At 43.9% G+C, this 576,716-nt stretch overlaps 3 protein-coding genes and 2 long non-coding RNA genes across 8 annotated transcripts in view; 4 read left to right on the top strand and 1 right to left on the bottom strand.

The window, feature by feature from the left end:
• The first annotated feature begins 5,991 nt into the window (after window positions 1-5,991).
• On the top strand, window positions 5,992-106,742 carry CHST1 (carbohydrate sulfotransferase 1). 4 transcript variants are annotated; one of them, XM_030199483.1, is made up of 5 exons: window positions 5,992-6,296; window positions 8,547-8,665; window positions 36,348-36,473; window positions 45,171-45,248; window positions 105,368-106,742. In XM_030199483.1, the coding sequence occupies exon 5, from the start codon at window positions 105,411-105,413 to the stop codon at window positions 106,704-106,706; it is 1,296 nt and encodes a 431-aa protein (XP_030055343.1). In that variant the 5' UTR covers window positions 5,992-6,296; window positions 8,547-8,665; window positions 36,348-36,473; window positions 45,171-45,248; window positions 105,368-105,410; the 3' UTR covers window positions 106,707-106,742. The 4 variants fall into 4 exon arrangements, with proteins under 4 accessions (XP_030055343.1, XP_030055342.1, XP_030055344.1 ...); XM_030199482.1 differs by lacking the exon at window positions 36,348-36,473; XM_030199484.1 differs by lacking the exons at window positions 5,992-6,296; window positions 36,348-36,473 and adding an exon at window positions 8,195-8,266.
• Window positions 106,743-123,962: 17,220 nt separating this feature from the next.
• LOC115468813 (transmembrane protein 263-like) lies at window positions 123,963-476,475 on the bottom strand. Its single transcript, XM_030200828.1, has 3 exons — window positions 476,307-476,475; window positions 455,134-455,224; window positions 123,963-126,058 (listed from the first exon to the last, which is right to left on the bottom strand). The coding sequence occupies exons 1-3, from the start codon at window positions 476,310-476,312 to the stop codon at window positions 125,772-125,774; spliced, it is 384 nt and encodes a 127-aa protein (XP_030056688.1). The 5' UTR covers window positions 476,313-476,475; the 3' UTR covers window positions 123,963-125,771.
• Window positions 226,369-247,024, top strand: LOC115468815. The gene is made up of 3 exons (XR_003941922.1): window positions 226,369-226,527; window positions 226,799-226,892; window positions 246,758-247,024. It is a non-coding gene; the product is annotated as an uncharacterized LOC115468815 (long non-coding RNA).
• On the top strand, window positions 403,103-410,745 carry LOC115468814. The gene is made up of 3 exons (XR_003941921.1): window positions 403,103-403,113; window positions 404,790-404,795; window positions 410,644-410,745. It is a non-coding gene; the product is annotated as an uncharacterized LOC115468814 (long non-coding RNA).
• Window positions 476,476-554,655: 78,180 nt separating the features above from the next.
• LOC115469643 (embryonic protein UVS.2-like) overlaps window positions 554,656-576,716 on the top strand; it is a 22,387-nt gene continuing 326 nt past the window's right edge. Inside the window, exons 1-12 of the mRNA XM_030202437.1 lie at window positions 554,656-554,724; window positions 556,125-556,152; window positions 557,518-557,586; window positions 560,032-560,172; window positions 560,364-560,481; window positions 560,799-560,977; window positions 565,616-565,697; window positions 567,029-567,156; window positions 568,073-568,188; window positions 569,549-569,774; window positions 570,777-570,895; window positions 574,401-574,623. Of these exons, the coding sequence (XP_030058297.1) occupies window positions 554,656-554,724; window positions 556,125-556,152; window positions 557,518-557,586; window positions 560,032-560,172; window positions 560,364-560,481; window positions 560,799-560,977; window positions 565,616-565,697; window positions 567,029-567,156; window positions 568,073-568,188; window positions 569,549-569,774; window positions 570,777-570,895; window positions 574,401-574,623 (1,498 nt within the window). The remainder of the gene's footprint in view (window positions 554,725-556,124; window positions 556,153-557,517; window positions 557,587-560,031; window positions 560,173-560,363; window positions 560,482-560,798; window positions 560,978-565,615; window positions 565,698-567,028; window positions 567,157-568,072; window positions 568,189-569,548; window positions 569,775-570,776; window positions 570,896-574,400; window positions 574,624-576,716) is intronic.

Here is a 576,716-nt window from a genome sequence, read left to right as displayed (position 1 = left end):
TTAAATTTTGAAGAATTTTGGGAGCCGGTTGTTAAAGTAGGCCCTCCATGGCTACTTTAACCACTGGCTCTCAAAATGTGGGCTCGGGCCCCAACCTCAATTCTCTTTTACTTTGCTGGTGGGGATGCTGAGCTTCGCCAGCCAAGTGAATAGACTGCTGCTGCTCCCCGCTCTTGACTTCCAGCTCTGAGCAGCAGGCTGGGACTTCTCCTGCATGTGCAAGAAGTCCCAGCTTGCTGCTCAGAGCCAGAAACAAGCAGTGGGGTGTGGTGGCAGTCCATAGCATGCCTATATGAGGTGGAGAGAGAGGGGCATGCATTGTCCCCCCAGTCCACCCATGCCCTGCCCCCAAACTGCAGGGCTGGCTATGCCCAGAGAGAGAGAGAGAGAGAGAGAGAGAGAGAGAGAGAGAGAGAGAGAGAGAGAGAGAGAGACTGTTGTTAAAAATTTACCAGCACACCCCTGGTCATCCTCCTAGCTGTTCACCCAGATCTTCACTTGACTTACCTTCTAGCTTCCCCTTGTTTTTCTTCTTTTACTCCTACCAATCATCACTTCCATCCTCCTAACATGTATGGCAGATGAGCAACAGAGGGTCTGTGACTTGTGTATTCCTTATGCTAGATGCCTATAACTTTTCCTCCTATCCTCACAATACATGTTTCTGTTTTAAACAGGGCAGAGCCATACAGACAAAAGGAGGAGGAGGAGGAGGAGGAGGCGGCAGCTGTTTCATGGATGGTCTGAAGGAGTTCTCTGTGGTGCTATGCTCAATGTCCTCTGCTATAGGACACAGACATCCTTGAAGTCTTTCAGAAGATCAGAAAGATCAGTCTGTATTTATATGTCTAAGATGTGTACAGTATATGCTGTGTGTTGTATTTGCACATATACTCTGTGTTTGTGCAAGCTGTGTAGTATGAACTGTGTATATGTATGATATATGTATGTGTGTGCCTATATGGGTTCTCTATGTCTGTGTATGGATATGTATGTGGATGAGAGTTTCCAGCAGCGTGAACCTACCAAGCGTATATAGATAGTCTTGCTTTCATGGCTGGGGGCTGTAACCTGCCACAGAAGATAATTAATATCCATAAATTATCCAAAGTGAGAATTCTAATTGCAATAAATTGTTATGTTCTGACATCCCCCAGTCCCAGCTTACACTCTGCAATATTTATTTTAAAAATTCATGAGGCTGGATTTGTAGATGGAAGATGTGGAGTTAGAAGTGCTAATGTTCTTATGTACCTTTAACAGTATCAGAGGAGTTTCTAGTTCAATATTTCCTTTCAATTTCTGTTTCAAGTTTACAATTATTGATCACTTGTCAGCTGCTATCATTTTTATTTCTATTGCAGATTTAGTGTTACTTATTGAAAAGAATCACAAACAGATTAGTATTAAGTTTATTTCTGATTTCTTTATTTAGCTCATGCCTTTTCATTAGCAGCTCAAGGCAAGTCAAATAGCAGGCATTTCCATATCTCTAGAGGGTTAACAATATGATTTTGTACGTGAGACAATCAAAGGTTAAGTGACTTGCCCAAGAGCTACCAGAGGGAATCAAACCCAGTCTTCCCTGGTTTTTTAGACTGCTGCTCTAAATACTAGGCTAGACCTCTATCTTGCATGCTATGAAAGAATACATTCTGACTGAGGAGTGGTATTGTACCTGGGACTAAGATTGGGGGCCTAGACTGGTGACTGGAAGCAGGGCCTGGAAAAGTGAGTAGGGAATGGTGCTGTCCATTTGACTTAGGATGGCTAAAGAAGGGGGAGGGAATGAAGGGAGGAAATGGTGAAATTAAGTCATAACTGTTGATTTCCTTTCCTTTAGTCCTGCTGCATCATCCTATATGATTGGATTGTTTCTTTCTCCTACCAGCAGATGGATGTAGAGACACTGACATTTCCTAGTGTCATCACTGGTATAAGGGCTGGTGCTCTGTGGAAAACTCCAGTATGCCTCTGCCAAAGCAGTGGATGATCCCAGATAGCAAGCCCATGCCCATCAACCACTGCAGCCAGAAATAATTCCAATTAATTGCTGTGCTGATGAACCATAAATTGTATTTATTTTCTAAAGTCTTCCAGGGAGGGTCAGAGAATAATACAGCAGGACTAAAGGAAAGGAAAATAAAATAAAAGGCATGACTAAATTTCACCTTCCTTAGCGTCCAGTTGCACCATCCTGTACGAGTGGGATGTAACTAAGCAGAAACTCAAAGAGCAAGGAAAGAATGACAAGGCCCCCTGAATGATGGCTCTGTCAAAGTCCAACCAGGCACTGGCCAGCAAGTCCAGTTATAATGCTTCACAAAAGAATGGAACGATGATCAGATATCCTCAAGCAAAACTGCTCAAGCTCCACCCAAGATATTGCTAGAGCACGAGTTGAATGAACCCGCAAGCTGGTAGCAGTTGCCTGTTCCTGCAAATATAGGTGGCCTCAATGGCTGACTTCCATCAACGGGCTAAGAAAAACTCCACAGAAGAAGTGCCATTTTGTATCATAAAACGCTTTCTTTGCAAACCCTCAGCATTGTTAACAGCACTTGAACATTTAAAAGATAGTGCTGGAATCAGAAAATCAAGCTAAGTGCAGATTTTCTAATGATTATATACATTGTAGCTGAGAGGGTTATCTTTTTCACTAGAAGTAAATACTAAGACCTTAAAAGTAAAAAAAATAGATAAAAAATTCTTCTTGGGAGTTTTTCTTTGCCCAATGATAGAAACTGAACGCTTTATACGTTAACACATCACATAACAGCGTTTAAAACCTTCGACAATTTGTCGTCAGTTTCTGAGGGCTTTTCTCCAAAGTACGTTTTGAGCATTTTTTGTAAACGATCCGCTGGAGTTTGTGTCTTTTGTATTAGGTTACTTTACTTTAACTCTAGCATATACTACAGTTTATATATTTTGTCTTCTGAACTGAGTTCGATTCCCACTGCAGCTCCTTGTGACTCTGGGCAAGTCACTTAACCCTCCATTGCCCCGGTACAAAATAAGTACCTGAACATATGTAAACCGCTTTGAATGTAGTTGCAAAAAAAAAAAAAAACCCACAGAAAGGCGGTATATCAAGTCCCATTTCCCTTTCTTCTGACCGAAGCAATCGCCATAAAAATAAATAAATAAATACAATTTTTAAAAAAAGCAAACATCTTCAAGGTAAGATCCTTGAATAAGGAATCCTTCAGAGCTCAAAAGGGTGCTCCTGAAAACACAATAAATACCAGATTCAAATCCCAAGAAGGAAAAAAAGGACAAATGGCTGCAGATGAGTGACCCCCTTCATAAATTGTGCAATGTCCCCATGCACTGCCAGGGAGACCCTCAGCATCTCTTGCCATGATAACAGAAGAGAGTCACCAGCTAAACTTTCAAGGAGTTCAGCACCAAACTGTGATTTCAGCTTTCCATGGGGAGGGAGCGTTGTTTGCACCATACCTAAAACCCTTCCAGACTTGTATGTGAGCCAAAGAAGTGGATGACTTGTGGGCCTTGAGCAAGGTTGCAACGGCTGTGGGAGAAAAACCTCTTCTCACTAAGTGCCTCCTTTCAAGTGCTAGACCATAATCCTGAAGGGATCTGGATCTTCCATGTCCACTGAACCCTGTCTGAGCAGCCTGTGATCCCTGGGAAGGGGGCATGGGGGCTCCACCATGACCTAAATGAGATCTGTATATGATGGCAAGGGTCAATCTTGGGCACTCAGAAGAACTAGGAAAGGATGGCAACTATTCTCCAAAGGACCCAACCGATAAGGAACTATGGTGGAAAGATGTACAGAGGCTTCTCCCTGGGTAAATGCAGAACCAAGGTGTCTATTCCCATTAAGGCCACATCCTTCCTGTGTCTGAAGAAGCGTTCTGCCTTGGCATTATGCTTAAGGCCATGAGGTTGAAGACAAGCTGCTCCCACCAGTCCAGGATGAGCTGGAAGGCTGATTGCACCCCTCCCACTCCCCTAGATCCAGCAGGGAGCAGCAGCTGAGGAAGTCTACCTGAACATTGTCCTTGCCCATTATGTGAACCACTGACAGCACTAGGAGGTCAGACTCCGTCCATCGACAACGGGCTTCTGCTTCCAGAGCCACTGCTTGACTCTTTGTATCCCCCTGCTTGTTGATATAGGTCACCACTTTAGCTTTGCCCGCCACCACCCGGACTGCTCTTCCCCAGAGCAAGGGGAGAAACTTTCCAGAGCCTAGCTAACTACCTGTGTCTCTAGGCAGTTCTTCCTCACACAACTCTGTCCAAAAAGTGAGACCCCCAACAAGAAGGCTTGCATCAGTGGTCACCACCACTCAATCAAGCAGATCCAGCATATCTCTCCACAGGGGGTGACTGGGGCAATTCCATCTGTTGAGGCTGTACCGAGCCCTTAGTGAGAGAGGCAAATGATGGTCAAAATCCTGGGAGGATGGCACCCATCATGACAAAAGGGCTGTCTGGAGAGGACACATATGGCCTAAACCCAAGGGATGACTTTTAGAGTAGCCTCCATAAATGCTAGAAGCTGAAGATAGTCCCAGGCCTGTGTGACTTCCAAACTGCATTTCTGGGCTTGTAACTTGCCCATGCATGTGTAACTGTATAAAACCATTCTAATTTTTGTTATAAGGATGATACATACTTTTGTTTTCAAATGTATAAATTAATATGTATAAGGGTATCACATAACCAGACTGAGTGGCTTTTGATGAATCTCTCTTGCAAGAAGAGAGCTAGTCTTTAGTGCTGAAAATTAAACAAGATAATGTGAACACATTTGAGACCTAGAGGCATCTTGCCGCCTCACTGGCACACAGGAAGAAAGGTTTATAGTTAAGGTTTGTGGAATCTTATAGACTAACCAAAATATTGAGGCATGAGCTTTTAAAGATAACAATCCACTTTGTCAGATGCATGATGAATTGGGGGGGGGGGGGGGGGGGGCGGGGGCACATGAATTTAGAAAGAGCATGGAATATTGCAGACTTGGGTGTAGAAAGGAAGTCATAACAGCAGCATAATTCAGCTGACTGCTGACAACCACTGTAAGAGGAACCAAAGACAGGATTATCGGAGAACAATTAAGCCAGGTCACACCTTAGTGGGCCATGAAGCTATTCTCTCTATTGGGCCTAGGATGATGGAGATAAGTTTTTTTGATGAGTTCCAATCCATGCTGGTGCATCCCTTGGAAGTTCCTTTGTAGAAGTATGGCAATAGTAGTAGTAGTAGATAGAGGGTGACCTGAAAGGTTGAAATATTATCTTACTGGTTTCTGAATACTGTCATCTCTAATGTCAGACCCTCCTAGAAAGAGACTAGCCAGAGCTGTCTACATAATAACCACTGACCTGCCTAGCTCCGTCCTCAGAGACACCTTCTCTTAAGCATATATCAGTCCCCCTCACCTCTGAAGACAAACACTCTATCTTCCCCACGCTACAGCAGTGGTTCTCAACCAGAAAATATGCATGAGATAGATCTGCATACCAAGGAGGTAGTGCATGCAAATCTATCTAATGCATATTCACTGGCCAACCTGAAAAACGAACTGGCTGAGTGGACTCCAAGGACTGGGTTGAGAACCACTGCACTACATTACCAAAGTAACACCTTGGCAGAGTGGGGTGGGGTCCACAGCAAGGGGAGGTCCTAATTTTGAGAACAGCACTTCTTCCACCTTTTTCCAGTCGCTCTTCAGCTCCGTCTTCAAACGGCGAAACCCGACGAGCCGCTGCAAACCGGGACAGCACGAGGCGCGTGTCTTTTTCCAAGAAAGAAGGCGCTAGTCTAGCACGGAGCATGCGCAGTAGCAGTGAGCACCCGAGCAGAAGCAGCGCTTTCTCTCCTGGCCGTGACGTTCTTGTCTCCTCGCGCGTGCGCAGTGGAGGGTTGCGCTCGCTCCACATTCTCGTTTACCGCTTAGTAGCAGGAGCTGATGAATGCAGCAGAGGCGAGAAGGGAGCGAGGGGGTGGGAAGGGAACTGCGGCTTCAGTGCAAACGGCGGCGAGGTGGGAGTCAAAAATAACGGAAGAAAATAATTTGATGTGAAAACCGCTCACTGGGCAATGCTGCTGCATCCTTCTGCTGAACCGGCAGCCGCAGTCTCACAAGATGAGCGCTCGGGTGCAGGTGTCTGTGCCGTGTCACATCTGCTTATCTGCTTTTTGGGACAGCGCGGTGGAAGGAGGTAGAAAAGTTGGTCGGGCCGGGGTCCGCGTGGTTCGCCCCCCTCCGATGCCTATGGAATAGGAAGACTAATGACAAGTCATTACAGAACTCTCCTGGTAATTATGCTTCTTATAATGAACTCATTTTGGCTATTAGTATCTATTCAAGACGATGATGATAATAATAAGGGACTTGGGAGTCGTTGGTTGGGACCAGCTGAGTGCTGCCTTTTAGGCAGTGTCTTGGGGGAAGAAAAGGAGGTGGGGGTGATCTAGAGAAATCGGTAAAAGCCGGATCTGGCTTTTACCCACTGCCGAAATCTAGCCTTTCTTTGCCTCTCGCTTGGCATTTCCTCGCGCATTTCCCTTGCCCTCTCTACTCATACTAGGTATCTGCGCTTTGATCCCCCACTTTCTCTGTTCGCCTTGCCACCTGTCTCCGTATTTCAGCTTTTTGATCACCCGCTTTTTCGGAGTCTTTCCAACGTGTCTGCTTTGGGATTACTTTATTATTCAAATATGTATCTCTCTCGCCTAGCATAATGCTTCTAGGTGGATTACAATAAACTACGTATAAAATCATATAACGTGACATTACAATTCAGTAACAGAGTTTCCTTCCTGCAGTCATCATTGCTCCTCCATCCCCTGGATACTAAACGTTCAAGCTAATATGCCATTATCCTAGAGATAGTGCGGGGTATATTGCTGTCTTGGAGCCCTTTTACCCTTTCCCACCTCTATCACACTTTTTTGCCCCTTCGCCCACCGCTTCCAATACCACTAACTCTTGTTGCTCCAGCAATGCTAAATCCCACATCTAATATCATCCTTATACGGTCAGAACATCTCTTCCTCATTTCCTCTCCTACTCCGGGCTCACACAACCAATAGCTGATACTTGTGAACTCTTTCATGGGCATCATTTGGACTAATTTAGGATTTAAAATATTTCGTCATATTTATACATCATATTCCAATAGCATCCAAAGTAATTTACAATACTCCCTCCACCCTATCACCTCCCATCACATTCTTATTTTTTTTTGTTCACTTGTATTGAGAAGTCTCATTTGGGGGGGGGGGGGGGGGCAGGGATTTATCCTGTCTGAGATTATGAGTAAAACACATGTGATGTGGATACAGCCCAGCGCAATCCTGCCATGGTCTCTGACTATATCAGATTCCCATCTGCCTACCCTGAGCTGAAATCTTTCAGAACTTTACTCTGCTTCACGGGGGAGAGGAAAACAGGTTACTCTCTCTTTTTGCAGTTCTTGACCTTTGTCAGTTATTCTGGGTTCGCTATTGCTTTTGGACACCACTGGCCAGATTAAAACGAATTTCCAAGTGCATCTTAATGTACTGCCTGTGTATATTATACCTTAGAAGGCGGTGCTCTTTGCAACAATGCACATATTAAGGCCAGCAGTGTCAGCAAATTTGAAGCATTGAGATCATCTCCAGCATACCCTGGTTTAGGAATGAGGTCAAGTCCATTCATGGTGTGCAGAGCAATCTTTGGGCAGTAGCAGGAGCTGACAGTAGGAAGACTAATGACAAATAGAGAATAATCCGCCTGTTGGTAATTATAATGAACTCATTTTGCCTATTTGTATCAGTAGTAACAGGGTTGGGGTTAGCTTGGAGAGCCAGAGACCAGTTGCTTTTACATGACTTGGGTTGGTGGCATATCAAGGGGGGGGGGGGGGGGGGGGGGGGTCAGGACCAGGTCCAGACATTCCACCCTTCTGGCTATCTGCTCTTGGATTTGCGCCTACTTTCTTTCACTTCTCTCAGAATTTCAGCTCTGATTTTCCTTGCCCGATTTCCATTTGGAAACATTACCTTTGAGAAAAACCTGAAGTAAAGCCATTTAGAGAATCCCAGCATATAAGGGTAGAAGGGACCAGGGCCGCCGAGAGGGGGGGCAGGGGGGAGACAAAATTCCACGGGCTCGGGTCTCCAAGGGGGGCCTGGCACCGCAGTCCCCTCCACCCACCCCCCTCCGTTACCACCGGGCCCCTCTGAATTCAAATCATAGCGCCTGGAAGGGTCTGCTGAGGAGTGAGGGCTATAGAGGAAAAGTAAGTATAGCATTGTTGTAAAGACTCAGAAGGGCTTGAATTAGCCCAAGTTTGAACCTTGTGAGTAGGAACATTAATTATCAAGGTTTCAGCAGTGTAGAGTCCTAAACTTTCAGAACTCCTGTTGATGTCTGCTTAGGAGGAGGGGAGGAGGGGTATTACCATCTCAAGGAGTCAAGTGAGACCTCTTGGTCTGACCTCTCCCTTAAGGCTTAAGAGGCATATTGAAAGTTTTTCTTTTTAATATGGATTATTATATTACATGCTTTTTTTGTTGTAGAATTGTGGTTATTGCTGGGAGGAAGATGAACAATCCATTTAGGTTTAGTAAAGAAAAACTGCAGCCTGTTAGAAGCCTGGTGATTTACTGAACATTGCAAACCCTAGGATGCTGGACAGGTAAGAATTTCTAACCTCCCATGTTTTTTCTTTTGGTTCTGTTACATATTTCTGTTTATTGCCTCTGATTTTGCCCTGCCTCTCTGCTCTTTTCTGCACAGTTGATATGGTAAATAGAGATACAGTTGCTGAAGAAGGAAAGATATGGAAAGACTAGAGCAATAAACATATGTATTAACTGCCCAGGAGTATCAGGCAAAAGAGAGAGAGCAAAGGGGCATGGCTTATTTATCCACATTTGATTTCCCACATTTTTGCATTTCTTCATTGCCTGAAGTAAAAAGTAGATTAATTGCATTTTATTATTTTTATTGTTCTACTATCCGCCTTATTTTCGAAAGTGATGGGCGCCCAGATTTCGACCCAAAAGGCATATAGACGTCTCCATGAGCAAAGGGTGCCCAAACCTAATAATCGAAACAGGACTTTCAGTGCACTCTCAGCGCGCATACACCCAGCTATGGACGCCCTAACAAGGGACGTGTTAGGGGCGGTGTTACGAGATGGCCGCCTCCAACGTATAACGGATAGCGGAAGAGTTTTGCATGGGCGGGAACATGGGCGTCATTGGTTAGACCTGAAATAAAAGCGACCAGAGTAAGGGGAAAAGTGTCTTTAGACCCATTAGCGATTGTGTGGAGTTGGAGAGTGGCGAGTTCGTTGGTGGGAGAGCTGAATTGTTGGTTGCAGAGAAAGCTGAGTGTGTTGAGTACCTGTTACCTTTGTCTGTGTGCCCTAGTCGGAACGTTTTCACCCTCACCTGCCTCGTTTGTGTTTTACCTGTTCACCTTTCCCTACCCCTTCTAGCCCCCAAACCCAGATACCACTACTCCTTCCTTTATCAGCCCTTCCCCTCACCATTCACTGTTCCCACGTTTATATTGTATTCCCTTACCTCCGTTTGTCTCTTTCTTCCCTGTACTGCTGCAGCTGTGTGTGTGAGCACAGTCATTTCGTGTTTGGCGACTAAGTGGCCAGAGGGTGTGGTGGGAGTGAGCTTCTGTGTGGTGCTGTTGTTTGACTACTACTACTACTACTACTACTTGCACTGGTAGGGAAATGGAGGCACTAAATTCACTGGCGGCTTGCATGTTGGAGGAAGAGGCCACACTGCAGGAGGTACTCACGGCCCCAAGTATTCAGAGCCCGCACCACTTTTCTAGACCTCACTGACCAGCAGTGTCTGACAAGGTACCGTTTCAATAGGGCTACCGTTCAGCAGCTTTGTGAGCAGCTCCAAACCCCTCCTTAAGCCCAGGACCCGTAGGAATAACCCCATCCCTGTCCACCTCAAAATCACTGCATCTCTCTCTGTTCTGGCCACTGGGAGTTTCCAGTCTGTATTAGCTGTTAACACAGGTCTCACCCAGGCTTCTATTTCAAACTGTCTCACCCAGTTCCTGGATGCTTTCCTTACCCACAACTCTCACTACATCACTTTCCCCAGCACCCCCCAGGACCTTCACAACAACATGGCTGCCTTCTATGCTGTATCTCACTTCCCCTCAGTCATAGGTGTGATTGACTGCACACATGTTGCATTGAGACCCACCCCCCCGGGCACGAGAGGCCACGTACAGAAACCAAAAAGCATTTCACTCGATGAATATGCAAGTGGTGTGTGATGCCCAGGGGGAGATCATAGATGTGTGTGCCCGCTACCCAGGGTCCACCCATGATGCATATGTACTGCAGCACTTGGGCATCTTCCAGAGGTTTGAGCGAGGGGAGATCACTGGTGGATGGCTACTAGGTAAGTGCAGCATGGATCTGCCCAAACTATACCTCCTGCACAACCCACTATAACCCCCCCCCCCCACCACCACCACCACAAGGTACCCGCTCCAAACAATACACACTCATCTTTCTCATTCTGCTTCTCCCCAAAGGTGAACGAGGCTACCCACAGAGGACTTGGCTCATGACCCCCGTGGTGCACCCACAACCAGGGTCAGAAGAGACATACAACACCAGACGTCGGAGCACCCGTGGGATCATTGAGCGGACCTTTGGGCTACTGGAGAACCGTTTCCGCTGTCTGGACCGTTCTGGAGGGGAGCTCCTGTACAGCCCCGAAAAGTTGGCCAAGATCTTCGTGGCCTGCTGCATGTTACACAATTTGGCCCTGCGCAAAGGACAGGCCCTCCCAGAAGAGCCACAGCCACCAGAGGAGCAGGCCCCAGAGGAGCAGGATCAGGAGCCCCCTCCACCTCCCGCCCACAGAGCAGAGTTCACTGCTCACCAGCTGGGGGTCAGAGCCAGACAAAGACTCATCGAGACAAGTTTTCTGTGAGAGTAAGTTGACATTTATTTCTATCAATCAGGTAAGTATTTACATAACACCACCACGCCACCCCCCTCCCACCAACCCTCACCCTCTACATGTCCCATCACTTTCCCCATCCCCTCCCACCCCTCCCACTGTGTTCCTTTGCAGCTGGTGCTGCAGGGGAAGTCTGTTCAGACTCCTCTGATGGGCTGCTCCCACTGTCCTCATCTGTCTCCACACAGCAGCCTGCTGCTTCGGCTGCCCTGTGGAAGTCCAGCCACCTTGTGGGCTGTAACCTGGGCACAGGACCCAGAAGGGGAGCTGGTGTGGTGGGTGCTGCGCCAGTGGCTGGGGAGGCGGATGATCTCAAGGTCCTCCTCTTAGCCGGAGGTTGCTGGCCACTGGAGAAAGTGGACGCCAGTTCTTGGTGCTGCATCACGGCTGGAGTAGGTGCTGTGAGGTCAGGGCGCAGGCCCTCGATGCTATGCTCCAGCCTTTGGAGTTGCTGGAGCATAGCATGTTGGGCCTGGAGCACTTCCTGGAGGGTTTCCCGCTGCACCTGGAGCACATCCTGGTGGGCTTCCCACTGCAGCTGTAATTTCTGGCGCTGGTACTCCTCCATGTGCACATTGTGCCGCAGCAATTGAGTGGCCATGCGCAGTAGTTGCCTCCTCTGGCTGGATGGCCTCTGGCGAGGAGGTGCCCCCCTTTCTGCATCCTCTTCATCAGCAACGGCTTCAGGTGGTGGAGATACAGCCTCTACTGCTGCTGCTAGTGCAGATGGTGGAGGTTGAGCCTCAACTGCTGCTTCTGCTGCTGCAGGTGGTGGAGGTTGAGCCTCAACTGCTGCTTCTGCTGCTGCAGGTGGTGGAGGTTGAGCCTCAACTGCTGCTTCTGCTGCTGCAGGTGGTGGAGGTTGAGCCTCAACTGCTGCTTCTGCTGCTGCAGGTGGTGGAGGTTGAGCCTCAACTGCTGCTTCTGCTGCTGCAGGTGGTGGAGGTTGAGCCTCAACTGCTGCTTCTGCTGCTGCAGGTGGTGGAGGTAGAGCCTCTACTGCTGCTGCTGGTCACGATGGATGTAGAATCACTGTACAGCAACATTCCACATGCGGATGGCATAGCTGCATGTGGGAGACTCCTAAAATCATCCACACTGGACCATCAATACTCACCAGAAACTTATTACAAAATTAATCAAATTTATTTTAACTCACAACTACAGGAACGTAAGACCTTTGAAGTCAGAATGATTGAATATTTTGACACCCAACAGACAGGACTTAACAAGGATCTGGGTTTTCTAGCCCATTATAAACCATAAAGTTGTATTTCTCTGTTTATCACCCTCCTCTCACCTACCCACACCCATCCTGTTAGACTATCAATGAAATGCTTTGATGTCCCCATGCATACGTCCTACCCACCCCCACCCTGCTAGACTGTTATTGTAATGCTTGGATGTTTCACTTATATATACTATCAGCTACCACATTTGCTTATTTCCAATCTGACGAAGAAGGGCAACCTTCGAAAGCTAATCAAGAAATGTATTAAGTTATGTCCAATAAAAAAGGTATCATCTTATTTTCTTTTCCATGTTTTATTTTGTTTGATTTCTATTGATAACCTTTAAGAGTGGACTAACACAGCTACCACACCTCTCTAGCATTCATATACATTGCCCCACACTTGATGACCCAGCAAAGAGATGGTGAGGAGGAATGGGATTGGCACCGATGTGAAAGAGAGCCCCATAGGCAGCTGGGTAGAAGTGGTGGACGGAGAGCCAAGAGAAGGACACCGCTCACAAATTGTGGACAAGCTGTTTGTTGTATATTTGTTAAAGTGAAGGACATTTGAGCATGTCTTGTTTTACTACTGGCTTGCTAGACTGCCTAGAACTGCTTTATGAACCAGGTTACTGGCTCCTTAGGTTTCATGCATGTGGCCCACAGTGACTAGAGCACAAAGGTGTGGGAAGGAAATATGCAGAGTTTGGTGATGGGAAAAGAGGAGGGAGTGGGGAAGGGCCCCAAATGTGTGAACCAGTAGTAACCCACACACACTAATCACATAGAGCTTACAATCTAATTAAGAGAGACAGGACAAGTAAGAGGTAAGGAAATTACTAAGGTGGGGATAGTGAGTAAGGGTACTGAGCAAGTGAGTAGTGGTTAGGAGGTAAACACAGCATCATAAAGGTGGGCTTTTAGTCTAGATATGAAGACAGAGACACACATTTCAAGGTGGCCACGGATACTGCCTACTGAGCCCTTAAGTCATGGTGAGGGAGAGGGTTTGTGGATACAGTTCCTAACCCAAATTACCTGCAGGTGGCTACAACCTGGTGGCTGCAGTGGCCTAGTGGTTAGAGCACTGGCCTTTCAATCCAAAGGTTGCAGGTTCAAATCCCAGTGCTGCTCATTGGGATTTGGCCAAGTCACTTATCCTCAAAAGTCTCACAAGACCCAAAGTCATTCACAAGGGAAAAATATTCAACATAAAGGACTATTTTACATGCTCATCTTCCAATGTGGTATGTATCATTCAGTGTAAAAAATGTAACGAAGGATGCTATATTGGAGAAACAGGCCAGATGCTTAAGACAAGATTCAATCTGCACAGACATCACATGAAAATAGCTGGTGCCAGTCAAGCCCCCACCCCTGTGGGCCAACACTTTACAAGACCAGAACACTGCACCAGTGATTTCACAGTAAGAATACTGAAAGGTAATTTTAAAACAATACAGGAACTTAAGTCCTTTGAAATAAGAATGATTGAATATTTTGACACCCAACAAACAGGACTTAATAAGGATCTGGGTTTTCTAACCCACTATAAACCATAAAGTTGTATTTCTCTGCTTATGTCTCTGTTTATTACCCTCCTCTCACCTACCAACACCCATCCTGTTAGAATATCAATGAAATGCTTTGATGTCCCCATGCATACCCCCACCATCCCACTCTGTCAGACTGTCAAAGTAATGCTTTGATGTTTCTCTTATATATACTATCTGCTACCACATTTGCTTATTTCCAATCTGACGAAGAAGGGCAACCTTCGAAAGCTAATCAAGAAATGTATTAAGTTATGTCCAATAAAAAAGGTATCATCTTTTCTGTTTTATTTTGTTTGATTTCTATTGATAACAAATAAAATATAAAATTCACTATAAAAATTTTCACTTCATGCTTGCATACTTTTGTATGCCATTTTTTTGTGTATTAATTGAGACACATAGCATTCATATTTTTTGCTGCCAGGAATGTTTTGTGTATTTGTGTGAGAAGGGAGGCTCTGTGTGGTATATATATTTGAGAACTTGAATCTGTATGCATACTGGAGTGTATGTCAGAAAGGAAGTGTATTTATATATGTTTGAGAGAGGTGACAGTGTGTGTTTAAGGAATGGAATATTTATTCATCTATTTGTACAGTAGCATGTGTGCGTGCATCTTTGTCCTTTGCATTCATGGTCAATTTTATACACACAAGCATTATGGCACGGGAAAAGTACGTGCTTTTATGGACTCAGAAGAGAGAATTGACTCCATGTTGTTGCATTTGATGTAGTCAACATACCTGCCTGTTCATTCTGGTGTTGAAGAACTTGAACATAATTTTGGAGGTTACATTTGTAATTTTGAAAATTATGCTTATAGTTTAGAAAGTTGTATTTGTAAGCGGCAAAGAGGCATAAATGGAACTGGTGTCGATATTAGGTGTTGTCTAGCACTTCCTGTATAGGAGATGTAAAGAGTTTTCAATGAAACTTTGTGAAAACAAATGAAATAAAAAAAATCACAAAGTGACTTTTGTAACTGTAATATAAAAAGCATTATTTCTGGCACATGTTGCTCAGACGATCCTGTTGTCCATAACAGATAGAGCCATGATGGAAACCACTTTAGTTTTCAGTGTATGTCCTGATTTACAGAAAACCTATGTTTTCTGTAATACAGATGGAGTAGATTATTCAATGGGACCAGGTATCCTGTTCTTCCAGAGCTGCTTTAAGAGAGAGAAGTTTATAGTGGAGTGTATTTCAAAAATATGTATGTGCTTTGACAAAGTAGTCTCCTAGAATAATCCTCGGTAGCATGCAAATGCTCTTGCACTTGTTAAGTGGTTTGTTGTATGCATACATTCACTTGAGCAATTTCATAAGTACCTGTGCCAGCAAGAGCCCTTGTATTTTTCTGTGGTCTGCCAGGGGTATACCCAGGGTGGAGCAAGCACAGAGTTGCTAGGTGGCTGTGTGAAATATATGCATGCATAGAATGCACACACAGTTTTGCATCTACCTTATAGCAGATTTCATTTTGTACAGGAGCATTTATGCGATACTAGGAGATTATTTAAAAAGACACATACCTAGCTATGCTGCTTTATAAAATGGGTGGTCAAATAGACCGGCGGTTCCCAAACCTGGTCCTGGAGGCACCCCAGCCAGTCAGGTTTTCAGGATATCCACAACAGATATTCATGAGAGATTTGCATGTATTGTATCCTTGGTATGGAGATCACTATTGTGGATATTCTGAAACCCTGACTGGCTGGGGTGTCTCCACGACCAGGTTTGGGAACCACTGCTGTAGAGGGTAGTTTTCTAACAGGGTGCCTAGGCTATCAAGGCATAAGTTTGCATGTTGGATCTGTTCTATAAAGCAGTGTTTCCTAAGTACAGTCCTGGAATACCCCTTACCAGTCAGGTTTTCAGGATATCCACAATGAATATGCGTGAACTTGATTTGTGCACACTGCCTCAATTATATGCAAATCTCTTCATGCATATTCATTGTGGATATCCTGAAAACCTGACTACAAGGGGTACTCCAGGGTCGGACTTGGGAAACACTGTTAAAGGAACATCATTTATAAAATCCTTCACCCTCCCCCTCGCGTGTGGCTTTGTGGAAAGGGATATTAGGTGTTAAAAATAAAGAACATTACTAAGCACCCTAAATAGTTTGTGAACATCGGTCACTCTGTACGATGGGCAAGACGCAACATAGGGGCAGTGTGACTGAAAAGGTTGGGGTAGCAGGCTGTGTAGCGTGGAAACCTTGTGTGTCCAAGCATCAGCTTCTGTTTTTTAGGAGGCCCATTTTGGTTTTATGAAGTACTACTGATACTAAGGTCACAAATTTTGATTTTCAAAGGGGTTACCCTAAGCGCAAACTTTAAATCCACACTTCAACAGAGCTCAAGATATTCATAAAACTCTCATTCACTTGGCAGCAATGATCAGTGTGCTCTGCAGGACCTTTTGAATGACAGCACCTGCCTGATTTTGCTGACTGCCTGGCGAAGTTAACAGAAAATGTTGTAATTTTATAATACAGTAAGTCTTCCCCTCCCAGCTACTCCTCTATGCTACCCAGCCGGCAAAACTTTCTGGGAAGAATTCTGGTGTTTTCGGTTTCTACCCCTCTCCTGTAGATCAGGTCATGCCAGATGAACCTTGAACTTCTCTTTTTCTTCCTGGTGAAGTTGTCCACAATGAGCCTCTCATCTCCGTCTCCCACCTCAATGTCCTTAGCTAACCCCAGAGTAAGAAGGTGGTTCTTCAGTAAGGGGATGTGAGAAATATAAAAACAGCATTGGAAAATGACATTCCAAGTAAGAAACTTTTTTTTTTCAAACCATGAGTCTATTTAATGACATTTATAAATTTGGTGTTTCATCTTGAAATACTATATAAATGCTTCTGTGTTATGGTATAGCAGTTTAATGCTGTGCAATAGGTCCTATGACTCCAACTTTATTAGTAAACTGTTTTCACCTATATAAATTATTATACTGGCATGTTTGGCTGTGACCAACTTCTCCCTTGGGTGTCTGTTGCAGAGCCGTGGAAGGGAAGCTTGGAACTTCTGACGTATACAAACATCTGTTTATGTGTAATTTTATATAAATGCAGCTATAAAAATAAAACTATGCTTATATATAGGTTCAATAACTGCCACATTAAATCTATTATATGAAGAATCAGGAAGCATCAAATATGTTGTTTGATATGAAATTTTAAAGCGCTGCATTGATTTTATGCCCTGTCTCTGGCCAAACTGTTATAACCTGCTGTCACAGAGTTGTGAACTTTCATAGGGACTTTAATGATATGACAGACCCTGTGAATCATACTCAAACCAAAACAACCACTTAGGCTGTTTTCCAAGAGGTTTAGGGTCCTTAAGAAGTTAGTCTTAAATTGGCCCCTAGTCAGTTTTCAAAGGTGAAGTACCAAAACTTTGGATTCTAAAAGAAGGGGTGGGTGTAGGAGCAGAGTTTGGGTAGAGGTAAAATGTTAGGTGCCCCACTCTGGGATTCTAAAGGTTTCTATCTGGGCAAATGAGTTGCAGGTTGAAACGTAGGGATATTTTCAATAGAAATCACAAGTTCCTAATTTGGATGAAAATGTTTGCTCAATTTTAGGTTCCTGAATTTAGACTTCTTTGAAGTTAACCCCAGTGCCTGCAGTGACATCGCAGGATGTGCCATGCTGAAGGCTACCATGCTGCCACCTTTGGCAACCCATCACATAAGTTTCTTTATTCCGTACTTGATACGCCGCATTTCACAGATAAAATTTAAATGGTTTACATAATTTAGAATCAAGGGGTCTGATATTCAACCAGTGGCGATCTGTGTCTTGCTGCCGAAGCTGGTGTTTTTGGAAATTCAGTTCTGGGCCATGTCTGGGCACCAGCATTGAATTTCTGAGTTTGCGGAGCTTACTAATACATAGCCGGTTAAGTGTAATATTCAGCACTTAACTGGCTATGGGTTACCGCATATAGGGGCCGTTTTACAAAGGCGAGTAAGGGGCTACATGAATGCAGCGTGTGTCAAATTGGCAGTAATTCTGAGTTTGGCAAGTGGTAGAAAATTATTTTCTACCGCAGGGGTGTTCCCAGCGAAAATTAGCAGTTGGTGCTCACTGGATGGTTACCGCATGGGTAATGCGTGAGCCCTTACCGTTATTTCAGTGGGTGGTATTTAGGGCTCAGGCCGTAAATAGACGTGCACTGGTTTTAATTTTGCCGCACATCCATTTCCTGGCCCCAACCCCCCCTTTTTTCCAGACATGGTGGAGAAATGATCCAGTGTGTGTCCAATACATGTGCCCACACGACAGCAAGCCACTTTTTGACGCGCCATTGTAAAAGGGCTTCAAAGATAGGACTGAATTTTATGTAGTCTTATTTATGCAGTTAACCTGGTCGGTTAAGTTCTGAATTCCAGATGCCAACTCCGCCCCCTGGAACACCCCTAAAATGGCCTGTTTTGAGTTTGGGGCTAACTAGTTATTTTCAGGACTGCTAACTGGTTAAGTGCCACTGAAAATGACTGGTTAACCCCGAACAACTGATTTGAACCGGCAAGGAGCAGTTTCTGGCCAGTTTAATCACATTGAATATCGATCCCTAAAAATGGAACTACAATTTACAAATAGGAAAGAAAGGGAAATGAGGGGAGTGGAAAGATAGAGGCTAAACAATGCTGATGTTCATTGTGTCAGCCCCCACCAAAAGCCTCAGTAAAGAGAGGCGCCTTTAGCAAAGCTCTAAACCTAATGTAGGCTTGTTCAGCCTGAAGTGGGAGTGGAAGCGCGTTCCTCAAGGCAGGAGCAGCACAAGAAAAAACAGAATGTTGGGCTGATTTGAGATGGAAGCAAGAAACAGAAAGGATAACAAGGTGATGCTCTGTAGCAGAGCATAATGTCTGATCAAGAGCATATGGGTGGTCATAGATATCAGGGGTATCAATATTCCCTCTAAGATGAGAGGGAGTCCTCCAACAGCACTGCTGCCAGTGGGGGGGGGGGGGGGGGGGGCAGTGCTTCAATATTGTGTTTTCAATCACTAGAGACATAGTGAAACAGCACCACCCACTGGCAGGACTGTAGGCAGAGGACTCCTGCTTAGCTTAGAGGGAACAGTGGGGGAATACCTGTATAAAAAGCCCTGTGAGTAAGGATCTTATGCTTGATCTGGTACAATACTGGTAGCAAGTGACGTTAAGCTAAAAGTGGAGGTATGTAATTATAACGACGTGCATGGGGTCGAGAATCAAATGGAGGTATTGTGGATGGACTGGAACCCTTTGAGATGGTAGTTAGGAAGACCTAAGTAGATTACTTTAAGATAATATGAGTAGTTGCAAACGCTTACAGCAGGGTGACACAGGAAGACTCACTCAAATTATTCCTGATGGATCTGATCAGCAAAACAAGATTAAACAATAGAGGAAATCTGGGTGTGCGTCCGATAGTCAGCATCTTATGGCAGGAAGCAGAGTTCGCCTCAATAGAAGATGTCTTCTTAGAAATGTGCTGGTAGCAGGATGTACAGGATCCCCCATGCAAATTTTGCTAGCTGTGGCCAGCATGTTTGCTTGTTTTTTCCAAAAAAAATAAAAATATTGTCAGCTGCATCAAACATAAACAATAGAGGAAATCTGGGTGTGCTTCCGATAGTCAGCATCTTATGGCAGCAAGCAGAGTTCTCATTATGCACTATCGAGGAGAGAAATTTCCATAATTAAAAGATGTTTTGTGATGAGCTTGTGAATTAAGCGAGACCAAAGCCCACATCTAAAGGGTAGTCATTACATATTTGTCTTACAGCTAGTGGTTATAATGTTTGTATGTAGGAAAAACAGTACTGTGACTAAATATGCTTTATTTCAGAAGGTGTGAATGACTGTTGCTTCTGCCTTTCAGATCTTGAGTCAGTGCTTCAGTCATTCATAACGAGCAGAATGAAACATTTGCCGTTCGTACTTTGAAGTGATGCTTCCTACTCATTTTATATATGAAGTGTTGGGTAGATCGGTGGGCAGAGTCTACTAGAGGTACGCTAACCGTGTAGGCGCCCACAATATACCTATGGGCACCTAAACCGTGCGTGCTAATTTTGTGCACGAGCTAAAAGCACTAGTGCACCTTAGTAAACAGGGCCCTAAGGATGTTGGTGTTTTTGTAGCCTAGTGGTTAGTGCAGTGGACTTTGATCCTGGGGAACTGAGTTCACATTCCCACTGCAGCTCCTTGTGACTCTGTGCAAGTCACTTAACCCTCCATTGCCCCTGGTACAAAATAAGTACCTGAATATATGTAAACTGCTTTGAATGTAGTTGCAAAAATCTCAGAAAGGCGGTATATCAAGCAGATGAATCCATTACGAATGGGTTGTGTCCACCTACCAGCAGGGGGAGATATAGAGCACTGAAGAACCATAGTGCCTCTTGGCCAGCTAGCTCCATCTGCCTCTCAGTATTCTCTATCTCTCCAGCAGGGTTGGACGCAGCTTATTCAGCTCCTTCAAAAATCTGCCTGGGGTGGTTCCTGGGCTTTTGCCAGTTGTAGCAGGGGTGTTATGGCTATTGCAGCTTCACTTTAAAGGCACATAGGTTAGCCCTTTTCCTGCCTTACCCTTCCCCCTATGTGGATGCAGGCATATAGGTTTGCCCTGTCCCTGCCTTTCCCACACTCTTCTATGTGGATGCAGGCACATTGGTTTGTCCTTTCCCTGCCTTTCCCACTCTCCTGGACCTCCGGAGTGCCTCTGTAGCTGTTGCTACCTGGTTCCTCTCCAGTGGAGACCGGCCCGGGATTGTCGTCAGGGTTTTTTCCCCAGACAGTTGGCCGCAAGACAAGCGCAGAAGGGTAAATTCCCCTTCAGAGAGTGGCCATTCCCCCCCCCCCCCCATGGTCGAGCTGTGGGGATTCTGAGGGGTCTGGCAGGCCTTCGTGGTCCGAAGAGCCAGAGGAAGGTGTAGGATTGCCACTGGATCTGGATGATCCCACTGCGGTTAGGATTGTCCACCGCTAGGAGCTGCCAGCACTTATTTCTGATGCCTTACAGGCTCTCTCTATTGAAGATCCTGTGATGGGTGAAGCCTCCTCTGGTAATCCGAGGATGGCAAGTACTAAGAAGCCTGCTCGAGCCTTTCCTTTGCATGACTCCATCCAAGAGCTTATTTTGGCTCAATGGACTGACCCTGAGGGGCCTTTGAAAGTTGCCAGGCCAATGGGGCACTTATACCCTCTCAGTGAGGAGCACTTGGCACGCTTGGCCGTGCCTAAAGTGGATGCCCTAGTCACGGCTGTGACTAAAAAGACTATCCCTCCCAGTAGAGGGAGGGGTCGCCCTGAAGGACATGCAGGACCGACTGGAATCAGCAATCAAACGGTCCTTTGAGATTTCAGACCTAGCCTTACGGGCATCTGTGTGCAGTTGTTATGCTGCTCGAGCCTGCCTCGCTTGGTTGCAACAGGCAGTGGAAGAGCCCGGGGATGGAGCGAAGCCCCTTGCGGAGGTGGCACCGTGGATGGAGTCGGCCTTGTCATTTTTGTCTGACGCCCTCTATGATCTGGTCAGAGCTTCGGCTAAACAGGTGGTGGTGGCCGCTCGCCGCCTTCTATGGCTACGGCATTGGGCGGCTGACATGGCCCCTAAGCAAAGGTTGGTGGAGTTGCCCTTCCAGGGCTTTCTCCTATTTGGTGAGGAGTTTGAGAAAATTGTTAAAGGCCTGGGGGAAACTAAACCCCAGCGCTTACCCGAGGCTAGGCCGCGGCCTTCTTCCAAGGGTCAGGCGGTTCCCTCCTCTTCCAGACCTCGCTTCCGTGAAGCTAGAAGGTACCGTCCGGGGCGTTCTGCTGGGTTTACTTCACGTGCCCGCTTTCAGTAGAGGAACTCCTTTCGCTCGAACAAACGTTTCATCGGCCGGCTCAAGGCCTGGAGTTCATGGGCGACCCTCTCAATGATGGTGCGCTGGCCCACTCCTCAATTCCTGCAGTTGGAGGACGTCTTTCCCTCTTTCTCGAGGAATGGGTCAAGATTACCTCAGATCAGTGGGTTTTGAACCTGATCAGAGATGGCTACAGATTAGAATTCAGTGCCCCGGTGAGAGATGTGTTTGTGGAGTTCTGATGCAGCTCTGCCGTCTAACGGGCGGTGGTAGAGGAGACCTTGCAAGGCTTGTTGCACCTCGGGGCGGTGGTCCCTGTGCCTCCTGCCAAGATCGGCTACGGTCGCTACTCCATTTACTTTGTGGTGCCGGCAAAAGGAGGATCTTTTTGGCCCATACTCGACTTAAAGGAAGTCAACAAGTCACTAAGAGTGCGGCATTTTTGCATGGAAACCCTGTGCTCCGTCATGGCAGAGTTTCTCATGTCTCTGGACCTGAAAGAACCTTACTTGCACATTCCTATTTGGCCCCCGCACCACCGGTTTCTCCGGTTTGCGATGTTGGGAAAACATTTCCAGTTTCGTGCCTTGCCTTTTGGCCTTGCCACAGCTCCCCGAACCTTTTCCAAGGTAATGGTGGTAGTAGCTGCCTTTCTCAGGCGAGAGGGTATCCGGGTTCACCCATGCCTCGACGACTGGCTCATCAGAGTGGACTCTGCAGAAGAGAGTCATCATGTAACAGCCAGATTGAAGTAATCTCGGGGCTGGGTTGTCAATATACCCAAAAGTCACCTGACCCCCCCCCTCAATCTCTAGAATGTTTGGGGGTCCGTTTCGACAGCATGGGCGAGGAATGCCGTGTTATGATCTGGTAGAAGTGAGCCCCTGTGCCCTGACTGAGCACGGCAGAGATGGAGTGGCGCCGCACTCGGTCAGGCAGCCAGACAACCCCTAGCTTCACCTGGGAAGCGACCACTGTTCACCAAGAGTTGAGCTCCCAGCTGCAGGTGGCCACCAGGACTTTTGGAACTGGCGGGGTTGCACAGCCGCTGACCAGGCTGACGGGCAAGCAGACACAGTCCAATAGCCAAGTAATCCGTAGGGCAAAGAATAGTCAAACCAGTCCAAGGTCTAGGCAGGCAGCAAACAATCGTGGTCAGGAAAACAAGCCGAGGTCTGGTACACAGGAACTGAGGAAAGCTGGTGAACAGAACTCCGGCGTGGACCTCTGAGACAATTGAGGCCAAAGCAACGAAGGACTGAAGGCAGGGCCTTAAGTAGTGGAGGAATTAGGCTCAAGCATGTGCAGCTGATTCAAGATGGCTGCCCCCATCAGCAGAGGTGCCTACGTCCAAATATGGGCTTCCTTCCTGACCTTGTTACTCCAAGATGGCTTCCCAGGACCTGATCTATCCAAGATGGCTGCGGCCATTGATCCAACCCAGATGACGGTTGCCAGAAATAGGAAACAGAAACAGACCCTCCTTCCTCCCTGAAGCTAACCAACACCAAGATGGCCAGCTATCTTCGCTGGGCCGCGCAGGCCTGGCACCAGGTGAGGGACGTAACATGCCGCTAGCGCTTCCCGATTGGTGCCTGGTGGTAACAGATGCCAGCCTGCAGGGCTGGGGGCACATTGACAGGGAAGGCATGCCCAGGGTCTCTGGACACCCAAGGAGTCGGAGTGGTCCATCAATCGCTTGGAGTTGAAAGCGATATTCCAGGCGCTTCTGGCCTTTCACACAACCCTGGAGGGACTGGCTGTCAAAGTTCTGTCGGACAATACGACAGCAGTGGCCTACATAAATTGACAAGGCGGCACTCAGTGCAGGGCACTGGCCGTGCAGGCCGCGCAGATTTGCCACTGGGCCGAGCTACATCTGCAGTTTCTGTCAGCAGCTCACATTGCAGGTCAGAGCAACGTGCAAGCCGATTATCTAAGCAGGCATCAAATCGACCCAGTGGAGTGGGAACTGGCAGACGAAGTGTTCCTTCAGATCTGTGCCAAATGGGGGATGCCCGTAGCGGATCCTATGGCGTCAAGTGCAAATGCCAAAGTCCCGTGCTTTACAGCAGACGGAGAGATCCTCGCTCGGCGGGTTGGACGCCTTGGCTCAACCCTGGCCTCAGGGCCTCCTGTATGTGTTCCCTCCTGGGCCCTTGATAGGGCAAGTACTCCTGCGGATTCAGCTACATCAAGGAGAGGTGGTTCTCATTGCCCCGGATTGGACCAGGTGGCCATTGTATGCGGACCTCCGGCGGATGCTGGTGGAGGCTCCCCTTCCTTTGCCTCTGGTACCGAACCTGTTGTCACAGGGGCCGGTAACCATGGAGGACGCCTGCCGCTTTGGTCTTACGGCTTGGCTCTTGAGAGGGTGCAATTGAGAGACAAGGGCTATTCCAACAAGGTCATCTCCACTCTCCTTCAGGCCCGCAAGCGTTCCACTTCCGTTGCCTATGCTTGGATTTGTTGTCAGTTTGAGGCTTGGTGTGCTGCTAAAGCGATTACATCCATGCGGGCTTCTGTCTCGCCGATACTTGACTTTTTGCAGGCTGGTTTACAAAAAGGCTTGGCCTATAATTCCCTGCGTGTTCAAGTTGCAGCCTTAGCATGTTTCGGGGGAAGGTGGCTGGCCGCTCCCTGGCTGCTTATCCGGAGGTGGCACTGTTTCTTAGAGGGGTGCTTTGGCTCTGTCCTCCCATGCAGGCTCTGTGTCTGGCTTGGAACCTGGGGTTAGTTTTAAAGGCCCTTCAATGTTCGTCCTTCGAGCCGCTTAGGCGAGCTTCGGAGAAGGAGGTGACCCTAAAGACGGTCTTTTTGGTGGCCATTACTTCTGTGAGACGGGTGTCTGAGCTCCATGCGCTGTCCTGTCGAGACCCATTTCTGCATTTGCACCTTCTAGATGTGCGAAGGGCAGTATCTGCGCATGTCAAATGCTTTCAGGACCTCTGATCACCTTTTTGTTTTGTTGTCAGGTCCTCGCAGAGGGTCTCCAGCGTCTAAAGCTACTCTGGCTCATTGGCTCAAAGAAGCTATTTTTTTCAGCATATCTGCTGTATGGCCGGCCTCCGCCTGAAGCCTTTGAGGCACATTCCACAAGAGCGATTTCCTCTTCTTGGGCTGAAACTGGAGCACTCTCTCTTCAAGAGATATGCAGTGCAGCGACATGGGCTTCTAAGCTCTCATTTGCCCGACATTACAGGCTGGATGTGGCTGCCAGGAGGGATGCACATTTTGGAGCACAAGTGCTGGCGCGTGGTGTGGCCTGTTCCCACACTTTCTAGGGATTGCTTTGATACATCCCATTCGTAATGGATTCATCTGCTTGATGACAAAGAAGGGAAATACTGAGAGGCAGATGGAGCTAGCTGGCCAAGAGGCACTATGGTTTTTCAGTGCTCTCTATCTCCCCCTGCTGGTAGGTGGACACAACCCATTCGTAATGGATTCATCTGCTATGACTAAAGGAAAGAAAATTACCAAGGTAAGAATCTAATTTTCCCTTCCCTTTCCCTATTTGAGATTCTACATGGAATGTTGCTATTCCACTAGCAACATTCCATGTAGAAGCCTGCCCTTGCAGATCAGCAATGCAGCCGGTACGTGCAGGACGTCAGACTCGCAGAAACAGAAGCCTGCATGGCCGCATTGCTGATCTGCAAGGGCAGGCTTCTACATGAAATGTTGCTATTGGAGGAGTAGCCTAGTGGTTAGTGCAGTTGACTTTGATCCTGGAGAACTAAGTTTGATTCCCACCTCAGCTCCTTGCTATTGGAGGAGTAGCCTAGTGGTTAGTGCAGTTGACTTTGATCCTGGGGAACTAAGTTTGATTCCCACCTCAGCTCCTTGTGACTCTGGGCAAGTCACTTAACCCTCCATTGCCCCTGGTACAAAATAAGTACCTGAATATATGTAAACCGCTTTGAATGTAGTTGCAAAAACCTCAGAAAGGCGGTATGTCAAGTCCCATTTCCCTTTTTAGTAAAATGTGCAATCTTTCCTTTTGTTTGGAAGGCTGTGTATGCTGCTTTCTTATGCAATGGACCTATAACTTACACAGTTATAGGTCCATTGCATAATACCGGGGAAATAAGACTACATATAGTGATGCTTTCTGATGATCAGTCGCAGAAGTTTGCTGTTCTGCTGTCACTATGCATTCTGTTGCTGTTTTTATATCTTGTACCCAGAAACCCCATCCCCCACCCTTTTTAATGTTGAACTGATGAGTGATCTCTCCTTTGGACTTCTTGCACGGATAATTTCGAATGCAGTATACACACAGACTCCCACATTAATCTAATCTGGGATTTATATTCCACTTAAACCTATCTCTTCCCAAAGACTGCTTCATAACAATCCTTCTACCTCCAAGTATCATCCATTATTCTTTCCTTAAATGTTTTTAGTCTTATGCATTAATCCAGTGGTCTCTAATGTTTCTCAAACTTCACACTAACACTATTTACTTTTGTCTCACCTAGAATATAAACCGCACTAAACCCTGGAAAGGATATATTAGCGATATACAAGAATTAAATTGGATTGAATCCCATAGGGTACAAAACAGATTACAGACGTAGTAATACAGCTACAAGAGCCAGCAAATTAACTGGGAAATACAAATAAATTGATCAGTGTAAAATTAACAAATATTTTAAAAATAAAGAAGTTTTAAGAGTGCGTTGAAAAGAAAAGTAGGAATTTAAACATCTGGTAATACCTAGATAGGGAGTTTCAGCATTGAACAGCCTAAAATCTACAGCAACTCATAAAAATCCTAGAATAATGCAGACCTTTCATTGAAGGAAAATAAATAAGTGAAGTCTGAGATCTTAAGGTTCTAACATTCTTGAGGAAAAAAAAATAGATATTCCAGTCCAGCTCATTCGAGGATCTTAAAGATAATTTAAAATAGATATGAGCTTGTACTGGTAGCCAATGTAATTGGATTAGTAGAGGAGTGACTGTGTGCAGCAATATTTTGTAATGTTTGAAGCCTAGTAATCAGCATGGTTGAAATACTGGAATATATATATATATATATATATATATATATATATATATATATATATATCTAATATAATAAAACGCACCCTCAACGTTCTGAGGACAACGTTCTGTGAAGCCATGAAGCCATCTGACGTCACTCCCAGGCTGAAGGGTTCGTGGATTCGTGGTGTGAAGCCTTCAAGCCAGCCAGCCAGCCGTCTCTGCCCCGCCCTCGCGTCAAACGTCATGACGTCGAGGGCGGAAAAAAAAAAAAAAAACTAATCCGGCAGCGAAGCGTCAGGGAAGGAGGCGGCGCTCCCGACGTCTAGCCTTCCCTTCGCTGCGTTCCGCCTTCTTCTGACGTCAAGGATGACGTCAAAAGAAGGCGGAACACAGCGAAGGGAAAGCTAGACGTCGGGAGCGCCGCCTCCTTCCCTGACGCTTTGCTGCCGGAACCGCCACGGAGGTAAATTTAAAAAGAAGAAAAAAAACAAAAAGGGATGCATGGATGCGAAGGGGGGGGGGCATGGATGCGAAGGGGGGGGGGGAGAAGAGGGCGGGCCAGGCTGGGACATGGGAGAGAGAGGAGCATGGATGCGAGGGGGGGTCATGGAAGGGAGAGAGGGGACTTGCTGGAAAAGGATGAATGGAGGCGGCAGGGGACAGAGGAGCATGGATGGGCATGGATTGAAAGGGCAGGGCTCAGGGAGAGAGGGGAATTGCTGGAAAGGGATGAATGGAGGGGGCAGGGGACAGAGGAGCATGGATGGGCATGGATTGGGAGGGCAGGACTCAGGGAGAGAGGGAAATTGCTGGATAGGGATGAATAGAGGGGACAGATGGGCATGGATGGATATGGATTGCAGGACAGGCCTCAGGGAGAGAGGGGAATTGCTGGATAGGGATGAATGGAGGGGGCAGGTGACAGAGGAGCATGGATGGGCATGGATTGGAAGGGCAGGACTCAGGGAGAGGGGAATTGCTGGATAGGGATGAATGGAGGGGACAGATGGGCATGGATGGATATGGATTGCAGGGCAGGCCTCAGGGAGAGAGGGGAATTGCTGGATAGGGATGAATGGAGGGGCCAGGTGACAGAGGAGCATGGATTGGAAGGGCAGGACTCAGGGAGAGGGGAATTGCTGGATAGGGATGAATGGAGGGGACAGATGGGCATGGATGGATATGGATTGCAGGGCAAGCCACAGGGAGAGAGGGGAATTACTAGATAGGGATGAATGGAGGGGCCAGGTGACAGAGGAGCATGGATGGGCATGGATTGGAAGGGCAGGGCTCAGGGAGAGAGGGGAATTGCTGGATAGGGATGCATGGAGGGGACAGGTGACAGAGGAGCATGGATGGGCATTGATTGGGAGGGCAGGGCTCAGGGAGAGAGGGGAATTGCTGGAAAAGGATGAATGGAGGGGGCAGGGGACAGATGGCCATGGATTGGGAGGGCAGGGCGCACACTCTCTCATATACAATGTCTTTCTGACTCTCACTCTCACACACTCGCTTGGTCTCATAAACTCACTCTCACAGAGAATCTGTGTCTCACACACACTCTCTCTCTCGCCCACACACACACACTCTCTCTCACACTGTGTCTCACATACACACTTGCACACACTCTCATTCTCACACACACACTCTCTCACAAACACACTCACACCCAGACTCACTCTCTCTCTCACACACTCACACTTTCACTCTGACTCTCAAACAGTCACTCTCACATACACTCTCCCAAACATACACACTCCGAGGAAAACCTTGCTAGCGCCCGTTTCATTTGTGTCAGAAATGGGCCTTTTTTACTAGTATATTATATTATATATTTATATCATTGCAATAATCCAGATGTGAAAGCATTCAAGTTTGAATCAGTGGTGAAAAATGTTCTTCGAAAAATAGTGATCTAATAGTATGTCATTGACACAGGTAACACACGTACCTCAGAGTGACCACAGCCTGATTGCCATAGTAAAATCTCCTTTTTTTTTGACCATTAACAGTAATGTCTAATAATACAATCTTGTTTCTTCTTACGAACATGTGTGTATATATATATATATATGTATATTTCTTCAGTTAAGAGATTTTTTTAAACATATTTTTTCTTGTCTCTATTAAAGTCAATTCTCATTCAGTTTTTCCTTTTGAACTAAGGAAAAGTAATTGGATATATTTTTGCCACATTAGTACTACATTAAGGGGCATGTTTACTAAGGTGCGCTAAGGAATATAGTGCAAGTGGGAATAGCGCGCTTGTGTATTCGCGTTCATGCCACCATTAATGCGAGGTGCCAATAGCGCTTGCACGCACTACCATGATTGAAGCACGTTACACATGTGTTACTGACACTGGTGCGTTAACTAGTGCCTGTGTCTCAGTAACAAACATGAGTGGCCTCAATTAATGTGCATATATGTTACAATGCATGCATTAAGAATCCCTTTTACAGAGTGGCGTAAGCCCAACGTGAGCTTACTGCTCGCTGTTCCGGGACTACTGCCAGCTCAACGTGGCCGCCGGCTGTAGTCCTGCCCCGAGCACGCACCATTTCTGGGGGAAAAAGAAAACCCCCGGGTTAGCGCGGGAACCTTATTGCTACCTCAGTGGTGGTAAAGGCTCCCTGGGTGGCGGTAAGGACACACTGGCAGCAGAGGGAGCAGGCTGAGCTCCCACGATCCTGCATCTTCCTCCCTCTCTCAGCGGCAGTAATTTCCACGCACAGTGTCTACTGTGGCTAACCCGGAAGTGTTAGTCAAGCCATTTCTGGGGGTTTTCTTTTTCCCCCAGAAATGGTGCGCGCTCGGAACAGGGCTACTGCCGCAGCCATGTTGATCCAGCAGTAGTCCCGCGAGCGGTAAGCTCGCGTTGGGCTTACCTGTGCTCTGTAAAAGGTCTAGAGAAGACAGCAACTGTGTAAGTTGACAACTGCAGGTGGTATGACGCAACCTCACCTATGTCCACATTAATAGGATGCAATCTTGCCATTTACACAGCATGCATAGTCTCCCAACACATCCCTCCCCCCCATCTTTCTCTCTTGAAATGTGGCCCGTATGGTTCTCTCTTTATACATGATCATGATCGTGCTTTGTTTCAGCTCGTCAAACAGCTGTTTTTCACCATTATGGGAAGATATAGTGTCAATGCACATAGACATTATCCAAGTGTCTTTGTGAATGGCCAGAATCTACAATCATAGTACTGTCAATGCTCTACATATAACATGGCAAAGCAGTAGTGATATGTCACTTGTACCCTCACAATCTCCATGTGTTAATTAGATTGGAAAACTTGGGAGGAACAAGCATGGCACATCCACAGGGAGGTGAGAGTGGGAGGAAGCTGTTTGACCTGGGGAAGGCATTAAGAAAGAGTTTCTGCTTCTAGGAGGAAGGAAAGGGGAAGGTGAGAGGTTTGCCCCAGAGGACACCCAAATATGAGGAAGAGATGATGTGTGTGTGTGAGTAAGGGGCAGGAAGAGTTGAGGTTAGGAGGTAGAATAGGAAATTGGTAGGTTTGGAGGGGCTGGGAAATGGAGGGAGAGAACAGGGAGTGTGGAGGATGGCATGATACTCCTTGCGTGGGGGCTCAGGTCCATGCCACGCTATCAGTGATCACAGCAGACAGTGAGGATAACCATCCATATCTGACCTAGCTCAATAGTCACTGTAATGCTAGCTGGAGGGTTGATGTGGTCTCCACTGTGTAGAGGACACATCACCAGTGCTGATGCTGTGGTTCCACAATACAGGTGCTGCAGCTGCAGTCAGCTGCCAAGATTGTCTAGAGGCCTATTGGCATCTGTCTATTTACCCACCCCCCCCCACCCCATGGAGAGGGTGTAAGTGTATGGGAAGTTGTGCCTTTATTTTGTTTTGATGCCATAGCACTCAAGAAAAAGATCTGGATGTCATTGTAGATAAATCGCTTAAATCTTCTGCGCAGTGTGTGGCAGCTACCAAAAAAGCAAACAGGACGCTAGGAATTATTTTGAAAGGGATGGTGAATAAGACCGAAAACCACTATAATGCTTTGTATCACTCCATGGTGCATCCACACCTTAGATATAGCGGAATTAGAAAAGGTTCAAAGAAGAGTGACCAAAATGATAAAGGGGATGGAACTCCTCTCGTATGAGGAAAGGCTAAAGAGGTTAGGTTTCTTCAGCTTGGAAAAGAGATGGATGAGGGGAGATATGATTGAGATCTACAAAATCCTGAGTGGTGTAGAATGAGTTGAAGTAAATCAGTTTTTTACTCCTTCCTAAATTATAAAAACTAGGTTGACACTCGAGGAAGTTACATGGAAATACTTTTAAAACAAATAGGAGGAAATATTTTTTCACTCAACGTATAGTTAAGCTCTGGAACTCTTTGCCGGAGGATGTGGTAACAGTGGTTGGCATATCTGAGTTTTAAAAAGGTTCAATGGACAGATTCTTGGAGGAAAAGTCCATAGTCTGCTATTGACAGACATGGGAAGCCACTGCTTACTCTGGGATTTGTAGTATGGAGTGTTGCCACGATTTGGGTTTCTGACTAGTGCTTGTGACCTGGCTTGGCCACGGTTTGGAAAACAGGATAGTGGGCTTGATGGACCATTGATCTGGCCCAGTATGGCTACTCTTAAGATCTTATGTGACCACACAGGCCAAGTCTACAGTGTTTCTATTTTGTCATGGGTGACAGCCCAAAACATTTAATCAATGAGTTTATGGACACCTACAGTTGGAATAGCCATGCCCAACCTTTAAATAATGCAAATATGTATAATAGTATGTAGGTTCCTAGGGCGGATGCAGAAAATGTAACTGCCCAAGTAAGGCACTAAGACAGGCCTGAAGCATACTGGTGTCAGGATAATGTTGCTCTCTAGGCATTTCCTAACTGAATATGCTTCTTAGGAAGACAGAGGGCTTAGGCAGACACCCTTAAAGAACAAGGAGGTTTAGGTTAAAGGCTCCTAATTCTTAGCCACGCCTCTCTGGAAACTAGACTCACCCCAGTTGCAGTGGATGGACCGGGTAGTACTTACACCACACTAACACAAACTTTAACCGAAAAGTAAGTTCCTGAAAGATAATACACTAGTAGGCACCTTCTATAATCATTAACTTACCCCACAAGAGTAGACTTGTGTCACTGGTGTTCTCAGATAAATCACTCCATGGTGCTTTAAAGCACACAGTGAAGACTTCTCAGATGGGGTGAAAAAGAGCCTTGGACCAGGAAGCAACTCAAGCATATTACACATAGTTCAATATAACCTTTATTACACAACTCTGCTAGGAACCAAATTAAAGAGTGGAAGACATCATCAACACCTGACAACTCTTAACACAACTCACATGACCTATAAATGGATACAGGTGAGACATTTTGTTAAAACACACACCACTAAACCAATTTTCTACTAAATGGAAGTACCCCTACATTGGATCTATGCCTTAGCATTAAAGGTTTCTGCATCACCCTTATCAGTATGGTGCTAAAAGGTAACCACATAGCCTCAGACCATAATGGCATTATGTGAGCATTAAAATGTGTGCCACTCCTGAAACTGAGGTTTTGCCAGTGGGGGATGGTTTAAATGATTAAAATTGAGGAGGGAGAGTCTCACATCTAATATGGTAAGTGGTCATCATTCACTCACATTATGGCAAGTAGGGCGTTCTGGTCAACAGAAATACTGTTTAAAATCAGTAGTGACACAGGTTTCCCACAGTCCTGCTTTTGTAGCTCATGATAAGAAATAGGATAGCTTCATAGCACCCACCCCTTTCCCCACACAACTCTGTGGCACCATCTGTTGCTAATTAAAGCACACAAACTACATTGCTTAGTCTTTCTAATCCTCCTAGGTCAGAGAGTGGTTCACATTTGGGCCTCAAATGCTAGAATACCAGGACACCTCATACCAATGTTACATGGAGGCATATTTTCAAAGCACTTAGCCTTCCAAAGTTCCATAGGTTTCTATGGAACTTTGGAAGGCTAAGTGCTTTGAAAATATGCCTAAAGGACTTAAAGAGGAGTATTACCTCAGTACAGCAATCTGAAGGGGGGAAGACAACCAAATCTTCACATTCTACACTTTTTTGATCCTTAGTGAGAGCTACAGTACCTATCCCACATAACAAACAGCATTTCAACACTGAAGATCCATGCATTACTACCCTTTATGTTGGTCACATGGTTTAATGCTGCCAAAACAATAAAATGCACAGCAGTGTAGTGCACTTGGTTACTTTCATGAAGAGTACTGTTTAAGGGAAAAATCCATTAAGACTTGTGCCCAGCAAACAAAACCCTACAATTTACCACCTCCCTCTCCCATTACTTATTGTACCATGTACACGTCACCACAACGCCCAAACATACACATTACTCTGTACCACAAATCCTAGCAGATGGAAAGGTTAGTCACAGAGTATACTCACAAACACATTTATTTATTTATTTATTTATTTATTTATTTATTTATTTATTTATTTATTTATAGCATTTATATCCCACAATTTCCCACCCACGGGCAGGCTCAATGTGGCTTACAACAGTCTGTAAAAACATACATCAAATCAGCAAACAAACAATCAATTTCTTAAAAGTGTTAAGAGAGAAAGGGTAAAAGCAAAGAAGGGAAAAAGAGAAAGAGTAGTGGTGATCAATATGACGCCTTGACAGAGACATTTCAGAAGTAAGAGATGCTAGTCGGAATTTGAGCGTAAGCACTAACATTAACATTTCCATACCTGTTTCCTATCTTACTGTCAAGCCTCTTAAGTCTTGTTAATTGTAAAGCCTCAATATCTTGAAGTATAACCTTGGCACACCAGTACACACCTGAAGTCTCTATTTTCTGAAGTTTTTTTTATTGAATAAATCACAGATAATTTACTCACAGTCAGATGTTCAGAAGTGTTGGCCCAGGGCACAGAGACTGTAATTCTGAGAGTTGTATCAGTGGCAGCTTTATTGCAGAGGTGAGAGAATAGTTAAGTAGGCAGAAATAGCTCAGAGCTGGGTGACTGGAGAGTGCAATATCTCATCAGGAAGATATATTCAAGGTAAAAAAAACCAAGTTCGTTCCAGGGAGTTTTAGCAGGACTAGTGCTGTCTGAAGCAAGATGGAGAATGCCTCATGGCAAGGGGGAGGGAGAGGCTAAGAAGGGCTCACACAGGCCCAGGGAGGAGGGGGTAAATAGACCAATGGAGATAGAGCCTGCCATCGGGTAGCAAGGGGTGGTCCTAGAGGACAGCCTTCGATTGGAGAGAAAGGTCGTATCTGGCTGACCTCTCAGGACAGAGATAGTAAGAATGACCAGGAAATGATAGCAGGTAGACAAAGGAGCCGAGCTTGGCTGAGAAAGAGAGGAGGTCTGGGTGGCCGCACAACCAGTGGTAACAATTCTTATACAGACAGACAAGTGTGGCTGCATTGCCTGTGAACTACATTATACACAATGCATTGCTCACGTATCTTTGCAATGGGAACTGCAGCGATGAAGATCCTTAGAAGTGAGAATGACAGTAAAGGCATTAAACACATTTTAGGGTCACATAAACTAGTGCAAGGCTGTCAGAGGACAGAACACTTACTACCACACTCATTGCTACCTAGGTCACAGAAAAGACTTTCTTGGCACATTCTTTGGTCAGGGAAATGAATGAAGAGTATCTGAGGAGGTTTAGAAGCACCAAGGCACCTCTTACCAACATGCACAATCATTGTCCTAAACAGTAATTAAAACACTTTACCTCAAACATTCATCTCATCTCTCAAACACACACAAGTTCATCTGTGCAGAGAAGCCATAAGGTCACAGCTACCAGCACACCACCTAAGCTAAAAGTGAGATGAGGGAAGTGAAAAACACAAAACGTGGCTCCAACCTCAAGCATGAAAGGCCTATACCTCCCACATTACTCTACCCAACTTTCTACAAACATAGGACACAACCCTTGAGGCAAGCACTGATTCCAGTAACATAGCATCTAATATTGATAAAAAAAACCAAAACAAAAAACATCAAATCTGTGAGTTAAAATAAGGAAGCAAAGACAGGACGTGTTAACCAAAGGTTTCAGCAGAGAGAACTTACTTGGAGACAGACAGCTGCACACCACTGTGCTAAAAGGACATGGTTGTGCCATGTGACGCTTTATATAGATGGATGTACATGTGTAGAAAAGACCACACGTACACACACACATGCTGTTTGCTTGCAAAGCATCAAGGCAACAATATTCCCAAAACAAAGTCCCAAAGTTGACACAGACCTGAAGGAGGTGTCTTTCTGGACACTCTTCAGAATCCATAGAATATGTTGAATGCATTTTGGACCACACATTTCTTCAAATGCTGATTTAACAGGTAAGGTATGTTTGTACAATTTGGTTACCTTACAGAACATGGCAGGTGCAGAAATACTTGATCCATTCTCCTGTGTGGTGTGAACTGTAGCCTTCACATTGCATGCCACTATGTCAGGACCAGCAGACCATGGGAAGCAGCCATCGAAAGGAGCAGCACGCAGGCAGGAAGCATGAGGGAATAAGAGCGGAAAGCAACCTGATCCTGCGCAGGGTCCTTGCAAATTTTGAGGAATTATTCAGGGCCCTGAGTGTGCATATGTCCTCTGCATCGAAGGACTTAATTTGGGGCAGAATAACCAGGGCAGTGAATAACCTAGGGGGTGGCTTCCGAGGCGATCTGCCACTTTCACAGATGCGACGAGCTGCCGATTTAGAGATTTTTTTTTTTAATGCAGGGGGGCCCGGTGGTAGACAGAAGGGGGCTGTCGAGGGAGCTGAAGGTAGGCAGGTGGAGACTGGGAACTGCGGCGCCGGTGGCCTGGGAGCAGGAGAGGGAGAGAGACCCAGGCACCGGGCCCCCCATGGAGGCCTGGGGAATTTTGCCCCCCCCCCCCCCTTGGTGGTCCTGCCAAACCCATGTGTGCATTCATCCCCCAGTGTATCTTTGCAGACTGGAAATTCTGACAACCTTGCTGTGCAGCCATAAAGCTGTCTGTAGCTATATCTTAAGGGCATAATACATTTTATGGTCAAATATTGGCAGCAGATGCATATTCTGAAAGGCTGTGTGCATCACATACCCATCCACTTCACGTATATAGCAGAATGAGCTGAATATCTTGCCACCCCTACCTTGGAAACGGCCTTCCTGACTCCCACACCAGACCTAGAATATGAATAACCTGTGGCCACACCCTTCCCCCAAAGCCCTTCCAGGTGGTCAGATGTCAAGTATGAAATGGCACCTCACAAGGTAGATGGGGGATCTGTTAATGCTTGCCATTCTGATGAATGAACCCAGACTCCAGGGTCTTCCTTGCATGTAGCATATTGAATGTCTGTTCTAGGTAGTCACTTGGAGCATTGACACAAAGGGACTGTCACGACACCCTCAACCTGTGTTCAGTTCCCCCTGCTGCTCTTTTTGTGTAATGGCAACTCAGATAACTTTTGTCTTGCTCAGTTTCCAATCATCAGTGTTTTATTTTTGGAGATGTCAGTGACTCCCAAAAACAGTCAGTCCTTACCTACCTGCTAATCCAGTGAGGACAGACCATATCATGATACTTTAATTATATATGAGCAGTACCCAGAAATATATTATGCAAGTAATTTCCCAAAGCAGTTGATGTTTGAGGCTTGAAAGTTGAATTTTACATTCTCCTCTACAGGACCCAGTGGTGAAACATCTGGAGCAGTAAGGCCCAGCCTATCAGGCCCACCCACACTGGGCTTAGCACAGCCTGAACAGGCACATCAGCAGGAGAAAAAGGGAGGAGAAGAGGAGCAGGAGGAGGGTGAGTCTGTAATTCTCCACCTCTCTACACAGAGCAGCTCTGAGGTGGAGCATGTCTCTAGACTCCGTGTCCTTATGATCCCTGGAGACACAGGAGGAGGCCGAGGGGGGAGGAGTTGCAGGCACCGTTATCTGGGAGGCCAGAGGCTCCAGAGTCCCAGGTACCGACGGATGGGAGATAGGGACCCCAGCCACTTGTGTCAGCCCTAGCTGCATCTATGATAGAAATCCTGTAGGCTGTGCAGGCAAGGGAGGACATGCACCAGGAGGGCTTGGAGGGTCACTTTGTTGCCATCCAAAACCAGCTGCAGGGGATCTGTGAGGCCATTTTGTCTGGCTTGAGAGCTCTGAATGAGACATTGCAGCAAGGAATTGAGGCAGTGATGGCAAAGAGAGAGAGGCCTGCAGCAGCAGCAGCGGCACCACCCCTACCTCCAGCACCACCACAGCGCCGCCATTGACATTCCAGAAAGATCCCAAAATTGGATCCTTGAGGGGTCTGTAGGCATTATTCTAACTTATGCTTCTTTCTGTTGTGTTGAAGTTACTGTTTTTTTTTTGTTTTGATGGTGAAGTTAACCTATTTTTGTTACATTTATTTTTCATCACAATAAATATGTATATATGAGCACACTATCTACAGTGCAATGTGCCTTTCTTGTAGTGAAATAATTCGAGTACAATGCTGAGATGACATACCCTGGTGTGTTGCCACTTTAGCTGAGGTCCAGAGAAACCTGACCAACTATGCTGATGTTCAGTTTCATTAGTCAGATGTTTACTGTTGTATGCACACTGTCAGTGTTTCCCAGACTTGGTCCTAAAGGCACCCCCTAGCCTAACAGGTTTTTAGGATATCCATAGTGAATATTTATGAGAGAGATATGCGTGCAGTGGAGGCAGTGCATGCAAATCTTTTTCAGGAGTAATCATTTTGGATATCCTGAAAACTCGACTGGCTGGGGTGCCTTCAGGACCAGGTTTGGGAACCACTGCACTGTCATAAGAACATAAGTATTGCCATACTGGGAAAGACCAAAGGTCCATCAAGTCCAGCATCCTGTTTCCAATAGTGGCCAATCCAGGTCACAAATACCTGTCAATCTTCTGTGGCCCAAGGTGAACCTCATACAGGCCCAATCTATGCTGCAGGTTTCAAGGTGTAAATAGGTTTATAGATGAGATGTTGAGAGTGAGGGTCACATCTGCACAGAAGGTCCAGAGCCAGTAGATCTGACCCTTGGTGCTAATCACAAAGGTGCCTTTATATCACATCACACATTTCTGTATGTGTGCATCCAACTTACAATATAAGCATGTTGCAGCATAACAGAATGACTCCTTCCTCACAAAAAATGTGATGACAATCATACTACCTTGATGATTTTAGGTGTGAGACCATGACTCTGCAGGCTGTGTGTGGTGACATCTCTTTACATAAGACATAGAGAGGGTTCAAGGTACAGAACACAATGTAGAGCACAAAACAGCACCAGAGCCTTGAGGAATGGGACAGATGCTTTGATTCCACTATGTAGATATGCTAACCCTACACAGTGTATTAAAGCCTTTGTCCCATTTTTCAAGGCTCTTGGTGCTTTTGGGGCTCTAGACATCTCTTTGCAACTACAAGAAGGATATTCAACATTATTGGCAAACTGAAAGAGCCAAATCTCTTAATTAATCTTGGAGCCTTACCTCCAAATCTATCCTTAGACTACCCCCAAAACATGATCCATGATGTCTTAGCTTAACAGTGGGCCATCTTTGACATCTACATAGTAGTTTTTAGGGAGCCTATGGCAATGCTGACTGCAGGACATTTTTATATAGTACTGAACACAACAGACTATAGTCCTAGAGCCATTTAAGAGACGCTAACATAACTATATTACTGTCATACCTAGTTACAGCAGAGAACTCTTATGCCCAGCCCATGCACAGCATGGTCTGTAAACACCTACCTGTTGCTGGTGTAGCACTCCACATCAACTATCTGCAATGCAGAGGACATGCAGAAAGCTTGGACTCTAGTAAGATGTTCATATGGATGCAAAATTGGGTTACAGAGGCTACATTGAAGTCAGACAGGCAGCATGGGAGGGAGAGGTGAATTTGAACCCACCACCCCAGGATGGCATAACCATTAAAAGGGGCCTTTTAAATGTTTTCAGGTAGGTTGCCCTGATGCTAGTTGAATTGAAGACGTGGTGGGGTGTGAAAGTCTAGGAACATCACACCACAATGTGGGAATTGCACTGCACACTCAGAGCTGTTCTCAACATGTTACAGCAGCCTTTTTTTGTGTTGGCACCAACATTTCTATGGCTTGACAACATAGCGAGTGGTAAGGCTAGAGCCACCCTAACCAGTTACAAAGACGGTAAGGACCCTTTGTCCAATCCCTTCATCGAAATAAACGCCCAAATCTTGACATTTAGGTCGTCCCTAGAGATGGTCGTCCTTAGACTTGGTCGTTTCTGATTTTCGGCGATAATGGAAACTAAGGACGCCCATCTCAGAAACGACCAAATGCAAGCCATTTGGTCGTAGCCGAGGAGCCAGCATTCGTAGTGCACTGGTCCCCCTGACATGCCAGGACACCAACCGGGCACCCTAGGGGGCACTGCAGTGGACTTCAGAAAAAGCTCCCAGGTAACTCTCATGACTAAATTGAAACAAACGATTGCATCTGGTAAGAACATACTACTTCTACAATTTGATATGTCAAGCACTTTTGACATGGTTGACCATGGAATTTTATTGCACATCCTTGAATACTTTGGAATTGAAGGCAACGTCCTCAATTGGTTCAAGGGATTTTTAACCACAAGATCATACCAAGTAACATCTAATTCGACTATTTCAGCCGCACGGGTACCTGAATGCGGAGTACATAAGTACATAAGTAGTGCCATACTGGGAAAGACCAAAGGTCCATCTAGCCCAGCATCCTGTCACCGACAGTGGCCAATCCCCAAACGTAAAAACATTCCAGACAAGTTATACCTAGGATCCCCCCTCTCGCCGACTCTATTCAAATTAATGATGATACCATTGGCCAAATTACTATCAAATCAAAACCTTAATCCATACATTTACGCAGATGACGTAACGATCTACAACCCATTCAAACAAGACCTAAAAGAAATTTCCAATGACATCAACCAAAGTCTCAATATAATGCATTCTTGGGCGGACGCATTTCGGCTAAAACTCAATGCAGATAAAACCCAGTGCCTAATACTCACCTCACAATACAACAAGAAAGAATTCACCGCCATTAACACACCAACTCTAAACCTTCCTATCTCAGAAACCCTAAAAATTCTTGGAGTCACTATTGATCGACACCTAACACTAGAGAACCACGCGAAAAACATAACCAAGAAGATGTTCCACTCTATGTGGAAATTAAAAAGAATAAGACCTTTCTTCCCAAGGAGTGTTTCCGCAACCTGGTACAATCAATGGTGCTCAGTCATCTAGACTATTGCAACGCACTATATGCCGGCTGCAAGAACAAATAATCAAGACACTCCAGACAGCTCAGAACACTGCAGCTAGACTCATATTTGGCAAACCAAAATTTGAAAGTGCCAAGCCCCTATGAGAAAAACTACACTGGCTCCCACTCAAGGAACGCATCACGTTCAAAATATGCTCACTAGTCCATAAAATTATCCATGGAGATGCACCAGCTTACATGTCAGACCTGATAGACCTACCACCTAGGAATGCCAAAAGATCATCCCGCACATTCTTTGATCTGCACTACCCCAGCTGCAAAGGAATGAAATACAAAATAATGCATGCGTCAAACTTTACCTACCTGAGCACACAGTTATGGAACGCACTGCCACGCAGCTTGAAATCGATATTCGAAAGAACGAACTTCCGCATACTATTGAAGACACATCTCTTTAATAAAGCGTACCACAAAGATCAACAATTGTGAATATGCACAACTCGCACATCTACATTCAGAACTTGTTTCATAATATCTGCTTGTACACTATGATTTCGTTTATTATGTTTGTTTTACTATCATCATGCTGACCAAGATCCTGCAATACCAAATGTTTATCTATTAACATTCCTGCACTACTCATGATGTATTGTAAGCCACTTTGAGCCTGCAAAGAGGTGGGATAAGGTGGGATACAAATGCAACAAAATAAATAAATACATACATACATAGCTCCCTTACCTTGTGTGCTGAGCCCCCCCCCCCCCAAACCCACTACCCACAACTGTACACCACTACCATAGCCCTAAGGGGTGAAGGGGGGCACCTAGATGTGGATATAGTGGGTTTCTGGTGGGTTTTGGAGGGCTCACATATACCACCACAAGTGTAACAGGTAGAGGGGGATGGTCCTGGTTCCGCCTGCCTGAAGTGCAGTGCACCCACTAAAACTGCTCCAGGGACCTGCATACTGCTGCGATGGACCTGAGTATGACATTTGAGGCTGTCACAAAATATTTTTAAAGATGTTTTTTGAGGGTGGGGAGGGGGTTAGTGACCACTGGGGGAGTAAGGGGAGGTCATCCCCGATTCCCTCCGGTGGTCATCTGGTCAGTTTGGGCACCTTTTTGTGCCTTGGTTGTAAGAAAAACTGGAAGTCAGGGACGCCCTTTTTCCCATTATGGGTCAAGGACACCCATGTGTTAGGCACGTCCAAGTCCCGCCTTTGCTATGCCTCCGACACGCTCCCGGTAACTTTGGTCATCCCCGTGACGGAAAGCAGTTGGGGATGCCGAAAATCGGCTTTTGATTATGCCGATTTGGGCGACCCTGTGAGAAGGACACACATCTTCCGATTTGTGTCGAAAGATGGGCGTCCTTCTCTTTTGAAAATAAGCCTGAAAGGCACCCATTATTTTCCTATGGGCATCTTATCATTTAGTGAGCTAATCATTAATGCAGGCTAAATCTATTAGAACGCCTCAGTAAAAGTGTCACAACTGTGAGGAATGATCTGGAGTAGTGAGCTCTTGGGCCGTTACCGAGGACCGGCAGCAGCAGGTGAACCACCCAAACAAGAAGCGAGGCTAACCACCGACAGGCTGGTACAAGATTCAGGACTCTCAAACAGGCTTGGCTGGACAGAATTCTGGAATGGACTTGGCTTGGCTGGAGCTGGATACTAGAACGGACTTGGCGTGGCTTGGCTGGAACTGGATGCTGGAACGGGCTTGGCTGGAACCGGATGCTGGAAAGGACTTGGCTTGGCTGGAATCAGCTGCTGGAACCGGATTCAGGATACTGGAACAGGATTCAGGATACTGGAACAGGCTAGGTTGGAATGAAAGCTAAAAACAAACAGGGCAGACACAAGCAGGATGGAAACTGAAATTGAAGACAAACAGGGCAGGCACAAGTAGAAAGGGAACGGAAGCTGAAGACAAACAGGGCAAGAACTAGCAGGGCAGGAACTGCAACAAGCATACACAGACAAAAACTCATCTGAAGACCTCTGTTGCAAAGGCAAGCCTGAAAGTTCCCAGGTGCTTAATAAAGGCAATTACAGATGAGGTGACAGGTAAGAGTGAGGCTTGACAGCAGAAACACCTGAGCACAGCTTGATTGCAAGAGCACCAAAGTGAGGCTTGGCTGCAGGAACCCCAAAGCAAGTCTGGAATTCTGGAAGATCAGAATAGGACTGGAATGAACTCTGGAACATGCCTGGGAAACAGGAAGAAGACAGTCCACAGCAGCCACAGGGCCTGGTCACCTGGAGGCGAGGTGAGTGCAGGCATGGAATACAGTCACAATTGTGACAAAAAGGACCCCTAAATGATGATAAGTGTGTTTAATGGATCAAAGTTTTGGGTTTTGGGAATGTTTTTTTAAAAGAATATTGCAAAGTATAAAAAACTAGTGGAACCAAACCCGTTTCATCCAAAATGAAACGGGCGCTAGGAAGGCTCTCTTAAGTGATTTTTCCTCTCCCCTGCCCTCCCCTCCATGTCCAGCTATTCTTCCCTCCCCTCCCCTCCCATCCCCTCCGTGTCCCGCGATTCTGACCTCCCCTTGGCCTCCCCTCCATGTCCAGCGATTCTCCTCTGCCCTTCCCTTCGTGCCCCGCGATTCTGCCCTCCCCTCCATGTGCAGCGATTCTGCTCTTCCCTGCCCCCCCATCCGTGTCCCGCGATTCTCTCCTCTCCTCCCATCCCATCCATATCCATCGATTCTCATCTGCCCTGCCCTCCCATCCATGTCCCAAGATTCTGCCCTCCCCTCCATGTGCAGCGATTCTGCTCTTCCCTGCCCTCCCATCCATGTCCCACGATTCTCTCCTCTCCTCCCATCCATGTCCATCGATTCTCCTCTGCCCTGCCCTCTCCCTCCCCCTCGAAGTCCCGCGATTCTGTCCTTCCCTCCATTGCAGTGTTCCGTTGCCTACTTACCTTCAGTTGCTTTCGTCCAGAACATCCTGACGTCAGCTCGCCTCCAGCGTTCCCTTCCCTCTCACTGTTCCGCCCTCAGACATCATTACGTCTTTAAGCAAGGGCAGGACAGCGAGAGGGAAGATAACACTGGAGGCTTGCTGACGTCAGGATGTTACGAAGTCAGCCAGCCAGAGAACGTTGGAGGTACAAATTATATAGATAGATAGTTCCAACAAACCTGGTGTTTATTTTTATCCATGCTTTATTATGTATTTATCAAAACTTTTATGTACAGCTTTCCTGACCTCCCCCTTCCCCCCAAAAAAGAAGCAAAGTAAGAATACAGAAAAAACAATTATGCGCAATAAAAACTATAACTGAGCGTCCCATCACCAAACTCCAGTGTAGGTTGCTGTTTCCCTATGTAAAGAATTTCTTTTAGGAGAAAATCAGTAGGAGACTCTCAAGTCTAGTTATACCTACATTTGCTATCACTGAATTTTGGAGGGTTTTCATAGGCTTTCAGATTTATCTAGGAGGAGTAATTAGTTTTCCCTAGCTTAGAGAACCACAGGTGGTCCACAGAGGAATTGGAGCCATTTATCTTACATTTGAGTGATGGATTTTCAATATGTGATGTTTTGGAGTACTTCTGCAACAGACAGTTTGCTCAATGTGATGTGTTTAGTGTGTGGGTTCATGTGTGGACTCCCGATCTAGGATACTTTAGAGCTCGGCTCTCCTGCAGAGGTGCAGTTGATGGGATCAAACCTTTCTCTGTTTGCTGTGTACAGGAGAGCACTTGTAATGTGTTTGTTGAAAAAAAAAAGCCTTATACTCTGAGGGGCATTTTCGAACGGGGCCGGCCATCTCCTTGGGTGGCCATCTCCGGGGCCGGCTCCACAAATGGGCGGAGCCAACCGTATTTTCAAAAAAGATGGCCAGCCATCTTTTATTTCGATAATACGGTTGGGCCCGGCAAAATCTCGTCATAAATGTTGAGATTGCTGGGTTTGAGATGGGTGGCTTCGGTTTTCAGCGATAATGGAAACTGAAGCCGGCCATCTCAGACCCGGCCAAATCCAAGGTCGTGGGAGGGGCCAGCATTTGTAGTGCACTGGTCCCCCTGACATGCCAGGACACCAACCGGGCACTCTAGGGGGCACTGCAGTGGACTTCACAAATTGCTCCCAGGTGCATAGCTCCCTTACCTTCAGTGCTGAGTCCCCCAAAACCCACTGCCCCCAACTGTGCAACACTACCATAGTCCTTAAAGGGTAAAGGGGGGCACCTACATGTGGGTACAGTGGGTTTTGGGGGGGTTTGGAGAGCTCAACATTTACCACCACAAGTGTAACAGGTGGGGGGGGGGGGATGGGACTGGGTCCACCTGCCTGAGGTGCACTGCACCCACTAAAACTGCTCCATGGACCTGCATACTGCTGTCAGGGAGCTGGATATGACATTTGAGGCTGGCATACAGGCTGGCCAAAAAAGTTTTACTTTTTGTTTTTTTTTTAAGTGTGGGAGGGGGTTGGTGACCACTGGGGGAGTAAGGGGAGGTCATCCCTGATTCCCTCCGGTGGTCACCTGGTCAATTGGGGCACTTTTTTGAGGCTTGGTCGTGAATAAAAAGGGACCAAGTAAAGTCAGCCAAATGCTCATCAGGGCCGGCTTTCTTTTTTCCATTATTGGGTGAAGCCGGCCATCTGCTCACCACGCCCCTATCCCGCCTTCGCTACCCTACCGACACGCCCCCTTGAAGTTTCGCCGGCTCCGCAACGGAAAGCAGTTGGAGCCAGCCAAAATTGGTTTTCGATTATACCAATTTGGCTGGCTTCAGGAGATGGCTGGCCATCTCCCGATTTGTGTCGGAAGATGGCTGGCGATCTCGTTCGAAAATAAGCTGGTCTGTGTTCTTAATGGTTTTCCCTGCTAATGATCAGCAAAGAAGATCATGTATTTTTAAGAAATATGTTGAAGTAATTTGTCTATTTCCAATACAGATATGTGATTTGAAATGAGATTTTGTACGTTCAGTATGAAATATGACACAGAGAATTTTCTACCCATATGTAATTGTCTTAAGTTTTTCAAATCTTAGCAAGAGAAAAGAATTTCTTGTCTTATTGTCTAATATGTATTACTGCTTATTAAGTGGCATGAGATAGGAAGAGTACAGTCATTAGGGGTATACAGAGAAAACATTTTTGCTTCATTTTACATTTTTCATTTCATTTTGCATGGTTTTTGTCTAGTTTTCTCAACCTTTTTATTTTTTATCATTTTATTTCTTTTACAGGCAGTGAGCATTTGTTTGTCTCCTGTCCTCTGTTCCTCTGGGCCACTTTGAACCTAATTTTGGGAGATCAGCAGGCAGGTAGGTCTGAGCTGTGGGTTTAAAAATATATGTGCTGCTGCTGCTGCTCATTCAGTGACAACATGAAAAAAACGCTACAGATGATTTTTTTTTTACCATTTCAGTTGGGAAGCACAACAAAAGAAAAATATTGACATTTTTCTGTCATTCCAAATGCCTGCACTTCTCTTAACACTTACAAGTTGAAGTAAGTGTTTTGGCGTGAATAGAGGGAACTAGTTTTGTTTATGTAATACGTTTTCTATTTTTCTTATTGAAAAAAGAATAATCTACTCCTTGTATATATAAAATTTCCCGTTTTCCAGCCTGCAAGAGACACGTTTGTCCTTATTTTCATGTCCTTTTTGTGTTAGAATGTGAAGGAAGTGGTACAATGTGTCTAGTGGTAATACATGTTTCAGTGGCGTAGCCAGACCTGACTTTTTGGGTGGGCCCAGAGCTAATATGGGTGGGCCCTATGTATATAGGTGTGAGTAGTGTTTCTTGGGATACTACAAAATAATGCCTTAGAATGCTGCCCAACAGCTGCCCTGTATCAGTATAAACCACATACATACTTAATGGAAAAAACAATATTTGTAAATATAGTTACATTATGCCATATCAAACATGGCCAGACATTAGTCTACAATAATGGCAAACATCTCAATACACATGACGGGATCCTGCAATGATACATAACAATGTATTCAAATTCTGGTAGCATCTCAATAATGGCAACAAAATCCCGTCACTGCCAGTACTTTGTGAAGTAACACTAAATCCTGCAAGGAGGCTTCTTAGAGCCTATATTGCAAACTGTCAATAACAGTACCTTTAAAAAGGCAGCAGTGAATATACACAACAGCAATACGCATCCCATTGGAAAAGCCAGAAAAGTCAGACTCGTACATTCCCATACAAACTACATGCCAGCAGAAACTCTCACCTGCTCAGTCACATGCAGACCACAGAACAACCCTCATCAATTACAGAATAAAGGACCAAAAATTAGAAATGTATTGATTTATTTTCTAAATTTCTATGCCACACTATCTGCAATTCTAAGCAGATCACAATTCAACACACATAATTTTAAAACATATTACAAAAAATACAAAACATAAAGACCTTCCCTTCTCTACCACCCCCCCCCATCCATCCCTGTAGCCCAGTATCAATCCTTCCCTTCCCCACCATCCATCCCATAGCTAAGCATAAGCCCTATCCTACCACTCCACCCTCCCTGTTGCCTAGCATCAGCCCTGTCCTGCTCCCTACCCATCCCCATGGCATTAAATATAAGATTTTTTTTTAATGTTCTGGGCACTGCAGAGCCCACCTCCACCGCACCGGTCCACCCAGAGAAAACCGCCTACACTTTTTTTTTAAATTTTAACCTAGGCACTGCAGAGACCATCCCCACCCAAAAACCCACCAACATGAGAAATAGACAACTTTTTAAAAATTAACCTGGGCACTATTAACATTTATTGTTGGTGAATTTCTGGGTGGGGGTGGGCTCTTCATTGCCTAGGACAAGAGATATATTTAATGATTAAATATACTTTTTTTTTTTTTTGCTCTAGGCAGTGAAGAGTCCACCCCATCCAGAAGCCCACCACCAGAGCCATCATTTTGGTTACAAGAGTAATCAGAATGCTCGCTGGTGGTGGGCTTCTGGGTGGGAGTGGGCTCTTCAATACCTAGTGCAAAAAAAATATATTTTAATCATTAAATATACCTTTTTTGCCTTAGGCAGTGAAGTGCTTACCCCACCCAGAAGCCCACCACCACCAGCAAGTATTTTGAGTACAAACACTATCAATTACTACATGACACGGTAAAAAAATATATATGTATTTATTACCTGGCTCCTGTAGCTGTGTGGGGCCGCGGGGGAGTGCTGCTGCTGCGACTGTGATTGACTGACTCCCCAAGAGAACCGATTGAAAATCATAGACCCAGGTGGCAGGACAGGGCACAGGGTGGACTTGGAGCTGCGCCCGTGACCTTTCCCATGTGGCGCTGCATGCGGCATGGCGCCATCGTTCTGTGCGCAACTGCACACTGTGGGCCCCAGCCAGGCTGGGGGGGGGGAGACAGCAGTGCGGCGTGAGTGGCGCCAGCGCGTGCAGCTGAGATTGCTTACTATACATGAATGATAGCGGCTGCAACTCCGCAAGACTTTAATGCGAGATTACATGAGGCCCAGCATCTGGCCAAGGAGGAGCTGCCAGTGAGTGTGACTGCTGAGAAAAACAGGTGGGAGGTGGCTGAGTGGGGCCGCCACTGTGACAGCAGATTGGGCAGAAACTAAGGCTGTGGCAACACTGTGGCTGCTCAGCTGCTGTAAAACTGGGTGGGCCTAAGCCGAGATCAGGTGGGCCTGGACCCACCCAGCCCCACCCGCAGCTTCGCCCCTGACATGTTTTGTTCATGCTCTGTACTGGACATGGATCCAAAGAGGTTGCTGCAGGGTTGTTGAGAATGGGCCTAAAATAGTCCTTACTGAATATGGTTTATCCCACTTTTACTGTGTGCGCTTATGTTTGAAACATACTACCTGGTACATTAATAACGTGTGACTAGAAATTAGTGAAGGCAGTGTAACCCTGTCCCGGGGGTAGTGTGAGTCTGGGCCTTACCTAAGGTCCCTGTTGAGCATGAGAGGGGCCGAGTCCATAATTCTACTTGCCAGTTCAGGGTGCAGGCTGGGGTCGGAATGCTCTCTGGTAGGCCGGAGGGGTTCTCACCCGGTTTTATTCCCTCATGTTGAGAAAATTCACTCCACACCGGCTAGTTGAATGAACCAAAGAACTTTATTGAATAACTTTATGATAAATTTCCCATTCCAGGAATGCTTACAAAGGGTGACACTTATGTACAGTATTTAGAGTTCAAGTTGTAGATAAGATGGTTCAAAAGTTCTGAGTCATACTTGTCAACTTTAATGATCACATATGTTCTCCTAAACGAGGTTTAACAATTTATCCTGCTCTGGTTCTAGTTGTTAAAATATGTCCCATGCCAGACCTTGATTTGACCTCTGTGCTTCCAGTTCAGGACCTCCACTATTTCTATCCCTGACAAATCCTCTTAGTGGTGGATACTTCTGTCTTTTCCGAATTCACTGTTTCTCGGCTTAAGAGCAGGGTTTGTCTGTCACCTGGGTGTCTCTTTCACATCAACTTATCCTCTTCCCCTGGTTGAGGGAGCAGAATTCTCTTTAACAGCTCCTGCTGTGATGCAGGAGTTAGTTCCCACTATGTTAACTTGGTTAGTTTCTGAGGCCTGGGACCCTTCCTTAGGTCTTGGCAGGAGGCTGGGTAACCAAAGACCCTGTCAGTTTATCCCTTCACACTTTTATACCCGCTTATCCCGTCCCTCTTGGGTTGGGTAATTGATCAATCCCACCTTGATTCTTCCCATTTTTATCCCCCCCCCACCCCAGCAACAGGCTGATGTAGGGCCTTCCTTCCAGAAGGTTCATGAGCCCCAGGAGCTCCCAACCCTGAATCCAGCAGAAGGGGGTAGTTCTCCTGGGAGTTACAGCAGTAATTCTGATATTTATTAGGAAGATGATGGATGGACCTACTACTATTACTAGTACTATTTAACATTTCTAAAGCACTACCAGGGTTACGCAGCGCTGTACAATTTAACATAGAAGGACAGTCCCTGCTCAAAGAGCTTATAATCTAAAGGACAAATGTACAGTCAGTCAAGTGGGGGCAGTCTAGATTTCCTGAAAGGTATAAAGGTTAGGTGCCGAAAGCAACATTGAAGAGGTGGGCTTTCAGCAAGGATTTGAAGATGGATGGACCTATAGGATTCTTTAATCAGTTTTGTCCCCTTTTGACCAAAGATAGGTTTGGTGAGGATACTGAATGGTGCATCCTGATGGGAAGTATCAGAATGAACTATCCTGTGTGATATATATAACTTTTTTTTTTGATAACCTTAAGAGTCCCGAAGTTCACCCTCTACCTGTTTAGGAATGGACATGAGAATTGAAGTAACTGTGATTGAGCAGTCCCAACTATAACCCCCTTTGCAGTGAGGGCATAGCAGGAGGGCTGCACAAGAATCATAATGTGAGTGCCATTTTCAGAAATTAAGGTGATATGTAAGCATTTTCAGAAAGTCCTTACCAATTGTACCTATATATAATGTATTTATATTCTGCTATTACTGCACTCACACTGAATTACAAGAGAACACACAATAACATGAAATTTTAAATTACGAAATACATGTACCAATTTACAAAGGCCTAAAATTTAATTTCAAATTCAACTAATTGTACTTGTGGAATGCAAACTTCTAATTATTGCTTTTTTGAAACCACACCTGTTGAGTAATCTGTGACTTTGAAATCACGTAACTGGACTTGAAGCCATTATGACAAAGAGGAATGCTCTCTGTATTATGAGTTCCCACCCAAAGTCATTTACAACTGTCTGTTCTGAGGAAGTCAACATTACTGCCTTGTACGTATTTGCCCAAAAGTAATTGGCTATGCTTAGTTGTAATATAAACTCTTTCACATCCTTTCTTACCTTTTACAATTATAAAAGTAACAACTATAACGTATATATGTAAGAGGAAAAGCAAATAGATTGCAATTCCAGTTACACATACTCCTAAATCTATATATTGGACACACAATTTTGAGACTAGCATGCAATACAGACGTTTATAGAATGGTGGAGAACTTAATTATTTATTAGAATTAAGTGGTGTTAATTGGCTTTAACTGCCAGTAAGGACCCTTAAGTGACGTTAATTGGCACCAGTTTGCATTTATGGGCATAAGTGTGCTTAGGCGCGGTTCTGTAGAGTGGAACTGCAAAGGGGGCGTTAAGACGGGAGGGTATGGGTGGGTTAGGCTCTTATGCATTTAGTTTGTAGAATATTGTCAGCGGCGGGCCTTTGGCATGGTGTAAATGCTCGCACTCAAATACTGACGTACACTAATGTTTTATAATAGTTTCAGTGCCCAGTTTTGTCGTTTATAGAATACCTACTTAGTGCCTAAACTTTCGGCAACCTTTCAGGATTCAGGTGACCCACTGAAGGACTCCATAGAATGAATCAGCAAATGAATTAAAGCTCTGTAGCTTCCTCTTTGGGTGGGCTAATTTTCAATATATGCATAAGATATATTTGCATGTACTGCCTCTACCAAATGCACATTTATCTCATCCATATTTTCCTGTGGATACATGCCAAACTAGAGCTGTCAGGTGAGAGTCTAGGTCTCTGTTGAGAAACAGTGAGATAACGAGCAAGCCAAGATTTTGTGCTTGGCATAGACATAAGTACATAAGTGATGCCACACTGGGAAAAGACCAAGGGTCCATCGAGCCCAGTATCCTGTCCACGACAGCGGCCAATTCAGGCTAAGGGCACCTGGCAAGCTTCCCAAACGTACAAACATTCTATACATGTTATTCCTGGAATTGTGGATTTTTCCCAAGTCCATTTAGTGGTGGTTTATGGACTTGTCCTTTATGAAACCGTCTAACCCCTTTTTAAACTCTGCCAAGCTAACTACCTTCACCACGTTCTCCGGCAATGAATTCCACAGTTTAATTACGCATTGGGTGAAGAAAAGTTTTCTCCGATTTGTTTTACATTTACTACACTGTAGTTTCATCGTATGCCCCCTAGTCCTAGTATTTTTGGAAAGCGTGAACAGACGCTTCACATCCACCCGTTCCACTCCACTCATTATTTTATATACCTCTATCATGTCTCCCCTCAGCCGTCTCTTTGACGGAAGGGTAATGAGTAATGGATTCTGAAATACTGCCTTTCTGTGGTACAACCAAAGCAGTTTACATATTATGTTCATATACTTTCTTTGTCCCTAGTGGGCTCACAATCTACGTTTTTGTAACTGGAGCAATGGAGGGTTAGGTGACTTGCCCAGGGTCAAAAGCAGGGGCGTATCTGAACTGCGGCGGTAGGGGGGGGCCAGGGCCAGAGTGAGGGGGCACATTATAGCCCCCCCCCCGCCGCCATTGCCGATCCCCCTCCCCCCAGCCGCTGCCATTGCCAATCTCCCCCCCGCCGTTGCTGTCGCCTACCTTCGCTGGCGGGGGACCCCAACCCCCGCCAGCCGAGGTCCGCGTCCTCCTGCCGCTGCCGGCTGCCTGTAAAAGAATTCCATCAGCTGGCGGGGGACCCCCAACCCCCGCCAGCCAAGCCGAGGTCCTTTCATTTCTTCCACTAAAGCTGGCGCCGAAAGTTTCTTCTGACTGAGTCTGACGTCGCTGCACGTTGTACGTGCAGGACGTCAGACTCAGAAACAGAATGAAGCTCATTCTGTTTCTGAGTCTGACGTCCTGCACGTACAACGTGCAGCGACGTCAGACTCAGAAGAAACTTTCGGCGCCAGCTTTAGTGGAAGAAATGAAAGGACCTCGGCTTGGCTGGCGGGGGTTGGGGGTCCCCCGCCAGCTGACAGAATTCTTTTAAAGGCAGCCGGCAGCGGCAGGAGGATGCGGACCTAGGCTGGCGGGGGTTGGGGTCCCCCGCCAGCTGACGGAATTCTTTTAAAGGCAGCCGGCAGCGGCAGGAGGACGCGGACCTCGGCTGGCGGGGGTTGGGGTCCCCCGCCAGCGAAGGTAGGCGACAGCAACGGAGGGGGAGGGTTGGCAGCGGTAGGGGGGTCCAGGGCGAAATCTGCAGGGGCCCAGGCCCCTGAGGCCCCACGCAGATACGCCCCTGGTCAAAAGAAGCTGCAGTGGGAACTGAGCCCGGTTCCCCAGGTTCCTCAGCCCACTGCTCTAACCATTAGGCTACTCATTCACTCCTCCAGGTGCAAAAGTGAAAGATTGTGAGCCCATTAGGGACACAGAAAGGCTGAACGGATAAAGAAAAAGCTACAGTGCTGCTGAAGCCCACAAGAGGGAGATAACAATTATTTTGTGATTTTTTTTTTTTTAGATTTTAGGACCATTTGTAGTTGAAGCATTTATATTGACTTAATAATATATTTGTGACTAACTTTTGCGAACTGTGCCCCCACCATTAGGTCAATGATTTACTAGTTTTGCATCAGATTGCATGACTTCTGGAAAAGTTGAACTGGAGGAGCAAAAATTTTATTTTTTTTAGTGATTCACCCTCTAGCAGTATACACCAGATGAAGGGAATAGATTATCCAAAAGCTAGGTCAATAATAAACAAAAGAGTATTACCAACAGCTTGCATTGACCTTTATTTATACATATCCAAGGGGACTGACACACAAACCAACCTGCTTTATTCAAGATTTTTTTTTTTCACTGGAGGCCCAAACCAGATTGCTGGGAAACCACTGGACATGCTTTGGGATTGATGTAATTGTGGTGTGACAGCAGCCACTTCCCACTGCAGCATTACTGAAAGGAACAAGCAGTATGCTGTGATGGAACAGGGAGTGTGGGCCTGTTTTCTGCTCTGATGGCTAGTCTTTTTACAAGGTTCCTATTGTAAACACTTCCAGCAGTGGGAGTCAGTGGCTTGCCAGAACTGGAAGCCTACAGTGCTCCTGGAGCAAAATGATTTTTCTTGCTCTTAATTTACCTCACTGCAGAGGGGAGCTGGTTTCAGGGCTTCTTTTGTGGGGGTACTTGGGGGTACCGAGTACGAAAACGTTTTCCATTGTCTGCTAAAATTGACCCGTGGTCCCCAAGTTTTAATGAAAGAGCTCAGACTCTACACACCAATTGTGCTTTGTCATAGATTCTATGACTGGTTGCAGGGGGCCTTGCTATTGTAGGGTGGGTCCCTCAGTGATAACCCCACCCCGAAGGGTGGCCCTGACATTTGAGTACCGGCACCTTTTTTCACTAGAAAAAATGCACTGGCTGGTTTTATGTAAGTTATCTCTATTGCTGGCACAGGACTGCAGTGTCCACTAGTCTTAGTGGTAAAAGTCATGTCTTTTGCCAATATTTACAATGGTTTTCCAAACTTGGTCATCGCTGAGGTCTATGGGAGAACGTAGCTTAGTGTCTTGGGGACAAAAACCACAGATTAACAATGTGACCTCTGGGGCTGTTGGAGGCTGGATACTCTGTGAATTATGTATGGTTTACTGGATGAAATCTCTTTACTGCAGGCTCTGTTAATATATAGGCTAAATGTTATGCAAAGCTTGTCATTGAGTAACTTGTCTTATTGATAGAACAGTTATTGCCTGAGGGACTGCCAGGAGAGGGAGAGGGAGATGTGGAGATGAGTAGCTAGTATTGTTGGGGTGCAGAGAGAAAGATCCGTGTTTCTCTGTTTGCCCAGATCTGACCTCAGAGACTCATATTACCTCCGAACTCATCCAGAATAGTGCAGATCAGCACTGGAAAGATGGGTTTATTTTCATTGCTTGAATAATTTTGGTAGGTAAGAGGAAAGAGTAATATAAACTAGCATGACAGTAGCATCTTTGACAGCCTCCTTCATCAGGCTAAGCATGTTTCTAGGTGTAGCAGGAATCCTAATCTCTCTGCCATGCTAATGCAGGACTGCTACCACCTTCCAGTCCTCCATTCCTTCACCATGTCCCATCATTTGTTTATCACCTGTCACTTCCTTTCCACCACCAACTTGTCAACCTGTTGCCACCTCCTTGCAGCTCTCCACCCTTTCACCACCATTGTTACCTTGTTTTTACTGCTACAACCTTCCATCTCTTCACTACACTTTTTCACTTTTCTACCACTTATTTCAGCCCTCCATTTCCTCACTACCTTATTCTACCTTTGTTTCATCATGAAATGCTTTTACCAGTACAAACTTTCAACCTTGCTTCCTTTCACCCTTCCACACTCATACTGTGATTTCAACTACATTCAGTCCCTCCACCCCTCCTCCTTGTCCTTGAATAAAAACTTTAAAAGTAGCTGTGTTAGTCTGGTGCAACAAAATTGACAGAGGCAGGCGGCATTTTATGGATGAACCAGTTTATTGAGGCATGAGCTTTCAAGGACTAGAGGCCACTTTGTCTATAAGATGCTACCTGGCTCTGTCAGTTTTGCCTTTCATTGTTATCATTCTACTCTTCCCTTTCATGTGTCATTCTAACCCTTCCCTCCACCTACTGTCTTGCTATACAATCTCATCTAGCTCTCTACTTCCCAATCCTACACCTTTCTACTATATATGTTCACAATGATATTCTCATCCCCATCTTTCTTCTGGTGCTGACCACTCCATTCCTCTATCATTCCCTATTCATTCCCTTAGCTTTCAGTCTTCTGCAGGGTTTGTGACATATTTGTCTTGGGGAGGGGGCAAGAGATTATTTCCTGCTATCACAAATAATGAAACTTGCCTTGTCTCCTGAGCTCTGTCTGGAGTTGTCCTACAGCAAATTTAGATCGGCCCTAAAGACTCATCTATTTTGGAGAGCTTTTGGTGACAGACTTGGCTGTAGCACCTTGCTGTACCCTGGGGAGGATTAAGCTATCGAGACTGGCGGGTTGATTCTTGGGTGATTGCTTAACGCTTGGTTATATGATGTTTTTACCTACAGTGTTTGTGTATTTCTTTTATGATAAATGACGTTCTTTTCTAATTGTATTTTACTGTAAACTGCTTTGCTCTATCTGTGGAAAAGTGGTATATTAAACGCAATAAACCATAACCATAAAAGCTTTAAGTGTCTGCATTCAGGCCACGGTGAGTGTTATTGAATATGCTGCCAGAACCCTTATCCACACCCTTGTCGCCTCTCGCTTGGACTATTGCAATTTACTTCTCACTGGTCTTCCGATCAGCCATCTCTCTCCTCTCCAATCTGTCCAAAATTCTGCGGCACGACTTGTTTTCCGCCAGAATCGTTATACCCACACTAGCCGGCTCCTCAAGTCACTTCACTGGCTCCCTGTCTGCTTCGCATTCAGTTTAAACTTCTCGTACTGACCTTTAAATGCATTCACTCTGCAGCCCCACATTACCTCTCCACTCTCATCTCTCCCTACATTCCTCCCCGTGAACTCCGCTCACTGGACAAGTCTCGCTTGTCGGCCTCCTTCTCCTCCACTGCTAACTCTAGGCTTCGCTCCTTTTCTCTTGCGGCACCTTATGCCTGGAATAGACTTCCTGGACCTATACGTCTAGCTCCATCACTACCTGTTTTCAAATCTATGCTGAAAACCCACCTTTTCACTGCTGCTTTTAGCTCCTAGCCACAATTGCTCTCCCCTTGTCCCTTCCTCCCTTCTCACCCATTACTTCCCTCACCCTTAAGTGTCTTGTCTGTCTGTATTATTTAGATTGTAAGCTCTTTTGAGCAGGGACTGTCTCTTTGTATCAGGTGTTCAGCGCTGCGTGTGTCTGGTAGCACTATATAAATGCTAATAATAATAATAATAATTGTTAAAGATGTAGGGCGTGCACATGTATAACTAAGGGGCTAATTTTCAAAGCACTTAAGTGGTTTTAAAATACGCCTCTGTGTACCTAAATTTCTGGGGCAGGTTTTAACTGTTGCCAATGCTGTACCTGTTTTGTGGTGGGGGAAGAAGCTTATAGTTGCTCTCTGTATTATGTGGTCTGTGATTCCCATAGCAGCAAACAGAAGATAGGAATCAATGGGAGAGGAGGAAGTTGAGACTTTGAAAAAAGAATTTCGTGTCTCCTGCTCATTGGATTCAGTTTTTCTGACAATATATGGGAGGAGGCCCATGTTTTTTTTCTTCTCTAAGAACAAGGATATGGGTGAATGCTTGGAGGAATTCACACTGCACCTAAGGTGGGGCTTGTGTTTCAGCCTTGAGATCCAGGAGGGCTAGAAGGAATCTCATGGAAGCTCTGTGGCAGAGCAGAGATGGTGGAAACCTCTTGAGAGGCCAGGCAGAGCAGGGCTGTTAGTGTGCTGAGCCGCTGGAGCAGTGTGGAGCAAAGCGTCAGAGGTTAAGGACAGCCTAAGCTATTACTGGCTAGGAAGAATACCAGAGCAGTGGGACTAGATATAAATATTTAAATAATTCAACTGTGTCAGTTAATGAACCAATAATCCATTGCGATCATTCTTTGTTCATATTTCATTCTTGGGGAGATATATTTAACTACTCTACCAGTAGAAACTTTGGTAAATCTGTGCCAATCGGCTTCAAACTAGATGGACCATTGGTCTGACCCGATATGGCTATTATGGTCTACTGATGCCTGTCTGTTTGCTTCTGTGGAAATCACAGAGCAAGTACAGCAGAAGCAGCAGCAACACACTCCGCCCCCCCCCCCCCCCCCACCCCAGCAGCCACAGGAATATAGCATGAGCCAGTGGACACTGGAAGAAACTTTCTAAAAATGTCCAGTGATCACAATGAAAGCTACACATGTTCAATAAAAAGGAGTAACCATATAAGGTTAAATAAACACCTGTGCAGTTACAAACCCCATGGGTAGATTTTTCCCTGGAAAAATGGTCAGCAGAGAATTGTCTGATTTCTGCGCTTTGAGTGGAGGAGAAGCCTAGTAATTTCAGGAGCAGGCTGCTGCTTGTGACTTTGGGAGTCCACGCACTTACATGCTTTTTGGGGACTTTAACTTGCATTCTTGAATCCTGACTTATACAGTGATAGCTAACGTAGAGAACTGTTGATAATCGCAATAACTCAATATTACAGGTAGGAAGGAGGTATTGGTGCTATGATGTCAAGTTGGTATGAAACAATCAAGGACTACCAGTCATCCCAGTGAAAGCTACCCAGTCACTGAGCACTATCAGCATATTATAAAAAATAAAATAAAACTTTTTTTGCACATTGTATTATAGTTAATTTTTAGTTCTTGAGGTTTTTTGTTAGTAAGAGTATATTAAATTTTAACTGCCAGACCCTCAGCCATTCTTCTAACGTTTGGAGATCCCTTCTCATCGTTTCCACTCCCTCCAGGGTATCCACTCTATTGGCTATTTTCATGTCATCCGCAAAAAGGCACACCTTTCCTTCCAACCCTTCAGCAATATCTCCCACAAATATATTAAACAGAATAGGCCCCAGCACCGACCCCTGAGGAACTCAATTGCTCACCTTCCTTTCCTCCGAGCGGATTCCATTTACCGCCACCCTCTGCCACCTGTCGGTCAACCAGTTTCTTATCCAGTTCACCACTTTTATTCCTAAGTTCAACCCTTTCAGCTTATTTACGAGTCTTCTGTGGGGGACCATATCAAAGGCTTTGCTGAAGTCCAAGTAGATTACATCTAGCGCACGTCCCTCATCCAGATCTTTGGTCACCTAGTCAAAAAAGTCAATAAGATTCGTTTGACAGGATTTTCCTTTGGTAAAGCCATGTTGCCTCGGGTCCTGTAACCCGTAAGCTGCTAGAAAGTTAACTATCCTTTCTTTAAGCAGCAACTCCATTATTTTTCCTACCACCGATGTGTAGTTTCCCATTTCTTCCCTGTCTCCACTTTTGTGAAGAGGGACTACATCCACTCGTCTCCAGTCTCACGGAACCTCTCCCGTCTCTAAAGATCTATTAAATAAATCTTTAAGAGGTCCCGCCAGGACCTCTCTGAGCTCCTTCAGTATCCTGGGATGTATCCCATCGGCCCCATAGCTTTGTTCACCTTCAGATTCTCCAGCTGTTTATAAACTCTTTCTTCCGTAAACGGCGCAGTATCCGCTCCGTTCCCAGATGTTCCCTCAGCATCCAACCGCGGTCCTTCTCCAGGATTTTCCTCAGTGAACACCGAAGAGAAATAATTGTTTAGCATGTTCGCTTTATCTTCATCATTCTCCACATAGCCATTCTCATTATCGTTCAGTCTCGCTATTCCATTCCTATCTCTTCTCCTTTCTCCAATATATCTGAAAAAAGTCTTGTCATCTCTCTTTACATCTTTAGCCATTTTTTCTTCTGCTCACACTTTCGCTAGCCGTATTTCCCTCTTCGCTTCTTTCAGTTTAATGCGATAATCTTTTCTGTGATCCTCTCATTGCGTTCTTTTGTATTTCTTGAACAAAGCCTCTTTTGCTCTTATTTTTTCAGCTACTTGTTTGGAGAACCATATAGGCTTCCTACTACTCTTGTTTTTGTTTACTTTCCTCATAAAAAGATCAGTTGCCATATTTATAGCAGCCTTTAAGCTTGGACCACTGTTTTTCCACTTCTCCTACGCCTTCCCACGCCAACAGCTCCTTCTTCAGGTATTCCCCCATTTTATCAAAATCAGTACGTCTGCAATCCGCCTTTGCCCTTATATCAAACCATACGGTGTGATGATCACTATTACATAGATGGGCACCCACCCGGATATCGGAAACACTACCTCCATTAGTGAGCACTAGATCCAGCATCGACCCTTCCCTCGTGGGTTCCTTCACCATTTGTCTGAGCAAGGCACTTTGACAGGCATCCACAATCTCCCTACTTCTTTCCGATTCCGCAGACGGGATGTTCCAATCCACGTCAGACAAATTGAAATCTCCCAACAGTAGCTCCTCCCCTTTCAGCCCAATCTTTTGAATATCTTCTATCAGATCCTTATCTAACTTCTCCGTTTGCGCAGGAGGTCTGTAGATAACTCCCGTGTGGATACAGGTTCCGTCTTCTCTTTCCAGGACGATCCATAAAGCTTTTTATTTTCTCCAGGTTCCCCGCATTTCAGCCGCTCTGATATTCTCTCTCACATACTGTGAACAATCTATAGTGCTGGGACGAAGAAAGGGGAGTGACTGTTCCTTTAAAAGTCAGCGTCCTTCCTCATTCTGCCCTGCTAAGCGAGTAGTTCGCCCTCTGGTGGCCAAACCACCGGTGAAATCTCTAGCTCAGGGGAAAAACTACTCTCCCCAGAAGCCATTGCAGGGTCAGTTGGACTCCCAGGAGAGGGGGAGGGGGAGGGGGAAGTGAATGAATGGGAGATGAGTTCTGAGCCAGAGAATGAGATACAGCTGGGGGAAATGAGGGAGGAGAAAGAGATGGAATGTAATAAAGAGGAAGTGGGGGAAGAAGAGGAGGAGGAGTGTATGGAAGAGGCTGGTTTGGCTCAGACTCGGGGAGAAAAGGTAAAAGCTTTTGTGGCCTCTGTACTGCCAAGTCTGTGGATGTTGGGGGAGGCTAAAGTGAATCAGTGGAGAGGAGGCTGGTGGAAACAACTAACCCGGAAACAGTCTGCTTATAAAAGATAGTGCTGTGGGGTTAGCAGAATCAGCAACTGTCATGTGGAAAATAGGACTGAACTTTGTTGGAAATAATGACTGTTAATGATAAGCTGAACTATCTGTGCTGGAGGAGGGATTGAACTACCCTGTTTCCCTGAAAATAAGACAGTGTCTTATATTAATTTTTGCTCCCAAAGATGTGCTAGGTCATATTTTCAGGGGATGTCTTATTTTTCCATGAAGAATTCACATTTATTGTTGAACAAAAAAAAATGAACATTTATTACATACTGTACAGTAGTTGTCATCACAAACCAGCATAATCAGACAAACTGTGAATCCTATCAAGAATTTCTTGTTACTACCATTATTTCCATGTACAACAATCTATGGTACATTTACCGATCCTGATATTTATGAACACAAAGCAAGATTTATTCAATGACAGTCATGTCATCATCTTCTGGAACATCATCATAACAATCCAAACCCTGAATTTCCTGATGAATTTCTTGTGACTCCATTTCTTTCAGAATCATTGGCCCAAATCTCTCATGTCTAGCAATAGCACTGTCCTTAAATGAGTACTTCTTGTCAAGGTAGCCTGCCCGTAGTGCATTTGCAATGCAACTGTCAGTGATTTTCTCCCATGAATTCTTCACCCAAGTCACAACCTCTTGCAGTTTAGGCTTCACAAAGTTCCCACGCTGATTTCTCTCCATTCTATTTTCAATGTAGTCATTAATTTCCATGCGCAAATTGTTCTTGAATGGCTTGTTTATTGCAATATCAAGAGTCTGGAGATAGGCCGTCATTCCTGCGGGAATCATTATTTGATCTATTTTTCTTTCGTGAAGAAATTTCTTCATGTCTTTAGCGCGGTGTGTGCTGGCTGAATCCCAGACTAGCAGACCTCTTTGGCTCCCTCGCATAATAAGCGGCAGCATTAAATCGACCCACTTCCTTATAACTGCTTGTGTGGCCCAGGCTTTTTCAGTTTCAAGTATAAAAATGCCTGAAACACGTTCAATCTTATCCTTCTTGCCCTTAGAAATTATTAAAGGTGGGACTTTAGTGCCATCCAGAGGAATTGCCAAAATACAGGTAACACGTGCACTTTCGTAAGCAGTGGAGGGAATGTACACTGAGGAGGCACCCCGTTGTTCAATTGTTGTTTGAGATGCTTGGCCCATAAACACTGCAGTTTCATCCATAGCAATCATGTTGGAAAGATTGTATTTAATGAAGTCAGCGTCATCAATAAAGGACTTGAATGCAAATGCACGTTTAATAATTTCAGCATCTTCCAGCCTAAACAGTGTTGTGGATCTTCTTAAAGACAGTTCACTTCACTGAAGGAAACTATCCAGCCAGTGTTGTGATGCTTTGAATTCTTCGGGGGGCTATTTCAAACTGTGGTGCCATTGCAAGGGCAAATTCTTGAATCTGAGCCCTATTCACAACCAAAGCCTTTGCTCTCCTGTCAACAACCCATTCACAGATCAGGTCTTCCAGCTTGGAAAATAATGGTTGCCGACCTGATCCACACTTGCGCTTTTTAGCATTTCCGTTGTCCACTTGTTGACTGAGGTTACCGTAATCTGCTCGCCATTTTCGGACCAATCGGATACTCAACATCTTCTCTTTGCAGAAAGCAGTAAGAATTTTACCCCGAGAGTCTTCCACGATTCCTTTCTTGCACTCAACGGAATAGCTCTTTCTTTTTGCGCTCATGTCTAGGTAGGAGTAAAAATATACCAGCACTGTATATTTCTTGTGCTTTAGACCCTTCAGCAGAAAAGCAGACACCCCCTAAAGAATCAAAGTGACACACTGGTTGCCTGACTCACACACAGGGCCACAAAAAACAAGGGCTGTAAAGTACCTGGCTCTCACACACTGTCTGGAGACTGTAACGATCTCCCACAGCAGTTCCTGGACCACTTGTACAGCAGGGACAGTATTGCAGCTTCCGGCCACCAGGGGGAGCTCATCACAGCAGACTCGCACAGCAGGGACAGCATACGGTATGGCGGCAGGCGATGGAATAACGGCAGACTGTGTGCAGTTCTACATCTGGCAGTAGGGGACAATGGGGATGGCGGCAGGCGACGGGCCTCTTGATGCCTTGCCTGCACATTTACAAGTGACGGCCGCGAAAGGGAACATTGGGGTTGGCGGCAGGTGACGGTCTTCATGTCCTGCATGCAGCTGCTCTGCAATGGACGGTGATGGTAGGGGACAATGGCGGCGGGCTAAAAAGAATCACAGCTGCATGCTCTGGTGTTCTGTTCGGCGGGCATGCTTCCAAACAAAAACTTTGCTAGGTCTTACTTTCGGGGGAGGCCTTATATTTAGCAATTCAGCAAAACCTCTACTGGGTCTTATTTTCAGGGGAAGTCTTATTTTCGGGGAAACACGATATGTGACAATAGTGACTGTTAATAAGCTGAACTATTCATGCTGGAGGAACTGATGTAAGTCACAGCTAATACTGTGTTTAAATAGCTTGAACAATAAAGCCTTGGATTTTTCTAAGAACTTTGAGTGTGTTAAAGTCTCTGGAAGTGGGTGGAGAAAGAAACTAAGGGCTATACTGACCCTGACCAACAGAGGGAGAGACTGAGTGAGAGGAAGCCGGTCTGATCCAGGAGGTGTACAGGAGAGCTCAGCTCATGAGAATCAGCTGAAGCTAAGCAGGGACAGCCTTGGTCCCATCTGGAGGGTGACCCGGTTACAATACAGAGCCACTCCTCCATCTCTTCAGCCCTCTCTATCCTTCCTAAAAAGATTATAGCCCGGTATGGTCACATCCCGTTCATGAGAATCGTTGAACCACGTCTCCGTAACAGCAATGATATCCAAGTTTTCTTCAAATATCAGGGCTTGCAAGTCTTGAACCTTTTTACTTAGACTCGAGCATTTGTGCACATAGCTTGCCATGTGCTTAGTGAGTTTGGGTGTTTTTTTATATTTACATGACCTTTCCCTCTGCCATCATGTTTATTTTGGGGGTGACTTTCCGAAATCCCTTGTTTCCTTTTGTCACCCCCACCCTCTAGTTTAAGTGTCTAGAAACATACTGTCTGAATTTCTCCCCAAGGATCCTTTTTTCCCATCACAGAAAAGTGTAGCCCATCATTACAGTACAGCCTGTTATTTTTCCACGTATTACCCCATTCTCCTATTTATCTAAAGCCTTCTTCTTTACACCAAGACTCAAGCCACTTATTGAATTCCTCTGTTTTGTGTAGTCTTTCCTCTCCCCTCCCTAATGTAGGAATTCTGAAAAAGCCACAGTCCGAACCAAAGATTTCAGTCCCTCCCCAAACTTCTGGAACGCTCTCTGTGCTGTAAACTTGCTATTGTTGGCCAGGCCATTTGTCCCCAGGTGGATTACATCAGCATTAGAAGCCTCTCTCTCTTCTCGGATCACTTTCAGTATTTGGGCTGTACATCTTGTAGCTGAAGATCCTGGAAGACATTTCACTATGTTGGAACCCCTGAACTGTGCGCCTAAGTTAATGCTTCTGATAATGGAGTCTCCGAGCAGTAATAATTTTCTGCTTTTCACAATTCTTTCATTAGTTGATGGATGTTTCTGGGGTTGTGCTATTTTCATTGCCTCTGGTTCTACCACAATACTTCTTTTTTCACTATCATAATGATGCAACACTGCAAAAGAATTTGACAGGGGCAAAGCTTGGAAGGGCAAGTGTTTCTGTGTCACAGATCTTAGTCTACCAGAGCCTATTCCTCTGATGTTTCATCCTCTGAGGCAGTGGTGGTGGTGAATTAGCTGGGAAATGAGTAATCCTGGACGCTTCTTTAATTGTAGTTAATTCCTTCTTGAGTTTGTTGATCTCTTCTTTCAAGGCTGATATTTGGAGACAGATAGGACAAGCTCTAAGGTTTCAGATAGTTTGCCTTAGGATTAAAGCAGAACATATATTGCACTGAATGAAGGTCATAATGATGTGATTCACAAGTGTGAAAGGTGAACTATGAGAGGGAATAACAAGAATTAAGATTGACCAGTTAAGTGTAATGAAGATACTTGTCCCTTGATTGTCCTATATAAAGGGAGTTTACCTAGGGGTGGGTGGGACTAGGACACAGGTAACCTCAGTTACCAATCAAACCAAGTCTGAAAATGCCCAGCGCAACTCCCAGCTCAGAAGGTAAACTTAGGTTCTACTACCCAGCTCAAAACAAAATTGCCCCTCCTCTAGAGCTATGAGTTACCAGATGCTATGTAACCAAAATTGATTGAATTAAGTCTCTGGCAGTGTAGATTCAACACACAATTCTAATGAAAACAGCCACCAGCTTAAATGTCACAAGATTAAGGGCCAGATGCACTAAACAATCGTTAGAGCCCTTCCCTTACCGATTCCCTTAGCGAATCATTAAGGAAAGGGAATGCAAATGAGCAGCTCGTTGTAGCTCACTTGCATTCTCTATTCCATCGTTAAACGGTCAGCCAACCGGCCGGTCGAGTATGCGCAGAGCAGCCAAGCATTATGCTGTCTGCTCTGTGCATGCCAAATACGCCTCCCTGTGCCGCCTGAAGACACCGCGCTGCTCACCCCTTCCAATGCGGCTCGATCCAGAGGACAGTGCAGTTGAAGACGCCCATCAAAAAAAACGTTCATTTTGGCCGTCATTCCCCCCTTGCAATAATAAAAACGTATTTTTTGGCAGTGCTTCACTCAGCTGAAAGACAAGGAAGTCTCTGAGCCAATCACAGCGCGTTTAGCTCGGCTAAACGTGTTGTGATTGGCTCAGGGACTTCCAGGTCTCAGCTGGGTGAAGCACTGCAAAAAAGACATTTTTATTATTGCGGGGGGGGGGGGGGGGGGGGGGGGATGACGGCCAAAATGGACTTTTTTTTTTGGATGGGCGTCCATTTTTGCCGTCAATCCCCCCCTGCAATAATAAAAACGTCTTTTTTGGCAGTGCTTCACTCAGCTGAGACTTGGAAGTCCCTGAGCCAATCACAATGCATTTAGCCGAGCTAAACGCGCTGTGATTGGCTCAGGGACTTCCAGGTCTTTTTTTGAAGCAGAGCATCTTTTTGTTCCCTGATTTTTTTTTGTTACTTTGGCCCAAGTTTTATCCTGCGCAGCCCCAACGAGAGGTACAGACCTCTCGTTAGATTTTCCAGCGTTAATGCAATCAGAAAAGGTTAGTGCATCTCATTACAATAGGGTTTCTACACAATTTGCTCATCTGCATTCCGTTTTCGTTAGCTGCTACCGTCGTTGGAAAAGAGTCTTTAGTGCATGCCAGGGTTTACTACTTGCTCGTTAATGGCTCGTTAAGGGCTTGTTAAATTTAGTGCATCTGGCCCTAAGTCACAGGTTTAAAACACTTGGCACAGGTTAAAACACAGTTCCAATGAAAACACCTTTAAGACAATTCCAGCATAAAAAGATGAAATCACTAGCACAGATATTCAAAACACAATTCTCTAAAATCCCTTTAAGACAATACCAGCATAAAAATATAAAATCACAGTGCAATATAGGCAATAGAATAGAGAAGTTCCGAGAGAAGAGGACATTTCTCTGGTAAGTGAACGCTATTTTGCTTTGTGCTTTGGGAACTTAAAGATTGGGGTTTAAAGGAGGTATTGTAGGTTAGTGTTAGGCAAAATAAAAATATAAAAAGCAAATTTTATCAACTAATCTCCATAGTCTTTTCCACTTAGTTTTAAAAACTTTGTACCACAGCATTAACAGATAGAATCTAGCAGGCACTGCAGCATCCAGGCAGAGCTCCAGAGTCTCAATGCGTGGATGAGACGATGGTGCAGGGAGGACAGTCTTAGATTTGTTAGGAATTGGGCAACATTCTGGGGAAGGGGGAGCCTATTCCGAAAGGATGGGCTGCACCATAACCAGGGTGGGACCAGGCTGCTGGCATCGGCGTTTAAAAAGGAGAGCAGCTTTTAAATTAGAAATGGGGGGAAGGCCGACAGTCGCTCTAAAGCGCATGGTTCGGGATAAGGTATCTTTCAAAGATATCACCAAAACAGGGAAGATAGGGTATCCTGATAGTGAGGTTGCAAAAGAGACCGTAGAAGATCAGGTGTCCTTAAATAAAAATAAAAAATCAGACAAAAGATAGCAAATTAATACTGTCAAGTACTAAGCATCATGTAATTCCTTGTCATCAAGCAGATGAATCCATTACGAGTGGGTTGTGTCCATCAACCAGCAGGGGGAGATAGAGAGCACTGAAAAACCATAGTGCCTCATGGCCAGCTAGCTCCATCTGCTTCTTCAGTATTCTCTATCTCCCCAGCAGGGTGGTTGCAGCTTGTTCAAGCTCCTTCAGAAAATCTGCCTGGGGTGGCTCCTGTGCTTTTGCCAGTTGTAGCAGGGATGTTGTGGCTGATGGTGCCCACTTTAAAGGCAAATAGGTTAGCCCTTTCCCTGCCTTACCCGGCCCCGATGTGGAAGTACACAAATAGGCAAGCCCTGTCCCTGTCTTTTTCCCACGCTGTGGATGCAGGCACATAGGTTCGCCCTTTCCCTGCCTTTCCCACGCTACTGATCCTCCGGAGTTGGAAATTTGCCTCTTTCGCTGTTGCCTCAAACTTTCCTCACAGCGTTAAAAAAAAAAAAAGTCGCGTCGCACTTTGGCGCTGCGATCCCAGAAAAGAGGTTTTCTTCTGATTGTGCAGCGTGACCGGAGCTCGGAGACTCGGTCTAGTGAGGTAAGAGCATTTTGTAGCTTCTCCGGGGAGGGCCCACGTTTGGGACGATTTTGGCGCGAATCCACCATTTTGAATTTCCGCCTCTTTCGGCGATGGCTGCTGAGAAAGTTAAGCGCTGTTCCGTTTGTGGCAAGCGCAGATCTGCAGCGGGGCTCTGTAAGGTGTGCTTTTCAGACGGTAGAGCCGGCCCGAGCAGGCGAGCGATGTTCCTTCCCTCTCCGTGGAGCTGGCAGCGGGCGCCATTTTGGAACAGCATGGCGCGACCCCCGCTGAGGCGGAGGAGTTTGAGCCTGGCGGGGCGCTTGTGTGGAGGCTGATAAAAGAGCTGTTTCCCCCGGACTGGAACTGGGAGGCCAGGGTGAGCCATTTTCCCCTGAATTTGTTTTATTGCTGCATAATTCATACCTGTTAAAAAGAGCTCTTCCGCAGAGGTCCCCTGCGGCCCTGCTTTCTGTATCCCCTCCAGTGGAGTCTGGCCTTGGATTACCGTCAGGCGCGTTTTCCCCTGACAGATGGCCGCAAGACAAGCGCAGAAGGGTGGATTCCCCTTCAGAGAGTGGCGCACCCCCTTTTTTCCCCCCGTGGTCGGGATGTGAGGACTCTGAGGGATCTGGCAGGCCCTCGTGGTCTGGACAGCCAGAAGAAGGTGCAGGATTGCCACCGGATCCAGATGATCCTTCCGCGGTGAGGATTTTCCACTGCAATGAGCTGCCAGCGCTGATTACTGATGCCTTGCAGGTCCTCTCTATAGAAGACCCTGGGAGTACTGAGACCTCCTCCGGTAATCCGAGGATGGCAAGTACTAAGAAGCCTGCTCGAGCCTTTTCTTTGCATGACTCCATCCAAGAGCTTATCAAAGCTCAATGGGCTGACCCCGAGGGGCCTTTGAAAGTCGCCAGGGCTATGGGGCAATTATACCCTCTAAGTGAGGAGCATTTGGCGCACCTAGCAGTGCCTAAAGTGGATGCCCTGGTCACGGCTGTGACAAAGAAAACTACCCTCCCAGTGGAAGGAGGCGTTGCCCTGAAGGACATGCAGGACCGTCGCCTGGAGGCAGCTATGAAACGGTCCTTTGAAATTTCAAGCCTATCCTTACGGGCGTCTGCATGCAGCTGCTACGCTGCCCAAGCCTGCCTCGCTTGGTTACAACAGGCAGTGGAACAGCCCGGAGATGGAGCGGAGCCCCTTTCGGAGGTGGCACCGCAGATGGAGTCGGCCTTGTCATTTTTGGCTGACACCTTTTATGATCTGGTCAGAGCTTCGGCTAAACAGATGGCTGTAGCGGTGGCGGCTCGCCGTCTTCTGTGGCTACGGCATTGGGCAGCTGACATGGCCTCTAAGCAAAGGTAGGTGAAGTTGCCCTTTCAAGGCCTTCTCCTGTTTGGTGAGGAGTTGGAGAAAATTGTGAAAGGCCTGGGAGATGCCAAACCCCAGCGCTTACCGAAGGATAGGCCGCGGCCTTCTTCCAAGGGTCAGGCGGTTCCCTCCTCTTACAGACCTCGCTTCCGTGACGCTAGAAGATACCGCCCGGGGCGTTCTGCTGGGTTCACTTCGCGTGCCCGTTTTCAGCAGAGGAACTCCTTTCACTCGGACAAACGTTCCACAGCAGCAGGCTGTAGACCTGGAGTTCAAGGGCGACCCTCTCAATCATGGTGCGCTGGCCCCCTCCTCGATTCCTGTGATAGGAGGATGACTTTCCCTTTTTCTCGAGGAGTGGGCCAAGATTACCTCAGATCAATGGGTCTTGGACCTGATCAGAGAAGGCTACAGAATAGAATTCAATGCCCCGATAAGAGACGTGTTTGTGGAGTCCTGATGCGGTTCTGCCGCCAAACGGGCGGTGGTAGAGGAGACCTTGCAAGGTTTGATTTATATAGGGGCGGTTTCCCCCGTGCCTCCCGCCGAATGCGGCTGTGGTCGTTACTCCATTTACTTCGTGGTGCCGCGAAAAGGAGGGTCTTTTTGGCCTATCCTAGACTTAAAAGAAGTCAACAAGTCTCTGAACGTGTGGCATTTTCACATGGAAACCCTGCGCTCCATCATAGCGGCGGTACAGCCAGGAGAGTTTCTCACATCTCTGGACCTGAAAGAAGCTTACTTGCACATATCAATTTGGCCCCCCCACCAGAGGTTTCTGCGTTTTTGCGGTGATGGGAAAACATTTCCAGTTTCGGGCCTTGCCTTTTGGGCTCGTCACAGCTCCCCGAACCTTTTCCAAGGTAATGGTGGTAGTAGCTGCTTTTCTCAGGCGAGAGGGTATCCGGGTTCACCCGTACCTAGACGACTGGCTCATCAGAGCAGACTCTGTAGAAGAGTCATCAGGTTACAGCCAGAGTGGTCTCAGTACTGCAATCTCTGGGCTGGGTGGTCAATATAGCCAAAAGTCACCTGACCCCCTCTCAATCTCTAGAATATTTGGGGGTCAGGTTCGACACAGCCTCGGGGATGGTCTTCCTACCCGAGCAAAGGCGGTGCAAGCTTCAGAACTAGGTCCGTCTGCTCCTGAGGATGCCTCACCCGCGAGCTTGGGACATAGTCCAGCTGTTGGGGTCGATGACGGCCACTTTGGAAGTGGTGCCTTGGGCGAGAGCGCATCTGAGACCTCTGCAGTATTCCCTGCTTCAGCGGTGGTCTCCAATATCTCAGGATTATCAATGCAGACTCACATGGCTCCCTGCGGCCCGGCTCAGTATGGAGTGGTGGCTCTCAGACAGCATGCTGCGGCGAGGAATGCCGCTAGCGCTCCCCGATTGGTGCCTGGTGGTAACAGATGCCAGCCTGAAGGGCTGGGGTGTACATTGCCGGGGAAGGCATGCCCAGGGTCTTTGGACACCTGAGGAGTCGGAGTGGCCCATCAATCGCTTGGAGTTGAAAGCGATTTTCCAGGCGCTTCTGGCCTTTCAATTGACCCTGGAAGGATTGACTGTCAGAGTTCTGTCGGACAACATGACAGCAGTGGCCTACATAAATCACCAAGGAGGCACTCAGTGCGTAGCACTAGCAGCACAGGCCGTGCAGATTTGCCACTGGGGCCGAGTTTCATCTGCAGTTTCTGTCAGCAGATCATATTGCAGGTCAGAGCAACGTACAAGCCGATTATCTGAGCAGGAATCAGATCGACCCAGCGGAGTGGGAACTTGCAGACGAAGTATTCCTGCAGATATGTACCAAATGGGGAAAGCCCTTAATGGATCTTATGGCATCAAGCACAAATGCCAAAGTCCCGTGCTTCTACAGCAGACGGAGAGATCCTCGCTCGGCAGTGTTGGATGCCTTGGCTCAACCCTGGCCTCGGGGCCTCCTGTATGTGTTCCCTCTGTGGCCCTTGATAGGGCGAGCACTCCTGCGGATTCAGCTCCACCAAGGAGAGTTGGTTCTCATTGCCCCGGATTGGCCCAGGAGGCCGTGGTATGCGGACCTCCGGCGGATGCTGGTAGAGGATCCCCTGCCGTTACCTCTGTTACCGAACCTGTTGTCACAGGGCCCGGTGACCATGGAGGACGCCTGCCGCTTTGGTCTTACGGCATGGCTATTGAGAGGGCGCAATTGAGAGACAAGGGATATTCCAGTAAAGTCATTTCCACTCTCCTACAGGCCCGCAAGCGTTCCACTTCTGTGGCTTATGCCAAGATTTGGCGCCAATTTGAGGCTTGGTGCGCTTCTAAAGCGATTACACCCATGCGGGCTTCTGTCTTGCCGATACTTGACTTTTTGCAGGATGGCTTACAGAAAGGCTTAGCGTATAATTCCCTGTGTGTTGAAGTGGCAGCCTTAGCATGTTTTCGAGGGAAGGTCGCTGGCCTCTCTCTGGCTGCTTGCCCGGATGTGACACGGTTTCTTAGAGGGGTGCTTCGACTCCGTCCTCCCGTGCGGGCTCCGTGTCCGGCCTGGAACCTGGGGTTAGTTTTAAAGGCCCTTCAGTGTTCGCCCTTCGAGCCACTTAGGCGAGCTTCAGAGAAGGATGTGACCTTAAAGATGGTCTTTTTGGTGGCCGTGACATCGGCGAGATGGGTATCTGAGCTCCAGGTGCTGTCCTGTCGAGACCCATTTCTGCAGTTCTCGGAGTCCAGAGTAATGGTACGTACGGTGCCTTCCTTCATGCCTAAGGTGGTTTCAGCGTTTCACCTAAACCAGCCTATTTTCCTGCCCTCCTTTTCTTTTCTTTTTTTTTTTATTTGTATAAAGTCTTTATTGAACATTTTTGCATTACATTTTGTGCAAAACAAAATCCATCAGTGCAGTTGTACAAATATGTCCATGTGACAAACATTCCAACAAAATGCTTTCTGTATTATAACAACATTCAAAAAGAAAAAACCCTCTGTTGACTTTTTTATTTATTTTTTTATTTTTTATTTTTTTTCCCCCCCCCCCTCCCCTCCCCTCCCCGTCCCTTCCCCTCCCCCCCCCTCACCACCTTGTGGGGATTACATTAAACTTTTCCAACCTTACATTTGCACCAGCATAACTCTAGGTTGTGTTCGCATCATTGAGAAAGAATTTCCAGGTCAAATACCATTTGCTCTTTTGATGTTTCCGCTCTGCTACAAGTCTCTCCATTTCACACACATATCGCAATTTATTATACCACTTCGCAATTGGTGGGACCCCTACTTGTTTCCAGTGCGAAGCTATTACTACCCGGGCAGCCCCCACCGCCTGCCTCACCAAAGCTTGTTGATGTGTTGTAAGACCTGCTACCTTTATAGAGAAAAGAAAAACCTCTGGGGCTCAGGCAATTGAACAGCCCACCCAGTGCTGCAGCCTACTGTGAACAGCCTTCCAAAAGGCTTTCACTTTGATACAGCTCCACCACACATGTCCCATTGTGCCTTTTTGACCACACCTCCTCCAGCACAGCCCCGTCAAGTCCGGGTATATGCGCTGAAGGCGATCCGGAGTAAGGTACCATCGGTACAGCACCTTCACCGCATTTTCCTTAAGCGGTACATGGATTGACACTTTCGCCACTGCCCGTTCTATTCTCTCCCACCGGGCCTCCCCCAGGGCCACACCAAGCTCTCCTTCCCAGCTTTTCCTGTGTTTACTGTAACAGGGTGCCCGCCTACTTATACATCCATACAGGCTCCCAATCAATCCCCGTGACATATGGAATTTTTCACAAATTTCCTCTAGTGGTGTTTTTTCCCGCTTGATCACCCGTGCAATTGCCTCAGTTTGGAGGAAGTGCGCCAGCTGACGGTAAGCAAACTCATCCCTCTCCTCCATGGGGTACATACCCTGTAATGCTGAGAAAGAAATTAGGGATTCAGCTTCATACAGTTGCCCCCACATTTTCACCCCCAGCCCGTACCATCTAGTGAAGGTCCCTTTCTCATTGCCAGGCAGGAACAAAGGGTTATATGCTATTGGGGACAGACGTGACAAAACACACTTACTCTGTGGAAATATACTATCCCAATAATGAAGGGTTACACCAACTGCCGGGCATTCATGCCCTCCCAGCGATCTAAAGGGGCGTGGCAACCACATGAGTGCCTCCAATGGCTTGACACCGACTGAGTACTGCTCCAGCTGTACCCACTGTCTGTCTGGATATGCCTGATACCACTCGACTGCCACCTTGCCCTGTGCCGCCCGGTAATACCATGTGAGGTTTGGAACGCCCATCCCTCCCCTCTTCCTTTCTTGATAAAGGAGGGCGCGCGACAGCCTAGGTCGCTTTCCTGCCCAGACGAAGCGCACTATACGATCCTGCAACATCTTAAGGAATCGCCTGGGCATCAACACAGGCAGCACTTGGAACAGGTACAGGAGACGAGGGAGAACATTCATTTTTACAATGGCTATCCGCCCAAACCATGAAGCCTCCAAGTCCCCCCACCGCTCCATATCTGCCGCTATGTTCCTTACCAACCCTTTATAATTAGCCGAGAAAAGCTCCGAAAGGTCAGGGGTCAGATTGACCCCTAAATATCTGATTTGCTTTTTAGCCCATTTGAAGGGAAAAGTCGCCTTCAGGGACTCCACCTCCTCCCCACACAGCGTCACGTTCAATGCTTCTGACTTGGCCATGTTCACCCTGAACCCCGATACTGCCGAGTACTCTTCGATAAGCTGATTGAGTTTTGGAAACGGCCGAAACACGACGTGTCGAGTCTTCCAACCTTTAATAAAGTCTTTTTTAAGAACATCTTCCAGTTTTTGGTTTCCTTGGTCGTACTCCCACTTTTTTATACATTCGTGTTACATACAACAGGACATCATCCGCGAATAAAGCTAATTTATGTGTCCTTTCCACCACTCTAGCTCCCGAGATTTCCGGGTCGAGCCTCAGGCGTGAGGCAAATGGCTCCATGACCATGGCGAATAGGAGGGGGGACAGAGGACAGCCCTGCCGTGTGCCTCTAAAGAGCTGAAACAACTCCGAATTACCTCCGTTAACTCTCACGCATGCACTAGGGGACGTATAGAAAGCCTGTATCCAAGCTCTAAACTGCACCCCAAAACCCAGAGTCTCCAATACTTTGTACATGAAGGTCCAATGAACCCGATCGAAAGCTTTTTCGGCATCCAGGCTGAGAAGACACAGAGGCTTCTGATTTCTTTTAGCAAGGTACATAAGGTCCAACGTTCGCCTGATATTATCCATAGCCTTCCGATGGGATACAAAGCCCACCTGGTCTGGATGTATGAGAACCGGGAGCAGAGGTGCTAACCTATTCGCCAATACTTTTGCCAGAATTTTAACATCGGCATTTAAAACTGAGATGGGCCTATAGGAGCCACAATCCTCATGATCCTTGCCCGGTTTGGGTAATACTGCTATCCAGGCCTCCATCATGGTTAGGGGCAGGGTCTTCCCCATTCCTACCTGATTAAACATGTCTGCAAGAAGTGGCGCCAACTCAGCTGCAAACCTCTTGTAGAACTCGTTAGGGAACCCATCTAGCCCTGGGGATTTATATGAAGGCAGACTATGGATGGCCTCCTGGATTTCCAAGGGAGTAACTGGTTTGTCTAGCATTGCTTGTTGTTGATTAGTCAGTGTGGGAAGCTCACTCTCCCTCAAGTAGTTCTCTATAACCTCTACTGAAGGATTAATCTCCTGTGTATAGAGTGTTCTATAAAAGTCCCCGAATCGCTCATGCACCCGCGAAGAAGTTCGCAACATGTTGCCTCTAGCATCTCGCACCTGCCTAACCGTTCAGTCAACCCTTTGCCTACGCATCCGTATAGCCAGGAGACGGCCCGCTTTGTTTGCGAACTCATAAGACCCCGCCCTGTGCTTCGCCTGTAACATACTGAGATGTTCAGAATAAATAGAGTCCAACAACAGTCGTTCTCTACTCAACTCTTGCCAGACTTGGGAAGACCGATTTGCCTTATGCTGGGCTTCCAAACTATGTATCTTCTCTAAACAGGCCGCTATTTGAGCCTTCCGAGCCTTGGAGCGTCTACTGGCCAATTTCAGGAAGTAGCCTCTGGATACTGCCTTCATGGCATCCCACACTACCTGAAGTGAAGGCCCAGATTCTATGTTAAGATCCAGGTACTCTTTTAGCATGCTTCTATAGCCCTCCACCACCTCTTCCTCTTGCAGCAAACTAACGTTTAGTGTCCACCTCCTATTTTTAATTTCAGCCCTTATATTTGGCAGGGAGACCCAGACTGGAGCATGATCTGAGATTGTTATGTTGCCTATTCCTGCCTCTGGCCCCCTTTCCACTAAGTTGGTGTCTACGAAGATGTAATCTATGCGTGAGTATGAATTGTGCACCGGTGAATAGAAAGTATAGTCCCTCTCAGCCTTATGGGTCAGCCTCCAGAGATCCAGCACTCCTAAAGAAGAAGCCATGGACTCCAATGCCGCGGTCTCTCGTTTCCCCTCCATCTTAGCGACTCCCGTACGGTCCAGCCCGGGATTCATTACTGCGTTAAAATCACCACCCACTATTATTGAGCCTTTAGCAAATGTTACCAAAGAATTCCGTACCCTCTCAAAAAATTCCCTCTGACCACTATTTGGAGCATATATGGATGCAATCGTTAAGTCAGCCTGATCAATTTGTAAGTGAAGAAACAAAAAACGCCCTCCTGGGTCCCTCTTAATGTGTATTACCTGTGCTGCCATCGAGGCGTGCAGCAAGATCGCCACCCCCCTTTTTTTGGACGCTTCTGCGGACGCAAAGTATGCCTCTCATGCTGGCGGCGCAAGTGTGTCTCCTGCAGAAGGACTATGTGTGGCTTAAGCTGCTGCAGCTCCTTAAAAAACTTTTGTCTCTTTTGAGGCATATTCAATCCTTTTACATTATAAGACAATACTTTCAAATCAGCACTCATTTTTGAGGATAATTACAGCACATAATGATATTGAACATCATACATCTTTCTCTGCCCTCACGTACAACCCACCTCCCACCTGCCAGTATTACTTCCTTTAAATAACAAACTGCTGTCCCCCATGATGGTCGTAGTTCCCCCCCCCCTCCCACCTTTCCCTTCCTTCCTGACCTCTTCAGGATAACACCCCCACCAAACAGAGCTATAAGCCCTAGTTGGGAAAAAGGGCCTCCCAGTATACCCCACATGAACCAAACAGCTATACCTGTCCCACTTACCCCGAGTACTTCCCCCCTGTCCGCTTCTGTAATACAGAATCTGTAATCCCCCTAACTCTTTTGCGCTACCCACCCTCTAGAGCCCTTGCCACTTTCATAATAGCACAACATCAAGTAACTTTTTAAAACACTGTAGGCCCCTGAATCAGCACTAACGTCTCACCACTTTAACTGGCGTCTGCAGCCAAGATGAAGAAATAATATTAGAACAAATGAAAACCATAAAGTCATGTCTTGGCTCCCCGATTCTGGGACTTCTGAGGCACTCTATTCCACTTCTGCAATTTTGCTTTGGTTGAAGGAGCCAGGTCTCCCGGAGGCACCGATGCTTGAGTCAGTCCCACCTCATGCAGGAACTTCCACGCCTCCATGAGTTTTCGGAATCGACGCTGTTTTCCACTGAACATAAAACTCAAAGCAAAAGGAAATACCCATCTGTATGAAATCTTTTCTTTTTGCAGGATTGCCAACACTGGTCGCATATCTCGCCGCTGCGCCAGGGTGAACAGCGACAGATCTTGGTAAACAAACACCTTCGCCTCATTGTACTCCAATGGCGAATTTTGGCGCGCTTTTAACCATACTTTCTCTTTGAGCGCATATGATGTGAACTTCACGATTATATCTCTGGGTTTGTTATCTGCTGGCTTCCCAAGCGATCTGTGTGCACGCTCAAACAAAACCTCCTCAGGGTCAAGTTGTTCCCCCAAAATCTTCTCACACAGCAAGCGTGCTATCGTGGGTATGTCTTCCATATTGCCCGTTTCAGGAACTCCTCGGAACCGGAGGTTTTGTCTCCTACCTCGGTTCTCGAGATCGTCTATTTTGTATTGTAACTCCTCCGACTGCTCTGCCAGTTGTAGAAAGCGAGCGTCCATGGCCTCTGCTCTCTCGGCCTGCTCATCTGCACGCTCCTCCAAGGCCTCTACCCTGCCCCCCAGCTCGCGGAGATCAAGGCTAATGGCGTCAACATGTTCGAGAATTTCTACCTTAGATGCCTTGATCTCCGCTCGGATCTCCTCCAAGTATTTAGCCATCTCTTTAGTAAAGCCTGTTTTAGGGGCGGGTCTCCGCGGTTCGGCTTGCGAGGAAGCAGATTCTGATCCCGATGAAGGCCCCGGGGCTGAGGACACGTGGCGCACTCGACTCTTGGCCTGCTTTCGCGCCGAGCATCTCTCGCCGTCGCGCGACTGAGTTGCTGTAGCTTTGCTCATGATATGTCCGGAATCAGTACTTTTCTAAGTGGCTATTCTGATGTAAAGCCAGCTTCGGGTGTCCGCGCTAAGTGCAATTTTATCGCAGGGGAGTGCGGAGCTATGGGCTCAGGCGTCCATTCAGATCCGTGACGTCACCGGAAGCCCCCCCTGCCCTCCTTTTCTAACGAGGAGTTTCCAGAAGCCTATGGGCAGTTGCACCTTCTGGATGTGTGAAGGGCTCTGTTGCAATATCTGCGCATGTCAAATGCCTTCAGGACCTCTGACCATCTTTTTGTTCTTTTGTCAGGTCTGCACAGAGGGTCTCCTGCGTCTAAGGCCACTATAGCCTGTTGGCTCAAAGAAGCTATCTTTTCAGCATATCTGCTATCTGGCCGGCCTCCGCCTGAAGCCTTTAAGGCACATTCCACAAGAGCGATTTCCTCTTCCTGGGCTGAAACTGGAGCACTCTCTCTTCAAGAGATTTGTAGTGCAGCTTCTTGGGCTTCTAAGCTCTCGTTTGCCCAACATTACAGGCTGGATGTGGCTGCCAGGAGAGACGCGCTTTTTGGAGCACAAGTGCTAGCACGTGGTGTGGCTTGTTCCCACCCTATCTAGGGATTGCTTTGATATATCCCACTCGTAATGGATTCATCTGCTTGATGACAAGGAAGGGAAAATTAGGTTCTTACCTTGGTAATTTTCTTTCCTTTAGTCATAGCAGATGAATCCACGAGCCCTCACTCAGTGGTTCATTATGTGATTTATGTTCCTTTTATGTTCAGTTTTTCTTGTAGATATGTTCCCTCATTGGGAGAAGTTGGAAAACAGTCTTCAGGATTTCTGTTCAGTTACAGGAGGATGAGTTCATTCCCTCCAGGAGGATGAGTTCATTCCCTCCTTTGAATTATAGCTCCAGTTTTGGGGCGTTCATCCGCTGTGAGGAAAGTTCATGTTATTATGCTTTGCGGTGTAACACTGCTTTGGAAGCTTCAAATACTAAAGAGGCAGATGGAGCTAGGTGGGCATGAGGCACTATGGTTTTTCAGTGCTCTCTACCTCCCCCTGCTGGTTGATGGACAGAACCCACTCGTAATGGATTAATCTGCTATGACTAAAGGAAAGAAAATTACCAAGGTAAGAAATTAATTTTCCCATAGGAACAACAAACATAGTTTGAAATGTCTATATGTGGATGCCAGGAGCCTAAGAAATAAGATGGGAGAGTTAGAATATATTGCACTAAATGAAAAATTAGATATAATAGGCATCTCTGAGACCTGGTGGAAGGAGGATAACCAGTGGGACACTGTCATACCGGGGTACAAATTATATCATAGTGATAGGGTGGATCAAATTGGTGGAGGGGTAGCTTTGTCCAGCGCCTTCGACATGGTTGATCATGGAAAACTATTACATATCCCAGAGTACTTTGGAATTGGAGGTAACGTTCTCAATTGGTTCAAAGGGTTCCTAACCACACAATCATACCAAGTGACATCAAATTCGATTACATCAACCACATGGACACCTGAATGCGGAGTTCCACAGGGATCCCCCCCCTCTCACCGACCTTATTCAACTTAATGATGATACCCTTGGCCATACTACTATCAAACCAAAACCTCAACCCATACGTATACGCAGATGACATAACGATCTACATCCCATTTAAACAAGATTTAAAGGAAATTTCCAGTGATATCAACCAGAGCCTACATATCATGCATTCATGGGCGGATGCATTTCAGCTGAAACTCAATGCAGAAAAAACCCAATGCCTAATACTCACCTCTCAACATAACACGAACAAATTCACCACCATTAACACACCAAAACTGAATCTTCCAATTTCAGACACCCTAAAAATTCTTGGAGTTACCACTGATCGTCACCTAACACTTGAGAATCACGCGAAAAACACAACTAAGAAGATGTTCCACTCAATGTGGAAATTAAAAAGAGTAAGACCTTTCTTCCCAAGGACCGTCTTCCGTAACCAGGTACAATCAATGGTACTCAGCCATCTAGACTATTGCAATGCACTCTATGTTGGCTGCAAAGAGCAAATAATCAAGAGACTTCAGACAGCCCAGAACACTGCAGCTAGACACTGACAGTTTGAACTTCGTGGGTGTGGCTTGGATGATCTCTTTCAGGGAGAGAAAACTAACAACTTATAGCAGCAGCTTCAGAGAGCATTTTCCATCTCACAGATAGGCTGCAGAGAATACCTTCTCCTGCTTTAGACTTACCCCTCTACCCACCCACCCCTAGAGTGACATGTCTTATATAACCTCCCTATCAACCCACTCATTACTTTACCTCACCCATTTCTATTCTTCTATCACCTTCTCCCACTACTCCAACCAGAGTTACACCTAATCACACTGACCACCCTTCAACATCTTCAGTCCTTCTGTGACTGTTCTTTTGTGCTTGACTGCTTAAATATTTTAAATTTAAATGCTTTACTTTTTGTCTATTAGATTGTAAGCTCTTTGAGCAGGGACTGTCTTTCTTCTGTGTTTGTACAGCGCTGCGTACACTTTGTAGCGCTCTAGAAATGTTAAATAGTAGTGTTAAATAGTATATTCAGTAAAACAAAATATGAAATTACTAAACCCCTACGAGAAAAGCTACACTGGCTCCCACTCAAAGAACGCATCACGTTCAAAATATGTACCCTAGTTCACAAAATCATTCATGGAGATGCCCCAGCCTACATGTCAGACCTGATAGACTTACCACCCAGGAACGCAAAAAAAAAAAAACATCCCGCACATTCCTTAATCTTCACTTCCCTAACTGCAAAGGTCTAAAATACAAACTAACGCATGCATCAACCTTTTCCTACTTGAGCACACAATTCTGGAATGCGCTGCCGCGCAACTTAAAAATGATCTATGAACTAACTAACTTCCGCAAACTACTGAAGACCCATCTCGTTGACAAGGCATACCACAAAGATCAACAAATGTGAACTCCTACACATATATCCAGAACTGCCTTACGATATTTGCTTGTTATATTACTATCATGCTTTATCATTATCATGTCACCCAAGATCTTTTTGCAATACTAAATGTCTATTTTCTTATATATCTCCACTATTCATGATGTATTGTAAGCCACATTGAGCCTGCAAAGAGGTGGGAAAATGTGGGATACAAATGCAAGAAATAAATAAATATTAACAAGAGCTTTGAATCAAATAGATTGAAAATTCTGCAGGAAACAAAACACGTCTTGGAATCACTGTGGATTGAAATTCCATGTGGAAAGGGGAAAAGGATAGTGATAGGAGTGTACTACTGTCCGCCTGGCCAGGATGAACAGACGGATGCAGAAATGTTAAAGGAAATTAGGGACGCAAACATACTGGGCAACACAATAATAATGGGTGATTTCAATTACCCTGATATTGACTGGGTAAATGTAACATCGGGACACGCTAGGGAGGTAAAATTTCTTGATGAAATCAAGGACAGCTTTATGGAGCAGCTGGTACAGGAGCCAACGAGAGAAGGAAAATTCTAGACCTAGTCCTTAGTGGAGCACATGATCTGGTGTGGGAGGTAATGGTGCTGGGGCCGCTTGATAACAGTGATCATAATATGATCGGATTTGATATTAGCTTTGAAGAAAGTATACATAGGAAATCAAATACGTTAGCGTTTAACTTTAAAAAAGGAGACTATGATAAAATGAGAAGAACAGTGAAAAAAAATCTTAGAGGAGCGACTGCGAGGGTCAAAACTTTTCATCAGGCATGGATGCTGTTCAAAAACACCATCCTGGAAGCCCATGCCAAATATATTCCGTGTATTAAAAAAGGAGGACGGAAGACCAAACGACAGTTGGCGTGGTTAAAAAGTGAGGTGAAGGAAGCTATTAGAGCTAAAAGAAAGGAACCGACTGAAAATAATAAGAAATGACATAAAGAATGTCAAGTCAAATGCAAAGCGCTGATAAGGAAGGCTTAAGAGGGACTTCGAAAAAAAAGATTGTGTTGGAGGCAAAAACACATAGTAAAATTTTTTTTAGGTATATTAAAAGCAGGAAGCCGGCAAAAGAATCGGTTGGACCGCTAGATGACCGAGGAGTAAAAGGGGCAATCAGGGAAGACAAAGCCATAGCGGAGAGATTAAATGAATTCTTTGCTTCGGTCTTCACCAAGGAAGATTTGGGAGTGATACCGGTGCCGGAAATGGTATTTGAAGCTGGCGAGTCGGAGAAACTTAATGAATTCTCTGTAAACCTGGAGGATGTAATGGGGCAGTTCTACAAACTGAAGAGTAACAATCCTGGACCGGATGGTATTCATTCCAGAGTACTGATAGAACTGAAAATTGAGCTTGCAGAGCTATTGTTAGAAATATGTAATTTATCCTTAAAATCGAGTGTGGTACCGGAAGACTGGAGGGTGGCTAATGTAACGCCGATTTTTAACAAAGGTTCCAGAGCAGATCCGGGAAATTATAGATCGGTGAGTCTGACGTCGGTGCCGGGCAAAATGGTAGAGACTATTATTAAGAACAAAATTACAGAGCATATTCAAAAGCATGGATTAATGAGACAAAGTCAACATGGATTTAGTGAAGGGAAATCTTGCTTCACCAATCTACTACATTTCTTTGAAGGGGTGAACAAACATGTGGATAAAGGTGAGCCGGTTGATATTGTGTATCTGGATTTTCAGAAGATGTTTGACAAAGTACCTCATGAAAGACTCCAGAGGAAATTGGAGAGTCATGGGATTAGAAGATAGTGTTCTATTGTGGATTAAAAACTGGTTAAAAGATAGAAAACAGAGAGTAGGGTTAAATGGTTAGTATTCTCAATGGAGAAGGGTAGTTAGTGGGGTTCCCCAGGGGTCTGTGCTGGGACCGCTGCTTTTTAACATATTTATAAATGACCTAGAGATGGGAGTAACTAGTGAGGTAATTAAATTTGCTGGTGACACAAAGTTATTCAAAGCGTTAAATCGCTGGAGGATTGTGAAAAATTACAAGAGGACCTTACGAAACTGGGAGACTGGGCATCTAAGTGGCTGATGACGTTTAATGTGAGCAAGTGCAAAGTGATGCATGTGGGAAAGAGGAACCCGAATTATAGCTACGTCATGCAAGAATATTGTGTTCAATTCTGCTCGCCGTATCTCAAAAAAGATATAGTAAATTAGAAAATGTGCAGAGAAGGGCGACGAAAATGATAAAGGGGATGGGACGACTTCCGTATGAGGAAAGGCTAAAGTGGCTAGGGCTCTTCAGCTTGGAGAAAAGCCGGCTAAGGGGAGATATGATAGAGGTCTATAAAATAATGAGTGGAGTTGAACGGGTAGATGTGAAGCGTCTGTTCACGCTTTCCAAAAATACTAGGACTAGGGGGCATGCGATGAAGCTAAATTTAAAACGAATCGGAGAAAACTTTTCTTCACTCAACGTGTAATTAAACTCTGGAATTCGTTGCCAGAGAATGTGGTAAAGGTGGTTAGCTTAGTGGAGTTTAAAAAAGGTTTTGACGGCTTCGTAAAGAAAAAGTCCATAGACCGTTATTAAATGGATGTGGGGAAAATCCACTATTTCTGGGATAAGCAGTATAAAATGTTTTGGACTTTTTTTTGGATCTTGCCAGGTATTTGTGATCTGGATTGGCCACTGTTGTAAATAGGATGCTGGGCTTGATGGACCTTTGGTCTTTCCCAGTATGGCAATACTTATGTACTTATGACAGATAAGGAGCTTATAGAGGTCAGACCCTCTGCCTGTGAAAGGACAGGTTTTTTTTGTGTGTGTGTTAATAGGATAGAATAAAAAGGGGGTGAAATAGAATAAATGTGTCAATAGTTTATCAGGAGGTGGAAAATGTGGGGTACAAATGTAACAAATAAATAAATAAGATATTAAGAGATATTTTTCCACATCACTTGAGGTAATGGAGGACGTGGTGACCTGCCCAAAATCACAAGGAGCAGCAGTATATTTGAATCTTGGCTTCCTTGGTTCTGAGCCTGCGGCTCTAACCAGTAAACAAATCCTTCAGTCCATGTATATGTGCTTTGAATGCACATGTGCACTTTCGTGTATCGGTTGCTTTTTTTAAAAAACATTTATTTATTTTATGATAAGTGTAAAAACTTAAGACTCTGTTAACTTATTTTGTTTGTTCTTTATGTTAAAATGAGAAGCTTTGACAGAATTGGGAGTATTTAGTACAGGTGATGTGTGTGAGAGAGAGAGAAGTGTTGTCCTTTTTCCCCCCAAGTGTGGGGGCCAGAGGACTTCATATTTCAGAAGCTTCATCAACCCATGCAATTGGTAGGGGGCTGTGCTCCCTGGGGCTTCCCTAGGAAGGAAGGAGAGGTTGTTTTCCCTTCAGTATGGAGAGAAGGGAGGAGGTGTATAAAATAATGAGTGGAGTGGAACAGGTGGACGTGAAGCGTCTGTTCACGCTTTCCAAAAATACTAGGACTAGGGGGCATGCGATGAAACTACAGTGTAGTAAATTTAAAACAAATCGGAGAAAATTTTTCTTCACCCAACGCGTAATTAAACTCTGGAATTCGTTGCCGGAGAACGTGGTGAAGGCGGTTAGCTTAGCAGAGTTTAAAAAGGGGTTAGATGGTTTCCTAAAGAACAAGTCCATAAACCGCTACTAAATGGACTTGGGAAAAATCCACAATTCCAGGAATAACATGTATAGAATGTTTGTACGTTTGGGAAGCTCGCCAGGTGCCCTTGGCCTGGATTGGCCGCTGTCGTGGACAGGATGCTGGGCTCGATGGACCCTTGGTCTTTTCCCAGTGTGGCCTCCGCTCTAGGTGCCCAGCGCTCCCACCAGGTGCTGTGGAGGACTTGCAGCCCTTCTGCATTTCCTCACAGCTGTATCCGGGGTGACTCCAGTTCCACCCCGATCTTCCCAGGGCCTTCTCTCCAAGTGCACAGAGTTTCCAGGTGCTTTTTGGCTAGGATCAGGCGACCCTCAGGGGGAGGAATGCTGGCTTCGGCCTAACCCCTGGTAAGCCTTTCCTCAGCTGAGAGGTGCCCACCTCTACCACCGGCTGCCTTTCAGGTGCTGTGGAGGACTTGCAGCTCATCTGCATATCCTTACAGCCTTCTCCGGGGTGACACCCAGGTCCACCCCGATCCACTCAGGGCCTCCGCTCTAGGTGCCCAGTGCCTAACGGCGCGCGGGGCATTTTTCTCTTTGTATCTAATCTTTTTCCAGTTGCTAAAGTACCTTAATCGTTTATGGCCCCTATTCACATTCTCTTCCTAGCTCTGCCCCTTCCTAATCTTTTCCCTCACCCCCTACCTCTCTCCGCTACAGGAACTCACTTCCCATCCATTGACTTCATCACCTCACCTTCTCTCCTACCCTCTTCCTCCCTCTTGGCTTTTAATCTCCGTCTCTTTCTTCCCTCCATTTTGCCTTCCCCATTCCACCTAAATACCTCTCGCCTTCGACGCCTTCGTGGCCACACCTCTCCTACTCTCCTCCGCTCTCTTTTACTCCTTCTCTTACTCTCAGCTGGTGACATCAATCCCAATCCTGGCCCTCCTCACCAACTATTATCCAAACTCTACAGATCTCACCATGACCTCTCCAACCTCATCTCTATTCCTCTACTCCCCTCCTCTTCTCTGCCCTTCTCTTGCGCCCTATGGAATGCCCGCTCTATCTGTAACAAACTCCCCTATATCCAGGACCTCTTTATCTCGCGTCACCTCCATCTGCTCGCCATAACAGAAACCTGGCTCTGCCCTGATGACTCTGCTTCAGTCGCAGCCCTGTGCCATGGCGGTTATCTATTTTCACATACTCCTCGCCCTGCTGGCCGTGGGGGCGGTGTTGGACTACTTCTCTCTCCCTCCTCCAGATTTCAACCCCTTCTTCCACCTTAATCTCACTGTTTTTCCTCCTTTGAAGTCCACTCTATCCGCCTTTTCTCTCCTCTGCCTCTTCGAATAGCGGTCATTTATCGTCCCCCTGATAAGTCCCTTTCATCCTTTCTCAGTGACTTTGACTCCTGGCTTGCCTTCTTCCATGATCCTTCCTCCCCCTCTCTCATCCTTGGTGACTTTAATATTCCTGCTAATGATCCTTCCAACTCTTATATTTCCAAGTTACTCGCTTTAACGTCGTCCTTTAATCTCCAACTATGCTCCACCTCCCCCACTCATCAAAATGGTCACTGTCTTGATCTCATCTTCTCCTCCAACTGTTCACCTTCTAGTTTCCTTGCCTCTGATCATCCCTCCTCTGATCACCATCTTATAACTTTCACACCTAAATCTCCTCCCTCCCAGTCCCGTCCTATCCTATCTAATTTATCTAGGAATCTTCACGATATTGACCCTTCATCTCTATCCTCCCATGTTTCAAACCTCCTCTCTACTGTGGCACCATCCACGTCTGTCAACGAGGCTGTTTCTTCTTACAACAATACTCTATCCTCTGCCTTAGACACTCTTGCACCTTTGATGACCCGCCCTGTAAGGCGTACAAAACCCCAACCTTGGCTGACTTCTAATATCCGCTACCTACGTTCCTGTACCCGCTCCGCCGAAGGCCTCTGGCGGAAATCTCGGGCCCTTGCTGATTTCTTACACTTTAAGTTCATGCTGACCTCCTTCCAATCTGCTCTTTTACGTGCCAAACAGGATTATTATATCCAACTGACCAACTCTCTTGGCTCTAATCCTCGACTTCTCTTCACCACATTGAACTCTCTCCTCAAGGTGCCCCCTCCCCCAACTCCCCCTTCATTATCTCCTCAGACCCTTGCTGAATTCTTTCACAACAAGGTTCAAAAGATAAACCTTGCTTTCTCTACCTCACCAGCTCTCCCTCCACTAGTCCGTTCCCCTCTCTCTCCTTCCCCTCATTCCCTTTCCTCCTTTCCTGAAGTTACTATTGAGGAAACTACACTTCTCCTTTCTTCCTCAAAATGTACCACCTGTTCCTCTGATCCCATTCCCACCCACCTTCTTAATGCCATCTCTCCTACTCTTATTCCTTTTATCTGTCACATTCTCAACCTCTCACTTTCCACTGCGACTGTCCCTGCTGCCTTTAAACATGCTGTGGTCACACCTCTCCTTAAGAAGCCTTCACTTGACCCTACTTGTCCCTCTAATTACCGACCAATCTCCCTCCTTCCTTTTCTCTCCAAATTACTTGAGCGTGCTGTTCACCGCCGCTGCCTTGATTTTCTCTCCTCACATGCTATTCTTGACCCATTACAATCTGGTTTTCGCCCTCTCCACTCAACCGAAACTGCGCTTACTAAAGTCTCCAATGACCTATTACTGGCTAAATCCAGAGGTCAATATTCCATCCTCATTCTTCTTGATCTTTCCGCTGCTTTTGACACTGTTGATCACAGCATACTTCTCGATACCCTGTCCTCACTTGGATTCCAGGGCTCTGTCCTTTCCTGGTTCTCTTCCTACCTCTCCCTCCGCACCTTTAGTGTTCACTCTGGTGGATCCTCTTCTACTTCTATCCCTCTGCCTGTCGGCGTACCTCAGGGTTCTGTTCTTGGTCCCCTCCTCTTTTCTATCTACACTTCTTCCCTTGGTTCATTAATCTCATCCCATGGCTTTTCCTACCATCTCTATGCTGATGACTCCCAAATCTACCTTTCTACCCCTGATATCTCACCTTGCATCCAAACCAAAGTTTCAGCGTGCTTGTCTGACATTGCTGCCTGGATATCTCAACACCACCTGAAATTAAATATGACCAAAACCGAGCTTCTCATTTTCCCCCCCAAACCCACCTCCCCGCTCCCCCCGTTTTCTATTTCTGTTGATGGCTCTCTCATTCTCCCTGTCTCCTCAGCTCGAAACCTTGGGGTCATCTTTGACTCTTCTCTCTCCTTCTCTGCTCATATCCAGCAGACCGCCAAGACCTGTCGTTTCTTTCTTTACAACATCCGTAAAATCCGCCCCTTTCTTTCCGAGCACTCTACCAAAACTCTCGTCCACACCCTTGTCACCTCTCGTTTAGACTACTGCAATCTGCTTCTTGCTGGCCTCCCACTTAGTCACCTCTCCCCTCTCCAGTCGGTTCAAAACTCTGCTGCCCGTCTCATCTTCCGCCAGGGTCGCTTTACTCATACTACCCCTCTCCTCAAGACCCTTCACTGGCTCCCTATCCGTTTTCGCATCCTGTTCAAACTTCTTCTACTAACCTATAAATGTATTCACTCTGCTGCTCCCCAGTATCTCTCCACACTCGTCCTTCCCTACATCCCTTCCCGTGCACTCCGCTCCATGGATAAATCCTTCTTATCTGTTCCCTTCTCCACTACTGCCAACTCCAGACTTCGCGCCTTCTGTCTCGCTGCACCCTACGCCTGGAATAAACTTCCTGAGCCCCTTCGTCTTGCCCCATCCTTGGCCACCTTTAAATCTAGACTGAAATCCCACCTCTTTAACATTGCTTTTGACTCGTAACCACTTGTAACCACTCGCCTCCACCTACCCTCCTCTCTTCCTTCCCGTTCACATTAATTGATTTGATTTGCTTACTTTATTTATTTTTTGTCTATTAGATTGTAAGCTCTTTGAGCAGGGACTGTCTTTCTTCTATGTTTGTGCAGCGCTGCGTATGCCTTGTAGCGCTATAGAAATGCTAAATAGTAGTAAATAGTAGTAGTAGTACTTATGAGTGTTCAGGTGTACAGGAATCCTGTCCAGTCTGAAGGAGGAAATAGGCCTGCTGGTTTCTGATTCTGTTTATTGAATTGTATTGAATACTTTTTACTGAGGTTTGAAACAGGCCTCTTGTAAATTCTTTAGTGCTTTTCTTTACAATACCTTTTTAGCTAATGTAAAACTCTCAGATGTGCTTAGTCAGAGAGAGAGCATACCTTGATCTATCTCCTCCTGTCTGTGTGTCTCTGACATCATTGAAAGGAGGTACTATCCTGTTTCATAACTAACCATACCTTACTAATTTTGGAATTAACATAATAAATAGCACAGCAAACTGACTGGCCCATCCAGTTGCCCATTAATGTAAATGAAACTCGGTGATGATTAAATGATGATTTCAAGAGTGATAGTCTAGAAAAGATGATGTTGATCAGGCAGGGAAAGCTGATGTATAATAACTGAGTCAAACAGAATGTTAGGTGTGCCCTTTGGGGAGAGGGAATGTAGCAGAAATAAAGCAACCAGAAACTCTGTCTCAGAGATTGAGCTTCAGAGCCCAGATATCCACTTCAGGAGGTGACTGAGAGCTCCTGGCTGTTTACTTTGGGGGAACTGTAATGTGTACCCTGTGATGCTCGAGTGTACTGAATATTGTATGTATATATACATGTGTGTGTGTGTGTGTTGGGGGGGGGGAGAGGGACAGAAGTTGGATATCACTGATGGAAAGGTCATTTTGTACACAAAATGAAAGCCTATGCACTATATGGAGTCTGTACCTGTACATATCAATGTGTTGTGAAACACACTAATGCCAAAGCCCAAACTGCCTATAAGAGACCATCAGGAAGTTTGGAGGGGACAGAACATGACAGGCTTTGAGCTTGAATGGATGCTGAAGGCTCCACGCTGGACATGGGACTTTTAAGTGCTTCAGCCTGGACAGAGGAGACATAGCAGCAAATGGGAAGAGTGAAATAGGATCAGAAGGGGAAAAGAAAGTGGGGTAGATGTGAATTGCTTATTTACTTTTTCCAAAAATACTAGGACTAGGGGGCATGCAATGAAGCTACAAAGTAGTAAATTTAAAACAAATTGGAGAAAATATTTTTTCACTCAATGTGTAATTAAACTCTGGAATTCATTGCCAGAGAATGTAGTAAAAGCAGTTAGCTTAGGGGGGGGGGGGGGGGGGGGGGGGGGGGGTTAAAAAAAGGTTTGGATAGCTTCCTAAAAAAAAAACCCCAACTCCATAAGCCATTATTAAAATGGACTTGGGGAAATCCACTGTTTATTTCTAGGATAAGCAGCATAAAATGTATGTTTTGGGATCTTGCTAGGTACTTGTGACCTGGTTTGGCCACTGTTGGAAACAGGATGCTGGGCTTGATGGATCTTCAGTCTCTCCCAGTATGGCCATGCTTATGTTCGTATGCTAAATGGAAAGATGATCCTGGAAATGAGGGAGGGGTTTAGAGAAAGGAAAAGCAGATGCTGAACACCTAGGAGAGGGTAGGGAGGAGTGGCCTAGTGGTTAGGGTGGTGGACTTTGGTCCTGGGGAACTGAGGAACTGAGTTTAATTCCCACTTCAGGCACAGGCAGCTCCTTGTGATTCTGGGCAAGTCACTTAACCCTTTATTGCCCCATGTAAGCCGCATTGAGCCTGCTATGCTGCCATGAGTGGGAAAGCATGGGGTACAAATATAACAAAAAAAAAAAAGGAAGGGCACATGCTGGGCTGTTTGGGGCAGGGGAGGAGGGGCAGGTGTTGAGCTGCTCTGGGGGAGTGGGCATGGCTGAAAGTTGCCTAGGACATCAGATATGTTTGTGCCAGGCCTGGCCTGTCTTTAACAACAGCAGCAACAACAAAGCTTATTTAGATGTACTGAACTGCACTAATTACAGACCTTTTTCTAATTGCCTATTTTTGGCTAAATTGATTGAGTGGATGGTTGTGTGTTGGATTTCTTTTTATTAAGATTATAACAGGTTGACTCGGAGGCAATCTGGGTTTCATCCCAGTAAAAGGACTGAAATGGTGCTCCTGATGGCTCATGATGAGGTCTAATGCCATTTAGATGGTGGTAAAGAGGTTCTGCATAGTGTTGGATTTACCCTCCACATTCGATCTTGTTGATTATTCAGTTTTGTCTGAGCACTGTTAATTGGGGTTGAGGGGGATGGTGTTTCTCAGGTATCTCCTCTGTCACCTTGTTTAATATATTCTTGCAACAGATTTTTTTCCCCTTTAAGGTAAGATATTTATTTATTTTATTTATTAGGATTTATATACCGCCTTTTTAAAGGAATTCACTCAAGGCAGTGTACCGTAAGAATAGGTCAAACATGAGCAATAGGCAATTACAGCAGTAAAAATATTCAACTAACAATACAAAGTATGGCATGGTATACTACTTACAACATCAGCACGATACATAATGGAACATTATAATTGATAATGAAGGGTAAGGCACAGTTGTAACATAGATGGGTAAGAAAGTAGGAAGAGTTAGAAAGTAAGGTGATTGATTTGAAGAAGTTGCACATGAGGTCAGAGAGATGGTTAAATATTATCTCAGCTAGGGTAGGAGTGGATAAACATATCCTTCTGCAGTATGTGCAGCCTGAGTCACTCCTTATGTGTGTGTGAGACTAACAAGTTAGTTACTTCTTCCATTAAAGGCCTGGTTGAAGAGCAGTCTATTTCTGAACTGAATAGGGGCTGTGTAGGCTTGCAGAATAGTTGGTCAAAAATAAACTTGTTGAATACTCAAAAGACAGGCTCGGTAACCTCTTTTCCTACAGTAGATTTTGAGATAGAAAGGGTGGAGGTGTCTCTCTGTGTTAAAAATCTGGGAGTGGTTGTAAACTTAGATTGGCTCTTGGAAAAGCAGGTTTCTCGTATTGTTACTGCTGCATATTTTAAACTTCATTACGTGAGAAATTTGTAATCATGTTTGGATCCTGGTTCATTCCACTCTGTAGTTCAAGCGTTCATGTTGCTGTTTGTGGATTATTGTAGTGGTCTCTTAGTGGGCCTGCCAGGAAAACTAGCGCACAGGATGCAAGTTACGTAAATTGTGATGGCAAGGATGATTGCAGAGTAACCATGATGGGTACTTGTGCCCCCTTCCCTCCCCATGATGCCATTTGCATTGGCTTCCAGTTTGTGGCTAGGACAAAATTTAAGATTTTGATAGTTGTCTTTTGAGTAATGAGATGGGTCCACAGTGTTTGAGGGAAAGAAGGTTGTCTTGGTATGAACATGTTTGCCAACTATGGTCTTGTCAGGGGGCCTTTCCTATCTACTGTATACCTACTGTGGAATATATTGCTAAAAATGTATTTGTTAAGACAGAAGTACTATGGAATAAGTTGCTAGATGACATTATACAGAAGCCCTAATTATTTTGCAATTTTAAAAATTGCTTAAGCCATTTTTATTTTCTTTATTGCTGGTGGGTGGCCTTTTTGTTAGGGATTGTAGTCTATAAATGCATTTATTTATTTATTCATTCTTATGTCCCACAATTATCCCAAAACAGGTTTTGGTTCAATTTATAATTTTCAATTAGTATATGCTACATTTTTGTATTTACCATTACATTACAATCATTACATTGCCATCATTGTATAACATAGAAATGATAAATAGTAGTAGTAGTAGTAGTACATTGTGTCGGACATTTGTGTCATATGTGGTAACCACAGTGGTGTAGCAAGTGCGGGGCGGTGGGGGCGGTCCGCCCCGAGTGTCATCGGGTGGGGTGGTGCTCCGCTCCTGCTGCTCCGCCTTAAAAAATTTTTTTTCCGAAGTGCCGGAGAGTGGCAGGCAGCGCGCCTCGCGTCTGCCCTGCTAGTAAAGAAGATCTCGCTGACGTCATCGCCCTTCCCACATTGAGTCCCGCCCCCCTCTGAGGCAACTTCCTATTACCGCGAGGGCGGGCGGGACTCAGTGTGGGAAGGACGACGACGTCAACAAGATCTTCTTTACTAGCAGGGCAGACGCGAGGCGCGCTGCCTGCCACTCTCCGGCGATTTGAAAAATTTTTTTTAAAGGCAGGACAGGGTAGGATCTCAGCTGTCGGGGGAGGGGGGACCCAGAGGAGAGAAGGGGATTGGGGAGGGGTGGGGAGCTCAGAGGGGTGCTTGAAGGGGATTGGGGAGAGGTGGGGGAGCTCAGAGGGGTGCTTGAAGGGGATTCGGGAGGGGTGGGGGAGCTCAGAGGGGTGCTTGAAGGGGATTAGGGAGGGTGGGAGAGCATCAAGGAGGGGAGAAGGGGATTGGGGAGGGGTGGGGGAGCTCAGAGGGGTGCTTGAAGGGGATTGGGGAGGGGTGGGGGAGCTCAGAGGGGTGCTTGAAGGGGATTGGGGAGGGGTGGGGGAGCTCAGAGGGGTGCTTGAAGGGGATTAGGGAGGGTGGGAGAGCATCAAGGAGGGGAGAAGGGGATTAGGGAGGGTGGGGGAGCTCAGAGAGGGGAGAAGGGGATTAGGGAGGGTGGGGGAGCTCAGAGGGTTGCTTAAAGGGGATTAGGGAGGGTGGGGAGCTCAGAGAGGGGAGAAGGGGATTGGGGAGGGTGGGGGAGCTCAGAGGGGTGCTTAAAGGGGATTAGGGAGGGTGGGAGAGCATCATGGAGGGGAGAAGGGGATTGGGGAGGGGTGGGGGAGCTCAGAGGGGTGCTTAAAGGGGATTAGGGAGGGTGGGGGAGCTCAGATGGCTGCTCAGAGAGGGGAGGGGAGTGCTCAGATGGGCGAAGGGGTCTGAAGCTGGAACTGGGGTCTGACAAGGGGGCAGGAGGGAAAATGGGTCCATGCAGGAGGGAAAATGGGTCCATGCCTGGGGCAGGTGAGAGAATGGGTCTGGGGCTGAAAAGGGGGGATGCAAGGCATGTGGTGGATGAAGGGGGCTGAAACTGTGGGGACTAGGGGCTTTAAAGGGGACAGGGAGAACTGGCTGGGGCTGAAGCTCGGGACTGATGAGAGAAAAGGGCTGGGGTTGAAACTAGGGGCTGAAAAGAGGACAGGGAGAAGTGGCTGGGGGCTGAAGATCGGGACTGATGGGAGAAAAGGGCTGGGGACTGGTGGGATAGTGGGGCTGAAAAGGGGGGCATGTGGGAGATGTGGACTTGGGCTGGAACTAGGGGCAGGTGGAATAAGGGGGCTGGAACTGGGGGCTGAAAAGAGGGGGCAGAGAGAGAGGGGATAGAAGGGGGGAGCGTGAGGGAGGGCAGACCCTGGATGGATGGTAGAGGGAGGGCAGACGGATTGAAGGGGCAGAGAGAAAGGGCAGATGGTGGGTGGAAGGGGAGAGAGAAAGAGGGCAGACTGGGGCAAATGGTGGATGGAAGGGGCAGAGATAGAGGGCAGATGTTGATGGAAGGGGGAGAGAGAGATGGCAGACTGGGGCAGATGGTGCATGGAAGGGGCAGACGTGGCTGGAAGGGAGAGAGGGCAGACAGTGGATGGAAGGGGCAGAGAGAGAGGGCAGACACTGGATGGAAGGGGCAGAGAGAGAGGGCAGACACTGGATGGCAGAGAGAGAGCGAAGACGGATGCTGGTAGAAGGAAGACAGTGAAAAGATGAGGAAAGCAGAAACCAGAGACAACGAACTGTAAATATATATTTTTATTTTTTTGCTTTAGGATAAAGTAGTATTGTAGCTGTGTTAATAAATGTTTATAATAGAACATGTAAATAAGGTAATCTTTTTATTGGACTAATTTTAATACATTTTACTTTCGGAGAACAAAACCCCCTTCCTCAGGTCAGGATAGGACACTGTAACAGTACTATACTGAATTGACCTGAGGAAGGAGGTTTTGGCCTCTGAAAACTAAATGTATTAGTCCAATAAAATGATATTATTTGTTTTATTTCTATTTGTTAATTTGTAAAGTGGTGATTGGTATTTGTTAGTTTTTTTCAAATTTACATCTGCTGTCTTTATATTTTGCACAGTACTAGAGAACATTTTCTGTTTCTGTGGTGTTGCATTGTATGCAGAGTCTGGCATCGGGGGTTCAGTTTAATTTTTGTCTAAATAGAAAGTTTATGATTACTTATTCTATAGTGGATTAGGGTGTATCTGTATTTGTGAAAAAGACATGGCTTTCGGTTGGCATTGACTGTGCAAGATCGACGATCTGTACTAATCTATCTGTCTTCGTTTTACAATAGGTGAATTGATGTTCTAGTGCTCACTGTAGTGTTTAAGATGCTTTCCTTTTCCTTGTGTGACTCGTACAAATTACTGCTTATGGTATGGTAGAATTGCTCTATAGGTCCTGAGTGTTTTGTATTCTCGGTATGCCTAGTACTGGATTTCGGGGGGGGGGGGGGGGGGGGTTAAAAAATGACCGGCCCCGGGTGTCAACTACCCTAGCTACGCCACTGGGTAACCATAATATTTCTGGAAGAGGTAGGTTTTTAGGCCTTTCCTGAACTGATGGTACTTGGCGATGCATCTTATTTCCTTGGGAATCAAGTTCCACCATTTAGAACCCAGATAGCTGAATCCAGCCGTGTAGATGTTTTTGTATTTTATGTTTGTGCAGTTGGGCAGATAGAGTAATAAATATCCTCTGGTCTCTGGACTTGCATTTCTCGGCGCTAGTTTGATCAAGTCTAGCATGTAATCAGGAGACATGCGGAACAGTATCTTGGAAATGAGTGCTGGTTTTGAAAAACAGTCTGGCCTTGATTGGGAGCCAATGTAGCGTGGCAAGCATTGGAGTTGCTTTCATATTTTGATTTTTTGAATATCAGTCATGCTGCTGTATTTTGTATGGTTTGTAGCGATTTTAGTATGTTTTCTGTACATATTTTCCAATAAAATTCAGAATATAGAATGAGCAGATCAGAGCACAGGCATTTCATTTCTGTTTAATATAGTAAAGACAAAGGGAAGTTGCCTCACTTGTTCTAATTTTATCTTTTTTTCCTTCAGGAGATTTTGTTGTGGAAAACTTCTGAAAGCTCCTCCCACTCATTCACACCCACCAATAGGAGGCTTTGTAAACTGGAGGATGCTGCCATGCCGAGCATTATTAGAAATCACTTTCTCTCACCATATAGGCATTGCACAGATCCACACAAAACGTAAATTATAGCAAAAACAGCTGAGGAGTCAATTTATGGAAAGATAACTCTGAAAATAAGATTACCAAAATAAGGGTGATGTTTTCTGTTTGAAGGCAGTAGGCTGGATTTCACCCATATATATGGGAAAGACAATTTGGATTAAGTTTGCACCTTTTTGCAGTATTAGCTCAAGGTGAATTACATTAGGTACATTATGAGGCATATTTTCAAAGCACTTTGGGAGGCTAAGTTCCATAGGTTTCTATGGAACTTTGGGAGGCTAAGTGCTTTGAAAATATGCCTCTAAGTATTGTTGTGTACCCAGAAGGCTTACAATCTAAGGGACCCTTTTCACTAAGCTATGGTAAGCACTAGTACATGCTTACTAGTAAAAAGTCTTACCGTAGGATACACTCAGGCATCCTGCAGTAAAGGAGTCTTACTAAGGTACGCTAGTGTTTTTAGTGCGCGCTAAAGATTAGGACATGCTTAAATGCTAGAGGTGCCCATAGGAATATATGGGTGTCTCTAGTGTTTAGCACAACCTAATTATTAGCGCGCACTAAAAATGCTAGCACGCCTTAGAAAACGACCCCCTAAGTTCCTAACCTTTGTGTGCAAATCGGTGCATCTACATTACCACACGCTAACTAATTAGCACAGAATTAGCATGTGAACCCTTACTGCCTACAAAATAGGCATTGGTAAGTTCTCACTATTTTTTTTTTTAATGGCCGTGCGCTAAAGGCAACACTAGAGCATGGCCATTAATAGTGAAAATGGAAAATCGACCATTTTCCAGCTGTGATAAAAATGGCCTAACCCCCCCCCCCCCCCCCCCCCCCCCCGCGTAAGGGTGTGCTAAGGCCACTTTTCTACCGTAGGTTAGTAAAAAGAGCCCCTAGTTTATACTTGAGGCACTGAAACCTTAAGTGAATTGCCCAAAATCACAAGGAGGGACAGTAGGATTTGAACCTAGTTTCTGTGATTTTCCATCTGGGCTGTATCTATTAGGCAGTCACTCTGTTTGTGAAATGAGAGAAGATGTAAATCTGAAAGGCCCTGCATTAGCTGCTGGTTTCAGTCCACTGCCAGTTTAAGGCAATTATGCAGATTTTTGCTGAGAGAAAAGGCTTCAGTTTATCTGCAAAAACTGTGTTACAAGCTATGTGCCAGCATTGCCCTTTCCTCATTTCAAAAAAAACAGATTGATCATTCCTTCCAAGCTGGGCATCACTAGCCTAAGATCAGGCTCCAGAAATGATATAGAGAGAGACAAAGTGTTTTTTTGTAAACATATTTCATTAAATTGAGTGGACAAAAATAGCTGTATGAAACCTCTCTAGAAAAGGCCAATATGTCATCAGCTGTATGAATGAGTTCTCTGTTTAGATTCATGTGGGAAATGATGTCACTAGGTGAGTCTGGACCTGGCTTGGTTTTACTCTTATTGCACTCAGGGACCTGTAGTTCCAAGGTCTTATGAGACATAATCCTCCAGATCTGTACCTCTCGGACCAGAAGTTATGTAGTGATTTTGGCAGCAGGGTTGGGGAACTTTAGGGTTTATGTATATCCAGAGGCGTAGCCAGGTTTTGATCTCAGGGGGAGCAGACTTTTATAAAATAGGCGTTGTTTGGTGTCAGCTACACAGCAGTGTCTGTGTTGCTGCAGCTGGCACTGATTAATACAGGCTGTCTCTGTTGCATCCTGCCTACAAGGAAACAGTAAGTTACATCAAGAGGCAGGACGCAGAAGAGATCCCTGGACTGGCCAGAGCAGGCAACCTGTCTTCTTAACTACAAAGTAAAAATATTCAAATCGTGACCATCACCTCAGGAATAGCACACACATTCCTTCCACTGCTAGACACCGTGTTTAAATTAAATGGGCGTTTGTTTGTGTGGTGATCCTAAATCGACAAGGCGGCACTCAGTGTCAAGCACTGGCCGCAGAGGCCGCTCAGGTATGCCACTGGGTCGAGCTACATCTGCAGTTTCTGTCAGCAGCTCACATTGCAGGTTAAGGCAACGTGCAAGCCGATTAAGCAGGAATCAAATCGACCCAGTGGAGTTGGAACTTGCAGACGAAGTATTCCTGCAGATCTGTGCCAAATGGGGGATGCCCATAGCGGATCTTATGGCCTCAAGTGCAAATGCCAAAGCCCCGTGCTTTTACAGCAGACGGAGAGATCCTCGCTCGGCGGGGTGGGATGCCCTGGCTCAGCCCTGGCCTCAGGGCCTCCTGTATGTGTTCCCTCCGTGGCCCTTGATAGGGCGAGTTCTCCTGCAGATTCGGCTACATCAAGGAGAGGTGGCCCTCATTGCCCCGGATTGGCCCAGGAGGCCGTGGTATGCGGACCTCCAGCGGATGCTGGTGGAGGCTCCCTGGCCGTTACCTCTGGTACTGAATCTGTTGTCACAGGGACCGGTAACCATGGAGGACGCCTGCCGCTTTGGTCTTACGGCATGGCTATTGAGAGGGTGCAATTGAGAGACAAGGGCTATTCAAGTAAAGTCATTTCCACTCTCCTACAGGCCCGCAAGCGTTCCATTTCCGTGGCTTATGCCAGGATTTGGCGCCAATTTGAGGCTTGGTGTGCTTCTAAAGCGATCACACCCATGTGGGCTTCTGTCTCGCCGATACTTGACTTTTTGCAGGATGTTTTGCAAAAAGGCTTGGCTTATAATTCTCTGCGTGTTCAAGTGGCAGCCTTAGCTTTCGAGGGAAGGTCGCTGGCCTCTCTCTGGCTGCTTGCCCGGATGTGGTACAGTTTCTCAGAGGGGTGCTTCGGCGCCGTCCTCCTGTGCGGGCTCCCTGTCCGGCCTGGAACCTGGGGTTAGTTTTAAAGGCCCTTCAGTGTTCACCCTTCGAGCCACTTAGGTGAGCTTTGGAGAAGGATGTGACCTTAAAAACGGCCTTTTTTGTGGCTATTACATCGGCGAGACGGACATCTGAGCTCCAGGCGCAGTCCTGTTGAGACCCATTTCTGCAATTCTCAGAGTCCGGAGTTATGGTACGTACGATGCCTTCCTTCATGCCTAAGGTGGTTTCAGCATTTCACCTAAACCAGCCTATTTTCCTGCCTTCCTTTTCTAAAGAGGAATTTCCAGAATCATTTGGGCAGTTGCACCTTCTGGATGTGCGAAGGGCTCTGTTGCAATATCTGCGCATGTCAAATGCCTTCAGGACCTCTGACCATCTTTTTGTTCTATTGTCAGGTCCGCACAGGGGGTCTACAGCGTCTAAGGCCACTATAGCCCGTTGGCTCAAAGAAGCTATTTTTTCAGCATATTTGCTGTCTGACCGGCCTCCGCCTGAAGCCTTTAAGGCACATTCCACAAGAGTGATTTCCTCTTTCTGGGCTGAAACTGGAGCACTCTCTCTTCAAGAGATATGCAGTGCAGCGACATGGGCTTCTAAGCTCTCTTTTGCCCGACATTACAGGCTGGATGTGGCTGCCAGGAGAGACGCGCATTTTGGAGCACAAGTACTGGCGCGTGGTGTGGCTTGTTCCCACCCTATCTAGGGATTGCTTTGATACATCCCACTCGTAATGGATTCATCTGCTTGATGACAAGGGAAAATTAGGTTCTTTCCTTGGTAATTTTCTTTCCTTTAGTCATAGCAGATGAATCCATGAGCCCTCCCTTAGTGGTTCATTATGTGATTGATGTTAATTTTATGTTCAGTTTTTCCTGTAGATATGTTCCCTCATTGGGAGAAGTTGGAAAACAGTCTTCAGGATTTCTGTTCTGTTACAGGAGGTTGAGTTCATCCCTCCTTTGAATTACTGCTCCTGTTCTGGGGTGTTCATCCGCTGTGAGGAAAGTTCATGTTATTATGCTTTGCAGTGTAACACTGTTTTGGAAGCTTCAAATACTGAAGAGGCAGATGGAGCTAGCTGGCCATGAGGCACTATGGTTTTTCAGTGCTCTCTATTTCCCCCTGCTGGTTGATGGACAGAACCCACTCGTAATGGATTCATCTGCTATGACTAAAGGAAAGAAAATTACCAAGGTAAGAACCTAATTTTCCCATCCACCTACAAAAAGACAGTGCTATAAATATTACAGTGGTACCTAGAGAAGTGTTTCCCTAGGTGGTCCTGGAGTACCCCCTTGCCATTCAGGTTTTCAGGCTGTCCACAATGAATCTGCATGAAAAAGATTTGCATGTAATGGAGGCAGTATATACAATTCAATGTCATACATATTTATTGTGGATAGCCTGAAAACCTGACTGGCAAGGGGGTACTCCAGGACCAACTTAGGAAACACTGCCCTAGAACACAAAACTTACCACACTATAACAACCCTAACCCACCTGTGAACAGACAGTGCTATATATATTACACTGGACTCTACAGCACCAATTAACCTACTATTGGGAAACTGGAACAAGCTGTACTGTTACACATTCCTACACAGATGCTACGTGCTAGCAGAATCCTTCACCTAAGGCACACATGCAGAACATGGACAGACCCTTATCTATATAACATAAGAGTAGTCATACTGGGTCAGACCAATGGTCCATCTAGCCGAGTATCCTGTTTCCAACAGTGGCCAACCCAGGTCACAAGCACCTGGCAGAAACCCAAATTGTGACAATATTCCAATCTAATACAGAATAGGGAGCCATAAAAAAAACCCAAAACAAAAGAAACCAACAACAGCAAGAACAAAAATTGAAATAGAGAACCCCCTCCTCTTTGCCCAATGAAGCCAGACTCTATAAATAGTGCAATACTGGTTTAAAAAAAAAAAGAAACAGAAATGCATTTTCTCCTGTACTTTGCAAAATAAAAATACAAAAAAAATGTACATTTTACAAAGCAGGGTACATCTCAGTCCTTACAAAGTATTAAATAAAAATACTTTTTCTACCTTTGTTGTCTGAGAATTTGGCTGGTCCCAGTCTTTTTTTTCCATGTTCCATGAGTCAGCCTTACAAATTCTTTTCCAGGTTGGCCTTTCCATTTCTTCTCTCGCCTCTTGTCTTTTTCTTTTCCTTCTCTGCATCTGTTTGGCACTGATCTTTCATTTTATGTCCCCACTATCAAATAGCTGTGTATAGAGCTGCCAAGTGATCCAGTTACAGAAGGGAGATTATTCAACCAGTCCTAATGTGAACTTGCATCCCAAATTCATGTGGGATTTGCAGGCCTGATTCTACCCATCAAAATCTGTGCTGCAGTACATCCAAAATGACTTAAGAAAATGCACTCAGACCCCTGCAGGGCAGGGGCGTATCTGGAATCCGGCGGTAGGGGGGGCCAGAGCCAGAGAGGGGGGGCACATTTTTGCCTCCCTCCCCCCCCCCGCCGCCGCCTCTCTCCACTCCCTCCCCGCCGTCAACCCTCCCCCGTTGCTTACTTTTGCTGGCGGGGGGCCCCAACCCCCGCCAGCCGAGGTCTGACCCGCAATCTCCATATTTCGTCTTCCTCCGTGGCCATGTGCTTCAAGGAAGTAACGCTGCAGTGCTGATTGGTTGAATCCAGTTCGGCGTCTGACGTTTTTATGTACATGTTATTTTTTAATTATTAATTTTTAATTTTTTAGTAAATAAATATATAATTGTTGGTATCCTCATCCACTCTCCTCACTTTTTGTTTTCCATTTTTAAATACTGTCATATTCCTAATATCAAATTGAAAATAAAATACCTTTTTCTACTGTTTTCTACTCTGTGACCCTACCTCCTCTCCCTTTCCAGTAGTGCCTTCTCTGTGTCCCTATCTCCTTCCCCCCTTTCCAGTAGTGCCCTTGTGTCCCTATCCTCCTCCTTTTCAGTAGAGCACCTATCTCCCCCCCTTTTCAGTAGTGCCCCTGTGTCCCCATTTCTTCGTTCTCCAGCACTGTCTCTTTGTGTTTCAATGCCCCTACCCTCTCTCTGTCCAGTATTGACTCTGTGTCCTTCTCCATCCCTGTCCAGCATTTACTATATCCTTCTCTCTCCCCATGTTAACCTTTTTCCCTGTCTCTTTCAGCGTTCCCCAGTGTTTCATTTGGAGAGGCTGGTTATAGGGACACTCTAGCACGTGTTATATTTGTGCAGAAAATTTTTTTCTCCTGGTCAAGGCCACTAAAACAGACATCATGTTATGACAATCAGGTGCTCAACATTCAGAGTTTCTTTCTATTTATTTATTACATTTATACCTTGCATTAAACTTGAATTAGGTTGAAACAAAACAAAATAATCCATTTGTGTACCTCAAAGGTAAACTACAAAACAGATGAAAATGTGATTTCATGTGCCCCAATGAAAGGAGAGTTTAATTCTACTCTCATTTAATTTCAATATATTCTATTTTCCCATGGCAGATTACAACAACAAAAAAAATCCTTTATCCTCCACCTTTTAAGACACTGTCTTAATCGAAAGAGAAAAACACCTATATTGTGACCCAAATCGGGAGATGGGCGTCTTTCTCCCGTGGGCGCTCAAATCGGTATAATCGAAAGCCAATTTTGGGCGTTTCCAACTGCAATCCGTCGCGGAAATGGGTAAAGTTGATGGGGGCGTGTTGGAGGCGTGGTGAAGGCGGAACTGGGGCGTGGTTATTGGCCGAGGAGAGATGGGCGTCTTTAGCTGATAATCGGGGGAAAAAAGGCGTTTTTACCGCAATTTTGCGTCACTTTTTTTGGACCCTTTTTTTTCACGAACAGGTCCCAAAAAAGTGCCCCAACTGACCAGATGACCACTGGAGGAAATTGGGGATGACCTCCCCGGACACCCCCAGTGATCACTAACCCCCTCCCACCAAAAAAAAACCCACTTTGCAAACTTTTTTTCCAGCCTCTATGCCAGCCTCAAATGCCATACCCACCTCTATCATTCATACAATCGGCAAATCTTTTTTTCTATAGAGATCTTTTGAATACAAACTAATAGTCCAAAATACTTACATTATATCCCACTATATACCTTCATACACACCTCAATTCATACAACAAAAATTTTTTTTTGAATTTTTTAAATATTTAAATGGCCTCAGCGATGTCCATTGCCATCCAAAATTGTCATAATGGCAACATTACACGACATCCATCATCTTCATAAGCCCACTTAAGTTGCTCTTTATTATTTCAAAACCTATTATTAATATGACAGCAGAATGTGTTCTGTCCTGTGACAGCCTTTCCCTGGTTCTGATGTGGCTCTCGGGTGAGTGTGACACCTTTTCTGTTATGCGCACTGCAGAGTCACATCAGCAATGCATTGTGGTGGGTGTAGGGTATTGGGCTCCGTGATTCCACTAGCTTGTGGCAAATGCTCATGATGTTGGTAGTTGGTAGGCTCTACTCCCATGGTGCTTTTCCCCCTGCTTACTGGGTCAGAGTGTGCCCTGTTTTGTTTCCGGTAGTCCATGAGGTAGTGGCCATTTTTGTAAGCCAGTTTTAGATCCCTTTCACGTGTTAGCCACGTTACAGAACTTAGTTCTTACCTTGAATGTGGCTGAAAGAGGGCATCGTACACCATTCTGCCAGCTCTGACCTACTGCTCATCTCAGTACCAGGGAGACTCGTTGCTAGTGGGGCACAACCTCTGATCTGCAGTTAACTGTGAGTAAGCGTGCTTATTCCAATAAAGGACGTTTTTGGAGAGATTAGTCTTCAGGTGTCAATTGGTGTGCCAATGGTATATAGCAGCAACCAGTCCTAGAGGCCTGCGTGTATGCAGGTCCCTGGAGCACTTTTAGTGGGTACCGCAGTGCACTTCAGCCAGGCGGACCCAGGCCCATCCCCCCCTACCTGTAACACTTGTACTGGTAAATGGGAGGCCTGCAAAACCCACTGTACCCACATGTAGGTGCCCCCTTCACCACTAAGAGCTATGTTAATGTTGTACATTTGTGGATAGTGGGTTTTTGGGGGAGGGGGGTTGGGTGCTGAGCACCCGTGGTAAGGGAGCTATGCATGAAGTCCACCGCACTGACCTCTGGGGTGCCCAGTTGGTGTCCTGGCATGTCAGGGGGGCGAGTGTACTACAAATCGTGGCCCCTCCCACGACCAAATGGCTCGGATTAGGACGTTTTTGAGCTGGGCGTTTTTAGTTTCCATTATCGCTAAAAAAAAAAAAACGCCCAGCTCAAAAACGTCCATTTTTTCGAAAATACGGTCTGTCCTGCCTCTTCACGTACCCGTTTTCGGACATAGACGCCCATGGAGATAGGCGTTCGCGTTCGATTATGCCCCTCTGTGTATCCTGCTAGATAGTGATGGCACAAGGGAAGTAAGTTTGGTCCAGTGAAGACTAACTCAAAATAACCTGTTCCTTAGCTGGGCCCTCCTAGTATTACCATATTAAAAATGCAACCATACCATACCATGCCTCTGTGGCAATGTTTCACTAATGTTAAACGATTAACTGGATTTGTTGACTAGGGACACAAACATACACTTATTTATTCGATACCACAATTCCTCATGTACAGCCACAAAACAACTTTTTAGAGTGGATAGTATTCCTTTTATTATCGACCAAATAAAGAGTTTTTAGTTTTGACACAGTATAAGTCATCACAAGAACAAAATATAAGAAAACCGATGGACTGCATTAGGGATTTATAACCCATTTAAGTTTAAGCAAAAGAGATCTGTATGAAACAAAATATTTATTTTTATTTTGACTTATAAAACCACTTGCCCCTGAAACATGTTCAAAACAGAATAATCCATTTGTGTACCTAAAATGTAAACTACAAAACAGAAGAAAATGTGATTTCATGTGCCCCAATGAAAGGAGAGTTTAATTCTACTTCCATTTAATTTCAATTTATTCTATCTTCCCATGGCAGATTACAACAGTTAAGATGATGAACCCATTAGAAAACAGGATATCCTAACTGAAATCTGGATATCTGTATTGTTTAGAAGAGTTTATAATTGCAGTTTCTACCAGCTACAATAATTTTTGAAGCTGTTTTAGGGATATTCAATTGTTACTACATCTACATTTCTCATCCAACTTTTAAGGCACTGCCTATCCAACTGAAACAACTTTAGACTTGTTCCAGACATGGACCAACAATAAAGAATGACAACATGGATACACAGCTGCTGTACGTTTGGCTTGCTTTGTTTCACGTGAACGGCAATGACGGCTGTGCGGGGGAGTGGAAACAAATCAACCAAAGTGGCTTCCATGCTTACAGTGGACTAGATGGCTCACTTCCACTCCTGTCTATTAAGCTTTTTCTCCCTTCTCCACCCCCTACCTACCGACCGACAGACTTCCTTGGCCAGCTTTTTCTCCCTTCTCCACCCCCCACACCTCCCTTTCTTCAGTCCGCTCGTTCCCGTCTGCATGGTTATTTTTACTTCCCTGAAGGCTTTTTCCCTCCTGCTGCACCGGCGATTCACAGTCAGCTGTTTGCCAGCGTCGGGGCCTCTCCTCAGGCACGTCCTGTCCACTCTAAGCACATTCCTGTTTTCCGCAGAGGTGGGACGCACCTGAGGAGAGGCCCCGACGCTGGCAAACAGCCGACTGTGTCAATTGCCAGTGCCGGAGGGAGAAGACTTCAGGGCAGTAAGAATGACCATGCGCTGCGGACGGGAGAACAACAGATGCAAGACTCGCGCAGGAGGCGGGGGAGAGAGAGATTTTGCATGTGGCGCATAGGCGCCATTTTTTCAAAATATCTGTTTAGGGGAGCGACCGCTCCCCCTGCGCCCCACCTAGCTACGCCACTGTGTATATCTTCATTGGCTGCTGCCTGGCGCTGTCCCTGAATCCTGGTGTACAGAGGGCAGTGGCACAAGAGGAATAGCTGGTTGCAAGAATTTAGCACAGCTCATTAGCAAAAGGGTTATTCCATACCCCTTATTCTCAATGTTTGCCCATATTTCACTTCTGAAATTTTTAGGTATGGAGAGAGAAAATTTAAATTGAAAACACATCATTCCTAGAACGCTAAAGGACTCAGTACTGCACAGACACACGTGAGACACTTCCTGCTCGATGGAGCTTACAATCTAGTAAAGACAAAATGTGGAGAATGTGGAAAGTGGGGGCAGTGGATTTGGGTTTCTTTGTTCCCCAGCTGCCATCTGATTCCCACTGGATCTGATCACAGGAAAGATCCTGTTGAATGGTTTCTTCGACTAGGTCTAGACCAGGGTGTGACAGTCACTAAGGTGAGCAAGAGGAGGTTCTGAAATAGGCACCATTGAAAATTAGAGGAAAGATAATTTTTTGCAAACTTACAATTTTGTTAACAGCATAACAATAGTAAAACAACCAATTATACAATATATGAGGTATTTAAAAACAGTAAACTAATACTAGAACTACTGTGAAACAGTATCAATAATATACACATTTAACAGCAGTGGAATTCAAATACTAGAGATATAGTACAATGTTAGCACAATACTAATGCTGTTGACATTGTAAGTAGCATAGTGGAGGGGCATAATCGAACGAGGGCGGCCATCTCTAATGACGGCCCCGTAAAGGGGCGTATCCGACTGTATTATCGAAACAAGATGGCCGGCCATCTTTAGTTTCGATAATACGGTTGGCGCCGGCCAAATCTCAACATTTGGGCCGCCCTTAGAGATCGCAGGCGTTAGAGATGGCCGCCATTGGTTTTCGCCGATAATGGAAACTAATGGCGGCCATCTCAAAACCGGCCAAATCCAAGCCATTTGGTCATGGGAGGAGCCAGCATTTGTAGTGCACTGGTCCCCCTCACAAGCCAGGACACCAACCGGGCACCCTAGGGGGCACTGCAGTGGACTTCACAAATTGATCCCATGTGCATAGCTCCCTGACCTTATGTGCTGAGCCCCCCAAAACCCACTGCCCACAACTGTACACCACTACCATAGCCCTTAAAGGGTAACGGGGGGCACCTAGATGTGGGTACAGTGGGTTTCGGGTGGGTTTTGGAGGGCTTCCATTTACCACCACAAGTGTAACAGGTAGGGGGGGATGGGCCTGGGTCTGCTTGCCTGAAGTGCACTGCAGTACGCACTAAAAACTGCTCCAGGGACCTGCATACTGCTGTCATGGAGCTGAGTATGACATTTGAGGCTGGCATAGAGGCTGGCAAAAAAATGTTTTTAATTTTTTTTTTTTTGGGTGGGAGGGGGTTGGTGATCACTAGGGGAGTAAGGGGAGGTGATCCCCGATTCCCTCCGGTGGTCATCTGGTCAGTTCAGGCACCTTTTCAAGGCTTGGTCGTGAACAAAAAAGGACCAAGTAAAGTCGTCCAAATGCTCGTCAGAGCCGGCCTTCTTTTTTCCATTATTGGCTGAGGCCAGCCATCTCTTAACCACGCCCCCGTCCTGCCTTCGGTACATTGCCGACATGCCCCCTTGAACTTTGGCCGGCCCTGCGACAGAAAGCAGTTGAAGCCGGCCAAAATCAGCTTTCGATTATACCGATTTGGCCGGCCAAAATCGGCTTTCGATTATACCGATTTGGCCGGCCTTAGGAGAAAGCCAGCCATCTCCTGATTTGTGTCAGAAGATGGGCGCCCTTCTCCTTCGAAAATAAGCAGGATACTGTACTGTTTGATTTATTTTTACAGCTGTAATTGTTCATTGTCTATGTCTGGCTTATTCTTCCTGTACATTGCCTTGGGTGAATTTCTTCAAAAAGGCAGTAAATAAATCCTAATGAATAAATATGGATATGGTGGGCATGTCAGTAGATTGACCTTTGAGGAGGGAGGGGGAGGAGAAAGAATGACTGCAATTTAATATGGGTCATTCATTGTTCAGTTTTCCACAGTTTATGATAATGTGAAACTTTTTCTTTTTCTTCAAAACAGGTACTAAAAAGACAGCAGCACTACCCTATGAAGGTTTCCAGCCATGCAATGTTCCTGGAAGGCTGTTCTCTTACTAGCTTTGACGTCAATTGCTATCCAGTACACAGCAATTCGAACTTTTACAGCCAGATCCTTCCGGCTTTGCACTATTCCCAACCCGCTTAACTGCAGTGCAGTCTTAGATGTGGAACTTCCAGACAGAGTGTGTGATGAGATCCCGGTGGTTTCTAATGTCTCCAGAAGGACACACATTCTGATCCTTGCTACAACACGCAGTGGTTCCACCTTTGTAGGTCAGCTACTTAATCAACACTTTGACATCTTCTATTTATTTGAGCCTCTCTACCACGTTCAGTATGCCTTGCTTTCTAAGGAAACCCAAGGAAAGGGCAGCAGTGATAATATTCATAATAAGCGTATGGTTCTGAGCAACAGTGATAGGCGTATGATGCTGGGTGCAAGCCGGGACCTCCTTAGGAGCCTCTATGACTGTGATCTCTACTTTCTGGAGAACTACATCAAACCCCAGCCAGTGAACCACACTACAGACAGGCTGTTTCGGCGGGGGGCTAGTAAGGCACTTTGCTCTCTTCCTGTTTGTGAGGCTCTGGGGCCTGTTGATATTCATCCAGAAGAAGAAGACTGCATTAAAAAATGTGGCACCTTGAACCTAACTCTGGCCATGGAGTCATGCAAAGATCATGAGCATGTGGCCATCAAAACTGTACGGGTCCCTGAGGTCAGTGACCTCAGAGCTTTGGTGGAAGACCCTAGGTTGAATCTGAAGATCATTCAGTTGGTGCGTGACCCTCGTGGCATTTTGGCTTCTAGGAGTGATACATTTCAAGATACCTACAGGCTCTGGAGGATCTGGAGAGCCACTGGCAGGAAACCCTATAATTTGGACACCAGCCAGTTTCTTACCGTCTGTGAGGATTTCCTGAGTTCTGTTTCCACTGGTCTGAACCGACCATCCTGGCTCAAGGGCAAGTATATACTATTGAGATATGAAGATATGGCCAGGAACCCCATGAAAAAAGCTGAGGAAATTTACAATTTCCTGGGAATCCCTATGGATAGCAGCATAGAGCGCTGGATAGAGAACAATACCAGGGCAGACAACACCTCTGTCAAACATAAGTATGGGACCCTGCGGAACTCGGCAGCCACAGCTGAGAATTGGAGACTGACACTCTCCTATGACATTGTTGAGTTCATACAGAACACCTGCCAGGAAGTCTTGGCTCAGCTGGGTTACAAAACAGTGAATTCTGCCCAGGATTTGAAGAACCTGTCCTTCAGCTTGGTAGAGGAAAGAACCTTCTCACCATTTTTCTAATGCAGTTTATTTTGACAGGGGTGAAGAGGGGCGTGGACTCAATTTTTTTTATATATATTAAAACAAAAAAAAACAAAAAGCTGTTAACTGTTGCCTTATTTTTCTGTTTTCCCAAATATTGCACTATTTCATCAGGGAAGGAATCTCCTGTAGGCTGATGGAAAGGTAGGTGAAGTGCATGGCCATTGGTGGGCAGAAGAGCACAATTCCTTGGGGCATGGGATTCAGACCCCTCCCCCCAAGGCCCACATTTACAATCTTAAAAACAAAAAAACCAAGAACAAGTATGGAAAGAACATAGCGATTTATCTGTTTCACATGTGGTTGCCATCTTAGTCAATTCAGATACATAACAAATTGTAGGTAATACCTTTTATTGGATGGAATATATTTGTGAATCTGTGACTAGGTTTTGAGAGCTATGCTTCTTTCAGGTCCATATACAATTACATTTTAGATTTGATAATAAATATATCAGGTGTACAGTAAAAGGGTGACAGGAGGGGGTTGAGGGAAATTTGGAGGAAGTGGATTTGTGCAGGTATCTGCATAACTCTGTATCTAAGGCAACTTCACAAGCAGCAGTGCTAATTTAAATAATGTACCTGCTTAAGATCAGGACCACATATTATGCAGTCCTACCTAAACAAATTGCTGTACTGAATTTTTTTTTTGTTACATTTGTACCCCGCACTTTCCCACTCATGGTAGGCTCAATGCGGCTTACATGGGGCAATGGATCAGGCCTAAAGCACATAATTCATTTTATTTTATGCTATTTGTTTCAACCAGCTTACATAGTTACATGGTTGATAAGGACCTATTGGCCTATCCAGTCTGACTAGTTGTTGTTGTTGTTTTACATCCTTGGAAGAGAGATGAATGAGTTTATAAATTCCCCCACCTTATTCTTTTATATCCCTCAACGTGTATAGCCTAGTCTAGTCATTGCAGTGACAGTCCTTGCCCAGGGGCTATCTGACAAGGCCCTGACTGAAACTCTGAATTCATGGGTCTAATTCCGGCCAGCAGCTGCTGCCCTCCTTGAGCAATAACTATGTGACTTTCTCCTCCATCCATTGTCTTTTCACACTGCCTCCACTACATCTCCATCCCCAGGGGAGCAGAAGATCCATTCACATGGCACCAAATTTCTATACTTAAATTAAGAAAAGCTCTCAAATGCCATCATCCAGCCCTTCATTTCTATTCCTACCAATGCCTTCTATCTATCATTAATCATTTGAATAGTACATAATTCTATGTACAGAGACACTTAGCAAACAGCCTCTACTTCTTGGTGCTTTACAGTCTAGTTAAGACCGATAGACAAGACACACATGCACACAAAATAAATAGCATATGAGTTAGGGTAGCAAAGATGTGACTGAAGAATGAGTTAGGTGATTGATTATGGTATGGCTAAATATATTTAAAGGAGCACTTGGTATCTAGATGGTTACTGATTAGTCTTAACTATGTCCTAAATACTTCCATCATCTCTGCTGCTACTTTTTCCAGAGGTTTCTCTCTCTACTCTTATTACACATCCCTTACTTAATCCAACACTCAGGCCTCCTTCCCTACCACTAGTCACCTAAACTCAGTGAGACTGTTGTCTGAACTCTCTGGCCATATGATACTGTTAATATTATAAATTAAAATAATCAACTGTCTTACACTACTGGGTAGGTTTGTTCTCTTTTATTAACCTGATCATGAGGTCATTGAAGCAATGGTCTAGCCTGATACAGTGTTTCCCCACAGCAGTGCCACTCTTCTCTGTGAAGCATGATATAGTCTTCCTATAACTGTAAACTGCAGTTTCTTTACCCTCCCCCCAATCATATATAGCTAAATAAATTAATTGACGGAAAGTCTACCCGTACACACCTACTCCATGTCCTTCGTCACCTTTCCCCATCTCTCCAAGCCCCCTTACAGTAATCTAGTTTACAATTTACTTACACTTTCAGAGAAGGACTAACACCAGCTACACATACTGTAGCAGGATTTTATCTACTCTTACCCTAGCAGAGATCATCTTTATGTACCTTTCTGACTTCATGTGTAACTTTACTCCCCTTATTTCTAACTCGTATTACTCTGTCTATATGATCCACCTTCATTTATACCTATGCTCTCTATCAAGATGTTTTATTGCACATTGTGTTTAGTTATTTTATTTATTTATTGGGATTTATTAACCGCCTTTACGAAGAGATTCACCCAAGATGGTACACAGCAGGTTCAGTTTAACACAAAACTTAACAATTTTGTTAACAGCATAACAATAGTAAAACAACCAAGTATACAATAGATGAGGTATTTAAAAACAGTAAATTGAAAACTAATACTAGAGCTACTGTGAAATAGTATCAAAAATATACACATTTAACAGCAGTGGAATTCAAATACCAGAGATATAGTACAATGTTAGTGCAATACTAATGCTGTTGACGTTGTAAGTAGCATACTGTGCTATTTTGTGTACTGTTTGATTTATTTTTACAGCTGTAATTGTTCATTGTCTAGGTCTGGCTTATTCTTGCTGTATGTTGCCTTGGGCAAATTTCTTCAAAAAGGGAAATGGGACTTGATATACCGCCTTTCTGAGGTTTTTGCAACTATATTCAAAGCGGTTTACATATATTCAGGTACTTATTTTGTACCAGGGCAATGGAGGGGTAAGTGACTTGCCCAGAGTCACAAGGAGCTGCAGTGGGAATCGAACTCAGTTCCCCAGGATCAAAGTCCACTGCACTAACCACTAGGCTACTCCTTCCAATGAATAAATAAAAATATCCTTAGTACGCTGGCCTGAAGGGAGTTGAGTTCTTGAAAGCTAGTCACAAAATTAAGTTAGCCCCCAAAACATGTCACCTTCAATTTGCCTGTTGATCCTTATTTTTGGTTTGTAATATAGAGGGCACCTTTAGTGTAGACATGTGTGTGCTACTTTCGGGCATGTAAAGATCCATTCTGATGAAGGCAGCAGGCTATGGATTCTGCCTGCTATCTCCTTAGGATGTAAACACGTATCTCTTTCAAGTCATGTCTACCACCTGTACTCCATAGCTGCATCATGGAAGATGCTCTTGTACTTCCTTCAGTCTAGCTTGGCATTTTGCTTGGTATATATGAGGATATTTGGGACCTCTAAAGAAGTTTGTGGAATAGAGTAAAAAGTGGAAACTTTTTGTACTGAGGGGTGCACGTGTTTTGTCCTTAATAGAAAGATGCCCCCAGTTGTAACTTTACATTGATTGGAATGAGTCTCAGAGAACCAGGTCCTCGGCAAAAGAGGTATATTTCACACCTAGACCGACTAGTGGACATGCATAGATTTGGGGGCCTGTGGTTGCGAGTTGCAGTGTTCATTACGGTTTGCATCCCTTTGTTGTAAATTCTTGGGAGTAAGCTTTAAATAAGAAAACCTGCATGATTTGCCTGAAGTTGCAAAGAGGCTACTACTGTCTTTTCACTAACTATAAGGCCAGTTTGTGAAAGTCCCTTACAACATTTGCAAGACAGAGAAACACTTGGATAGTAAGCAGAAACTATTTTCTTTCATTTTTGTTCGTGGTTAGCAGTAAACAATCACTACCTCTCTTTAGCACACAAGTAAACAGGCAAAGCATATTTTATGCTGAGCTGAAAAAACTTGCTGCTGCTTGCATGCAGGAGTTCACAGTGGTGGTAGAGAAACTTCAAGTGACAAGAGCTGCAAACAGAGCAGGGATTTTCAGATTTGTGTTGAATAGTTATTTGCCCGTATTTGGGTTAAAAACCACACCGGTTAATGGCTGCTTGCAATTGGAGTGCCCCAGTCTCGATTCCAGACTTAAAAAGGAATTTTTTTTGGTTTATGTAAACAAGAACAATATGGGAAACCTTTTTAATAATTATATTTTTCACTTTATTTTTCTTTTAAAACAGAAATCACAATGACATTTCTATAAATTCTTTTCTTTTCTTTTCTTTTTTTTTAAGAAAGATGAAGGATTTTATTGATCAGGATCAATAATGAATGTGAGACCTCAAACATTTCTAAAGAATTTTGTTCTCTTTCTCCCTGAATCCTGTTGTAACTCAGTCTGAGCGCTGTAGTTGTGAAAAAGCTTGTCAGAATTTTGTCATCATGGTTCATTTTGATATCCTAAATAGCAAAAGAGGGAGATTTTAAAATCCTTAAGCTTCTATGTACTGAATCCAATGGACTGTAATGATTAGATGAGTAATTTTCAGCACATACAGGGAGTTAGCAGATGCACAGAGTACCTGCAGGCCTGCAAGATGATTTTTAAAGGGAAAACTCTTTCCAGCTAGTGCTGTGGGAATCTTACACAATGTTTTAAGAAGTGTAATTAGTAGAAACCTGCAAAATATAGATATAGCGATTTCAAATGAAGCAGTTATTTTTCCCATCTGCCCCTGCTGTAACCTCTCTTCTCCAAAGAGGAGCAAGGGGTATTCTCAAACAGCTTTTTGCTGTGGATAAAACCTGTTAACCCCCCCCCCCCCCCCCCCTCACTGTTAGTGGATTTTTTTCATGACATCAAAAGATCTTTCAGGTGCTCCTTTACCTTCCAACATTAACATTAAAATGATGCTAGGTTGCAATCAAACCAGATTTTACACGAAAAAGACTTCCATTATTACTTTGAAGTAGCCAGATCATAGTGAGAAATGCCAGCAGGACTGGCTTTATATCTTTCATGCTCCTCGACATCTGCCTCTTCCCTTCTTCCTTGGTGAGAGGAAGAGAACTTTATGCCAGATTATGGAGCTTTGCAAATGTGATTTAGATGTGCAGAGCCTCTTCAGCTAATCATAAATTCGTACTTAATGTTAGTAATTTGTTTTAGATGTGTGTTAAAACTTCTATCTAACCACTTAATCTGCAGCAAGTTTAGGGTGGTTCTTAACCCCTAGTCTTTGGGAGACATCCATCCATTCAGGTTTTCAAGATATCCACAATGAATATATATGAGATCTCTATGCATATTCATTGTGGTTGTCCTGAAAACCTACATGGCTGGGTGCATCGCAAACACCTGTTTGAGAAGTGGTGATTGGGCCGATTGAATAGACTGTATAGTCTTTAGCTAATGTTATTTTTCTCTGGCTGTAACTGCAGAGCAGCAGAAGTAAAGTTTCAGCTGGGTTCATGATTTGGTCAAGTAGCTAATCCGATCACAGCAGGCCGATCACAGCCGGTATCCTATGGCATTAGCAATTAACTGGCCAGGAGGGTGTTTGTTGGCAAAGCACATAGCATGGTGAAATTTGGGCTTACTCTTAATTTCCTTTCCTTACCCAACTAGTCTAGACAATCTGTCTCTACCAGCTGGTAGGCGGTCATAACCAAAAACTTCTAATCGAGTGGTCCAGCCAGATACCAACTGCCAAAGCTTTACACTACACTAAAAGCAGAATCTAAACCCTAACATGAAAATATTTTCCCTTTTTCTTTTTGTCAGAGATCACTTCGCGTTGGAGGATCAAATGTGCAGGGAGTTGTAGAGTTGAACAGTGTTCACATATCCTGAACCCATACATTGGCTTCCTCCTTCTGGAGGCACAGAGCACTCTGAGATGGACCGTTGTTGCTGCTTCAATATATGCAGTCCACTCTTATCCACCTCGGCCTTTTCTGATGCAGGATTCAAGCACACGCAATTAATAGCAAAGTCCAAATTTCACCTTCACATCCTGCTGACTACTCAAGACAATCAGAACTTAACTGAAGCTACCCAGAACACAATGCTCAAAAAGGCTGCACTGCTCCTAGAATTTCCAAACAGTATCTGCTGAATGGGCAAAGAATACAGGGAAGACTACACTCCCATCCTGCATCTAGACCCTGGTAGCACGACCGTGTGCTCTGGCCAGGAAGGTACCTATGCTCTGGTTGAGTCTGCCTGGATCCCTTCTAGAACTTGCTGACATTCCCATTGGCTGCTGCCTCAATGGCCTGCCTAATCTACCTGGACATAGTCAATTTGGAGTCTGTTTCCTATTGGGGCATTCTGACAAACCAAATGAACAATAAGACTTGCTGAATAAACTGGTCACTTTCAGATACCGCAATGCTGCTTTGTGGCTATCCAATCACTGGAGCCTAGACCCCTGCCTGCCCTTGGACGCTCTGTGAAACAGGGTTAGAACCACTTCTTAATTCTCCTTAGGCAAAAATGATGGGACTATCCCAATGGTCACCTCATCCATAAAGATCAAATAGGCATCCCTATCAGATAGGGTTTGCAGCTTGGTAATCTCCCAAGCTGAACAAATAGCTACAAACCCCACCATCTTTAATGTGAGGTCCTCAAATCAGAGCATGGTATAAAGGTTCAAATAGTGCAGCACTCAAGACCCACAACATCAGATTCAGATCGCATAGTGGTACCATTCTCAGTGGAGCCACAAACAATTCACCCTGTAAAACCTTACGATGTCTGGGTCAACCACCACAGACTCACCCTGCACCATCTCTCTGTAGCTGGCAATAACTACCAGCTGAACCTTCAAGGCCAAACTCTTCTGTAGCATCTAGTACCACCTGTAGGAAGGTTAGGATCTTGAGGACTGTGCACTTTGCAGGGTACACTGACTCTGCAAAACACCAGGTTTCAAAAAGCTGTAGACTTGCACGTGTCAGAGACATTGACTGCTTATGGGCCTTTAACATCACTGCTAATGAAAAAAGTTCCTGCTCAAGTGGCACTTCTCATGGGCTAAGGTATAAGTGAAAAATAGATTGTGGTCTTTGTGTAGAGGTAATTTCAACAGAGCCCCACACAGACGCCTCAAAAAAATCTGCATACAATGATGGCTGAGCTAGTCAAGCACCATGAGAATTACCAGTGCTGCCTTGCTTTCTACTCACTGTAATAGGTACCCAACGAGTGGTTACAGTGGGAACACAAAGAAACCTGTTTGGATGTTACAGCTGAACATGCATATCTGGCCTGCTGGAGCCTAGATCCTTTCTGCTGGAAAACCACCTTCCTGTTCCTGGCAGATGCCATCGGGATCATGATAGGTCCCCCCCCCCCCCCCCCCCCCCCCCCAGGTCTGTCGGTCAGTGATCAGCTGAAAAGCCTTTTTCTATTTATTTCCTAGTTCCTGGCTGAGGAAATAAGCCTGACAATTGTCTGCACCAGTTATGTGTGTTGTGGCTATGGGTCTGACGTTCTGCTTAGCCCAAACTAGTATCTGGTCCACTTTAGCACCTGGTGCTTTTCTACCTATTGACTTATGCTGGCACTGATTTTGCATTATTGAACATGAACCACCAAGCAACTAATTCTGGTTTGAAAGGCTACTAGGGTCATCAATAACAAAAAGCTAAAGAGAAGGGTGACAAAAATGATACAGAGAATGAAACAATTCCCCTACAAGGAAAGATGAAAAAGGTTAGGGCTCTTCAAGAGAAGAGACATAATAGCGATAACAGGTAAATGTACATGTTTACTTCTTCTTTACAAGTACAAGACTAAGAGGCATGCAATGATGTTATTACATAGTACATTGACAGGCCAAAGGGGAGAGCCTGGAAGTGGAGGAACCTCCCCAGCACTGCAAACAATTTGGGAATATGGAGATACACTTCAGATAGGTCCAGGGAGGACAGGAATTTTCCTTGTTGAATTGGACCACAGAGTTCAAGGTTTCCATGTAGAAGTGCAGGCCTTTTAGACCTGCATTGATAGTCTTCAAGTCCAGAATCAGTTAGAAGGTGCCTTCCCTTCTTCAGGACTACAAAATAGATGAAAATAACTGCCCTGGTGGAGCTCATCCTGTGGGACCGTGATGACAGCCTCAAGGGTCAAAGCCTTTCCAGGATAATCCATACTGCCTCCCTCTTAGCTTCTTACCTGCAGGGGGCATTCTGGAAGCTAGATCAAAGAAATGCCTCTGAGGTTATCTGGACTCAATCCTTGTAGAAACACTTGAGGTGACTGACCCTAGGTACCACCAGAGGGAGTCCGAGGATCCTCATTGGATTTTCCTGAATCCTCCAGAACTCAGTGCCAAGGACTCCCGGGGCTTTTTAAAGATCCAAAAGGCCTGAAACCTCAAAGGTGAGCTTGAGAGGAGCATCCCATAAGCCTTGAAGAAAAGCCTCCTCTGCTCTTTGAACTTTTAGGTATGATTAATCCAGGTAATCTTATTGCAATCCTCTGGGAGCCACTGGGGGTTTGGTCTCCCCCCCACCTTTTGCCCAGTTTTACCACCAGAGTGTCTCCTGAAATGGGAGTCTGCTCAGGCCTGCTTTGGAACAGTCTGTCACTTAATGATGCAACCAGAGCCACATGGCTGTCACTATGAACACCAGGCCCTTGGAAGAAATACATTTATCAGATTATACATTGCATCTTCGAGGAAGGCTGTTCCTGTCTCCAACTGCTCTGTGTCCTCATTCTTTGGCAATTGCCGAGACTATCCGAGAACCACCCAAGCCACGTATCTCCTGCAGGTAATCACTTGAAGGGTCAGAGATGAAGATTTGTTTTAGAAGAGCTTCCCCTTTCTAGTCCTGTGAGGTCCTAAGGGCTGTATCATCCTCCACAGGGATGGCTGTCCGTTTTGTTACTGTGGATATAGGTGCAGCCACTCCAGCTGTAGCAAAGAGAAACTCCTCCTCCTCCCTGGGGAAGGAGGCAAGGCTTTACAATGGCTCTGCTCATCCAAACAGGCTCCTTAGGTGAATCCCAATATTCATGCTCCTGATGGCCCTGTGGAGTGGAAAGGACCTTAGGGATCATTTCCTTCCAAAATGTGGTTGGTCTTCTATTATCAACCATTGTCTCTAATATCTTTAAAGTGCTGATGTTACACTCAATTTGTAGCAGAAGCTCTTTTTCTGGAAAAGACAGACCACCAGTGAATCTTAATCCTCCAGAGGGGGAACTTCTCCCTCTTCCATGGAGTCTTCCCCCAAATGCAGACCCATTTCTGTCTCTGATTGACTGGAGTAGTTCAGATCTACTTTTATGTTTATTTCAAGTTTGATATCCAGCCAAATCTGATACCAGATCAAGGCGTCTTACAATAAAAATCATGACAAAAAATAAAATCTGAAAAGAACACCAATAAATAATAGAACAGAATAACAGACATACAGCAAACATACTAGATCCTATATTACCCAACCCCCAAATTTTAACTTACAGGAATTGTGCAGATCCACCAAGGGATGGGGGGGGGGGGGGGTAACGAGTAGCCAAAAGCTTGCTCAAAGTAGTAAGCCTTTAACAGGGCTTTAAACTTGGAAAATGGCAATTCAGAATGGAGGTATGGGGGAAGACTGTGTCAAAGTGAGGGGGATAAAAAAAAAAATAGGCCGAGCTCTGGCTCAATTCATAATGTTCACTTCTAGGTGATGAAAGAACTAGCTGGTGAGACTCCAAGGACTGCAGTGCAAGGGGGGGGGGGGGGGGGTCCAAGGAATAGTGACAGGAGAGGAAGCCAGGGTACAGAGATTGTGAGTTAAACCATCTAAAATGGATCCATAACCAGTGCAACTGCAAAAGAAGTGGTGAAATGGATCGTTGTTGCAGAGTACCTCGTTGCCCCATCAGACCCACTTAGTAACATAGTAGATGACGGCAGAAAAAGACCTGCACGGTCCATCCAGTCTGCCCAACAAGACAACTCATATGTGCTACTTTTTGTGTATACCCTACTTTGATTTGTACCTGTGCTCTTCAGGACACAGACTGTATAAGTCTGCCCAGCACTATCCCCGCCTCCCAACCACTGGCTCTGGCACAGACCGTATAAGGCTGCCCAGCACCATCCCTGCCTCCCAACCACCAGCCCCACCTCCCAATCTCGACTAAGCTCCTGAGGATCCATTCCTTCTGCACAGGATTCCATTATGCTTATCCAACGCATGTTTGAGTACAAGGCTGAGGTTAAAGATTCTGGTTGAGAGCTCCTTCTTGCCCCAGCAATGTCTGCAGTCTCTGCAAGCCCAATGCATAATCTGTACATTTGGGAAAAAGATCTCGGGGGGGGGGGGGGGGGAGTGTATCTGATCTCTCCTTTGACAGGCCCATTCTCCTCATAGGTTCCACAGTTAGGATGGGAGGCCCCCAGATGCTTCTCAATGAGTCCACACCATGAGCCCACCTCCAAACATATACAACACAGCTGTAGGCTCGGTCATAAGCACATCCCTGCTTCCCCAGCCAACTATTCCTGTCTTGCATACAGCTGGGAAGCTAAGGCCTGCACCCCCCTACCCCCACCATTGCTATGCTACTAATGGGCTGGCCCCTGCACCTTCACCTGGGATCTGCTATTGGGAAATGCCAAGAAACAGGTCCCTCTGCACTTCTGTGTTTGTACCTTCTCCTGCAGAACTTACTCTGAGAGCAACTGGACATCATCTCCCTGCCTAGGATTTAGCTTACTCCGGCCTAGTGGCCCTGAGAAGGCAATCTTGCTCTCACTTCTTAAACAGCAGGGGAACTCCTGAAGAATTTCTGCCTTGCTTAGACTGTAGATCTTTAGAGCCTGTTACATGAGTAAGTACTGTCCCCCACCTGCTGGAGGCAGAGAAGTAATGGCTGGTCAGCTCTGCTGCACCTCCTGTTATACCAGGGCTTGATACTGGTTGGAAATCTTTCTCTGCCTGCATCTGCTGATAAGGGGACATAATCTGGTCTAGCAGGATCTGAAGGAAACCAAGATTTTTCTTTTAAAACTTGCTAGAACATATGGTCAACCTGGGAGATAATCATTACTATGATACTCTTGCTAGGTATTTTTAAAACAAAAAAGTATAGATATGATTATTTCAAACATCCAGAACAAATATCCTGTTTCTGGTAGCTTACAGAGTGCTGAACATAATGCAGTATTGAGTGTCAGTCAATCAACATCAGGATTCCTGTTTCAGTATTCTAGGTTCTTCTCTCAATTTAAAAAACCTCAAAATCAAATTATGTATGTAACACCCAGGAGTGACAGCAAACAGAAGTTTATATATAAAATAATTGTTTAGCTTTTCAGAAGGATGTGATTAAGGGTATTTTGCATTACATAGAGGGGAATTGGTGAAATCAAAGTATCTAATTTGTAAACAGGAGTCAATACTTTATGCCGCTAGATTTGTTGTTTGTGTTGAATAATATTGTCTTTCAAGAGATGCTTGTTTGTTCCTTTGTGTTGTCGGTTTGCCCTGTCAAATTGATACCTGTTTTAGTGGCAGCTGTGATGTTTCGTTGTGATGACTCCTTTTTTCCCAGACAAACAAGATCATGGCAATTTTGATTTAATTATGTGTTTCTCCAATAAAAAAAAAAAGTTGCAATATAGCTGAATCATTCCTGGGGTACTTGTACTTCATATGTGATTTATAGATCGTTTTGTGCTTAATGAAAAAGCAATTCAGAAATGTAATAATAAAATTAATGTGCTCCCTCCTCCCCGAATCCACACACAGAATAGAGACACTGGAGGTGCCTCAAAACTGTTTCAACACTAGGCAGAAAGAGTCTACACTGATTTTATGCAAAAGGACACATCTATGCAACCTTGTAGCACAGCATAGATTTATCCACATTTCTATCCTTATAGATTTAGGCCTTGTTTACTAAGCCGCATTAGCGTTTTTAGCGTGCGCTAACACTAGAGACATCCTTATTTTCCTATGGGTGTCTCTTGTGTTAGCGCACTCTAAAAACAATAGCACACCTTAGTAAACAGGACCCTTAAGAGGCATATTTTCAAAGCACTTAGCCTCCCAAAGTTCCATAGAAACCTATGGAACTTAGCCTCCCAAAGTGCTTTGAAAATATGCCTCTTAGTTAATTAGAAAGAAATGGGAGCTTTTTGGTAGGAGTTCATTTCATATCTCTTGAAGACTGTCAGGTGCAAACCTTTTCTGAGCTATGAATTGTGAGCCCTTTTTACCCCTGGTGCTGCATACAGAAAAAGCTGTTCTCATGACACTGAGTAGGCTCTAGGACATCAATTTTAGGCATCCATCTAACAGCCAGGTGGATGGTACAGGTGTGAACAGCCACGTACTGCACAATTCCAGTAATTGGTCCAGGACTAATATGGCTTCAGATGCTTAGCTGTATAGAATAAAAGACTGGAATAAAAAAAGGCATCTTGTCATTTAGGGAAGTGAGCCATGTGCTCTCCAAAGTTCCTGTACTAAAACATTTTATTGGTTCTCTAAAAAGTATTACAACCTAAAAATAAAACTGTAACCTGGGGTTGTGTGTATGGCCCTAACATAGGGCAACCCTCCTTCTACAGTTTGCTTAAAAAGCAAATTCAATCATTTGTAGAGGGACAACTTATCCTAGGTGGAGACTTTAACGCAACCCTGAATCCGGCCATGGATAAGTCGGGCCCTGTGTCGAAGAATGACAAGATTAATGCTAAACACCTGAATAGTTTTTTGCAAGACTTGGGACTATATGACTCTTGGCGAGACCTTCACCCCACGGACAGAGATTACTCTTTTTATTCTCCAGTGCATGTTTCTTATTCCAGAATTGACTATCTTTTTCTTGACAAATCTCTGGGGGGCCAGAACAGAAATGCTCATATTGGAAGTATTACGATATCAGACCACGCAACATGTGTGGTATCATTAGAATGGTCAGGTGGTGTGACACGAGGTTCTCATTGGATGTTTAATAACACTATGTTAAGCCAGGATGCTATATGTAAAGAATATATTAATGTATTTAAGGAATATCTACATTTTAATATGAACTCGGGACCATCCTTGTCAGTGGTATGGGATGCTCTTAAAGCGGTGTCCCGAGGTCACTTTATGAAAGTAGCAGGGAAACTTAAAAGACAGAAAGAAGCTGAGATGTTGTACTGGAGGGGACAGATCAGAGAACTGGAACTTAAACATAAAAGTACGGGCTCTATTAGAGTTTATAAATCACTGCAACTAGCCCGCCTGCAATTGGAGGCTTTGCTGTCTAAAGATCTTGCATTTCTTAATGAGAAGTTAAGGTTGGGAGGATATGTGGAACGTAACAAGATCAGTAGACAATTAGCTATAAAATTGCGAAAATTGCAGGCTGAACGTAATGTATTTAGAATTAAAGGCCAAGGTGGAGACACCCTTAGAACATCTCAAGAGATTAGAGACAGATTCTGTAACTTTTATGCAGAACTATATACCCGTGACTCGTCAATAAGAGATGAGGCCATCCATGCATATCTTGGGGCGATGGAACTACCCTCTCTTGCTCCAGAGCAAAAGGTAATGCTGGAGGCTCCGGTTGAGGTGCAGGAAGTTCTGGCAGCCATTAAAACATTGAAGAATGGTAAGTCACCTGGACTGGATGGATACACGGGTGAATTTTATAAGGCCTTTGCACCTCAGCTGGCGCCTCTTTTAACAGAGGTTTTCAATCATGTGCGCTCTGGAGGGGACCTTCCGCCTACAATGAAAGATGCATGGATTGCAGTCATTCCTAAACCCCAAAAGGACGTTTTAGACTGTGCATCATACCGTCCTATATCGATATTGAATGTCGATGTCCGTATCCTAGCTAAAGTGATGGCCGTTAGAATGAACTCTGTCTTACCAACCCTGGTTCATCCAGATCAGGTGGGGTTTGTCCCTAATAGGCAGGCTTCAGATAATATCAGGCGTACTCTAGACATTATGTACATAGCGAAACAACGTGCAATACCCTATTGTCTACTTAGTATTGATGCAGAAAAGGCATTCGATAGGGTACACTGGGCCTTTCTACACAGCGTACTAGAGCGGTTTGGTTTTGGGCCTTATTTTAATAATTGGATTAGAGAACTATACTCAAAACCAAAAGCAAGCGTCAGGATCAACGGTCAGACATCTTCTTCCTTCGAGTTACAAAGGGGCACCCGTCAGGGATGTCCTCTCTCGCCTTTATTATTTGCTCTAGTGATGGAGCCATTAGCCCATAGTATTAGGACTGACCCTGAGATTCGGGGGGTGAGAGCAGGGGGGTGGGAATCTAAAATTGCTCTCTTTGCTGATGATGTCCTATTGACCTTGTCGTCCCCCCTGGAGTCAATACCGAAGGTGTTTCAGGTGATGGAGAGATATGGTCAGGTATCAGGTTTCAAAATTAATATGACTAAGACAGAAGCATTAGCTATAGGATTGGCAGAAAGGGATTATTGCACTTGCCGACACCTTTACCCTCTGAAGTGGAAGGCTAAGGGTATAAGATACCTGGGAGTTTTCATTACTCGTACCTTTGAGGAAATAAACAATGCCAATTATACTCCCTTGTTGAAAACTATCCAAAATGATTTAGCTAGGTGGGATTCTTTAAACTTATCATGGTTTGGCAGGATAGCTACTGTAAAAATGAACGTTTTGCCTCGGCTGCTCTACCTTTTTCAAGCTATACCGTTGCCCTTAGCAGAACAGGTACTCCTGTCAATGCAGACCCGGATACAGAAATTTGTTTGGCATGGGGGTCACCCTAGAATTCCCTGCTCTGTTTTGTATAAAGCCCGTAAAACTAGAGGCGGGTTAGGGGTCCCTAATTTAGTATTATATCACAGAGCAGCCCAAGCTAAGGCAGCAGTGGAATGGTTCCAGGAACCTGTACATAAACTATGGGTGCGGCTAGAACAGTATATGATCCGCAGTCCGCTGAAATTGGGCCATCTGCTATGGCTGCCACCTAGACATAGACGCCTGGGATTAGACTTATGCCCTATCATTCAGTTTACACTATCATGCTGGGACAGGTTAGAGCGAGTGAAGGACTTCTATAACTCCAGGCTGTCTCCCATAGCATATAATATGGCATTTACGCAGGGGTGTATTCCCTCTACATTTACTAGATGGAAAAGACAAGGTTTAGATTTGTGGGGGCAAATGGTGGAAAAAGGAAGTTTTATAGCTTTTGGGGAACTAGCAGAAACATATCATTTGCCTTCCAAGGATAACTATGCCTACTGTCAACTCATTCATTTTCTTGGCAGCCCAGGGATCAGGGAAAAACTGTTTGGAGAAGTGACATTTTTAGAGGAAATGTGTGTAAGAGAGTTGGGTTCCAAGGGTTTGATCTCTTTGTTATATAGATATCTGAGAGATGCGCTACCGGCATCTTGTAGACACCGCATCAGTTGGGAAAAAGAATTAGGTACTTCATACGAAAAAGGGGAATGGGAGCGGATGGAACGTGCTTCGGTTCGTGTTTCTCCTGCAGTTAACATTCAGGAAAATAGTGTTAAAGTATTGTATCGCTGGTATCTAACACCGGTGCGACTGAATCGCATGTTTCCAAAGGTCTCGCCTAAATGTTGGAGAAATTGTGGGCAATCGGGTACACTAGGTCATATCTGGTGGACTTGCAAGAAGGTTAAAGCGTTCTGGAAAGCGATCCAATACAGACTCCAAGTGTGGGTCAGATCTATTATCCCTTGGGACCCGTCAATATTCTTATTTAACAGGCCTATTTTAGGGATATCAGCGGAAGGGAAGGCGTTGGCGCAAGCCTGTTTTTGTGCAGGGCGTGTGACCATTGCCAGATCCTGGAAGCAGTGTAATAGCCCTTCAATAGTGAAGTGGACACATCTGTTGGAGTACATAGCTGAACAAGAACGATTAATGGCAAGGGAGAGAAATACAATGACTAAGTGGACGAAGATATGGACCCCCTTTGTATCTATGGGGTAGTCAGGGGACATGTCAGGGCATGTGTATGATCAGACTTGTATGAACCTTGTGGGGGCGGGGGGAGGGGGTTCAGGATGGTTTCTTTATCTTTGTACAAAAATATAACTGGGTCACATTTGTTTGATTGTGGGGGCTTTTGCTTTGGTAGAACCTCCACAGCAGATGAATCTAATTGTTAGGTAATGTAATGTTGCACTGTTTTGTACAATGTATGATTGCTGGATTCATCAATAAACACTTGGTTTAAAATTAAAAAAAAAAAAGTATTACAACCTAGAAAGTTTCCTGCATTCAACCATAATGCACGCCCATTTCCAACCTAGCTTTTGGGCTACAATGAATTTTGCAGCCACACTTAAAGAAAAGTCTCAATATTTGTGGTAAGGCTAACAGTTTTGAGGTACGGTATGGAGCATACTCATGTTTCTCTCTTCCCTAACCCACTCAGGTCATACACTTAGCAAGCAAAGCACAACGATGGTAGCAAGTATCAAATCCAATGTACTCCAGAATACAAAGCAAAAGCACACAGCTGACATAGGACATTAGTTGTAAAGGATTTATATGAGTTCTCCCAGATAGCCATAGCTCTTACATAGAGCAGAAGTTTTGACTTTTTTTTGGGGTGGGGGGGTGCTCATTGCCAGTAGTTGCAGATCATTTGGAACCAGTACTGGGGGATTCTGGGAGCATTAACCTTCACTCCTATTATCTGGGAAGTTTTCTCTGTAGTGTAATAGTTCACCGCTACATTGTTACCTAGTAGAGCCATTGCAGCAATGTCCATAAGGCCGGGAACTACATACCAGGGCCCATTTCAGAAATTGGGATCATGAGCCCTATATCTGGCCCTTGATGATCATGACTATCTCCTTCAGCAGCATTCCTTCCCTCGGGATTGCACCAGGAACCTTCTGCATATGCCTAGATAGTTCAGAATATCTACTGACCTTTTTGGTGCTGATGCTACTTTCTTGATACTAATTCTAGATCATCTTCTTTCCAATGATATGTAGTGCAACACTTCACTACTCTTGATAGGGAAAACAGAGTGAAATATGATGAAAAGGAGGAGCTTGGAATGTCTCTGCCTGCTTTAAGACTATGGTGGCCTTAATATTAAAGGAAATCAGATTGTGGTATGCTGTCTTTTTGCAATATTTCGGCCTTTGTAAACAGCAGAAGGCAACTAACAAAACCAAAAAGAAACTACAAAGAACAGAACGAGGACTGTGGTTCCAGAATGAAACTAATGCATGGTGGAGATAAGTAGCACATTTGGAAAATGAGCAGCAGAGTCAAGGGACTTGGGAAGCAAAACCAGCTGAATACAAATTTACAGCCCAAGGCTAATCATAGCCTCTCCATGCAGCTGTACTAGTTGCTGTTTGCAGGTCTGAGCCTGCCTCATCATCTCTGATTGATGCCGGCTTTGTTGTGGGAAGTACTCAGAACTGCAACGCTTCTTGGGTTTTATTTTTCTTTTGGAGCAATCTATGCCAGTTCCAAACAAGTGGGCATTATTTGGAGAATGCTGTGAAATTATAAATAAGCTCCAGGCACAGAGACAATATGAATGACAACATTTTCACTGTACATAGATTTTATTCAGAAAATCTTTCATTAAACAAAATAAAATGTCATTTAGTACTTTAAAACTTCGGGTTTCCTCTGGCTCTCCCTTTGCAAATCCAAACTTCCTTGCAGCTTCACTTTTTGGCAGAACAGTACCTCATGATATCACAACTTCTTGTTAACAGGAAGCGCAGTGACATTATGAAGGACTGTGCCATCATTGCACCTGTGAAAGGGAGGAGAGTTGTAAGGCAGAATATACAGACCACAGTGAAAATGCTTGGAAAGGATAAAGTGGAAGGATGGATCTGTCATCTCAAAACTTTGAGTATCTTTTGTTTTCTAAATGTGTTTAAATCATTCCATTAGACCTAAATGAAAAGCTGCTAATAGGACTACCATACCCACAAAAAACTGCCAGTCACGGTGTCCCTAAAAATTAAGGGTAGGTGAGATGGATTCTTCTATTTCATGCACTCCCTCCTTGAACTGGGACAGCAGGCACAAGGCACCAATACAGGAATGAATCTGACATTTGAGAACCTCTTGATCATAAACTGATTATGGTTGATTTATAAGAACATGAGATTTACACAATGGACCTATCCAGGTGCAAGGAATGTCTTCCCAGAAAACATGTGTGAACAATGAATATATCTTGTTTTGGGATGCAGGCTTAAAAACCCAATAGAATTATTACAGAATATGATAGCAAGAAAGAGGTGCAAGTAAGGCCCATCTAGTTTGCCACAGAGCCCTAGTCAATCAATGGCAGTGATACTTCCAAACCTGCTTAGTCCGGGGCATAATGTGAGAATTTATGACACAAAGAAGCAAAACAACACAGGGTGGCAAGTCCAAGAACCAAAGCACGGGAATCTGCGACACCACAGTCCATGCTATGGCATGATGACGTAATAGTACAGCAATCCTTGACAAGAAAATTCAGAATATCACTACATTGCAGGGGAGCAGGAGGCAGGTAAGAAAATAGTGCACTGCAGAGAATTAAAGCCCAAACTTGTCATATTACTATACGGGGTCTACAAAAGCACTAGAGGTTACTCTGTCTGATAGGCAGAAAATGGGCAGGGTTTAGCTTCTGACTGAAATACTGATGCTCCTCTGAAGCTCTTATCACTTGGATTACACTGTATAGAAAGGCCAGAGAGAAAAATGGAGACTGATATCAGTAATAATAACTGACAACTAAACTACAAATAGCAGAATGCTTTGGATAGAAATAACAAACCAAACCCAAGTCTGAATGAACCTGACTCTGGTTAACTCGAGTTCTGAGGTTCCCACAGGTTAGCTTTGTTACAGTCCTCCAGCCTAGTTTCAATAGGGTACCGTTCTCACCCTGAGGCACTGCACCCAGCAAGGAAGGCCCCTGCCTATGGATGATAGCATCCCCTGTGACAGAGAACATTTGCTCCAGGGGTGGAGAGGGGGAGGGGGGGGGTTGAGTAGCCTCAGTGCTAAAAGTTTTTTTGCAATCTCATCTTTTTCTTTTCTTTCCAAAATGGGTAGAAGGGGGAAGGAAAAGAGACAATTTAATCAAGAAATGCAACACAAACACTTGACTTCTAGCTCTGTGTATCATGCATTTGGAAGAGAATAATAGGTGACCTGCAAAGATTTGAAGCCTCCCCATGGGTTAGTGTGCAAATGCCATGACACATGCATCATCGATGTTTGTAACAAGTGGGCTCTTTCCCCTTCCCCCATGATCCCCAATGCTGGAAAAGGTCTCCTCTCCATGAGTAGGGAGGCATAAGGATGTAATGGCCCCCACTTTGTTCCATACTTTAGTCAGACTTGGCCTTCTTCTTTGGTGTAAAAGGAACTCTGTTGGCTACTGCTGACCCCACAGCTCCAACTCCCCCTGTCACTACAGATACACCTCCTTTCACCAGTCCGACCCCGGCAGCAGGGACACTTGTCACAGCACTTTTTGTGAGTTCCAGGCTCTTGCTGCCCATCCAGGCAACTCCCCCGAGGGTGGCACCAACAGCTCCTTTGGTCATGTTGAACAGGCTGCCTGTCACTCGCCAGATAACCCCTTCTGGTGGATTTGGGTGTCTCGTCTCTGAATCTGGAGAGAGAAAGAGAAAGAAAAAAAAGAGAGGATACCAATGAAATAAAACAGAGCTTCCTGTCCACACCATTTTTATGCTTATGTTACTGTACGAGGTAGAATTCACAGCACCAGTGACATTTTCAAAAGTGGCCTGTGGGGTCTTAGTAATCCTATGCTCCAGTATTTATACATACTTACAGTGGTGCAGTAAAATTTATCATAATTTTTTTTAAAGATCCCTGCACTGGTTTACTTTTTCCACCAAAAATGTTCACATTTTTGACTACTTTTGCTAATTAAAATCAACAGATTATCTGTGTTTTTTCATCTTTGCTCTCATGACTCACTCTTACCTCCCACCTGATCCTGCAATTATGTCATCACACTGTAGAACTTGTGACATCAGCAGTATTTCTATGCCAACTATGATGTCAAACGTGTGTCATGGCTCAGCTATAGCACAGAAAGTGTTATTTGCTACGTGGTGAGACATTCAGAGTGTTCCAAGAAAGCCTCCTCTTTCAAACAACATTACCACATCATGTCTTTGCTCTACATTTGAATATCATTTATTTGTGCAGTTGAGGTATCCTTCAGTAATGCCAGAAGTGAGAAATACTAGGCTTTCAGCACCTGTTCTGCCTGGAACAATATGAGTCTCACAACAATCTTATGAAAAAGTCGAGGATCAGGAGGCAGGTGGGCATGAGTTTGGCAACAGTTGCCCAGCCAGGGGCTCCTTTTTTTCTCTCACCTCTACCCTGTAGAAATGCACAACAAGAGCAATGCTGCTACTCTTGGTTTATCTTTTTTTTTTTTATGAACAAAGTCCTCAGACTAGACTGCTGTCTGATGATGACAGCCTGGAGCTTTCTTAGGAGTTTGGTAGCAGAGGGAGAGGACTTTGGGTTTGTTTGTCTGTCCTATCAGCAACAGAGCAGACACTCCAAAAAAACAGATACAATGAAAGAAGAGTTGAGGGTTTGGCAAAGATATTTTTAATGTTAAGAATAGCAAACTCATACCTTTGGTGTGAATATACCATTCTGAAAAGGAAGAAGTGTTAGTAACCAGCAAGGAAGTGCCTTTAGCAAGAGTATGATAAAGAAGTAGGGAAGATTGGTAATAGTAGGTTCAGGTGTACAAGGAAATGAGTGGATTGGTGGTTTTACCTGTGTAAAACAGTTATCTGAAACAAGCCTGCTCTCAATACAGCAAAAGGTCTGTGCGCACTTGTACAATGTCTTGAGGGAAGATATTCCCCGGATTGTGACTAGGTCAGGGGAGGAAAGTCACCCATGCAAAACTACATTTTCTAATTTATTCATGCACTTAGCCAGCTAACAACGACCTGCTCAAAAAGCAGAGAAAGTGTTCATGCTTCCTCTGCACACAGGACAATTTTCAAAATGAAAATCCTTGTTTTCTTTTCTTTTGAAAACTGATGCAAAGACTGGGTAAAAAATATGTGTGGAATTTGCACCATATGCCAGCTTGAACAGCACCACCAATAAAGACAGGGGCTGATATTCAAAGCAAGTTAAGAGTTTGCCGGTGGCAGTGAATACATAACGTGCTTATCCATATGCTGTTAGGTATTATATGGATAAAATCTGGTCATTCAACTCGCTAAATGGTCAGAGTTTAACCATATAAGGGGCTGACTTTGGGCAGAAGTGAGGGAAGAGACAGAATTTATCTGTTTAACAGCAATATTCTGCCATGCAATGGATATTATTTCCTGAATAGCAGGCCTAAGTCACTGGTGCAGTCATCCCTTTTACATATAGTCAGTGGTGCTCTTTAAACAGATGAAGGGACTATGTAAATGTACAGAGTACCGGCAGTTTCACGGGCAAGCATACACTTATGCATGTAATTGGTAGGAAGGCGGCTGAGCACCATTCTATAAAGGTGTGCCAAATTCACATAGTGCATAAATGCAAAGGGGGTGTGTCCACATGGACAGAGCTGCCACTTACACACACAACTTACTGCATACAATAAGGAGCAAATTCTATAAACAGCGCTCAGAAATGGGTGCTGGAAAAGTTTGGTGCTAAGCGCTGTTTTATAAAGGGCACACTCCCTCTATAGAATAGCGCTTAGCACCAGTTTCCGCACCCCACTCTGGGCACCGGATGCCTGCTGAAACGGTGTAAATCTCAGTGTCCAAGTTGGACGTAGAGACCCATTATTCTATAACACTGGACATAACATTTTGGATGTGGTAACAGCGGTTAGCGTATCTGGGTTTAAAAAAAGGCTTGAATAAGTTCCTGGAGGAAAAGTCCATAGTGTGCTATTGAGATGGACATAAGGGAAGCCACTGCTTGCCCCGGGATTGGTAGCCTGGAATGTTGCTACTATTTGGGTTTCTGCCAGGTACTTGTGACCTGGATTGGGCACTGTTACACTGGGCTAGATGGACCATTTGTCTGAGTCAGTATGAATGCCCATGCACACACTTTTGCGTTGCATGCTATGGGCTTTAGGTGCTAAGCCCTGTACAATAGCGTGCATCCAGATGAGCATGCAAATCCTAACTGATGCCAATTAACATTGATAATTGGTTAGTATCCAATTATTGACGTTGACAGCACGTTAACCAATTAAGTTGCAGGCACATCTTGGCAGCACGACCAAATCTGGGAACCATATATAGAATCCGGGGGGTAAGTGCTCTTGCTGAATTTACACCAGGTCTAGGTGCTCCGATACTGAGTTACACTAGTATTCCATAACAGAATCTGGACACCCAAATGTAGTTGTACAATAGGCTCTCAGGCCCCGATGCTCAGAAGCAAAAGCATGCACTAGAGGCCATAAGCGCCAGATTTGCGACACATTTGCAAGCACACCATGCTCAGAGGTAAACAATGCTGGAAACAACATGCACACTGAGGAACAGCGCAAATGACATTCAAATACATGCAGACGAGGGAATGTCTTATTCCCTCCAATAACAATGAACAGCAAAGCTAGTAAGGGCGCTTTTACCACTGCAGAACCTACGCCAGCTCCAAGCTGATGTTAAGTGTCTGCACAGGCTCACACAACAGTTCAGTTATCGTTAAATTGTGAAATCATGTTCCCCCTAGAAAACCCTTGGCATCTGTTTTGTTTTCTTTAATAAAGTATGTGCAATCACCCTTTCAGACCAATACCCGGAAGAGCCCTAAAAATATCTTATAGCAACTACTGAACTTTGCCGGTACTAAATCGCTAAACTTTTAATTAAAATTCCAAGCCTCGGTGTACCCACAGTAGTAAACCTGGGTCACTGGAAAGTTCCTTGTCAAAGACTGACCCAATCGGCAGCTCTTCCTCCTCCCCCTCTGGCGTTCTGGGCATGCACTTAAGCGCTGTGCTTGATGCACAACTCTTGAGCGCATATGCCAGGCACCATCCTCCCGTTTCTACAACAGTGTTGAGGAATTACTTCCTAATGCTCAAAGCTAATAGTGTGCATATCATTTGCATACTATTAGCATCAAGCATTATGGAGTAATTCCTCTGCGCTGTTATGGTATTTTCCGGTGCTGTTTGGAACAACGTCTGAGTTTTGCACATCGGGGCCTCACTGCGTGGCATCGAGGTGCCTAAATGCAGCACCCACAGCTCAGTATATGTATTAAGTTAAGCACCATGGCCAGTGGCTTCCCTGGCTGGATACTGGGCTCAGAGTTAATATCTGTGGATCCAGCCTCTGAACCCATATTTATTTCTAACCTAACATTTGTATCTGCAGAAGAAAGCTGCAAGTTGCGACTTGCATGAGAATCTGTTGTATTATAATGCAGAAACATTGTATCTTCTTGTCACCTTTTCTTTTTAAAATGGCTCCCATTAGCTCAGGATTAATTTCAAACTGTGCTAGAATCTGGTCACTTCTAAAACAATTAACGCATGTGAACAAAACCTGAGGCTATTTGCTTTGGGAATAAATGACCTTTAAGGGGAGATTTAATTACACTATACAAATATTATCAATGAACCCTACAGGGATCTAAACGGTGATCTTCTAACCAAAGCAACTACAAACAAGACAAGGTTAAGAGAGGGTAATGGATTTCTTCACCTTCAGAAGGAAAGAATTTCATTATTTATTTATTTTTACACAGCGTGGAAGAATTACAGAATATTCTGGTCACCAGAAGTGGTGGATATGAGTACAAGATATTACAATTCTGAGATAATTGTCAAATTTGAGATCGGGAAGGGCTGTATTTGTTGCTGTACAGGGTTTTCTCACTTTCCCCTGTATTATAGCATAACAAGAGCCACCAAGCAACTAGAAAATGGTTATTCTTGGTGAACTTCTGGCCTGCTTTCTACCTAACAACTATGTAACATGATAGCAAAGAGCCATCACTAAAAAAAGAGAAATTCTCAGCACATTATCCCTGAAATGGCTAACACTTTAGGACACTGTTTCCCAAGTCTGATCCTGGAGTAAATCTTGCCAGTCAGGTTTTCAGGATATCCACAATGAATATGTATGAAAGAGATTTGCATATAATGGAGGCAGTATATGCAAATCAAGTTCATGCTTATTCATTGTGGATATCCTGAAAACCTGACTGGCAAAGGGTATTCCAGGACTGGACTTGGGAACACTGCTTTAGGATAACAGGTCACTTACAAGTGTGGAGCCTTAGTCCACTCGACTCCAGTATGCACAAAGAATCTGAAAGGATGGTGTGAGGACCTAACATAAAGGGGCCAGAGGTTGGGATATTAGTGATGAGAGAGGTATCATTTGTAGGATGAAGGGGGTCTCTGATGGGACCCCTCTGTCAATACTTTGTCTAGTTCTGGAGACATCACAAAAGACATTCAAAAGGTGGAGATACTTTAAAGGAAAGCAATCAAAACAGAACATGACCTCACCTATGGGGCAAGTTTTAAACTCTGTGGGCAGTTCTGGAATCTTCTTTTGAAAATGTAGTGCTTGCAGGGACTGCAAGTACATGTACAGCAGGTGCAAAATGAATCTCCACAGCTACATTAATACCGCTTCCCTCACTGCCCTTTTTCCACCATGAAAGTGCGAGTTTTTAGCCACTGAGAAGAGGGCAACCTTGAGCCTAAGGGAAATGTACTTAACTGTTTAGGAACCAATTTCCAAATGGTTTATGAACTTCAATTTGAGAGTTAGGCAATTAAATTAGCCTCTGTGACTAGGACTGCACAACCTATTTTTGTGATCAGAGTTAGGGCAAGGAAAACAGGTGCTTAGTACTAATTTACAGTGTCAGTCACCCAATCTTAGGTGGCCTAGTCTAGAAAAATGAATTGTAGACCTAAACTTTGGGAAAATTAAGCTGAAAATCTCTCCAAATTTAAACACGGAAGTAAAACACTAATGGAGCAATTCTCTAAGCTGCACCTAGAGGTAAAGCAACTTACACTCATCAAAGGCACCATTAATTGACAGGCATCTATGTGCGCTAGTCACTATTCTATCAGGTAGCACCTTAGTGCCCTAACACCTGACTGCAAGGGGGGTGGGGGCGTTTGCATGGGTGGGCCTTAGGTGTGCTCCAAGTTACACATAAGAAGGTGCGCCAATGTCAACTTACGCTACATGGCATTGGGCCATCTAGACCAAAGTGCTAATTTACAGAATTGCCCCGTAAGCATTTTTTTTTAAACTGACCTCTATCTATGTGTACAAATTCCTTTGAAAACTGTCCTTGGTAAGCTCTCCATCAGAATAAATGTGTACTCTGTAGATGAAAGATATGATTCAAGCATCTAGTAGGCTTCAATAATGCTCCAGATGGTGCAAGTTCAATAGAATGAGAGGCTCAACAATGAGAGATCATTATACGAAGCTGAAAGAAGCGAAGCTCAAAAGGAACTGAGAAAATCCTTTTTCACTGAGGTGGTGGTACCTGGAACACACTGCAGCGGTGATAACAGGAGCCAAAATTGTGACAGAATTCAGTCCTGCATGGGAAAGGCACAAAAGGACCTCAGAGGCAGGATGAGGGAAAGAAGAGACCAGCCATTCAGTGTAGCACAGTTCATAGATGCCGATGGACAAACTGGTGGACCAAGTGGTCCTTCTTTGTGGCTATTTTGTACGTTTCTATGTGTCCTCCTGTAACATACCTCATATGGATACACATGTACATTTTCAGGACTGCATGCATCATGAAATACTGCAACACTAGCTTTAGATCAAGCTGAAGTCTCCATTTAATAAGGGAACAGACTGATGCAGCCACCACAGGTGCTCTGAATCAGTGGAGTCCCTGTGTACAGTATGAATACTGCAGAGATGAATGGTAGCTGTTAAAATGCTGCATAATGTGACATAATGATACATTCCCCCAGTCCTAGATGCAGGGGTCCTGTCAGAGCTGCTCAGTCACTTGATAAGGAGCAGCATGGAGCCCCTGTCAGCAGACCCTCGCTCTGGAGAAAAGAAGCGTCAGAAAAGCTCAGCACTGCAATCTGTTAGTGGCTAATATATAAGCCTCATGCAAACTCTGCTGATAATTACTCTCTGCAAAGGAATTGGTACCTTTGTTCCATTTGGCATATAAAACAGACTGTACCTTCCTGAAAATATTCATTTTTGGTGGCTTTTATTTATTTTCTTACATTTTATTTAAATGTTCTCCACTCAGTAAATATGTGCTATAGAGCTTCATTCATTTTAAAAAAGGTCCTTGTGGCGAGACCTAGGCAAAGAATTTGAATGAGCAGCACTCAGGAGATCCACAGCTAATTTTCTGAGGCTCCCATCCCACTGTGTGATCCTTAGCACTTCATGCAACCAAATTATCTCAAATATATCTGTTTAACCTCTTTACTTTTCTCTTTCTGCTCACCACTGTGGGCTGTGATATCTTTTATACAACCAACATAATAGTATCCCAAGATGGTGTGTGAACAAGCCATCTAAACTTCACTAGAAAGATCATTTCCTCCAGAACCAAAATGACTCCTAGAAATCTGTTCCCTTCTGTCACTCTTCTTAAGAGTGGTAAGCTCTTAGAGGAAGGGACCTTTTCACTTGGCTATAATGAAATTGCAGGAACTTTGCAGCTACCACATTAGGTTATGCACAGCAACTACAAACCTAGTATAACCATAGTTTGATCATAGCCGGAGGCTTTGCCTATTTGCTAGATTTCATTTCTTTGTGCTCAGGCCTAGAACTGCAATATTCTACATGAAATCAGCAAGTATCATGCAAAAGGCCAAACAAAATTCTGCATGACAAAATGTCAGTGTAAGGGACCCTCCCTATCCCAGGAGCATACTATTTTCGAGTAATGAGCACAGTGGCATAGCCAGGAACTTTGAACAGGGAGTGTGTCTCACGCCGCCGCCGCACTTCACCGGGGCTTTCTCACTGAACCGTCCCACCCTTTAGAAAACAGGAAGTTGCATCAGAAGGGGCAGGATGGTTCAGAGAGAAAATACCATTAAGGCCACAGGCAGTTTATGAGTGCTGCTCCTGCTGCCCCGATGATAGAAGTAACCGGAGGAAATGCTTCTTCACGAAAAGGGTGGTGGTGAATTCATGGAACAGCCTCCCGGTGGATGTGGTGGAGACAAAAACAGTAATTGAATTCCAGAGAGCAAGGGACAAGCAAATAAGGTCTCTAAGGGAGTAAAAGGGAGAGTAGATGGCATGGATGGGCAGACTGGAAAGGCCATATGGTCTTTATCTGCCTACATTTTTCTATGTTTCTAAGATTGGCATGCAACTGGCACTATTCTAAAACTTGTGCAATCAAATCTACACACATCGGAAATTTGAGCATGCAGCTTTATAAAATCTTGTCTGTCAGTCTTGTGAAGAATCTTTTAAAACAAGGAATGGGATGGATGTCTATGAGTGTTGGGTATAGAATGGGGCTTGGGTTGGAGGCTGATGTATTTGAACTTTGTAGTATTATAATTTCAAACGGTATTTAATCTCTCTCTCTCTCTTTTTGTTTTGTATACCGATTTGGACTCATATTTGGGGATATGGCGGTATAAAAGAGCTGTATTGGTATGGGGCATTGATGACAAATGTTTTTGTAGTCCACATACCTTGCTTCAAACTGTATTCTGGAGAAGTATGTACAAAAAGTGAAATTAAAAAAAAAATCTCCCTTGAGTCTTAATTTGGGTCCTTCATGAAATGTATGTGTGGACACAGAGGCTTTCTTCTACCATTCTAATTTTTGAAGAAGGAGACTGCAGGGGAGATTCTGGCTTTATGCACAAGTAGGAGAGTGAGAGCCCTCAACTAGAGTTAAATATAAAGACAAAGACAAATCAGTGTTGAAAATTCCCAGTAGGAATGTGTGTTCTCAGTAGGATCCCAGTGTAAGAAGCCCTTGTGACTGGAAAATCGTAAGCCCATATCTATGGACTAGGTTTACCCAGCAATCGGAGAACCTGCTATCTGGAGGAATTATTGGGGGGGAGGCAGATATAGATGAAGAATCAAAAAAAAAACTGATACATTTCATTACAAGGAAGAAACCATGCTTATCAATGCTGCATAACTAAGGAAAATGTACAAACTAGACAGTTACTTGAAGTGTACAAGTTGTGTGAACTGTTTAATAGAAACAGTAGACAGGTCTGAAGTAAAGACTGGTTAGAGTACTTCACAAAGTTTTGTTCCTTCCTCCACTGAAGTCATTCATCTCTGCAGGTGAGAATGCTGAGTGGAGCGAAGAATGGGGAGTGTACCCCTGGACAAATGAAGTATCCCTGAAAAAGGGGTTCCATAAGAAACTATTAAGATATGACGTAGAAGTTAAGGAAACAGGAGATTGCTATTTACATGGCATACAGCACAGTTTCTACAACCAAGAGGTTATAAGACCATGGGTTTATCTGTATAAAGTAAGCTGGAAGCTGGGAAACATCTAGAATGAAATGCAGACTGCATGGCAAAAGGAAGAATCCACAACAAACCTAAGATAATGCCTGCAACAGCTCTCAGTATCTGCTCTGCATAGCTCTCCTCCCACATCTCCTGGAGATTTGATTGCATGGTCTCTCTCCATTCTTATATGTCTGGATTATATTTGTTTGGCCAGAAGACTACAATCTAACTACACTCTCCCATCATACCTATGCACCTAATAAAGCTCATTGAAAGATATAAAACATAGAAAAAACTGATTGCAGGGTTCTCAACAGACCAAGAATCTGGTGAATTGTGCGCCTGTGACTGAGAAATAAACTTCCTGCCTCCAAGGTGGGACCCCACCGCACTGGACTAGGATGCAAGAAATGGTGCGGGAATGAGGGAGCAGCTCTCTGCCTCTGAGGTACAGACAAACCACACTAGGCATCAGCCTCGGGTTCACCTATTAGTGAGGGAATAAGAAGAGAGGAGAGAAAAGGAACAAGGCGAGATTCACTTACAAATTCTGTGGAAGAGGAATGGGGGTGATGAAAAAGGGAGAAAGAACAGAAGGCAGGAAAGAAAAGTGAAAGGGAGTAAGAAGGAAAGAAGTGACGAGAGGGAATTAATGCACCTATAGCTCAGATACCACTGGTCACACTGTAAGGAATGAATCTGAAGAGTTAAAAAAAGAAAAAGCAAGAGGAAAGGATGTTCATTCTGGCGTTAGCCACAGCTTGCTGGAGCTCTCTGCAGTAATCAGGACCTCGAATTTGCCCTTTTCAGGAGGCTCATCTCCTGCTTTCCTGCTCCAAAGGTCAATGCAAGCGTAGGGGAGATAGAAAGGAGGAGAAGAAAAGGCAAAGCCTCTGTTTTTGTCTTGCTGTTCCCCTTTGAGGTCAACTGCGGCTGTGGCCAGCACACACAATGCAATAATCAGATGTATCTTTTGCCTCAAGAAACAGAGATGGATTTCTTCACAGAAGGGGAAATGAATTTTTCTAGGTCTCCATCTTCACTGTATGATAACAAAGGCTGCGCTATCTATAAAGAGAGATATCTGTGAGGCTCTCTCTGTCTGTCTCACTACACATCCTTATAAGAAACACCATCCTGTGAACATGCAGCTGTGGCTGAAAGTCTCTCTCCATACATGTATATATTACTATTTTGTAATAGTGGTGTGTTGAGCAATTTTATTTCCTGTTAAAATATTTATACATTTTAAAAAATTAGTCTGTGGCCTGGGTTTGATTTCCGAGTCAGGACTCTGCTCCTGAGTGGACAATATTCACAGTACCACCGTAGAAGGGAATGCCCGTCATCAAATACTGATGACTGAAACAGAATATAGATGACAGATCAAGAGCATTTGGCCTATCCAAGTCCATCCTATTTACCTTCTGTTACAATCCTGTAGAAGAATGTTTTCCCAATTGGTGTGCAATGGCACGCTGGTGTTGCAGACCCAATCAGGTGTGCCATAAAGAAGTCACCACTGCCAAGTGCTCAGGTCCACACCAGCACCGGGGCGCTGTTCTCAGCATCTCATAGCAACCAAACTCCAGCGGTGGTTCTTGGATTGGACTATGCTCCATTGTGATGGGCTCATGTGTATATTTGCCCCTCCCCCCCCCAAAAAAAACCCAAAAACTGCTAGGGCTTTCAGTGCTTCCTTGGCGAAGAAGATGTTCAACATGATATGGGTACTGAAAAGAGTAAAACCATTCCTCCCCCAAAAAACGTTCCGCAATCTGGTACAATCCACAGTACTCACCCAAGCTGACTATAGCAACAGTATCTTCATTGGCTGCAAAGCCCAAATTCTAAAAAAACTCCAAACCGCCCAAAACACGGCAGCCAGACTTATTTTGGGAAAATCACGGTTCGAAAGTGCAACACCTCTTCGTGAAAAACTCCACTGGCTCCCGGTTAAAGAACGAATAAACTTCAAAGCCTATACACTGATCCACAAGATCCTCCACGGAGAATCTCCAAGTTACATGACCAATCTAATCGACCTTCCAGCCATGAACGGGTCCAAATCCTCTCGAACATATCTCAATCTTCACCTGCCTAATTGCAAAGGTCTCAAATACAAAACCTACTATGCATCCAACTTCTCCGTGATAGGCAGTCAACTTTGGAATGCCACACCAAGATTAATTCGAACAACAAATTAACATTTACGCTTCCGAAAGCTGCTGAAAACATACCTCTTCAAACAAGCCTATCCAAACGACCCAACTTAATTTACGATCAAAATCCACACCACTAACATTAAACATGCCTCAACCCTCCCCCCACCTATCTTCATCCTATCCTTCTCTATACAATTGTATTATCTTTGTGATACTTTTTACTCTTATATTGTATTAGCTGTATGATACTTTGTACCCATACATTGTGTTATCTCTGTGACTCTACCCATACGTTGTAAGCCGCACTGAACCTGCTATCGAGTGGGAAAGAGCGGGGTATAAATGCTATAAATAAATAAATAAAACATACAAGGGCCTCTACTTGCTCCACAGAAGCTGATGTACCAGACCACATTTTGTTACTGGAAGTGTGCCTTGGACTTGGAAAAGGTTGAGAAACACTGTCATGGACTCCAGTTGATTTCAAGCTCGCTGGACCCTTAGAAGTGAAGGGAGAGCTATCTCTTGCCTTCTCAAATTCTGTCTATGTTGAGGGTTTACAATTGCCACTATGTTGCTGGGATGACTAGACTAAATGAGGATCATATAAAAAAGGGAAAATCCTGGGTAGTTGGAAATGAAGGCTCAAGAGACCAGATCTTAGTGCAACAGTGCAGAGGCAAAGAGCTGACTGAAAAGGTAAACAAAACTGGAAAACGACAGCAAAATAGGGAGAAAAGAACAGTGACAGAGAGAGAAAGAACATAGGGGTCCTTTTACTAAGGTGCGCTGAAAAATGGGCTGCGCTGGTGTAGGCACGCATTTGGGCGCCTGCAGATCCATTTTTCAGCGCGCCTATAAAAAAGGCCTTTTTAAAATTTTTGCCAAAAATGGACGTTTGGCAAAATAAAAATTGGTGCGCGTCCATTTTGGGTCTGAGACCTTACTGCCAGCCATTGACTTAGCGGTAAGGTCTCATGTGATAATTATCTATGTGTGTAGAATGACGATTACTGCCTGGTTTCCGCCACGCGCAGGAAAATAAAAATTATTTTCCGGTGTGCGTAAAAAACGAAATTACTGCCCGGGCCTTGCAGTAGCCAGGTGGTAACCCCAAACTGACACACGTTGGGCACCTACGCGGCTTAGTAAATGGAAGGAGGGAAAGAGAGCACGAATGAAGAGCAAGGGGGAGAGAGAGGGGGAGAAAAGAGCAAGTGGAGAGTGTGCATGAGTGGACAGTTAAGGGAGGGAGAGAGATGAATTTTACCTGTCTTGCATAGTTACTATCCTCTTAATGACATGTGACTTGGGGACCGTTAGGGACAAATCTGTCTGTTCATACTCCAGTAACAGGGACAGTGCAATGCACCATAACACAAAAGGTAGTAACACAGAACACTGGGAATTGCTACCACAGTCCCTGCTGAGATTTCAGACACTCTCAGTATTATCTAGCTTCCTTTTCTGCTGAAAGGAAAGACCTTTGGCAAAACCTGCATGGAGAGATGCCCGTCTGCTTGCTGCCCCCAGCTTGCTCCTCTTCCATTCAGGAGTGCCCACCATCATGATCAGTCACAGCATGCTACAGTCTGCACAGTGGCTGTTGGGTTTTAAATCCGTGTCTCTTTGCTTTATTAAAAGATATCAAAGGTGGAGCTCTCAGAGCCAGTGCTGTCTGTTTATTGATCTTCAGTTTGTATTAATCACACAATCTGCCAGCCTTAATTAATTTTTAAAGGCATCTTCCAAAACAAGGCACAGAGATGTGTGTAAAGAGCCTATGACTGCTTTCCCTCTGGTTTTGGCTGAAAACTGGAACAGCATCGCCGTGACAACATGAAACCCTGAAATATTATAGCAGTACCTGAATACATTTCAAACAACTCCCACACAAAGCTTGACACACCTCAGTACAGGGAACACTGCCACCCACCCTATAACTCCTTCCCTCTATGATTAAGAGCAGGATGGAGGTTGGTCAGGAAATGCCTCAATGAACTCTGCAGCTAGTTGAGTTTCAGGATAGCTACATGATGCAATTTACACACACTCAGGATTAAAGCATGTGCCAAGGGCCCAAATTTAGGAAGGGCCCTCTCAGATGTGCTTATTAAATCGTTCCCAAGGCATATTTTTTCTCTGGGAAGTCTGCTGCTGGCATTGTCTTTCATTCAGCAGGAGTCATCGGTAACAGTACATCATACCTGCTACTTCCTCCTCTGTTTGTCCTCTGCAGTTAGAACCATGCGGAGCCCTGTTGGTGAGAATTTTAAACTATATTTATATTATGAACATAAGAACAGCCATGCAGAATCAGATGAAGCTCCATAGAGCCAGGGCCGTGCATAGGGTCTCTATCAGTTGCCCCCCCCCCCCCCCCACCGTGTGGCATCTCCTTTCTCTCAACGCGGTACGGTACGGTTTATTTTTTAAATTTTGAAATAGAACTCGACTGCCAGTGCCGCGGCCGGCGCGGTGCCCTTGAAGGCAGGCACCCAGTACTAAAGCCATGAGTCACAACCAATATAATAAATTCAAACAAAATCTAGTTACACAAAATAATAGTAAAATTAATAGCACATAAACGAACAGCTAGTCCTATCTGTCAAAAATGTCAACTGTACGAGTGCAGTGGTTGCTTGAGCATCACCACTATAGCACAAACTTGTTCAAGCGTGTCCAGGAAAGAGTACTGTCAGCAGAGAGTACAAACTTGTTCACTACGTCCAGGGAGACGTACTGTCAGAAGACAGTTTGGCAAGTTGGTTTGTGCTTTGTGTCACCCCCAACCCCCCTGCAGACTCACAACTGCAGGAGCCGGAGTTGCGTGAACACTACAGGCCTTCCTCAGGGTGGACCCTTCCCTCCCCCGATACCCACCTTGTCACACACGGAGCCCACATTGGCTGTGACAAGCAGCAGCTCCACCCCACGGCCCCCCATCCACTCTCGGTCTTCCTCGACTCGGTCAGAGTGAGAACTTGCCACACCGCAAGCAACACCTGCCCCAGTACTAGTTCAGGAAACAGCAGCAAGGAAGCTAAGGCCACGCCTTCCCGCCCGCTAAGCAAAGCTGAAGAGATAGATTCCCCGCTTTACTTACCCGGGTGTAGAGCTCACAGGCGGACATGTCTAGGCGCTGATGGGGAGGCAGAGAGGAGAGCCGAGCCTAAGCGCAGTGCTGGGGAAGGCAGCAGCGCATGCGCATAGGCGCCAACGCGGTACGGTTTATTTTTTCAATTTTAAAATAGAACTCGACCGGCAGCGCCACAGCCGGCGCGGCGCCCTTGAAAGCAGGCGCCCCCTGCGGTGCTTACCCCGCTTACTGGGTTGGCACAGCCCTGCATAGAGCCCAGCATCTTGTCTCCAAAAGTGGCCAGTCCAGATGCCAAAAAGTAAATCTGTTTCTCATAGCTCATTTCCATGAATAAGCAACGGCTCTCCCAGGTTTATTTGGCTAATAGTTTTATGGCCTTTTCCTCCCAAAACTTATCCAAACCTCTTGAATCCTGCAATTTTGGTCACCTCATCATCATCCCAATTATCAGAGGACTGTATTCATGAGGAGCTAGTTAAACTAAAGGTGAACAATGCGATGGGGCCAGATGGCATATATCCACAGGTACTGAAAGAATTTAAGGAAGTTCTGGCGGCTCCACTGTCTGACCTATTCAATGCTTCTTTAGAGTTGGGAGTGGTCCCAGAGGACTAGAGAAAGACAGATGTGGTCCCTTTCCACAAAAGCGAAAGTAAGGAGGAGTTTGAGAATTACAGGCCAGTTAGTCTAACCTCGGTGGTAAGTATATTAATGGAAATGCTTCTAAAACACAGAACAGTGAGGGTTCTGGAATCCAGTGGATTACAGCAGTGTTTTCCAAGTCCAGTCCTGAAGTACCCTTGACAGTCAGGTTTTCAGGATATTCACAATGAATATGCATAAACTTGACTTCAATACACTGCCTCCATTATATGCAAATTTCTTTCATGCATATTCATCGTGGATATCCTGAAATCCTAACTGGCAAGGGGTACTCAAGGATCGGACTTGGGAAACACTGGATTACAGGAACTGAGGTAGCAGGTCTTGCCAGACAAATCTAATGAATTTCTTTGACTGGGTAACCAGAGACTTGGATTGTGGGAGAATGCTAGATGTGATACATTTTAACAAAGCGTTTGACTCAGCTCTGCATAGAAGACTTATAAACAAAACGGTATGGGTCTTAACCAGTTCCTAACCCAGTCAGTCATGTTGAGTGGAAGGTGAGAAAGGGTAGTGGTAAATGGAACTCATTCCAAGGAAAGGAACGTTACAAATGGTGTGCCGCAAGGTTTGGTTCTTGGCCTGGTTCTTAACATTTTTTGTGATATTGTAGAAGGGCTGTCTGGTAAGATTCCCCTCAATACAGATGATATCACAACCTGCAATAGGGTAGAAATCTCTGATGGAGCGGATAACATAGGAGGGACCTATTGAAACTTGAAGAATGGTTTGCAATTTGGCAGCTAAGATTACTGCTAAAAAATGCAGGGTCATGAATCTGGGCTACAAAAACCCAAGGGAAGGGTACAGTTTAGGTGGTGAAGAACTCTGGTACATGAAAGAAGAGCAGGACTTGGGTCTCATCATATGTGATGATCTTAAGGTAGCCAAACAGGTAGAAAAGGTGACAGCAAAACCCAGAAGGATGCTTGGGTTCACAGGGAGGGAACAAGAGGATAGTGCCTCTGTAAAATTCTGTGGCAAGACCTCATTTAGAGTACTGTGTACAGTTCTGGAGACCACACCTTCAAAAAGATATCAACAGGATAGAGTCTGTTCAGAGGGTGGCTACTAAAATGATCAATGGTCTTTGTTATAAAGTGTATGGTGACAGACTGAAAGACCGCACCTCGAATACTGTGTTCAATTCTGGTCGCCGCATCTCAAAAAAAATATAAAGGAATTGGAGAAGGTGCAGAGAAGGGCGACGAAAATGATAAAACGGATGGAACGACTTCCCTATGAGGAAAGGCTGAGGTTAGGGCTCTTCAGCTTGGAGAAAAGGCGGCTGAGGGGTGATATGATAGAAGTCTACAAGATAATGAGCGGAGTACAGCGGACAGATGTGAAGCGTTTGTTTACACTTTCAAACAATAATAGAACCAGGGGACACAAGATAAAGCTAGAATACGGTAGATTTAAAACAAATAGCAGAAAGTTGGACTCTGGAACTCGTTGCCAGAGAATGTAGTGACAGCAGCTGGCCTTACGAAGTTTAAGGGGGGTTTGGACAGATTCCTGAAGGAAAAGTCCATTGAACATTATTAAAAAGTATTTATTTATTTTTATTTTTTTTTGGGGGGGGGGGAGGGGGGGTTGCCGGATTCTTGAAGCCTGGATTGGTCACTGTTGGAGACAGGATGCTGGGCTTGATGGACCCTTGGTCTTTTCCCAGTATGGCGGTGCTTATGAATACTTTGGAAGACAGGTGGAAAGGGAGATATATATTTATTTTATTTTAAAATGTATATACCACCTTAAAACCTAGGTGGTTTCCAAAATTACATACATAATAAGAACAAGACACAAAAAATACAAACCAATCCAATTACTACCCATTAGATTAAATAATCAGATAAACAGTATAGTAATCACTACTCAATAGAATGCTGCCACAAAAAGCTGAATCATTACATAAACATAAGTGACCTTTGAGTGCATTCCATAGCTGTGTACTAGCCACTGTAAATGATAAGGACCTTGTTTCTGCATAGTGTGATTGCATAATTGGATCCAGTGACAATTGCATTGCTTCATCTGATCTCAAAGATCTGGTAGGATGGTATACCTTCAAAAGTTCCTGAAAGTAGGCAGGAACAATTCATACGAAGTGCGATGGATTAGTGTCAGAACCTTATACTGTATCCGCTGGACAACAGGTAACCAGTGCAAGTTCTTAAGAAATGGTGAAACATGAACAAACTTACCCACCCCAGCTATCAATTGTGTTGCCGCATTTTGGACCATTTGCAAAGCCCTAAGTCTCGGTGATGATAGAAGCATTTAAATACCTCTTTAGCATAAATGCACAGGAGGCCAGTCTCAACTGAAAGGAAGCTCTGGAATAAGAAGGCATAGGATGAAGGTGAAAAGGGACAGGTTCAGGAGTAACCTAAGGAAATACTTCTTCACAGACAGGATGCTTACTTGAATTTGTTTGAATGGCCTCCCGGTGGAGGTCGTGGAAATGAAAACTGTATTCGAATTCAGGAGAGCTTGGGATAAGGTTATACTGCAAAACTAAAATAGGACCAGGTTACAAAGATCTGATGAAACTATTCCAATTCGTAAATAAGTTACTAGACACCACTATCACCATAACCAATACAAACATCCCACCCGCCGATAAACTTGTGATCTACTTTAACGAAAAAATAATAAAATTATACAGCACACTTCCTCAGAACAACTCCGACATTGAAAACTTCATCAACGACTTGGACCTAATCCCTGGTGGATACCCAGCTGACCGCATCTGGACAACATTTACCCTCCTCACCACTGAATCAGTTACACAAACAACTCATAGATTTGCCAACTCCCACTGCAAACTGGATACATGTCCCAGTCATCTACTTAAATCTGCCCCCCTGCCGCTTCATAGCAGACCTCACATCCCACCTTAACTTCATGCTACAACAAAGTCTCTTCCCCGAGGAACATGGTAACATCCTACTCACCCCAATACTAAAAGACACAAAGAAAAACACAAACGACCTCACCAACTATCGCCCAGTTGCGTCTATCCCACTAGTAGTCAAACTGATGGAAAGCCTGGTAACCAAACAGCTTACGGAATACATGGACAAGTTTTCAATATTACACGACTCACAATCAGGATTCCGCCCCCACCACAGTACTGAAACTGTCCTAGTCACTCTCCTGGCAAAATTCAAGCAGGAAATAGCCACAGGTAAAAGCATACTCCTACTCCAATTCAACATGTCGCGCACATTCGACATGGTAAACCACAATATACTACTAAGACTCCTTGGCCACTTTGGGATTGATGGAAACGTGCTCAATTGGATCGAGAGTTTTCTAACCACTAGAACATACCAAGTAAAATCAAACTCAAACATATCACCACCTTGGAAAGCAGCCTGCGGAGTACCCCAAGGATCACCATTTTCACCAATACTCTTCAATATAATGATGATCCCTCTAGCAAAATCCCTATCTATTTGAGGCCTCAACCCATTCATCTATGCAGATGACATTACAATCTATATTCCCTTCAAACATGACAGCAGAAATAACCAATGAAATCAATGACAGCCTAAATATCGTGGACTCCTGGGCAAACTCATTCCAACTGAAACTTAACACTGCAAAAACACACTGCTTCATCCTCTCATCTCAACATAACAAGTACAAACCCAAACCATAAACACCCCAGGACACACCCTTCCTACCATAGACAGCCTAAAAATACTCAGAGTCACTATCGACCACAACCTTACCCTTAAGAGCCAAGTAAACTCAGTAATAAAGAAAATGTTCTACTCAATGTAGAAACTTAAACGATTAAAGCCTTACTTCCCAAGAGAAATTTTTCGAAACCTAATACAATCAATGGTCCTAAGTCATGCAGATTACTGTAACGGTATCTACGCGGGATGCAAAGATCAACTCACAAAAAAACTCCAGACTGCCCAAAACACAGCAGCCAGGCTGATATTTGGTAAAACACGATTTGAAAGTGCAAAACCCCTCCGAGAAAAGCTGCACCGGCTCCCAATCAAAGAAAGGATCACCTTCAAAATCTGCACCCTGGTCCACAAAATTATCTACGGCGTAGTCCCAAGATACATGATAGACCTCATAGATCTAACAACCAGAAACAGAATCCGATCATCACGATCATACCTAAAATTACACTACCCTAATTGCAAAGGACTTAAATACAAAACAACTTACGTATCCTACTTCTCCTACATAAGTGCACAACTATGGAATGCACTCCCAAAAGCTGTGAAAACAATTCATCACCATTTAAACTTAATGAAATCTCTAAAAACCAACCTCTTCAAAAAGGCTTACCCCACCGACCCACCATAAATCCCCAAACCCAGCAACACAGCATAACCAATGATCTTACTGGACAATATATAATCTACATTCCCTTCGACCCTCCTGCTGCCTGATACACACCTACCTCATCAGATCACAATACAACCTGTATTTGTTATCAACCGAATTGGCGAATGCCATTACAGTACTATGTAAGCCACATTGAGCCTGCAAATAGGTGGGAAAATGTGGGGTACAAATAAATAAATAAATAAATAAATAAATAAGAATATAGGATCTCTAATGGAGAGGAAGAGATAGTAGATGGCATGGATGGGCAGACTGAACAGGCCATATGGCCTTTCTCTGCCATAATTTTTCTCTGTTTCTATCCCCCAGCAATAAATTCCATAGTTTACTATATACTATGTGAAAGAAAAATAACTTTCTAAAATGTGTTTTCATTCTGCTGGCTGTTAGTGTGATGGAATGAATGACCTCTTGTTTTAGTGTGTTTTGAAACGTTAAACAGCTATTTCCCTAATTAACCATTCCACCCTAGTCATGAATTTACTAACTTCTATCCAAGCTAAAGAACCCTGATCTGATTAGCCTTTCTTCAATAAAGGGGACAGAACATCTATTTTGCACTTAATGTGCCTATTTGCCTAGCATTTATTTATGTTATATACAAAATCTCAATATATCGCCAGTCGCCGAAATACATCAAGGCAGTTTACAAATTAAAAGAAAGAGAGAGAGAGAGCAGAAAAGAAATGACACAGTGAGGAGAAGAAGAATGTGAAATAGTGTTCAAGTATTGAAAACTTGCTGAAAAAGCTATGCTTTAAGGAGTTTCTTAAAAGTAGCATAAGAAACTTTCGTTCTCAACTTAAAAGGTAGAGTATTAGGTACTGCATAAGAGAACGCAGTGTCCGGGGTGATATCAAGTTTTATACAAGATGGGGATGGAAGTTGAGAAAAGCGTAAATTGTGGGAGGGAAGATCAGGGTTAATTTTGCCCTGCACTGACTATCTCCCACTGCATGCAAATTTCTCATGCATATTCATTGTGGATATCCTGAAAACCAGACTGGTCAGGGGGTACTCCAGGACCTGCATCAGAAACATTCTACAATACAGAGCCCTTGAGCTAAGCTGAGCTAATCAGGGCTCCCTGCCAGAACAAATGCTCTTTGGGCTGTATCCAGACCTTCTTATGGATAGGAGATTAAAATTCAAGAGATTTTTTTTTTAATCAGGCCAATTTGGTATATTACAGCTCATAAGAAATGTTGCTGTGCATCTTATTCATCAGTACTTAAACTGAGAGGGGATCCGATCCCCTTCTTATTCTGAATTCAGGAGATACTCATACTATTTAACTATCAGACATGAATGTGCTAAAACAAGGCTTGACAAATCTCGTGTGCCTTGTCACCATGGTGACTGGTACCCATGATTTGTGGGCCGCTGCAGAAACAGGAGAGGCCTTCTTGTCTGCACTGCACTGTTTTCAGTGAATTGGAGCTGTGTGAAGCCTGAACTGGTCTCCAGACTTTACGCTCTCAGACTTCCTTTACCATGCAGCTCAAACTCACTGACAGCTGTGCAGAGGAAAAGCAGATTGGAAAGTGAGGGGGTATGGGAGGAAGAGCCAGAGAATTTGAGGGGGTGGGCAGAGGGGTGGCAACCTGGAAGGGTGGCTGAGGGAGAAACGTAATAGTAAGATAGGGGTTCAGACTGCTTGGGATGTGGGGATATATGAAAGGTTGCTACTGATGAACAACTGTAGACCTAAGAGACAGCCTGAGGAAGGGTGAGAGGACAGAGAGGGCTTGAACATGAACAAAAAGAGCACTGTAGATAGGGTGGGGTGCTGAAAGAAGTTGGATACAGGCTGGGTGGATGGAAGAAAGATGGAGAGGATAGCGTGGGGAGTACTGAAAAGAGAGATTAGGAGCGGTTATGCGCATTACGGGGTCCTTTTACCAAGCTGTGGTAAAAAGGGTCCTGCACTAGCATCAGCATGTGTTTCTAACACATGCTGAGGCCCCCTTTTACTGTGGCAGGTAAAAGGCTGTCTTTTTTGCTGGAAAAGAAATGGCCATGCGGTACATGAACCACTTGCTATGTGGCCATTTTGTTTTGGGGGGGGGGGGGAGAGGGAGCACTTAGCACCACCCATTGAGGTGGTGGTAAGGGCTCCCATGCTAATCCAACAGCTATTACCGCCGGGTAAGCACCGGCACCACAAAAATAGAAATATTTTTGTAGCGCCAGAAATGGCGTGTGTTAGGCGTGGGAACTACTGCCAGGCTCCTGCAGTAGTTCTTGATTGGCGCACGGCAAACCTGTTACCATGTGCCAACCAATGTTCCCTCTAAGGAGTGGCCTGGCTTGCGCAATTTTTTTTGTGTGTGTGAACAACAAGTTTTAAAAACCAACAATTTTGGAGCGCCAGTATTAGCAATGCATCTCTATAGATAGCACAAAAAAACAATTTTGTGAGCAACCATGTAAAATCAGTAAGCGGTGCTCCTAAAATGGAGCAATTGCTCTTGCGCTCCACTTAGAGGGCACATTGGTGCCAACCCTTTAGTAAAAGGGCTCCTAAGGGCCTTATTTATTAAGCTTCAGTCTGTGAAAACAGCATTAGTACACTGTATCCTAAAAGATATGTGGCAGTTCTGAGAGGAGATCTCTCTTTGCATACGCTGTTCAACCTTGATGGGGGCTAGTGAAAGATCTTTTTTATTTATACAATTCTCATATAGATTACAGCTTTAGCTTGATAAAGCAAAGCACAATAGGCATCAAAGAAACAAAATGAAAAAAATATATAAGAAAATCAAAAAGTGCTACATAGACCACAAAATAAAGAGAAACTAAGGGCCCTGTTTACTAAGGCATGCTAGCATTTTTAGCGCGTGCTAAAATGTAAGGTGCGTTAATGCTAGAGTCACCCATATATTCCTATGGGTGTCTCTAGCGTTAGTGCATGCTACTTTTTAGCGCATGCTAAAAACATTAGCATGCCTACAGCGTGGCTTAATAATCAAGGCCCTTGGTGAAATCTTGAAGGAAGGTACAAAAAGAAATGTGAAAAGAAAGAGCAGAGAGTAAGCAATCCCATAATCATAAAATATAGTTCCAATCAAGCCTCCAAGAATTAAGAATTACTAAAACAAACATGGACTGGAAGCTCCTGGGAGCAGTTTAGCTTCTAAAAGAAATTTCAATTGCTCAGGTTCAAAGGACCATATGTTTTGTTGTAGCTATTACCACCATCCATTTACAAGGGAAACAACAAGGGACAAGACCTCCTGCCTAATTAGAAGATATAGTCACACTCTGAGAACCATAAAGAATTCCATCCTATGAAGAAAAAAAGCAATTGTAGAACATTTCTGTCCCGGGGAAAAACAAAAGTTACTATCTCAGTAGCTTCAGCAGACACTTCCATCTCCTAGGATTCCAAAAGCCCAGTATGAGCCATACTATCTGCCAAGAGATCCCCCAAATTACTATCATTTTCTTGATCTTTCTGCTAATTTGCTGGTATAAAATAAGCTCTGCTCAAGGGTGAAACAGCAGACCAGGAATCTTCCAAACCTCTTACATATATTTCGTTGGATGTAATGCTGACAACTTTGAGAAATTTAAATTTCTTGGGTTCAGATCTCACAGTGTTATCCAAAATCTCCAATTTATGATGTACAAATCCCTCGTCCTTAATCAACAGTCTGAACCTGTTAAAGCTTCTTGGTAAACAATTCAATTTCCTTAACCTTATTCTGACATGAATGTATTTCCCCAGACTGCATTTTATATTTATCCCGGTTGCCCAAAACCACAGTAATCAACATAGAAATAGATTTCTGTAAGCTAGCCAGAGTATCTTAGACAATGCCCGGATCGGATGGTCTCTGTAGGTCTCTCAACTGAAGGTATCAATCTCATGAGAAGGTATCAATCTCATATCACATAGAACCAGCAGCCACATTCAGTTTATATTGAACCCAAGATGTACCTGAACCCTCTATACTCCTTGAGTCTGAGCCTTCAATTTACTACCATTCTAAAGTCTTCTGTTCCCTATGAAGCTGATCCGATGCTACTATTCTGGCCCGAGAGGATCCTCCTCAATCAGCATACTTTATCTTAGACACCAACATTGTCCTCAAGGGACCAGGAGGAGCTATTCGATCCAATGGCCTTAAATTAGTATCACTCCACAAGATGGCTGCTGCTCCAAGTTGACTGCCAGTGGCTTGGAAGGCTCATGGATGTTTGGAAGACATACTCTTGTATCACCAATTGGAAGTAGAGAGCTAACCTACTAAGTTGGAAGAAAATTCTTGTACTTTTCCTTTGCATTTTCTGCTACCATCTCTTCTAGGGGATGCAACCAAAGCAGTGCGTCTAACCAAGCCTCTCCTCAATGCATCATCTTCGCTCTACCTTCTGTGAAAGAGATCTATGTCACTAAATTTTTGGCGTCACAAAATTTGTCAAGCCCTGCATCCTGTTTTCAATAGTGGCTGATCCATGTCACAAGTACCTAGAAGGATCATGAGAAGTGGACAGATTCCATGCTGTTTATCGTCAGGGAAAAGCAGTGAATTTCCCTAGGTCTTCCTCAACAGTTTATGGAATTTTCCTCCAGAAACTTGTACAAACTTGATTTACTCACAGCTGCATTAACTGCCTGTACCACATCCTTCAGCAACAAATTAGAGTTTATTTATGCATTGATCAAAATATATTTTCTTTTGTTTTAACTGTACTGCTTAGTATCTTTATGCTGTAGCCTCCTAGTCTTTTGCACATTTTGAAAGAATAAACAACTGATTTATTTTTACTCTGCACTCATTTTATAAAGTGCTTATCATACTTCCTCTCACCATCTCTTTCCCAACTTAAGAGCCCTAACCTCTTTAGCTTTGCCTCATAGGGGAGTCATTCTACCCCGTCAGCTCAATGCAAATGATCAAGACGTGCTACATCTTGTCCCCCCCAACAAGAAAGTTTGTATTCTGAGGGGTGGGAAGCCTAGAGTAGTGGGTGCATGTGCTAAAGGCCCACTGCCATGCTGACAGTGCCCTTTGGTGCCGAGGGAGTCAGACAGCCCAGGCAGAGGTGTATGGGGTGGGGGGAAGGGGAGGGGTACGGCAGAAGAAAAGATGAACCAGGCTGTGGAATAGAAGAGGCAAGGAAATGCTGGCCACAGCAGAATGGGGCTGGGGTTTCAGAGGAAAAAGCCAGTCAGAGGGGGGTGGGGAACAGAACGGGAGATGCTCCTGCTGGACATAGGAGCAGGGGGGCTTTCAGTTGCATGTGTGTGTGAGAGAGAAGTTCGCAAGCTGAAGATTTGCCTAATTCACCCATGGGGTCAGATACCTTTGTGCTGGCCTTGGTTTCTTATATTGTTTTCCTGACTTATCAGCAAGGTATTTCATGCTGTTCCAAGCCCACCTCCAGTTTATCCAATAGAAACTCAGCACACCTGGAAGCAGCAGACATAACGCATCTCAGAGTTATGTCTGCTGCTCCCAGGTGTGCTAAGTTAGGTTTAGTCCCTTTAGAATAAGCAAGGTGCTTTACAAATTAACGTCCTCCTAAACATCCACCCATATTCTCAATTTTGTTCAAAATAAGCAGTGCATGAAACCTTTAATAACAAGTTTGAGTTAGGATGAAGATCTTCGCTGGCTGGATTAACCCAGGTTCAGCCAATGAGAAACCACGAAACAGGTAATGTAAAACTGATACCAACAAATTGAAAACCAAGCCCTGCATTCATTTAAATGAGGGCAGTGGCAATCAGAGTTGCCAACCAGTGAGTGACACCCCTACAGCTGCTGCCATGGAAAGGGTGATGGATGCATGGAATGGCCTCTCAGTGGAGGTCATGGAGACGACGACTGTGTTGGAATTTAAGAACGCATGGGACAGGCACACGGGTCCCTTAGGAAAAAGAGAAGCTAGTGGTTACTGAGGAAGGGAAAGACTGTATGGGCCATTTGGCCCTTATCTGCCATCTTGATTCTATTCTAGCACAATATTTTAATAAACTGTTCTAACAGGCATAACATGGACAACTGGTTTCTCACAGGTGAGTCAGTGCTGCCTGGCTTTTGTGACAAGAGATGTGCTTATTTCATTCAACAGCATGGTAGCATTGCAATATACCAACATCACATGGTAACAGTACAATCATTTTTTTTCTGAAAAATCTGTTTATTAGAGGCATAAATAAGCTCTTCAATACAATTGTTTGTGTCAACCCTCAGAACCAGTAAGACAGAACTCACCCCCTATATCACTAAAAAAGAAAAAAAATCCCACACTTACACTCCCCAGGCCCACTGACCCTCAATTTACCGTAAATACAAAAGATCAGTAGTTCATAATTCGACTGCGAGCTATGGGAGTCAACAATGCCCAAAAATGCTCCCATGTGCCACAGAATGTGCGACCCAATGTAGTGTCCATGTCTGAAACATTGTAACGCACCATAGAAAAGTTGTACAATCATCAAAGAACGCCATTGAGAGAATGACAGTGGGTCTGTCTGCAGCCACTTCTGCAAAATACATTTGAGGCACAAAAGAACTGTTCAATGCAAAAATCCTGTATACCCTTTTGGTAGTGGTCTGACAAATCAAACACTGCAAAAACAGACAACAGTCGAGGTGTCCACCAAGACTTCCAAAGCATGCTAACATGCATCCCTATGGCACGCCAAAATGATTGAATAACTGGGCACCCCAAGAACATGTGACCCAACGTGGCTCTTTGTTGATGACATTTTGGGCAACAATCAGACAATGCTAGCTTAGCCATATGTATCCGATGGCAGGAAATGTAGAATCGCATTGCCAATTTATAATGCTGTTCCCAGTGTAAAACATTCTTGGTTAAAGAATGATAAAGGCTAGGTTAGGCTCTTGAGAAGAGAAAGCGTAACCATAACCTGTAGGTCCTCTGTCCAACGGTGTGCCAGAGCATTCATATCATGTGCAGAAAGAAGTTCCAGAAGGTATTTGTGATGAACTCGAAGAGATGCATGTTGTTAGGCCTCAAGACTAAAAGCCTCTGCTAATGTTTCATGGGCCTCCACTGTCAGAAGAGATCTTGGCAAAGAATTAATATAATGTTGTAACTGTAGGTATGAGTTCGATTCCCACTTCAGGCACAGGCAGCTCCTTGTGACTCTGGGCAAGTCACTTAACCCTCCATTGCCCCAGGTACAAATAAGTACCTGTATACAATATGTAAGCCACATTGAGCCTGCCATGAGTGGGAAAGCGCGTGGTACAAATGTAACAAAAAAAAAAAACATCTAAAGAACCTAAACGATATTCCTTGCACAATACCTTATATGGTTTCATCCTGCCAGACTACTCCACCATACGGAACACATACTTCATCCCCTTCTGCTGCCAGAGAGGAAATCGCATTCCAGACATGCCAGGGGGCGAAGTTACCATTACCCCATATAGCCAATAAAGGAGATGCTATAAGAGACTGGCCAAGGGTGCGTAATATCCACTGCCACATCGCCATTAAAGACAGAAAGATGGGGTAAATGCGTACAAAAGGGCCCCAACTGCTGCGGGCTGGAGTGTAAAACAAAACTGAAATAATAGGGGCGTGAAAGATTTTTCTCCACAGGAGTAAAGGAGAAATGAGACACTCCATGATACAAATCATTGATATGTCTCATATTACACGCTAGGGAGAAGGACAACAGGCCCAAACCTCCCCAATCCCTAGGTAAATATGCTCTATTGAGCGACATTCAACAATCATTTTTTTTTTAATTGCTTTTTAGTACGGGTTGTGGGGTGACTCTGATTTAAATGTGACAATTATTTTAACCCTCCTTGTTTTGTTTGTTGTTCAAGTAAGTAGGTTATAAATGAAAACAGTAACAATACAGTGCTGATGCAGAAAGCTATGGGGGCAGGGGGATCAAGTTGGGCTATCTTGCCCAGGGCCTGTCAAAACATTTCTCGCACTGTGCACTGCAACGGAATGCTTAACTGCATCATTAGCATCCATTTCAATGCACCGTGTAGCCGTGTCTCCCGTGCAACAAAAAATACCTGCGCTCATTCCGTTACTGTATTGCTCGATCAATAACGTCCCATGGTAACTGCACAGTTACGCTTACGATAGCTTTCTCTATCAGTCTAACATGTTGCCTGATCCAGCTCTTCCTCTCCTGTAATTAAGGAACAGGAGGGGAGGGACTGGAATGGATGATGAGCCTGGAGCAGACACACTGCTCCCTAAGCCAGACCCTGCCATTCTGTCTGCAGGAGACAGGAGTGTTGATGCTGGATTGGACAGCAAAGAAGAATTCAGTATTTATCTCCATATTTTTGCTTTAATTTGTAGTCACTTAGTCTATAAGGGGGGGGGGGGGTCTATTCTATGTGACCTAAATGAGATAGTCGGAGTATATTTTCTGTGTAGACGGGGCTCTGTTAGCAGTCTGGCTTCTTTGTTTCCCTAGTAGAAGGTGTAAAGGTGTTTTAGGGTTCAGTGCAGTGGCGTATTTAAACTAGGTGCATCTGTTGCATACTCACCTCTGTCAGACCCGCCCCCCCCCCCCGCCCTACCATAAAATCCCCTCTGCTGCTGTCTTCATCTGGGCAGTGTCAGTGGCATTCATAGGCTGCCAGTGGCCTTCACCATCCCGCCCCTTCTGACACAATTTCCTGTTTTGTGAAGGGCAGGACACTTCAGGGAGGAAGTCCCAGTGCAGGTCACGGGCAGCCTATGAGTGCCGCTGACACTGCCTGGGTGAAGACTACAGCAGAGAGGATTTTAAGGTACGGCGAAGGGGGGAGACGGGGGGCGGGGGGTGGTGGTGGTGGTGGTGGTGACGGGGGTGGTGGTGATGCGGGAGGGGTAGGGTGGAAGAGACGCACCCCCTGTAAACAAATTCCTGGCCACGCCATTGGTTCAGTGGAATATTCATATGCTGTCTTTTCACAGCGGGTTGTTGCTGTTTGATTTCTAGAAGTTAGTGCTGTTTTGGTAAGGCAAGTTTTCTATAACTCTTGCGAGTGACCTCTCTTTTTGCAGGGTTGTGTTATTTCCCAAAGTATCTGGTAATGGAGGGAGACTGAGTCATCGGTGACAACAGGCTTAATTTTTTCCTCTGGTATATAACAGAGTGGTTACTAAGCAGGGGACAGGAGAAAGAGAGGCCACTGCTGGCCAGAGGATGAAATTGATTGACAAGTGTGGAATGGAGAGAGAGGGATGCTCCTTGACAAGATATAAGGGGAATTCAGGGCAGCCAGTACTAGGGATAGAGAGTAGAATGCTGGACAAGAAGTGTTTCAAAGAGAAAAGGGAGATCCAGGGTAAGCAGTGGAGAGGGAGAGAAAAAGGGGGATCTGAGGCAAGAAGTGGAGGGGGAGAATAAGAGTGGGATACAGGGGAAGGAGTGGATGGGAGAGAACGGGGGACGCTGGTAGAAGTTGCTGCCACTAGAGAGGTGATAATTGAAGGGGAAGGATATAATTCTGAATATCTGCCTCAGGTGCCACAAAAGAAAAAAAAAAAGCTGGTTCTAACACTGCCTTTTGCTTCTTTTAGGTGGGCCTCCGAGAGCCAGTCCCAAGTCCACAATCTTTCAAGGTGTAACTTTGCTTGGTTCAGCAGTACATCAGTATTAGTAATGGCCAACTACATGTAAGTATCTGCCATGCAGGGCTGAAACAAGTGCAAAGTATGTGGGTACAAAGTGCTTGCTTTCCTCATCACCCCAAATTTTCAAAGGAAGTTTCCCTCTGGAAATTAGACCGCAGGTCCTGTAGGTTTTAAAAAAAATTACTTTAATGGTTAAATTCAAAATATTCCTGAACAGTCCTAAGTAGGTGATCTTTGATTTCCCAAAGTTGCTTTTAACTTTCCTCTACACGTAACTCAAGATAAATTAATTGGATACCCTATCCCTACGAATTTCAGAACATTCCAGTATTGGAATTAAAGAAGTAGAAATTAGAAAATAATCTATATGAATATAGTGATGTGGTGAGGAAATCTACAATCCTATATTCATAGAAGAAAAATTCTCTAGGATCAATAAAACCCTGGATTTCATTGATGGATTAAGGGCATGCAGAGTTTTGAACGCTTAACATTTGCACCAGTAAGATCTATCTAAAATCAAATCTAATGGCTAATTAAGGTCTCCCCCTATGATTTTGTTAGGAAATCTCTCACAATTTTTATTTGATTAGCCAATCACTGAAAAAATGTGGGGAATCAGCTGAGGCATACGTGCTAAGTAACGAAAGCTCCTCCAATGAAGTAGGAAAGATGAATGTCATGCAAAATTACATTTGGTTTATTTTTACTTGCATTAACTTACCATCATCTTAAATGGGACTACACAATCCACTGAGATTTAAGAACAGTAATTCGAAGCTAGAACCAGACATAAACAGTTATAACATTTGGTGTGGGCTTGGAACCACCTCAGCTGCATATCCATTTTAGAAGACCCAACTCTTAATTAGAACAGACACACTTAGTAAATTCAATAATATTACTCGGAACCCAAGTAAACCAGTGACCAAAGCAGGCCAAACATACACCTGTGATTCAGTAAATCATATAAAAGAATACACAATGAGGATCTCAGTCTTACCAGGGATATTTAGATTTTATCACATTCAGTTAGACTTTACATCCATCCATCAAAACCTCTGTCTTGGATTATCCTACATTAAGGTGCTCATTTTCAAAGCACACAGACTTACAAAGTTATTTATTTATTTATTTATTTATTTATTTATTGCATTTGTATCCCACATTTTCCCACCTATTTGCAGGCTCAATGTGGTTTACATAGTTTTGTTAACAATGTCGTTCCAAGATATCAGATACAGTTAGTATTGTGCAGAGATTAATTAGGGAAGAGAGCAGAAGGAAGGGAGTGATTAGGGTAGTTATAGAGGTGGATTTTCATAACTGAGTGGGTTGGTGAGGTGAATTAGTGAGGTTATCGGTTCTCATTGTAGGCTTTGTTGTAGAAGTATGTCTTCAGAGATTTGCGAAAGATAGTTATTTTGTTGATTGTTTTCAGGTCTGTAGGTAGTGCGTTCCATAACTGCGTGCTCATGTAAGAGAAGGTGGTGGCATGCATCAGCTTGTATTTTAGTCCTTTTACAGCTGGGGAAGGGCAGGTTGAGAAATTTGCGGGATGATCTTGTGGCGTTTCTGGAAGGTAGGTCCACGAGGTTTAGCATGTATATTGGAGCGTCTGCGTGAATGATTTTGTGTACAATCGTGCAAATTTTGAACGCAATTCGTTCCTTAAGTGGGAGCCAGTGAAGTTTCTCTCTTAAGGGTTTTGCACTTTCATATTTAGTTTTTCCAAATATTATTCTGGGCAGGTTGGAGTTTTCTGATAGTCTGTTCTTTACAGCCAGTGTACAGTGCGTTGCAGTAGTCCAGATGACTTATTACCAATGACTGTACCAGGGTACGGAAGATGTATCTCGGGAAGAACGGTTTTACTCTTTTGAGATTCCACATGGAGTAGAACATCTTTTTCGTCGTGTTTTTCACGTGGGCATCAAGAGTGAGGTTTCGATCAATGGTGACTCCAAGAATTTTCAAGTTTTGAGAGATAGGAAGAGAACAGTATGGTGTGATTAAGGTGGAGAAATTTTTTGTGTTATGTGGCGAGGTGAGTACAAGACATTGTGTTTTTTCTGCGTTAAGTTTTAGTTGGAATGCATCTGCCCATGTGTGCATTGTTTGGAGGCTTTGGTTGATCTCACTGGTGATTTCATTAAAATCATGTTTGAATTGGATGTAGATTGTGACATCATCTGCATATATGTAGGGGTTGAGGTTTTGGTTGGCTAGAAGTTTGGCTAAAGGTATCATCATTAGGTTGAATAAGGTTGGTGAGAGGGGGGATCCTTGGGGGACTCCACATTCAGGTATCCATGGGGGTGATCTGTCCGCATTCGTTACTTGGTATGATCTTGTGGTCAGGAATCCTTTGAACCATTTGAGAACTGTGCCTCCTACTCCGAAGTATTCTAGTATATGTAATAGTATTTCATGATTAACCATGTCAAAGGCACTGGACATGTCGAATTGTAGGAGGAGTATGTTGTTACCAGTTGCAATTGCTTGTTTGAATGAGTTCATTGCGGCCACTAGAACAGTTTCGGTGCTATGATTTGACCGAAATCCTGATTGAGATTCGTGCAGAATTGAGTGATTGTTTAGGTATTCAGTGAATTGTTTTGTCACAAAAACGAATAAAGCGGTATAATTGAAAGCCGAATTTGGACGTTTTCAACTGCACTCCGTCGCTGATGCGGACAAAGTTGATGGGGGCGTGTTGAAGGCGGAACTGGGGGCGTGGTTATCGGCCGATCAGAGATGGGCGCCTTTCGCTGATAATGGAAAAAAAATATGCGTTTTTAGCGAGAATTTAGGGCACTTTTCCTGGACCCTGTTTTTCCACGAATAAGGCCCCAAAAAGTGCCCTAAATGACCAGATGACCACTGGAGGGAATCGGGGATGACCTCCTCTGACTCCCCCAGTGGTCACAAACCCCCTCCCACCACAAAATATGCCGTTTCACAACTTTTTATTTTCACCCTCAAATGTCATACCCACCTCCCTGGCAGCAGTATGCAGGTCACTGGAGCAGTTATTATGGGGTGCAGTGGACTTCAGGCAGGTGGACCCAGGCCCATCCCCCCCCACCTCTTACACTTGTGCTGGTAAATGGGAGCCCTCCAAACCGCCCCCCAAACCCATTGTACCCACATGTAGGTGCCCCCCTTCACCCCTTAGGGCTATAGTAATGGTGTAGACTTGTGTGCAGTGGGTTTTGAGGGGGATTTGGGGGGGCTCAACACCCAAGGGAAGGGTGCTATGCACCTGGGAGCTCTTTTACCTTTTTTTTTTTTTTTGTAAAAGTGCCCCCTAGGGTGCCCGGTTGGTGTCCTGGCATGTGAGGGGGACCAGTGCACTACGAATCCTGGCCCCTCCCACGAATAAATGTCTTGGAGTTATTCGTTTTTGAGCTGGGCGCTTTCGGTTTCCATTATCGCTGAAAAACAAAAACGCCCAGCTCAAAAAAAGATAAACGTCCATGTTTTTCAAAAATACGGTTCGGTCCGCCCCTTCACGGACCGGTTCTCGGAGATAAATGCCCATGGAGATAGACGTTTCCCTTCGATTATGCCCCTCTATGCCTTCCATGAGTTTGGTTATAAGTGGAATAGATGCTACTGGGCGATAGTTGGTTAGGTCCATTGTGCTTTTCTTAGCATCTTTCGGTAGCGGAGTAAGTAGGATGTTTCCTTTATCTGTGGGGAAGAGCCCATTTTGAAGCCTGTGATTTACGTGGTTCGTGAGGTCTGTTTTGAATTGTTTGGGTGCGGATCTTATTAGACTATTAGGGCAAATGTCTAATTTGCATTGCGATTTGGCGTATTTTCCGAGACAATGTGAGATTTCCTTTGATGAGAGCGTGTCAAAGTTGGTCCATGATCGATCTGCTGGGCATTCCCCTGGTTTTGGGTCTAGACATTCAAGTATGTTTGTGTAGTCCATTATATTGGTAGGTATCATGCGTCTGAGCTTTATGATTTTTTCTTTGAAGTAATTTGCAAGGTTGGTTGCTGATGGGGTATCTGTGTTATTGGAGGTAGCCATAGTAGTATTTAAGAGATTGTTTATGAGTGAGAAGAGTTTGTGTGTATCCTTGTAGTTTGGTCCTATTTTGGTTTTATAATATGTCCTTTTAGTTTGTCTGATAGTGTATTTGTATTTTCTTTGTAGTTGTTTCCAGTCTTTGGTGTGGTTTCCTCTTTTTTCTTGTTCCATGCTCTTTCTAGTCTTCTGACCTGTGTTTTTAGTTCTTTTAATTCTTCGTTAAACCATGGTATTGAGTTTTTTCTATGTGAGGTTCTGGTTTGAAGTGGCGCTATATTGTCTAGTATTGTTCTGCATCTGTTATCCCATTCTTGCAAAAATTGGAGTGAGTCTGTAGGTGTTGTCCATTCGTCGGTGTAGAATTGTTGCCAGAATATTAGTGGGTCTATTTTGCCTCTCGTAGTATAGGTTTGTTGTTTTTGTTGTGTCTTTTTTGTTCTCCAGTGGAGGGAGAGGTTTGCACTGTAGTGATCGGACCATGGCCTGGCTGTCCATTTTGTGTCTATTAGTGTAAGATTTGGTTCTGATGAGAATTTGTGGGTGATGATGTCCAGTGTATGACCTTTGTCATGGGTGGGTTGCCATACAGGCGTATTTTCAAAGAACTTAGACTTACAAAGTTCAATAGTAACCCCCTCCAAGGGGGGCCTTTCTCTCTCCTGCTCCTGACAGGATCCAAGTGATTGCGTCCCGACAGGAGCAGGAGAGAGAAAACTCCGGCGCAGGACACGGAGGAACAGACATTGCAGGTCTTCCTCCAGCACTGCTCTTCATTGTGCCCACTGCTTGCTAAGCGGCTGTTTTTCCTCTCAGGCCGCGCATGCTTGGTTTTGAAACCAAGCATGCACTGAGAGAAAAAGCAGCTTCGGGGCATGCAATGGTCAGAGTGAAGAGCACTGTGCTGGAGGAAGAACTCTTCTGCTGGCGGGGCCTCAGGATACCCGTCAGTCAAGGTATTTATATTGCAGTTGCGGCGGCAATCTGGGGGGTAGGGGGCGGAAGCGATCTGTTCCCCCTCCCCCCAGGCCCTGCTCAGTCCCTCGGCAGAACTGATGGAACTTTGTAAGTCTAAGTGCTTTGAAAATGAGCTCTTATAGTAACCTATTTCAAAGTCTTTTGAAAATTTTAGTGCCGGCTGCTCAGTTATAAATAACTCAAAGAATATAACAGACTCATTATAAGACTTTTTCTTCTGACAGTCATCAACCCCATCTGGAAAATCCAAATTATGGAGATTATTCTCTTGATTAAAATGAGTCTTGTCTTCCAAGCTCTTTCAGCACTGGTAACAATATCATTTTTTCCTGGACTAATATATTATGGTGGACAGGAACACCCAGCAAGAAAATGCACAAAAGAAGAAAAAATATCTTTAATGAATCCAAAAAAGATAAAATCTGACACAGCCATGTTTTGCCCACAGGCTACATCAGGGATTGACAGTGAACAAACACAAATGGAATACATAAAACAACAGACAAATATATAAATACATAAATAACATATACATAAGAACATAAGATTAACCATACTGGGTCAGACCGATGGTCCATCTAGGCCAGTATCCTATTTCCAAAAGTGGCCAATCCAGGTCGCCAGTACCTGACAGAATCCCAAATAATAGCAAGATTCATGCTACTGATCCCAGGACGCCCAATGGCTTCCCTATGTCTATCTCAATAATACTTAATAATATGCCATACAAATATAAGTCATGGCTTTGTGGCCCAATAATCCCAGGTGGTTAAAAAAAAACAAAAACAAAAATCAACCCCAGATTTTACTGTGATTTCTGGGCCATAACGTATCACAAGTCACATTAGGGTGGCAGTGGTTCCCAAACCTGGTCCTGGAGGCACCCCAGCCAGTCAAGTTTTCAGGATATCCACAATAGATATTCATGTGATAGATCTGCAAGCAGTCGAAGAACTGCATGCAAATCTTTCTCATGAATATTCATTGTGGGTATCTCTCAAAACCTGACTGGCTAGAGTGCCTCCAGGTTTGGGAACCACTGCGTTAGGGTATTTGCATAGTAACGAGATACAAAACATGCATTTGCATGTTTTGCATCTCATTACTGTGTAACCCGCAGTGACTTACATATCGCCTTAGTAAATTAAGACAAGCTGTTTTAAGGGCCAAATCCCTAATGTAGCTTGATAACATCCCCCTTAAGATGCAGAGATATTTTAAATAAGAGGCAATTTCCACTACTGCAAACTGATTGACAAGTGGCGTCATTGCTTCCTAAATGTAAACATCATGATGGAAGTTTATCACTGGAAAGAAATGAATTGACTAAAACACAGTTTTCTGCAAAACCAACAAATAACATGCCTTTCCCCCCTAAAACAGACTACAAAACGAAAGGGAACATATGTAAACTGAAAATCTTTGATAAAGCGAATGCTACATACCTGTAGAAGGTATTCTCCGAGGACAGCAGGCTGATTGTTCTCACTGATGGGTGACGTCCTCGGCAGCCCCTCCAATCGGAATCTTCCTAGCAAAGTCCTTTGCTAGCTCTCGCGCGCCCGCGCGCACCGCACATGCACGGCCGTCTTCCCGCCCGAAACCGGCTCTAGCCGGCCAGTCCAGTATGTAGCAAGACAATACACTTCAAGGGAAGACACAACTCCAAAGGGGAGGCGGGCGGGTTTGTGAGAACAATCAGCCTGCTGTCCTCGGAGAATACCTTCTACAGGTATGTAGCATTCGCTTTCTCCGAGGACAAGCAGGCTGCTTGTTCTCACTGATGGGGTATCCCTAGCCCCCAGGCTCACTCAAAACAACAACCATGGTCAATTGGGCCTCGCAACGGCGAGGACATAACTGAGATTGACCTAAAAAATTTACCAACTAACTGAGAGTGCAGCCTGGAACAGAACAAACAGGGCCCTCGGGGGGTGGAGTTGGATCCTAAAGCCCAAACAGGTTCTGAAGAACTGACTGCCCGAACCGACTGTCGCGTCGGGTATCCTGCTGCAGGCAGTAATGAGATGTGAATGTGTGGACAGATGACCACGTCGCAGCTTTGCAAATTTCCTCCATGGTGGCTGACTTCAAGTGGGCTACCGACGCAGCCATGGCTCTAACATTATGAGCCGTGACATGACCCTCAAGAGCCAGCCCAGCCTGGGCGTAAGTGAAGGAAATGCAATCTGCTAGCCAATTGGATATGGTGCGTTTCCCTACAGCCACTCCCCTCTTGTTGGGATCAAAAGAAACAAACAATTGGGCGGACTGTCTGTTGGGCTGTGTCCGCTCCAGATAGAAGGCCAATGCTCTCTTGCAGTCCAATGTGTGCAGCTGACGTTCAGCAGGGCAGGAATGAGGACGGGGAAAGAATGTTGGCAAGACAATTGACTGGTTCAGATGGAACTCCGACACAACCTTGGGCAAGAACTTAGGGTGAGTGCGGAGGACTACTCTGTTATGATGAAATTTGGTGTAAGGGGCCTGGGCTACCAGGGCCTGAAGCTCACTGACTCTACGAGCTGAAGTAACTGCCACCAAGAAAATGACCTTCCAGGTCAAGTACTTCAGATGGCAGGAATTCAGTGGCTCAAAAGGAGGTTTCATCAGCTGGGTGAGAACGACATTGAGATCCCATGACACTGTAGGAGGCTTGACAGGGGGCTTCGACAAAAGCAAACCTCTCATGAAGCGAACAACTAAAGGCTGTCCTGAGATCGGCTTACCTTCCACACGGTAATGGTATGCACTGATTGCACTAAGGTGAACCCTTACAGAGTTGGTCTTGAGACCAGACTCAGACAAGTGCAGAAGGTATTCAAGCAGGGTCTGTGTAGGACAAGAGCGAGGATCTAGGGCCTTGCTGTCACACCAGACGGCAAACCTCCTCCATTGGAAGAAGTAACTCCTCTTAGTGGAGTCTTTCCTGGAAGCAAGCAAGATACGGGAGACACCCTCTGACAGACCCAAAGAGGCAAAGTCTACGCTCTCAACATCCAGGCTGTGAGAGCCAGGGACCGGAGGCTGGGATGCAGAAGAGCCCCTTCGTCCTGTGTGATGAGGGTCGGAAAACACTCCAATCTCCACGGTTCTTCGGAGGACAACTCCAGAAGAAGAGGGAACCAGATCTGACGCGGCCAAAAAGGAGCAATCAGGATCATGGTACCTCGGTCTTGCTTGAGTTTCAACAAAGTCTTCCCCACCAGAGGAATGGGAGGATAAGCATACAGCAGGCCCTCCCCCCAACCTAGGAGGAAGGCATCCGATGCCAGTCTGCCGGGGGCCTGAAGCCTGGAACAGAACTGAGGGACTTTGTGGTTCACTCGAGATGCGAAGAGATCCACCAAGGGGGTGCCCCACGCTTGGAAGATCTGGCGCACCACTCTGGAGTTGAGCGACCACTCGTGAGGTTGCATAATCCTGCTCAGTCTGTCGGCCAGACTGTTGTTTACGCCTGCCAGATATGTGGCTTGGAGCACCATGCCGAGACGGCGAGCCCAGAGCCACATGCTGACGGCTTCCTGACACAGGGGGCGAGATCCGGTGCCCCCCTGCTTGTTGACATAGTACATGGCAACCTGGTTGTCTGTCTGAATTTGGATAATTTGATGGGACAGCCGATCTCTGAAAGCCTTCAGAGCGTTCCAGATCGCTCGCAACTCCAGGAGATTGATCTGTAGACCGCGTTCCTGGAGGGACCAGCTTCCTTGGGTATGAAGCCCATCGACATGAGCTCCCCATCCCAGGAGAGACGCATCCGTTGTCAGCACTTTTTGTGGCTGAGGAATTTGGAAAGGACGTCCCAGAGTCAGATTGGACCAAATCGTCCACCAATGCAGGGATTTGAGAAAACTCGTGGACAGGTGGATCACGTCTTCTAGACCCCCAGCGGCCTGATACCACTGGGAGGCTAGGGTCCATTGAGCAGATCTCATGTGAAGACGGGCCATGGGAGTCACATGAACTGTGGAGGCCATGTGGCCCAGCAATCTCAACATCTGCCGAGCTGTGATCTGCTGGGACGCTCGCACCCGCGAGACGAGGGACAACAAGTTGTTGGCTCTCGTCTCTGGGAGATAGGCACGAGCCGTCCGAGAATCCAGCAGAGCCCCTATGAATTCGAGTTTCTGCACTGGTAGAAGATGGGACTTTGGGTAATTTATCACAAACCCCAGTAGCTCCAGGAGGCGAATAGTCATCTGCATGGACTGCAGGGCTCCTGCCTCGGATGTGTTCTTCACCAGCCAATCGTCGAGATATGGGAACACGTGCACCCCCAGCCTGCGAAGTGCCGCTGCTACCACAGCTAGGCACTTTGTGAACACCCTGGGCGCAGAGGCGAGCCCAAAGGGTAGCACACAGTACTGGAAGTGGCGTGTGCCCAACTGAAATCGCAGATACTGTCTGTGAGCTGGCAGTATCGGGATGTGTGTGTAGGCATCCTTCAAGTCCAGAGAGCATAGCCAATCGTTTTGCTGAATCATGGGGAGAAGGGTGCCCAGGGAAAGCATCCTGAACTTTTCTTTTACGAGATATTTGTTCAGGGCCCTTAGGTCTAGGATGGGACGCATCCCCCCTGTTTTCTTTTCCACAAGGAAGTACCTGGAATAGAATCCCAGCCCTTCTTGCCCGGATGGCACGGGCTCGACCGCATTGGCGCTGAGAAGGGCGGAGAGTTCCTCTGCAAGTACCTGCTTGTGCTGGAAGCTGTAAGACTGAGCTCCCGGTGGACAATTTGGAGGTTTGGAGGCCAAATTGAGGGTGTATCCTTGCCGGACTATTTGGAGAACCCACTGATCGGAGGTTATGAGAGGCCACCTTTGGTGAAAAGCTTTCAACCTCCCTCCGACTGGCAGGTCGTCCGGCACTGACACTTGGATGTCGGCTATGCTCTGCTGGAGCCAGTCAAAAGCTCGCCCCTTGCTTTTGCTGGGGAGCCGCGGGGCCTTGCTGAGGCGCACGCTGCTGACGAGAGCGAGCGCGCTGGGGCTTAGCCTGGGCCGCAGGCTGTCGGGAAGGAGGATTGTACCTACGCTTACCAGAAGTATAGGGAACAGTCTTCCTTCCCCCGAAAAATCGTCTACCTGTAGAGGTAGAAGCTGAAGGCTGCCGGCGGGAGAACTTGTCGAATGCGGTGTCCCGCTGGTGGAGAGACTCTACCACCTGTTCGACTTTCTCTCCAAAAATATTGTCCGCACGGCAAGGCGAGTCCGCAATCCGCTGCTGGAGTCTATTCTCCAGGTCGGCGGCACGCAGCCATGAGAGCCTGCGCATCACCACACCTTGAGCAGCGGCCCTGGACGCAACATCAAAAGTGTCATACACTCCTCTGGCCAGGAATTTTCTGCACGCCTTCAGCTGCCTGACCACCTCCTGAAAAGGCTTGGCTTGCTCAGGGGGAAGAGCATCAACCAAGCCCGCCAACTGCCGCACATTATTCCGCATGTGTATGCTCGTGTAGAGCTGGTAAGACTGAATCTTGGCCACGAGCATAGAGGAATGGTAGGCCTTCCTCCCAAAGGAGTCTAAGGTTCTAGAGTCTTTGCCCGGGGGCGCCGAAGCATGCTCCCTAGAACTCTTAGCCTTCTTTAGGGCCAGATCCACAACTCCAGAGTCGTGAGGCAACTGGGTGCGCATCAGCTCTGGGTCCCCATGGATCCGGTACTGGGACTCGATCTTCTTGGGGATGTGGGGATTACTTAGTGGCTTGGTCCAGTTCGCAAGCAATGTCTTTTTCAGGACATGATGCAAGGGAACAGTGGACGCTTCCTTAGGTGGAGAAGGATAGTCCAGGAGCTCAAACATTTCAGCCCTGGGCTCGTCCTCCACAACCACCGGGAAGGGGATGGCCGTAGACATCTCCCGGACAAAGGAAGCAAAAGACAGACTCTCGGGAGGAGAAAGCTGTCTTTCAGGAGAGGGAGTGGGATCAGAAGGAAGACCTTCAGACTCCTCGTCAGAGAAATATCTGGGGTCTTCTTCTTCTTCCCACGAGGCCTCACCCTCGGTGTCAGACACAAGTTCACGGACCTGCGTCTGCAACCGCGCCCGGCTCGACTCCGTGGAGCCACGTCCACGATGGGGGCGTCGAGAGGTAGACTCCCTCGCCCGCATCGGCGAAGCTCCCTCCGCCGACGTAGTCGGGGAGCCCTCCTGGGAGGTGGCCGCAGTCGGCACCGCACGCGGTACCGACGTCGGGGACCTCACCCCGGGCGATGGGCCAGCCGGCGCCACGCTCGACGGTACCGGAGGCGCAAGCACCGCCGGTACCGGAGGGGTAGGGCGCAACAGCTCTCCCAGAATCTCTGGGAGAACGGCCCGGAGGCTCTCGTTCAGAGCGGCTGCAGAGAAAGGCATGGAGGTCGATGCAGGTGTCGACGTCAGAACCTGTTCCGGGCGTGGAGGCTGTTCTGGGCTGTCCAGAGTGGAGCGCATCGACACCTCCTGAACAGAGGGTGAGCGGTCCTCTCGGTGCCGATGCCTGCTGGGTGCCGACTCCCTTGGCGACCCAGAGCTCTCGGTGCCGACGCGGGGAGGGGACCGGTGTCGATGCTTCTTCGACTTCTTCCGAAGCATGTCACCGGAGCTCCCCGGCACCGACGAGGAGGACGTAGAATCCATCCGTCGCTTCCTCGGGGCCGAGACCGAAGAGGGTCGATCTCGGGGGGGCTGTACCGCAGGAGCCCTCAGGGTAGGAGGAGACCCACCCGAGGGCTCACCGCCACCAGCAGGGGAATGGACAGCCCTCACCTGCACTCCACTCGATGCACCACCGTCCGACGACATCAGGAGACGAGGTCCCGGTACCACCGACGTCGATGCAGCTATCCGATGTCTCGGCGCCGATGCAGAGGGCCGATGCCTCGATGCACTCGATGCACTGGCAGCCAAGGATGAAGGTCTGGACGCTGATGACGTCGATGCACACGATGACCCCGGTGCCGATGCCGACGAAGAGCCCGAGAACAAAACGTTCCACTGGGCTAATCTCGCTACTTGAGTCCGCCTTTGTAACAGGGAACACAGACTACAGTTCTGGGGACGGTGCTCGGCCCCCAGACACTGAAGACACGAAGAGTGCCTATCAGTGAGCGAGATTACCCGGGCGCACTGGGTGCACTTCTTGAAGCCGCTGGAAGGCTTCGATGTCATGGGCGGAAAAATCACGCCGGCGAAGTCAAAATCCGAAATGACGAATTTGGAGCAACAAAACTTTAAGGGAGAAAAAATCTCGACCGAGGCCGAAAAGAGGCCTACCCCGACGACGAAAGAAAACTTACCGGGGCAAAACTGGAAATACGGGAAGGGGAAAACGAAACCCAAGGGGGTTTTCGGAGCACTTCCCGACAAATTTACAGAACTTTTTCGAAGAAAAACACGTCAATATAAAACGGACGCGCGAGGTCGACTCTCCGGGGCTCGACACGACAAAAACACAGCCGTACCGAGTGCGGACGAAAGAAGACTGGCCGGCTAGAGCCGGTTTCGGGCGGGAAGACGGCCGCGCATGCGCGGTGCGCGCGTGCGTGCGAGAGCTAGCAAAGGACTTTGCTAGGAAGATTCCGATTGGAGGGGCTGCCGAGGACGTCACCCATCAGTGAGAACAAGCAGCCTGCTTGTCCTCGGAGAAATGAAATCATACACTTTGAGCATCAGGCTTTCATGGGCACAAATATTAAATTGGCCATACTTATTCACAAAAATCGAGAAGCACCTATAAAAATTACTTCTATAACACCAATGAAACAACAATGTAACTGGAAGGAAAACAAAGTCTGTGGTGTATCCACATAAAAGGCTCATACCATGATATAAATAAATAAATAAATCAATCAAATCAACACTACACATTGAGGAAAGTATTATTCAACCCAATTGGTCAAAATGGGATCAAAGCAAAAAATTTAAAATCTGTTCATGCAGCCAAACCTTATCACTTAATAACTTTTCTGGTGGACAGGACTTGATAGGTTAACAAATCCAGTATTCATTTCTAGAATTAGTTTAACCAAACTAAGGGATCTTTTTACTAAGGTGCACTAATGGATTTAGCGCACGGTAAATGTTGCACAGCCTACTATAAACCTATGTGCTGCACGGCATTTCATGCCCCCTAATTCGTTAGCACACCTTAGTAAAAGGACCCTAACTGTGATCGTTCAAATTCTCATAACATCTTCACATAATTCTTAATTGTAGAAATACTCCAGTATTCATAAATGTGGAACTATTCAAATAATTTTATTTGAATTCTTACAAATGCACCCTTGTGGTATTTAAATGTCAACTGTAAGGTGAAGACAAACACACTCATATCTAAATCTAAATTAAGCCCATGTGGTTAGTATTCAACTCAAGAACAGATTTCTGTTCCATCTTCAATTTATCATCTATATTTTCTGTTTATACATTATGTCTGACATTTTTGTACTTATTTATACCAATGACAATTGATTCAAAAAGTGTAAAAAATTTCATTTAATCATCAATCTTCTTTTAGATAAAATAGATAAATACTTTTTAATTAATCTTCTTTTGTACATTTCATTGCTGGGTGTTTGCTTTGGAGGAGATTCTATATATGGCGCCTAAAAAAAAATTGGCGCTGAAATCAGTGCCAACTAAGTGTATTCTATAATTGGCACTTAGATTTAGGTGCTGATTATAAAATATGTTTAGTTGATATTTTAACGCCAATATCTGCGTGCACCCATTTACACCAACGAAAACCTGGTGTAAATCTCAGTGCGCAGATTTAGTTGCACTGGGACATATTCTATAATTAGGCACCTAAATTTTGGAACGCCTATGAAATGCCCATTTCCCCACCCATAACCACACTTTAGTGAGTTGTGTGCCTAATTTCTAATCAGTGCCAATTAGTGCTCATTATTGCTTGTTAAGTGCTGTTATCTGTGCTCATTAACCTGTTAAGTCAATTAAGTTATGCGTGGTGTTATAGAATCCACCCCAATTATGGCGCCTAAATCTAAGCACACTACATAGAATCTGGGGGTTTGTGTGCAAGAATGTCACTTGTTTTTCCTGCGGCTTAGTATGTTACAGTGTCCTCAGGGCTGAAGCTACAATCTTCAGTCTTTTCTATAAGACTCTAAGGGGCCTTTTTACTAAGCTGCGCTTAAAAAGTAGCCTGCGTTATTTTTAGCATGTGGTTTTCCAGTTTGCTGAGACGACTTTTAGTGCAGCTGTAAAATAGCCACAAGTTTTTTTCCCATTAATGGTCACACGTTAATTTCTCAAATACCACGTGGCCATTAGTGTGGGAGCCCTTACTGACACCTATTTTGTATGCGATAGAGGCTACTGCGTTAATCGGTCAGCGTGCGCCAATGCCCATGTGCAAACTGATTAGTACAGGACACGCCTAATCTCTGCCTCCAAACACGCCTCCCATCAAATCTAAAACTACCACAGGACGCCTAAGCGTGTCCCACGCTAGTGCCTTTTTAACCTGCGGTAAGGCACGCACTAGTGCTTACCGCAGATTAGTACAAGGGCCCCTAAATTTGTGTCATCATGTCAATATAATTCCACTTTTGCTCGTCACACCTTAACTTTTCATTCAGTAAGATGCCTCTTTACAGGGCACGGATACACTAATGGAACATCTTATTAACAGAGAAACAGAAAATGATGGCAGATAAAAGCCATATGGCCTATATAGCAGTGGCGTAGCTATGTGGGGCCACGGAGGCCTGAGCCCCGTAGATTTGGCCCTGGACCCCCCTGCTGAAGACCCTCTTGACCCCCCTCCCGCCGCCAACCTGCCGTCGCCTACCTTTGCTGGCGGGGGACCCCAACCCCCGCCAGCTGAGGTCCTCTTCTTCCGGTGCAAGGCTTCGTTCAGTTTCTGAGTCTGAGGTCCTGCATGTACAACGTGCAGGACATCAGACTCAGAAACAGAATGAAGCCTTGCGCCGGAAGAAGAAGACCTCGGCTGGTGGGGGTTGGGGTCCCCCGCCAGCAAAGGTAGGTGACGGCAGCGGCGGGGGAGGGCTGGCGGCGGGAGGGGGGTCGAGAGGGTCGTTGGCAGGGGGGGGGGGTCAAAGTTGTTGGTGGTGATGGCGGCAGCGGGGGGGGGGGTCAGCAATGACGGGGGAGGTCGGCGGTGCCGGGGGAGGGGCTAAAATGTGCCCCCTCACCTCTGGCTCTGGACCCCCTCCTGCTGAAGTCTGGCTATGCCCCTGCTATATAGTCCAACTTATCCATACTATCTGTTATGGAGGACTAACTTAATGGTTAGTGCAGTGGCCTGAGAACCGGGGAACTGGGTTCAATTCCCACTGCAGCTTCTTGTGACTGTGGGTAAGTCACTTAACCATCCAATGCCCCAGATACAAAATAAGAACCTGTATATTATATGTAAACTGCATTGACTGTAACCACAGAAAGACAGCATATCAAATCCAACAGAGGCAGCGGAATGCCTTTTTGGCTTTTTTTTTTTTGGGGGGGGGAGCTCTGCCCCCAACCCTGCCTATGCTCTGCCCTCAGCTCCACAATCTCCCCTTAGCTAATATCCCATAGTCACCCCCTCCCACGGCATCAGCATCATTTCCCTACCTTTGAACTCTCCACCACAGTATAAAAATATGTAGGCAAAATTAAACTGAACTCCCAAAAAGCTTCAGTGCAGCTCCAGAGAAAGAGAAAAAGTGATGCATGTCCCCCTGTACTGTGCAAATATAAACACAGCAGATGCAAATTTCAAAAACTTACACCCAGAGTCTCTCTTCTTTTCTCCCTCCTCCATCTGGCCCCTCTCTCCTCACTTCCATCCACTCATAGTAACACAGTAAATGACAGCAGGTAAAGACCTGAACGGTCTATCCAGTCTGTCCAACAAGATAAACCCATTTTACATGGTATGTGACACTTTATATGTATACCTGAGTTTGATTTGTTCCTGCCTTTCTCAGGACACAGACCGTAAAAGTCTGCCCAGCACTGTTCCTGTACCAAAAGTTCTGAAGCAAACTCCGAAGCCCCTTAAAGTTTACACTCCAGCCCATCCAAAACTATTCAGCCATGATCAGGGTGTAGACCGTAGAAGTCCACCCAGCACTGGTTTTACTCTCCAATTACCAGCGTTGCCACCCAATCTCTGCTAAGATTCCATATATCCATTCCTTCCAAACAGGATTCCTTTGTGTTTATCCCACGCATGTTTGAATTCCATTACCGTTTTCATCTCCACCTCCTCCCGTGGGAGGGCTTTCCACATATCTACCACCCTTTCTGTGAAAAAAATACTTCCTGACATTACTCCTGAGTCTGCCTCCCTTCAACCTCAATTCACGTCCTCTAGTTCTACCACCTTCCCAACTCCGGAAAAGGGTTGTTTGCGGATTAATACCTTTAAAATATTTGAACATCTGTATCATGTCACCCCCGTTTCTCCTTTCCCCCAAGGTATACTTGTTCAGGTTAGCAAGTCTCTCCTCGTATGGTTTGCAACACAAATCCCATACCATTTTTGTAGCTTTTCTTTGCAAACCTTCCAGTCTTTTCACATCTTTAGCAAGAAACGGCCTCCAAAACTGAACACAATACTCCAAGTGGGGCCTCACCAATGACTTGTAGAGGGGCATCAACACCTCTTTTCTTCTGTTGGTTATACCCCTCTCTATGCAGCCTAGCATCTTTCTGGCCATGGCCGTCGCCATGTCACATTGTTTCTTCACCTTCAGATCCTTGGATACAAACACCCTCAGGCCCCTCTCTGTCCCCAGTTCCATCCAGCATCTGCATCCTCTCTCCACCTTCCATCTGGCATCTATCCCCTCTCTTTCTTTCTGGCATTATGTCCCTTCTCTCCCCTCATCCAGTGTCTGTCCCTCCTCTCCCTCTTTCCATCTGACATCTGTCCCCTCTCTCCCCCTCATCCAGTGTCTGTCCCTCCTCTCCCCTCTATATTCAGCAACTGCCACCTCTCACATTTACCACCCTTTCTGTAAAGAAATATTTCCTTACAATTCACCTCGGTCTATCTCCTTCGAAACTTCATCCTATGCTCTCTCTTTCCATCGTTTCCTTTCAATTGAAAGCCTTACTTCCTATGTATTTACACCACGCAGAGATATTTGTCTATTGTATCTTCTCTCTCCTGCCTTTCTTCCAAAGTATACATACCGAGATCTTAAAGTCCATTCTCATATGCTTTATAACAAAGACCACTAACCATTTTAATAACCACCCTCTGGACTGACTCCATCCTGTTTTAATATCTTTTTGAAGGTGTAGTATCCAGAACTGTATTAAGTACTCTAAATGAGGCCTTATACAGAAGCACCATCATCTCCTTTTTCCTGCTGGCCATTCCTGTCTCAATGTACTCAAGTATCTTTCTGGCTATTGCATTTTCTACCTGTTTGGCCACCTTATGATCATCAGATACCACCCCAATGTCTCGCTATTCTTTTGTGCACAGAAGTATTTCACCCCCTAAACTGTATCACTCCCTTGGGGTTTTGTAGCCCAAATGCATGGCCCTGCATTTTTTAGCAATAAATCTTAGTTGCCAAATTCTGGACTATTCTTCAAGCTTTGCTAGGTCCCTCCTCATGCTATCCACACCATCAGGGGTGTCCACTCTATTATAGCTTTTGCTATCATTTGCAAATGTCAAATCTTACCAACAGCCTTTCCATAATATTGCTTACAAAAAATATTAAAAAGAACTGGACCAAAAACTGATCCTTGAGGCATACTAGTTGTAATATCCCTTTCCTCAGAGTGAGCTCCATTTACCACTACCCTTTGATGCCTTCCACTCAACCAGTTCTTAACCCAGTCATTTTAAGATCCATTCCCTGGGCACTCGGTTTATTTATAAGTGCCCTCCTTCATTTCATTTCTTTGACTGGGTGACCAGAGAGTTGAATCAGATGCCATTCTCTATTGAAATCATGCTGCCTCAGGTCCCGTAATCCAATGGATTACAGAATCCGCACTGTTCTCTGTTTTAGAAGCGTTTCCATTAATTTACTTACCGCAGAGGTCAGACAGTGGTTTATAGTTCCCAACCTCTTCCTAACTTCTGCTTTTCTTCAATTTCTACTCAACAGATTCACATAAACAAATTCAGTTGCCTTCACCCTCATCTGTTAGAATGCTTTCCCTTTTCAAAAAAACATTTTAATTATGCAATTCCATCAATGTGGATTACACTACCCCATCTATTTGATGTGAAGCTAATTATGTAAAATGTAGGAAAAAACTGAAAGCTTGGCTGTTTGAAAAATATTTAAACAATTGATAATGTTTTAGGTTCAATTAATCTGTTTGAAATTATTATGTTATTCTGATATTGTAAACTGAACTTAAGCTCCAGGTTTGGATGGTATATAAATACTATGTTGTTGTTGTGGAGAAAGACCACATTCACCCTTCTCCAGCCCTCCGGGACCACTCCTAACTCTAGAGAAGTTCAATTATGGTTGCAATTCTGCATTCAGGAATGTCTCTTCTTACTGTGCAAAATGAAATTATGTGAACACTTTTATCTGCTAAAAGTCAAGGTAAATTTATAACAAGCCATTCCCAAGCATGCACCACTGGTTTATGTGCATAAATGGCTCTGAAAAGTACCCCAGCTTGTACATATCTGTGATTTTTAACAGCAATTAAAACAACCTATATCAACATTTAAAGGGCAACATTAAGGATCGTCAACCTATACTTAGGATGAAACACTTAAAAAACATATTCACTGAACCATCTATCATAGCCAGTTTCTCCAATCTATTCGTAAGAAAAGCAGCCATCAAGTCCAGCAACAAGACCAAGAGATACTCTACACACTCACTGTTGATTTTCTGTCAGATCACGTCAGCTGCCGACCTGGAACCTTCTATCACCAACCTGGAATTTTTGAACTTGCTATCTTTTCCCGTTCTAGCGGGATTGGAAGGTGTGTGTGTGTGTGTGGGGGGGGGGGGGGGGGGGGTAACTGTTGCCTCTGACCTGGTGCCTTTTTCTTAAAATCATTACTGCAGTACAAAGAATCTAGAAAACAAACACATATGACAGCAGATGTTATAATGCCGTTGTATCGCTCCATGGTGCGACTGCACCTTGAGTATTGTGTTCAATTCTGGTCGCCGCATCTCAAGAAAGATATAGTAGAATTGGAAAAGGTGCAGCGAAGGGCGACTAAAATGATAGCGGGGATGGGACGACTTCCCTATGAAGAAAGACTAAGGAGGCTAGAGCTTTACAGCTTGGAGAAGAGACGGCTGAGGGGAGACATGATAGAGGTATATAAAATAATGAGTGGAGTGGAACAGGTGGATGTGAAGCGTCTGTTCACGCTTTCCAAAAATACTAGGACTAGGGGGCATGCGATGAAACTACAGTGTAGTAAATTTAAAACAAATCGGAGAAAATCTTTCTTCACCCAACGCATAATTAAACTTTGGAATTCGTTGCCGGAGAACGTGGTGAAGGCAGTTAGCTTAGCAGAGTTTAAAAAGGGGTTTGACGGTTTCCTAAAGAACAAGTCCATAAACCACTACTAAATGGACTTGGGAAAAATCCACAATTCCAGGAATAACATGTAGAGAATGTTTGTTATGTTTGGGAAGCTCGCCAGGTGCCCTTGGCCTGGATTGGCTGCTGTCGTGGACAGGATGCTGGGCTCGATGGACCCTTGGTCTTTTCCCAGTGTGGCATTACTTATGTACTTATATGTACTTATGATACAGATGGCAAAGCCATCTCATCTCTCCTTTTCCCATCCTATAATAACAGTGCAGACTTTCCTTGATCTTTTATTTGTGACTATACCCTGCATCAGGCTTTGCAGATTCAATGGGCTGTGACAATAAATCTGATTTTGAATATATGGCTTTATTTAGCCTTGCTTCTTTCTCTGTTTTCTTGACTCGATGCTGTTTGTTTGGTTTTTTTTTTTTTGCATCCACCGGCTGCACTGGGAGGCTGTAACATCATGCATCCATCACTTTGTGTGAAGCACTATTGTCTACCCCCTCTTACAGCCTTATATCATGACCTCTTCTTTCCACTGAAAATGTCTCTAGTGCATTATTTATACTGTTGAGGCCTAGTCTTCCTCCTTCTCTTCTAGGGTATACATATTTAAGTCCTTTTCAACAGGGCTTATGGTACAGAAATAGGATACAAGATTAAAATCACATACCTCAGTACTCAGAAAGAATGAAAGCAACACACACAGGGAACAAGGGCAGGAAGCAAAAGTACTGAGATAGATAGAACTGTGCTCGCAGTATCACTTTTCTTCTAAGTTAAGGCACTAGTAACATAGAGGGGCATAAACGAACGCGAACGCCATCTCCATGGGCGTCAATCTCTGAGGACGGGTACGTGAAGGGGCGGGCCAGAACGTATTTTTGAAAAAGATGGGCGTCCATCTTTTTTTTCGATAATACGGTTTGTGCCGGTCAAATGCATCGGATTTGGGCGGATTTGAGCTGGGCGTTATCGTTTTTCAGCGATAATGGAAACCGAAGGCGCCCAGCTAAAAAACGAACAAATCCAAGGCATTCGGTCATGGGAGGGGCCAGGATTCGTAGTGCACTGGTCCCCCTCACATGCCAGGACACCAACCGGGCACCCTAGAGGGCACTTGTAACAATTACAAAAACAAAATTAAAATACCTCCCAAGTCCATAGCTCCCTTCCCTTGGGTGCTGAGCCCCCCAAAATCCACTGCCCACAACTCTAAACCATTACCATAGCACTTATGGCTGAAGGGGAGCACCTAGATGTGGGTACAGTGGGTTTTGCTCCCATTTACCACCACAAGTGTAACAGGTAGGGGGGGATGGGCCAGGGTCCACCTGGCTGAAGTCCACTGCACCCACTAACAACTGCTCCAGGGACCTGCATACTGCTGTCATGGAGCTGGGTACGACATTTGAGGCTGGCATACAGGCTGGAAAAAAAAGTTTTTAAAGTTCTTTTTTTTGATGGGAGGGGGTCAGTGACCACTGGGGGAATCAGGGGAGGTCATCCCCGATTCCCTCTGGTGGTCATCTGGGCAGTTGGGGCACTTGTTCATGAGAAAAAAGAAAAAAGGGTCCAGAAAAAGTGACCCAAATTGTCGCTTCTGGCGCCCTTCTTTTTTCGATTATCGGCCGAAGGCGCCCATCTCTCCTCGGCCGATAAATACGCCCCAGTCCCGCCTTCACCACGCCTCTGACACGCCCCCGCCAACTTTGTCCGTTCCCGCGACAGATTGCAGTTGGAGACGCCCAAAATCGGCTTTCGATTATACCGATTTGGGCACCCATGGGAGAAAGATGCCCATCTCCCGATTTGGGTCAAAATATGGGCATCTTTCTCTTTTGAAAATAAGCTGGATAGTAACATAGAAGATGACAGCAGAAAAAGACCTGCACAGTCCATCCAGTCTGCCTAGTAGAGTGGGGGGTCCCTTGGCTTTATTTTATTTGAACCCTTGCTGTCTCTGCATATCAAAGTGCTTGTGCTTCAATTAGGTTAGTGAGAACAGTTTCAGGCCCAAATGCACAAACCTAACATGCCAGCAATGTGGTTTTTACACTGGTTCTAGCCAGTTTAATGAATGAGTACAGTGAGACATTCCCTGTCTCGGTAGCAGCTAATGAAAATTGTATGCAAAAGTAATGAGATAATTACAATATAAATGTGCATGCAAAACGATGCACAGCCGTTTTACAGGTGATTCACAGAAGCAGCCCCTACCATTAGCATGGAAAATTTAATGGGTGGTCAGGAGCTGCCGGTACTGCAAGAATGACAGCTGAAACGAACGCAGTGGGGGTAAGAATTTCCATGGTGGAGGGAAGAATCAGCCTGTCAGAGCAGAGAGCTGGGCATGTACCTTGGGAGAATTTTTATCTTGTTGTTAAAAGAAGCCATCAAGTGGAGGAAAGAATTTATCTGGGGTGAAGAAAGCCCAGAGCAGAGATCTGGACATGCGCCTTGGGACAACTTTTTTTTTTTTAAAGAAGCCATCCTCTGTGGTGCTGATCCAAATGATCCTCTTAACTTTACTCCCGACTTCTACCCTGGACGTCCTGCAGCAGAGATCAAAAGGCTGATCAGAATGAATCCGTGTGCAGAGTGAAAGTAATTAAAAAGGGAGAAGGCAAGAGAGTGTCAGATTTCTAAACAGTCTGTGGAAACTCAAGCCAAGATCAACAGAAAATTTGCTCCTTTCAAGTTCCCAACAATGCAAATAAATATTAAAGTTGGCACTGTCTGGAAGCACCCCCACCGTCCCCAAGTACAACAGAAAAAAAACCCGTTTACAAGCACCACTCTGAGCATGCGCAGAGCAGCCACGCTTAGTGATTGGCTGTTCTGTGCATGCTCAGTTGGCTGCCTGGCTTCCCCCCCTCTATCAAATGCAAATGAGCTGATCGCAAAAGCAGTGACTAGCTCATCTGCATGCGATTCGCTTTGGGAATCCCTCTGTATTTCTAAATCGGTAGTTTTTACCAAGGAGATATGCAGCAATTCTTTGTGCATCTGGCTGACAGTGCAATATGTAAGAGATAAGTGTGCTATTTAAGAGTCCTGCAAGGCCAGTGGGAGCAAAACCCTCAGGCAGTAATTACAAGCTGAGCATCTTTAGAAATCTGAGACCTTTGTCTTGGTGCAAATTAGAAAAAGGAGCTTCTGGTGGGGAGAAGAGGGGTTGGTGGTTGGGAGGCAAGGATAGTGGTGGGCAGACTTATACGGTCTGTGCCAGAGCCAGAGGTGGGAGGCGGGACTGGTGGTTGGGAGGCGGGGAATAGTGCTGGGCAGACTTATACGGTCTGTGCCAGAGCCGGTGGTGGGAGGCGGGACTGGTGGTTGGGAGGAGGGGATAGGTCTGGGCAGACTTATACGGTCTGTGCCCTGAAAAAGACAGGTACAAATCAAGGTAAGGTATACACATATGAGTTTATCTTGTTGGGCAGACTGGATGGACCGTGAAGGTCTTTTTCTGCCGTCATCTATTATGTTTGATCATGATCTTTCTGGGACATAGATCGTTGAAGTCCACCCAGCTCTGTCCTTATGTTTCAACCACTGGAGTTGCCGTCAAAGCCCGCTCCAGCCTATCTGAATCCATCCTGTCATTTGCGGGACAGACCATAAAAGTCTGCCTGCACTGTCCAAATTACTCGAGTTTCCGTCAAAGCTCTCTCCAGCCCATCCTAAACTGGATTGCTATTTGTGGGACCCAGACCATACAAGCTAGCCCAGCATTGGCTTTAGTTGATACAGCCAGAGTTGCCATCTAAGCACCTCTTGACAAGCCAACACATATGCAACCCTTTAAGTTTTGTTTTTTATACTATTCATTTTCTAGTTAGAGATTCACTGTGTTCATCCCATGCCACATTAAATCAGAAAATATTTTCCTTAATAGCGGGACAAAGTCATTTAAAAGGGAAAAAGAATAGAAAACCATGAGAAAACCTTGGTGAAGTGGAGGTGTAGTATACACAACACTTATGCACAGCTTTCCAGGCTAATCTAGCTAGTCAACTAACATGCACTGTATATGGGGCCATGTGATGATGCTGACCTCAGATGTGGAATGTCCATGGAGAAAACTGATGCAACCTGGGATTGAGATGGTTGTTCCAGTTTCCACCTCCACATGTTTTTCTGGAGGAAATCTTAGGTGTGCGGGTTAATTCAAACCTGTCATTCAGCTATAAATTATTCAAAGCCTTGGTCCATTTTTAAAGTAAGTATGCTCTTACATATGATATTCATGCCCTGATCACAGCTCATTCATTTTACCTAATAAACCACAAATTTATACATTGCATCTTGCGCAAAACATTGCATCTTGTCTATTACCTGGATCGAGGATGAAAGACCATGTTACTCCTGTAAAAATTTCCACACTGGCTTCCAGTGGCTGTTTTGGGTCTCGTTCATTCATGGCACTGTCCCACAACTGTTCCATCTGTCTTAGTGAAAGATCAGAGCCATACTTAGTAAAAAGAAGGCTGAGCTCCTCTGCGGACCTCATCTTGTGCCTCTTCCCTCTCACATTGAGCTTGTTGAGACCAGTAAGACCCAGTCTTTTCCTGAGCTGAATACGTAGTTTGGAATTCTGCCGAAAGACTTATGAACTGGGAGGGCACATTTTAGTTTTCACACGTGTTGCAAGGCTTGGCTTTTTAATAAAGAAATTAACTTATTTTGATTCTTTTCCTTCTGGACCTGTGCTCTTTATGGCCTGATCTTAAAGCTTGTTTTGTTGTATTACTATTTTATTTTGAACTGTGTATATGTTATATGTCTTAACTTCATTCTGTTTAATTCTGTATGTCTTTTTTGCTCACTGCCTGAAGCTGTTATCAGAAAGGTGCTTGTAAATATAAGGTATTAAAAAGGAAATAAATAATAATAGACAATTGTGAGCACACACATTGAGTGCAAGACTTGCTTCACAGACAGGGCAGGAAATCAGTTTCTTTATTTTTGTATTTCTTTTTGCATGCTTTACCTGACCAAGCCTTTCTTGTGGGTGTACTTTCTTGCTAGAGACTTTGCTTGTTTGCTTTTCTTCATTTGTCTCCCACTTATCTCCTTTCCTTCTGCACAGTTGAGGCCGCAGCCGGAGCTGCTGAGATGTCTCCTACTCTCTTCAGGCTGGTGCAGTCCTGGGTAATGCAATTCTTGGTAACCAAGGCAACCAGGTGCCCAGGATTTTTCCACTCTTGTGCATAGCAACTTCAGGGACTGGGGGCAGGACATAATTCAAAGCACATTATGGTGGACCACCAATTCATTACTTGCTTAGTCATGAAAGTAAGGTATGTCAGCTCCTTAACTCTAAACTGGTTTCCTGGTCTCAGGATGACAGATGTGAAAAAGCAGAACCACATTTTTGATGTGAACAAGTGCAGGAGGGGGTCTTGGGCAAACAACAGCAAATATCTATATTAATAATTCTCACCTCCAATTCTGAAGCTCACAGTGTGGCATGGAAACACTGAAGCCCTGTACTGTTGCACCCTGTCAGCACCACTCACTCTCACTGTCACTCATACACCCACCCTCAGCCACGCCCCCCAGCCACTCCCCTTCCGGACATAATTCGCTACCTGAACGTTCCATTGAGGCCCCAAGATCCTGCAGACTCTGTGAAGGGTTCGTGGATTCATGGTGGTGAAGCCTCTCCACTAACCCTGTCTGTCTGTCACGCCCTCGCGTCAAACGTCGTGACGTCCGGGGCGGAGCCATTTCGCTCGATCCGTGACGTCATGCCCACAGCCGTTTCCACATGAACAACAGGAATGCAACCCCTGGCCCTGCCTGACAATCATCTCCCAGTGCGCCGGCGATACACAAATGGTGCCCGACACAACCTTCCAAAACGCCACGGAACGAAACTTGCGGATCCTGTTTGCCCTGGTATGTTACGTGTGTCGCCATGCGAACAGGGGGGAGCAGAGGTACTGACGACCTCCGTAGGGGTGGAAAGGGGCTGCAGTGGGTGCGCGCACTCAAAACGTTTCTCTCCAATCCCCTTGCTAGCGCCCGTTTCATTTCGCCCAGAAACGGGCCTCTTTTACTAGTATTTTATATGCCCATAGAGTCCTGGCTATCTTGTCAAAAATGAATGATGAGAATGTAGCAGTTCTCTACAGTCAGTAGCTCAGGTGGTGATGAATGCTTGCTCACTATACTACTCACTTGCTAAGACTAATTACATATTGGGGAGGGGGGGGGGCAGGAAGTAAAAAAACAAGAAAAGATTGGCTGTGGAGTTTTGATGCTAAGCTGTGCCCTCCATCCCCACTTCCACCCTTCTAGACAGTATGACAGGTCAACCTTTACTTGATGCTCATATAAAATTTAACTGCTTTAATAACACTCTTTAGAATAATAATTTTAAAAAAACCTGGTTGACAACTATTCCAAAAGCAGAAGTTGTAAAGACATCTCACAGCACAGTGCACGAACCTACACTTGCCATTAAAGCAGAGGGGGCTTGAGCCCAAAGTGTATGTGTGTGTGGGGAGGGGCAGGGGAGGCCCCCTGTGGTGTCTTACAACACATCACACAGGCATACATCAGTACAGCCCAGGTTTACAGTTCTGTCCTGCTTAGCAAGAATACTATACCTGCAGTGAATCACATTTCAAGCAAAGGGAACTCTTCTAACATTCCTTTGCCGACTTGACAATGTACCTTTAGAAAAGTTCACTTTCTTTGAAATGTGATTTACTGCAGATCAGTGGCGTTCCTAGGGGGGCTGACACCCGGGGCGGATCGCCGGTGCAGCGTGCCCCCCCCCCCCTGGCGAAAGGATACCCCCCACCCCGGCGAAAGAACCCCCCCTCGGGTGCACGCTGCTGGGGGGGGGTGCTGCGCGCCGGTCAGCTTCGTTTCCATGCCCCCTCTGCAGAGGGAGCATGGAAACAAAGGAAGATGACCGGCGCGCGGCACCCCCCCACTCCAGCGGCGTGCACCTGGGGCGGACCGCCCCCACTGCCCCCCCCTTGGTACGCCACATGAAACTGCTAATATGGACCAACCTAAATAGTTTTAATTCATACTCTATTTAACAAGCTGGTAAATAGGTGATCAATTCTACCAGTTTCAACATGCCAGAAAAGGGCTCTCATGTTCACAATCTCTCTTAACTTGGATATTTCAGACTTACTAGTAATTTTATTTTAGGTCTTGCAAATGATCTAATAGAAGGTCTGATGGAGAAATTGGAGATTCACACATTTAGACAGAAAACTAGTTCAGAAATACACAAAAGGTTTGGGAGTCAGATTTGGAGACTTCACCAGCAAAAAAACCCAAGGCGTTGAAAAGAATCAGCAAGTGGCAGTTTCCTACTACAATTGGAAGCAAACACTGGATATGCTTAGGGCATTTAGCCAAATGCCAACACAAGAACCTTCGAATGATGCAGCAAAGTGGAAAGCAGATGTGAAGATTAAAAAAAAGCAGAGATTAACCCTCAGCAAGGAAGCAGTACAGGTGACAGCACTCTGGACTTGAGAGATAGCTTTTTCAAACACAAACCCTACTGATCCAGGCACAAAAATCCCCAAATGTACATCCTAAAGGACAGAAGACAGGTTTGCATGCACCACAGGAAGGTATAGTTCTCCACAGAAAAAGGAATTTGAAAGATAAACGGATCATAAGGACCAAGCAAAATGAAGTGTGATTAAACTGGAGAAAATATTTATCTATGCAGAAGGTGGCGGATGAGTGGAGTTAACCTGTCAGCATTGGTTAGAGAGGTTAACTATGTGAAGAAATGAAGAATGTTTGGGCAATTTTTAGAGCAGGTTGCCTTGGATGTCAACACACTTGATCCTAGGCCTATTTTACAAAGACAACACTATAAAAGAAAACCTCCTGAACAAAGTTACTTCTGCTCCCAGACAGCAGTAACTGTCTGCAGGTGCTGGAATGAATCAGCGCATATGTGTGCATTTAAAACACATGTGTAAGTGTCGATCCCATCCCTATTCTGCTCATGAGCCATCCCTGGAAACTTTATTGTGTATACCACATAAAAGTAAGTGCCAAAATTTAAGGGGTCTTTACTAAGGTGCACTAGTGTTTTTAGCTGGTTCTAAACGCCGAGATGCACATTATATTCCTATAGGCATTTCGGCGTGCAGGGCCAGCTGATTTTTAATGCTAGCGCATCTTAGTAAAAGACTCCCTGTTTTTTGGGTGCCCACTTCAATATATCTATGCGCTTGGGCAGTTTAAAAGCACCTACTTAAGAAGGTAAAATGTTGTTCTCATTGCCAATAAAATGACCCTCACAGGAAGGAATGGTAAGAACAGGGTTGACCGTTTCAGTAAAAGATGCTGGAGGGGGCTGCAGATCTAACCATCAGTAAATATTAGAATGTGAATTGCTCATGAACCTAGACTGGTAAAGACCCAGGTCAGAAAGGCCATAGGATGGATGTTTTCTTATTCTTTTCTTATCCTGAGCATCGTAAACGGTAACAAGGGGACATACTGGATAGATCAGTTAGCGCTTACCTGCCATCACTGGCACAGAACAGCAGGAAGTATTTATAATCTAGCACTGTAAATTCTGTTTTATATTTGTATTATAGGATATATGTTTTCTAATAGGATAAAAGCTCAGGGCACAGTGTTTTGGAAAAAAGTTATACCAGTTTTAGAATTCTAAATTTAAAAATATTAAAGAATGAATGAATCAATACATAGATTAATGAGATAATTAGTGTAAAATAGCTGGAATGTTGACATCTATATACTTCACCCAGTCTCTACCCCTGCAAATTGTGATCAGAAGCTACTCTTCGGTTTTCCTATTGCTTGTGGGTATTACATTGGTAACATTTCCTCATGTCCTAGGACTTGTCTCTGTTTTGCGATCTGCATTCAACAAGCATCAAAACAGAAGAAACCTTAGGAACATTAGAGAGCTGAGTGATATAAGAATGTCACCTGTTAGACATGAGACTGCTGTTACTTTTGTGTCACATCTACTCACTTTAAAAAGTTTTTTTTCACTTCACATCATATCAGCCAAACAGCTTGATCTAATCCTTGTTTCTTCCCCATTGCATGCATGGATTCCTCTAAAAAAGAAAATGAGAATTACAAATCCATGTATGCAGTGCACCAAATGCAGAAATGAGGGGTTGATATAGAAAGCCACATGGTAGAGCCAAGCGCCAATGGCTGAGAGCGTGGCTTCTACTACGAGAAGATATTCTGCGGCAATGCAATCAGCTAATGAGATGCAAATTCAAAGTGCACAAAACCTGTGCGCTAATCAGGGAAAGCCTGCTGGACACATGTTCATAAAGGGTCTGTGGTAAGGGTGGTTTCACTGTGGGTATGTTCCAAGAAAATGAATGTGCCAGCACACATCTGTGCAAGAACTGGAATGTTCTGTGAATAAAATACTGGCCTCACAAAAATGTCTTGCACATAACATTTTTATGAGGCTAATATTTATATGCCAAACCTTCAGGTTCATGTGCGGATATGTGCTAGTACTTTCTTTTTCTTTGGACACGTGCAAAGAGCTATTCCTCCCATTCTGCCTTTTAAAGTTGCAGGTATTTGCTTTGGTTGCAGACAAAAAGAAAAAACTGGCATTAAATTCTCTCCACTAACTCTTCTATGCTGCCGTGGATCTGGCGGTAAATTTCTCAGGTTGTGCATGTTTAAAATCCCCTGTTTACTCCTGTGCATGGTGGAGGGATTTCATTACCATTCATTTTAATACACTGTGCATTCATGAGTACCACGCAAGTTAAATTCTGCGCTGAACCCCTTTGTGTGTATGTGCATACGGTTAACTGTGCGCTTCTCCATCAGCCCCTGAATCGGCCTCTCTTGTTGACTTCAGATAAGTTGCCAACCCCATCTCATGCTCTTTTCAAACTTGAGTTCTAAAGCAGTGTTTCCTAAGTTGGTCCTGGAGTAATCCCTTGCCATTCAGGTTTTCAGGATAGCCACATTGAATATAAATGAAAGATTTGCATATAACAGAGGGTATGCAAATGAATTTCATGCATATTCATTGTGGAGATCTGAAAACCTGACTGGCAAGGGAGTATTCCAGGACTGACTTGGGAAACACTGTTGAAAAGCACTGTTAGCTTATGATACTCAGGGTGCGTCCTTTACAATTTTTAAGTAATTATTTAATTAGCAAATTTCTTGACCAACTTTTTGACTAATGCTGAAGAGGGTCTGTTATGCTCTCAGTAAAGGACAAGAAATACATAGCATGTAGACACAAAAAAAGAATTTGTACAAGACATTTGAAAAGATAAGAGCTTGAAATGAGAGAGTAGTCATATAGCTCTCATTTTAAACATAGTCCTTTTTACCAATGGAGTGAGAGTGAGTTTAAATAATGCTGCCTGAAGAGCAGGGTACAATACCACAGTAGAGTGTACCATTTAAATATACCTTATCTTTTCTTGGATCATATTAATCATTTTTTCACAATGCGTTGTTTGAAAATCCTATTACCACTCATTAGAAGCTTTCACTTTTGCTGTCAATTTCCTAATCAGAAAGTTCTCACTGGTATTCAGTTCTTTTTTTTTTTTTTTCTCTCTTAATGGGGACTCAGAACTTGTGAAATCAAACTCTATTAGCAGACAGCTTCTGAGATTGCTATCAGCATCACTGGTACTAGAGGTCATTTCTGCTTCAGATACAGGGCCCTTCCTTGGCACAGCACTGACAGAGAGGTTCTTTAACAAATCATCATAATTAAGGCTTTTCAGTCTTGTCTGCAAAAGCAAAATTGCAGCTCAAAGCTGGGAAGTTAAACTCAGTGTTTGAGCAGAGAGATTTCATTCAACACATGCTATTTCTCTTAATATTGGACCTCGTCCCCATACCTTGTAATGGGCTATATTTTCAGGCTTTTTGTTTTGGGGGTAGAATAAAATAGGAAATTCCCAGGAATCTTGCTGGAAGTCTACTCTTAGTGCCAAATGTGGTGGAGAGACTGTTGGAAAACTGGCAACCTATTTTCAAGGCTATGTGGGATACAAATGTTACAAATAAATAGATAAATATAATGGTGAGAATGAGTGACAAACACATTTGGTCTGGGAAACTCACGTACAACACCATCACTGTATGTTTTTCTTGTTAAAGGGGCTGCAGTGATTCCAGTTACTCATTTACAGCTGAGAGACATTTCACTAAAACAATGTTTTCAAAAGGAGGGAAGGAAAAGAAATGAGGTATTTTCAGATTAGGTTTAACTTAAAATCCCATCAGACAGAGATATACGCAGGAGCTTCACTTGTCGTTCCAAAATCAATTCCAGAAAGGCTGAAAATCACAGAACTCACAGAATCAATACGGGAAAGGCAGCAGCCCTGTTTATGATTCAAGGGTAGTCTTTTCCTTTGGACATTAGCTCTTAGACAGGTTTTGCTTGCCGTGATTATATCAGATAGAGACACTACTTTGTCTCCCTCTCTTTTCATGTTCGATTGGCTCCAACACTGAGAATTGCTTATTTTTTGTCTCTCTTCTTTTCTTTCAGACTGCCACTGTTTCCTGATTTCTTCTGACAGGTGTCACAAAGGAAAGCGAGGGATGGTAGTCAACTATCCCCATTTTGCAGGGCTGCACTCGGTGACTAGCGCAGGAAAGGTAGTTTCTAGGCCCTTGAGCAAAGCCATATGCAGGGTGTCAGACTCAAATGGTGGGTGACTGTGATGTGCTGCAGAGATGTAAGCCATGAATTTTTTTCAGCCTTTTACTAAGAAGGGGTGTGGCCAGTCAAGAATAAGATCAATGAGTGCATTATTACTAATTTAGGATTTATTTGGAATTAATTTTACCCTTGGTTTCAAGTCTTTTTTAAGTTACTGACCAAGGTGAGAGATTTTTGGCTGAATCAAGATGGTTTTGATTTTTCTTAGAAACTTGAACAAAAACCATATTTTGCTGTTGCCTTCAGTTTATTTTTTATCCTGGGTTCTTAGCTTTGATATAGGTATGCTGAAGAGCAGAAGCATAGGCGGTCAGTGGCCCAGCTGTTTGGGGAGGCTAAAGGGGACAGGGTCAGAGGCGGGGCTTACATCCATAACTTCTACAGAGTACATCCAAAACTAATTTTTATTTTCTCGTTTCCATCTTCCAAAATTCCAGACAGCAGATGTACAGAGCAGGACCCAAAGCAGTCCAAAACAAGTAAAATCAGAAATGGCATAGTTTATACCTCATTGCTTAACCAACCTTAGGCTTCACCTTTAGGTTTAAAAAGCAAAAACATGTGCATGTAAGGACTGGATAAACAAATTAAAACTAAGTTTAAAGCAAGTGCCCTTAATATATAATACTTGATAGCAGTAATGAAACAGTGATGAAATATTCAAAGTTTGCATCCTAGTCCACAAAATCGTTCACGGAGACCTGCCTACTAGGAACGCAAAAAGATCATCACGAACATTCCTCAATCTCCACTACCCCAGCTGTAAAGGACTAAAATATAAAACCACATACACATCCAGTTTCTCCTACATATGCACACAACTATGGAACGCATTACCGAAGGCCATAAAAACAATACACGACCTAGCAATCTTCCGAAGACTACTGAAAACTGACCTGTTCAAGAAGGCTTACCATAACGATCCATCCTAGATACAAAATAATTAGACTTTACACGAACTAGACAAAACCGAACTCTTGTTGCTTGACTGTTTAACCTCATTGCTATTAACGAAAGCTACACAACTCGCACTACCACTTCATTTTCTAAGTTGAAAATGATATCTTTATAGTCGATGGCCTAACTTATGTTACAACTCACTTTATCACTCAGAAACCTCTATGTAATACCACAATGTATTCTTCTTTACCATGTATGTATGCACCTTAATGCAATACCATTTGTAACTCTGTACCCGGAAATGGCGATCGCCATCACGGCATAATGTAAGCCACATTGAGCCTGCAAATAGGTGGGAAAATGTGGGATACAAATGCTACAAATAAATAAATAAATACTCACATAGCAAGCAGCTTGAGCCAACAGATTTATTTTCCATTGAACATAATTAACTTTGTATGAACTTGGCAGCTAATAATGTGCTGAACTGGACAATGTTGGTACATTTAGACTGATTCGACAGACCTTCCGCATGAAGGAAGCCCTTCCCTCATTATTCAATACCTCTCTGTGAAATACTAGTAATAAAAAAGGCAAGTGAATTTTTATAATATACCACTGCAATCTACAAAACAAAAAAAAATCCACAAAACAAAAGAAGTAAGTTCCCAAATGCCATCTTTTTTTTTGATGTAGGCTCCTTCAACCTAGTTAATATTTCTTAAAATTATACTCATAAATAGTAAGCCTGATTGTTAAGCATCTGATTCTCATAACATGATGTCTGTTTTGGAGGCCTTTAATTAAGTGAAAACATCTCTGCATGAATACAGGGAGTCCCTATAGCCAGCACCTCCAAATGACACAATGAATTAAAATTTAGAACAAATTACGTACTCTAACCGATGAAACCAATACTTCCTCTATGTACATCCTCATGCTACATAAGCTGGCATGTTTAAAAATATACGTGAGATCAAAAAATGCTACCAATGATAAAGAATGACAGTGGGGGATAGAGCAGGCTCTCTCCCTCAGTCCCACTCCTTGCTCCTTCCTCCCTCCTTGGTTCCAATCTCTCCCTCTGTCCCGAAGACTCCCGCTCCTCCCCAACCCCTCCTCCAAAGAAGCAGTCGGACTCGGATACTTGCCTTCTTTTCTAAGATGTGGATTAGTCTGCAGCATACAGTGCTGCTGGTAGCGGTCTCCATCCTAGTGATTACAGCAGGCCTGCCTCGGGGATTCAGACATCTTCCTGTGACACATCCCACCCTCACGGAACAGAAGCAAGAAGTCATGTAAGAGGAGAAGGGAGGAGGCGGGTTGCGTGACGTCATAGGGGGAAGGTCGAGTAGCTACCGAGGCAGGCCTGCTGTAATCGCTACTACCGGCGGTAGCAGTGTGAGAGTTGGGGGAGGGGGGAATTGGAGTCCTGATCATTGTGGCGGCCTGGCGGTCAACTGTGCACTGCAGCAGCGGGAGGTCCTGTGGCCACAGCTCTAATGGGCTCTTCTGTCTTCTTGCTTCTTCTGTGGTGTTCTGCTGTGCAGAATGCTGCTCCAGTTACCTTTGGGAAGGCTTTTGGGTCAGCTTGCGGCTGGGGAGGCTTAGCTTCCCCAAGCCTCTTATACCAGGCACCTATGAGCAGCAGGTAGCACCATCCCCCTAGGGGGAGTGAAATCAGCTTAAAACAATTTTCTCTGTTGCCATCTGCTGGCAGGGAGGCATAACTCACCTGTCTGGACTGGTCTGGCATGGACTATAAGGAAAAAGCAATTTCTCACTCTATGCTGAACCTTCCTCCCTTCAGCCTCATATGAATTTCTTTTATACTTGAACATTACATTCTAAAGAAATGTTACATATTTGAGTATTGTGTCAATTTGTGTAGCTATAAACTCTTGATGGAAGCCAATTTAACTTTGATAACCAGCATTTAGGTGTTTAAGACTGATAAGCAATTTAAACCACATATGGAACAATCAGCCTTAATCACAGTAATCTGAGTGCTGGTGATTGAGGATAGATTACTGCAATTCCTTATGCAGGAGTTCCTCAGAAATTGCTTTAAAAACTGCAGACAGTTCAGAATGCAGATGCCAGGGTGTTGATGGGATGTGGAATTTTTTAGAGCATATTACAGCAGTAGATTACCTGTAGAATAACATTTAAACTGTTGTTGTTAACCTTCAAAGCACTGAAAGGCCTGGCACCAGCTAAGTCACTGAGAGTCTTGGCCTCTACAGTTTGCAATACTGTCTCGGGTCCTCTCTTGAGGAGCTTTGACAAGTTTCAGCAGTTTCACAGGTTAAGCTGTTTGGTGGAAAGGATAAACATTTTTGATTACAGCACCCCATCTCTGTAACTCTCTTCCCAGAGAAGAGTGGAAACTAGAGGATTTATGTGGGTTAAGCAACTGAAAATTTGACTCTTCTGGAGTAACAGCTAATCCTACAACTGAAGCTGACAGTTCTTGTTGGATCTTATTTAGAAACACCTACAAACTTCACTTGAGCATAAGTTAGGAACCCCTTACTTACAGTATTATCTTATTAGAACCTTACAGTGCACTTCGCATATCTTCTATGTTCAACCAGAGGAAAAAGCCTCAACAGACTTTTTCCTCCGGTTGAACATAGAAGATATGCGAAGTGGATCTTATTTAGCCCAGACAAGTGAGGATTAGTATCTTCCCTCTCTTCATAATTCTTTATAATTCATTCTTTGATTTAAAATGCTGTACACTATGCTATGCAATGCCCATGCAGGAGAGTGATTAATATATGGATGTTATAAATACATATTCATGGAAAGTGCTTTATTACCTTCAATATATTGTATTCTGCCACGAGGTCACAAATATAATCTAACCAAAGCCAATACTGACCATCATCAGAATAATGGAAAGGCCATTTCTGTACTATTTAAATTTTCTTTTACTGTTATTAGGATCCTATTTGTTTGTGTCTCTACCCCCTCCCCTTATTAATCAGGATAAAATTGTGGTCTTTTGCTTGGTAGTATGCTTACACCGACACTTCAAGAAGGCCTTTCCAGAGGTGTGTTTAAGCTTAGAGATGGAAACAGAACATGTACATGGAATTTTCACAAGCTTCTGTGTTATTTTACCACTTAAGTCCCAACATAAAATACTGCACCTTGAATACTGTGTGCCATTCTGGTCACCACATCTCAAAAAAGAACATAAGTATTTCCATACTGGGACAGACCGAAGTTCCATCAAGCCCAGTATCCTGTTTCCAACAGTGGCCAATCCAGGTTACAAGTACCTGGCGAGATCCCAAAACAGTACAATACTTTTTATGCTGCTTATTCTAGAAATATTCAAAAAATAGAAAAAAATGGCAGTGCTCTACCTTAATAATCTTGTAAAACTACACAAAAAAGAATGCCATCGCCATTGTCTTTGGCTCCTTGTCGGTACCGGTTGCTGTTAAAGTGAGATCAGATGCCATTAATTAATCAGGTATGCAAAAACTAAGAGTATCTAAGTTTATGTTCTCCGTGTTTCAATAGGTATATGCCCTTGACAAAGCATTAAACTGCGAAACAGGCTCCTGTCGGGCTGGCAATGATTCCGGAGATATAACTAAATGTTGACAATTGAAACCTTGGAAGCACAAGAGATCCACGATCATTTGAATTTGAAGGACAGTAAAATGACTTGCAGCTTCCAGCAACATTAAGATAAGTGGATTATTTGCATTATAACCGAGTTTACTGCGACAGTGTTATAGCGCTACAGCTTTTTTGAATTTTAGAATTTCAACAGGAGTGCACGAAAAATCACACAAAAAATGAATTGATGTGAGCACAATGTTATTTATCAATATTTATATTGAAATAGAGGAGTAGGAGATTCACTACAAGCAAATAGTGTGCACTTCTGGTGGTTGGGGGCAGTCTATGATTATACTGAGTCACAACTGCAGAGGCTTGATATAAGCATGACATATAAGACGTCCCTTTATAAATCATTTATTACTGTTGAAGTAAATTGCTCTGCCTATCTATAGTTGTGTATCCTAGAAATAAGCAGTGGATTTTTCCCAAGTCTTTTTTTTTTTTTTAGGAAGCTATCCAAACCTTTTTAAACCCCGCTAAGCTAACTGCTGTTACTATACTCTCTGGCAACAAATTCCAGAGTTTAATTACATTTTGAGTGAAGAAATATTTTCTCCGATTCATTTTAAATTTACTACTTTGTAGCCTCATTGTGAGCCCCCTAATCCTAGTAATTTTGGAAAGTGTAAACAAGCAATTCATGTCTACCCGTTCCACTCCACTCATTATTTTATAGACCTCTATCATATCTCCCTTCAGCCGTACTTTCTCCAAGCTGAAAAGCCCTAGCCGCTTTAGCCTTTCCTCATAGGGAAGTCATCCCATTTCCTTTATCATTTTTGTTGCCCTTCTCTTTACCTTTTCTAATTCCACTATATCTTTTTTGAGATGCGATGACCACAATTATATACAATATTCGAGGTGTGGTCACACCATGGAGCGCTACAAAGGCATTATAATGCCCTCATTTTTGTTTTCCATTCCTTTCCTAATGATACCTAACATTCTATTTGCTTTCTTAGCTGCCGACGCACATTAAGCAGAGGATTTCAACGTATCATCAACGATGACACCTAGATCCCTTTCCTGGTAGGTGACTCCTAATGTTCCCAATGTGGAACCTTGCATTATGTAGCTATAGTTCGGGTTCCTCCTTCCCACATGCATCAGTTTGCACTTGCTTACATTAAACGTCATCTGCCATTTGGATGCCCAGTCTGCTAGTCTCCTAAGGTCCTCTTGTAATTTTTCACAATCCTCTTGCAATTTAACAACTTTGAATAACTTTGTGTCGTCAGCAAATTTAATTACCTCACTAGTTACTCCCATCTCTAGATCATTTATACATATGTTAAAAAGCAGTGGTCCTAGCACAGACCCCTGGGGAACCCCACTATCTACCCTTCTCCATTGAGAATACTGACCATTTAATCCTACTGTTTTCTATCTTTTAACCAGGTTTTAATCCACAATAGAACAGTAACTCCTATCCCATGACTCTCCAATATCAACCGGCTCACCTTTATCCACATGTTTGTTCACCCCTTCAAAGAAATGTAATAGACTGGTGAGGCCAGATTCCCCTTCACTAAATCTATGTTAGCTTTGTCTCATTAATCTATGCTTTTGAATATGCTCTGTAATATTGTTTTTTATAATACTTTCTACCATTTTGCCCAGCACCGACGCCAGGGTCACCAGTCTATAATTTCCAGGATCACCTCTGGAAACTTAAAAAAAAAAAATCGGCATTACATTGGCCACCCTCCAATCTTCCGGTACCACACTCAATTTTAAAGATTATTACTAACAATAGTTCTGCAAGTTCATTTTTCAATTTTATCAGTACTCTGGGATGAATACCATCCGGTCCAGGTGATTTGCTATTCTTCAATTTGTCAAATTGCGCCACTACATCTTCCAGGTTTTTAGAGATTTCATTCAGTTTCTCTGACTCTTCAGCGTTGAATACCATTTCTAGGACCAGTATCTTTCCCAAATCTTCCTCATTGAAGACCAAAGCAAAGAATTTATTTAATCTCTCCGCTATGGTTTTCTCTTCCCTGATCGCCCCTTTTACCCCTCGGTCATCTAGTGGTCCAACTGATTCTTTTGCCAGCTTCTTGCTTTTAATATACATAAAGAGATTTTTTTCTGTGTTTTTGCCTCCAATGCAGTCTTTTTTTCAAGGTCCCTCTTTGCCTTCCTTATCAGTGCTTTGCATTTGACCTGTCATTCCTTATGCTGTTTCCTATTATCTTCAGTCGGATCCTTCTTCCATTTTCTGAAGGATTTTCTTTTAGCTCTAATAGCTTCCTTCACCTCACTTTTTAACCATGCCGGCTGTTTGGTTTCCCTTCCTCTTTTTTTAATACATGAAATTAATTTGGTCTGGGCTTCCAGGATGGTATTTTTGAACAGCATCCATGTCTGATTTAAATTTTTGACCTTCGCATCTGCTCCTCTAAGTTTTTTTATCACTGTTCTTCTCATTTTATCAGTGTCTTTTTGAAAGTTAAATGCTAACGTATTAGATTTCCTGTGTGTACTTACTCCAAAGCCAATATCAAACCTGATCATATTTTGATCACTATTATGGCCCCAGCACCATTACCTCCTGCACCAGATCATGCACTCCACTAAGGATTAGGTCTAGAATTTTTCCTCCGCTTGTTGACTTCTGTACCAGCTGCTCCATAAAGCAGTCCTTGATTTTGTTAAGGAATTTTACCTCCCTAGCATGCTCTGATGTTATGTTTACCCAGTCAATACACTAGCTATCTTCCTTCCACCAGGTCTCAGAGATGCCTATTATATCTAATTTTTTATTTAGTGCTATATATTTTAACTCTCCCATCTTATTTCTTAGGCTTCTGGCATTTGTATATAGACATTTCAAACTAAGTTTGTAGTTCCTATTTACATCTTGCTCATCAGTTGGCAGTGTTAATTTGCAATCTTTTGTCTGCTTCTTCTTTAAAGACACCTGGTCTACTATGGTCTCTAATGCAACTTCGCTATCAGCATACCCTATCTTCTCTATTTTGGTGATATCTTTGAAAGATTACCTTGTTTCCGAACCATGAGCTTTTGAACGACTGTCAGCCTTCCCCCAGGTTCTAGTTTAAAAGTTGCTCTATCTCCTTTTTAAATGTTGATACCAGCAGCCTGGTCCCACCCTGGTTAAGGTGGAGCCCATCATTCCAGAATAGGCTTCCCCTTCCCCAGAATGTTGCCCAGTTCCCTACAAATCTAAAACCCTCCTCCCTGCACTATCGCCTCATCCATGCATTGAAACTCCAGAGTTCTGCCTGTCTCTTGGGCCCTGCGCGTGGAACAGGGAGCACTTTGGTTCTGGATTTGAGCTTTCTACCTAGGAGCCTAAATTTGGCTTCCAGAACCTCTCTCCCACATTTTTCTAGGACATTGGTATCCATATGTACCAAGACAGCTGGCTCCTCCCCAGCACTGTCTAAAATTCTATCTAGGTGATGTGTGAGGTCTGCAGAATTAAAAAAAGGTACAGAGGTTGTACGTTGGCGGTAATCACTTGGTTGCAATCCTTCTTTATTTCCCCTCAGATAAACCGTATGTCAGTGGCTTATTTTGCTAAAGCTTTAATACCCATGATGCCCTGGAAAGATTATGGTAACATAGCAGCCAGGTGGGCAGAGGAATTAGGTCAACATGTGGAGGAGGCAGCGATTTTGACTATGTTAAGATTGGTGCCTTGGATTTTTTATAATGCTCGACACAGAGAAAGTATGTTCTGTATGATAACGAGGGCTTACTTTTCACCGAGGCAGGCGTTTCATGCAGGAAGTGCCCTTTCTTTGCGGTGTGAGGCCTGTGGAACACTTGAGTCCACCCCCTCTCTCATGCATTTTGGCCCTGTCCAACAATATGGGATTTTTGGAACAATACTGTAATGTTTATTGCAACGCTGTTTTCTTTGCCTCCGGATTTTTCTCCCTTCAGCCTTTTGTTGGGGTTAACCCAATATAGATCTCTTTTAACCAAAGGGCAGCGTTATTTTATGTATAAGGCATGTGGGATACGTGTGAAATGTATCTTACAGCATCGGTGTTTGAGAGATGCTCCTAACTTATGGCATTGGCGTAATGCACTTCATCAATTATGAGACTTGGGAGTCTCATGCTGCCGCACTCACGGTAAAGAGGAAACAGTGGTTTTGGATGATGTGGGAGCCCTATGTTCAGGGTCTCTCTCCCCGAGCTTGCAGCCTACTCATTAATAATCAGCCTTTGTGATTGGTTGTTGATGGATCAATGAATATATGCTTTGGTTCCCTCACTTGTGTTTGTTTTGGGTGGGAAGGTGAGAGACATTAAAAGGAAAGGGTTTTTTTTGTCTCTCTTTTCGGTGATCATACGGTCTTCTTAGACCCTCCCTATATATGCGTTAGAAGATAATAATAGAAGGAGGAATCCCTCGGGATGGGGTATTTTAGATTTTGTTACAGAGGGATTGGTAGAGGATCGGGGGGGGGGGGGGTGGAAGCTCAAGGTGTAGGAGTTGTTTATGAGAATTGGGGGAGGTGTAAGGATGGGGTTTACTGTAGATCTGTTCTTACTTACATAGTTTTGTTAATTAACTAGCATTTTTGATATATTGTTCATATTGATTGGGATGCTGTTACACTTATGTTGCCTCACTAAGGGGATTGGGGGGGGGGGGGAAGAAAGCATGAAAAACTAAAAAGTATGGCGAAGGATGCTTTTCTTTGGGTATATTATGCTTGTATTGAGTCTTATCACTGTGTATTATTCGACACCTGATAGCATGTATCTTGAGGCTCTTTTGTTCCTTGTCAATAAAGAAATTAAATATAAAAAAGGTACAGAGAAGGGTGACCAAAATGATAAAGGGGATGGGATGACTTCCCTATGAGGAAAAGCTAAAGAGCCTAGGGCTCTTCAGCTTGGAGAACAGATGCTGAAGGGAGATATGATAGAGGTCTTTAAAATACTAAGTGGAGTGGAATGGGTAGATATGAATCACTTGTTTATTCTTTCCAAAAGTACAAGGACTAGGGGGCACTCAATGAAGCTACTAAGTAGTACATTTAAAAGAAATCAGCAAAAATATTTCTCCACTCAATGTGTAATTAAACTGTGGAATTCGTTGCCAGAGAATGTGGTAAAAGTGGTTAACATAGCAGGGTTTATAAAATGTTTGGTCAAGTTCCTAAAAGAAAAGTCCATAAGCCATTATGAAAGGCAGGCTTGGGAAAATGTACTGCTTATTCCTGGGATAAGCAGTATAAAATCTTTCTTACTCTTTGGGGATCTTGCCAGATACTTGTTGACCTGGATTAGCCACCGTTAGAAACAGGATATACTGGGCTTGATAGACCTTTGGTATGCCCCAGTATGGTGATGCTTAGGTACTTGTGTACAAAAAGGGGATGGAAAGGCTCTCTCATGTTTGTTGTCCTTCTCTGAATCTTTTCTAGTCTTGTTATATCCTGGCATACTATCATGTTAACTCATGCTAACACCGCACCTTCCACTCTCCACTCAATTTCATCCTCCACAGTTGCTTACTCTCTATTTGGTCTCATGCTGACACTGAGCTCTCTGTATACAATCTGCTCTCATGCTAACCTGGTGCTGACCACTCCACAGTGCTGACCACTCCACTCAGTCTCACACTAAATTGTGTGGCTAGGAACCAGTAGTAGGGCTGACTGCCCCTCCTATATTCCATTGTCTGCTTCTCATAGGTATATTCCTTCTAAAAAGATTGGAAAAGGAGTCTATTATGCACCTGTTGTAATGAAGCTTACTGAAACATTCTTGCCTTCAGTAAACTTCACTTGTGATTTTAGAGATCAATATCCAGAAGGGCTGCTGCCACAGATAAGTGGATGACTCATCCAATTATCTTAATACTGGGTTTTTTCACTCTGCCTGCCTAAGTAGGACTACAGAATATGTTGTCCTAAACGTAAATAGACTTTGTCCATTAGGTTAGAATGGCTATTTGTGCTGTCCTACTTAAACAGATAACTTTTACAATACAAAGAGTACAAACTTTATCTGGACAGAGGTGAATATAAGGAAGTTACTTACCTGTAACAGGAGTTCTCCGTGGACAGCAGGATAAGTCATCCACACAACCCACCCACCTCCCCTTAGGAGGATCCACCCCTTGCTAGGGACTGACTGAGGCAGGAAGTGGGAGTGAGAGGACTCGCCTGGTAGGGGCACCTACTGCACAAACTCAGAGGGATTTAAAAAAAAATCTCTCTGAGCTATTGGAGAGTATTTCCGTCCAATGGGCTGTCGGATGACATCACCCATATGTGGCTGACATAGTTTTCTCCTAGGACAAGCAGGATGCGTCAGCCACATATGGGTGACTCCCGAGCCAAGGGGCGTAAGGAAGGTTAGGTTCTCCAGTAGGTTTTCGGTCCTTACGGCACTTGATGTGCTGTGGTAGGAGGGTCCAGCCCCAGCTGCAGGAGTAGGGAGTGAAGAAGGGAGTCGGTCATACCAGGTTTGTTGGCAGTAAATGGTCATGAAGGTTTGCAGTGCTAGAACCTTTGCTTTTTAATATATTTATAAACGATTTAGAGATGGGAGTAACCAGCGAGGTAATTACATTTGCTGATGACACAAAGTTATTCAAAGTCGTTAACTCGCGAGAGGATTGTGAAAATTACAGAAGGACCTTACGAACCTGGGAGACTGGGCGTCTAAATGGCTGATGACGTTTAATGTGAACAATTGCAAGGTGATGCATTTGGGAAAAAAGAACCTGAATTATAGGTACGTCATGCAAGGTTCCACGTTAGGAGTTACGGACCAAGAAAGAGATCTGGGTGTCGTCGTTGATAATACACTGAAACCTTCTGCTCAGTGTGCTGCTGCGGCTAGGAAAGCGAATAGAATGTTGGGTATTATTAGGAAAGGTATGGCGAACAGGTGTGAGGATGTTATAATGCCATTGTATCGCTCCATGGTGCGACCGCACCTTGAGTATTGTGTTCAATTCTGGTTGCCGCATCTCAAGAAAGATATAGTAGAATTGGAAAAGGTGCACCGAAGGACGATGAAAATGATAGCGGGGATGGGACGACTTCCCTATGAAGAAAGACTAAGGAGGCTAGGGCTTTTCAGCTTGGAGAAGAGACGGCTAAGGGGAGACAAGTTAGAGGTATATAAAATAATGAGTGGAGTGGAACAGGTGGATGTGAAGTGTCTGTTCACGCTTTCCAAAAATACTAGGACTAGGGGGCATGCGATGAAACTACAGTGCAGTAAATTTAAAACAAATAGGAAAACCTTTTCTTCACCCAACGTGTAATTAAACTCTGGAATTCGTTGCCAGAGAACACAGTGAAGGCGGTTAGCTTGGCAGAGTTTAAAAAGGGGTTGGACGGTTTCCTAAAGGAGAAGTCCATAGACCGCTACTAAATGGATTTAGGAAAAATCCACAATTTCGGGAATAACATGTATAAAATGTTTGTACGTTTGGGAAGCTTGCCAGGTGCCCTTGACCTGGATTGGCCGCTGTCGGGGACAGGATGCTGGGCTCGATGGACCTTTGATCTTTTCCCAGTATGGCATTACTTATGTACTTATGCAGTAAACATGGTGCAGTAAGTACACTGGAGTGTCAGCGGTTTGTGGAAAAAACAAACAGCCTGACTGTAGGCACATAGTCCATAACATGGTGACCGCCACTGGTAGTGTAGGCATGAAGTCCATACCATGGCGACCAGCAGTGATAGTGTAACATGTAGAAGTGAAACAGGGATAACACGGCATTATGGAACAGGAATACAACAGGTTATTATTCTTATTCCTATGTGACCGCTAGTGGTAGTGTAGGCACAAAGTCCATATCAGGGCGACCGGCACTGATAGTGTAACATGTAGAAGTGGAACAGGAAGAACGCGGCATTGTGGAACAGGAATACCACGGGTCATTCTTCTACCCTGCATGGTAAGAGGTCCGTGTACTTGCAGGTGGATCCTAATTATATTTGTTTTCCGGTGGGGGGGGGGGGGGGGGGGAGGCTCGTAGAATGCAGCCCTTGTTGTGATGAACCTAAGAGGATCTATGTTTCTGTGGCCCTAAAGGAACGGACTTAGGGTTAGCAAGGAGTTGGCGCAGTGGGTCGGGTCCTTTCAGAAGCCTGTTGGCTAGTTACAGTCATTAGGTGAAGTGGCCCCCGTCCTCAGAGCTAAGGGAAAGACCAAGGTTTACAGGGAATACAGTGTGGGGCACTTTTTAGAATGTCTTACAAGCAGGGGATGTGGGTTAGGCCCCCTTCCTTTTGCTGGGAAATTCATTGCCCAGTCTGTCTGTGGAGCGGGAGCGGGGCTCCAGACCCGTTCTGTATACCCTGAGGTTGTGGGATTTTAGCTTACCCAGGGGAGACCTCAATGGATTTCAAATCCATCCCATTAACACCCCCCCCCCCCCCCCGCGCAGTAATGGGTGAACGGGTATGACCTTGGTGGGCTCTGATGGAAAGAACCTCAGTGGCACGAGCGGTGGACAGGCATTGGGCAGTAGCACGACCAGTGGTCGAGAGCCTGGAGCAGGACTAGGTTTCCTTGGGTGTGCACAGTTGTCTTTGGCCCTGGGGAACTTAGTTAATTATTTGTTCACCCTGGTGTAGGTCCCCTCCTGCTACAGATTGGGCCTAGTAAGTGTAGAGCCAAGTGGATCAGTGCAGCAGATGGAAGCAGAACCACATAGTCTATGCCATTTGGAGGGAGCAAATGATATCGGGGGATTGTGTGTCAGGATTTAGAAGTGCTCAATAGACCATGTCCTGGGCTAAAAGAAAAAGGGGCCATAGGAATTACCTGGGGCATGAATGGTATAAGCCTGAGGTCTTGCACTCAGGTTTGTCCTATGCTGGGTCTGCCATTAGACACGGTAGGCTGCAACAGAAGGTTGACTGGGGAACTAGGTATTTGGGTCCCCTGAAGGTTTTTTATTTTTAAATAAAGTTGTGTATGTAGCAGCTGAGATAGCATTCCCTTAATGGAAGGGTAGTTGCACTGTTATAGTAATAGTGAGTAGCCGAGTTCTTGTATATGTGTAGAGTTTTATATGTCTGTTAGTCTGTTTTGAATGTCGGGCCAGGGATGCGTTGGCCTTAGGTTGGTATGTGCCGTAGGCTTCCCAGCCTGTGAAGTGTGAGAGACTGTGTTAGGTCCCCAATAATAGCCTGAATAGCCTCGCTTCAGGGGGATTATAAGGCAGGGAGGATGATATAGATCAGCAAGAAACCCCGTCTGAATTAAGGTTGTGCCTGAGGTCATGGAGAATTAAGTTGATCCATGCAGGTTCTGCAAGGGTAGCAATGGGATTTTCACCCTGTTGAGTTTGTGCTCAACTCATTGCCAGTCACCCTTAGGGTCTTCTTCCCCTCTGTGGAAGTCAGAAGGTGTGTGGATACACAACAGCCTTGCTGTAGTGGAACCAACTGAGGTCCTATTTCTGTAGTGTTCCATCAAAAGCACAAGTACTGGCAGGGTAGAAGGTGGCTGAACTCGAGTTTGGCCATGCTTGTTGATGCACAGCTTCTTCAGAGTCGCAGTCATATGTATGGTGCTTGGGTGGTGTTTAGGTTGAGATGAGACAGGGTTCGGTGAGGGCTGTAAGCTGTGCCTTGGGGTTGCTAGGGATTGTTCCCTAACTGCCAGAGCAGCCTGCTTCAGAGTTCATGCAAGGTGGTGCTGTCTCCGGCATGATTGACAATAATAGTAATAATAATAAACAACTTTTCATCTACCCCACCGTAGAATTTTTTTTTTTTTGGTAATCCTTGCATGTGCCTCTGTTGTAGTTGTTTTTGTGGTTGGTGCTTAGACTAAATGTAGGTAAGAGGGCAGCTTAAGAATTTTTATCTTGCTGGTGTTTGACCCAGTCAATTTAAATCATGTTGATGTTTGAATCAGGACCTCAAAGGTGTGGTTCTGTGTGGTACAACACTCTGTGAAAATGACCTCTCCCTGGACCCTGTAAGAGGTTTGTGTTCAATATCAGGGATTGTTCCAGTACCTTCAGGGTTGACGGTTATGGTTGATTAGTAGTAGTGGAGCTGAGATAGCATATTGGTGTGTTTTTTTATTTTTTTTTTTGAGGGGGACACTTAGTTCCCTGTCAGCAAGCGGTGCAATGGTGCAGTCAGAAAATGCATGCCGCCTTGGTATAATTTCTTCATAAGGGCGGTTAAAAGATCCCAGTGAGTAAATAAATGAGTACTGCTGTACTAATCCAGAACAGATAATAGTATAGAACCGTCTGAGAGGAGCCGCCGCCTGATTGTGGCCCATGGTAGATTGGTCATGACAATCTTTTTTGGCCCTATCGTTGATGAACTGGTGGCCTGGGTCGAGGCTGGATGGTAGCTTGAAATAGGTTAGAGGGATCCCATTGAAGGGACCTGGTGCTGATCATTGCCGGTTGCACAGGGAAAATACCCTCGTGAGGGGGTGGGAGCATGCAGCCCCAGAGATCTAAGGTAAACTTCCAATGTATGTAGGCAGTGCTACATACCAAGGAGCCAGGGTGCTTGAGCACCCCTACTATTGTGAAAATTCCATGCGTGTATCCCGGGAGGAGTTGCAGTGGTATTGAAAAGTTGGCTCCTATGGTTACAGAGTAATCATAGTCATAGTCTTACTTTAAAATGCCCTTCTTGTTTGTTTGTGGTTTTTTTTTTTTAGCCATGGAGAGGAGGGGGGGGGGGGTCAAGTACCTTAACGAGGCCCCAGCGAGGTGGAGATCATAAGCATTGCCATACTGGGAAAGACCAAAGGTCCATCTAGCCCAACATCCTGTTTCCAACAGTGGCCAATCCAGGTCACAAATACCTGGCAAGATCCCAAAAAAGTACAAAACATTTTATAATGCTTAACCCAGAAATAGTGGATTTTCCCCAAGTCCATTTAATAATGGTCTATGGACTTTTCCTTTAGGAAGACATCCAAACCTTTTTTTTTTTTTTTAACTTCGCTAAGCTAACCGCCTTTACCACATTCTCAGAAGCAAGGCCCACCATCGTGAGTAGCAGGCGGGCCTTAGATGAGTACTCCAGATGAGGAGAGTGGAGCCAGGTGAGGTAGGTCATATTGCCATGTCCCATCTCCCCTCTGACGTCCGTGTGTGTGTGTGTGTGGGGGGGTGCCCATTGGCGCAATCCCGCTATGTTTGTAATTTAGGGTATTTGGGATCTGTAGAATGCCTAAGGGTCGGGTTCAGTTGCCTCCTGCACTTGTATGGGCGGGGTCCATAGGAGCAGCAGTGCTGATGAGAAATGGTGGGCGGGGCCTGGAAGCCCAGGGTTGCCGCTGAAGGGAGTGGTGTCGAGGCCTAAAATGGCATGGGGGCTGGCCGGGGGTTAGGACCTGTGTTAATGGCACCAGTGTGGACAGGTCCCCCGATGTGTGTTGCTCCTCAGCCCAGGGTCCTTTCAGGTTTCCCCGGTGGTGGAGCCTTATATGTGTTGCTCCTTAGACCGGGACCATTTCAGGGTTCCCGTTAGTCGCGCCTTTGAACAGGCGCCAGATGCAGCTCGGGCACCAGGACCCCCATGTGCGCTGTCCTTGGACCGGGGCCATTTCAGGGTTCAGTGCGGCTCCAGGCCACCGATGGGTGCTGCGCTCAGCCCAGGACCATTTCCAGGTTCTCAGTGATAGAGCGTGTGAGCAGGTGCCAGCTACAGCCAAGCCTCCCCGATGTGACCCCAACTGAGAGCCGGACCATTGCTGAGTTCTTGGCAAAAAGCTATGAGGGACAAAGGCGGAGCGCTTATCTTGATGCCCATTTTGTCCAAGCGCCCAAAGGGAGGGCCTGTTGGTGTCTGAGGCATGAGCTGGCTGCGGAGCAGAGAAAAGTTGCTGCCGGTGCAGGGTTTTGTATCACCTCCTGCAGTGACAGTGTTGTGGAGAAAGAGTCTCGCCTGTGCATGTGGGCACGGTACGTGTGGCCATAGAGCAGACAGGCAGCCTGTGCAAGTGGGCACTAAGCCGTGCGGCCACATAGAGCAAACAGGCAAGGTGTATAGATCAGACTTTCTCCTTGTGGCTTTAGCACCTTCATATCGGTGTCTGTATCCCAGACACTATATCTTGATGTTCTAGCGAAGTTGTAAGCTTGTGTTAATAGTTTGTTGATGGAGAGCTGAAAAATCCGACCGTTGGGTAAGGCGGAAAACTTAGAAGAGGCAGGAAGTGGGAGTGAGGGGATTTGCCCGGTAGGGACACCTACTGCACATGCCCAGAGGGATTAAAAAAAATCTCTCTGAACTACTGAAGAGCATTTCCGTCCAATGGGCTGTCGGATGACATCATCCATATGTGGCTGACGTATCCTGCTTGTCCTAGGAGAATGACACTATCCAACTTTTGGTCCTCCCTCCTACCCTCCCCTTCCATGATGGCCTCCTGATTTTCCTCTTCTGCCTCCTTCATGCATATCTTGAGACCACACAACAAGATGCCCAGTGAAAAATAAGGCACTGGGAGGCTCTGAATTTTGAAAACAGATTTGTGTGATTTACTTCAATGTTAACTACATAAATCCTTGGATAATGAGTTCAGGATGAATAATTTGATTTCAGATTGTAAATTCCTTTGCTTGCAAACTTTTGTTTCCACTGCATACTCCCTGTCAGTCTCTTGATCGCCCTCCCCTGCCCCCAGTCCTACATTTTTGTCGATACTATTTAAACTCTACTTATCGATACTTATCATTTCTATAGCGCTACAAGGCATACGCAGCGCTGTACACCATACACAAAAGACAGTCCCTGCTCAAAGAGCTTACAATCTAGATAAGACAGGTAAACAGACAAAAAATTAAGGGTAAGGGAATACAGACAGAACAGTTACACTCAAAACAGGACCCTCAGGTGCATGGAAACCATTTCCTAAATGGTGGAATTATAACTCATAAATGTGGATTAAACACTGGAAAGCCCATCATGCTTTAAAGCTAAACCTCCACCCACATATGATCAAGTCCTTGCAGTGACCTCTAGAAAGGATGAATACACCTCTCAGGAAGCCACTTCCTGTGCTGCCTTTTGAGTCATCACAGGGTATAACGGTAGGAGCATTACAAAGATAATCAAAATTCCTGCATCTGTAAGCATTGACTAAACAAGTGAGGAGCAGAAGAGAATGGGGCCTAGCTAAACTCAGGCTCAACAAGCTGACCCTGACAGAATCATTTCTATGTTCTTGAATGTTGCAAACTTCAGTTTCCAGTTTAAAGGCATACAATGTGCACACTCTTGTATCATTGCTGAACATGTCTGAAAATCTCTGAAAGGTCAAATATTTTCCATACGTTTGTGAAAGGCTGGGGTTTGCAGTGTAGCCTGAAGAACAATGACATTTCAAGGATACCTGCAGAGGTTAAACTATGTCTAGAAATTTATTTGTGGGACTTTTTAAGTATTACTTATGCAGAGGGAAGTGTTATATTTTATGAACAGGCGGAATGCGCCTAGTAAAGGACAGCAAAGCAGGAAGCTTACACGAGTTGTACTATATTTTGGGTTCATTATCATATATTTTTAGATTTACAGAAAAAGCAAGGCACAGAAAATACCAGTAAGGGAAGATGATGACTTGTCGGCGTTACATTCTCAACACTAGCAAGTAAGGGTAAGATTAGGTGTTTGATATACCACCGTTCTGTGGGACAACCAAAGCACTGAACATGCCTACTACTACTACTACTACTACTACTATGTAGCATTTCTATAGCGCTACAAGGCGTACACAGCGCTGCACAAACATAGAAGAAAGACAGTCCCTGCTCAAAGAGCTTACAATCTAATAGACAAAAAAATAAATAAAGTAAGCAAATCAAATCACTTAAAGTGAACGGGAAGGAAGAGAGGAGGGTAGGTGGAGGCGAGTGGTTACAAGTGGTTACGAGTCAAAAGCAATGTCAAAGAAGTGGGCTTTCAGTCTAGATTTAAAGGTGGCCAAGGATGGGGCAAGACGTAGGGGCTCAGGAAGTTTATTCCAGGCATAGGGTGCAGCGAGACAGAAGGCGCGAAGTCTGGAGTTGGCAGTAGTGGAGAAGGGAACAGATAAGAAGGATTTATCCATGGAGCGGAGTGCACGGGAAGGGGTGTAGGGAAGGACGAGTGTGGAGAGATACTGGGGAGCAGCAGAGTGAGTACATTTATAGGTTAGTAGAAGAAGTTTGAACAGGATGCGAAAACGGATAGGGAGCCAGTGAAGGGTCTTGAGGAGAGGGGTAGTATGAGTAAAGCGACCCTGGCGGAAGACGAGACGGGCAGCAGAGTTTTGAACCGACTGGAGAGGGGAGAGGTGACTAAGTGGGAGGCCAGCAAGAAGCAGACTGCAGTAGTCTAAACGAGAGGTGACAAGGGTGTGGATGAGGGTTTTGGTAGAGTGCTCGGAAAGAAAGGGGCGGATTTTACGGATGTTGTAAAGAAAGAAACGACAGGTCTTGGCAATCTGCTGGATATGAGCAGAGAAGGAGAGAGAAGAGTCAAAGATAACCCCAAGGTTACACCCTTATGGCATCCTTTCACTAGTCCCAAACTGAGCTTAGTGTGCTACACAGTTTCTCCTACTTGACCGCTCACCCTCCTACTCCACCTCCTGCTTTTCTTGTACAGATGGTTTCTGTGGCAGATTTAGCCAGGGCTGGTGTTAGATACAAAGGGACCCAGGGCAGAAACTGTGCTATGCTTCCTCCGCCCTTTGTGCTATGCTTCCTGTAACTTCAGGCAAGCTTGGAGCCCCAGGGCAACTGCCCTGGTTACCACCCTCTAACGCCAGCCCTGGATTCAACTTCTTACAGATTAACCAGTTAGGTAAATGGTTCCTGTCTTCAATTTAACTCCACCTATTAATAACTGACCTTTGAGGCTTAGCCTTTGCTTTCTATAAATGCTTATCTTGCCCGTCTGTCTTCACTAATTTAATTTTTAATTTAATTTAACAGGGTCATTTAAAGGCTGCTTAACCAACCAAGCTCAAGGTGGCTTATAGAAAGAGAATAAATCTAGTTTACAATTTTTACAAACAGAACAAGTACAATAAAATTTCCATTTTAATACAATTTAAACCAATATTAAGACAGATATTTACAAAAAAGCCAGCTTCAGGGGAAAGGGACAGTCTCTTCTGTACAGAGCTGAACACTTGTCCCAGAATTATATAAAATGTTTTAACAATATTGCAGCATCCTGGGATCCTCACTCATTGGACCCAGGCTCAGCTTATTCCAGTATTACAATCCCAAGATTTTTACACATTACTTCAAACTATACTCACTCCACCACCAATAGCCTCATAGGATCCTCACTTACTGCCCTAAAGTTGAGCTTTCCCCACCATTAAAATCTCACAACATCCTCACTCACCATCAAATTCGACTCTGAGAATGAGGACGTTCTCCCATTGTGTCCCCATGGAAAAAAATCTTTACTCAGCACTGCTAACCTTTAGTGTTTCAATGAAAACTCCAAGAAGTTAGACTCTGACACTGGGTAGGTGGGTGTGTGGGGGTGGGGGGGGGACGACGACCCAGAAAGACTTGCACAGAATACAAAGAGAGCAATGCACATTTCCCAAAGCTCACAGAGAAAATAAAAGTCTTCTCACAAAAGACAGCAGGACTATTTCTGTATAATCTTGGGGGAAAACAGAAGAAACAGCTGCTAGAGCAGCAAAATATGGCATATTTTGTGACCAGACCAAAACATAATGAGGGTAATTTTGAAAGTGTTTACTCAGATACATTGGCCTGGCTGAAAACTGATATGCAACATTTTTGCTGGATTTAGAAGAGACATTCTCAGGGTGCGGAAAAGAGTACAGGGAAACAAAGCACATATATTGTATTTTTAAATCTACCTGCATTGTTGTCCAGCTAATATTTGTCTACAGAAGAGGAAGGTGAAAAGTCTGTGAATGTTTTGTGCCCAGGGCCAATTTTCAAAGGGAAACTACCTACCCTTTGAAAATTAGCTTCAAAGTCCATGGGTTTAAAATTCTCAGATTTTGCAATTACTCACCATTTGACCAAATACAGTACTTTGGCCTCATGTACAAACTGTCATGCCAATAAAGCTTGATTATGAATCAGTGTAACAGAGACAGCATCAGGCTTATTTTCGAAAGAGAAGGGTGCCCATCTTCCGACACAAATCGGGAGATGGGCGTCCTTCTCTCAGGGTTGCCCAAATCGGCATAATCGAAAGCCAATTTTGGGCGTCCTCAAGTGCTTCTCATCGCGGGGACGACTAAAATTCACGGGGGTGTGTCGGCACCGTAGCGAAGGCGGGACTGGGGTGTGATTAAGAGATAGGCGTCCTCGGACGATAATGGAAAAAAAAAGGGCGTCCCTGACGAGCACTTGGCCGACTTTACTTGGTCCATTTTTTCTTGCGACCAAGCCTCAAAAAGGTGCCCGAACTGACCAGATGACCACCGGAGGGAATTGGGGATGACCTCCCCTTACTCCCCCAGTGGTCACCAACCCCCTCCCACCCTCAAAAAAAAACTTAAACATTGTTTTTGGCCAGCCTCAAATGTCATACCCAGCTCCATGACAGCAGTTTTAGTGGGTGCAGGCGGACCCAGGCCCATCCCCCCTACCTGTTAAACTTGTGGTGGTAAATGTGAGCCCTCCAAAATCCACCCGAAACCCACTGTACCCACATGTAGGTGCCCCCCTTCACCCCTTAGGGCTATGGTAATGGTGTACAGTTGTGGGGAGTGGGTTTTGGGGGAGTTTGGGGGGCTCAGCACCCAAGGTAAGGGAGCTATGCACCTGGGAGCAATTTGTGAACTCCACTGAAGTGCCCTGTTGGTGTCCTGGCATGTCAGGGGGACCAGTGCACTACGAATTCGGGCTCCTCCCACGACCAAAGGGCTTGGATTTGGTTGTTTTTGAGATGGGCGTCCTCGGTTTCCATTGTGGCCGAAAACCGGGGACGACCATCTCAACATTTAGGTCAACCATATCTAAGGTCGACCTAAATGTTGATATTTGGGCATCCCCGACCGTATTATCGAAACGAAAGATGAACGCCCATCTTGTTTCGATAATACGGGTTTCCCCGCCCCTTTGTGGGGCCGTCCTGCAAGGACGCCCTCATGAAAACTCGGGCGCCCCGTTCGATTATGCCCCTCTGATTTTATTTGGAGGGAGTTCTGGGGAAGTGCTCTTGCCCTCCCACGTATCTACTATTTTTGCTTTTGCCATTTGGTAACCGATTGACTCAGGTAAGACAAATACTACTAATACCTGAATTCTGTGTCTGAAGAAATCTTACTGAAGCGTAGCTACTGTTGTATGCAAAAATTCTGTGCATTACCTGAAGCACTGTTAAATAAGGAGGATACAGAACAATGATATTTCTACAGGACAGGAATGGGCTCCACTCAGATCTGAGTGCTTTCTCTTCTGCTAATTACCTAGTATGACCTTTCCCACCAGGAGGAGATGCTATCAATCAAGGGCAGGCAGATCCAGTATCTCTCTCTCTCTCTCTCTCCATCCCCTCCATTCCTGGGTCCAGCATCTCCCTCTCTCTTTCAACTTTCTCTCCCATCTGTAGTCCGGCATATCTCCCCCTCTAAGCCCCCTCCCCAGACTACCTTAAAAATTTGTCATTCCTTGTGGAAGTCTGTGTCAGCGGCAATGATTCTCATATGCTGCCTTTGTCAGCCCCAGAGCCTTCCCTCTCTCTCATCCCATCTTTTCTGATGGAACTTCCTGTTTCCATATGGGCAGGATACAGCAGAGGGAATGCTGTAGGGCTACATCTGGGAGGAACCCCCCTCCTCAAAATTTTATATGGGACTCTCCTGTGGCCAAATTTGAATCAGAGTGTCGATGCCAAGCATTGAGGTCTCTTCTCAACTGAAGAATGATGCAACCTTGACATTCTGATGAGATGCCATCAAGTAAAACACTGGCAGGCCCCAGTGATCCATCACCATCTGCAGCCTTGGCATTTCTAGTTTCCACTCGCCCAGGTCCTGTACATTCCAGCTGATAAGATCTGCTTGCACATTCTCCATCAATGTGCACTGCTGACAGGGTACTGACACAGAGTAGGGTGCATGGGCTTTTTTGGCATGCCTTTCTTTCTTCCAATTGTATCTGCATGTGCAACTTTCCCTTTCTCCTTTTCTATTCTTTGGCTTTTCTTTTTATTCTAATAGTGCTTTGTCGGTTCTTCTATATAGCAGTACACCAAGCTAAATAAACTAAGCTAAGCTGAACAGCCTATGAGCAAAAACATGGCCCTGTCAGGTTTTATGACAGGCTGCGTTAGCCATCTTTGGGGCTCCAGGCGGTATGGATTGGGCAGGTGACGGTGAAGTCATGACACCATACTGTTTCCTACCAGCAGAAAACGTGGCTATTTTGTCAGCTGGCTGTATGTCTTCCATGCAGCGTAACATACAGGCTTGCTAGGATCACAAAGCAAAATGGCCAGGGGGGACCTGATTCCTAGCCGCTGCTTTGGTAATGAAAGCCTGGGATTATCTTCAACTGCTGTCACCAGTCTTTACACTGGGAAGGCAAAACATTTGCTCTAAGTCTTCCTGCAGTAATGAGAACAGCTTCCTTATGATCCTGCTATTTTCAGTAGTGCCTCTGGAGAATCCCACATTCTTCTGAGATCCTTATGAAAGGATAAAGATCTGCTCAACTGCATTAGCCCTCCAAAATTGGATCATCCTCTATGGACTCCTCAGTAAGTACTTCTGTAATCCACATTGACAGTTCCTCATGCAAAATAGGTGGATAACCAAAACCTCCTCCCCCTCTGAGGGACAGTGCCACTCCTTGTCCTCATTGTGATGCAATCTGTCCTCAGGGGCTGAGGTGGAAATGGGGCCCTGATCTTCCTTGAGCTCAAAAACCATTATCCTGGGGCATCTAGCTCCCTCCCCCCTCTCCCGAAGTCCCTCCACTCACTCTGTGTTAGGCTGTTACCCTACTGTATGCCCAGACAGGGCTCTCTGGGAACAGCCCATGATTTCGCTCTCTAGTAGCCAGCTAAGCTGTGAAGATTGGTAGGAATCAGCTCATAGGCTGTCTCAAGGAACAAAGAACACAATATGAAAGATGCCAATGTCTAAATTGGAAACTGGCAATCAGACAAATTTGTTTATTTATTGGGATTTATTAAGCACCTTTATGAAGAGATGCTCACTGTAACTGAGCCTATGAGTATAAATCAATAAAAGCCGCTCAACATTCTCAATAGCAAATCAGCCTCTGACACAGCCTACGGGTGAAACATGACTTTATCAGGTTTTATGCCTACGTTTTAGTTTGATTGAATAAACTATTTTATTTCTTCAAATACCTTTCCTTTACCCGTCTGCTAGAAACGTATAACTCCTTTTGAAATCTGACCCCTGTGTTTTCCAAGTGCTTACTTTTATGCATGTATGCACTGGGGCAATTTTATAACTGCCCACTTGAGTGTGTAAAATGCTGTTCTGCATAAATAAGTCCCTTATAAAATTAACTCTAAGAATAACTTCCAAAAACTAGTTGCCCAGATAAATGGACTTTGAAAACTGGCCTCCCTCCGAACAGGTAAAAATATGTATAAGTTTGTGTGGCTGTCAGGACCTATTTGGTTTTCACTGCAGCTGCTGCTTGATGCTCTTCCCGCCCTCCCCCCCCATAACAGATGCTGCTGTCTATTCTGACTAATTGTTAAGCTGGCCCTGCACACATAGGGTGGTTTCCTAAGGTTTCAGTTTAGTTTGTGCGTGCACATTTCTATTTGCAATTTCTGCTCACTTGTTCTGTATTTGATAGGGATTGTCTCTGTTCTACGCAAATAGGGTTGATAACAGGAGAAGGCATGAGCCTATCTGGCCCTGTATGTGGGCTGAAGCTGGTAGGCGGAGCTTCTCGCCCTATCAATTTAATTAGTGAACCAAGATGGTGGCGGCTGCATTGAGAATTAAAATCTCCTTGGGTGGAGACTGACTTCAGCCTTGTGACATCATGCCATCTCCTTGGTTCTACATGACTAAATGTGAGATATTCTGCTAGGATTCAATTCTGTAAATGCCCCCCAAATTTGGGTGCAGAAAAAAATATGTTCTAAGCACTATTCTATAAACAGTGATCTAGGCTGGGTGCCATTTATAGAATAGCACTTAGTGCCAGGATCCACACCTAACTTTGGGTGGGAGGATTTATACCAGCTGAATCCTGGTGTAAATCCTCATGTGTAAATTAGGCGAGGATACTCCAAATTCTATAACAATGTACACAAATTCCAGAAATGTCCCTGACCTGCCCATGCTCCCCCGTGGCCACGCCCCTTTCAGATTCACATGGAAAAATTTACATGCACATCTTTATAGAAAAGCAACTATAAAAATGTGTGCATAAATTCAATTATTGCTAATTAGCTACAGAAATTGATTATTAATGCCCAATATTTGGTGCTAATTGGCTCTAAGTAACTAAAATGCATACACAAATTAGCACACATCCAAATTTGCAGGGGCTAGTGTGTAGTTTTTCCAATCTGCCATTCTCAATATGAAATGTATTAACTTCAGGGCCTGTAATTTTGCAGAGTTTTTTTTTTAAATTTCACATAGTTATCGCCACTGGAAGCATGTCCCAGGTGTATACCACTCTAAGTGAAAAAATATTCTATCACATTTTTGCACCTCCCTCCCTTCACAGCTTCATATGATAACCAGTTGTCCTTGACTTTTTCATTCCTACTCAAGTCATTTGATTTCTATTTACACACATTCACCTACAATCAAAGTTACAACTAACACTCACATCAGAAGCAAGGACTAATTAACAATGCCAGCACAGAAAGAAATTGTATTTAATCTTTCTCTACTATACAGGATTGTATTTACTGTTAATTTATGAATAAAATCAACAAGAATGCCCAATAAAGTCAGGGGTTTATTCAATGAATGCTTCTTGGGCATTTGAAAGCACTGTTACCTGAACTTCCATTTGACTGCTTTTCAGCACTATGGTCTGGACAGCTCCTTCAATTTAAATGTCTTCTGTCCCCAAAACATGCAGATGGATAGACTAACAGACCCAAATTTATTTTGCATTTAAAATTTTTGAAATAAACTACAGAAAACAAGAAAAATGGAATAAAAACATTGCTAATACTAGATCCTTTAGGAGGTGAGAGGTCAGAAAACCAGTCCAGGATAGATTTTGGATTGGGAATAGAAAGAGGAAAGACACTTCCACTATATCTTGTGTATCTCTCTGAAACAGAATACAAATCCCACTCATAACCCAGTCCTGTAATCACAATATTACACCACACGGCTTCTGCTTTCACTGGGACTGAATTCTCCTCTTTCTCTCAGATTCCAAAATGACAATGGGTTGAGAGTTCCATTTTGACATTTTTTTTTCTCATGAAACCAGCCTTTGCAATAGAGGTAAACACAATTACCTAGATAAGATGGAAGAAGTCCAAAATCATATGAGATAACCAAAACCTCCTCCCCCTCTGAGGGACAAGGCTACCAAAATCATATGAGGTTTTCATTAAAAATCCTAAAAAATGAGATGTAAAATTCTAAATATGCATACCCTGGAAAAGAATAAAGGCACAAGATACAAAGATCATTTTGTATGTACATAGCAACATTTACACATCCAGATTTCATACATGTGCAAACAGCAATTTTAGTAAGTTACTACATCCCTAGGAAGCAGTGATTTTAAGGCAGAATGATGGGGATGTCTGGTTTGAGTGTGACCACAAAGTGGATGTGGACCTCTCTTTTCACAATAAGAATACATGTCTCTTTTCAAAAATTCCTCTGAAGCTTTTGCACCTCTCCCAAGACAGGCACAAGTGCCAGCTGCCTGTTTATGGGGCCCTTTTACTAAGCCACATATGCACCTATGCGTGCTCAACGCGTGGCAATTCTGAGTTACCACCCAGCTATCACGTGGCCCGTGCGGTAATTTCATTTTTTACGTGCGCCTGAAAATATATTTATTTTCTGGCGCATGGGCGGTAATCGGCATTTTACACGCATTGACCATTACTGCCCGGTTACCATGCGAGACATTACCACTAGGTCAATGTCTGGCGGTAAAGTCTCAGACCCAAAATGGACATGTGGCAATTTTCATTTTGCCGCACGTCCATTTTCGGCAAAAATTTAAAAAAAGGCATTTTTTACAGGTGTGCTGAAAAAATGGTTCTGCGTGTGCCCAAAGCACACATCTACACTACTACAGGCCATTTTTCAGTGCAACTTAGTAAAAGGGCCCATATATCTGGTGTCTAAAAATGGAGCAGGTGAAAGAGAAATCCACATCTCCTCGCTCCCCTGACTCCTCCACCAATGGAACAAAATGAAACCATATTTTCCTGAACACCTCAACATCACCATTTACACACATCTCACCCCTGACCCTTGATCTTAAAAGGGGTTTCCCAGGGGTCTAGATAGGGGAAGGAATGCTCCCTGGATGCTCCTACTCTGTCAACACCCAAGTTCAAAATGATGCTCTGATCCCCTAGCAGTATTCTCACTGCTAAATAACTTAGTGATCCTAAAGTTAAGTGTGATTTACCTTAGGTCCCTGGGGACAGGGAAATGCACAGCATACCCGAATGGAACTCACTTTGATGTACTATATAAAGGGAATGATTTTAAACAAAGACAGAAAGAAAGAAAAAAAGACAACCAGATAAGGCTGTGCTCATTCTCTATCTTGTTTAAGGTTTTAGCATGACACCCATAACACCTTTCAGCCCTTCTCTATTTATCTGGATATCTTTTGGATGGACATCAAGATGTCTAGTAAACGTTATCTTCTCAGAAGCCCACAATCCCAATTTTTTAAATGAAATATTTATCCATTAAACTCTAAAGTTAACTGGATAAATTTTCTGAAAATTGCCCCATAGTAACTATAGACAGCAGCTGAAATACAGCTTTGCCAGAATGCATAATAGTAGCTCAGTACTTTGGAGTGTCAATTAGTCTTTTCTACATAACCTATTGTACTTAAATATAACTCATCTTGAACCTCTGGGAAAGATGTGAGCTAAATTCCCAAACCCTTTCTGTCTTCATCTCTGTTACTATATTTAATCAACTAAACACGAGAGGACATCATCATTCATAATTATCAGCCAGCACCCACTGCTGAATGAAAGGCTTTTTTTCAAGTTCTGTCTTCACTCATCCAACATCCTGAGCCTAGGTTAGTACCAAAATACATAGGACTTATACAGAAGAAAACATCATTTTACCTGGGTGACCAGCAATACACTATTTCAGCCATTCCCAACCCAGTCCTCGGAGTACACCTAGTCCCATCAGGTTTTTAGGATATGCACGAGATTTGCATGCACTGCCTCAACTGAATGCTAATCAAGAAATGTATTAAGTTATGTCCAATAAAAAAAGGTATCATCTTATTTTCTTTTCCATGTTTTATTCTGTTTGATTTCTATTGATTACCTTAGACAAATTAGAAAGTTATGAATAAGAACAGGGCAGACTGAACCTGCAGCTAAATGTGAAGCTGTGGGACAATGACAATTTAATAGAGGTCAGTGATCCCATTTTTTTCCTGGATACCTATGTATAGCTTTTGGTCTCTTTTCCAGGAAAACCAAAGTTTACGACCTACAGTATGCTCTATGATAATCTGCAATGATCTTAAGAGTTTGCAGGTGGGTGAAGAAAAGTGAAGGAAAGGAGAAGAAAGGTCTTGTTTCAGTTAAGACACAGACTGGCAGAGAGTGGGATTTGTCAGATCTGTTTTCAGATCAGAAAAGAGCCCAGGGAAGAGTTTGTTGTCTATATTATCAAACCATCCTGCCCTATAGCTAAGGTCCTTCATTGCAAAATTGAACTGATTTTTTACCCATAAATTCCCAGATGAAAGAAAATGGGTCTAAATCAATGGGCAGAGCTTGCCGCCATACTGTGTGACCCCAAACATTCGCAGACACTACTGAAAACAACAGCATACTTGTGAGATTTATGACTGCCTATGTGTGTTTTCTATTTAAATTTTAAAGCTTCCAATATGTAACCTGAGGGTTTTTTTTTACCCTCTGGCTTGGGGGGGGGGGGGGGGTCTTGGGTGCTCTGGAGAAGCAAACTTGTTTTTTGAGCCGCAGAAGACTTTCTTTTTGTAGGGGGCAGCTTTAAAAAAGACCCTGGTTCTGCCTGAGCCTTGCGGCCTAGTTGTGGCCCCCCCCAAAAAGAGGTTTAAAAAAATCTTAGGTTACATATGGGAACCTTTCAAATAAAAAAGGTGACCCCCCCCCCCCCCCGACATAAGTATGCTTCTGTTTTCAATAGCATCTGTGAATGTTTGGGGTCACACAACATGGCAGCTGTGCGGGGGAGACGGCTTCAACATTTTGACGTCATGCTGTCACCTGTCATAAAACCTCTTTGAGCCAGCATGCCACTGTTGCTAGCTCTTTACCCCACATCATATCCAGAATCCCCTGCTATTGTTATGATAATTAGCAGGAAGCATGGTGGAATACTGGCACCATGCATCTCTAAGTTACTAACCCCCTAATTTTAGGAAGTTGCATGCCCAAGTTTCCAACTAGCGCGCAAATTCATACATGCCACGTACAGAATAAGGTTAATTGTGCAAGTAATAGATTAATTAGATGCTAATTGGCCTTAACTGCCAATTATTGGTATAATTGATACTAATTGGCTGTTAACCACGTCACTACCCTTAGTTACTATTCTATAAGTTGTGTGCTCAAATTCCAGAACACACAACTTCAAGGTGGCACGGACTGGTCAGGGGCGTGTCAGGCAGTTATGTGCACGGGCTACAGAATAGTAACATTTATCTGCCTAACTGCCTAGAGTCTGGGGCGCCCACTTACACCTACTGTTAGGCATGTAAATGTGGACTTACGCTAGCAATTCTATAATAGCAGTTGCACGTCTTCCACTATAGAATCCATACGTAACAGGCAGCATCCTGGCGCCTAACTTTAGGTGATGTATAGAGCAGTGTTTCTGCAAGTCCAGCCTGGAGTACCCCTTGCCAGTCAGGTTTTCAGGATATCCACAATGAATATGAATGAAAGAGATCTGAGTATAATGGAGGCAGTGTATGTAGATCAAGTCCATGCAAACTCATTGTGGGTTATCCTGAAAACCTGACTGGTAAGGGGTATCCCAGGACTGGACTTGGAAAACACTGGTATAGAGAACTAGCCTCTAAGAGCAGAGAAAGCTAGTCAAGACAGGCAGACTGGACTGGGAGCTTTGAGTGAGAAGGAGCAGCGGGGCTCTGGGTGGTGGGGAGAGTAATAAAGGCTCAACAAGGGAAGGGTGCAAGTGAGCAACGGGAGCTGAGGGAAAGAGGATGGGCAGAGCTGGTTTAACCTTGTTTAAAAAACTTTACTGTCACTGGCTTCTGTTTAATACATTAAGGGCCACGTTTACTAGGGCACGCTAGCATATTTAGTGGGCACTAAAATTTAGCGTACGCTAACTCTAGAGACACCCCTACATACAACATAACCATGCATTGGTCACAATCTGTGCTTACATAGTCTACAACATAGGTATAAAATTGGTTTTCAAGGCAGGACTGAGGTGGATTTACAGTGAATCTTGGTCTCTATACCAGAATAACAGTGGATGCTGTGAGAAAGAAGTGAGGTGAATTTACACAGCTATGTATGTGGGTCTCTGTACTGGACAAGCAGGAGGTGAAGCAGTCATGAATAAGGTATACTGATGGCAATGTATACATGTGCCAACAATGGAATAATTAGGGCTACCTCAACATGTTTAAAGCTTGTTAGATGTTTGAGTATTTATAACTATACTAATATGAAAAACTATAGCCCTTCTTTCTTGCAAAGCACTCTTAACGTAAGGAGGTTTGCTCTTGAGAAGACTCTTTGCACGTACTGAAAAGCTGAATTTTACTTTAGGGCCTGAGAACCACTGAGATATCCCAATGATGACTGACTGCTTAACAGCAGACAACAAAAGTCTGCAAAGAGAAGGCTACAAGATCATAGTAAAAGGTTTACCACAAACCAGCACTTCTCAGAATTGTTTCATGCTTTATTCAATACCAAATTCTGTCTGGTTTTACTTGCATGTACCAAGCAGATTTGAACAAGCTGCACTGTTAAGTGAGAATTTAATATTTTCCCTTGAAATCCATCATAAATCTCATTGCCTTAGCAGTAAAATTGCTTAAAATGGCATGAAATGGGAAGTCAGGGAAGAGGAAGGGAGTGAGAGCTGCCAGATCTGAGTGTGTTAAGTGTTAATGTCAAGATGCAGATGCATTAAATATTGCTATTTATATTCAAAAAAACTCATAATAAGAGCTGGCAGCTATTTGTTAAAAAATGCACAAGAATCTCCTAGTGAATGCAAGTAGGAAGAAGGAGAGTGTGAAGGGGGAAGGGGTGACAGAGAATAAGAAAGGGACAACAAAATGTTGAAAAAAAGAGGGAAAGGGACAAGGAAAAGAGATAGCAAAAGGAAACAGGAAGTAAGCAGGAGAAAAGCAGAAAGTTTATGTCAGGAGGGATAAAGCTAGAAGAGAGAAAGAGGTCCAAAGGGCAGAAAGACAGAGGGAAAGAACACACACAAAGAAAAGAGAGGGAAAGGAAACAAGCAAAAGGGAGAAAAGAAGGGGAAACTATGATAAGGTGATGAGAGAAATGGACAGCAAGTGGCAAAATAGGATTTCATTGTCATTATTCAAGGAATAAGATCACATTACGATTGTTTATAATTTCCAAAAATATAGAAACACACAGGCACAACTTGGCAAAGGCACCCTGTGTACATATACTGATTTAGCACACTTAAAGCTAGATTCTCTTTTGAAATTTAATGTAGAGTACATGTGACTATTTCATCTGAAAGCCATATATTCTGACAATTAGTGGAATGTAACAGCGTGCAAGGAGGGATTTGCCATCTAACCTTAGAGCTGCTCCCTTGTGCTTTTTGTTTCAAAGAGGCTGGAAAACTCAGTTGTTTTGCAATTTTTTGGATTGCTGATCAATCGTATGCATTTTCTGACCTGTTCTTTATTTGGTATTTAGGGGTCCTTTTACTAAGCCGCGGTACAAAGTGGCCTGAGGTAGTGTAGGTGCGTGTATTGGAGCCAGCTTTCACCGCATCTACAAAAAAATGTTTTTTTTTTAATGGGACGGGAAAAGGGCCTGCGGTAAAAATGAAATCAGCACGTGCCCAAAACCGGCCTGAGCCCTTAACGCCACCCATTGATCTAGCAGTAAAGGCTCAGGCGCTACGTGTGCAGTGACCAGTTGGTGCGTGTAGGAGGAAATAAATAAATAAATAATCCAGGTGTTATGGGTGCATGCCAAATCTGAAATTACCGCCAGGAGGGCGTGCTAGCCTGGAAACAGTCTCATTTTGGTGCGTGCTGCACACGCGTAGAGCCTACCGTGACTTAGTAAAAGGGTCCCTTAGTTTTCTGTGGGATATTGCTTGGTATTACTTAAGGTTGTTTTTGTGTTCATTATAACATTGTGTTTTTGTGATCCGCCTTGAACTCTTTGGGCCACATATTCAAAGAATTTATGCGGGGTCTTTTAATAAGGTGCGCTCACGTTTTTAGCGTGCACGCTAAATGTTAGAGACAACCATAGGAATGCATTGGTGTCTCTAACATTTAGCTCGTGCTAAAAACGTCAGCGTGCCTTAGTAAAAGGGGGTCTATATTCCTAACTTTGGGGCCCTTTTATAAGCTGCGGCCTTAGCATTCCTTTGCGTGGGTTTTCCTGTGTGCTAAGGCCATTTTTGCCACAGCCATAAAATGGCTCATTTTCCGTATTAATGGCCATGCGCTAATGTTGCAATTAATAAAAATTACAATGTGAGCGCTTATCCATTTTGTAGGTGATTGGGGCTCATAAGGTAATCCAATGCTAACCTGTTAGCACGGGGTAATGAAGCTGCGCTGATTAGGGCAGCAATGCCTCCACTCACAAAAGAAAAGGTTTTTTCAGGATGTGGATTAGCGCACACTAAAATGGCACTTACAGAAGGACACCATTTTCAGCTGCATTGGGTGCATGTTGGCACCTAACAGTTTAGCAAAGCAGCTCCTTATAGAGTTATACTGCTGTCTTGGTCTCTTTGAAAATTTATTTGGGCTGTGCGCATAACTTTATACTCATAATTGCACTAAACTTATAAATTTAAGAGCATTAAAAAGTGAGTGGCAACAAGGGTAGAATCAGGACTGGTAAAAAAAAAAATTAAAGAGCTTAACACTGAAGTCTCAAATTAGGCTCAAAAATCTAGGCAAATGAGTGGGATGCCTAAAATTTATAAGCTTAACTAACGTCCACCTACCTAATCACCCGAGAATGCCTCCTCACAATCCGGCTAAAAGTGTGCATCCTATGGATGCTCACCAGGACTTTGGGCCAGCCAGAGAAGGGCAATCTTAAGAGATGGTTTTAACATGGCTAGAATGCTTTGGAAATTATCCTGTGAAAGGGAAAGATATATACACATACCGAGAAACAAATACACACATACGGTTGCTGAAAGGCACAGTCCTCTCTGACAGACTGACATCTCAGAATGACTTTACTTGAGGCCTGTCAAAGAGAGCTTGTGAAATATGAACCACTTCTGGGTATTATCCAGTTCACATCACACCTGCACAGTCGCTAAAAGGCAGTTATATACAATATGCAGCAATAGGGGTCAAGGTAAAACACATTTGCTATTGTCAAATACATCAGAGACTGATACCCTGAAGATCCTATGAGCAGGGACAAGGAGCTTCTTTCATTCCTAAGGATAAGAAGGGTTACCTTTGAATTTGAAAGCTAATCAAAAAACATAAGTTAGTCCAATAAAAAAGGTATCATCATCTTATTATCTTTTTAATGTTTTGTTTTATTTCTATATATTCCTAAAGATGAAAATGCTCCTTAATATGAACTTCTCAGTCAACTACTGTCAGAAGTTGAATTTACCAGCTTCCACTCAAAATGGATTATCATGACATACGTTAATCTCACTTGTATGACAGTATGTTGGAGATTACTTCAGTCTCTCAGACTGCCTCAGCACTCACATTGCTCCAAAGAGCGCCTCCTTCAGGAGATTGTAAAGTGTAATATGCACAAGCAACACATCAAGATGCACTCAAAAATTCATTTTCCAATTTTTCTTACTTAAGTACACAAATGTGGAATGCACTACCAAAGAGTATGAAAGCGATTCATGACCATCAAAACTTCAGGCGATCATTAAAGACCTATCTGTTTTGCAAGGCCTACCCTATCGGCCCTACTTAAATACCTCAACTCTGCAATGCATCAATACCCTACATCGCCTTGGACATTATCTATTCCTTTATTTCCTTGTCCCTTTTTGTACCTGTTTCCTCTAACCTTACCTAACCCTTATTTTAAATTGTATTTGTTTATCATCTACCGGAATTGGCGATCGCCTTTACAATATTATGTAAGCCACATTGAGCCTGGGAAAATGTGGGATATAAATGTTACATATAAATAAATAAATTTTAAATCAGGGCAGTGGTGCCCAATAGAATTGGCATAATTTCTGTATCTTCCCCATATTCTTGTGTTCTGATTGCATTTGTTAGTCCTTGAAGATCCAAAGAAGATCTTCTCTTTCTCCACAAATAGTGCAGAATAGTCTCTTTACACTGACACTTCTATTAGTAGTGTTCTTGTGCTTTTTCTCCTTTAGCACAATGTCTGGTTTTCTTGCATCAAGCCTTTTATTTGCGGGAATAGAAATGTCCCAGGAATTTCAGAATTTCTTTGTTTTCTATAATTCTGTCCGAGTCATGATCCCAATGTTTTTCTGGTACAGCAGTGTTAGTGTTTACATACCGTCCCTTGGATGACATGTGCTCCCTTATTCTCCCTTTGTGTGTGCAATTTTTCTGACATCAGCACATCACACCCAGTTTAGTGTTGCAAAAGCCGCATGATGTTTTACCAGTTTTCTCTAAGCTGCCTGTGAACCTTTTGTCCACAACCCACAAACTTGTGCTGCAATTATTTATTTAGGAAGACTTGACATACTGCCAATAAAGCATAATGTGCCTCTACACAGTTTACAATAATAAAAATATCAAGGCACAATCGTAGGTTAGCGAGAAAAGGAGAGGAGGGGCAGCTTGTGAGGATAAAATGAGTGCAAGTTAACCAAAATTACCATGTTTTCACCAAGGACTTGAATTTTTTTATGATGGTTCTGTGCAGATTTCTAAGAGGAGGAGTTCCATAGATAGGATCCTAGGTAAGAAATGTTAGATTCATGGGTTGTGTATCAAATCTCATATTTATGTTTGAATTCACCCCTTTTTAACCATTCATGTGTCAGGTTTTGATGTGTGGCTACCCCGGAGGGTGCAGAAACCATGAAAAGAGATCTCTAAAAAATAGAAGAATGGTCAAAGATCTGGCAGTTAAAATTTAATTTTTTTAAATAATATTTTAACTCAGAAACATCAACAGAAAAAATATCATTTTTACGTTAATGTTTTAATGCTCAGTATTTTCTGCCTGCCATATACCACAAAATTTTTTTTCAATTGATTGGTATGAACATTTTGGTTTAATTCACTATACACTCACTGATGCTGAAAGTGGGAAGACACTCTGTTTGGAAATGAATACCACCTTAACCATCACCTGCGAGACTGCTACTCATCATAAGATACGTGAACTGTTACAAGAGATCCAGCATTTGAAAAAAAATGTTTTAGTACATGGCAGGCAGGAAGGGTGGTGCTGTGATGTGTAATAACAAATGTCTAGTTTGTTTATGAAAATCTTGTACCTTCAGTAAAAGGCACAATGTCACTAAAATACTGAGCACTAAAATATTAGCATAAAAAAGATATTTTTTGATTCAATTTTGATTTTCTGTTGAAGTTTGTGGGTTTAAATATTATTAAAAAAACAGAAATTCTCTTAAACCTAGGATATTTTGATAATTCAGTACTAATATATAGTTAAAAGTTAATGCCAAAAAGTGCAGAGTGATGCACTTGGGGTGCAGAAATCCAAGAGATGTACCAGATAGGAGGGGAGAGATTGGGGAGGAGAGGGACCTTGGGGTGATGATGTCTGAGGATCTCAAGGTGAGGAAACAATGTGACAAGGCAGTGGCCACGGCCAGAAGGATGCTAGGCTACATAGAGAGGGGTAGAACCAGCAGAAGAAAGGAGGTGTTGATGCCCCTGTACAAGTTGTTTGTGAGGCCCCAACTGTGTTCAGTTTTGGAGGCTGTATCTTGCTAAGGATGTAAAAAGATTTGAAGAGGTTCAAAGAAATGCCACAAAAATGGTATGGGGTTTGTATAGCAAGACGTATGAGGAGGAACTTGAGGACCTGAACAGGTATACCCTAGAGGAAAGGAGAAATGAGGGTGATATGATACGGACGTTCAAATATTTGAACGGTATTAATCCACAAACAAACCTTTTCTAGAGATGAGAAGGTGGTAGAACTAGAGGACATGAATTAAGGTTGAAAGGGGGGGGGGGGCCGACTGAGGAATAATGTCAGGAAGTATTTTTTCACTGAGAAGGTGGTAGATACCTGGAATGCCCTCCTGCGGGAGGTGGTGAAGATGAAAACAGTAATGGAATTCAAAAATGTGTGGGATAAACACAAAGAAATCCTGTTTGAAAGGAATGGATCCAAAGAAGCTTAGCGGAGATTAGGTGGTAATACCAGTAATTGGAAAACAAGGCCACTGCTGGGCAGACTTCTACGGTCTGTGCCCTGATCGTGGCTGAATAGATTTGGATGGGTTGGAGTGGAGCTTTTCAGGGGCTTCGATGACAACTTCTGAAGTTTTAGAAAAGGACCATGCCAGACAAACTTCTACTGTCTATGCTCTGAAAATGGTAAGGACAAATCAAGTATCACATCATACCTTATGTAATGACTTTATCTTGTTGGGGAGACTGGATAGACCATACAGGTCTTTATCTGCTGTCATCTACTATGTTACTATGCTTGTGGTTTCTGAAGTAACTCTGTATTTCCTGCCGTATACGAGCTTTAGCCAGTTTTTCCTTGATTGCTGGCCTAATTCTTAGCTTTGTCTTTTGTTTGGCAAATTCTATAGCTTCTTTTTGTCTATATGCTGCAGAGGCGTAGCCAGAAGATTTTTTTTTTTTGGGGGGGGGGCAAGCATTTCCTCTCAGTTCTCCCCCCCCCCCCCCCAATTATACCCTTTTCAGATGGGGATGCTCAAGTCCCATCAGCCGAAGACATTCTCCACTAGAGTCCGGAGATGTGCTGCCTGACGAGTAAGGCAGTAAGCACGCTGCTCCAGCCTCTGACGTCAGCACTTCTGCGCATGCTCAGTTCAATTGCATGAGCTGAGCATGTACAGTGGCTGGAGCACCCTGCTGACTTCCTGCTGCTCAGACAGCATGGCCAGGGGATCTGGTGACGAATCTCTTTGGCTGGCACGGTTTCAGCATCCTCACCAGAAACACATTTGGTGCCACAATTTTGGAGGGAGCCTGAGCACAAAGTGGGAGGCCCAGGCCCTTAGGGTCCCACCCCGTGGGTTCTAGGTTGGGTCTCACCTGGACAGTTCCCACTCACCAATCCCCGTCTGGAAAATTGTCACCTCTCCAGGGAGGACAATTCCCACCCTTAACAATCATGAAACATCACAGTCTGAAATTTATCTCCTTCCCTTTCTCCTTCCAGAAGATTTGGGGGAGGGGGGCAATGCCACCTCCCCCAAGCATTACCTTTAACATGCCACACCACACACACACAGAAAAAATCTAAATGAATAAAGAACATGAAATATATATATATATATATATATACATACATACACAAAATATGACCAACACATCCACGCCACACAGCAACACTTCTCATAAAAAGATACAGGGGGTATTTTACTAAGGCACGCTGGCGTTTTTAGCACATGCTAAAAATAGGCACGCGCTAAACGCTAAAGACGCCAATGTATTCCTATGGGCATCTTTAGCGTTTAGCGCGTGCCTATTTTTAGTGTGTGCTAAAACGCCAGCGCACCTTAGTAAAAGACCCCCACAATGAATTAAAAAAAACAACTGAATACCAACATAAGAAAAAAACTACAAAACCTGCATGCCAGTAAGAAATAGCCAGGGGGAAACAGTCCTGAGAGAGAACTGTCTACCTTAGGGAAAAGTCCTAGGAGAGAATTTTCCAGGTGGAAATTGGTAGATGGGAACTGTCTGGGTGGCAACTAGCCTGCTACAACCCTGTGACTATGCCACTGATGTACTGTGGACTCTTGCTCCCTCCTTTTGTTCGTTAGGACACTTGTAAAAGTTTAGGGATGGAGACTGACTCTGGCCTTTCTTTAATACTTCAGCACTTTGAGATTTGGGATCTGCTTTCTATTTACGTTTCCTTGCTGAGATACTTTGCTGAGGAGCAGAACTGGTGCTGAATTGACAGCTTAAAATATTTTAGGCTAAAAGAAAATTCTTCTTTCTGTGTCACTGTGTCCTTAAGATCATTTGCTATCTCTTGGTCACAAGCAAGATATTTATTTATTTATTTGTTGCATTTGTATCCCACATTTTCCCACCTATTTGCAGGCTTAAATTATTACGTAATGGCGATCGCCATTTCCGGAATGAGAAATACAAAGTGGTATTGCATTAAAGTTCATAAGTGACAGAGTAGATTAAACAGTCAAGTATAGAGAATTCATATTCAGAATGAGAAATAAGCGTCGGGGGAAATCCTCTGGACAGCCCTCTCGACGAGTGTTTTTTCCTCCTTTGCAACAAACAGATTGCTGCGTACACTATTGCTGTTTGGAATCCCAGCCAGGTCTTTTGGGACGCTGCAAGCTATGTCACTCCTTCCAGACATGAGTGGGTCAATTGCTGAGACTCCTTCTGGTGAAATGATATCATAAGCACCACCGTTAGGTGAAGTGCCGGCTGAGGAGATTTAATAACAATTTAATAACAATGATAGTTTTTTTTGTGATTTTATATCCCAATGCAGGTGTTCTGCTGAAACACAGTAGATGAGGGCAGATGATCCATCCAGTCTGCCCAACAAGAAAAACTCATAGCATATGGCATGATGCAATATTTCATATGCATATTTGATCTTGATTTATCCTTGCCATTTTCAGGGGACAGGATGTAGAAGTCTGCCTGGCACTGGCCATGCTCTCAATTACTGGAGCTGCCATCGAAGCTCCACTCCAGCCTATCCAGATCTGTCCAGCCATGATCAGGATTCAGATCGTAGAAGTCTGCATTGCACTGGCTTTATTTCCTAGTTACTACTAAGTTTGTTTGTTTGTTTCCATTTTTTCCAAACAGAATTCCTTTGTGTTTATCCCACACACTTTTGAATTCACTTTCATCTCCACCACCTCCTGTGGGAGGGCTTTCTAGGTAACTACTACCCTCTCCGTGAAAAAGTACTTTATGACATTATTTCTGAGTCGGCTCCCCTGCAACCCCAATTCATGGTCATATAGGGCTTTTATTCATTCATTTCTTGATTTTTATTAGCTTGTGAACTGCTTTGTGGTATTTTGTACTGAAGGCAGCATAGTAAGTCTGGAATAAACTTTTTTGTGGTTTAATACAAATATTTAAACATTTTTCTTTTGGTTTCTGCTCCTTTGTCTTCTTTGTTTGCAAAACTCTTTACCTCTTCCTTTTGCATGTAAACAGAGAATAGACATTCTGTGTTCATGCTTATGTTGCTTAACTTTCTTCAGGGCCGCCGAGAGACTGAGCTGGGCCCAGGGCAAGGCCGCACCCCCCCCTCCAGGATCACCGCCCCACCCCCCACCCCTCAGTCACTACTTCTGTCACCTCCCTCTCCTGCTCCTGGGCCGTCGGCGCCGCAGTTCACAGTCTCCACCTACCTACCCTCTGCTCCCTTCTGCCAGCCATCTGACCCCCCTTCATTTAAATTAAAAGAAAAAAAATCTCTAAAGCAGCAGGCGCAGCATCTTCTGTGCGAAAGCGGCAGATCACCTCGGACGGGTTTTCTCTCACTGTGTCCTGCCCTCGCGGAAATAGGAAGTTACATCAGAGGGCGGGGCACAGTGAGGGAAAGCCCGCCCGAGGCGATCTGCTGCTTTTGAAGAGAAGGCGCTGTGCTGCTGCTTTAGAGATTTTTTTTTTTTTAATGTAGAGGGTTGGACGACAGACAGAAGGGAGCTGAGGGTAGGCAGGTGGAGACAGGACTGCTGGGAGCAGGAGAGGGTGAGAGACTCCGGCGCCGGTCCCTCCTGCCCCCCCCCCCCCTCTCGGCGGCACTGGCTTTCTTCTATGTCAATTCCCACTTGGGGACAAGGTAGGTCTCTTTTAAGTCAACATGGCCCTCAAACAGAATGTTATCCTGTCTACTCATGGGGAATTCTGCACAAAAGGGAGTTTTGGCAGAATTCTCTTTTTATACAGAATGTGCCTGCATTGCATGAGAGGGAAGGAGACTGCAGCCTGACTTGTGTCAGAGCAGTGCCACTGTAACTGCGCAGGACCAGCAGGAAGTTGGATCTGCAATCATGCAGGAACCAGAGCAGCTAGACATTTGCAGCTGTGTGAGACTGTCAGGAGGAGGCTGGAACTGCAATCAGTATGGAAGCCAAAGGATCGGGGGAACTGAGTCTGCAGCATAACCAGGAAGAGGAGGCTGAAGGCTCTGGGCCAGGAATTGGGTGGAAGAGGGAGGGTGCTGGGATGCAGAAAAAATATGCCGAAAAAGTACAGAAAACATAGGAATCTCAATTCAGAAGAAGTGAATCCATTCTATTTTACCAATCAGGCCATCAGGATACAAAGAATTCAACCTGAAAATCCACTACTGTTCTTTTTTCAGGAGACAGCGACGGTATTCTTCTTCATTGTAAATATTCCTGATCTGTTGCAGCACTACACATTTAAGGGAAGCAAAGGTATGTGCTAATTCTGTGCATCTTTTCCCTCTGTTAAATCTGAGGTGATTTGTCTCTGCCCACGAAGATGTCTGATGGGAGAGTCATTTACAGCGTGTGACGTCACGGAAAAGTTTAAAAGCTGCCATGTTTGAATTTCATGCTTGCCCTTCATGTGTCCGTCGGCAGTCTGAACAGAGTGTAAGCTGTTAAGAAAAGTTTTGATGTGGTTGATTATGAAAGAATGGGTTCTTGCTTATATATTTTTGATATCTTTTTTGTCTTTTGGCAGAATACTAGACCGGAGGTTCTGATGCAGCAGTGGCAAAATGGAGGCCAACGTTGACCACGGTCTGAGTAACGAAGGAGCCCTAGAGAAGATTAAGGTCTTTGCAGTTAAGCTAAATACCTCCTTTATTTTTTCAACATCTGCAAAAGCTCAATTAAGTAGTGAGTTTATATTTTTTGATGTTTTGAAGCTAAGAACCCCAGGAGGTTTTTCCGATAATGAAGAAGCCCTAGCCCTTTTATCCGCCTTGTTAGTGGGAAAAGGTGCTTCTTGAGGTTTTTCCTCCTTACACACTGACGTATTTGCTCACTTTATCATCTGTTTCCAAATGTTTATACTTACAGGATTCTCCTTTATTGGAAACGGATTCCCTGATTTTTACTATAGTACCAGCCAGAATTGAGACATCCTGCTCATTATATTAAAAAAAAAAAAAAGTCCGTCTCACAGCCATTTTTGAACAGGGAAAACATAGGGATTTCCTGTTCAAAAATATGTGAGAAGGACATTCTTGCACCAAAAACATTCAAAATTAACAGCCGTTTTCCAAAATATGAACACTAAAAAAGCAGGCATCATTTGTACAAAAATGGCCACACAGGCATCCCTGCAGAGAAAAGAGGCAACTTAGTGGTCAGTGAAGTGGACTTTAAACAATGGGACCATGTTAATTCCATTATAAGTTATTGTGAGCCCTCCAGGAACAGATAAAAAAAATACCTATAGTACCTAAAGGTTCACCACTACAATAGCCATCCATTTGCTGGTGTCTTATAAATTCAGGTACAGTGAATATTTCTATGTTCCAGGAGGACTCACATATTTATATAGAAATAAAAGAGTTAAAGTCGGAGTTACACCTGGGTCCCGTTGTTCAAAGTCTACTGCACTGTCTCCTAGGCTATTCGTTACACTTGCTTGCTGCTCTATTAGGAATGGCCATAATACCGGAATCTGTCATAGAACCTGGCATCCACTGTCACTTTCACTTGTTGGGGGGTAGGAGGGGTCAGTAATCACTGGAAGATGGAGGGGTCATGCCTTCATCCCTCCAGTGGTCAGCTGCTCAATCAGGGCATCTTTTTGTACCCTGGACGTGATTGAACCAGGTCTAGATAAAAATGTCCTTTTTTTTTTTTTTGCCTTTGAACGTTTCTTCCCATTCCATTATTGCAGAAAGATGTTCTAATTTTGGGCTTGTCCTATCCTGCCCAAAACACGTGTCCCACACACCCTATACCATTTGGACAAACTGCAGTGCAAAACATCCAAATTATGCCTTTCAAAAACTGCAATTTGGATGTTTTTGGCACATGGTCTTTTTTGGCTCAAAAATGAGCATCAAAGTGACTAATTTGATTATATATCTAATAAATTAATAGGTGATAACCATCTGTGAGGTAGAGTGAAAGGTAAAGTGGGGGCACAAGTGAGGAACAAGAGGGAGCCAAAAGGCACAAGAGAAACAAATTATCTCACTTTGTCATTTGGGGTAAATGCACATTTCATATTTCCTGGCAGAGATTTAGTGGCCAGTTGCTCATGCACAGTGAGTGATAATCTCTCTCAGACACAACCTTTGAAGTCTAGACTCAGAATCTTCTAAGAAAGGGATGGAAGGCTTAGGCAGAAAAACAGAGAAGGTGCTTAGGGCATAGAAAGTTAGAGGGATGGTCTCAGTCACTACCTGTACTTCAAGGAGGCTGAAAAGAAAGAGGCAAGATAAAGAGAGAGACAGAGAGGGAATGCGTTATAAGGTTTGATAAAGTTCCAGCAGTCAGATTCTGTATGCAGTGTACATATATACTTTGTTATACAAGTGCAAGTAAATTTAATACGTGTTACCTAGGCAGTTAGGAAACACAGGTCCATATGTTGTATCTATTTTATAAAAGCAATATATGCACCAACCAGGCTTATTTTCGAAAGAGAAGGGCGCCCATCTTCCGACACAAATCGGGAGATGGGCGTCCTTCTCTCAGGGTCGCCCAAATCGGCATAATCGAAAGCCGATATTGGGCATCCTCAACTGTTTTCCGTTGCGGGGATGACCAAAGTTCACGGGGGCGTGTTGGAGGTGTAGTCAAGGCGGGACTGGGGAGTGCTTAACACATGGGCGTCCTCGGACGATAATGGAAAAAAGAAGGACCTCCCTTTACTCCCCCAGTTGTCGCCAACACCCTCTCACCCTTAAAAAAAAAAAAATTTTGCCAGCCTCTATGCCAGCCTCAAATGTCAAACCCAGCTCCCTGACCGCAGTATGCAGGTCCGTGGAGCAGTTTCAGTGGGTGTATGCACTTCAGCCAGGCGGACCCAGGCCCATACCCCTCCCTTACCTGTTACACTTGTGGTGGAAAATGGGAGCCCTTCAAAACCCACCCGAAACCCACTGTACCCACATGTAGGTGCCCCCCTTCACCCCTTAGGGCTATGGTAGTGATGTACAGTTGTGGGGAGTGGGGTTTGGGGGGGGGGGGTTGGGGGGCTCAGCACCCCAAGGTAAGGGAGCTATGCACCTGGGAGCAATTTCTGAAGTCCACTGCAGTGCCCCCTAGGGTGCCCGGTTGGTGTCCTGGCATGTCAGTGGGACCAGTGCACTACGAATGCTGGCTCCTCCCATGACCAAATGGCTTGGATTTGGTCGTTTCTGAGATGGGCGTCCTCGGTTTCCATTATCGCTGAAAACCAGGGATGACCATCTCAACATTTAGGTCGACCATCTCTAAGGTCGACCTAAATGTTGAGATTTGGGCATCCCTGACCGTATTATCGAAACAAAAGATGGACGCCCATCTTGTTTCGATAATACGGGTTTCCCCGCCCCTTCGCCGGGACATCCTTAGAGATGGTCGTCCCCGTTTGATTATGCCCCTCCACGTGTCCTTATAAAATTATTCCAGGGAAGGCAGCTGCAGACATTTTCAACTGTGTGCAAAAGTTTAGGCATCTTTAGTTCAATTATACATGTCAATTAATCCCTAAGTGAAAAGAAGTCAACATAACCTATGTGATACAAAGTTAAACATATTGTTCTGCAAATGTTAATAAATTATGCATTAATTATTTGCTGATTTTAACAGGTTGAAAATAAAGAGTGAATATGGCAGATGCAAAAGTCTGAAAACCCTCCCAGTTGATTACTACCACTCAGTAGCGTAGCCAGCGATTAATTTTTGGGTGGGCCTGGAGGTGGACTGGGTGGGCACAGACCTCTTTCCTCTCCACCGTCCACCCCATGCCCGCCGCCACCACATTTTGTGCCCACCCGCGACCGCCCCACCCGCGACAGCCCCCTGCACTGACCTGAAGCGCGTTCTCCCTCCAATCCAGCACCGGCGATCATAGCTAGCCCTCTACCACGTCCAGCGCGCGTCGTCGGAGCTTCTTCTCAGGCGTGTCCCGCCTACTCTGCAACTTCCTGCTGGACGTGGTAGAAGGCTGGCTATGATCGCCGGTGCTGCATTGGAGGGAGAACGCGCTTCAGGTCAGTGCAGGGGGCTGTCGTGGGCGGGGCGGGCCTGTAGCAAAAGTGGGTTGGCCTTGGCCCATCCAGGCCCACCCGTGGCTACGCCCCTGCTACCACTACTACTTTTTTTTTTTTTAAGTTGTTAATAAGGCCCAAAATAGTCAGCTAAAGACAACTCCATGGTTAAAAACAATACTCTAATCCTTCTAACCTCTCAGCTTGCAATCTTCGTTCTGTCTACTTTCAACAAACATGGACCCCTCTAAGCAGATGTCTGAGCATTTGAAAATGAAAATAGCTTGCTTTTACAAAGCAGGGGAAGGCTACAAACAAAACACTTAAGTTCCAACTACCAATTCCAACAGTTGGAAACATTTTGAAAACACAGACATCAAGACGAGATCTGAAAAGTCAATAAAAATCTGACAAAACTGGCCAGATCTGCAAAACAGAACCTACAGATCATTGCAGATGGCTTACTGAAAAGTTTGGCTGACGAAACAGTAGTTGTCCATAGTACAAGATTCGCTTGTTTAACAGTCTGCATGAAGTGTGGTCAGAAGGAAACCTTTTCTATTACTTTATTAAAAGTCATCACCTAAAATATGCAAAAGAAAACTTTAATAAACCTGAAACTTTCTGGAACAAAATACTTTGGACTGATGCCAAGTAAAAAATATACTTGAAGTAAAAAGCATGAAGCATTTGAAGAAAAGAACACCTTACCAATCATTAAGCATGGAGTTCATCTATTATGGATTGGGGTTCTGTGGCTGCCATTGGCACAGGAAGAAAGAATGGATTCAACTAAATACCATCATAGCGCTGAAAATGAAAAGAGGATGGGTATTTCAGCAAGAGAAGGATCTGAAACAGCTCTCCAAACCTACCAAGAAGCAGTGGCATAGCCACTGGTGGGCCCCGGCCCACCCAGTAGCAGCACACCTATGATGTGGCTGGCAGGGATACCCAAGCTCCACCACCTGAAAACTCCCAACAACTCTCCCTCCTGCGTACCTAATAAATAGCAGATCTTCACCGGCAGTGAGCAGCAATTGATACACACTGCTCGCACAGTCCCCACAGCCTACCCTCTGATGTATTCCTGCCTATTCAGAAACAGGAAGTTGAATCAGAGGGAAGGCTGTGGGGCCAATGCGAGCAGTATCAGTTGGTGCTCTCTGCCAGTGAAGGTCTGCTATTGAAAATGTATGCAGGGGGAGAGGGGCTGAGAAATTATATGGTATGCAGGTGACACCGAATCACCTGTAGATGGGGGTAGGGTTCTTCTGCCCACCTACCTTGGGCCTAGGTCCATCCAAAACTATGCCCCTGTCAAGAAGTACTTAGAGAAAATAAAGTTTTGAGGTTCAGGAATGGTCTCCCAGCCCGTTTACCTGTTTAAACTTCTCGTGCTCACCTTCAGAGCCTTTCTGATGGGCCTCCCTGGATATCTTTCGTCGCTTACCATACTCTACTCCCCTGCTCGTACCCTGTGCTCAATAAACAACCATCGGTCAGTACTTCCCAGCACACAAAAGGCCAATTTGGAAGCCACATGTTGACGTGCCCTTTTTTTGCTGCTCCTTTGCACTGGAACTCACTGCCAAAGACAGTCGTGGTGAACTATCCTTTGAAAAATGTAAAAAGCTTCTAAAAACTTGGCTTTTTATGTTGGCTTTTAGTCTTAAACAGGAATTTTCATCCTTCCTTTTTTTCAGGAGTACCCTTCTTACCCTCTTTCTGTTGCTCTCCCCCCACCCCCTCATGCTTATATTTAGGTAGTTCCTATGTCTTTGTACCCGTATGAATGGTGTCTCTATCCTTTTCTATATAAACATTGTATTTGATTGTATTTTGTGTTAACTACTTTGATCTGTTCAGTTAGCAAAGGCGGTATAGCAAATAACAATAAACAAAACTAAACTAACTAAAACAAATAGGAAGAAATATTTTTTCACACAGTTGATCTGTGGAGCTCGCTGCCAGAGGATGTGGTGGTAGTAGTTGGCGTGTCTGGGTTTTGGGGGGGGGGGGGGGGGTTGGACGGGTTCCTGGAGGAGGGTCGGTGGTCTGTTGTTGAGATGGTCATGGGGGAGGCCGATGCTTGCCCCGGGGTTGGTGGTGTGGAGTGTTGCTGCTGGTTGGGTTTCTACCAGATACTGGGCTGGATGGATCATTGGTCTGACCCAGTGTGGCTATTCTTGTGTTCATTATTGAAAATCTGTAGAGAGATCTCAACCATGTAGTGTATGCAGAGCATTCATAAGCTAGTAGAGTTCTGCAAAATAGGATGGGAAAAAATATAATGAGTGGGTCCAGGGCATTCCCAGAAATTACGCATGATTGTGTGCCATCAGTTGGGCGTGAGCATTTTACACAGCCTTTGGCAGATGTAAATGCTTGTGCCCAAAGTGATTCTATACTGACCTTTCCGCGCAGAGCACCCGTTACAGAATACTAGTTTAGGGGCCCTTTCACAAAGCAGCAGTAAGCCCACTGTGGGTCGGTTACTGCCGGATTAGCATGGGAGTCCTTACTGCCACCTCAATGGGTGGCAGTAAGTGCATCCTCCCCCCTCCTGCATGGCCACACGTAAGTGCAATCTTACTGCATGGCCGTTTCTTTTTTTGGTCTTTTTACCCACTGTGGTAAAAAGGGCCACCATCGCTAGTGCAGGGCCCGTTTTACTGCTGCTTAGTAAAAGGGCCTCTTGGTGCGCATCATTTCGGTGCCTATCTTTGGCACCATTTACAGAATTAAGCCCTACATATTAAGATTTGCAGAAATGTGTCATATTTAACTTTGTACCATATAAAGATTTAGTAGCTTTCCATTGAATTGTACAGTTCAACCATGTGCTCAAAGGCATGCATAAGTGCCCACCTAAGAGGGGTAGTTACTAATTATGCATTAAGGGAATAATACACAAATTTTTCCAAATAACATGCTTTAAATGGCAAAATTATGTGTTATTTTACCTTAACATATGTTATTTTATCACAACATGTTAGTTAATAATGAGATGCATAGCATGCCATCTATGCAAAGTACTTCATTAATATGCAAACTAGATAATGCAGCTTGCATTGAACTTCACAAACTACACTAGCACTTAAAGGGAAAATGATCAGAGGTACAAAGTGTCCATGGACTTTAGCACCTGCTTTATGGGTGGGTAAATAAATATGCATATCTTTCTAACTAACCCAAGGGCCATGAAACTACCTCCCCTGAATACAGCTAAAAATACACAATGGAACCCCACACATAACTTTAGACACACCAAGGGAGGGCACAGAGGCAAAGTTCAAATTAAATGGTCCTAAACAAAATATCAGAAAGGGTCCCCAGAGTATGGACCATCCACCTCAGAAGATATAGGAACAGCTACAAATGAGCCCCCAGTCCTTCCCTGGGGTCCCTTGCACTCTAGGGACTGCTTGGGTGGAATTTATGCCTCTGGGAAGTCTTGGTTTTGAAAGTTGCTCTCTAATAGGAAAGTAAGGTTCGCTGGAAGACACTACCACCGAGTCTGGATTGAGTTGGTTGATTTATATCTGTTCATCAAAAGGGAGTAATGTTCTACCATGGCCAAAGCACTCACCTACCAAGCCTGAACTAAAAAAGTAAATCAGTGGTATCACAACAAGAGGGTCAGATTAGGAGACCTGTCCAAGTCCAGAGATATAATAATGGCAAGGGTTCAATTTATGGTTTGGCAGTGGCATTAAATGAGTGTACAGCAACATGCAACCTGGATGCCGCCCTCTATCTGACCTGACAGAAAGCTTTCTACAACCTAATGGAGAAGTGCCACGTACAACTGGTACAGTCTGGAATTCATACCATAACCAAAACCAGATTTCTGTGGAAATCAGAGTCTCTTCCTCACCACATTCTCCATGACAATGTTTATTGCCTTTCTTCGGCAGGCAGAAAGCAGCAATCTGAGCCTCACTCCATTACTGAACTTGTCCACCTACAGCAGGGATGCACTGGTGACATTTTCAGATAGTAACTGCAGTAAGGCCAGCTTCCAGGAAGATCCTAATTAAAGGGCAAGGAGTCAAGCTGAAAGAGAAGAGACAACAGATAACATGACAGCAAGCCTAGCCCACTGACACGGATTGCTCGCACAAGTGTACGCAATACAGCTAAAACCTGACCACATGGGTGACCAATACTGGCAGCTAACATGGCCTTCCAGTCAGACATGATGCTGACAGAACAATCGGTTGTCAAGAGACATTCCCAGACCTGATGTCTGTCATGGTCCTGTATCTCTATGAGCACATGAATTGTCCCTGGGAACAACTGTTTTAGTACATTTCTATATCCACCTATAGTTATTAGGAACTTTTTTATATACATGCTGATTTATCATATTCATACATACACATGAAACTAAGAACATAAGAAAAGCCATGCTGAGTTAAACGTCCACTGAGCCCATCAAGTCCAGGTTACAAGTATGCAGCAGATCCCAAACAGTAGATCTATTCCTCAATCTCATTTTCAGGGATAACAATGGGTCTCCCAAGTCTGTCTAGTAATTTTTATGGGCTTTTTCCTCCAGGAACTTCCGCTATGTTAGTTGCCTTGATTGTGTCCTCTGGCAACAGATAGCACAGATTAATTACATGCTGCATAAAAAAACCCCAAAAAACTTCTACAATGTGTTTTCAATGTACTGGTTATTAGTTTCATGGTGTTCCTGCTCATTATTTTATAAGGGGTACCTTGTCTCAGGGAGTCTGTGTCTGATGGCCTTAAGGTGGACAGACAGGTTGAAAAGGTGATGGTAAAAGCCAGAGGGATGCCTGGGTACATAAGGAGAGGGATGACCAGCAGGAAACAAGAGGTGATAGTGCCCTTATATAAGTCTTTGGTGAGACCCCATTTGGAGTACTGTGTGCAATTCTGTAGACCGCATCTACAGAAAGATATAAACAGGATGGAGTTGGTCCAGAGGGCAGCTACAAAACTGGTAAAAGGTCTCTACCATAAAACGTATAGGAGCAGGCTTATAAATCTTAACATGTATACCCTGGAAGAGAGGTAGGAGACGTTTAAATACCTCAGTGGCATTAATGCACAGGAGGTGAGCCTTTTTCAAATGAAGGGAAACTCTGGAATGAGGGGGCATAGGATGAAGATAAGAGGAAACAAGCTTAGGAGGAATCTAAGGAAATACTCTTTCATGGAAAGGGTGGTGGAAGCGTGGAATGGCCTGCTGGTGAAGATCGTGGAGATGAATTAGAGAATGACACAGGGACAAAGTTTGTCTCTGTCCTCGCCCTGTGGGTTATGTCTCCGTCCTGTCCCTGCAGGTTCTGTCCCCAACCCATCCCCATGGACTCTGTCCTCATCTGCAGAAGCTTCGAACACATGATTTTATATTTAAATCTTTTTATTAAAGTAAAAAAAGGAAAAATATGCGGTGCAACTGTTGTTTATAAATCAAAAATAGAAAACAACAAGCAACTATAATAAACCCCCTTACCACCACCCTCTACCCTTCCCACCCCGACAACAGCTGACTTCTACGGCCTCAAGATATCCGAATCCACCCTGTTAAAATGCCCAGGGGTACAAAATACAACCTGTTCTGTATGCCCTAGCGGGTGAGAAATATGTCCAATGAAGCACTGCTATGATTTTTAAATCTGTGGATGAATAAATCATTAACAATCTCAGGATTCAGACTAGCTCTCCTATCTTCCACAGTCCTTCCTGCAATAGAAGATGTCTTCTTAGAAGATGTTCTGGTAGCAGGAATGTACAGGATCCCCCATGCAAATTTTGCAAGTTGTGGCCAGCCTATTTGCTTGTTTTTCCAAAAAAATCAAAATATTGTTATCTGCATCACTCAAACATAAATAACAGTCCAGTTTATTAACAGGCTTCAAAGTATTCATCAGCCTTTTCATATTTCGCCCCTTCACCTTTGAGTCTCACAATGCACTTTTGCACTTCCTTCCATCATAATATATCTAAAAAATACAAAACAAAGCATACACTCCTAGATTTTATACACTGAAGATGTGTGCCTACCTAAATTGGTTCACAATTGAATTAGTGCCGCTAATTGGGTGCAAATTAGAACTAATCGTCATTAATTTGGAATTAGGCGCACAGCTTGCTATGCACTATTCTATAATAATGTGCACCCAAATACTAAGAATGCAAATTCAAAAGGGGGCATGGCAATGAAAGGAGCATGAGCGGGTCAGGGGCGTTCCTAAAATTTGCGCAGCATTATAGAATACCAGGGATGTGCACCCAAATTCAGCGCCAAGGATTACACCTGGTCTGATCAGGTGTTAAGTCCAAATTTAGCACTCAATACTATTCTATAATGTGCGTTCATCTTTGACTGTCCATTTGCCGATTTTGTTCAGCGCCAATTTTTGAGCTCCATTTACTGAATCTCACCCAAATGTCTATCCCCCACCCCATTTTACTGCATTGGCTATTTTCTATTCTATTTGCATCTTTGCTTTCCTGACCACTTTTCCAGCATCTCTTATTTTTTCCAGATACTGTTGTCTATCTTCCTCTTTCTGCGATCGTTTATAGTTTTATGAATGTTCACCTTTTTCGCTACTTCTTTTGAAAACTACTGTAGTGTTTTCCTCTTATTTTGTTCATACTTTATAACAAAAAGGTTTGTTGCCATTATGATGTACAATATCTTGTTATTTATTCTATTATATTCATATTTGCATCCTTCGTCCTTCTCTCAAGGGAGATACTGTGAAGGTGGGAGAAAGCAGGTAAAACAAATAGGTAGGGTCACAAATATGAATGGAACCGACTTCCTATATCAGTCTACCACCCCCTCCTTCCCACCTCAGACTCTAATCCCCAAACAAGCATCACATAAACTTACAAAGACCAAACACGTTTTGTAAACCTCACACAAGCCTTGTGTAAACCCCAAAGAACCTCTGTGCAAAAGATCCAGTCAGACCCCAAGAAAAGTTCACAGAAAAATGTTCCATTGCGTTTATTCCCATGCTTTTGCCCTTCTTCTCTCATCTGTTGCTATGTTCCAGTAACGTACCCCCATTTTCCCCCTCCTTCTATCCTGTACTATCTCTCATTGTCCCTTGGGGGGGGGGGGGGGAGGGTGGAATCCTGCTCCCACCTGTGCTGCTGTCATTGTTCATCGTTTGCCATGCTATAAATCACCTTATTTTGTTTAATGTTTTTTTCTCCCTGTGCATATGCAGAGCTGTGCAAACTGATGATTCATAGGCCAATGAACAGAAGCAAATGCATTCGCTAGAGGCTGTTAACGCCATACTAGTGCCTGTGTTTGCTACCACCCCATGAGCAGAGCCTTCGAGAGCGTGAAACAACGCACTCACAGGCTCTGAACGCAACTAGCATGCAAATGCATGCAAAACAGGGATCTTAGCGCAAGTAGCAAGCATGCTCAGGCACAATCCTCTCACACTTCTACCCTATGATCAGAGAGAATAGTGTGCTTAAATTTGCATTCTATTATCTCTGATCATAGGGGTGGTAAAGCCCCGCGCTGTTCCAGTGATATTTTTAGAGCGCTGTTTGGAACAGTGCGGGGCTTTCGATCATCTGCCCATCAGAGAATAAAAACCTCTGAAGGTCCTACTCTTAGCTACAAGTACAGCTACAATCCTGAGGAATAAGTTCATATATATGCTACTTTATTACATCTTTACAACATATGAAACTTCTGTATATGTTTTATGCACAGAAAATATACGTTTGGAAATGAAGATCATATTTACTCTGCAGATTCTGTAGCAACTATTTTGACCTGCAGCTTGAATTAGCAAAAAGCAGGGGACGGATTGAGAAAGAAAGAGACATGAATAAGGATACAGAAAAAAAAAAAAAAGAAAATATCAGAGCGATAGGAACACAAGAACAGTGAAGGACAGAGGGAGAAGCTTGAAGAAAAAAAGCATCAGACTAGGAAGGCCTGAAAGATAGGGAAAGCTGAGATAAGAGAGTAAGAGATTGGGAGGGGGGAGAGAGAGACAAGGCACTGATCAAGAGTTACTGCTCCTGAAATGAATGTTTTTGTGGTAAATTTTTCTCAGGAAGAACTGCAAATATATGCACGATGTTAAATGCCAGAGGTCTAGATTCTACTTCCTTCAGTTTTTGCTGAACATGTTGGCATTGCTCTTTAAAGAGGTTATAAGACAGGGCACCGTGAAAATGCTAGACTGCTTCATTTCTGTCTGAGGGGAGATGTAGAAAGCCTTGCAGTAGAGCTGTAGCTCTGCTGTAAATTACCACACACACACAAAAAAATACTATGGCATACTATAATCATGGACCATGCAAATTACTGTTGCGTTAAAACAGTGGCAGTAATGCTCAGCTCATTTATAAATGTCACCTTTCCTGTCAATGCCTCAGCAGTGATTGGCTCAGGCACTCACAGAAAGTGTGAGATTTAAAAAGAACACAAAAACAGAACATACCAGCATCTCCCTCTCTCTCGAACTACAAACATGTGTAGAGACTTCCCCTCCCCTCTCTCCCCAACCAGAGCCCCCCGCCCACTAGTAAAAGATTTCCCTGGTAGTCTAGTGGCATACCCCCTCCATCCGCTCCCCCCCCCCCCCCCCGACCCAACCCCCTTACATCAAACTTTGCATTGCTAAACTGGGACAGACTGAAGGTCCATCAAGCCCAATATCCTGTTTCAAACAGCGGCCAATCCAGGTCAAAAGTACCTGGCAAGATCCCAAAACAGTAACAGATTTTATGCTGCTTATCCTAGAAATAAGGAGTGGATTTTCCCAAGTTTTTTTTTATTTGCAGAAAGGGGGGAGGGGTGGACCCCAGTCTTCCAAGGAAACCTTTTAATAGTGGGTTTGGTTGGTTAAGTCGGGTTTTCAGGGATGGAAAGGGCTGCTAGACCACCAGATGGGCCGCTGCAGGTACCTGGGGTAGAGTGGTTGGGTTTGGGAGAGAGAGAGGGTGCCAGTAGGTTTGCACTCCTTTCACCAACTCTTCTACGTTGCCTCAGACCCTGGCATACATTTTCCTATGGTAGTAGCACAGCTAAAGCTTTTTTTGTTGTAGTTGGATGCTGCAGGATTTCAATGTGGTGTGCGGTCAGGGTTTCCAAGCAAGATAACACTTGAGCTGCATTGCGCTATCCCATGGTACAACTATGTAAAACCCACAGTAACTATGTAGGAAGCTTTCTGCATCAGTCCCTGAGGCACAAAATGACATTCAATAGGGAACACCCCACCTTCACCAGATATGAGTAATGCATGTGGCCCATGATAAGCACACCTCTGGCAACACCTCAGACTTCTCTCACAATCTCCTGGGTAGACAGCATGCTTCCCAACACATAACCCATACAGTTCCAATCATGATAGATGGCTTCTCAAGATAATTCAGCTTACCACTGCATTCACCTGCTCCCTTCCCAGCTGTGTCACAGCCAGTCACTAAAACCACATTTACCCTCTGATTCTAAATGGCTAATTGGTAACAGGAATGAGAGTGGCCCAGCTCACTAATGGAAGCTGTCAAGCACAATGCAAAGCTGTCTCTGCGACTCGATACATCTGTGCTTGTGATATGCTCTGATTGCTAATAATGCAGACATCTTGTTAGGGTGGAAGATGCTATATGTTTGCAAATTATTATTAATACTTCACATGCACTACTTGTTTATCTCAAGCTAATTAGCAACTGAGAAAAGCAGCAGTTACTACTACAACAGACAATTTCAGCTAATAGATACATACATGGTGCTCAGTGTAAGAAACAAATAAGGTTATCAATAGAAATCAAACAAAATAAAACATGGAAAAGAAAATAAGATGATACCTTTTTTATTGGACATAACTTAATACATTTCTTGATTAGCTTTCGAAGGTTGCCCTTCTTCCTCAGATCGGAAATAAGCAAATGTGCTAGCTGCACTTATATACACTGTCAGCTAGCACATTTGCTTATTTCCGATCTGAGGAAGAAGGGCAACCTTCGAAAGCTAATCAAGAAATGTATTAAGTTATGTCCAATAAAAAAGGTATCATCTTATTTTCTTTTCCATGTTTTATTTTGTTTGATTTCTATTGATAACCTTAAGAGTGGACTAACATGGCTACCACACTCCTCTACTTAAGAAACAAATAAAAAATTTTCAAAGCATAAATAAAACACTGTTCTCCTGTAAATTCAGAGCTATGGACATTAAAGAACAGTGGTTTTCAACCCAGTCCTCAGGGACCACCTGGCCAGTTGGGTTTTCAGGATATCCACAAAGTATACACATGAGATGTATTAGTATGCCTCCAGTGCCCATGCTCGTTCCAATTGCAAAATGGCTGCTGAAGGTACTAAGTAGATAAATTTAAAGCAAACCAGTGAAAATATTTCTTCACTCAACATGTAATTAAACTCTGAAATTCATTGACAGAGAATGTGGTAAAAGCAGTTAGCTTGACAGGATTAAAAAAAACTAAGGCCTGGATGATTTCCTGTCTGGCGGAATGTGACAGATGGAAGCATGCTGGGCCTGCGCAAGCAACGAGAATGAATCACTGCAGGCACCGAGGACACCTGTACCGGCACTGAGGAGGGAAGGGGTTCAGAGACCGGAGTGCAGATGCTGGGATGCTGCGAGGAGAAAGAGGAAGAGAGCAGTATGACACTGCAGCTGGGTGGGCCTGAGCCAAGATTGAGTGGGCCTGTGCCCACCCAGGCTCACCCGTAGCTACGCCACTGGTTCAAGAGGAGTCAAATAGTGGGTCACTGGAAAATAAAACAATTTTGAGATTCCTACTCCTAAAACGGTTTTCCATTAGCTCAAACTGTGAGTGCAATAAACTGCTGTCTTTAACAGCTGAAACGGCTGCTGACTGTAAAGTAGTCATGTAGTCTCAACTTTAGGTGACCACTTCTCCAAGTCCAAAAGTCTACCTTTATGCTCGGACAGCTTGATAACTCCTTCTTGTGTAAATTTATAAAGCAGGCACGGTCCCTTGAACAGAGTGTTCAGTTCTAGTGACTACTTGCCAAATATCTCGCAAGGAAATCGATTTATCTTTAATAGTCCTGTCCTCTCTTGCCAAAACTGAGATCATCTAGACTGCAGCGGGCCTTGGCCCCAGTCGAAAGATCAGAGGTACAGGAAAGTTTTGCTACTGCATTGGGAGTATTGCCTCTACCAGGAATAGTTATCGTAGATTGAGGAAGCGGTGTACGATCTACAGAAGACAGTGAAGCAACATTAGGGGAAAAAGGACTCACAGTTACTGATGTCGACAGAGGAAGTACCATCACATGTTGATCCACAGGGCCACAGATAGATACAAACGACTTCTTTTCACTGAAGAACTGACTTTTCGTTTTCTTCCTCTATTGGTCATAACCTCTTGTTCCTTCGGGCTCCAAAGGGACGTTAAAGGGGTGTGACCTGCCCCTTTGGTCATGCACCCATGGGTTGCGTCCATGGGCTATGTTCCACAGCAGGACTCAGCTTTGAACAACGTGAAGACTCAGATGACGCCACCTCACGGGTGTTCATCATGGTGCTTGTCCCACTAGAAGAACCAGGGCCATTTGCACCTCAGCTTGCTAGCAAGTTCCCTGGAAAGCTTTAGTTCATATTTTAATTTATGGAAAAGAAATCTCTCCTCCCCACTTCTAAGGATGACAAAACTTTCCTCTTGTTTTTGAACTGTTCCCACTTTGCTCTTATCTTTAGACAGAGCTTGTCCAAGATCAGTTCTCGAGGGCTACAAGCAGACAAGGCTTTTTAGGATATAGCTAATGGATATGTATGAGAGAGATCTGCTACAATGGATGTAGAGGGCATGCAAATCTCTCTCATGCACATTCACCAGGGGTATCCTGAAAACCTGGCCTGTTTATAGACCTCAAAGACTGAACTTGGACAAGCTATTCCTTTTGGCCCTCCCCCTCCTTTCTACAGCCTTCAGGAGTATGAAGCACAAGAGGATGGAAGCAAGAGGCCAGACATCACCACAGAGATAGAATCAGAGACAGAACAAGCTGATAAACATATGCAGAGAAAAAACACAGACATCAGCAGAATAAGTAACAGAAAACAAATATGGAAATGAGCCTTGCAGCTCTGAAAGAAGATTTTCAGATACTGTCTGCTATAGCTCTTCACACTGACATGTTTTCTTCTGTCTGCAGTGCTGAATGGGGCTGGGGGATGAGGAGAAGGAAGAGAGTTACCAGAGAGCTCTCATTCAGATTTGGAAGCTGAGCTGGAGACTGGCAGAGGTCCACTAAGCTGTGCAGCTGCTAGAAGGCCTGGTACTGCCTGTAGCTTGTCCAAGAAAGAAGTGAGGGAGCAACTCATGGAGGGATCTGCAGGCACAGAAAAGCAAGCATCTAAACCAAGTGTGATTTCTTCTGGACATGAAACAGATAGGGAGCTGGTTAGCCATGGACTATATCCTCAGCTCTGAAGGACCAAGGAAAGAGTCAAAATACATTACATCAGAGACAGAGAAAAATCCCAAATCTATGAGACAGATAGGAAGGAGAAATGGAAAAATTAACATTATTGTTTATTTACTTATTCGTGACTCGATATATCGCCCTAACTGACAAACAGAGCAAAGCGGTTAACAAACACAAAACTAAATTAAAAACAGTAAAAAAAAGAACTACAATATAAAATAAGACATACAATCAACCAGAATATAGCAGTTTAGAAACTCATCACACTCTCATTCACGTTCTCTCCCAGGCAATACAATGCCCTCCCTATTCAATTACATGCCATCATTAACAAAAGCTTGCTGGAACAACCATGTCTCCGGCCCAGTCTTAAATCTAGTGATGTTAGTTTCACCGCACAAGACTAAAGGCATGGAGTTCCACATATGTGGAACCACAAAGAAAAAAGCACCATGATGAGTTGATTCTAATTTGGCAAAACAAGGCCCTGGTAACACCATACGATGGTCACTGAGTGATCGTAATACTCGTGGTGATGAATATGGAATAGTTAGTGATGACAGATAAGGAGTACCTTGACAGAATGCCCAAAATGCCAAAAGTAAAGCTTTAAACTGAATGCGAGAGAAAACTGGCAACTTTTGAGGAGGAGAGCATCAAGTCAGTTAAAACACGTATGCATGGTCATGCCAGTGTGTCTGGAAACAAAATCTGTGAGGAAGAACGAGAGAGGGGGACAGATGATAGTACAGTCAATGGCACACAAAAGGAAGCCAACTGAGCAGACTAGAGTCTTATGGTCCTCCTGGTTTCAGGGCCAGCTTAAGGGGTGAACCAGTGCAGCAACAACTCAGGGCGCCAAAAAGCCCTGCTTCACCCTTTGAAGCATTTTCACAGCTCCAGTTGGTCCACATTCTCTCCCTAAGCCTTCATCCAAACTCAGAGCATGTCAACACAAGTGGCCAACCTAGATGTCACTACCCCACCGTTTCCTCTGATATGTAGCCCTACAGGTCCTCTAGCATGAGAAGTTGGAAGCAGTAGGAGAGTGGAGTAATGGAAGGAACTGGCGTTATCTTTTTACTCCTCTTGATCTGTAACATGCCTGAAGGCATTTTCAAAACTCAGGAGTGTTCTTTCCTGTAGAATGATCTCTCCATGAACAAGATCAAAGCACAGGCATAGGCAGTGGAGCAGCAAGGATTAACAGCAGGGTCTGGAAGATAAGGTGGTGGTTAGAGTAGCAGCAAGCTGACAGACTAGAGGGCTGAAATGCTGGCCAAAACTTAATAGAAAAAGAAAAGCAGACCCACGTGGTGAAATAAAACAAAATGTATTCAGTGCAGATACATAAAATCAGCATGTAGTTTTCCTCTAACCACCTAACATGGCCATGTTTTGCCCTCTCAAGGGCATTTAGTAATTTGCATTTGTGAGCGGCCTGTGTGTCAGGCTCCAGCTGCTTGGTAAAGACAGATCTAGTATTATTATTATCAGATCTAATATTAAGTTTCAATTGACTGTTTTCAAGGTTACCTCATTTACTGTATTTAGTTTATTCTTGGTTATTTTGCTATTGTTATGCTGTAAACAATATTGTAAGTTTTATGTTAAACTGTAATCCCAATAAATAAGATCACTACTACTACTACTTATCATTTCTATAGCGCTACTAGACGTACGCAGTGCTGTACACTTGAACATGAAGAGACGACAGTCTCTGCCCGATAGAGCTTACAATCTAATTCACTGCTTGTGAGCTTTATTCTCTGTGCTGCACTGCGCTGCACTAACCAGACAGGGAAAACATTGGACTGTTCCTGCTGGTTTCATGATTAGCCCCTGATGCAGCCCTTGAGAGGGCGAAACATGGCCATGTTGGGCTGTTAGAGGAAAGTTATGTGCTGACTTTATGTATCTGTGCTAAATAAATTTTGTTTTATTTCACCACGTGTCAGCTTTTCTTTTCTGCTGTTCTGGACCTTGCAGACCTCTTGCCTGTGTGCTTTTTGGGACTAAAACTTAATTACATTACTAAGGGGTGGGGGGACTTGTGGAGGTCTGATGGGACTGGGAGATCCAAAAGCAAAAGTTGGCTCAGTGCACCACAATCCCTTGCGCCAGCGATGCCTGATCCAATGTCAGGTTCTATGCTTCTACAGTAGCTCGTCACTGATGTCCACACACGTGTGACCTGAGGTCCTTTTGTGAGCTGCTGGGGGGGGGGGGGGGGGGGCAAATGCAGGATTCCTGCTGTGAATTTAGAATTGATATTTTCAACCTCTGCAGGTGGCAAACAAATACATCTATGTTAGTTGAATGTTCTAATGCATGCTTATTAGGTGTATCATTAGTATTATGCTAACACTGTACTATATCTGTGGTATTTGAATTCCAGTGCTGTTAAATGTGTATATTTTTAATACTGTTTAATGGTAGTTCAATTATTAGGTTTCAATTTACTGTTTTCAAGTTTACCTCATTTATAAGAGATCCACCCACAGCTTTCTTAACCTACACTTCCCCAACTGCAAAGGAATAAAATACAAACTAACACAAGCGTCTAGCTTTTCTTATATAAGCACGCAAATGTGGAACTCCCTTCCAATAAACCTAAGAACGATCAAAGAACTGACCGATTTCCGCAAATCCCTGAAGACATACCTCTTTAGCAAAGCCTGCTACGAAAACCCTTAACGAACGACAACACAATACCTAACCAAAATGGCACAGAATGTATTTTCCAATAATGACTTGTTCAAACCTACCTGGATTCCTCTACCTCTATGTAATACCAATTGTTTTCTTTAACCTGACAAGGCGGTGGCCACAGCTAGAAGATTGCTAGGCTGTGTGACCAGCAGAAGAAAAGAGGTTTTAATACCCCTGTATTAAGACGTTGGTGAGGCCCCACCTGGAGTATTGTGTTCAGTTTTGGAGGCCGTATCTTGTGAAGGATGTTAAAAAAAATGGAAGCGGTGCAAAGAAAAGCTACGAGAATGGTATGGGATTTGCGTTACAAGACGTATGAGGAGAGACTTGTTGACCTGAACATGTATACCCTGGAGGAAAGGAGAAACAGGGATGATATGATACAGACGGTCAAATATTTGAAAGGTATGAATCCGCAAACAAACCTTTTCCGGAGAGGGGAAGGCGTAGAACTAGAGGACATGAAATGAGATTGAAGGGGGACAGACACAAGAAAAATGTCAGGAAGTATTTTTTCACGGAGAGTGGTGGATGCTTGGAATGCCCTCCCGCGGGAGGTGGTGGAGATGAAAACGGTAACGGAATTCAAACATGCGTGGGATAAACATAAAGGAATCCTGCTCAGAAGGGATCCCCAGAAGCTTAGCCGGTGGTGGGAGGCGGGGCTAGTGCTGGGCAGACTTATACGGTCTGTGCCCTGACAATGGCAGATACAAATCAAGGTAAGGCATACACAAAAAGTAGCACACGTGAAATTATCTTGTTGGGCAGACTGGATGGACCGTTTAGGTCTTTTTCTACCGTCATCTACTATGTAACTATACTATGTATTGTATTTATGTTTATTCTTGGTTATTTTACTATTGTTATGCTGTTAACAAAATTGTAAGTTTTATGTTAAACTGTACCTGCTGTACACTCCCTTGAGTGAATCTCTTCATAAATGCAGTTAATAAATCCCCAATAAATAGATAGATAGATAGATAAATAAATAAATAAAACTGGCTTCAAAGTTTCTTCTGCTTCCTCTCCAGCTATCAGGCAACCAGCTGTTTGCAAGAGATCCTTGTTATTTAAAAAAAAAAAAAAAATCAGCTTTATTTATTTATTTATTGCATTTGTATCCCACATTTTCCCACCTATTTGCAGGCTCAATGTGGCTTACAGAGTTCTGTTATGGTTTTGCCATTCCAGGATAATAGATATGATTAGTGATGTAAAAGTGTGTAGAGCCATGCAAACATGTCAGGAGAAGCCCAGATCTCATTAGCAGCAGAGAGCATTCACTTCTTTCATCTCTCCTTACTACCTTTCAGCACTGATACCGGAGGGACTGCAGGAAATCAGAAAAGAAAAGTGAAGAAAAACAACAGCGGCAACAGCATGACTGCAGGAAATAATAAAAGACAGAAGCATGGGATATTCAGAACAAGGATTCTCTTCATGTGAGGTTCAGCACACAGAAGCTCAGGCAGACATCAGAGCACAGACTGCTGTAGTGAGCTGTTTGGTGACATGGGAGAAACACTATACCCAAGCCAGCATCTGCAGAGAAACAACACTGTTTGTATTGTGACATCAGAAAATGCATGCATGTCCCTCAAATTATAAAATGAGATCCATGCCTAACACTGGCCCTACAAAGAGATAAAATACTCATCTGAGTTACGTGCACATGTAACATCTAGGGTTGCCAACATTTTAGCAGAGAAAAATTCAACACCTGCCCTATTTCATGCCCCACCCCAAGCCCTGTCCCAAGTCCCTTGCCCTGTTATATCCTTTCCCCACCCAACAAACATATTATTTTCATCTCATGGATGTTACAAGAAGAGGGGCAAATTCCACCCAAGCAGCCCCTGCACTGCATAGGGGGCCCAATTATATGTTCCTGTATCTTTGCTGTGATGTCCTCTGCTCTAGGGCCCTTAATTTGAACTTCTGCTATTCATAGAGGCCTATTACCTAACCATGGTACATTCTCAAGTACTTTCCTGTGGTATTTTTGGAAGAAGTTTACTTGTGGTTTTAATTTTGTTTATTTGCTATATTTATCCATGCTGCAGAGTGATTTACAATAAACAGAAAACATCAAAAACATAAAACAAATAAAAATTATGTATAAATTCAAAATAAAACAGAATAAAATAAGCAAGATCACAAATGTTAAAATATATTCATAAACAAATCACATGATTTTTTTAAAGTAGAAGAATGACTCTACATCCCTCGGAAACCTAAATTAAAATACAAAGAGGCTCATTTTCAAAGACTTACAAAGTTATGTGGAGTGGCATTTTCGATATGACATCTAAGTCAGACTTTGGACATTTTGTGCTAAACTTCCCAAATCCAAATTTATTTATGACATTTATATCTCACATTATCCCAAACAAGTTCAGGTTCAATGTGGCTAAAAATAAACATTGTGGTCACACACAAATAAGAGTTTGTTTGAAGAAGATGGCTTCACAATATGTTTTCGGAAGGCTCTAATCCAAGTCCCTGAGGAAAGATTTTCTGAAACTCGCGGTGTCGGGCGTTTTCAGGGGAAGCCAGCTGATGGGTCAAAAACAGTGACCTGAGAAATATGAAGCTCTTTTGCTGACATCATTTTCAAAGATAAGTTCACAGGGATAGTGCTGGGCAGACTTATACGGTCTGTGCCCTGAAGAGGACAGGTATAAATCAAGGTAGGGCATACACAAAACGTAGCACATATGAGTTGATCTTGTTAGGCAGACTAGATGGACTGTGCAGGTCTTTTTCTGCCATCATCTACTATGTTTTGATTCATATAGAGGCTTATTTTCAAAGCACTTAGCCTCCCAAAGTTCCATAGAAACCTATGGAACTTAGCCTCCCAAAGTGCTTTGAAAATATGCCTCTTAGTGTATTAGTAGCACTTAACACACAGGCAATAGCACAAAAAGTTTTTAAAAAAATTAAAAAAGAGTGGTCCGATGAAAGAAGTGCTGTACCACTCGGCATGAGATGTATTGCCTGAAAAAGTGGGTATTTGTCTGAGGGCACTCTTCAACATTAAAAAGTATTTATTGAATATAAGAAGATATTGGAAAGTTTCGGTTTTGGTGATCTATGCCTATGTAACAGCAATTTGTCCTGGTTCTAATTTATGAATTTTATTGTTTATTACCAGAGACTGTGGGATTTGATTTGTTAAAAATAAACATTTGCAAAAAGTACAATACAATTAGTAATATCATACGTAGTAATAATACAATGCTCAAACTTCACTACACTTGAATAACAAGAGCAGGGTTCCAAGTATGCCCAAGAGCTAGCAATTACTAGTGCGAGTAAGGAACTTACTAAATAAAAATGCTTTCAACAGCTTACGAAATAAGAGGTCATTGGTAATGTATCTTAATGGATTAGGCAGAGAATTCCATATCTTCATAACTTGAGAGGTAAAGCCTACATTATGAATAGATTTACAGATTTTATGTTTTGTGTGTTTATGTTTTGGGACCATTTTTTGAAAAAAAAAAACAAAAAAAAAAACAAAAACAACAACAACAACAACAAAAAAACAACAACCCACAAGTTAAACATGCACAAAATCAAGCCATTGGGATGTAGGGGGGGGGGGGGGGGGGGGGAATCAGCATTTTTAGCAGACTGGTCCCCCAGACATCCCAAGAGAGCAATGGGCACTGTTGTGGACTTCATATAAATGCTCCCAGGTACACATCTTACCGTTACTCCCTTAGCTTGTCTGATGAGCCCTCCAAAACCCACTACCACCAACTATATACCACTACAATAGCGCTTAAGGGTGAAGGGGCACCTATGTGGGTACACTGGGTTTTTAGTGAGTTTTAGAGGGCTCATAGTTTTCACATGTGTTACAGGTATGGGGTGCACTCCACCCACCACTAGACTAATCCAGGGACCTACATGTTGCTCTAATGGACCTGGCTATAACATATGAAGCTGCTAGAGGTTGGTATTATTTTTATTCACATTTTTTGTGGGTGACCACTGGGGGACTAAGGGGGGAGGGTCATCCCTGAATCTCTCCAGTAATTATCTGGACATTTAGGGCACCTTTTTGCCCTGGATGTTTTGGTTTTGTTACAAAACATCCAAGGGTTAGGCACGCCATAATCTCAACTTCGAAATGCCCCCAACATGTCCTCTTATGATTTGGACGCACTGCAGACAAATTGAATCGATAAACATCTGCAAAATAGGTTTCAAAAGTACCGATTTGGATGTTTTGAGAAGAAATTCATCCAAATGCTGCCTTATGGCACTTTTTGGACGTTTTTCTCTTTCAAAAATGAGCCCCATAGTAACCTATGAAACTTTGTAAAAGTTTGAGTGCTTGGAAAATGAGCCCCTATATCTGCTTATTTGCACTGCTACGCTAGTGTTCTACAAGGAAAGCAGGCACCCATTTTCCTTGATAGAACAAGTTCCAAATAAGTAATTTTATAGCGTTTTTTTAATGTCCACAAAGCTTGTTATTAAATTGTGTGACCACATACACACAAGAAAAATGCACATCTACTTGCATGTAGTCTCAACTTAGACAAAAAGTACACACATAAAAGGTACACCTTTTGGAGTAGGTGTAAGTTTATATTTCAAAAGACAATTCAAAATCAGAAGATTTTCAGCTCTGTTCCCCATACTTGGAGTCAAAATATGGAACTCGGTCTCTACTTATTCCCATCAGAACAGAAAACAGCTACCTCAACTTCAGGATGAGGCTAAAAACCTTTCTCTTCCCAAAGACTGCTTCATAATGATCCACCATGACTTCCTAGTATCATCCATTATCCTTTCCTTTAATGTTTTTACTCTCATGCATTACACCAATGGTCTCTTAATGTTTCTCATACCTCACACTAACATTATCTGCTTTTGTCTCACCTAGAATGTAAACTATACTGAACCCTGGAAAGGGGATATTAGCGGTATATAAAAATTGAATGGAATATGTTGGCAGTTGTGCGCTCTGTACCTATTTAATAAACGTAGCATGGGCACTTATGTTAAGCCTTTTTGGACTTTCCACTTAGCTGTTCTGTAATAATAATATAAACAATACAAACAAAAACATATGATCACAGTCAAACGTCTGAATACGTAATGAAAAATAACTTGGTTCCACTAACCAGTATTTATTCAAAATAATCTTAGGAGCTTTTTTACTAAAGGGCGTTAAGCACTTAACATATGGTTAGTATGCAGTAACAGGCTACAGCACAAACTTGTTAAGGGGTTGTGTGATTGTTTGCCTGTCACTGTGTATTAAACAGCGCGTTACTAAATTTTTCAGAATTGTTCTCTGAGGGGGTGTGGCATGATAGAGAGTGGGTGTGGTATGGGTACAGAATGGGTGTGACACAGGTGGGGAGTGGGTGTGGCATGAGCGGTGAGTAGGTGTGTCATTGTTAGCTAGCTAGTGTCTTACTTAGCACATGATGAGTTTGCTTAGCACCTCCTATGTAGGAGGCAGTAATTAGTCCTGTAATATGTCTTGCAGGTACCGCAAAGAATGGTTATATTAAGGCTGGAACTGTAATAAAAAAAATTTAAAAACACAGAGAGAACACGCCTCCAAAAGAAGCCATGTTAAATCTGGGCTACACTGTAGCAGTCAAAAATTATCCAGATATTCTACACCATTATCCAGATAGTGGCTGGTGCTGAATATCTGGATAAGGTGGTCAGCAGCGGAACTAATACCAGATAGTGGCAATATTCAATCCGCTACCTGGATAACTCAGGGCAGCCTTTTATAAAAAAAAAAAAAAAGTGTTTTTTGAATATTGACCTATATATTTTCTCTGGTTCCTAAAACTTTTAAAATATTCTTCAATTCCTGCAACTAATTCTTCTCTATGGGAGTGAAGTTTGAGGTCCATACAGGGCGGGGCACAATCTCAATAAGAACCCTGCACCTAAACTTCCCCAACAATAGGGGTTCAGCAGAATTACAACATTTCCCCTTATACCACACTACAAAAAGTATATCCAAATTCTGTTGTCGCCTTAGTAATACTGAGAAACCTCTCTACTAAGCATTTGGAGAAGCAACGCTGCTCTGCAGAATGACCCTCATAATCCGTGCAGCAAACATGCCATATAAAAACAGCACTAACTGCTACAGATCACTAAGACAGCAGGTCTGCTTTTAGGGTGGTGCAACCATGCCAACTGCCCAAGGCTCCCATGCCACTGGGGTCCTCTTGCCTAACCTGGAGAAGGCACAGCCTGCTGGTGGGCTTTGAGGCCTCCTCCAAAATTTCTGCAGTGAGCCCCAGTATGCCAAACACTGGCTCTACAAAGAAATAAAATACTCATCTGAGTTACATGCACATGTAACATATCTAGGGTTGCCAACACTTTGGCAGAGAAAATTCAACACCTGCTCCATTTCTTGCTCCACTCCCAAGTCCCTTGCCACACCTATTGTTGTACCTTTCCCCACCCTGCTCCTCTACAACTGTCCATGCTGAACTGCCAGCATATCTCCCTCCCCCAGATCTGGTGTCTCTCCCACACTGCCCCTCTTTCTCCCCTACCCAGGTGTATCCAGCATTTTTGCCTCGTCCCCTGCAACTCCTCACTCTTCGGTCCTGAAAAGATGCTTTTATATTTGGCAAACACAGTGATTCAGGCATGCAGCCTCTGATTGGCTCCGGGGCCTAACCTTCCCTCGGCCATGTTCCACCCTCATAGCAACAGGAAGTTGCATCATAGCAGGAGGGGAGTGGCCAAGAGGAGGGAAGGCCTCAGACCTGGTCAGAAGCTGCATGCTTGAATCACTGTGGCTCCTGAATGCATGGAGGGTGGAGATGTGGGGGAAGAGAAAGAGATGCTGGATGGACCTGACAAAAAAAAAAAAAGAGAGAAAGAGAGAGACAGACACTGGACTCAAAGAAGGGAGACAGAGGGGGAGAGTCTGGGCCATGCTGGGGTGGTAGGGGGGAACGGCTTTTCTATTGCTGGTTTTGAAAGTCTGCCAGCAGCTGGCCTGGCTATTGAAAACTGGCCAGCTCGCAACACTAGTAACATCCCTCACCAAAAGCACAATAAGGGACCACAATTTACAAATGTGCAGACAAAACTGAACTGGAAACGCCAAAAAGGCAGTGTCTGTGTGGAGTGCAGTGCTAGAGACAGAGAAACAGAACCATTTTACTCCTGAAGAATTCTAAGCAAGTGTGCAATGCAGAATTCCGCTCCGTGGAAGGGAGATAGTGAGAACAGTACGATACCTTTAGACTGTGCAGGCAGAAAGGAAGCATCAGTGTACTGAACAAGGCTGGATGAGCCAGAAGGAAAAAGATGTGTCTGCAATGGCTCATTGCAGGCCAACACAAAGCCCACAACAACCTGGGAAAGAGGTAAGGGTCAGGCCTGAAGGAAGACTAGAATAGAGTATCACCCTGGAGGTGGAAGAAAGAGGAAAAGAAAGCAGAGGGATCAAGACTGGGCGGGAGGAGAAAGAGGGGAGGAGTGAAAGTGTGGACAGGGTTAGACCAGGGTAAGGTTGAGAAGAGATAGAGAGAAAAAAAGATTAGCACACAAGGTGTTTGTGGGGAGGAAGAGGCTGGATGCACACCTTATAGGGCACACTGGTACCAAGAAATATTTGAAGTTAAATCCCCACCCTCTCTCCTGCGATGGGACAGGTTCAATTCTCTGGTCAGCCAAGGCTGGACAGGAGCCCAAGCATACACCAGTTGCCATCTTTGATCCCAGAGGCCAGAAAGGAGTTAATTTTTTTTAAACCTAAAGAATACAGGCTACACAGTGTGATTTGTTTCATGACCATCAAGATAATCCAAGTGATACCGACAATGATGGGCAGGCTCCATCTGTTTGGAAATAAATGTGTGTTTGGTCTTCACTGATGGATTTCCTCAGTGTGTCATTATTCAGAGGGCAGTGGCAGCTTCATCAATGTCTCCCAGTTTTCTATAGTTGCTGAATCTTCTCAGTCAGCCATGCAATAGCTTCTCTTCAGGTATGCCCGCCCATGTCTGCAGGATTGTTTCTCATTAACCAAGATGTCTGCTTTCAGAATGTTACACATTACAGGGAAATCTGTGCACAAATGATGCGAGACTGACAAGTGACACAGGAGGATCTGACATGTGTTATTCATACTTCTTTTACCATGTAGGGGTTAATACATATATATATATATATATATATATATATATATATATATATATATATATATAATTCTCAAAAATTCAGAAGTAACTGCTATGTTTTATTCCCACTGGTCTTATTGGTTTTTATGAGAACATTCTAGAGCAACATAGCAATGAAATCATCTGACTTGCTTATGGCATCACTGAGAAAAATGCTGATGTTTCCCCCCCCCAGAATTTCACACCTTTTGTATCGCTATAGCTTGGAGTCACATGAGAGGCCTGAGACATTGTTCAGCTGTGATTTGTGTGAGAAAAGGGAGAGCTGCATTGAAACTTCCCCACTGTGACCTTCCAGTCCAAGACATACTTTACTTTAAAACTGTTTTTATTACTGAGAACCAGTAGCAACATTTATTTATTTATTAGGATTTATTTACCGCCTTTTTGAAGGAATTCACTCAAGGCAGTTGTCACGTCTGTGGCCGTTACCACCCTCAGCCTTACCTTCTTTCTGGGGGTCAGCAGCTCTGCTGGCTTCTGTCTGTGTTTGTGTGGTCTTGTCTCTAGTCTCTGTGCTGATTGCTTCACTAGACCTCACCTGTGTGGGCTATGCCTCTCTAGGGAGCCAGCATCTAAGATGGCTGCCACCGGCTCTGTGCCAGCTTCCAAGATGGCTCCTGCTTGTCTTTCTTGTGGGCTCACTTCCTATGTGTGTCAAGCCTCTCTTTGGGGTCAGTGTACTTCCTGCTTCTGCCTTACTGCTGGTGACTCATCAGTGAGAGCCTTCATAAGGAAGGTCTGTGCTTGCTGTCAGTGCCTTTGCATAAGTGTTATGCTCTTAGGCCAGGTCAGGTTAGTGTCTGCTGCACTACTGCTTAGCCTCTCTCTGGGTTCCAGCCCAGTTTCTTTCTGTGTCTGTGTCTCTGTTGTCCTTCCGTGGGGGTCTTCCCTGCCACTGTCTGTCTGTGGACTGCGGTCCTTCCTGGCTTACCCTGAGTTGGGGTGAAGCCTCTGTCTGTGGACTGTGGGTCCTTCCTGGCTTGCCCTGGGTTTGGGGTGAAGCCTCTGTTCCTGGCTTACCCTGTGTTGGGGTGAAGCCTCTGTCCCTGGCTTACCCTGGGTTGGGGTGAAGCCTTTGTCCTGGTTTACTCTGTCTGTTCTCCTGTCTGCCCAAGACCCTTGGCCTGTTATTCCTGGTTTGCTCTCTTTACCCTGAACCCTGCCTTGCCTAGCCTGTGTGCCTACCCTGCTTGTATATCCTGAATCCTGTATCTGTCTAGCTAGTGTGTATTTCCTGGGTGGTTATTCCTGTATCCTGTCTCCACCTAGCTAGAGGGTTTACCCTGTGGGAATTCCCGGATCCCCGTTCTGCCTAGTGTGTTGCTGCCCTAGTCCTTGCTCCTGCTAGCTTCTGTACGCCCTGTGTTCCTTGGTCTGTCTTCTGGGTGTTGCTAGTGGCTGTGCAGCTCACTGTCTGAGTTTAGTTCCTAGTCTAGTCTCCCTCGTGTTTCCTAGACCCAGGGTGGGCCCTCTGGGTCTCCAGTTCCGGCCTTATCCTGCAAGTCCTGCCGGCCGCCTGCACGCTGAAGCTCAACTCTAGCGGAACGGTGGCTAAGTGCAGGTGAAGCTGTTCCTGTTTCGTCTGTTCCAGTTGCCTGCCTTGCACTACTCCAGTCCAGAGTTCCAGTACTGCTCTTCTGTGTTTCCAGTCCCGAGGTGGTCTTGCCTGCCGCTCCAAGGGCTCACGAACTCCAGTCCTGCCTCGAGCACCTGACAGAATGCAAGGCCCTCGAGAACGCAACAGCAGTGTACAGTAAGAGTAGATCAAACATGAGCAGTAGGCAATTAGAGCAGTAAAAATATTCGAACAACAATACAAAGTACGGCATACAATACAATACAAAGTATGGCATAGTATACATCAGCTACATGGATACCTGAATGCGGAGTTCCACAGGGATCCCCCCTCTCACCAACCATATTCAACCTAATGATGACACCCTTGGCCAAACTACTATCGAATCAGTACCTAAACCCATATATATGCGCTGATGATGTAACGATCTTCATCCCATTCAAACAAGATCTAAGGGAAATCTCCAACGAAATCAAGCAAAGCCTACATATTATGAATTCCTGGGAAGATGCATTTCAGCTGAAACTCAATGCAGAGAAAACCCAATGCCTGGTACTCACATCGCAATACAACAAGAATAAATTTACCACCATCTACACACTTAAACTAAATCTACCAGTTTCGGACTCCCTAAGAATCCTTGGAGTCACCATTGATCGACACCTAACACTTGAGAACCATGCAAATAACATAACTAAAAAGATGTTTCATTCAATGTGGAAACTAAAAAGAGTTAGACCATTTTTTCCAAGAACTGTCTTCCACAATCTGGTACAATCATTGGTACTCAGTCATCTGGACTATTGTAAGTCACTCTACGCTGGCTGTAAAGAGCAAATACTCAAAAAACTCCAGACAGCCCAGAATACGGCAGCCAGACTAATATTCGGCACACCAAAATACGAAAGCGCGAAACCCCTGCGGGAAAAACTACACTGGCTCCCACTAAAGGAACGCATCACGTTCAAACTTTGCACCCTAGTCCATAAAATCATCCATGGTAACGCCCCAGCCTACATGTCAGACCTGATAGAACTACCACCCAGGAACGCAAAAAGATCCTCTCGCACATTCCTTAATCTTCATCCTCCCAAGTGCAAGGGTCTGAAATAAAAATCAATGCATGCATCTACCTTTTTCTATACGAGCACGCAGCTCTGGAACGCGCTGTCACGTAACTTGAAAACGGTCTATGAATTGACCAATTTCCACAAACTATTGAAAACCTATCTCTTTGACGAGATATATCACAAAGATCAACATGTGTAACTGTATAATCTTTAAAACTTCCAGATTTGTCTTAAAATGTCTTTCTGCTTTAACACCATCATGTATTTCACCACCATGTAACAGAAAACCCTCTGTAAACCAAATGTATATTCACTTCTATTTCCAGTATCCATGATGAATTGTAAGCCACATTGAGCCTGCAAAGAGGTGGGATACAAATGCAATAAATAAATAAAATAAATAAATAAATAAATAAATACTACTTGCAATGACAACGCAATATGTACTAGAACATTATAATTGATAGTGAGGGGTAAGGCAAAGTTGTAACATATAGATGGGTAAGAAAGTAGGAAGAATTAGAAAGTAAGGTGATTGATTTGAAGAAAGTTGCATGTGAGGTCAGAGAGATGGTTAAATATTATCTCAGCTAGGGCAGGATTGGATAAACATGTCTCGCTGCAGTATGTGCAGCCTGAGTCAATCCTTGTGTGTGTGAGTGAGACTAACAAGTTAGTTACTTCTTCCATTAAGGGCTTGGTTGAAGAGCCAAGCTTTCACCTGCTTCCTGAAGTAGAGGTAGTCTACATTACAAAGAACAGATGGCTGCTCACACATCTACAGTGAATCAACAAGTACAACTAACATGATCAGTACTATAACATTGTTCTAAAAGTTTTGGAAAACTTCCAACCCAGTTCTGTTATCCACCCAACAAGATACCCACTTTTACTCTAGAAGTTATACCTTTTGTGTATTATGACCTTTTTACAACATCAATAAAATGTATTACCACTTCATACAACCGTATGCAGCAGTCTTCTTGCAAAGTCAACAAGCAACAAAATCAATATTCCATCCCCCTCCCCACCATAAATTAACTCCCCTATCTCCAACCCAGGTTAAATCACCCCATACAGCAACCTAAACAGCATATAAATCCCAGTCATTTGAACAGTTCCCCCACCCCCTACTCTACCCCCCATCATTTTACCCCATCCTAATCAAGAACCGTCATTCTCAGGAACACAGTATAGTTATCAAGATCCACCTAAATCATTGAGGAACAAGCTCTGAGCTATTGCCAGAAGTGCCTGTATATAACTCTCTCAAACTTCCAGGAAGCCCTTTTCCTTTCTAAGTGTCAACCTGGTGTGATGTAGTTCTAGTGGCATAAGAGAATGTAATCTATTCCTCCAAAACCAATATGTTGGGGAATTGTTTCAATATCGGCTCTGTTTCTTGGTAGTGTAGGAACTTGATCATCATAGCTCTTGGTGGCATTGAAGGATCCTGTCTTGGCCCGAGTTCCCTATGGGCTCTTTAGATTTTGAAAGCTGGAAAAGCAAAGCTTCTGTAGCAGAGAAATAGGACCTCAAGAACTTTTGTACATAAGCAACCAGTGCTCCACTTTCGGAACCTTCTGGAATGCCCAGGATTCACAGATTAGACCTGCGACTCCTGTTTTCTTGGCCTTCAATTTCCAGTTTTGCTGCCCTAAACTCCTTTAGTATGGTTTCATAGTTGTCCTTCCCTTTCACCCTGGTGTTGTCGGCACTCAGTCCAGGACTGGGAGTGTGCTTTACTGGTGGAAAATTTGTGACTGCAGGTCTCCCTCCTTTAGTCATTTTAACTGGCTTAGTTGAATACATGTCTTTGATGGCGGGCACCGCTTTAGATTTAATTTGCTTTGGCATTAGGGTATATATGGGGAGGAGATAACCAGAGGCAACAATGTTACTTGTAGTGGCTGATTCCCCAAGTGTATGCCTCCAAAAGATCAGGGCCAGGAGATTCATGCACCACTAGGCAGTTCTCAGATCACTGGTCGCCAGCTATGGCATCTCTGCTCCAACGGGGGGGGGGGGGGGGGGGGGGGGGAACCCCCTCCAATAATTAAAGAACACAGAATCGTGAGGGGCCCACGTTCAACTGGCTTTGACTTCCATACCAGCTGGCAAGCTTCATTCGACCTCCATCATCACTCCGCTACAGCTCTGGGCTGTCTCCTCCTCTGGCGTCAATGTGATGACATGCATTATCTGTGGTGCCCCTCTAGGCAGGAAAAGCATAAATCCTCCCTTATAATGTAGGCTCAGGTGCCACAAGACGAGAAGCAGAGGGATGCTTGACATCTACCATCCTTTGCACCCCTACAGAGTTCCCCAGTTGGTAAGGTGCTACACGGAGGCTGTGTGTGTGTGTGTTTGGGGGGGGGGGGGGGGGTCGGTGAACATGGAGCACAGCACACTGCAGCCATCTTAGCTGCCAGCTCTACCTCAGCTGTTCCAGGTCGTACTTTAATAATCCTGTTTAGCCTGAACACTGATTTATTGGTAACAAGAGCTGCTGCAGGAACTCGGGTACTGACAATGAAAATGGTTCAATACAGTTGGATGGGGGATAAACAAATGCTGCACATATTCTCCCAATCTCTGAATTTACACAATTAACCTAAAATATGCACACATCTCATAAGCTGCATTATCACAACACCTGCACTGGTCCAGGTAAAGATACCTAAAGAAGTATGTGTGAGATGCCAGCACACTACAGCAACTTGCAGATTCTCTCTCCTACGTACACGTAAGAGCAAAAACAAGAATAATCCAGTTCTGCTCACCATCACCATCGAAGTTCAGCCATTATAAAGCCACAGGGGATGTCCAGCCGATCAACTCACCAGATTGGCTGACTCACTGCTGCCTCTGAACAGTGCACATTGTTAGTGATGCAGGTAGCCTGTTCCACTGCATTTTCTAATGTAAAATGTACAACAGGGAAAAGTATTTGCAATAAAGCACTTACTAGCACAAAATTCGCAGTTGTTTTATATTCAGTGGCATCTCTTACTATATAAGGGGAAAGGGATTTTCAATTTAGCTCATGCCTTTTTTAGTTGTAGCTCAAGATAAGTTATGTTCAGGGACTTTCTTGTTCCTATACGTTACATTCAGGTATTTCCCTGTCCCTGAGGGGTTACGATCTAAGTTTGTACCTGAGGAAATGAAGGGTTAGGTGATTTGCCCAATATTACAAGGAACTGCAGTGGCATTTGAACTGGGCTCTACCCATTAAGCTATACCTCCACTTCTCACTGTGCATAAATAGCCTTTTAGGACTGTTTGCGTGATGATCTTCACAGTCAACCCAAGCACAGAATGTACCTCAAGTGTCACTATCTCTAGTGAGGTCTGTGAGAGTCAAGACAGTAATACATGCCATAGAGGGGGAGGGGATTATGCTCACAAGAATTTGGAATAATGTGTGTTGGAGATCACTAGTAGTTAAATTCCAAGTCCTAGGCCAGGGCAAATGTTACTTGGGAACAGTGAATAGAACAGAGAGTTCTATCAGCTTCTTATATATATATTGGAGATCACTAGTAGTTAAATTCCAAGTCCTAGGCCAGGGCAAATGTTACTTGGGAACAGTGAATAGAACAGAGAGCTCTATCAGCTTCTTATATATATATAATCAGCCACTTTCTCCTTCTAGGCCCCAAATTATCAAGGAACTATCAGCTAAGAAATGATAACCTCTTATTCAGGAAGCTGTCTTCTCTAAAAGTATAGGACATTCATTTTCTTAATTCTAAGCAGCAAAGCTTCCTTTTTTTCTCTCTTCCTCTAATACAGCTTTCAATAGGACTTCTCAAGGTACTGTCTCTAAATGGGTTAATTTTGCACATACCACAACATGAATGAACCTCACCCCTAGGCTGAAGTTGATCACAGTCTCAGAAACAATGTTAATGCTTGTCGCAACACTTGCACTGTGCCAGAGCGAGCTACTGCTGCCTGGAGTTCATATATTGTAGCCTCATAAAAAGTCCTTTGTTGTTTTTCCCTTCCATTCAACTCTCAACCACTCAGCCTGAAGTAGCTGTCTTCTTTATAGGGCCAGATGTAAGATGCTGCTGCTCACAGGTGAGGCTGGAGAGTGGTGCAGAGGGGAGGTTTCTCCTCCACAAACCATAAAGCACAGTCCTAAAGCAAGCGGAATCAGGTATCTGTTAATCCAAGTATTTGCTGCCATCAAAATGTGGAGCCCTGGGCAAATAACTGTGTTGCCTATGCCTAAATCCAGCCTAGCTTCTTTAGCCCAACAATCAAGGCTTCTATGTTGTTAGGTCTCTCTGCTCTTCTTCCAATCTAGCATCCCCCATGGAGCCATCAAGGTCAATTTCTCTCCTTACTCATTTGATTCACATCAAAGAGCAATCCTGTCTAGCATCTATTTTTAGGGAAAGGGGAGAGGATTTCATATACCACCTTTCTGTGATTACAATCAAAGTGGTTGGCACATATGATATACAGGTATTTATTTGTACCTGGGGCAATGGAGGATTAAGCGACCTGCTCAGAGTCACAAGAAGCTGCAGTGGAAATCAAAATCTATTCCCCTGGTTCTCTGGCCACTGCACCAACCACTAGGATACTCCTCCACTCTCTCTCTCACACACACAAATAGCATAAAAGGAGCTATGCAAGGTCTCTTTTCCTGATCTGTTCCTTCCAGCTCTTATTAGGAGGAAGGAAGACCAAACAACAGCCAGCATGGTTAAAAAGTGAGGTGAAGAAAGCTATTGAAGATAAAAGAAAATCCTTCAGGAAATGGAAGAAGGATCTGACTGAAAATAATAAGAAACAGCATAAGGAATGGCACGTCAAATGCAAAGCGCTGATAAGGAAGGCAAAGAGGGACTTTGAAAAAAAGATTGCGTTGAAGGCAAAAATACATGTAAAATTTTTTTTAGGTATATTAAAAGCAAGAAGCCGGCAAAAGAATCAGTTGCACCGCTAGATGACCGAGAGGTAAAAGGGGCACTCAGGGAAGATATAGCCATAGCAGAGAGATTAAATGAATTCTTTGCTTCAGTCTTCACCAAAGAAAATTTGGGAAAGATACTTGTGCCATAAACTGAATGAAATCTCTATAAACCTGGAGGATGTAATGGCGCAATCTGACAAACTGAAGAGTAGCAATCACCTGGACTGGATGGTATTCATCCCCACGGCGCTATGTAAGCCACATTGAGCCTGCAGATAGGTGGGAGAATGTGGGATACAAATGTAACAAATAAATAAATAGAATTGAAAAATGAACTTGTAGAACTATTGTAATTTATCTTTAAAATCAAGCATGGTACTGGAAGATTGGAGGGTGGCCAATGTAACGCCAATTTTTTAACAGGGTTCCAGAGGTGATCCAGGAAATTATAGACCAGTGAGCCTGACGTCAATGCTGGGCAAAATGGTACAGACTATTATAAAGAACAAAATTACAGAACACATTCAAAAGCATGGATTAATGAGACAAAACCAACATAGATTTAGTGAAGGGAAAGCTTGCCTCACCAATCTATTACATTTCTTTGAAGAGGTGAATAAACATGTGGATAAAGGTAAGCCGGTCGACATTGTTGTATCTGGATTTTCAAAAGGCATTTGACAAAGTACCTCATGAAAGACCTCAGAGGAAATTGGAGAGTTATGGGACTCTCCAATAGGTAGTGTTCTATTGTGGATTAAAAACTGGTTAAAAGATAGAAAACAGAGAGTAGGGTTAAATGGTCAGTATTCTCAATGGAGAAGGGTAGTTAGTGGGGTTCCCCATGGGTCTGTGCTGGGACTGCTGCTTTTTAATATATTTATAAATGATCTAGAGATGGGAGTGTCTAGTGAGGTAATTACATTTGCTGATGACACAAAGTTATTCAAAGCTGTTAAATTGCAAAAGGATTGTGAAAAATTACAAGAGGACCTTATGAGACTGGGATGTTTAATGTGAGCAAGTGAAAACCGAACTGTGGCTACGTAATGCAAGGTTCCACATTAGGAGTCACCGATCAGGAAAGAGATCTAGGCGCCATCTTTGATGATACACAGAAACCTTTTGTTCAGTGTGCAGCGGCAGCTAAGAAAGAAAATAGAATGTTAGGTATTAATAGGAAAGGAATAGAAAACAAAAATGAGGATGTTATAATGCCTTTGTATCACTCCAAGGTGCGACTGTACCTCATATATTGTGTGCAATTCTGGTCACTGCATCTCAAAAAAGATATAGTGGAATTAGAAAAGGCACAGAGAAGGGCGACAAAAATGATAAAGGAGATGGGACAACTTCCCTATGAGGAAAGGCTAAAGCTGCTAGGGCTCTTCAGCTTGAAGAAAAGACGGCCAAGGGGAGATATGATAGAGGTCTATTAAATAATGAGTGGGACAGATAGACATTAATTGCTTGTTTACTCTTTCCAAAAATACTAGTACTAGGGGGCACGCAATGAAGCCACAAAGTAGTAAATTTAAAACAAATTGGAGAAAATATTTCTTCACTCAACATGTAATTAAACTCTGGAATTTGTTGCCAGAGAATGCAGTAAATGCCGTTAGCTTAGCAGTGTTTAAAAAAAGGTTTGACTATCTTCCTAAAAGAAAAGTCCATAAGCCATTATTAAAATGGACAGGGGAAATCCACTGCTTATTTCTAGGATAAGCAGCATAAAATGTATTGTACTCTTTTGGGATCTTGCCTGATACTTGTAACCTGGATTGGCCACTGTTGGAAACAGGATGTTGGGCTTAACGGGCCTTCGGTCTGTCCCAGTATGGCAATGCTTATATACTTATGATATTTGCACTTTTCAGTTTCATCCCAGTTTTCTTCGCCTAAACCCCTTTGCCCTACAAATGTATTATGGAAATCTGTGGCCTTGATTCACAGCTTCTTCTAAGTCTGCTCTTTACTAATCCCTAAATGTTACCACTAGAACGATGTATTTTCACTTTATCTTTACTGAATTTTTAAACAATAATACAAGGATATCTCTTGATTAAGGAAGGCCAATTACAAGTTAAAGAAACACATTGCATTCCCCAAAATGTAAAAGAAATATTAGCACAATACATTGTAGTTTTAGTCCCATAAGGGAAGAGAAATCATATCACAAAAAGGAGCAAACTAAAACTAGCAAGAGAAATAGACAGCCAGAGGCACTCTAAATATTATGGGAAGGTCCTCAATCTAACATTAAGCCAATCCTGCGGAGGCTTACTTTCCCAAGAACAGCCCTTTTATCCCAAAACATTTGTAGGTGAACTGGGGTCATAAAACACATACCTATTAGTAAAACAATTCAATTCAATTCTTGTATACCGCTAATATTCCCTTTCCAGGGTTCAGTGTGATTTACATTCTAGGTGAGACTAAAGCAGATCGTGTTAGTGTGAGGTATGAGAAACATTAGAGACCACTTCTGTAATGCATGAGACTAAAATCATTAACGGAAAGGATAATGGATGATACTAGGAAGTAGAAGTCATGATGGATTATTATGAAGCAGTCTTTGGGAAGAGAAAGGTTTGTAGCCTCTTCCTGAAGTTGAGGTAGCTGTTTTCTGTTCTGATCTGATGGGAATAGGTAGAGTTCCATATTTTGACTCCAAGTACGGGGAACAGAGAGCTGAAAATCTTCCGATTTCTAATCTTCTTTTGAAACGGTGACGCTAGCATTCGTTGTTGTTTCAGTGTTAGACTGGACCAGATATAGCGAAGCGGTCTTAGTCAGCAGTTTAGAGGTGAAGCCCTGTAAGATTTGAAAAACTAAACAACTTTGAACCTGAGTCTTTCTGCTATCGGAAACCAGTGCAGTTTGTTTTTATGAGTTGAAACACTAGTATATCTATTCAATCTGTATGTTTTGACACTTATTACCAAGAAACAGAAAGTTACAGTAATCCAAATGACGTAGGACTAACATTTGGACTAATAGTGTGAAGGCTTTTTGGTCGAAGAATGGCCTGACTAGACATAGCTGTCTCATTTTGAATAGTGTTTTCTTCCATAGCTGATAAATATAGGAAAGGAAGGTGAGTGAAGAATCAAACAAGACCCCTAATACTCTGGTTTCAGATTTGACTGTAAAGCTTTGACCAGTGGACAAAGATATTGATGATGGAACCTCAATTCCCTGATTTTGGAACCACAAGACCTTGGTTTTTTGTGCATTCAGTTTCAGTTTATTGCTCAGGGCCCAGGAGCTAACAGCAGTCATACCATACGTTACAGACTGACCTGGATCTTTGTTTGATGCTGCTACTGGTAAGAGAAGCAGGATGCCATCTGCACAGGATAATAGTTCATTAGGACCCAGATGTATTTAGACAAGGGATGACATAAAGAAGTTGAACAGGATCGGTGAGAGGGGAGAACCCTGAGGGACCCCACAGTTAATAGATGAATAGTTGGAAAGTTGGTTGTTTTGCTTGACAGAACAGCTTTGATTTGAAAGGAATTCACTGAATCATTTGAACAAAGTCCCTGTTATTCCTATCAGATCCAGGCATTCAAATAGCAATGTGTGATCACCACATCAAATGCCATCAATATATCGAATTAGAGAAGAATTACTTGGTCACCTTTACATAGGTGTTGTTTGACATACAGTGGTGGAAATAAGTATTTGATCCCTTGCTGATTTTGTAAGTTTGCCCACTGACAAAGACATGAGCAGCCCATAATTGAAGGGTAGGTTATTGGTAACAGTGAGAGATAGCACATCACAAATTAAATCCGGAAAATCACATTGTGGAAAGTATATGAATTTATTTGCATTCTGCAGAGGGAAATAAGTATTTAATCCCTCTGGCAAACAAGACCTAATACTTGGTGGCAAAACCCTTGTTGGCAAGCACAGCGGTCAGACGTCTTCTGTAGTTGATGATGAGGTTTGCACACATGTCAGGAGGAATTTTGGTCCACTCCTCTTGCAGATCATCTCTAAATCATTAAGAGTTCTGGGCTGTCGCTTGGCACTCGCAGCTTCAGCTCCCTCCATAAGTTTTCAATGGGATTAAGGTCTGGTGACTGGCTAGGCCACTCCAGGACCCTAATGTGCTTCTTCCTGAGCCACTCCTTTTTTGCCTTGGCTGTATGTTTGGGTCATTGTCGTGCTGGAAGACCCAGCCACGCCCCATTTTTAAGGCCCTGGCGGAGGGAAGGAGGTTGTCACTCAGAATTGTACGGTACATGGCCCCATCCATTCTCCCATTGATGCGGTGAAGTAGTCCTGTGCCCTTAGCAGAGAACACCCCCAAAACATACATTTCCACCTCCATGCTTGACAGTGGGGACGGTGTTCTTTGGGTCATAGGCAGCATTTCTCTTCCTCCAAACACGGCGAGTGAGTTCATGCCAAAGAGCTCAATTTTTGTCTCATCTGACCACAGCACCTCTCCCAATCACTCTCGGCATCATCCAGGTGTTCACTGGCAAACTTCAGACGGGCCGTCACATGTGCCTTCCGGAGCAGGGGGACCTTGCGGGCACTGCAGGATTTGCAATCCGTTATGTCGTAATGTGTTACCAATGGTTTTTCGTGGTGACAGTGGTCCCAGCTGCCTTGAGATCATTGACAAGTTCCCCCCTTGTAGTTGTAGGCTGATTTCTAACCTTCCTCATGATCAAGGATACCCCACGAGGTGAGATTTGCGTGGAGCCCCAGATCTTTGTCGATTGACAGTCATTTTGTACTTCTTCCATTTTCTTACTATGCACTAACAGTTGTCTCCTTCTCGCCCAGCGTCTTACTGATGGTTTTGTAGCCATTCCAGCCTTGTGCAGGTGTATGATCTTGTCCCTGACATCCTTAGACAGCTCCTTGCTCTTGGCCATTTTGTAGAGGTTAGAGTCTGACTGATTCACTGAGTCTGTGGACAGGTGTCTTTCATACAGGTGACCATTGCCGACAGCTGTCTGTCATGCAGGTAACGAGTTGATTTGGAGCATCTACCTGGTCTGTAGGGGCCAGATCTCTTACTGTTTGCCAGAGGGATCAAATACTTATTTCCCTCTGCAGAATGCAAATAAATTCATATACTTTCCACAATGTGATTTTCCGGATTTAATTTGTGATGTGCTATCTCTCACTGTTACCAATAACCTACCCTTCAATTAGGGCTGCTCATGTCTTTGTCAGTGGGCAAAACTTACAAATCAGCAAGGGATCAAATACTTATTTCCACCACTGTATGTAGTTAGAACTAGCAGTAATGTTTCCGTACTACGTGACGATCTGAAGCCAAATTGTGACCAGTGTAAATAGAAACTTTTTCCAGATAAAAAGAGAGTTGTTTACTAATGTAGATTTCTAATGCTTTAGTAAAAAGGAGTATGCTTGCCACTGGATGGTAGTTTGCAGGCGATGTTACGTCTAGCCCAGATACCTTCAGTAGTGAACAATTTTGCCCATATCAGGAGGAAGAGAGATCATCGAGTAACCAGTTTACTGCTTCCATAGGGATTGGTTTGAGTAGGTGTTTTGGGCATTGATCCAGGGAGCAGTTGGCTCAGGAGAATTTCAACACTTGATGATACATAGTGCTGATCAACTGGGGAAGGTCAACTAGACCATCTGTGTATGTTAGAGGTAAGGGTTCTCTCTTATATGCAAATGGAATGAGCAGGCTCCATCTCTCAAATAGAACTAGGCAACAGAGTGGCCATTATATCTGTGTGGTGGGACACCTTGGTGGAACAAGCTTAAGCAGGCCAGGAAACATCCACTATAACAAACTTTTGTATCAGTAGTGAAATCATCACCCTGTAAAGCATGTGCTACATATATTATGTGGAACAATAAGAAAGAACAGGCAACACAAAGAGTAGGGTAAGTAGTCTCATCCAAAAATGCCGAGATTCTATATGTGAAGTTTATTAAGGATTACACCAATATGACTCACACAGCGGCCGTGTTTCGTCGAGAAGCGCCTGCCTCAGGAGTCTAAAGACAAACATATGAATAAAACCACCACAAACATAAAAGCTTATGTTACCATTTCAAATAATAATAATAATAATAATAGTACATAAGTAATGCCACACTGGGAAAAGACCAAGGGTCCACCGAGCCAGCATCCTGTCCACGACAGCGGCCAATCCAGGCCAAGGGCACCCTGGCAAGCTTCCCAACGTATAAACATTCTATACATGTTAGTCCCCGGAATTGTGGATTTTTCCCAAGTCCATTTAGTAGCGGTTTATGGACTTGTCCTTTTAGGAAACCGTCTAACCCCTTTTTTAAACTCTGCCAAGCTAACCGCCTTCACCACATTCTCCGGCAACGAATTCCAGAGTTTAATTATGCGTTGGGTGAAGAAAAGTTTTCTCCGATTTGTTTTAAATTACTACACTGTAGTTTCATCACATGCCCCCTAGTCCTAGTATTTTTGGAAAACGTGAACAGACGCTTCACATCCACCTGTTCCACTCCACTCATTATTTTATATACCTCTATCATGTCTCCCCTCAGCCGTCTCTTCTCCAAGCTGAAAAGCCCTAGCCTCCTTAGTCTTTCTTCATAAGGAAGTCATCTCATCCCTGCTATCATTTTAGTTGCCCTTCTCTGCACCTTTTCCAATTCCACTATATCTTTCTTGAGATGCGGCAACCAGAATTGAACACAATACTCAAGGTGCGGTCTCACCATGGAGCGATATAACGGCATTATTACATCCTCACACCTGTTTTCCATACCTTTCCTAATAATGCCCAACATTCTATTCGCTTTCCGAGCTGCAGCAGCACACTGAGCAGAAGGTTTCAGTGTATTATCAACGACGACACCCAGATCCCTTTCTTGGTCTGTAACTCCTAACGTGGAACCTTGCATGACATAGCTATTAATTCTGGTTCTTTTTTCCCACATGCATCACCTTGCATTTGCTCACATTAAACGTCATCTGCCATTTAGCCGCCCAGTCTCCCAGTCTCGTAAGGTCCTTCTGTAATTGTTCACAATCCTGTCGCGAGTTAACGACTTTGAATAACTTTGTGTCATCAGCAAATTTAATTACCTCGCTAGTTACTCCCGTCTCTAAATCATTTATAAATATATTAAAAAGCAGCGGTCCTAGCACAGACCCCTGAGGAACCCCACTAACCACCCTTCTCCACTGTGAATACTGTCCATTTAACCCCATTCTCTGTTCCTATCCTTCAACCAGTTTTTAATCCACAATAGACTTTTCCTCCTATCCCATGACCCTCCAATTTCCCCTGTAGCCTTTCATGAGGTACCTTGTCAAAAGCCTTTTGAAAATCCAGATACACAATATCAACCGGCTCCCCTTTGTCCACATGTTCGTTTACTCCTTCAAAGAATTTAAGTAAATTGGTCAGGCAAGATTTCCCCACATAAAAGCCGTGCTGACTTGGTCTCAGTAATCCATGTCCTTGGATGTGCTCTGTAATTTTGTTTTTAATAATAGCCTCTACCATTTTCCCCAGCACCGACGTCAGACTCACCGGTCTATAATTTCCCGGATCTCCCCTGGAACCTTTTTTAAAAATGGGTGTTACATTGGCCACCCTCCAATCTTCCGGTACCCACGCTCGATTTTAAGGATAATTGCAAATCACTAGCAGTAGCTCCGCAAGCTCATTTTTCAGTTCTATCAGTACTCTAGGATGAATACCATCCAGTCCAGGAGATTTGCTACTCTTCAGTTTGCTGAACTGCCCCATTACAATTCATATATAAAAAGGATATGAAATTATAAATACAGTAACATAGTAGATGATGGCAGAAAAAGACCTGCATGGTCCATCCAGTCTGCCCAACAAGATAAACTCATATGTGCTACTTTTTGTGTATACCTACCTTGATTTGTACCTGTCCTTTTCAGGGCACAGACCATATAAGTCTGCCCCAGCACTATCCCTGCCTCCCAACCACCAGTCCCGCCTCCCACCACCGGTTCTGGCACAGACCGTATAAGTTTGCCCAGCACCATCCCCGCCTCCCGCTCTGCCACCCAATCTCGGCTAAGCTCCTTAGGATCCATTCCTTCTGAACAGGATTCCTTTATGTTTATCCCACGCATGTTTGAATTCCGTTACCGTTTTCATTTCCACCATCTCCCGCGGGAGGGCATTCCAAGCATCCACTACTCTCTCTGTGAAAAAATACTTCCTGACATTCTTCTTGAGTCTGCCCCCCTTCAATCTCATTTCATGTCCTCTCGTTCTACTGCCTTCGCATCTCCGGAAAAGGTTCGTTTGCGGATTAATACCTTTCAAATATTTGAACGTCTGTATCGTATCACCCTTGTTTCTCCTTTCCTCCAGAGTATACATGGTCAGGTCAGCAAGTCTCTCCTCATAAGTCTTGTAACATAAATCCCATACCATTCTCATAGCTTTTCTTTGCACCGCTTCAATTCTTTTTACATTCTTAGCAAGATATGGCCTCCAAAACTGAACACAATACTCCAGATGGGGCCTCACCAACGATTTATACAGGGGCATCAACACCCCCTTCTTCTGCTGGTCACACCTCTCTCTATACAAGCCTAACAACCTTCTAGCTACGGCCACCGCCTTGTCACACTGTTTCGTCGCCTTCAAACCCTCAGATACTATCACCCCAAGATCCCTCTCCCCGTCCGTACTTATCAGACTCTCCCCGCCTAACACATATGTCTCCCATGGATTTCTATTCCCTAAGTGCATCACTTTGCATTTCTTCGCATTGAATTTTAATTGCCAAACCTTAGACCAGTCTTCTAGCTTCCGTAGGTCCTTTTTCACGTTTTCCACTCCCTCGGGGGTGTCCACTCTGTTACAGATAATAATTCTTTTAAAAATCCTTTAAAAAGGTGGAAGATGAAGAAAAAAGAAAAGGACAATAGATGAATTATATAAGAATTATATACATATGTTTATCTGATCTGCAATATGGCTGAAAGATCCATAAATATGAGAACAAGTGTGTGAAAACCTAAACCAATGAGAATGTCCATGTCTACAAATAATATCTAAAAAAAACATACATTTGTTAAATGTATTTTACTCAATCTGTTCACTTTAGTGGTATCACAAAAGAAAATAACAAACTTCAAAAAAATATGTATGTGTGTGTAGTAAGACCCACGATTCAGTTTAATCTTAGTGGAATAAAATCTTAATGAAAAGTACATTCTACGTTGCATAATGCTGAAACCAAAATACATAAAGGGGGGATAGAATGGACATCACTACAGATTATATTGCACAAGTAAAATAAAAAATATGTAATAATAAACTGACCCTTAAATTTTGTGTAACTCTAGTTCTACCATCTATCCAATTCAGCATGTGTGTATTGTAGAAAAGCAATCTCATGTCTGTGATATAAAAGGAGAAAGTGAACATGACAGTCTCATCAGTATAGCACAGGTGTATAGATATTTAAGAAAAACCAATATAGTATGGAGAATATTATAGTGTGAAGAAAAAGAAAGACTCAAAGACTACAACAGGATAAATCAAATAGAGAATGTTGAAAAAAAAAAATCACATCCGTGTTATATAAAGAAGCCTAAAAATCAACACCAGGATGTAGAGAAGGTTTATGAGGATGTGTATATGTACTTAAGTATAAGCAGAGTAAAGTGATATGCAGATGGATACAATATCACAATACTGCGACACACATTAGTCCAAAAATAAAAAAACCCAGTAGACGGCATATTTAATATGCCGCTACTGAATAATGATAAAGTGACGGACGTTCAAAACTGCAAAGAAATGCACAACTGAGAAAACAAAAATGCTAAATATACATTGGGAACGAAGAGTTATACTAAACATTCATACTCCAAAAGTACTATGTCACCTCCAATAATATAATAAAACAAAACACTTGATTGCATTTGTAGGGTGACTCATGTGACAAGCGTGAATCTGGAAAAGACAGAGTACAACACATAGACAGTTTGTGCCAAAAAAACATAGAAATAAATGAAGCAAATCTTAGAATTATGTTTCTCAAGTATACAAATGTTTCAGCATCCACACTTTTTTTAATGTACTCTTCTCCTTTTTTATTGTATATCTTTGTATACGCAGGCACAGGTGTTTGCGCCATATGAGCATTTAAATCCCCTGCGCTTTCAGAGCGCTCTTTCTGTGTCCTCCAAGTTTTGCCAGTCGGTTTCTTTGCGATTGTTTCTTTCACTTGTTATATTTTAATTTCTAAGCTTTGCTTCATTGTATTTCTATGTTGTTTTGGCACTCACTGTCTATATGAGGCAGGTGCTTCTCACCGAAACACGGCCACTGTGTAAAGTCATATTCGTGTAATCCTTTAATAAACTTCACAAATAGGAATTTCGGCATCACCCTTGTATTTTTTGGATGAGCCTACCTACCCTACTCTTTGTGTTGCCTGTACGCCGTCCGTGGGGACTGACTGTTCCTCCATGCTTTGTGGTGGATATCTCCTATAATAAGGCAGAACTCCATTTGGACTCAAATGTTTGGACAGCTACCAAGTGCACAGTGTTAAGAAGAAACAGTGGGAAAGAGACAATTGACTGTAAATTCCTTAAGACAGAACTGTGTTAATTTATTGGGCAATCTATTACAAGGATAACATTGTATAACAGTCTTCCCCAGTAGTGGTTAATAAGAATGGTGTGCAGGGTGAACATTTTGGGTTGGCTATGGAGAAATTTAAGAATTGTTTGCCAGTTTTTGGCTTTGTTTTATTCTTTTCAAGAATTAAAGTACATTAAATTTGTTTAATTTTAGATGCATCAAAGGTATGTGTGTTAATCAATTTTACATACCACTTAAAATTCAGAGATTTTATGCACACTCAGTCAATTAAATCCCCATTTTTTATGTGCATAAAATTTCCAAATCAAATTTGAGCTAGTGAATGCATATCCCCAGTGGTGGTTTCTTGGTTTAAAACTTTTTTTTACACAGTTCAGTAGCAGATACAAGCTTCTTCTCTGGCAGCCTTCCTGCTTCAAATAAGACCAGTTGAAAAGATCCCATTTATGAACTGAAAATTAACTCGCCAACACTCTATGCTTCCTCATTCACTTCAAGAACTACATCCTCCACCAAAAGAACCCAAAACTGAAAATGTCTTAAAAGTGTTCTCATTGCTTTCGCTCTTATTTGCAGATGAGTTCCTTTTTTAGTCTACAAAACTCCATGGGCCCTGTTTATTAAGCCACGCTAGAGGCACACTAGCGATTTTAGTGCGTGCAAAGCATTACTGAACCCTAAACCATGTAGATGCCCATAACAACTCCTATGGGCGTCTACACGGTTAGTGTGCACTAATTTTTAGCATTCACTAAAAACGCTAGCGCACCTTAGTAGACAGGCCCCTATTCTCATAACGTGAGAAGCTCCATGCCAGAGCCCAGTACATGGCAGCACATACAAAATAGCAGAAAGGTTTTACATTTTGATTCCATCTTCTTGCTATGTAGAGATCCTCTGTGTTCGGACGTTAATATGTCTGTTAGGCCTAGAGCTCTGTGTAATGAATGCCAGCTTGTATTTTCGGCAAGAGCGCCACTCTAAACCTCCCCATGGCAACATTCAGACACCCTGTACTATTACCCAGCTGTTAGCATGAGGCATCATCAGTGTCTGGCTCTCATAATACTTCCCTAGGTACCCATAAGCCTAATGAGTCTTTTCACAGCCAGTCATATTCCACATGCTGGCCATTTGCCCATCCACTGCCAACTCGACTTTATCATGCTGACCTCCTCACACTGAAATTCAGAACAGAGCAGGAGCCTGAATGAGGTGTGCAAGTCTTACTCACAGAATGATTGGGATGTGTTTGCGTGTTTAGACTTATATATATGTGTTACTATTCGTTACTCTTCCATTACATAATTCTTGTCCTTCAACACCACAGAAACCATAAGGTATGTGTATCTTTCCTACCTTACCCACCACAAATATGTTTTTGGAAATTACTTACATGAAATTTGTTTACAGATGTCTCTCTTGAGACTGTAGTAACTTCAACTCTGCCAATCAATGTGATTTATTAACAAAGAAGGGCGTTTTAGAAAGGACATCCAACTCAGAAAGTGGACATCCCAGTCAGTACGTGACAAATGGATGTCCATTTCACTTGTATTTTAGAACAGGATACAGCTGTTCTAAAACACATGCGAGATAGATGTCCATATGCTGGAAACATCCAGCATGAACATCTATTTTACAAACAAAAGCCCCAGATACAAAAACAGGTTGTAAGCCCACTAGAGACAAAGTATCTGTACAAAATATGTACACTGCTTTAGTTGTACCACAGAAAAGCAGTATATCAAATGCATGAGAAAGCTTTGCATACACACTGCATTCATTAGGGATATCATGAAAACCTGGTCTGCTTATAGTCCTCGAGCACTGAACTTCAACAAGCCTGCCCTAGGACACCTAAACCCCAAGCTGCTATCTCGAATTGCCCGAATTACCTTCACAGGATGCTGTGCAGAACTCTCTGCCTCACCCTACCACTGGGCAGTCAAAATGGATGGGCAAAAAACAGAAACCAGTCTGGATGTGTGGCTTGAAAAGAGGTGCCATACCACCCTTTTGAGCCAGTCTGTGAATTTGTGAGCAAAGAATCCCACAAGAGGAAGAAGGCTCCAAAAAGCAATCCTTGCTCAGGGCACGGTTTTGTCCCAAAAAACTTCCAAATATCACTTTATGCCATTTTTGAGATGTTTTTCGCTCTTGAAAATGAGCCCCGTAGTACATCTAGATTTTCATAATGAATTTGACAAAGTTCCTTATGATAGGCTCTAGAGAAAAACTAAAAATTTAATACTACATTTGTATTCTGCTTCAATAAACAAAAAAAATATTGACTCAAAACAGATTAGTTATATAAAAACTATACATCATGACATCTAATACAAAAAATAAAAACAACCATACCCCTCCGCTATACATTAAAATACTTCCTAAAAAGCTGAGCTGTGAGTGAATGCTTGAAATACATATAATTTGTCTGCAAACATAAGGTCAAGGTAAGAGAGTTCTTGAAGTTGGGTATTAATTAACCAAAAAGTCATGGGATAAGAGGCAATGAGGGGCATTTTCGATATGACGTCTATGTCCAATTTTGGACGTTCTGTACAAAACATCAAAAATCAAAATAGGAAAGATGGTCATTTAAAAAAAAAAAAGAAAAACGTCTATCTTTTTTCAAAAATACAGTGTTGAACAAGGTTTTGTGATTTGAATGTCTTGTTTTTTTGGTCCATTTTTGAAAAAAAAAAAATGCCATTGGGATGTAGGAGAAGCCAGGTTCCCCAGACATCCCAGGAGAGCAATGGGGCACCCTAAAGACCACTTCTGTGCACTTCATAAAAATGCACTCAGGTACACAACTCACCTTTGCTCTACTACTACTACTATTTAGCATTTCTATAGCGCTCCAAGGCATACGCAGCGCTGCACAAACATAGAAGAAAGACAGTCCCTGTTTAAAGAGCTTACAATCTAAAATAGACAAAAAATAAAGTAAGCAAATCAAATCAATTAATGTGTACAGGAAGGAGAGGAAGGTAGATGGAGGCGAGTGGTCACAAGTGGTTACGAGTCAAAAGCAATGTTAAAGAGGTGGGCTTTCAGTCTAGATTTAAAGGTGGCCAAGGATGGGGCAAGACGTAGGGGCTCAGGAAGTTTATTCCAGGCGTAGGGTGCAGCAAGACAGAAGGCACGAAGTCTGGAGTTGGCAGTAGTGGAGAAGGGAACAGATAAGAAGGATTTATCCATGGAGCGGAGTGCACGGGAAGGGGTGTAGGGAAGGACGAGTGTGGAGAGATACTGGGGAGCAGCAGAGTGAGTACATTTATAGGTTAGCAGAAGAAGTTATCTTATCCCCTGGGCCTTCCAAAACCCACAGTAGCCCTTATGGGTGAAGGGGGCCCCTATATGTGGGTACAGTAGGGTTTTGGTAACCTTGGGAGGGGTCACACTTTCCACCACAAGTGTGACAGGTAGAAGGAGATAGGGACTTGGGTCTCCCACTGTGTACTGCACCAACCACTACACAACTCCAGGGACCTGTTTGCTGCTCTAATAGACCTGACTTTAACATCTTCAGTTGTCATAGAGGCAGTGCCGTAGCGAGGGCTAATGGCACCCGGGGCGGGTCGCTGCTGCGCACCTCCCCCCCCCCCCGGTGCAGCATGGCGCACCCCCCCCCCCCCGGAGCGCAACCCCCCCCCCGGACCGCATTCTTACCTGCGGGAGGGCCGATCCGCCCCGAGTGCATGTCACTCGGAGCTGCGTCGGACCCGCTGGTTCCCTGCTCTCTCTGCCCCGGAACAGGAAGTAACCTGTTCCGGGGTAGAGAGAGCAGGGAACCAGCGGGGCCGGCACCCCCCTAGTGTGTGCACCCGGGGCGGACCGCCCCTCCCGCCCCCCCTTCCTACGCCACTGCATAGAGGCTGAAAAGTCATATTTTTGGTCACATAGTGGTCATCTAGTCATTTAGGGCACCTTTTTGTGCTTTATTCGTTCTGAAAACAGGTCTAGACAAAACGCCTTGGTTTTAGTCCTGGACATTTTTGTTTTGTTCCATTATGGCTGTAAAACGTCCAAGTGGTAGGCATGCTTTAATCCTGCCTTCAAAATGCCCCCGACATGCCCCCATGTGATATGAATGCACTTCTAATGGACTTCATAGAAAAACATTTAAAAATAGGTTTCGAAAATACTGATTTGGACATTTTTGTGAGAAAAACATGCAAATGCTTTTTTATGCCACTTTTTTTCTCTTTTGAAAATGAGTTCCATTGCCTTACTGTAGATTGAGAACTGGCTGAAAAATAGGGACTAGAGAGATGGATCTGTTTCCTGGATTGAGAGCTGTAAATTTGTAAATTAATCAAGTCTTCTCAAAGGAGAAAGGTAAATACTGGTGTGACCCAGGAACATGTACTGGCACAAGTGCCTTTTCATATACTGGTTTCTGTATTAGGAGTCACCATCCAGAATAAGAATCTTAGACTCACCATGGATAACATGTTGCAATCCTCTAATGAGTATGTGGTGGTGGTCAAACATACAAATAGAAAATTAGGAGTTATTCAGAAAGGGAGAGAGAATAAAACAGAGAGCATCACTGCAGTACAGCTCTGGCCACCCCACCACATAAAAAGATACAGAAAAACTAAAGAAGATACAAAGAAGAGTGAGAAAAGGATTAAGAGGATGGAATGGCTCCCTATGAGGAAAGGCTAAATAAATTAGAGCTTCTATAGCCTGGAGAAGAGACTGAAATGAGTCTATAAAAACATGATAAACAATGAGTACATAGAAGACCACTATTTACTCTTTCAACTAATACTATGATGAGGAGACATTCCATGAAACTAACAGGTAATGTACATAAAACAAACTGAACAAGGTATTTTTCACTCAACATACAATTAAGCTGTGGGATTTGTTGTCAGAAGATGTGAAGGTGGCAGTTAAAATAGCTGGGTTTTAAATGGTTTAGACAAATTCCTAGAAGAAAAGTCCACAAACCATTATTAGCCACGCAAGTTTGTAAAAGCTACCATTAAAATCTCAGTATGAACATTAAGGAATGATCTACTCTTTGGGATCCTGTTGGATTGGCCTCTCTCAGAAACAGAATTGATGGGCCTTTGATCTGATACAGAAAGGCACATCTTATGTTCTTAAAACTATTAGGATATTTAAGGAAATCAACACACTCACTTGCCTCTCCGTCTGGGGCCGAGACAGCGATGACTTGGTATCCCTCAGCTGAGATTCTACTAAACCCTAACACCAAAGCCTGATGTGCTTGCTTAAGAATTCAAAGGGTCTTTTTAAGAACAACTTCTTCCATCTTCTGCATAATTTACAGATTCTTTATTGACCTAGGTCCAAAGCCTCTGATGTACTTTAGATCTCTTTTACCCCATTAATTCATCACTGAGAAGCTTCAGCATAACTGAGTCACCAGTTAATAGGTCCTTTAAACACTAAAATATTTATGGCTGAAACCATAGAAGTGATAAGTAAGAGCTGGCTACAGCTAAGACAACAAAAGGAAATTACGCTAATCTAATTTGCATTTGTCTGTAAATAACCTTGCGGAAAGCTCACATATAAAACTTTGAACAGCAAACAAGAAAGATTGATTTTGAGATAGTTATCAGGAGCTAAGATATTGAACGGCTCAGTCTAGATGAAAGCCGGCAAGGTCTCTGGAATGTGCGGCACAGTGCTTCCAGCTTTTAATCTGTTGAATTCTCTGTTGCTGAAGTATCATATACATTCAGGATGCAACTCTGGTAATTTGGTAAAACTGAGGGGCCCTTTTACTAAGACGCGTAGGCGCCTATGCGTTTACAACGTGCATCAAATTAGAACTACCGCCCGCTACCGCATGCCCTGGGAGGTAATTCTAATTTGACGCGCGTCCAAAACGTGTGGCAGAAAATAATTTCTATTTTCTACCACGTGATGCTAACTGGGAGGTAATTGGCAGTGTACACACGCTATTACTGCCCAGTTAACACGTAAGAACTAACCGCTAAGTCAATGGATAGCGGTAAGGTATCAGGCCCAAAATGGACGTGCGCTGATTTTTATTGCGACGCATGTCTATTTTTGGCAAAAAAGGCCTTTTTTGCAGGCGCAATGAAAAATGGACCTGAACATGTTCAGCACACATGCCTACACCAGTGCAGGCCATTTTTCGGCGCACCTTAGCAAAAGGGCCCCTCTATGATTAACATCGGTAAATTACACACAGACAATGCACCTGGCTATGGCTTTAGAGGATATTGTGAGGCAGATGGCTATTGATACAAACCCATTGATCCATCTGATTCAAACTAAGGAACTTGTAGTCTCCTCTGGTATTCTGATACTGCGACTCACCCATAGCTCTGCCAATGCACCTTGATCATGCCCTGGAGCATCCCCTGGTATCCAATACTAAAATGCTCTAAGCAAGTACCTTATCCGTCAGCTGTGACATCTTCACATATTATATGCTACCAAATATAACCACAGAGAGCTGCATTCCTCTGATATTATCCTGCATACCCATCTAGTCTTCATTTGTCATTCCTATGATCAGTGATGTCCATCATAGGCCCCTTGAGCTTACTCACCTGTTAACCAAGAACACTACATCATTAAATTACTGTAAAGAGTGAATGGCCGGCCCCGGTTTTGGGTGCAAGCTTGTCGCATGCATCGTTTTGAAGTCAGGTCTTTTTTAAAAACATTTTTGTATGGAGATGTTTGCTTACTCCATTTGCTAGGCCACGCTAGCAGCTGAGTGGGCTGTATCGGCATTGCTGCGTGGCTTGGTGGACAGGGGGTTAGTTTTTTTTAGTGTGATGTTCCCGTATGTTTCTTTATATTTTTTTTTTGATTGACAATTCAACATACTAGCAGCTTTTTATACAATTAATCAGGCATACTGTTGTTTAGATAGAATGAATTGGGTTTGGTATATTAAGTTCTTCAATTGTTTGCAGTTTTTAAGCAGAAGGATGTAGTGCTTAAGTGAAAAATGGCCTGTCAACATCTTGGAACCCTGGTTGTGGAGTGACAAAGGGCTCTCTCTTGTCTCTGCTTTTGTTTAATATTTATCTTAGTTTATTAGGTTCTTTCTTTTCAGAATTAGGAATGTTAGCGCTCTCTTATGCAGATGATATCTTCTGATTATGTTGTGCACTACCTGATTTGAGGAAACACTGACATATATCGCTTATAGATCATGGACAATTTTTGAAGTTGAATAAACAGAAGACAAAAGTACTGCAGTTCAGAGATTTTGAAAGTGTCCCATGTAAGGAATTTACTTGATTTCAGGTGAAAGTCTCAATATAGAAAATCATTCTAAAATGCTGGGTATCATATTAGACTCAAAACTGAATTTTAGTAAATAAATCACTACTACTACTATTTAGCATTTCTATTACGCTACAAGGCGTACGCAGCGCTACACAAACAGAAGAAAGACAGTCCCTGCTCAAAGAGCTTACAATCTAATAGACAAAAAAAAAATAAAGTAATCAAATCAATTAATGTGAACGGGAAGGAAGAGAGGAGGGTAGGTGGAGGTGAGTGGTTACAAGTGGTTACGAGTCAAAAGCAATGTTAAAGAGGTGGGCTTTCAGTCTAGATTTAAAGGTGGCCAAGGATGGGGCAAGACGTAGGGGCTCAGGAAGTTTATTCCAGGCGTAGGGTGCAGCGAGACAGAAGGCGCGAAGTCTGGAGTTGGCAGTAGTGGAGAAGGGAACAGATAAGAAGGATTTATCCATGGAGCGGAGTGCACGGGAGTGCATTGAGCAAGAAACCTTTCTTCAGATTGAGGCAATTTTGAGCTATTAGATCATCATTACTGTTACGAAATTTCAGAGTTCTAGTACAAGCCATTTTGTTGCCACAATTAGATTATTGTAACATGCTGTATCAGAATATATCATCTAAATCACAAAAACGGCTACAATTGTTATAAAATGCGGCTGCCAGATTGATTTTTTTCTGAAGGGAAGTTTCAGAGTGTTACGCCACTCTTGAGGACTTTCATTGGCTACCAATTCACAAATGTATCGAGTTTAAAGTAGCCTGTTTGAGGTTTAAAAAAAAAAAAAACAACCCCACACATTTAATTATTTATTAATTTAAAAAATATTTTACATGATTAACTCTTGAACAAGAAATATGGAAGAAATGTAGTATATGATAATCAATTTAGAAATTATACAATTATTAAAGGAAATATTTTCCCCTCTTTAGACCACAATCAAATTTGAGGGAGGAATAAAAAAATTAATTGGAAAAGAACTGAAAACATTATAATGTGGAAAGGCATAACAGGTGACAGACAGCCATTATTCATTATAAAACCGAATGTTTCAACTATAGGTGATCTTCTTCGTATCCATGAAAGAATATAATTGTTCAGGAAGAAAAAATAAATATTTAGTCCCTCCAAGATGCACAAGACAGCAACAAATGGAAATGATAATAGAAAAGTGGCACCCATGTTCTTCACTTCTTTCCTCACTGTCAGGAAATTTTTTCTTCTATCCTGTGTTAACTTAGTGACATTTGGAAAGATCCAAACTTTTTGTCCACAAAATTCTTCATGCACATGTCTAAAATATAATCTTGAAGTACCATTTAAATATTGCTCAAATACATAGGATGCCAACAAAGTTGCTCTATTTGTTACTTCTGTGGTAGATTCCTTCAATATTGCTGATATATTTCTAAGATTTAAAGATAATTCCTGGGCAACATTCATATCCATTTTGCTCTAGTCTTCTATGTATCAACATTTTATCTTTTGCTGTCACACTTTTAAAGTCTTGTAAATCTTTCGCTACGTCATTTAAACATATCTTTTGATTGGCAAAATCCAATTTGAGTTCTCCCACCACTTTAACCACTTGATCCATTTCAACAGTCAATGATGTTACCTCATTTGTGGACTTGGAGAGAGTACCTTGTAATTGCTGCAGAACTTCCCAGAATTTGTGTCCAAAGTAACCGCCCTGAGAACTTTCAGCGAACAGCCTGCCGTTGTATTCAACTCCAGCGCTGGTTGACCAACACCAATACCGATACGCTCCTGCAGGCCTGGACTCCCTGCCACTTTGGCAGTTTGGACCTTGATAGCGGAATCTAGCTCAATTGCTGGACAGGGCGGGCATGTGTTATCAGGGGAGACAAAGACGTATCAAGCCCGGAGGGTCGTTCCTCTCCTACGCTCCAAAGCTGGATGCTCAACCCTGCTTCTTGTGGCTTGTCTAGCTGTGAAGTGATCCATTTGTTGCTGTCCAGGGGGAAGCACCGAAGCTACGGAGGGAGCAGCTCTCACAACCCCCTTCCTCTTCGTATGAGCCATAATGGTAAGAGGAAATATTTAGCAGCACAAACGGAGTGTCTGACTCACAGAACTCTCCCAGCCGCCATCTCAACTCCTCCGCCTGTTTGGTTTTGAAATCTTTTTATGGGCAAAATTCAGAGGGTCTTACAGAATTATTTCAGATCCTCTCCTCATAGTAACATAGTAATGACGGCAGATAAGACCTGAACGGTCCATCCAGTCTACCCAACAAGATAAACTCATTTTATATGGTATGTAATATTTTATATGAATACCCGAGTTTGATTTGTCCCTGCCTTTCTCAGGGCACAGACCGTAAAAGTCTGCCTAGCACTGTTCCTGTACTAAATGTTCTGAAGCTAAAGTCTAAGCCCCTTTAAAATTTACACTCCAGCCCATCCATATCTGTTCAGTCACGATCAGGGCACAGACTGTATAAGTCCGACCTGCACTTGTTTTACTCTCCAAATACCGGCATCACCACCCATCTATGCTAAGATTCCGTAGATCCATTTCTTCTAAACAGGATTCCTTTGTGTTTATCCCATGCACATTTGAATTCCATTACCATTTTCATTTCCACCACCTCCCGCAGGAGGGCATTCCACGTATCTACCACCCTTTCTGTGAAAAAATATTTCCTGAAAAGGGTGGTAGATACATGTTTATTCTTCTTGTTTTACCCGTATTTTAAAGATTGGGCTTCCTTTATTTAATAACTAGTAAAAGGCCCATTCTGACACAAAGGAACGGGCGCTAGCAAGGTTTTCCTCGGAGTGTATATGTTTGAGAGAGTGTGTGTGAGAGTGACTGTGAGAGAGAGAGAGAGAGAGAGAGAGAGTGTGAATGTGTGAGTGTGTGTGACAGAGTGAGACTGGGTGCGAGTGTGTCTGTGAGAGAGAGTGTGAGGCATATTTTCAAAGCACTTAGCCTTCCAAAGTTCCATAGGTTTCTATGGAACTTTGGAAGGCTAAGTGCTTTGAAAATATGCCTCTGTGTGTGTGTGAGAATGAGAGTGTGTGTGTGTGTGTGTGTGTGAGAATGAGAGAGTGTGTGCCAGGCCCCCCCTTCCCAGTGTCACCCTTCCTCCATGTTCCAGGGTCATCGTCCCCCCCTCTCTCCCTCCGAGTTCCAGGGTTGTCCCCCCGCTTTTTTTTTCTACTTTTTGTTCAGGTGGTGCATTCCCCCCTCCTCCCCTTTCGTCCCCTCCTCCCCTCCGAGTTCCAAACCCCTCTCCTCCACCGAGTTCCAGACACCCCCTCCCTCCCCTCCGAGTTCCAAACCCCTCTCCTCCATCGAGTTCCAGACACCCCCTCCCTACCCCGTTCCAGGCCCCCTCTCCCCCCCCCCCGAGTTCCAGGACATCAGACGCATGCACACAAATAGATTCAAACTTGATCATATCATTCGTCCATGCCACGCGGCCGAGAAGAGGATGCGATGGTGGCGGGGGAGGGTTGGCGGCAGGAAGGGGGGCTCGAGAGGGTCGCGACAGGGGGGTGTGGAAATCAGAGGGAGGGAGGGGGTGGGGGGTGTGGAAATCGGAGGGAGGTGGGGTCTGGAACTCGTGGGGGAAGGGGAGGGGAGAGTGGATCAGCTGTGAGGGTTTTTTTTTTTTCCCTCTGGCTCGCGTCATAATGGGTCCAGTGAAGTCAGCCAGGGCTTCGGAGCCTAGCAGACCAAGAAGTCACGGACACAGGCAGCAAGATAGAACGTTGGAGGTGAGAATTATTATTAGGATATACATTTTAAATCTGTTTATCGAGGCTCTTTTCCATTCCAAGGGGCATGAGTTTCGAATAGATTGCCCTGGATGTAAAAGAGTACCTACATATTACCATTTCAGGAAAGGCTTGAAGACATTTTTTGTTTGTTTCTTTTAAATGAAGTTGAACTGGGCAGTAATGTCATTTTTCTGAATTCTGTTTAAAGTATTATAATCTCAGCTATGCTGTGCTGTACAATTTGCATATTCCTCTAATGATAAGACTCTTATATTGTTAACCACAGCGAACCTTCTGGAGGATGCGAGCGGTGTAACAAAACAGTATAGTATAGTATAGAATAAGTAAACCTTGGTCTTGTAAGAAACAATCTGAAAGTATAACTTTACTAATGGGATCTGAAGGCTCCATGCAGAGCTGAAATATCATCCCATCCTAACTGGTGGTTTGACAGTACTGCAAGGTGCCAGGAGACAAGAAGGAATGATTTATTTATTAGAAAGTATCATGCTGACACATTGTTTTCTGGCTTTATTGTGCTTGATGACTTTTCCTCACTGGAGAGCAGCAAAGCTGGGCCAGGAAAAGTGAAACTGTGTAACAAATTCAATTGTTTTCCATACGGTGAGCATTCTATACAGTACACAGTAGGCACAGGGCTCAAGGCAACCATCTGTCCACATGTTTATGAGAAACACTAAATAGAAGTTATGGGGTCAATAGTCAGCTGGTGGCGCTCAGCATTTTGCTCACATTTGCTGACGTTATGCCTGGAAATTCAATGCCAGGCCATGTCCAAGCTTTGGCACTGAATTTCCAGGTTTCTGGAGCCGGCTACACAATAGCCAGTTAAGTGCGATATTCAATATTTAACTGGCTATGGGGCACTGCATAAAGACAGGACCGACCTTTATGTGGTTCTATTTAGGCAGTGACCTTGGCCAGTTAAATGCTGAATATTGGCACTCAACCGGCCCAAGTGCTGACTGCCCCCGAAATGCTCCCCAAATAGTCGGTTTTGCATTAGGTGCTAACCGGTCATTTTCAGCAGCACTGACCAGTTAATCACCTTGAATATTAACCCCTAAATTTAAAACACCACTGTCTATATTTTGGGCTTCAACTAAGCAGGAAAGGACGGATTACAAAAAATAAGATTTACATCATCATCTAGTATTCTTGCTTTGGTCACTATATAAAATATATTATAACTTCACTGAATAGTGGCCCAGGATCTTGGATCAGATTGTTTATGAGAACTATTCTTTTGTAGACATCAGAATATGCAAAAACTCCTATCTCCAACAACTTTAGTGCTTTGCCAACTTAGCAAATGCCTCACCACATACCTTTCCATAAGATAAGACAGTTTACAGAGTCCCTTTCTTTGAGAGACTTCTGCATGATAAATTCTAAGTCAGTCTTTGGACCGACCAATGACATTGTGTGGTGGACTTGAAAAATGTGATGCTGGACAAAATAAGGCTGGTGAGTTGGGAAGGCTGGAAAAAAGATGATTGGTGAACTGACTTCAAGTGAATGGACTTCCTGAAACCTGGCACCCATGGCAGACAACTGGAGCTCAACAGGACTCACTGGGAGCCATAGCATTCTCTGGGAGATGCAAGACTCCATGGAAACTGCAAACAAAAACTTTGCTAGAGCTGTGGTACAACTAAGTGAGACGCCATGTGAGCTGCCTCCTCATAAGGTAGAAACACCAAATATCTTTTTACCACATATTTAGCTAAAGATAAGACTTGGCATCTTACTCTTAATAAAAAGGGATTTTAGTTAGCAACAATTTTGTAGTTCATCTTGTAAAGATTTTAAAAAGGATAAAAGGTGCTGAAATCAAAATTTAATAATGTTAATTCATACACTTGTGTTATAACCATCTATAAACCTGCTTTGTAAGAGTTGCTTTATATTAAAAAGCTGATTCATTATTGAAATAATAGAGTGAAATGGCGTGGTAGCCGTGTTAGTCCACTTTTAAAGGTAATACATAGAAATAAAATAAAGAAGAGAAAATAGGATGATAACTTTTTTAGTGGACTAACAATACATTTTTTGATTAGTTTACGAAGGCAATACATTCTTCAATCAGAAATGAGCAAATGATGAAATTTATCAGATTATATATGTGAACATAAAAGCATTCCAATGACAGTCTCATGAGGAAAGATAAGAGTAGGTGGAAGCAAGAAACAGGGACAGATGGATGGGTGATCAGAAGAATAGTACAGTTTAGAGGGTGAAGAACTTTTGTGCACTATGTTCAGGGGACTTGGGTATGATCAAATGCGATGATCTGAAGGTTGCCAATCAGGTAGAAAAGGCAATGACAAAAGCTAGAAGGCTGCTTGGATACATAGGGAGAGGAATGGCAGTAGGAAAAAGGAGGTGATGATGCCCCTGTATAAGACTCTGGTGAGACCCCATTTAAAGTAATGTGCACAATTCTGGAGACCATACCTTCAAAAAGATGTATAAACAAGACGGAGTCGGTTGAGAGGGTGGCTACTAAAATGGTCAGTGGTCTTAGTCATAAGGAATATGGGGACAGACTTAAAGATCTCAATATGTATACTTGGAAGAAAGGCAGGAGAGGGGAGATAATGATAGAGACATTTAAATACATACACAGCATAAATGCACAGGAGGCGAGTCTGTTTCAATTGAAAGGAAGCTCTGGAACAAGGGGGGCACAGGATGAAGGTGAAAGGAGACAGACCAGAAGTAACCTGAGGAAATACTTCTTCATGGAAAGGGTGGTGAATTAGTGGAATGGCTTCCTGGTCAGAAGTGGTGGAGCCGAAAACAGAATCTGAATTCAAAAGAGCTGGGACAAGAATATACAATCTCTAAGGGAGTGATAGGGAAGTAGATGGCATGGATAGGCAGACTAGATAGGTCATATCTCATATGGACTTTATCTGCCTACATTTTTCTATGTTTCTATGTTTTAAATAATCCTTTCCTAATGCAAAATTGGAGGCAATTAAATACATGATATCTTTTTAATAGGTTTCTTATAACAACATATTTGCTACATCTATTTGCATATTTACATAAAAATGCACTACGAATGAGCAAACATTGGGAACCACATCAAGAATCTAAATATATCTACACACCATTCTGCACTTTATGCATTAAATCTGACATTACTCTTAGAACACAAATAAAAGTAAAAAGAATGCTTGAAGATACACCACCATCTCATCATCCCCTAGATTCTATAAAGGGTGCAATCACAGATTGGTTCCCAAAATGATTATTTAATGGTTTCAATGATTTAATTATTGGAGCTAATAAACACTTAATTGGCACTAATTATGATTGGGTGCCGATCTGACTGAATGCTATTTTGTAAAAATGGGCGCTAAATTGGATCTTGCACAACTCACGAGGGGGCGGGGCCATAGCTGTGGCATGGGAGAATCAGAGGCATTTACAAAAGATGCACACAGTGTTACAGATTTAGCTGGGATCCATGCCCAACTTGTGCGCCAGAATTTACACCAGGTTTCAGCTGGCTTAAGTCCTCACACCCAAAGTTGAGTGTATGATTTGGCACTCAACGCTATTCTATAAAATTCACTCATCCAGGAACACCCTTTTTAGAATAACATTGAGTGGCAATTTTTATTGGTTCCATTTATAGACTTCCCCTCATATGTTGTGTATAAAAGGTCTGAGTGACCACTCAAATCACATGGTTTTCTTAGCAGGTCCACATGCTCAAATAATAATTTTCATCCTTAAATCTAGAACAATATTGCTCACAATAGCACAGAGAGGGAAAGAAGTAACAGTTTGTAACACAGGGCTAAAAATCTTGATTGACACTACTGCTCATGAGTTTCAAACTTTTTCTAATTCCAAATGCAGCAGAAAATACAGTGTTCCTTCAAGTGTATCTGGATCAAAACCTGATGCAGGAAAGGGCAGAGATGAACCTAGATTAGGGGGAAAAATGCAAATTATGTAGCACAGAAAGGAAAAAGCAAATACACATCTCAGTGCTGACAAACATGTTGATGTTGGAAGGCACAGTCAGGTTGCAGTAAATTTGAGAGACAGAGATCTTGCATTTTATCTAACAAGTCAGATTAGCGAGAACTTACATAACCAGAATTCTCCTTGAAACATTTCACATCCTCGCTGTAATACCTCAAAGCCTCTTAGTGGTTGGTTGTTGTGTCTGCTCCGTCTACCTGGAGTAGACTGTAAACTCCCATGAGGTGAGACTGATAATTATGTATTTCTGTACAGCACAGTGTACATCTGGTATAAAGAAAGAGACACATATAAAAATGAAGGCAGGTAAGGACCATGTGGCCTATCCAGTTTGCACATCCATCTACTATTCCTTCCTCTATACAAATGTTGGTAATATCCAACATACCCTGCTTTGAGGTTCATTCCTATCATGGTATGTGCAAAACTAACCTGTGGACATAGCTACAGGTGGGCACAGGTCCACCCATTTTTGGCTTAGGCCCACTCAACATGGCAGTCAGTCAGTTGCTGTTTTTTTATTTTCTCAGAAATAATGGGATCTTTGTGGTGTGGAAAGGGAGAGGCACCCTTCTCCCTCCCCACCATATGGGTCTGGAATCTCTCCCTTGCCCTTCAAACGTGCATGTTTTTTGTTGGCAGCAATGAAGCTAGATTGCCTCTGGTGAACCTGGGGGGGGAGGGACTTCCTTCTACCATGACCTGCCTTCTCTGATGCAACTTCCTATTGCTGCATGGGTTGGACGCAGCAGAGGGAAAGCCCTGGGTTGGCCAGAAGCAAGTCTACCTTCATCGCTGCTGGTGAAAAACATGCAAGCTTGAATGTTGATGGAGAGATGCTGGATCCACGAGGTGGGGATGGTGGGGGGAGGGGGGTGCAGGTCCAGGAAGGGAGAGAAATGTCAGACCTGTGATGGTGCAGGGTGGAAGGAGAGAGAGATATGCTTAGTACCCACCGACGTTAACTCCAAATGTCAGGTCTGGCTACACTGCTCTTTGGAAATTACCCCATGAGAATCCACAAGGTGTCTAACGTGTAGGCTGCCACCAGGAGATTGATTAGATACAAAAGAAAAGTAAAATGTTGTCACTTTAGGCAGTAGGTGATGACCAGAGTCCAAAATATCATCTATCCTAAAAAAACAAATGCTACCATAATAAAAGCAGGTTTAAAGATCCCTGGAACTTTTCATTTCTTTGATTATAAGGCTCTAGTGCATGATCCACATATGAATACTGGTGAAAAATGCTAGATAACTGTACTTAACTCTCAGGTGTCTCTCTCATTCTCTTGGGAAGAATGGTTAGACCCAACAGAGCCTTGAACATGTACAGCGTACCTTACCCAAAAGCTAACAGAATTTGAACTAGAGCTTAAAACATACGGTGGCTGAATATTTTCTGGAATCTGTATCTCTTGCAGTACAGTGACAAGCACGAGAGGTATGAGGTATTCAGGGACTCAGATTTGTAGCACAGATACACAGTGCTGGGATACTCAGACTTGCACTATTACAGGCCTGTACCTGTTTCAATGACTAGGATGTACAGTGCTAAGAAACACCAGACCTACAGCATGGCCAGACTTCTGTAACAGGTATCAGGGGATCAGAAATCTCGGAGAACCAGAATTTATTTTTGGTAAGATATTTAATGGGAGAAACAAAGGGCCTACTGGTACGGATTCTGTGCGTGTCCATAGATAAGCTTCTGAGACTCCACAATGGTGGTAAAAAAATCTAAATAAATAAATGCAGAATAGTGACAAACCTGGAGACTCAATCCAATCCCATGCCTAAAGATGAGACAGTATGGTACTGAAACTTACAGAAGGAAGTGCTAATGTTGTCTGGGAGGGAACAGGGTTGGGTATGATTAGTACATCTGACATCACAAAACACAGAATTTCCCAAATGCAAATAACAAAAATCTGATTTCTCTGAGGACATACATCAGAAGCTCATCTTCAGCTCTAAGGTGGAAAGCGTTTCTCACACTTGCTTTTTCCAGCCTTATTCACATTCAGCATCTGGCTCTGCAGCTAAGGTTTTGCTGGAGGCAAATCTCACAAATAAACCTTCAAGCTTAGCAGATCAATTTTTGACTTCATGTAATAACCCTGCTGCTATTATTCACCCCAGTCCCAAGGCTTCTCTCCTCAGACCCATATTTTCAGGGTTCCCTGCTGCTCAGAGCTACAAGGCTGCAGGGTGGGTGGTGGCAGATATGAAGGGCACTGGTGCAGTATGCAGGCTGTCAGAAGCGTTTAGGAATAAATGGTTGTCAAAAGCTACACCCTACAGCAACGGTACCACAATGCTGCAAAGCTGGTTACATGCATGCCAACTTGAACTTGCATGGCGTTTAAAAATTATACTGATATTACATTAGAGTCTTGGCTGCATCTGTGGAAATAAATGTGTGATCTTGGTCAGCCATTATTGGTTTTGGAAGAAAAACAGCAAAAACTGTTGTGTATTCACCCAGCAATAATCTAATCAATCTGTATGGATAAAGCCAGGCAGGACTAAGCCCCAGAGACATGCATGCCAGACTTTTTTTTTTCCTTGCTGTTGTTCACAGCAGCATCACTATCATCCCTCCCCCCTCATGCCATCTCCTTGGGGCTGGTGCAAGGAATTGGGTACCCTAGGCCACTGTTTCCCAAGTCCAGTCCTGGAATACCCCTTGTCAGTCAGGTCTTCAGGATATACACAATGAATATGCATGAACCTGGTTTGCATACATTGCCTCTATTATATGCACATCTCTTTCATGCATATTCACGGTGGATATCCTGAAGACTTAACTGGCAAGGAGTACTCAAGGACCCGACTTGGAAAACACTGCCCTAGGTGAACTTTCCCTACTGCTAACCTGCCCCACCACAACCTACCTTCTTTAGCTCAACAAGATTCTGGGGAGGGTGGCAAAAAGCCAGTTGGCAGGAAATTCCTCCTCTCTGCTGGAAGCCTTACCCCAGTGCCTAGCAAGAAGGGAGCTTAACAGTGTGTCAGTTTCCTCTGTTGCATTGGGCCAGTCTTGTGATGTGAGCTGCAAGGTTATGGGATCTTTTACACAGAACCTAAATAGAAAAATGTAGGCAAATATGACCTTATCCAATCTATTCATCTTCTATCCTTATCCACTCCCTTAGAGATCCTATGTACTTGTCCCAAGATCTCTTGAATTCAGATACTATTTTCATCTCCACCACTTCCACCAGGAGGCCGTTCCACAAATTCACCACCCTTTCTGTGAAGAAGTATTTCCTCAGGCTACTTCTGAGTCCATACCCTTTCATCTTCATCCTTTGCCCCCTGATTTCTGAGATCCTTTCAATTGAAAGTACATAAGTATTGCCATACTGGGAAAGACCAAAGGTCCATCAAGCCCAGCACCCTGTTTCCAACAGTGGCCAATCCAGGTCACAAATACCTCAAATACCTGGCAAGATCCCAAAAAGCACAAACATTTTATACTGCTTATCCCAGAAATAGTGGATTTTTCCCCAAGTCCATTTAATAATGGTCTATGGACTTTTCCTTTAGGAAGCCACCCAAACCTTTTTTAAACTCCGCTAAGCTAACCACCTTTACCACATTCTCTGGCAACGAATTCCAGAGTTTAATTACACGTTGAGTGAAGAAATATATTCTCCAATTAGTTTTAAATTTACTACATTGTAGCTTCATCGCATGCACCCTAGTCCTAGTATTTTTGGAAAGTGTAAACAGACGCTTCACATCTATCCGTTCACTCATTATTTTATAGACCTCTATCATATCTCCCCTCAGCCAAGCTGAAGAGCCCTAGCCGCTTTAGCCTTTCCCCATAGGGAAGTCGTCCCATCCCCTTTATCATTATCGTCGCCCTTCTCTGCACCTTGTCTAATTCCACTATATCTTTTTTGCGATGTGGTGACCAGAATTGAACACAATATTCGAGGTGCGGTTGCACCATGGAGCGATACAAAGGCATTATAACATCCTCATTTTTGTTTTCCATTCCTTTCCTAATAATACCTAACATTCTACTTGCTTTCTTAGCCACAGCAGCACACTGAGCAGAAGGTTTCAACGTATCATCAACGACACCTAGATCCCTTTCTTGGTCCATGAGTCCTAACGTGGAACCTTGCACGACTAGCTATAGTTCGGGTTCCTCTGTTCCCACAGGCATCACTTTGCACTTGCTCACATTAAACGTCATCTGCCAGTTAGAACGCCCAGTCTCCCAGTCTCGTAAGGTCCTGTTGTAATTTTTCACAATGCCTCCCGAGATTTAAACGACTTTGAATAACTGGGTCATCAGCAAATTTAATCACCTCACTAGTTACTTCCATCTCTAGGTCATTTATAAATAGGTTAAAAAGCAGCGGTCCCAGCACAGACCCCTGGGAAGCACCACTAACTACCCTTCTCCATTGAGATACTTTTAAACCAGTTTTTAATCCATAATAGACTACCACCTATCCCATGACTCTCCAAGTTCCTCTGGAGTCTTTCATGAGGTACTTGGTCAAACGCCTTCTGAAAATCCAGATACACAATAGCAACCGGCTCACCTTTATCCACATGTTTGTTCACCCCTTCAAAGAAATGTAGTGGATTGGTGAGCCAAGATTTCCCTTCACTAAATCCATGTTGACTTTGTCTCATTAATCTATGCTTTGAATATGTTCTGTATTTTTATCTTTATAATAGTCTCTACCATTTGCCCAGCACCGACATCAGACTCACCGGTCTATAATTTCCCAGATCTCCTGTGGAACCTTTTTTAAAAATTGGAGTAACATTGGCCACCCTCCAATATTCCTGGTACCAAACGCTCGATTTTAAGGATAAATTACATGTTACTACAATAGCTCCGCAAGCTCATTTTTCAGTTCTATCAGTACTCTGGGATGAATACCATATGGTCCAGGAGATTTGATACTCTTCAGTTTACATCCTCCATGTTTACAGAGAATTCATTAAGTTTCTCCAACTCGTCAGCTTAAAATAACATTTCTGGCACCGGTATCCCAACCAAATCTTCCTCAGTGAAGACCGAAGCAAAGAATTCATTAATCTCTCCACTACGGCTTTGTATTCCCTGATCGCCCCTTTTACTTCTCGGTCATCTAGTGGTCCAACCGATTCTTTTGCGCTTCCTGCTTTTAATATACCAAAAAAATTATTACTATGTGTTTTTGCCTACAACGCAATCTTTTTTCGAAGTCCCTCTAGCCTTTCCTATCAGCGCTTTGCATTTGACTTGACATTCCTTATGCTGTTTCCTATTATTTTCAGTCAGATCCTTCTTCCATTTTCTGAGGATTTTCTTTTAGCTCTAAAAGCTCCTTCACCTCACTTTTAATCACGCCGGCTGTCGTTTGGTCTTCCGTCCTCCTTTTTTAATACGCGGAATATATTTGGCCTGGGCTTTCCAGGATGGTGTTTTTGGAACAGCATATACGCCTGATGTAAATTTTTGACCCTCGCAGCTGCTCCTCTAAGTTTTGTTTTCACCGTTCTTCTCATTTTATCATAGTCTCCTTTTTTAAAGTTAAATGCTAATGTATTTGATTTCCTATGTATACTTACTTCAAAGCTAATATCAAATCTGATCATATTATGATCACTGTTATCAAGCGGCCCCAGCACCATTACCAGTGCAATATATTCTAACTCTCCCATCTATTTCTTAGGCTCCTGGCATTCGCATATAGACATTTCAAACTGTGTTTGTTGCTCCTATTTACATCATGCTTAGTACTTGACAGTACTAATTTGCAATCTTTTGTCTGATTTTATTTAGGGACACCTGATCTACTACGGCCTCTTTTGCAACCTCACTATCAGGATACCCTATCTTCCCTGTTTTGGGTGATATCTTTGAAAGATACCTTATCCGAACCATGTGCTTCTGAGCGACTGTCGGCCTTCCCCCCATTTCTAGTTTAAAAGCTGCTCTATCTCCTTTTTAAATGCCGATGCCAGCAGCCTGGTCCCACCCTGGTTAAGGTGGAGCCCATCCTTTCGGAATAGGCTCCCTCTTCCCCAGAATGTTGCCCAGTTCCTAACAAATCTAAAACCCTTCTCCCTGCACCATCGTCTCATCCACGCATTGAGTCTCCAGAGCTCTGCCTGTCTCTTGGGCCCTGCTACCACAGAGGATCTGGATTTGAGCTTTCTACCTAAGAGCCTAAATTTGGCTTCCAGAACCTCTCTCTCCCAGTTTCCTATGTCATTGGTACCCACATGTACCAAGACAGCCGGCTCCTCCCCAGTACTATTTAAAATCCTATCTAGGTGACGCGTGAGGTCTTCCACTTTCGCACCAGGCAGGCAAGTCACCAGACGATCCTCACGTCCACCAGCCACCCAGCTATCTATATGCCTAATGATCGAATCACCAACAACAACAGCTGTCCTAACCTCTTAAGCATTAATGCCACACAGGTATTTAAATTTCTCCTATCTCCCCTCTCCTGCCTTTCTTCCCAAGCATACATATTGAGATCTTTAAGTCTGTCCCCACATGCTTTATGACAAAGACCACTGGCCATTTTAGTAGCTGCCCTCTGGCCTGACTCCATCCTGTTTACATCTTTTTGAAGGTGCGGTATCCAGAATTGTACACAATATTCTAAATGAGCTCTCAGCAGAGTCTTATACAGGGGCATCATCACTAAACAGAGGCTTCCCTCAACTGGTATGCCAAGCTCTAAAATGCAACCTAAAATACTAGACTATAAAACCCTAACAGAGACTTGTCTAAGATGACTTTGCTAAAATAAGTAGAGCAATTTAACAAAAGAAAAAGACAATGAAATTACCTATTCAACCCCAAGCTTACCTTTTCCCAAGTTTGAATGCAATTTCCAGCAGGTAACGAAACACCAGTGAAGTTTTCCTCCGCTCAGCAGGTCTTCTCTCAGCACCTCTTCAGGGCTTATATCACGAGAGACCACATAGTGCAGAAGACACTGTGCTAGTCAGCGCCCTCCTTCCTGCTGACCATGCCTTTTTGCCACTCTCAGTATCTTGTCACTCTAGGTAATGACCTAGTTCACCTAATGCAAGTGCTAGCCCTGCATTAGGTTCCTTGATGAATATCCTCCATTAGTTGTCTGCTTCCATTTTAGGCTTTTAAGTTTCCAGTTTTAAGAAGATTTACTATCTTGCCCAACAGAACGTGATATCTGGGGAGATTGCCTGTAGATGCCAGTATAGGTACCCAAAATGCTGCTTATAAAATTATCCTTACATATAGTACTGGCAACGAATTCCAGAGTTTAATTATGCGTTGGGTGAAGAAACATTTTCTCCGATTTGTTTTAAATTTACTACAAATCGGAGAAAATGTTTCTTCACCCAATGCATAATTAAACTCTGGAATTCGTTGCCGGAGAACGTGGTGAAGGCGGTTAGCTTAGCAGAGTTTAAAATGGGGTTAGATGGTTTCCTAAAGGACAAGTCCATAAACCACTACTAAATGGACTTGGGAAAAATCCACAATTCCAGGAATAACATGTAGAGAATGTTTGTACTAAATGGACTTGGGAAAAATCCACAATTCCAGGAATAACATGTATAGAATGTTTGTACATTTTGGAAGCTTGCCAGGTGCCCTTGGCCTGGATTGGCCACTGTCGTGGACAGGATGCTGGGCTCGATGGACCCTTGGTCTTTTCCCAGTGTGGCATTACTTATGTACATGCAGTTTGAAGAACACCTGTACTTGCATATGACTCTGGTAGATTTGGGGCGAAACTGGTGTGCATGTATGTCTGCTTCGTTATATCTATGAATTCTGCTGATTTAGTGGAGGTCCCTATGTATAATAGGTACCTTACTCTCTCTTTGGGGGTAATGTTAGCACAAATATGGCAATAAATGTGTGTAAAATGGATTTTAAAAAATTAGCACAATTTGGTACCAAACCAAAGGCATTATTTTTTAATTTTTTAATTATTTATTTATAAATTTTTCTTTTACATTCATGCATTAAACATAAACATATGGAAAGTCTGAGGTATTTCAAATATTTTACAATATTGTTAAAGAAAACTATTTCAATATTAAGTCCACAAAATGATCCAAGTACAAAGAAAAAATATTCAATATTTCTTAAAGAAAAAAGAAAATAATAATTACAAGCAGAGGGATATACACTATGAGCGCAGCCGATGCATAGTATTACCATCCAGGGATTAAAACATTACTCATTACTAGGTATAAATTCAAGTAGCTTCCCAGGGTCAAAAAAATGTAATTTGAAGAATTATATACAATAACACATCTACAGGGATACTTAAGCAGAAAAGTCCCACCTAAATTAAGCATTCTAGATTTCAACTGCAGAAATTCTTTTCTTCTTTTCTGCGTGCCCCTGGACAGGTCGGGAAATATTTAAATCTTTGACCCTAGAAAGTTATCATTTATATAGCGGAAATACAATTTAAATATATTATTGCGATCAAACTCGAGAGCAAATGTTACCAACATAGTAGTTCTGTTATTATTTCTAGGGAGTTTTGAAGAAAATCAGTTAGATTCATATCATGCGGTGTAGAATCCTTTGCATTTCTAACACCCAATATATATTGAACCCTTGTTATAGGTGGAAAATTATCAGAGGAAATAAGTAAAACTTCTGTTAGATATTTTTTAAACATCTCCAATGGAGGAATTAAAGATGACTTAGGAAAATTTAATATTCTTAGATTATTTCTTCTAATTTGATTTTCCAAATACTCAGTCTTTCAAAACTGGAAAATTTTTTCCTTAGAAACAGCCGAGGAAAATTTTTTAAAAGTTTGCATACCATTTTCCAGTACCTCTAATGTGGTATCCAAAGTCTCGAATCGAGTAGTAATCTGCTCCTGTGTCTGTTTGATCTCCGCCATTTCTCCTCTCATAGAAGTTATGTTTTGTTGTAGGGTAAAGTTCAAGCCCTGAATTGCGTCCCATATACTTTCTAAAGTAATTACAGCCGGTCTTGTTAACCCTCGAACACCTCCGGAAGAAATATCCTGTGATGGAAACGGTAAAGGCAGGGAAATCACACCCTGTCTTTCCGAATCAGTTGGACTCACAGGTGAAGAAGTGGCTACAGGGCCTCCTGCTTCAGCTACCAAGGCTTGAACATCTCTGGGTGCTCCTGGTTTCTGTTCCTCCGATGCCGCTCTTTCACCTCCAGGTCTCGGGGGGGGGGGGGCTGTATACGAGGGAGGACTCAACGTTACTCCCTCGATACTATGTTCCAGGTCTTGAGTTGGTTTGACCGAGGCGCTCGTAGCACCATCGTATCCAAGGTCGCCTGTCGCATGGTTAAGGAGTCTGTTCGGCCCAAGGAGGTAGGCACGCCAGCTTTCCCCTTCCTTTTCCACATCGCTGGTTCGAAGGAAATCCCAGGCTATTGGCGCTTCTCTGGAAATCCGGAGCTACCACAGCGCATGTCTGCTTCAGGCGCCATCTTGGATTCCAGGATGTTCTCGGTGTGCTAGCATTTTTAGAGCACGCTAAATGCTAGAGACACCCATATATTCCTATGTTGTGGCTGGGACCCAAATCTCTTAAGGGGACAAGATAGAGCAAATCAGCAAACAACTGCTTATCCCATAAATATTTTAATGTGAATTGAACCATCAGGTAGTGGTGACAGTCCAACTTCATAGCCGCACCACTGCCCAGTTCCTCATAGGTCCATTATTTTGAGATTTTTCCACTTTTTTTTTTAAAAGGAATGTTGAATTTTTAATATCTTAAGCTCAACTGAATAAACTGTAGTGAAAGTCACTTATCTCATAAGCTGCGGTGTTCAGGCAGCCCCCTGAAATAACATAATAGATGGTAGTATATGTTGGCAGATAAAGACCAATCAACTCATCTCTCTGACTGCCATTATTTAGTACTAGTAAACAAAGGCCCGTTTCTGAGCGCAATGAAACGGGCGCTAGCAAGGGTTTCATGGCTGCATGGCTCGTCGCTGTTTTACCTGGTTTGTGGCGTGCACCGCTGCTGTTTCCGTTGTAGCTCTGTGTGGGTGGCGGTTTTCATGCCCCGCCCTCGACGTCATCACGTTTTGACGCGAGGGTGGAGCAGAGCTACAGTGTAGAAATCCGGAGTTTGTGGCCTGAGTAGATCATTGGAGGTGAGAATCTGCTCCGCCCTCAACATCATAACGTTTGACGCGAGGGCGGGGCCCAGAGACTGTGATTTTCGTGGCTTCAGAGCTTCGAACATACGAACCTTGGCTTCAGTGACGTCAGCAGACAATAGAACGTTGAGGGTGAGTTTTATATATATAGATGTTACCATATGCTCTAGCAAATTAATCCTATAATATCCCCCACTTCTCCCACTATGGTCCTTATCGCCAATTCTAATGGGATTCAAGAGATAGCAGCCAACCAAGCATGAATGATGTTGCACTGACAGTCACCAGTTAACCTGACAAATCCACATCTCTGCGTTTTGGCTCAAAAACAATGTTAGAATAAGAACCACCAAGATGCACAAGTGGCAAATGAAGAAATAAACCAGAGGTGGGCTAACCTACCAGGGGAACCTTGCCGCATACAGCAGATCTTCAGGAATTGCTGGTTGTCACCTGATGATAAATACTTACTGGAGAAATTAAAGTACACCACAGGAGGTACAGAAAAAAAGTTAATTGTATTTAAATTATTTTAGACCATAAATTAAAATTAAAGATTACTTCAATTCCAGATGCTGAAAATGTTGTGCTCCTTGTTGTCCTGGCCTCATTTCTAATTAAAGTAATCCAATTAAATTAAATTAGTAATTTAATTAATGAAGATGCAAATTGCAGTAGCTACTGTGCGCAGAATTCACAGGGTCTAGGCTTGCTGCTTACCAGTAAACAGTGGTAATATTCTTAGACCCTTGGTGTAAAACAAACAAAAAAAAAACCAGGATCACGTTATATACTGATTGTCTTTTTTTTAAATATTTATTTATTTATTTTGTTACATTTGTACCCCGCGCTTTCCCACTCATGGCAGGCAATGGAGGGTTAAGTGACTTGCCCAGAGTCACAAGGAGCTGCCTGTGCTGGGAATCGAACTCAGTTCCTCAGTTCCCCAGGACGAAAGTCCACCACCCTAACCACTAGGTCACTCCTCCATTCTGTTTTATGCTTTATAGATGTTTTAAATTGTATTAAACTTTGAACAGATTTCTTGCTAGGAGGGCTAAAGAATATTTATTTATGGATTCAATAGATAATACAATAGCATCACCATACTTCTGGAATACAATGGAAATACATATATAAAAAGGAAAAGAAAAAACAATTTCGTCCACAACTTAGGAAATTGGATCCAAGAATAAGGAAAAAAAAAACATTTTAGTAAATTAATGAAATTAGTAGAACTGAAAGGTCACCCCTCCCCCCCAAATATAATTTCTAGCCAGTCATATAGTGAACATACGAGTTTACATAATAACATTAACATCTTCCTTAGCCCTTAGAAAATCTTCCAGTTGTTTTGGGTCAAAAAACAGAAATTGTTTACCCTCAAATGCAATAACACACGCACAAGGAAATCTTAACACAAAGGGGCGTCTAAGGATTGTACCCTGGATCAAAGAGCCAGGAAAGCCTTACGTGTCATCTGAGTAACTCTAACCAGATCAGGAAAAACTTATTTTAGATCTCAAAACAACGTTTCTAAGTAACTAAAGGAAAGTTTCAAAAGTGTCGTGATCAGGTTCAAGCACAAATGAAACCAGCAACATAGTTCTTTGCGTAGCAACCTGTAGTGAAGATTCAAAAAATGATGTTAGGTTCATATTGCCCTCTCTCTAACTCTGATTCTCTGAGCCAGATGATCTTCCAATGTCCAGAATGCACTGGGCTCTATTAACAGGGGGCAATGAATCTGCCAGCATCCTTAGAACCTCTACCAAATACTTCTTAAGCATATCCAAAGTAGATACCAAAGGAGCCTTAGGAAAGTTTACCAGTTTCAAATTATGTCTCCTAATTTGATTTTCCAAATGATGATGAGAATAGATTTTATCTTTAAGAGCAGCTGTTTCTAAACTCTCTATAGACTATACCTTTGTCGTTAAAGAATCCAATTCTGAGAGCTGTTGACTGGACAGCTGGGCTTGAGCGAGAACAACATCAGAAATAACCATTATATCTAAAATGTTGCCTAGTAGTTGCCAGCACAGAAGAATGTGTGCCATTAATGGCCTTCCATGATGACTCCAGTGTCATGACAGCTGGTCTCACCATAACCCGAATTTCAGAATAGGAAAAGCCTGGTTTTTAACTCTCAGCAAGTTACTCACAGTTTCCTGCCAAGAACACTGACTGCAACTTGAAATACCTGATCTTCCTGAAGTCGCTGTGGTCTGCACCTCTTGCATGCCAAGATCTGTCTCCTGCTGGGACACCTTGGCAGAACACTGAATTGCTGCTAAGCTGCTACCTGGCTGTGGGGGGAGCCGCCTGTTCAACAGGGCTCAAAGAAGCACCATCTGAACTGCTGCCCAACCCTTCTGCTTCGGGCAAGACTGAAGGAGAGGAAATTGTTGGACAAACAGAAGCCCAATGCCGCTCCAACGTGGCTTGCCTCCTCATGGGATGAGTAAAGTTCAGAGTCAGGGGGAGGCTCCTGCACATTTCCTCTCCTTTGGCCCATCGTCTACCAAGTAAGAGCCCAACTCTGCAAAATCTCACTCGGGAGTAGGAGTTGCTGCTTGTGCATCCATTCAGCATGATGCTATCTTGGATCCCCTTAATTTTTTTTTTAAATCATTCATATTGTAGTTTGCGTATATAACTAAGCCAATACAATATACGTACCTTATTTATTGGTTACCTTATCAAATGGTAGTCATAGCCTTCTGTCAAATGCTGAAACTTGGCCAGAACAATTCATCTAATTTTTTTTTAATCAGGATTTGATCTGGAATTACTAGCGCTCTTACTTTACAGCATGGCTGAGCTGTAAATTCAACAGGTAAGCTGCAGGGAAAAATCCTCAACTTTGGGGAAAAATCCTCAACTTTGGGGAAAAATCCTCAACTTTGGATCTTCTAGATCTTGGTATTCTCAGTATGAATCATGTTCATTGTAGTAAATATATTTCCTGAAACAATTTGTTTTACCTATGTCCCTTGATTAGACTGTAAACTCTGGGGATCAGGGACAATCTCTTATGTGCAAAGCCATGGTAAGGGTATTAGGTGCATAGACGGCAGCTCGGTTAGTGCTTTGGTACACTCAGTATTGACTTAACTCCTTCACTGTTTCCAGCGAAGGGTAATTTGTGCTAGGTTTAGCATCCCCTCCCCCATCAATTTGGGAAAAAAAAGGGTCCTATGATTAGGTGTCCTAGGCAAATCTTCAGCCTTGTGGCCGCCCTCAATAATTTTCAGGATTTAGCCCCCCCCCCCCCCCCCTGTATTTTGATCACCCCTCTTAAAAAAAAAGATCCTATAAACAGACACGACTGGATGTCACACTTTTTAATATTACACTTTGTTTTGTATCTATATAGATAAATACAGTATATATAATGATGGCAAAATCCAAAAGCCATTTACCTGTGGAAATGGGTTATTTGAAAATTACCTACACGTAAAAGTATACGCTGATGGTTCTTTCAGTTTTATGTGGCTGTTAGAATCCATCATTTTACTTGATTGCAGCTGCTCTATGCTGCCCCTCCCCCACCTTCCCTAGAAAAGCTGCCACTCTAGGAGACTGCCTATTTTATCTCATGGTTAAGCTGGCCCTACTTATGCCTATCTGCTCGGGGCTGGAGACATTCAGCAACACTACAGAAACGATAAGTGGCAATAATACTGTACAGTGAAGTAAAGGGTGTTCTTTTTATATACTGTAGCAGATGTGTTATGAACGGCTTTATGGTGACACCAGGTGCAGAGGGAAGACACCAAGCATAGTGTGCTACTTCTCTGTTTAATAGTGAGATATGAAAAAGGATATGAATCAGCAAACCGTTCACACCTGACTTGAGAGCTGCAGAGCTCCCTGAAGGCTCTCATTTGTCCTTTGTTGACATGACCATAAACACTGGCACTGCCAGCGGATGCTCCTCAGACCTTACAATTTATAATCAATAGATCTATGTGGGTAGCTGCCAGTCCTGTTTTGCTATTCTCCATCACTGGTGCTAATGGGGACTCGCTCTGCAACTGCAGGGGATTAATTGTCACCACATACCTTAAGTATTTCCCTTATCTCTTACTGGCCGTTAGTCCCTGCTTGACAGAGCTTACACTCTAATCAAGACAGTCTCTTCATGTTCAAGTGTACAGCACTGCATACATCTAGTAGCGCTATAGAAATCTTAAATAGTAGTAGTAGTAGTCGTCGTCTTTGGGATTCTGGAATCTTGCTACTCTTTGTCCTTATCCCTTATTTGTCCTGTTTGTCTGTCTTGATTAGATTGTAAGCTCTATTGAGCAGGGACTGTCTCTTAAATGTTTAGTGTACAGTGCTGTGTACATCTAGTAGCACTATAGAAATGATAAGTAGTAGTAATAGTAGTCTTTGGGATTTCGGAATCTTGTCACTCTTTGGGATTCCAGAATCTTGCTACTCTTTGGGATTCTGGAATCTTGCTACTCTTTGTCCTTATCCCTTATTTGTCCTGTTTGTCTGTATTGATTAGATTGTAGCTCTGTCAAGCAGGGACTATCTCTTCATGTTCAGTGAAAAGTGCTTGCGTACATCTAGTAGCACTATAGAAATGATAAGTATTAGTAGTAGTAGTCTTTGGGATTCCAGAATCTTGCCACTCTTTGTCCTTATCCCTTACTTGTCCTGTTTGTCTGTCTTGATTAGATTGCAAGCTCTATTGAGCAGGGACTGTCTCTTACATGTTCAGTACAGTGCTGCATAAGTCTAGTAGCTCTATAGAAATGATAAGTAGTAGTAGTAGAGGGTGTCTATCTGTGTATCTGCCATTCTTCTTTAACCCCTTAAAAGAACAGACACAGTAAGATGAAAGGAAACTCCAGAAGGACATATCTAAAGCGAGGGTGGGCAACACAGTCCATGAGGGCCACAATCCAGTCAGGTTTTCACGATTTCCAAAATGAATATGCATAAGATCTATTTGCATACAAAGGAAGCAAAACATGCACATCAATCTCAGGCATATTTACTGTGGAAATATTGTCAACCTGACTGGGTTGTGGCCCTTGAGGACCATGGCTGCCCATCTTTGATCTAAAATATGTTACACTGTGTTTCAATATTCCAAGTTTTCAAAGCAGTCACTGATATGTCATTGGCTCTTTTACGGGTCTGAATGAAAATGGATCAGGTCTGATAGATAGTTCACTCTTCCTAACGATTTGTGCCATAAGAGCTGGCAGTGAGGTCTGCAGCACTCAGCCTTACTACAAAAGTCACACAAACTAAGGGAAACACTCAGCTCTGTTACAAACATCTTAAAATTCCTATGGAAGTGTGTTGCTACCTACTCAATGTAGGTTCATAGAAGCCACAAATTCAGAATCTTCATTTCACAAAAACTAAAAAGTGGCCCCTTCATTTCCCTCCCACTCATTATCTATTCTGTACTCAGCTCATTGTGTGAGTGTTCCAGGAACCTCTCAGCAGTATTATAACAAACCAGTTCTCTTCCGCTGTCAAGACTTTCACCTGCTTGGAGGTGTTTATTCTAGTCCTTACACTTTCTGCTTTGTCAAGTGTGGTCTGAAAGTAATTCATCCATGACTTGTATATCAAGCAAGGTTCAGACCAGACCATGATTTCATAGCACAGGTTACTGTGATGCATATTTCAGGGTACAGCAGAGATTTCTGGGTTATCAAGACCAAGGGATGGGTCCTAAGAGTAGAAGAGACAGAGGTATGTATTGTAGGGATAGGGCCCATATCTGAGCCAGACACTGATGCAGAAACAGAGATAAACAGAGAAATGGAATGAGAAAACAAAAAAACAAAACAATGCAGATAAAAGGGGTAATTTCAGTAGGTTTCTGCTAATAACTAAAGCACCAATCACAGTAATTGATGCTGGAGAAAATGTAAAGAACAGTGCATTACACTAACTGTACCAATGCCAAACTGGATACTTATAAACTGTCAGCACAGCTTAAGAGTGGGAAAAGGCCTCATTGATTGCGGTCTGAATTGGCAGTGTGCACTTGCCTTGCTCTCTGCTCCCTCCCCGTGTCAAATATTCAGACACTCAGTAGATAAATGAAGAAATTCCACTCCACTGGAACACACCTTGTTAAAAGCAGAGTTTGATGGGCTAGGATGTCTAGTGGGCAATGCGTACACTGGCCTCTTCAATCACACTCTCAGCGACATGGAGGACCTCGGAAGCCGTGGAAAGGGATCTGTGACGGTGGAAAGGAGTTTGAAAACCTGAGTGTTATTGATGAGTGCCTGGCCTGTAATGCTTTCAACTCCCTTATTAGTCACCAGTTTGTCCTTTGGCTCACAGAAGATCGAGGCCATCCTTTAATGATAACAAATGCCAGCTCTGCCTGAGGAAAGTGGTGGCCATGACACTAGGCTCTCTCACATCCATCTTCTTTTATGTCCTTCGCAGTGGCCATGTTAAGTTGTGTAGCATTCTGCACCGGTCCTTGTTGGGTTTAAGGCAGACTAGCTTGTCCCAAGATGATTAGCAGAGGCAAATAAGAAAAATCCATAATTTTTGGACCCTGGTAATCCTTCTGTAAGAATGACATCATTCGCATATGGGAACTACGTGTACTAAAAACTCCTCTGTTGCTAAGTACTCCCACTCATTAAATTTACAATTAAAGTTTTGATGCTTTAACATTTGCATCATAATACAATGAAAGGTGGGTTGTTGTTTTTTTTGCACTTTTATTGAATTCTGTCAACAAGTACCTGTAGGTGTTATAAAGAGGAGGAACTTGGCATGCTGTCCATTAGCTATCATTTCTGTACAGTAAAAGTGGGTAGAAAAAGTGGATTTTAACTACTGAAGACACAAGTCATTCACTGGCAAACCCAAAGGGTGCATTTGTATTGCCTGACTTATCACCACGGGGACCCTTAAGACATCGAGGTTCCATATTGTTAACTTGTATCTGAAGCCAATAAATCCATTCCTTGGTTGGCCAGGCGATATGAATCTGAAAATCATTTTTGCTGCATTAAGCACTGTTGCTACAAGGGGATTAACTGTCACCACATACCGTTCCGCTCCACGTCAGGCTCCAGCCTGCTGGGATATGAAATATCAATTGGCTTCACTCAGCGGCAATGTGAAGCATTGTGCTCCATGGTGCATCTTGCTGCACCCTGACACAGGCTGTGACTGGTGTACTAGAAAGGATATGCTGAGGGGACCCAGAGCTTCTTCTACTGAGTTATCATACAGCAAAATTATCTTTCTAAAACAATCTAACACATTTAAGTAAAAGAAATCTCTTGGATTTCCTACGTCACAAATCCTCTTCCCGCTCGACTTCCTGAACTAATGAAACAAAATTACAAGAGAACAAATTTCAAAGTTAATTTACCTGAGGCAATATGATTTGGATGAGAATTTCCCTTCCCAGCCTAGGGAAAAGAAAGCATAGGCTTCCAAGGCATGCATGCTTATATAGCTGGACAGGAAAAATGGGCTCCCATAGATGTCTTAAGGTGAAGAGAGTAAAACAGGGGCTGTATATGACATTTTCACTAGTATATTTGTTATGTGACTCTTCTTCTCAGCTACTCACGCAAAGAGCAGGTTTAAAATATGCATACTGTCAGTGTTCTCTCATTTTGAACATTAGCATAAAAACATACATACTAAGAGCACTTTACAACCAAACAGGCTACTTGAAACTGCCTCAACATGTATAACTACATGTTTTTAAACGTCAAGGACGAAAACTAGAAAGAAAATGGTGTAAATCTCGCCTAGATGAAGATGGGCTCAACTGTAGCAAACACATGGCAATGTACCACCAGGTCTTAACAGTAGCCAAAAACAATATTTTTCTCAACACATTGAACAGGCTGCAAAATTCAACTAAGCAGCTATTCTAAATAGCAAAAGGTCTACTGAAACCCACTGAACAGAACTTACCGTCCCAGTCACAGCTGACAAGCAGTGATTTTACCACATACTTTGCCAACAAAATTAAAGGTCTCCATCAGTTCTACAGCTAATGAGGAAACATTTCCTTGCTGTTCCCATATACAGCCATCTGGGACTCATTCAATCAGGTAACAGAGGAGGCTCTCAAAAAAAAATCTTGAAAGACCTACTGCAACATCTTGCCCTCTTGGGCCCCTGCCCTGCAAAAATACAGCTAGCAAGCAGAGGCCTCAATGAAGAGGTCACTAGAATTGTTAACTTCTCTCTTATGAAAGGGCAGCTCCCAACAGTACTGAAATGGGCTGTAGTGTGCCCCCTATTTTATTTAACTAATTTATTTAGATTTTACCCCAATTGTAGAGGACTCAAATACAAATCACTACACACATCTACCTTCGCATACCTCTGCACAAAATCACGGAACTACCGAATGCTATAAAAACAGCGCATGACTTGACAACCTGTTCGAAGAGACTTACAATAAAAATCCTCCTTAATGACTTGATTCCATTCTACATCTAAACCAACTAATACTGATTCCTTCTAATTTGATTATGTTAATCACATTATCACTATTGGTCATTATAGCTTACCCGTTTTATTTTGTGTAAAGTAAATAATTCTACTGACCTATCTACCTAATTTCTTACACAGTAATATGTTAAATTAGACCATACCTCTTACTCTGTTTATGATTATACCTTTTGCAACATAATGTAAGCCACAATGGGCCTGCAAATAGGTGGGAAAATGTGGGGTACAAATGCAGCAAATAAATAAATTTTGCTCACACCTTTTTCAGTAGTAGCTCAAGGTGAGTCACATTCAGGTACACTGCTCACAATCTAAGTTTGTACCTGAGGCAATGGAGGGTTAAGTGAGTTGCCCAAGATCACAAGGAGCAGCAGTGGGATTTGAACCGGCCGGCCACCTCTGGATTTCAAGACTGGTGCTCTAACCACTAGGCCACTGCTCCACTATTGAAAGAGAGTTCCCTTAACTAGGACAAATTTGAAAACTACCAGCCAGTATCTAACACCTCTTTTCCCAGAAAATCTTATAGGACAGTCTGCATTCAACTCGATGAATGGCAAAATGAATATAACTGGCTACACCCATGCCAGTCTGGCTTCAGTATAGAACGGAGCTAGTTCTTGTATTCTTGCCTGATCTTCTCATATACCCTAACAAGGGTCTGCCTCGATACTAGTGTTGCTGGATTTCTTAACAGCCTTTGACACTATAGAAAATAGTATCATGCTTGCACGGCTTTTGCAAAAACAGTTTATCAGTGGCACAATAGACAGACAACAATCAGTTCTGTTCAGCAACAGCACACCATCACCTTGGGGCACTGAACTGCAGAATACCACAGGGATCCATACGGTCACCTATTTTATTTAGGGGTCGGTATTCAGTGCTAGGTAAGTAGGTAGCAGAGGCTCCAACTAGAGCTGATCAGGTCCCCATATATCCTGTCTGTTTAGTGCCAGGACAGTCTGGGGTCGGAGTCCAGGTTAGAGAGTTGCACGTGGACAGAAATATTACCGTCCTCGATGGAATCTTACCCATCCCTGCTGGAACACCCATCCCTGCCCCCACCAGTCCCCGTAAGAATTTAATGGTATATAAAAAAAAAATTCTGGTCGGCTCTCGGGTTCGAGCTACAGCACTGTAGGCAAGAAAGACACAGAAGCTGGAACACTCTGGTGCACACATGTAAGACTTGTCTCTCATTCACTGGCACTGTGTGCTGAGAGGTTGCACATGCACGTGCCAATAGGACAGGTGAAAACTGATGCTTGTGCCTATGTCAGAGCTGAGGTCTGCGCACCAGCCCGGGAGTAGAGAGGATTAATATTAACATAGTAAGTGACAGCAGATAAAAACCTGAATGGTCCAGTCTGCCCAAAAGTCACACTCATTATCAATTCATAATTAAATCAACAATGAACGTGATATTATATACTTGATTATTATATACTTGATTGTGTTCAATTCTGGTCGCCGCATCTCAAGAAAGATATAGTAGAATTGGAAAAGGTGCAGAGAAGGGCGACTAAAATGATAGCGGGGATGGGACGACTTCCCTATGAAGAAAGATTAAGGAGGCTAGGGCTATTCAGCTTGGAGAACAGACAGCTGACGGGAGACATGATAGAGGTATATAAAATAATGAATGGAGTGGAACAGGTGGATGTGAAGCGTCTGTTCACACTTTCCAAAAATACTAGGACTAGGGGGCATGCGATGAAACTACAGTGTAGTAAATTTAAAACAAATCGGAGAAAATTTTTATTCACCCAATGTATAATTAAACTCTGGAATTCGTTGCCGGAGAAAGTGGTGAAGGCAGTTAGCTTAGCAGAGTTTAAAAAGGGGTTGGACGGTTTCCTAAAGGACAAGTCCATAAACCGCTACTAAATGGACTGGGGAAAAATCCACAATTCCAGGAATAATATGTATAGAATGTTTGTACGTTTGGGAAGCTTGCCAGGTGCCCTTGGCCTGGATTGGCCGCTGTCGTGGACAGGATGCTGGGCTCGATGGACCCTTGGTCTTTTCCCAGTGTGGCATTACTTATGTACTTATGTCTTTGGCGTTTCTGGGACGTAGGCCATAGAAGTCTGCCCAGCCCTATCCTCATGTTCTAACTGCTGGAGTTGTCGTCAAAGCCCACTCCAGTCTGTCTTCTCATTTGTGGGAAATAGACCGTAAGTCTGTCCAGAACTCCAACCCACCCTATGAACTACATTCCCACTGTCCTCTGGAACAGCAACCCAGCCTGATCAATGATTTAATCCTATTCGACTATGTTATGACCTTAATCGACCCTTTTTGTAACTCTCTAACAATGAAACATAAAAACCACAACGATTCTTCTAAGGTCTTAACCTGGCTCAACACCTCCGCGACAGACCTCTACTACTACTACTTAAACTCTCGCTGTCTCTATTGAACTGTTATCTTCACTCAATACCTTGTAACCACCCCATTGTTCCATGTAAGCCACATTGAACCTACAAGAGGTGGGAAAATGTGGGCTTCAAATGCAATAAATGCACATATGAGGCACAGACCATACAAGTCTGCCCAGCATCGGCCCTTAGTTCACCACAGCAGGAGTCACCATCTAAGTGTCACTCGACACATCCACACACATGCAACCATTTTTTAGGTTTTTTATAACTTCCATTTTCTAATTAGAGATCCTCTGTGTTCATCCCATGCATTTTTAATTCCTTCACCATCTGTGCCTCTACCACATCCTTAATGGAGACTTTCCGCATCTGTGCTGTTAAAGATAAATAAATAAAGCGAAGAGGAAGTGACAGAACTCATAGAACTTGATACTAAGTAAGTGTAATCCCCTCAGGAACGGATTCTGTCCCCACAGGAACCCTGTTCCCGTGCAAGTCTCTAGTTCAGAAGGAACCGTGAGTCACCAATACTCAGCAACAATACCTGGATAGCCCTAAGTTAGCCAGATCTGGGTACCACCACTGAATAATCAATGATACGTAACTCCTAGCAGGCTGCCAAGCATTTAATATATGGATTTCATTTAGCTGGCATTTAAAGAAATACTGACCACTGTCGACTGAACATTGCCCCTTAATATCTACCTCAAGCCTCTAGCTAAGCTGCTTTGGTTGATGGACCCCAAAATCAATATTTATGTTGATGATGCTGATCCACTGAACCATATCTACCCACAGGTTTGAGTAAATTGACTGTCTAACAGCAACTCAAGAAAGGGCAAACAAAAAACAAAATCAACAATCTATGACTGAATCCAAGTAAAACAGAAATTTTGTGGGTTCTTAACAAAAATAGACAGGTACCAGACTTCAAAATACATTCTGGAAGAATAAACCCGCTCCTATGATCACTGCTCAGGAACCTTGGAATATTGCTAGACTAATCACTTATTTTGATCCTACAAATACGAGCAACCTTTAAAAACTGCTTGTATCAGCTGCAGCTCCCATATATTGAAAAGACCATTCTGATCATAGTAGTCCATGCCATGATAAATCACAGCTAGATTACTGTAACACCCACTATAGTGGTGAAACCAAAATGTCTGCACCAGCTGCAATTCAGACTACTGCAGCATGACTGATAGAGGGTTGTAATCAGTGACACATCATACCCTTGCTGCAAAAACTGCACTGACTATAGGGCCAAATTTAAAAGTCTTCTTTGATTTTCAAGATCCTCAGACAAAATGTGTCAGATTACCTAAAGGATAAGTTATCCCTCTACATACCTTTGAAGCCTTCAAGGTCTTTGCAAGGAGCATCACTATCTGCACACTTCTCAAAAGAAATCATACAACGTGGCACCTGTCAGACAGCCTTTTCAGGAGTACCCCCCAGACTCTGGAATTCACTGTCAGAGGGGCTACACTTAACCCAAGACTACCCCTACTTCACGAAACAGGTGAAAATCTGTCTCTTCTCCCAATGTCTGTGGTGACCAACTGTCCACTCACTCCATATCAGGTCTTGCTTACTGCAAGCCTTGTAACTAAAACCAGTTCCACATACCTTGTTCAACCATACATACAATCTCTGCTTTCAGTTCAGCCACTCATCTATTTATCCCAATGACTTTGTCCTTCCGTCTGTCTCTCTATGTCTTAACTGCACTTGCTCCCTCAGCTGCCTATTAAGATGTTTCATTGTATCATATTGGCATTGTGCACACCATATCATTCCACTGGCTAATTCCCTATCCAACCTACGTTTAAATCCGTTTATTTATGCGGATGATGTCACAATCTATATACCTTCAGACAGGACTTGACTGAAATCACAAATCTAATTAAGTCAGGCTTGAGTACAATGGACATATGGGCTAATTCATTCCAACTGAAACTGAACACTGAGAAGACTCACTGCCTCATCCTACCTTCTCAGTATAATAAGTATAAACCCACAACTTTAAATATTCCCAACTACTCTCTTTCTATTTCGAATAGCGTAAAACTACTTGGCGTCACAATTGATCGGAACATGACCCTGGAAACCCAAGTAAATTGCACCACAAAGAAAATGTTTTACTCGATGTGGAAACTTAAACGTATAAAACCTTTCTTTCCTTGAGATGTCTTCCGCAACTTAATACAATCAATGGTATTAAGTCATTTAGATTACTGCAACGGAATTTATGCAGGATGCAAAGAACAACAACTAACCAAGAAACTTCAGACCACCCAGAACACAGCAGCAAGATTGATCTTTGGTAAATCAAAATTCGAATCTGTCAATGCCCCTTCTTGAAAAATTGCACTGGCTTCCCTAAGGTTTGCACCTTGATTCATAAGATTATTTACGGAGAAGTTCCTGGATACATGTTAATCTAATAGATCTACCACCCAGAAACAGTTCCTGCTTTTCCCGATCCTTCCTAAATTTACATTATCCAGATTGCAACGGCCTTAAATACAAATCTACCTACACATCCAGCTTCTCCTTCATAGGCACACAGCTATGGAATGCACTATCCAAAATCTTAAGATCAAATCAGAACCATCTAAATTTCAGGAAATTACTGAAGACCACCCTGTTCAAGAAAGCTTAGCTTCCAGACTCAACCTAATTTACTTCTTCTTTGTTACAGCAAAATTCATGGACTCAGAGATAATAAACGATAATTATGGATAATAGAGTCCATGAATTTTGCTGAATTTTTGAGTTTTATACATTGCATATACGATTACTATCTTATTATTACATGTATTTCTGTTATGTGACTGTTGCATTGTGCTGTTTTAATATGTGTATTTCTGATACTGTATCATGTTATTGTTACTACTAGGATATAATTTGCTATCTTAAGTTTACCTCATTGATTCTATTTTATGTTTACATATGGCCATTTTATTATTACACTGTTAAACCTATGTAAGCTGTTTACTGTATGTCATCCTATACCTGCTGCACACTGCTGTGGGTTAATCTCTTCATAAAGGGGGTTTATAAATTCCAATAAATAAAATAAATACACTGAATTTTAAAATTTAATTTGTCCTTTAATCTATAGAAATGGCTGGGAGCTCAGTGGTATGTGGAAGTAGCTGATTTAGATTCATGTACATTATTTCATGCTGCTGGGGGTCAAGTCTTGAGTACAAGAATCACGATTTTGTGTGGCTCTTATTGCCTTTGCTGGGGGATAAAGATCACTGGGGAAGGTAATGGCAAACCACCCCAAGTTAGTCTGCACTTGGTACTTGTGTACAGGGGGACTACCTTTAATATAAGATCTTAGAGGCCAATAGTGACTCCACTGACTCCAGTTCTAGAGCACAAGAATCGCTGGGCCTGCTTCTTCAATGGGCTCTCCTGCAATGCAAGGACCATTTGGGCAGTATTTCTGCCACTGATCATTCCTCAACAGCGACTCCTACTGGCTATACCAAAATCCCACATTAGCTTGACTACGAGTGAGCTGCAATATGTGGCCTTTGGCTAAGGACTGTTGATGCAATGATCGGGCTGAGCTTGCTGGGAAGTTGTGAATGAAGTTTAATAGTGCTGGATCCCATTCCCCACAGCATCTAAAGGAGCTAGAAGAAATTGCAGATACAACCCCCCCACCCCCCACCAAACAAACCTCAACTCCCTGTCTACTTCCAGGCAAGCCTTAAAGATGGAATTTATACAATGGCAGGGGGCTGGCTGACATCTTAGAATTTAAGAGTGGGATGGAAGCAAGTGAGGACTTCCAGCCTTCTGAAAAGTGCTAATTTCATTTCATGTTGCGTTTGAAGTGCAGACAGGATAATTATAAGTGGGAATGTACAGTACTGAGCAAGACAATCTACATGAGAATCTTATCAAAGGAGGACGACAAACTGTCTTTTTATCGTTTTCAAGTGGCAATTAGATTTAGAGCAGTTTGGTGTAAAAACTATTATATATTTTTTCCTAAATATGACAATAGTCTGGTTCATCAGCTTAAGGCTTTTCTTGAGTCTAGTGAAAACCTGCCAAAGCTTTTTTTTTTTTTTTTAAACACAAATGAACATAAGTAATCCTATACTGAATCAGACCAAAGTTTCCTCAAGCCCAACATCCTGCCTCTTGACAGTGGCCAATCCAAGTGAAAGGTAGGGCCTCCAGAGATAAATGGTATGTTTCGCAGTCTGGTGATTATATTTGACTCTGCTTTGGAAATGGAATTTCAGGTTCATTTGGTGGTGTGGATTTTTTTTTTCTTATGCACATATATTACATCAAGCTTGGGATTTTTTTTTATTGAGTATTATATTGTATGATCTTAACCTATCATATTACACCTAGGGCCCTGTTTACTAAGGTGCATTAGCATTTTTAATGCACCTACAATAAGCGCACGCACAAACCATATAAGCGCCTATAGGGATATTGTAGGCACGTACATGGTTAATGCGCGTTAAAGATGCTAACACGCCTATAACGTGGCTTAGTAAACAGGGCCCCAAGTCTGTGATTTATCTCTTAATAATCTTCAGAAAATACCTCCCTTCCTAATGAGTAAATGTATTTTATCCTAGTTACAGTTATTAAATCTTACTACAACAGTAACTACACTTTTCTTATAAAGATAAACTTTATTGAAAATTTCTCTTCTATAAAAAACATATCAAAATCATAATTATTTTAAATAGTTTCCCTTTACAATTCACCTACTCACACTTATCCACATTCAACCTCTCAATCATACTAGGCCCATCTATCATTTCAAACAACACTCATATATACGGCAGTGAAGAACATATTTTGTAAAACGAAATTCGACAAAGCAACAACCCCTTTACTGAACTTACTTTACTGGCTTCCTGTATAAGCCATGATTAACTTCAAACCACTTTATTTTTCTTTTAAGATCCTGCATGCCTTCTGTTCTGACTTCTTCCATGCAATTTAGCAGCAGAACTTATTCAACCCAGAATATCCATATTAATATTTGGACATTTGATTATTAGCCGCTCGTATGAAACAATTAGAGTATATAGAACTGGTCTATAGACCCAGCACAATATATTCTAAATAGTTTTGGCAAGTTGATCATAATCAAAGGAACATCCTATCATCGATCTAGTTGTATAACAAGTACCCTAAGTAAATTCCTTGGAAAGAATGATAACTTTTACTAATCTGTTTTGTTGAATTGTTGTAATTCGAGACTTGTGTCTATTTTGTGTCTATTCTGTTGTAACTTGATTATTGTAAGCTGCTCTTAGCTTACGATGGTGGCAGGATATAAGTGATTGTTGTTTCCAAGACAGTATATTTCCAATACCTCCTCAATAAAGAACTCAATTAGCTTTTCTGCTATGGCCTTGTTGTCCCCAAACATGCATTAGGAACATAAGAATTCTCATATTGACCATCAAGCCCAGTATCCTACCTCAACAGTAGCCAATCCAGGTCAGGATCCCAAAACGTAGACAGATTCCACACTGGTTATCCCCATGGATAAGCAGTGCCTAATTAAGTAGACAGAGAAAATTTATGGACTTTTCCTCCAGAATTTGTCCAAACCTTAAAAAAAAAAAAAAAAAACTCAGCTACATCATCTGGAAATAAATTCCAGATCTAAATTCTGTGTTCAGTGAAGAAACATTTGCTTCATTTCTTTTTTAATGCGCTAGAGTCCCCGAGTCTTTGTAATTTTTGAAAACTAAACAACCTTTAAACCCTCAGTCATCTAGTGCTCTAACGCACAGGCTTTTTTCTTCAAATATATTTTAAAAAAGTGTTTACTTTGAGTTTCTGCCTCTCTGAACTCTTTTCAAATTCACTTTACGACTGTTTTTACGCCTGTTTTACTGAAGCTTTAGATCTAACTTGACAGCGCTTATGCTCTTTCCTATTGGGATCTGCTTTACTTTTTTTTTTCTTTTAAAAATCTCTTTTTGGCTATAATAGCCTTTTTCATTTCATCATGTAACCATGTTAGTTTGTAAATTAACTACATGCCATATTAGGGGGTGGGAACTGTAGATATGGGTAGAAAATGGGCGTGAACTGCACACTTTGCACACTGTTACTAATGTGGTTAGCACAGGTGTACTAACCACCTCTTTAAGAGACGGTGGTAAATGCATTCATGCAAACTGTGAATAAATTTAACACATAGTAAAGAACTGTGTGCTAAAATGAAGGGGACATGCCAGGCACACCTAACAGTTTGGGGGTAGTTTTCTGAAGTTATTTCACTGATGTCTTTTGAGATCTTTAGCACATCCTACCCACCCCTTTGTACGTTAATTGGATTAATCTCTCCACCCTATCTCCCTTGCCCTTATACTTCTTGTCACAAAACACCTAACCACCCGCCTGGGGGTTACCCTGCGGCCACTTAGAGGGGTCTATCCCCAGCACAGCTCAGGTCCGCCTACACCTGCCGCTTGTGCTCTACACTAGCACCCTCTTCCCACCAACTGGGTCACAACCATCTCTGAGCAAGTCTCCCACTCTCAAATTATCCCCAGTGATTTCTATGATACAGGAGCCACATTCTCAGTGCTCTCACAGTTCCCAGAAAGCACTCACAGACCCAACACACAAACTACCAGGCTTCTTTATCAGTTCAGACAGACAGAGGCAATAAACAATTGTTTATTGTCTTAAAAAAGTATACTGAACAATGAATAAACTGAACAATGAATTTAAAAAATGTGCAATAAGCAAACAATAACAGGTAACTGAAAATGGATCAATTATAACACTAACTAAACGTTTACTTCCTAGAAAGTACCTGGGGAGATTAGGACACATAGCTGCTCACCAGTTATCAAATAGCAAAGAGTTTTCTCAGCAAAGAGTTTTCTCTTCTCCCGGGCTGAAACTGAAGCAACTGCTGGGTAATTTCAAAATCCAGGCCAATCAGAGCCCAGAAAAACAACATTTGAAGAAAGCTGGTTACATCACTACAGGCATTTCCTTTATCTGTGAAATGTCAGTTCTTTTTAACAGCTTAAAACATAACATGCACCACCTGCTGGCCAAACTAGATAAATGCACATCAAGATGTAATAAAGGCAGTTTTACAGGCTTAAAACACACTGTTCTTTCACACCTCTAGATTCTAAATATTCTTTGTAAAAGAACCCCCAAAGTGAACTGTGAACTGTACATGACCATATAATGCACTTGAATAATGGCCTACTATAAAAGTCCAACCAGTTTATAAGTACTTGCAGTGATACAATGGTGCATATTTTGATGGCTGACATGTATAAAGGGATGGGATTTGGGCAAAGCACAGGTGGATTTGCAAGTACGTGTGTAGATTATAAAATACATCAATTTATGTGAGTGTTTCACAATCCAAGCTGCTCCGGGGCAGGTGTAAATGTGTGCACCTATAATGCAGGTGCAATTACTGCCACTTATGCAAGTATTTTTAAAAAGACAAGTAGGTGCCTGAAAATGGGCCTGCACTAGGCACCCTCTTATAGAATTACTCTCTTAGAACACACCCTCTGCAGTTACTGGGCCCGATATTCAAAGGATTTATGGTCCCAACTCCACCCCAAACACTTTTACAAAGCCACACTAGCAGTAGGTGTGGCATTGCCGACACAGCCCATTCAAAGTGAATGGGCTGTGCTGGCATTACTGCAAGGCAGCTACTAGTGTGGCTTTGTAAAAGGGCGGATAATTTGAAACGTGTTCATATTTCTGATCTGACAGGTGAAAAGATGTTTGCCCTCCACCCATAATCTGTTTAAAGGATAAGAACTCCAGCTTGCCTCAACTGAATGGTGCTTACATGCTAATTAACAAGGCAGCTCATTAATGATGCCCTTAGATACGAGGAATTTGTTGTACTTGGCAATACTTGCTTTCTAGAGTATCACCAGACAGGTAATTAACCTGTCCACTTCCCTCCACAGCATTTTTTCTTTGTATAAGTGTCTCATAGCCAGACTGTCTTTGAGTAATTGATGGGATGGAAGTGTCTGGCAATAAAAGCTGCAACAGCTTTCATCATTTCATGGGCTGAAAAAGTGAGGTGACTTTTGATCACATGGCAAATTATTTTACTTTATTAAAAAAGCTTAACACAACATGTACCACCTACCACTGTAGGTGGGTACAATTTTACACACATAATCAAAAACATAAAATCAAAATAAAAGCAGGAGATATAAATTAGAGAAATAAAAAAAAAAAAGAATAAATTAAGAAACAAAATAAAATCATATAAAAATATACTAGACCACTTCTTCTAACACTGAAGCCACTGAAAGAGCAAACTAGTAACTTACTTAACACCCAAAAAAGGTGCCACTAAATAAATACCCATGTGAAAAAGTGCCTTAAACAGTTATTTGTCTCAATTCTTAGGTCTTTCAGAAGGTAGTTCTATAAGGGACCATAACTGAAAGGCTCAAGCATGCCTTTCAGTTAAATATAGTAAAACAACTGATGGAATATTTGTCAAAATTTATACCCACTTAAACTTAAGTGGTTTACAATTTATTTTAAATCATACATAATCAATAACACATACTGTATAAGTTCACACTGCTGCAATATACTACTCATCAAATTAATTCATCTGCTCCATCTCATCAACAGCATAAAACTGCATGTGACATTACTTATGAAAAGGTTCAAATAAAAAAAAATATGTCCAGTTCTTTTTTAACTGCTACATCGATTTACTCAACCAAAGATATCCAGGTAATTTTTTCCATAATACTAGTCCTTGAATTGAAAATGCAGCAGTTACTTGAACATAGAATACCTGGGGACCCACATATTTTACAATACTAATTTATTTATTTATGTCATTTATTTATGTCATTTATATCCCACATTATCCCGAGAGACTTAGGATCAATGTGGCTTTACAATATAGATAACATTGACAAAAGGAGGGACTTCAAATTGATGACTCACTGTTAGGAGCCTTATGGTTTACAGTTAATATTCAAATCATATGGAACCCTGGCCAGGGCTGGCCCAGTCAATCTGTGGTCTAAGCAACTGCCCAGGTGGCAGAATATTGGAGGGGGGAGCTCTGGTGCCTGCAATAGCCTTTCACTGCTTCCTTCTCATTGTTGGGCCTACTGCTGTCCCCTGCCTCTTCCTTGGCCAGTCACAAGATTAAAGAAGCATCAGCTCTGCAAACACAGACTTGCGCTGAAGCGCTGCTTTGTCCCGCCCCCTTCCAAGACAGACTACCAGTCGGGGTGGGGGGGGGGGGGGAGAGACTATGCAGTGCTTTGGCAGAGGTCTCTGCTTGTAGGACCTGCACAGCATTGATGCTTTTTTAATCTCTTGGCTGGCACAGGAGTTGGTAGGGAGGCAGCAGCAGGCCTGGCAACAAGAAGGGAAATGTTGGACACGGGGTGGAAGGAAGAGTATAGGAGTTGGTCAACTGGGCAAGGGGGTGTGCTTTAAAGGGGAAGGAACTGCGCAAAGAGGGCGCTTTAGAGAGAGAGAAGAGATGGTTGATTACAAGGGGGAGAGGGACAGCAGGCTGAAGGTTTGTTAAGTCTGATCGTCTGATACCTTTGGGCATACATTTCCCTCCTCTTTTCCTGAGTCTTGGGCCAACTCCTGATACAGTGAATGTCCATGCTTTTCCAGAGCAAGACAAAAACATTTAAGATTAACAAAAAAATCCAATAAATGTTCTTTTCTGCAAGCTGAATAAATTATACTATGTGATCAAGAAGAGGTAAAAATTCATCTCTAAACAGGCATTCACTGCAGTGTGTTATTTCCAAGAACAGCCACAGGGACTCCGATTCTTAATAAACTGTCATCCCACCCCTTGTATATGTGTTAAGAGATTAAAATTACATGTAATTAAAACTCAGAAATAGCATCTACTCGTCACATGAGGGGGTGGGGTGGGGGGGCTTGTCTGTTTGGTGGTTTGTTCCTTCTCTTTTCTAAGGGGCCTCAAATTTCAATGTCTATAATGCTGGCCGGGTAGTTGGAGTGACAATTAGCGGCAAGGTTCCTGCTTCTAGCTGCGTGCTGATTAACTCAGTGTTTGCATAGTATTTAAAGGCAGGATAAAGAAAGCCCAGCTTCACAATACCGCAGGGTAATAGGCTACAACACTTCAAAAACCAGACTAGCCACCAATCATCATCATCCTTTACATATCTCATATTTTCCCACACAAAGCACAGTAACAAAATAGTGGGAGTCAGCAGTTCTGAGCCCCTGAAATTTCCTACCCACCCCACCCATACTCTCCCTTCCCTGTCCTTTTTTTTTTTTTTAATTTACCTCTCTTTGGCTAAAAAGACTACAGACAGTGTTTTTCTTCCGAAAATGAGAATTTCTTGTCAGGCCGCAGCAATACAAAAATTGAATTTCTTATAAACATGCAAATAATTGAATTTCTATACCATTTCTAAACTAATACAATAACTTCCTATCCTAAAGAAATTATCCTATGTACTCCTGATCATCTGTGAACCCACAAGCCACTTCACTTATGTATGTCACTGGGGGACCATTCTCCTGTGCATTAGACAGCTCATGCTTTCTCCACTGGCAACACGTACCTGAACCCAAAGTAATCGCATGTTGCACCCCCCAGCCATTCAATGCAGTGAGGGCTTCTGCTTCTCATACTTGGGATCCCCCACCTCCACTTTCAATAATAGCGCTGATGCCACTCCCCTTTTTAAATAATTCCTCTTTTCTTTGACCCTCTTTCCTATCCTGATTGGTCCTAATACTCCCTGCCTTCCCTTCTCCTACCTTACCTCCCCTCCCGTTTTTCTCCCCTAACTGACCGTTCCCGCCCATCGATGACCCCCATATTGTGCAGACCTGCAACTATATCTTGGCCTGTTCTTAGTAACAGCAGATAAAGACCACCATCCAAAGGCCCTTTCTGGGCCTACTTTTAACTGCTCAAGTGGTCTAGTGGTACCTCCCCCTCAGGCCACCTTGGTCTACCTTTTAAATGTCCTGCTGGTCTAGTGGCCTCTTCTGGGCAAGAGCAATCCCCAGTTGCTCTTGATTCCACTGGTTCCTCAGCCAAAATGCTTGCTAGGATTTCCAGCAAAAGCCTTGCGAGACTGCCCTGGGAGGGCCCAGCAGCATTTTGAGATTAGAACAAGCACTGGCAGGAGCGACTGAAAATTAGAACCAGCGTAAGAGGAGCAAACTCAAAATGACCACTGGGACCTCCCATGGCTGTCTTGTTAGACTGCCATGGGAAGTACCAGCAGTCATTTTGGCTGAAGAACTGACAGAGGCAAGAGCGACAGCAGATTGCTCTTGCCTGGAAGAGGCCACTAGACTACCAGAACATGTAAGTCTGAGTGGCCCAAAGGGGTGGAGAGGGAAGAGACCACCAGGGCATTTAAAAGTAGGGCAAAGGGGTGGTCAGAGAGCTTGGCAGGTGGGGGTCGGAGAATGATCATGGAGGGGATTTTCGGTTTCAGACAAAATTGCACTGGCAAACTCGACCATGGATTTCAGGTCAGTGTCGAATCTGAAACTTGGTTGACCTCAGACTCCTCTAAGTTATTTGTTTTGCTTTGAACCCATCTTCTTGCCAGATAAACATCCTCTGTACATATCCCACACCTTTTTGGAATCCATCACTACTTTCAAGTCCTAAGTTACAAACTTTCTGGCAATCCCTACTAGATCTCTTTTTTTTCTCATTTCTAAAGTATCTTATCCACAGCAGGCGATATACTGTCTACTTCATCTTAAATACCCAATGGCAAAACTGGAACTGCATAAACTAGCCTGTTTCCTCTTTATTGCAGCACATTGATTGCAGCACGATGGAAACAAAAACATACACCGACTTTGGACAAGTTTTGAAAATGTTTGACTTTGTTTTGTATCTAAATTGACATCACTGAAAAATGGACAAGCACAATCCTTTCACTAGATCTGGGACGTCTATTTGCATCGAAAAGAACTGTCACCATAAATACAGGAGGGTTATTCCTAATCATTCAGACATATGATTTCTGTTTTGTATACATCCTCACCATTACTGAATCATGGGAGTAGATGTGGAATGGACTATTTGATTTGACAGGGGTTTGGGGGTATTAATTTGTTTCTGAACTTGCATTCTCTAAATACTAATTTGTGTATTTGTTTTTTCTATAAAGCTTTTTATTTTTAAATTCGTCACTGTTTTTATCCCAAACACCTGTACCAGAAAGGCATTCCACGCATCCACCACCCTTTTGGTGAAAAACATGATTCCTGTTGTTTAAAACTTACCTCTTCACAGTTTCGTTTCATGTCCTTTAGTTCTACAGCTTACCCTTCTTCAAAAAATGATGCGTTTGTCCATTAATACTTTTCAAGTATTTTAAAAGTATGTAAGTTACAACAAATAGTACCAATTAAAAAAAAAAAAAAAAAAGAGTACAACAAATCAACTAAAGCTAAATCAAGAAGGGATCAATGAAACAAAAAATACATTATAAAAACATAAAATCCTGCTTTCTAAAACATGAGTTTACATAAGCAGTTGAGTAATTCAGTAAAGCAATTGCCAAAATTAACAAACATCTGACAAAACTGAAAAATTTTAAAATAAATCTTTTTATTTATTTATCAACAAAATCATGTCCTAAAGCTAAGGGGTTGATATTCAAAGCGATTTAACCAGCCAAAAACAGATCATGGCCAGTTAAATTGCCTGTTCGAGGCTAACAGCTAATTTTCAGTGACACTTAACTGGTTAATGCCGCTGAAAATAACCAGTTAGCGCTGAACTGAAAACTGGCTATTTTGGGTGTGTTCCAGAGATGGTCGGCACTTGGCTGGTTAAGTGACAATATTCAGCACTTAACCAGCAGGTTAACTACACAAAAGTCAGTCCTATCTTTGGTAACCGATAGCCAGTTGAGTACTGAATATCATATTTAACCGGCTATGCATTAGCCAGCTCCAGAAACTCAGAAATTCAATGCCAGTGCCTGGACATGGCCCAACATTGAATTTCCAGGTTTAGTGCCAATGGGAGTCAGCAAAAAAAGCTGATCGCCTCCAGCAGAATAACAGATCCTATATGTTTTAGGTAGTTTCTGGAAAGATCAGTACGTTATCCACCGGTTATTTATTGGCAAGGAATTTCAGAGTACCTGGACTGCTCATGAAACACTATAGCCCTTATACTTGCAAATCTCATGTCTAAAGGTGAAGTAGTAGCCAAATGAGCTTGTCAAGTTGACCACAAACAAGAGGGTATATAAGGTTTTAAATGATTGCTTAAGTGGTGTATAGTACTTCAAAGCCTTGAAAACTAAGACCAAGGGCTAAAAATATTTGAAAAGATTTAGGTGATTATCTCAGATCTTTTGGAATGAATCAGTAGATCAACTTATAGAGAATGCTGTAGTTTAAGATACCAATATACAAGCATTAAAAAACAATCACTGCCAAGGCAACAGATGACACAGGCCTAAGTGACTGTGACAAAGGCCAAACTAACAAAAATGGCAAAATACAGACTTTAATATATATTATAGAGTGCTGGCAAAATTATAAAATAACATTTTTTTCTTTTTTATATTCTTTCTTAGTAATTAGATGGAGAAATATATGATAGTCAAATACTGTTTACTTACTGCAAAAGCAGTTTAAAACAGTGGTGTTTTAACCATTTACCCCACAAAAATGAAGACTTTGCCATAGCCAAGACTTCAGTCTCAACTGTTAAGCATGAAATCCCATAGGAATTCCTAGCAACTTGATAACTGTTGGGAATGGTCATCCACTCAATAATCACTTCAGAGTTTAGATTCAGGCACTTGCATGGTTAATACTAATCCAAAGTACTTCCATCTTTCATGGATTTATTTGTGTCAGATTGAAGCGATCTTTTCAAGGCACACATTCAACTTTTCATCATCCTGATTTGGATCAGAGCCTAATATAACCAGTAGCTTAATATCATAAGTGCATAGGCTTTGGAAGGACAGCTATTGCCTTCTCACTAATGTAGACTATCAAGAAACTTATTTTACATTGTTTATAGGCTATATCTCACTAGGGAACGAGGTCATAAACTGAAGCTGTGGGAATCTTGCCAGGTACTTACCTATACCCTGGACTGGCCACTGTTGGAAACAGGATGCTGGGCTTAATGGACCTTTGGTCTGTCCCAGTATGGCAATACTTATGTACTTATAAGAGGCCACATGTCTCCAAAGCAAATGATATTCAGACTCATGGACACATACTTTTTTGGAATGTTCATGTTTACGCACTCTATGGTCCCAGGTTATAAATGCTATAGAAGACAATTACCTGCTAATTATAGTTTGTTTTTGCTGGGAGATTGGGAGGGGGAACCAAAGGCTCAACTGTCTAGATTGTTTATTGCCATTAAAACATTTTGTGTTATATGCTCTCTTAGGAGCGTACAAAGTGATATGTATTTCTGGAAACGGGAGAAGCCTCCAACATATCAGATGTGGCTGACCTGCATGACAACTTTGGCCAATTTTGAACTCCGGTTGTACCGGGTCCGGGAGACTAATAATTTATGTATGCTTCGGTATATTAAGTACTGGAAAGACTTTTTGTAACAATACAGTTGTGCTGCACCATTCTAGAATGTTTTCTTGTTCATTTGTATATTTATACACCCATGTGCATCATCGGTAGGGGAGGAGCTTGTATTTGTGAGGGGAAGGGTGCGGGGATAGTTGATTGTTGGTGTGAATGGTGTATGATTAGTGATTTCTATGAGAGGAGTTTTGTATTGAAAAATGTGTAGCCTTGGTCTTTACAATGTTTTTCCCCCTCTGGATCAGAGTCCACCAGTGGGGTGTCAGATTTTGTAGTAATGTTATGTAACATTGCGTTGTATTTCTTTTCTAGTATTTGTTTTATTGGTGCTTTGTTGTATGACCAACGCTACTTAAGCAGATTTGAAAAAAAAAAAAAAAAAAAAAAAAAAAAAAAAATATATATATATATATATATATATATATCTCATAAGTGCAACATTAATAAGTATTCTAATGGGCACTAATCTTTCCCATGGAAGTCATAAATACTGAATAAAGTAGGTGAAAGAATGAAGTCCTGTGGTACATCACATTATAAGGGTTTAGGATATGGGTATAGGGGTTGGTATCATCCAGCAGCTCTTGGGGATTTAGGCAGCCAGATATTTAGGCCTTACCAGTTTTAATAGATGTTCAGAATACAAGCTTTGGTAGTAAGATAGGGGGAAGGTGGGCGTTGGGTGTTAGATTAGTATACTAGAGTCTGTATTTAGTCCATGTAGGATGGTACAGAATCATACAGAAACATAATAAAACTTGTCCTGCATATTACATCATTTCTTAAATCCCACAAAATTCCCAGAGATTCAGTGTGGGTCACAACAATAAGAAGCTGGGCATACCCAAGAATATACAAAGAGATAGTTCATTCTAAAAAAATAACCTCGTTATTAGGTATTACAACTTTAGTATATAAAAATTAGAAGCGATTTCTGGAATAATCCATAATGCATCAGTTTCCAGAGCTTCAAAGGTAGCCCGATTCCACCATTTGGCTGCCATAAACTGGTGTATTCATAAAGATGGTTTTATACTTAACATATGCTGGACTAGGATATGTAAATTCTAAATATCGCCTGGGTGTACCTAATCTATTACTATTAGACAATAAAATTAAAATAAAATAAGAAATAACCTACAAGTGGTTCTACCCTTGGGATGGGATATCTTTTTGGCCGCATGGACAGAATAGGTGGAAAGACTGGATGGATCAACTGGCTTTTTGCTTGCTGTCATTTACTATGAGTTCATCTGGCTAAATTTTGGTGTTAACTAAATCAACCTAATGTTTTAAACTGCCCTCTTTCCACTAGATATATTCTTTCTGGGCAAATAGTTGCCCAAACAAATTTATCCAGATAAAGGGAAGCAATATTGGGGCGGGGGGATGAATTTCTGAGGCACAGTTTTAATTTAGATGATCAGAACTACCAAAACTAATGAGGTTGTTCCATAAACTTCTGGCCTCCTAAGTACCTGTGTACCCAACAACCATCAACTTGCCAGTACCAGGTTGGTTGGTTTCAGGACTATTGTAGACTGGTGCTACCAATTTGGTATCCTGAGGGCTGGCAGTACCTTTTAAGTTGTAGTTTTTTTATTTGGACTTCTGTTTTCTCTTTATCATCTATCCCCTTGGTCTCACAGAAGAGAAGGATGGGTTGTTCGCAGTAGTACAACCTCAACCCCATTTCTTCCTGTGTCCTCCTACAGTTCCAAGCGAGCTTTACTTCTGTCACACTACTGGTTTCTACCACTTCTGATGGTAGCTTATTCTAGCTATCTACTACTCTTTATGTAAATTCTAGAAATTATTTTTTGGACAACACAAACAGAACTGCTTCCAGAAAATGCTGTCAAGGCTAGTAATATTGCCAAGTCTATAAAAAGGCTTTGGTAGGTTTTCTAATGTGTAAGTTCATAAACAATTATTTAACCCAACAGCCTTACAATCTTTCCCTTCTGCTTCTGTGAATGAACAGGGTGAAATGGATTTTTCTATTTGGGATCTGATGGTTACTCCTGGAGGCCCTGGCTGGCCACTGTCAGGGACACCAACAAAGCATTTTCTATGTTAAGGTCTCAAGTATCCTCTAAACCTTCCTCCCTCCAACTTCATACTGTGACCCCCTATCCTTCCAGTTCCTTTTCCATGAAAAAAAAAAAAAAAAGAGATCAATGTGATCTATTTTAGCCGTTCAAAGATTTGCCTATTTCTATCATATTCCTCCTCTTCTCCCATGAGTACACTGATCATTCAAGACCTTTTTTGGATTTGTGTTGTAGACACTGTTATTTGAACTTTTTTCTTCCTCTTTAAATCATTATGAAGGTATAGTCTCCAAAATGGAACACAGTACTCCAGGTGGGGTCCCCAAAGTGCCCTATGGACAATAATACTTTCTTTATCCTTCTAGTAGAGAGGTGTGGTAGCCGTGTTAGTCCACTTTTAAAGGTAATCAACAGAAATAAAACAAAATAAAACATAGAAAAGAAAATAAGATGATACCTTTTTTATTGGACATATTTGTCCAATAAAAAAGGTATCATCTTATTTTCTTTTACATGTTTTATTTTGTTTTATCCTTCTAGTGATCCCTGATGCAATTAAGTACAGAAATTGATGAGAAGAGCTAACAAGGGATCAAGAAAACGGTATTTCTGTGGGATATGATGTTTATATTTAGGGACAGGATGGAGTAGCTTGCTTTTCTTTGTACAAATATGGATGTTTAAAAGAAATATACTGTATTTCCATGTTGTTGGTATTTCTACTCCGTCACACTCCCCTAGTACAAGTGACAGCGTAAGAGCTTGCTATGTTTTTCCTGGCCAGTTAACATATTGGAAACCACGGCACGTAGAGACTCTGTGGCATAACATGCTCTAAGCCTCCATCAACTGATGCCATGTCACATTTAGGGTCTCTTGCTGCAGACCTGAGACAGGCTTCTGTAACTCCAGTTCAGGCCCAAAAGCCATGAAAAAGACCACAGAGCAGATGGCTCTTTGGAAAGCACAATTAGCAATTCTGCCATGACCAGCACAGCCTCCTTCTGTCTTATTTTGCATGACAGAGTAAAAGGTGCACAAGAGTGAGCAAAGCAAACTGAAGGAGTGTCTCTTTCAAGGGACATGCAGCCAACCGCACAATCTAATCAATTCTTCAACCTGTACAGTACAGAGAGCATACAAATCCAGGAGACTAAAAAATGCATCTGAGACTGAACTAGATTGGGTTCACTTTCCCTTCTAGGGAGTAATTGTATAAGGAGGCGCCTAGTTTTAGATGTGAACAACGTATGTAAATGTCTTTATTTATGCCTATAAGTAGATGTAATATATCTACCATATAGCTCAAGAAAAGTTTTTTGTGGCCCATCAGACAGTGAAACAGAAAGCAAAGCTTGTGTAACCACACCTATATTCGGCACGGCATTAGATGTGAATGTACATGTGCCAGAAGTAAAGGGTATGATACATACCTGTAGCAGGTGTTCTCCGAGGACAGCAGGCTGATTGTTCTCACGACTGGGGTGACGTCCGCGGCAGCCCCCACCAACCGGAAAGAAGCTTCGCGGGACGGTCGGCACGCAGGGCACGCCCACCGCGCATGCGCGGCCGTCTTCCCGCCCGTGCGCGACCGCTCCCGCCAGTTGAATGACTAGCAAAAGATGAAACACACAACTCCAAAGGGGAGGAGGGAGGGTAGGTGAGAACAATCAGCCTGCTGTCCTCGGAGAACACCTGCTACAGGTATGTATCATACCCTTTCTCCGAGGACAAGCAGGCTGCTTGTTCTCACGACTGGGGTATCCCTAGCTCTCAGGCTCACTCAAAACAAGAACCCAGGTCAATGGAACCTCGCAACGGCGAGGAAACAACAGAAATTGACCTACGAAGAACAACTAACTGAGAGTGCAGCCTGACCAGAATAAATTCGGGTCCTGGAGGGTGGAGTTGGATTTACACCCCAAACAGATTCTGCAGCACCGACTGCCCGAACCGACTGTCGCGTCGGGTATCCTGCTGGAGGCAGTAATGTGATGTGAATGTGTGGACAGATGACCACGTCGCAGCCTTGCAAATCTCTTCAATAGTGGCTGACTTCAAGTGGGCCACTGACGCTGCCATGGCTCTAACACTATGAGCCGTGACATGACCCTCAAGAGTCAGCCCAGCCTGGGCGTAAGTGAAGGAAATGCAATCTGCTAGCCAATTAGAGATGGTGCGTTTCCCGACAGCGACCCCTAGCCTGTTAGGGTCGAAAGAAATAAACAATTGGGCGGACTGTCTGTTGGGCTGTGTCCGCTCCAAGTAGAAGGCCAATGCTCTCTTGCAGTCCAATGTGTGCAACTGACGTTCAGCAGGGCGGGTATGCGGCCTGGGGAAGAAAGTTGGCAAGACAATTGACTGGTTAAGATGGAACTCCGACACCACCTTCGGCAGGAACTTTGGGTGGGTGCGGAGCACTACTCTGTTGTGATGAAATTTGGTATATGGAGCATGAGCTACTAGGGCTTGAAGCTCACTGACCCTACGAGCTGAAGTAACTGCCACCAAGAAAATGACCTTCCAGGTCAAGTACTTCAGATGGCAGGTATTCAGTGGCTCAAAAGGAGGTTTCATCAGCTGGGTGAGGACGACGTTGAGATCCCATGACACAGTAGGAGGCTTGATAGGGGGCTTTGACAAAAGCAAGCCTCTCATGAATCGAACGACTAAAGGCTCTCCAGAGATGGCTTTACCTTCCACACGATAATGGTAAGCACTAATCGCACTAAGGTGATTCCTTACTGAGTTGGTCTTGAGGCCAGACTCTGATAAGTGCAGAAGGTATTCAAGCAGGTTCTGTGCAGGGCAAGAACGAGGTTCTAGGGCCTTGCTCTCACACCAAACGACAAACCTCCTCCACTTGAAAAAGTAACTCTTTTTAGTGGAATCCTTCCTAGAGGCAAGCAAGACCCGGGAGACACCCTCAGACAGACCCAACGCAGCGAAGTCTACGCCCTCAACATCCAGGCCGTGAGAGCCAGGGATTGAAGGTTGGGGTGCAGCAACGCTCCGTCGTTCTGCGAAATGAGAGTCGGAAAACACTCCAATCTCCACGGTTCTTCTGAGGACAACTCCAGAAGAAGAGGGAACCAGATCTGACGGGGCCAAAAGGGCGCTATCAGAATCATGGTGCCGCGGTCTTGCTTGAGCTTCAGTAAGGTCTTCCCCACCAAAGGTATGGGAGGATAAGCATACAGGAGGCCGGTCCCCCAATGAAGGAGAAAGGCATCTGACGCTAGCCTGCCGTGTGTCTGAAGTCTGGAACAGAACAGAGGCAGCTTGTGGTTGGTCTGAGAGGCGAAAAGATCCACCGAGGGGGTGCCCCACTCTCGGAAGATCTTGCGTACCACTCTGGCATGGAGCGACCACTCGTGCGGTTGCATGACTCTGCTCAGTCTGTCGGCCAGACTGTTGTTTACGCCTGCCAGGTATGTGGCTTGGAGGAGCATGCCGAACCGGCACGCCCAACGCCACATCCCGACGGCTTCCTGACACAGGGGGCGAGATCCGGTGCCCCCCTGCTTGTTGACGTAATACATTGCAACCTGATTGTCTGTCCGAATTTGGATAATTTGGTAGGACAGCCGATCTCTGAAAGCCTTCAGTGCGTTCCAGATCGCTCGGAGCTCCAGGAGGTTGATCTGTAGATCCTTTTCCTGGAGGGACCACAGACCCTGGGTGTGAAGCCCATCGACGTGAGCTCCCCACCCCAGGCGAGATGCATCCGTCGTCAGCACTTTCGAGGGCTGCGGAATTTGGAATGGACGTCCCAGGGTCAAATTGGTCCGGATGGTCCACCAGAGCAGTGAAGTGCGGCAACTGGTGGAGAGGCGGATGACATCTTCTAGATTCCCGGTGGCTTGGAACCACTGGGAAGCTAGGGTCCATTGAGCAGATCTCATGTGAAGACGAGCCATGGGAGTCACATGAACTGTGGAGGCCATATGACCCAGAAGTCTCAACATCTGCCGAGCTGTGACCTGCTGAGACGCTCTGGTCTGCGAAGCCAGGGCCAGGAGATTGGTGGCCCGCGCTTCGGGAAGGTAGGCCTGAGCCGTCTGGGTGTTCAGCAGCGCTCCTATGAATTCCAGAGACTGGGATGGCTGGAGATGGGACTTTGGGTAATTTATCACAAACCCCAGCAGCTCCAGAAGTTGAATAGTGCACTGCATGGACCGGAGGGCTCCTGCCTCCGAGGTGTTCTTGACCAGCCAATCGTCGAGATATGGGAACACGTGCACTCCCAGCTTGCGTAGGTAGGCCGCTACCACCACGAGGCACTTGGTAAACACTCGTGGGGCAGAGGCGAGCCCAAAGGGCAGCACACAATACTGAAAGTGCCGTGCGCCCAGGCGGAATCTGAGATACTGTCTGTGAGCTGGCAGTATCGGTATGTGAGTATATGCGTCCTTTAAATCCAGGGAACATAGCCAATCGTTTTTCTGAATCATTGGCAGAAGGGTGCCCAAGGAAAGCATCCTGAACTTTTCTTTGACCAGGAATTTGTTCAGGCCTCTCAGGTCTAGGATGGGACGCATCCCCCCTGTTTTCTTTTCCACAAGGAAGTACCTGGAATAGAATCCCTGCCCTTCCTGCCCGGGTGGTACGGGCTCGACCGCATTGGCGCTGAGAAGGGCGGAGAGTTCCTCTGCAAGTACCTGCTTGTGATGGGAGCTGAAAGACTGAGCTCCCGGGGGACAATTTGGAGGCAGAGAGGCCAAATTCAGGGCGTATCCGCACCGCACTATTTGGAGAACCCACTGGTCGGAGGTTATGAGAGGCCACCTTTGGTGAAAGAATTTTAACCTCCCTCCGACCGGCAGATCGTCCGGTACGGACACTTGTAGGGCGGCTATGTTCCCGTGGATCCAGTCAAAAGCCCGTCCCCGGCTTTTGCTGTGGAGGCGCAGGGGGCTGCTTAGGCGCACGCTGTTGACGAGAACGAGCGCGCTGGGGCTGTCCCTGTGCCTGACGAGGCCTTCGGGCCGGCTGGTTGTACCTACGCTTCGCAAAAGAATAGGGTGCAGCCTGCCAGGCCCGGGAAAAACGTCCACCTGTGGAGGTGGATGCTGAAGGCGCCCGGTGGGAGAGCTTGTCGAGAGCGGTTTCCCGCTGATGCAGTTGGTCCACCATCTGCTCGACCTTCTCACCGAAAATGTTATCCCCCCGGCAAGGGACGTCAGCCAGTCTCTGCTGGGTGCGGTTGTCCAGGTCAGAGGCACGCAGCCATGAGAGCCTGCGCATCACTATACCTTGGGCCGCAGCACGAGATGCCACGTCACAGATGTCAAAAACACCCCTGGACAGGAACTTTCTGCACGCCTTCAGCTGCCTGACCACCTCCTGATAAGGCCTGGACTGCTCCGGCGGGAGCTTCTCGACCAGGTCCGCCAGTTGTTGCACATAGGTCCGCATGTGAATGCTCATATAGAGCAGGTATGACTGGATGCGGGTCACGAGCATGGAGGATTGGTAGGCCTTCCTCCCAAACGAGTCCAGAGTGCGAGACTCCCGCCCCGGGGGCGCCGAGGCGGTATCCCTCGAACTCCGTGCCCTCTTGAGAGCAGAATCCACGACCGCTGAGTCATGGGGCAATTGGGGCCGCATGAGCTCTGGGTCAGAGTGGATCCTGTACTGGGACTCTGCTTTCTTGGGAATGGTGGGGTTAGTTAACGGTCGCACCCAGTTCCGGAGCAGCGTCTCCTTCAGGACATTGTGCAGCGGCACCGTGGAGGACTCTCTAGGTGGTGATGGATAGTCGAGGACCTCGAGCATCTCGGCCCTCGGCTCTTCCACAGAGACCACGGGGAAGGGAATGCTGATAGACATATCCCGCACAAAGGAGGCAAAGGAGAGACTCTCAGGAGGTGAGAGCTTCCTCTCCGGTGAAGGCGTGGGGTCCGAGGGAAGGCCCGTAGACTCCTCTGAGGAGAAATATCTAGGGTCCTCCTCTTCCCCCCACGAGTCCTCATCCTCGGTATCGGACATTAGCTCATGTAGCTGAGTCCTGTACCGGGCCCGGCTCGACGTCGAGGCACCGAGGTCTCGGTGTCGTCGAGCGGTGGACTCCCGCGCCGGCGGGGACGGAGCTCCCTCTATCGACGTCGACGGGGACTCCACCTGCGTGGCGGTCGAGACCGGCACCGCAAGCGGCGGCGGTGTCGACAGCCCCGGCGCCGGGCTAGAGCTCGCCGGCGCCACAGTCATCGGCGCCGAGGGCGCAAGCACCCCCGGCCCCGGCACAGCCTGGCGCATCAGCCCTTCCAGGATCCCCGGAAGGATGGCTCTGAGGCACTCGTCCAGGCCCGCTGCCGGGAAAGGCGGTGGGGCCGGTAAGGGTGTCGGTGCCGGAAGCTGCTGGGGGCCAGGAGACGGCACCGAGGTGCCGGAACCCCGACGCGTCGGTACCTCCACAACCGACGGAGACCTCTCCTCACGACGATGACGCTTCGGCGTCGTCTCCTCTCCGACATCGGGATGCACCGAAGGCGACCGGTGACGACGCTTCTTGTCTTTCTTCCGATGCACGTCACCGGTGCCGGAGGGCATGGAGGAGGAGGAGGTCGATCCCCCTCGGTCTCGAGGTACCGGGTCAGACAGGGTTCGGTCCCGCGGCCCCCGAGCTGAGGGCGTGACCGGGGCCGACTGCCCAAGCGGCCTCTCACCCCCACTCTCACCGGAAGACCGGCGGGCCGACGGGACCTGTTCTCCTGGGGTCGCTGCCATCGGCGCCGATGTCTCGGGCATCGATACCGGTACCGAAGGGCCGGGCGTCGATACCGATGCCTTCGAGGTCGACGTCGAGGGGCCGGCGCAAGTTCCAAAAAGACGGTCCCGCAGAACTTGCCTCGCAACCTGGGTCCGTTTCCGGAGACCGAGACACAAAGAACACGACTTGAGATTGTGCTCCGGCCCGAGGCACTGGAGGCACCAAGCGTGGGTGTCGGTCTGCGAGATCGGCCAGCCGCAGCGACCACACTTTTTAAATCCACTCGGGACCTTCGAGGACATCGACGGAAAAATCGCGTCGGCGAAGTCAAAGTCGTCAATGGTGGCTAAAATCACACCACGAAAACAAACGACCGAGCGGCCACTAGGCCGCAACGTGGCGTCCCCGCTGGAAGCGAGGGAAAAAAAGGGAGCGCGTGTCCCACACGCGCAGGGTTTCTTTTTCTTTTTTTTTTTTTTTAAAAGGAAACCGGGCGGTAACTAAAACCGATAAACAAAGTTAGAAAAAAACACGATCAGCGTATACGCGATCGAACGATCCGGCGGCTGAACAGAGAGAGCGCAAAACACGACTCTCTCCAGGCGCGGAAAAAAAGGAACTGGCGGGAGCGGTCGCGCACGGGCGGGAAGACGGCCGCGCATGCGCGGTGGGCGTGCCCTGCGTGCCGACCGTCCCGCGAAGCTTCTTTCCGGTTGGTGGGGGCTGCCGCGGACGTCACCCCAGTCGTGAGAACAAGCAGCCTGCTTGTCCTCGGAGAATAGTATTTACTAGAATGTTTCCCTGATGCAGCAAAGGAGAAGGCCGTGGTCTGAGAATGGAAGCTGCTTGAAAATCATGGCCGTCTTTTTGGGATGAAGTCTTACGGATGTTTTGAAGATAATTATTGATTTAAAAGATTAAAACACTGGAAGAAGATATTTAAAGATTGGATACATGAAGACTGGAAAACTGAATTATTGTTTAAGGGCCCTGTTTACTGTGTGTGCTCTAGTAATTTTAGCGCACACTAATACTAGAGACATCCATATATTCCTATGGGTGTCTCTAGTGTTAGTGCGCGGTAAAAACTCTAGTGCACCTTAGTAAACAGGGCCCTAAGTTATAAAAATGAACCAATGATGAATATAGGTATGGTTACAAAAGCTCTGCATTGTGTTTCACAATCTGATGGTCCACAAAAGAATTTTCTTGAGAACTACATGGTTCATATATTGGATTAGACTGGACAGTTCTCTTGGTTTCGGCTATATATAAGGTACCACATTATTTCAATTATAAGTAGATATAGGCATGTAAAGGACCTCTTATAAAATACCAACCAGCGTAAAAATATGTGCATCATTCGCATGGTGCCAGGATTTACACCAGGTTTCAGCAGGCGTAAGTCCTTGCTCCAAAAGTTGGGCGAGGAAGCCCATGCTAAGCACTATTCTGACATGCTGACATGTAAAAAAGGAGCATACATGTTTAGTAACGAGTGGAAGTTACTTTATCTTTCCAATGAAAAGCCCTGAAATAGATGAGGACATGATAAGCACATGGCTCATCTTGTTTATATGCCATTTATGGATGCATGAAGGCAGTAAAAATTCATGGCTTAATTTCTGGATTGTTTCTTTAAAAGTGACATGGCAGCAGAGATCTCAATTTACTTAATCCATTATAAGTACAGAATAGAAAACAGGGGAAGAAGACTAAACAGAACATCATCTGGAGGAATACACTCCCCTAGTGGTCCTTACCTTACAGAAGAGAAGCCTTTGTGCTTCTATACCAAAAAAACAAAAAAAAGTCTGCATTCTGGCATAGACTGTGACACAAGGAGGCCAAGTGTCCTGGCCAAAATCACACAGGCAGATGGTGGCAAAGCTGAGATCGCAGCTTAAAAATGGCAGCTGTTTTTCTGTTCCCACACTCTAAGCACTTGACTCATACTCTCAAGCAAATCACGAGAGAAGGGGCAGCTCAGACCGCTAGGATGTTGATGAATTTCTGTGCAAAAAGTGATGAAGGGGTCAGGTATGTTGCTATACATCAGCACTGGGATACTAGTTCCACTATCAAATTTTTCTGGAGAACCACAGGGAAGAGTTTACTCCATGGTTAAGAGGAAGCGTTCTGGAGCTGTTTGCCATTTTGAAGATGGCATTTCTTCATCGGTGTTCAAAGTCTCTGCTGATTTCTGAGGGTTTCAGGTTGTGCTATAATTCAAGTTCACAGAACGAACTGCAAAATTCTTTAGTAGAGTCAGCTTTTCAAATTTACAAAAATGCCTCTGTGGATTTTTAAGGGCAACGTTAATAGCAATTAATAGCTGCTTACACAGGTGGGTTAATCACCTCTCTTCACGACTCTTATTAAAGTACATTAACTCAGCATTAAAATGGGCTGTGCTGCATACATTGCTGGACTGCTGTGTTTTCACTTACCATCTGCCTATAAATGCCTTGGCAACCTCACTATGGAAGACAGCTCTTATCACACTCCACTGGGATACTTTGGGGGATTTACAGTCATTCCAAAATTCCTGCCAGAAGCTTTAATGGTTCCCAAGGTGGCACAAAAATCACAAACCAGTAACATGACTAAAATCCAGGCCCAGTCTCTGCAGAACAAATACACACCATCAAATCTCCTCTTGTGACCAAAAGGTCTCTTCCTAAGTTAAATTTTTGCTTTTTCTATCAGCTGGCCATCAGAAGTCTTGCACTTTTGTCAAGTCTTTGTCCTGTGTTATCAACCAAAAGTGAGGTTCATAACTCCAACTCCAATCAATACACTGGATATTGAAGCTTTAACTCATGCAGCCGTGAGCTCCCCCCCTAATTCCAAAACCCGAACAATCTACCAGGCACACTTTATTATCTGCCAAACTTCATTATATAGCCAACTGAATCAAAATACACTCATTTTCTATTCACTGCCCTTAACCTGCCAGCTGGAGCCATTCAAGCTGAGATAGCATTAAGCATGACCATCTAGGTCCAGCCTGTGCCTTCTCCCACCAAGTCTTCACTCAGTAAGCCAGGTGGTATTTTCATCCCCTCCTCCGTCTTACTGTTTTCATACCAACCTTATGTAACAGCGTCCCCCAGGGGTTCACCGACTCTGGAGTCCACCTCCCCTGAAGTAACCACAATAAAAAAAATCCACTTTTCCACTTTGCCTCACACTCTGAATTCTACCGTAAAGAGGAAGGGAGCAAGAGAAGGAAACAAAGGTGAGTCACATGGCTTGTCACTGTTTAACCCCTACCTCTCAGCTAACTCTACCTTGATCCTATCAATGATCTTCCCCTGGCCAACGAACTCTAACAAAGTAGCATAGTAACACAGTAGATGATGGCAGATAAAGACCTGTACAGTCCATCCAGTCTGCCCAAGACATACTTCATATGTATACCTGATCTTGATCTGTCCTTGCCATTTTCAGGGCACAGACCATAGAAGTCTGCCCAGCATGGTCCTTGTTCAGAAGCTGTCATCGAAGCCCCACTCCAACCCATCTAAATCTATTCAGCCATGATCAGGGCACAGACTGTAGAAGTTTGCCCAGCACTGGCTTTGATTCCCAATTACCAGTGTTGCCACCTAATCTCCGCTAAGCTTCTTTGGATCCATTCCTTCTAAACAGGAATCCTTTGTGTTTATGCCACACATTTTTGAATTCCATTACCGTTTTCATCTCCAGGTATCTACCACCCTCTCAGTGAAAAATATATTTCCTGACATTATTCCTGATTTGGCCCCCCCTTCATCCTCAATTCATGTCCTCTAGTTCTACCACCTTCCCATCTCTGGAAAGTAATAGAGTAGCCCCTCAGGAAGGGCAATGATACTTTGTTGCTCTTGCTTGTGTTGGCACTCTATCCTAGGATGGTGTTTTCTCTCATTTAAAGAGGCTGTTCAGGCACTGGAGTGAAATCCTACCTTGAGATATTACAGAGCTCATGGGCATATAAAGCAGCAGTTGCTTGTGGGAACATACAGGTTTTCCCCAACTTAAAATAAGTATGTATTTTCCTTTTTATTGAACAACTTTTCTTATACTATCCCAACCAGATTTCATCAGCAATCTATCAAGCATAGCTTCCCTCCTTTAGCCCTTCCCATTTTGCTTTGAACCCAATGATTTTTTTTTAATACAATTTTGTTGTGGTTACATTTTCTGGTGGATTCTGTCATTTTATTCCGATGTTTAGAACTGAGCTGCAAAATTAACCCCAGGGTTGGCCCAGCAACTAAGATTAGGCTATGCCTAGGTGGCATAACGGGAGGAGGAGACCCCTACCTCCTTCTGGGCCAGCCAGAAGACTGAGGAATCATTAGCACTGCACAGGCCTTGTAAACACAGACTTGTACTGCTGCTTTGTTCTGCCTCCCTCCAAGGCATACTTCCAGTTCTGTTATGGTCCCAACACCAAGGACCTCAAAAAGGCAGGGAGAAAAACCAAAGAAAAAGCAGAAATCACCTTGGGCAGAAAGGGAGGGGGGGGGGGGGGGGGAGAGGGAACACAGTGAAGCAGCATCAGAAGGGAAAAATGACAAAATTGTCCCTGCAAGACAGAGTCTACAGATCTGAAATCCTTTTAGCCAGAACAGACAGCCACAAGGAAAACTACTTTAAGAGCAACGTCTTTCACAGAGGAGTTTAAAGGGGGGGGGGGGGGGTCCAGTAAGGGCAGATGTCATCAAATTGAGCTGAGTACCAGGGGATCCAGGTTTGATTCCCACTGTAGCTCCTTGTAACTCCGGGCAAGTCACTTAACCCTCCATTGCCTCAGGTACAAATAAGTTTCTGTACATAATATGTAAACTGCTTTGATTGTAACCACAGAAAGACAGTATATCAAATCCCAAATACCATCCTAATCCCATGAGTGAAATAAGCATAAAACCCACTGCATGAGGATAGTGTAAGAAGCAAGGTATCTTAAAGTATGGTTACCTTCTGCTTCACGTTGTAGAATGGTGGCTCTATGAATCTGGGTGAAAACAGAAATGAAAGCAAACATCAGTCACTGCTAACCAAATTGTAAGTAGGGCACCTAAAATTAAAAAATAAAATCCACCAAAGGGAGGGGTTAAGATGGTGGCAAGATATTTCTGCTGCGCAGCTTGGAGCTTTTTTTCTTTTTTTCACTTCATCGATTGCCTACGGAGATGCCATCTAAATAGAAGGGAAACATTCAGGTCTATCCCTCATTGGCTTAAATGCTCTCCTTTGTTCAACAGAAGATTGTGCAATACACCAGTAGATAGGCTTCTCTCTGATATTGTGGTGGGTGCTCCCGTGTTTGCAGCGTGGGTCTATCACGGCAGCTGGGACTAGCTACTATCCCCGCCAGAATGCAATCCACCACCATGTCCAGCTGACTCTCTCCAGATGGAAGCCAGTATGGAGGTGGCAGAAGGTACTAGACTTCTCTTTCTCAGAGGGAGAGCTGCTGGAGCGAATCAGGCTGAAATGGAAGATGAGTCAATACCTTCTAAGGAAGTTTGGATTGTTATTAGCAGTAGAATCTGCCCAGGAGTAAGTGATAATAGCCTCAGGAGGTGACAATAACTTCCTTGACTAAGGGTGAGAGCTGCAGAACGCAAGCGATCCATGACAAAAGTGGGCAGCAGTGATCTATGCCCCTCCATGGCAGTGACTTCAGAAGCTATTTGGGCTGTGCTTATGAAGCTGGATGAGACTGTAGATAACCATGCAATAAACTTTCTGCCCCAATGACTAGAGTTGAGGGTACTGTAAAGAAAGAGGAAGAAACAAATGAAGTTGGTGCATCTAGGCTTCAGAGCATTGAATGAGATATAAAAAAAAACTTTAAAGGAAGTCAACTTGAAATTAATTCAGAATAAGACTTTGATCCATCATAAGATGAAATAATTGGCAAACTATATTAGACATTTAAATCTAGGTAAAGATTTCTTTATGAAATGTCCGACTGAAGTGCTCCATTTTCCTTCAGATGGTATTCTTCTTCTTAATAAGACATATTTTTAGACTATATCTCAATCTGGTTTAGAAAATTCTCTGGAGAGTCCCACTGGGTTAGATATGAATTTAACAGTACTACTAGAAAATACAACAGTAGAAGAAGATTCTAGGGTTACATTGTTGATTTCATTTTTATTTCAACAGGATTTGAATATTGTTCTGTGAATTTACATTAGATATTCTCAAGTCCATTTTATGGGGCAGAAAGTCTGGATTAATGCGGACGTGAAAAAGCAAAACAAGACAAACGTAAAGATTTTTGGCGATGAGACAAGTAGTCAGTGATTTAGGGGGGCTTCATTTCTATTAAGATATCCCTGAAAATGTTTGTTCAATATTCTCAAACCAAGTATTTGTTTTTCACTTCTGAACAATTAAGAATCTTCTTGGATTCTAAGAATGTTCCTTACCAGTTTCATCTAGATGAGCGGTATTGGATTGCTTTAGATTATTCTGAGGACGAATTCTGCTAGGGCAAGGGAGGGCAGTCTCAGTCCTTGAGGGCCGCAATCCAGTCAGGTGTTCAGGATTTCCTCAATGAATAAGCAAGAGATCTATTTGAATATACTGCCTCCATTATGTGTACATAGATCTCATGCACATTCATTGGGGAAATCCTAAAAACCCGACTGGGTTGTAGCCCTCAAGGACCAAGGATACCCACCCCTGTGCTAGGGTCTTTCTTCTGTACTGCTTTGTTTGTAATTTCTCCCATCATAATTACATTTCTTCCCCTCAGATATTTTTTGTGGTCTAGTGTTAACAGGTGCCTTAGGGCCCTGTTTACTAAGTCGGGTTAGAGGTGCGCTAGCGTTTTTAGCTCACAGAAAGAATTAGTGTGCGCTAATCGTGTAGATGCCCATAAAATTCCTATGGGTGTCTATACGGTTATCTCGCACTAAAAACGCTAGCGCACCTTAGTAAACAGGGCCCTTAATGTTTATAATTAACTTTAGTTGATTCTGTTATACTTTTCCTTTTTGTATAAATTTGGAGTTTGTATGATACGTTATATTCAGATTTTAAAATAAAAAAAATATCTACCAAAAAAAAAGAGCAAAATTAAAAAAAAAAATGTTCCCTGGTTCACATAAGAAGGGCCTACCTAGAAAAAAGCTGCACCATAAGAAGGGCCTGCCTAAGAAAAGCTGCACTAGAACATCAATACACCTAGTGGAAAACTAAACAAGCCAGATTAGCACAGATTGATCCTGCATAGGAATTCAATGCTAGCAGAATACCTGGTCTCATGCAGAACGCAGATAAACTCTCACCAAACAGAATATGTAACTACAGGCTAAAAATGGAAAATGTAGACAAAATTTAAAATGAACTCCCAAGCAGTCACACTTTGCACACAATACACCAGAAAAACACTAGTGTGTTCCTTCATACTGTGCAAAATATTAAGACAGCAGGTGTAAATTTCAAAACCTGACATATTCTATATACTACATCACAAATTAAGGGTCATAAGTACATAAGTACATAAGTACATAAGTAGTGCCATACTGGGAAAGACCAAAGGTCCATCTAGCCCAGCATCCTGTCACCGACAGTGGCCAATCCAGGTCAAGGGCACCTGGCACGCTCCCCAAACGTAAAAACATTCCAGACAAGTTATACCTAAAAATGAGGAATTTTTCCAGTCCATTTAATAGCGGTCTATGGACTTGTCCTTTAGGAATCTATCTAACCCCTTTTTAAACTCCGTCAAGCTAACCGCCCGTACCACGTTCTCCGGCAATGAATTCCAGAGTCTAATTACACGTTGGGTGAAGAAAAATTTTCTCCGATTCGTTTTAAATTTACCACACTGTAGCTTCAACTCATGCCCTCTAGTCCTAGTATTTTGGATAGCGTGAACAGTCGCTTCACATCCACCCGATCCATTCCACTCATTATTTTATACACTTCTATCATATCTCCCCTCAGCCGTCTCTTCTCCAAGCTGAAAAGCCCTAGCCTTCTCAGCCTCTCTTCATAGGAAAGTCGTCCCATCCCCACTATCATTTTCGTCGCCCTTCGCTGTACCTTTTCCAATTCTACTATATCTTTTTGAGATACGGAGACCAGTACTGAACACAATACTCCAGGTGCGGTCGCACCATGGAGCGATACAACGGCATTATAACATCCGCACACCTGGACTCCATACCCTTCTTAATAACACCCAACATTCTATTCGCTTTCCTAGCCGCAGCAGCACACTGAGCAGAAGGTTTCAGCGTATCATCGACGACGACACCCAGATCCCTTTCTTGATCCGTAACTCCTAACGCGGAACCTTGCAAGACGTAGCTATAATTCGGGTTCCTCTTACCCACATGCATCACTTTGCACTTGTCAACATTGAACTTCATCTGCCACTTGCACGCCCATTCTCCCAGTCTCGCATTTACTAAGGTGCGCTAATGGATTTAGCACATGCTAAATGTTAAGATGACCATTTTATACCTATGGGCTTCTTAGCATTTAACACACGCTAATCATTAGTGTGTGCTAAATCTATTAGCGTACCTTAGTAAAAGGACCCCTAAGCATGATATACTGTCTGAACTAGAAGAAGCTGTTTTAGGCTTTTGAAAGTTGAAAACTTTATTCACTTAGTCCAGTAGAAAACCATTACCTTATTTTTCCACTTTGCACTGTTTGTAATATGGTAGTTTTTAAATTAAAAATATATATTTTTTTCTATCTGTGTGATCTGGTCATTTAATGTGTCTAATTGTGTTGATTCCAGCCTCTGGTTTCTGCTAACTCTCTTGCTAGGGTTTCATTTTCCTTTTGGTATTTTTCCCTCTCCTCCTGTCTTCTTCACTTTCTTCATTACATCCATACCCAGCATTGATTTTTTCCTTCTAGTTTCTCCCATTTATTGTTCAGATTTCATTATTACTAACCAGTCTTCAATTTCCCTCTTTTTACTGCATCTACTTACAAGTTTCCATCTCTTTCCCTCACCCCTACCTCATATTCTCCTTCTTCTGTCCTCTCTCCCCCTATTCCATCCTGCGTCTTCTCCCTCTCTCTCCCTTCCATCTAGTGTCTCCTCCCTCTTTCTCTTCCCCTTTCATCCAGCGTCTCCGCTCTCTTTCCCTCTCCCTTCCTCCTTCCATCCAACATCTCCTACCCCCTTCTATCCACTGTCTCCTCCCCTCTCTCTCACTCTTCGCATCTCCCATCTCTCTCTCATTCCTTTCCATCATGTCTCCTCATCCCCCTTCCATTTAGCATCTCCCCCCTCTCTCTCCCCTTTGCAGTATCTTCCATCTCTCTCTCTCTCATTCCTTTCCATCCAGTGTCTCCCCTTCATCCCTCCATCATGCATCTCCCCTCTCTCTCTAACCCATTTCTCTCTTTCTTTTCCATCCAGTATCTCCCCTTCCTTCTTCCCTCCAGAATCTCCCTCTCTCTCTCTCCTCCTTCTATTCACTGTCTCCCCCCTCTCTATCCCCTTCCGTTTACTGTCTCTCCAGGCTTTCCCGTTCCATCCATTGTCTCTCCTTTCCATCTAGAATGTCTCACCTATCCTCTCGTTCACTCTCACCAGCCACCCCCCATAGGATTTCTTCTCCCCCACCTAACCTGTCCTATTGCTCACTCTCTCCAGGCCCCACCTCGGGCAAGGTTAGGGACATAGGCGCCAAACTACTAGCTTCTCCTCCCGGCTGCTGCTGTAGCAGCCTGGAGGAACCACAAGCTTCCGTGCTCTACCATGCCCTTCCCTGCCTCTCGCTCACTCCCTCCATCCCCCCTGCACCTGACGCTGCTACAAAACAAAATAAAATCATGTGCGGGGCAGAGCTCCTGCACATGCTGCTGCCAGCTTCCCTCCTCCTCTCTCTGGAAACTGGAACTTACATTCTGAGGTGGGTGAGGGAAGAGGAGGAACTTGCATTATGAGGCAGGTAAGGGAGAAGGAGGGAAGCCAGCAGCGGCGTGCGCAGGACAATGGCCCCACGCACATTTTCATTATGCTTTGCCAAGGAAGGGGGGTGGAGGGAGTGAGTGAGAGGCAGAGAAGGAAAGGAATGAGTACGGAAGTTCGTGATTCCTCCAGGCTGCCATAGCAGCGGTCAGGAGACGTTAGTGGTGGGTATTTGCTTATGTCCCTATAGCTCGTTTGGGGTGCAATGCCCCACTTCACCCACCCCCAAACTATGCTCATGCTGGAAGCCAAGGCCAAATATATTCTGTGTATTATAAAAGGAAGAAGGAAGACCAAACAGCAGCCAGCATGGTTAAAAGTGAGGTGAAGGAAGTTATTAGAGCTAAAAGAAAATCCATCATTAAAATGGAAGAAGCATCTGACTGAACATAATAAGAAACAGCATAAAGAATGGCAAGTCAAATGCAAAGCGCTGATAAGGAAGGCAAAGAGGGACTTTCAAAAAAAGATTGCATTGGAGGCAAAAACACTTAGTAAAAACTTTATATTAAAAGTAAGAAGCTGTCAAAAGAATCAGTTGAACCACTAGATAACCAAGGAAAAAGCCATAGCAGAGAGATTAAATGAATTCATTGCTTTGGTCTTCACTGAGGAAGATTAGTGAGAGATACTGGTGCCACAAATGGTATTCACAGTTGATGAATCAGAGAAACTGAATGAAATTTCTATAAACCTGGAGGATGTAATGGCGCAATTTGACAAACTGAAGAGTAGCAAATCTCCTGGACCAGATGGTATTCATCCCAGAGTACTGATAGAATTGAAAAATGAGCTTGCAGAACTGTTAGTAATATGTGATTTATCTTTAAAATAAAGCATGGTACCGGAAGATTGGAGGGTGGCCAATGTAACGCCGATTTTTCAAAACGGTTCCAGAGGTGATCCAGGAAATTATAGACCAGTGAGCCTGACATCGGTGCTGGGCAAAATGGTAGAGACTATTATAAAGAACAAATTTACAGAGCATATTCAAACGCATAGATTAATGAGACAAAGCCAACATGGATTTAGTGAAGGGAAATCTTGCCTCACCAATCTATTATATTTCTTTGAAGGGGTGAACAAATGTGGATAAAGGTGAGTCAGTCAATATTGTTTATCTGGATTTTCAAAAGGCATTTGATAAAGTACCTCATGAAAGACTCCAGAGAAAACTGGAGAGTCATGGGATAGGAGGTAAGTGTTCTGTTGTGGATTAAAAACTGGTTAAAAGATAGAAACAGAGAGTAGGGTTAAATGGTCAGTATTCTCAATGGGGAAGGGTAGATAGTGGGGTTCCCCAGGGTTCTATGCTGGGACTGCTGCTTTTTAACATATTTATAAATGATCTACAGATGGGAGTTAACTAGTGAGGTAATTAAATTTGCTGATAAAACAAAGTTATTCAAAGTTGTTATTGCAAGAAGAGTGTGAAAAATTACAAGAGGATCTTACAAGACTGGGAGACTGGGCATCCAAATGGCAGATGATGTTTAATGTGAACAAGTGCAAAGTGATGCATGTGGGAAAGAGCAACCCAAACTAGACCTACATAATGCAAGGTTCCACATTAGGAGTCACCGACCAGGAAAGGGATCTAGGTGTCATCGTTGACGCTCAGTGTGCGGCAGCGTTGAAGAAAGCAAATAGAATGTTGCTATAATTAGGAAAGGAATGGAAAACAAAAATGAGGACATTATAATGTCTTTGTATAGTTCCATGGTGCGACCGCACCTCGAATACTGTGTGCAATTCTGGTCACCACATCTCAAAAAAGATATAGTGGAATTAGAAAAGGTACAGAAAAGGGTGACAAAAATGATAAAGGGGGTGGAATGACTTCCCTATGAGGAAAGACAATGTGAAATTAAACTCTGGAATTCATTGCCAGAGAATGTAGTAAAAGCAGTTAGCTCAGCAGGGTTTAAAAAAGGTTTGGATAGCTTCCATAAGCCATTATTAAAATGGACTTGGGGAAAATCCACTCCTTATTTCTAGGATAAGCAGCATAAAATGTACTGTACTGTTTTGGGATCTTGCCAGGAGCTTGTAACCTGGATTGGTCACTGTTGGAAACAGGATTCTGGGCTTAATGGATATTTGGTCTGTCCCAGTATGGCAATACTTATGTACTTATATAATTATTGCATTTGAGTGCTATATGTTTTATAGGCTGTAATACCATTCAGCTGATCGAGATAAAAATGTATTCAAAGATGCTGCTGTATGTGAACTTTCAAAACTACATGACCTTCAAATCTGAGAGAAGGGACATGTGTCCTTGATAGATCACCTACACCATCATTTTAAGGTAATTTTTATGTTATCCATTTCCCCCCAGACCAGTACTGTTACTATTAGACCTACTACTACTCATTTCCACAGTGCTACTAGACCTCTGCAGTACTTAATGGACAGCTAGAGAGAGAACAAACAGAAAATAATCCAAAATAGGTCTTCATTGCTGCTGTGAAAAGCCTTATCCAGGTTACAATGAATTGGTGTCCCCAGTAGCTGAATCTTCCTTGCTTCTTTGAAGCTTTCTTTGCTACTGCTGAAGGATCTGCAGGGACTGATTCTCACTACATGGACTTTCAGCATATTTATTCTTTTGTAAGGTATTTTAGGAAAGCTGCACTGTCCGCTCCAAGGTACATTTATTTTCTCCTTGGCAGAAGAGCAGCTGAAAATCCATGTTTGCTGTTCTGTGGCTTAGAATAAAAGTATCTTTTATTCTATGTCATTGTGGAAGGAGAGGAAAGGAAGGCATGCTCCCAGCTGAAACAGAAAGAAGCAGAAAGACACATGGTGGCCAAAGGCAAGGGGTGAATATGAGCCTGCTGGTCTGTTTGATGAGCAAAAAACCAAGAATCACGATTTCTATTGAACAACTGAAACAACATTCTTCTCACAGCCAAGTGCCTGGTAACAAAGGGGAAACAGGGGCACCTTTAAAGTACCAGACAGTTATGAAGTTACAATATTGACAAATACATTTTTTGAGGGGCAAGGAAGAAAAAGTACCAAATCTTCCAATCTAAAAGAAAAAAATGAATCTCTATTTAAATAGGTGGTGGAAGCAAAATTTAAAAAAAAATAGCCAGATCTAAGTCTCCATTAAAAATAATTCAAGACAGTAAACATTGCTACAGAAGGTGACAGAACTAGAGGACATAAATTGAGGCTGAAGGGGGCAGACTCAGGAGTAATGTCAGGAAGTATTTTGTCACAGAAAGGGTGGTAGATACTGTATATGGATTGCCCTCTTGCGGGAGGTGGTGAAGATGAAAATGGTAATGGAATTCAAACATGCGTGGGATAAACACAAAGGAATCCTGTTTAGAAGGAATGGATCTATGGAATCTTAGCGGAGAATGGGTGGCAACGCTGGTAATTGGGAAGCAAAACCAGTGATGGGCAGACTTCTATGGTCTACGCCCTGATTGTGACTGAATAGACATGGATGGGCTTGAGTGTAAATTTTAAGGGGCTCTGACATTAGCTTCAGAACTTTTAGTACAAGAAGAGTGCTGGGCAGAGAATGGCAAGGACAAATCAAACTCGGGTATACATATAAAGTATTACATACCATGTAAAATGAGTTTATCTTGTTGGGCAGACTGAATGGACTGTACAGGTCTTTATCTGCCATCATTTACTATGTTACTATGTTAGAAACTTCACACAGCAAGTGACATACAAACACTTATAATGATCCCACTTGTTTATTTTTTTTAATCCCAAATGTCAAACAATGGTTTCTTTAAAAAAAAAAAGTTGTAGTTCCTACTGGAAAAAATAGATTAAAGTAATTCTATAGTAAGGGTGTAAAAGAATTAATATTTATCATTAAAGGTGTGATAGAAAAGTAGGATAGCTTTACCACTAGCGATAAAAGAAGAAAAAAATAATTAGCTTCCATCTATTACCAGGATCCTCACTTTTTGCCACCAAATGTGTTCCTTGGATTCCCTCCCCTCCTATTCCCCATCCTAGATTCTTTCCCTGCCACACCACAGGGTTGGTGAGCACTTAGACCACAGTCAGGTTTGCGCCTCCTACCCAACCCGGAGGTCGGGCAGACCCCGACTGGTGGCAGGTGAGTCATGCCCTGGCTAAGACAGATTGGAGCTGAAGACAAGATATACTGGAGCTGGAGACAGGTGGCTTACTGAAGTTGGAAACCAGAGACATACCGGAACTGGAGACAGAAGACGTGCTGGGACTGAAGACTGGTGGCGTACCGTAACTGGAGATGGAAGGCATGCTAGAACTGAAAGCAAGAGATGTGGCGGGAGGCAGGACAGGAGACAAGCAGGGAACAGTGCTGCAATTAGCTTCTAGAGGCTCTAGATGATCCACTGCATTGCAAAGCCAAAGAGGGCGTGTCCACCAGCTTCTTAACAGGGCTCCAATTCCCGACATCATCAAGAGGCGCCCTTGAATATGGCTGCCACTGGGCCTTTAAAAGGGTCCCTACACTTGCCTAGGAATGCCTGACACTTGAGCTGTGGCGGACACAGCAGCTCAGACATGGCGGTGTTACCGAGCTTCAGAGCCGGAGGAGCAGCTGGAGACCCCTGGAACCAGCCCCGACACCAAGGTGAGCCGAGATGTAGGAGGGCACTGCCACGACTGGCATGCCCCTTCATGCCAAATTCAGACAGATGTGCCCATCTGATTATGCTCTCTTGCAACCCTCCCAACACAGAACCCCATACTCCCTACATTCACCCTCACACACCTTCTGCACATACAGCCCCTAGACATGCATCCCCCTCATACCCACATACATTCTACACAGCCCCAGGCGCCCCTCCACACATCTCAGTGGCAGCAGAATCGGGTGGGTCTAGAGATTGGCTTGTTTTGCCTCTTCAACCAAGAAGATGTTCTGCTGCCCCTACATCCCCTTCATAAATCCTCATCCTCCCCTACTCATACTCCTATAATCACAAAAACCACATACCTTCAACCCTCACACAAACTGTGACAGACCTAGAGACATAGACATATGAGATTTCTCACTTTTCATGGGTGTGTCTGGGGATGTGTAGCATATTTTTCTTTGCTTGCTTTTGAAAATTACACCAGGATGTTTTCTGGTTAAGTATAGCATACTGCTTCCGCAGCTTTTGGAACGTAGCAGGTAACCGTACACAGCACCCAGCTGCCTCCAAATGTGAGACAATCATACCTAAGGTTTCATCTCCCCTGCGAGGCACATCCCAAGACTTCTTCTCCCCTCCCTCCCCCCCACACTATTTTCCTTCTTACGCCTAGTTACAAGAAGCTGAACATGTTGTAACATGTGGAAGAACTATATTCAATATAAAATGTTTTAAGATCCCCATCACCCTCCTTCTATACTTCTATGGCGGATATTATTTCTGAAACCAAGCTTCTGCAGGCTTACATTTTTTTCTCTTTAAAACAAAATGGGGAAACTTGCGATACAAACCTTGCAGACAGTCTTGTTTGTCTACTGGGGAGCTGTTATCTTTGACAGTTTAGGCAGCAAGCTGTGATAGCTAGTCCCAAATATTATACTTCCATGTTTAATAAATTCCACTGGACTCAGATGACGGATGCTACACAGTATTGTATATTTGGGTCATCCCGATGAAAAGGGACACAGTGCAGCCATAAAACGCTGACAGGAAGAAACAGATTTATGTATTCTCACAACAATATCTAGTCTGTGCTCCTTCTGGAAGTGACAAGTTATTAAAGTTTTGCTATTCCTACAAGGCAAAACAAACTTTGTCTAGACTGCAGCACTGTCCTAAATGACTCCTTCTCCTTCATTAGCTGTGGGGAGGAAGAGTAAGTGAAGAACTGCAATTCATGAGCCTCATTAACACAGACCGACACAGTGCAAATCAATTTCCATGGATCCTGCTAGGCTGGGCATTCTAATTACTAAATCATTAGGCAGCTAACATCCTACCACATCAGAAATCAGTAACCCCCCTGCCCCTGCCCAGTGCACATATCACCCCAAAGAAAGAAGGAACATTTTAATGAAATTAATCTAACTTACAGCTCGGTCAGGTCTTATCCTAAGGAATAAAGCAGTATAAGGAGGCATCTCCACTCATGAGTTTCATCTCCCTTATTTACATACAAGCTATAGCCCTTATTTCTGAAAAAAAAAATGTCTTGGTTTTTTTTTATTGCTAGCACTTGCTAATGATGAAAAAAGAAAGACTCAAAATACTTTAATGAACTGATAATCAGAAATGCAGGAGGTTGTGGGATCTCCTATTCTCATCTTATAGCCAACTGTGAAGTATTAAATACCTAAGACATAAGAATTACCCTACCGGGTCAGACCAAAGGTCCATCAATCCAAGTGTCCTGCTTCTAACAGTGACTGAGCCAAGTCACAAGCACCTGTAAGCATCCCAGGTAGCAGCGAAATTCCATGCTACTAAACCTCAGGAATAAATAGTGATTCTCCCCAGGTCTATGTTAATAAAAGGTTTATTGACTTTACTTCCAGAAATTTGTCCAAACCTTTTTTAAATCCAATTTTTACACGCCCTCTGGCAACAAGTTCTAGAACTTAACTATCACTCCAAGATGAGCACCAGTCAGCACAGGCATTATTACATGGCCTAGTGACCGAGCAAAAACTTGCTCCCCTGGTCAGAACCCCACCCCACTTCTGACATCTTGGGAATGCCCAAAAAATGTCCAGGCTGTGTATACTGAGATAGCAGCTTAATGTATCAACATATCTTGTCCAAAGGAGTGGAGTGGGGGGGGGGGGGGGGGGGGCGACGACCCTAACATGACCCTTGTGCGTAGTCATCAATAAGAAGCAGAGGAAAAAAAACTTACCAATGGCAAAAAATAAAGAACAGTCACCAAGACCTCAGCCTAACTCACTCAAATCATTCACCACCTTGAACCTCCCATTGCTACATTAAAAAAATGGCACATTCTAATGTCTACCTCATAGCAAATATTTTGGCTGTTGCCCACTGTGAATTAGATTTGTTATTAGTGGTTACTCTAGACATGGGGTCCTTGTACATGGAATTAGTTGTCATTAAGACTTCAGCTCATCACACAACAAGTTTCTAGTGAATTTAAGAATTATGATGCTGCCCTAGACCTAACTGAAAATGTTTACAATTTTGATGGACCATTTTCTTTACAGATAAAGGTGATTATTCTGTACACTAGTATGGCACCATACATAGACAACAGATATATTATACATTTTGAACATTTTGGGCTTGAAAAATCCCTTTGAATAATAAAAGTGTCATCTGAAAAAGGTACACTGGCAATGTGCTTCTCTGCTGTGTCACTGCGGTTTTTACTCAACTATAACTTGGATGGTTGAACAACTGACAGGTTTCTGAGGTTTTTGATGCAAAGCAATCCTGAAACTTTTTTCTTTTTACACAAATTCAAAGATACCAAGAAGGACTTCATATATCTATATGCAGGAAATCCACGACAGAAACACTCTTCTCATTTCTCATCCAAGAAGATTTAACAGCATCTCTTATGCAGCCAATTTTTTTTTTAGATTTTGAAGACTTGGCTCTGACATCAATGATTACAAGTTACAGTAAAGAGCAATGGGCTTGACATTTTTAAAACTAGGTTACTAGATCAACTGCATTAAAGAAACCTACAGAGTGGCATAGTTTTCAGTTCAGGATTTCCTTTTACAACAGAATGGATGAATGAAGGTGACACTCATGATGTACAGTTTGAGATACTTCACATTATCCCTGTCAAACTGTAAAGAAATATGTTTTGGCACTTCAAAAAAAAATTTGATATGAGTTTCTATATTTCCTTTTCTTGAGGAAAAAACAATAAGATTAGGGCTGTTTTCTCAGACCAGGCACATGCTAGGAACCTTCTAGAAAGGAGGAAGTGTCATTTTCATTGCAATAAAAGCTCAATCTGCTGCTCTAATGCATTGCACATTAAGTCATTCCAACGTCCCATCACTGGGAATATTCTACCTACTTCATTTCTTTACCAACTGCAACTTCACTTTTACTGTTTCTGTTTATGCCATAATCTGCCTATGCAAACTTCTCTATGTCAGAAAGATAAGAAAAACTAAGAACTTGAATGAAGGAATACGGGAGTCATATAAAAATCACTGCCATTGATGCATCAAGGGTAGAAAATTGTCTGCAACATTCTTTTGATGCTTTGTTATTGATAAAAACATGAACAGACTGGCATGGTGATAACAAGGGTATGAGATTGCCAGAGCTGCTTCAACAATGAAATGAAACAAGTTGGAAAGGCCATGCTTACAGCATGACACAATGGCACACTTCCCTTTCACTGCTGGCGAGAGGAACTCTGCAGCCAAAGGTACAGGAAAAATATGTCTTAACAGGGTGAGAGGAGGTATGTGAGTTCATGAAAAAGATGTAATTGGGAGGGGTGTGTACCGGAAGACTGTATGTATGTCATGGGGTATGATGTGTGTTAAGGGGGATGTAAATGAGTCTGGGAAGGTATGGGTAGGCCTGTTCATAAGTAGATGTAGGAGGAAAGTATGTCTGTGTGGGGGTGGAAGGACAGCAGGTAAAGAAAGGATAGGTTTCCATGTATGTATATGCATGCACATGCAGAGAATGAGGACACACTTTCCCATATCCTCTTCAGTTTCCTCTCCTTCTCAGAAGGAAAACCCATGCAAATGGACAAACCCTAGACAATGATGATTCTAATGGGGGAGGGGGGGCATTTATAATATTTCTGAAATGAGGACTACTGTCTGCATTGGATCTGTGCTCTGTTGGATGGATTAAATGTACAGCACAAGATACTGTTATCATTTATTAGGCATTTCTTATATTGCCTTACCTAGTAAACAGATCAAGGTGCTTTACAAAATCAAATCACAAAATAGGAAAACAACTCCATTCAATGATATTGGTGTCATACATTCTTTCCTCTCCAAGACACAGCAGTTACAAGTCAGACCACCGAGAGTTGCATGCCTCCATTCCCTAGTCCCCAAATGCCAATCAAAACAGGTGATTTTACAATGCAGCCCTGATTTTGTGAAATAGAATTCTTCCACTGTTCTTGCAGGTGGAGAAGGAATCCAAAGAGTCACAGCCAAGGAAAAAGAAAGCACTATACCTGGTAGACTTCTGATGAACACAAAAAGGAATGGGCAATAATTGATGACAATCATCAAGCAATCTGAGAAACTGGGAGGGTAGATAGAGGGCAGGCTTGTCCAAGTTCAGTCCTTGGGGACAGCAAACAGAACAGGTTTTCAGGATACCCCTCTTGAATATGCATGAGAGAGATCTGCATAAACAGATACCATAGGCATGTAAATTTCTCATGGAGTGGAGGTGTGGCGTAATGGTTAGTGCAGTGAGATTTGATCCTGACAACATGGGTTCAATTCCCACTGCAATTCCTTGTGACCTTGGGCAAGTCACTTAACCCTTCATTGCCCCAGGTACAAAAAACTGTGAGCCCTCTAGGGACGCAGAAAGTACCTGCAAATAATGTGTACAGTGCTGTGTACATCTAGCAGCACTGTAGAAATTAGTAAAAGTAGTAGTAGCAGTAGTAATATTAGGGGGGCACCCAATGAAGCTACAAAGTAGTAAATTTAAAACAAATCGGAGAAAACATTTCTTCACTCAACGTGTAATTAAACTCTGGAATTCATTGCCAGAGAATGTGGTACAAAGCAGTTAGCTTAGCGGGGTTTAAAAAAGGTTTGGATAACTTCCTAAAAGAGAAATCCATAAGCCATTATTAAGATGGACTTGGGGAAAATCCACTGCTTATTTCTAGGATAACTAAGGAAATGATTCAGACCGTCACTCTGTCACATATGTTAAAATAACAAACAGAATACACAGAGTGTGTAGATGTCAATGCGATAGTCTTAAATACTGTTAGACTAAAGTGAAGGAGAGTCTCATATATAATTTTTCTAGTAATATTCTGTCTAGTCTAGTATTAAATGAGACGCTATCGCCATTTTGTATATTTCAAAGGATACAAATCAGCACATACAAAAGCCTGGGGCATGAATCGGGTAAGCCTTGAGCCGCTCTAAGAAAGATTTTGCGATTATTTAGAGAAGTTTAACAATAGGTTAAGATATAAACATAAGAGACTTGACGTCTGTTTTTTTGTTGTCTTTTCCTTCTCTTCGACAGAATTGTAGCCACTCCCCCTTGACAAAGTCTATACGAAACGGGAACCTGTCGGGGTTTTAAGTGGGCACCAATCTGCCTAAGATAAGTGCAGTGTGTTTTTTTTGACAAATATATATCTACAGACATTCAATATATAAAAAGCAGAGCAAGTTGTTTTTTGCTATTATTAAAGGGATGGTGGAGGTGGAGTCAATGATTATGACACGAACATATGTAATATATTCACCTATTGAGTGAAAAGAATATTACTAGAAAAATTATATATGAGACTCTCCTTCACTTTAGTCTAACAGTATTTAAGACTATCGCATTGACATCTACACACTCTGTGTATTCTGTTTGTTATTTCTAGGATAAGCAGCATAAAATGTATTGTACTGTTCTGGGACCTTGCAGGTACTTGTAAACTGGATTGGCCACTGTTGGAAACAGGATTCTGGGCTTGATGGACCTTCGGTCTGTCCCAGTATGGCAACGCTTATGTTCTTATGAAGTGTTTGAAGTCTTTTCAAGTTGGACTGAATGGTATCTGCATAGACTTCATTATAGTAATCAAGTTGGGAGATCAGCAACGCATGAAAAAGTTTACAAAGTAGAATTATCAAAATAACTGTGAATGGAATATAGTTTTCAAAGGACAAAGAAGCCTCTTTTAATCACACTAGAATTCTGTGTGGGAAATGAAAGCTGACAGTCGATCAACACTCCTAAATATTTGAAAGAGTCCACAACCTGTATTGAGATACAAACGAAATAGGAACTAGGGGGGGGGGGGGGGGGCTTAGAAGGATGAACACAAATCCAAAGGCTTTATCTGAATTCAATACCAAATTTTAATCATGCTATCAAGGCAACACTGTTTAGGGGGTGGCATCAGTTTACTGGGAGAAGTATAAAACAAGCAGAATGTAATCTAAGTAGTAATACACACCAATATCAAAAATCCTACAAAATAGTGGCTAGAAGACAAAGAAATATATTGAACAGAAGTGGCGATAAAATTAAACCCTGGGGGACACCACAGTGTAGTGGAAAAAGGAAGAGTAGGTGGATATGTGGAAAGAACAATCTTGCAGAAAAGATGGAAACCATTTTAGAACTTGTCCTGTGATCCCATAGTAGATAGTCTGTTTAGAAGGAGATGATAATCCACAAGTCAAAAGCAGCAGATAAATCAAGGAATGTGGCCAAGGCCATATTCATTCATTCTTATATCCCACAATTATCCAAAATCAAGTTTTGGTTCAATGTGGCTTCTAGTTAACAGGAGAAATTTCAGAAATGTTTTACAATTACAAAGATGTATAGAACATCAGTAACATTTATTAACCACAATATTTCTTGAAAAGGTAGGGATGCTAAAATAGTTTGCGCTGTGTCCTAACCAGAAACCTGTGTCATGAATACAGAACATTCATCAAAATCCAAGGTGGTTTCGCTGTGTGTTACTGTGTGACTTCTAGTATACTCCTTGCTAGATGATATACAGTCTAATTCTTATAAATCTTAACTTTAAATGCAAATCGTCTAGAAAGGAGATTCACAAAAGGCTTTAAAGTTTTTAAAGAGACAAGAATTCTTGGCAAGGGAAAATGCCTCCGTTCGTCAGCGGACTGGATATCTTTCAACTTAACTGACTCTTCATTGTCAAAAAACCCCGATATGCTTGCTTGTTTCTCTTTACAATTCTTTCTCAATTATTCTTAATTTTTATAATTTTTAGTATTGGAAGCAAATATAGCTGAAAGGTGCCCTTGACCTGGATTGGCCACTGTCGGTGACAGGATGCTGGGCTAGATGGACCTTTGGTCTTTCCCAGTATGGCACTACTTATGTACTTATGTACTTATGTACTTATGACCCAAATTTCACTTATCTTCAGGTCTCAACCAGCCTACGGGTTCTGTTTCGCCCTTGTATCTACATCGGAAAAACTTTGTCATTCAGACTGTACTTCCAACATTTTTTGTAAGTGTCTTTTCCTCCGTCCATTTCAGTTAGTGTAACAGCACACTGAAGAGAAGCAACAGCGGACAGAGGAAAGGACACTTACAAAAAATGTTGGAAGTACAGTCTGAACGACAAAGTTTTTCCCTGATGAAGCCGATGTAGATACAAGGGCGAACCGGGACCCGTAGGCTGGTTGAGACCTGAAGATAAGTGAAATTTGGGTCTTTTTGCTTTCAGCTATATTTGCTTCCAATACTAAAAAACAAAAAATAAAAAATATAAAAATTAAGAATAATTGAGAAAGAATTGTAAAGAGAAAGAGAAACAAGCAAGAATATCGTTTTTTTGCCAATGAAAAGTCAGTTCAGCGAGTCTGTTAAGTTGAAAGATATCCAGTCCTCTGACAAACAGAGGCATTTCCCCGCGCTGAGAATTCTCGTCTTTTTAAAATCTTTAAAAACTTTAAAGCCTTTTGTGAATCTCCTTTCTAGAAGATTTGCGTTTAAAGTTAAGATTTATAAGAAATAGACTGTATATCATCTAGGAAGGAGTATACTAGAACAGTCACACAGTAACACACAGCGAAACCACCTCGGATTTTGATGAAATTTACATTTTGAGTGGGAGGAGTTCTACCATTTTGAAATGAATACAGAACACCCAAATGTTCGACATGAATAACTGTATTAGCCTAGTGGTTAGTGCAGTGGCCTTTGATCCTGGGGAACTGAGTTTGATTCCCACTGCAGCTCCTTGTGACTCTGGGCATGTCACTTAACCCTCCATTGCCCCTGGTACAAAATAAGTACCTGAATATATGTAAACCGCTTTGAATGTAGTTGCAAAAACCTCAGAAAGGCGGTATATCAAGTCCCATTTCCCTTTCACTTTAGAGAGAAAACAGAGATGAGAGACTGGTCTGTAGTTAGATAGAATAGTTACATCAAGAGATGGCTTTTTCAGCATGGGATGAACTACTGTACTACAAAGGTGTTTTTAGTATCACTAGGATGTCTGTCTTGTGAGATAAAGTCTGCTGTACTGAACGATACTGTGCTCCTCATAAGATCTGAGTTGAAATCTCTCTCCATTTAACATTAAAGCATCATGTTAAAGTTGTTCAAAAAGCATTTTATAAAATGCAGGTTCTGAGAAGATCGAGACCCATTTTTTCAGGTGAGGAATTTCAAACAGTTTTCCAGGCCTTTATATTTTCACTAGTAAAAAAAGCCCGTTTCTGAGACTAATGAAACGGGCGCTAGCAAGGTATTTGTTTTCTGCAATGACTGTGTTGAAAGTGGTTTTTATTATAATTGTGCTTGTAATGAACATTCGTTTTTGTTTTTTATGTGCAATTTCATTTGTTAATTTTTGTTTTGTTGTATTGTTGGTTGGTTTTTTATTGTGTTTTTAAGGTGTAGTGTAAAGAATTTACAAAGCAGGTTGTGTTACTTTTATTCATATTTCTTTTTTTTTTTTTTTTTTTCAGTTTCCTCATCCTCAGTGCATCATCCATTTCCAAATAGCTTCCCATCCTGTCTGCCATTAGCTCACTACCTGCTCACCCTTTTCTCCCAATGTCCAAGTCCCCATCTCCATCCTCCCAATCAATCACTGCTATTCCCCCAATCCGGTTTCCCATTCTTTCCTTCCTCTGTCCCCATCCCAGCCTCCAGAGAGTGTGTTTGTGATGTTGCTTTCTGTGGTTTACCTTTTTTTTTGCCACATGGTGTGTGTGAGTGTGTGTGTGAGAGAGAGAGAGGCACAGTGTGTGTGTGAGAGATAAATCTGCTTTTTTTTTTTTCCTTTCTCTGTCCCCATCCCAGCCTCCTGCGTTGTCCGCGGCCGTTCACCTGTCAGTGCTGTCTAGGGCTAAAGCAGCTGGTCGTTTTCTTTGTTGCCGCTGCCCTGCATCTGTCAGTGCGTCTTCTTTTTTGGCGGCTCCTCTAGGCTGAAGCGGCTCCCGCTGTTGTTGCCTGCCGTTGTCCTCCACCGTTCACCTGTCAGTATCTTCGAGGTGTGAAGCGGCTGCCAGTTTTCTAGTTGCCGGTGCCATGCAGCTATCAGTGCGATTCCCTTTTTCTTTCTTCGTGGGAACGTGAAGATTTGTTTTGCGCCGTTTGCTGTTTTTTTTTTTATACGTTGGTGGAGACGTCGCTGCTGTGCTCTGATTGGGCACAGTCGTTGGTGACGCATCTGGTATTGCGAGACGTCATCTACTACTACTACTTAGCATTTCTATAGCGCTGCCAGGGTTACGCAGCGCTGTACAAGTTTAAACATGGGGAAGGACAGTCCCTGCTCAAGAGAGCTTACAATCTAAAGGTTACAAACTATTTAGTCAGTGTAGGTATCATGAATGGGGAAGGTGGTTAGGCGCCAAAAGCAAGGGAGAAGAGATGGGCTTTGAGTAAGGACTTGAAAATGGGCAGGGAGGGCGCATGGCGTATGGGCTCGGGAAGTCTGTTCCAGGCATAAGGTGATGCGAGGCAGAAGGGGCGGAGTCTGGAGTTAGCGGTGGTGGAGAAGGGTACAGATAGGAGTGATTTGTCCTGAGAGCGGAGGTTACGGGTGGGAACATAAAGGGAGAGGAGGGTAGAGAGGTAATGGGGGGCTGCAGATTGAGTTCACTTGAAGGTCAATAGGAGAAGCTTGAACTGTATACGGTAACGGATTGGGAGCCAGTGAAGCGACTTGAGGAGAGGGGTGATATGAGAGTATCGGTTCACGCGGTATATAAGACGTGCGGCGGAATTTTGGACAGATTGAAGGGGGGATAGATGGCTAAGCGGGAGGCCAGCGAGAAGAAGGTTGCAATAGTCAAGACGAGAGGTAACGAGCGAGTGGACGAGGGTTTGGGTGGTCTGTTCAGAGAGGAATGGGCGAATTTTGCTAATATTATAGAGGAAGAAGCGACAGGTCTTAGCTGTCTACTGGATATGGGCAGAGAAGGAGAGGGAGGAGTCGAAAATGACTCCGAGATTGCGGGCTGAAGAGACGGGGAGGATGAGGGCGTTGTCAACAGAGACGGAAAGTGGGGGAAGAGGAGAAGAGGGTTTGGGTGGAAAGACAAGGAGCTCAGTCTTTGCCATGTTCAGTTTCAGATGCCGGTTGGTCATCCAGGCAGCGATGTCTGAAAGGCAGGCCGAAACTTTGGCCTGGGTTTCAACTGTGATGTCGGGAGTGGAGAGGTAAAGCTGGGTGTCATCAGCATAGAGATGGTACTGGAAACCATGTGATGAGATCAGCGAGCCCAGGGAAGAGGTGTAGATCGAGAAAAGAAGCGGTCCAAGGACAGATCCTTGAGGAACCCCAACAGAGAGCGGGACGGGGGTGGAAGAAGAGCCATTAGAAAATACTCTGAAGGTGCGTTGGGAAAGATACGAAGAGAACCAGGAGAGGACGGAGCCCTGGAACCCGAATGAGGACAGTGTGTCAAGAAGTAAATTATGATTGATGGTGTCAAAGGCATCTGGTATTGCGAGACGTCATCAGGAGTTGGATACAGGAGGCAGGAGCACGAATGCTTCAAGCTTTTTGTCCAAGCTGCCAGCTTCAGAACGTTGGAGGTGCGTTTTATTATATAGGATATCGTGATTATGCAAATGTTGTTGGCTTTATAACAGGGCTCCTGATGGCTACACAAACCTTTACAGCTTATACAAAACTCAACGACTAAGGTTATACGAAGTATATATATCCTGTTTTAAACATAACATGCCTAGTCTTATGGGGCTACGTTGGCTTCCCATTTACTATCAGATTCAGTATAAACACAGATGATGATATTTAAAGTAATCCATGGAATGGTTGGCTTGATCATTATGGTCTTGCTTGCTACTTGTGTACAACCATTATCAGTAGCTGTACCAACTTTATGAAATGTAGTACACATAGACGTTTGAGAAGATAATGACCTTACTATCTTCTGAAAGAAAGTGAAGACTTATTTTCTCAAGCTTCTAATTTAATTTAGAAGTCAGAATGAATTCTGTGTCTTTTAGACTTAGGGCCCTATTTATTAAGTCACGCTATAATGCTAGAGATGCCCATAGGAATTTATGGGCGTCTCTAGTATTTAGCACATGCTAAAAATGGTAGCACACCTTAGTAAACAGGGCCCCTAGTTTTAATTATTAACCCCCACTGTTTACAAAGTCACACTAGCAGCTGCTGGTGCGCTAATGATTGTCACGTGGTTTTGTAAACAGGGGGTAAATGTCTTATTATTATGTTATGTTTTCATGCTGTATTGTAATTTAGTATGTTTGTCTTTTTGTTATCCACTGAGAACGTTCAGATTCTGTGGGATATGAGAGGGAGAATTCATTCATTCACACATAATTTCCACCAATGTGTAATTTCAAAAGCATGTTCCTTGTGAAGCATTCTTGTACGAAACTGCTAACCACTCTGAAAATGCCGTATGACAAAGTGATGAAATGGGATCTTCTAAAAAAGCTAAGGGGGTCTTTTACTAATGCTTAGCTCAAGTTATCTGCAGCAGGGCCCATTTTATTCCTATGGGCCCTGCTGCAGATAGCTCGAGCTAAGCTTTAAAGACCCCCTTAGTGCTTCTGTTTCCCACTGTGTGATATTTAGAGACAGTATTCAGTATGAAATATTTTGTAAGTAAGTGGAAATTTTGAAGATAAGAATTAAAAAGTTAAACAATTTTGGGAGGTTTTTGCCTGATGATTGGTCTAAGACATAAGGTGCTGTGGTTTTGAAAGAACGGTGAAATGCCCACATGAAGAACAAACCAGTGCCACAGCTTTAACCTTTGACTACTGAGGCCTTTTCCCCCTCCTTTTTAAATACTGAACAAGTAAAAAATATAAAAATAGTAACAAAAAATATAAAAACAGTAAGAAATTTTCTGAGTGTATCTCCTTTTTGCGATTTGCTGAGCTATTCTTTGTGGGACTCTGCTCTTTTCGTGTATCAGCAAAATGATGAATTCTGCCAGAAGCTTGGAAATCCTAAAAAAGGAGGTATTTGAATAAGAAAGTCGACCATTCTTCCACAAACCTTACTGACCAAGAACAGAAGCCTTTATACTGAATTTAGCAAAAAAGCAAGGAGACTTCTAGGTCCTATATAGTAGTTGAATGCATGTTCCTGATACTGATATTTTACGAACTCTCTTCTACATTATTTTATAATTTTCTGTATATAGGTTCAAACTTAGATTATCATTCTTACTGTAAGCTAAACAAGCTGAGAATCTGACTCCACAGCAGATGAGTAAGCCCCCCCCCCATCCCCGCAAATGGAAGAAATTCCTTTACTGTACGACCAACTCTAAGAAGCAGTGCTGCCATGATGGGCTCTTTGATCACCCAAACATCTTCAAACTTTTGCTGCAAAGCCCAACTTACAAGTAAGAGTGTCAAGAAGTAGATAATGCAAACTCACATTTTGGGGAGTCAAAAGAGCAAAAGGGACAAAACTGTCAAACAAAAATTTCACCACTGAATAGTTCAAAAAGAAAAAGTACATACACCTATGTTGGGATTAGCATTCAAAGGAGCAATATATTATTATGAATTAGTATTTTAATTTACTATGGGGCCCTTTTACTAAGCTGTGCTAAAAAGTGACCTGCGCTATGACTAGTGCATGGTTTTCTCACATGCTGAGGTCACTTTTAGCGCAGATGTAAAATGGCCGTACTCTTATTTCCTCAATTAGAGCGTGGCCATTAGCACACGAGTCCTTACCAACACCTATTTTCTAGGCAGTAAGAGCTCCCATGCTAACCACGTGCTAATCAGTTAGCCTGCAGCGATGCAGTTGTGCTAACCGATTAGCGCTGGGCACATCTACTTTCTGCCCCCAAATATGCCCCCAGTGCTAATATATTTATTTATTTATTTATTTTAAATACATATACATATATATATATATATATATATATATATATATATATATATATATATATATATATATATATATATATATATTGTAAGGAATATGCCGAAAGGAAGAGGGACCCCAGCTACCCACCGGAGAAAAGAGAGCCGGAGGGTAAGAGGGAAGACCCTAAGGTTGCTCAGCTTTTGCCCAAGAGGGACATACCAATAAGAAACTACAACTCCCAGAAAGCCCCAGGAGAACCCAGGGTAAGGAGAAATAGGGTGCAGACCCAAGAAGCTCCAGAAGGGGGCTACCAGAAAAGGGGAAAAGCTGAGTCACCATCCTGGTGGAGGAGGTGGCTGAACCGGTGGCAGGAGAAGGAAAAGCAGCCTATCAGAGTTAATGAAGAAAAGTGTAATCAGCTGGAAAAGGGGTGGGGAGAGGAGAAAATGGACTGGGCTCCTGAAGGAGAGGAGGAGAATGAACCAGAGGCAATGGAGCAAGAGGAGGCAGAGCTGATCTTAGACGAACCCATGGAGCTCTTGGCTATGGCTCAGCCAGCACTCAAGGTATAGGGTGGAAGTCCTGGGTCAAGCGGGAGGAGGTCAGGAGAATAGAGACTGACCTAGAGGGTGGGACCCAAGGCTTTGAGCCCGTGCAAAGCCTGACTTAATTGAACTGTGCTGAGAGAAGCCTGGCTGTACTGGGACTGTGGTTAAACCAGCCGGACTTAATTGAACTGTGCTGAGAGAAGCCGGGCTGTACTTGGACTGTGTTTAAAACAGCCTGACTTAATTGAACTGTGCTGAGAGAAGCCTGGCTGTACTTGGACTGTGTTTAAAACAGCCTGACTTAATTGAACTGTGCTGAGAGAAGCCTGGCTGTACTTGGACTGTGTTTAAAACAGCCTGACTTAATTGAACTGTGCTGAGAGAAGCCTGGCTGTACTTGGACTGTGTTTAAAACAGCCTGACTTAATTGAACTGTGCTGAGAGAAGCCTGGCTGTACTTGGACGGTGTTTAAAACAGCCTGACTTAATTGAACGGTGCTGAGAGAAGCCTGGCTGTACTTGGACGGTGTTTAAAACAGCCTGACTTAATTGAACGGTGCTGAGAGAAGCCTGGCTGTACTGGGACGGTGTTTAAAACCGCCTAGGAGCTGTTGAAGAAAGAGGGTCGGGTTGCAAATCCCAAAACAGGCCCAAGAAAAAAAAGAAGAAACACATAAAGGAGGAAAACAGAGAGCTCCGGGCTGGTGGTGAGGAGGCTGCTCGGACGTAGCCAGTAGGAGCCTTGTTTACAAGTGGTGGCAGTGGTGGGATCTTTCTGCAGGACCTGTCGCTAGAGGAGGCCGTGACCCGACTGGACGAGAAGCCCCACGAGAGGGCCAACGCTGAGAAAGGCGCAGACCCATCTTGGGTTCCGGTAAGCGGGCCTAACTGGGGGGGGGGGGGGGAAGGTGTTAGAGGGATCAGAGAAAGAGTCCAACGTAAGTGAGGTAATCGCACTTGGAGGTGGTTCTCTGTTGTTTTGTCCCTCCCCCAGGTGGCAGTGCCCGTGCCGTGATGGACCCCAAGGAGATCTTCGGGTGGATGACTCTCCAGTTCCAAAAACAGCAGGAGCTGACGGCCAAGATAGTCGAGGACTCTCTGATGGCGGCCCGGGATCAGCAGCAACCAGTACTAAACATGCTACAGGACTTCTTCCAGAGAGGGGCTACTGCCCCTCGAGATGGGGAACCCGGAGCAAATGGACAAGGGCCCGGAGGAAGCGGTGCGGTAGGACATGTATCCATGAATGCACTTAATTGGGGAAAGTTGTCCGAGCAGGATAATGTGGACGATTTTTTGACTGCATTTGAGAGGGTGGCTGGGGCTGCTGGGTGGCCACAAGAGCAATGGGCCATGCGATTGGTGCCTTCCTTGTCAGGGGAGGCGTTGGCAGCCTTTAGGGATTTGTCTCCTGAGGAGGCTGCCAACTACGGAAGGTTGAGAGAGGCTATTAAGGACAGATATGGACTCAGTACCCAAGCTTACAGACGTAAGTTTAGAGCCACTAAATGGAAAAAGGGGACCCCCCCTAAAGCGGTAGCCCATAAGCTAATGGATTTAGTGAAAAAATGGTTGGAGCCTGAACACCACAACCTGAACGAGATACTGCAAGAACTGGTAGTGGAGCAATTCCTCCAGGGGCTGCCTGAGGAGACTAGGGCCGAGTTGATAAAGAGGGGATGTAAGACGGTAGAGGGAGTGACCGCGGGGTTGGAGTGTTACCTAGAAGCCCAGCAGTGGGGTGGACCCGATAGGGAGGGAGGAAAGGCTCGGGTGGTAGAAAAGTGGGGGCCAAAAGTTTCCCTAGTTAAGCCGGAGGCTCCCGCGGGGAGTAAAAAGACCGAGCTGGACGCCGGCCCAAGTAGAAAGGCTACTCCTTTTGGGGGCAAGGTGTGCTTTGAGTGTGGTAAAGCGGGACATTTCAAAAGGGATTGCCAGGGGCGAGAGGGGTGGATCTCGCAGGTGAACCAAGGGTGCAGGCCTCGGTACCTTACGCAGGTTAAGGTGGAGGGAGTACCCATCACAGCCATGTTAGACTCGGGGGCTGACCAATCCATGATCTCTAAGCGGCTGTGGCAACAGATACGAAAGAGGGGGACCCCGGGAAGGGAGACCTATGATGGAGGCGTGTCCATACAATGTATACATGGGGCCCGGACACGGTATGCGCTCCACAGGGTCAACTTAAAGGGGCCCACCGGGGAGCTAGAGATGGCCGTGGCAGTGCTGCCCAGATTACCCCAGGATATGATTTTAGGGAGGGATTGGCCACCGTTTATAGAGTGTATGGGGGAGAAACAAGTGTTGGTTACTACCAGAGCTCAGTCACGCCGGGGGGCGGACGGGGAAGAGGAAGGCCTAGGGGGTGTTTTTCCTTTTCAGGGGGAGGTTTTGGGCGAGCCGGGCCGGGAGAAAAAAAGAAAGGCCGTGAAAAAAAAAGAACAGAAGGATAGAAGGGAGGCTTTTCAGTGGGTACAGAGGGAGAGTTACCTGCCGGTGGCTCCGGAAGAATTAAGAGAGCAGTTTCCCCAATTTCATAGGGAGCAGGCCACTGACCCAACTTTAGAGTATGCCTGGGAGAGGGCGCGCCAGGGAGAAGGCCAGGTAGCCCCGGGGTTCCTGATAGAAGGGAACATATTATATCGAAGGGTGCCTAGCTGGGAAAACTCAGGAGGAGGGAGACAGCTGGTGGTACCTCGGGCTTTTCGTCCGTTGGTGGTAAGGCTGGCTCATGATCATCCTCTGGGCGGACATAAGGGCTCCCAGGCTACCCTGACTCAAATATTGGCAAGGTTTTATTGGCCAGGTGTTTTTGGGGAAGTGGAGAAATACTGTAAGTCCTGTCCCAACTGTCAAAAGGTATCAGACAGATTCCCTCCTAAAGCCCCGTTACAGCCTCTGCCGAGGGTAGAACAACCGGGGAGGAGAATAGCCATGGATATTGTGGGGCCCGTAACTAAATCACAGAGAGGGTTCCTCTATGTGTTAGTGATTATGGACATGGCCACCCGGTATCCATGGGCCCTGCCATTAAGGAACATTTCGGCGAAGGGTATTGCAAGGGAACTCATAAAAATTTTTTGTGAGATAGGTTTTCCCCAAGAAGTCCTGACAGATAGGGGGTCCAACTTTATGTCCCATACCTTAAGGCAAGTATGGGAGGCATTTGGGATAAAACATGTACGTACGGCAGCTTACCATCCGCAAACCAATGGGATGGTAGAACGCTTTAATAGGACCTTGAAGGGTATGCTAAAAAAAGCCTTAGGGGAGGATAGGACCGGGTGGGACCAACTTTTACCATTTGTGCTATATGCATACCGGGAGAAGGTGCAAGACTCCCTAGGAGTTTCACCTTATGAGTTAATGTTTGGCAGGAGACCCAGGGGTATGTTGGATATCTTACAGGAACACTGGGTACCTCCAGAAACAGCCGATCAGTCTGTAGTTGAATATTTACATGATCTGAGGGGCAGATTGGATAGGATGCAGGAATATGCCCAGGACCGGCTAGAACAAAGCCAAGAACAACAAAAGGGCTATTACGATCGAGGGACTAGGGAAAGGGAGTTTGCCTCTGGGGATAGGGTTCTTATCTTAATATCGGAGGATCCACATAGGTTCGCCTCTAGGTGGAAAGGACCTTGGGTGGTGAGGAGGAGACTGGGCCCCCTCACGTATGAGGTGGCGAATGAGAGGGGGCGGGTTCAGACTTTTCAAGCTGCCAGCGATTGCTTGACCGAGTCCTCAGACCACATCAGATATATGCCGCGGCATATATGGATGATGTGGTAATACACAGTGAGGACTGGAATACCCATTTGAAGCAGGTAGGAGCGGTGCTGCAAGCTTTTAGGGAGGCCGGCCTGACCCTGAACCCGAAGAAATGTTACTTTGCACAGTATAGGGTGAAATATTTAGGGTATAACGTAGGAAGGGGGGAGGTGCGACCCTTACTGAATAAAGTTAAAAGCATCCAAGAATTTCCCAGACCCAATAGAAAAAAACAATTGCGTAGCTTCCTGGGTATGGTGGGGTATTACAGGAGATTCATCCCTCACTTTTCCGAAATGGCCACTCCCTTAACGGACATGTTGAAGGGTAAGAGCCCGGACCATCTGAGATGGGGGGAGGCGGAGTTGCGAGCGTTAGAGCAGATGCAGCAGGCCCTGTGCCATGAACCGGTGCTGAAGGCTGTAGATTTCGAAAAACCCTTTATCCTACAAACGGATGCTTCGGGGAGGGGGCTAGGGGCAGTGCTGTCTCAGGAACATGAAGGGGCAGAACATCCCGTGCTGTATCTAAGCCGTAAACTCCTACCTCATGAAAACCATTACTCCACCATAGAGAAGGAGTGTTTAGCTATTAGGTGGGCAGTACAAGAATGTACGGTCTATCTCGAAGGGAGGCAATTTAAGCTAGTAACGGACCATGCCCCACTGAAGTGGCTAAATTTAATGAAAAATAACAACGGAAGGCTAATGCGGTGGTATTTAGCACTACAACCCTTCCAATACACAGTGGAGCATCGTCCGGGGAGATGTTTGGGAAATGTGGATGCCCTATCCCGGGTAGGCGAGGATAAGGAAGAAAAGGGGGAAGAGTTGGGGAGTAAAAGCTTAAGGGAGGGGGTATGTAAGGAATATGCCGAAAGGAAGAGGGACCCCAGCTACCCACCGGAGAAAAGAGAGCCGGAGGGTAAGAGGGAAGACCCTAAGGTTGCTCAGCTTTTGCCCAAGAGGGACATACCAATAAGAAACTACAACTCCCAGAAAGCCCCAGGAGAACCCAGGGTAAGGAGAAATAGGGTGCAGACCCAAGAAGCTCCAGAAGGGGGCTACCAGAAAAGGGGAAAAGCTGAGTCACCATCCTGGTGGAGGAGGTGGCTGAACCGGTGGCAGGAGAAGGAAAAGCAGCCTATCAGAGTTAATGAAGAAAAGTGTAATCAGCTGGAAAAGGGGTGGGGAGAGGAGAAAATGGACTGGGCTCCTGAAGGAGAGGAGGAGAATGAACCAGAGGCAATGGAGCAAGAGGAGGCAGAGCTGATCTTAGACGAACCCATGGAGCTCTTGGCTATGGCTCAGCCAGCACTCAAGGTATAGGGTGGAAGTCCTGGGTCAAGCGGGAGGAGGTCAGGAGAATAGAGACTGACCTAGAGGGTGGGACCCAAGGCTTTGAGCCCGTGCAAAGCCTGACTTAATTGAACTGTGCTGAGAGAAGCCTGGCTGTACTTGGACTGTGGTTAAACCAGCCGGACTTAATTGAACTGTGCTGAGAGAAGCCTGGCTGTACTTGGACTGTGTTTAAAACAGCCTGACTTAATTGAACTGTGCTGAGAGAAGCCTGGCTGTACTTGGACTGTGTTTAAAACAGCCTGACTTAATTGAACTGTGCTGAGAGAAGCCTGGCTGTACTTGGACTGTGTTTAAAACAGCCTGACTTAATTGAACTGTGCTGAGAGAAGCCTGGCTGTACTTGGACTGTGTTTAAAACAGCCTGACTTAATTGAACTGTGCTGAGAGAAGCCTGGCTGTACTTGGACTGTGTTTAAAACAGCCTGACTTAATTGAACTGTGCTGAGAGAAGTCTGGCTGTACTTGGACTGTGTTTAAAACAGCCTGACTTAATTGAACTGTGCTGAGAGAAGCCTGGCTGTACTTGGACTGTGTTTAAAACAGCCTGACTTAATTGAACTGTGCTGAGAGAAGCCTGGCTGTACTTGGACTGTGTTTAAAACAGCCTGACTTAATTGAACTGTGCTGAGAGAAGCCTGGCTGTACTTGGACTGTGGTTAAAACAGCCTGACTTTATTGAACTGTGCTGAGAGAAGCCTGGCTGTACTGGGACGGTGTTTAAAACCGCCTAGGAGCTGTTGAAGAAAGAGGGTCGGGTTGCAAATCCCAAAACAGGCCCAAGAAAAAAAAAGAAGAAACACATAAAGGAGGAAAACAGAGAGCTCCGGGCTGGTGGTGAGGAGGCTGCTCGGACGTAGCCAGTAGGAGCCTTGTTTACAATATATATATATAATATTTTTTTTGCATGTGGGAAACAAGCACAGATGCCAAAACTACTGCAGAATGCCTGAGCATGGCCAGAGATAGTGATTTTTACCCTGTGGTAAATAAATTTTGTGTGTAAATATTTTTATTAAAATTATATCCAAGGAATACAAAAAGTACTATTGCAACCATAAATACAAGAACAAAGTACAACAAATAAGACTCAGACAACAGGTGCCAATGTATGAAAACAAAAACCTCCTTCCCCCTCCAAATTATCTCCATTCCCTCCCACAAAATCCCTTAAAGAGCACTAGACTAAGTGGAAAAGAAACACTAGTGCCCTCCAATACCAATACCTAAATGTCCAATGTGTTAAAAATGGTTGAACGAACTCAAGCAAGCTGCCCAAGTCTTAAGGAACCTCCTCCAAAACAGACTGCGATGCTCAACAGACATACACTCCATCCGCAGCAAGTCATGAATGTAACTGCGCCATTGTGTTAAGGTGGGAGCCTCTGGGTGCAGTGGCATACCAAGGACGGGACAGTGGGGGCGGTCTGCCCAGGGGGCAGCAGGTGGAGGGGTGCTCTGCTGGCACCTCAGCCCCCACCTGTCTACCACCAGCTCCGTCAACAGACGACCCTCTTCTCCTGCCACCCGGCAGGCACCCAGCCTTTAAAACAAATCTGTGAAGCACCTCGCGTCTGCTCTGCTGTAAAAGAAGCAAATCGCCTCGTCGCTTCGGCCCTTCCCTCACTGTGTCCCGCCCTCTGATGTAACTTCCTATTTCCGTGAGGATGGGACACAGTGAGGGAAGGGTCCACGCGACGCGGCGATTTGCTTCTTTAACAGCAGAGCAGACGTGAGGCGCTTCACAGATTTTTTTAAAAGGCTGGGTGCTGGCCGGGTGGCAGGAGAAGAGGGTCGTCTGTCGACGGAGCTGGTAGGCAGGTGGGCACTGGGTCGGGGAGGGCTCAGATGGGAGAAGGGGACCAGGTCTGGGGGGGGGGCTCAGATGGGAGAAGGGGCCTGGAGCTGGAACTGGGGTCTGAGAAGGGGGCAGGAGGGAGAATGGGGCCATGCCTGGGGTAGGTGGGAGAATGGGCCTGGGGCTGAAAAGGGGGGCCCTAATGCAAGGCATGTGGATGAAGGGGACTGGAACTGGGGGCTGAAAAGGAGGGTAGGTGGGATAAGGGGGCTTATACTGGAACTGGGGGCTGGAGGATGAAAAGGGGACAGGGAGAAGTGGCTGGGGCTGAAGCTCGAAACTGGTGGGAGAAAAGGGCTGGGACTGAAACGGGGGGCAGGTGGGATAATGGGGCTGGAACTGGGGGACGAAAAGAGGGGGCAGAGAGAGAGAGAGAGAAGAGACAGATCCTGGATGGAAGGGGGAGCGAGAGGGAGGGCAGACCCTAGATGGGAGAGGGAGGACAAATGGTGGATTGAAGGGACAGAGAGAAAGGGCAGGCAGTGGATGGAAGGGGGAGAGAGAGAGGGCAGATGGAAGGGGCAGAGATAGAGGGCAGATTTGGATGGAAGGGAGAGAGGGTAGACATTGGATGGAGGGGACGGCAGAGAGGGCAGACACTAGATGGCAGAGAGAGAGAGAGAGCGAAGACAAGATGCTGGATAGAAGGAAGACAGTGAAAAGAGGATGAGGAAAGCAGAAACCAGAGACGACAAATTGTAAATAAAATATATTTTTTTATTTTTTTGCTTTAGGATAAAGTAGTACAGTAGTATTGGAGATGTGTTAATAAATGTTTATAAATAGAACAGGTAATCTTTTTATTGGACTAATTTTAATACTTTTTGACTAACTTTCGGAGAACAAAACCTCCTTCCTCAGGTCAGGATAGGATACTGTAACAGCACTATACTGTATTGACCTGAGGAAGGAGGTTTTGGCCTCTGAAAGCTAAATGTATTAGTCCAATAAAATGGTATTTTATTTTCTATATTTGTTTTATTTCTAATTTGTTAATTTGTAAAGTGGTGATTGGTATTTGTTAGTTTGTTTTCAAATTTACATCTGCTGTCTTTATATTTTGCACAGTACTAGGGGACATTTTCTGTTTCTGTGGTGTTGCACTGTATGCAGAGTCTGGCATCTTGGGGGTTCAGTTTAATTTTTGTCTAAATAGAAAGTTTATGATTACTTATTCTATAGTGAATTAGGGTGTATCTGTGTTTGTGAAAAACACATGGCTTTCAGTTGGCATTGACTGTGCAGGATTGACGATCTGTACTATTCTGTCTGGTTTCGTTTTACAATAGGTGAAATTGATGTTCTAGTGCTCACTGTAGTGTTTAAGATGCTTCCTTTTCCTAGGTAAACCCTTGTGTGACTCACAGAAATTACTGCTTATGGTATGCTAGAAGTGGTCTATAGGTCCTGAGTGTTTTGTATTCTCGGTATGCCTAGTACTGGATTTTGGAGGGGGATGTTAAAAAATGACCAGCCCCGGGTGCCAACTACCCTAGGTACGCCACTGTCTGGGTGGATCCATTGGGCCAAGATGCAATGTTTGGCTATCAATGAAGCTTTATGTAAAAAAAGGTGTGAAACACGGTTACCCTCTTTGATCATGGTAACATTATCCAGCAGACATAACCTGGGGTGTTGCTTGTCAATGGCACTGGTACATCCGGCTCTCATGTGCCCAAACTATCCATCAGAAGCGGTGAATTGGTATACAATCCCAAACACAATGTTTATAAGAGGCATCAGGACTGCTGCAAGATCCATCTGTAGGACAACCCATCTTCTGAGCCCTAGATGGGGGGGGGGGGGGATGTATATTCTCAAGAGAAACGTATAATGAAGCTCCTGTAAATGAATACTCTCCACTAACTGTGAGGTAGTCTGCAAACTGTGTAAAAATGTATTGATATCTTGATAGCCAAAGTCTGTTATCCACAAAGCAACCACTCGATATAACAGATGAAGGCCTCGAGGTTTCATCGATAAAACACAATTTAGTAAAAGGGCCCCTATGTTTTGTACCTTGCATTGTGTACAGTTTTAAGCAACCTACAACTTATACTAATTATTCATATTTTGCTCTCCTAGCCAATTATTATTCAAGGCAGCATTCAACAGAATTAAAATACATACAACATAAAACAAACATTACAACATAAAATAAAACCTCATATGATACAGTAACTAAGTTGCCCCTCAAGCTACTGTCTTGCTATAAACTATACAACAGAACTAGAGAGCTTATTCAAAGGTTGAAAAAATGTATGCTTTTGCTTCTTAAAAGCCAATGAGCTCATTTGCTGTCAAATCAACAGGCAAGATTTATCTGCAGAGACACCCAGAAAGTTTCAGGTCACATACCTGACTTCCATAGCGTGAGCTATATTCTAGCTAAGTCTTCACACCAGGGTTAGGAAGATAGAAGAAAATCTAAAAGTTCTGCATTTTGATTCTCTGATGAAAAACAGGCCCAGTCCCCCATTCAGTAATATACAGAGAGTCTGTGCTATTGCCTAGGAGTCTCCATGTCGGAAGGAGTGTCCTAATACTCACACACATGTTGGGGTCTGATCAGCAGACAGCACCTGTTCAGGATGTATTTTGCCAATCATGTAAAGATCTTAACGGCTAACCACTGCAGGATACGTGAAATATTTTTTGCTTTCTTTTCCAGGCACATTCTTCACATGTTCTTCATCACAGAAAAATTACTGCACTCCAGGAAGATAATTAACTGACAAAGACAAAGCAGCTACTCAGCAATGCCACAGGCAACCATCAAATCAGATTAGTTTTAAATGAAGAGGCTCAGAATATTATTTCTAGCAGTTCACCCATTTTCAAATCCCATTTCTAAATGTTCACTTCAGTGTCTTAACTTCCCAGGGCCAGGGAAAGGGGGCTGCAGAATCATAACGGTTACTTGGTCCTGCAAGTGACATCTTAGGGTATGAAAGATGTCCAAAGATGTACTACAGGACCAGAACCAAAAGCTAAGCATTTCTGCCTGCTTGAGTTAGGGGGCGATGATCCCTTCTATATGAGACGTGGAGAGGCATAATCGAAAGAGGCACCCACGTTTTCCTGAGGACGTCCTCGCAGGACGTCCCGGCGAAGGGGCAGGAAAACCTGTATTATCAAAACAAGATGAGCGTCCATCTTTCGTTTCGATAATACGGTCGGGGACGCCCAAATCTTGACATTTACGTCGTCCCTAGTGATGGTCATCCTTAGACTTGGTCGTTTCTGATTTTCGGCGATAATGGAAACTAAGGACGTCCATCTCAGAAATGACCAAATGCAAGCCCTTTGGTTGTGGGAGGAGCCAGCATTCGTAGTGCACTGGTCCCCCTCACATGCCAGGACACCAACCGGGCACCCAAGGGGGCACTGCAGTGGACTTCACAAATTGCTCCCAGGTACATAGATCCCTTACCTTGTGTGCTGAGCCCCCCCCCCCCAAACCCACTACCCACAACTGTAAACCACTACCATAGCCCTTACGGGTGAAGGAGGGCACCTAGATGTGGGTACAGTGGGTTTCTGGTGGGTTTTGGAGGGCTCACATTTACCACCACAAGTGTAACAGATGGGGGGGGGGGGGGAGAGAGCCTGGGTCCGCCTGCCTGAAGTGCACTGAACCCACTAAAACTGCTCCAGAGACCTGCATACTGCTGCGATGGACCCAAGTATGACATTTGAGGCTGGCATAGAGGCTGCAACAAAATATTTTTAAACTATTTTTTTGAGGGTGGGAGGTCATCCCTGATTCTCTCCGGTGGTCAACTGGTCACAGTTCGGGTGCCTTTTCGTGGCTTGGTCGTAAGAAAAAAAGGACCAAGTAAAGTCGTCCAAGTGCTCGTCAGGGATGACCTTTTTTTTTCGATTATGGGTCGAAAACACCCATGTGTTAGGCACGCCCAAGTCCCGCCTTCGCTACGCCTCCAACACGCCCCTAGGAACTTTGGTCGTCCCCGCGATGGAAAGCAGTTGGGGATGCCCAAAATCGGCTTTCGATTATGCAGATTTGGGCGACCCTGGGAGAAGGACGCCCATCTTCCGATTTGTGTTGAAAGATGGGCGTCCTTCTCTTTTGACAGTAAGCCTGATTGTCATTCTTGGTTATAAGTTGCCTATTAGTTTCATATTTGAAGATGCCTTATAAAAGAAGGCAGGGCAGAAATTCCAGTGTCTCACAGAGTAGATCACTCCAATTCTAGACCCCCATCTTAAGTCACAATTGTTTTTAATAGAGACTATACAAAATAAGAGGTCAAGTAGAATATCAGCTTATCTTGAGATCTGGTTACTTGAATAATGAATACTTAAGAGCACACAGCAAAACTGCTGTTCCCAAGATATATTAAGCTGCTTATCAATAGGCAATAAATAATGCTTGTTGTCAAATATCCATCCATTTGTCCGCCCCTCCATGCACACATACAGCAGAACAATCACACAGACAGGCAGGCTGGCATAAACAGCTGCAAGTCACTGGGAAGCCCAAGCCCTGCTTCCCAAAGATGAATTAAGATTAGTGGCAGCTACTCTCCAAAAAACATCTCACCTACTGTCCCCTTTCCCGTAGGCAAAAATACATGTATATGCTGGAGCTGATATAAGGACCAATAGTAGCAGTAGTGGCAGAAGATACAGAGGCACATCAGCTCATGTTCCTCAGCCAGATCCTGTCCCTGTCTAATTTCCATATGGAGGTGAAGCCTGACAGAGGAACATGAGCTGATGGTCTCTTTGTCCCCCACCTTCCATGTCTTAACAGACTGATCCTGCTGCTACTACAATCGCTGAGCCCTGGTCTAGCCAGACTTTTAAGTTTCTGTCTGTGGAGAAGGGAACACAGGAAATGGTATGGCATAATGCCTCATTTCTCCTAGGTGTGCATTTTCCTCCTTGCTCCATTTGCTTGATCTTCAGTTGATTAACAAGCAACAAAGCTGAACTGTGTTTTGGGAAGATCAATCCATTGTATAAAAGGTCATCACCACCATCAGTATCCATTCAATAATAAATCCCATATCCTTGCATCTAGCACTTTATTTTAGAATCACAACTTAATGATCATGTCACATGTCAAGGAAAACAAACCAAGTTTTGCTACACAGACATTGGTGGATGTCAATGACAAAGACAAGGGACAGTATGCTGCTGGGATCAAGAAACATTGTTAAGATTCATAATTACCCAGCTGCTGGTTCCACTCAATTTCCCAGTAGTTGTGTCTCTAGGTCAGTGATGGCGAACCTATGGCACGCTTGCCAGGGAGGGCACGCAGAGCCCTCTCCCTTGGCACGCGCGCCGTCGCCATCACTGGTCCGCCCACTCTCCCTCCCAGTTCGGCCTCCCTCCCTCCCTCCCTCCCAGCACCAGGAACCCCCCTCCTCCTAAAATTTAAAAAGCGTACCTCCTCGGCTCGGAGTCGGGGTTAAGGCGGCGTGCGTCCGTAGCGGCAGCGAAGCGCGTGTGCTTCGCTCGACGCGCCTTCGGCCTTCCCTATCTCTCAATCTCTGGTCCCAAGGTGGGACCAGAGCTTGAGAGACAGGAAAGGCCGAAGGCGCATCGAGCGAAGCACACGCGCTTCACTGCCGCTACGGACGCACACCGCCTTAACCCCGACTCCGAGCCGAGGAGGCACGCTTTTTAAATTTTAGGAGGAGGGGGGTCTGCCTGATGGTGGGTGCTGGGTGGGAGGGAGGCCTGGTGTTGGGTGCTGGGTGAGAGGGAGGGAAGGAGGGAGGCCTGCCTGATGGTGGGTGCTGGGTGGGAGGGAAGCCTGATGGTGGGTGCTGGGTGGGAGGGTGCTGGGTGGAAGGGAAGCCTGGTGTTGGGTGCGAGGGAAGCCTGATGGTGGGTGCTGGGTGGGAGGGAGGCCTGATGGTGGGTGCTGGGTGGGAGGGAGGGAGGCCTGCCTGATGGTGGGTGCTGGGTGGAAGGGAGGCCTGATGGTGAGTGCTGGGTGGGAGGGAAGCCTGATGGTGGGTGTTGGGTGGGAGGGAGGCCTGATGGTGAGTGCTGGGTGGAAGGGAGGCCTGATGGTGGGTGCTGGGTGGGAGGGAGGCCTGCCTGATGGTGGGTGCTGGGTGGGAGGGAGGCCTGGTGTTGGGTGCTGGGTGGGAGGGAGGCCTGGTGCTGGGTGCTGCCAGGTGCTGGGAGGGAGGGCAGGGGGGAGAGGAGGGTGGCTGGACATTTGTGGCTGGAGGGGAGAGGAGGGTGGCTAGACATTTGTGGCTGGAGGGGAGAGGATGGTTGCTGGACATGGATGGAGGGCAAGAAATGAAGAAGAAAGGAGAAAAGTAAAGAAATCAATGGAAAGGAAGCCCTGGAAACGGAGTTAAGAGAACAGATAGAGAGCAGCAGAATCAGCGACTAGAACCAATATGGACAGAAAAACAAAATCACCAGACAACAAAGGTAGGAAAAATCATTTTATTTTCATTTTAGTGTTTGGAATATGTCGAATTGGAGAATTTACATCTGCTGTCTTATTTTGCACTGGGTATACTGGAGCTGTAACAGCTTACAGAAATGATTTATAATGGAAGAAAATCATTTTATTTTTTTCTCCTATACTAGTATAATATTTTCAATGATGTCTGTTTATATGCGCCATGGCTGGTGTAAGGGGTGTGGCTATCATAGGGGTGGAGTCATATGTGGTGACCCTGCCCATAATGAGTACCGGCACTTTGCGATAAATAATTCGATTTTGGGTTGCTGTTTGGGCACTCGGTCTCTAAAAGGTTCGCCATCACTGCTCTAGGTCTTTAAGGAAATAACCACAGGCATGTTGGAGACAAAACTGGAAATATATCTAGTAACACCTGTGAATGGTGCTTCTGGTAAGCTGGGGAATCTTTTCTGATGGACCAAATGCAGATCACTCCTAATGGCAACCAGGGCAGTTCCAAGAGAGAAATAAGGAAGGAAAAGGAATAAGAGAAAAGCCTCCAGAGGCCCCCAAACCCTGCTACTTAGGCATCTCTTCCCTACTAGAGGAGCTCTGAAATAGAGACCTGCACGGGAATGGGGTTCGTGGGATTCCTGCAGGGACAGAAGCAGTTCTACGGGGATCCCATGGGGACAGAAGCAGTTTCTGCAGGGTTCCCGTGGGGACGGAAGCAGTTCCTGCAGGGTTCCCATGGAAGTGTATGTAGTCTCTCACCTACCGAGTCCCAAGTTCTTTGAGTGTTGTCTCCTCCTAGCTTTAACAGCACAGATGTGGAAAGTCTCCATTAAGAAGGTGGTAGAGATAAAATTTGTGATCAAATTCAAAAAGGCATGGGATGAACACAAAGGATCTCTAATTAGAAAATGGAAGTTTTTAAAAACCTAAACTTAAATGGCTACATGTATGTGGATGTGTTGAGTGACACTTAGATGGCGACTCTGGCTGTGATGAACTAGGGCCGATACCGGGAGATCTGTACAGACTATGGGGCTCATTTTCAAAGCACTTAGACTTACAAAGTTCCATAGGTTACAATGGAACTTTGTAAGCCTAAGTGCTTTGATAATGCGCCTCCATGTCTCATATATGGCAATCTGGTTTAGGAAGGGCAGGAAAGGGTTTAGACAGCAACTTTAGTGGCTGGAACATGAGGACAGACTTTTACGGTCTGTGTCCCGCAAATGAAAAGATGAATAGGCTGGAGTGGGCTTCGAGGGCAACTCCAGCAGCTGGAACATAAGGATAGGGCCAGGCGGACTTCTATGGTCTATGTCCCAGTAACGCCACAGAAAGACCATAATAAAGTATATAATATCACATTCATTGTTGATTTAATCATGAATTGATAACGACTGTGACTATTGGGCAGACTGGATGGACCATTTCGGTTTTTATCTGCTGTCATTTACTCTGTTACTATTAATCCTCTCTGCTCCCGGGCTGATGTGCAGACCTCAGCTCTGACATAGACACGAGCTTCAGATGTCACCTGACCTACTGGCGGGTACATATGGCGATCTCTTAGCACACAGTGCCAGTGAATCAAAGAAGTCTTACATATGCGCACCAGAGTGTTCCAACTTCCAACTCCTGTTCCTTCCCTGCCTGCAGTGCTGCGGCTCAAACCCAGAGAGAGACAGAGAGCTCAGGTATTTTGTTTTTTTATGTACTATTAAATTCTTGCGGGACTGGGTGAGGACAGGTTAAACTCTTGTGGGTGGGGATGGGTTAGATTCCAGTGGGGACGGGCTGAGATGAGTTGGATTTCTGTCCCCGTGCAACTCTCTACTCTGAAAGTACAACACACTCCTTTGGAAAAAGTAAGGCTACCTTTGACTCAAGGAGTAGCACAGGAAGCAGTAAACATTTAGAACAGCAGTTCCCAAAGTGTTTTAGTAACCCCAGAGCCAGTTGGGAGTTCAGGATAGCCACAAAATGCATGAAATCTCTGATATGTGCAAATTTGCTCCTGAAAATTTAGTATGATTAGCTTGAAATTCCAAAAGGCTGGGGGATCATAAAAACAAGTTAGGGAAACACTGCTGCCCCCCCCCCCCCCAACAATACTAAAAGGTGCTTATTTTAGAAGTGCTATTTGCATTTTACATATGCATAAATCAGCAAACACTTATGTTACATAACCATCTTAATCCTGATTTTACAAAGCAGAGAAAGATGTACCTAAAACTAAATAAAATGGATATGAAAGGGTGCATTTTATGTGGGGCTAGGGCGAGCCCAAAAAATGCCCCAAAGGATCGACGTTGGGTTTTAAACCTACTACCCAGGATGTCTAGGTTTCGGAACGTGTTTGTACTGAGCAGCGCTCCACTGCAGAGATTGGGGGGATATTGCCCCCTTAATCCCCAGTGGTTGATGTCCCTCCCCCTCTGAAAGCAAAACAATCGAGGGATATCAGGCTCTTTAACAGATTCTGGAAAAATACACGTCTGCTTCTACAGTGACCAACATAAACGTGTGTGTGTTGACTTGTTGATATTTTAGATCTTAGGATTCTAAAATGGATCCAGCTGCCACATTTAACAGGCGCATAAATGATCATTTCAGCATGTACTTTAGAACAGATTCTATTTTGGAGTGGAGGAATGGCCTTGTGGCTAGAGCACTGGTCTTGCAATCCAGAGGTGGCCGGTTCATATGAGTTTATCTTGTTGGGCAGACTGGATGGACCATGCAGGTCTTTTTCTGCCGTCATCTACTATGTTATGTTATGTTCAAATCCCGCTGCTGCTCCTTGTGATCTTGGGCAAGTCACTTAACCCTCCATTGCCTCAGGTACAAACTTAGATTGTGAGCCCCCCTGGGACAGAGAAATATCCAGTGTACCTGAATGTAACTCACCTTGGGCTTCTACTGAAAAAGGTGTGAGCAAAATCCAAATAAATAAATAAATGTTGGCAGACCCTATTCCAAAATACTGGTGATATCTAAATTATGATTTGTACGTCCTCTCTAAAATGCCACTCCACATGTTTTAATTTTCACAGTGAAGGTGTAGATTAAAGAAAGAATGTGAAAACAGGTTTAAGTGCACAGTGTTATTAAAACTATAAATTCTCTCCTAGCTAGAGTTTCTGTTCTTTAATTTTCTAGTGCCTACCACTGTATAGGCAGCCCTACTAACAGGCTAATGGCTGATGATAAACACTGACGAGCGCAGAAGAAAGGGCCAAAATTTGTGGGACCCAATACTTCATCACTCTCTATGGTGATTCAGACCCTTGTGTGTGTGTGTGTGTGTGTGTGTGTGTGTGTGTATGTGTGTGTGTGAAATTAATACTAAACAACATAATCTTATTAATGACAATCATAAATCTACCATATCAAATGCCCCACCATTCATTCAGATGATTCTAGCCCATGTTGCATCACTGCCATATTTCCACTTCCTTTTCTCAAAAGGAATATGCAATCCAGATATCTTACTATTATGTGAAGACTCATTCTCTATCATGATTATATGCCCAGACCACCCATATCAAACACAGATGCCCCCTGACAGCACAAACATTCACAATCAGTATAGACAAAGCAGGCATGAAGAGGACACGCAGATGGGCATACCCTTTTGTTGTATCCCTCTGCTGAAACAGGAGTGCTGTCTTTCTAACGGTGCAGAAGGCAATTAATGTCACTGGAGGGTATGGAGTTGGTTATGAAGTGTAAAGATAAACTGGTCAATATTCAGCCAGCAGTGATACGGTAGATATGGATATTCAATGCCAGGTCATGTCCAGGCACAGGCACTGAATATCAGGATTTGATTGGATTGCTGTTGGCTGCCCAAACTTATGCGGGTCCTGGCTGATATTCATCTGGGTCCCTGGAACCTCCATAAGTGCCCCTGCCAGTTTCTTCCCCCCCCCCCCCCCCCCCTTATACAGAAGGCTGAATTCTAGCAGTAGTACTGAAATATTAGCATTAGAGGTCACAACAGCCATTTTACCTGATGGAGTTGCTAGAGACAGGAGAAGTGGAGATCGCTGCTGCCTGGGCTACCTCCACTGGATCACTAGGGATGTAAGAGAGGTTGGGGGGGGATTGGAAATCTGATCTCTGAGAGAAAGTGGTTCAAACCATGTTGGGGTGGGGTGTGGGAGGAAGAAGAGCACATCTACATCTCTGGCCACTATACAGAAGCTATGCAGGAGCTGACCGATATTCAGTGCCGGCACTAAAGTTAGGACTGCTCTTTATGTGGTCCTATTTGGTTGTTTAGCTATGCAGGCACTGGTACTGAGTATTGCTGGCACACACATAGCTGCCAGCTCCTCTCCAACTTATCCTTGGAGTAGCCTAATGTTTAGTGTAGGGAAATGAGTTTGATTCCCATTGCAGCTCCTTGTGACTATGGACAAATCATTTAAACCTCCACTGCCCCAGGTACAAAGAAAGTACCTGTATATAATATGTAAACCACTTTCATAGTATCCACAGAGTGTGATTTAAGTGTGTAGGAGCCTCTCCTGCCTACTTAAATCATCAACCCCAAAGTGTTTAAAAACATAAGAACATAAGAGTAGACCAATGGTTCATCTAGACCAGCATCCTGCTTCCAACAGTGGCAAGCCAGGTCACAAGTACCTGACAGAAACCCAAACATTAGCAACATTCTGGAATCCCAAAGTGTAACAAGATACTGGAATCCCAAACTGTAGCAACATTCTGGAATCCCAAAGTGTAACAAGATACTGGAATCCCAAACTGTAGCAACATTCCACACTACGAATCCCAGGGCAAGGAGTGGCTTCCCCCATGTTCACAATAACAGACTAAAACCAAACTGCTTATGCAACAATTGAGTGTGGAGTCAGTGGAAAGTAGGATGTTTTTCGATAAGGTGTATTCTTAGTATCATGTGTATCCGCTTAAGTGCAAGGGTCTGGGACCAAAGAAATACATGCAGTTAATCGGAGCATGCACTTAACCATTGTGACCCAAAGAAGCTTGACATCTGATAAACATATGTACAGTACTGTTTATTATACGTACAGTATACAGTCTCCGTTAACTGACATTATACAGTCTCCGTTAACTGACGTTAGGCTTACTTGAAGTAATCAGTCATAGTCCTCTGTACACTATTGTGTCTGTGAGTTCCATAGACTACGTCTGACAGACGGTAAAAACTGTCATAGCACTGACATCCAGTGGCCTCCAGATAGGCCTGCATGGTGTTGAGACTCTCCAGCGCTCTTGCAAAAGCGACAGGAGGTTATTAAATTTTGTCAGCATGTGCCTCGCTGCTCATTTCATCATCAGCCGTTGCCTGCGTGTAGGCGCATATCTCGACATCAGTGCTGTTGTCAGCTGTTTGTAGATCGTAATCAACAGCTACATAGTAATGAAACTCCTCTTCAGTAACACCGGCTGGGATGTCAATAGCCTGTTCATCTGACATGTTTGCAACAGCTGCATCCGTTTCATCCCTCTCCACATTCTTAACAAAGCTTGCCCGCTTGTAGCAGTTCACAATGTTTGCCTGTGTAACATGATTCCAGGCTTCTTTCTGCATATGTAGGGAATCCAACAGTGATAGATTACGAGCCAGTTCAACAGCACGTTTATCCTTGCCAGTCTGGTCATCCATAATGCTCATCAGATGACGTAGCACAAGAGCCCGATAATGTTGTTTGAAATTGGCTATTATGCATAGCCATAGGTTGGATCAGAGAGGTAGTGTTTGGTGGCAGGAAGACCACCTTGACGTTAAGACAGCCTGACATCATCACTGTGTGCAGCACAATTATCACAAAGCAACAAAATCTGACACTTTTCTGCCAGCATTCTAGTGTCTAACTTCTTTAGCCACTGCTTCCAAATTTCCCCAGTCATCCATGAATTTGTGTTAGCCTCATGTGACACAGGAAGTCGCTTAACATTCTTGAAGCAACGAGGCTGTTTGCTCTTTCCAATGACGAGTGGTTCCAACTTCTCACTCCCATCCATATTACAGCAAAGGAGGATCGTCAGTTGGCCCTTCGATGTTTTACTTCCTGTAGTTGCAGTTTGTTTGAATGCAAGTGTTCCATCAGGAATCGCTCACCAGTAGAGACCATTTTCGTCAGCATTGAAAATGTCACGAGGTGCACACTCGTTCAAGATGGTAGGAAGAACTGAAACAACCCAATTTTCAGCACCAAAGTCATCAGCGTCTTGTTTTTCACCATGATGTTTCTTGAATTTTATGTTGTTCCTCTCCTTCCATCTTTCCAACCATCCAACAGTGGCTTTGAATTCAGTTAGCCCAAGACATTCAGCTAGCTGATTAGCTTTCTCCATAAGCAGTGGACCACTGACAGGAAACTGTCTGCTCCTGACTTGAGAAAACCACTGAAGAGCATCTTCTACATCCTGCAGTCTTTCCTGCAGAGGAGTGGTCTTAAACCATGCATATAAGCGAATCTTGCATTTATCAGTGGTACGCTAAACCGAAGTTTGTCCCCATAGAAATTGATGGCACCAAAAACAGGGCCGAAGTACGGCATGCAGTTAAACATAGCATGCGCTTATCCGACGTGCACTTAAATGGAGTGCACTGTATTTATCCAGATACATAAACCTCCAATACAGACAGAATGGTAAAATCCAGTGCACTAATGCCACAAACACCTGTACGCTAAATTTTTAAGAGGCTCATCGACACACATTTTTGATCCAAGAAGCAGAAAACAAGATCTGGTTGCGGCACTTGAGAACTGAAGTTTGACATCATTAAGACAGAGTATGGCTCAACTTCATTGTGATGTCCTCACTTGTTAGAATTGCCTCAGTATAGGTTAATGTTTTTTGCTAATATCACAGTAGCTAGTGGCTGCTACCACAGCAAATATGACATGATGTATTTTACCCACTAACTGATATCAGGACTTTTCCATTTCATTTCTGTCTCCTCGTTAGTTTCCTGTTGCATGTCCCCTAGTATTCTCATTAGATATACAGGTTCACATCCACTCTTCAGTACTAAATGTCAAGCACAGCCTGCTTCAAGGCTGCTGGGTTATTATGGAGGCCACCTGTCTCACCTCCCTCTTCCTGCTTCTCTGCTATGTCTGAATCAATGTAAACTCATCCAGCCAGGACTATTTCACCCACCACTTTTTCATCTTGTGGTAATTAAGCACAGCCTGGAACCTCTGACTTTTAATTTTTCAAAGTGTCATTTTTAGTATTGATTGTTGTGCTTATACAACATCCTTCCATATCCTGGGCAGACAAAAGCTCCATTTGAAACCGCTGTCCTCTCATGCATACCACCCCCTTGCAGGGGAACAAAACTAATGAAATACCATAATTTAGTTATTTCTTTAAGCAGTGTGGAGGTTCAATATCTTATCTGTGAGAGGAGGCATGTCAATGTCTCACTTCTACAGGTTCGCAGCACAAGATTGGGGAGGAACAGCATAAGGAAGGATTATCAACAAATCTCATCAAACAGCATTCTCTGAACCAAAGATAGGGGGTTATATATTCCCTTAGGCTTCCGTGGCTGGCATCATGATTGTTGCAGTTGTCCAGGTCTTGCTGTGTCTGATGTGGCAAGACCCAGACAACCACAACAATCAAGGATAGGGGAGATTGTTCCTGCAGGAAACTGCTATACCAGTCTCTCTTTTTTAAAATTTGGAAATCAACAGGAGCGGGAAGGCCACCAGTTCATCCAAACACTTTGTTGGAATCAGATAATGGCTCCGTGGTTTCAGACGGCAGTACATCCTGACTTGAAGTAAAGGGCCCAGACATTCTATGGAGGTGGGAAACCAATGAGTGGGTGCAGCATGAGAATCCCCTACTGGCGTAGGGAGGAAATGAAAGTCTCACAAAGGATGTCTTCCTTCCTCAGAGAACCTGAATTGTTGATGCTCTCTTAGGGGGCGCAGAAGAAAAAAAGCATGGCATGAAACAGAGGGAAAGGAAAAAAGGAAAAATAAAAAAACATGACATGAAAACAAGTGAACGTAATAAGTGTAACCCTATCGCCCCCCCCCCCCCCCCTCATTCCTTTACCTCTTTCTAGAGGCAAGTCTGTAAGGAAAGAAATTACACTATACAGTACTGCAGGGAGGTTTCATTCTGCTCATTTATTTTATTATTAGGATTTATTAGGAATATTTATTATTATTATTATTATTATTAACATCATCATTTATTTATTTGTAAGGAATGCAAGGATGACACTTTAAGGAAGACAGCTGAATAAGCATGCCACGTATTTTAGGCTCAAAAATTGTCTGGTTCGAGAAGCTAAAATTGTCACCCCAATAAGCGATAAGCGTACACTGTCAGCATCACTTGAGTCTGCAAAAAATCTCTTCTGTTCTTTCAGAAGTAAAACCTGTTGTAAACAAGATGGAATTCTGTTTGGCACTATGGCTGCAGCTGCTCCTCCGCCTTGCCCCGACCCATTAGCTTGGAGAGAGACGTGCTTGGAATCGCAAATCCCTGCGTAATGAGTACACAAGCTCCAGGAATTCCAAGCAGAGGTGTTTTCTAATAGTCAAAAATTTTCCCTGGAGGAAGAGTGACAGATGGGACAAATCCCCACAGAAATCCTTCTTTTGTAGCATGTGCCTTTCCACCTCCAGGCCATTTTACAAATTCAGAGAAAAATATTCAAAACTCCTCTTTATTTCTGCATACATAATAGCAGCAGGAATGGACAAGCTTTACATATGTTTTGCTGGGAGCTAGTAAAACATCATTACACAGACAATCATTGCACCTCGAATACTGTGCAGTTCTGGTCACCACAGCTCAAAAGAGATATAGCGGAATTAGAAAGGTACAGAGAAGGGCGACAAAAATGAAAAGGAGATGGGACGACTTCCCTGAGAGGAAAGGCTAAAGCGGCTAGGGCTCTTCAGCTTGGAAGAGACAGCTGAGGGGAGATACGATAGAGGTCTATAAAATACTGAGTGTAGTGGAACTGGTAGAGGTGAATCGCTAATTTACTCTTTCCAAACATACTAGAACTAGGGGGCATGTAATAAAGCTACTAAGTAGTAAATGTAAAACAAACCAGAGAAAAAATTTCTTCACTCTACATGTAATTGAACTCTGGAATCCGTTGTCAGAAAAATGTGGTAAAAAGCAGTTAGCTTAGCAGGGTTTTAAAAAGGTTTGGATAATTTCCTAAAAGAAAAGACCATAGGCCAATATTAAGATGGAATTGGGAAAAAGCAGGATAAAATCTGTTTTATTGTTCTGGGATCTTGCCAGGTACTTGTGACCAGGATTAGCCACTGTTAGAAATAGGACGCTGGGCTTGATGGACCTTTGGTCTGTCCCAGTACAACATCGCTTATTTCCTTTTGTTCACCATGGTCTGGTTGGGTACAAAAAAAGATACACATTAACACCCACATTATATATATGGTGACTGGAATTACATGCGCAAATCAGCAAGCACTGCCGATTTGCACACACAACTTGATTAATGAGTTAATCAGCACCAATAATTGGCTGCTAACAATGAATTACTGGTATTAATTGGGAGTTATGTACACATCGTATTCTATAACACTGTACATAGAACTCCTATAGCTCACAATTTCAAGGAGGCATGGCCAGGGGCGTACCAGAATTTACACGCATTGTTACATATTAGACTTGATCAGCGCCTAACTTAAGAACCAGCATTTACACCAGCTTTCATCCGGATAATTACCGACATGCGGATCCTTTATAGAACAGTACTCAGTGCTTAAATTTTTCAGCGACATTTGAAGAATCTAATCTGAAATGCCTCTAAAATACTTGGTGGAGCATGTCAGTGTATAGAAGGAAACTGATTTTGTGACCAGCAATGGAATTTGGTTAATTCATGGCTAATCTTGGTTAATGTCAACTTCTAGATAGTGATGTTCATGGATTTTCGTTTTCTTTTACCAAAGGTGTGCTTTTGCTCAGCCAGTCAACCTGGAAGAGATACACACGAGTCCTCAGTCTGCATGGATATGCTGCAATGACCACCAGCTGATAAATACACACAGCAGATTCCAGTCCAGGAATTGAAAGACTAACCTCTCTCCTGTGCTAGAACAGACTTCAATGGTTTGGTCTGTAAGAGTTATTCAGAAAGGAATAAAGAATGAAGCGGAGACTCTCTGGGTAGCTGTGGTTGCCCCATCTCATAAAAGATACAGTAGAAATAGAAAAGGTATATAAAAGGATGTACAAAATGATACTGATATTGGGTTGGCTATATATTTTAGGAAAGCTGAAGCTCTAGTTGTATCACTAGATCAGAGATCTATAACTCTTGTCTACAATTTTTTTTTAAGCAGGATATGAAATTTCAATCCATGAGGAGGTTTTTCACTTAGTGATCATAATCGACAAGAATTTTGCTTTGAAGGTGAATTATAAAATGCCTGTTTAATAGGAATCCAATGCAAGACCTGTAAAACTTTGAACAGCAATTTAAGATCATTTGTATGGTCTAAAAGAGAGTGTGTATGAACAACTTGAAAAGCTAAAGGTGGACAAAGCCATGGGACCGGATGGGATCCACCCTAGGATATTGAGGGAGCTCAGAGAGATTCTGGCGGGTCCTCTTAAAGATTTGTTTAATATATCCTTGCAGACGGGAGAGATTCCGAGGGATTGGAGAACGGCAGATGTGGTCCCTCTTCACAAAAGTGGTGATAGGGAAGAAGCTGGAAACTACAGGCCGGTATGCCTCACTTCGGTTATTGGAAAAGTAATGGAAGCGATGCTGAAGGAAAGGATAGTCAATTTCCTGGAAGCCAATAAGTTGCAAGATCCGAGACAACATGGTTTTACCAAAGGGAAATCGTGCCAAACGAATCTCACTGAGTTCTTTGATTAAGTGACAGGAGAACTGATTCAGGGGCGAGCTATGGACGTAATCTACTTAGATTTCAGCAAAGCTTTTGACACGGTTCCCCACAGGAGGCTCTTAAATAAACTGGATGGGCTGAAGATAGGACCCGAAGTGGTGAACTGGATTAGGAACTGGTTGACGGACAGACACCAGAGGGTGGTGGTGAATGGAATTCGCTCGGAGGAGGGAAAGATGAATAGTGGAGTGCCTCAAGGATCGGTGCTGGGGCCGATTCTGTTCAATATATTTGTGAGTGACATTGCCAAAGGGTTAGAAGGTAAAGTTTGCCTATTTGCGGATGATACTAAGATCTGTAACAGAGTGGACACCCCGGAGGGAGTGGAAAACATGAAAAAGGACCTACGGAAGCTAGAAGAATGGTCTAAGGTTTGGCAATTAAAATTCAATGCAAAGAAATGCAAAGTGATGCACTTAGGGAGTAGAAATCCACGGGAGATGTATGTGTTAGGTGGGGAGAGTCTGATAGGTACGGATGGGGAGAAGGATCTTGGGGTGATAGTATCTGAGGATTTGAAGGCGACGAAACAGTGTGACAAGGCGGTGGTTGTATCTAGAAGGTTGTTGGGCTGTATAGAGAGAGGTGTGACCAGCAGAAGAAAGAGGGTGTTGATGCCCCTTTATAAGTCGTTGGTGAGGCCCCACCTGGAGTATTGTGTTCAGTTTTGGAGGCCGTATCTTGTTAAGGATGTAAAAAGAATTGAAGCGGTGCAAAGAAAAGCTACGAGAATGGTATGGGATTTGCGTTACAAGACGTATGAGGAGAGACTTGCGGACTTGAACATGTATACTCTGGAGGAAAGGAGAAACGGGGGCGATATGATACAGACGTTCAAATATTTGAAAGGTATTAATCTGCAAACGAACCTTTTCCGGAGATGCGAAGGCGGTAGAACGAGAGGACATGAAATGAGATTGAAGGGGGGCAGACTCAAGAAAAATGTCAGGATGTATTGTTTCACGGAGAGAGTAGTGGATGCTTGGAATGCCCTCCCGCGGGAGGTGGTGGAAACGAAAACAGTAACGGAATTCAAACAAGCGTGGGATAAACATAAAGGAATCCTGTTCAGAAGGAATGGATCCTAAGGAGCTTAGCCGAGATTGGGTGGCAGAGCCGGTGGCGGGAGGCGGGGATGGTGCTGGGCATACTTATACGGTCTGTGCCAGAGCCGGTGGTGGGAGGCGGGACTGGTGGTTGGGAGGCGGGGATAGTGCTGGGCAGACTTATTTTGTCTGTGCCCTGAAGAGGACAGGTACAAATCAAGGTGAGGTATACACAAAAAGTAGCACATGTGAGTTTATCTTGTTGAGCAGACTGGATGGACCGTGCAGGTCTTTTTCTGCCGTCATCTACTATGTTACTATGTTATATAATAAACCAGAGTTACATCATCCTATCTGACCTTATGCTCCAGGTGACATTTTTGTATTCTAGCAGACAGAACTTTTAAATATTCTCTCATTACTTTGTTCTATAAACAGTTCATTCACCTTTATGCTTTTTTTTTCTCTAAAATGTGGAACTTATTTTCACTACCTTTGCAATAGGAAATGGATTACCTTTTCTTTCATAAGTGATTAAAGGGATATTTTTTGGGGAAAGCTTTTACTTAGTCTTGAGGCGGTTCAGAGGAAGGCAACAAAAATGGTACAGGGTTTGTGCCATAAGACATATGAGAAAAGACTGGAGGACTTAAATATATATACACTAGAGGAAAAAGGGGGGGGGGGGGGGGAGAGGGAGAGAGCGAGAGAGGTGACACACACATTTAAGTACTTGAAAGTTATTAATATACAAACAAACCTCTTCCAGAGTCGTAGAGGCGGTAGAACTATAGGACATGAATTGAAGTTAAAGGAGGTAGACTTAGGAGTAACTTCATAAAATATTTTTTCACAAAGAGGGTAGTGGATGCTTCGAATGCCCTTCTAGGACAGACAGTAGAGTCAAAAATAGTAACATAGTAGATGATGGCAGAGAAAGACCTGTACGGTCCATCCAGTCTGCCCAACAAGATAAACTCGTATGTGCTACTTTATGTGTATACCTGACCTTGATTTGTATCTGCCATTTTCAGGGCACAGACCGTAGAAGTCTGCCCAGCACTAGCCCCGCCTCCCAGGGGGGGTGTCCATATACAAAGAGGATGGAAGCACAACATGGCCGTTGAGGCATTATGTTGGAGAAGAGTACTACAAACTAAGGCTGAAGCCAGACAGCTTCTATGGTCTGTGTCCCACAAAAGAAAGCTGAAGCTTCGGCTACTCCAGAGCTGTAGATCACCTTATTGTCACGTGCTGCAAGTGAGGGTGATGTGCAGCTCGGGGGAGGGGGGACATCTTGACTGGTAAGTTAAATACTTGGGGATGATACATCCATCATGTTTAGCTGCCTATATGGTTGGCATGGTACAAACCAGTGTTTAACCATGGGTGGCTGGGGCCCCACACAAGACTGGTGGACGCAGCTCTGGCCAACTTGTTGGGCAGACTGGATGGACTGTGTGGTTCTTTATCTGTCATCATTTACTGTGTTGGTCTGCAATTAAATAAATTGTATTTTTAGTATGATGTCTCCTGGTGGTCCAGGCAGCCTCACCAATATTCAGAGATGGGGACCAGCTTTTGAGCTATCCTAAATTCACTTGCTTAGCTATGCGGGTGCCGGCACCCACATAACTCCTCCCCAACTCTGCCCCCTGTATTGCCCCTGACCTGCCCACTTTTTATGGAGCTGGTCAAACCTGATAATCAGTGGAACTGCCCAGTTTAGTGCTGCTCAATATTGGGGGTTAGCTGGCCCCAGGCAATTTAAGAAGGCAGGAGCCTCTCCTGCCGCTTAAATTGCTTTGAATATCAGCCAGCACGTTAATAGGCATATTTTCAAAGCACTTTGGGAGGCTATGTTCCATAGGTTTCTATGGAACTTTGGGAGGCTAAGTGCTTTGAAAATGAGCTTGTAAGTCACTTAACCCTCCATTGCCCCATGTTAGCCGCATTGAGCCTGCCATGAGTGGGAAAGCGCGGGGTACAAATGTAACAAAAAAAAATACAGAATACGGAAAAGGGATGGGATTTGATGTACTACTTTTCTCTGGTTACAATCAAAGTGGGGCAATAAAGGGTTAACTGACTTGCCCAGAGTCACAAGGGATTGCACTGGGAACTGAATCCAGTCCCCCTGGTTCTCAGGCCACTGCACTAATCATCAGACTACTTCTCCATGCCCATGAATTGTTCAAGGTTAGGACTGGGGAATTTCCTGTTACCCATATGGCAACTGTTTTTGAGGGGCTGAGAAGATAATTTTTAAGAGCCAGGTATTAACATCATTCAAACATAGTTGAACTGAGGTTTATGTACAAGGAGTCAGTGTATGCAATCAGCAGGACATCAGTTGCTGACTTGTATTTTTAAATGATTGTGTTTGTAATTGATTATGTATATATTATTAGAATCAGCTAAGGATATGTGATTAGCAGAAAATAAATATGTAACAAATAAATAAATAAACAATAGTAGCAACATTGATAATTCACATCACCAACTCAAGAAACATTCCAACCCCATCATGTTTTATTTTTTCCAGTGGGAGAAAATGTAATCCCACTGGTAAAGTCTGCAAATATTATAAATCATGGAAGCAGCCCATGTTGGCTTTTAAAACAGAAGGAATCCCTTTAAGACTTCTTTCCTATACACATTATGTAACTCTGTTTTTCCCTCTTTTGTTTTTTATTCAGACAATTATTGTTTTTATTGATTGGGCCTGGATTAGGGAAGTAATTTTACAGAGAACAATGTTACAGCTACATCTGTTTTTGCCTTCTGTCTGCCTCCCAGGACACTCTGTGAGATGTGGTGCTGCATCTTAAGGAGTGAGTGCACTCTAAATACAATAAAAAGACAGCAGACACTGAAGGGAGGCTGGGAGCACAAAGTTGCAGGTCAGTTTGAATTCTTCACCATGTTTCAGGTTATAGCCTTGAATAAAATGTGTCTGAAATTACCACAAAGGCAAAATTTGGCAGTGCTGCCTGCCTGTTAGGTAACTAATGCCTTGTCTATTCTCACACCTCTAGCTTCAGCCGCCTGCACCGAAGTCACGGCCACTGAACTGCAGTCACCCTAAATTGGGGGAGGGGGAGTTTATCTTTCTCAGCAGACTATTAAATCTCCATCTTTCACAGTCAGTCCGCCTTCAGATCCTATCAGGAAAAAGAATCAATAGGTAGCACCCTGTAGCCGGTGGTCAAATTCAGGCTTAAGCAGCACCAAAAAAAAAAAAAAAAACCCTCATCCCAAGTCTTTCCTAAACCTACATTCAGTCACTCTGCATACAAAAGTGACATGGTTCTGGGCAATAATGCCCAATGTTGGCTCTCTTATAGATACCGAATTACTGGTCACCCTCTGTAGCCCACACGTGTTCACCAGTGAGAAGCACCTCTCAGTGTTGGCCTCAGCAAGATCTTGCATTGTGGAGGGGGCCTTTCTCAAGCAATGGCCAGACTAAAAAGGGTTTTGGACAGTACGCTTTGCCACGGTTATACATCTGAGCTCTGGTAGAACAGAATCCTCATCCTTCTTGACTTATCTGATGCTTTTGACACTATTGATCACCACCTACAGTGAATGATACATACCTGTAGCAGGTGTTCTCCGAGGACAGCAGGCTGATTGTTCTCACGACTGGGTGACGTCCGCGGCAGCCCCCACCAACCGGAAAAAAGCTTCGCGGGACGGTCGGCACGCAGGGCACGCCCACCGCGCATGCGCGGCCGTCTTCCCGCCCGTGCGCGACCGCTCCCGCCAGTTGAATGACTAGCAAAAGATGAAACACACAACTCCAAAGGGGAGGAGGGAGGGTAGGTGAGAACAATCAGCCTGCTGTCCTCGGAGAACACCTGCTACAGGTATGTATCATTCACTTTCTCCGAGGACAAGCAGGCTGCTTGTTCTCACGACTGGGGTATCCCTAGCTCTCAGGCTCACTCAAAACAAGAACCCAGGTCAATTGAACCTCGCAACGGCGAGGGTATAACAGAAATTGACCTACGAAGAACAACTAACTGAGAGTGCAGCCTGACCAGAATAAATTCGGGTCCTGGAGGGTGGAGTTGGATTTACACCCCAAACAGGTTCTGCAGCACGACTGCCCGAACCGACTGTCGCGTCGGGTATCCTGCTGGAGGCAGTAATGTGATGTGAATGTGTGGACAGATGACCACGTCGCAGCCTTGCAGATCTCTTCAATAGTGGCTGACTTCAAGTGGGCCACCGACGCTGCCATGGCTCTGACACTATGAGCCGTGACATGACCCTCAAGAGTCAGCCCAGCCTGGGCGTAAGTGAAGGAAATGCAATCCGCTAGCCAATTGGAGATGGTGCGTTTCCCGACAGCGACCCCTAGCCTGTTAGGGTCGAAAGAAACAAACAATTGGGCGGACTGTCTGTTGGGCTGTGTCCGCTCCAAGTAGAAGGCCAATGCTCTCTTGCAGTCCAATGTGTGCAACTGACGTTCAGCAGGGCGGGTATGCGGCCTGGGGAAGAATGTTGGCAAGACAATTGACTGGTTAAGATGGAACTCCGACACCACCTTCGGCAGGAACTTTGGGTGGGTGCGGAGCACTACTCTGTTGTGATGAAATTTGGTATACGGAGCATGAGCTACCAGGGCTTGAAGCTCACTGACCCTACGAGCTGAAGTAACTGCCACCAAGAAAATGACCTTCCAGGTCAAGTACTTCAGATGGCAGGTATTCAGTGGCTCAAAAGGAGGTTTCATCAGCTGGGCGAGGACGACGTTGAGATCCCATGACACTGTAGGAGGCTTGATAGGGGGCTTTGACAAAAGCAAGCCTCTCATGAATCGAACGACTAAAGGCTCTCCAGAGATGGCTTTACCTTCCACACGATAATGGTAAGCACTAATCGCACTAAGGTGATTCCTTACTGAGTTGGTCTTGAGGCCAGACTCTGATAAGTGCAGAAGGTATTCAAGCAGGTTCTGTGCAGGGCAAGAACGAGGTTCTAGGGCCTTGCTCTCACACCAAACGACAAACCTCCTCCACTTGAAAAAGTAACTCTTTTTAGTGGAATCCTTCCTAGAGGCAAGCAAGACACGGGAGACACCCTCAGACAGACCCAACGCAGTGAAGTCTACGCCCTCAACATCCAGGCCGTGAGAGCCAGGGACTGAAGGTTGGGGTGCAGCAACGCTCCGTCGTTCTGCGAAATGAGAGTCGGAAAACACTCCAATCTCCACGGTTCTTCGGAGGACAACTCCAGAAGAAGAGGGAACCAGATCTGACGGGGCCAAAAGGGCGCTATCAGAATCATGGTGCCGCGGTCTTGCTTGAGCTTCAGTAAGGTCTTCCCCACCAAAGGTATGGGAGGATAAGCATACAGGAGGCCGGTCCCCCAATGAAGGAGAAAGGCGTCAGACGCTAGCCTGCCATGTGCCTGAAGTCTGGAACAGAACAGAGGCAGCTTGTGGTTGGTCTGAGAGGCGAAAAGGTCCACCGAGGGGGTGCCCCACGCTCGGAAGATCTTGCGTACCACTCTGGCATGGAGCGACCACTCGTGCGGTTGCAATACTCTGCTCAGTCTGTCGGCCAGACTGTTGTTTACGCCTGCCAGGTACGTGGCTTGGAGGAGCATGCCGAACCGACACGCCCAACGCCACATCCCGACGGCTTCCTGACACAGGGGGCGAGATCCGGTGCCCCCCTGCTTGTTGACGTAATACATTGCAACCTGATTGTCTGTCCAAATTTGGATAATTTGGCAGGACAGCCGATCTCTGAAAGCCTTCAGTGCGTTCCAGATCGCTCGGAGCTCCAGGAGGTTGATCTGCAGATCCTTTTCCTGGAGGGACCACAGACCCTGGGTGTGAAGCCCATCGACATGGGCTCCCCACCCCAGGCAAGATGCATCCGTCGTCAGCACTTTCGTGGGCTGCGGAATTTGGAATGGACGTCCCAGGGTCAAATTGGTCCGGATGGTCCACCAGAGCAGTGAAGTGCGGCAACTGGTGGAGAGGCGGATGACATCTTCTAGATTCCCGGTGGCTTGAAACCACTGGGAAGCTAGGGTCCATTGAGCAGATCTCATGTGAAGACGAGCCATGGGAGTCACATGCACTGTGGAGGCCATATGACCCAGAAGTCTCAACATCTGCCGAGCTGTGATCTGCTGAGACGCTCTGGTCTGCGAAGCCAGGGCCAAGAGATTGGTGGCCCTCGCTTCGGGAAGGTAGGCCTGAGCCATCTGGGTATTCAGCAGCGCTCCTATGAATTCCAGAGACTGAGTTGGCTGGAGATGGGACTTTGGGTAATTTATCACAAACCCCAGCAGCTCCAGAAGTTGAATAGTGCACTGCATGGACCGGAGGACTCCTGCCTCCGAGGTGCTCTTGACCAGCCAATCGTCGAGATATGGGAACACGTGCACTCCCAGCTTGCGTAGATACGCCGCCACCACCACGAGGCACTTTGTAAACACTCGTGGGGCAGAGGCGAGCCCAAAGGGCAGCACACAATACTGAAAGTGCCGTGCGCCCAGGCGGAATCTGAGATACTGTCTGTGAGCTGGCAGTATCGGGATGTGAGTGTATGCGTCCTTTAAATCCAGGGAACATAGCCAATCTTTTTTCTGAATCATTGGCAGAAGGGTGCCCAAGGAAAGCATCCTGAACTTTTCTTTGACCAGGAATTTGTTCAGGCCTCTCAGGTCTAGGATGGGACGCATCCCCCCTGTTTTCTTTTCCACAAGGAAGTACCTGGAATAGAATCCCTGCCCTTCCTGCCCGGGTGGTACGGGCTCGACCGCATTGGCGCTGAGAAGGGCGGAGAGTTCCTCTGCAAGTACCTGCTTGTGATGGGAGCTGAAAGACTGAGCTCCCGGAGGACAATTTGGAGGCAGGGAGGCCAAATTCAGGGCGTATCCGCACCGCACTATTTGGAGAACCCACTGGTCGGAGGTTATGAGAGGCCACCTTTGGTGAAAAAATTTTAACCTCCCTCCGACCGGCAGATCGTCCGGTACGGACACTTGTAGGGCGGCTATGTTCCCGTGGATCCAGTCAAAAGCCCGTCCCCGGCTTTTGCTGTGGAGGCGCAGGGGGCTGCTTAGGCGCACGCTGTTGACGAGAACGAGCGCGCTGGGGCTGTCCCTGTGCCTGACGAGGCCTTCGGGCCGGCTGGTTGTACCTACGCTTCGCAAAAGAATAGGGTGCAGCCTGCCGGGCCCGGGAAAAACGTCCACCTTTGGAGGTGGATGCTGAAGGCGCCCGGTGGGAGAGCTTGTCGAGAGCGGTTTCCCGCTGATGCAGTTGGTCCACCATCTGCTCAACCTTCTCGCCAAAAATGTTATCCCCCCGGCAAGGGACGTCGGCCAGTCTCTGCTGGGTGCGGTTGTCCAGGTCAGAGGCACGCAGCCATGAGAGCCTGCGCATCACTATACCTTGGGCCGCAGCACGAGATGCCACGTCACAGGTGTCATAGATACCCCTGGACAGGAACTTTCTGCACGCCTTCAGCTGCCTGACCACCTCCTGATAAGGCCTGGACTGCTCCGGCGGGAGCTTCTCGACCAGGTCCGCCAGTTGTTGCACATAGGTCCGCATGTGGATGCTCATATAGAGCAGGTATGATTGGATGCGGGTCAGGAGCATGGAGGATTGGTAGGCCTTCCTCCCAAACGAGTCCAGAGTGCGAGACTCCCGCCCCGGGGGCGCCGAGGCGGTATCCCTCGAACTCCGTGCCCTCTTGAGAGCAGAATCCACGACCGCTGAGTCATGGGGCAATTGTGGCCGCATTAGCTCTGGGTCAGAGTGGATCCTGTACTGGGACTCTGCTTTCTTGGGAATGGTGGGGTTAGTTAATGGTCGCACCCAGTTCCGAAGCAGCGTCTCCTTAAGGACATTGTGCAGCGGCACCGTGGAGGACTCTCTAGGTGGTGAAGGATAGTCGAGGACCTCGAGCATCTCGGCCCTCGGCTCTTCCACAGAGACCACGGGGAAGGGAATGCTAATAGACATATCCCGCACAAAGGAGGCAAAGGAGAGACTCTCGGGAGGTGAGAGTTTCCTCTCCGGTGAAGGCGTGGGGTCCGAGGGAAGGCCCGTAGACTCCTCTGAGGAGAAATATCTAGGGTCCTCCTCTTCCCCCCACGAGTCCTCATCCTCGGTGTCGGACATAAGCTCATGTAGCTGAGTCCTGAGGCACCAGGGTCTCGGTGTCGTCGAGCGGTGGACTCCCGCGCCGGCGGGGACGGAGCTCCCTCCATCGACGTCGACGGGGACTCCACCTGCGTGGCGGTCGAGACCGGCACCGCAAGCGGCGGCGGTGTCGACGGCCCCGGCGCCGGGCTAGAGCTCGCCGGCGCCACAGTCATCGGCGCCGAGGGCGCAAGCACCCCCGGCGCCGGCACAGCCTGGCGCATCAGCCCTTCCAGGATCCCCGGAAGGATGGCTCTGAGGCACTCGTCCAGGCCCGCTGCCGAGAAAGGCGGTGGGGCCGGTAGGGGTGTCGGTGCCCGAATCTGGTGGGAGCCAGGAGACTGCACCGAGGTGCCGGGACCCTGTTGCGTCGGCACCTCTATCACCGACGGGGATCTCTCCTCTCGATGGAGACGCTTCGGCGTCGACTCCTCTCCGATGTGCATCGAGGGCGACCGGTGACGGCGCTTCTTATCCTTCTTCCGATGCCCGTCACCGGCGCCGGGAGGCATGGAGGAGGAGGATGACGATCCCCCTCGGTCTTGAGGAACCGGGTCAGACAGGGTTCGGTCCCGTGGGCCACGGGCTGAGGGAGTGACCGGGGCCGACTGCCCACGCGGCCTCTCACCTCTACCCTCACCGGAGGACCGGCGGGCCGACGGGACCTGTTCTCCTGGGGTCGATGCCATAAAGAGGTTCGCGTAAACGCGACGGTTTTTCCGGGGCTGAAACAGAGAGAGCGGCACAGGCACGACTCTCTCCAGGCGCGGAAAAAAAGGAACTGGCGGGAGCGGTCGCGCACGGGCGGGAAGACGGCCGCGCATGCGCGGTGGGCGTGCCCTGCGTGCCGACCGTCCCGCGAAGCTTTTTTCCGGTTGGTGGGGGCTGCCGCGGACGTCACCCAGTCGTGAAAACAAGCAGCCTGCTTGTCCTCGGAGAATCCTTGATACACTGTCCTCACTTGGATTTTGGGGCTCTGTTCTCTCTTGGTTTTCTGATCTCTCCTACCACCCTTTAAGTGTATGCCTGATGGATCCTTCTCCACTTCTATTCCACTTCCAGTTGGTGTACCTCTGGGCTATACCTTGGGACCTTCTCTCTCTATTCTTATTCCGATTCTCTGGTTTTCAGTATCTTTATATCGAGATCTACCTCTTCACGCCAGAAGTTTCATCAGGATTCCAGGCCTGTCTCATCCTGCTGGTCTACCATTGCTGCCTGGATATCTCACAGTCATCTGAAACTGAACATGGCAAAGCTTGCACTTCTCCATTTCTATGGATAACTCTCATCCTTCCTGTCTCATCAGCTCGTAACCTTGGGGTCATCTTTGACTCCTCTCTCTCTCTGCATATACCCAACAGAATGCAAGAATTTGTTTCTTTCTCTGTAACATCACAAAACTTCATCCCTTTCTGAGCACACTGCCAAAACCTTAATCCACAGTCTCATCACCTCACGCTTAGATATTGCAACTTGCTTCTCCCAGGTCTCCCACTAACCATCTCTCTTCCCTTCAATCTGTTCAAAATTCTGCTGAATTAACTTATCTTCTGCCATTGTTGCTACACTCACAAAACGTTGCTCCCCATCACTTTAATGGCTCCCTATCCAATTCTGTCTACAGTTCAATTTCTTACTGATGTACAAATGCATCTACTTAAGGTGGCATTAAGAGCAGCTGTGCTACTGGCAGTCCAAAAGTGTAGCTACTGTTACCGTTCCATGGCCTAATGGGTAACCTTGCACAAACAATTCCCCTGCAATAGTCTTCCCCCCCCCCCTCCATAGAAAGTAACCTCTCCGACATCATACTTTGACCCTCCCCTTCCTCCCAACCCTCCCCACTTCAAGATTTGCCTAGGAGTACACTTGGAATTCTAGAGGGCCAAGAGGCAGAAGCAAAAGAAGACTATGCCCCTTCCATGGCTCATTAGACTACAAGGACAACTGTGTGTGTGTGGGGGGGGGGGGGGGGGGGGGGGGAGGGGTATGGTGTTGAGCAACTAGATCATTGGGGGAGGGGAGTTTCGGCATTGGCATGCACCACTGCAGCTTCTTGATGTCAGTTTCTTTTTGCACTAGGGCCCGCAGATAGCGCAATGCAGGTAACACAGAGCCTGTGTAATGTCTGCCCTGACATGTAAAATTAATGCACAGCAAAAGCTGGGCACATCCCCTGCACAGGCTTTGAACTCACCCCACCTTCTCTTTTGCAGTTAAGATGCAGTAAGTGCAAAAACAAACCCCATTTACCACACGTTTTGTAAGTGGTCAATTCATTACTTGCATCATCTACTATGTTACTATTTTCTTTCATTTCCACAATAACTTTATTCTGATTTGAAAAAAACGGCACCATGGTACTCTGTCTGCAGAATAGCAATCTGACAACAAACAAGAACTGAAGCCAGCTGCTTTTAAAAGCAAAAAAAATGTGTTTCTAGAGATGTTTCAATTGAATGACCCTTGAACACATATCCCCAGGTTCTCTATATGGTGCCCAGATTTGGGAACCTAAATCTGGGTATGATCCCGAGATGCACACACAACTCAATTGGCTATTGAGCCATTAATGAGCAATAACTGGTCACTAACAACCAATTATTGTTAGTTGGCACCAATTAGGCTTTGCGCACATGCATCTAGCTGTACACTATTCTGTAACACTGAGCACCCAAATGCAATAGCTCATAACAAAAGTGGGCACTGCCATGGTAGGGGTGGGGTGCGTCAGGGACACTCTGATAAGTTGCGCTCGTTATTACAGAATAGTGGGTCTGTGTGCCCAACTTGGTGGCAGCATTTACACCATCTTGAAGGTGTGGAAATCAGTACCAAGTGTGATTCTATAAAAGGGTATGTTTATTCACGCCTTCAAAAAAATGAAGCAAACTGATGAGGCAAGACTTCCATTGGCTGAAACCATACTGACGCCATCCTATTAAACTATGTTTATCAATGTGTTCCATAATTTTATTCTTTATAATATTTTACCCGGCACTGACGTCAGGCTTACCAGTCCAAAATTTCCTGGATCACTCCTAGAACCCTTTTTAAAAAAAATCAGCGCTACATTGTTCACCCTCCAATCTTTGGGTACTATGGACAATTTTAACAACAGATTATATACTACTAACAGCAGATCAGCAATTTCATGCTCGAGTTCTTTCAGCACCCTTGGATGCATGCCATCAGGTCCAGATGATTTACTGCTCTTTAATTTGTTGATTTGGCTCAATACGTCTTCCAGGTTCACTGAGATTTCTTTCAGTTCCTCTGCATCGTCACCCTTGAAAACCATTTCTGGAACAGGTTCTCTTACATCTTCTTCCATAAAGATGAAATTCAGTCTCTCCGCTATGGCCTTGTCCTCCCTGAGTGCCCCTTTTGCTCCTTCATGATCTAATGGTCCCACAGATTCCCTCGCAGGATATCTGCGTCTGATGTACCTGATGAGTTTTTGCCTCTATATCAAGTTGCTCTTCATATTCTCTTTTAGCCTTCTTTATCAATGCTTTGCATCTAGCTTGCCAGTGCTTATGTTGCTTCTTATTTTCTTTATTTGGGTCCTTTTTCCATTCTTTGAAGGTCGTTCTTTTGGCTCTAATAGCCTCTTTCAATTCATCTTTTAATCATGCTGGCTGTCATTTTCTCTTCTTTCCACCTATGTACATGCAAGGAATGCATCTGGTCTGGGCATCCAAGATGGTATTTTTAAACAACGTTCATGCTTGATTTAATATCCTAACCTTTGCAGTCGAAACCATTTCCCACATTTTATCATAGTCGCCCTTTTGAAAATTAAATGCTGAAATAGTAGATTTCCTTGTGGATTCACTCCAGATAGTAGCGCAAACTTCATGTTATGATCACTATTTCCCAGAAGATCCAACACTGTTACCTCTTGTAGTATGCCCTGTATTCCACTAAGGGCTAGATCTAAAATTGTTCCTCCTCTTGTCAGTTCCTGGACCAGTTGCTCCAAGAAGCAGTCATTTATTACATCTAGGAATTTTATCTCCCTTGCACTCCCTGATGTAATATTTATCCAGTCAATATTGAGGTAATTGAAATCACCCGTTATTATACTGTTGCCCAATTTGCCAGATTTCCTAATTTCTGTACACATTTCTTCATCTTTCTGTTTGTTCTGTTCTGGTGGACAGTAGTACAGCCCTACAAGAATACTCCTTCCCTTCACACATGGAATTTCTATCCAAAATGATTCCACGCTGCTATCTGTGTCATGTAGAATTATTCAGTTTGACTCAATTCACTCTAACATATAGCACAACCCCCCTCCAATTTGAGTCCCTCTATCACTGTGATATAATTTGTACCCTGTTAACACGGTGTCCCACTGATTGTCTTCCTTCCACCAAGTCTAATGAGATGCCTATTATATCTACCTCATCATTTAGTGCTATATACTCTAACTCTCCGATCTTATTTTTTAGGCTTCTAGAATTTGTACACAAGCACTTCAAATTGTGCTTTTTTCCTTGCATCTACAAGCTGCTTAGATGTTGTCGGGGATAATGTGCATCCTCTACCCTGTTCTCTCCTCAAACACTCCTCAAACCTCTCTATTGGGATCCTCTAAATGTCCTGTTTCAATAGTATCCTTCAAGGATATTCCACAACAAACCATGCACACCTGGGCAACTGTCCCCCCTCCCATTTTAGTTTAAAAGCTGCTCTATTTCCTTTTTAAAAGTTAGTGTCAGCAATCTTTTCGCCTGCTAAGGGTCAATCAGGGCTTAACTCCTTTTAGTAAAAGGGCCCCTTGACAACCAAACTCATCACTAAATGAAGAAATGCAATTCCAACATGATAGAGAAAGAAACCAGGTTAACTATGCCTCCAATCACTTCAACATTAGCCTCACACAGCCACAGGGGCCTTTTACTAAGACGCGCTAGAAAGTGGCAAGTGCTGCGAGTAGTGTGTGGATTTGCCATGCACTCTGGCCACTTTCTAAAGCGGCTGAAAAATGGCCACAGTAAGGAATTTTTTTTTAAATGGCTACATGCTACCACGAGCCCTTACTGCCACCTATTAAGGTGATAGTAAGTGCTCCCCCACACTACTCGTGTGCTAATTGGGTAGAATGCAGTAATGTGCCCATGCTACCCGATTAGCACAAGCACGCCTCTACTTTGTTTAAACTGTAGGATTTGTAAGCCACATTGAACCTGCTAATGAGTGGGAAAGCGCGGGGTATAAATGTTACAAATAAATAAATAAAATAATACTCTCCGTCCTAAGGCATGCCTCCCACACTGGAAAATAAAAACTATTTTCCAGGTGCAATTAGCGTGCACTAAGCGGAACACTGCCGCAGAATGTTTCAGCGTGTTCCACGGAAGTTCTCTTTTAGCGCACAGTAGGCCTACTACGGCTTAGTAAAAGGACATAGGTACTTCTCAGAGGGCTTACATAATGCCACAAAATCTCAAATGTTATCTGGTTTAACTAATTCCCCAGTATTCTGCTACCTCAGGATATCATTAGGACTTCAAATCTCAAATTATTTGTTATTTATCGGACACCACAGCAGGCACATACACGTTTTTCTAACCCAAGTAGCACAGAGGTTTTGCAAAAGTCTAAATCCTGCACCCACTGGAAAAGTTTGCTTCATGACACCTTTCTTCCATTAGTTTGAGACATACATTAGCAGGGCCCTCCCTCTGTCCCCAGCAGCCTTTCATTTATTGGTAATTGGGTAAACAAAGGCTATCGAGAAAAGGGAGTTAAATCATTCTGTGCAGCCGGACTGCTTTATGTCTCTAATTATAAACACTAGTGCTCTACAGCTTAAATCTGGCCTGTCTTATTAATGAGCGGCGCACAGCGTGAAGAAAAATCAGCAGAAAGCAGCATTCAGAATTATAAGGCATTAAACATTTAGAAGCTGAACAAGACACACGCCCAGGGTCACCAACAGCCAACCCAGCCTTTGGGGGAGGGGGGCAGCATAAAACAAATACCAATTCTAATATATTGCAATATATGATTTTAAAAAATGTATGCAGTTTAGGAAAATACTCATTGACTGAAGCAATTGCACACAAATATGTACCAGTGAGTTCCTGGGAAACCCTGCACATTACAGGTATAGCCTCTGTTCTGATTACAAAAATGGTGATAGCAGGTACTGTTACTGGGTTAACCTTTCTGGCTTGAACTCAGTACATAAACCATTTGTGCAACTGAGTCAGTCAAGAAACTAGTGAAAGATTCAAGGCAAGCTAGGAAAAAAGGGAGAGAGAGGAAGAGGTGTTTTATCAGTTTTTAATTGGTTTAAACCTAAAATCAGAAGCCCTAATTATAGGATCTGTATACCAGAAACCTAGCTGTGAATTTCTGCAAATCACAACCTATTGGAGAAACCTGCTGAAACTCTCCCAGGCAGCCTTTTGATTTTAACCCTTCAGTTTCCCCCTACTTGTACTTCAAGTTGAACTAGAATTTGAATCATTATTTGAACTTTAAAAGATATTATTGTGACTCACGCCTTGATTTTAAATATGCTGCATTATTGTAAAGTCCCTTTACTAAGGCTTGGTAAAAACTCAAATATGGCTGCTTATGTAGAAAACTGGTGATCACATCAATCAGGAACTGGAAAAGCTGCATTTGCTTCCTGTTAGCTGTCTGGGTATGGGCCATGCATTTGATATACAACCAAAGCAGTTTATGTATTACATACAGGTGCTTTCTCTGTCCCTAGCAGGGGCGGACTGGCCATTTGGACAACCGGGTAGTGCCCGAGGGCTCAGAGGCTCTAGTGGGCCCAGAGGCTCTGCCCGGATGCCTGCAGCTCTCCCCACTCCCACCCAATACCCTCCTGCCACGGCCATCACTGCAGTGGTGGCAAAAACAGAAAAAAAAGATTGCAGGGCCATACACTGTTCCTGCTCGCAGCTGTCGGTCCCGCCTTCCTATGACATAATTTCCTGTTCCAGGGCAGAGCCAGTCAATGGCGAGCAGGAACAGTGCGGCACCGTGATCTTTTTTTTCTGTTTTTGCAGTCACTGCTGAAACAGTAGCAGCAGAAGTGGCCGCAGCAGGGGGGTATTGGATGGGAGTGGGGAGAGCCTGGTGCGCCAGTGGCAGTGTGCGGTGGGGGGGGGGGGGGAAGAGGGGTTGGGTGTTGGGGGCCAGACTGAGACGCTGGATGGAGGGGGGAGTGGGACAGACGCTGGATGAAGAATAGAGTGGGGAGGGGGAACAGATGCCGGATGGAAGAGAGGAGAGATGGGACAGATGCTGGATAGAGGAGTGGCCTAGTGGTTAGGGTGGTGGACTTTGGTCCTGGGGAACTGAGGAACTGAGTTTGATTCCCACTTCAGGCACAGGCAGCTCCTTGTGACTCTGGGCAAGTCACTTAACCCTCCATTGCCCCAGGTACAAATAAGTACCTGTATACAATATGTAAGCCGCATTGAGCCTGCCATGAGTGGGAAAGCGCGGGATACAAATATAACAAAAATAAAATGGAGGGGGAAAAAGGACAGATGCTGGATGAGAGAGAGAGAACAGATGACAGATGGAAATGGGGAAAGGTGGGACAGACATTGAATGAGGGGCAGAGAGGGGATAGATGCCAGATGGAACGGAGAGAGAGGATGCAGATGCTGGATGGAACTGGGGAGACAGAGGGCCTTAGTGGATGGAAGTGAGGAGAGAGAGGGGCCAGGGTCAGATGCTGGTTGGAAAGGGGGAGGGAGAGAGAGGGGGGGCAGACGCTGGATGGAAAGGGAGGACAGAGGGGGCAGACGCTGGACGGAAAGGGGGGAGAGAGAAAAGGGGAGCAGATGCTGGATGGAAAGAGGAGGAGGAGAGAGGGGCAGACGCTGGCAACCGTTAAGAAGAGATCGAGGAAAGATGAGACTGGGAACAACACAATTAGAAAAAAGTAAATGGCCAGACAACAAAGGTAGGAAAAAAATCAATTTTTTTAGGATAAAGTGGTGTTGTAGCTGTGTTAATAAATACAGAAAATGGAAATGAGGCGATATCTTTATTGGACTAATTTTAATACATTTTTGGCTAATGTTTAGAGACCCAACCCTCGTTTCGATGTCAGAACAGAAAACCTTAACAGCAGTATACTATCCTGACCTGAGGAAAGAGGTTTTGGCCCGTGAAACCTAATTGAAAAATGTATTCAGTCCAATAAAATGGTATCATCATATTTTCCATTTTTTGTTTTATTTGTATTTGTCAACCTACAGTATAGTGATTGAAATATGTCAGCTTTTGAAATTTGCATCTGCGGGCGGGGGAATAGCGATAGTGCAGCGGGCAGGAAAGAACTGGAATGGCGGGGGCGTCGGCTGCGGCGGTAGAGGGAGCCCAGACCACTCTCAATGCGTCCCTGATCCCTAGTGGGCTCACAATCTATCTGGAGATTGCCTAATGCCGCAAAAGGTTCAAGAGTAAGCACAAAAAAGCAACAGAGTCCTCATCTCATACCTCTCCAAAACCTGAAGGGTTCGGCATCCCTATCTATTCAGTCACGATCAGGGCATAGACCGTAGAAGTCTGCTCAGGTCTCGTTTTGTTTCCCAATTACCAGCATTGCCACGCAATCTCCGCTAAGATTCCACGGAACCATTCCTTCTAAACAGGATTCCTTTGTGTTTATCCCACGCATGTTTGAAGTCCATTACCGTTTTCATCTCCACCACCTCCCATGGGAGGAAATTCCACATATCCACCACCCTCTCCGTGAAAAAATACTTCCTGACATTAGTCCTGAGTCTGCCCCCCTTCAACCTCAATTCATGTCCTCTAGTTCTACCGCCTTCTCGTCTCCGGAAAAGGTTCATTTGCGGATTAATACCTCTCAAGTATTTGAACATCTGTATCATATCTCCCCTGTTTCTCCTTTCCTCCACGGTATACATTTTCAGGTCAATGCAAATCCCATACCACTTTTGTAGCTTTTCTTTGCACCGCTTCCAGTCTTTTTACATCTTTAGCAACATACGGCCTCCAAAACTGAACACAATACTTCAAGTGGGGCCTCACCAACGACTTGTAGAGGGGCATCAACACCTCCTTTCTTCTGCTGGTTATGCCCATCTCTAAGCAGCCTAGCATCCTTCTGGCCATGGCCGTTGCCTTGTCGCATTGTTTTTTCACCTTCAGATCCTCCGACACCAACACCCCAAGGTCTCTCTCCTGAGTCGAGCTTACTAATCTCTCCCCTCCTATCCGGTATCTCTCTTTTGTGTTTCTGCGCCTTTGCCCTTATATCAAACCATACGGTGTGATGATCACTATTACATAGGTGGGCATCCACCCGGCTATCGGAAACACTACCTCCATTAGTGAGCACTAGATTCAGCATCGACCCTTCCCCTCAAGGGTTCCATCACCATTTGTCTGAGCAAAGCACTTTGACAGGCATCCACAATCTCCCTACTTCTTTCCGATTCCGCAGATGGGACGTTCCAATCCACGTCAGACAAATTGAAATCTCCCAACAGTAGCACCTCCCCTTTCATACCAATCTGTTGAATATCTTCCATCAGATCCTTGTCTAACTTCTCCGTTTGCGCAGAAGGTCTGTAGATAACCCCCGTGTGGATACAGGTTCTGTCTTCTCTTTCCAGGACAATCCATAAAGCTTCTTCTTTTCCCCAGGTTCCCCCCATTTCAGCTGCTCTGATATTCTCTCTCACATACAGAGCCACTCTTCCACCCTCTCTACCCTTCCTAAAAAGATTCATGAGAATCGTTGAACCACGTCTCCGTAATAGCAATGATATCCAAGTTTTCTTCAAACATCAGGGCTTGCAAGTCTTGAACCTTTTTACTTAGACTACGAGCATTTGTGCACATAGCTTTCCATGTGCTTAGTGAGTTTGGGTGGTTTTTTAATATTTATATGACCTTTCCCTCTGCCATCATGTTTATTCTGGGGGTGACTTTAAGAAATCCCGTTTCCTTTTGTCACCCCCACCCTCTAGTTTAAATGTCTAGAAACATACTGTCTGAATTTCTCTCCAAGGATCCTTTTTCCCATCACAGAAAGATGTAGCCCATCATTACAGTACAGCCTGTTATTTTTCCACGTATTACCCCATTGTCCTATGTATCTAAAACCTTCTTCATTACGCCAAGACTCAAGCCACTTATTGAATTCCTCTGTTTTGCGTAGTCTTTCCTCTCCTCTCCCCAACATAGGAATTACTTCTGAAAAAGCCACAGTCCGAACCAACGATTTCAGTCCCTCCCCAAACTTCTGGAACGCTCTCTCTGTGCTGTAAACTTGCTATTGTTGGCAAGGTCATTTGTCCCCAGGTGAATTACATCAGCGTTTGAAGCCTCGCTCTCTTCTCGGATCACTTTCAGTATTTGGTCTGTACATCTTGTAGCTGAAGATCCTGGAAGACATTTCATTACGTTGGAACCCCTGAACTGTGCTCCTAAGTTAATGCCTCTGATAATGAAGTCTCCGAGCAGTAATAATTTTCTGCTTTTCACAATTCTGTCATTAGTTAGGGGATGTTTCTGGGGTTGTGCTACTTTCATTGCCTCTGGTTCTACCACAGTACTTCTTTTTTTGCCATCATAATGATGAAACGCTGCAAAAGAATTTGACAGGGGCAAAGCTTGGAAGGGCGAGTGTTTCTGTCGCACAGATCTTAGTCTACCAGAGCCTATACTGTGACCCATCTATTCCTCTGATGTTTCATTCTCTGAGGCAGTGGTGGTAAATTAGCTGGGAAATGAGTAATCCTGGATGCTTCTTTAATTGTAGTTAATTCCTTCTTGAGTTTGTTGATCTCTTCTTTCAAGGCTGATATTTGGAGACAGATAGGACAAGCTCTAAGGTTCAGATAGTTTGAATTAGGATTAAAGCAGAACATATATTGCACTGAATGAAGGTCATAATGATGTGATTCACAAGTGTGAAAAGGTGAACTCTGAGAGGGAATAACAAGAATTAGGATTGACCAATTAAGTGTAATGAAGATTACACTCTGGAACTAGTATTTAAGATATTCTCCTCAGGAAAGCAGTCCAAGATCACCTTGACTCAAGAAGAGAATTACCCTCTTCTCAGGATGGCCTTCTATCCATTCCTTCTCCTACAGAGATGAGATTCGTTCATACCAGGAAAATGACCTTTTCTTTTGTGGGTCTTGATCTTTGGAATTGTTTACTTATGAGAGATACGGGGAATTATTTATTCTTCAGAAAAGCACTGTGTGTCCTGGTATTTTAGTTCTTATGTTCCAATGGATTACTGATATTTGAGTTGAGTTGTCTTTGCTTGTTCCAATGTTTTAAAGTTTGTCAAAGTTTTGTTTTTTTCAATACATTTTTTAATATTTTCTGTACTTTGCTCCAACCCTCAGGATTACGCAAATAATAAAATCAAATAATGAACCAAAGACAATATTGCTGTACATTCAGGATAACGTCATTCGGTTTAGCCTGTCTACATCTCATATTCACATTCAGGTTATTTCCATGGTATCTTACTGCTTAGATGTACAAGACCACAATTTCCTGAAAAGTCCAAATTCAACTGAGAACCCTATCAGGCCACTGTGACGTTTCAAGCCCAGACTGTAAAAGTTGCCTCAAAAATGTATACAAGCTATAATACAGCTGCTTCTGCAAACACTGAAATTTCAGTGTAAAATCTGCTTCCTGTGCACATCGCTATTGCTCTTGACTGAGTAGCCCTTCTGTTAATTGATGGGGAAATGAGCAGAACTTCCATGTAGCCTCCCTGTGAAGTGCAATCAGGCCAATACTCAAAGTGATTTAAACAAGCAGGAGAGGCTTCTGCCTGCTTATATCACCTCTCATTGCCTACCACCCTAGGTATTCAGCAGCACTAAAGCAGGCAGTGTCGTTGAATATTGCCTCTGACTGCCGCCAAAAAAGTGGGCAGGTCAAAGGAACTACAGGAGGCCAGCATTAGGGTGGAGCCCGGGGTTATGCAGGTGCTGGCAATATTCAGTGCCGGCACCCGTATAGCTAAGCGGACGAATTTAACACGGCTCAAAAACGAGAGACCACATCAGCCATATTGAAGGAGCTGCCGCTAAGGGCAGGAGTGGAATTCACTCCTGCCTCCATCGTCCCCCTACAGGACCACTAATGATTAGGCTCAGGGGGGCCTGTGGAGCCCTTGGAAGTGGGGAGGGGGTGGAAATGGTGTGGGATGGGGATGATGCCGGGACGGAGAGGGGATTCCTTGGGGAGGGGAGCAGGAGGGGGCTCTGAGGAGAGGAAATTTGTTTTTTTAAAGTTATGCGAGTGCCAGCCCGATATTCAGTGCCAGCACCCACATAACGTGAATATCAGCCGGCACCCATATAAGCTCTGGCAGCAAGGGCAGTGTAAAATTAGCCCCAGACATTCCGTGTCGGGGCCCAAAAATATCCAGGGCTAATCTAGGCAGTGACCATCAGCATTTAAAAAAACCATGACCGTCACTGGATGAGTATTGGCCGGCTTGTGTTTGGACAATACGCACTAGCTGACACAGAGATCTGTAAGCCCAGCAAGAAACATGAAACAGTGCATTCCAGTACCATTTGGACAGAGCAGTGCTTAGTGGAGAGAGTTTGAGACAATCAGACTTAGGCACCTAAGCTCTGAAGATGCCAATTCCTTCACAGCAGATCAAAGATCACAAAAAGAAATATGTAGAAAAATATCAACCCAGAGACAGTTATCAGCAAATCCGGCTCAGGCTGATAAATAAATTACATTTTAAATTGATGGGATGCTGGGAGATGCAGCCATAGATGAAGAGTGTATGTGTATGTGGGAGGGGGGGATGTTGGGCTGGAGAGACAGTTTATAGATTAGAGCAGAACTACAGACCTTTCATTACTTGGAAACTCCCACTAAAGCTTACAGATGATTGCATCCAACACAGTAACTACAAAGCAATTTTCAGAACAATTTTTTATCTTTCCAAAATTAAAAAAAAATGCATTGTAGGACAGAACATCTAAACTATATATTTTTTCTAAAAAAAAACAGATAAAATAAAAAGCAAGAAGAAAGCGACTTCCAACTATCTTTAAAAAGAATAACATAACATCATCTATAAAGGCCCTTACTAATATATAAGTTTAATTAACGACCCTCACTGAGCTCTCTCTTCAGCACTATTTAGCTTCTTCCAGCTCTGGCTATCTCTGTACTGCTGCAGTTCACTCTTTAGCCACTTAACAACTCTAGTTTCACACTCTGGGCTGCGTCTGTAATCATTGCTTCAGCCTCCTTCAGTTCTAGCTGTAATCACTTCTGGTTCATTTCTCTATATCGCCGTGGTTCCCTCCTCAGGATCCTCTGGCCCTTCTCTCTGTCCTGCTGAAGTCCCCATAATAGCTTCCTCCAGCTTTGGTTTATTGCCACAATCCCCTCTCTCCAGCCTCCTATGGCCCCTGAAACAGTGCTGATCACATCATTTACAAATGTTCAAAACACCAAAAACCTTTCACACTAATCAAATATGAAAATAAAAATAGAGGAAAATGACAAACAGCCGATCAGTCCAATTCCAAAATCAACTGGTGAAATTGGCTTAAAACATCAGTGGAAATAAACCAATATGGTTCTAAAAAAATGACTTCCTCAGTAATATATACCCACAAAAAGAAAATACATCAATGACACACAAAGCTGTATTATTCACTTTAAGGGTTTGCTCCTTGTGAAAGCTGTTAAGCAAACCACTGGTGGTAAGGATTATTCTATCTTGACCCTATTCCAGCTCCTTGTGACTGTGGGCAAGTCACTTAACCCTCCATTGCCCCAGGTACTAAATAAGTACCTGTATATATGTAAACCGCTTTGAATGTAGTTGCAAAATACCACAGAAAGGCGGTATATCAAGTCCCATTTCCCCTTTCCCCTTTATATGGGGAATTTTTTTTCTTATCTTCCAAAGATAAGCCACACATTAGTTTTTGATTTGAATAAATTTATTGATGGTCCTAGGGACACTGTTATATAGTGAAATCCTTTTTTGACTTTTTGGAATTTTTTCACATGCAAAAATTGAATCAAATGCCTCAAGTCTCTTTCTGTCCTGCCCCTTTTCACGGTCCAACGGAGATTTGAACTTTATGGACAATGTTTTTTTATATATATTACGCTATATGGATGTAAAACTTGGACCATGAAAAGGCAGGACAGAAAGAGAATTGAGGCATTTGAGTTGTGGTGCTGGAAACGACTTATGAATAGCATTGGACAGTCAAGAAATCTAACTGATGGGTCCTTCACTAGAAGCTCACACGATTAGAGAAACTATCATATTTTGGCCATATTCTGCATTAGCCAGAGACCCTGGAAAAGGCAATTATGTTAGGAATGACAGAAGGAAAAAGAGGGCATGGGTTGACACAATCACAACAACAAAGAATGATCCATTAAAAAGCCTCCACACATAAACAGAAGATAGATCATTCTGGAGAAAGTCAGTATGGTCTCTGGGAGTCTGCTTTGACATGACAGCAATTAATCAATCAATCATCTATCAATTTGGTAACATTTTCAAGGCTTAGTCAGGAGTAATGCAAGTAAGAATAAGGATTATGGAGTAGAATGGCTGGCTTTAGCTAAGTTGCTTTTCAGCAAATAAACACAGAAACTGCAGAGGGAAAAGAACTAGAGGCCATGTGATGAAACTACAGTGTAGTAAATTTAAAACAAATCAGAGAAAATGTTTCTTCACCCAACGCATAATTAAACTCTGGAATTTGTTGCCAGAGAACGTGAAGGCGGTTAGCTTAGCAGAGTTTAAAAAGGGGTTAGACGGTTTCCCAAAGGACAAGTCCATAAACCACTACTAAACGGACTTGGGAAAAATCCACAATTCCAGGAATAACATGTATAGAATGTTTGTACGTTTGGGAAGCTTGCCAGGTGCCCTTGGCCTGGATTGGCTGCTGTCGTGTACAGGATGCTGGGCTCGATGGACCCTTGGTCTTTTCCCAGTGTAGCATTACTTATGTACCCATTGAACACTGTGGATAAAATATGTGAAGAGACTCCACGAAACACCTGTCAAACTCAGACTAACAAACATGAACAAACAAAAGGAAAAATCCTCCCGTGAACAAGTCAAGCAAGAAAAAAAGAATGGGAAGGAGTCAAACTCCACAAGTCAGGATGTCATAAACAGGCTCAATTTATTAGCAGATAATCTTCAGGGTACAAAACCCAATCTTCAAGATAAAGTACAGTAATGTTTAAAAATGTGCAGAATCCGTGGATGCAAGAAAAGTAGTGTACAGTAGATACTCCAAAGTATATAGATGACCCAACACTGCAGTGTTTCGGCAAAAACATTGCCCTCTTCAGGGGTCCTAATGTCAAATACACATTACATGTTCTCTACCAGACAAACTTCAAATATTCCACTAAGCACTCTGAAAAACCTGCTAAGATTGAACGGTGTCTCTGTTTTCAGGCCATTTGTTAACAGAGACGTTCATACTTAGCAGCTTTTTCAGAGTCTTCAGTGACATATTTGGAGTTTGTCTGGTACAGAACATGTAATGTGTATTTCATATTAGGACCCATGAAGAAGGCAATCATTTGTATATTTTGGAGTACCTACTGTACACTACTTTTCTTGTCTCCTCGGATACTGCACATTAAACATTATTGTACTTTATGTTGAAGATTGCATTTTGTACCCTGAAGATTATCTGCTAATAAATTGAGTCTGTTTATGACATCATGAACTCAGACTATGCCTAAAAGTTCTTAAAGCTTAACAAAAAAACAAAAGCAAAACAAAAAACACAACGAAAAACAAAGAGAGGCTGAGATCTGCACAAGATGAAGCACCAAATGTCCAGCAGATCAAAATGTCCAAATAAATTATAAAGCTTTATTATATAAACCACAACAAACAAATACGTTAAAAACCCAACATGGCCATGTTTCAATCCACATAGGAGCTGTATCAGGGGTAAAACACCTTTGTAACAGACGTTTTCAATAGAAATTTTACCCTTTCACTGTTGAAGCTAAGATCTCTACCAATCAGGAGATTAATAATTTCGTATTTACTATTGCTATTTATGTAAATGGTTTTTCATTACTGAACCTTTATGGTTTCCCTTTTGGGTTTTAGATTTCATTATCAGGGTACTTTTATGTTAGCATTGTCTTTCATGTTTCTTGAAATCTATTATTTTTGCTTATTCAATTCACACTGATTATGTTCACCAAGATATAGCAAATGTAACATGTTTTTGATGCTATAGACATTTAGCTCCCTATTTGGGTATCATTCAGGCATACAATTATTTAACTATGGTATAACCAAACTTTTCTTATTCAACCATAGAATGCCTTGAGACTAACTTGTTCCTCTGCCAACCTCTGACTCCTGATGGACTAATTATGATTGTGTATTGCCTAGGATAAAGACATGGAAAGGTCCAATTTTGTACACCGCAAGTATTACGTCCTCAAGATTTGTCCAGGCCCAAATTTTGTTAGACCCTTCCAGGTCGTTGCAATAACCTTTAGACTTGCAAACTACAGGACCACAAGTCTTGGCTCCATTTGAAAGATATACGGTTTACCCAGCTGCAGAACCCGATGTTATCAGCCCAACCACCTCAGAACCAGCCACTTCCCTCAGCAGACCAACAGCAACTGTCACTTCTACTGATTCCTCGCCCAGATCGTTGTGAAAATCCAGCCCTGTTAGATCTTCCAGATCTCCGTGCTCGTCCAGATTCTTCAGAGCTTCCACCGCGTCAACCAAAAGTGACAAATTTATTTTTATTCCTTTTTAGCTAATGACACGTTTTCTATTATGAATGAATGTTCATAATTGGACTCTTAGAATATGTAATTGCGTATTAGCACTGATTTTGAATATTTCATGTCAACTTTTTCCTGCTATTTCTGGTGGGCTCGTGATCATATAAAGGGAAACTCCATGCTTCCCAGTCATTCATTATGCCTATGTCAACACTTATGTATGGCCCTTCTTAATATTATTTTTCTAGGGTCTCTTCCTGTAGAGTTTCATAATCATAAAGATATATAGAAATTGCTGCTACCATCTTACTGTATGATGCAACCTCATAGTCGCAATCAGCTTCTTAGTGCTCATGATTGGATGGCCATGACGGGTAATAGTAAGGTCCAGGAATTCCAACCTGCTTAAGGATTCTGGATACCTACAACCTAAGACAGCCTGCAATCAAAGTACTAAGCACATATTTGTTGAGCCCATAACAATAAGGAGTTGGCCCTAGAGGATTAACAGAATGCTTAATCAAAACTACTATTCCTTCCCAAGACCACTGAGACAGATACATTAGATTATCTCCCCATGCACTGGTTAAACCACTATGCAGCAGATGCAATAGAAGCCATAGAAAGACCTGCAACTATTTAGTAGTATGATACACCTGGGATTTCTACTATTTACAAGGTAATACTGAATATTGAACAATGTCAACTAATACTTATCAATGCTAATCCATATATAACCTGCGAAGCTATGTACAATCTGCTCACGTTGATACCTATACTTATTTCATGAAACTATGCTTGCAAAATCAATAGGATAAGCCTGATGGATTTTGTAGATGGACCCATAAATCTTTCCCACCCATAAAACCTTGAGCAAGTCTCAAGAGGGGTGACATCAGGATTAGGGCCCAACGGGTTGGGTAATGAAAGAGGAATTCCATTCGCCCCGAATAATATATCAATACCTGAGCATGAAGTTTCCTATATTGAACCCTACCTACTGGCCATTTCTAAAGACCAAAACACACTCCCCCCACATGATAGTCTGATACTTTCTGGAATAGATAGTAGTGATTTAGACCTTCTGTTTCTGCTGCCTCCAGTCTTTGGAGCCAGCAAGTGGGGAATGTATAATTATGGTACAGCTAGAAGCCCCCACCGGAAGGGTGGGAAGTTAAATCTCAGAGCTCAGGCTGTTAAAGACACAGGCCAAGTCAGAAATCTGATGGCTAGCATAGCTAGGAGCTTGCTGGAAAAGCATGGCCAAGTTTTTAGCCCAGATTGAGGCCTAAATGATCTAAATTAGAAAAGTTAGGTCAAGAAAATGTGAAACAAAATGGAAGATCAGAAAACAAAATGGAAACTCTAAAGTGTCAGTTACAAAGTGGATTTTCCCCAATTTCCCCATTTGAGTTAGAAAAAACTTGTTTTTCTGAAGTATCTGCAGGTGCAGGGAAATAGTTGAGAAAGAAGGGGCGGCAACTTTCCAGTTAAGCAAGATTGTGGTCAGCTAGTTTGAAGTAAACAACTGTAACATTGAGGCCAATGGGCTCCATTAGTTTGAATGGGGCTAGGAGGGTATAAAAGATAGGGAGATTTTGGGCGTGTTAGAAGATCTCCTGATGTGCTAGACTGAGGTGCTGTCCGTCCGACCGATCATCCCATCTGCCTGTATACTTGATCCTGCTGTATTATTGTGGTAAGCTATAATAAAGCTGATTATTCTTGCAACTTGTTCCCTCACTCTTTCCTATAGAATATTTAGAGACTTAGTTGAACTCTTGGGGTAAAAATGGGTAGTAGGAGAAAACCTAAGCACACATCTATTGGTTGGGAGTCAGATAAGCGCAAGCATATTGTGGATGACAGCCTTCAGGGAACCTCTCTGGTAGATGACTAGCTTGCCAGCCTACCACAGAGGGTCTTCATGGGTCTATCCAACCCAAATAAAAACAGGACCAACTAATAATATGTGACCTATATCAAAGATAAAAACTAAAATATATGTATTTATATATGTTGTAGTTTATATAATAAGATTTATAATTTATTTGTACATTTTGATCTGCTGCTGTATTTAGCTCTTAAAGCTTGGAAGAGAAGTTCTGTCCGATGACATCATCCGTACGTGAGCCTGGTTCCAAGAAAGCAAGAGTTACAAGGCAGAAAAGCAGAATCCAGCAATGCTGATTTTCAAAGCAGCAATAGAAAGGGTGTTCTGGGGAATGTAGTTTGGTTACTAGTGAAAATTAACATCCCTGTAGAGGGGAAATGTTCAAAACCGTGCTCCCAGGTAAACAGTAATTTGACCAGGTAATGGTCTGTCTAAAAACTAGCCTCTCTTGGTAATCTATAAAAGCACATAGTTTTCCTTCAGCATAGTTAAAAAAAAACCAAAAGTTCTCAGGGATGTGTTTAGGTCATGGAAAGAAAACAGAGTATGCCTGGCATTCTCAAAAATATACAAGCCAATCTATCTGCCCTCTGCCACCCACAAACATGGAAGGTGTTGCGTTTGCAGACCCTTTTAGCACACATACGCAGTACTAGTTAGTTTTTCCAAGGGAAGCTAACCAGCTGGATTTTTTGAAAATTATGTGTAAAGTATGCATGGTAAAAGCACATGAATCTGTGTGGTTCTTCAAAAGCTCCCCTTAATTTACCAAAAAATGGACTTGTTATACATCATGCTCTCATATAAGACAACATAAGCACATAAATGCTTTTTACTCCCTTTGATTGATGGACTCGAGTTCTGTCCCCCATGAAAAGCAAACTTAAAAGGCCCCGATATTCAGTCCATGGGAGATAGCAGGGCTGTCTCCCGTGACCATGCCAAACCTAGATATTCAATGCTGGGATGCTTCCGGTGACCTGCATTGAATATCTAGGGGTTTTTTTGAGCAGTTTGAAGATAACCGGTTATGAGGCATATTTTCAAAGCACTTAGCCTTCCAAAGTTCCATAGGTTTATATGGAACTTTGGAAGGCTAAGTGCTTTGAAAATATGCCTATATGTCAATATTCATACATAGCTGGTTATCATAAACCATCCAAAGATATTCCAGGGTGTGACAAGGACAAAAATGACCACAAAACCCAGTTTAAAAATTGGAGAATATTCGCCAGCTAAGCGCTATTTAACCGGTCAGAATCCGTTCTGACAGGTTAAACAGTGTAAAATATTGGCGGAAAGTACCCAGGTACATTCCTGCTTAAGCACCTTATTGAGTCTAAGAACCCACTTCATTTGCATAGTTTGGTCACCTGTCTGCAGCACTGAATGGGATAGACTTGCATTAAGCCCACCTCGGGTTGCTTGGATAAATTTTTTCTCCATGATTGGGGGGGGGGGGGGGGGGGAGGTAATCGTCAATTAAAGAGCTATTGACTTGAGGGAAGGGGAATCAATATTGTGGAATACAATATGAAACAGTAATCTCAATCAGCATTCAGTAATAGAAAGGACTTCAACACATACACAAAGTAATTGGCAGCTCCCTCAGGGTCTGTGTGTTTAGCTCTACACCATTGGCCCATTTAAAAATGCCCCACTGGCTGCAGAAGCCTGACTGTCTATGCTTGTTCAATCAGAACCTGAGAATACTATCAAGAACTAAGAAGAATTTTGTTAATTCTCCCAAGAATAATGTTTCAGGAGCATGGTCAGCTATCTCCCATATTTCAGTAACATTCCTGCCCTGCTCAGAGTCACTTGTGGTCTTTCACCCATGGCAACCACGCTAAGCAGCCAACATCTTCTCATTAGGCTGTAAAAGAAGCCTCATTTCTCCTCTGCCTGACAATCGGCTATTGATTCACAGTCCTTGGGAAGCCCTCTGGGGACCAGAACAAACGAGCAGGGCGAGAATGACTCACAAAGTTCTTTCCAACTGCGCATGCTGTGTGCATGTTCGGGCAGATGTGTGTGTGTTGTGGGGGGGAGGGTGGAGTTTAGTTCTAAGGCATGGAAGCAGTTCAGAGTTAGAAGAGTAGAGACCATGGTCAGCACAGTGTTCTCTCTAATTTTTGCTCGCCCATGTGCGCATGAAAAATATTTTGTGTGGAAGATTTCTGCCTCGATTCAAGGTGTGTGGAGTAACCTATGTTCACAATATAAAAGCCAGCACAAATTTTGTGCATGCAGTTGCTAGGTGTTTGCGATCTCTTTCTGACCCGTATGCACACACACATAGCTTAGAGGGAACACCAATGGTGAGCCAGTCAGAAAGGGGCAAGTCCCTAACTGCTTTTCACTGCATATAAGTTTCTAAGCTACTGAAGCTAAACTCTTCTAATTGAAATGCATTGTGACATTTTCTTGAAGGGGGGGGTTGCTATTTCTTTGGAGACCTCAGTCTGATTTAGCCCATTCTCAAACTCAATGTGTCTTTTTACCGGTTTTTCCACACGACAAGTTTCATCCTATTCTGTTTCTTTGGAGAACTATGTGGCCTCCACACAGACATTTTCAACCTCTTTTGTGCAATTCTTTCTACCTTCCATTAGGCTGGAAAGAATAAATAAACAAAAACACTAAAGTCAAAGGCCTCAAGATAATGTCCCTATGAATGATAGAATCTGGCAACAAGATACTGGCAACAAGAGAAGTAAAATATGTGTTTGTGTAGTGCAGTACCCCAACTTGCACTTACAATCTAGCCTCTTATAATTCAACTGCAACTAATGTTCGTTCACGAAGGTATTTAGTGAGTCACACTGGTGAACCTCTGTGTAACAGCCAAAAATAGGACTAGTGAACAGCTCACATGTTCATGGGAAATGCCCACATCAGTTAATCACACACCCACATTTTTAATGCAGCTTTTGGACTAACTGGAATATCCTAGAAGTCACATTTTGATTTCAGAAAATTTCTCATCTCTGGCAGGGGGCGTGTCAAGATGGCGGCCATGCAAGTTTGTTAGCAATCAGTGTTTGTCTGCTGGCGTTACCTTTTTCCTGATTTGCTTAAACAATGCCTCACACAAAAAGAAAAGGGACGGTGAAAGCCCGACTGCCATCGGACTGGACTTCATCCCCGGTCCAGCAGACATTGGACTGCTATACAACTGCTGCTTCTCTAATTGGAGTAAAGACTCCCGCTGAAGGAATCGAGAGAGGAGAATCGACCCTTCTGGGAAATGAAACATCATTGACTCCTCCAGATCTCAATCCTCCACCACGTCCTGCGCTTAATCGGGGTGAGGCTGGAAGTGCAGAGGCGTCGGAGGTCGGTGCGGACTGTGCTTTCATTGGCAGTGCCTCTCCTGTGGACGCGGAGGGGAAGAAAATGGAAGCAGTTAATGCTCCCGTGGTGATAACCCTGGAATCCATTTGGGGTGCTCTACTACCTCAGTACAAGAAACGGCGCTGCTGGTCAACAACATTGATAATCTTGTATTATCGATGGAAGAAATTAAACAAGGAACAAAACAACAAATTACACAGCTACAAATGATACGTCATAAATTGGAACAGATAGAGAACTATAACCGTCGTCTGAATTTAAGGATCTTAAATTTTCCAATGGCAGTGGGTATAAATTCGACGGATTTCTTTAAGAAATATTTGCTTGAAGTTTTACATTTTCCCTCAGAAGGAATTCCTCCATTAAATAAAACTTTCTACCTGCCAACATCAAATCGAAACCTAGTAGAACAAGCCAACATAGGAAATAAGGTCCAAAAATTTGGAATTGAGCAAGGTTTACAAGACATTTCAGCTATATTAGAAGACTCACTGACAGATATTTATTTATTTATTTATTACATTTGTACCCTGCGCTTTCCCGCTCATGGCAGGTTCAATGCGGCTTAACATAGTAGTTAGGATTTCAGTGTGTTGCAGAGAGAAGTACAATCTGTAGCAACGTTGTATTAACGTAGCAAGATAGAAGTAGTTATTTGTTATCACAAGAGAAGGGGTCGTGTAGGTGGGAGAGTTAGGGAGGGGGTGAGTGAGTTGTGTTAGGAGATTTGGTGTAAGAGAATAGGGGGGGGGAGGAGATGTAGGAGGATTGGTGGGAGGGGGTCTAGTTCATTGTCATTATCGCTTGGCTGGTTGTTGTGTGGATGGGTACATAGTTTAGGTTGGATCATTTGGGTAAGCCAATCATTGGGGGAAGGGAGTTTCGGGATTGGAATGCACCACCGCAGCTTCTTGTTGCACCAGGACCCGCAGATAGCGCAATGCAGGTAACACAGGGCCTGTGTAACGTTGTCTGCCCTGTCATGTACAATTAATGCACAGCAAAAGCTGGGCACATCCTCTGCACAGGCTTTGAACTCACCCAACCTTCTATAACTCAAAGGTCTACATTAATAGTTTCATTTGTCTTTGAGCAGGATTTAAACTCTGTTTTAAAGATGTACTTTAAGAATTCTTTTAAAACGTTTTGTGGGTATAGAGTTTGGATCTACCCCGACGTAACAAAATCCACGCAAGATAGAAGGCAGAAGTTTCTAGCACTTAGAGAAGAAACAAGGTCGATAGGAGCAAAATTCTTGTTAGCTTACCTGTGTAAATGTATAGTAAAATATTTGGAAAATACTGTAAGTATGTTTTTTGGGAACCTGAACAACTCAGTGCCTTTCTGAAATTAAAAAGAGAACCCACTGGATCCAAGGAAGGAGAAAAATGAGACTAAGAAATAACAGAGGAAAAAATGGCCAGGCCAATTTCTAATATATGTGTCTTTTGTTTTATACTCCTCATTTTTTCCACATGTCCCCCTCCCTATAAGTGGTCTAAGGAAGAGATGTATGATTTTCTTTGCATAACATGTACATGTCTAAACTTAATTTCTCTATATTGCAATTTGCAAGTGAATTTATATAACTTGTAAAGTTTAACTGAAATTAATAAATATAAAATAAAATAAAAAATAAAAATATTTCTCAGCTCTCACATGTAGACCATATGCATTTCTCAGCTCTCACATATAGACCATATGCAATGTCTGAATTATTTTCATAACATATAAGAAGAGCTGGACAGTAGAGAAAAGCAGCTCTGCCATCATTCTGGTAAAGTATAGTTATTTACCTGTAACGTAGGTTCTCCGTGGACAGCAGGATAAGTCAGCCACATATAGGTGATGTCATCAGACAGTACCACTGGACAGAAAAAGCTCTCCAATAGCTCAGAGGGTTTTTTTCCCCAAACCCTCTGAGCATGTGTAGAGTTCACCCCTCCCCTGTAGCTAGGAAAGACCAGGTACTCCCCTTCCTTCTGCAATTTGTCAATAGCTAATGCCAGATCGGCTGCGATGGGAGGAAGGTGGGTTGTGTGGCTGACTTATCCTGCTGTCCATGGAGAACCTACATTACAGGTAAGTGACTATACTTTCTCCTAGGACAAGCAGGATGTGTTAGCCACATATAGGTGACTCCCTAGCCAAGGGGTGTACTTGACTCTGTCATGATGACCCTGTCATTGCGCAGCCCTCAAATAGCTGTGGTAGGCCAAGATGGTTGGTGTAAGAAAAACGGAAAATTATGAGTTGCCCTGGTGCCTGGTTCACATGGAACAGTTTACTGTATGTTAGCACCCCTGTTTTGTAATAGGAACAGGTAGGTATGACTAACCAGGAATGACCTGCAACAACGTGCAACAAGGGGTTAACTGGCAGCAACATGCAACAACTTGTAACATAATCAGGTTGGAAGGAGTGACGTCTGACGGGTGCTTCAAAACCCTCTGTGGGGTGATGATAACTAGGGTGCCCAACGCAACTGGAACAGTGCATTTGGTGCAGAAGGTTTAGTGTGCATCCATGGGAAGTTCTAGTTCTAGACTGTGTCTTCTTGGCCCCAGTGTTTTGCCAGGTCCGTGCTGTTGTCTGGTGACCCCTGAGGCGGGTGCTGGTCTGTCCTTAATGTGGCTTGTAATACTGTGCCACCAAAGAAGGTCGGTACGTGGAAGACTCTGTCGAGGCAATAATGTCATGTGTGAATGGAAGACCAGGCGGCTGCGGTGCAGACATCCTCCAGTGATGTTGAGTGGAGGTGCTCTAGAGGGGTGGCTAAGGCTCTGAGTTGATGTGTGTGAGCCCCTGTCAGCGGATGTAGGCTAGCCCTTTCGTAGGTGAACGTGATGCATTGCGCTATCCATTTGGAGAGGGTACATTTGGTACTGGTAGGCCGGGTCTATTGGGGTCATAAGACACAAATAGTTGGGAGGCAGCCCTGATCTATTTTGTCCTGTTCAGGTAAGTCCCGAGGGCCCGCACACAGTCAAGGGGGTGTAGCCGATGCTGCTCTGATGTTTCGATGGAAGGTGTGTAGAGTGCAAGAAGGACGATGAATTGGTTGAGGTGGAAGGCTGGTACCACCTTGGGGAGGAATCTAAGGTGGGTTCTCAGTACTGCCCAGTCTTGGAGGAGTATTGTGTAAGGAGGGTGGTCAACCAACATTTGGAGCTCACTGATGCCTCTGGCCGAGGAGATGGTGATGAGGAAAAGGGATTTCCAAGTTAGGAACTTGAGGGCAGCTTCCTCCAGCGGTTCGAAGAGTGGAAGGGTAAGTTGACGAAGTACGGTGTTAAGTTCCCAAGTAGCTGGTGGTGGTCTAATTGGAGGATGTAAGTTGGTTAGGCCTTTAATGAACTGAGCCACCAAGGGATGGGTAGAGACTGATTTGTTGTCTCTACATGGTCATGGTAGGCCACAATAGCGCTTAGGTGAACCTTGATGGATGTGAGTTTGAGATCTCCCTCAGATAGGGTCAACAGGTATTGTAAGATGGTCGGGATGAAGCAGAAGAGAGGTTCAAGTTGAGTGGTGGAGAACCACATGCAGAACCGTTTCCATTTGAAGGTGTAGGCGTGTCTTGTAGATGATCTTTGGGCTGCTAGCAGGACTTGTTCAATGTTTGGTGCTAGTCTCACCCTTTCAGTATTCATGCAGCCAGTGCCAGCATGCAGAAGTCGTGGTGAAGAGGCGACCCACCGTCCTGGATGATGAGGTCTGCCGTTTCATGGAAGCGACAAGATGGGCGGGAAGCCAGACGTTGGAGATACGGGAACCAGGGTTGTCAAGGCCATAAGGGGGCAATCATGATCACCGAGGCTCTGTCATGGATGATCTTCAGTACAGTTTTGGCAATCAGCGGTGTCATGGGGTAGGCATAGAGTAGATCTTGACTAAACTCGAGCGAGAATGCATCCGCGCAGAGGTGTTGTGGGGAGGGTCATTTGGAGCAGAAGTTGGGACACTTTGCATTGTGCTCTGCAGCAAACAGGTCGATGGAAGGGGTTCCCCATTGATGAAATAGGTTCCTGTGTTGGGGGTTCAGGGACCATTCATATGGGTCTAGTTTACGGCTTAGACTGTCGGCCAGTCTGTTCTCTCCCGGAAGCTAATGGGGCAGCTGATGGGAGTTGTAAAATCTCCATATTCTGCAGGCTTCTCTGCAAAGTGCGACTGAGTCTTACCTCTCTTCCTTGTTGATACAGAACATGGCCACTTGGTTGTCCGTTTGAAGGAGGTCTGTCTTACCCATAATCAATGGGCTGAAAGCCCTGAGGACGTTGCCCATGGCATCAAGTTCTAGAACTTTGATGTGAAGGCATGCAGTCTTGGAGGCATATTTTCAAAGCACTTTGGGAGGCTAAGTTCCATAGGTTTCTATGGAACTTTGGGAGGCTAAGTGCTTTGAAAATATGCCTCTCTGTGGACCACTTTCCTCCCATGCAAAGGTGGGGGAGGTGTGCCCCCCAATCACGGTGTGAGGCGTCTGTGGTGATGGCCATCTGATGGGGTGGTGCCGTAAATGGTTTGTTCTGGTGAGATTGGTCCAAGATATCCACCAGGCCAGTGCTCTGTGGGTGGGTTGCAGAATTGGGATTTGCAGTGACAGAGGCTGTGTGTGCCAATTTCAATGCTGGTGCAAGTGCCACTGAAGTGGTCGCATGTGGAGCCTGGTGAGTTGGATGACATAGACTGCAGCTGTCATGTGGCCAAGGAGGCGGAGAAAGGATCTTGCTGATGCTTGCTTGCAGGAGGAGATGCATTGTGCCAGGTGGGAGATGGTATCGGCACGCCTGGTCGGGAGGAAGGCCCTGACCTGTGTTGTGCAGATTTCTGCCCCAATAAAGGTGAGAGTCTGGGATGGTGTCAAGAGGGATTTTCAGAAGTTGATGAGGAAGTCCAGGGGTGTGAAGGAGTGAGGTCTGCATTTCCTGAGGTAATTGTCCCACTATGAGCCAGTCGTCGAGGTACAAGAAACACAGGTACCCTCTCTGCGTTGCTGTGCTGCCACTACCGCAACACATTTGGTGAACGATCTTGGTGTGGTTGAAAATCCGAATGGGGATGACCTTGTACTGTTAGTGTTTGCCCTGTACCTTGAAGCAGAGGTATTTCCTCTGAGATGGATGCATGGGTATATGTATGTATGCGTCCTGGAGGTCCAGGGTAGCAAGTCAGTTCTCAGGCTGGATCAGAGGCAGTACAGTCCCCAAGGAGGGCATGCGTAAGCATTATGAATGCAGCTGTTCATCTTGTGGAGGTCCAAGATCGGACAGCTTCCCTTGTCCTTTTTGGGAGTGAGGAAGTAGTGGGAGTAGAACCCCTTGTTGATCTCTTGCAGTGGGATGGGCTCTACCGCCTGCATGTGGAGGAGGGCCTTCAGCTCCTGGATGAGGAGTGGTGTATCAGAGTCTGCTTTGGATGCGTGGTGAGGGGGTATGATTGGTGGGGGGTGTTGGAAATTGATGCGGTAACCCCATTTGATAATGCTGAGGACCAACTGATTGGAGGTGATCTGGGACCAGGCACTTGCAAAGCATCTGATGCGGCCGCCAATCAGGATGTGTTGTTCCATTGATGTGTGTTCAAAAGCCCTGGTTCTGTTTGGGGCCTGTGGGTGGTCGCTGTTGTTCCCTGTCCTTCTGGAGTCTTTTTTTGCACATAGGTGTTAGAATGGTGTTGTCAGTGATGGCTGTTTTGTTGCCATCTTGGAGCTGCAGAGTAGCATCGTGAGGATGGGTGTGGTTTTCAGGGGTAACCTTTGTAATGCCATCTGGAGGGAGCAGCTCTTTGTAGCCCGTCCATGGCAAGGGTTTGGAGTGTTGTACAGTTGTCCTTGATGTTGTCCACCGTTTCCTTGACCTTGTTACCCAATAGGTTCTTGCTCGTGCAGGGGGTATCAGCCAGTGGATCGGGGAGGTCCTTGTGTAGGGACTGTGCTTGGAGCCATGCGAGGCGGTGGGCCGAGATCGATGTGCCAGTGATGCAGGCAGAGGTCTCAAAAGCATCGAAGGCTGATCGGAAGAGGTATCTGCTGAATTCTTTTAGATCGTGGATGAGGGGTGAGAGGAGTTCCTGGGCCGTAGTGGTGCTGGACTGGACGCTATTCTTCATCTTATTCAGTATGGTCTTTTGATAGAGGAGCATCTGGAACTGGTGGGCAGCAATACGGGAGTTGAGAATGGCGCTCTGAAAGGTCCTTTTGCCAATAGAGTCCAGGGTTTTAGAGTCCTTCCACAGTGGCACGGAACTGTTGCGCGAGGACCTGTGAGGGCTGAGTGGCGACAATGGACTTGTGGGGTAGTTGGCTCTTGTCAAAACCCAGTGTGGAGTTTACTTAATATTTCAGTTCTAGTCTTTTGGATTTTGACAGGCCCCAGAAGAGTGTGTGTCAAATCTTGTCCTTGCAATCCAGGAGTGACTGCAGACATTGGAGGAGCCCTTGCTGGCTGCTGGGTGGCTCTGTCATCCTGTCGGTAGGGAGGATGAGGTGGGTGGAAAGCTTCTGGAGGAACCTGGGGTAAGCTAGGTCCTCCTGGTGCATTGGGGGGTATTTTAGATGGTGAGTAGTCAGAATTGTAGTCCCAAGGAAGCTGGATTCAGAGTAACTGTAGTAGTATTCCTTGTGAGGTCCTTTAGGTGGTTCGCTCCTGGCCATATTCTGTGTGTTCTATGCCCGGGGGGGGGGGGGGTAGACTGTGGCGGGTTCTTGGTGTGGATTATAGTCGGTGGTAGTCCTTGGTAGGAGTGGGAGGCATATGTGGCGCTGTATCATGGAGGCTGTAGGGTATGCGAGGAGCAGCTAGATGGCTGTCCGGGGTCGTGGATGCCCGGTCACATCCTGGGCGGTGGGGGGGGGGGGATGAGAGTGAACTGGAAGCGAAGTACCTACGGCTGTGGTAGCGCTTCCTGTGGCTGTAGTACTCCTCCCGGTGTGCATGTCTCCAGTGTTTGTGTCTGGAGGCAGAGTGAAAGGAGGATTTTTGTCCATCTTTGCTGTGCTGATGGCTCCTGATGCAGTGCTTGCTTCCTTGGGTCATGACGTCAGTGTAGACAGGAAGGGCAAGCCTCAAATGCTGTGCTCCTGATGTGAAGGGGGTGGTGCTGAGGCGATCTGGGATTGGCTGCAGAAGCTGTCCCTCGTGTGAGAGGGCGTGGGCAGGGCTAGGAGGGGACTTGTGGTAGGGTACGTACCGGGAGCGAGGCCATGAAGGGGGGGAGGGGAAGTTCCTCTTAGAGTAGCGGGGCTGCTCACAAGGCCCAGAAGCTGGGGAATCCATTTGGTGCAGCAGGGCTGATTACCAGGCCTGGGGGTAGCACCGGGAGATTTGCCTGGCTGGAGCAGGAGACATGGCTGCTTTCTTGAATGGTGGGAAGGGTCGCAGCACTTAACACAGGTGTGGTAGAGGCAAGTGCCGTATCGCTGCTCTGTGATGGGGAGCTGAAGGATACCAGCACGTGGTGTGTGACCTGTAGTGGTTTGGGTGGATGTACCAACACTGGAGATCTGGTCAGTAGCTCCAGTCTGCCATTCCTCTTTAAATAGTACCAGAGGGTGTACTTCCTTTGCTTGAGTGCGCGCGGAGACATGTGGGCTCAGTGCAAGCAGGGCTGTGTTTCATGGGATGGCCCCAAGCGCTGGACACACAAATCATGTGGGTCCAGGGTGCTAACCTTCTTACTGCAGCCTGGGCACCTCTTGAAACCAGCTTTGTCTTTCTCTGGCACGCTGATCAGGTAAGATGGATATTTTCAGTAGTTTTTGTGGAGAACAAAGTAAACAAACATTGGGAACGGCAAAAAACAGACTGGAGAAGGAAGGGGAAGTACCTGGGGATTCCTAGCTATGGGGGAGGAGGGAACTCTACACATGCTCAGAGGGTTTGGGGGAAAAAAACCCTTTGAGCTATTGGAGAGCTTTTTCCGTCCAATGGGAGCCGTCGGATGATGTCACCTATATGTGGCTGATGTATCCTGCTTGTCCTAGGAGAAACACTGGTTATATCCAATCAATTGTTACAAAGTTGCAAAGCCCTCTACAGGACTTTGCAAGAACTGCAGACCTGCTACGTTTAAACTACCTTAATTTCTTACACAATGTTATAGGAATTCTTTATTACTAACTCACCTTTTCCTTCCATCCTTCACACAATCAAATGTACGAAAGCCAAAAGGTTGCTTTGTCTTGTACCCAGATATAGTGCAACCCTTAAAATTCCCTTCCATCTTCCTACCATCCAAGGTAAATGTCCTAGTTCCTTCTCCTCCTAAAGGGCTCCTTGATCTTTAAAGAACATAACAAATCACAATGGCCAAGCCCAAGACAAGCAAGAAATGAGAGATAAGAAAATAACTTACCCTACAGACGAAAGTCGAACTTTTAAAGAAGCAAAATAAATGAATAAATAAAATTTAAATCTAAAAAGAAATGTTGTTCTGTACTTGAAAACACACACCTCTAAAAATTTATTACTATTCCTCTTTGTTGGTCAATACGTTTTTAAAAATTTCTGATTATTATTATTATGTATTGCACTTGTATCCCACATTTTCCCACCTATTTGCAGGCTCAATGTGGCTTACAGAGACCTGTTATAGCATAACTACATAGTTACATAGTAGATGACGGCAGAAAAAGACCTAAACGGTCCATCCAGTCTGCCCAACAAGATAATTTCACGTGTGCTACTTTTTGTGTATACCTTACCTTGATTTGTATCTGCCATTGTCAGGGCACAGACCGTATAAGTCTGCCCAGCACTAGCCCCGCCTCCCAACTACCAGCCCCACCTCCCACCACCGGCTAAGCTTCTGGGGATCCCTTCCTTCCGAGCAGGATTCCTTTATGTTTATCCCACGCATGTTTGAATTCCGTTACCATTTTAATTTCCACCACCTCCCGCGGGAGGGCATTCCAAGCATCCACCACTCTCTCCGTGAAAAAGTACTTCCTGACATTTTTCTTGAGTCTGCCCCCCTTCAATCTCATTTCATGTCCTCTAGTTCTATGCCTTCCCCTCTCCGGAAAAGGTTTGTTTGCGGATTCATACCTTTCAAATATTTGAAGGTCTGTATCATATCATCCCTGTTTCTCCTTTCCTCCAGGGTATACATGTTCAGGTCAACAAGTCTCTCCTCATACGTCTTGTAACGCAAATCCCATACCATTCTCATAGCTTTTCTTTGCACCACTTCCATTTTTTTAACATCCTTCACAAGATACAGCCTCCAAAACTGAACACAATACTCCAGGTGGGGCCTCACCAACGTCTTAATACAGGGGTATTAAAACCTCTTTTCTTCTGCTGGTCACAGAGCCTAGCAATCTTCTAGCTACGGCCACCGCCTTGTCAGGTTAAAGAAAACAATTAGTATTACATAGAGGTAGAGGAATCCAGGTAGGTTTGAACAAGTCATTATTGGAAAATACAATCTGTGCCATTTTGGTTAGGTATTGTGTTGTCGTTCGTTAAGGGTTTTCATGGCAGGCTTTGCTAAAGAGGTATGTCTTCCGGGATTTGCGGAAATCGGTCAGTTCTTTGATCGTTCTTAGGTTTATTGGAAGAGAGTCCCACATTTGCGTGCTTATATAAGAAAAGCTAGACGCGTGTGTTAGTTTGTATTTTATTCCTTTGCAGTTGGGGAAGTGTAGGTTAAGAAAGGTGCGGGTGGATCTCTTAGCATTTCTGGGTGGCAGGTCTACGAGGTATCTCCGTAAATGATTTTATGAACAATTGTGCAGATTTTGAATGTGGTTCGCTCTTTCAATGGTAGCCAGTGCAGTTTCTTTCTTAGGGGTTTAGCGCTTTCATATTTTATTTCCCAAATATGAGTCTGGCTGCGGTGTTTTGAGCTGTTTGAAGTTTTTTGATGGTCTGTTCTTTTGCAGCCAGCGAACAGTGCATTGCAATAATCTAGGTGACTTAGCACCAATGACTGCACCAGTTTAATGAAAATGGCCCTTGGGAAGAAAGGTTTTACTTTTTTGAGTTTCCACGTGGCATGGAACACTTTCTTAGTTGTATTCTTCACATGGTTTTCAAGTGTGAGATTTCGATCAATGGTGACTCCCAGAATTTTCAAGTTGTCTGATACAGGGAGGGTAACGTTTGGGGTGGTTATGGTGTCGAATTTGTGTGTATTGTGTTGTGAGGTGATTATAAGGCATTGTGTTTTTTCTGCATTGAGTTTCAGTTGAAATGCATCCGCCCAGGAATGCATGATTTGGAAGCTTTGGTTGATTTCGTTAGTAATTTCTTTTAGGTCTTGTTTAAATGGGATGTAGATCGTGACATTGTCTGCATATATATATATGGGTTGAGCTGTTGGTTATCTAATAGCTTGGCTAGGGGTGTCCATCGTTAGGTTGAAGAGGGTTGGTGAGATGGGGGATCCTTGTGGTACACCGCATTCAGGTGTCCATGGGGATGATGTCTCTGCGTTAGTTGTTACTTGGTATGATCTTGATGTCAGGAATCCTTTAAACCAATTGAGGACATTTCCTCCAATTCCGAAGTATTCCAGGATGTGTAGTAGAATTCCATGGTTGACCATATCGAAGGCACTGGACATATCAAATTGTAAGAGAAGTATATTATTGCCTTTAGCGATTGTTTGTTTAAACTTATTCTTTACAGTCACTAGTACTGTTTCTGTGCTGTAGTTGGATCGAAATCCTGATTGAGATTCGTGTAAAATTGAGTGTTTGTTTAAGTGGTTGGTGAGCTGTTCCGTCACTACTCCTTCCATAAGTTTGGTTATTAGTGGGATGGATGCTACTGGGCGGTAGTTGGTTATATCACTTGTGCTTTTCTTTGCGTCTTTAGGTAACGGTGTGAGTAGTATATTTCCTCTGTCTTTGGGAAGAGACCCTTTGTAGCATATAATTTAGGTATTCTGTGAGGTCTGTTAAGAATTGTTGCGGAGCGGATCTATGAGTTACTAGGACATGTGTCTAGTTTACAATGTGATTTGGCGTATTGTTTGAGTGATTGGGAGATCTTTTCTGTCGATAGTGAATTAATTCAGTCCATGATCTGTCTGCCGGATATTCCCCGTGTATTGGGTCTAGACACTCAAGGAGGTTGCATAGTCAGTTGTGTTGTTGGGTATCATAGTTCGTAGCTTTGTGATTTTCTCTTTAAGTATTTTGCCAAGGTTGTTTGCTGATGGGGGATTACTGTTGTTAGTGGTAACCACCGTAGTATTAAGTAGATTATTTACGAGTTGGAAGAGTTTGTGTGTGTCCTTGTAGCCTGGTCCTATTTTAGTTTTATAGTATGATCTTTTGGTCTGTCTGATGGTGTATTTGTATTTTCTGTGTAGCTGTTTCCATTCGTTGAGTGCAAGGTTGTCTTTTTTCTTAATCCATGCTCGTTCTAGTTTCCTGACTTGTGTTTTCAGATCTTTTAGCTTTTCGTTGAACCAGGGTATTGAGTTCTTTCTGTGCGAGGTCCTGGTTTGGAGTGGTGCTATGTTGTCTAATATGGTTTTACATCTTTTGTCCCAGTCATCAAGAAATTGGGGTGAGTTTGATGGTGTTGTCCAATCATTGTCATACATTTGTTGCCAGAATGTTAGTGGGTCTATTTTTCCTCTCGTGGTATAGGTTGATTTTTCTTGTTTTTGTTGTGAATGTTTTATTTGCCATTGCAGTGATAGGTTCGCTTTGTAGTGATCGGACCATGGTATAGCTGTCCATTTTGTATTTTTTATTCTTAGATTTTGTTCGTGTGCAAATTTGTATGTAATTATATCTAATGTATGACCTTTAGTATGGGTGGGTTGCATATTTGGCCAATGAAGTTCCCATAGTTGGAGGAATTCTTTGCATTCCTTAACATTTATTAGGTTTGTGTCTTCAAGATGGAGGTTGATGTCCCCTAGTATGAGGAGGTTCTGGGTTGAAACACATGCATTCGATATGAAGTCCATAAAGTGTGTTTGGCAATCTTGCCCATTGCCTGGTGGTCTTTAGAACAGGATAAGGTTTAGGTGGTCCTGAAGGTTTGGGTGGTTGATTCTGACTGATGTCATTTCAAGTTGGGGAAGTATGGATTCGGCTGTTGTTGTGACGGTGAACTGGGATCTATAAATTATAGCTAGTCCTCCTCCTCTTTTTCAGTTCCTTGTCCAGTGGATGACTTTATATCCTGGAGGGCATGGTTCTATAATTATTGGGTCTTTGAGATCGTGGATCCAAGTTTCATTGATGAATAGAAGATCGAGATTGTCTGTTGTGATCCAATCAGTGATTGTCATAGTTTTGTTAACTACGGATCTGGCATTTGTATAGCCCATTTGTAATAGTCGATGGTGTTCAATGATGGTCTGGGATGTTTTGATTTTTATTATTTGTCTGTCTTCTCAGACTTTGAATTTATTGTGTCCCTTCTTTCCTTTCTGTTGTCATTTCGTGCGTGGAAGTTTGTCCGTTCCATTTCTTAGTCTTTTGGTTATTGTATTTGGGTTGTATGTATGGTGTGTGTGTTGTGGGAAGGTTGTTGTCTGTCGTAGGTGCCGTTAGTGCGTGGTGAATTAGGTAAATACAGTAGGTGATTAGCAGTAGTTTGTTGGTATTCATGTTGCCGTTAGATTATGCAATGTTCAGTCATGTATTTCTGTGTGTGCGCTATTAGGCTTCTGAGGTGGTTGGTATCAGGTTCATTAGATTACAATTTTACAGGTGGAATACTGCTATGAGATACATAATAAGTATTTAGTAGGCGTTTAATAAGTTATAGTTTTCGATGCAGTATAGTATTATGTTATGCATAGTAATTAATTAGAACATATCAGGCTATTAAGTAATTAAAGGAAATTTTTCTAGTATGCTACCAGGCGTGTGTAAAGCAGTTTGAAGCATATAAAGCATTTAGGTATTTGAAGGCAATTTTTAACAAACTACAAGACATATAGGCTGTCAACGTGTTTAGAGCATATCAAGCTTTTAAGCAATTCAAGGAATTTTCTAGTATGCTATCAGGCATGCGTAAAGCAATTTGAGGCATGTAGAGCATTTAGGTATTTGGAGGAATTTGCTCAGCAGACCACAAAGCATTCAAGGCAATCAATAACCTACAAAGCATCCCATAAAGCATATAAGGCAATCAGAGCATTCAGAAGACTCTTTTAAAGCATTTTAAGGTCCGAGAGAAAGAAAGAAAGTTTCTATCACGCTATAGGGCAAAGGATCGGGATGTAGCAGTCAATCTGTCCACATATGGTATCGCCCACGAGAGCAGTGTCTCTCTTCCGCTCACCTCCACCTCGCCACTCGGCCTGCGCCACGCTCAGCTCTCCCCTCTGCCAATTCTAGTTCTCAGATCGGCAATCTGGTCGGTAGTAACGGAGATCGGCTCGATAGGAGAGCAGCTGGCTCCTAGATGAATGTCGGTGGGTCTCAGTGGCCCAGTACTCAGCGGGTCTCTGTCTAAGGATGTGGGTTTGAGACTGGTGGAGAGTCCATTCACTCACTCTGGTGCGCTCCTGCGTTGGCACTCCCTCCCGCTCCTGGATCTCAGTGTCAGAGGCTCTCCAGTGCAGGCAGGTCGCTTCCGCGTGGGTCCCCACCACGGCCGTCGATTTTGGAAGTTGTCTCCGGGGGGGGGGGGCACTCAGCGCTCCTGGTCAGCTTGGAAAACCTGCGGTCTGGTGACCCGGCACCTGTTCAGATGCACGGCGCTTCACTCCTCCTCCACTCGGACCACGCGGTTAGTGTCTTCTTTCTTTTCTCGCCTTCCGGGCGCAGCGAGGCCTTGGTAGCTTCTCCGGTGTGTTGAGCTCGATCTATGGGAGCGCGACCTCTTGGCGGTCAGTCAGTGCTGTCGATCGGCCTCGGCACGACTGGTCTTCCGCCTGGTCGGGTCGGGCCACGGGCAGGCAAACAGTTGCAATCAGCCTCGGGATCGCTCAGTCATTCGGCCTCGGCGCAGCTGGATTTCCGTCTGGTCATGGAGTGTGTGAAGTTTGTAAAAAAACAAAAACCTTCAGCGTAGTTGCTCCTACTAACAAGAGTCTAAGGGCCTCTTTTACTAAACTGCGCTAGCGATTCCCAGCACAGCAAATAAAAGAAAGCCCATTCAATTCCTATAGGCTTCCTCTCATTTGCCATGTGAGAATCACTAGCGTGGCTTTGTGAAAGAAGCCCTAAATAACTTGGGGATATTCAGCACAGATCCTCAAACCCCATGAAGACAGCACACTGGTACAAACAAAACAAACATAGCACAACCAACCAACAAGCAGTCTCTGAGAAAGGTCATTTTAGGAAAGAGAGAATCGTGATTGTATCAGAGCATACATGCTTTCTACTTTAAAAAAAGCAGAAAAAAAAAAAAAATAAGGAGCAAAATATTAATGCCTGAAAGAAAAATAGGAATAAACCCTAATGGGACTGGCAGAAAGTTAGTATTATGAAATGTCTCACTGGCTCTGCTGCTTTCTGAAGAGACATTTGAAGCTTGGAGGAACATTTGCCAACTCTTTGCTCCAAGTGCTATTCCTATAAACTCTAGTGCAGGTCAGTCTAGCCTTCAAGCTCCTGGTGTGAGAGATCCCAACACCTCAACATCTCCTCTGTGAAGCAACTCAAAGAAGCTCATCCATAGCAAGTTGTTTAGCGCCCCTGACCAAATACCAACAGAGTGCAGATGTTTACCAGTAAGGAGCTGTGGCCTCCATCAAGGCCTTCTCTGCACCACACCTCTCAGTTTCACTAGTCACCTGGCCTGACTCAAAGCTCATGTGCCAGGTAAAAAGAAAGAGTTGGAAGCCAGCTCAGATAGAGATAGTGATGGCAATATCCCTATTGTTTTACTGACATTCTAAAATCTCATTAGAAACAAACACTTGTAACACAGTCTGTGCTGTACAGTAAATGGAGTCAGACAGGGCAGAGGACATTTGTTCTGCTGCTAATGGATCCCATCGTGCACTCAGAAAGTTGCCTAGCCTTGGGTTAGGCAAAACTGCGTTTTCTATGATAAACACAGAGTGCCCTATTTTTGGTAGCAGGAGGTTTAATTCTCCTGATCAGACAAATGGTTATAACATTACCCTGACCCCCACAGTATCACGTGGCAGAATATTAATCCCTCCCCCAATACTGTTAAGTATATGCCAAAAGACCAAGGAGGACCACTGGATCATTTTCATTTCATTTAAGTTTAAGCTTAACAAGGAAAAAACACATTGCCTCATTCTCTCCTCCCAGTTCAAAAAGTCTATACCAGGCACAGTTGCTGCGCTGGACTTCTCCATCCCTACTGCAAAAAGCTTGAAACTACTTGGGGTCACTCTGGATTCCCACTTGACTCTCGACCTTCAAGTTTTGACAATAACGAAGCGGATGTTCCTTTCCATGAGGTCCCTCAAGCGTATCAAGCATTTCCTGCCATTTGATCTATTCAGGACTCTAATCCACTCCCTCGTCTTGAGCCATTTCGACTACTGCAATGGAATTTACACTGGCAGCAAAGAACACACCCTTAAGAAACTCCAGACAGCGCAGCACACCCCAGCGAGGCTACTATTTGGCAAATCTCGGTTTGAGGCGGCAGAACCCCTACGTGAGAAGCTCCACTGGCTCCCGATTAAAGAACGTATCGAATTCAAGATCTGTGCTCTTATCCACAAGATTGTATACGGGGACGCTCCTGCTTATATGTACAACCTGATCGACCTCCCTCCCAGAAATTCCGTAAAGTCATCACACACCTATCTCAACCTCCACTTTCCTAACTGCAGAAACTTACGATACAAACTACTCTTTGCCTCCTCTTTTTGCTTTATGTGTCCTCGCTACTGGAATGCTCTACCATCACCGTTAAGAGAGACAGCCGACCATAGTCTGTTCAAGAAGTCCTTTAAGACCTACCTATGTGATCGTTCTTACTCCTCTGCTGCTTGATTACCTGCAATCCCTCATTCCTCCTCCTGATGGTTCCCTCCCTTCCCCTCCTCTACCCTGTTCTCTGATTTGTACTACAATTATTGTTGTTCTTTTCACCAAATGTTGTAAGCCACATAGAGCCTGCCCTAGTGGGATTATGTGGGATATAAATGTTTGCAATAAATAAATTATTTATTAATATTTATATCCCACAAAAACTCAAATAATAATTTGGCTCTATATGGCTTACAACAATTATAAATAATAAAACAAGGAGCATAAAATCAATGAAATTACAGCAATCTTAAAGGGATTCGATTCAGATAGATCATTAAGTAAGGCTCAATCAAGCTAGCTTCACAAATCAAGCCTCATGCATCAAAAGAAATTTCTTTAAAAAGTAAAGTCTTTAACAGCTTTCGAATTTTCATATCCTGCACTTAGGTTTTATCCAAAAAGGATGAGAAAAAAAAAAAGACAGAAAGGGAGATGAAGCAAGTGGGTCCGTATCATCCAATCACATGGAAGCCAGGCAGTAGAAATGGGGAAAACCCCACAGTGCAGGAAATGTTGGGGGGGGGGGGGGGGGGAAATAGAATGGTGACCTCATTCTGACCCCGATACTCAAAAGTAAACACGGGCACTAGAGGCCATTAGCACTGTACTATTGCCCGCATTTACCTGAACAGAATGTTCAAAAGGGTCTAGCACGGCAAACAATGAGAGCGCCAGGCACTAGCGTAAATAGTATGCAAATGTACTCAAGCTCACGTTAAAGCGGTTATTTTGTATTCCTCCCCAATACTCAGAAAAGAGCACCCGAAACAAAACTATCTTACTACTGCACAAAATAACACCAGGTTGGAGCAGGCGTTAAGGGTGTTAAAAGGGAGGATTTCCCATGAACCTCATACTACTCTCATAATTCTTTTTGCAAAATCTGCTGGGTGTGAGAAACAGCAGACCCAAGCACAAGTTGATGTCCGTTTTCTGCATCTAAATATAAGGCAAGCTTAATGTGGAATTCTTCTGAGCATGCGCCAAGCACAATCTCCCACTGCGCGCCTATATTTGCATCCCATTAGCGTTGAGCATTAGGGCGTTGGTTTTCTGCGCTGTTCCAGCAGTATTTTTATGGAGCTATTCGGAACAGCGCAGGAGTTTTGAGCATTGAGGCCTCAGTGTTGTGGTGTTATGCGCACCAGAGCAATTAACAGGGGCAAAAAGCTGCTTGCCTGTCTGAAGCAGCAGCTTTAAAAATCTTCCCCCACTGCTCTGTTGGATGATGTTATTATCAAATCATTTCTTTTTCAAGAAACCATCACCCTGCCTCTGACATGCATGCAGACAGTGGGGGAACTGAAAACAATCCTTCTACCTATTCACTTTGTCCATGAAATCACAATTTCTAATGTATTGGAATTAAACTCAAGGAAGCAGCAAATGTAATTTTTTTCTTCATCATTCAGATTACCTTCTCTCAAAAAAAAAGGTCTCACCAATTTATTATCACAATCAGACCCATCATCACTCGATTAAGCACAGCAATGATGTCTGGCCTTGAAACCACAGCACAAGTTATCTCTTCATTGCCACCTGCAGGGGATACAGTGTACTCCTGGATGCTTTACTGGAAGCTAAGCATTCTCATTTTAGAAACCAACCTTCTTTTGTGCAGATCCTGTTTTACAGAACTCTGTTAAAAGTGAGCTATGAATGTACCAGTCTCATAGTTTTTGTATTTGAAATAATGTCCATCAAAAACACATAGTTAAGTGGTTTACAAGAAAAAAAAAAGTGTAAGAGAACGGGAAGAAAAAGTGGTGAAATAAAAGGAGCCCTAGAGAACGAGGGAGGTAACAGGGAAAAACTAATAGAGTAACACATGGAAGGAGGGGGAGGAGATAATACAGACATGACTCAGAGATGATAGTTGGTAGTGGCTGAACCCTACATGTGATGTTAGGCCGGTTACTGATTCTGAGGAAAATGCTTTCAGTGTATCATAGGAAGTGACGACACATAAAAAGACCTGTCTGCCCATCAGTCACACTCATTATCAATTCACGATTAAATCAACCATGAATGCCATATTATCACAATCCTTTCTTTGGTGTTTCTGGGACATAGACCATAGAAGTCCGCCCAACTCTGCTCTTACGTACCACCTACTGGAGTTGCCATCAAAGCCCACTCCAGCCTTTCCGAATACGTCTTGGCATTTGCGGGACCAAGACTGTAAAAGTCTGCCCAGCACTGTCCTCGGTTCCAGCTACTGAAGTTGTCATTGAAGTCCTTTACAGTCTATCCTAAACTGTTTATTATTTATACCATTTTGCAGGTGGCGTCGATGGAAGAGCAGGGAGGCCACCACCCTCCTCCAACTTAAGGTAGGGTTTGGGGAAGGACCACTAGACCACCAGGTGGGGGGGGGGGGATTCACCTGCGACCCACTGGGCCACCAGGGCCATCAGAGGGATGTTGGGGGGGGGGGGGGTTAGGGTACTGGAGACCCACCAGATCTCCAGCTCCCCTCCCCCGAACCCGTGTCGGGGAGGTCGGGGGGATGGGAGGTCCACCAGACTTCCAGCCCACTGTTGCTGGGGGAGGGGGTTGGGGTTCCTGCATTGGGGGGAATGGGAGTCTGCTAGCATGCAAATGCATGCTGGACAGGGCTCACCATTCCAACCCAATGGTCTCCAAACCCTATCGCCAGCTCTGAGCTAGGGTAGGGTTTGCCACAGCCAGCGAACCAATGTTTGGTGAACTGGTCGCTGATCATTGGGGATGAATAGGTTGAGCCCTGTTTTGCATGCATTTGCATGCTAGTTGCGTTCAGAGCCAGCAAGTGCGCTGTTTCACATGCTCGGGTGCTCTGACCATGGGGCGGTAGCAACCACAGGTGCTAATATGGCGCAAACAGCCTCCAGCGTCTGCGCTTGCTTCTGATCATCAGCCCATAAGAGGAGAAATGAGTCAGAGGCGGCGCTTCCAGATGACATCTATCTATATGTGTGGCTGATTATATCCCGCTTGTCCATGGAGAAATGAAGGAATGTCCATGTCGAAAACTTGGTGGGCTATCAAAAGAATCTTAAATGGGGTGCGATATGAGATAAGTAGCCAATGTTCACTATAGAGTACAGGAGTGGCTTGGTCAAATTTCTTCTTACGTAAGATAAGCTTTACGCAATATTTTGAACTAATTGCAATTGACACAGCTGTGAAGATTTCAACTATCTTATCAGGGCCGACAGAAATCAGTAAGCAGGGTATGCAGGGCAGAGGGGCACCAATATTTGCGGGCACTTGGCTTTAGCCCTCCCCAGCTGCCCTGCTCTTTTTCACTGCCGCCACTCTGCCTCTAGTCAAATTGTCTGGTGCGCCGGTACCTTGTACTCTTCTGAGTCACAAAATTAACTGTGGCTTGGAGGAGCAACTATTGCTGGCATGCCAGACCCGTTTGACTATAAGCAGAACTGAAGATGGAAGTTGATCCAGGGGACGGGTGAGAGAATGGAGCTGGGGCTGAAAAAGGAAGTTGGGAGAAGGGGGAGGGAGAAGAGAGAAAGGAGATACTAGGCTGGACCGTGACGGGGGGGGGGGGGGGGGGGGGGCACTGATAGTTTGCAGGGGGGAGCCAGAGACCCTAGAACTAGCCCTGTATGTCATTAAGGAAGAGCTATAAGACATGGCAGTTTATTTCCACCTTTGGTGGAAATTTTTATGTCATTATTTTAACTTTTACTTTTGTATAGTTCATTGTGTTTTATAGATATTATTTTTTTTGTTTTTAGGATTTTATATTTTTGTGTATGTATGCACGTCATTTAGAACTTTTTTTTTTAATCAGACAACATAAATGTGATTAAATAAAGTTTAAAAAGTGAATGTGCTCTGCCTATTGGTTAAATTTACTTTTTTTGCATAATTATTGCATTGTGGAATATAACTAAGAGAATGAAAAGCTTGATGTGTTTTGAAAACATACTATAGTTGTTAGTGCTCTGATTTGGCAGACTGAGGGAAATTTGCTCAGTGCCAGAATTCTCAAGTGCAGCAATAAGTCAATTCACAACATGGGAAGACAAAACACAGAACTTTCTGTATACTGATGAAAAAGGATGGAAAACTACCAGAGAGGTAAACTTTCCATCAGACAGCGGGCATCTTCTATAAATGGCACAGATTCAGAGGTTAGGATGGATAAAGCTTGCTAAGAAGGGGAAGTGTTGCCAATGCCCAGAATCCTGGTGAAAGAGAGCAGGCATTGCAGAAAACGCACACCAGAGGGAAACAAGGAACGCTTTCAGCCAGCGAGGGCATGTAGAAACCTAATTAGAGTACACATCCCTTATGCAAGAGAAATCGCTCTGCAATGCCAGCACAGGGCACAAGTTACCCACAGAGAAAAGCAATGCTGGAATCAAGTTTAATGCTTATGAAAGCTGGAAACAGATTGTAGTGGCAGGGAACCTGAAAAGAGGCCTGGACAGAGCATGTGTTAAGCTGTGATGGTGTTCAAAAGTCAGCACAGACAGAGAAGTATAATTCGGGGAAGGCAGTGAAAGCATGTAGTTAGCAATGAAAGCTAGATTATCAAGCCTCTCTGCCTCTCCCACACACTGCTCTGTTGGTAAACCTTAGTCCTGACCAAGGATGATGGGCTGAGCATCTGCAGGTGATCACTGCTACCCTGGACAGGACCAGGAGTGCTGAAAGGAGCAAGTGGCATGGGAAAAGAAGGAAGAGAAGTGCTTTGACAGCGCACCTATGTTTCCTCTGTAGAACTGTTCTGTAACAGGTAGATATGTGCCTATAATTCAGGGCATTCACTTATGCCAGCCACAGAGCTTGTGCTCACGGACACCTGTGTAACTTCTACTCAAAACTCTTTCTATAACTGAGCTTGCAAAACGTATAAATATCATAGATTTATTGGAGTACAAAAAAACTCAAATGGGAAAAAGCCTCAGAACCCTTCCTCCACTTCTACATTACAGAGGAAAGTATCCTCCACGTCTATATTACAGAAGAAAGTATGGTAGGAATATATCAGGTAAATTTACTTCATCGGCATTAAAAAAAAACTTAGAGAATTGATAACTCCAATTAAACCAGTTTCCATTGATCCAATTAAAGTGTGATGTTATAATAAAAGTTCAAATTCAACTTAGCTTGAACATTTATGCAATTCAGCTCCCAAAGCAGCACACACTGACTGTGGCCAAAGTTTCACCATTCAGGCTATATCAAGGTGCAAAAGCGTGTCAGCTTTGGGATCCAATGACACTTTGAAGAAGTAATGCAGTTCTAACCACCGGCACTACAAAAATAAAAATATTTTTGTAGTGCCGAAAGTGGTGCGCGCTGGGGGTGGTGGGAACTACTGCTGGGCTACTGCAGTGGTAGTTCTGGATTAGCAAGCTTAAGCCCACATAGGGCTTACCACCACTTTGTAAAAGACCCCCTAAGCAAGGCATGCCTGTATTTACAGAACAGAACCAGGCACAATTTTGGTATTTATATGTTTTATATGCAAATATATACCATTGTTCTTAATAATTTATTCACGTGATTGGGGGGGAGGGGGATGCACATGGGAGATTCAGGTATTAAATCAAGAAATTTGCTAAGGAAACAGGGAATTGGATCAATGCCCTAGCATTTTATTAGTAAACTAGTAAAACAGGCCTGTTTCTGACACAAATGAAACAGGTGCTAGCAAGGTTTTCCACGGAGTATGTATGTTTGAGAGAGTATGTGTGAGACTGACTGTGTGTGAGAGAGAGTGAATGTGCGAGTGTGTGTGTGTGACAGAGAGTGAGACTGCTGGGTGCGAGTGTGTCTCCTCTGTCCCCCCCCCCCAGCCACCCAGTGATTCTCCTCTCGCTCCTGCTTCCCCTCCAGCCACCCAGCGATTCTTTTACCCTTGCCCCCCTCCAGCCACCCACCGATGCTCTTCTCTCCCCTGCCCCCCCTCCAGCCACCCACCATTTGTCCTATCTCCCCTGCCCCCCTCCAGCCACCCAGTGATTCTCCTTTTTCCCTTGCCCCCCCAGCCACCCAGCGATTCTCCTGTGTCCCCTGCCCCCCCTCCAGCCACCCAGTGATTCTCCTTTTTCCCTTGCCCCCCTCCAGCCACCCAGCAAATCTCCTCTCTCCCCTGCCCCCCCCCCTCCAGCCACCCAGCAATTCTCCTCTCTCCCCTGCCCCCCTTCCAGCCACCCAGCGATTCTCCTGTGTCCCCTGCCCCCCCTCCAGCGATTCTCCTCTCTCTCCTGTCCCCCCTCCAGCCACCCAGCGATTGTCCTATCTCCCCTGCCCCCCCTCCAGCCACTCCTCCACTTTAATCAGCATATATTAAATTCCCCCCATGTGCTACAGAAAAGCACCGAGCACATCCTATCCTATATAATAAAAAGCACCTCCAACGTTCTGAAACCGTAGTTCCGGAACGTTGCAGGAATGCTTCAAGGCTTGAAGGCTTCACTTTCTCGGCTTCAGAACGTTGGAGGTGCGTTTTATTATATAGGATATACAAAGGCACTATGACCCTCCGATTTCCACACCCCCTTTTTTGGAACACGTGTGAATTTTAAGTGTGGATTCCTCACCTAACTTTACACGTATTGGTCCCAATTAAATCTAATTAGTGCCAATAATTGCTTGATAAAAAAAAAATCAATTATTGGTATATTTGCTTGTTCAATTAAATTGTGTGTGCAAATCGAGAACACGCCTAAATTTGCATGTGCAAGTTTTGGCAACCTTTACAGAATCAGGGAATATGCACATCACTTAACCCTCAATTACCACAGGTACAAAATTAGATTGTAAACTCTATGGGGACAGGAAAATACCTGCAATTGTAATTGAACTACTACTGAAAGACGTAAAGTGAGAGAGTTGCAAACAGTGTATGCAAACTTCCTGTGCATTTTCATAGTGAGGATCCTGAAACTGGCTGGATTTGTCACCGAGGACTGCACAGAAAACCACTCTTCAAACCAATGTGTGATATTGCTTACCATTACAAATGCAAAGTGCTCTTTTCCAGCAACTTTCTGAGAACTCCCCTCACGGCCAGTGCACATTATGGAGCATCCTATACAAGTCTCATGGTACAGAGGCTCCAGACTTGCAGACAGCCCAACATGCTTAATCACCTTCCCCTCACCCCCCCCCCCCCCCAACCCAGCCATTCTAGGTAGCACAAAGCAAATTTTCGATGAACTGTACATATGAAAATGCCACTGGGTGTAGAGCTGTCACCCAACCCAGATAAACCCCGACATACTGATCCAGTTCTGGTCCTTCCACACCTACATTCACGGGACCTGTTGTAATTCCAGTTTTCTAAAGATACAAAGGACAAGTCCATAAATACAATGGATCCAAATCAGGACTAGATCAGCCCATCAGGAATGACTTGGGTCAGGTGCCAACCTTAAGTGTGAGTGAAATGTTTGGGCAAATAAGACCCATTGGTTAAAGCGGCAACAAAAGATGAGGATAACGTATGTTGGAAAATCTGCAGGATCACAGATCCTATTAAATACATCCTGGAGAATTATGCAGTTATGCGCATGAACAATCACATTCATTTGTGCAAATCTGGTGGTACGAAAGGGGAAGGGCCTGAACGTAAGGCAGTCAAGATTGTTCTGTCTGCCCGTCTGCTAAATGTCCCTGGAGGTAGGGTTGATTCTTAACTGTCATTTCTTTCTTTTCAGATCAGATATTAAGGTAAGCATCTTTATGTTTTTAAAATATGGAAGTGTTAAGGTGGTCTGTGGCAGTAGGTGCAATTGCTAGTATGTAATAACATAAAGCAGCCAGTGAAGAACAAGGAAGGAACTGATGGCTTTTTTTTTCTGAACACAGATACAAACTTGTGGCTTTTATTGATGGTGGTCATTACGGATTCCCTGCCAGGCATCTCTCCTCCCTCCTGCTTGCTTGCGGCCTTTATTTATGAACATGGCAGGGCTGAGACTGCTGGGGAAAGAGGGTCACATGACACGCTCGGCAATGGGGGAAGATTCTGCATGGAAGTTTATATCATAGCTCAAAAATTCTGAGGGTTTTCATAATACATGTGGCTCCAGTTTGAGCAGTTATACAAACAAAGGGGCAAACTGTGAGCTGCTGACCAGGAGCTCTGCCTCACCCCCATCCACCATGTGATCACGAATAATCCCTCTGGCCCTTGAAGGTAGGCTTTGATTCTCTGATCCCATTTAGCTCCATGCATGCAGGCTAAATTCTGCGCAGTTATCCTGCAGCCTGAATGCACACACACCTGTGTGGTTACTACAGTAGGGTAGATGTGGGTGTGTTTATCAGCTTCCATTTCTTTCAAAAGGGTCTGTGGGAATTCACAAAAAAAAAAAAAAAAGTTCACTGATTACCCACTATACATTTATGTGTGTTTGCAGGCTGCATCCCCTGCTTGTAGGATAAATTCATTTCACACTTCAGGTTTATGTTATTTATGCTTTTAGGACACTTACATACACACTGGGAGCCCACCCCCTCCCCATTCACAGACCACATCTGCAATATTATCCTCTGCCCATTTATTCCACTTGCCCCCACTCATTCATAATACACACACAGTCCCCAGAGCAATCCCCTACCCACTCACACATACCGAATCTAGTTGCTAGGCCTCACAAACACACCCTACCCCCTCACGTCACACACTCAAAACATACTGCACCTAGAAGTCACTTGGCATTTGCAGTCACAAACACACTGCACTACTGTCAATGCACAGATGCAGTCATACTCTTTTTCATTCCCTCTGGACACACTTCCACAATCAGATCCCGACACTCTGAACATACCTCACACGCCCATTCCCTTACCTTCAACCTAATATCCACCCCTGCATCTCACTCACTATCAAGACCTTTGAAGAAAAGATGTTTGTGTGTCATACTGTTGGCAGGCTCATGTACTTTTCCCACTAGTTACACTCTGCAGACTTAAAAAAAAAAAAAGAGGTTATGCTTTATAAGAACTTAAGTCTCTGGAGTTCTTGATGGCACATTGACATGATCATGTCAGCAGTGAACAGGGAAGGAGTAACTGCCCTTGTTGCAAAACTGCTGCAAAAGTATGTGTGTATTTTTAACAAGTTCTATAGCGTCACTTAATCTATTTGTGTGGAAATAAAAATTACATACTTTTGCATAATTTTGATTTCTATCAGCGACTCATTTTGAAAGTTCTGTCACAATTCCCTGGATTATAATTTAAAAGGCTTAATTTACTAAACTGTTTTTCCATGGACACAGAGTACAGCTCTCTTTTCAAGTCTTGTGCGCCCTCTAGTGTTTAACTATCTTTTTCCATAATGATTAGGTGCTGAGGTGCTCACACTACTACTACTACTTGACATTTCTATAGTGCTACTAGGGTTACGCAGCGCTGTACAATTTAATAAAAGAGGGCAGTCCCTGCTCAAAGGAGCTTACACTCAGGTGTAGTAGCCTTAAAACATGAAAAAGTAAATAATACAATTACAAGAAATGAACTTAAGGGATGCACAAGTGTATACTGACACATGCTGTGATATATTATGACAAAAACTGGAGTGAGAATGAACTTAAGGGATGCACAAGTGTACACTGACACATACTGTGATATATTATGACAAAAACTGTAGTGAGCAAATCTCAGCTTGTGATACTTCAAAGAAAAATCATGACAACAGACTTCGAACAGACAGGCTGAATGCAGAGGGTTGAAAAGCTTCCAGAAGTTTAACAGATTCTTCTCTCAATTTGTAAACTCAGTGGTGTCCATCAAAGTCTCTCCATTACAGATTACGGCTTACAGAGCAAACTAATCCCCGTTTACTAAGCTGTGCTAGCGGCTGCAGAACGCTAATGCCAATGCAGTCCATTCACTCTGAATGGGCTGTGTCGGCATTACCGCGCAGATTAGTAAACAGAAGCAGTGAGATTAGCACCCAATCCATCAGAGCTATTGGGCCCAAAACAGCAGTGCAAGCACCAGCCACAGCTTCAACGTTCCTACAGGTAAGCTCAACGCTTGCTAAAGCTCTCTAGCACAGGATGCATAGGATGGGCAAGCTTACATGGAATGCTTTCCACAGAGCTGAAACAGTGATAGCAAAAGCACAGATGCATTTTTTCAACTGGATTTCCTAACACCATTCCTGTAAGGGAAGGGGAAAACACATTAAACATTATTTGAAAATTATTTAGAACAGGGCTTCCAAACTTCAATGATCTGGATGAGCCACAAATACCACCTTTGCCCTCACTTCCCATTCAACCAACATTATAATAAGGCCTACACAGCTTCCACGGAAGGCAGATGATGGTGACAGCATCAGCTGTGATGAGCAAGAGGGCCAGAAGCAGCATCAGGGAACAGAGAAGGCTCTTGGGTTTGTGATAATGGGGTCAGCACAGATTTAGAACAAGATCAATCCTAGTTCATGCACTCCTGTCTCCTACATACACTGGTTCTTTGATTCTGTAAAGCCCAGCCATCCACAATGACTTCCTGCTTCATCTTCTACATCTCAGGAAGTTCAGCTAGCAGTTTATAGTTCTGATCATCTATAGATGCATCCTAGGAACAGAGAAAATGTCACAGGACTGTGATGGGTCTGAAAATATGCAGTGAGCTAGAGAGACTATGATTCTATACTTAAACTGAATAGATTACAAAAATGAAATCAAACAAGTGCATAAATAACTAAAATTCACAAGAAAAAGTTTATAGCTTTACCTTCCTGATCTCTTCCAGAAGATATAAGAAAGAGAGCAGTATCCTGAGGCACATCCTATATAATAATTCTCACCTCCAACAGGATGTGCTTGGGACCGTGCCTGCCGGAAGTGGTCTGCTAGGCAGGCAAGCACTGACCTCAGTGACAGACAATTTGGCAAAGCAAAACAATCTGAGTGCTGGCCATTAGGACACAGGGTTGATAGGAGAGTTTTAAAAGACTGAAGGAACCGAAAGTGTTAAATGGGGGGAGGGGGGGAGTTCTGACCCACTGAAAGACATGAACATTTGGGACAGGAAAACAACCTGAATGCTGGCCATTAGGACACAGGGTAGATAGGAGAGTTTTAAAAGACTGAAGGAAACGAAAGTGTTCGGGGGGGGGGGGGGGGGGGCAAGTTCTGAATGAATGAAAGAAATGAAAATTTACGAGAGGAACACAATCTGAATGCCGGGCATTTGTACACAGGGTACATAGGACACTTTTTTTAAAAAATGAAGGACGTCAAAGTATTACATCTTGGGGGAGGGGTGAGGAAGAAAGCGGTGGGGTATCCGGATACTGGGCGTTAGGGCCAGGGGGGTACATAGACTTTTGAAAGCCTTAAGGAACCCAAAGTGTGGGAAGGAGGAGGAAAAGGAGGGGAGGGAACGGGGTGAGGGGCATTAGGAACAGGGGAGGGGGCCCTGTCACACACTCTCATTCTCACACACACACTGTCACACAGACAGTCTCACTCTGTCACACACCCGCACATTCACTCTGGCTCTCTCTCTCAAAACACACACACTCCCAGGAAAACCTTGCTAGCGTCCGTTTCATTTGTTCCAGAAACGGGCCTTTTTTTACTAGTAAAGTATAAATACACCAAAAGATTGAAAACCCCCCAGGGAGCAGAGATCAGCAGCCTAAGTCATCCAAAGCACGTGTACAGAATAAACAATTAAGAACATAAGAATTGCAATACTGGGTTAGACCAAATAGAAACACAAAAATAAAGGCAGATAAATACCATATGACCTATCCCGCCTGTCCATCAAGCCCAGAATCCTATTTCCAGATCACAAGTACCTGGCAGGATCCCACAAACTTGGGAGATTTTATGTCACTCCCAGGGACGGACAGCTAGAATTTTTTCATTTTGAGTCATTTTCCATGTCATTTACAGGAATTTGTTTTATTTGGGTTGTTCTGGGCTTTTGTCATCTTGTCAGTTTCTGATAACAGTGCGCACTATTTCAGCAAGAGGGTGCACTCTTCCCGATAGGGAGCAAACTTGTTTGAGGGTGCACAATGGTTTCTGCACGAATGGGGATTCCACTATTAGGAAAAAGAGTGTGGACTACTATCGGTGAATGGCAAAAACAAGGAATGTTGTTTGTTTTCTACTCGTTTTTATTTGGTAACACCACCCCTATTACTTACCCCAGGGATAAGCCTTGGCTTTCCTCAGCTCTACCGCAATAATGATTTGGGCATTTCTTACAGGAATTTGTCCAAACCTTTTTTAAACCCTACTATGTTACCTCTTATTATCACATCCCGCAGCAATGAATATTTCCTCTGATTTATTTGAAATGCATTACTTAATAACTTCAAGGCACAGCATCTTTGTACTTTTTGCAGAAATTGATTTGTATTTATCCATTCTGCTCCAGTCATGATAGAGGAGATAGCTGAAGAGCCCTCACCTCTTCAGCCTTTCGTTATGAGAGTCTTTCCAGCCACTTTATCATTTTGGTCACCATCCTCTATACTTTTTTTTAAATTTCACTATACCTTTGAGATTCAGTGGCCAGAAGTACATGCTAATCAAGGTGCAATCACAGAATGAAACAATACAGATATTCTTAGTTTTATTTTGCTTGTTTTATTTTTTTTTTTAATCATTATTTAAGATAATGCCAAACAGTAACACTGACATCAAGCTTGGAAACTGTTCCTTATCCTCCCTGGTCTAAACAGCAAGACTTTATGGCAGAGTTCTTCAATGCAAGGCCTGGGTGCCCGATGGCAACCTCTCGGGTGGTGTATGAAACAAAAAAAGTGAGGAAAAACCAAGTGAGGATACCAAAAAACACTTTATTGTATTAAAAAACGGTATCGTGAGGGTTTTTATCTCCTTTTTTTGTGTGTATTTAACCTCTAGGGTGGCCCTCATCATTCTGGCTTTTCTCTCATGGTTGAAAGAGGAAAGTGGATGGGAGGGAGAGCCACCTGCTTAAGAAGGACACAGCATTTCTCAATAAATGAAGAGAATGTATTTGGAAATGGCTACTTCCTTGAGGATACACACAATAAAAAGTTTGAAGGCAGGTGATGGGCTGAATGTCACTGACACACACTGATCAGCAGTGTTGAAGCCTCTCATGGGAAAACATTTGGTGGCTCTCCTTCAGCTCATTTGGTTCCAAAGTGGCCCTGGCTTAACAATTAATGAAGAACAATGCTTTATGGCATCTTCCACATTCCACACGACCTCCTCACCCGACCCCCATTTCTCACTCATCTATCCAAAAAGAAAACATCCAATGCTTGAATCCTAGAAGTTCAGCTTCTGTGCAGCAGCCCAGACATCTGCTGTGCCTCCAGATCTCCTAGGAAAAAACTCCTTGCTTTGTTTTTATGGTGTATTTTTAAGCTTAAATACAGCCTCCTCTCCCAGAGCTCAGGCTCTAAAACAGAACCTGCAATTTCATCATGATGCAATACAGTGAAAGCCCTCAACGCTCCAGACCCCACAATGCTCTGGAGGACTCAGGCTCCCACGTGCACTCATTACAGGAAACAATTCAGACATGTTCTTAAAATGGATTGCTCCTGAGGAACCAAAGTCATATACTTTCATCATGTACAATTCTTTTCTTTGTAATTGGCTCCAAAATGTTTCAGATGCAGCTATCAGCGGGAATGGCAGTGTAGCCCAAAAATAAAGTAAAGGGCTTAACAACCTCCAGATCTGGTTTTGCGCAACTACCTTGAGGGCTACCAGGATTGTTCAGAAGCACAGAAGGAAGAAAGCCTGCCTACAGCCCAAAAACCTTTCCATGGCAGCTACAGGGGGCCCCTGCAATGACTAACCAATCAGCAAGTTCAGTCGCTGCCAGCACACCAGGAAGAGTCCCTCAAAATCTTAGTCGGTTCATTTCTTTCTATGATACTCTGGTTATTTTGCTCTCACCAGGGGAGAGCTGGAAACATAAGGGATGTATTGTATCTCAGACTGTTAATGCTGTGGCTGTCAATGGGAAAGGAAATATAAAATCTTATATGAAAAGTGGTTGAATACAAAAGCAATCATATTTTTCTTTTTAAATGGAAATGCTGGACATAAAAACGTTACATCATGTCCTTCTGCTATTCTGTATAAGTTGCTATTTCATTGTTTGTAACACCTCTAATAAAAAAAAAAGGGCTTCATAGCTACTATATATTCACTCTGGAGCTGGGGTGTCAAACTGCAATCCTGAAGGGTCACTTATCAGTCTAGTTTTCAGGATATCCCTTGCAAATACTTTTGTCCTTTAGATTGTAAGCTCCTTTGAGCAGGGTCTGTCCTTCTATGTTAAATTGTACAGCGCTGCGTAACCCTAGTAGCGCTTTAGAAATGTCAAGTAGTAGTAGTAGTAAATACCCACAAGATATTTTGCATTCAGAGGAGGCGGTGCATGTAAACATTTCTCATGAATATTCACTAGGGAGATCCTGAAAACCTGATTGATTTGCAGTTTGACAGCACTGCCCTGGAGGATGTGCATCAAGTTACCTAATGCAAACATGCCTATATCAGAAGATCCCAGTAATGCTACGAGATGCAATGTTACCAGAAGAATGGAATGAACAATAACCATGACAGAGGTAGATTGGTTCCCTGGAATTATAGCTGTGCATTACGTTAGTACTGTGGTATGAATTCATTGAATTCTTTGACTGGGTGACAGGAGAATTAAATCAAGGACGTGCTATGGACGTCATCTACTTAGATTTCAGCAAGGCTTTTGACACGGTTCCCCACAGGAGGCTCTTAAATAAACTAGACGGCCTGAAGATAGGACCCGAAGTGGTGAACTGGATTAGGAACTGGTTGACGGACAGACGCCAGAGGGTGGTGGTGAATGGAGTTCGCTCGGAGGAAGGAAAGGTGAGTAGTGGAGTGCCTCAGGGATCGGTGCTGGGGCCGGTTCTGTTCAATATATTTGTGAGTGACATAGCCGAAGGGTTACAAGGTAAAGTTTGCCTTTTTGCAGATGACACCAAGATTTCCAACAGAGTGGACACCCCGGAGGGAGTGGAAAACATGAAAAAAGATCTGAAGAAGCTAGAAGAATGGTCTAACGTTTGGCAATTAAAATTCAATGCGAAGAAATGCAAAGTGATGCACTTAGGGAGTAGAAATCCAAGGGAGACGTATGTGTTAGGCGGGGAGAGTCTGATAGGCACGGACGGGGAGAGGGATCTTGGGGTGATAGTATCTGAGGACCTGAAGGCGACGAAACAGTGCGACAAGGCGGTGGCCGTAGCTAGAAGGTTGCTAGGCTGTATAGAGAGAGGAGTGACCAGCAGAAGAAAGGAGGTTTTAATGCCCCTGTATAAGACGTTGGTGAGGCCCCACCTGGAGTATTGTGTTCAGTTTTGGAGGCCGTATCTTGCGAAGGATGTTAAAAAAATGGAAGCGGTGCAAAGAAAAGCTACGAGGATGGTATGGGATTTACGTTCCAAGACGTATGAAGAGAGGCTTGCTGACCTGAACATGTACACCCTGGAGGAAAGGAGGAACAGGGGTGATATGATACAGACGTTCAAATATTTGAATGGTATTAATCCGCAAACGAATCTTTTCCGGAGATGGGAAGGCGGTAGAACGAGAGGACATGAAATGAGATTGAAGGGGGGCAGACTCAGGAAAGATGTCAGGAAGTATTTTTTCACAGAGAGGGTGGTGAACGCTTGGAATGCCCTCCCGCGGGAGGTGGTGGAGATGAAAACAGTAACGGAGTTCAAACATGCGTGGGATATACATAGAGGAATCCTGTGCAGAAGGAATGGATCCTCAGAAGCTTAGCTGAAATTGGGTGGCGGAGCAGGTGGGGGAAAGAGGGGGTGGTGGTTGGGAAGCGAGGATAGGGGAGGGCAGACTTATACGGTCTGTACCAGAGCCGGTGCTGGGAGGCGGGACTGGTGGTTGGGAGGCGGGAAATACTGCTGGGCAGACTTATATGGTCTGTGCCCTGAAAAGGACAGGTACAAATTCAATTCAAGGTAAGGTATACACATATGAGTTTGTCTTGGGCAGACTGGATGGACCATGCAGGTCTTTTTCTGCCGTCATCTACTATGTTACTATGAACATTCAATTTTGGCACTGGCAAATTTCAACTTGTTTTTTTTTTTTGGGGGGGGGGGGTTGTTTTTGCTTGTTTGTTTTTGGGGGGAAAATTTGTTTTTACTGTATTTTACAATAAAGCAGAATAACAAAAGAATGCAATATGTATAGCAATAAAGGCAGGTTAACAGCAAAACGAGAAATACCAATCAAACCCCACACCCACACCCATCTCCCTCTCAGGAATGCAGCAACCAATTAAGAACAAGATCCCATAGATGATGTGGATCTCTATGTTTCATAAACACGCCAAAGTTTTGAGAAAGCGGCCACGCCTCAGTGCTGTCAATTTAGAAATTTGAAAGACAAATTCCAACTTTTTTTTTTCAAAGTTCCTGGGTTTATGATACATGGGAAAATTAGGTTCTTACCTTGGTAATTTTCTTTCCTTTAGTCACAGCAGATGAATCCATTACGAATGGGTTGTGTCCACCTACCAGCAGTGGGGAGATAGAGAACACTGAAAACCATAGTGCCTCTAGGACGGCTAGCTCCATCTGCCTCTCAGTATTTGAAGCTTCCAAAGCAGTGTTACACCGCAAAGTAGAATAACATGAACTTTCCTCACAGCGAACGAAGACCCCAGAACAGGGGCAGTAACTCAAAGGAGGGACGAACTCAACCTCCTGTAGTAGAACAGAAATCCTGAAGACTGTTTTCCAACTTCTCCCAATGAGGGAACATGTCTGCAGGAAAAACTGAACACAAAACAGAGTCGGTCAGGGAGGGATCATGGATTCATCTGCTGTGACTAAAGGAAAGAAAATTACCAAGGTAAGAACCTAATTTTCCCTTCCTTGTCATCAGCAGCAGATGAATACATTACGAATGGGATGTATCAAAGCAATCCCTAGATAGGGCGGGAACAAGCCACACCACGCGCAAGCACTTGTGCTCCAAAAAGCGCGTCCCTCCTGGCAGCCACATCCAGCCTGTAATGACAGGCAAAAGAGAGCTTAGAAGCCCAAGTAGCTGCACTACATATCTCTTGAAGAGAGAGTGCTCCCGTTTCAGCCCAAGAGGAGGAAATCGCTCTTGTGGAATGTGCCTTAAAGGCGTCAGGCGGAGGCCGGCCAGATAACAGATATGCAGAAAAAATGGCTTCCTTAAGCCAACGAGCTATAGTGGCTTTAGACGCTGGAGACCCTCTGCGAGGACCTGACAACAATACAAAAAGGTGATCAGAGGTCCTGAAAGCATTTGACATCTGAAGATACTGCAACAGAGCCCTGCGCACATCCAGAAGGCGCAACTGCCCACAGGATTCTGGAAACTCCTCCCAAGTAAAGGAGGGCAGAAAAATAGGCTGGTTTAGGTGAAACGCTGAAACCACTTTAGGCAGGAAGGAAGGCACTGTACGTACCGTTACTCCGAAAATTGCAGAAATGGGTCTCGACAGGACAGCGCCTGGAGCTCAGACACCCGTCTCGCCGATGTGATGGTCACAAGAAGACTGCCTTTAAAGTCATATCCTTCTCCGAAGCCCGCCACAGCGGCTCGAAAGGCGAACCCTGCAGAGCCTTCAATACCAGCCCCAGGTTGCAAGCTGGACAAGGTGCCCGCATGGGAGGACGGAGCCGAAGCACCCCTCTAAGAAACCGTGCAATGTCTGGATGTGCAGCTAAGGAGAGGCCAGCGACCTTCCCTCGAAAGCATGCCAATGCTGCCACTTGCACCCGCAGGGAATTATAGGTCAAGCCTTTTTGTACACCATCCTGCAAAAAGTCAAGAATCGGCGAGACAGAAGCCTGCATGGGTGTGATCGCCTTTGGAACACACCAAGCCTCAAACTGGCACCAAATCCGGGCATACGCAACGGAAGTGGACCGCTTGCAGGCCTGCAAGAGAGTGGAGATGACCTTGTTAGAATAGCCTCGTCTCTCAATTGCTCCCTCTCAATAGCCATGCCGTAAGACCAAAGCGGCAGGGATCCTCCAAGGTTACCAGGCCCTGCGTCAACTTCACCAACCTTTGCTTAGAGGCCATGTCAGCCGCCCAATGCTGTAGCCATAGAAGGCGGCGAGCGGCCACCGCCACAGTCATCTGTTTAGCCGATCTCTGACCAGATCATAAAGGGCGTCAGCCAAAAATAACAAGGCCGACTCCATCCGCGATGCCACCTCCACAAGGGGCTCCGCTCCATCCCCGGGCTGTTCCACTGCCTGTTGCAACCAAGCGAGGCAGACTCGAGCAGCATAACAACTGCACATCGACACCCGTAAGGCTAGGCCTGAAATTTCAAAGGACCATTTCATTGCTGATTCCAGCCGTCGGTCCTGCATGTCCTTCAGGGTGACCCCTCCCTCTACTGGGAGGGTAGTCTTCTTCGTCACAGCCGTGATTGGGGCATCTACTTTAGACATGGCCAAGCGTGCCAAGTGCTCCTCACTAAGAGGGTATAAGTGCCCCATTGCCCTGGCAACTTTGAAAGGCCCCTCGGGGTCAGCCCATTGAGCCGAAATAAGCTCTTGGATGGCGTCATGCAAAGGAAAGGCTCGAGCAGGCTTCTTAGTACTTGCCATCCTCGGACTACCAGAGGAGGCCTCGCCAAGCACAGGATCTTCAATAGAGAGGGCCTGCAAGGCGTCAGAAATAAGCGCTGGCAGCTCCTCACGGTGGAAAATCCTAACCGCAGTGGGATCATCTGGATCCAGTGGCAATCCGGCACCTTCCTCTGGCTCCTCAGACCATGAAGGCCTGTCAGACCCCTCAGAATCCCCACAGCCCAACCATGGGGGGGGGGGGGGGGGGGGGGGGAAGGGGGTGCGCCACTCTCTGAAGGGGAATTTACCTTTCTACGCTTGTCATGCGGCCAAATGTCTGGGGAAAGAACGCCTGACGGCAATACCTGACCGGCCTCCACCGGAGGGGAACCAGGTAGCAACGCAGAGTCAGACACCTGCTCTTTAACATGAATGCTTTATGTAAAAGCAACACAAACTCAGGGGAGAAAGGCTCATCCTGGTCTCCCGGTTCTAATCCGGGGCAAGCAGCTCCTCTGGTAGCCTCCATCCAAGACTCCCCTCCGGCCTCAGACCCCTCCGCTCCTGCGGGGGTCGGGCCATGCGGTGCATCCAGGATGGCACCCGCTGCCAGTTCCACCGAGCGGGAAGAGACATCGCTCGCCATGCTCGAGCCGGCCCTGACGTCTGAAGAGCCCTGCTGCTGATCTGCGCTTGCCACAACGTGAACAGCGCTTAACAACCTCCGCAGCCATCGCCAAAAACGGCAGAAATTTTCAAAATGGCGGATTCACACCAAAAACGCCCCGATCGGGGGGCCTCCCCGGAGGAGCTACAAGATGCTCTTACCTCACCCGACTGTCCCAGAGCTCCGGTCACACTGCACAGACAGAAGATAGCTTCAGAATCGCAGCGCTAACAAGCGCATCGCGTTTTTTTAAAAACGCTGTAAGGAAAGTTAGAGGCAACAGCTACAGAGGCACTCCGGAGGTCCAGAAGAGTGGGAAAGGCAGGGAAAGGACGAACCAATGTGCATGCATCCACATAGAAGAGAGTGGGAAAGGCAGAGACAGGGCAAACCTATATGCCTGCATCCACATAGGGGGAAGGGTAAGGCAGGGAAAGAGCTAACCTATGTGCCTTTAAAGTGGAGCTGCAATAGCCACAACACCCCTGCAACAACTGGTAAAAGCACAGGAGCCACCCCAGGCAGATTCTTGAAGGAGCTGAATAAGCTGCGTCCAACCCTGCTGGGAGATAGAGAATACTGAGAGGAAGATGGAGCTAGCCGTCCAGGAGGCACTATGGTTTTCAGTGTTCTCTATCTCCCCCTGCTGGTAGGTGGACACAACCCATTCGTAATGGATTCATCTGCTGCTGATGACAAGGAAGTATATTTCCCATAATTTCAGTGCTGATGCTGTGACATTCTTTACTCCAATATTTACAATCTGAATTAATTTATGTATGTTTTAATTTGCAACCTTTTTCATCGCACAGAACACTTTTTAACAGCACTAAAATTTGTCAAGGCACACCCCTCAGAGTCCAGCATTTTACCTTCCCTCCCCACAACCCCCACAAAAATAGTCCGGCATCTCTCCATGCTGTCCCCTTCTCGGTCAACAACCAGGAATCTCCAGTTGTCTTTCCTGACTCCCCACCCCCACCCCGTGTACCTTTTAAAAGTTTTCTTGTCACTAGCAGCCTGCAGCAGGGAGCAGCAATTCGCCTGCTCGCACCAATGCCAGTATCTTCTCTCTCATGTAACTTCCTGCTTCCACATAGGCGGGAAGCGTCAGATAGAAGGCTCCAGGGTTGGCATGAGCAGGCTGTACAAATCACTGCTTCCTGCTGTTAGAGATGAGAAAATTTACTCCATTCTGGCATAAATTAAGTTGGCCCAACTCCCGCAGCACACCTGGGAATCAGCTGCGGCACACCAATGTGCCACGGCACAGTGGTTGAAAACTGATCTTTTAGAGCTTCTTTAAAAATAGCCTGGCAGGGAGCTTATGTGATAAGGTGGCTGCCTTATATTGTTAATTGCAAGGGTTAGAGGATCAAACTTGGGCATCCTTTATAGAATGCGGGGATCTCACACTACCTGGTGGAGTTATGTCTGATAATGACATATACAAATGTTTGTGCTGCTTTCCTATTTTAGTGGCGTTCCTTTCTTTACTTCTTAATTGTATGTAAACCTCTGACTAACTTGCCAAGGGGCCCTTTTACAAAGTGGTGGTAAGCCCAATGCGGGTGCAGCAGCCCAGCGGTAGTTCCCACCCCCAGAATGCACCATTTCCGGCGCTACAAAAATATTTTAATTTTTGTAGCATCGGTGGGTACCTGGTGGTAATCAGGCAGTGCCACGTACCACCCGGTTACTGCTGCGGTAGCGTGGGAGCCCTTACCGCCAACCTCAATGGGTGATGGTAAGTGCTCCCACCCAAAATGGATGTGCAGCAAGTACTTCACTTGCCACACGTTCATTTCTTTAAAAAGAAAAAACACCTTTTACACACTGTGCTAACAAGGGGCCTTGGAGTGCATCAAAAGCACACGCCATCACTAGCGCAGGCCCCCTTTTGCCACAGCTTCATAAAAGGACCCTTGAGTACGGTATAGCAGGTTCTTAATAAATGATAAATGAAGAAAAAGAAAAAAAATCATTTCTACAAGACCCCTGCTGCACAGAACTGTGTTTACCAATGATGCTGCTTGAATGGGACCATGGGAGATGAAGGGGAAGGCAGGGACTCTGGGCTGATGGCAGCCAAAGGGAAGGAAAGGAATGAAGAAGATGTTCAATGATGTGGAAGGAAGATTTACACTGGAAAGGAAACGATAAGGTACTACAATATTAGTTGTTGTAAACTGTATAAGTGCCATTGATGGCTCCCTTGTGGTGTATCATGTGCTGTAAAACAAAAACAGTAGTAAGGGAACTGGTGATCTAGAAAAGTGGGCATGGCATATAAATGATACACGAAGTTCAAAGTCTGGCAGTATGTGTAAGAATAAGCCAGATCATGTATGTGTGTTATGAAAGAGAAGGGGTAAATAAAACATGTAACGCGTCTGTAAATTCTTTTTTTTTTTTTACTTTCCTCCACTTTCACTTCTGTAAAATATACACTAATACTAGACAAAAATAAGCACTACAAGAATAAAATTTCTCTATGTATTAATTTGCACTTTTATGTTTAAATTTCACCAGTTACCAGGAAACCACCTTGCTGCAGCCTGGGAAACCTGCACTCACAGCCCGTGTTTTCATTCTGAAAATGTAGCACAGCTGTGTGTACACAGGTAATTAACCAGGTCACTTTTGAAATAAAAGAAATCCATTCTAATTAGAAAAAGAACACGATTAGGATACTAGCATATTTAACCAGATAGAGACATATTAATTCCTAACCAGGACAGTTCTTTCCCAAAGGCCTAGCTTCCTGGAGAGATAAATTACCGACACTGTTAATAACTGGGCTATAAAAACCTACTGAACTGTGGCTTACTAAATGTTTACAAAGTGGTTGTTCATTTGTTTCCCTTCAATTTTTCTTACTAACCAAAAGGTTGGCGAGCTGCAGACTGTCTCTGCAGACGCCTTAGGAGACAAGCATCATGGCTATGGGACTTCTGTCAGAGATTCTCTTCATGTAAGTCTTGCCTTCTGGGGAAATGCCACACTCAGCTATAAGACACTGAAGGTGTTGGCTGTTGTGGACTGCAGAGAGGTGACCACAGTCCAGTCCAATCTTGAACTCTGAGTGTCCCGCCTCAATGCATTAGGAGACTTACAGTTCCGCCTTTTATATTTCAAGCCAACCCTGCAGCTACTACAGTACATTAAAAGGAGATGTGAATATTCCAAACCTCCAAGAAGTCTCCCTTCGTAAAAGGACCACATGATATTCTAAACATGAAGCTCTGTTAACGCAAGAAAATCTCCAAACCAGAAGTCACAACTTTGTGCATATGCTATCAAGTCAGTTTTATTCAATGAAGGGAAGCCAGTACTGTCTGCCCCCTCCACCTCCTGCTGTATGTGCACTAAGTACATATGGCTAATAATTACTACCACCTGGTATCAATCCAAAGATGAATTTGTTAATTAGAACTGAAATGCTTTAAACCATTCCCCTGATCTCTGAGAGATGCTGTGTTAGCATAATGCATATGGTTATACACTGCTGCTATCTCATTGGCTCCTGCATCAGATGTCCAATGTCCCTTACGATTGCACAGTCAACACAGAACAATGGGCTCCAAAGAGCACAAGATCACCTGTGAATCCGCATGAGCAGCATCCCAATTTCCTTGGGCTCAAAAAAGGTGGGAGCCAAACACTAACACTGAAAATAGAAGTGCTCAGAAGTAAAACCTCAAAAGCTGATTTTCTATTACTTACCTGCTAAATGAGGTTTTTTTTTTTGCTTGTATTACTTTGAGAAGCAGAGATTTAAAAGACTAACTTTAGAGCCTGTTGCATTCAATCCATGAACTGAGTGAGAACCAAAATATGACCTCTGAGATATGACCTAATGTAGTAACATACTAGATGTCAGCAGATAAAGACCTGTACGGTCCATTCAGTCTGCCCAACAATATAAACTCATTACATATGTTACATCATACATACAATTACTACTACTACTTATCATTTAGAAAGATTCTCAGCTATGACTTCACAGAAAGCGTGAAAAAGATAACATTAACATGGACATATCCTGCAAAATCATCCGATGTGTCCATTCGACTTTCTATGAGATCACGCAACTCCTTTGCTCAAAGATTTACACTGGTTGCCAGTATGCACTAGCATAGTTTAAGGTGTTTAAAATCATTAATGGCTGTTACCCTCTCACTCACATTCAGTTATTGACCATTCCTGTTGTTCAGTCTGCTTCTCATTTTCGATCTTTATTAAGATTGAACACATTTAACAGTAGGAAAACCTATCTTAATGTTTTCATGAAAGCTCTTTTAAATTATCAATTGAGTAAAATCTGGACCTTGATTCCGGTTCAAATTCAGAGTCTATCTAATTATTTGCCATTTCAAAAAACTTTACAAACCTTTTTAGTAAATATTATGTATCTGTCTAGCAAGGGTTCCATAGTAATTTATATTGTAACCCTCTTTGATTCCAAGTTGATATAAGTGAGATATAAATGCTGGAACAGGATAGAATACTTGAGTGTAATAAATATCTCCAGAAGTCTGGGCACAGTACCTTCAGGTGGCTCCTCCCTCAGGTGAGGCGGTAGTTCTTCACTGGCTGTCTCCTCAGCATCCTCCATCATCTGAGCCTCTGTACTGGGTCCCTGCAGAACACATCAGAGATTGTTGGGTCAGGGGTGAAATCTTGTTATTAAAACTTGAGAAGAACCATCATCATCAGGGACTGAAAATGTGTCCAAGACTCATTCAGTAAGGAAGACACATACTTGTCCAGGCCTCTCCCTCCCTGTAGAGATTCCCTATGCTCCTCATCACCTGCTGTTTCTTTTGTTGATGCTTTCTCAGTCTATGGACATTTGATGCACCCTACAAACCTCGACATCCTCCCACCTATCCTACCTGATGTCCAAACTTGGCTCACCCACTGCCTCCTTCCTCAGCAATGTCCTTGCAGTATCCTCATCCATCTTTCCCTCCCCCTACACTTCACTCAGGCCCAGACCATTTTCTAGTATGTGTCCACACTAGAGGTGTGCACGGGGACATAATCTGTTTCCCAATCCCCAGACAATTCTCTTTTATCCTCATCATACGGCTACCCTTCACCAATCCCCATTTTCTTTCCCATCCCTGTACGCAACCCGCATTTAAAAGATCGTGTAAAGAGTCACGAGATGCTTGGCTGAGGGGAAGGACGCCGCATCCCATAGCTCCGCGGCCCTGATGGTTCCATCTAGCCCACAGCGCCTTTAAAAATCCAAACTTTCTACCCGCGGAGATAGCACTTATAATCGGAATACCTAAGGAGTGAGGGGCGGTCGTGAGAGCCCGAAACACAGCGATAATGACCTCCAAATCCGGTCGGAAAGACGGAGCCCGAGGTCGCGCGGGTGAAGGCAAGATGGCGGAGGCCGGACCCGCGGGAGACTCGGTGAGCTCCGTGTGGGCCGCCGAAATCGCAGCGGAAGTCTCCACATTGTTGGAAGGGACAGTAGACCGCAAACTGCAAAGAATATCTGAGCAGATAGAGCAGCTGGACGGAAAGTTCGTGGGGTTACATGCAGACATGGCGGGATTCCAACAAAGATTATCAGACTTAGAAGACCATTACCAAAAAGACGAATTCCAGCAAAAGCAACTAAAGAAACAAGTTGAAGAGCTCTCTGCTAAGATTGAAGATTTAGAGAATAGATCAAGAAGGAATAACCTTCGTTTTGTTGGTTTCCCGGAATCTATACGAGAAGTAGACCTTCGAGAGTTCCTTGAAAAATGGCTTCCCACAGCACTGAACTTAGGGAGCATGGCACATGGATTACAAATCGAAAGAGCGCATCGGCTGGGCAGAGCACGACAGGAGTCGGAGAGACCAAGGGTGGTCATTTGTAAAGTGCTAAATTACATGCATAAGCAGGAAATCTTAAGAGCCTGGCGTTTGAAAGGAACAGTGCAATATGAATCTTACAAGATTTTATGTTTCCAAGATTTTTCAGCCGCTGTAGCAGCTCAACGTCGCAAATATGCGGATCCCTGTAAGAAGCTACACGATAAGAGGGTCCGCTTCGCCTTAATGTTTCCAGCAAAGCTGTGCATTTATCATGATGAAAAGCAGCATGTTGCAGAATCCCCGGAGGCGGCTTTGCAATTTATTAACCAACTGAGGGAGAGTACCGAAGGGGAAAGTGTATGTACCGCGGCCACGAGTCCGCGGGAGACCTGAAAGGGATCGGCTGCACAGAACAGTGACATGCTAGGAGGTTGGTAAAGGCCAGAAGATGGCATGGACATTGTGTAAGACATTATGTGACTAAGCAAAGGAGCTTTATTTGAGAATGGGGCCATGAAGGTCCTGGTTATGGAGGGGAGGACTGAAGGTGATATTAAATATACATAAGGGCATTTTGCTAACGTTATAAGGCCTTTGGAAGGCGGGAATGTTTATTATGTAACACTAGGGCGCTGTGGGGCAGGGGCGGAGAAGAGGCGTGACCGGTTCTCTAACGAGAGCAATGTGTGAAGTATGGGGGGGGGAATAGGGGAGGGAAGGGGGGAGGGGCGGGCAGGGTGGGAAGTTGGACAAGGGGAGGGAGGTGGGAGGGGGAGGGGGGAGTTTTTTGATTTTGCTTTATTCCTTTTATGTAATTCTATTTTCTGTTCAATTCGGATCAGCATCTCAGGACAAGAGGGCTGCTGTGGACGAGATGGGGCACACCCAGGGGCTGGGGGGTGGGCCTTAAGCTACAGACCACACTCATCTATGGAACTAATAATCAAGAAGCAGGTCGGGCTCCCTTAAGTTGATTTCTTGGAATGTGGGGGGGATCTCATCACCCATAAAGCGCACAAAGGTTCTGCAGGCACTGAGGAGACATGGGGCAGATGTCGCTTTTCTTCAAGAAACGCATCTGTCAACATCTGAGCATCTTAAATTTAAGACAGGGTGGGTGGAAATAGCAGAAGGATCGCCAGCAGTGGGGAAAAAGGGAGGAGTTCTTTTATTGATTCGTAAGGGGCTTCAAATGAAGATAAAGGCAGTAAAGAGAGGTATTGAAGGGAGATGTATAATAGTGGAAGTGGAGAGGGGTAGGAACACTTATATTTTTTGCAATATATATGCACCCAATGCTTATGACAAAAACTTTTATAAACACTTGTTGGAGTTGTTGGGGCCATATCAAGGAAATAACATAATTTTAGGAGGAGACTTTAACATGGTCTATGACCCCCGGGTAGATAGAAGTAGCGCCTCCAACCTGACTGTACAACACTCCCAGAGAGGCCTGCCTCATCTTTGTGAAACATTAGATTTGCTTGATGTCTGGAGGATATTACACCCAATGCAGAGGGACTACACCCACGTGTCTCGCGCACATCTGTCGCAGTCCCGCATAGATTATTTTCTGATCTCACGGGAGCTTTTTGCAGCTGTGCCGGACGCGGCGATAGATGTGTGCGAAATCTCAGATCATTCGATTATATGGATGGAATTGCAGTCGCAGGGTGCGGGGAGAGGGCGGGGAAGTTGGAGATTCCCATTTGACCTTTATAGAGATCCATATTTTAAGGCTTATATAGGAGAAAAATGGCAGGACTTCACAACTACTAACGGGGGTCACCAACATCAAGCAGGCCTATACTGGGAAACAGCAAAAGCCGTTATGAGGGGGGAGATAATAGCATATAGGGCAAGGAAAAGGAAGTTGAGGGACAAAGAAATTCTTCGTCTGGAAAGAAAGGTTCGTAAGCTGAGGTTGCGATTAGGGAAAGAAGTCACAGAGGCAAACAAGAGAACACTTTTAACAACACAGAGAGAGCTAAATGAACTATTGCATCAGAGGGCGCAGAAATCACAATTGTACTATAAATTCCAACTTTTTCAGTATGGGAACAAAGCGGGAGCATTAATGGGAAGGTTGATCAAAGGGGCCAAAGGATCGACACAGATACTGCAAGTGCGAGATCGGGGGGGTCAAATACTGCGCGATTCCCAACATATAATAGAGCGTTTTCGTGGATATTTTGAGAACATCTATAAGGAGCCGGAGGATATTATAACGGATAGTGAGGTGTACCTGACTAATCAAGAGTTACCCCAGGTTACAGAGGAACAGAGGGAAGCCCTGAATAGCCCAATTGTGGAAGGGGAACTAATGGTAGCAATGCAGCAAAGCAACCTGCACAAAGCACCGGGACCTGATGGGTATAGCATGGCATTTTATAAGATGCTGCAAGAGCAAGTCACACCCCCGCTGCTAAATCTATTCAATGCAATGGCAACCTCGGGAGAGATGCCGGCCGCATTAAATATGGCAAGAGTGGTAGTGTTACTAAAACCTGGGAAAGATGAGTTGGAAGCAGGGTCATACAGGCCCATATCCCTATTAAACTGTGACATTAAATTATACTCTAAGATCTTGGCGAATCGCTTGGCCAGAGTACTCCCCAACCTAATAGCAGAACCACAGGTAGGCTTTGTAAAAGGCAGAACGGCCACAAAGAACATCAGGGCTTTGCTGGCTTCTTTGGAAACTGTAGAAGCACAGGGTCTCCCTTCTCTGTTAGTCAGTTTTGACGCAGAGAAGGCATTCGACAGGGTGGTATGGAACTTTATGTTTGAAGTGCTTAGGCGGGTGGGGATAGAGGGATTGTTCCATAATGCAGTAAAAGCTTTGTATCTAAATCCGCAAGCTCACATGTGGATAAATGGGGAACAATCGACATCGTTTTCAATCAGGCGCGGCACACGTCAGGGGTGTCCTCTCTCCCCATTGTTGTTCGTTCTGACTTTAGACCCCCTGATCAGAGAAATAAGTACGCACCCGGAAGTGGAGGGAGTGACCTGGGGAAACTCCTCGTTTAAAATCTCCGCTTTCGCAGATGATATTTTGGTACACATTACTCAGCCAAAGAAATCTCTGGGAGCAGTGTTGGAACTCTTACAAGAGTACGGAGACTTTGCGGGATTCAAAATAAATTATTCAAAATCCCAGGCCTTGACAGGTAGTCTGGCAGTGCGGAATTTATGGGGCCAAGCGTTTCCTCTGAAGTGGGCAACGGAGTCCATCAAGTACCTAGGCGTCTGGATCCCCATGCGTACTTCCGCTCTCTACCATTCTAATGTAACTGGGATGGTGGAAGTATTAAGAGGTAGATTGGCGAAATGGAAGATTTTGCCACTCTCCATGCACGGGAGGATACATCTATATCGGATGACGGAATTTCCAAGGTGGCTCTATTTGTTGAGGGTACTCCCATTGAGGCTTAAGAGAAAAGACTTAATCACAATACATCAGCACCTCCGTAAATTTCTTTGGAGAGATTCAAAGCCGAAGCTCCCGTTAAAAATTTTGATGGGGCCCTGGAGGGAAGGGGGGATGGGTCTACCAGATCTGCGACGTTACAATCAGGCATGCTTGTTAAGGCATCTAGGGGACTGGTTTTTAGGTAGGCAGGACTTTACACCTCGAACACTAGAGCAAGATTATTTTAAACCGTTCCACCTGTATTATCTATTGCACTGTTCCAGGGAATCCATACCGCCACATGTGGGAAGGAGCATACTATTGAGCCCGCTACGCGAGGTCTGGAAAGAATTAACTAAGAGCTGGGGTCTAGCGGCGGATACCTCTGACTTATTACCTCTTCAAGGAAACCCGAGCTTTACGCCCGGAATGGACAGCCTGGTGTTTAACAGGTGGGCAGCTCTGGGAATAACTAGGCTAGAGCATGTACTAGGAGCAAGGGGTCAATTGTTAGAGGTAGGGGCATTAGGAGTGGGCATAGAACAGGGAGCTATATTTGCCCATTTTCAATTGGCCCATTATATACGTACCTTGGACTTAGGGAAGTTGCAAAGTAGGCATGGGAGCCGTGTCAGGGAATTCTTTAGGGCAGTCCCGGGGGAGCGCTTTTCGGTTTCGGGTTTACATAAGATTCTAAGGGATTACAGTGGTAGGAAGGATACAGATCGTACACTGCAGCGTTGGGCTAGTGACCTCCAGAGACCCAATTTGACCATAGACTTTCAGAAACTGACAGCCAGGATTCCTTCCTTGTCAGGTAGTGCAATATTGCGAGAATGCCAGTTTCGAATCCTGTATAGGGCATATATGACGAAGCTTCAGGTGTTCCGCTTTGGAGGAGTTCCAGATCCATTGTGCTCCAAATGTGGGAAACAAGAAAGCACATGGTTTCACTCCTTCTGGGAATGTCCAAAAATAAAAACGTTTTGGGGGCAAATTATAAATTACTTGGAGTCAGTGGTGCACAGTAGGGTTCATCCCTCTCCACAGGGGTTTCTACTGGATAGGTTTGAAGTATTTGCACAACATCCTAAGGGGGTCCGACAGTTTTTTCGTAAAGCGGGCATTATAGGGAAGAAGCTTATTTTGTCTGGGTGGATGCAAACGGAGCCGCCGGACTTTTGGCATTGGAGGAATCGCCTGCATGAGCTACTCTTACTAGAGCGTAGGGTGGTGGGGTCCTCCCAAGGAGAAGGAGAGCATTTTTGGAGATATGGGAACCCTATATACAATCATTATCATCCAAAGCACGCAGTTTCATCTTGAACCGTATTTGATTTTTTTTTTTTTTTTTTGCATGATTCTTTCTTCTTTGGGGGGGAGGGGAGGGAGGGTTATGGAGGTAAACAACTTTCACAGGGCAATTCTCACCAGTTAGTGGTAAGGTGGGAAGGCACACCTTGATGGAGCAATTATTTGGGGCCTATTCGTAGGGTTGGATGACAATAGGAACAACAGTGGACTACAAAACAGTATGGGTTCTCAGATTTAGTTGCATAGCCATTACGAAGGCTGCGCATCATGCAATGACATCCCGGAACATAGCTCCATAAAATAATATAAATGTTGGGTATAAAAGGGTGAGACTTCTTTTGAAGACATCCATACCCGCGCACCTGTTCTAAGAACTGTATTAACTAAAATATTGTTCAGTTTTATAAAAGGTTTAAAGTAAATGTTACACTTTATAGGCGAAAGGGGAAAGATGGGGGGGGGGGGGGGGGAAGGGGAGGTTGGCTGGGAGAAAACTGAAAACCACTTGACACTGGATGTAACACCAACAGTTGTTTGTTGTATTAGTTATGTAATCAATATTATTGACTGAAAGGTGGTAAATATATATCTTAACCTGCATAATATGTCAATAAACAGATTTAAACATAAAAGATCGTGTAAATTCAAACAAAGCATAAAATGTGTCCTATAACTTGTTAAAATTAAATAATAGGCATAACTTTGTTAAATATGCATGAAAAACATATTTATGAAACACAAACTGTGAGAAAACAAGTCATGTCAACCTAAGGAAAAATAATAAAACCATCTATACAGCCAGAGCTCAGTTCCATTTTAAGTTTCTTGATTGTTCGTCTGCAATCCAGGTGATCTGCAAGATGATTCTTTAAGGATGGGGGGGGGGGGGGGATGGAACTTGATATACTGCTTTTCTGTGGTTACAATCAAAGCGGTTTACATATTATTTTTGTACCTGGGAAAATGGAGGTTAAGTGATTTGCCCAGTCAAAAGGAGCTCTAGTGGGAATTGAACCCAGTTCCCCAGGCTACTCCTCCTATCCACATGGTTGTCTGGGCTTGCAATTGTTAGATGCCATTTCAACTGATATTTTGTTGGGACCACCAGATGCAGTGAAGGCTTAGGATCTATTGACAGTTCTTTTGTAGCTCTCTCAAATGGTTCCAACACCATAACAACTTCTGCAAGGAAGAAGTCATCAATTGCGCACAATTTTTTGGTCAGGAAGTGCTTCTTTGTAACTGGTCCAGTAGCAACTGCATTTGGCTCCTCCATATTCTCTGCCACAGATGTCAGTGTCAGTAGAACACTGTTCCACTGAGTTGACACCCATTGCTTGAGCGTTTTCTTCAGTGAACTTTTTATTTTTTATTTATTTAATTTATTTGGATTTTGTTCACACCTTTTTCAGTAGTAGCTCAAGGTGAGTTATATTCAGGTACACTGGGTATTTCTCCGTCCATGAGTCCTGAGGGCTCACAATCTAAGTTTGTACCTGAGACCAGTGCTCTAACCACTAGGCCACTCCGTAAGTACACAAGTATTGCCATACTGGGCCAGACAAAAGGTCCATCAAGTCCAGCATCCTGTTTCCAACAGTGGCCAATCCAGGTCACAAATACCTGGCAAGATCTCAAAAAAAGTACAAAACATTTTATGCTGCTTATCCCAGAAATAAACAGTGGATTTTCCCCAAGTCCATTTTAATAATGGTCTATGGACTTTTCCATCCAAACCTTTTTTAAACCCCACTAAGCTAACCACCTTTACCACATTCTCTGGCAATGAATTCCAGAGTTTAAATGCACGTTGGGTAAAAAAAACGTTTTCTACAGTTCGTTTTAAATTTACTACTTTGTAGCTTCATTGCATGCCCCCTAGTCCTAGTATTTTGGAAGGTAAACAGACACTTCATGTCTACCCATTCTACTCCACTCATTATTTTATAAACTTCTATCATATCTCCCCTCAGCAGTCTTTTCTCCAAGCTGAATAGCCCTAGCTGCTTTTGCCTTTCCTCATAGGAAAGTCGTCCCATCCCCCTTATCATTTTCGTCACCCTTCTCTGCACCTTTTCTAATTCCACTATATCTTTTTCTAATTCCACTATATCTTCCACTCCAGATGACTTTTGTTTGCTTAATAAGTGTAACCACCTCCTTCCACAATGTTATAAGCTTGCTTACATCACTGGGGAGGTTATATGGATAATTTTCAGTTTTTGATGGCTTCAGTCCCTGAGAGAGTACGAGACAGAGATTATGATCTGCACAGTCTATCCAGACCTCATCTCGAAATGCTGTTTTCATTATTAGCCACATTATCAGTCACATAAATAAGACTAGCTCAGTGGAGATTATACTCTGCCCAAGTGCTCGGAAAAAATCAGCGAATATTCTCACCATTTTATTAGTGGTCTCCTTCACTGCCAAAACTGCTGAACACTTTGTCCAGTTTTCATCAAATGAGCTCCTCTTTTGATTTTTGTACACAGAGACATAATCTGGTTCACATTTTTAATCCATTCCCTCCCATTCCCACGGTAACACAGTAGATGACGGCAGAGAAAGACCTGCATGGTCCATCCAGTCTGCCCAACAAGATAAACTCATATGTGCTACTTTTTGTGTATACCTGACCTTGATTTGTATCTGCCATTTTCAGGGCACAGACCGTAGAATTCTGCAAAGCACCAGCCCCTCCTCCCAACCATTAGCCCTGCCTCCCACCACCAGCTCTGCCACCCAATCTCCGCTAAGCTTCTGAGGATCCAATCCTTCTGAACAGGATTCTTCATGTTTATCCAACGCATTTTTGAATTCCGTTACCGTTTTCATCTCCACCACCTCCCGCGGGAGGGCATTCCAAGTATCCACTACTCTCTCCGTGAAAAAATACTTCCTGACATTTTTCTTGAGTTTGCCCCCCTTCAATCTCATTTCATGTCCTCTAGTTCTACCGCCTTCCCATCTACAGAAAAGGTTCGTTTGCAGATTAATACCTTTCAAATATTTGAACGTCTGAATCATATCACCCCCGTTTCTCCTTTCCTCCAGGGTATACATGTTCAGGTCAGCAAGTCTCTCCTCATACGTCTTGTAACGCAAATCCCATACCATTCTTGTAGCTTTTCTTTGCACTGCTTCAATTCTTTTAGCAAGATACGGCCTCCAAAACTGAACACAATACTCCAGGTGGGGCCTCACCAACGACTTATACAGGGGCATCAACACCTCCTTTCTTCTGCTGGTCACACCTCTCTCTATACTGCCTAGCAACCTTCTAGCTACGGCCACCGCCTTGTCACACTGTTTCATCGCCTTCAGATCCTCAGATACTATCACCCCAAGATCCTTCTCCCCGTCTGTACATATCAAACTCTCACCACCTAACACATGCGTCTCCCGTGGATTTCTACTCCCTAAGTGCATCATTTTGCATTTATTCGCATTGAATTTTAATTGCCAAACCTTAGACCATTCTTCTAGCTTTTGCAGATCCTTTTTCATGTTTTCCACTCCCTCCTGGGTGTCCACTCTGTTACAAATCTTAGTATCATCCGCAAAAAGGCAACTTCTAACCCTTCGGCAATGTCACTCACAAATATATTGAACATAATCGGCCCAAGCACCAATCCCTGAGGCACTCCACTACTCACCTCTCCCTCATCTGAGTGAATTCCATTAACCACCACCCTCTGGTGTGGTGGTTAGTGGAATTAACCACCATGCCGGTAGCATTGACTTTTTCTGTCCCCATCCCTGTGGGTTCCCCATTGCCCCACCCCCACGTTTACAAAGGCCTCTTTTACTAAGGCACGCTAGCATTTTTAGTGTGCGCTAATATTTACGGCCCACTAAACGTTAGCAATGTCCACAGGAATACATGGACGTCGCTAATGTTTAGCTTGCCCTAAAATGATAGTGCCCTAGTAAAAGACCCGCTCAGAATCCTACTGTCATCTCTCCCTACCCAAGCCCTCATCTTTCCTTGGTAACCCATTCCCTCCACCACTCTTGCTACTACTTTTTATCAGCAGGGAGGGGATGTTGCCTGAAGACTGTCACAAAAAGGAGTCCTGCTTGTTTAGACTAACAGACTGATTTAACACATGTTTTTCAATACCCCCAAAGGACAGTTTATAAATTAAAATGGTTATATCCACAGAGCTGATAAAATATCAAGATCATTTTTCTGCAACTTTTCTGACTTCATGCACAATTTTTCTTTAAGTTAGTCACCCTTATTTCTGTGTCAAGCCTGTTACTCTCTTTTGTCTTTATATTCCACCTCTGCTTGCAGTCTTACAGTTTATGCAAGTTCCGTTCCTCTATCGTGCACAAAAGTACTTCACTCCCTAAACTATACTGATCCCTCTTTTAGCATTAAGTCTTAGCTGCCAAATTCTGGATCATTCTTGAAGTTTTGCTAAGTCCCTCCTCATATCATCCACACCATCAGAGGTGTCTACACTATTGCAGAGTTTGGTATCTTTCACAAAGAGGCAAACCTTACCATACAGCCCTTTGGCAATATTACTTATAAAAATGTTAAAAGAACTGGGCCACAAAGTGAACTTGTGGCATACCACTGGTTAACATTCCTTTCCTTAGACAGCACTCCTTTTACCACTACCCTCTGTGGCTTTCCACTCAACCAGTTCCTAACCCAGGAAGTCACTTTAGGCTCTATACCAAGGGGACTCAGTTTATTAATAAAGTTGTTCATGTGGAACAGAGACAAAAAAATCTAAGCACAACACATCTAGCACGGTCCTTTGATCCACCTCTCTGGTGACCCAGTCAAAGAAATTAATCAAGGTGTGCATTAAACTTTAGGACCGCTACTAAAAGGGGAGGGGGAAATCTAGTTTACGTGTGGGGGGAGGGGGATGGGACAAACTGCAGCCTATGAAGGTGGTGATGAATGTCTAGAGAGAGAGAGAGAGAGTTTTAACACCTAGAGTACAGTTTCATATTAAATATTTTATTAATAAATCTGGAAGCTTTCATTGCTACATAATAGCAATGGATATAAAAGACCAGTGAACTGAGATGGGCAGTCAGAGCTGTAAATACATAGTCTGCTCACAAGGATTCATATCCTGCATCTTATACTTGATTCCCATATCTGTAATGGACCATCGGATGACATCACCCACTTCTGTGCCTGACTCAGTCCTCCTTGTTGACAGAAAAAAAATTATTATTATTATGTTCTCTATTATACTGAAATCATTAATTGTGTCTCCTAGTGAAGACTGTGCACTATACAACCAAAACCTTAGCTGCATTCAAAACACTGTAATACTCTTATAATACTAAATAAATTAATCCTACAATATTTACTAGGTACTTACTCTAACATAACTGTAAGGGTAAAAGAATGCCCTGCAAGAGGGTCTGTCTAATTCAGGGCTATGCTTTGTACACAGAGCTACAGAAATCTTCAAGACCATGCAACATTTTTATATGTTACAAGAACATTAAACAAACGTAAGAAAAACGCACAAGAAAGCTACACATTATTACATGCAAGTCCACTTCAAGAGACACCAAAATGAGATTCAAGAGAAAAACAAATTCCAAATTAATCCAAATAAACGTTCGACCCCAAGTCAAGACACCTGCTTAAATCTAATTATAGAAACATTCTTCCACATTCTGAACAATCTGTGAGAAAATTCTCCAAAGTATCAAAGAGTTGTTTCCATGTGTTTCCTGGCATTTACAAGGAAATTTCAGGAAAAGGAGGCACCCACTGCCAAAACCTTAGCTTTAGCTGTAGAAAGGCCTTCCGCTTGATCTAACAACCAGTTAACAGCCTGCAGCATAGTCTTGTTCCTTAGATTCCTGGCATTTGGAATACTAAGCAACAAAAATATGTGGATGCCAGAAAGGCCAGCGAGTTCTGAAAATGTGAAGCCGCTGTGTTGCTATGAAATAATACAACAATGGATAGGACTTCAGACTCTCAGTCTTGTTCAATGCAGCTGTGTATGTGTGAAGAAGAGAAATCCTGGTAATCTGAAATCCTAGATCGCATCAATGGATTGGATCGTGTAAAATTTCAAAACACTTACTTTCGTTCTAACAGTATCTGTACATTCTGAAGTACTTGTAAGTTGCAATATACCTATGTTACAGCCCTGAATGTAAATAAACCAGTACAGACACATCACTCATCGAGTTGCTTGTATTGTAACTGTCTTTATTATGACGTATGAACCTCCTAGTCTGAACAGGTGCCCTCACGGACGCATAAAATAAGTTAAACTAAATATGCAAGGTACAATAAACAGCAGTTCTTACAGTCTCAACTTTATTTAAATATTTATACACCACCTGCTTGGAAGAACCAGTCAAAAAAGGTTTGAAAACAAAAATTAAAAACACTAAACATGTAAAAGAAAGAAGTAGAAACCAGAAAAGCAAGAGAACGAAGTTCTACAATATATATGACCACTTCTGGAAAAAGGTGACTGAAGTATCCATAAACAAAAAAAGGAGGTTTTGTGAATTCTATTACAGCAAACAATTTGTAATACAGCAGTCTAAACCCCATCCTTTTAAGTATGTGTGTGTGTGTGGGGGGGGGGGGGGGTTGCAGAAGTTCAAACACGTAACTTTTCCAGACTGTGTATGGACCCATGACATGAAAAAAGAAAACAAACAACAATATCAGCCAGTCTCAACATTTTGGATCTGATATTTTAGTCATCTTTTCCCAAAGACAGTAACCTAAAACAGCTAAACAGAGTTCTAAGGAATTATCATTTCCCACCTGTTCAAGTACCATAACCCCTGATCTTAGAATTTTATCTTTTCTTTTCTGGGCTTTAAGTTCTTACTAAATCTTAAAGAGAGACTGACCTTAGATCAAATCTCAAGGGGAAGCAGATTTCGCAAAGAGAAGTCTCTCACATGCCAACTGCTCTTGTACATCATCTTATCAGAAGGCACTTGTCACATGTATCCTTCTTCACAAAGTAGCGCCTAAAAATTGGCACTGATGTGACGCTCTTAGCGCGATTCTATAATAAGTAAGCTTCATTTATAGATTTGCGCTTAGCACTAAGGTGCACCTAACTGTAGGCGGCTACAATTATGTCTGTGATAAGCAGACCTAAATACTGGCAACTAAGTTAGGTGAGCTTAGGCATGATTCTGTATCAGCGCACGTAAAATCCAGGAACAGCCCAGGAACACCTCTAACCACGCCCCCAAATTGTTATGATCAATCTGTTATAGAATTGGCTATGTGCCTAAATCCTAATTATTGTTATCTCCCAATTATCAGCGCTGATTAGGTTGTTGTTCAATTAAGTTCCGGTGAAGTTCCGGGTTATATGTCAGACCTTATAGGAACTCTACTAAATCATCACGCACGTTCCTGAACCTTCACTACCCCAACTGCAAAGGAGTGAAATATAAATTAACATATGCATCCAGTTTCTCCCATATAAGTACGCAAATATGGAACGAACTACCTAAATCAATAAAAACACACGACATAAATAATTTCCGTAAATTATTGAAAACTAACCTATTCAACAAAGCATACGACAATAATCCATCCTAAATACCAGTTAATCAAAAGTTTACACCGAGCCTTCACTAAACCTAATTCTGTACTTCCCGATCGTCCATACTAATCAACAAGATTGAAGTTTAACATTCATGATTGTCCAAGTTAATCTATCACGATTGAAGTTAATCCAACACCTTTTATTTCTGATTATGAAAATGCACTTTCTATAACTACATACCGTATTTTTCGGACTATAAGACGCACCTAGGTTTTAGAGGAGGGAAATAAGGAAAAAAAATGTTTTCCTTTTTCCCCAACTCTAAAACCTAGGTGCTCCGGTGCGTCTTGTCCGAATCCAGCCCTCCCCCCAGCCCTGTCACCACTTCTTCCTACTCACGCGATCTTCCCTGGTGGTGTAGTGACGTCGGGGCAGGAAAGAGCCCCCTCTTTCCTGCCCAGCGCGCTGCTCTCCATCCTCCTGTATGCATTGCTGCCTGACGTCACTAGACCACCAGGGAAGATCGCGTGAGTAGGAAGAAGTCTACCTTCGGACTATAAGACGCACCCCCCATTTTCCTCCCAAATTTGGGGGGAAAAAAGTGCGTCTTATAGTCCGAAAAATACGGTACCTAATCCTCTCCGTCTCCTTCACCTTAAATATGTATTTCTCTTCTGGAATTGGTGATCACCATTATGGAAAATGTAAGCCACATTGAGCCTGCAAATAGGTGGGAAAATGTGGGATAAAAATGCTACAAATAAATAAATAAATAAAGTTGTGTGCACTCTTTATAGAATCACGCTAAGCATGTCTAATTGGTGCCAATTTTTCAGGTGCAATATATAACATTTGGCCCTTAGCAAATAAAGGCTTACCATCATGAAGCACTTCAACCTCTGGATTCTATATAATGGGCTTAGATTTAGGAGCAAAAATCGAACACACCACATAATTGGCTTAACAAGCTAATGAGCACCGATATCAGCATTCAACAAGCAATAATGAGCACTAATTGGCACTGATTAGAATTTAGGTACACAACTCGCTAAGCATACTCCGTAATGATGTGTGTCAAACTTTTAACATGCGCAGGCAAAAGGGGGATTGGTTATGGGCGTGGAAATGGGCATTTTGTAGGCGTTCTGAAATTTAGGCACCTTGTTATAAGAATATGGCCCAGTGTGCCTAAATCTATGTGACAGGATTTATACCATGTTCTAGTTGGTGTAAATGGATGTGCAGAAATTTAGGCGCTGAAATATAACTAAGCGTATTCTATAATCGGTGCCTAAATCTAAGTGCTGATTATAGAATACACTTAGTCTGCACTGATTTCAGTGCCGATTTTTTAGACACTATATATAGAATCTCCTCCTAAATATCAGGACCACCAATTTCAATGACATAAGTTCTTCTATAGGAAGCCAAGGAAGCTTAAAGAAAGCAGGCTGGGCTAAATCCCTTCTCTTAAGCACTATAGTATTTGAGCAGCCACAGTTCAGATGATTTGCAACTTATTCAAGATTTTAGCAGGTAGCCCCATATGAAAGGTATTACAATAGTGTAAAGCACCTATAACTAAGGCTTGCATAACAGACTACATGGTCCATTCCTCCAAACAGGGTGCAGCTACTTCACCAGATGAAGCTAATAATAGGTGTTTCAAGCCTTAGAGGAACCCTTGTGATTCCTGATTGAATTGATATGAATACCTATCCGTTAATCTGAGGCTGCTGAGAGATTGCTACCTGATAAGAAGTCCACAAAACTTACAAAAATCCACTTTAGACACATTTAGTATCAATCCAGTAATCTGTAACCAGATGTTATCTGTTCCAAAACATACATTAGACATATAATGATGGGGAACTATGATAAACATGAAAAAGATTAAGTCAACAGATTAAAATGCAATAATAAAAAAAACACACCCATACACACATATTTGTAATCTCAAACAGTAAAACATAACAAAAGATAACTTTTCCACCAACACGGATAGTGAACAGGAAAGTACAACATGACTGAATAAGTTCACATCCTTGTATGTTTTTCATATTCTGTCTGAAAAAAGATAACTGAAAATGGATTGAACTAGGCATTTGTGTACTTAACTGAACATAACTCTGCTTTTTCAATGTGAAGGAACATTAATAGACATACTCAAAAAAAGTAAGGATTTGGATTGCAGTTTTTCAGTCCTTTGATTCAGTACTTGATGACAGTTTTTGGCCATTCATCTTGGCAGACTAGTCCGGACTCTCAAACTGGCTGGGGATTGTCATGCTTACTGTATCCCTATGCTGCAGGCAAAGAGAAGGATGACATGTAAAACCTCACTGTCTTCTAATTATCTACTCTTGTCCCCTAAATCACAGAAATGGTATGATCCAATAACTCCTGCCATGGAATGAGAAGTGATCTTGCTCAGTAGCACCTCCTGTCTTTATAAAATACTAAGACTAGTATTGGACATTGACAACAGCCCTAGAGCTATTCATGCAACTATTTGTCATGTACATGCATAAATTATAGCATTTTATGTAGTTTATGTGTGTATGTGTGTGCTCCGCCCAAACTCCCCCTCCCCCCAACCACTGGCAAAATACACACCCATGAATTCAAAGTCCATACTTTTACTCTGGTCTGTATTTTTAAGAAGCCATTTATATGCATCTGTGACCACAGCCACAGTCACATGTAAATGATTAAAATACCCCAAAGTAGCTGCATACTGTACATGCTCCCTTCACGAGCAGCAAAGTATTAAGGCGCTGCATTCAGGTTGCAGTCTCCTTTGGAAACGTGGGCTCAAATCCCAGTCCTGACAAGCCAGAGCTCTTTCCTTTCTAGTAATCGGAATGTGCAACTCCACCGCAAGGTTCCATGGCCACCTCAGCTTTCTGAGGGGTACCCATCATATGGGAATATGTTGGTAACTACCCAACAGTCAGCACACAGGCTTTACACTTACTTATGTTTTATTTTTCCATCTAATGCAAGGTAAGTGAAGAACTTGAAACCACACTTTAGTAAACAGGCCCCTAGCATTGGATCAGCCCTGCTTGTGCTGACCTAAGGGGATGTGAAAAAAAAAGAGAAGGCAGAAAAATGATGGAAAGGCTAGGCAGGGGGCACAGCACTTGCAGTTTTTCCCCATTTTAACCCCTGAGCAACGTGCAACGACTGAGGCACACATGCCCAATGTGCAATGTACGTAAGATGGGAACTGGGATGGAGAGGACGGATATGAAGGCTACCAGAGTTCAATGGAATAAGAAAGAGATCATCAAGAGCGAGAGGTAAACAAGAAAGGAAAGCTCTGATGTCATATTAAATATTGACTTATATAATTCCAAGCATACACCTGTCAGATCATAAGACTATACAGATTACTTCATCTCTCTTTAACCCTTTAGTAGCAGGTTTCCTTAATGTGACTTATTGCAAAATAATAAATTCCACTACTTTGTGTCCACAGGTTACTGGAAGTTGTGCCAGAGTTCTGAGTAGGAAAACTAGTGAAAGGCATTACATTTCTTGTCCTCCATGGTCCTCTTAATGAAAATTGGTTATTTGTCAATAAAATATCAGTCAGGCAGATCCAGTACTATCAGTATTGCAGCACCACAAAAGTGAAATGGGTAGACTAGATGGGTCCCAATGTCTTGTGTTTCTCTATGCAAGTCCATCAAAGAATATGAACCAAAGATCTGACTTATCAATTAGAAGATCCAAACTGACTGTCAAGTTTGCAAACAGGGCTACTCTACCATAATCAAGCCTAAGAAGCTCACCAAGCCAAACCTGGACCTAAAACTGTGTTAAAATCAAATGATCCTAAAAAGTAAACTCCATAAAACAATGATCCTAAAAAATAAACTCCATAAAACAAGGGGTCATTAAAAAATGTCCATAATACCTTTACAATGAAGCATGTAATCCAAACGGACTAGATAGGATTAAGGGAAAGGCTTAAAAGTTCCATTCACCACCTCTCAAATGAAGGCTCGGGGCACTGGAACCCCAGTAAGTCCAAAGGACAAAAGAAACCTGACCCAAAAAGACCGTGGCAACAAATTTGCATCATTTATTGGGATTTATTAACTATCCTTATGAAGAGATTCACCCAAGGTGATGTACAACAGGAATAGCTTGACAACAAAATAATCTATACTTCCCAAACATGGTAAAGTATTTACGTACATTCTCTAGGAGTCATTTAGGCTTTTGATCTCTGGAAATGACATAGAGGCATATTTTCAAAGCACTTTGGGAGGCTAAGTTCCATAGGTTTCTATGGAACTTTGGGAGGCTAAGTGCTTTGAAAATGAGCCTGATAGTATCTTTTCAAAATTTTAATTAAGACAAAATTAAAAGCCAGACAATCAAATCTGTTCCTTAGCATTATAGAACTGCTGGCCTGCCACAATGCTACACTGTAAGGAACTGGAGTTAGAGACACTGCTCAACAGTCCTTCCTCACCATCTTACAGCATACTGTTACTAAGATGCTAAAGACCCTTACTTTAATGGCCCAGAAGACAAAGTTGACCACAGCAGGACAAAATTCTATTTTTACTCACATACTGTGAACTTTGTGTACACTCCCTGCTCATAGCACAGCTGCAGTAAAACTGTGTAAAAACTGTTCCCCATGTCATCGTGTTATGCATATGCACATATATAAAACACACACACATAGATATCTGAAAATATGTAAATAAAGATAAGATATAGGTATCTAATAAAGAAAATGTAATTGTTGCTCTGAATGCCATAATCATTAAAGCTTTTATAAAATTTCATCTGAAATGTTTTTGTCTCCTCCCTAGCAATGAATGGGTCACAGTACCAATGGTTGTTTCCCATTCCATCCAGAAGGAATGCACAAATCTGATATTGCAGCAGTAGCGAGAGGAACACTCCATGTGGTAACTTAGGAGTTCATTTACTAAGGTGTGCTAACCCTGGGATTCTATATATTGTGCCTTGATTTCCACGTGGAAATCTAAGCGTATTCTATAACAATGCGCGTAACTTTAGCCAATTAGTGCTGTCAATTGGATATTAACAAGCAATTATCAGCACTAATTGGCATTAAGGTTTACACACACAACTCACAAAACATATTCTGTAATGTGGAGCGCCTCAAGTCACATAGTTGAAAGGGGACATGCACATGGGCGGTGTGGGCGTTTCTAAAATCTATGCGTGTTATAGCATACACTTGCCCAATTTAGGCATCGGGATTTACTCCAAGTAAAACATGGCTTAAATGGCTGCAACTAAATTTGGTCGCGTGCAGAGGTGCTCATTGTATTCTATAGATCACGCAGAAATTTAAACCCATTCTATTAAATGTAGGCGTACTTTGCAGAATACGTCTAGGAGTATTTTTTTTCCGCGCAGAATTTTCAGGCGTTATATATTGAATCTAGCCCTAAGTGTCATCAGCCCACTGTATATCTATGGGCTGCTTGGCACTTAGAGCACACTAATTCGTTAGTGCACCTTAGTAAAAAGACATCAGTCTGCATGACAGACCAGGTAAATGGGATCAGGAAAGCAGCACCAGGCATTCTGACATACTATTGTTCGTTTTATGATTTTCTTTTTACTTCACTACATTTAATATACTTTATTATAAACCACATCTGTTTTGTTTGTTGAAATGCCACATAATCGAGCACTTTACCAGGCCAATATGGGTATGGGTGTACTTTTATTGATTCACCCTGACCTTAAAGGAACCATAGGTAATCGGGCACCATGTGAAAAACCGCATATAGCAAAGAGTGAAAAGTAGTTTGAATGAAAAAATATTTTGTCCAAATAATATATTATCAATCTTCTCCTAATTTGGGAATGGCATGAACTGAACATATCAAACAATAAAACCACCAAGATACACCTGACCCACAATAAAAATGATGTCAAACACCATTCACAGTACACGGACTAATCAGCCACTGTATTTCTGATGTCAATCTAAACACATCAGTCACCCGCACAGACTGTTATAACATCTTGGTAGCTTCTATTCTAGATTAGTCCTTTTTATAAAGTACCGTCTTAGGCCACAGATTATGGGACGTAGCCTAATGCAGTGGTTCCCAAACCTGGTCCTGGAGGCACCCCAGCCAGTCAGGTTTTCAGCATATCCACAATGACTATTCATGAGAGAGATTTGTATGCAGTGGAGGCAGTGCATGCAAATCTCTCTCATGAATAGTCATTGTGAATATCCTGAAAACCTGACTGGCTGGGGTGCCTCCAGGACCAGTGCAGCTCCCTGTGACTCTGGGCAAGTCACCTATCCCTCCACTGCACAAAGTACAAAATAAGTGTATGCACAAAGTAAAAAATAAGCATAGCCACTTTAACTGTAACCACAGAAAGGTAGTATACCAAATCCCATCCCCTTTCTCTTTAGCACAGCCAACATATCAGGAGGGGGAGTGAAGAACACAGTTTATTTCTCTATATTATACTTTATAACCATGTGCAACAGCAGAATTTACATCTATTTAGCACAGATCAGCTGTCCTTCTCCAAAGCAGGGAGTAAGGACTTTTCAGTACTTGGAGACCTGTTTGCTAAGCCGTGCTCTAGGTGTCCTATCGTTTTTAGTGTACACTAATACTAAAGACACCCATAGGAATATATGGGTGTCTCTAGCATTAGTAAGCACTAAATTTTAGTGCACACTAAAAAAGCTTGTGCTCCTTAGTAAACAGGGCCCTTGATTTGTTATCACACTACAATGCACAGGCAATCTACTACTACTACTATTTATCATTTCTATAGCGCTACAAGGTATACACAGCGCTGTACACCATACACAAAAATGACAGTCCCTGCTCCACAAAGTAGGATGATGTTCCCTCTAAACCACAGCTCTAAAATAGTAATTGCACCCAAGTGAATCTCAATTAAAATAAAGCAAGGTTTCTCTACTAAGGACTTTACCACACATCACTTAAGGGGAACTGTAAAAAATAAAAAATTTTCCACCAGAAAAGGTCCTCTCCAGGAAGAACTGGATCTCATTCTGGGCCAAAGGAATGTGTTAGTCTGATGCTCGTGAAAGTTCACGTAGCTCAACAGATCTGAAAACCTCAACGTAATAGTAACATGCGGCAAACCCTGAACTTGGGGAGCTCCAGAAACTTCTGTGTGAGCATCATCTCTGCAACGGTGAACATATGAGGCAAAAACTGCATTTCCCAGCATGTTGAGGGGCTTCTTGAGTGTTCGCTCTGTCTCGGAACCAAGCTGTCACGCATACCCCCTAACAGTCACAAACATTACAGCTTCCTCCATCCGTAGACGGATGTGCAAGCAACACAAAAACAAGTCATAATAAAGGAGGCACTCATCTGGGGCTGAACACAGCAACAGCTGATTGCTAAAACTGGGCTCTGCGGGAAGGAATCTACTATTCACAGAACACATTCTTTGCTGGAAGTACCGGTGTTTAATTGATCAGGTCTTGCACTTCCAGTTCATTATGGATAACATAACTCTCCAGCCCTGCGTACTTGCCAGCCTCACTACTATCTGTACAACCTCAGCCTGCTGACAGCGTGCGATGCCTGTGCAACCCCGAGCAGGCAGAAGTGGAGCTCAGCACCTACCTTCATGGCAGCAGTGCCTGGCTGACTCTCTCGGTCTGCAGCTCTGCCCAAAATGTACCCTACGTCCTCCGAGTCGTAGACCCCACCACCACAAGTACCCTACAACGAACAGCTTCGCCCCTCCGATTTTCTCAATGTACCGTACGGGCTATAATAACAGTCAGGAGGATCCCTGCAGAGGGCGGAAGTGACGTGTAGAGGACGAGCGGTGCCATGGCAACCGCGACCGGAAGCGCGAGGTGCCGTAGGTGCTGCTAAGTTCCACTGGTTTCGCTACCAGAGTACGTACTGGTTTCTCTGAGCTTCTTTAGTACCTTCTTTCCTCCCCCTTGCTATTTTTCTTTCTCTTCTTTTTACAGCTAGTCTTTGTCCCCACAGGTAAGAGGAGTTTCACCACCTTCTGTCCTGAAGGACCAGCTGTGAGCAGTTCCGGTGTTAACTTAGGTTAGATATGCAGGGGCCTAGGGCAAGACTGGGGAGAAGGCTCCAAAGCCTACCTTCAGATGGAGCCAGGTTTGGGGTCCTTTACGGCAAGGAGCCAGCTCTATGGGTGTTGTGGATGTTTGAGCACCCCCAATATTGAATAAACTTAGGGAGGGGGTTATTTTTTGTTAGGTTTAACTCCTACAGTCATTTTGAAAAGTTGGCTTCTATGGTATGGAGTTCCAGGGCAATTGCCTTGATTGCCACCACCTAATGTCAGCACTAGCCGGGATGCTGAGTGGAGGAATATCCTGATGGTTAGTATAGCGGCTTGAAATTCAGGGACTCCTTGTGACTTTGGGCAAGTCACCTAACCCTCCATTGCACCAAGTACAAAATAAGTACTGTATGTAATATGTAAACCGCTTTGATTGTAACCATTGAAAGGCAGTATATCAAATTCCCTTTCCTTCTCTGAGGTAAGTTTAAGTTCTGAACTTGGCTTTGTGTTGGAAATTGATAAAAACCAGATCCTCTTGGTCCTGTGTCTGTCACTTGAAAAACTCCAGGGGATTTTGCTTTTAGAACAAAGAGGGTCTGGCTTTTACATGTTTACTCCTCTGGAGATGCAGCTGAAGGAGTAACACAACTTGTCTTGGCGGTGGGCTGTTTGTTGCCCTTATACCTTATAGGCGGTGAGAGATATGCATGGTCAGGGAGAGGGACCTAGGGGTGATAGTATCTAACAATCTGAAGGCAACGAAACAGTGTGACAAGGCAGTGGCTGTAGCCAGAAGGATTCTAGGTTGTATAAAGAGAGGTGTAATCAGCAGAAGAAAGGAAGTGTTGATGCCCTATACAAATTGGTGAGGCCCCACCTGGAGTATTATGTTCAGTTTTGGAGGCTGTATCTTGCTGAAGATGTAAGAAGATTTGAACTGTCCAGTAGGTGACGTGAGTTAGGAACAATCTATTTAAATATACACTTGACTCCACCTGGCTTGTCAAACAGAAGTCACAAAGGTTGGTGCCCTGTTACAGTGCCAGCTCTGGTGATGGGCTGGACACTTTGAGCCGGTCCAGTGTGAAGGTAGAGTCGACCCTTACACTGTTAACAGGCTCCTTCACAAGGTCAGGAGCTGTTTAATGACTGACCAGTCTGTCCTGATAAAGGGAGCTCTCAAGTTTAAGATCCCTGCCTAAATCTGCCCCCCCCCCCCCCCCGACCCTGGATGTAGGGCCTAGGATACCATCAATAGACTGCCCTCATCCCAGTCCTTCCGCCCTTGCAGCTTTAGCTTAGGTTAGTCTCTTCTAGCAAGCCAAGACCCCAGCAGCAGCACCAAATAGTCTCAGGACCTACACCTCATTCTATTCAATTAAATGCCTGCTCAGGTTTGAAGTTATCCTTAAATTTTAATTAAGATGCCTCATTTCACATATCAGCAGGGATATTATTCCATAATGATGGAGTCATATGAAAAGGATGTACAATGTGTGAAGCCTAAATAATGAAAGGGGAAGTTATCAGCGTGTGGTAAAATAAGCAATTTTAGCACAGCGTCGCATTTTATAAAGTGAGACCCTGTGCTGAAATAGTATGACTTGTAGTAAAATAACCTGACTTAACAGTAGTCCAGTTTAATATCTTCCTCCTGCCCCCCCCCCCCCCCCCCGAATCTTAAAAAGGATGAGAGAAAAGAGAGAAGGCCATATTGTGAAGGCACACAGGAAACAAGAACATGCACTAAATATTGTGGGGGCCCTATATAGAAAGCATGATGAACCAATAAAGCGAAAATGCTTACCTGTACCAGGTGTTCTCCGAGGACAGCAGGTCTCACATTCTCACAAGTGGGTAGACAATCCTCCTTCACCCGGGTCAGTATAATACCAAGAAAAAAGTTTGAGAGCTTTCTGGAGCACGAGCAGCACTCCACCGCGTGTGCGCAGAGTTTTTTTCCCACCGACAGTGAGACCGTGTCTCTCAGTTTAATACAAAAGCAAAGAAAAAAAATTAAAAGTGAAAAGAAGCAACTCTAAGGGGAGGTGGGCGGGATTGTGAGAATGTGAAACCTGCTGTTATCAGAGAATACCTGGTACAGGTAAGTAGCTTCGCTTTCTCCGAGGACAAGCAGGTTTACACTCTTACAAGTGGGGAATCCCTAGCACCCAGGCTCACCTAAAACAACAGTCTGGTCAATTGAGCCTTGCAATGGCAAAGACATAATGCAGGTAGTCCTCCTCACGCACCCTAAATTCCTATTGTGATGAAACTTAGTATAAGATACATCCATTACTAAGGCCTGAAGCTCACCCTATGAGCTGAAGTAACAGCCACCAAGAAAACGATGTTCCAGGTCAAGTACTTCAGATGGCAGGAATTCATTGGCTCAAAAGGAGCTTTCATCAGCTGGGTGAGAACGACTTTGAGATCCCATGACACTGGTAGAAGTTTGACAGGGGGCTTTGACAAAAGCAAACCTCTCATGAAGCGAACTACTAAAGGCTGTCCAGAGATACGCTTACCTTCTACACGCTGATGATTTATTTATTTATTTATTGCATTTGTATCCCACATTTCCCCACCTCTTTGCAGGCTTAATGTGGCTTACAATACATCATGAATAGTGGAGACATATAAGAAAATATACATTTAGCATTTACAGAAGGATCTTGGGTAACATGATAATGATGAAACATACTAGTAGTTAACAATATAAGGCAGTTCTGGATATTTGTATAGGAGTTCATATTTGTTGATCTTTGTTATATGCCTTGTTAAAGAGATGGGTCTTTAGTAGTTTGTGGAAGTTAGTTCATAGAGTGTTTTTAAGTTGTCCGGCAAAGCGTTCCAGAATTGTGTGGTCAGGTAGGAAAAGGTTGATGCATGCTTTAATTTATATTTTAGACCTTTACAGTTGGGGAAGTGAAGATTAAGGAATGTGTGGGATGATTTTTTAGCATTCCTGGGTGGTAAGTCTATCAGGTCTGACATGTAAACTGGGGCGTCTCCGTGAATGATTTTGTGAACTAGGGTACATATTTTGAACATGATGCGTTCTTTGAGTGGGAGCCACTAATAGCACTAAGATGAACCCTTACGGAATTGGTCTTAAGACCAGACTCTGATAAGTGTAGAAGGTATTCAAGCAGAGCCTGTGTAGAACAAGAAAGGGGATCTAAGGCCTTGCTGTCACACCAGATGACAAACCTCTATTTAAAAGAATAACACCTCTTAGTGGAATCTGTCCTGGAAGCCAGCAAAACTTGGCAGACACCCTCCAAAAGACCCAAGGAAGCAAATTCTAGGCTCTCAACATCCAGGCCACGAGAGCCAGAAACTGGAGGTTGGTATGTAGAAGTGACCCCTCGTTCTGAGTGATGCGGGTCGGAAAACACTCCAATCTCCACTGTTCTTCGGAGGACAATTACAGAAGAAGAGGGAGCCACCATCGGTAAAGGCTGAGGGGCCAGTTGGGGCTCAGGTTGCCAAATCTCCTGGGGTGCAGGAGCTGGATCATGGCTGCTGGGAGAAGTACACATCGGCACCTCTTGAATGGAGGAGCGGTTCTCTTGGTGCCCCGGAGCTCCTGGCACTGTGTGTCAATGGAGATCTTGGCCTTCGCCCGACGCACCTCACCCAGACTCAGTGCCAATGAGGACGACATCGGACTGCGTACCAGGAGGCCTCGAGGCATATGGAGACCCACTCAATGTCTCACTGCTCCCGGTGTTTCGGGGACTCGCAGCAGCTATTCCTATCTCAACTCCTGATGTTGACAGTTCCCTCGACGATGACCTCAATGCCGATGCCGACATCGAAGAACTGGACCAAGCTGCCTGGATGTCCAACCGCCACCTGAAACTGAACATGGCCAAGACCAAGCTTATTGTCTTCCCACCCAAACCCACTTCTCCTCTCCCTCCACTCTCTGTCTCATTTGATGGCACCCTCATCGCCCCTGTCTCATCTGCCCGCAACCTCGGAGTCATCTTCGACTCCTCCCTCTCCGTCTCTCTGCATATCCAGCAGATAACCAAGACCTGTCGCTTCTTCCTCTATAACATTAGCAAAATTCGCCCTTTCCTCTCTGAGCACACCACTCGAACTCTCGTCCACTCTCTCATTACCTCTCGCCTTGACTACTGCAACCTACTCCTCACTGGCCTCCCACTTAGCCATCTCTCCCCCTTCAGTCCGTTCAGAACTCTGCTGCACGTCTTATCTTCCGCCTGGACTGATATACTCACATCACCCCTCTCCTCAAATCACTTCACTGGCTCCCGATCAAGTACCGCATACAGTTCAAGCTTCTACTAACCTACAAATGCACTCGATCTGCAGCCCCTCCTTACCTCTCTACCCTCATCTCCCCTTACGTTCCTACCCGTAACCTCCGCTCTCAAGATAAATCTCTCCTTTCAGTACCCTTCTCCACCATCGTTAACTCCAGGCTCCGCCCATTCTGCCTCGCCTCACCCCATGCCTGGAATAAACTCCCTGAGCACATACGCCAGGCCCCCTCGCCCATCTTCAAATCCTTGCTCAAAGCCCACCTCTTCAATGTCGCCTTTGGCACCTAACCACTATACCTTTATTCATGAAATCTAGACTGCCCAACTTGACATTTCGTCCTTTAGATTGTAAGCTTCTTTGAGCAGGGACTGTCCCTCTTTGTTAAACTGTACAGCGGTGCGTAACCCTAGTAGCGCTCTAGAAATGTTAAGTAGTAGTAGACCAAGCTCTAAAAAGTTTCTTGCTTTAAGCTTCTCGGGAAATTTGGGTCTTTTTCTTCATACGAAGACAAGGGACGCAATTTGCCGGGCTATGGTCAGGCCCAAGACACTAAATACACCTAGAATGTGTATCAATACCCTAGATGGTCCAGTTGCACCGAGTACAACGCTTGAAGCCACTGGGAGTCTTCGATGACATGGAAGGAAAAATGGCTTTGGCAAAATCAAAGGTCACGATTGTGCCTGAAAAAGAGGAAAGAAAGCACAGAAAACCAAAAGACCTTTCCTAGCAGGCCTGAAAGCAGCCTGCTTCAAGAAACAAAGAAAACTTAAAACACGGGCCAAAAAAACTAAGAAGTAAGGGATTTTTTTTTTTTAATTATTTTTATAATGGAAAACGAAGAAAGAAAAAAGCTGAAACAAGCCAAAAATACCGTAGTGTTTTGTTTTGTTCACAGTTCAGGAATTGTTTTACATACATTGCACACAATCACAGCAAGTGATATAAAAATTATTGGAGGACTTTTAGACCTACAAATATATAAAATATTGCTGGAGTATTATTTATGCTGTGTTATAAGATTTCTGAGGTATTTTTCTTCTATTCCTTGTTTTTCCAAATGTTGCAGAATTAGGTTGATGGTGGTGCCCTATGAGAGAGATTTATAGCAAAGATTGTGTTGATGGTAGAAGTTTGCAACCACTAGCCCTTCTGCTCACACCTGGCAGTGCTGTTTATTATTGTGCCTTCTAAGTACGTAAGTAAATGTAAGCATCCCTTTACTGGGACAAACTAAGGGCCCCATTTACTAAGCTGCGCTGTAGGCGTGCTAAAAAGTAGCGTGCACTAATGCTAGAGACACCCATATATTCCTGTGGGTGTCTCTAGCATTAGCGCTCACTAATTTTTAGCATGCGCTAAAAAGTTAGTGCGCCTATAGTGCGGCTTAGTAAACAGGCCCTTAAGTCCATCAGATCCAGCATCCTGTTTCCAACAGGGGCCAGTCCAGGTCATCAGTACCTAGCAGGATCCCAAAAGAGTATTAGATTCCATGCTGCTTATCCCAGGAATAAGCAGTGGATTTTCCCCAAGTCCACCTTAACTGTTTATGGATTTTCTTCCAGGTATTTATCCAAACCATTTATACACCCTGCTACAATAACTGCTTTTTATCACATTCTCTGGCAATGATATGTTGAGTGAAGTAGTATTTTCTCCAGTTTGTAGCATACTTCATGAGATCTTGCCTTAAATTATTTTTTTATAAAATCTTATATTGTCTCCTCTGAGAAATGACACTCGAGGCGGTTTACAATTAAACATCATTATTCATAGTAAAACAGAATTAAAATTAAACCTATTGCCAGCTGGAAAATACAGCTCCCTACTTGATTTACTTTACCCAGAATAAAGGAGCTATCAGGTATTTTTCTAAGCATTACCAAGTTAGGTTCACTGCAGTTCTCAAATAGAAGATTGTTTCATAAACTTAGCCAAGATGTTTTGGTGGCTGTTCCAACTGTTGCCATTTTTGAATCTTATTGCTCTATTTTATTTTTATCATAGATTGATTAAACTTGATTATAATTATATTTGATTATTGCAATATTTTATTGTGAACCTCTTTGGGATTATCTTGTACATCATGTCTGAAGGAGGGGAAACATCCTGGGTAATTGTAATTGGTGTCAGTGAGCACAAATGATGCAATATCATTTTTAAAAATATTGGTATAAAATCTGAATTTTTTTCCTCCTGTTCTCTATCTACCATGGAATATATTAGAACCAAAGCAGATGTTCTTATCAAAATCAAGCAGATTTTTAGTGTTGAAATGACATGTAAAATTAAGTTGATTTTGACAGGCAGGTGACCTGTCATTATTCTCCAAGGGGTCTTTTACTAAGTCGCTCTAGCGTTTTTAGTACGCACTAATATTTAGGGCATGCTAAACGTTAAGAGATGTCCATATATTCTTATGGACATTTATAACATTTAGCGTGCACTAAAAACACTAACGCGCTATAGTAAAAGAGGCCCCAAATGTTTCACTTTCGTGTAGGAATAAATGGATATGATACAAATAGAGCAGATTTTTTACATTAATTCAGACTACAGTGTCCCTGTGCTGGGATCAGTTTGTTAGCAGTGGTTTTCATTAAAAAGAACTTAGGGGTCCTGTTTCACTTTCGTGTAGGAATAAATGGATATGATACAAATAGAGCAGATTTTTTACATTAATTCAGACTACAGTGTCCCTGTGCTGGGATCAGTTTGTTAGCAGTGGTTTTCATTAAAAAGAACTTAGGGGTCCTTTTACTAAGGCGCGCTAATGATTAGCATTACCTAAATGGTAAGACACCCATAGGAATATAATGGGCATCTGATCATTTAACGCACAATAAATCTGTTAGCGCACCTTAGTAAAAGGACCTCTAATGGTGGCGGGATTTCCCAGTTTTTCAGTTTAGAGACACTCCGTAAATCAACAGCTCGTGTAAATATGGGTATGAGTCATTTCACAAAGAAATCCTTATTTGGTTGGTTTGTACTCACTGGGGTAATTTACAACAATCCATCTAGAAACATTTTCAAAATTCCACCTGTTTCATAAAAGTCACTTGTGTGTCTTTTTATAGAATAGTCTCCCAGATCTATCCCCAGTAGCAAACACGTACTCCAGGGGAGGTATAAATTAGAGAATGATGTGGGGACAAAGTTTGTCCCCGTGAACTCTGTCCCCATCCACAGAAGCCTAGATTTAAATCTTTTTATTACAGTATAAAAATGAACAAACAATACTGTCTTTAATAAAGTAAAAATAGAAGATACAGCCCCCTACACTCCCTCCCTGCTCTACTTACAAGAAACACCCTGCATTCAAATATGAAGCACTCCCTATACTCTTGAACTTGTGTTCTGTTTTTTTTTAATCCGTGGATGAATACTAACAGGCTCATTTTCGAAAGAGAAGGATGCCCATCTTTTGACACAAATAGGAAGATGGGCGTCCTTCTCACAGGGTCGCCCAAATCGGTATAATCGAAAGCCGATTTTGGGTGTCCCCAACTGCTTTCTGTCGCGAGGACAACCAAAGTTCACGGGGGCGTGTCAGATGTGTAGCGAAGGCGGGACTTGTGCGTGCCTAACACATGGACGTCCTCGACCCATAATGGAAGAAAAAGGGCATCCCTGACGAGCATTTGGACGACTTTACCTGATCCTGTTTTTCTTACAACCAAGGCACAAAAAGGTGCCCAAACTGACCAGATGATCACCGGAGAGAATCGGGGATCACCTCCCCTTACTCCCCCAGTGATCACTAACCCCCCTCCCACCCTCAAAAAACATTCTTAAAAATCTTTTGTGCCAGCCTTTATGCCAGCCTCAAATGTCATACTCAGGGCCATCGCAGCAGTATGCAGGTCTCTGGAGCAGTTTTAGTGGGTACAGTGGACTTCAGGCAGGAGGACCCAGGCCCATCCCCCCCCCCTACCTGTTACACTTGTTGTGGTGGTAAATGTGAGCCCTACAAAACCCACCAGAAACCCACTGTACCCACATCTAGGTGCCCTCCTTCACCCATAAGGGCTATGGTAGTGGTGTACAGTTGTGGGTAGTGGGTTTTTTTTTTTGGGGGGGGGGGGGTTGGGGGGCTCAGCACACAAGGTAAGGGAGCTATGTTCCTGGGAGCAATTTATGAAGTCCACTGCACAGCCTCCTAGGGTGCCTGGTTGGTGTCCTGGCATGTCAGGGAGACCAGTGAACTACGAATGCTGGCTCCTCCCACGACCAAAGGGCTTGCATTTGGTCGTTTCTGAGATGGGCGTCCTTAGTTTCCATTATCGCCGAAAATCAGAAACAACCAAGTCTAGGGACGACCATCTCTAAGGACGACCTAAATGTCAAGATTTGGGCGTCCCCGACCGTATTATCAAAACGAAAGATGGATGACCATCTTGTTTCGATAATACGGGTTTCCCCACCCCTCCACCGGGATGTTTTGTGAGGACGTCCTCAGCAAAACTTGGGCATCCCTTTCGATTATGCCCCTCCACGTCATCCACAATATTGGGATTCAGTCGAGCTCTCCTTTCTTCCACTGTTCTTCCTGCAACAGAAAATGCCCTCTCTGAAGACGTGCTGGTAGCAGGAATGCACAGGAAGGAGGACCCTAAAGTTTCCAAGAGTTGATGCCTGAGGTAGCGTAAAAGGTGTTACATAACAGCATTTTCACTAAAAAATTAATATATTAGCAGTCTGATGCTGGATTGCCAAAGCCCTGCAATTCAGTAATAATCCAAGACACCATTTTATTTAGAGTAGACCTCTGTTCTCAATTATGGGCCCTGATTTAAAAAAATATATATTTCCATTATGTGCCTTTCAGGAAGCCTTTCCTTGCCACAGCACATGCAATCAAAAGGATGCATAAACTCTTGTCTTTGATCCAGTTATCTGACTAGTCCAGCGCAACCACGAGTCCCTTAAACATCTGTCGCTGCCCTGATGCATTGCATTTTGGTTCAACTGCCACGTGACCCAAATTACCAGTTGTGAAAGAAAAATGAAAAAACTCACACAAGTTTCATGCAAGCTATGTTCTTCATTTTCTAATCTTTCTTACACTTAAAAGTTCTCCTGGACGCAGACATTGCAATAAGCAGCTTACCTGTTTTCAGAAAGGGCCGCCCTGTGAATAAAACTGGACTCAAGCACGCTAGCTCCAGCCTCCTCATTGAACCCACTGAAGATTCTTCCCTCACTGGCTTCAGTGGCTTGGATGAGGATCAGGGGAGGAAGAGGAGGCAGGCTAGGTCTTCGAGGTGGGGAAATGAGGTTTCTCTCTCAGCTGTCCTCCCTGCACGAGCTGAGCGCTGCCAACAAAGGAGAGGCTGCCCAGGCCTGAACGAATTTGATTACTTTCTTTCAGTTGCTGAGCTGCCCTACTGTGCCAATGGGAATTGGGAATGAAACGGAGGAAGATTAAAAGAGAGGCCAATCGGGTCCTTTCTTAGTGGTGATGTCACACTGTGGTGGGCACACATCGCGTGCATACCTGCACGCTATAGTACACTGCAGCCTTGGAGGAGGCAGAGCAAGCAGCCAACTAGTAGCAACAACTTAAAAATGCGCAGAACAGACGGTAAAAGGGTAGGTGTCCATTTTACCACAAGTGCAGGGTTTATTACCGCTCCCGCGGGGTGGGGAAATAACCTCTGTTTGCACCTGTGGTAAAACTTTCTGCCATTTCCCCGCTCCTGTGTCATTCTCTGCTACAAATGTGTGCCTGTTTTTAATGTGTGTAGATACATACGTTGCAGCTCTGCCCAAAGTACATTCCTAAGAAGGCCTTCATATCCTATATAATAATTCTCACCTCCAACATTCTATGCTTGGGACCGTGGCTCCTTGGCTGCAGGTGGACTGCGAGGCAGACGCACGGACGTCAATGACGTCAAAACAGCTGATTCCAAGGCAAGGAGAGGAGTACTACTCCTCCTACTGCCTCGGAATCAGCTGTCACCCCCGCGCTACGGCCCCCTCGAAACCCACCCCCTTCCTGAACCTGTCGAACCCCCCCACTGAAACACCGAAAACCGCACCCCCCACCACTGTTGTGCATTACCTGTGCTGACAGCCGAAGTGTTGTTCTGCCCTTCGGGTGGGTTCCTCAATCATCTTCTCAGAAAGTTTAACTCCGTGCGTCTGACGTCAGACGCATGCAGAGGAACGTCCCGACAAGATGATTGAAGAACCAACAGGAAGGAAAGAACAACACTTTGGCTGTAAGAACAGGTAGCACAACAACGGCGGCGGTGGCGGGGGGCAGTTTTCGCGGGAACGGGGGGGGGAACGACAGATTCGCGGAAGGGAGGGTTCAAGGGGGCCGTAGCACGGGGAGGGGGGGGAGAATTGCCTGCCTAAGGCCCGTTTCCTTGCCTACAGAAACGGGCCTTTTTTACTAGTACATATATAAAGATATATATCCTTTACAGTCCTACATGATTTTATAATACCATTTTCCACTTGTAAAGCATGCTTTATAAATAATATTCATCCTGTATCATTGGAAAACATCAGCATTGCTCTTATAAACCGCTCTTGTCAAGTTGTTGGCTGAAGGACCTTCAGGGTTAGGGCCACTTCCAAAGTAGGGCAATTAAACCTGTAAAAAAAAAAATGCAAACTGACTTTCTGCTATTTCATGTGACTTTTCCATAGTTCTTTATCTCTGCTCTTCCCCCTCCTAAATGTCAGCACTTTCAACTAAAAATAATATGAAGGAAGCCTTAAAGGCTAGGATGTGCATGCATCGCGTTAAATTAATTATACAAATAACAATTATATACACCAGACCTCCTGTTGATACATCCAATAAAATGCTACAGCGTCAGAACAGAAAGCAAAATCATGCTTTTCACTTGAGTTTTTCCACTGTCCCCAAGCAGACTGATTGTGTGCTCTACTATTATTGAAGGTGTTACCATCAACCTTCATGGATGCAACTGGTGAAGAGAGGGTTGCAGGGAATGGATGCTATTTACTTTCTAAAAAACTCTAAATTGAAGAGGATAGCAGCCACAGATTTCTCTAACATTCCTACATGCATGAATTTGCACATCTATTGTGAGACATTTTAGACATTTAGGGCTAGATTCTATATATATGGCACCTAAAAAAATCAGTGCAGAAAACATTTTTGCCTAAGCATAGTGTATAAGCGGCGCCTAGATTTAGGCGCAGTATATAGAATATGCTTAGTTGATATCCCAGCGCCTAAAACTACACCCATCCATTTACACCAATGAAAACATGGCGTAAATCCCAGCATGTAGATTTAGGCACAGAGGGCCATGTTCTATAACTACGCACATAAATTTTGGAATACACATAAAGTGTCCATTTCCCCACCCATAACCATGCCCCTTTTTGTCTGCATGCGTTAGAAGTTAGGCACAGTGCGTTACAGAATACACTTAGCGAATTGGGCGCGTAAATTCTAATTATTGCTTGTTAAGTACTGTTATCAATGCTAATTAGCTTGTTAAGCCAATTAAGTTACACGTGTTGTTACAGAATCCGCCTGAATTTTGGCGTGGACCTCTAGGCGTGCTATATAGAATCTGGGGGTTAGGGAGATGTTAGTAAGCTATGGTAACATGATATTTAATTACAGCTTCGTTTATCACAGGATTTACTGGCTGGAGCTGCACAAAAAGAACAGTGGTCTCTGACTCCCATAGGCCCTTCCAGGTCTCCCTCAGTCAGTCCCTACTGCTCTAAGGGTCTGGGGCAGGAGCAACCCTCACTAGTTCCTGGCCTTGTTGGCACCAAGTTCAAAATGATACTAGTAACCTTTAGCAGTAGTCTGTCAGCCCTACTGCCAGGAGAGTCAAGCTGCCATATAAAGGTGCTTTGCATGCAGTTACATGCTTTGCATCTCATTATTATGCAGTCTTTGTTGACTTACGCTAATGTGTGTTATGATAAAATAACAGGATTTTGTTGTTTAGTGTGTGTTAAAGGAATATTGCCCCTTAACATGTTAGTAACATCCCCCATAATTGGGGTTATTTGCCATCACATGCACAAGACTGTTTATATGCATTTTATACAGATACGACCTATTTCTATATAGATCGACTAAAAAATTGGCGCTGATCGAAAACATGCTTAGGTAAAATTTATAGAATACACATAATGCCGTCCATGTGACTGAAATCTAGGCACAGCAAATTATGCTAATGAAAACCTGGTATAAATGCCCATGCCTAAATTTAGGCACAGAATGGGTTATTCTATACCACTGCATGTAAATTTTCGGAATGCCCAGGACCCACCCATGTGTCTCCCATGGCCACGCGCCCTTTTGAGATCAGTGTGGTACAATTTACGCAAATTTCATCGTAGAATGCGCTTAGGGCCCTGTTTACTAAGGTGCACTAGCATTTTTAGCACGTACTAACCATGTAGATGCCTCTAGTACAGCTTAGTAAACAGGGCCCATACTGAGCTATGTGCGTAAATCCCAATTAGTACCGATAATTGCTTGTTAATATCCAATTATTAGCACTGATTGGCACATTACTGAATTAAGTTACACACGTGTAACTCTAGGAGCCATATATAGAATCCGGGAGATAATGCCAGTTAATGGTATTAGCACATGCCAATTGTTAGTGTTTAACCCCCTTAAGGAAGTGAGGCCAAGCTAAGCGGTTTTAAATTCTATATTGCTTAGGAGGCCACCTCTGAATGTACATTAGACAAATGATGGAGGGGATATTACCAAAGGTTAGCGCATGCTATCTGCCGCAGGACCCATTTTATTCCTATGGGCCCTGCTGCAGATAACATGTGCTAATCTTTCTTTCTTTTATTTATTTATTCATTCAGGACTTGCTGCACTGCTTAGGTTCTAGGTCAGTTCCCACCGGACAGTTCCCACCCACCAAATCCCATCTGGAAAATTCCTACCTAGGACAATTACTGCTGAATCAATTCCCACCACAGCAGGGAGGACATTTTTCCACCACACCCATAACCCCAAAAATGCAAAACACACTAGGACAATTAATCTCCTTCCCTTTCCCCTTCCAGATTGTACACCTCCCCCACAAAACTATTACTTTTCATATGCCACACCACACCAAAAAAAACCATTTAAAATAACTTACCCCTCCACACCACACAAAAAAAATAGTAAAATAACTTAAGGGTCATTTTATGAAACTGCAGCAAAAGAGGGCCTGCGCTGGTGTCAACACGTGTTTTTGATGTACACCAAGGCCCCCTTTTACCACAGCGGGAAAAAAGCAGGCCTTTGTTTTTTTCAGGAAATAGCCATGCGGCAAGTGAAGCACTTGCTGTACGACCACTTCAAGTGGGAACACTTACCGCCACCCATTGAGGTGGCGGTAAGGGCTCCCGCACTAACCTGGCGGTACTTCCGTTTTAGCGAGCGGTAAGCCCGTGTTGGGCTTACTGCCGCTTTGTAAAAGGACCCCTTATACCACTCCCCAACACTATCCCAGTGAGATTTGCAGAGTTACAAAAAAAAAAAATATTTGAAAAAACTCCCCTTGAAATTCATTAAAATATTCCCACCGGAAACCAACTTATTATTAACTAAATTTTAAAATGTGCACTAAGTTTTTCCACTCCCTGACACACGCCAAGTCCCACCAGAAACTAAACTTACAAAAACAAGCTTTTGTAACACAACCTTGCTGTCTGTCAGCGATTCCAAGCATCACAACTGCCCTATCTTCCTGGCAGTGACTCAAAGAGCTTCACTTTCATTCCTCTCGATGCTGAGCGATACCATGTTACACAATGCAACGCCACTTGTAGGAGTTCAGATGGAGCAACAAAAAAAAGAGACCTGATACTACTACACCAACAAAAAAAGAACTAGATCCCGGTAAGAAAAAAGCTTTGCAGGGTGAGAAATAGCTGGGAGGGAATAGTCCCAGGAACTGTCCTGATGGGAGCTCGCTGGATACCACCGCTTAAACTAACAGGTAGGGCTAAATGGTTTACAAACTAAGGGCCCTGTTTACTAAGGCGCGTTAGCATTTTTAACGCACCTACAATTAGCTTGCGCGCTGTGTAGGTGCCTATAGTGATATTGTAGGTGCCTAAACAGTTAATGCATGTACATGGTTAACGCTCGTTAAAGACGTTAACTGTAACGGGCCCTAAAACGTAGAAGGGAAAGGAACTCCACTTATCATAAGATAGGACAAAGTAGACAGACAAGAAAGACACCCCCCCCCCCCCCCCAAAGTGAGATGTGTATTGTGTGGCTTTCGTGCTTTTCCTCATGCTTTCTTATTTTTAATGCAGTGGAGATCTTTTCTTCCATGTAAGCTTTCTTGTCATTGTTGCCACGAATGAAGCGGTGCTTGGGTCCTGACTGTTATACAAGCCTCCTAAGTGCACAAGAGCTTCACGAAGCAGTAGGCTGGACTTGGTTCCTGTTGGCTTTAACAGAAGTTCCAAACTGCCAGAAGGGGGTCCTGCTTTTAGTTCAGAGAGAAGAAAGAAATATTATTATTTTAGGAGGCTATTTCAGAAGGTGAAGTTGCTGGTCTGAGGAGTAGAAATGAATTATATTAGGCCCAAATGGAAACAACAGCCCCACTAAAAGAACAAAGAAAAAAAACTAAATTGCCTTTATTCTACTTTAATAAAAGCAACGAGTAATTTAATTATACAGAGACCGATAAATAGGATATTCATACAGTACCATGAAACCTAACATGACAATCCAGCTTATTTTTGAAAGAGAAAGACGCCCATATTTCGACCCAAATCGGGAGATGGGCGCCTTTCTCCCTTGGGCGCCCAAATCGGTATAATCGAAAGCCGATTTTGGGCGTCTCCAACTGCAGTCTGTCACGGGAATGGACAAAGTTGACAGGGGCGTGGTGAAGGCGGGACTGGGGCGTGTTTATCGGCCGAGGAGAGATGGGCACCCTTGGCCGATAATCGAAAAAAGAAGGTCGCCAGAAGCGAGAATTTGGGTCACTTTTTCTGGACCCTTTTTTCTCACGAACAAGTCCCCAAATCTGATGCATTTGCCCGGCACAAACCGTATTATCGAAAAAAAAGATGGACGCCCATCTTTTTCGAAAATACAGTCTGTCCTGCCCCTTCACGTATCCGTCCTCGGAGATAGACACCCATGGAGATGGGCATTTGCGTTCGATTATGCCCCTCCATGTATCAGCAAAGCCAAATAGTTTGTATTATATATCTCATGAACATTGATATTGGGTCTAGCTAGATTTTTCTTCATGCCTTATTTTTTAAAACTTTTTAATATACTAAAATATACCAGCCCCTGAAGCAGTTGGACTTTGATGAAACATGCACAGCATAAAGTTAATGGCGTTGGCTATGTATTTGTGACTGTAGTTCATTTAAGTACATTGAGATTCTAAGTGTGCTTTTTAGGTGCATATTTCCAAAAAAATTAACATTTTTCCTTTAATGCAACATTTTTTATTTAAGATATTTTTAGGCCATCAGAGAGCAGTATTAACCCATCTTTTTACCTTCCTCTATACCAGAATGTTTCTACAATAACCTGATCCCTGTGCAAGTTGTTTTTTTCTGCAGGATATTATAGCTTACAATAGATGTCAAATTCTCCATTGCTTTTCTAGTGTAAACATTTGTGATTCTGCCATATAAAGGCTGAAGGCACAATCCTCTACCCGCAGCCAACAAAAAGGAGTACATCATTTGGAATAAGCAAACCGTGGAAACTGAGAGCTTAGCACAGGTTTAGGCAACCCAACTCTATGAGCTGCTGAACCACATCTGGGTTTCAGGAAATCCACCACGATTACTCATCGGAGATATCTGCATGCACGTTAACTTGCAGTTATCCTGAAAACCAGACTCATTTCTGGATTTTGGGAGCTCTGGGAGAGTTGAACTGGAGAGAGGAAGTGTAATGTAGAAGCTGGATTATTTCCCTGATCTTTTGCATTATTTGGTATAGTTTGCTTTGCCTGCTTCTATTTCAGTGTATCTAGCATTCACCCATACCTGCATTTCAGAGACTGCCAAGCAGTGTGTAAGTAAACAACTTGTCCCTCCCATTCCAGAGGGGTCTGAATCTATATTTCTCAGATGAAGTGGCTGTAAATCACTTTGGGGGATAATTCTCTACAGTAGCCAAAAAAGTTAGGCACTGGGATGCTATACGCTAAGGGCTAGATTCTATATATGGTGCCAAAATAATCAGCACTGAAAAATGATAATCTATAAGCCTCGCTTAAAGTTAGGCACAGTTTATGGAATAGTGCTTACGCCCGGAAATCACACCTAACTTTAGGTACGACCATCTTCATCAACTGAAACATGGCACAAATACACGCACCTGGGTGCGTATCCCCGTTATTCTATAACAAAGCACAATAATTTTAGGAACACCTCTGTTCTGCCCATGACCCTCCCATTTCTGTGCCCCCTTTTTCAGATTGTGCATAAAGTTCAATTAAATTTAATTAGTGCTAATAATTGGTTGTTAAAAATCCAATTATTGGTGCAAATTAGTTTGTTATTCAATTAAATTGTGTGTGCAAATTGGGCACATTCCCAAATATGTGCATGCAAAATTTTTGATTACCTTTACAGAATTAGGGGGTATGTGCACATGCAGTATCATCAATTATGCACAAAAGTTCTGTATTAGAATATTAGCATGTTATGTGCAGGGGCATATCTGGACTTTGCCGTTAGGGGGGTCCAGAGCCGAGGTAAGGGGGCACATTTTAGCCACACACCCCTGGCGACGCCATTGCCGACGCCGCCTGCCTGACATTGCCGACACCCCCCCCACCCCCGCTGACGGCAGAACCACCTCCAACAACTGTGGCCCACCGACGACCCCCCGCCCACCGTGACGTCACCTACCTTTGCTGGCAGGGGACCCCAACCCCCGCCAGCCGGTCTTCTTGCTTCGTTTGGTTTCTGAGTCTGTCTGACATCCTGCACGTACAACGTCCAGGACGTCAGACTCACAGAAACAGAACAAAGCCCTGCAGATCGCAAGGCTTCATTCTGTTTCTATGAGTCTGACGTCCTGCATGTTGTGTATGTGCAGGAGGTTAGACAGACTCAGAAACCAAACGAAGCAAGAAGACTTCAGCTGGCGGGGGTTGGGGTCGCCCGCCAGCAAAGGTAGCAGATGGCAACAGCAGGTTGATGGCGGGTTGGCTGTGGGAGGGGGGATTGAGAGGGTCGTTGGCAGGGGGGTCCAGGGTCAAATCTACGGGGGCCCTAGCCCCCATGGCCCCATAGCAGCTACGCCCCTGGTTACGTGCCAATACAGTACAATATAGGGCTAAAATTAAAACTCTTATGTCTAATCTTCAAGGCTCTGAAAGGAAATGGCCCAGAGTATCTGAGGAGTAGGATGAGCCTCCATACACTGCAAAGAACACTTAGGTCCTCCCAAGGACTTTCACCCTCTCCAAAAGACATTACACGATGTGATACCTGCAAGCGAGCCTTCTCCTGAGTAGCCCCCACACTCTGGAATGCATTGCCTGAAAGGCTCCACTTAACACAAGACTACCTCTACTTCAGGAAGCAGGTGAAAGCTTGGCTCTTCAACCAAGCTTTTAATGGAAGAAGTAACTAACTTGTTAGTCTCACTCACACACACAAGGAGTGACTCGGGCTGCACATACTGCAGCGGGACATGTTTATCCACTCCTCCATGTGCAACTTTCTTCAAATCAGTCACCTTACTTTCTAATTCTTCCTACTTTCTTACCCATCTATATGTTACAACTTTGCCTTACCCTTCACTACCAATTATAATGTTCTATTACGTATTGTGTTGACATTGCTAGTATACCATGCCATACTTTGTATTGATTTCAAATATTTTTACTGCGGTAATTGCCTATTGCTTATGTTTGATCTATTCTTACTGTATACCGTCTTGAGTGAACTCCTTCAAAAAGGCTGTAAATAAATCCTAATACATAAATAATATTTAGTTGTGGCTACTTACACCATGTTAATGGCTAGTGTAAATGTCCATGACTAAATGTTACAGTGTGAATGTAACTACCGATATTCTATAATCTTAGTATGTAAGTTCTGGGAACACCCCCTGACCCACCCATGTCCTTCCTACATCCATGCCTTCTGGCTGTTATGCAAAAATACATTATTGGATATCATACTCTGTAAATTGGTCCCCCTCCATGCAGGTGTAATATGGTTAAAAACAAAATATAAATGTTACCTTTTCCTTTTGGAGTGCTGGAGGGGTCCTCAGGGCTGCAGAGATGGGATTTTTAGGGGCAGGAGTTGTTTGTGACCAGCCCTGATGGATGGCTGGCTGGCTTTAAGTGAAGGAGAGGCAGAGTGCATTACTGGGTAATGGCAGGTTCTGCACATGCTCAGTAAGGTTCTGAAGCTCTGAGTAGGCCTGAAATTGGGGCCTGGACAGGGCCTTGGGAGGATTAATTAATTCAACTTTTTTGGGGTAGTAAGGGCATTTGGGGGTCCTGTTTGGGGAAATTAGGGGGATCTGGCAAAAAGAATATTGTTTTTAAGTTATCTATAGGGAGATACGCAGTTTCAAGGAGGCTGCGCATCTTTGGGGGGGTGTTTTGGAATTTGAATGGTTATATAGGATGGAGGGGGGTGTAAGGGAAATTATTAGATGGTGATCAGAGAATTTTATAAGTTATTTTATGGGTTTTTTTTAGGAAAATACGATGTGGTCAGGAGAAAAGGTATTTTTAAATTCTAAGGTTATCAGGGTACCAGGAGAGATGTGCTACACCTGCTCAGCGAGCGGGAGGGATGTGACATGAGCGGATGTCAAAATATTTAGGAAAGGTTTCTTCTCAATTAAAGTCTATGGGTCTGATGGTTTTAAAATGGAGCTGACACCAGGGAAATTCAGATTCCATATTCTCAGCGCAAACTGTAGCTTAAGTGCTGGAGAGGTTGATTGGCTCAGAAGGGACCGATGATGTCATCTGATTCTGGTTACCTGGACTACGGCTTGGGGAAGCAGGGAGAAGGATAGGAGAAAGAGAACTGACAGGGAGGTTTTTTCTATGCTGAGAGAAAAAAAAAGGTTTTCTTTCTGTAGAGTCAGCTGATAACTCAGAGGCAGTACTGGTAAGGAAAGGGACTTTTAAGGGGTCTCTCCAGTACTCCAAAAGAAAGGGGGGTTTAGCTATATTGGGAAAAGCCAGGGTGAAAGGTTTCCATCAATAAGTATTGGAATTCAGAGAGAGCACCTTGAAGGTGATGAGCTGGGAAATTCAAGCTACCAGCGAAGTTATTATTACAAAAGGAGGAATAAGTGTTAGAGTATTGCATATGATTCTTGGACAGTATGGCCAAGTGAAGAAACTGGACCAGAGTTTGGGAGTTAGCCAGCATTAGTTTCAGAACTCCTGTATCAGAGTCACAATAGAGTTGAGGTTTTCCTGTTCCTGTGCATCAACTGCAGCAAAGCGGATTCCTAGGAATTGCAGCAGTAATTCTGAGGGGCAGCTGCTGATTCCTCCAGAGTGGCAGTGTTTCCTTGTGGCAGCAGTGTTTCCTGGGATCCAGTCTCAAGCAGCAAGAGGTTACCAGATCAAAACGGGAAGGAGTGGATAAGTTATTTACCTTTATGCATTTTTGAATAATTTTCTAGAACTATTTTTTTTTTTGTGTGCACACATAATTTTAACTTTGAACAGCTGAAACAGTAAAGGTACCTGTTGTTGTTTTGCCCTACCTGTGAAAGAAGATAAACAATTGTTCTTTTTTAAACCAAAGGAAAATTGCTTTTAAGGTTTAAAACAGGAGAAAAAAAGTCCTGGACTGGTAATAATGATATGCTGAGGTTTGAGTTTTACTGGGTTTCGGTCTCCAAACATTTCTGAACTTAGTTTTCAGGAATCTTTGAGCTTGGGTCCATGAAATCTAGAAAACCCTAAGAAGGGAGTAAATTCCTTTGCTAGTGCACAAATTAATGCTTTGTATTATTGCATTTCTTTCAGTATAAGCATTTAAAGGTTCTGTAAGGTTCTGAAGGTTGAAAAATGTAAACAGGAATAGAAGCTACTTTGAGCTGTTCACATAATGCTTAAGTAAATGTAACCGTTAAACAAATGTGAGTTGCAGAATAAATTAAACATATTTGCTTGTTAAAGGTGGTGATACACATTTCTTTGCCAGCGTGAATGGGGTTCCTCACACTCTGAAAATAATCGACTCTGTTAATAAAAATTATTTAATTTTAGTTATTTTATTCCTTAATGATTAAAAACCAGTAGCGCTGGGCGGAAGTGTGCTCCGCTTCAGGGGAAACATCTTACCCCGGTGCTGTGACCAATAGCAGATTCTGTTATTGTTGCAAAGCGAGGCAGCGCTGAAACCTAGGGGGCGTTACAGAGAGGTAAAAAGTATGTGCTAGGTTTTGTGAGTTAGCGTGGCTGTCTGTACCACTTGATCTGCTTTGAGTACAGCTGCTGCTCCAGGGTGATGGCCTAGTCTGCCTCCTGGTTAGGCTGGCATCTTGTAGTCTGACTCCCTATAAAGTCTTCTTGTATGAGCTTCAGATACCATAGAAGAATAGGACAGCTTCCTTCTAGACCTAACTCTGTCATGGGTTCAGAATTTCAAATCATGCTTAATTGAAAACAATACAGAGCAGGGGAGTCATCAGGGTTTATTACCATAACCTATCCTAGGAATATCTTTATTGCTGTAATAAACTAGTGTTTAATGTGTGCATGTAATTATCTTTATTATAAGCATCCAATGTGATGCAATAGATGTGTGATTTGATATCTTTATGATGACACTGTGTGACAAGACAGAAATTATTTTGTTACTATATTTTTAATTGGCAATACCATTTCCTTTGGGTATCATTATCTTTAAAGCATACAGGGACAGACTTATAAAGTTTTGCTTGAGGGAAGATAATGTTTCAGATTTCGACTGGCATTTCCTGCTTACTGGGACAGATTCATTAGAAAATTTGGAGCAGTTATTTGGGATATCTGCCTTTTCCTTCCAGTGGACAAAGGTAGCTGGGATATTCCCACCACATCATCATGTTCTCACGTTTCTTAGTGCTGTAATAGAGTTAACTCTCTACATCTCCCTGGATGTAGTTTGGGAATCTAGCTAACAGCTGCTGTTGATATGTCCTACAGTAAAAATGTTATGTAAAATGCTGACTCATTCTTGAATACCATCAGTGCTGAGAGTATAGGTATGTAAAGGGTGGCCACCAGTAATACATTTTGAAACTCTTTACTATCATTATTATTAGTTTTCAAGGCAGAAACTAGGTTCGTGAGCCCTTGGGCCGCTGCCGTGGAGCAGCAGTGGCAGGCATAACCACCTCACACCAGAGACAAGGCAGAACTCTGACAGAAACAGCTAGACTTCACCTGCACTTGACTGCCATTCCTCAGGAGTTGAGCCCCTGGGTGCAAGCAGCCGGCAGGACTTACCGGACAGGGCAGGAACTGGATACCCACTAGGCTGAACAGGGACTGAGGGTCAGAGAGAGAGGGAATATACATGGGCAGCAAGTAAGGAAACTGGGCTAGGACTCACAGACAGACAATACTACACAAGGCAGGAAATGGACAAGCTAGAGGACAGGAACTGAAAGCTGCCAAGCAGCCACTGAAAAACACTGACAGACAAGGGTCAGGACTGAAAGCTGCAGAGCAGCCACTAAGCAAGAACACAGACAAACAGAAACTAGACAAGGAATACAGACCAGAAACAAGACTAGGGAAATAAGCAATAAACCTAAGCTAACCTACACACAGACTAACTAGTACCGGACAAGAAACTCAAACAAGAAATCAGACTAGGCAGAAGTGCAACAAAGCACCAACAATCCAGGGACATTAAACGATGCAAAGGCAAACACAGAAGTTTCCAGGTGGTTAATAAAGCCCATTAGCAACTGAAGTTCAGCTGCAGGAATCACAAGGCAGCTACGGGTGCTGTTCAGGCACAACCAAGAAAAGCAAGTCTGGCAGCCCGGAAGATCCGGACCGGACTGGGCTGAAGTCTGGAACGTGTGACAGTTCATAGCAGCCCCCGGTTATGGCCACTAGGGGGCGAGGTGAACACAGACAAGGAAACAGTCAGTCACCATCGTGCCACATTTAGATGTAGCTCACATCTTTTTTAGTAGTAGCTCAAGGTGAGTTACATTTGGGTACTGTAGGTAATTCCCTGTCCCGGGAGAGCTTGTAATATACATTTGTATCTGAGCCAATGGAGAGTTAAATGACTTGCCCAAGATCTCAAGGATCAGCAGCAACAGGATTTGAGGTTGTCAGTCTGCTGCTCTTACCTTTTAGGCTACTCCTCCACTTCACTCCATTATAGTTTTCTAGTGGGGTTTTAGATAAGTGGTGCTGGCGGTCTGGATGGGGAGGTGTTCTGCTTTGTGAATGTGAAAACTCCCAGTTGCTTCAAGCCCTAGAGAGTGTACAGGGAAGAAGCGGATCCAAATTGCTCAGATCAAATTTCACAGCACAGGGAGGATTCTACTATGTATATAGGGCTCCTTTTACAAAGCCATGCTAGCAATTTTAGCATGGCAAATGCGACAAAATCCATAGGAATTGAATGGACTTCACTGCATTTGCCATGCCAGAGTCGCTAGTATGGTTTTGTAAAAGGAGCCCATAATCGGTGGTGCCAAATATTTATGTAGGCATGTTGCTGCCAGCATCCAGCTAATTTCAGGGATGCATCTAGTTCAAAATTTTGATAATTTGTTTTTAAGATTCTTCATAGTTTAGCCCCCTCTTATATGGCCACTTGGTTATCTTTGTTTGTCCCTAAGTGAAAATTGCACTCTGCAGACCAATGGAGAGTTATTATTCTCCCCTCCCTAAAAAGTTTTATTCCTTAGCATGGTAAAATATATATATATATTGCAGGCATAGGCTCCTCTTTATAGAATTCTCTACCATTACACCTTACTCGCAATAGGTGTACAGGAGACATGTTTGTTTAAAAAATATTATGATTTATTTTAATGTTAGGATATTTTGTTTAATTTTTGGACACATAGAGGGGCATTTTCAAAATAGACGTCCTTGCAAAACGGCGAAATCCAGGGGCGGGGAAACCCGTATTTTCAAAAAAAAGATGGACATCCATCTTTCATTTCAAAAATACCATCAGAGACGACCAAATCCTTAAATTTGGACATCCCTAGATTTGGACGTCCCTAGACATGGACGTTTCTGACTTTCGGTGATTTCGAAACCAAAGACGTCCATATCAAAAACATCCAAATGTAAGCCATTTGGGCGTGAGAGGAGCCAGCATTTGTAGTGCACTGGTCCCCCTGACATGCCAGGACACCAACTGGGCACCCTAGGGGGCACTGCAGTGGACTTCATAAAATGCTCCAAGGAACATAGCTCCCTTACCTTGTGTGTGGAGCCCCCCAAAACCCACAACCGTGGGGGCACCTAGATGTGGGTACAGTGGGTTTGTGGTAGGTTTTGGAGAGCTCGCTGTTTCCTCCACAAATGTAACAGAGGGGTATGGGCCTGGGTCCACCTGTCTGAAGTGCACTGTAGTACCCACTAAAACTGCTCCTGGAACCTGCATGCGCTGTCATGGACCTGAGTATGACATCTGAGGCTGGCACGACATATTTTTAAAGATATGTTTTGAGGGTGGGAGGGGGTTAGTGACCACTGGGGGAGTAATGGGAGGTCATCCCCGATTCTCTCTGGTGGTCATCTGGTCATTTCCGGCACCTTTTTGTGCCTTATTTGTTAAAAAAACATGTCCAGGTGAAAACGTCCAAGTGTTCGTCAGGGACATCCTTGTTTTTTTCAATTATGGTTCACTATGCCTCTGACACGCCCCCTTGAACTTTGGACGTCCTTGTGACGGACTGCAGTTGGAGACGTCCAAAATCGGGTTTCCATTATACTGATTTGGACATCTCTGGGAGAAGGACATCCATCTTCTGATTAATGTCGAAAGATGGACATCCTTCTCTTAAAAATGAGCCCAATAGCCACTGAAATGTGAGTGATGTTGGGTATTGTCTGTAAAAGTGAATTTGTGATAAAAATGACTATTAGATGATTTTTTTATTTTAATATTTTAGTGTACTCCTCCTTGATGGTTAAGTGGATTGTAAATGTATAAATTAAATTAAACACATTTTTGCCACATTAACCTTCCCTCTGCCCCTTCACTAAGTGGATAATGTCAGGCCAGATAGAGAGATATGTGGCCCAGCACCATCCACATAATGATTGAAAATACATGGATAATAGATTTATATACTCACTGGGTGTTGGTTCCTGGGTAAGTCCATTTTAATATCAGCCTATAGTGTTTTAGATAAGATTTTCATGAAGGATTTTAGTGCAAATGATATATATTGGAGGTGGGGGGGTTAGTGAAGGTGAATTTTTAGTCTATATGATTTATTTTTTTGGTTTATTGTTCAATGGAAAGGTAGCAAAGACATAAATGAAATGAAAACCTCACAAGTTCTCTATTTAGGAAACAAAACTGTGAGACTAAACACTATTTATTATAAATTAGTGTCTTTCATTTTGGTGCCTTTAGACCATACAGAAAAAGTGACAGATAAAAAAAATTACCATTTCAGAAATCTTCAGGTTCTTCTCATGCTCCAGGTGACAGGGGAAGAGTAACTATGACTAGTTACGGATATGTGGCAGGAATTATAATTATAACCAATTACTTGAATAGCGGTGTAATTGGATGCTACATGTGCATACTATGGGTAAATAACTGTAATTAGCTATGCTAATCTGACTGAAATTGTAGCTCTAAGTACATTGATGCAACAAAATAATAACTATCTAGTTCCTTTGCTTTTGTAGTAACTCTTACTAGTTGTATAGGCATCAGGCCCCTGGTTTGCCAAGAATTAGGGGATGTGGCAGCTACCACAAAATTTTGCTTTCTGCATAATTGCTGTAAACAGAGAGCTCCACCCTCTTCATTTCCATTTGCCAGTACCTTATACCTCCTCGCCCTCCAATTCTAGCCAGCTTCCACTGTTTCACAGCCTACCCCTCCCCCCAAATCCTGGTTAATACTTATAAGAGATGATGTTACTACCATTGCAACATGCTGAGACCCACAGGTGTCACTGTCTCCTGCTCCCCCAATCCAACTGCTGTTCACCGTGAGCTGAAGCTGGAGTACTTGCCTGCATTGGTCCATGGGTATTCAAGTTAAGAGAGAAAGGACTTGTCTCTTGATTTAAAAAATAAAAAAATCTGAGAAAATCCACACATACACTTCTTTCAGCTGTAATAGTCTACAGCCTCAGCCATCAGTACACTTGAGGTGACTTTTCATCATTGGTTAAACTGCTGATTCCTTAAGTTGAGCACTACTGTTAGCAAAAGTAAAACTTTTATTATTCAAACCTAGCATTTTCCTCTCTATCAAGGTCTGGGAGAGGGGGGGGTGGGGGGGGGGGGGTTCTTCTCAATATTCCTTTTAAAAACTTCCAAAGACTATCTCCTTCCTAGTAAGAATTCTAGTCTAACAGCCACCTCCCCTCTGATAAAACCAAACTTGTCTTAACTTTAAAGTCTTATCCTCCACCCTTGGCTGTTTTTTTTATTTATTTATTTATTTTTATTTTAAATCATTTATTTATAATTTTTCATTTTACAAGGGTCACTTGCAAACAGTAATACAGAGATGACTGCACATTAATACAAGATAAGAAGAAAACAATCCCAACTAGATATATGGATTATATACATTCTTTCTCTTTCTTAGACCACAAAGTGAAGAAAAATAGGGAGCGTGAGATAAGACAAAGAGATCAATTAAACAGTAAACAGAAAAAAGAAAACATGGTATTAACCTGATTATCCCCAGATATTACTCATCTAATTCATTATTCCACATTGATCATCTGGTTGGCTTCTTCAAGGCCAATACGGTGTATGGTCAAATCATTTTATTGAGAACATACTTTTTGTCCAGATTTTAGTTAGAAATAATACATCTGGTTACATTCTCTCTCTTTTAAAAACCAGAAATTATTTAACAATACATATACTTAAGTCTCTAATTCAAATCCCACTGATTAAAGCAATCCCAGTTTTTACAGGCTTCACTCCTTTCGAAGTAATAATTAAGGATATATTTCCTTGGCTGTTCTTTACAGTTAAAAAAAAATACAAGAAAACCATTTTCCATATTTTCAGTTCCAAATAATGGTAAGTATCAAGTTCCTTCTCTCAAAATAGCCCTCCACTATCTAGCTTTGCGTCTTCTCTAAAGGCTTTCCATGTGGGTGCTTCTCGGGCCATACTTTCTCCTCAGGGCTGTAGGTTCTTCCTTTCTTCTCCCTCTCTTCTCACTGTTTTCTGGGAGATCTTTTAACGGTCCCTAGGTTATAAATTCCTCCCTTCTTATTAGCTCCCCACCTACCTGTGGGCTTCTTTCATTCCTCCCCGATTAGGATTATAGGCTGGGACTCTTCCTTCTAACCTTTTCCTAATATGGGTAAAACTCAGACTTCCCTGCCTCCACCCTCCTGGGACAACTCTCTCTATGGTAGTTCCTCCTGGGCTGAATCCTTCCTACAATGCTGTCCCCTTTTTGACTCTTGAGTCTCCTTCTCTAGCCTCAAGCTTTATGGGCTCAGTAGCTTTTTGTTTTCTTTCTTTCTTTCTTTTTGGGAAACATTTTGTTCCAACAAATTTTAACTTAAATGATCAGGGTTATGTAGTTCTCATGTACAACCCTTATGGCAGGACATAACCTGAACCTGTCATTCCAAATAAGACAGGGTCTTGTAGCTCTCACCTATGATACCCTCTTGATAGGGCATTACCTGGACCTATCATACTGTGCCTGATTTCCTTAACACTGCTCTGTTATACCAGCTGTGGGAGGTTGGTCATCTGTAGGGGAAGGAGGAAAGGAGAGAAAATGTGACCTGCTAAACAAAAATGTACCAGAAGTGGGGTATGTGACTTATTTATACCTCAAGATAGAGGGATATCAACTGCATAATCCTGGAAAATTTCAGCCTTAGGCAAGGATTAATTATGTCTTTAAAAAATTAGAAACATTTATCAGTAAACAAGAAATTAACCCCAGAAATTACATACTCCACTTTAGGTACCTGCAGTAGTGAAAACAAGTTGCATAGTCTCATTTTACTGACCCTATAGTGCACAAAGAGGTGCATTTTCAAAGCACATAGACTGCTTACGAAGAGGGGCATAATTGAAAGAGAAGGGCGCCCATCTTTCAACACAAATCGGGAGATGGGAGTCCTTTTCTCAGGGTCGCCCAAATCGGCATAATCGAAAGCCGATTTTGGGCGCCCTCAACTGCAGTCCATCATGGGGATGACCAAAGTTCACGGGGGCATGTCGGAGGCAAAGCGAAGGCGGGACTGGGGCGTGCTTAAGAGATGGGCGTCCTCGGCCGATAATGAAAAAAAGAAGGGCGTCCCTGACGAGCATTTGGTCAACTTTACTTGGTCCATTTTTTTTCACGACCAAGCCTCAAAAAGGTGCCCAAACTGACCAGATGACCACCGGAGGGAATCGGGGATGACCTCCCCTTACTCCCCCAGTGGTCACCAACACCCTTCCACCCTAAAAAAAAATTTTTTAATTTTTTTCCAGCCTCTATGCCAGCCTCAAATGTCATACCCAGTTCCCTGACAGCAGTATGCAGGTCCCTGGAGCAGTTTTAGTGGGTGCAGTGCACTTCAGGCAGGCGGACCCACACCCATCCCCCCCTACCTGTTACACTTGTGCTGGTAAATGTGAGCCCTTCAAAACCCACCCGAAACCCACTGTACCCACATGTAGGTGCCCCCTTCACCCCTTAGGGCTATGGTAGTGATGTACAGTTGTGGGGAGTGGGTTTTGGGGGGGGGGTTGGGGGGCTGAGCACCAAAGGTAAGGACACTATGAGAGCAATTTGTGAAGTCCACTGCAGTGCCCCCTAGGGTGCCCTGTTGGTGTCCTAGCATGTGAGGGGGACCAGTGCACTACGAATGCTGGCTCCTCCCATAACCAAATGCCTTGGATTTGGTCATTTTTGAGATGGGTGTCCTCGGTTTCCATTATGGCCGAAAACCAGGGACGACCATCTCTAAGGTTGACCATCTCAACATTTAGGTCGACCATCTCTAAGGTCGACCTAAATGTTGAGATTTGGGCGTCCCCGACCGTATTATCGAAATGAAAGATGGACGCCCATCTTGTTTCAATAATATGGGTTTCCCCGCCCCTTTGCGGCGCCGTCCTTACAGATGGGCGCCCTTAGAGATGGTCGTCCCCGTTCGATTATTCCCCTCAAAGTTACTTAGGTTACTATGGGGCTCATTTTCAAAAGAGAAAAATGTCCAAAAAGTGCTTAAATCTGCATTTGGATATTTTCTCACAAAAATGTCTACTTGGGTATTTTCAAAACCAATTTTTAGATATTTTTCTATGAAGTCCATCAGAAGCGCAATCAAATCATAAGGGGGTGTGTTAAGAGCTGGATCTGGGCGTTCTTAACTCTTGGACATTTTTCTGCCATAATGGAACAAAATAAAAACATCCAGGGCTATAAGTTGGATGTTTTGGTCTAGACCTGTTTTATTAACAAACCACAAAAAAGTGTCCTAAATGACCAGTTGACCACTGCAGGAATAAAGGAATGACACCCCTCCCACCCTGCAAAGACGTAGATTAAACAGTACATACCAGCCTCTATGACAGCTTCAGATGTTATGGCCAGTCCTATTAGAGCAGCAAACAGGTTCCTGGAATAGCCTAGTGGTGGGTACACCGGTGCAGTGCATTGTACAAAAGGTGACCCAGGCCCATAACCCACTATAACTATTATACTTCTTGTGGAAAGTGTCAGGCCCCCCCAACTCCCCCCCCCCCCAAATGTACTGTACCCACGCTATAGGTGAAACCTGCAGCCATAAGGGCTATTATAGTGGTGTATAGTTGGGTACAGTATTCATGAGTTTTGAAGGGCTCACCATACAATATAATGGGGTAATACGTTCCTGAATCTCCACTATCCCAACTGTAAAGGACTAAAACATCCAGTTTTTTCTATATAAGCACGCAAATCTGGAATGAATTACCAAATCCATAAAAACAACCCACGACATAATTAATTTCTGTAAATTATTGAAAACCAATTTATTCAAGAAAGCATACCACAATAACTCATCCTAAATACCAGTTAACAAAATGTATACTGGATCAACACAAAATGTAATTCTTCATTTCCTAATTGTTCATACTAATTTTATCATGATTTGAAGTTTAATATTCCTGATTGTTAAGCTAATTTATCACGAATGAAGTTTAATCCAATACCTTTCATTTCTTATTATAAAATGAACTTTCCTTACTTGAATACCTAATCCATTATATCTCCTCTACCTTAACTATGTATTTCTCTTTTCCGGAACTGGTAATCACCATTACGGAACTATGTAAGCCACATTGAGCCTGCAAATAGGTGGGAAAATGTGGGATACAAATGTTACAAATAAATAAAATAATGATGAGATGTGTGCCTAGGACCTTTATGTGAAGTCCACTGCAGTGCCCCCTAGGCTGTCCCACTGCTCTGCTGGGATGTCTGTGTGGTCAGTCTGCTAGGAAAGCTGGTTTCTCCTATGTCCCAATGGCTTGATTTTGGGCGTTTTCACTTGGCCTCTTATTTTTTTTTATTCTTTTATTTTTGAAAATGGTCCAAAAAGATAGACGTACTAAGCACAACAACATCTAGGAAATGGGCATTTTTCAGGAAAAAAGATAGACTTTTTTCTAGCTTGAAAATGGTCATTTTCACTACTTGATTTTTGGATGTTTTCATCAGATTTAGATGTTGTATCAAAAATACCCCTCCTCGTAACTTTATGTCTAAGTGCTTTGAAAATACGCCTCCATGTAACTATGTGCTTTGAAAATGAGCACCAAAATTTTCAAAGCTAAAACTTGTCTCTCCAAACTTTTATAGGCTTTATTATCTCTGTTATTTGTAATCCTACTTTTGGTACCTTTTCACTCAGCGGGTTACAAATGTAAGAAGATTGGATTGAGGGAAAGGGAAGAGGCAGCCTGGAAGGAAGGAGAGGAATGGAGGAGTGAGGAATGAGACACCACAAGAAAAGGAGAAGTGGAGTGGAACCAAGCGGAGAGAGCAGTTTTGGAAGTGTAAGATATAACCTGTAGAGAGGCAGGTGGAGTATGAGAGCAGACACTTAGGATAGAGAGAGGAGAAGAAAGTGGCTGAAAGAATGAACGAAAGGTAAAAGAAAACAAAAGAGAGAGTATAGAGAAATTAAATCAAGTAACACAGCAAAGGTTTAAAACCAGTTTTTGAAAGGAAAAGGGGCCCTGCAATATGAGATAAGTGTTAAGAACACTAACCACTAACTGTAATTTCTGTAAAACTAACAGAGACTGGTGGCACCTTACAGCCTAGCTAATTTATTAAGCCGGCGGTGGGAGGCAGGGCTGGTGGTTGGGAGGTGGGGATAGTGCTGGGCAGACTTATACGGTCTGTGCCAGAGCCGGTGGTGGGTGGCGGGGCGGGTGGTTGGGAGGTGGGGATAGTGCTGGACAGACTTATACGGGCTGTGCCCTGAAAAAGACAGGTACAAATCAAGGTAAGGTATACATAAAAAATGACACGTGAGTTTATCTTGTTGGGCATACTGGGTGGACCGTGCAGGTCTTTTTCTGCCGTCATCTACTATGTTACATTGATGTGACGCTTGCTCTTGAAAACTTATGCCTCAATAAAGTCATTAGTCTATGAGGCACCACCAGCCTCAGTGTCACTTTTGCTATGCAGACTAACAGAGCTACGTTTATTTTCCTGATATACCTGACCTTGGATGAATCTCTTCATAAAGGCAGTTAAATCCCAATAAATAAAATATATCTTACCAAATACTACACTGTAAAGCACTTTTTAAAAACTCTTTATCACAAGCATTGTAGGAATGTGCATAACACCTGTCCTAAAAACATCTCGCAGAAGGTAGGCCCTGTTTACCATGCCCAATACAAGTTGTTACAGTTCAGATTGTGGAAGTCATTATCTGATTGGCCAGTTTATTGTCGTGTAATGTGGGCTTAATTACTTTTTTGAATGAAGGCAAACTCAGTTTAAGCAAATCATCCCAATCTGTTGGCAGAAAAACCTATGGTTGATAAGGAACCAGAACAGGGGTCCTACTCAATGTTCCCTCTAAGGAGAGGCCTGGTACATGCAAATTTTTTTTTGAGTGAGCAACAAGTTTTAAAAAATAACAATTTTTGAGCGCCAGTATTAGCAATGCGTTTCACAAGATCAGAAGTGACAAAGAAACAACAGCATAGACCATTTCATATAGCACAATTTTATTTGAAACTCATTTAAATTGAGTCAGTAATTGATTTAGTTTAATTAATTTTTGTTGAAATTTTACAGTTTCTTTGTGAATGATGCTCCTAAAATGTATGAACAAATTGCTCACGTGCTCCGCTTAGAGGGAACATTGATCCTAATTAAGTGAATTTTAGTCAGAGAAGGCTGTATGAATATCAGTGCCATTGATTTCTAACCAATGCTAATAGGAAGGCCAAGAAAAATTGTTAGCACTACTGCTCCTACTACAAATCATTTCTATAGCATTGCCAGATGTACAAATACATATACAAGATAATCCCTGCTCAATGGAGCTTCCACCTGGTCAAGAGAGGGATTCTCAACCAAGTCCTTGGGGAAACACTATGCTAATTTGGTTTTCAGGATATCCACAATGAATATGTATGAATAAATTTCCATGCATTGCCTTCATGGTATTCAAATCTATCTCATGCATATTCTGAAACCTGACTGGCTGGGTGTGTCCTGATGACAGGGTTGAGAACCTCTGGGTCAAGCCAACAAAGTTGCCGTGATTCTACCTCCTCTCAGCCTCCTCAGTCTACCACAAGCTCCTGTTTTAGGGCCCACTTTCCCCCCCAAAAGTTTACTTTTTGTGTATTATTTATTGTTAATGGGAAAAACTGGGCAAACTAAACATGATTATCATCTCCTGCATAGCAAGAGTCCAAGGCAGAGACCACTGAGAATCCAATTAAAGTCCATGAATAGCACAGGAAGGTAGATAACCAGTTGCAAATTTGAACGCACAACTTCCTAGAATTAGGAGGAAAACTTAGATGTACAGAAAAATAGTAATAATCTTTAGGTGATCTGTAGAGGATTTCCCCCTTTATATGCATATTCCTCTGGATGATTTTATAAAAGCCTGCGTGAGTGTGTTAAACATTGTCTACACACTCAAGTCCCTTAAAAATTATCCCTTGCATGCTGTCTATATCTTAGTAGTTAATGATAGCAGAATTGAAGCTCTATGGATTTGCATTTTCCAGTATTCCATCAGTTTAGTAGCATGTCTTAAAAAGTTAGTGCATGCAGAATCAATTTAATGCACATAAATCTATGAATTAATGCATGTACAATTGATTTGCTTCACAATATGCGTTAAAAAAATGTTACTAAACCGAATATGTGAAATGAAGGGAAAACAACGTTCAAAAACAGAAAATTTGCGAGTACTAACTTCAGCTCAGACTGCTTTATCTTAAATCATTCACCCTACCAGCTTCTGAGCCCCATCCCAGTGTTGACAATGAGAGCTGACAGAGAACAATGGCATCAGCTGCTCTTCATACCATATCAGTGTCCTGATCCTCAGAAGAGTGCAATCACCTGAATGTTTTTCTTATGCAGAAAATGGAAATTAGAGAAGTCTTTTTTTTTTTTTTTTACCCCAGTTAGACTGGCCTAAGAGACCTTTATTTAGTACATAGATTATTATTTCCCTGTTTCGTAAGCCGTGTTAGCAGCAGTGCTGACACAGCTCATTCAGGGGCCCTTTTACTAAGCTGTGGTAGAAAGGGCCCTGTGCTAGTGGCGGGAGCCATTTTTGCTGTGTGCTGAGGCCCTTTTTACCACAGCAAGTAAAAAGGGTGAAAAAAAGACATGGCCGTGCAGTAAGATTGCTCTTACTGCATGGTCATACTTGGGGAGCCCTTACTGCTACCCAGTGAGGTGGCGGTAAGGGCTCCTGCGTTAACCCAGTGGTAACCAGGCAGCATGCAGCACTGCCTGATTACTGCCAGGTAACCCCCTGCAGAAATATTTTTTGAATATTTCCACTAGCGCTGGAAATGCCGCACGCTGGGGGTGGAACTACCACTGGCGTCTGCATTGGGCCAGCAGAAGCTCCAGATTGGCGCTTGGTACGCCCATGATGGACTTACCGCCTCTTAGTAAAAGGGCCCCTCAAAGTGAATGGACTGTGTGTCAGCATTAGCACCCTGGCAGCCACTAGCGCAGCTTAATAAACAGGGATATATTTCATCCCCTGCACCTCTCTCAAGCACTAGAATTTTGCAAATGCATGAGACCTGGGTGCTAAGAACTTGCATGAACCTTGTGGTATGTACTGTCACAGGATCTGCACATGATGGTCCTGGACACTCCTGGTCTGTTCATAGCCCGGGGCATGGTTCAGCTCATTGCAGACACTTCTTAATAGGGATAGGGCTTGGGGACCCCCAATCCTTCCCAGGTAGAACCAGCAGCTGAGAAAGGCATTGCATGAAAAAAATAATTGCTTAGAATTCTGAAACAAAAAACAACTTTCAATATTTCACATAGCTAGAGCTCCAGAACTACTTACAGTTTTTCTATAATTTCCAAACTCCTCTCCTCTGACCCTGAATAAGCCTTTGTCATTATTTTGTTTTCAACAACTTCCACAGTGTCCTCAGTTGCCCACAGTGCTCACAGATTGCACAAACCATGATAGATCGAGGACACTACAAGAAATAGATGTTGTTTCCCAAGTCTTACAACATGGATTAAATGAAATCTTATAATAGAATTGCCAGGGGCTTTCAGCTCTTTCAGAGAAGCAGTGTTAAATCATCAAAATATGACTATCTCTTTAACTTTGTCCTTTCAAAAAGAATTTACTGCAATGTGCTGCCAAAGCAGGACAAAAACCTGTCTTTGAGAGCAATATGCTACAGGGTGCCAAACTTCATATACACTTTACTGAAAGCGTGTACTATTTTTCTGCTGGGATTTCCATGCAAATAAGTCCAATAGAAAAACAGTATGTGTAACTCACCATCTATGAACTTTTTCACAAGAACTTTCAATACACCTTAGTAAGTTGTAATTAAAAATTTTGCAAAAGCCTTAATTTTACACTTAGGGCTCATAAGTTCCTTTGTTAATTCTGCATCACAGTGACTCATTAACTCTTAATTTAAATACAAATAAGAATGCTAAAAGGGGGGACAGTGTTGTATAGGGTAAATTCTATATATGGCGGCAAAAAAAAAATCAGTGTCGAAGCGCTATTCTATAAAATGAACGTAAAGTTTGGTGTGGATTATAGAATAGAGCTTACGCCTGGAAATCACACCTAACTTTAGGTGTGGCCAGTTACACCAACTAAAATGTATGCAAATACCGTGCTTAAATTTAGGTACGGATGCCCTTATTCTCTAACTATGCGCATAACTTAAAAGAATGCCCCCAATCCACCCATTTCCATACCTCCTTTTTTGACCTGGGCATACATTTAATTTAAATTAATTAGTTCAATGATTGTACAATGAATATACATGAGAATATGTCTCCTGGCCATTTAAATTGCCTGTCTGGGGCTCACTAGGCATTTTCAGAGGCAATTACATAAGAACATGAGTAGCCATACTGGGTCAGACCAATGGTCTATATAGCCCAGTATCCTGCTTTCCAAAAGTGGCCAAGCCAGGTCACAAGTACCTGGCAGAAATCCAAATTGTGCAACACTCCATACTACAAATCCCAGGGCAAGCAGTTGCTTCCCTATGTCTGTCTCAATAGCAGACTATGGACTTTTCCTCCAGAAATTTGTCCAAATCTTTTTTAAACCCATATATACTAACTGCCGTTACCACATCCTTTGGCAAAGAGTTCCAGAGCTTAACTATTCGTTGAGTGAAAACATATTTCCTCCTATTTGTTTTAAAAGTATTTCTTTGTAACTGCCTCGAGTGTCCCCTAGTCTTTGTACTTTTGGAACGAATAAAAAATCGATTTACTTCTACTTGTTCCACACCACTCAGGATTTTGTAGACCTCAATCATATCTCCCCTCATCCGTCTCTTTTCCAAGTCGAAGAGCCCTAACCTCTAGCCTTTATCGTTTTGGTCACTGTTCCATCCCCTTTATCGTTTAGGTCACTGTTCTTTGAACCTTTTCTAATTCTGCTATATCTTTTTTGAGATATGGTGACCATAACTGAACGTAAAACTCAAGGTGCAGGTGCACCATGGAGCAATACAAAGGTATTATAGTATTTTTGGTCTTATTTTTGGTCTAGGAGTGGAGGAGTAGCCTAGTGGTTAGTGCAGTGGACTTTGATCCTGGGGAACTGAGTTCAATTCCCACTGCAGCTCCTTGTCACTCTGGGCAAGTCACTTAACCCTCCATTGCCCCTGGTACAAAATAAGTACCTGAATATATGTAAACCACTTTGAATGTAGTTGCAAAAACCTCAGAAAGGCAGTATATCAAGTCCCCTTTCCCTTATTCACCATCCCTTTCCTAATAATTCCTAGCATCCTGTTTGCTTTTTTGGCCACCGCTGCACACTGAGCAGAAGATTTCGGCGTATTACCTACAACGACACCCAGATATTTTTCTGAGTGCTGACCCTCAAGGTGGGCCCTAGCATTAGGTAACTATGATTTGGATTATTCTTTAGAGAACTGAAAAACAGCCAAACACAATCCAAAGGGTTGTGTAAAATGAATGTAAAGAAATGAGTAAAGTGGGAAATACCCTCAGAAACCAAGGCTCCCGCCAAGGTCTGGTCAACGAGACACTATCCTATATAATAAAACTCACCCTCAACGTTCTGAGGACACTGACGTCACTGTCAGGTCCTCCGGGCACTTCCTTCTGGTTTGAAGCCTTCGTGGTGGTGAAGCCACCGAAAACACTGTGTTGGCGCCCTGCCCTCGCGTCAAACGTGATGACGTCGAGGGCGGAGCAATGTCAGCAGAATGAAGGTGGCATGCCGAGGTCCGCAACAATGGCGAATGAACGCCAACGGGGTGAGTAGGGAGGGGGGAGGTCCGGAAGGAAACCGTGCTAGCGCCCGTTTCATTGCTGCAAGAAACGGGCATGTTTTACTAGTTATCTATAAAAGACTTTGTGCCCATGATCTAGTTTCTTTCATGGGGTAAATGTTCCCTACTTCACTTATTCAAAATTGCCCATATAAGGGCTTCATCAGGAACCACTCAGTTGGATCATACTGTCAGGGGTATCGGTCTAAACTTCTCTTACGACTGATACCCCTGACAGTATGATCCAACTGAGTGGTTCCTGATGAAGCCCTGTTATGGGTGAAACGAATCGGGCCCCGTTGAAAATCAGCAGTCGAAATGTGGGGTTGTTAAGCCAGTATTTATTAAGCTAAGTTGATGCATGCTATGCTGTAGCTTGAACAGTTTTTGTTACTCAGTCACTCTTAAAATTTGTGCTCTATTATGGGCAATTTTGTATGATGCTCTTATATGGGCAATTTTGAATGAGTGAAGTAGGGAACATTTACCCCATGAAAGAAACTAGATCACGGGCACAAAGTCTTTTATAGATAATAGTGTCTCGTTGACCAGACCTTGGCGGGAGCCTTGGTTTCTGAGGCTATTTCCCACTTTATTCATTTCTTTACATTCATTTTACATAACCCTTTGGATTGTGTTTGGCTGTTTTTCAGTTCTCTGGAGTATTAGATTACCTGATTAGGATCAACAGCCCATACTGTTTCTTTCATCACAAGTTGGATTATTCTTTCCAATGTATATCACCTTGCATTTGTCCACATTAAATTTCATCTGCCATTTGGATACCCAGTCTTCCAATTTCCTAAGGTCTTCCTGCAATATTTCACAGTCCGCATGTGTTTTAACAACCTTGATTAGTTTTGTATCATCTGCAAATTTGATCACCTCACTCTTCGTTCTGATTTCCATATCATCCCTGTGGCACTCCACTGTTCATCCTCCTCCACTGAGAGAAATGATTCTGTTTTCTGTCCAATAACCAATTCCTAATCCACACCAGAACCTTGCCTCCTATCCCATGATGCTTTAATTTTCTCAGAGTCTCTCATGAGAAACTTTGTCAAAAGCATTCTGAGAATCTAGATACACTACATCAACCGGTTCACCTTTATCCACATGTTTATTCACGTCTTCAAAGAAATGAAGCAAATTGGTGAGGCAAGACTTCCCTCGACTGAACCCATGCTGACTCTGTCCCATTAAACCATGTTTGTCTACGTGTTCTTTAATTTTATTTTGCCCAGCACCGATGTCAGGCTTACCAGTCTATAATTTCCTGGATCACCCCTAGAACCCATTTTATTCAGATAGTGCACTGAAAATGCCTGGTTAGCATCCAAGATGAAACCAGCTACTGTGGGGGCATTCCAGGAGTGGAATTGGCACTTAACCACTTAGGGGGGCCTTTTACTAATGGGTTGCTCCGCAGCAATGGGCTTGCCATGCAGCAATCTGGAACTACAGCTGGCCCAATGCAGCCACTGGATGTAGTTTGACCTCCAGTGTGCACCATTTCTGGCGCTGCTGAGTTTTAAAAAAAAATGTATACCATAGGGGGTTACCTGGCTGTAATCAGGCAGCTTGATATCACCAGGGTAGCGCAGAAGCCCTTATCGCTAGCTGGGTGATGGTAAGTGCTCCCCGCCGCATGGCCATACAGTAAGAGAAATCTTACCTCAATGGGTGGCGCTAAGTGCTCCCAGCTGCATGGCCACATGGTAAGAGAAAAAGGTAGGGGAAAAAGGTAAGGGAAAAGGGGCCCTGGTGTGCAGGTAAAATGGCCCCTGCCGCTACCGCAGTGCCCTTTTCCCCACAGCTTGGTGAAAGGACCACTGAGTGTGATAATCAGCACTTAACCAGTTAATGTTAACCGCATAAATAGGTCTGCTTAAAAGGCAGTCCTATCTTTATGTGGTTCTTTATAGCTGGTTAAGTGCTGAATATCGCACTTAACCTGCTGTATTTTGGCCTGCTCCATATACCTGGGAATTCAATGCTGAAGCCCGGACATGGTCCGGCATTGAATTTCCATGTATACTGCTGGCAGCAGTCAGCAAATCACTGATCACCACTTGCTGAATATTGAGTCCTTAATATTTTGTTTTCTTTCTACTTTTCTGGGTGAAGAATGATACAAGCCCAGTGATCCGCTGTTGAGGTCACTGGAGGAAAGTGTGTGTGTGTGTTGGTGGGGAGATGCCACAGGACAATGTCCTCTTCATTGGGTCAGCTTAAGAAACATACAGCAGTTTTCGAAAGCACTTACACACAGATGCACCAAGGTCCCTATAAAGAATCCGTCTGTTTTTCCACTTCGGTAAACATTACCGATTTGGAAATACAGAGGGATTCCCAAAGCGAATCACATGCAAATGAGCTGCTCACTGCTTTTGCAAACAGGTTCATTTGCATTCCATGGTGGGGGGGGGAGCCAGTCCGTCAGCTGAGCATTCACAGAGCAGCCAATCGCTAAGCGTGGCTGCTCTGTGCATACCACAGACAGGTTTCATACATGCAGACAAGATGCGTGTATGAAAGTAGGTAGCTTTTTTCTTTGTTTGTTTTTTTTTGTTTGTTTTGTTTGTTTTTGTTTTCCGTTCTTTCTCCTGGTGCCCCAGTGCTGGTCTGTCCTGGATCCCTGGCTTCTTTCATCTTCTCCTTGTTCCTCTGGGTAGAGCCTCCCAGTGCCCTCATTTCTAAAGCTAATATTAGTTCTTTGGGAGCTGAATGCTCCACAGTTTACCCTGTTTCCTTGAAAAAGTCAAAGCAGAAAAAGTAGAATCTGCTTTGCAATCGCTGGGGGAATATGATCAGGCACACTTTTTGTTCCCTTTCCCAATTATTTTGAACATCCATTTTTTGTTTGGTACAGATAGACTGCTTAGTTTTTGCCAGGATTTGTATAATTTTTGTTGGGAGACCTCTGGTAAACAGTATTTGATTTTGGGGTCTATGGCGAGATAAATGTCATATTTCGGAGTTGTATAAGAACAGCAATTTTTTTCCATGGAGATATTATTCGTTTACTGGCAACTGTCCTTGTTGTTTGAATTCTGCATCTGAAAGCTTACAAATGGCGATTGGAATCGGATGTGTTTCAGATTTTTTCCCCCTCCTTCATGACCACCTGTCTGGGGAACTGAATTTCACTGCTGCTTCCCTGCTTGAGGAGAAGTTACAACTTACAAGAAGGAGGGGAGGGAGAGGCAGGAAAGAGAGGCTCAGAGCAGGAACCTCCAGAGAACAGGGCTGGCTGAACTTCCCTTCAATCGCGTTGTTTGTCCCCCCACATCCTTTGCCTGTGCCCTGGAATTTTAAAGGGAAAATCCAGGGTTCCCAGTGCAAAGTGCTTGCAGACATGCAAACTGCTGAAAGTCACTGAAAAGTCCTGTCCATCGGAGAAACGAGAACCGGCAGATCAGCTTACTTTCACCAGCACTAGCAACAGATGGTCCGCAGCTCTCAAGAGCCCCAGCCAGGCATCACTGACAGTTCTAGACTTCCCATTAAATTTTTCATGGTAAAGGTAGGTGCTGCTTCTGTGCATCGGTTGGCATGCACATTTGTATAGTAATTAGCTCATTATAATAACTTTTCAAACAATTTTTGTTAGCTGCTACTATGACAGGAAAACAGCTCTGAGAACCCTTTTGTGCATGTCTCACTGTACTCCTTGCTTGCTAAACCGGCTAGAATCAGTGTAAAAACCCCATTGCTGGCTCATTAGGTTTTGTGCATCTGGGTCTTAGATCACTCTTTCAGACTGAGAAGGAATCAGTGTGGTCCTGAAATATCATGTCTTACAGAACCTAGGGACAATTCCCCCATTGCTCCAACAAAAAGTATCTCAACCTAGTAAAAACTTCAGTATTTTCTGGAACAACTAAGACTGGTCTGAGCTCTGCATAACATATACCACTGCCTTACTGCCTGGCTTCTGCATGAAAGCAACCCAACAATCCACCCCACCCCATCCCTTCCCTCTAGCAAGACTGGAAGGAGAAACACTGGTGTTATCTTCTTGAGCTCTAGATGAATTCATTATCCATGGATGAGTATAGCAATTGTAGTCCTGTATTTATCTTGCCTTCCCCTAACTCTGTTTCTTTTACTATAAAGTTTCTCAAGCAGTGTATGGCCATGAAATATGAGCCCAAGGAACTTCACTGTTCCTTTCCAAGTTAATCACACTGGCATTATTACATCTGCCTCCAAGTAGAGATATTCTGTTTTCAAGAGGACAGGAACATATACAAAATATTGATGAGGTTGTTTTGTGTATATGTTCCTGTCTGAAGCTTACTTGAATTTAAAGATAAGTGCCTTATTGTAGATAACACCATAAGATCATCCCGCAAATTTCTCAATCTGCACTTCCCCAGCTGTAAAGGATTAAAATATAAGCTGATAAATGCCACCACCTTCTCTTACATGAGCACGCAGTTGTGGAATGCATTACCTACAGCCCTGAAAGCTATTGATGAAATAACTAACTTCCGCAAATCTCTGAAGACACATCTATTCAACAAGGCCTACAAAGAGAACCCATAGCCTTACAAAACTACCTCACCAACTCACCCAATTATTACAGTCCACCTTATATCCTGCCTAACACCTTCCTTCTCTCTTCCCTCACCTAATCTTTGTACATTACTAATTGTATCTGATATCATGGAATGATTATGTCATAACCAAACTCTATAAGCCACATTGAGCCTGCAAATAGGTGGGAAAATGTGGGATACAAATGCAATAAATAAATATAGAACAGGGCTAGGCAACCTTGATCCTCAAGGCTGCAACCCAGTTGGGTTTTCAGGATTTCCTCGATGAATATACAAGAGATCTATTTGCATACAATGGAAACAGTGCATACAAACAGATTTTATGCATGTTCATTGGGGAAATCCTGAATGCCCAACTGGTTTGTGGCCCTTGAGGACTAGGTTGCCCACCTCTGATAGAGTGTACGGAAGGGTCTACAGACTATCAATGGTTGGGATACACACTACATTATTCTCTGACTCTTCTTGGGTCATCTGAGATTCTCGGAGGTGCTGGTCAGTGACTCCTGGACCTTGAAAAATATTCACTGTGACCCTAAATAAAAATGATATTAAAGGGTATGTGTATACAATCCTAATTTTCCTTGATTTGCAGAAATAGTCTACAGCTCATTGTGTTTCTAATGTGAAGAAATATTTCTAATCAAAACAGAACTATTATATCTGTCACGGTCTATAACTGGTAATATTTTACACATTAAAACATGCTCTTCTGAGCCCTCAGGTTTCCTGACACTGGACAAAACCCCTGGGCAAGTGCACCAGGAATGTTGTTAGTTATTAGCTTTGATGAGGGTCATGTTCTCCCTGTTCCTGGAAGTTCTTGGCATTGCTTGAATATGGCAGGTATCTAGGGTTGATAACAGAGAGAGAAGGAGAGAATCCTTAAAGCTGTGTGGATCAGTGGGATCAGTGAAAGAGTGGAAGCTTTCTCCAGAACCAGAGGATATATATGAAACTAGCCATTCCCTTCTTAGCAGGTCTCCTCTGTACCACCACGGGCAGTCCTTTATAGGTGAGAAACACAGATCTATACATGCATGTCTGTCATTCACATATATGCACATTTAAAAAAATGTAGCTCAGACCGTTTGAGTACTAACATTCAAGTACAGTACGTATTTGTCCACCGAGGGCTTACAATTTAAGGGGGAAATTCTATAATAAGGTGCCAAGAAGTAGGCACCACAATGGGGCATGCATAGTGCCATTTTTATAACAGCACTTCGGTGCAGTTAAATCATTATAGGATGCTAACACAAGCCTACTTTGGGTATGCCAAAAGTTAAGTGTGATCACTTATGCCAGGTCAATGACTGGTCTAAGTGGGTTCATCAATCTTCGAGCAGAACCGATAGTATTCTATAAATTGTGCATGTTTGGTGACATACTGATGGCCCCATCCTTGCAGTTACACACTTTAGCACTTAGATGCTACTTTAGGGGCCCTTTTACAAAGTAGTGGTAAGCCCATTGGTAGCCCAGTAGTAGATCCATATTGGCGCACGGAAAGCCTATTGCCATTTGCAAACCCTTTAGTAAAAGGGCTTCTTAGATTGTAGGCCCTCTAGGGATAGAGAAAGTACCTGCATATAATATGTAAACCTCTTTGGTTGTACCCACAGAAAAGCGGTATATCAAATCCATGACTCATGACTCTAAGGGCCCTGTTTGCTAAGGTGTGCTAGCGTTTTAGGATGGATAAGTTTCCTAGAAGAGAAGTCCATAAGCCATTATTAAGAAGGACTTAAGGAAAATCCACTTTTTGTTTCTAGGATAAACAGCATAAAATGTATTGTACTGTTTTGCGATCTTGGCAGCTACTTGTAATCTGGATTGGCCACTGTTGGAAACAGGATCCTGGGGTCGACTCCTCCCTCTCCTTCTCTGTGCATATCCAGCAGATAGACAAGACCTGTCGCTTCTTCCTCTACAACATTAGCAAAATTCGCCCCTTCCTCTCTGAGCACACCAACCGAACTCTCATCCATTCTCTCATTACCTCTTGCCTTGACTACTGCAACCTACTCCTCACCAGCCTCCCACTTAGCCACCTATCCCCCCTTCAGTCCATCCAGAACTCTGCCGCACGTCTTATCTTCCGCCTTGACCGATATACTCATACCACCCCTCTCCTCAAGTCACTTCACTGGCTTCCGATCAGATACCACATACAGTTCAAGCTTCTCCTACTAACCTACAAATGCACTCGATCTGCAGCCCCTCCTTACCTCTCTACCCTCATCTCCCCTTACGTCCCTACCCGTAACCTCCGCTCTCAAGACAAATCCCTCCTTTCAGTACCCTTCTCCACCACCGCCAACTCTAGGCTCCGCCCTTTCTGCCTCGCCTCACCCCATGCTTGGAACAAACTCCCTGAGCCCAAACGCCAGGCCCCCTCCCTACCCATCTTCAAATCATTGCTCAAAGCCCACCTCTTCAATGTCGCTTTCGGCACCTAATCACAACACCTCTACTCAGGAAATCTAGACTACCCCAACTTGACATTTCGTCCTTTAGATTGTAAGCTCTTCTGAGCAGGGACCATCCTTAGTTATTAATTTGTACAGCTCTGCGTAACCCTAGTAGCACTCTAGAAATGTTAAGTAGTAGTAGTAGTAGTAGTGATGGACCTTCGGTCTGTCCCAGTATGGCAACGCTGATGTTCTTATGTAGAGAGATACCCATAGGAATATATGGGTGTCTCTAGCGTTAGTGTGTTCTAATTTTTAGTGTGTGCTAAGAATGCTAGCACCCCTACAGCGCAGCTTAGTAAGCAGGGGCCTAAAACGAAACATTTCAATAGACAGCATAGGGTATAAGCAGAGGTAGATACTACTATTTACCATATCTATAGTACTACTAGACTAATGCAGCACTGTACACAAAACAATGCTCAGCAGAATTTACATTCTATTCAAGACAGACAAACGGGACACATAAGGGATTAGGGAGTTATGTATTGTGGGAATGATTAAAACAAACATTGGTACTGAACAAGTGAATACGGGGTTAAGAGTTAAAAGCAGCCTCATAGAAAATAAGGGGACTAACTTGAAAGAAAATTACATGTGTAGTCAAGAAGGTGCGTAAAAATGATTTCAGCTAGGGTAGGAATGGATAAGCAAATTCTGCAACAGTATGTGCAGCTGGTGTTAGTCCTTGTGTGTGTGAAGAGCTAGTTAGTTGCTTCTTCCACTCAAGGTGCCACTGCTTTTATTTATTGGGATTTATTAACCGCCTTTAAGAACAGATTCACCCAAGATGGTGTACAGCAAGTACAGTTTAACATAAAACTTACAATTTTGTTAACAGCATAACAATAGTAACAAAACTAAGAATAAACATAAATACAATATATGTATTAAATTAAATACTGGTGCTTAAATTAATATGGTTGATGAGCCAGCTGATTATTGACCCCAAGATTAGAAGAAATTGATCTTACCATGAGCATTGCCTTCAGACTGATTTATTTTGTAGACGCCATGACAGAAATGAGCCTCGTTGTTAAGTCTGAGCTATGTGAGGTTTGATCTTAATCTGTTGAATTTACTTGCTTAATGGTTTGCGCTGTGTATAGCATAACAAGAAAAATATCTGTCCACCCTGCAGTTATGAGTTACTTATTAGCCCTTGGAAGCTTTCTGCTGATGCTTTTAAAGCATGGCAAATATATACACCTGAATTCAGAAACAATAATGTGATTTATATTTGGCTATTGTAGGTCATCTTCAAGGAGGACGAGCCAATAGGTAGGTCCAATAATTTATTGGAAAATGTGCCTATCTTATCAAGCAATCCTGTATGAAACAGCCAGGGACTTCAACTATATGTGTGTGTGGAACAGACCACACTAATTACAGTATATGTTACTAAGAAGAAATAAGAGGTATTCTGGTATTGCTTCCTAGTATTGAAGGGAATTATCCTAATCTAACCTGGGTGTAAATGACTAAAGAGCAATATGGTAGTCTTTACCCTAATCTAGACCTCATGAAGCTTATTGCATCTTGTTATCCAGAGTGCAGTTAACACACAGGGCCTCCTTTACAAAGCCGTGCTACCAATTCTCAGTGCAGTGAATGAGAGGAAGCCCCTTCAATTCAATGGGCTTCCTCTCATTTACCATGCTGGAATTACTAGTGCTGCTTTGTAAAAGAAGCCCATCGTAAGAAAATTGCCTCTATATGGGAAGATGTGGAGAATGCCCCCTACATTAATGCAGAGATTTTGCAGTTACCATGCACTAATTTTGGCAATTACGATGTGGAAACTGCAAATTCATACCATACTTTTGTAAATTGAGTGGCCTAGTGGTTAGGGTGGTGGACTTTGGTCCTGGCACAGGCAGCTCCTTGTGACTGGGCAAGTCACTTAACCCCTCATTGCCCCAGGTACAAATAAGTACCTGTATACAATATGAAGGCTGCATTGAGCCTGCCATGAGTGGGAAAGCGTGGGGTACAAATGTAACAAAAATAAATAGGTCCCTTAATATGCCCCTCATAGACCAGATTTCTATGAGGTTTTTTTCTTTTCATATGCACAGAGAATTAGAAAACCTTTGGTATGAACAACCCAACGGGAAAAATCTCTTTAAGATGAGATGACAGGTTCACCAGTGGGTAACAGTAATTGCAATTCAGGGAACTTGCTGTATTGCTTGCACAGTCTCAAGGCAGCCAATGATATCACAGTTTGGCTTTATTGAACATTAGCACAGTCTTTCCCTCACTACGATGTCACTTCCTGGTCTTAAATTTGGCCATCAGTTAGTTAAGTTGTCTCATACATATATAGGTATCTTAGTAGGACACATTTGATGTTTGGGTTGAAATTTTGTAATCGTTTTTAATTTTTCTAAATAATGTAGTGTCTTTGCAATGTTAGTCTATCTGTTTACAAAGAAATAAAAGTTAACAAACAAGCTATAGGTAATAATTTTTTATTGGGCGAACTTTGTTGGTCCAATAAATAGATCATATCTACCAATTTTGGAGACTTTTATTTCTACAAAATAATTGGAGCCAACAAATCTCAGCCTCCCAGAAGGAATAACTTGAGCCTTATTGATGTATTCAATTCTTTATTTGCTGTATAAAATCCCATATTAGAAGGCCTATGATGCAGACAACTTTGTGATACCTTGTTGCACCATAATAGTGACAGCTCATTGTGAAACATTCCCATGTGGTTCTTTCTGTCTAGGCCACGATGAGGATCAGGGTCTGAGGTCAAGGATGATATATTCTCTCTCATTATAAAATCTAACCAAGGTAAAGAGAAATTTCCCTTACCAGAGCATGCACTGAGGCAACAACTCATTATTACCCAAGCCCAGCATAAGAAATCTGAGTGCACCAGAAGGCAGACCATCTTCCAAGCTGTGCTGTATCAGGGACGTGTACCTGGGCACCTTAGCACTAATCATTGCTCTCTAACATTTCTTACGAAACTTTCATTGCCCAGTTTGTTGGTGCCTTAACAATATCTATAAATGCAAACACCCCGGTAGGAGGACAATTTCTTCCTAATCCTGTGTTTCATGTTCTTAAGTTTCAGGAATGTATCACTCTCTTACAATGCACACACAGAACTTTTGAACAACACAAAAATCTCACATGCCACTGACTCGGGAAGTGGAGGGGTCATTTATTAGGAATGCTGTAGAGTGAAAGAAATGCTACACTGCAGGGATTCTTGAAATCTAGTCAGTAATAACGATAATAATACATAGCCCCTGCCATTCAACCAGCATTTCAGGAATACATGCAGAGCTACATTTTTGGCATCTATATCATAAAATAGCTCACAGAATGGAGAGGAAGAAAGGACTAGCTTATTTTTGTGATTATCCAATAATATCTCCAAACACTAAGGCACAAGGAGACAAAGCAACTGTTCAAGGTCCAAAATTGAGTCAGTGACAGAGCTGGGATCTGGAGTTCTGACCATTGTGCCTTCCCTCTTCCTTAGATATCTAACTCTGTTCATTTTGCTCCTGCTGTCTCCAGAGAGCACACAGCCACTGGAGAATGGGGATATCGCTGTCAGAACTGGTTGCAGTGCCCTGAACTGTCCAAGTAATACCTGCTTCTGGCCCAAATCCAGTGATGGGACTGTCAAGGTGCCCTATGTCCTCTCCTCAGACTACAGTGAGTTAGGCAGTAGCCTAGAGCAGCAAACAGCAGTTACAGTCAAAGCAGAATACATCCTGACAGGCACACACAAACTCAGAGAAACATAAACCCATGCTTTTACCTGTTTAATATTGAAAGTATGTTGTTCAATTATATGTTTTTACAGGATCATTCTTGGAGGGATGATATTGGGATAATTATTATAGTTGAGCTTATCATAAAAGAGTTTTTTAGAGGAAGGACACAAGGCTGAAAGTTCAGCTAGGATACCTTATGCTATGAGTTTATCTTGCTGGGCAGACTGGATGGACCATTAAGGTCTTTATCTGCCATCATCTACCATGTTTCTATGATACCTACCTTATATGCATGTTTTAAAGCTGCTGTTATCACATAGACTCACTTCTTGTTGTTAAGAAAACACTTGTTTGGATCTTGAAATCATGATCCTCCTGGATTCTGTATGTCACCCAAATTTGGATATGGATCCCAGATCCATTGCATAAACTAATCAGCCAATTAAGTGCTAACAATATAGGCATAGCTACAGGTGGGCCTGGGTGGGAAGAGACCCACCTATTTGTGCCAGAGGCCCACCCAGTCTAGTGACCCTCAAAATATCTCATTGGCAGTGTCTCACTCCTCTCTCTCTCTCTCTCTCTCTCTTTCACCGCTAGCAACACAGCAGATGTAAGAACTCCTACCCAAATTTAGGTGTAAAGTGCATAGTAACATAGTAGATGACGGCAGAAAAAGACCTGCATGGTCCATCCAGTCTGCCCAAGAAATGTGCCACTTTTTTGTGTATACCTTACCTTGATTTGTACCTGTCTTTTTCAGGGCACAGACCTAGAGTGAAAAATTGCTGCCAATTGCTACCAAAGTTAAATAATATCAATATGCATCTCAAACGTTAAAGTTATAAGCTATAAGCTTTTATTATATACAAAAAAAGTTTAAAAAAGAAAAAATTACTCAAGAGCTACGGGTAGATCAATGACGATGTGTGCAGTGCCATGAGCACATGGGACGCTGTTCCCAAATGGCTAATGCTGTCAGTTACTCTGAAGATCCCCATGAGGAAAGTAACAAAGCTAATGTGAAGATTTAAAAGTCGTGTGATTTTGGACTGTGTGAATTACAAGAGTTGGGATTGTTTGGGACAGAATTAAGTGTATGTTAGAGTAAGTCCCCACACCAGTACTGTATGGTCTTCTGAAGCAGATTAATTCATAGGTAAACATGCATAAAAGTGATTTCCACACACTTAAAATTTTCTGGTGACTAAATAAACTAATGCACGCTCATGGATCCCTACTCTAGCTATTTTCACTTAAGCAGGAAGACTCTTCTCTGCTGTTAATCCTTTCTTCTCCTAGCTGATGCTGAAATTCTTGCAATTACTGTAGCAATGAGGGAGCTCTCTGCATTGACATGTGTCCAATTTATTAACCTCACAAGGGAAACCAACTACCTGCAAATTAAATCTGTGGATGGGTGAGTCTCAAGCTAGCTGGGCTGACCCCAGCACCAGCAGCACAGGTCCTCAGCTGGTTTTGTTATTTTAAAGAACAAAATATATTCAAAAACTTAAGAAGTCTGGATTGTGTTAAGTCAACTCAAAAGACTCCTTAATGGGTTCTGATTGCTAAAATAATAATAAAAACAAGTTCTCATGTAGAGCTGACTTTGGTTGTATTCCATTTACGTACTTAAGACAGTGGTTCCCAAAGTTGTCCTGGGGGAAGTCTAGCCAATCCGGTTTTCCAGATATCTGCAATGAATATTCATGAGTTAGATTTGCATGCACTGCCTCCATTGCATATCTGCACTTTCTTTTGGCTGCCACAGCCGATGTTTGAAAACAAAAATGTCGACGGTGGCTGTCAGCCTGTGTATTTATTAGTGTACTGTTCATTTATTCATAATAGAGAATCCTTCAAAGCTAGCTGAATATAAAGTGAATAAAACCTTTAGTGGTTTAGCTTATAATTATTTTACTCATTTATATTTTTTTAATTCTCTCAGGTGCTGGTCTTTTTTGGGAAGGTCTGGCAGTGTTCAGGATGTGTCTCTGTTAAAAAGTGGCTGCTTGTCCAATGGAACAATCCAGCATGAACTCAACCATGCCCTGGAATTGCACCATGAACAGTGCCATAGTGACCAAGATAACTATGCGAACATCATGCTTCAATACATCCCAGAAGGTAAAGAACACAGTGGCCTCACTACCTGAAAAAACTGTGAATTCATTTACCATGAGAATAATCAGCTCAGAAAGCTCTAATTGCTCACTAGCAAACCTTTGGTGTAGAATGTTGTTGTTAAGTGCCATCGAATCAGTGTCAACTCATGGTGACCCTCTGGATAGTTGCCCTGAACTGTATTTGGTCTTCAGTCAAGTGGCTAATGGTTGATAGAGGGGTATCCATAGCTGCCGTTATTGTATCAATCCATTTCATTGCTGGTCTTCCTCTTTTGCATTGACCTTCAACCTTGCCAAACATGATGTCTTTCTCTAATGATCTTTCTCTTCACATGATATGTCCAAAGTATGAAAGTCAAAGTCCAAGAAAAGCTTAAATTTGATCTCCTTCAATACTGATAGATTTGTTCTTTGGGTTGTCCATGGTATATGCAGTAGGCTCTCCCTTTTATAAAAGTTCAGTCTGCTCAAAAGTGCTGGTGCCCATACTTATCAGTATTGGACATTTTCCAGTGCACTGCAGAGCATATTTATTTATTGCACTTGTATCCCACATTTTCCCACCTATTTGCAGGCTCAATGTGGCTTACAAAGACCTGTTATGGCATAGCCATTCCAGGGTAGCAGATACAATTGGTGTTACAAAAAAGATTAAGGATGACAAAAAGATCTAAGCAAACAGTTATAGAGATGACTTTCTGAATAAGGGTGGAGCGGTGAAGTGTTGTAATTCGGCTATGGATTCTCGTGGTAGGCCTTGTTGAAGAGATAGGTTTTCAGAGATTTGCGAAAGTTAGTTATTTCGTTGATTGTTTTCAAGTTGGTTGGTAGTGCATTCCACAGCTGCGTACTCATATAGGAAAAGCTGGTCATATGTGTTAGTTTGTATTTTAATCCTTTACAGCTAGGGAAGTGTAAATTAAGAAATGTGCGAGCTGATCTTTTAGCATTTCTGGGAGGGGGGTCCATGAGGTCTAGCATATAGGTCGGGGCATCGCCGTGAATGATTTTATGAACAATCGTGCAGATCTTGAACGCGGTACATTCTTTAAGTGGGAGCCAGTGAAGTTTCTCTCTTAGGGGGTTTGCACTTTCATATTTTGTTTTTCCAAATATGAGTCTGGGTGCAGTGTTCTGGGCTGTTTGAAGTTTCTTGATAGTCTGTTCTTTGCAGCCAGCGTAGAGTGCGTTGCAATAGTCCAAGTGGCTTAGCACCATTGACTGTACCAGGTTGCGAAAAATGGATCTCGGGAAGAAAGGTTTTACTCTTTTAAGTGGAACATCTTCTTAGTTGTAATCTTCACATGGGTTTCGAGTGTGAGATTTCGGTCGATGGTAACTCCAAGAATTTTCAGATTGTTTGAGACGGGAAGGGAAAAGTTTGGTGTGGTTATGGTGGTAAATTTAGTTGTATTATGTTGTGAGGTGAGTATAAGACATTGTGTTTTTTCTGTGTTAAGTTTTAGCTGGAATGCATCCGCCCAGGAGTGCATGATTTGGAAACTTTGGTTGATCTCGTTGGTGATTTCCTTTAGATCATGTTTGAACGGGATATAGATCATGACATCATCTGCATATATGTAGGGATTGAGGTTTTGATAGGCTAGTAGCTTGGCTAAGGGTATCATCATTAGGTTGAAGAGGGTTGTTGAGAGGGGGGGATCCTTGGGGGACTCAACAGTCAGGTGTCCATGGGGCTGATATGTCCGTGTTCGTTGTTACTTGGTATGATCTTGTGGTCAGGAATCCTTTAAACCAGTTAAGAACGTTACCTCCAACTCCAAAGTATTCTAGGATATGTAGTAATATTCCGTGGTTGACCCTGTCGAAGGCACTGGACATATTGAATTGTAGGAGAAGTATGTTATTGCCAGTTGCAATTGTTTGTTTAAATTTATTCATTACAGTCACTAGTACTGTTTCAGTGCTGTGATTCGACCGAAATCCTGATTGAGACTCATGGAGAATTGAGTATTTATTTAGGTAGTTAGTGAGTTGTTTCGTCACTACGCCCTCCATAAGTTTGGTTATCAGTGGGATAGATGTTACTGGGCGATAGCTAGTTAGGTCATTTGTACTTTTCTTTACGTCTTTAGGTAAAGGTGTAAGTAGAATGCTTCCTTTATCCTTTGGGAAGAGGCCGTTTTGTAGCATGTAGTTCAGGTGCCTTGTGGGGTCTGTTTTGAGTTATAGGGTGGCAGATCTTATAAGGTTAGTAGGGCAGATGCATTGCGATTTGGCGTATCTTCCAAGCAATTGGGCGATGTTGTCGATCGAGAGTGTGTCAAAGTTGATCCATGATCGGTCTGCTGGATATTCCCCTTATTTGATCTAAGCACTCAAGGAGGTTTACATAATCAGTTGTGTTGATAGGTATCGTGAGTCATAGCTTTGTAATTTTCTCTTTGGAGAAATTCGCAAGATTGGTTGCTGATGGGGTGTCTATGTTATTAGAAGTAACTGGTGTAGTATTTAGTAGTTTATTTACGAGTTGGAAAAGTTTATGTGTGTCCTTGTAGTTTGGTCCGATTATAGTTTAATAATGTGATCTTTTAGTTGTCTAATGGTGTATTTGTAGTTTATTTAGAGTGCAGGCTGATGTCACAGTTCTTTTGTCAATAATTAATGTAGTTTATGTACACTTCTCCATTATGCTTGTCAGGAAGTTCGGTTTTGTGTGTATATTTGTCTCTATTTTCAGTGTGTGCATGTGTTTGTGTGGGGGAGTTGGAAGGGTGTGTGTGATTCCATTTTCATATTCCCTACCAGAAATCAATAATAGGATTGAGTATGGTTTAGAATTTTAAAGAGTGGACCTCTATGTTCTGTTTAAAACTAAATAATGAAAAAACTAAATCTATAGTTTTGGGAATTCAATATAAACCTTTTGGAGAATCAGTTCTTATTGCCAATAATATTACATTTCAATTGGAAAAACAAATATTTGGGGGGTAATTTTTGATGAATACTTGTCTTTCGAACCCCATGTGAATCAAATTTTAAAGAAATGATTTTATAATATGAAAAGATTGAGGAGATTGAGATCTAACTTGAATTTCAACGCTTTTAGACTTTTGGTACAGTCTTTAATTTTACCTCAAATGACTACTGCAATGCAATATTAGTAGGCTTGTCAGAAGGCTTATGGAGAAAACTCCACACACTTCAAAACACAGCAGCAAGATTGATCTGTAGTTCTTCTCATTATGAATCAGCTGCCCTACTTTTACGAAAATTGCATTGGTTGACCTGTGAGGGTGCAAGCTGTGTTTAAATTATGCATGATTACTTTTCTATTTTCAATGGCCTTCCTTCTGCATATGGCCTTCCTTCTGCATATTTATCAGATCTTGTGATTCTTTCACAATGTCCTGGTGCCCTGATCTTGCGGGGTATAAGTGTCAATGTAAATGTAAATATGCATGGTGTTTTTAATGTGGGTGGGTGGGGGGTTGTGTGTATGGAAACTGTGTGTGTGTTGCACGCACACATGCATGGTGTGTTTGTATGTGGAGGTGTATATGTGGGAGTGTGTGTATGTATGAGTGGTGTGTTTTAGGGGGTAGGCATGGGGTGTGTATGATCAGTGGTGTGCTGGAGCAGGCTCTCACAGGCTTGCAAGAGCCGGTTGTTAAGTTAAGAATTTTGGGAGCCAGTTGTTAAGTAGGGCCCTCCATGGCTACTTTAACAACTGGCTCCCAAAATGTGGGCTTGGGTCCCCTGCTGAATTATCTTTTACTTTGCTGGTGGGGATGCTGAGCCCTGCCAGCCAAGCAGGGGCATATCTGGAATCTGGCAGTAGGGGGGGCCAGAGCCAGAGAGAGGGGGCACATTTTTGCCTCCCTCCCCACCGCCGCCTCTCTCCACCCCCCAACCCTCCCCCGCTGCTTACCCCACTGCCCCAACCCCCGCCAGCCGAGGTCCGACCCGAAGTCTTCATATTTCGTCTTCCTCCAACTCCTCCGTGGCCATGCTGCAAGTAACGCTGCAGTGCTGATTCGTTGAATCCAGTTCGGAGTCTGACGTCACAGCACGTTGTACGCTGTCTTCTGCTCCAATTTGCTCCAGTCCTGCTTTACCGCTGTCTTCTGCTTCAATTGGCTCCTGTCTACTCCTGCTGTTCCAGCCCACCTGCTCCAATTTGTTCTGGTCCATCTGCTCCACCTTGTTCCAGTCCGCCTGTTCCTGCCTGCCCCAATCCTTCGCTCCAGCCTTTGCCGATCCAGCTGTTCCAGCTTGCTCCAGCCTGTTCCAGCGTATTCCTTCCCAGCCCATCTGCTCCAACTTGTTGCAGTCCATCCGTCCCTGCCTGCCCCAGCTTGTCCCAGTCCGCCTGTTCCAGATTGCTCCATTCCATCCATCTCAGCGTACCCTGTCCATCCATCCTGTTAACCCATCAAGTAACCTTCCTGCCTGCTGCGAGCCTCCCAGCCACTGACTTACCTGCCCGCCTGCCTGCGAGCCTATCATCCATTGACTCACCTGCCTGCCTGCTGCTAGCTTGTCAACTATTAACTTACCAGTCCATCAACCCCAAGCCTCCAACCCAGCTCTCCATTCTATCTATCTGCTTAACACCTTAGTCACCACATAGTCACCTACTACACCTCAGTCACTACGCATGGCTCCTATCCACATTCTCTTCCTTGCCCTGTCCCTTCCTAATCTTTTCTCCTCCCCACTCCCACTGTCCACCACTGGAACTCGTTGCCCTCCCGCTTGGCCCGCCACGGCAATACCCTTTTCACCCCCATCCCTCACCACCTCACCTTCCCTCTTGTCCCCCTCCTCAATCCTTGCTCTCAACCTTCAACACTTCCTTCCTACTATTAACCCTTCCCCATTCCCCCTAAGTGCACCCTGTCTTTGTCGCCTTCGTCGCCTTCGTCGCCCGTCCTCCCCCTCCCTCCTCCGCTCTCTCTTGCTCCTCCTCCTGCTATCCGCGGGAGACATTAACCCTAATCCAGGCCCCCCTCATCTGTCCCCGTCCTATCCACGCAGACGATCCCGGGACGTCTCCAATCTCGTCTCTATTCCCCTCCTCCCCCCCCTCCTCCCTCCCCTTCTCTTGCGCCTTGTGGAATACCCACTCAGTCTGCAACAAACTACCCTTCACCCACGATCTCTTCATCTCCCACTCCCTTCAACTGCTCGCCCTAACCGAAACCTGGATCTCCCCGGATGACTCTGCCTCAGTCGTAGCCCTTTGCCATGGTGGTTATCTCTTCTCACACACTCCCCGCACAGTTGGCCGCGGTGGAGGCGTTGGGTTACTACTCTCGCCCTCCTGTAGTTTCCAATCCCTTCTCCTACCGCAGTCTCACTGCTTCTCATCCTTCGATGCCCACTCCATCTGGCTATTCAACCCGCTGCCTCTCAGAGTGGCAGTCATCTACCGCCCCCCTGATAAATCCTTCTCCTCCTTCCTTACCGACTTCGATGCTTGGCTCTCTGTTTTTCTTGAACCCTCATCTCCGTCTCTCATTCTCGGAGACTTTAATATACATGCTGATGACCCATTCGACCCTCACGCTTCTAAGTTCCTCACCCTAACATCCTCCTTCAACCTTCAGCTGTGCTCGACCATCCCTACTCACCGTGACGGCCATTGTCTTGACCTCGTTCTCTCTTCATCCGGCTCACCCTCCAATTTCCAAGCTTCAGCTCTCCCTCTCTCCGATCACCACCTGATCACATTCACACTTCTTCACCCCCCCTCTGCCCCACCCAACCTTAACCACCACCTCCAGGAATCTCCAGGCCATTGACCCCCCCCACCTTATCCTCTAGTATCTCTAATCTCCTCCCATCCATCATGTCCTCCGAGACTGTCGACAAAGCGGTCTCCGCCTACAATGCCGCTCTCTCTTCTGCTCTGGATACCCTCGCACCATCCACCTCCCATCCCACAAAGCGTACTAATCCCCAGCCTTGGCTGTCCCCTTGCATCCGTTACCTTCGTTCCTGCACACGATCTGCTGAACGCCTCTGGAGGAAATCTCATACTCATTCAGACTTCCTTCACTATAAATTCATGCTATCCTCCTTCCACTCCTCCCTATTCCTTGCGAAACAGGACTATTACACCCAATTGACCGATTCTCTCAGCTCCAACCCTCGTTGTCTCTTCGCCACCCTTAACTCTCTCCTCAAGGTGCCCCCCGCTCCCACTCCCCCCTCACTCTCTCCTCAATCACTGGCTGACTACTTCCACGACAAGGTGCAAAAGATCAACCTTGAGTTCACCACCAAGCCATCACCCCCCACCCCCCCCCCTTCACCCACTAACCCTCTCCCTCAACCAACCAACCCAGGCCTCCTTCTCCTCCTTTCCTGAGATCACCGAGGATGAAACCTCCCGCCTTCTTTCCTCCTCGAAATGCACCACCTGCTCCTCTGATCCCATCCCCACTAACCTACTTAACACCATCGCCCACACTGTCAACCCCTCCATCTGTCGCATCCTTAACCTCTCTCTCTCCACTGCAACTGTCCCTGACTCCTTCAAGCATGCTGTAGTCACACCTCTCCTCAAAAAACCATCACTTGACCCTACCTGCCCTTCCAACTATTGCCCCATCTCTCTCCTACCCTTCCTCTCCAAAATACTTGAGCGCGCCGTTCACAGCTGCTGTCTTGATTTTCTCTCCTCTCATGCCATCCTCGACCCACTCCAGTCCGGTTTCTGCCCTCTCCACTCGACAGAAACAGCATTCTCTAAAGTCTGCAATGACCTGCTCCTGGCCAAATCCAAAGGCCATTACTCCATCCTCATCCTCCTCGATCTCTCTGCCGCTTTTGACACTGTCAATCACGATCTACTTCTCGCCACACTGGCCTCATTTGGGTTCCAGGGCTCTGTCCTCTACTGGTTCTCCTCCTATCTCTCCCACCGCACATTCAGGGTACACTCTCATGGATCTTCCTCCACTCCCATCCCGCTATCTGTTGGAGTTCCCCAGGGATCTGTCCTTGGACCCCTTCTCTTCTCTATCTACACCTCTTCCCTAGGCTCATTGATCTCATCTCATGGCTTCCAGTATCATCTCTACGCTGATGACACCCAGCTCTATATCTCCACACCAGACATCACCGCAGAGACCCAGGCCAAGGTATCGGCCTGCCTATCCGACATTGCTGCCTGGATGTCCAACCGCCACCTGAAGCTGAACATGTCCAAGACCGAGCTCCTTGTCTTTCCACCTAAACCCACTTCTCCTCTTCCTCCACTCTCTATCTCAGTTGATAACACCCTCATCCTCCCCGTCTCATCTGCTCACAACCTCGGAGTCATCTTCGACTCCTCCCTCTCCTTCTCTGCGCATATCCAGCAGACTGCCAAAACCTGTCGCTTCTTCCTTTTCAACATCAACAAAATTCGCCCTTTCCTCACTGAGCACACCACATGAACTCTCGTCCACGCTCTCATTACCTCTCGCCTCGACTACTGCAACTTACTCCTCACTGGCCTCCCACTCAGCCATCTATCCCCCCTTCAATCCATTCAGAACTCTGCCGCACGTCTTATATTCCGCCAGAACCGATATACTCATATCACCCCTTCACTGGCTTCCGATCAGATACCGCGTACAATTCAAGCTTCTCCTCCTTACTTACAAATGCACTCAATCTGCTGCTCCTCACTACCTCTCTACCCTCATCTCCCCCTACGTTCCTGCCCGTAACCTCCGCTCACATGACAAATCCCTCCTCTCAGTACCCTTCTCCACCACTGCCAACTCCAGGCTCCGCCCATTTTGCCTTGCCTCACCCTATGCCTGGAACAACCTTCCCCAATCCCTACGACAAGCCCCCTCCCTACCCATCTTCAAATCCTTGCTTAAAGCTCACCTCTTCAATGCTGCATTCGGAACCTAACCTTTCGAACCTATAGGTTGCCCCAATCTGTCGGACCTATCAGATTAACTGTACATTTGTCTTTTAGATTGTAAGCTCTTCGAGCAGGGACTGTCCTTCCATGTTAAACTGTACAGCGCTGCGTAACCCTAGTAGCGCTTTAGAAATGTTAAGTAGTAGTAGTAGGCCATTTATTGGCTGCCAGCAAAGGTATGCCTAGTGTGCCCACACAAAGTGAGGGAGGAGAGGCAAGTGTTGCTCTCACCCCCCCCCCCCCCCCCAGCCACCCCTGGCCCTTCCAACTGCAGAGCTGGCTACATCCGGAGAAAGAGCCTGTTGTTAAAAATTTACCAGCACACTTCTGTGTATGATGGATGTGGGGCTGTGTCTCGGGGTGGGGAGGGTGTGTGTAGAGTGTGTGTGTATGCAAGTGCTAACAAACCTATGCAAACAGGCAGGCGGACAGACAGATAAACATAAGTTCTCTACCTAAGAGGTGCTCTCACTTAGGTGAAACACATCTTAAAAGTGCACATTTTGTTTTAGTCCTTGCCCCAGCTGTGCCCAAGAACTTCTTCTCCAAATGCAGGTAAAAGTATTAGCATTGTTGTACTATTTGCATAAAATTATCTGCCTATAGGGTGGACGATTTTTTGCAAAAGTCCATTTGTGCACATAAAATCTTAGTTTACCTACACAGCATCACTATTTACATACTAGAAGATTTCTCAGATCTTGAAAGATATCTAACGTTTTATTCTTACTTACAGATGCTAAAATCAACTTCAGACAGGAAATCACAAATAATCTGGGCCTGGAATATGATTACTCTTCAGTGATGCACCGTGGAAGGTGGGTATTAGTGTCACTCCAGGTCATGTGTGATTAAACTTCAGCTACGCATTATGGAATGAGAGTGTGAGTGTCAGGACAGCTCATATATAATGTCTCATCATCCCACTCATCCCAAGATGTAGCATGAAGAAACACATGACAACAGGTGCAGAGCTAGAAAGCCCAAAGTGGGTGATAGGGAGAGATGCCAGGAGTCTTCAGCTGGCAAGACTTAGAGAGTCCCGCCAGACACATCAGAGATGCACCACTGCTGGGTGGGCCTGAGTCCACAGTGGGTGGGTCTGTGCATATTTAGGCCCACCCATGGCTATGCCAGTGCATGACAGCCATGTACAGAAAGAACCAAGTCTTTTATGTTCTCTGCATCAGGGGCAGACTGACCATTCGGGCAACCAGGCAGTGTACTTAAGGTGCGAAAAGTGCAGAAACCTACTGCACTTTAATAAACAGGCCCCAAACTGTTTTAAAAATCATTCTAATTTGTGAATAGGATAATGAATTTACACTGTCTTTATCAGAGGCGTACTGACCATTGGGCCTGAGGGCCCACAACAGTAAAGGGTACACTCTCCTTTAGCTTCTATCTAGTCTAAACATTTTTGATAGGCGGTTAGGGGCCCATGACTCTTAGTGCCTGGGAGCCCCTGGTCTTTATATTTACTGTGTGTAATCATTTGTAACTGGGCACCTGCATTTACTTGACACTTGTGTTGCAAAGTGACAGTGCTGTTTTGTAAGGGTGCATGTGCATAGTGGATAGCTGAAAGGGGGATGTTCACATGGGTGGGGCATGGGTAGAGAATGGGAGGGGCATGGTCAAGGCATGGGAGAGACATAGGTGGAGCATGGGCGGAGCATGGGAGGGCCATGGGCGGGGCTCCCCCTTACATGCATAACTTCCAGAATGCTGTAAGGTGCACTCATCCTTGCCACACTTATGCAACTGCACATATGCCATTTCTATGGCTGGTGTAACAGTGGATATGTGAATGTTAGGCACACCTTTGTAAAAGACCCCCTTAATGCATGGTAGTTACAAAACCTCACCACACTTTAGTAAACAGGCACTTAAATGAAAACAAAATGAAACAGGTTTCTTTTCTGTTATTTTAAATCAAATGAAAAAAAAGGCATAATTAAATTTAATTTTGGTTCTTTGTTTAATTCTTTTTGTATCATACAAGTTGTATACACTAAAACTAAAATTTAAAAATTGAATAAAATGAAATTTATTCACTCCTCTTCCAACGCAAAACAAAATGAAAAACAGCAGGTGTGTACCCTTTCAAACAACCTTAGTCACTGGTACTTCCCATTAAACACTTTTGATAGCAAATTTTGCAGGCAGACTAACATTTCTTTCTATAAACACTTTGCCACTGATCAGCCCATTATATTCAAAAGCGAATGCTAGGGGTAGAATAGAGTTCTGACATAGAATCTATACGCAAGTTTCTCTAGCAGTTCAGTAATCCTACCTCACCTCTGAGTCTATCTGTCTCCCATTACAAGTCTCACTGAAAATAACCAACTTCAATATGGAGTTTTTCTTCAACTGCACCTATGACTACCTCTGCATTTTCAATGGCATCAGACTCTCTGCCCCCCTTCTAGGCAAATACTGTGGCAACAAAACTGTCCCAATGTTGGTCTCCCCTGCAAACTCGCTCTTGATCACGCTGTACACTAACAAGAGCCTACAGCGCACAGGATTCCAGGCCTTGTATTCCTTTGGTAAACACAAGATGAGGAAGCCAAAGCTAGATGATGTAAATATGTCTTTTTTGCTTTCAAAGTACAGCAAGCGTGCTTCTCCTCTTCCTGTCTGTTCCTTTTTTCCTTTCAAAGTACAGCAAGTGTGCTTCTCCTCTTCCTGTCTGTTCCTTTGGTAAATCAGCACCCCTGAATCTTATGCATGTGAAACGTGAAGGAACTAGACATGCTGTGACAGTAATTTGTAGGGCTAGGCTTCTGTCTGCGATGAAATAACATTTGCCAATGATAGTGCACACTCTTCTTAAAAAGGCACAAGTTTCTTAAAGATTGTGTGCTACATGCAAAGAGGACACACTTTTCTTTAAGAATGCGTCCTCTTTCCTGATAGTATGTGCATACGTAATGCGTGAACCAATCAGGAAGAGTACTCACCCTTCAAGAGGAGTGTGCATTCTTTCACACAGGGGCTCTTTTAGTAAAGTGCAGTAAAATCTATGCATTACAATGTGGGATTTTATTACGTGGCACCTTTTTAATGGATTTATCTCTTGTTTTATCTGCAGGCTGTGCATTAATGTTCCCATTAGTGTGCATCAGTGGCGTAGCCAAGGGTGGGCTTGGGTGGGTCCAGGCCCACCCACTTTGGGTTCAGGCCCACCCAGTAGCAGCATACCTATGATGTGGCTGGCAGGGATCCCCAAGCCCCACCAGCTGAAAATTCCCAACAAGTGTTCCTCCTGCATACCTTGTAAGTAGCAAATCTTCGCCTGCAGTGAGCAGTGACATACATACTGCTCGCACTGGCCCCACAGCCTTCCCTCTGATGTACTTCTGCCTAGGCGGAAACAGGAAGCTGCATCAGAGGGAAGGGTGTGGGGCCAACATGAGCAGTGTGTATTAGTTGCTGCTCGCTGCTGGTGAAAATCTGCTATTTAAAAGGTATACTGGAGAGGGGGGATGTTTGAGAGACCATATGGCATGTAGGCGAGAAAAGGAGAGACCAAATCACCTGTGGGAATGGGCAAGGTTCTTCTGCCCATCCATCTTGGGCCCAGGCCCACCCAAAATTGGGTGTCTGGATAGGCCCCTGGTGTGCATGACCTGCAGAAAATTAACACAGGAACAGGAGGCGCTAAGTTCTCCTCCGTTAATTCTGTGTTAGCCAGTTAGCATACGCTAATCATAATATACTAGCTGGTTAACACATCCAGCTCCAACATGCTCTGCCCGTGCCAAACTGCCCCTGAAAAAAGTTCTTAAAATTAAATAACTTATAGTTTAGTGTGCAAAACAGGAAAAACAGTGTGTGTTAAGTGCTTAACGTCCTTTAGTACAAGGGCTCCATAATGTGAAAAGAGCAACTTCTTTATACATAGTGCACACTCTTGATGACATTTCATTCTAGAATGAACTCCCTTCCCCTTTCCCCGAAGAAAAACAACATGAAAATGTAACTAGTAATTTGCTCAATCATATAACAGCTGAGCTCACCCCGTGTATTTTCCATAAAAAGGAATTGTCAGAACAGGACCAGAAGATTATTAGAGAAATGCAGAATTTACTTGGGGGTGAGGGTCTAGCACTTCATTCCATTTAGTAAGGGCTCCATCAGGCCGACTCTGATTTCAGGGTTCTACTAGATCTTCTCGCTGAGAGGGTCCTGAGCAGCCGCACAGTGCACAGCACCAAAACAAGATATGTTGCTTTTATCGCACTCAGGAAGCTATTCCCCATCTCTTAAGGAGGAGAGTTTAAGCAGATCCAGATTAGTTCAGTGCCAAGAGTGAGCAGATACTCGCTGGAGCACAGTATGAACTCAGGAGAATTTATTGCATGAGAGGAACTCACTTCTCGTAACCCTTGAAAAGAAATAATTTGACAAGACCATTTGGAGGCAGAAATACTGTAGCAGGACTTGCATATCCATTCCTACTCTGGCTGTGATCATTTTCCTGCACTTGTTCTGACTTCATGTGTAATTTTTTCCCCTTAAATTAGTCCCCTTATTTTCTAACTCCTGTTACTGTCTCTATCTGCCTGTGTGTTCCACCTCAGCTTATTTCCTATATTGTCTATTAAGCTGTTTAATATATATTGTGTTGATACTGTAAGTAATATACTATACCATAATGTTTATTGTTATTGGAATATTTTCACTGCTGCAATTGTCTATTGCTCATGTTTGATTTATTCTTACTGTATACCACCTTGAGTGAATTCCTTCAAAAAGACAGTAAATAAATCCTAATTAATAAATAAATAAGCAAGTAAGTATGTAGCAGTATCTGTCCCTTGGACTTTTGGCTGAACATTTGCACGGTAAATGTGATTTGCTCCACTTCAGGAAGTAAAATTGCACTAATTACATGGGACTTTTGGTTAATTACTTACCCTGTTGCATATAGTCACTGGTAATCTGATGGAAAGTTTTTTTTAAGAATTATTTTAGGCTAATTTATGTATGTATAATTGCTTGGAGCATTGAATGGTCTGTCCAGTTGTGTGGGTTCTCAATGTGTTTATTATTTTACAATCAAAATGGAACAGAATCTCCAAGAACATGTGCTCAATTTTTCAAGGACATGTGCTCAATTTTTCTGCAGAAAAATAACTTTTGTATGTGCTGAAACCTACTGTAATGGTACTGGGTGACATCTTACAGAAGTAAAATGTATCGCTGATAACACAAGATTGCTTTTTGTGACTTTATTGCAATAAAGTGGAAAATAAGGTGACAAGATCTCTATTGCTTTGGTCTCTTTCAGCATGTGCCGTGTTTGCTGTATCTTCCAGCTCAGAATTATAAACAGCTCTTTAGTGTAGTTTAATTTGAAATGCAATGCTTTAAGTTTTATTTTTCATTACCCTGAAGGTAGGGATCAGGAAAAGCTCAAAACCTTTAGGCACACACATCTCTGACATAAAGTACCACAGGGTGCCCGCATCAGACAAGACTGGCAAACAAGGCTAGAGACTTAGAGGCCTTTTTATCAAGAGACGCTAAAAAGTGGCCTGCGGTAGCTTTAGCGTGCGGGTTTCCCACATACTGAGGCCCCTTTTAGCATGGCAGTAAAATGGCTGCATTTCTCTCTTTTTCATTAATGGCCATGTGCTAATTTCACAATTAGCGCATGACCCTTACTGCCACCTACTTTGTAAGCACTAGGGACTCCCGTGCTAATCCTGCAGTAATTGGTTGGCACATGCCAATGCCCATATGCTAACCAATTAGTGCAGGGCATGCCCCCATGTTAAAAAATTTAAAGTATTTTTTAGCGCGCCAAACATGGTAGCGCTTTTTGGCGAGATGTAGGCATACGCTAGTGCCTACCACTGCTTAGTAAAAGGGCCACTTAGGCAGTCTAGGGGATCTCAAATATCAGTTTTCCCACTTCTTTCTGGTTTTTGTACTTTTTTTTCACACAAATGCTGTGGATAATTTAATATGTCTCTTCCTCTTCTGTGATCAGGGCTGGACATCCATACTTTAGCTCCTCCCTATTCCAGCGAGATATGTCCCCTTGCCAAGTGGACGTACTGCAGTGTTAGACATCCATATCCTGGCTTTACTTAATTGGGATTTGGATGTTTATGCAATCAGTGGCGTAGCCAAGGGTGGGCCCGGGTGGGCCCAGGCCCATCCATTTTGGGCTCAGGCCCACCCAGTAGCAGCACACCTATGATGGCAAGGATCCCCAAGCCCCAGCAGCTGAAAACTCCCAACAACTGTCCCTCCTGCATACCTTGTAAATAGCAGATCTTCGCCTGCAGTGAGTAGCGACTGATACATACTGCTCAAACCAGCCCCACAGCCTTCCCTCTGATATACTTCCGCCTATGCGGAAACAGGAAGTTGCATCAGAGGGAAGGCTGTGGGGTCAACTTGAGCAGTGTGTATTAGTTGCTGCTCGCTTCCGGTGAAAAGCTGCTATATAAAAAGTATGCAGGGGATGGGGGGATGTTTGAGAGACTAAGAGGCATATTTTCAAAGCACTTAGCCTTCCAAAGTTCCATATGGAACTTTGGAAGGCTAAGTGCTTTGAAAATATGCCTCCATATGGCATGCAGGCGAGTGAGGGAGAGACCAAATCACTTGTGGGACAAGGCGGAGTTCTTCTGCCCACCCATCTTGGGCCCAGGCCCACCCAAAATTGGGTGTCTGGCTACGCCACTGTATGCAATATGGACATCCAAATGCCAGTTTTCAGACATCCAAAACAAGAATAGAGCTTCTAAAATAACCACCATATTGTAATATCAGAAGTTCTGTTCTGAGCTTAGTGAAGCTGTTCATTTTTTTATTGGCTCCCCATTGCCAGATTGCAGCCACATTGTTTTCCTTGCTTGTGATATGCATATGTTCAGAGAGACACCTGATCAGTTTCTTACTATACATAAAAATGTGGATTCTGCTTACTGTACACAGAAGTGGTATTTAATGTGGATATCACAGAACAGCCTAGGAATAAAGGGGACTTTAAAATTAGAGCTGCTATCCTATAGTATTTTAAATTAATTCTAGTCAGTTCCCCCCTGGCTTCATTATGTCTTTTGCGCTGAGAGGAGGCGAGAAGGGTTATACAGAATAATGAGGCTTGAAGAATTCATACAGTGGAGTTTTCCCAACCCATGGGTTATGGACAGCTTCTTATATAGGGCATAATGACTGCTCCGATGGAGAGTCGGTGGGTGCCTGGGGGGGGGGGGGGGGGGGGGGGGGGGGGGGGTGGAGTCGCTGGGTGGCTGCGGGGTGGGGCAGGGGACAGAGGAGAATTGTGTGGCAATGACGGTCCGGGCAGGTGGGTTGGGCGTTTGTTTCAGACCGTTGATTGGCTCCTTGGTCTTGTGACGTTGCGGGACAGTGAGAGCCAATGAAACGGTGAACTACAGACTTATGAACCCTACATGGCCACAGTGCCACGGAGTCAGCTTCAGAACGTTGGAGGTGCTTTTTATTATATAGGATATTACAGCTGTTATCCATTCTATGTTATTTTGTAAACCTGTTATATTATGTAAGCTGCATTGAACCTGCTAATAAGTGGGAAAGCGCGGGGTATAAGTGTTACAAATAAATAATAATGCCTGTTGTGTGTGCATGTGTATTTTGAATCTCCTTGCCTGAGTTCCCTTTCCAGATGTTTGTTGCTTTACATGTATACCTACTATTACTACTGCTACATTTCTATAGCGCTACTAGACATACACAGCGCTGTACACAAACACGTAGGAGATAGTCCCTGCTTGACAGAGCTTTCAATCTATTTGAGACAGACAAACAAGAAAATAAGGGATTAGGGAGTTACATTATTATGGGAATGATTAAAAACAACATGCATCACAAAAAAAAAAAAAAAAAGCAAAAGGTGAAACTCTAGTCCTCATGAACATGTAAATGCCAGCTAAAAGGAGTGAGGAAAGCAAAAGTGAGCAAACTGACTGGCAGTGTTTCACTTTTGCTTTATTCTGCACATCACAGCTCCATGTGATTTATATTAACCGACTTTATGACTGTTACAATTAGTGTACTGTGTATGATGAGGGCTCCTGATGAAGGCATGTTTGCCGAAACATGGCCATGTTGAGTTCTTTGATGGTACACGTACAGTATGTTGGAATAAAACATACTTTTAAAATTATTACTCAGCTTTGGCTTCCTTGTTTTGTGTTTCCTCACTCCTTTTTGCTGGTAAAGACAACATGCACAATAAACCAGTGAATAAGGAGTTAAGAGTTGAAAGCAGCCTCACAAAGGTGGGCTTTTAGTCTGGATCTGAATAGGGCCGGAGACCCCCTGTCTGGGGATCTGATGAAGATCGATAGGGAAATACATGTGTATGGCTGTTAAATCAGTAAATAGGTAAAATAAAATCAATAGGGTTAAAAACTGCAGGGGTCTTTTATTAGAATACCTGAAAAATAGAATACATGCTGTCATAAGAAATCAAATATGTAAAATAACTGGGATCAATGTAGTAACAGCAGATAACCTGTATGGTCTATCTAGTCTGCCCAACAAGATAAACTTATAGCATAAGGTATGGTACGATACTACATACGCATACTTGAACTTGATATGTCCTTGTCATTTTCAGGGCACAGACCGTAGAGGACTGCCTGGCACTCACCTTGTTCTCCAACTGCTGAAGCTGTCACCGATGCCCCACTCCAACTCATCCTAAATACTGAAAATGATTTAACAGGGCAGGAGATTCCTTCCTGGTTAAATTGCGCTGACTGGCCTCTGAACAGATATTGAAATGCATTTAACCAGAGAGTGCCACAGAATTTCTGTGGCACTCTCTGGTTAGTACTGGGACAGACCCGGAAGCTACCTGAACACTTCCGATACTCAGTGCCAGTGTCCGGATAACTATCTGGTTAAGCAGGACTACATAAATAGCTGTCCTGAATAGCATCCGGCACCTGTACAACTTCCTGTGGCCAGGCAAGAACAGAAATTCAGTGCCGGTGCCAAGGTTAGGTCTGGCATTGAATATCCAGAACAAATTCCGCCTGTGCCCATCAGTGCTTTAAAAACCATGGACTGCTGCTAGCTGAGTATTATGTCCTTGAACTTTAATAAGTGGAGTGCAGGAGTGGCCTAGTGGTTAGAGCAGTGGTCTTGATACCCAGAGGTGGTCAGTTCAAATCCCACTGCTGCACCTTGTGGTCTTGGACAAGTCACTTAACCCTCCATTGCCCTAGGTATGAACTTAGATTGCAAGCCTTCCAGAGACAGAAGTACCATATATATCTTAATATAACTCACCATGAGCTACTACTGAAAAGATGTGAGCAAAATATAAATTAATAATGTGTGCCTATTTGTTGTAAACTATAAAACTTATGTTGTTTCAAGTATTCTTGTTGATCCAATAAAGAGTTTCAGATGCTGGTTGGAGAAGAAGAACTGCTGGAGATGATGACTTGAAATCAACTGATGCTGCAATTAAAAGTACCTGTAGTAATAAACAAGAAATTAGTACATGTTCCCATACATAATAGCAACCAACAAGAAGCAGACCAACAGGTGTGGAAGTAGACAACCAAAAAATGAGTTTAAAAAGAGATTTATAAGAAAATCTTTCTTTTGATTGAGCCAAGGAGGTTTTATCACAGGAGACGGCATGAGCCTATCTGGCCCTTTATCTGTTCTGAAGGCAGTGGGCGGAGCTTGCCACCATATTGAGTGACCCCAAACATTTGTAGATGCTATAGAAAACAATAGTAAACTTGTGAGGTTTATATTGTTTTAGTAAGCTTCCTTGATTTTTGCATTCAGCCAGTGTTAAAGTATTACAGTTCCGCTATGACGACGACGACCCCAGTGTACACTCTAACAACATTATTTTGCTTATTCTGCCTGTGGCAGCTAAAGGGGTGGTAAATTTGAAATCTCGATGGTTGTCACGCGCCAATCGGCGTCCATATTCCGTGCGCGCGTTTATGTGGAGTCTTCCCTGCAGAGGAGCGGTCATAAACCTTGCACTTATCAGTGGTGCGCTAAATCGAAGTTTGTCCCCATAGAAATTGATGGCACCAAAAACGGGACTGAAGTATGGCATGCAGTTAAACAGAGCATGCGCTTATCTGATGTGCACTTAAATGGAGTGCACTGTATATATATATATATATATATATATATATTGTAATGGACACACCCCTACTTCCCTCTTCCTCCCTAAGTTCCCCTAACACCACATTGTATTTGTTCATACCAGAACTGGCGAACGCCATCACGGTACTATGTAAGCCACACTGAGCCTGCAAATAGGTGGGAAAATGTGGGATGCAAATGTAACAAATAAATAAATAAATCTGTGTGGGGGGGGGGGGAGAGATGTAAGGGGAGTTAGGAGAGGGGGGTTGGTGAGTTTTTGAGGGGTTTGTGAAGGGAGGAGGGTTATATTCAAAATGTGTTTGCCAGTGCCCCAGAGCTTGCTTTGTTATTTGCAATGCTGCAATGTGGATTTCCATGCTGCCCTTTGGAATAGATTCTATATATGGTGCCTGAAAAATCAGCATCAAAACTATTTCTGCTGGGTATATAGAATACACCTAGTGGCCATACCTGCGCCTCACTTTAGGCACGTCCATTTATGCTAAGTAAAACTTTGCATAAATAGCAGTGCCTAGGTGGAGCAGGTATATTCTATAACCCTGCACATAGATTTTTGGAACACCCAAGGCCCACTCATTCCATGCCCATAGCCACACCCCTTTTTTGACAGCACGCATTTGAATTTACGTGCACCAATTTATAGAATATGCCTAACAAGTTGTACATGTAAGTTCTAATTAATGCCAATTAGTGTCAATAATTGCTTGCTAAGTGGCAGTTATTGGTGCTGATTGGCTTATTAAGTAATTAAATTGCACATGCAAATCCAGAATATGTGCACGCAATTTTGGTTGCACTATATAGAATTTGGGGGTATATGCCTTTATCTTTGCTTTTGATGACAAAAAGGATATTTCTATACAAAATCAATTGCAAATGCTTATGACTGCCAGCGTGTGTTTAAAAAAAATGTGACAGCTTATTTTATTTATAGGAAAGCTTCCTGTACTTATATACCATGAAATAAAATTTAAAATTTAAATGTAAAATCATTAAAACAGCATAAAAATTATTGTCGGCATTTCAGCTATAAACCGAGTGCCCAGGAGAGACGAGCTTCGAATCGGACCAGGTGCCATGCACCAAATCAGAGGTGAGAAGAAGTGGGTAGGAAAGTGGTTAGGTGGTAGTAAATGAAGGCAGTGTCTCATCTAAGAAGTTAACGATATTTTCTCTTTTTTGTACCTATTCTTCATGTTTGCGGAGTCGGTTATTTGGATTTTCCTTCTCAGTAACTGTTAGCTGATTGTTTGAAGTACACCAACATGGCAGCAGCCCGGGGGAGATGGCTTCAGCCTTTTGACATCATGCTGTCTCCTCTCATTAAACCTCTTTGGACTGAGCAGTACAAAAAGCACATTTATAATATTATAGCTCAAAGGTATTCACAGTTTAACACTTTTTATACAGAGGAGCACTCTTTGTCTAAAGCAGCAGCACTTCACCTCCTCAGGCAGAAATGAAGAATCTGCCATACTGTGAAAAGTGTTTGCTTAAATGTCTCCAGCAGAGGTCAGAGGTCACAATTAACAAATAACTTATAAAACTAGTAAAAACAAAACCTACCATTCCAAAACTACATAAGAACATAAGCGTTGCCATACTGGGACAGACTGAAGGTCCATCAAGCCCAGTATCCTGTTTTCAACAGTGGCCAATCCAGGTCACAAGTACCTGGCAAGATTCCAAAACAGTAAAGCAATGGATTTTCCGAAGTCTATCTTAATAATGGTTTATGGACTTTTCTTTTAGGAAATTAGCCAAACCTTTTTAAAACTCTGCTAAGCTGACTGCTTTTACCACATTCTCTGGCAAATGATTCAAAAGTTTAATAACGCCTTGACTAAAGAAATATTTTCTTTGGTTTGTTATAAATTTACTACTTAGTAGCTTCATTGCGTGCTCCCTACTCCTAGTGCTTTTTGGAAAGAGTAAACAAGCAATTCACTTCTTCCCAATCCACTCCACTCAGTATTTTATAGACCTTTATCATATCTCCCCTCAGCTGCCTCTTCTCTAAGCTGAAGAGCCCTAGCCACTTTAGCCTTTCCTCATTGGATCTCAAAAATTTATAGCTCTAATATTTAAAGAACACTCATGGAGCTCAACCCCTGATGCAGCCTTTTTAGGTGAAATGTGGCTATGTCAGGTGTTTGTTTTAATAAATTGTCTACTTCCACGCCTGTTGGTCTGCATCTTGTTGTTTGTTTCTTGATTGCTTTGTTTGTGTGCTTGTGTTCTCACACATGGGACATCTTGCTGTATTGTCAAAGCGAACTAAATAATAATGGAGCCCTCCCCAGTTACCCTAGTGCAGTAGTTTTTTGGGTTTTTTTTTTAAATCATTGAGTATCTGCAACTAGGAGGCATCTTGTCTGGGAACAAGGGGAAAATTGCAAGTACTTTATTGAAGAAAAAATATGGTCAGCAAAATGGCTGCTAAATTCAGATAAGAAAAGGCACTCAGCGGGAGACAAATGTTAGATGCAATATCGTACCTGGCTCTTCGCAGAGCTATAATAATGCAGTGATTGTAAAAGCTCCCTTGTTTCACCTGCGCAATTAATGGTAGTCAGTCATCTGCCTTTTGTCTATTAGGCTCCAGGCTTTTTATGATGGTCAGCACTACGCATGCAAATAAGAAAATATCCATTTTAGTCAACTGATGTCTGATGTCATTTTTAGCTGTTGTTTATAAATCTGTGCTATTAGGAAATTGCTCAAATGATACCCTCCACATCTAATATAGTAATGATCCTGTTCCTACCCTCTATGTCTACAGACAGTCCTAAAATAGAATTCTACAGCTGAGCATGTCAGATAGAGCAGCAAAGACTTAAAGAGATTAAAAGAATTTATTTTTAACATTTTCCTATGGTTTCATAACTGAGAGGTTGTCTGTGTGTATCAGAGGAGGTCGACATTGGTGTCTTTTATCTTTACCTAAATATATCATTCTCATTCCCTCTATACTTAAATATGGCACAAATTTGAGGTTTTATACTATGACTGTCTTCATTCTCCTTGTATATATCATACAATAACTGATTTGAGAAGGAAAACTCACAAATTCTTATAACACTAGTAAAAAAGGCCCGTTTCTGACACATATGAAAAGGGCGCTAGCAAGGTTTTCCTTGGAGTGTGTATGTTTGGAGAGTGTATGTGAGAGTGACTGTGTGTGAGAGAGAGAGTGAAAGTGCGAGTGTGTGTGTGTGTGTATATGTGTGTGTGTGTGTGAGAGAGAGAGAGAGAGTGTCTGGGTGTGAGTGTGTCTGTGAGAGAGTGTATGTGTGAGAATGAGAGTGTGTGCAAGTGCGTATGTGAGGCACTGTGTAAGAGAGAGTGTGTTTCACATAGATTCAGTGTGTGCGAGAGAGAGAGAGAGAGAGTGTGTGTGTGATACACAGATGCTCTGTGAGACTGAGTATATGAAACCAAGCGAGTGTGTGACTGATTGTGTGACACAGAGAGTGAATGTGATACACTGTGAGACATAGAGTGTGTGAGAGTGAGAGACAGAAAGACATTGTCTGTGAGAGAGAGAGTGTGTGAGAGAGTGGTGTGTGACAGAGATACCACCCTCCCTCTCTCTCTGATGCCTGAGTTTCCCACCACTGCACCCAAGCAATTGGTGTGCGAGAGTGAGTATGTGTGTGTGTGTGGGGGGGGGGGGGGGGGGTAGGTGGGGTTCAGGAAGAGCTGCCAGATGAGAGAGTGAGTGAGTGTATGTGTGTGTGTATGGGGTTTCAGGAAGCGCTACCAGATGAGAGAGAGAGTGTGTGTGTGTTGGGGGGGGGGTTCAGCTTTGAAGAAGAGGGGTGTGGGGGGGTTCAGGAAGCGCTGCCAGATGAGTGAGTGTGTGGGGGGGCGGTTTATCAAGCATTGCCAGATGAGTGTGTGTGTGTTTGGGGCGTGGGTTCAGGAAGCACTTCCAGAAGAGAGAGTGAGTGTGTGTGTGTGGGGGGGGGGGGAGGGTTGAGGTAACGGGGCCAAATGAGAGTGAGTGAGTAGGTGTGTGTGTGGGGGGGGGGGGGGTTAGGAACGGCTGCCAGATTAGTGAGTGAGTGTGTGTGGGGGGGGGGGGGGCAGGTGTTTCAGGAAGCGCTGCCAGATGAGAGAGAGTGAGTGTGTGTGTGTACGGGGTTTCAGGAAGTACTGCCAAATGAGAGAGAGTGAGTGGGGGGGGGGGGGGGGGGGGAGGGGGTTCAGGAAGCGCTGCCAGAGTGAGAGAGAGAGAGAGTGTGTGTGTGTTATTTTTTATTTTTATTTTTTTGTTACATTTGTACCCCAGGCTTTCCCACTCATGGTAGGCTCAATGCGGCTTACATGGGGCAATGGAGGGTTAAGTGACTTGCCCAGAGTCACAAGGAACTGCCTGTGCCTGAAGTGGGAATTGAACTCAGTTCCTCAGTTCCCCAGGACTAAAGTCCACCCTAACCACTAGGCCACTCCTCCACTCCACTGGAGGGGTGTGGGGGTGTGTGTGTTGGGGTTTTCAGCAGGGAAGAAGAGGGGTGTGGGGGGGGGGGGTATGGAAGCGCTGCCAGTTGAGTGAGTGAGTGTGTGTGTGTGTGTGTGTGGGGGGGGGGGTTATTGAGCGTTTCCACATGAGAGTGAGTGTGTGTGTGTGGGGGTTCAGTAAGCGCTGCCAGATGAGAGAGTGAATGTGTGTGTGTGTGGTGTAGGGGGGGGGGTCAGGAAGCGTGGCCAAATGAGAGTAAGTGTGTGTGTGTGTGGGGGGGGGGGGGGGGGGTTCAGGAATCGCTGCCAGATGAGTGAGTGTGTGTGTGGGGCGCAGTGGTTTCAGGAAGCGCTGCCAGATGAGAGAGTGAGTGTGGTGTGTGTTGGGGGGGGGAGGGTTGCCAGATGAGTGAGTGTATGTGGGGGGGGGGCAGGGATTTCAGGAAGCGCTGCCAGATGAGAGAGTGAGTGTGTGTGTGTGTGTTGGGGGGGGGGGGTGGGGCATTGAGGAAGTGTGGCCAAATGAGAGTGAGTGAGTAAGTGTGTGTTTGGGGGGGTGCTGCAGGAACGGCTGCTAGATGAGTGAGTGTGTGTGGGGGGGGGGGCAGAGGTTTCAGGAAGCGCTGGCAGATGAGAGAGTGAGTGTGTGTGTGGTGGGGGGTTGCCAGATGAGTGAGTGAGTGTGTGTGTGGGGGGGGGCAGGGATTTAAGGAAGCGCTGCCAGATGAGAGAGTGAGTGTGTGTGGTGGGGGGGGGGCCTTGAGGAAGTGTGGCCAATTGAGAGTGAGTAAGTGTTTGTGTGTGTTTGGGGGGGGGGGGTTCAGGAACCGCTGCCAGATGAGTGAGTGTGTGTGTGGGGGGGGGGGCAGGGGTTTCAGGAAGCGCTGCCAGTTGAGAGAGAGAGAGAGTGTGTGTGTGTGTGTGTGTGTGTTGTATAGTTCATTGGGGGGGGGGGGGATTGTACTTTGAAGAACGAAGGAAGCGCAGGCTGATTTCATCGGTGTTTCTTGTGTGCTGTCACTGCCTCCTCTGCGCGATGCACCTCCCCTCCCGCCGCCATCCCACCCTACCGTCATGTAGTTTTGCTGGCGGGGGACCCAAAACCCCACCAGCAGAAGTCCTCTGTTGTGTGCTGTGCTGACTCCGGCGTGATCTTCAGCATTGCTAGCCTGTGCAGAGCGGGGTTCTGTGCGTCTGACGTCCTGCACGTGCATGATGTCAGACGCACAGAAGCCCTGCCTGCAGAGGCTACCAATGCTGAAGATCACGCCGGAGTGAGAAGACAGGACTTGTGCTGGTGGGGTTTCGGGTTCCCCGCCGGCAAAGCTACGCGACGGTGGGTGGTGGGTGTTGCTTCTTCTGCATTTTGAAGCGGGGCTTCTTTTTTTCTGCCGATTTTCGTGGGTGGCTTGGGGGGGGGGGCGGCGCGGGGGTGGGTGTTGCACCTCCAGCATTTTGAAGCTGGGCTTCTGTTTTTCTTAGGTTTTTTGTGGGTGGCGCGGGGGGGGGTGGCGCGGGGGGTGGGTGTTGGACATCCAGGGGGAGGAGTAGGGAAACATGGTCCGAGTGTTTCCCTACTCCTCCCCCTGCTTGGTTGCGATTCGTTCATTGCCTTTATTGTATGTTTTTCGCCCTCGACATCATGACGTTTGTCGCGAGGGCGGGGCACAGAGTCATAGTCAGTGGGATGGCTTCACCACCATGAACTTACGAACCCTTTATCGTTGTGCTGTGAGTTCAGAACCTTTGTCCTCAGAACGTTCAGGGTACGTTTTATTATAGTAGATGAGCACATGGAGCATTGAGCCCTAAATAGTATTACTTTGTATGTATGGCAGTGAATGAAAGCTGAGGAGTGCTAGCAGACGTTGCCATTTCACTTTATTTGGAGTATTTTGTTTCAACTAGTTCTTGTTTATAGGGAAAAGGGACTTGATATATTGCCTTTCTGTGGTATTTTGCAACTACATTCAAAGTGGGTTACATATATTCAGGTACCTATTTTGTACCTGGGTCAATGGAGGGTTAAGTGACTTACCCACAGTCACAAGGAGCTACAGTAGGAATTGAACCCAGTTCCCCAAACTCAAAGTGCACTGCACTAACCACTAGGCTACTCCTCCACTCCAAGTTGAAAAAGACAATTCGTTCCACATTTTCACAGCCATTGAAAGAGCCAAAGGTAAATCTTCTGGTGAGTGGACCTTGTGTACTTTGGTGAGGTAATTAAATTGGTGAAGTAATTACATTTGCTGATGACACAAAGTTATTCAAAATTGTTAAATCGCAAGAGGATTGTGAAAAATTACAAGAGGATCTTACAAGACCAGGCATCCAAATGGCAGATGACGTTTAATGTAAGCAAGTGCAAAGTGATACATGTGGGAAAGAGGAACCCGAACTATAGCTAAGTAATACAGGGTTCCACACTATCAGTCACTGACCAAGAAAGGGATCTCGGCGTCGTTGTTGATGATACGTTGAAACCCCCTGCTCAGTGTGCAGCGGCGGCTAAGAAAGCAAATAGAATGTTAGGCATAATTAGGAAATGAATGGAAAACAGAAATGAGGATGTTATGATGCCTTGTGTCACTCCATGGTGTGACTGCACCTCGAGTGTTGTGTGCAGTTTTTGTCACCGCATCTCAGGAAAGATGTGGTGGAATTGGAGGGGGTGCAGAGAGAGACGACAAAGGTGATGGAGGGATGGGATGACTTCTACATGGGGAGAGGCTGGAGCAGGTGGGGCTCTTCAGCTTGGAGAGGGGATGGCTTGGGGGGGGGGGGGATATGATAGAAGTGTATAGAATAATGAGTGGAGTGGAATGGGTACACATGAATTGTTTGTTTACTCTGTCCAAAAAGTATTAGGACTAGGGAGCACGCAATGAAGCTACTAAGTAGTAAATATATAACAAACCAGAGAAAATATTTCTTCAGTAAATGTGTTATTAAACTCTGGAATTCGTTGCCAGAGAATGTAATAAAAGCAGTTAGATTAGCAGGGTTTAAAAAACATTTGGATAGCTTCCTAAAAGAAAAGTTCATAAGCCATTATTAAGATGGATTATTATTATCTAGGATAAGCAGCTTAAAATGCATTGTACTGTTTTGGGATCTTGCCAGGTACTTGTAACCCAGACTGGCCACTGTTGGAAACAGGATGCTGGACTTGATGGGCCTTTGGACTATCCCAGTATGGCAATGCTTATGTTCTTATGTTTGTATGTTAAGGTTCATCTGGAACTGACCTTTGGGCTTACATGATGCAAGTTTAAGTTAGACACCTTGGAGAAAGAGTTCTGAGACCTTAGCGGTACAAAGCAAAGGTATGTGAAGACCTGAGCTTAGTAATTGGACCTTATGGTATGACAGATCAGCATGGATGTGTTTATTTCTGAGGAATACTGGGCAGAGGTGGAAGAAGAGAGAGCTAAAGTCATAAATCAGGGTGAGAAGATTTTTTTCAGATATGTCAGGGAAAGAGGAAGGCAGATTTGGAACATCAGGCTGAAAGGTGCAATGGAGCAATGTATGGAGAGCGATAAAGAAAAGGTATATGTGTAATTTAATGACAACTGGTATTTCAGTGAGTGAGACCCTTGAGTGGTTCCTATAATTTTGAGCACCGTTTCCGGACTGCCTCTGTGAATGCTTTGAAATTATATTGAAGAGCTGTTGAGTTATTTAAACAAGTATTTCTAGACATTTCTAGTCATTGTTCATGGAAGATGAGCCTGGAGAAATACTACAGATGACTAGTAAAGGTTCATATGGGAGTGGAGTAGATACCTGCACCGTTCATGGAAGAGAATGTTTAGGAGCAACTTGTAAGCTGTGGGGTCAGATAGGATACATCCCAGAATACACTAGGAGCTCATGGACGTTTTTGGCTGGTCCACTGCTGTATGTGTTTAATAGATTTTTAGAGAAAGACTGATGTGATTCCTCTTCACAAAACTGGTAACATTGAAGAGGATAGAAACTATAGCCCAGTAAGACTTATCTTGGTGGTACAAAAATTAACGGAGATGCTACTTAAGGAATGGATAATGCGACCGCACTTCGAATATTGTATTCAATTCTGGTCACCGCATTTTAAAAAAGATATAGTGGAATTAGAAAAGTTACAGAGAAGGGCGACGAAAATGATAAAGGGGATGGGACGACTTCCCTATGAGGAAAGGCTGAAGCATCTAGGGCTCTTCAGCTTGGAGAAGAGATGGCTGAGGGGAGATATGACAGAGGTCTATAAAATAATGAGTGGAGTGGAACAGGTAGACGTGAATTGTTTGTTTTCTCTTTCCAAAAATACTAGGACTAGGGGGCATGCGATGAAACTACAAAGTAGTAAATTTAATACAAATCGGAGAAAATATTTCTTCACAGAGTATAATTAAACTTTGGAATTCGTTGCCAGAGAATGTGGTAAAGGCGGTTGGTTAGCTTAGTGTGGTTTAAAAAGGGTCTGGACGGCTTTCTAAAGGAAAAGTCCATAGACCATTATTAAATTGACTTGGGGAAAATAAACTGCTTATTTCTGGGATACTGTCAAAAATTAATGGGCACTTCTCTACTGAAAAATACACTCAAAACTAATGAAAATAGTAGAGGATACACAAAAAATACAATATGTTACGATCTCATACGTGGGTAAGTCTCATATATACTTGACGGCTGATGTCACTTCACTCCTCGGTGAACCTATTGCCGTACAATATTATAATCATAGACTCTTACCCTCCGACCTACCGATGCCTAAGAACTTTACTATTTATTTTTTATTCTTAACGTTATATGTAAAGGTTAGGCAATGTGTTACTTATCTTAGCTTGTTTCTAACGGGTGTGCTCACAAACCCCGACAGGTAGCCTGTTTCGCAATTCTTGCTTTGTCAAGGGGGAGCGCTTCACCTCAAGCTAAGATAAGCTAAGCTAAGATAAGTAACACATTGCCTAACCTTTACATATAACGTTAAGAATAAAAAATAAATAGTAAAGTTCTTAGGCATCGGTAGGTCGGAGGGTAAGAGTCTATGATTATAATATTGTACGGCAATAGGTTCACCGAGGAGTGAAGTGACATCAGCCGTCAAGTATATATGAGACTTACCCACGTATGAGATCGTAACATATTGTATTTTTTGTGTATCCTCTACTATTTTCATTAGTTTTGAGTGTATTTCTGGGATAAGCAGCATAAAATATGTTGAGTTTTCTGGGATCTTGCCAGATATTTGTAACCTGGATTGGCCACTGTTGGAAACAGGATGCTGGGCTTGATGGACCTTTGGTCTGTCCCAGTATGGCAATACTTATGTACTTAAGATCTAAGGCAACATGAGTTTACCAGAGGTAGATTATGTTAAATAAACCTGATTGATTTTTTTTCCAGTTGGGTGACTAGAGAACAAGGAATGCAGTAGTTGTGGTCTAGTTGGATTGTATAGAAAGTCAAGTATCCTAATCTTTAAACAAATCTACATATATTTTATGGAACAACGTAAGGTTTATTGATGGCTGACACCTACTTCCTTATATTACTGGAGAGTTACCTGTCTCCTATGTCAGGGTAGTTGGTCAATACCTTCAGGACCGTGAAATACACTTTCAATAAAGCAGATTTAAGATGATGTTAGGGGAGGGGAGTGGTAAGCGTAAGTAATTTCAATTTTTCCTGGTTTGGAGAAGAAATATACCACTCGTGCTTCTGAAGAGACATTTCTAATCGAAACAAAGCAATTATCCATTTCACAGTCTTTAATAAGCAGAATTTTACACATGAGAACCTGCTCATCCAAACCCAGTGACTTTGGGCTCTGGTCAGGACCCCTGGGCAATTTTGTTATGGATCTTGCTTCTTAATAACTTTGAAGTCGCTCTTATTAAATGTTCCTGGGAGCTGATTGGCTTATGCTCTTGCCCATTGCTGGATATAAGGCGCATCTTTGGGACCCTATAGAGTGAGAAACTGAAGGTGTGCAGATCAGAGGAAAAGCAAGAGTTCTGTGCAGAACCTGAGGATGGATGTGAGATTAACTACTTCCTTCTTGGTGTGCTTCATCTCTACTGTCATTAGTAATCCTCTGCAGGTGAGAATCACAAGCAATAATGTGAGCGTTTGTATAGAATAAATATCATATGTGACTGCCATTATATTCCTGGGGTCATGCTACTTTCAGTAAATCCAAGGAGACTATCTGTAATCTGAGATAAAGTATAAGAGCTCAGTTTAATTTAAACATCTTTAAGACTGGAGTCTAACTGAGCAAGTCTATTACTTTAAATGTCTTTCTAGTCTAATCCTTATCTCCCCACGGTATAGCATCTCTCTGCAGAAACATAAACATAACTAGGTCAATATTCAAAGCAACTTGTGATGACCGAGTAAGTGGTTTGAACTTAACCTGCCAGCCTAAGGAATGTTTAAATTGTTGCCATATAAGCCACCAGTAAGGCCAAAATTAAGCAATTCGTGGCCTAGTGGTTAGGGTGGTGGACTTTGGTCCTGGGGAACTGAGGAATTGAGTTCGATTCCCACTTCAGGCACAGGCAGCTCCTTGTGACTCTGGGCAAGTCACTTAACCCTCCATTGCCCCATATAAGCCGCATTGAGCCTGCCATGAGTGGGAAAGCATGGGGTACAAATGTAACAAAAAAAAATTCATGTCAAGGTGGTGTTAGGGGCATTCTGGGCCCAAGCCTAGATTTATATGGTATACAGTGAAATTCAGTTGCTTTCCATAATGTGATTCTGGCTTATAAAATGACAATGTTAACAGATCTATGTAAGCCACATTGAGCCTGCAAATAGGTGGGGGAATGTGGGATACAAATGCAATAAATAAAATGATGACTGATCTGGCTTTGCTATCTATGACTCAGACACCGGAGAGCTATCAACCAGCTCGGATATTGAGATCTCAGGGGACACAACTATTTGTGGTGCCTTCTTTAACAAGATTGCATTATTCTGGCACATTATCCCCCCCTTTTACAAAACCGTGTTAGCCGTTCAAAGTGAACGGGCTGTGTTGGCATTACTGTGCGGCAGCGACTAGTGCGACTTTGTAAAAAGGGAGTTAGTGCGTAACTGCATGGAGGTATTGATGTGGGAGGAGCATGGCATATCATGGGCATTTTGCCTAGCGACAGACACAACTTTTAGAATAATATAAGTTGTGCATGTGGCATGGCGCATTTAGTCATGCCCATTCCCACCTACCATTGAGTTGACATAAGTGGCTGCACCTATATTTTGGTACGCCAATACTGCTTAACATCTGTATTCTATAACAGCCTCGGTAGGCCTAAGCGCATTATGGAAGTGACGTTAAATGCAGCTTTTTTGTGGTGGTTAATTTATGGCACCAGTTTATAGAATTGCACCATAGTCTGGCTGAATAGAAGCATAACTTGAAATGTAAAACTTATCCATAAAATAAATGGTTGACCAAATACCATATCAACACTTTTTCTTGGACTTTGGCAGGTTATCTTCAAGCAGGATGACACAAGTGGTAAGTTGAATAAATTGTAGAAAACTTCTATATTCCACCGGAGAAGAATCTGGCAAAAGCTTGAGATGGACAGTATTTGGTATTAATGAACAGGTCACAGATAGAAGACCATTCTGGTTTTTAAAGCTCATTCACAACATCTTACAACCTACTATGACTTATTATCAGTGAATTACTAGGGGGGGGGGGTGTGATAGTTTTAAAACTCAGTGTATAATTGTAGAGGTTTATATTGCACTTGAATATTCAGATATCAGGATAGAGATATTATATCATACTGTAGCCCAGTGCTAGGGATCTTGTTATATTCAGGTTCCTTAAAAGGTTACGCACCCCAAATTACCAGTTGGAGGTTGCCATAGTTGGGAACACTGTATCAATTTCCATCTGGGCATCCTGAGTGCCAGCTGAATTGGTCATAAACGCTTCTGTGGGCAGTTGTTCCATATAGTGGGTTCTCAGGAACCAGCTTGTTTGCAACTAAAGGCAGAGGAGGGCAGGAGAAGCTTTCACAAGAGGAAAACATTATGATTACTTGAGAAGTTTTTCAAGTATACAAAAGTTGCCACAGACCCCTTCATTTCCCTGGGAATGTAGGCATAAGAACATAAGTGTTACCATACTGGGTCAGACTGAAAGTCCATCATGTCCAGTATTGAGTTTCCAACAGTGGCCAATCCAGGTCGCAAGTACCTGACAAGATCCTTTAAAAGTTTGATGTAGTATTTAGATCTCTATAGACACCTTATCTTCCCCTTCTTGTTTCCCTCTCCCTCAAAAACTAGAGAAACAGAATTAAATAATTAAGAACAGATAATAAACCTTGGTCTTCACTTGCAGTCCTCAAGAGCTGCCAACAGGTTAGGTTTTCAGGATACCCCTAATAAATATTTGTGAGACAGATTTGCATACAATGGAGGTGGTAGGCATGCAAATATCTCTCATGGAGTTACAAAAACCTTCAACTGATTACAATATTAGAATCTATTACCTCCAGTAACAGTACACTCTCAAGAGCGTACTGTTACTGGAGGTAATAGATGGATATTCATTAGGGATATCCTGAAAACCTGACCAGTTGGTGGCCCTCAAGGACTGAGATGAAGACCAAGGACTTAAGAGTGTTTGTCATCTTGTTTCTTATGGAGTAACATAGAGACACAATGTATAAAATCCAATTAAATAAATAAAAGACTGCAGAGAGGAGCCTACATTAAGCGAATTTGCTGCAGCTTTCGCCTCCTCCCCGGATAACAAAATCCAATAGAAAATGACCTATGTGGCTGACTGGACATTTATTTTTCTTTGGCTGTGACAGATCTCCAAGAAAACAGAAGTATGATAGTTTTTTAATTCTCTTTCCAGAAGCCCATCTGGGAACGGACTCTGAACATAAGGACGATGTCTTCAGCATCATATCAAAAGCTAATCAAGGTAAAGAGTAAATGACCTTCCCAGAGCAGTGCGTGATCCAGCCTGCCTTCAGAATATGTCCAGTTACAGAACTAGAAGGTTCACTAGAAATGTGATCCAGCTTCCAGGCTAGTGATTCATAAACTATAACCTGTATGCGGCAAGTGTTTCTAGCCTGCCATGATTTCCCCATCCAGAGTCAGATCCGACTCATGCAGCAAGCTTTGTTTGCCTATGCACTCCACCCTACCTCCTTGTCTCCCTCCTACCCTCTTGCAACCCAGGAATTTCAGCCTGGAAACTGTAAGCAGGGCAGCTCATTCTCAGGAAGCCTCACCTCTCTTATTCCTCCTAGCTGAGTTTCCCCAGTGTTTAGTCTGTCATCCTCCTCCTCTCCTCTGGTGAGAAAAGGCAATGGCCCAGAAATTAGGCAAGAGAGTGACAGGACTGCAAAATAGCCATTGTCTCCAGAATTCTGGACTGCTGAACCAGACCTCCAAAAGTGAAATCACCCAACTGCCTCTGATTCCTGTGATCACAGTTCAGCCCCAGCTCATACCTGTCATGGGCTGGGCAGCACTGTTACTGGAAGTGGGGGAGGGGAGATGCTTCCCATACTTCATGATACAGGATAGGGTTCTCTGGAACAGAATGAAAGGAGCGAAGAGAGGAAAAGGGAGAGGGTTGAGTGAATGGGGTTTATGGGGGGGCAGAGAGTGTGCCACATGTACTCTCCAGATTGCCATCTACCCCTCCCATTTCCCCAGTAGAGAGATACAGGTGCTTTGGAAAGGGGGAAAGCAGGAGATAGAGTTCTCTGCCACAGTCCTGGGAACCCTGCTTCCTGTCATCTCTCTCTCTCCCCCCCCCCCCCCCCCCCCCCCCCCCGCATCTGAAATCACTGAATTGGTCAGACATAGTTCCCTCTCCCCCTTCCACCCCCCACCAATGGCATAGCCAGATGGACAATTTTGGGTGGGTATGAAATTTTCTCCCTTTCTCTGTCCCCTCCTTCCTTGCCTGCAGTCCAGCATCTCTCTCTTTCTCTCTCTCTTCCACTTCTCACCCCACCCCTGAACCAGCATCTCTTCCTCCTCGCCCTACCCACAAGCTGGCATCTCTCCCTCCCTCTCTCCCCTCCCATGCTCGCAATCCAACATATCTCCCTGTCTCTCAACATCTCCCCACTTCATGTACCCTTTAAACCGTCACTTCCAGAAGTCACCAGTAGCGAGTAGTGATTCTCACATGCTGCTCACACCGCCCCTACAGTTCTCCCTCTGATGTAACCTCCTGTTTCTGCATAGGCAGGACTGCATTAGAGAGAAGACTCTGGGGTTGGCACAAACAGTGTATAGAATTTGCTGCTGGCAACATCCAGAGGTGAAGATAAGTTTTAAAGGGAGGGGGAGCAAGGGTACATCACTGCTCGGTGGTGTATATATCGACTTGTATAGCGGGGGTGAAAGATCAATTCAACTGTAGAATACCCAGCGTAGACTCTGGCCCACCTGTGACCACACCACTAAGCAAACTCTTCTCTGAGGGGGACTCTATTCTCATCTGGCTATTTTGGTGATTTGCAATATCCTGTGTGATTTTTCACATGAAATTTTTGAAGATTCTGGTTCTCGGCTGGACATCAAAAACCTGCTTCACAATACTGCACAGAGAAGTTAATAAATGTTTACTTTGGTACAAATCAGCAGAGACTCTAATTTGTTCCTGAATGATTCGAATTTGCCTACACAAGAAAGATTTTTTCTCTGTTTCAGTTTTATATACTTTAACTTGTATATTGCCTTGAGTGAATTCTTTCAAAAAGGTGGTAAATAAATCCTAATAATAAATAAATAAATAACAACTAAGAAAATCAACAACTATATGTAGAGTGTAAGAAACACGTTCAAACCCTTCTCCTTTAATGTGTGAAATTTGGAGCACTGAAGCTCTCTGTTTAGGATTTGTTTTAAAATACCTTCACATGTCTGTCAGCAGCTAGCTACAGAAAATGTTTATGTTAGCTCACAGACAGGGCACGGGATCTATTTTCTGTCCACAGGTCAGATCTTATTTTATTTATTTGGATCTGACTAGTTGTCCTGTGTTCCAAATCTAATTGCAATATCATAGCCCTTATTTAATCTCTTGTCTTGAATTCACTTCCCCACTGAGCTATGGGGTGGAGGAGTAGCCTAGTGGCTTGAGAACCTAGGGAACTAGATTCAATTCCCATTGCAGATCCTTGTGATTCCGGGCAAGTCACTTAATCCTCCATTGCCCCAGGTACAAAATAAGTATCTATATATAATATACAAACTGCTTTGACTGTAACCATAGAAAGGTGGTATATCAAGTCCCATTCCCTTTCCTCAACTTTCTCCCTAAAAATTGAGCTACAGGTGTCACCTCAGTCTGGAATTCTAGCTCTCATTAAGGAGATCTTTCTGTTCATGCTGTCTCCAGGGAGCACACAACTACTGGCAAATGGGGATATCGCCATCAGAACTGGTCGCAATGCCCTGAACTGTCCAAGTAACAACTGCTTCTGGCCCAAATCCAGTGATGAGACTGTCAAGGTGCCTTACACACTTGCCTCAGATTACAGTGAGTCCTGTTCTTTAATGTTTGGAGTGTTTGTCAGAAGATGTCAATGTTAAACACCACATTCTCTTTGAACGTATGTATGCATTACTGCGGTGAATACATGCATTTTAAGTGCCGCTTACTCTCCCCCACCATCACTAACATCATTATCATAATAATCATAGACATTTTCCTACTCTTTCCTCTTCCAGCTGCTGATGAGAAGGCCCGGATTACTGCTGCTATGCGAGAGTTTGCCGCTCTAACATGCATCCGTTTTGTTGAGCGCTCGACGGAAACTGACTACCTACAAATTAAATCTGTAGATGGGTAAATTTCAGTCCAACTGTGTTGACTTTAGCACTGGCTATGTAGCCAGTAGGTTGCAGCTTGATGTAGTACTCATAGGTTCTAGTTCAGTACATACAATATTATTAATTATGGTGGGATATGTGTTTGATGTTGGAATGCCAAACAGAATTTTGAAAATGTTGAGAATAGTACATTTGCTATTTATCTCCAAATACTATAATTTAATTCTTCCGAAAAGCAAAGTGCTTGTCAACAGTCTATAGAAGTTTGAATTAATATATTTGTGTTGTGTAATTCTAGGGTAGATGTTGCATTTCATTCAATGTCTCTCTCAGGTGCTGGTCCTTCATGGGAAAAACTGGGGGTGCCCAGGATGTGTCTTTGTTGAAAGGTGGCTGTTTGTCCAAAGGATCAATCCAACATGAACTGAACCATGCCCTGGGATTTCACCATGAGCAGTGCCGTAGTGACCGGGATAACTATGTAGACATCATATATCAATACATCCCACAAGGTATCAAGCGCACTGTCCACATTAGCACAGCTAGCATTTCAGAGAGTCATAATAAACAGAGGCTATTTGATTCCAGAAATGGGTGAGAATATGAATAATGAGAAGTTTGAAACAATAGCTTTCTTAGTAGACGTCTTAATTCATGAAATGGGTTATGCTTGGGTTTTGACTTCCACCAGAAAGAGGTTGTCTCCAAATCTAGATCCATCTTATTTTTATAAGGTAGAATGAAAAGGACCCCTAGGTATAACTAAACTAAATAAGAGAGTAAAGTTAATCCATCTCTACTATTAGCCCATACAATGTCTTCCCTGGAACCAAGAGTAACGAGTTAGCTGTTAATGTTTCCACAGGAAATTTTTCTAGATTCATCTATGAATACATCTGAGGGGCCAATGCAGGAAGCCCCACTATCCTTTTGCACAGTGGCTTATTGTTTGATGCAGAATGAAAGATTCGCGCAGGAAAATCAGTGTAAAACTACTGTGCTAAAGGGTAGCACAGTGGGCATATAAAACACATTTACATCATTGCATGGACTATTGTTCCCGATGTAAAAAAAAAATCACAAACATTTATTGCAGGTTTACTCTTTTTGTAGCAGTAAATATTTTCTCCAGCTCAGGCTGGAATGAAAATTAAGTGTGGTGGAGTGCTACTCTTCACCCTGGTGGTCCAGCTGTGCTCCCCAGCTTCACAAACATTCTCTAGTGGCCCAAGTGAGCTCTGCTGACCGCCCCCCCCCTACACCCAACCTCATAAAACCAAGTAGGCCCACCAGATATCCAACCCCTCAAAATAAATTATTGGTTTATCAAGTAGACCATGAGGCGTATTTTCAAAGCACTTAGCCTTCCAAAGTTCCATAGTAACCTATGGAATGTTGTAAGTCTAAGTGCTTTGAAAATAAGCCTCCATGTATCCCTCCTCTTCTGACCTCACAAGTGGACCCACCTTTCGTCCTTCTGGGGACCCTGACCTTCCCCAAGCAACTCAAAATGTTGGGAGGCAGGAGTGACGTCCATTCGCTCATGCCTCTGGTGCCGCCATCTTGCAAAATGGAATCAGCTGACCTTCAACAATGAATTGCCTTATATGGTTGAAGATATGGATTTGATATACTGCCTTTCTGTGGTACAACCAAAGTGGTTTACATTTATTATATGCAGGTACTTTCTCTGCCCCTAGTGGGTTCACAATCTAAGTTTTTTTTTCCTGGGGCAATGGGGGTTAGGTGACTTGCTCAGGGTCACAAGGATCTGCAGTGGGATTTGAACCCAGTTCCACAGGTTCTCAGCCCATTGCACTAACCATTAGGCTACTCTTATGGTAGACTGACCCCTAGTGGTGCATAGGATCACACAGCTAGGAATCAGGCACTGCTATTTTGCAAGACGGTGGTGTCAGAAGCTGGAGCGAATGGGCATTACTCCTTCCTCCAAATTTTTGGAGATGCAGGGAGATAGGTTTAGAGGGCTCCAGACCAGCTACAGGCTCTCTTGTTGAAGACCTCCATGACCAGGTTTCCTGGACTAGAGGTGTCGTGATCTGGTGCTTGCACCAGGTAGCCAAAGAGGTCTGGGGAGTCTGGGAGGGGGTCTGGAATTAGAAGTGCCAGGGAAGGGATCAGAGGGTGTCTGATCCATCAGGGTACTTTTCTAGGATGGTCGAGGAAGCAGAAGGTCAGAAGAAGTTGGCTTTTTAAAATGTCTCCCTTCCTGTAAGTGTGTCAACCAAGGAAGAAAAAGACTTACTTACTGTGCTGCAAATGTCTCACATTACCATGATGGTGTGTGCTTTGTCTATTCCTACTTTTTAACTTTTCAGTGATTTGCATGCCACTGGTTTAGTGCATTGGGAGTGATTTGTGAGTTGCATGATTTGCTTAGAGTTTAGATGTTCATCCACGGAGAGGCCATTTTTATTTTGCAACTAAATCTATATTAGTTTTAAATATCTTATGAAATTAAAAGCCAATGAAGTGGAAATGAATCAGAAGATGAGGAAATGACAATAACTAGTTAGGAAGATGCTGGCCTTACAAACATTATGTCAGCTCTCCAGGGAGATAAGAGAGACATTTATTCCTTTCTCTGGATCCTGATCTGCAGCTTCGTAATATGCGCTGCATATAGTTTGCTGGATGTTTAGTCTCCATGCACCCCTTCAGCTTATTGTACGGTCTCACTACAGCATGTATTTGTGTTTATAATTGCAGATAAGACTAAAATACATTCCCAGCTTAGTTGGAACTCTGTTCTATTAAATGAAGCACTGCTTACAGTGTTGACGAGACACCAACCTTACAATGAATGGAATAGCAAACAAAGCTTTAGAAAAATGGGTTAAAAGATGCACTATATAGGGTAATTCTATAAAGTAGCCTGCCAATTTTGGCACCCCCATTGGTACACACTGATCATCAATTCTCTAACAAGCCCTTGGGGCCAAGCCACCATTGCTGTGCCGAAGATATAACACACCATCAGTTACGCCAGTCATGTAACTGTTGGTGAGTTAGTGTGGCCAGGGTGCATGTAACTTACAGGATTATGTCAGGTACGCTCAGAGACAGCCCTACCATTAGTCCAACTGAGGTGGGGGCCTCAGGTGGCACTATCCCCCTTCCTTCCTCAACTCCCCTCCACAGCCTACCTTCTTTTTTTGTTTTTCAAATTGCGGCGGCAGCAGTGATCTCCATATGCTGCCCTGTCACCGGCAGCAGTGTCTCCTCTGTACTGTGGCCCGCCTCTCTGATGTAACTTCCTGTTTTCTTGGAGGTGGGCCACATTACAGAGGAGATGCCGGTGACACAGGGCAGTGTATGGGGATCCCTGGTGCCTCCGACTTTTGAAAGCAACAACCAAAAAAAGAAGGTAGGTTCGGAGTGGTGGGGGGAGGGGAGATACTAGACCACAGCTGGGGGGGACGGGAAGGAGTTGGCGGGGGGGGGGGGTGCGATGCTGTGGAGCTGGCGTGTCATTTTATCCCTGCCTTGGGTGGCAGATTGCCTTGAGAGGCCTCTAGGTACACTTGCCAATTGGTGCCTACCTATGCTCTGCCCAATGGCACATCTCCTAGCACTTATGCACCAAATCAGTTACATGCACCTTTATATTGTTTGGTTGGCCAAAAGAATATATTGACTTATATAGTAGGAGTGAAAGATCAATTCAACTCTAGACTACCCAGTGCTAAATATCTTTCTGAAAACTTCAACAGTAACACAGGCTCAATCAAAATACTTTTCTTATATGATCTCAGTAGCGACTCGTTTCACAAGCGCTAACTTGCTCTTGGTTTGCCTGCCTCTTCATCGATCAGCAAACTCTTTAATTAGTCTTCAACAACATTTTTTTATATATATGTTTATATTTTATAGAAAATTTAAAATGCAATCACTCGCCGACAGGCAGCATATTTTGCATTATTGCTGCATCAGGGTTCGGACCACAAGCCACATCCCATAATGTATTCAAAGCTTTGTGGACTGAACCCTGACGCAGCAATAATATGAAAGATGCTGCATGTCAGCGAGCAGTCCTATGACTGAATTACAGTTATGAAGCTAAGTGCTAAACACACCTCAATATATTAAGCATGAAGACTAATTAAAGAGTTTGCTGATCGATGAAGAGGCAGGTGAACCAAGAGCAAGTTAGCTCTTCTGAAATGAATCCCTGCTGAGGTTATATAAGAACCTTCATATAATGGCACTTAGTTCACCTATGCACCTAACTGCCAATTTTCTCAGCAGTGTATGTGACGTGTAACTGTAGGCCCCAATTTATAGAATTGCCTCCTCTAAGTATATCTTATATGTTCATTAAAAAATCCATGTGTCAAAAGGATCGCCCTATCTGAACGTTCGTAGAGAAAGTGTTCTCCAGCTGACTGCATAGCTACAAATTCTTACTTAAGACAAAAAGACAGAATTGTACATGTAAATAAGAAAATTATGGTGTTAGGGCTAGGGTTGAGGCCTCTACTTTTGCTGTTTTGCTTTGACATTCTGTGGAGGCTCATCCTGTCTGTTAGGGCTATACAGTGGAACCCCGATATAACGCTATGATTGGGATCCATAAAATATCATCACATTAAATGTGGGGTCACATTATAGCAGGGTCAATAGAACATGAACACAATTGAACCAAAAATCGATCTGTTGCAAAATGAGCTGTATGTAAAAATAGGGAAGTCAAGACATGATCCTATTATATGCAGAATCATGTTATTGTGGGGTGTGTTATATTGGGGTTCCGCTGTACTACTGACCACCTAATCACAACAGTGCAGCTTATCAAGAAATGCTGAAATGATAGGTAGGAGATGCTGGTTTGATTCCTGGGCCTGGTTTCTGTTTCTTGGATGGGCTGGGGATGGGGATTATAGAACAGACTCTCAGTTATGATTCAACAGTGACCTCTACTGGCCTTACTCAGAATTCATGTACATGTTTTAGCATGTTTTAGTGAAGGATTGTTGAGAGAATAGTTGTGCTAGATAGAAAGGGCTAAAAATACTCAAATTTACAGATTAAACAGCCTATTATGAACAACACAAAGAGGTGTGACAGTAATGGCAACTGATGAAGAAATCTTACACTTTAATATGCATCTTTTTTATTCCTTTTTACAGATGTCAAATTCAACTTTAACAAACAGATCACCAATAACTTGGGCCTGGAGTATGACTATACTTCTGTGATGCACTATGGAAGGTGAGCATCTTCTATCAGGTGGCCATTCCTGGTAGGAATATATTACTTTTAGATTGCTTAGATTCCCATGAAAAGTCAAAATTCACTCAAACTGAGTGGAGGAGTAGCCTAGTGGTTAGTGCAGTGGACTTTGATCCTGGGGAACTGAGTTTGATTCCCACTGCAGCTCCTTGTGATTCTGGGCAACTAACTTAATCCTCCATTACTCCTGGTACAAAATAAGTACCTGAATATATGTAAACTGCTTTGAATGTAGTTGCAAAAACCTCAGAAAGGTGGAATATGAAGTCCCATTTCCCTTTCCCTATTTGAGATTCTACATGGAATGTTGCTACTATTGGAGATTCTACATGGAATGTTGCTATTCCACTAGCAACATTCCATGTAGAAGCCTGCCCTTGCAGATCAGCAACACAGCCGCACAGGCTTCTGTTTTTGTGAGTCTGACGTCCTGCACATACGTGCAGGACGTCAGACTCACAGAAACAGAAGCCTGCGTGGCCGCATTGCTGATCTGCAAGGGCAGGCTTCTACATGAAATGTTGCTAGTGGAGGAGTAGCCTAGTGGTTAGTGCAGTGGACTTTGATCCTGAGGAACTGAGTTCAATTCCCACTGTAGCTCCTTGTGACTCTGGGCAAGTCACTTAACTCTCCATTGCCCCTGGTACAAAATAAGTACCTGAATATACTATGTAAACCGCTTTGAATGTAGTTGCAAAAACCTCCGAAAGGCAGTATATCAAGTCCCATTTCCCTATATTGATATGAGATGCCTTCTAGTTAAAGCATTCTGATGGTCCTTGGGCAAAGCAAACAGGACTTTGTGTTATCAACCCTTCATTAATTGACCTCTCTCTGATCCAGAAGAGCCATTTTTGCCTTCTACAGGGTCCTGATTTGGAAGTACAAGAGAAACACTGAATATAACATTTTGTGCGTTAAGCCTCTCTTCAGCCTAATATACTGTGTTGCTACAGTATGTATTTGTGATTTGAATTTGTGAGTCATTGAGTAATAGTTAGCTCTAATGTTAGTGGTGTGGGGAGACTTCACTGAAGCATATGTGACTACTGCAGTAGGGAAAAAATACAGAATGGTCCTACAGAAAGAGAATGCTGAATTTGAGAGGCTTAGTAAGTCTGAAGGAGACTCTTTCTGAATCCCTCAAGTAAGAGCTATGCTTTCAAATTCAAGATTCTAACAAGGGGTTTGAGCACTAAAAACACCCAGGATCATTATGAATTGAAACCACACATAATTATGTCAATAAGTTCTAGTAATTGAATTTAAGGAGCAAGGACTCATGGAGGACTTTATCTTTCTTTCTCAAGGTATTCATTTTCCAACACATCTGGACAGGCAACCATAGTACCCAAACCTGACTCTTCTGTAGAAATTGGACAGAGATATGGGCTCAGTAATCTGGATGTTTCTAAAATCAACAAGTTGTATCAGTGCGGTAAGATGTCTGCATGTGGACCTTAGGGTTATACAATGGAGAACCTGTTAACTGAAAGGTTTTGCTCTGGGCCTAGTTGAATGTCCTTGGACACTTCTTAAAGGGGCCAGCCAGAGGCCTTGAGCTCCCTCTCAATACCCATCTCAATCAGAATCCTCCCTCCTGAAAGCCCCCCACATGGAATCACCCCTTCCAATTGAAGCTCCCCTTCTCACAGGATGGCAATTTGAGCCCTAGTTGTAGTACCATGAGATTATTGCTAGAGGTTGCTGCATAATTTTGAACCAAGCACTGGCAAAGGCAGGAGTGACATAGAATTATTCCTACCCCAACCCCAGAAGATCCCAAGGATAGTTCAAAGTAGGCCTGGGGGGCCTACTGGAGGGTTGGGAGGTCTTCCAGGTGGGGGGTGTTTCCTGGTAGGGGGCTTCTGGGTGCAAGGATCATATTTGGGAGGTCTTCAAGAGAGGGGTTTGATTAGGAAGGGTATTCAGTGTGGGGATGGGGAGCTCAAGGTCTCTTTGGCAGGCATCCCTAAGAAATGCCCAGGAGAATCGCAGCCCAATGCTCCTGGGATGATATAATAACGTTGTTTACAAGATGGAATGCAAGCCTAAGCATATCTGGTGGGAGTGACTAACCTGTGGTGCTGAGCTACTGCAGGTTGGTCACTGTGGTAGTAACTTGAGATGTGATAAAAACCCAACTTTTAACTGCACCTTAATAATTACCTCTCCTTCATTTTTAAGGTATGTTAATGAACCAAATGCATGCTCGAGATTATTTTTGATCATTCCCTCTTCTACAAGTGCTGATGTATAGAGCTGTGCATACTTCCCATTTCCCTCTGTCAGTATGAGATCTTGCAATGCTCTTAGCTGTGAGGGGTCTTCTGCATTGATGTGTTCTTTCACAGGTGTATGCAGCAGTCTTCTCTCTGGTACCACGGGATCTCTGTCCTCTGCCAACTACCCCTCTGTATACTCCCCTAATTCCAACTGTGTCTGGATGATCCGACTTCCAGGGAACAAGGTAAGTGCCTCAGGGGATAAGGCATCTAACATAATGTAAACTCTTAGCAGCATGTTCCTCTTTCTGATGCTGAAATTGAACATATTACTCAGTGGCAACATCTCTGAATTTTTTTTTACACCTTCTGTCTGACCTGGTATCTCATAGCTGCAGCATTTGGAACAATTCAAAGCATTTGAAGCAGGCTGCTTGCAGTGTTGCCAGTTACCCGGTTCCCAAACCCACCCAAAAAGTTCACACCCCTGCCCCCGCCGTCATTAACCCCGCCTCTGCCGTCATCAGCTCCATCCCTGCCGTCATCAGCTCCACCCCCGCCGTCATCAACCCCGCCTCCGCCGTCATCAACCTTGCCTCCTCTGTCAACCCCGCCTCTTCCGTCATCAGCCCCGCCCAAAACGTCATCAGCCCCGCCCAAAACGTCATCAAACCCTGCCCAAAACGTCATTAGCCCCGCCCCCACGACCTGAAAAAACGCACAAAAAACAGCGGAAAACCCCAAAAAATACCCCAAAAAACCACGACCCACAGCGGACAAATATTTCCCGCAGCGGGTCACGGAAAACCGCCCAATTGGGCGGGAAAACCGTCCACCTGGCAACCCTGGCTGCTTGTGCTGGGAAAGAGTCAGCTTAATGGGAGCAGCTCACCTTACAGACAAGCAGAAACGTGACCCGCCCACTGATTCCACCCTGCTCGTTTCACCAGTGCCAATGAGAGGAGACGGTGGGCTAGTGGGAAATTTTGTGCCCCCCCCCCCCTGTTTATATTTTTGCTCTGTGCAACCGCATCGCTTGCAAAATGCATGGCATGGCATTATAGACAAGCCAGCTTTCTCAAACTGTATGCCAATCCACAAGATTATCTCCTTATGTTTCATATAGTTATTATCAAAACTATATATTGTGTTGTCTAAAGTTTTATCTGCTTCGTTACTATATTACTCTGTGCAATTCTAATTCCTCTTTGTACTGTTAGTTCAATGATCTGTTAGCAACATTGAACCCGATCTGTTTGGAAAAATGTGGGATATAAATGATATAAATAAATAAGATAGATCAACAAATCAACAGAATTAAAACCCACAAGAATGGTAACAAAATTGTTTTGTGAGCAATGAGCCCCCACACTATGCTTGAGCTGGTGGATCTTGATTCTTTTAACGCCTGAGTTCCTCCCACATAAAGGACCACATGTACCAGGATTCGATGACCTGGAGCTTTTTAGGGGTCCTGTTCAAATATTGTCAATGAGGAGGGGAAGATGTGACACTCTGCTGGTGACTGTGTATAGGAGCTGCACCGGTGTATTTTACAAAGGAAAACTTGGGACCAGGTTTGGGATTCATCTTCTTTCTTCTCAGGTTCTCCTGCAGTTTGATGCTTTTGATGTCCAGTCATCTCCCGGCTGTATCTCAGACTACCTTAGGGTTTATGATGGAGACAGCCTGACATCCCCAGTATTACTGGATAGAGCTTGTGGGACAGGACTACCCCCTCCTCTAATAGCGTCTTCAAACCTGCTACTTGTCCAGTTTGTTAGTGATGACACCATCGCAGCGAGTGGCTTCAAGGCTTCTTACAGATCTGGTACGTAAGTAGTAACATAGTAGATGACATAAAAAAGACAATTGGTCCATTGAATCGGCCCATATTTTTCTACCTGCACTGCTAAAGATATATACCAGGTGACAACTCAAGAGCATGTAAGCTTGTAGGATCCCACACCATATCCAGGGCTGCCAAAGGGGGGTGGGCAAAATTCCCCAGGTCCGGGCCTCCAAGGGGAGCCTGGCACTGGGGTCTCTCTCTCTCCTGCTCCTGTCGGGACATGATCCCTTGAGAGGAAACTCCAGTGCCAGGCCCCCCTTGGAGGCTGGGGAGGACCTGGAGCTTCCTCCAGTGCTGCTCTTCTGCCCATTGATGAGCGGCTGCTCGGTTTTGAAACTGAGCAGGCACTGAGAGAAAAAGCAGCCTCAGGGGCAGGCAGTCAGCGCTGGAAGAAGATGTCTTCTGCTGTCGAGGCCTCGGGATCCCCGCTAGCCAAGGTATTTTAATCCTGTTGCGTAAGCGGCAGCAATCGGGGGGCGGCAGTGATCGGAGGGAGGGCGTTGTTTGACGATTGGGGGGCGGCAGCAGTGGCCATGTCCCGGGCCTGGTTCAGTCTGTCGGCATCCCTGGGACAAGTTTTTGTTATCTTCTTACTCCAATAAACCATTATTAAGGTAGACCTGGAGAAAGCCACTACATATCCCTGAGGTTAGGTACCATGAATCTTGTTACTTTTTGTGATCCTGCCAGTTGCTTGTGACCAGGATTGGCTTCTGTTGGAAACAGAATACTGGGCTAGATAGACCTTTGGTCTTACCCAGTAGAGCGACTCTTATGTTGTATGTAAATATTAAAGATTGTTTTGCATGTAAAAGTACACACTAATGGCTTTTTGAATTTGTTTGACTCTCAGGATATTGCTTTGTCTTCAGCTGCTTTTTGCAGCCTCCTCCCTCCCCCCAGGCAACCACCTAGTCTCACTTAATGGTTAGACTGGCTATGGTTTAAAGAATCTACTGATTGTCTCTTGTCTTTTCCCAGTTCCATGTGGCACCTCACTGACTGCCAATCCTGGGACCTTCTCATCTCCAAATTATCCTGCTTATTACCCACCTAACCTGGACTGCAGCTATATCATCACAGCACCAGCAGGCTACAAGGTGAGCAGGAATCTTGGACAGTGTTAGTCCATGGAAATTATGCTATGTTACATCTTGGAGCTGTTAGTGTTTTGTCAGTTGTTAGATACAGACTGTTGATGGAATCCTGCAGGACAGAACCATTGAGAACAATAAAGCAATTCAGGAAATTACACAATTCGAGCTTCACCCAGAAGCTTAGGAATTATCCAGGTGTCAACACAAAATATAGCTTGAACCCAGCAAAACTGCTTTTTGTAAGTTTGCTGTTATCAAATCTGAAGTTGCAGGTTTTGTGAAAATTTGCCCAGCCTTGGCATAATGCTACCTAAGGCTCCTACAGCAATAGAGATAATGGTGTGGCTTATTCCAGGGTCTTGCCATTTCGATTATGATGATAATTATTATTATGGCTTCTAATATGCTTTGGTCATTTTGATCAGATCGATTACTATTACAACTAAGCCAGATTGAAATTTGTCTCTCCTCTTTCCAAGCTAAGCAGGCACATTTTCTCAGGGCAAATCATTGCCCGTACAAAATTTAACCACATAAAGAAGGCACGGCTAGAGGTATTCCTGGGGTGTGCTGAAACTTTAGCAGGCCAGCACTGATATTCTTGTAGGCCTTCTGAAGTTATGTGGGTAAGTCTGATCAGGAAAATTATTTTATCTGTTCTTGCTACTTTGCATTTGGGGCTCTTAGAGATCTTTGCAACAAAGTTTAATGTATACTGTGGTTATTTACTTCCAGGTCATGCCAGGCCATTGATCTGGAACCTTTTGTCACTAATCTGGAACCATTTATCACTGGCTTGAAACCTTTTGGAACTTGATGGGGTTGATATTCAGCCAGCAGTGGTGAGCATTTTGCCGACCGCTGCTGGCGTTATTCTCAGCTATTCAATGCTGGTCATATCTGGGCTTCGGCAGGGCTGGCCCAAGGCAAGATGACGCCTGAGGCGGAGCTTATATGCCACACCTCGGGGTTGAGATGCCTCCTTCCTGGGCCGAGATGCCCCCCTGGGCATTTTACCTCTTCACGTAGAGGTTCCAAACCCGGCAGCGGCAGTGATTCCCATACACTGCCCTGCCACCGCTGGCACCGCCTCTTCCCTTTACTGCAGCTGCCTGAGCAAAACAGGAAGTTACTTCAGGCGGTTGCAGTAATGGGAAGAGGTGGAAGCTGATGGCGGCAGAGCAGTGTATGGTAATCGCTGCCGCTGCTGGGTTTGGAAAGTCACCGAGATGAGGTAAAACGCCGCGAAGCCACCCTCCGAGATGCCACTCCTGAGGGGTGCCACCTGAGGCCCCTGTCTCAGGTGGTCTAATGGTCGGGCCGCCCCTGGGCTTCAGCACTGAATATCCGATTTATGTGGTGCTGGCAAACACATAGCCTGTTAAGTCCATACTCGGCACTTAACTGGCCATGGGTTGCTGCATAAAGACAGAACTGTGTTTTGTGTGGTCCCATTTATGAGGTTACCCTGGCTGGTTAAGTGCTGAATATTGGCACTTAACCAGCCAAGTGCTGACTCCGCCCCCAGAATGCCCCTAAAATAGCTGGTTTTCACTTAGGTGCTAACCACTAATTTTCAATGGCAATAGCTGGTTAAGTGAAAATTAGCAGCTAGCTCCGATCATGTAATTTAACTGGTCAGCTGCTGTTCCTTTATTGTTCAAAATTCTTTTAATTAACTTTCTTGAGAGTGGCCTTGTGGTTAGGCTGGTGGACTTTGGTCCTGGGGAACTGATAAACTGAGTTCAATTCCCACTTCAGGCACAGGCAGCTCCTTGTGACTCTGGGCAAGTCACTTAACCCTCTATTGCCCCATGTAAGCCGCATTGAGCCTCCCATGAGTGGGAAAGTACGGGGTACAAATGTAACAAATAATAACATGTAACAAGTTCAACAGAGCTGCTGTTTCTGGCTGGTTAAATTGTTTTGAATATCGACCAGGTAATTAATTTAGGGGTCCTTTTACTAAGCCACAGTAGGGCTACCATGCAAATAGCACACACCAAATCATCCCTACCACCAGGGTAGCAAGGGTGCCCGGTGGTAGTTCCGAAGTTGGGACGTGCAGTTTCCCGCGGTAGAAAATAATGTTGTATTTTCTACTGCGGTGGGTGATCCCGGCAGTAATCGGCAGCACGGTCACATTATTGCGTGCTGCCTGATTACCGCATGAGTAGTGTGTGTACCCTTACCACCTTCTAAATAGGTGGCGGTAAGGGCTCAGGCAGTAAATAGCTGCACACTAATTTCAATATTAGCACACGGCCATTTACTGCCCTGTTTAAAAAAAGGCCTTTTTCTCACCATGGTAAAAAATGACCCAGAGTGTACCAATTTCATGTGCCAAAACTAGCGCAGGCCACTTTTTACCGTGGCTTAGTAAAGGGGCCCCTTAGTGCTGCATTAGGACAAGAAACCCAGCATTAGAACCCTGGACAAGTGGAGGAGTAGCCTAGTGATTAGTGCGGTGGACTTTGATCCTGGGGAACTGAGTTCAAGTCCCACTGTAGCTCCTTGTGACTCTGGACAAGTCACTTAACCCTCCATTGCCCTTGGTACAAAATAAGTACCTGAATATATGTAAACTGCTTTGAATGTACTTGCAAAAACCTCAGGCAGTATATCAAGTCCCATTTCCCTTCCCTATTTGAGATTCTACATGGAATGTTGTTATTCCACTAGCAACATTCCATGTAGAAGCCTGCCCTTGCAGACCAGCAACGCAGCCACACAGACTTCTGTTTCTGTGAGTCTGATGTCCTGCACGTATGTGCAGGACGTCAGACTCACAGAAATAGAAGCCTGCGCGGCCGGCCGCATTGCTGATCTACAAGGGCAGGCTTCTACATGGAATGTTGCTAGTGGATGGAATGATGGAATGTTGCTAGTGGAGGAGTAGCCTAGTGGTTAGTGCAGTGGACTTTGATCCTGGGGAACTGAATTCAATTCCCACTGCAGATCCTTGTGACTCTGGGCAAGTCACTTAACCCTCCATTACCCCTGGTACAAAATAAGTACCTGAATATATGTAAACCACTTTGAACATAGTTGCAAAAACCTCAGAAAGGCAGTATATCAAGTCCCATTTCCCTTTTAAGTCATGATATGGGTTATTGCCCTAACACAGCTTGATAACACCCTACCAAGTGAAGTTTTATCATGCACCTTAAATTATTATTGACATCTATGTTAAGACAACAATTATTATGAGTTGTACTGTTTACAGCCCATAGTATGTCAAAGCCTTCCACAAATAATTTCTACTTCCCTCCCACCATGCAGTTAACCCCAGTTATTAGTAACTAGGGTCTCATTGCATAAAATGGGACCTGTGCTTAAACAGCACGACTTAGTGGTAAAGTAACTCATCTTAAAGGTAGCCCACGTTGATAACTTCCCCCCTGATTGTCTTAAGGTTAAATTCTTGAAAATAGGACCCCACACAGTGAGATAACTGCTATCAATCACACCAAATCCATCCTCTCTCTCATGCTGTGTCCCGTCACAGGTCTCATTGAAAGTAACAGACTTCGTCCTTCAGTGGGAACGCAATTGCCCCTATGACAGCATTTCTATTTACGATGGACCCAACACCAGCTCCCGCCTGCTGGGCACTTACTGTGGCATTATGCAAATTGATCCAGTGGTATCCACTCAGAATTCCCTGTTGCTCCAGTTTCACACTGACCGCACCACACAAGCCAAAGGATTCCAAGCCACGTATTCCTTTGGTAAGTTCTGCTGAGTTGCATATATACTAGTAAGTGATAGAATCTTGGCAGATTCCAATGCAGTCCAACCATGTGCAGCGATTTCTTTCCTAGAAAGAAGGTATCAATACTAAAAAGCAGGATCATCCTTGGGAGGAGAGGAGAATCAGGATGACTACCCAGTGCTTCCAAGTACCTCTTTAAATCACTCCTCAGAAACCAGCTGCAGAACTCAGTTACAGCATGATTCCTTTCTTACCTTCCCATCCTCTCTCCTGCTGGCAAGAGACATCAATAGACTTGCTGGTACCATCTCTGCCACTGCTGTGACATGGGAGAATCACTAGGGAGGGAGTGTTGAGAGAGACAGAAGCCACTGCTACCTTTCTGTATATCTGTCTGTCTGTCTTTCTCTCAACTTCGTCTCCCACTAGTGCTATTCTCTCTGTTTCTCTCCTATCTCTTCCTTAAGGGTGCTTTTTTTTTAGCTTCAGATTCAGGAAACTTTATTGGTATGAAAAAGGTTTGTGCATGTTGCCAAAGAATAAAGTGGCTAAACAGAGAACCCCCCCACCCCCCCCCCGAAATATCACAGTAATTAAAATTACAGGCTACAAAACGGTGAACAGTGAAACTGTTACAAAGCCATGATGCTATTCTGTATTGTTCCAGCTCTTTCAGCCAGTAGCCGCATTGAGCACTCCCCTGCTTCCCAGGCAGCAGCCTGCCAAGACCAGGATGGCTGATTCAGGCACAGCTGTAACACAACATATACATTGCAGCTGTACATGGAAGAGCTCAGTGCTAGGGCTGTGTATCTGTTAATGTGCATTCAGTTCATTAGTTCATATTAAAAAAAACTTAGGGGCCCATTCACTAAGCTGTGGTAAGCACTAGCGCATGCTTCCTGCAGTAAAAAAAGTGCCTGCTGCAGGGTCCATTCAGGCGCTTCGCAGTAATTTTGCACTCTGTGCATGCTTCCCACATGCTAAAAAATAAACTTTATTTTTTAGCGCTGGGGTTGGGTCAAGGCAGAGAGTAGGGCGTGTTCTGCACATTGATTAATTCACTACATTGCTGTGCACTAACCAATTAGTGCGAGGTTAGCACATGGCCCTTACCATCTACAAAATAGGTGGTGGAGGGGCTCACACGCTAATGGCCATGTGCTAATGGGAAAATTAGCATGTGGCCATTAATACAGAAAATAGGATTTTTGGCCATTTTACTTCTGCAGTAAAAATGACCTCAGTACGCAGGAAAGACCTGCATAAGGGTGAACTGAGGTCACCTTTTACCGCAGTTTGCTAAAAGGGTCCCTTATTGCTTACAAATTGATTTAATATTTGTTAACCATTTAATTAATGCATGTCAAGTTCATTTATGTATCTTACAAAATTTTGTATTAACACAAATGTGTACAATGAACTAAAAAGTCAAGAATCCTGAACAAATTCTGAAAATAACCTGAAAATGAACTTCTACCTCAGCCATGATTTGCTCCACAGGCCATTCCAAAGCTTAACCTCAACTCGTGCCTTAGCAGTTTTCCCAGGCATAGATTCTTCCAAAGGCCGGCCCTCATCTTAATTCTAACCCATTTATCCTCCTTCAATCAATTCTACCTTCAAACTTATCCCTTACCCCTTCTACCTCTATTATGCTCTTCTTGTACAGCCACTCAACCTTTCTACCCATTTCTTGACTTTCTTTTATGGCCATCTTTAAGCCCACCACCTGTGGCTTAACTTCTATCTGTAGCCATCCCTGGTTCTAGCTCAAGGATCCTCTTCCTTCATCAGCCATCACTAATCCTTCTATTTAGTATTTATTACACTCTACTTAATCCTTGTCTACCACCTAATCCTTCCACACATGGCTTGATCTCCTTTAAAAATCAATCACTGCTTGGCATTAATGTATCCTTAACCTTGTGGAAAGCCAGACTAATCCCCTAACCCATCTCACAACACATAATTTCTTTCTACAGCCAATCATATTAACCCATCACATTGTGCAACTTCTTTTTACAGCCAATCACACAATCTAATATTAACCCATCTCAAGGCACAACTTCCTTCTACAGCCAATCACACAATCTAACATTAACCCAT

Source organism: Microcaecilia unicolor, chromosome 4 (genome assembly GCF_901765095.1).
Source record: "Microcaecilia unicolor chromosome 4, aMicUni1.1, whole genome shotgun sequence".
Lineage (NCBI taxonomy): Eukaryota > Metazoa > Chordata > Amphibia > Gymnophiona > Siphonopidae > Microcaecilia > Microcaecilia unicolor.
The sequence above is the reverse complement of the archived record's forward strand: the minus strand, read 5'-3'. Positions and strand labels throughout refer to the sequence as shown.

Bases quoted from the DNA above. Each gene is read 5' to 3' on its own strand.
- CHST1 (XM_030199482.1), top strand. From the start codon at position 105,411: ATGCAATGTTCCTGGAAGGCTGTTCTCTTACTAGCTTTGACGTCAATT.
- LOC115468813 (XM_030200828.1), bottom strand. The intron at 126,059-455,133 runs GTACTGTGCCCA...TTCTCTCTCCAG, and splicing joins GAGGGAGGAGCCACCTGAAG to ATTCAGAGACGAGACACCCA.